Source organism: Synchiropus splendidus, chromosome 12 (genome assembly GCF_027744825.2).
Source record: "Synchiropus splendidus isolate RoL2022-P1 chromosome 12, RoL_Sspl_1.0, whole genome shotgun sequence".
In the NCBI taxonomy this organism is placed as follows: Eukaryota; Metazoa; Chordata; class Actinopteri; order Syngnathiformes; family Callionymidae; genus Synchiropus; species Synchiropus splendidus.
The window spans coordinates 13,461,866-14,038,581 of NC_071345.1; the positions used below are offsets into that span (position 1 = coordinate 13,461,866).

A 576,716-nucleotide genomic window follows, 5' to 3' on the forward strand; every position below is an offset into this window, starting at 1 on the left:
GTGTTTGTTGAATAGTGGTGTGGTGGGTCAGTGGAGCAGCTGGTGACTGGGAGGAAGAACTTAACCAGGCCTCTTTTGTGGATCAGCTGTCCCTGACTGAGCTTTGTCATTCCAGATTGGATCCCTTACATCTCGTGGATGGAGGTTTTGACATGTAAATTGCCAGAGTGAGCTCCTCTAAAGACCAGCCATTACTCACCAAAATGCAGGAGAAGGTTAAAAAAAAAAAGGTTCCTTGAGATGCTCTGCTGGGGGGAGGAACACATGGAGCCTTGCTGCAGACTGAAGTGTGCCTCGCAGTCTGGAATTATGTTAATGATTGAGCTCCCGTCTGGACAGCGAACAGTCTCCACCCTAATAGAATTATTTACGGATGATATGGGCAAGTCACTGTGTGGTCAGCTGCGCCGAGAATGTAAACATAATGGAGCCCATTGAGAGATGGGGATCTGGGCAGAAACTTAAAAGAACAAGGCTGTCAAGATGTCTTCATTACAGCAAAATCAGAAGTGCATTTCAGGACAGACTTTGTGCCCAGTAGGCGAACTAAGCAGTGGCTTATCTTCTTCATCCTCATCCTTGCCTGTCCGATCTTTTTCCTCGATGATTTAAACAAGTACTCTGTAAAAATGGAGCCCAAATCCACTGAGAATGACTGTACTGTTTAGGTGGAGGTGTTTAGCAAAGCACGTCACACAGTACATTTGTCACATATAAAGTTACTCGGCTAGAAATGGCTCATTTGCGTGACAATAGCAAGGAGGTGAGCTGCATGAATTTTGAATGTGGAGTGAGAAAATAAAAGTTAATAGTAAACTTGTGTTTGTGACCAGCATCTCTGAAGAGCGTGCTGTGTTTAAGATTGTTTGCTACTGAAAAAGTAGCTGAGGATTTTGTGTTCATATCGACAATTGCAGAAGGAAGCGTTGACGATAATGACAGTTGGAATATAATAGTTATGTTCAAGACTTATGTGAAGCAAATATTGCTTTTAATCTCCTAAATAAAATGAGATTTATAATCCATCTATTGGCAAAAGAGTGAGCCACTTTCTAATCAATATATTTTAAACAGCAACCTGTGATGTGGCTCTTACTGTTCTATTGGTGTCAGTTGATGACCTTTGAAGCACAGACATCGTACAGCGGTTGCCACGTTAAATAAAAAGAGGCCGTTCAAGTTTGAAGACAAATAAAATTCAAACATCGTTGCTGGGAAACATGAGTGTGTTCTGAATGTTTGGTGCTCTAGTTTTTACACAGGATGAGAGTGGACCATGCAAGTGCTTGAAATGATGAGCATATATATATATATATATATATATATATATATATGCCCACCATTTCATATATATATATTAATAAAGACAAATAAGATGTAAAGCTAGTAACTTTTGTTGAAATATAATATATTATTGAGGCAAAAAAATGTACAATGATAAAATAGTGATAATCTTTAAAAATGACACTTAAGATAAAATTTAAAAAAACAATAATAAAATAAATATTTGTATATATAATAAAATAATATTTATTACGTTTTCTATAAATCTTTATAAAGATTTTATTCGTAAAATAATGTTGACTACAATATGTAGAATATTCAGATACATTTAATGAAAATAATTTTAAATATTGGAGAAAACAAAATACTGTTCACCAAAAGAAATGTGAAAAACAATTTTAAAAAATAACTATTCTGTCTAAATGAATGATGATATCACTTTTTCAATTCCAATGATCGAAAAGCAATACACTCTGGAGTGCAACTCAACCTTTGATCTTTTCATTAGCTCTTTACAGCGACTCTTAAGACCCGGCCCGGTTTGAGCGGTGAGAATTGTCGTCGAGCCCGTCTGCGTGCCACATGTGTGCCGGGTCTATAAAAGCCGCGGCACCTCTCCCACTGACAGCAGAAGCTGCTCGCGTGAAGTGAAACATCCTCAATGCTGACTGCACCAAGAGAACACGCAAACAAGAATAACTTGGCACATTTGGAGCAGCGCCAGCGCTGCAAACTGCAAACGCTCCAACAAACCAAATACAGTTACCAACTTAATAATGCACAACATGACACATCTGGAGTCTGCAGTGGAGGGGAAAACCAACAGCAGCAACGCAGAAGTGCACACACAGGAAGCGAGATTAGCTCGATACACTGTAGCCTGCAGCAGTTGGAGGGATAATTGCAGACACCTCTGCCTTGCTGGACGGCCGTTCCGTGCTGCAGTGGCCGGGAAAGCCTTCACTGACAGCTGTCGAAAGCTCCGCACACAGAAATGACATGACACAAAGCATGTAAGCATGGATTTGCCCGTGTCCTCCATACTGCCTGCACGGCTTATTATAGAAGGACCCTGGCAGCATAATAATAAACCGGGAAGCGGCTGCCTGCTGTGACAAAGTGCCTCGTTCTGGGCTGCCCTACTTTCTCAGCGGAGCTGATGACTAGTATTTGTTGGGAATGGTCACTTATTGGCGTGTATCTTGGTTGTTGTGAGGGGGGGAATTGAGCAGAAAGATTTTGGACAGGGAGCTGAAACAAACAAGTCGTAAACTGCCACTGGGTTTATTTTGAGTTGTTTGTTGTCACAGTTGTGCACTGAGGCTTTAAGTAAACACAGAATTATTTATTCAACCGGCGCAAAGAATGCGAGGATGAAGTCTTATTTGTCAGCATGCTATTTAAATCACTGGACTTGTGAAAATGGACTGGCGTCCTCTCCTTAAGTTTGCGGTGAAGGAGAGGATCGGGTAATGACCTCAGCTTCCATCTGCTGGCCAGGATGGGGCGGAGACACCTTCAACTCGCCCACCGGTCGCTCGCCGCCGCAATCTGCCTGCTCCCCATCGTCCCGGTGACATCTGCTTTTGGGCGACTGAAAGATGAATGCAGCACCAGTCGCTGGGGCTCAGAACAGACTTCACACAGGCCACTCGACACACTGCGACACAGATGGTCGCATGGACTGTGGAGATTACAATCCAAGCTTTCTCCGCTGCCTCTAACTACTCAGTAAAGTGGATGTAACATAATCACAGAGTCGGAGCGGTTGTCGTTGTGGCCTTCTCTAAAGGGGCTGGTGGTTCTTTTTCCTGCAGATCTGGCACTGGGAACATCTGGCCGGCGACCAAGAAAGCAGAGGCATCTGCGTCGATGCTAAATGATTCATTGAAGATTTCCTTACTATCTGTTCTCTTTTACAGGGCAAATATCATCATCCCTTTCCCCGGTCTCTTCAGCCGTCCCAGATAAAATCACGTCTCCTTCCAGTGGGATGCTCTTTAAAAACCTCCAAAGGAATGTGCCACCGTGGCATCCTAATGAGTTCCCTGGACCTCAACGAACAGCCTTTTAACGTCTGACTCAGCACTATTTTTTTAGCCCCAGACCGCTTCCATAGCTACAACTACAGCAACATCAATCCTCTGCAAACGCTTCCTCTTAAATTGCCTTGTATTAGCAAACCCCAATAGCTTGTTTCCTGGTTCTTGTTGTGGATGGTGTTTCGTTTCTGACTGGTTCCTCCTTTGGCCTGAGTGTTTGCTTCTTCGTTCTTTGCGGTCAACAGCTCAGCCGCGCGAACATTTTCCCCCGAGCTTCTCTCCGACAGGAATCAAAAAAGAAAAAACTAACTGAAGCTTGTGCCGTGGAACTTGAAATCCTTTTCTTTATAGAAAGTTAAAAACACTTTGGGTTCAGGAACATCAAGAATTCCAAAGGTTTACGGTCAAAAACCTGTATGAACACGCTGTTCTTGATATTCCAACATAAAATCACCAACGAAAGAACCTTGCACTGTCCACTTAAAAAACAACAGCAACAAGACACTTTGGCTCTCACAAAGCCCTTAGCTCAAGAGCTCCTGCACTGTATAGAATAAGTCGTGAACATTGGTTTAGCTCTGTGAAGCGAAATGCATTCAAGTAATTCTAAAGGTGGGAACTGCGTTTACACAAGAGCCGTGAGCTCTCATATGTCTGTGACCAACCTCAGGTGCATGTATGACTGCATCCAAAGGAAGCCATGTAATTCAGGTCTCAGAAACACATGTGAAGGCAGTGCCTCTCCAAATAATCTGGGGAAAAAAGCAGTGTCGCTCACTGGGTCGCAACAGTAGTGAAGATTTGGGGTTTCAATCCCAATGTGGAGATCCTTGAGGCTTCATGCTGATCCATTATAATTTGATCCGACATAATGACATGTAGTAACCGCAGTTTAATGTCTGTCATTATTGAGTGGGCCATTAATTCACCCACGCACGAGTCCTCGTAAACTTTTTACAAGCTCCAGAAATGAATGACCAGTGGATCTGTCGTGTTTGTTTGTGAGTCATTGGAATCTGAAATGAATGCAAATACGACGTGTCAGAAAAACATGTCCACCTCCGCCACCTCTGTCAGTGAGACCTGACGTCTTTGACAGAAGATGGAGAGACGATGAGACCATCTCTCACTTAGGTATGAGGTGTTTGTTTGCACAGGGTCGGCATCACAATGACCGAATCACCTCTTTAAAATCCAGACGTCAGAGTGGGAACTTTCAGCGATGAAGCCGACATTGCCACCAAGGAAATGCTCTGCTGCGAAGACGCATATTAGCCACAGTCCACAAGTTTCACCTCTATATTCTGCATTGATTCTCACCCATAGAAAAGAAGTATTGTCATATTATAGGGTTACTTTAGTGACCTCCCTCAATACAACCAGAGTTGTACCAAGTAGTAACAACAACAGCCTCACCCAAATCTACCCACAGCAATGAACGCAAGGTTTCACAAGGTGAGCTTTTCTTCTGGCATCCAGTCATTGGCATTTATTCTTTCCGGAACATATAGATGCAAAGACAAGGGTGTGACTTTCTGTCGCGTGGGAAAGATCCCAACCGCGTGCAGATCAATTTGGAGGCTGAAGTCGCATGTTATTGTGGTGCGTGAATAATGCGGTCACAAGGATATCGTCCAGAAAAAGAAGTTGCCAATTATTAAATTATTTATTTATTTATATATTTATTTGTGTAAAGTTACATTTGTACTGTACTTAACTGCCTTTATTTATTTAAGAAAAAATGCATTTTTTTTATCTACTTTTATGCTTACTTTATCTATATTTTCTTCCCTTTGCTTAGCATTGCTTTACCATCCAGAACACCGCCTCTTGTCTATGTCACCCATGATTATGCTTGGCAATAAATCCAAGCGCGACCTCAACACTGTGTCCTTGTATTGATTTAAACAGTAGAAAAACTTAGGCTGTGTGTTTTGGGTGCTAAGTACTTTATAAAAGTTGTAGCAGAGCTTCTATAACTCTAACCTTGCTTCTTACTGACTATCAGATGTTAGCTCCTTTAACAGTTCCGACTATTAAAATCAACGTTTCACAACTTCCTTTAGCAGTGACTCTGTTTCAAGATGTATGATCAGTGAGATGGGTTCTTTTATTAAAACTGAGGCACTTGTTCCATGCCGTCGTCAAGCTGCACCGTCTGGCATCCTCGCGTTTTTTGGAGAAATGTCACATTGAAGCAACACTCAGTCAGAGTTTTTAAAAGGGATTTCACAGCCAGATTTTTATGATATTCATGGCCCACTCTGTCGTCAACCAACACATCAGATCATTCATCATTTGCAGTTATGTTAAAACCTGGCAGGGTTGCTCAGTGAAGGAACCAGTGCCAGCTTGAAGGGCGTTGGAAGGCTTCTTCATAATGCCATCCTTACAAGATTTATGGAAACTTCCAGCCTCATCTGCAATTTTCCAAAGCAGAAACCGACGAAAACATACGGCTGCCCCAATGGCAACTGTCAAGGACTTTTGAAAGGTGGTCAATGTCAGCTTGAATGCTGGACTTGATGCTTCCCCACAGATAAGAAATAAGACAAAGTGTATTCTGAAGCCCGAATTCTGAAGCACAATTTACACTGGTTGTATGTGCAATGGCGTTGAAAACATCACCCCTTGGTGGAATAATCCTGTCAATCTTCAAAGTAAAGTAAACATTGCCGGTCATGTGATCAGAAAGAAAACCAATATGAACTGGTCTCTCCTTCTTTTACTGTTTAAACTGGTGTAGTAGTCACTTGAGATGCAATGAGACTCACAATCGAGACGCTAAAGGAGCGAAACAAAGTACCCAAAATGAAAGATGGCTGCTACCATAAAGGACCCAGTCCAAACACATTTACATTTAGATCTCTTCTTTACGTATTCCAAAACATCTGTGTGGTCAATCGCCACTTAACATTTGCACTTCTGCTAGCCTCAGGTATTATTTCCAGGTCGTGCAAGTCTTTTTTGATGCGTTTTATGATCACCAGCATGCCAGAGCAGAGTGCAAGCATTGTGCCGACTTGGCAATAAATGTGTTTTTGATTCTGATCCATCATGTGACCATTCAAACACACTTAGTATGCGAGTGGTGGTGTAGGCAGGAAGCAGATTGTCTACTCTGCAGTCAGTTGCAGATACAGTTAGGAGAATAGAAATGGAGAAATGTCAGAGCAGAGATATCTTTGTTCGAGTGAAGATGCCATTCAATGTGAATTTTATAACAGGATGCATTACTTGTTCAACATCGAGTATGACAGTCAAAGGCAAGGAATACCACCAATATTCAGCTAGATGATCTTAGTGTCCAGCTGAGCATTTGCATATCTAGTGTACGTATTGTATGACCAACAATGGTACATTTTACACTGAACGGTTTGATGTATTTGGACCGGAGAGGGCTGCAGGGCTTTCTTCTTCACTTCTACTGTGTGTGTCGTGGGCGGGAGTTCTGGAACTGATATGGGGGGTAAATGACTGGCTTGGTGAGCGTCTAGTTTTGTATTTTGTGAGGTTGACAGCATCCTCCTGCCATCACCTGTCCCACCCTATTGTCCTTCACCTGAGTTGTTTGAGAGCTCTTACTACAGTTCTGTGACTGTCTTGCACCTTCACTGTCTTGTGGTGAATGAGTAAGAATAAGCGGCTCTTCTTGTGATTTTCTCTGACTTGTGGTCAGGGATTTTTCTCTCTAAAATAATGGTTTTAAACAGCTTTTACTGGCGATGATTGATCCCTTGTTGTTGGTCTGCTGGGTGCAGCTTCTTCAGTCGTGAGGACGGAAGGCTGACTTTGCAACAAAATCCAACCATGTAAGAGAAAACTATGGTTGTTTTCAGATATGGAGATTTGATCCTCTCCATTTTCAATAATAATTCCATGCACAGGTATGTGCGTTCACTCCAACCCATTTATGTCTCCTGCCGGGACATTGCAACACTGAAGGGGGCAGCATAATGACAAGCCACACATATAATACAGCATCTGTAGGGATATTACTTTGTTTCCAAAAATAGATGGCTAGGTCTAAACCGGGGGTCTCAGACCAGTCCAACTGGTTCCAGCCAGCCACCAGTCAGGTGTATGATGATTGTCGGTCTGGTGCTGCTTGTTTCTGGTGACACCTGACTGGTTAAACTGTGTGTACTTGTTTGGTTGGAACAAAAACCTGCACCCACTGTGGCCTCTTTGCGGATCAGTTTGAGTTTATATACAAGTTGATGTCGAAAAGCTGATGTCCTCACAGGGTGACTCAGAACATGTGCGAGACAAACCCCTGGTATCAGTCCGGCACTGTCTCCGATCCGTGAGCTGCTGTCTGTCAACGCCCACCTCTTCTGTCTGATGGGACTGACAGCTAAGCGGAGTCTAGTTTAATTTGATCACGATGTAAATAAACACACAAACACCAAAAGGTTGTTTACCGCTCCAAGATGAGTAGACTTGACACTGAGTTGGAGTGTATGCGTATCAGCTCCGCACGGTTGGTGGGAGTTTAAGATCAGAAGAGACGCTTGTTGGCATTGACATGCAACTAAAGATGTCTCCAAAGTTCACGTAGGTCTCTGACCTGGTGAGGCTCTCCTGGCATATCCGACTGGGAAGAGTCCCTGGGCCAGACCCAGGTCATGTAGGAGAGATTTTGTGGCCTAGGTATCCTGGGAACGCCTCACTCTCTTACCCCAGTTTAGCTTCAAGTTTGTTGTGAGAGGTACAGTAAGCCTGGGCCTGTCATGGTTTCGGAAGGAGGGACCCAAGTGCAGGAAGTGCTTTACAGAATTTAATCGATGAATGAAAGAATAAATCAGACAGACAAATAACGCATACAAAAGATGGCGGAACCAGAACGCGGACCGGGAACTACACACAGGATAGAAACTGGAACACAAGAAAGGTGAATTAGAATTCAAGCCTGAAAAATGGGAGAACGCAAAAACGGACTCGGAGTTCAGCTCACGAGACTCAATAAACAGAAAGCGCTCGAAAAAGTGAGACTGGAAACGGAAGCGAGGAAGAACGAGGAACTAAGGATACAGCTGAAAAGAGATTCAAGCGCACAGAGAATTTAAAAAAGTCAGGGAATCAAAGAGAGCTTGGAAGTCTTTAGAAGAGTTTACCGTCACGGAGTGCGAAGCAACCATCTGGCAACAGTAGCTGGCGTTGAAGGGTTCATATACTTGGGAGGCTTAATGAGAAATGAACGCCAGCCCGTGAAGCTGGAGAGCAGGAGGGAACAGGAAACGAGAACAACCGAGGGTAACAAAATAAAAGCACGAGACAAATCACGGAAAAGTACAACAATGAGCGGACAAACAAAGTGCGGACATGACAGGGCCCTGTGAGTGGAGGAGAGGGTGGATGAACAGTTGATTCCCCTTTATGGATCAACCAAACTTGATATAAAACAAAGGAAAGCCATGACAGTACAAAATACACCACATAGCGCAGTCAAATATTCCAGTAATACAACAGCAGTGCCGTCAGACATGTCAAAACCTTTCACCTGTTAAATCATAACAGTCTTGGTCGTAATGGAAGCGATTTGTTTTTGGAGCTTGGGGAATAAATGTTGCTTCTCTCCGGTGCTCTGTATCTATGGCAATATCGTTTTGCTTGACTTGAGTCTCCAGCCACAGCTGTCACAGTTATTTAGTGCCTCCGCCGTAACCTTGGAAACACCCTGCTGGAGAACACAAGTGTTTTCGTAAAGAGAGGGTCCTGATAAACAGGTGAGAGGTTGGAAACATCCTGGAAACGTAGCTGCCGTTAAAGAGTAGTATGGCAGCTGGAGGGAGGACAGAAGGAAATGAAGGGGTGGGGTGGCACTGATGGAGCAAGAGTGAGCAAAGGAAAAGAGGGGAATTCAGGTCAGTGTTTGGATTATACATGCTGGGCAGAGCTTTTTGATCCACTTCTAGTTTGGAGGCAGAAGCGCTGGGTTAAAAAGGCCAACTGTGCGATATATCTTTCAAAGACAAGGCTGGGAGAAGCAGCAGTGTCACAAGATGTCAATTATAAACCAACCCTTGTCATCATCCACTCTTGAAACCGCAGGCGTCTAGCAATGTGCGCGCATGCATCCTCTCATAAAAAAGAACACCCACAACTCCGAAATTGAATTAAAGGAGCCGAGGAAAATAACAGTCGTAAAATATGCCAACAGATCATATTAGTGATAATGTTTTTATCCAAGGTTGTAAAGTGTGCTGCGTCGGCTGCTGTTCTGATGCATTCAAGGTGACTAAAGATGTTGGAAAAGGATGCATTCGCAGGTCAGATAAAAGCCCTCGATATCCATATTTAAAGTTTAATTTGTTATTTAACCTTCGAATAATTTCCTTGGAGTGGGAGGTTCTGAAATACACAGTCTCAACAATACCATGGAAGATAGCACTGCAGCAAAAAAAAAGGTGTGTTCAAGTGTCTAAACCTTTTTGACAGGGGAGACTGAATAGTTGAAGAATATGACGGCTGGAATATTAATGAGCAATGAAGATCTCTCATCCACGATCTGACTTTGAGTTATGTTCTGTGGGCAGAAGTACTGACTGTCATATTGTCGCCTTGAATCCATAATAAGACGTCAAGTATGAGCAACTGAATAACTGATGTGACTGTGTTCACATTGTGTTAGACTTTGACCGCTCAGTTACCAGCCAAAGATTTACATAAAATCCAAAGTCTTCTGGCAAAAGGGTATGTAGAAGACGTGGCACTTCAGTTGCTACTTGTGAGCTACAATAAGCAGTTATCATATTGACTGAAAAATCTGATTGTCTTGGCATATTTTTTCCCATTTATTTTCGATATTTTTTTCCCGAACAAAATCACAAAGGAAATGAAGTGAACCTCTCAGAAATATTAAAAGATATATGCGAAACACAAATATGATTGAAAAACAGAGCACATTTTTGGCTTGTTTTTATAGCCCACTAAATGAATACGTTTCAGCTAATAATTAAAACAGAAAAGGTCAACACAAGTGAGCAGCAACGCCACATGAGAGAGAAATAAATCTCCAATAAACTAAATGAAAAGAAGTCTTTTGGGACGCTGCGTTGCATGAGTAGAGGATCCTGAGTCTGCACATGCTCCTGGATTATCTCCAGCATCTCGACAGATGAAGAAGGAGGGATCAAGTCATAGTTTATCTTCTTTCTTGTCCACTCCTACGAGACATGTCCCTGTTCAGGACACAGACTCTTCAGAGCAGGCACACAGTGGTTTATCTGGTCGAAAACAACACTAGTTTAGCCAAGCGTTAGTGTCAGGATAATACCTCTGAAGATGCTTCAATGTGTTATGGTCCCTCTGTCTACACACATGTTAAACTTGAATTTGATAGGATCACTTTTCCATACATCCTTCCCTCATATTTTCTCATCTGGAATTCAGTAAGTGTTCATTATATTGCATCATAATTTTCCGTCACAGTCTTTGTCAGTGAATTTTACGCTGTAGTACTCACATAAAGGTCAATGCGAAGACACAACCATATAATTTAAAAGTGGTGTAGTCTAGTCACCTGTTGCAGCTCATTGTTATTTCTAAACCGTAACGTAGTCCAGAGTCCAGTGGACTTTTGTGTCCGAGAGCAAGTCAACTTTTCGCATTCGGCTTTCAATCGAATCAAATGTTTCGTCTCCCTCTACATTTCCTAATGCTGAAGCCTGGTCTGGATCTCCTTAAGACCCATTTGGGTCAATGCTACATATAGTATGGATCCAGAAAGAGCCTTCTGCCCATGTTCTGTGTTCATTTCATCCGTATTTTTGTTTCCACAAAGCTTACGGATACGGACCAAATGGAGCAGTACCAATGGAAACTGTGGGGACAGTGTTGCTATTACTACCCGATACGTAGCTCTAATGAGACACAAAAAAGACATAACAATGGCGGAAAGTCTCCATCCTCCAGTTGCGATATATTTAACTGTCTCACCGACTACTGCTGCCTCCAACCCTGCCTTTGTTTTCTGCAGTTGTGCAAGAGGTACATTTGTAGTTCTTCCATAGTCACATTTGTTTTGTCGTTGTCATAAACTATTGACTGTGGGCTGCGCCCCCTGGTGGATGTATTGGTGAACTGCAATACCAATGCAAAGAACGTATGGAAGCACGTGATCAGTGACAGAAACGTGGTTTGAAGCGGACAGGTACAATTTCATATGTAAAGGGGCATAAGGCGCAACATAGTCCACAGTCCAGTGGACTTTTGCGTCGCAGAGCAAGTCAGCTTTTTGCATTGGGATTTCCTGACAATGCAGCCTGGACTAGTTCTCCCTACGATTCACTCTTGGAATGCAGCTACTTTTCTCTTGGTATAAATAATACCTCATACGATCAGGAGGCTGACTCTCACTGCCAACTTTGGTGGTACCATCAAGAGCAGACGATCGTGTCTGATGCCATACCCCAACGATTCTCTTTGAATGTCAAGAAATGCAGTGGAAGGGGAAACAATTGATTCCATCGAAACGCCAAACTGTTCAATTTGCTGCTTAGTTCAGCACACACCGGGACGCAAAAGTCCACTCAACGGTTATCAGTGTGTTGACTGTTTTGAGCGCCTTATTCATGCCGAGACATCTTGAATGACGTTACAGTGGTCCCTTGACTTGTCCACATCCCAAATGACTTGTTGGCGACGCAAGCCTTTTGAGGGATGAGAGGACAAATTCGGCATATGAGCCGCCTTAAGACACAATCGAGATACAAGAGGCGATGAAAGACTACAGTAAAACAGTATAAAACAGTAAAAAGGGTGTTGAAGTCAACTGACTTAAGATTCAATGTTCCCAAAGATCAGAGTTGTTTTTGATAAAGCCATTAACGTACCACTTTTATGATTTCCTCGGGTTGTAAAAAGAATAAAACAAATTAGACATCTGCTTGTGATTCAAGTCAATTGCGGAACCAAAACTAGTAAACAATCTTCAAAACCAGATCCTCACTGTCTAAATTTAGCATGCCTTTCACACCGTAGTTTGAGATCACGCTCCGCTGCACTGGAGAACAGCAAGTCTGCTACAGAAGAAAAAAAATAAAAATCATTCATTTGATGGATGTGAAACTCTGAGTTGGCATTTATGTAAAATCCCAAGCGTCCTGACAAATGCTGGAAAGTTTTAAATGTGGTAATATCTCATTAATAGACAGTGGAATATGTTTATTTAAAGAAAAATGATCTCCGTCTTGTCCAAAAAGCAGATTCTATATTAGTTCTATGAAAAATGCTCTTGTTGGTTCTGAAGTCGCGGTGTTAAAGAGTTCTGGACTTTTTTTTTTTTTTCTCCGAGTGTTTAAAGAAAACAACAGGAGCAGCAACATGTTTGCCGTGTCTTTAGGAATCGAACTGCATCCCAGACCAGTGCCAGTGGAGTTAAAATACAAAAGTGGGTCAGCCTCCTTTTACTGGGTCACAAGGTATTTGGGTCAGCCGGGTTGGACTGATTCATGTTACCAAGCGGAGTTTAACAACACAACTTAAATGATCCCCCAATTTAATTGACGTGATATTTTTGTTTTTTTTTTTTTCCCTTCTTCAGCCTCATTTTGTCGATTCTTCCGTTCGGCTGCAGCCGAGCAGGAGGAATCCTTCAGTGAGGCGCTTGACAATTGGAACTCTGATGTAAATGCCTGTGACTCATTTTGTGTAAATATCTCCATGACTAATCATCTTAAGAGTCATGAGAGATGCACACTGTTTATTTTATGTTTTTCAGCAGAAAGAGCGACGCCTCGTTTCCTGCCTCAATCTTCCCTCGTCCCAGAAGAGATCTAAATATATGCATGTCATATTTTAATGAGAAATGTTCTTTAAAAAAATGTTTCCCCTTCATGTCACTTGGTTATTTGAGAGCAGCAAAAACGCAAACATTAAAAGCCGACCTTGGCTGTTCATGCTAACAAACTTCATTGAGCAGCACTTCATATCAGCTAAGTGTATTTTTTACCTATTAAAATGGTATGAAATTTGAAACTTGTGAAACAATTTGCTCATGATATCATTTTGGAGCCAAGTACTATTTTACTTTAGTGAAAAACTGCTTTTGTAAAGGAGGACAAATAAGTAAAAATTGGATTTAAATACATCTCATTCTTCAGTAAATGCCCTTGAAAGTAGAAGAGACAAAACAGGATGGCTGTACCATCGCTGCTGTCTGTGAAAAACACCAATGTTTATCAACTCCGCTCAGTTTGATACTGGAAAAACGGAGGCGATACAAACAAGTGAAGGCCACGCGGGGATGTAAGAAAAACACGTCACGATGGATCACTGCAGCGGCAGCAGTGAACTTGTTGACGCTGTGACGAATGACTCATCTGGAGTCATTATTACAGCAGCACTCTGGGTCCTCTCGGGTCAGACTTTGTACTCAGCGGCTCAGATTGTAAGTTAAAGATTGGCGTCTCAACCGACGTGCAGATTCTCATCAGTAGGGTCTTTGAAATTGGTTACGAATGTCTCGAACTACAATGATCGATCAGGTGCCGTGTTTGTTCCCACACGCTGGCAGATAAAACTGTCAGGAATATAAAATATAAAAGTACAAGAATGACTCATGAAATGATAGTGCGCTCCGCATTTAAATAATAAACTGTTAATAAGTAATAAATTAATGATGTTAAATGAAGTTATGGTTGGAGGAAATTACTTTGTTATGGTGACTGGTGCTATCTGAATGTTTGTGTTTTGTTTTTGTTTATTTACCTGGTGTAAACTTGTACTTGTGTATGTGTGTGCAGTTTAAAAGAAGACACACTTGTTGTTGTTCATCTGAGTGGAAAGCACCATTTATTTTACCTGTAAAATCCCGCCACAGAAAAAGCATATTATAACAAGATAACAATATATAACAACAATCTGATGCTTCATGAGTTAATCTTGAATAGTTTATTTGGTAGGTTTATTTAAATAACTTATAATGTGAAGGATAATGAAAAAGAAATTGTCACATTTATTGAATTCAGTTGAATATGACAGATTCTACTATGTTTACATTGATACCTTTTTTTATATTATTCATTCAGTTTCATATTGTAAGTAGGTTTCTTTCGGGTTGTTTTTCATTTTAGTTTTTTTAAAGAAAATAAGAGTTTCAGAGTTCAGTGGTGTTGAATTGAACAGTTGAAAATATGTGTTTTTTTATCAACGTAATGTGTTGTTTTTTTAAGTTCATTAGTCATTCCTTTTTTCATTTTGTTTTTGTTTTTTCCCATGAAAATCATTAAATTCAGCTCCGGAGTTATTGAAGGATTTCACACATTACATTTTGTCATAAACATAATAACATTTTGATAGAAAAAAGAAAAAAAAATTCACCTCAGCTGTCTCCCACATCACATCCGCCTTGACATTCAAGTTCTGTCCTTCGTGCAGATGGACCGAGCAACGGAAAAACACATTTTAACTCAGCCGCTCATTTTGTATTTCAACTCCTCATGAGTTTTAGTGGCGGCTGGTGAATGTCCAGAAACGTTTTTCTTCATGGGATTATTATGGCGGCTTGATGGGCCATCGTGCCGCGGTTCTTGGCAGCGGATACGGAAGTGTAATAACATTACAGAAATCTCATAAACACTGCAGCGCATGATAGGATGCCCCAGTGTTGTGAGGAGTGACCTGATGTTTACTGAGAGATAATGGACACATGCAAGATGGGCAGCTGTCCAGACGCTGGGCGTGAGCCGTGTTATCTGCCGTGCATGACTATTCATCTCAATTTAGTTATATATCAATGCTAGCAGTGACGAATGCTTATTGTAGTTGCAGATCGCCGCTGCATGTGTTGCATTATCTAGGCATATAACAGCACAGTATTCTTCATCAAAGAATAGCGTGACATATAGAATAGAATCACGACAAAAAGACTTTCTTTGCTGAGCCCATTTCAATAGATCTGGGTCAGTAAATTTTTTTTCAGACACCTTTTCGTATGAGCCGTGTGTTTTGTCATTGCTCATTCTTGTGGTGCAGAAGACAACACGGCAAAGCCCTGTTCATCAATGCAGTGAAAGACGTGAAGTGGAGGTATTCCTTTTGAACTCTCCCACCAGGGACAAGTCATTTACGGAATACAGAGATACACCGAGAAAATAAGTGATCTGACGTTGCTCCTCTCGCTGTGTCTCTGCCCAAGGGGATGCACTCACAAGAATCGTTTCATTCATGCTCGTGTTAAGAGTTGTGTAACCTGTATCTTGTCACAGTTTCAAGCGTCTTCACATCGAGCACTACACGGAGCCGCCTCTGATTTGTGGAGTCCTTTTCCACATGAATAGCGTAGGGAATCAATTTGAAGTGATGCTGTGCGCAGCCACTGAAAAAACCTTGTGATTCTTTGAGTTTCTTCCGTATTACAAAGAAAGTACTGTTCAGTCGAAAGTTGTACTGTACATCAAAAACTGGGATTGTTGACCTGACCCTGATCATAGCTGGAAATCATGAGATCAAAAGTGTGAGTTAAAAGCTTCTGTTTACATTCTGAGATCACTGGAGGCATTTTTCAATTCTATAATACGATATGAAAATGTCAAAGTAGTTTGACGTCATAGCACAGAAATCCATCAGGGCTTCTGTATTTATAAATTATTAAATATTTTTAAACATTATTTATGAAATGTAATGGTCTATGGTGCTTATTAATGTGTTTACTATAGACCCCATGCCAATATGTCCTTAGTTTGTTCATTTTAAACACACATTTACGCCAAATAATTTTGCGCATTAATCTTTTTGACCAACTTATTCATTACAAACACTTGTTAATATTGTTTTTACAGTTCAACGTTCATTAAAAAACAAGTTGTTTTAAAATGTTAAAACAGTTTGTTTAGCGTTTTTTTTTTGTCATTTTGTCACACATTTGTGGTTTTTGTATATCTTTTAGCCCAAAATGTGGAAATAAATCGTCAACTAAAAAAAAAAAATCTTGTAAACTACAAATATCAGATGTTAGCTTTTCTTAGCTTCGTAGCTTGATGCTAAATATCGACTTCAAATTTGACCATTCCAGCAGGCTCGTCCAGTTCCCTATGATATATCTGCGGGGGATCGGATTCTTCTCTTATGTTTGGGTTTTAGTTAGTTGCCAGGCGCAGGAGGGCTGGTCTGTTTACACGTTTTGAGCCTGTACTTCTTTGTTTTAAACTATTTGAGAGCCTGGACTGGAATGACCTTAACAACCCTGTGGTCTCAGACATCATGTGGCTACAATGTGTCCATCCCATAAGACATTACTTCCCAGACAGGCTGCTCTGGACAGGAAGGCACCGCGAAATGTACTGTGACAACTGAAATTTTGGAGTAAATCTCACAAATCTCTTGTTAACATGATCCATGACATTTAAAAATAATTTTTCAAAAAGTTTGATCAGATTAATTGAGTTTCAGTAAATAAACTCAACTATCAAAAACGCTAAACGCTAGCAGCTAAAATGCTAGCTTGCGACTGAAATGCAACAACTCTTCATTGCAATGTATCCATCACCTAGAGGAGACCTGAACAGATATTTCCAACAAAAAGAAGAAATTGATGGACCACTTTGACAAACACATTGATGTCAGTCATTTAAACCACAGCATGTTTATATTGATGGCGCTGTGTCGCGTATTGATAAATGTAGCATATTAAGGGGCATGCTGCTGAGTCGCAGTCACCATTTAGCGTCCCTCCTTTATTTGCATTCAGTCAATTTATAGCTATTAAGCCTGTCTTCTTGTTTGTAGTCGTCGAGAGAACAGGCCGGTTTTTACATCTTAAATTCTCAGTTGCACAATAATATGGAATTTTTATTACTTTCCAACAGAAGTGGGCGGAAAATAAGAGTTTAAAACAAACAGAAGACTCATTTTCCAGCACCGAAACTTTCTGGTTATGTATTTCTTCGATTATATTTTTCTATAAAACATTGTCCGTACTCAGTGACCTTCGCTCATAAACAGCAGCAAACTTTTTTTCTTTTGCACCCTAATGAACTAGATAGTTTACTCGAAATGCCATTGGAGCTCAATTGTGGTTAAATGCAAAAAACTTACGGTATTAGTGAACATGTGTGAGAGTTTAAACAGTTAGACAGTTGTAGTTTGGTGGTCTATAAACGTCCTCTTAATGGAGACCAACTTGGTCTTTACTAGCAGATAATAATAGGTTTAGCGTTGCATGGATGTTGATCGTGGATCAAGAATTCCTGATCCAGCCCCGGCTCAAGAACTCCATCAAGCTTCCAGGTTATAATCAAATTGATCTATTGTCTTAAATCTAAATTTGCTTTATATGAGGTATTCATCCCAGAAGCAGTGGTTCCTAGTTTATTTTATTATTTATATATGTGTTAGTAGTAGTGATGCACAGAGAGAACTGACCATGTTGTTTTTCAGGAGGCGTGTGACACTATGAAACACTATATCAGATACTTAGTTTACATGAGAAATGTGATTCCACAATTTGATGGACTGTAGACCAGACCCTGTTGATACCGCCCAATATTCACCATGTTTTGCTTGGTGCTTGAAACATAGGGGGCGCCAGTGGAACCACTGTCTACAAGGAACAGCAGACTCACAAGAAAAAAAACAATTTTTGTGTCTTGTTCTTACATGTTAAGTTGCTGCTGTTACATCCTGAAACCGAATCCTAAAATATTCAAAAGTAGAGTAGGAGATTCGCCGAAAGCAAAGGCCAAAGAATCCGACATGATAATTTGTTCTCGGTTTTATAAAACAAGTCACTTCATACGGCCATGTTGGCGGCATGGTTGACAATTTTACTAGTTAAATGTGGCCGACTTTAAATGACTGGACCGTTCCATCTTCAGAAGTCCTCACTTGTCATGGAGCACACTAAAGTTGGGACCTGAAGGACGAAAGAGCTAGTGAAGGACTTCCCCAGCCTGAGACACCTCCAGCCTCATCACTGTCGACCAGCAGGAGATTAAAGTCGTGAGCTTCACCTAAACAGCAAACTGGTTGCGTCTCACTACAAGAGTGTTGTTGATGGGCCAAAACTGTTTGGATGGCTTGTGACCCACCTTCCATTACATCACCCCACACCACTCCTCAGAGTGGCATGCTTGGGACGGGCCAAAGAAGGTTCTGTCTGTTCTGGGAAGGAAACACGACTGGGTGAAGAAGCTGATAGAGAAGAAAAAAAAACCATAGAAATGCCCGATCGGAATAATTTTCGGAATGAAATGACCAAAAGAGGTGGATGATGCCAGTCGGGTCTACGTCCGTACCCCGTACCGCACATGACTTGACACGTAAATGAATTCTCAACAAGCATGAGCCCTCCAGCGCCGTCCGTCTTGCCAACTGAAGCCGCATCCACGGTTGCAAAGCTGTCGACTGTAATGATGCAATGTTCTTTGCTCGGACATGTTGCTTGGATAGGTGGTTTGTTTACAAATGGATCGAGGAAGTCGATTGATACTGCAAGCTATTTACGCTTGTTGCAGGAGTAGTTCTACAGTGGTCCTTCAACACAACTCCCAGTTCAGTTGTGGTGCGGTTTCTAAATTTAAACAGCGCACATGACAACCGGATCTGTTCGTATTCATCTTCCCAAAACCCAAACATCAAATCCACAGGTTATTCTTCTGTGTTCCTGCGAACAAAACATTTTGACATTTTGTGTGGACAGCGCAGCTGAAACACTCTCACTCCTGGCTCCTAAAAACTCTACAAATTCAACATCGTACTCTGAAGATTCCACTCTCAACCCCTGGCCAAGTGTGGAGGGCACCGAGTCACTGCCCTCCCCCTCTCAAACTAATTTAAAAGCGCTCACACATCCCCCGACACGCACACACACACAGGCCTCCCAACGAACAAATGCATCCTTGCGGACTTGCATGAACACAAACATGCACGTACAACTCCTGCTGTGCTTGTAAAACCAGCATAGCTCTCAGAAATTCCTCTAACACCTCCCACCTATGTGGTCGCAAACACAAGCGCACGCACACTGCTGCGAACCCACACAATTAATGTGAAATCACATCCACCCCCCGTCCTCCTTCTCCACCCCTCCGCTGCTCTCCATTACAAATAGCTGAGGATTGCATTCTCTGCCTCTGGCTTCGCCTCATGTTGTTTTTACATGTCTTGTTGTGTGCAAAACTCTCCATTATGTAAGACAAAATTACTCAAGATGACTCTCAGCAGGGGCGATCGCACTGGTGCGTTCCATACTCAATGAGAGAGGCGAGGAGATTAAGAGAGAGGTGAGCGGGAGATTATCTTTCTCTGATGATTATTTTTGCCGCAGCCATGCTTCATTAGACGGTGTACCATCAAGATGGAGCGAAAAATTGAGTCGACGCTGAAAAAGGAAAAAAAAAAAAAATCATGAGTCAGATTCCAAAACACGAGCACCTGCTGAGGTACCACGAGTGCCCCGAGTCAACATTCTTAAGTAGATCATTTCTTTGCAAATTTAACCTCAGACGCCGCGTGAGTGCTGGAGACTCCTTTATAAACATTGACCAAGAGATAAGGGAGAAAGGATTTCATTGTCTTTATCCTGAACACCGTCACAGGAGGCTTCAAACCAATTTGGAATGTAGGAGCTTGAGGGAATTAATTCAAACTCCCTGGAATCTATTCAGTCTTAGACTAGAATATGAGGATCGCACTCATACACTCTGTCACATCACAGTGGAGTTTACACCAGGTAGCAATACGCATCCCGATACAGGAGGGGTGATACGATACATTGCAATATATATTACAATACTGTGAGTTCAGCGATATAGTGTAAGAAGAACCATCGTTTTAAGGGGGAATGAATGAAGTACAATATCATGTATGAAAACAAGTTTATGGTTTAGACGTCAGTCCAGTTAGGCTTTTAAATTTTGCACTCCAACAGAGGAATGCATTGCTCCTAAAATCAACAAAATAACTGCATTGTCAAAAAGAAAACCGATTAAACATGTCACAAATGTCGCTGCTTATCTAAAGTATCTATGCATTACATATCGATATAGATAACATAAAATATTAAGACAATATCACGGAATCAAGTATTGAAATATTGCAGCAAAAGTATCGATACAATATCGCAGGATCTCAATATCAATATTTTCTTACACCCCTCATTTACATTGAGAGGAAGAGGAGGAAGAAAAAATGTGGTTGAAAGATTTCAGCCTTCCTACTTTATCTTGAGGCCCGAAATGTTTGTCCAAATTGAAAGAAATTGGAATGTTGAAATGTTCAATAAGAGTTCGGCAGTTCTCGGATTAAACAGTGCAACAGAAAACACAATTGAAACAAAATATAGTATAAAATATCTATTTAAACCAATGAAAATGTTTGAAAAGAAACCAACATTACCAATAATATAGGTATTTTTCCAAAAAAAACAACATATTTATGACAAAAATGCCAAACACGCTAAAGCGCTGGGGATAAATATATTTCTTCACAATTTGCACCATTCTTTAATCAATTATGGAACTTTTTTACAACTATCTTGAAAGATTAAAACTATACATTTCCTCTGATATAAATGTTTAAAAGACATTAACTGGTTGATTAATAATGTAACCAAAACAGTTTTTGAATTTATTTGTCTTTAAGTCAAAAGAAATACTGTACTGCAATAATGGTACTCACTGTGTCACTTTTTTTAGTCTGTTTTTATTACTCTGTCACTCTGTAATAATAATAATAATAATAATAATAATAATAGTAATAAATACCCCATATTGGATTGTGTCAGATCAGTTATGGTAACTGATCTGATTTTAAAAAATAGATAAAATAATCTTCGGAAATAATTTATTTTTTTTTTTTTTATGTTCACATCACAGTTTCTGTAATTGAAACTCGCCGCAGTGGCGCAGTTAGCTACAGTGAATCAGGTGACATGTAGTCAAATACTTGGTAGTGGTGCTTGACCCCACCACGGCGCTGAGTACACAGAGATACCAGTGTTAGAAAAAAAAAAAAAAACAGCAGCACTAAACAAGTGTTGTGTATGAAAGAGGTCAGTTACAGAGACGATCAATAGCTTTTTGTCTCTTACGTTTGAAGTATGACCATCACACCACGCCTGTGTGACACAGTGTGACACCTCCACTGTGTTTTAGTCTCTCCAGCATATCTCATTCATGAAAGACCTTGATGGTACTCTGACTGGATTCTTGTTATTTACATTCCTCGAGCGCAACACTTTGGTTCTGGCTGGTTATGTCGCGCCGTTCCCCAATACATGTGATGTATCCTTCGATCAAGTCCTCCATTGTCCTTGGACTCCTTCATGATGACTCCTCACAGACAAGGCAGCGGCTGAGATGCTGAGAGAGACAGATGCTCTATTGATAAGGCCACCAAAATAGCATAAGACTGCATTGTTTAGTACTGTAGCTCCTTTGTGTGCGTGATCAACTGAAGCACACACATGAGGTATGGGGCGTAAAAGGAGGCCTTTCTTGAGGTATGATCGTATCCTGCTGGGGTGCTTATGAAACACTCAAGCAGATGACATGCAGAGAGATAAAGTGACCTCAGCTGATGCTCACAATTTAGGCTGATCAGTACGTGGAGAGATTGACACCCAACGCATTTTAGGAAACGACACTTCCATGATACAACAAGCTCAACATTTTAAACTTAAATCTGAGCTCATGTTTTTGTGTTTGTCACCAAGATCTAGATAGTGAATCATGTAGCCATTAGCACGCTATTAGTGGTATTTCCTCGGTATCTTGATCGACTGACTTTTCATTTACAAATTCAAACCTTTGCTACAAAATTCAAACGCATTTCAAGTGTAACTCAAACCATTTTATTCCTATAAAATGCGCAGTTTGTGAATAGTAGACATTACACTTCAAATGGCTCTTTCTTATGCAGCAGTGAAAACATCTTCGTCTTCCTCAATGACTTTAACAGTTTGTCTGTATTTTGTTTGTATCTACATTGCGTTTTTTTTTTGGTTTTGTTTTTTTAAATGTGTTATATAAAATAAGACATTATAAAAACATTATATTATGTATGAACCACAACAAGGAGCAACACATTCTTGCTCGCAATGTGTCAAATACCAACTATTTTCAAATGGACTTTTGCATCCGAGAGCGATGGAGAAGTCAAAGGTGGACGCATTAGGCTTTCAAATGAAGCACGTGTTCCACCTTCTGTAACATAAGGTGCCTGTACAAGTGGCAGCCAGTTCAGGACCTCTTGTTCTAGCTGAGCTTTTTCTGTATTTTTTCATATTTTCTGCAGGTCTTTTTGTCTAGTTTTTGTGTAGACTCAACATGGATGATGATACCCTCGCGTCCGGAGACCTTCCACTGTGGAGCGGTTGGCATTCTGGATCTGGTGTTGCAGTGGTTCCAGGCACCAAGAAGGCATAGATGCAGACCAACCGTTGTTGTGGATAATGTTGGTCTCTCCACTCTGAAACAACAATGGCAGGATAACAGTAGTAGCTAGTGGCACCAGCACCAGATGTGGCTTTTGCGGTGGACATAGGGCGGTGTACCTTTGGTTATGTTGAGTCAATTGTGTGCTGAAATATGATGATGTCTACACCAATGTCCACCCTGTTTGGCAGCCAGGTTATCATGTTCCTGTGTTTGACTTTGCTGTTCTAGGGTCTCATGGTGCGGGGTCATGGGGTCACTTCTGGCTGTGTACCAATGCGTTAGGCTATAGTACAAGCCATCCAAAGACCATTAAAGCCCCTCCCCAGTGTCCATGTCTGGTAACAATGTTTCAAGATTAGACTGTGAAAAGCACAATCTGTTTATCTTTCATGTGCTCTTGAAAATGTACAACCAAAAAAAAGGCAATTTTGGAGGGACCACAGTGAATTCTTATCACAGTGAACCTTTTTGAACTTAACTAGCGGAAGGTTTCAGCACACAGCAGTCACATTGCTTCAGCCCATAAAAGATGCTGCCACGGTTAAGTGGTGTGCGCAAGCCGGACAGCATCGAGCGGATGAAGAGGATGAAATAACTGAGTTAGCGATAAAAGGGCTGCTTGTTCACCGCAGTCTAGCATCTGACTCCAGAATGACATGTGGTCTACAAGCGCGAGTGCACATGGTCACAAGGCGTCTGGATGCATCCCACTGTTGTCTTTGGTATCAAACATTCGGTGCCCAGAAAACACTGCCGTTATTTTTATCAGAAATGTCTGGACTAAAATAGAAAAAGGGGAAGTTCTTGGAATTGCCAACGTGTCTTTGTTTTGAAATATAAACCCACCGGATCCTTCAGATTTCAGACTTGTTCCTTCTGGTTGCTTGGAGCCGCGAATCGTCTTTATCAATAGGCTTAATTCACTATTTTTTCGCTCCGGTAATAACTCATTAGCTGCAATATTTGACTTCATCCCTACATGTCCATTATGTGATCTGCATATTCTCTCACTGAACATATTGATCATGCCCTCTATGGGCTCAGTTCCATTAAGGCGCTGTTTTCACGGTGATGTCTGCTTCAGCATAGGTGGTAAAGGGCGAATGACTTAGAGAAGCGGGACTCTGGGGGAGGAAAATGTGTTGTAGTATGATTATTTTTAGATCCTGAGAAGCTGTGGGATGAAATCAGGACAAATGAGCATGAGGTGAGCTACCCCGCTAATACACAATGATCAGTCTGAGGCAGCCATGTTGTCTGAGTTGTTGCATAACACAAATATTTGTGTCACCCCATGGTGACTTCTGATTAAAGAACATCATCAGGCGGTATTTCTATTTTTATTTATTTAAATCCCCTTAAAAAAACGGGATTTTTGGCCGTCCCATGAGGATTTTGTGTTGACGTTTTATGCTGTATTTTTATTCAAATGCCAGTCTGCTGTTGGTTAGTGATGGGCTTATGAAGCTTCATGAAACATCGTCCTCCTGTTCTGCGTCCTCTAGATGGCACTCTCTACATTCAAATCTTTGGATTTGCGCAACCATTTCACTGAGCCCTCCTAAGAGTTTAAAAGCCAAGAGGGCCATTTACTGAGCTCCGTTTCATGAAGCCTCATGAACCCATCACTACTATTGATTATATAACCAAGATTGGTGACCTGATTCCTTAATCCTTGGGGACCTCATCAGTTACTGTCGTCTCTCTCAGTGACCATTTTGTCAGGCTGAGTCAGAGTGTACGCAATAATAAAAATGACCTAATGAGGCTTCATGAAACAGTGCCCTATTTTCAGAGCTCAGTTTTAAAATTGATACGAGGGTTTATTGAAATGTTTACTCACATCTAAAGGTTTTGAGGCAGACAGTGCCATCTAGAGGCCTCTGAATAGAAGGACACTGCTTCATGAAGCCTCATGTGCCTGTCACTAATAGTAACCAATCAGAAAACTGCTTGGGATCACATGCTTTTGCCCTAAGTTTCAGCACCTCCACAGGTTTTTAATTCGACATGAGTCACAGATCTTATAACTTGTACTTAACTTTTATTTACCTTTCAAAACATTTGCGGTGGAAAATGGGAAAAGATTTGGCTCAAAGTTGCTGGATCTGACTCCGTGTCATTAGCTAAAGTGACTCAATTAGCCGATGAATTACCGATTTGTCTTCATTGCAGTCTTTTCAATTCAGATTGGATCGGTGACAAAACAAGCACTCGGGTTCTCATGTCGGAGTGCATTTGAAATCTTTATTCAGTGAAAAATGTACAAAATGTAGCGCTGGCTTTTCACCACCACGAACGCAGCCGATATTAAAGAGGACTGGCGGCTACATCCTGTCTTCCTCAAGCGTGTTTAGTTTACACACATTATGTCTGAATGGGCTGATGAATGAGCTCCCATGATCATCCTCTCCATCTCTTTATTGAGCATGCCGTCCTGACGGGGCACACGCTGGAGGAAAAAAAAAGAGAGAGAGGAAAGGAGGCATTTTAAACCAATCAATCCCCCTCACTTCCCCCTCTCTTCCTAAGCAGACAGCCTTCTCTTGGAGGGGAGTCTGTGGTCGTGGGTAGGGAAAAAACAAATCACTGTCATCTGTTTTCATGAAGGTGGCAGAGAACCAGCCTCTAGCTGTGTCCTGGCTCCCGGTAAAAAGAGGGAGCTAAAGAAAGAAAGGGATGGTGAGAAGGAGAAGAGATTTATGGGGATTGAGAAGTAAGCACAGACAAGATATTTGTATGCCACCGGTCAACAACAAGGCAAATCGATGCATTTACATAGAGATTAAATGCATTTGGAACAGAGGGGAATACAGCCAGCGAGAGAGAATCGAAGGGCTGGAGATTGAATGGGAATCAGGCCGCAGAGCAAGGCACAAATTCAGGGTCTCACATGGAAGGTAACATTATAGTAGAGCATGTTTAAAGATGATGACAGGTGTGATAGGAGCTTTAATATCAAACAAATGTAAGGTTTCTAAATGGGACAAGAGACGAAAATCTGTTGTCCCTGTTCAGAAGTGCAAACTTTGAAGGAAAATATAATGAAATCTCCTCAAGCTCCACACATGATCACACATGAAGAATCATCCATCTCAAGGAGGGATGTATGTACAGCTGAAAACCAAGATTGTTGTGTGTTGAAATCCAGAAAAGAAGGGCATAACTCAAATGACTGGCTAACTGGGTCAGAGTGACAGAAACCTGCCGGCGTTTCTCTTCTTCTTTTGTATTCCCCTTTCTTGGGTTGTATAGATTGTTGTTGAATCTGGTAATGTGCCATTCCATAAACTTTTAAAGTTGGTTGAAAAGAAAATACTTATTTTAAAATAAATAATAATAAGGATGCACATGATGGTTTCCTACAGACATTTGGTCAAACTGGTCATCGTGGTTGTATTTATAAGTATTATTCACTCTTTATAAATGTACAAAGTCGTTTGCAGAAGAGGTTCTCACAGTAAACTCTTTTTTTTTAGCGATTGAGAGCCTGCAATATCACAGACCAAAGCGCAGATGCAGCAGGAGAGAGACACTGTGGGAGCTGGATTAAATAACCAATATTCAACTACTTTCCCTGCAGTTTTACAGCCCAGGATGACAATCGCATAGATGGTATTATTCCAGTATTTACAATCCTCCAGAGCTAAACTGAGCAATGGTTAGCAGAGAGTGCTACCATGTTAGCACAGGGCTGCCAATTCTCTCGTAACCGGTGTAAAACTCTCACATTAGAGGCTTTTGTCAGGTCACACTTCCCGTTTGTCTCGCCCTTCTAGCCAAGTGACTAAGTAACATCCGACTTACAACCTTGGTCGACTTACGTCCACCTGTACTTACGACCATAGCCAGCAGATGCTTTTTTTTTTTGATTCAGTGTCTGGCACCGCAGCGTGTAGCAGCCCGGCATCGTGTACGACAGTTACAGCAGCACAGTATCCCAGCATCTCACTCTCACACAGCCATCTACCACTACAGTAGCACCTATAACCCTCGCGTCGGCTATTTTGAATCGCATTTGTCTTACATCCAATGTTGCTTAGGTTGGTCGGAACCGATCCTCGTCATCAGTCGGATGTTAGTTGTATATATATAGTATTTCGAATGCAGTCTGTGGTGCGCTTGTGAAATGGCACTGTGGAGTAACAGTTACCTGCCTGATGCTAGCATCGGATACATGAATTCAGCAACCAGTCCTTGGTCTACATTTGACAATAGTTGGTGTTTCAAAATAAAAGCTCATCAGATAAGGCTTGACTACAATACGGTCCACACTGATATTTATCAAAAAAACATATATTGATATAAATATATCCACTCTAGATATATATAGAGATAATATAGTGCTACTTGCCACTCAGAGGAAATTGATTTGTTTAAATTCTCTGAGTGGTCACTGGTCTTGTTCAGCTGGACATAATCAGTTTATGTACTGCACAGGAACAAACCTGCCCTGTCTCTAAATGCGTTCCATCAACATCTCCACCTCCATCCACCCCTGCTGTCAAATACCAGATTTCTGTTACACTGCCTCTCATCACTCCATTGTCATCTTTAGTCCCCTGTTATCCAATAAAGCTCATCCCTCAATGCTTCTCTTCACTGGTGCTCATAATCAAATTAGACTTGCTCCAAGTAGCAAGAGGAAAGACTTGAGCTCTGAATGGGCTCACCAAACAGGCTACACCCTTCAACTGACATTAGTGTCCTCGATAACTTGTGGCTTAAGCAATGAGGAAGACAATGGTCGGTGTCGCACTTCCTCGTGAGAGCATGCACGTCCACACACACACACACACACAGTGTAAACAAAGTATTAAGCAGGATAAAGACAATGACAAGAAGCACAGAGTGGGTTTCCCCACGGCTCCATTTCTGACAGAGACCATTGTTTGTCCTGCAGGCTTCAGTTTGCAACAGCTGACCTTGTTGTTGCTGAGAACTTTACTCTGTATTTATGCAGCGGGAGCACGTGCTGCTCTTGGTCAAGCCCTGTTGTTATTTAACTCAGAAATTCTTGAAAGCCTCTGGGCTGGACTTAATGTCAAGCAAGGACACGGTCAGTCGTGACACCTTACGAGTTCCTCTTTTTGATAAATATCAGTGTGGACGGTGTTGACCGTCAAGCCTTCGCTGCTGGTGCTGTTTTTCTCTGTCATTCTTCTGCAAATACATTGATACATTGACAAGATGCTGCACATTTAATATGTTAATAAGCACATTGACAAACAGTTTGAAATCAATCATGAGAAAAGAATAAACCAGATCAAAAAGAAAAAAGAAGACAAAATGTCACTCCGTGTGCCGCAGTGACTGCTGAAAGTCTTTGTCCTCCATCGCAGAATAGAGTCAGTTGTCAAAATCAATAAACTCAGATTTGTTGGTCAACAATCTTTTGTTCCTGGCAAAGCTTTTTGTTTTTTTACAGAGGTGTATTATTTGCAGGCACATGCGCTGACATTTTGGGGGGCTGGAGCTCAAACATATATAAATTCTTGTCAATGGGTCAGTTTGTTTGGATTGACAAACGCCCTAAAGTTCTAAAACTTGACTGAAACAATCTAGTTTGATGCGCTATTGTGACAAAACATTTTGTCCACGTCTATTCTACTGGGAAAGTTAAGAGCTAAATTACCTACAAATGTATTTTACAGTGATCTAATTCAAAACCTCAAGCTAAGTAAGGTGGCCAGTTAATGTGTTTTTATTATTTTAATGACTCAGTAACTTGTTTTTCGATCCAAAAAGATCCTAATGAAAGGCCTCGATGATCGATGAGGCTTCATGACACACTATTGAAGGGTTGATGAGGTTTCATGAAACAGTGTCCTGATTTACAGAGGCCACCAGATGGCACTGTCTGCTCTACATTGTTTGGATTTGAACAACTAATTCAATGAAACCTCACATCATTTCTAAACCAAGAGCGCCATCTAGTGGCCTTTGGAAATATGGTGTTTCATGATGCCTCATCTATCCATCACTACTCTACGTGGCAAAATAACTGGTGAGAGTTACTGAGAGAAAAAATGGGCTCCAATGGGGCACTTTCATCATACACCACTAGGAGTCTGTCTCGTGATTCATCAACTACTTGTAGGATGTGTTAAATCTTCTGCGAGAAATGTTGTGAATAGGAAAGTTAAGAATAACATCAGAAACTAAATTAAGCAGGAAATATTAACTGCAACCTTTAATGGAAATATCGGGATGACAGTTTGTCTTTTTCTCTTGTGCTTGACTGAATTCTGACACACTTCAGTGCTTCGGTGATATAGTAGCAAGCCATGTCTTTCAATGACATGGCAGGTTAACACTAAGAAAACATACTGTCGTTCATTTATCTTTACTGCGAACATGATGGTAACTGAGGTGGAACAGAACATCCTAGAGCTCTACACTCAAAAGAGCAACAGGTAGTGATGGGCTGATGAGGCTTCATGAAAGAGTTATCGCTCTCAGTTATACAAAGATAAGACGGTTCATTGAAATGTTTGGTCAAATCCAAAGATTTTAATGTAGACAATGCCATCTTGACACCTCTGAATAGGGGGACATTGCTTCCTGAAGCCCCATGAGCCCATCACTAGCTACAGATGGACCGACTGAAGAATGTCGTGCACTTTAACACCACACTTTTCGACTGTTTCCCGACTGTTGGTGCTGAGATATAGTGATGAAGCTTTATGAAACTATGTCCTTGTTATCTGAGCTCAGCAGGTGTCGAGAATTCATTAAAAACGTTGGTCAAATCCCAATATTTTAGAGCTTAGAGTGCCATTTAGTGGGTTCTGAAAATGTGAAAACCTGTCACGATGGACTGTTTCGTCCCATTGACTGTTCTCCACATTAGCCCTGCTTAGACCCTTACGGACCGTTTCAGACACTGAACAACTGCTTCCTGTTTATATTTTAGACATTGACTTATTATTTCAAATATGTATTTCGAATTTCGGATTCAGAACAATCTTCAATCCTGTTACAAATTGGTTTTGAGCATTGCTTTGTAATAATTTTTATGTGTGTTGAAAAGTCCATCGAGTTGCCAAGTACATCTTGAAAAAAAGAGCAAAATAAAATTATTTGGGTTGGCTAAACTTATCATAGCACAGTGATCTATAAAGACAAAGCTTTCTGGCTCACATTTGAGTTTCAAAATGACAAAGAAACGAATCAAATATTCTCAAGAAAATAGTCAACAAATCTTGCTTAAATGGAAATACTTTCTCATGAATCAAGGGGTATGACAGAACACGACATTAGCCTCTCTCTTAACTTAGCATTCTTGTTCTAAAAACTGTTGACATCTCTGCTTGTCTACTACCCTTGACATAGGTCACAACCTTGATTTAATTTAAGTTAGTGGGCCACTTACAATGACTGGGCTGGTAGGAATTGGCCCACGGGCCTTACGTTTGAAACCTGAAGCAGACAGAGGTAGCTCAGAGGTAGCCTGCTGTGTCAAACCTTTGTTAAGGAAAACAACGTCATGCACAGCTGCTTTTTTTCTGCTCACTCAACCAAGAGAAATGAGCAACCAGTGAGGCTTCTGTTTGTAAACATCCCTGCTGTTGGACATGAACAACGGAGCCAAACAAGATGAAGCCCTGCCTAAAATATTTCACAGTGGGATGGGAACACGGTGACGTAACTGCAACTGTTGCCTGATATAAACCAAAAGCGTGTTGCCTCATCCACGCCTTCTCTGTCACCTTATAGAAACTCGGGGAGTGTGATAAGTATCACTCCTCAAAGCTCTTTCAGCCATTTAAGCTGCGAGATGTCTGAACTGTACGGCCGAGCTTTGAATCTGCTGCTGCTCTCTTCCTTTCTGCGCTGATCAGAATTATCCACACCCTTCACATGTCCGAGCGTTTACCATCATCTCCGCCGCTCCTCATCTCGCCCACGAGCACATGAGCATCCATAATGACACTCATTGAGCTCACTTTTCCTCTGCGTTCTTCGCATTGTTCCTTAAGAACCATCTGTGTTCCCGTCTTCAATCGATCCACCACCTTCCACATTCCAAAACTCCCATTCATAAATTATGTCTGAGTGGTGGTGGTGGTGCTGAGGGGGGGAAAGGGCTACTGTTTCCTAGTGTTGGTCCTGCTGGTGGGACGTGTTTAGCCCGCTGGAGGTCTGGGGGTGACATCTGAACCAGCTGCTGTCGATCTGAGCTAGAGGAAATAATAATGTACGTTTTTACTAAATTCAATTTTTTTGAAAGACTAACCAACATCAGACTATTTATTAAATTGGTCAGCAATAACACCATTCAAAAGAATAAATATAACAATCTGGGACAGAAAACCAGGTGTGTTTTGAAACCTTGTGTCATTTGCAGTGTGTAAACAAACAACCCAGAGAAATGGGTCATTCGGACCGGGCACTTAATCCTTATCTGGCTTTTAATAACTGTTCTCTCAAAAGGAAGTGAGCACAATATGACCGCCTGAACAATATTTTGATTTGCGGTTTTAATTTAATAACTTTCATGGCAAGGAATAAACTGCTGTCAGTGTTCAGTATTCCTCTCCAAAGTCTCAGGGGCCATTTGTTGGCTAAGTCTACTAGAAATAAGCTGATAAGGCTTCACGAAACAGTGTCCTCATTTCCAGAAACCTCTAGGTGGCAGTGCATTTTAATCTTTGGATTTCAACAACCATTTCATTTCATCATCTAATCGTTCTTTTTCATTCCACTGAGCTCTGAATATGTTCATAGCTTCATGAGAATAAGCTCATTCATACCCTGTTTCATGAAGCCTCATGCAGATTCACAAAAACTAATTTGTACTCTGTTGCATGAAGCCTCCTGCGGATTCACATAAGCTAATTCGTACTCTGTTTCTGTTTCATAAAGCCACATGATGCTTCATACCCTGCTAAGCCTCATGAGGCTTCATCAAAACCCTCATGAAACGGAGTATGAAATAGCTCATGAGGCTTAGCCTTGTGAGGCTTCATGAAACAGGGCACAAATTAGTTTAAAGCTTGTGTGAGGTTGCATCAACATAGTTGCTGAACACCAAAGAGAATACATCAAGCAGCGCCATTGAGAAGCCTGTCAAAATGAGGACACAGTTGCTGGGTCTAATCCGTATGGTATATGGCAACTAAAAAACATTTCTTTCTTTCTTTTCAAATCAATACATAATCACAGACTATTTTTTACATTCAAATGCGGGTCAAAATGTTTTCATTTAAATTTGCCATTTTAGGATTAATAACGTAAATCTATCTAGCTGTGCTTTTCAGATCATAAAGCTGATAATTTGCTGCATTAAGCTCCAAACCAGTTTGGCTAAAATAGAACGACGCTAATGGTCCGAAAGTCAATTAATTCTGAGTGAGCCCCTGTAGGAAATAAGGAGCCACTGGGTCATTTCCTTTATTTAAGCACCACAGCAGAGAGACGTTTAAAGTTGACAGTGTTCAGATAACACCTCGGCGAGGCGTTCCTTGTTCCCGGTCAGAGTTAAAAACACATCAGAGGAGAAACGTGGACAGACAATTATTAACCAACAAGCGTGAGCGTCAGCGCTGACTGCCCACGGGGCGCCACGTGACCAAAACACATGGCGAAATATGACACTATCTTGTCATCTCAGGCAGAAAATGGAAGCACACGGCAGGTGGAATGTCACCCTCACATGTCTTCCCACCCAAAATGTGAACTCACCGAGTCGGACTTTTCTTTCGCCTGAACCCTTTGTGTTACTTTAAGATTGCAGCGATGAGGAAGAGTACAGTAGCTCCTGATGCAGGAGGTTGATGTGTGCCTGTGCTCACTTGTGTAATTGAAGGGAACAGCTTATGAAAATGAGGTGGCAGAGATGAGGTCTTTAATTAGATCAGGATCGCGGACTGAAATGAATTAGAAGCACCACTCTCATTACCCAAAGCAAAGAAATGGAGCAGCACTGCTGTGGAGCTGGGAAACTTCAGATCAGAACGGTCGTGTCAAGAAGACTCATGAAGCTGTGACTTCTTTACTGACAAACCCAAACACATGAGGCGACGGTGTTATGGGTTTGTGTTAGAAAGGGACCAATGAGTCATTTCACTCCATTATTCCATCATTAGCATTTCTATGAAAACAACTCACATGAGCCACATGAACGCAATGTGGAACTCAAGCGCCATCTAGTGGTGAAACAACTAGGACCAGCGACATAAAAAAAATAACGGTATTTTCATGGAACGTTTTTGCGTTGTTGAACAATTCACTATACACCAGCGTCAACTCCAGTGATGGACCAGATGATCGGCGTTTATTCATCAGCATGATAAAGTTCCCTCTCCATTTGATCACAGGAAGGGATTTAAATTTTATTTTGTTGTCATAATAACCACCAGGTCATTTAAATGCGATACATTAGCTCGGCGAAAATGGAAGGTAAGAGCATAAGTTACGGCAGGTGCGTCCTTTGTGTTGCGTTTTCAAGGTTGTTCCCTAGTGCGTCTTCCCACATGACGTCACCCCTTAAGTTGATGTCCGAGGTGTTGAAAGTGAGGAAAGAAAACACCCGAAAGAGGGGGTTTTAACCTATTTAATATCAAACCGGAAGCCCCAGGACATTTGAGCGTGTGTCACCCTCGAATTTATGATTCAATTCATCGTGTTTTAATTAAAAAAAAAAAAACATATTTAATCGATGCTTTATGACAGCCTTCATAAGGACATAGGAATATAATTTATCTAGATTATAATTCGAAGTCACATGCGCTAAGAAGGTGGATATGTTGTTCCAAACAAACACCTTGAATGCGTCTGTCCCTGCGCTAGGCGGCGCTTGGTTGATGACGTCAGAGAAGCGTGACTCTCGGTTAACGTCAGACAGGACGTGATGCGTCTATTTTCGCTTTCTGTGACACCACGAGGTCCATGTCGCCTGTTATATAGGTTCAATGACTCACACGTTACTTCCGCATGTGAACCTTACATAAGCTTTTGAATGATCCTCAATCTTCAATCATATTTATCCAGTTAAAAAATAAAGTCTTTTAGCTTCATTTGTAATGTAAAGTCTTTTTTTTTTCATATATTTCCATTACTAATAAATAATAAATATTATCATTATCATTATTAGAATAACATGTAGTTTAAACATGCAAACAGTTTACTCGTAAATGATTTGCAAACACTGAATATTATCGTTTCGTGCACGTTGTTTTGTGTACATTTGCTACTTAGTGTAGACGACAAACATGTTATTCCTGAAATAGATTGAGAAATAAAAGATATTCAAGCCAATACGTTTTATTTTCACCAAATTACAAATTCTGCGTTTTATACAACGTCTTACAAATTCACATACATGGATGTGTTTACGTGAGAAAAGAAACAGCCACTGTGTTTAACTAAACTATGCATGACTCATTCGTGAAATCAAAAGAATGATTATCACTAGTAGTAGTAGTAGTAGTCGTAATATTTGTATTATTATTATTATGGTTATTGCGTTCATCTCCACACATAACATCTCATCTTTTTATGTTATATTTTGTGTCCAGTGTTTTTTTTTTTTGTGATGAAAAGAAAACATGTGCCCTGCTGCAATCTACCTCCGACCGGTAGGAGCCAGTACTGTGCCGCAGTGACAGTTATCCGAGTCGGGAGTACAACACGCGAAGAAGCCGTGGTCAGCTTTCAATGCACGTGCTTGAGTTACATATAGAACGTGGGACCGCCGTACTCTGCAAAACAACTGAAATTACCAAGCTAAACGTGTATTTCTTTCTCTTTGCCTTTCGTGGCAGTCGTTGCAGGTATGTGCTTTAGTTGTTCTGATGTTTTACGAGGTTAATTTGAGGTTGATATCTTGCCGAGTTGGTCATTGTTGATGTATTGTCTGGGTTTATTTGTCTGAAATTACGGCGTTGATGCCCTTAACATGTATTTTATTATTGCTGCTTGGCTCTCTAACATCACAGTTTAAACTACCAGCTAGAATTATTGTTATTATCAACAGGGAAATAGCGTGTCGCATAGCTCCTACCCGTTTTTTGGCGGTTAGTTTCTGCATTTCCCGCCAGCTGGAGGGATTCACGTGTAGGCGAGTGAGTGCAACCTGAAACTTGTCAGGGCTATTTGCTTGGGTTGTTTTGACTTTGACACTGCTGAGGTTACAATAACCTGGACGTCAACAAGTGAGTGGCGCTTCCTCGGGACGCACGTTGCAGAATGTGTCTCTTTTCTCGTCGAAACGACTACAACCGTTAGTCAGTTCATATCCCTGTGAAGCTTGTTTTTAACCCTTCTCCCTGACTATGTTCAATCGAAGGCCTTTGTTGCGATACTCCTCGTGTTTTGACTGGACAAAAAGAGTTTCAGTCTGAAACGTGGTCAGAAGACCACAGTGAAACACTACTGAGGCGGTATCCCTCCTGAAGTGTTGTGATGTTTCAGATACCTTATTCCTTGTGGATTATATACTGTATTCATGTTCAGCTTTTCCAGTATGCAGGGAGACAACTTTCTTCTGCCTGTCATGGTTTGTACATTACACAACATGTCAAGGCCGCTGCTGCTGGCATTTTCAGGGAGGGATGTAGTCTGTCAGGTTCCTTAGGTGTGAGCCACGTGTTTAATTCATGTCCTTGTGTTCATCCATCCATCCACAGCCCTTGCATCACACAATGAAGTACATCCTTGTGACGGGTGGTGTCATCTCGGGTATCGGTAAGGGCATCATCGCCAGCAGCGTTGGAACCATCCTGAAGTCATGCGGCCTTCATGTGACAGCCATCAAAATTGATCCTTATATCAACATTGATGCTGGCACCTTCTCACCTTATGAACATGGTACTTGAGATTGTTTTGTGGGTGTGTTTGTTTTGCTTCTTTTGTTGGCGTCAAAGCCATCCTCGTGGTAACTGTGTACTTTGTTTGGCCTGTTTCTCTCACTCCTGTTTTTGTCTATACAATTTAAACAATGTAAAAATGCTTAAGTAATGAATACATAACTGCTCTAGAAAGAGTAATGCTATTTAGAAATATTCATTCTTCAAATGCTAAGGTAAACAATACTTTAACAATTAAAAAGGATTTATTTCAGCCAAACAGCCTAGAAACTCAATCTAAATCTATTATCTCCCTCCTTTTCCATTACCAGACAGAATGTCAGCTTTGTATTGTTGGTGTGATAAATTCAATCTGAACAAGTGAAACAGTAACTTGGAAAATATAATATCAATGAATGAGTGACAATAACCTAAATTATTCTCAGGGTTAAGTTCCAGTTATTCGGTGTTTCTCTGGTCTAGCCAGTCCTGTTTTTTTTTTAGTTTGTTAAATACATTTCTTTCCCATATGTTAAGGTATTTCCTGAAAATGTCACAAGAAAAAAAAACGTGTTCAATGTTGTATGCATCATCAGACCGTTTGTCTTTAACTGTGGGCCTCTGGTTTTAGGTGAAGTCTTTGTGCTGGATGATGGAGGGGAGGTGGATCTGGACCTGGGGAACTACGAGCGATTCCTGGACATCCGTTTAACTCGGGACAACAACCTCACTACTGGCAAGATCTATCAGTCTGTCATCAACAAGGAAAGAAGGGGAGACTACCTCGGCAAGACTGTGCAAGGTGAGAGTTGTGGTTTTTAAATGCTTCAATTTTATCATTTCAATTTTAGTTCATGAGATTCCTCCGGCGCTTCAGGTCGAAGTTGTACCTTTATTACTAAAAATGCTGGTCAAGATCATTTTCTTTCTTTTGATGCCGCAGTACTGCATCTCTGACCAGTCGTTCTTTTTATTTTTCTCTGGTAAATTTTTGCTTTTTCTTAACATTCCTGTCGGAAGCCGGAACTAGGGCTGGAAGATTATGGCAACAATGATAATTGCAGTTGTTTTAATAATATCCTCATGACAATTATTCAAACCATTATTTAAGATTTTTGCTGTCATTGAACTTTAGATCTTAATTGAACAATGAACTACAATAAAACAATGCATACAATCTAAGGAACAATTTAACAGTTGTATTTGACCTTCATCATGTAGGTTAAAGGTCTCTCCTCTAGAAACACCAGTCTGTATGGTCTGGCTGTAGAGAACTGTGGAGACTCAGGAGACAGTTTTGTGAGCTGGGCACTTGGCTGGGATGCAAAGAGTTTTCTGTGGTTCTGATGTTGTAACCTGGGATTTCACCTTCCAAGCTTTGTCGGTCATTTTTCATGACATCATGAGAGAAGAAGTCACTCCGTTAATTATCAAACTTGAGGGAAGTTTTATAACTTCATGGAGGTGTTATAGTGCTCTTCCTGCATCTCTGCAGCGTAATGAATGACAGGAGCGCTTGATTTTATCACCCTTGTCTCACGTTGAGCCTGACAAACTGTTCGAATGCACTTATCCACTTCCAAATAACTTTTTTGAAACATCTCCAACAAGCAGCTATCAATGCTGTTGTGTCTCAGAACGCTGGATGAGCATCTGCTCCATGGAGGTTCTGACACTGAATATATTCTGCCGTTGTACAGACCAGTCGGTAGCTAACAGTGGCTAATATTAGCATCCCCCACACCGTGTAAACAGAGGCTTGAGCTGTCTCACTGACGGGCACCGCTTCACACTGAGGAGCTCACTCTGTGTAACGCGCTCACTGTGTGTCCCAGAGTAGCTTCCCATCGGGCAGCTTTCACAGTGAGCAGGCGTGATGCAGCGTTTTGGGTGGAATGGGAGAAGCAGGGGAGAAGGGCGTTGGGCCAAATTATCACGTTTTCATAATCATAGGAAGACATGATCATAATCCTGATAAAAAAAATTGATCAATTCACCAACTCTAGCCTGAACTGTCATTCTATTTTCAGTGGTTCCCCACATCACAGACGCCATCCAGGAGTGGGTCATGAAGCAAGCCAAGGTTTCTGTGGACGAGGACGGCATTGAACCTCAAGTTTGTGTCATCGAGGTGAGGAGCCATTTCAACATCCATCCACCTCTCTAGCTCTGTAGGTAGCTCCTTGTTATTGTGGTAGAAGTATCCTGGCTAAAGTGCTGGTCACTGATGTGCTAGAATGTTTAAGCTCCAGACACTGAAGATCCCATGATAATGCATTATTGATAATGAGACGATCATTTTTCTTCCTGGGGAATCGATACTGGGCCTGCTGCCCAGGTTGACTGTTATCCAAAGTCACCTGTCATACACAATAGTCATATAACATCAATGATGGAATCAATGAATAGTATTTTATGTTTGATTTGTAACTTATTTATAGAAATAACAGTATTTAAAAAATATAGAAACTTGATTACTGGGAGTGTAGTTTGTGAATATGTTGTAGTACTGAAGAGGAAAACGGTGATAACTGTCACGTTATTATGACTTGTCACAAAATGATGAGTCATCATTCCAATGTTTAGTCCTTCAGTGTATGGGACACTTTTCATGAGGCGTCAAGGTTGTCTCATACGGTACAATCGCTGCGATGATAACCACATTGAAGGAAACATCTGTTGAAACTGTTATGAATTTAAACCCTCTGAATTCCTGTTTTTCATTTACTTCCTGTTCAACTGACATCCTCATCACACAAACACCAGAATAATAACAGACCAGTAGCACTCGGCGAGCGTAGACCTCCGTCTAAAACATAACCTGCACTGCTGAACCAACTTGATAAAGTTGAGTTGTGTAAAGTTGTGTTTGCTCTTCAAGCAATTCATCTACTCTACAGCATAACAGTATGACGCGAAGTGTGCGACTCCTGTTGCTCTGTGATGTCATGCGTCATATTCATATGGAGCCGTGGTCCAACAAGCCGAACGTGAGCCTGGTCCACCCCAACTCCCATCACTTCCTTTGAACCCCTTTGTGACCTAACATTTCATCAAAATCTGTCCATAACGTTTTGAGTCATGTTTGTGAAATTTGAAGTTGGTCCAAATAAATGTCTAAAAATGCTGGGCAGACGCCAAGCGTTATTTAAATATAGAGAAGACAAACTGGTTACTGAGACAGGTAGAATACCGTAACTGGAATGTTCAGTGACTCCAGTATTCAGTGAGTCGTCAGACAACATCTCTGCTCTTGTGAAGCTAAAAGAAGAGAAAGGGTGTTTCCCAGGACAGGGAAAAAATGCACCGTGGGAATATTTATCTGATTTAATCACAGTTTTTTTGATTGCAACTTTCAGATAGATGTTTGAGTATTTTTAAATGAATGAAAATAATGCAGCTACGCTGCAAAATTGTCAAGTGAGGAGTGAACATGCATCTGGCTTGGTTTAAAAGCTGTTAATGGCAGATATACTGTGTGAAGGAACAAGTGGGCGCACTTTGTGCCTCTATCACTGTCTCTCAGGACAGGGCATTCTTTGGAGTTCAGAATCTTTTTCTTATTATTATTGTTGTAATGTTCTCACACACAAAACATTCTCCATCTTTACCTTCCAAACGTACTCCTCCATTGGTCCATCAATCTCCACCCTTAGAAGCCGCTCCCTATTGTTGTCAATGTGTAATTCATTTTTAGGCTGTGGGTGAACCTGGATTTTGACCCCACATATTCAGCTACAGGAGGTGGAAGTATGAAAATCAGAAGAATAACTTTTTGCCTAATTTATACCCATTAAACACGGCAGTGCTGTAATGTAACTTTCTTGTGTTGAAGAGTGAGGGGAAAAAACACTCTGTTTTTCTGATTATCACTCATTTTCTATGTTAATGCTGCATGATTAAGCCAAAAAAGATCATTATGGACATCTGTATTTTTATTGCTTTATTTAAAAAAGAAATAGTGAACAGCTTTCAATGCAAATTTGAAACGATAAAACAATGATTCATAGATCCTGCTGTCTCTGAATTTGGGCTCTAACATGCACAGTCTGAAGTCTGAATGTATGTTTATTTATTGTCGCTGCATAAAGCTGCAAGCCATATATCAAGTCATAATTTTAATTTTGAGTTCTCCCAGCTCTCATCAAACTTTGGTTGTTTTAATGCATAATTCGACGGAAAAAGCTCCCCAGCTGGATGGTGCACGAGCGCGGTGAGCACTGCGCTTTGCCCTCAAGGCTTTTCCAGGTTTTTAGTGATATTTTTGGTGGTTATGTAAATGACAGATGTATATTCTCATTATGAGTCTAAATTGTCCTCGGTGATCAAATCATTTTTCCAAAGAGAAACAGTTTAAATTGCAAATGAACCTGGCGTATTTTCCCCGCAGCAATTAGAGGACGCCGTCTGCATTCAGCTAAAAGTGGTAAGAACTGCTGAAGTGTCACAAAAGTGCACCGGCGAAGCAGAAAATTGGAGCCTGCTTTTAAAAAAAACTGTTCAATTGAGGTGAATTGATTTGTTGAGTGGGTTGTTATTGCAGTGGAAAGAAATAGTTGGACAGGAGGCGTGAGGAAGGCACTGGAAATGTCTGCCCGTATGACTCCGGGTCTTCATGTCTGAGCTTTTGTTGTGTGTCCACAGCTGGGAGGGACAGTCGGGGACATCGAGAGCATGCCGTTCATCGAGGCCTTCAGACAGTTCCAGTTCAAAGTGAAGCGAGAGAACTTTTGTAATATCCACGTCAGCCTTATACCACAGGTACACAGTGATAGACTGAATATTTGGAGGTGAACTGCATAGTAACTTTTCTCTCTCAGCCCAACACCACAGGAGAACAGAAGACGAAGCCAACTCAGAACAGTGTGCGAGAGCTGCGTGGTCTGGGCTTGTCGCCAGATCTGGTGAGCTGGATTTCACCTGTGCATTGGCTCTACATTCAAATCCTCCTTTCTGTCTTTGCGTCTTCTTGCTGTCTGTTTGCTGAATGTCCTTCTCATTGCTCTTTGACTTTCTTCAGATTATGTGCCGCTGCACGACACCGCTAGAAACGGCTGTGAAGGAGAAGATCTCCATGTTTTGTCATGTAGAGCCCACACAGGTGAGAACCTTTTTTTATGATCTGATCTGAATGTTAGTCTGTGTCAAAACATGCGGTTCTATTTGAGTTCATGGGATAAGAATCTTACGAAAGACTGCAAGCAAAATTTGCTCGCTCTATAACACAAAATGGATAACGGAATGTGAAAATGAATTGACATGACGAAGAATAACTTTAATGACTTAATACTTGACTTAATAATTACATGATCAAGGACTAAATAAAAAAAAACATTCTTTTTACCTTTATTTTGGGGGCATTTTATGTGCGAATTTCCTTGCATTAATTTAACAAGCTTTTTTCTTCAGTTGACCTTTTTGTGAGAATGTTCTTCCCCCTGAATATAAAAAGTATATGTCCAATTTGTCAATGATCATTTTGCAATTTGTTTTAATGAGCGGGTAGCGGCTTTAAACGGTGTCCTCCTTTTCAGTGGCCACTAGATGGCACTGTGCTCTAAAACCTAAGGATTTGAACAGCCATTTTTATTTAACTTCTGATCGTCTTGTAGTCGAGAGCGCCACCTACTGAGCTCAGAAAATGACGCCTGTTTGACAAAGCCTCATCAGCCCATCGCTGCACTGTACTCCTTAGAACAAAGTCATCTTCAGATATATATTGATATATAATGGCAAAATAAAATGCGTATGTTGCACTACTGAACTGTGAAACTCATGTTGAATAAAAGCCAGATACTGAAAAAGCAGTTTATGTTGGAGAAGGGGGCAAAAAGTTGTTGCTGGAAAAAGTTTAAAGTCACTAAAGGTTTATAAAATTTCAGTCCTTCATGTAACCCAAGCGTCTCTTCACAGGTGATCTGTGTCCACGACGTCTCCTCCGTGTACAGGGTTCCTTTGCTCCTGGAGGACCAGGGCGTCGTCGGGTATTTCCGTCAGAGGCTCAACCTTCCTATCGAGATGAAGCCCAGGAAGATGCTGACCAAGTGGAAAGAGATGGCAGACAGGTGTGTTTACTGTCCTCGCAACAGAATTGGGAAGTGACTGGATCAAAAATGATTGCTTTATTTCCTGTTACTGCGGGATTGTCTTTGTTAAATCCTCTATTCTGACACGGTCCCATGTCTTCCTCCGCAGGTCCGACCGACTGCTGGAGCACGTCTCCATCGCGCTCGTAGGAAAGTACACCAAGCTGTCAGACTCGTACACGTCCGTCACCAAAGCTCTCGAGCACTCGGCCCTCGCTATTAATCACAAACTAGAAGTCAAGGTATGAAGTTTGAGAAAGTTGTTGTGTGGCAAGCGGTCGGACTTCTGATTTCAATTGACTCGCCGACTCCCCGCAGTACATTGACTCTGCCGACTTGGAGACCACGACCCTCCAAGACGAGCCGGTGAAATATCACGAAGCCTGGCAGAAGCTCTGCAGCGCCGAGTGAGTATCTGGAGCTGCATATAAAACCCGACAATATCCCAGTGTTACATAAAGCTGTCGAGGAGTTTCATGAATTTACAATGCCATCTGGCCGCCATGTGATGGCAGCATTGAGCTGTCAGCGTCTTTACTGCCAGTGTAAATCTTTGTTGTTCTTTTTACTACAGTACAAAAGAGGACTGTAAATTTGTGGAGTATTAGTCATTTATTTCATGGTCTTGGGTTGCGGCTGAAATAATTTACAACAAAGCTTTTCAGAATTATAAACAAAATATGCTGCGTAGGCCGGTGTAGTTGTCTCAGTTAAACCTTTAAAAGTCGTCTTTTGGGCAATTTATTAAATAGGGAACAAAAAACAAAAGCATCTTTAAAGCTTCTTGAAACCTTTGTTTGCTCCTCATACATGAGCACATCATAAGACCAGCAGTAATCTCAGTAGACTTACCGTCTTGGGCTTAGATGCGACTGTGCTTCTGCGAGTGTGCTCTTCCATTAGAAGCATTCTTTTCTAATGTGGCTGTGTTTTCACTGTCACAGTGGCGTGTTGGTACCTGGAGGGTTTGGTGTGAGAGGAACAGAAGGAAAGATTCTGGCCATTAACTGGGCCAGGAAACAGAACAAGCCATTCTTGGGTGAGTGGGGAAACATTAAATGTGTTTTTTATATGAGAACAAAAGCACCAGAGTGTCTCTACATGCATTATGATTATTATTATTTCTCTTCTTTTTTTCTGCCCTTGACAATTCTGTATTGATTTAAAAGGAAAATAAAAGTGCAAACATGAGGAATCAGCTTATCTCAGATGTTATGATGAACATTTTAAATGCTATTCAAGTTTCTAATGTTTTTTTTCTATTTATGATTAGATGGTTTTCTGAACATAAATGGTCCTCCAAACATAAATGCAAAATTGTGACCTTTTTTGTATATTTTTTAGTGTTAAGTGGCATTGCGCTGTACTTGCACTGATGAAGCAGATTTTAAGATGGTTTTTTCCTGATAAATAATTTAGGACCTTCTTCACACCAGCACAAACACACAACAGCAGTTGGGCTCCTTTCATGTGGACATGTCATGATTAAGGCTTGTGCTCCTCTGCTCTCTGGCAGGTGTGTGTTTGGGCATGCAGCTTGCTGTGTGTGAGTTCGCCCGAAACGTCCTGGGCTGGGAAGGTGAGCACAGCAGTAGAACACTGCTAACATGTTTCTACAAGACAAGCAAAAATGTTTTATCAATTTTCCCCGACTGTTTTCAGATGCAAACTCCACCGAATTCAATCCAGACTCCACGCACCCAGTGGTAGGTGTTGGTATTACAATCTGTTGCGATGATTTTTATTTTATATATTTTTTTAAAGCTGTGACTTTCGTCAGGTTATTGACATGCCAGAGCACAATCCAGGGCAAATGGGTGGCACCATGAGGCTGGGAAAGAGGCGGACCATTTTCAGATCCAAAACCAGTGTACTCAGTAAGTCTTTCATGAATACCTCCAGCATCCTTTTGGACCCAAAAATGGACAGTTGTTTATTTCTTAGTAAGTCTCATTTTGAGATTAAAGCACCGGTTGTCCTTGACAACCGTTGTGTGGGTCAATAAGTTTAAGAGTAGAGCCACACTGGATTAAAAAGTCACTTTACCAGATGAATATTTGTGCTTTCATGAGGCAGGTCTCATTTTGAATGTTAAAGTGACATTCGAATCTTTACAGGGAAACTGTACGGCGATGTTGAATACGTTGACGAGCGACACCGACACAGGTTTGAGGTGAACCCTGAGCTCAAGCACCATTTCGAAGAGAAGGGCTTTCAGTTTGTGGGCCAGGACGTGGAGGGCGAGCGAATGGAGGTCATTCAGTTGGACGGTGAGTGGACCCGTCCTCCCACAACAGATGAATAAAACATGCCGTTTAATCAGGAGCAGCCGACCTGAACACTCGGCTTTGTTGCGCTGGACTCTCTGGACTTTCCTGATCCGTTTCATGTTTTTCATTTGTCAGGGTCCATCAGAGTGCGTTTATGCAGTCATTAGGTAGAATACAGAGGAAGTGTGGGAACATTAAATTTATGAGAGAGTTTCAGCTGAAAAAAAAGAATCTGTGGTAAACTGTTGAAAAGCCCGTGTTTTCTCTTTCAAAAGCCTGGTGGGAAATTAGAGTTTCACATCTCTGGCATGCTTAAAGAGCCACAGTGGCCCCGATGGAGGAGGAAGTACAGGTGGATGTACTTCAGAATTACTCTGATGGTGAGCCTGAACTTCAGCTGCCGAACTGTTGGGTTAAAAAGGGGCAATGGACTGTCGACCTAAGTCATAGCAGCGTTTATGGAGTTTGGTTGGTTGGGGTGATATGGTTTCCTGCTGATCGTGAAAATGGTTTCCAGTAGTTGACATGAATACCATGATAAAGAATGTTAAAGGCGCTGGTCCATCATTGTTTGAGGTAGTGGTTTCAGAAGATCTCTTATGTCATAAGTAGGGAGGTCCCAACGCAACTTTTTCACACCCGATACCAGTATTGCAGCTTTGAGTGTTGGCCCATATCGAGCCGATACAATATGAACATGAATCATACAAATGTTTCTTACTTATTTTGTCATGTGGAATGTTAAAAAAAGGCTTCCGTCCAGTGATGTAACTCAAACTGAAAAGAATTGGTATGAGAAGAACCAATTGGTTACATGTATGAGCCTGCCTTAAGGTGAATACTACGATTTTGCCAAGTAGTAAAACACCAATAAACTCCTTGGATGGCCAAAACCAAACTCTTTGGTGACCACGGCAAGAAGAAGAAACATATGAACTGACGGAGAATGACAACATCTCCACTCATAAACGGTGACGGCGCTCCTTGGATCAGCGTCTCGAGAGTCTGTGTGGCATGATATGGTTTTGTTTTTGTTTTTATTGACACATTGTTTAAGTGGCTTTTAGTGCTTCGGTGATTGACATTTGTCATCCGTTGGAACTGGAATGGAGTCGTGGGCACAGACATTTTTGTCGTTTGTTTCACTGTAAAATTGGAGCATTACAAGCAAGGTGGCCATTTTGGAAACATACACTGGTTATAACTTTGAAAATCCAAACATTCAACAATATGACTTTGATTTGAAGCTACTCTGTCAGTATGTTAGATTGCTTTACTGAAGAAAAATGGTTGCACATTAGGGCCCCTTTAAATGTTTTGCATGGAAGCAATATGCATAATGTAAGATTTTGTTTTTGTGAGCTGAGTATGTGAGTGTCACAGTTTGCAGGACACTACATTTTGTGACATTTATCTTCAGACTATTCTCTGTCCACCGGCGTGTGAGGTCCAGTTTCGAGAGACGGTCATTTAACAATCACAAGCCTGAACTCGTTCCTTCAGCTGGTCCTTCACAGATGGTGTAGATGTTCTAAGGCAGATGCCGCAGGCTTTGCTGAGGTGTTGACTGTTGTATTTCAGATCACTGCTACTTTGTTGGCGTTCAGTATCACCCAGAATTCACCTCCAGACCCATCAAGCCTTCTCCTCCATACTTCGGCCTCCTGCTCGCCTCTGCAGGGAAACTACAGAGCTTCCTGGCCAAAGGCTGCCGGCTGTCTCCCAGGTAAACACCCAGGTGGTCATAATGTTTGGCGGCTCATTATATCGCAGCAACCTGACGTGTTCCTTTCTTTCTGCCAGGGACAACTACAGCGACCGCAGCGGCAGCAGCTCTCCTGAAACTGACATCTCTGAGCTCAAGTTCCCCTCCTTGTAGCATGATTCGTATCATGATAAACCGCTACTCTCAACTGACTCCACCGAATCTTCACTGATCCACTTCATGTGTTTAGGTTTTTCAAACTTGTTTGTGTGTTAAAGGGCTGTTTCTGCTCTGCAGCAAAGAGCCTCCATTTTTAGTTTTTTTTTTTTTTTTTTTTTTAGCTCTTCCATGAATGGAAACTCGACTGCAAGTATATTTTGTTCTTTAGAATGTCACTCAGCAAGATGTTTCAGAGCAAAGGAGAGATTTCATAATATTTAAGGCTCGCTGCATCCAGCTTTTACTGGAGCCACCTTTTTAGATTTGTAATGCAACGCTTGGAAATGTCGCTCTGCGTCCATCAAGTTTTATGCATTGTCTTTCCACGGACGTGTTCAACCTCTGGGAGTGCTGTACATATACAGAACGTCATATGAAGCTTCAGGGTCTGGATGTGTGCAAAAACCTCGGACATGTCGCCAGCATGCATGTATATCTTATAAATATGCCGGGAAGAATAGGCCTTTTAACATTGTCCAGCTGTTAAGATGCAGTCAATATTAGCTGGTTTCAGAAGTAAGTAAAGTTGTTGGGAAAGTTATGAACCTCATTGAATATTTTCTGTCATTTATCTACTGGAATTGAGGTGTTTTCTTTCTGCTCGGCTTTGACAAGGAGCTGAAACTAGCACTGGACAACAGCAGTCAGTCTTGACTTGAATTTGTTTGATGCCTCAGTCACGTGACTTAATAAAGAAAAGTATCCCTTGTGGAACGGAACCTTGTGCCTCATTTGGGCATGGATGGATTCATGGATGGATGGATGGATGGATGTCTACATCTATCTCTACTTGTCGGATCCCTTTGAGACGGGGATCAAGTTGTCACATAGTGCACTGCAACTATTTGAGCTGATAAAATGCTCCGAAGGCATCATTGTTGCACATCGGAGATAGTCATGTCTTCATGTGACTGTTTTCATATTTCAGTTGGCCTCTTGGCGTACTGACTTATGAAATCGACATTTGAGATGAGCGACTCATATGGTCACATGGTTCCTTTTGACTTGCATTGGTTCGACACACATCGGAAAGTCACATCCTTCTGACTGCAGACGATAAGGACAGGATGAGTTAAGATAGTTATTTGTTTAATCTAACTTTTTTTTTTTTTATCACAACAGAGTGAACGTGATAAAATCTTCTTGGTTACGTTTCAACATTTTTTAAAAAGTGATTCATTTGTCATTTATTACACATCAACATACAGCCCTATTTTAGTCCTTTTTATTTTCCCACTATAACACTTTATATCGCATCAATGCAAGAGACTAGACGATCTCTTCGTCCTGCTCCTACTTTTGTCTGCGTCTTCCCAATTTGTTGTTACAGCTTGCGCCCCCTAGAGGCCTGGCATGTATGTTACAACATTTCCAATGGTTTCGTGTGGACATTTGAAACAGCACTTTTTGAAACCAGCATGAAATGTTATCAGATGGGAAATGGTTCTTGTCCATGTGAATATAGCCTGAAGTGTTGAGCACTGATCGGGGTTTGTCTGCCTATATATATACTTTGGCACACAAACTTAATCCTAGTGTTCTGTAAATAATTGGTCCCCACAAAATAGGATGATCAAACCCCCCCACACACACACACCCTTTGGTGCAGAAAATAGACACACTACCTTTTACAGAACTCATCTGAATCCAGTTCTGACCACCTCTGTATGAAGTCACTGAGATCAGGTACCAAAAGTTTGCAGGGTCTGGGCTGGCCCAATCTAAAACATTAAGTGCCCACTGGCTGTGAGTTTGACCTGCTGACTGACTCCCAAATTTCCAAACTGGTAAGAAAAAAAAAAAAAAAAAAACTGATTCTACTTTGTGAGGTGGCTGGAGTTCAGCTCCTGACTGCTCCTGCTTCATGTTGATTTAACAAGAGGGGGACAAATATGACTGTTCTGTTCTGATATCTGCTTTTTGAAAGTTGAGTTCTCACACAAAAATACTCATTATAAATACTGCTTTGAGCTGAAAATGACATTTTAGTTTGCGCTATCAATAATATTTGAAGTATTTAGTTCCCTACTTATTGTACTGCGTTTGTTGTTGTTGTTGTTTATTTAGTTTTTTTTTTTGGTAACTTCATATTCTTAGCTGTTCGAGAAAAGGTGAATTGTGGTAGGAGCGTTGGGAATGTCGCGATTTTAGCTATATTGAAGTTGAGCTTGCTAGCTATAAAATTTTGTAGCTAGTATTGTGCTATAGCCTGCAGTGCTGTTGCTGCCACAAACCTACCTCGGTTTATGTTCAAATACCTGTATGTCATGTATTAAAGTGCTACTTTTGAACAACTGTTCAAACGTATCCACTCTGGCTGGGGAACATCTGTGCATTAGTGATATTGAAGTCCATATCTGAGCAATAATATCCCACACAGCTGTTTCCCTGAGGATGTGAAACAGCTCCGACTTCCTCGTCTGGTGTTGCGACACTCCCTCAGTGTAAACATCATGTTGGAGTAACACGGGAAAATAAAAAAAAAGAATTAAACATCTGAAATATTTGGTAGGAAAAGCTGTCGCTGTGTAACCCTCTTCCTCTCACCCTCTGTCTTTACCGCGCTCCTCCTTTTGTCAAGTATCAACAGGTTAATATCAGTCCACACCCACTTATCCTCAGAGTCACGGCCATCCTGCGCTGATAAGAAATGTAGCTCTTTTGTCTTTGTCGGCAGATTTTGTCGCTCACCCTCACATGATTCCAGCTGAGGACATCAACAAGAGTGACGGCTTAAAACTGATGTGATCAGGCGGAGATGTTTTAATCCTGGGAGGAGAGAATGGGAAACAGCTGTGCAGCTTCTGCTCTTACTGTCTAGTTTCTGTTTTCTCCTCCTTTTCTTGAAGTTCCATTTTGCTGTATTTTTTGTTGTTGTCACCACGATGGATCTGAGTTTGTGGCAGTACCAGTTCAGGATCATCATGCTGGGCGACTCCACGGTGGGCAAGTCCTCGCTGCTGAAGCGCTACACTGAGAACACCTTCCTGGAGACCATCGACGAGACCGTAGGTGTGGACTTCTATGTCAACTTTCTGGAGGTGGCACCAGGGGTCCGGGTCAAGCTGCAGTTCTGGGACACGGCCGGCCAGGAGAGGTTCAGGTGAGACCCCCGCATGAGAGTCACTCACTCACTCACTCAGGCAGGCTTGTTCAGGTCTGGTGTTTATTCAGTCAAAGTTGACACACACACAGAGAGAGCACTCATGCACATGGAAATTATTCTATCCAAACAACACTCCACCAGATCAGTTTTTCCTGTTCGCTTTTTTGCTACAATCCCATGTCCCTGTCACAAGACCCATAGACACCGCAAAAGCAAATGCTCAGCATTTTCCCCTTCACATTAATAAAGAGTGATGTTTCTCACCAGCTTGTGATGGAATGTTGGTCAATATGCCTCTAAAGAACTTCTATAAATATGAAGTCTGTGTCCAGCTAAATTCATCATAAATTTATGGCTCAGCTCCAGTTCGCTGTCATGGTTTTGGGGGGAAATAAAACGCATTGTTTGATACTGTTGTGCTCAGCAACAAGGTTGAGATTTATGTTCTGAGCAAAGGTTCTACTTGACTATTTACATAAATAAAAGTGGCAGGGAGAATGTTGATGTTGATCCTCATCTTTGGAGGCCGTAGCACGAGTCCATGTTCAATGTTTGAAACCAAAGAATGGCGCGAATAGTTCAAACGCTCACTAGTACAAACATCATTTAAATCTATAAGAACTAGGGTTTAAGCTTGAAAGTGCATTTCAGGCATTTATTTTGACACTTATTTTTCTAAAAGTTAAATAAAACAACGCCGGCTGAGCTGGACCCATTCAGGAATAATGCAATTTTATGAGACACTCAAAGACAGAGTTGAATTTAAAATCCTCTCACTTTCAGAGTTAAGCAATGAATGAAAAACGTGATAAAATGTTTGCTTCCACACAAGCATCAGAGGAGAGGTCAAATATAAGTTGTAAATTTGAGCTGACACTTAAGTGCAGAGTATTTTCAAAAAAAGAAATGAAGTGTTCAGTTCCTCACTCAATGAACAGTTTCTTGCATTGTGTTTATTCTGGAGCATGAAAACTAGTTTTATTTACTTTTTTTAACTTCTATGTTTGAAGTTCTTCGTTGTCAATAGTGTTTTTTTTTTTACAATGGAACTGCATTTGTATGACTGACTGCCTTGTTTCTGTGAATTAAAGCCATGTGAGATGTAAAACAAAAGCAAGAGCCCGTGGTCGAAAGCATGATTAGTTTAACGCCATGATGCTGTCGACACAAAAGTGTTGATCAATCGGCTTATCTAAGTTAAACAATGCCGACAGTCGGCTGACTGTTTGCTTGCTTGAAGGGGAAGGGAGTGGGAGGAAGAGCGTTTTTTTATTTGTTCAAATTTGAAGCACTTCGCTGCATCGATCTTTACTTAGCTTGTATTCTTCCGGTTCCCAGTTTAGATGAGGTGACTGTGTCATTGCACTTCGGTTCTACTCACCTGAGGATTATCCAAGTGTGACGTCAAATATCTTTCTCGGCTGTTGATCTTTCACTGATCCTCATCCTTCACTCCACAGATCAGTGACCCGCTCTTATTACCGCAACTCAGCCGGAGGCCTCTTAGTGTTCGACATGACCAACCGAGCCTCCTTCGACCACATCAAAGACTGGCACAGCGAAGTGAGCGAGCGAATCCAGCCGGAGAAGATCCTCTTCATCCTCGTGAGTCACAAGAGCGACCGAGACGCTCACGGGGAGCGAGTGGTGAGTCGCGAGGAGGCGGAGAAACTCGCCGGACAGCTGGGGGTTCCCTATGTGGAGGCCTCTGCCAGGACAAACCACAACGTCAAGGAAACCTTTGAGCTGCTCGCCCGGCGAATTTACCAGGGACTTCTGAGTGGAGAAGTGAACCTGCAGGAAGGATGGGACGGAATCAAGTGCTCCCTGTCGCAGACGCTGAAGCTCAAGCGGGCCAATCTGGCCTTGAGAGACTCGAAAAAGAAGAAAAAGTTTTGCTGCTGAGCCTTTATATGTTTGACTTTCCATGTTGTATTTACAACCATTCAAATACAAGCAGTTCACTCTTGCAACACTTGATGGTAGAAGGGAGGGAAAGCCCAAAACAAAAGCGACTAAAATCATGTCCTGAATAAAAGTGATCTTTGTTGATAGTCATTGTATTAAGAGACTCCCTTCATTGTTATCATTGAGCATCAAGTCAACGCCTTTGAACTACGCCATGTTTCACACTGCAGACTCCATCTTGCCTGTTTGGCTCAATACTCTGAGGTGTGAACACAAACAAACTGGGCTCTGGCCCTGGACTTGAGCCCAGTTAGAGAGGTTGAGGATTATGGCCAGGAACACAGCTGTGAAAAACGGCTAAAAAAAAACAGAAATATTTTACGTTTAAAGTTTTCTGTCTTCACTCCGAGTGACAGCGCAGTCTTGACTGGAACAGCAGGTTTATGTGACAGCTCCAGGATGTACGATGAACATTTAACCGTGTAGTTGTTTAAATATATCAGACCTGCATTTCACAAGGCCCCAGGTGAACTTGTGATGCTTCAGCAAACTCAGTGTGATTCACAGCTACGTTCATGGTAAAAAAAATGCAGGTACTGATAGTGTAAAAGAAAGGCTCACCGTGTAGAGGTCTTCATACTGTTGAATTTGTCTTCACGTTTATTTCCAATATTCTTTTTGCTTATAAGTCATCAACCAAATCTTCACACATGAGATGAACAAGATGCGGATGCTTTGGTAGCGCACAGAGCTCTTCGTATTTGTGCTGGATGGTGGTGTCAGAAGTGGGATGGTCATCAGATGAACTGCGTTTTTAATCGCGTACAGACAAGAACGGTTGGATCACTGTGTGAAAGAAACGTGAAGCACAAAAGAGAGAGAAGAGTGCCACCTAGTGAGCACTGAAAACTCAGATGCCCTTTCAAGAAACCTTCAAATCCATCATTAGTGTTTCGTAAAGGGCAGAGGTTCAATTCCAAGAGGGGCGGATGAATGTCAGGGACCTCGAGCTCTTTGGGGTCTAGATCTGTGCACGTTTGCGTCAGCGAATGACCACGGTTTGTCTTCTGCACGACCTGTCAGATGCTGTTTGATAAAAGTGAAGGACTTGCATGAAGTATTGAAGTAGGAGCCTGACTCAAAACAAGTACCAAAAGGGTCATGTGGGTCCAGGTTTTCAGGTGTCTGGAGACTTCCATCAGACGGCCAGTTTGGTTGGAACGAACACCTGGTGCAACATGGTCCATTTGGGGTTTGACACCACTGAACTCCATGCACTCCACTCCTCCATGGTTTCCTTCTAAGCTTCATGCTATCAGCTGCTATTGTTTGTTTTTTTTATCAACATATTGTGCATTTTAGAGAATTACAAGTCTAACTTGCGGGAAACAATTGTATCTCATTCGTTCTCACCAACTCTGCACGTCTCTGGGACTTGTCATCGCAGTACTGCTTTTGTTTATCACAGGCAGCAGACTAAGGCTGGGCAGGGGTTATTATTCCAGGTCCCTTGGTTGATATCAGGGGTATCACTCTTGTGATGGCGAACCCTCTGGGCCCCGGGTTAGAGTTCCAGTCAAGGCTTCGATGCTTCAACAGTAATTACACAGCATCCTTCCACTGACTGATTGTTTTCAGGTGCTGTTGTTGAAAATAATTACATGGAAATCTCCAGGGTGCCTTTGGATATTGTGCTTCTGAGATGTCGCAAACGGTTTCCATGGCGATCCGCCTCTTATACTGCTTTCACTTTCGGATGGAGGAAGACAGAAGAAACACTCATTTCAACTTGAAAACCACGTTCAATTGTTTATTGACAAAAATGCATGTTCAGATGAACAGCACTGAAACAAGATTTACATCATTACTTTTTTTTTTGCCAAAACACTCAAATTTCAAGAGACAATAAATTCCGTTTTAGAGTTTTAACCAGACCAAAAAAAAAGGGAACCAAACACGAAGAAAACACAGGATTGATACAACATATTTTAGTAAACAGAGCCGCTACTTTTTGGTTGTCTTGCGGATCAGAGCCATTCTCTGGAATGAAAAAGACAAACCACACAGTTAGAGCAAAGCTCCAACGACCCATCTGTCATATAACTCCCGTATTCAAATACAACATACCTGTTTATGAGCCTCTGTCGTGCACGCCTTCTTAAAGGGCCGGATCTCGTCTGAGCCGTAGCCAGGAATCCACATGTTCCACTGCCGTTCTGCGGGACAGTTTTTTAGCATTTTATTATAACATAACTACAATAATATAGCATATTTATTTATAACATTTTAAGCAAATGAAGGACGACATAAAATAATAAATAATCTATTATTTATTAACACTTGTTAACACATGAGAAAAAAATGCACAAATAATGCAAGTATATTGTAGAGTGGAAATGTAGTAGTAGTTGCATCACATTAAAATATAATAAAAGCAATTGAGACAGTAATAAGTAATTAATAACCTTTAATACAACCATTTAGATGATCTATTTAACTGCATGTATTACGTTTTTAGAGAGAAAAAAAATGAAAAAAATCACAATGTTTTTTTTAACTCACCAAGATGTAACTGGACGTCTTTCACCTCCAAGGTGTTGGATTTACGATGGCGGGCGAGCTGACAAGCAGCTGTCACTACACTCTCTATGAAGTCATCTGCAATTTGTAGCAGCATCTGTTGAAACCACAAACAAGACGAAACGTTTTAAACCTTGGATTGATGCGATTATATGATGCAGTTGGTTGAAAAGCAGCAATATTATTACCTATTGTTGAGGTTGAAGAATCAAAACAATGACAAGAAACACAAACCTCCTCAACATCTTCATCCAGCTGCTCATTTGGGTCGATTTCCCTCACAAGGTCTTGCAGCTTCTTCTTGCTCAAGACCTGAAGAGAAAGCGAGCAGACCTTAGAAATGTCATTTTACTAACTTTAGTTAAGGGATGAAAATGGCACTTCCAAAAAAGTTAAACATCCCTCCATTTACTCCATATTTGGTTGCAAAAATGCAAGCACACTGAAGCTTTGTTAATGCTGACAATCTATAGTTAGATCATGGAAGCCACAATCTGATACGATCTGACAATAATAATGGGAGGAATATCTCAAAACTGGGTTCTCTCATTACACACTTAATGATAGCAGCAAACAAATTGTTGTTGACGCCATCTAGGGCTGTCACTAGATTACAATTTTAATCTCAATTAATCGCACTAGAGGCGAGTTAACTCACGATTTACAACAACATAACAGACACTGTCAAGAACATTCTTCAGAATAACCTCAGAGGGACTGCAAAGGCTTAAAAACATGCAACATTTTAAGCATTATTGGCCACTCTTGATTTCCAAAGAGAACAAATACAGAATGCAAAATGTATCTCACCTCTACTGTGATTCATTGAGATTAAAATTCTAATCTCGTGACAGACCGATTGCAAACTCAAATGAGATTCTACAGTCATACTGCAGAACATGGGTCACCAGGTGAACACCACAAAAATGACTGGCATGTTTTGAATCACAACTTTGAAAATCTAAATGTGTGACTGACCTGAGATCCCTCAGGGCTGCTTCTGCCAGCTGGGCCTGGTGTGCCCAGAACCTTTACTGTTGCATTGGTGTTGTTTGCCATGGCAGACACTGGAGAAGTTGTGAATCCACGAGACAATGTGCTTGTCTGTTAGTTAAATTGAGGCACTGTTGCAGTATTTATGACTGTTTGGCAGGCACCACATCTGTACACCTGGGAAACACAGTGGGGACAAAGGAAACAGTATTTTAAGGTAACAAAATAAACCATGAAATATAATGGGTAAATTCGAGGGAACACTATGAAAAGGTGAGACATACATGTAACAAGTTACTTGACTAACTTCCACATCAAAACGGTTGCGATACCCTTGTTGTTTGACAGCGACATACAGCTTGATTCAGTGGCGGTTGTACTTGTTTGACACTGAAATAACAGGACTATACAACCGATGGCGGAAATAACGGATGCCGACTTAATCTGCAGTGTCCCGGACAGTTTCTTATCCAGGTTTCGCTGGTCCAGTGACATCGAATGATCCGTTAATATGATCACGAAGAGCACGATGATAACGACGTGTCGGTGTGTGCATTACAAATAAACGGGTCCATCACGCAAACAAAAAAGTATCATCGTCACAATTGATACGAGAAATAACAAACGCGGCACTTCGTGAGCTCTGATAACGAAAAGCATCGTCGTGAAATACGACTTTTGCATGTGAAACTGCCGCATACACCACTCACCGTGCTAAAAACAATAGCGCCTCACTGGGATAGCAACGTGAGCTAACGCTAGGACGCGCGTGCCAGCGAGCAATGTCACCCTAATCGAGCGATTATTCACTTACCGAATAGAACTGGAACTATCTATCCATATTAGGTTGGGCTACAAAGCAAATATCCGCTGTTCTAGATGGAGTAAGTCGCACCAACAGCGAAGACCTGAACAACAGGCTTATAGTTAGTCTCTTCCGCTTCACCTCGCTACTTCCGGTGACAAAGATTGTAGTTTGCCATCAAGTGGCCGTTTTGAAGAACTACAACCGATGGTCACTGAAAGCACAGCCTCGTCGTGTCTGATGCAAACGGCTGTTTCTCCCAAACTGCTGTCGTTGAGTTGATACATGTGAAGAAACAGAGATACAAAGTTCAAGTCTGTCGGTAATTGGCTACGTATTTGATGAAATCGACTGACTTAAGTCAATATGATAGTGTATTAAATAAAAACATACTGATATTAGTAACTGAAAAAATGGAAATGTAGGTTGCATGTTGATCTTTTGAGGCACTTTGGAGAAATGTGAAGGATGCACCACTTTATATTTCACATAAGTTCAATGTGCATTAACTGATTTAAAGACTGGTGAAGGTTAAGGTTGTGATATTAACAGATGAAGCTCAAAGGGAGCGAGGCAGCACTGAGGGGCTGTTAAAAACGTGTGCTTCCTGGGAATAATAGCCACTTTTATCCGAGGGAGATTTGTCCTTCACTTTCACAGATAAGAACAAAAGTCTCTCATCCTGATGACGGGAAGTTCCTTCAGAAGAATCAAGGCCATGGAACAAGAAGTAGATGGCGTTCCTTCAATGAAGTGACGATTCTTAAAAGATGCTTCATGCTGAAAATGTCAAGTGCGACTGGAAAGACGATGACAGGCTGTAATGAAGGCGTCGGTTTGAGGACCGCTGATGAATCAGAACTCTCAGCAAATGAAGCGAGAATGTTTGCTTGCTCGGTTTTAGTGTCAAACTTTGGAGGGGTAAGATTTTGCTCAGCGTCGCAGTTCTCATGTTTTGATTGGTGAGACAAAGGAGGTGAATTGAGGTCAGGTTAGTACTGTAGGAAAACGCGGTTCAAAAGAAATTATAATTTAAAAAACAGTTTCATAGAACTATTTTCTTAGAAAGAAAATGTGTGATTTAAGGGGTAGAATGCACACTGTATTTGGGAAAATGTCGTGGGATGCAGCATCCCTCTTTCTTTTTTATATTTACTGCCATCATTTATGGCCTTTTATTTGTTTATTTTTGATCAATAGATTTATTTTAATCACAGTCTTCCATCTTGCAAATTAAAACGCTAGAAGACAGAATACAACTGTTCACAGTGGTGCAAGTGTTTACAACCGGAGCGTCGTTCACGCTGAAACACTGAGCTCGCAATAGACGTTTTTCATCTCCACTTACGTGAACTCTCAACTTGACAATACATTACTGAATGTCCTTGAATGCACTATGCGAATGAATCCCTTTTAAAGGGCTAAAAATCTTTTTTTTATTACAATCAAGTAGAAATATAATGTATGGTGAATAGTGCTGTCATTTCAACGCAATTTAAAGCGTTAAAAAATGTAACGCAATTAATTATGAGTATCAACGGTTCTTGATTTTGCCTCATTTAGAGGTGTGTTACACTTCTTCTTATTCATTTTTGAATTGCTATATTGAGCTGAAGTGCCTATTTGAGACAGCCTTATTTTATTTCAGAATTTTCTTTATTCAACTGAATCGCTGTATTTGTATTACATTTTTGAAGACAGCTTTATTTTATATATTTAACTGTATTGCTGTTTGTTTTACATTTTTGAACACAGCTTTATTTTATTTATTTCACTGTATTGCTGTATTTGTTTGACATTTTTGAATAATGCACCTGGCCTAACTGGTTTGCGGATGTGCTTGACCTTTACTTTTGGATTTCATTTATGAAGCACAGTTCACCGATAAAAAAAATTGGATTTCAGATCTTTTCTTCTTACTGTATTCAATTGCCGGGTCGCGGGGGCAGCAGCTTCAGGAGGTCACGCCAAACGCCCTTCTCCCGAGCGACATCCACCAGCTCCGACTCGGGGATCCCGAGACGCTCCCAGGCCAGCGTAGAGATATACTCTCTCCACCTGGTCCTGGGTCGACCCCTCAGTCTCCTCCCTGCTGGACGTGTCTGGGACTCCTCCAAAGGGAGGTGTCCAGAGGGCATCCTGATGAGATGACCGAACCACCTCAACTGACTCCTCTCAATGTGGAGAAGCAGCGGCTCTACTCCGAGCCTCTCCCGAGTGACAGAACTTCTCACCCTATCTCTAAGGGAGACGCCTGCCACCCTTCGGAGAAAACCCATTTCAGCCGCTTGTGTCCGGGACCTTGCTCTCTCGGTCATGACCCAAAGCTCATGACCGTCGGTGAGGATCGGGACGAAGATTGATCGGTATATAGAGAGCTTTGCCTTCTGGCTCAGCTCTCTCTTATGGACAACAATGCGGCAAAGGGATTGCAATACCGCCACTGCTTCCGCAATTCGCCGACCAATCTCCAAATACCTAATCACCTCACATGAGACCATTTTTTTAATATCCTAGAACTCAAATTCTTTATCAGGAGACCTTTTGCCGATATGACATAAAAATGTGATTAATTCGATTAATTAATTACAAAATCCTGTAGTTAATTCGATTATTTTGTTTTAAATCGACTGACAGCACTAATGGTGAACAATTTTTAAATGCATCAAATTTGATGGGTTTATTTGTTGCATTCTTTTAGTCAACGAAATATACTTTTAGTTTGAAAGTCTCTGGTTGAAAGGGACTTCCTTCAAAAGATGAACGTCACAAAGTCGTTTCTAAATCGCTCGAAAAAGATCGTCGCACCGCTTTTTTTTTGGCTTTAATCGTTTTGTTATTTAAGGAAGGAGCGATATAACCGAGTATTATAAGTAAATCAGTTCTGCTCGGTTATGTTACGTTAAGCCGTTGTATGCCGGTCTGTTTCCGATATTCTCTTTCATCTATCGAGAGACATATTTTCTGGCCTGAAAATGTGATCCGTGTAACAGATATGTCGCTAACAATGTCGCGTTGTTTGACTTGGACTTTCATTTTCGCCACTTCCTGAACACCTGAGAAGCTCCTCCTCGAGCTTGGCCTCCGCATATATATGTAAGACGCATCAACTTTCGGTTTTGTAGAGAACTACGCACCACAGAAAGCGGGTCGTTATTTAAGGTTTGAAACCTTCTTGAGAGTCATGAAAGGCCTCCTGCTCGTCGCCTTCGTCGCCCTGGTCCAGGTGTCATGGGGTGAGTGAGGTTTCATGTTGACAAACTTTTGTTTTGACAGGTATGTCGCTCGAAACTTGTCTCATCGAGAACCAAGTGGTAATAGTGTTTAAGAAATGCTATCTTATTGAGTAAAAGCAGGAAAGTTGAGTCCAGTTAACCCTGAAAATGAGTGACGTATGTAAATAGCGACTTTCAAAACACTCGTGTGTTGATGTCAAAAGTGATATCAACCGACGAGTGTTTTGATATCTGCTTAAATTTTAACTGTATTCATGTTCATCTTTATTGCAATTGCATCTAAATACATTTGAGTTCGTTCTTTGTTTTTGTTCGCTGTAAAGTCCCTTTCTGTTCTATTCAAATAAACCCAGCCCTAATAAATGTGGGAGGGTGTTGAGCGAACAATGACGTAGGTTGAATATAAAACCTGATATGATTTTTTTTATGAGCCCAGAGTTAGTATTTACGACCTAAAATAGTCTCCCTAAGTAATATGAACAAAAGTCATGAGTAGATTTAAAAACAATCTAATATTTTTATTATTGTTATTTTACGTTTTATGTTCATGTAATGTAAAAAAAAAAAAGTAATGTAATTTTAATACTTGCAATCCTAATTCTCAAATGTCCTAAAAATTGTCATTATTTTTTATTTTTATTTTCTACAAATAATCTTGAATGTTTTTAATTTAATCTTTCCTCCATTGTGTCTTTTATATATATATATATGCAATTTTTTTTTCTTACTTCCCTATAATGTCTCTCAAAAAAATCACCCCAAGTTCCCCATATTGACTTGTTTACGTCCTTATTTAAGTGCGTTCCTGAAAGCCGTCTGACTTTATTTCCTCCATTCTTTGCACATACTTTTTACGCAGGCGTCTTTGTTCCTGTGTTGTTTTACACAGGTGTGTCTGCATCTCTTATGGCTTATGAAAAAAGTAAATTGCGTGGGCGTTATTTCTTCTGTCACTCAGCTATTTCCCCAGATGTCACCCGGAATCAGACTGAAACCGAAAGTATCAGGGGAGAGAAGCTGAAGAATATTTTATGCATGTAAACAAGTGAAGAAATCAGCCTGACCTGTGGATTGTGTGAATTTTTATATTCTGCAAAATAACAATGTAAACACAGACTTTTGAGTAACCCCAGAGGAGACGCAAGCACAGTAACTTGGGAAACTCTGTAACAAATGGAGAAAAGTGGAGGTTGTGTAACATATGAATTCCAAGAGTTTCTACAGGTTGTTTTTCATTATTACACATTTTTTTTATCAGACCAATGCAACCGCAGGCACATGAGAATCAGTGGATTCATGTCTCAAAATACTTCACTGGTGCTGTTTTATGTACCCATCTTGACATATTTAGCACATGTAACAGGCATAATGTTCTGAAAAAACTTCAAGATACAATTGGTATTCGGTCATTTTGCTTTGTGAAACTTGTCATTACTCATATGAATATGGTGGTGGAATAACAACAAATGCGAAGGTTGCTTGAGTTTAGAATTCTCAGCTGGTGCAATTGCTTTATAGGTTGTGCAACACTTTGAGCGCAGCATTATTTCTCTTCCTGTGTCTCTCAGCTGTGAGCATCCTGTTTATCTGCGGTAACATGTGGTAGTGCTACAACATGTGGATTTCAAAAGCCACCATAAATAGCTATTATTTTGTGTCACTGGATAAGAACATCAAGATTAAAAATGTACACTGAGTAAGTTGTTGTGAAGTTCTTACTGTCTAAAAATATGGCTATCTGCCAAACATCTGAGTTTGTTGCGTCACTCTGCAATATCCAGTTTAGCCTGTTTTCTACCGAACACAAAGTGCATTTTTGCTGGCGCAGTTACCTTCAGTGTTACTTTACTGGAGCTTCCTGTAAGCTAGTGTTTGCCATCAATGTTTTTTTAGAACCTTTTTTTGTTTGTTTCTTTACTGCTCAAACTGACTGAAACAACGTTTTGCCGTGTTACTCAACATTCAGTGTCGGCAACTTTCGGTTACACGGGAGCCTTTTCCTGAGTGTGGTGGCAGTGGATAAATAGGCAAAGACGGAGGGCAGAACTGAAGTGAAACCTCAAAGTGGACTTAACTGCTGACTCTGTATTATGTTGTGATTAATGACCAGTCTCTGCAATCTTTGTCCACATGCAGCTACTTTGCTGATTAAAGGGCCAACTGGGCCGGTGCTGGAGGGGGATAACGTCACCATCGAGTGTCAGTACGTCGACTCCGACCTGAACATCAGTGACGTTCATTTCGAGAGCTACTACAAGGTATGACCCGGAGCGCCTCATGAATAATAGTGTGTGAAACACGTGTGCAGTGGTTGGTCCAACTGAAAGTAAAATAGGTTTGCTTGGAAAAAAGTACAATTTTAGGAGTCCCCGTACTGTGTTTGCAAATATCCCAAATTGTTCAGTCAACAGCCAAACAGCTCTCTTTGTGACTGGACTGAGTAAACAAAAAGGAAGCTGCTTTCGACAGTGAAAGTATCGTGGAAAAACGGACGTACTTGACTCGCTGATCCCTGCGCAGCTAATTGTACTTTGATACCTTGGATTCTAAAAACAAAGACAAGTAATGTTAGGTGTCATTTCGTTCACCATTTGTTTATGGCGTTGTAAATACTAAATGTATCACAGCAAGTCATTAATCATATTTTATGAGTAATGATGTTCAGGCACATTTGCAATCCTTGGCCCTCAACGGGACGTGAGATTCAGAATCTAAATATCACACCATATGGCCCGCCGTGTGGTCTGAGGCAGCCGAAACCGTTTCCTCATACGAGCTATAATTTGTCTTCATTCTCAGAAAGAAGGTGGATTAATTAGAAAAACTTTTATGCCCAATATTCAAAGGACTCCTGTGATGAAAAATAATATATTTCTATTTTGGGAATTATCCTGCATTTTTAAAATAGTTCCATATTGTTATTCAGAAAACAAGAAATCACACATTTATTTTATTCCTACTGTATAATTGTCCTGTGCTTTTTAAATTTGTAATGCGTTATCAATTAACTGGTTACGTATTTTTACCTATTATATTCTAAATGTTGTCACTTACCGTCGTGACCGTTCGTTGTGGTTGGATGAATCGGCGCTTAATAGCACCACCTGCTGTCCAGGAGACGGAAATGGCCGCATAAAAAAGGTTGGTGGCAGCTTCCTGCTGTCAGTTTAGTGTGAAGTACGATTTTATCATTTCCTCTTTTTTTCTTTCACAGTAAATTATGTTGGTTTTGGTTTCTATTTTTTTTTACATTTGACTCAAGTAAAGTACTTAATATGTTGGTGGTAATATGCCTGCTTCGCCATGTTGGCTTGCAAATTTTACACATTCATGATGTTTGTTTTTGTTGTCTTGGCATCAAGTTACGCATTTTTTTCATCCCTATTTTAAAATATTTTTTGGGGTTTAATTAACCATGAGGCTTATAAATACAGCCATTTTTTCTGATCATTTCCTTCCTCTGTTTCACCAGGGCCTCAGGGACTGGCGCCACATTTGGGGACTCTCTTGGTGCTGCTACTGCAGACACATTGAACAGGTGGGCGACAAACTGGTCCTGAGGCTGCCTGACGTTGTGAGGTTCATGGGCGGACCTTACCACTGCGTGTCATCCAACCAAAACGTGTCATCCGCCGACCTCTCTTCCCCGCCACTGGCCTTCAAAGTTCATTGTAAGTTCAACGGCTCAGGTTCAAAATGAAAGCAACAAAAGTAAACCCGCACTTCCACTCAAATTGCAACCATTATTTTCGCCTCCTACTTATTTAGAAGACTTTCTTTTCTCTCCTTCAAGAAAGAGTTACCAGAAAAACTATTATGTTACCGTACTGCATGTTTTTTGCATGTAATCTGTAAATATGGAATTTATATTGCTCTGATAATGATAGCAGCAGCTCATATTGAGATTGAAACACATGTCAAAGGATTATTCACACATTGTGATGAAAGCTAAGAAGAAAGCTGGACTCGATAAACAGGACAGTTATGTGCCTTTTAAATGGAACAGCTGTTGATTTCGTAGAAGGGTTAGAGTGTGGACTGCACTTGAGCTCTGTTGATGAAACACTGAACAAAACTACCTTTTGGCATCAACGCCAGTCGGCAAATGTGCACCGCTGATTGAATTCATTCGGTTTGCTAATGGTGACACATCATCCATAGCTGCGCACGAAGACCCTGATGGTGATTCTCCCAATAAATTTTGATACATTTCCCTGAAGAAAAGGCCGAAGAAGCATCAGAAAAGGTTCTGAAGATTCATTAGTAAACAGTGTAGATCAAAAGTAGTGCAGCAGGTGGTGAAGACAGGTTTTAAAAACGGACTATGGATGTGTCTTTCTTCACAGTCAGGGATCGAAAACATGTTTAAAGTTAATTCGTTGCCCATGTGAGCTTCCACGAAAACCTGCCTCAGATTGATCTACTGCAGCTTTTTTCCCGACTGTTTGTATCGCTCTGCGCAAACAGCGACGCATTCCCCCGACAGAGTTTAAGATTATCAGTCGGAAACTCACTGGCGTTAAACAGCATCCATAGCGTAGCAAGTGGGATTATCTGTGTCCTCTATCTTCTCAGTGGCCATCAAATCGACCGTACCGCTGCTTGATAGGCCCCTCGGCCTCATGGGAGGAATCAATATGAAGCAAAGATTATAGAGGCTGAATAGGAGGAAGGCGGTGAGGAGCTGGGAGTTGGACGGACGTGGGCCATCTTTTGAGATGGAGGAGAAAATGAGCCATTATTCACAGCGCTGCCTCTCTAAAGACCTCATAGGATGGAGTCTCTTGTCATTATTATTGATTGCTTGCTATGGTCTGCGCCTCTATGCGGCATTCATACTCGGCAAATACACTTAATTGTACTCAGCTGGGTTATTTGAGCAGCACTGAGGGCTTGGAATGTATGTTGAATGGTGTAGGTCAGTGCTGGAGGTCAGGTGTACGCTATATCTTCGTAGCACTCGGCCTTGTACGTTTCTGCAGTAAAGAAGTGTCTGTTAGGAGTTCCTGCTGCCACTCTTATACCCATGAAATCATGAGTGAAGTTGGAGTACACAAAAATCCTGAATAGCATGAGTAACTACTTAACCTTCTTGTCAAGTTGTGCTTTTTGTCTGAAGTAGTGGATGTGAAGTACCAGGTCTGCATTGCCCGACAAGAACTGCTCCCCACCTTGACAATGTTCTACCGCATAAACCCGTCGCTTCTCAGCAATGGCAGAAGATGTTGATCTTATTGGGAGTGTTGACATTCTTTTAGATACGAACGTATCTCTTGCTCTTACTCAGTCTCACACAGCCGTAAAGTAAACCCCCTACACGAAAAAATACTGATATAACTCTGTATAACGTTACAAACTCAACAGATGTAGAACTTGTGATTCAGTGGTTAAGTACCCTTGGATTTAAAAATATCCTTGATGGGCTCAGGGTCCACGCCCCCGTGAGAGCAGCCAAAGGATTTCACTAAGATTTTGATCCCCTACGTTGCTTTTGGACCCCAATGCTAAGTTTTTCTGGATTTGTAGCCAAGTTAGCTGTGTAAGAAAGTATTGATTCAGTCTAATACTGCGATATTTGACGTTGCCTTACTGAATCGACATTTTCATTACACTATATTGATATTTAATCAATGAATACTTGGAAGCTCAAACATCCGTCTTTGCTTTGGAACAAATGTTGATAGTAGTTTTTTTCCCTCCAAATAATGGCTGTTCTTGACAACTTAGAGTATTGTGATTGTATCGTATCGGCAACCTTACATCGTGATATGTATTGTATTGCCAGATTCCTGACAATACACAGCCTCAAGTCAAGTGTCAGTCGAAACACTGTGACAGCCATTATCCTGGTGTGCAATCGAGAGAGACAAAAAGAAATGATTTCCTCCTGCTTGTATTGCAGGAAGAAATCAGAGAAGGAAATATTGCTGAGTCACTCTTGATGTTGAAAACATTTGGGGAGAAGTAATATCCCTGAGACAGCAGCCTCTCTGTCTGTCGCCTCCGTGGGTGATCCTTCACCCTCCCTTCTTAGTTCGGTCGCTCTTTTATGAAACCTCTCAGTCCACATCTGTGACCTGCCTCAACTTTGACACCACCTCACTTTCCTTAATGTGCAGCAAAGCTTCTGGATTTACTCAACACCATTTTGGTTGAACAAACACTGCTGCCACAGCCAAACGTTGATGATCGTATTGTACTGCAGTGTTTCATTGTGTCGTGAAAGAGACTGCGTGAGTGTCTCTGAAGACTCCTAACCTCCTGATGTTCTGCAGACATGGACAAGCCGTGGTTGGCCAAAGAGAGCTTCCGAAGGTTCCGTGGATTCCCGAGAGAGCTGATAGTGCGGAAAGGAGACGATGTGAAGATCAACTGCTCTTCCTACTCATCGGACGAGCCAGAGTACAGCTGGCAAAAAGAGGTACTGTGTGGTGGTGGTGACGTTTATTAAATCCCAGGCAAAGTCTTCCACCCTCATTAAGAACTACTCTCATGATCATTTTTAATACTTTGGTTCGTCTCCTCTGTGTTTTCATCGGTGCTTTACATAACTGATGAGCTAAGGCCTGATGCTCAGCCACTTATACGGGGTTAATAATTTAATGAGGTCTAGACGAACACCAGTCAACCCTGAAACAATTACACCGAGTGATTCCTAATGAGTTTATTTTCAGTGTTGACCAACAATGAATTATTCACCAAGGCTCATCACCAAGTTGCGAACGCCACACACTGGGGAAATTAGGAAAAGTAGCGTGATAACTGGAGAATAAAGTGGGCCGGTGAAGGAAACACTGTACCCTGTCGGTGTGTATCGAGTATTGCATGGCCTCTTTTACACGTACATGTTGAAGATGAATATTGTAATACACGTAATCACATAAGACTTTGAAAATCGTTGTGGCCCCTTTCACTATTAGTTTATTCCCTTTCCAGAATCTTTTTTTCCGTTTCCGGTTAACTCCTTCCGTCTTCCTCTGTGTTTGCCTACCTGGTTCACGGTCCGGCTCCACCTGCTGAATGGTCTCGGCCTCATGGCGTCCTGGCTGGGTGTGGTTGTCCGGCAGTGTATCGACGTATGGTTGCTTTGAGTTGTCATTTATTGTTTAAAAGGACTTTAAATTCCACATGAAAAGTGAATCTAAAACATGCATTTGTTGCTGAGGCATACTTGATCATCAAACGTCTAGCGGCGCCTTTCATCCTGCCGCTCTCTTCTTGCTCCTCCACTTGTTGTTGTTTGTTCTGGATCCTGTGTAAATGCCAGTTTGAAGGGAACCTTAGTGTCAGGTGGAATGACAGGTGTGCACACTGTTTAGAAGCGTAATTACACTTATTATTCACCTTGCTGTGCCATTTGCATTCGCCGTACAACCCCCGGAGAACATGAGTGACACGAGGGAGCCGGAGTGTTTGCTCTCTATCACAGAGTGTTCACTGTACGTGTGACAGGGACGGTTCGCGGGGCAGAAAGTGGCGTCAGGATTTTTCCACTTTGATGGACAGCCACGGTGGCGGCGGGTAATGACAGCAGGACCGCGGCAGAAATGGGCCAGAGCTCCGGGAGTCTGTGGATTTGCATACAAAATGCTGCTTTGGCCAAACCTGGCCTTTATGGGAAATCCTCTTAATTCACATTCATTCAAATTGAAATAGAGTTTGTTGGCAGGAGCTGACACTCCCAGGAGCCAAATCATTTGCATGGTGTAATGTCTTTTTTTTTTCTTCCCCTCAGCCCTCCCCTCCTCTATACATTCATTTGTCGCCCAATCCATGTGTTTGGTCAATCATTTGTTTCCTCCTGTGTTGCTCTCTGTCTCATAATCCAGCTCCTATTTTTTCGCCGACAAGTCGTCTTGTTCTCCTGCCATGTCATTATGTTTGTCTTAATAGTGTGTGTTGTTATTCCGGGCGGCGGTTTGGCTCCCTGAGGTATTAAAACTGAGGTGATGTGTGGTCATATTTTGGGATTACTTTGCAGGTAATTTATGAGTTGAGGAACTATTTTGAGTTTGAGGATTTTCTGTTTTTGTTTTTTTGATAGATATACATTGGGAATGGATTTTAATTGAGGTGCGCATGAAATGAGGTGCCAACTTCAGATTTTTATAAACAACCTATTGGACTCTTTGTTCAGTTACTTTTGAAATTTGTGTTTAATATAAGTTTTGGTCAGTATTTAAACAGTATTTGTTCACAATAACTATTTTAGATTTGCATTTATTTTAGAAAATGTTTGTTGTGTGTTTTGGACACCTTTTTCAGAATCATGTAAAGGAGACAGCACAGAATAAAGCCAGAGATTAATTTTTTTTAAATCCATTCATTCATTTCAAGGATGTAAAATATATTTTTGGGGGATTTTTGGATTCTGCAATCCTCAGATATATTCTAGGCGAGGTGTTAGAGGTGCACAAGGACGTTTAACTTATTTCTGCTTGTGTTGCCAATGCAAATCTTAGTGGAAATGTAATGGCAATTGACTCATTTCACTCATTTAGTGTATTGTCCGTGAGGAAGACAAGCTTTTTACTTCATGTATCTGGTAACAAGGACACCGAGTTGACTAGTGATGACATTCGAGATAAGTTAAGGTGGAGGTAGATGTCGATTCTCTCATATGATGAAGCGCTATTGTGTCGCTTCACTTCTTGTCGCCAAAGCTGCAGCACTTGCAGGTTGTTCCACGTCGACAAAATTAAGACGACGCTTATCTCACCACAACGTGCTTCAGCTGAACAAACTCTATTGTTTGGTTGTCACTCCATTGTTTGTGAATTTGGCACTGAATGCAGCCGATTAGCAAGAAACCTGAAGAGTCACATTTCATTTCTCTGTCGTTCTCCTGTCCAGATTTTCCATTAAAATTAATGAGGTTCACCATGAATTTATTTGCTTAAAACACAATTAAATTCTTCAAATACGACAACCAGGTGTTGACCTGAAGTTTAGATGTGTGTCCATAAAAGAACATGTTTCAGTGCTTAATAATATTCTTTGTGATGGTTTCTTTTTTCTTCTGTTTTGGGTCAAAGACCTTGGATGTTGTACCATGTGTGAGCTAACATCTTTTTCTCGTCACATTTTCAGGACAGTGACTGGATTCTTCCATCCTCTCAGCTCCTGCTCAAGAAGGTGGATGAGTCGGACGCAGGAGAGTACACGTGTCAGGCCATTCATCCCACTGTCGACAAACTGAGCAAGAAAAGCAGCTTCGTCCTGGTTGTGCTGCCCGGTAAGCGAACGCCACCCACGGGCACCGATCACTTAAGAGACTGTGTGGATGATTATAATTTTTCTTGCTTTGCTGCGTATGAAACTGAACGCAGCTGTCAGAATCCCCAGAGACCAACACAGAACATTGTGTTCAAGATTGCAGCGTTTGATTGACAGAGTTGTGGTCCATGAAATGTGTTTGAGTCCGTGAGCGTTTGTTACAAAAATATCTACATCTGGGACACACTCGGACTGTACCCAGTCCTGCACAATGGAGTCCAGTACCTCTGAAAAAAGTACACTGAAGAAACACTGAACAGTAAAACAAAAGTAGAGCCCAAAAGAATTTAAAAATAACTAAAAAAAGAATGGGTCTTATTAGACTTTAGTATACATGGGTCGATGAGGTATCATGAAACACTATTACAGGGTTGATGAAACACTGTCCATATTTTCAGAGGCCACTAGATGGCACTCTTGGTTTAGAAATGATGTGAGGTTTCATTGAATTACTTGTTCAAAACCAAACAATATAGAGCAGACAGTGCCATCTGGTGGCCTCTGAAAATCAGGACACTGTTTCATGAAACCTCATCAACCCTTTGATAATGTGTCACGATACCTCATCGCCCCATCACTAAATAGGCATGGCATGGGTTATCAAATATTTAAAAAGCTAGAAACGTATGTGTTTTGTATATTGCTACGAAAAAGCTAATACATAAACAAAAATAAAGAAGTCCTGTAGCACTACTGCCTCATGCTGATCAATTGAGTTCAGTGCTATCAATGATATTTTAAATGCTAATGGGTAAAATGTAAAATGGGCAAAAATATTGGGTAAACAATCACTCTGTAGGTGGGAATGAGCCGCTAGGTGGAGGTCTGCGCTCTCATAAGACCACAGTACAATGGCTTCTGTTATGGAGTGATATGCCTGTCTGATGTCTTACTTCATGTTGAGCGTGGCAATAGTTGTGAAGTGTGGAGTTGACTTCATGCTATGATCGCTAATATAATGAAGCTACTTCATCTGTCTTCATCATCTTTATCATTGACCTGTGAGACGAGAGCACTGCGTGAATGCAGCGCTGTTTTGAAATGCCGTCCTCTCACCCACTCCGCATTCACCAGCCTTTTGATATCACTGGCCCGAAATGATGTTCCTTCTAAAAGTGCAATTAAGCCTCAGCGTGTTATTTATGATGGTTGAGATCTTATTAGTGCTGCAATTGACTCATCGGTCACTGCGCTCCACATTGTCTCGGCTATATTCTCCAACGAACATGTTCTAATTAAAAAGGCAATCATTTCGAAATGTGGCTGCAGCGTTCTCATCCTTGAAGGTGTGAGGAAGAGATTTCTCCATGTCACTGCTTCTGCTCCAAAATTGCTGCGCGTGGCAACACAAAACGGATTGTGAGCGTCTGTAACGTCACCACAAACACAGAGCCGACATGTATTGGCTGAGTTAGATGTGGAAATGGAATGTAAACGCAGGCTCCGGGGCCAAATCTGGCCCCCACCTGGGTATTTCCGAGTGGCCCACAAATGAAAGTCCACGCTAAAATAAAACGTTGGAAGACTTGGACAGACATTTCCACCCCAAATCTACCTGTCAGACTGTTCATGGCCTGTTCTGGCCCTTTCTACAAATTCACACTCATATTGGTCTGAATGCGACTTCTTTTTTGTTATTATTGTAACAGTGTTTGAAGGTCAAACATTGTATATATATATATATATATATATATATATATATATATATATATATATATATATATATATAACAAAATGATATACTCTACACATATTTCTCTGTTACTCTTTAAAATTTTGCGCAATAAGTTTATTATATACAAAACACAGTTTTGGAAAGTTTTGTTATTCTTTTGTTCTCTGTGATTTGGGGTCAATCTGAAGGTCAACATGAGTATTCTTTGCATTTTTTCTTTGTTGTAAGTCAGAATTCAATCTCTTTTTGTTGCTGTAAGTTTACATTTCTGTGCCAGAATGAGAATTTAGAAAAAAAAACTTTGGGAATTGTTGTGTTTATAATTATGTTCAGAATATTTCTGCTAATATTGGAGCGCTCCATCGTGCATGTTCTGAGTCGATTAGTTATTTATGTATCTGAATATTGCTCCGAGTGTTTGCTGCTTTTCTCTTGTGAACATTTATTTGTATAAGGAAGATTACGGTTCACTTTTAGAGAAATTCTAAACAGCAGGATGCAGAAAGATCAGATGGTGCGTGCTGCTGTGAGCCTCTGAACTCCAGACTGACTTTCTTCAACCCTGCTCTAAGAAGCTCTGCCCGCAGGCAGGAAGCTCATAGTTACCCTGATTTCACATTCTCTATGATGCATGTTTTCCTTTATGTCTGTCTGATCTCCACCCGCAGAGGACGCCCCATGGTATCAGTCCAGCGATGGCCGCCTCGTGCTGGTGACCTCGGGTGGCGCCGTGCTTCTTCTGGTGATTCTGTCTGTCATCAGCGTGGTTGTGTGCCGCAGGGTCAAGAAAGCCAAAACCAGCAAGGGGCCCATGTAAGTAGCTCACTGCTGTTGTGTTTTGTCTGCTTTCTTGTTTGTAGTTTTCACTGCTCCATTTTTGACTCATTGGAAGAATAGAATCCTAAGTGAGGATACTTCTCTGGGCTAGTGTTCGGTGGATATTGTGGCGTAGGAACCACATATGTGTTTACTCTTTTAAATATTTGAAGCCGTCAAAAACCCTCCACATGCTTCTTCACACTTTACCGTCTGTTAAGTTGTTGACTTTCCCTGCCTCTGAGAAAGAAAGCGTCTTCCTGTAAAACAGTGCAGAGCCAGATAAGATTGATGACACGTCACTGACCTGCTCGGCACACTGAACAGAGCGGCCATATTGGATCATCCCCCATCCCCAGCGCCATGTAGATTAAAACACTGCGGACTCCCACCATGTAACAGCAGTATAATTCCACGTATACTACAGAGGAAATTTTGCAACCTACTGAGTAGGTAGTTGTGCAACCGAGAGTGATTACTGTAATTCGATTTGTGATTTGTTGGCTGCAGCTTGTTGTCTAATTGTTAGCTGGTGTATACAAGCCAGGCTTCCTGCTGAGCTTCATAGTCAATGCTGCTGCCTTGACAACAAAATCCACCTCCTCCACCTTGGCTACCCCACGGACTTGACTCATTTCAGTACAATGCGCAGCAACCTGAGAAACACAATGGACAGAAAAAAGTGAATAGTAAAGAGCAAACTTTTATTGTGAAACTGGAATCAAACAAGGACTTGACTTCAGTTTTGTACCAATGACTCGATTCGTCCTTGTAGCTTCTCATACTGTTAGCAATATCTGCTATTTTGATAGTTGACAGGTCAGCGACTGCCTTAGCTATGAGACAAACATGTCGATTGCTTCTCACTACAGTCATTGATGTGTTCAACAACAGGGCATCAACAACAACATCTGAGTCAAATAACAAACGCTAACAGAGATGGACACCGTAACTGTTGCCACAATAAGAGTTTCAGATGCAGAGTCTCCAGGCCACTTGTTTTAAATAAAATAATACATTGACATGACTGGGCAGAAACACACTTTTCATGGAAACCAGTGTGATAAACACTGCGAGTACGGCATCATACAGGCACTGATGATCGGACATGTTTTCATGTTTTGCTGTTCACACACCCCTAGCTAAAAGCCTCTGCGTTTCTGTCACTTTCTCTCACTGCAGACGGTGCTAAGTCGCGCATCACAGAATATGTCGACACAATAAGTTGTCTTCAACTAACTTAAAATGTGTTGTTTATAGTGAACTATGTCGACGACTCATTGCAGCCCCAGACATGTCTCGGGGTGTAGAAGCAGGACACCAATAGCTAGTGATGGGTTGATGTCATTCTATGAACCAGTATCCTACAGTAGTTTACAGAGCACAGTAGGTGGTGCTCATGGTTTGCAAATGATGTCTCTGAAATGCTTGCTCAAAGCCAAAGATTACACAGCAGACAGTGCCATCTAGTGGCCATTGAAAATAGAACGCTGTTTCATGAAGTCTCATCAATACAGATAGACATAATATCTATATGGTAGATGCGACCGAGCTCAGTGTTTGTCATTACCATAGCCAAAATACTTGAAAGCAAGGATCATCTCTTCTTCAGGCGCCTGGAGCACATTGTTTTTCACCTTCCCTGAAGTGGTGTCACACCTGAGGCGTTCTTACACGTTAATGTCATCATCTTGCACTTTGTTGACTGCGTTGTACCTTAGTACCCAAGTAAGAACCTCCTCATTGTTTCACCATATGCAGTGGATCTCAGCAAGAAAGGGATCTGCGATTCGTGAGCTGAGATTCATTTGAACTGAAACTGAACTCATTTTTCCATTCCATCATTTTGCAGTGAAATAGTGGCTGTGTTAAATGTGTAAGGACAGACGTGAGATTTTTATTGACCACATGGTGGTTTATGGCCTGTGAGAGGTCAGTATTTGGATAATCATGTTGCTTTCTCCGTCTCTCCAGCGATGATGGGTCTCTGAAGAAACCAATCTACAAAAACAGTTTGACGTCCATCCCCTCCACCTGTGGCGACAAAGAACCTCTGGTGTGAAGGTGAAGGAGGAGGGAAGCCAGTCTGGGAAAGAGGGGTTTGCTTTGTAGTGGGAGTGCTTCTGTAAGATGGCCGCTCAGAGAGGGGGGCAATTATGACAGTTGCAATTGCAGAATATAATAAAAACATATGGGGATTGCTTTATTGCTACAAGCGCTGGTTATTGCTAGTTGTCCAAATTGCTGTGCAATAGCACAAAGCATGAGATGTTTTCCGATTAATGTTTAGGCAATGAGTTTTGCATATTCAGTGTCAGCACGCTTTATTTTTTTTTCTTAAAGGTAATTTTGTTAGTTGAGGAAAAAAAATGGTGATTGATAAAAGCATTGTGTCTTTCGAGAGCTTTTAAGATTGTAGAGCATTGGCACCTTATAATTTATTCTGTTCCTTGTGTATCAGGGATTTTAATAAAGGGGTGATGGGCAAAATTGTCTGTTTTTTGTCTCACACAAACTCACACTGACACACACCACAACAGTTGCAGCTGAAGGTCTGGTGGGTTCTGGAATGGAAAAGAATTCAGGTGACTTGGAATGTGGTGGGAGACGTGCTGATTTCATTATGCCACAAGCTGTTGATCAACCACTAGGGGTTCAGGCAGAACGGCCTGATTCAATTAAACACTTGTTCTGAACAGGGGGACCGGTAAACACATGATGCTGTGAGGCACGAGAAGAGCCCACCTCAACAGAACTGATGTGGCCATACACCAGAGGAGTTTTAGATGAAGACTTTGGTGTTTAGACTCCTGCCTTAAAGCTATAGGACGTGGCATGCCGATTGTCTTTCACTGATCCGTTGCATTGAACCTAAAAAAAAAACATATAAAGGCCAATTGATGTTCCCTATACGGACAAAATTGTGCCGTATTAATATTTTACCGTCACTGATCACATGCTTCCACATGTTGTTTACGTTGATATTGCTGTTCCCCAATATGTACACCAGGGGGCGCAGCCCAGAGTCAGTAGTTTATGACAATAACAAACTCCAAAACAAATCAGAAAAATAATCAACTTTAATGCCATGGTCAGTGGGGATCCCACCAACTAGGAAAGTGCTTTGGATTAAGGTGCTGCCAATAAAATAAAATAACCCACAAACAACAAAGTCCATGGCCATCTCCACTGTTGTGGCTGCACCAGGACACCAGCCGCTCCACCTCCCTCCTGTAAGCCGACTCATCTCCATCTGAGATGAGCCCGATGATGGTGGTGTCATCCGCAAACTTGGTCAGCTTCACGGACTCGTGGCTGGAGGTGCAGCAGTTAGTGTACAGGGAGAAGAGCCATGGTGAGAGAACACTGCCCTGAGGAGACCTGATGTTGAGGGTCCGAGTGTCGGAGACAGTCGTCCCCAGCGCGTTGAGCCCCAGAGTCAGGCACGTTGAGCTGGCGAAGCTTGTCTTCAAGCAGAGCTGAAGTCTACAAACAGGATCCTGGCATAGGTTCCTGGGCAGTCCAGATGCTCCAGAACGAAATGAAGGGCCTGGTTCACTGCATCGTCCACAGATCTGTTGGCTCTGTAGACAAACTGCAATGAGTCCAGGAGGTGAGCAGTGACAGATTTCAGCATTTCAACATGGCGACTGTGGAAGAAATATTGATAATGTACCTCTTGCACAAAAGAGGAAAACGTTGGCAGCGTTACATATATCGCACCTGGACGATGGATGACAACACCAAAACATCTCATAACTTTGGCTGGGTTCCAAATGTATCCCCGCCAATTTTTCCCAATTATTACTCACACAGACAGAGAGCAAACATTTCTATCTGACAACCCAAAGCAAGAAGGCAGTGAAAAGTGATTTTAAATAATCATCGTCATTTTAGAAAACAATATCTGGATACCAATTGTATTTCAGTCTCTTAGTCCCAAATGCAATCCATGACTCGACAACCAATTTTTAAGTTGCAAATGTTTGAGTTTGTCTGCTCCTTCGGTGATAATAGAAAACGAAATTGCTCACAAGTTGTTCTGTGTCGAGCGTTCACTTGAAATCAGGGAACAGGAGAACACTAAGGCAGGTGGTCATAATGGTATGAAACACAAAGAAAGAGTTGAGGCTCAGTAAAAGCAAACAACCATGAGTGTTTTCGGTTACCTGTTGTCACCGTACAGAACATTTAAAAATACTCAGGCACTGATTTGAAGCAGTGTTTATGGTCCATTCGTTTCAAAGTACAAATGAAGTCCTTTGATCTGGATTTGAGTTATAGCTAACCAGAAGAATGAAGTCTTCATAAGGTGACCACTAGGTAGTTGGCTTTTTGGCGACACCCCACATTTTAGTAATTAGTGAGGTAACTACTGTCTTATTTTCTGGTAATAATCAGTAATTATGGTGTTTTTTAGAGTGAGTTTTCCATGACTTTTCCTGTGTTAAATATCGTCACGCATAACCAGATACTAATATGTACTTTATTATGATGAAGTACTGACTTATATACTGCTCATACGCATGAAAAAGTAGTTTATTTCCCTAAAGTGAAACCAACTTTTTGACATCCTTCACAGTCATTCAAACTATGGAGGGAATCATAGGGAGTAGAGGCAAAGGACACCCTGGAAAGGCTGCCAAGCCTTGCGATGGCAGGTGTACCACTAACATAACGAAACAAAGGGTTCCCGAGCCGCATTATGCTCTTTGTTTTGAGTCACGTCAGCTGCAGATAGGTTCATGAATAATCCAGATGAAGTCGTGGAAAGGTGTGAAATGATGTCAGCGTGAGATAAAAGAAGTGAATCAACTTCCCGCCCTCGAGCTTCACCGCCACATCGCCACAAAGGCTCCTCTAAAATGGGCGATGGAATTTTCCATTCAGCAGTTAGCCGCTTCAATACAAGCAGGATTCGACTCAACCTTTTCCAATTCTTCACCATAAAATTGCCATCACAGGCTATAACTTCATCTATTTAATTTTCCCCTCTGTTGCCTTGACACCCCGAACGCTGCACCAGCGCTCCGGCGGTTATTACCATAAGCATGCCGTTAACGCTGAGGATTTCATTACACTTGTCCGCTCAGGTTTCTTTTTTTCATGTGGTTTTATTTTCGGTGTGTGGTTGACCGTGGGCCATCGTTAATAACGGGCCACGCTGCAGTTTAACAATGACACTCCATTAACGGGCGCATGTGCCGCAGAGCGCGGCCAGGATAATGTTATTAAACTGATTATTCATGCGGTTCTGCCGCAGCCATCCATCCACCGGCGCTTTTACAGACTTTCCGCTTCTCTTTCTGCAACTCCACAAAAGGTGTCAAGGCTTCCGAAGTGGAGACATCAGATACGTAAAGCCGAAAAGATAAGGTCCTGTCACGCTTTGTAGGGGGCGAAATGGAAAATGCTCAAGTGCCCTGCTGCATTTGAAATGCCACATTTTTGTTTTCTGTCTGGAGTCAGTCATGAGTGAAGAGCCGTATGCTTCCTAGTGGGCCGTGCTCCAGGGGCTTTCAACCCAGTTGGCCGAAGAAAGACAAGATTATGGATCAGGAATTTCTCACGGCATATCTCTCCCCAAGGAACCAGGCTGTGATTTGGAGTTAAAAAAAATAAATAAATAAATAAAAAAAGCATAGTTTACTGTCACATTTTGACCCCGATAGTCTCTCTTGGATAAACAAGCTGCGGCGAGCGGAAGCCGTGCATCGAATACAGAGCAGCCAATACAGTCAAAGTTGGAATTGGCAAAGTGATAAGTAAAAAGCCTGAGTCAGCACTGACAATTAAAGTTGTGATGTTGTACTGCTGTCTTTTATTGCGTTCATTTTAATGATGTTGGATTTCAGGGCCATGACAACGAGGATCCAGAAGGAGACAGAAGCAACCCGCTCGGTGGTCTGTTACTTACATAAAAGACAGACTCACAGAGAGCATGGCTACTGCTGCTCTCAGCAGAGCTAAGTTGCTTTGTTAAGGATCGGCGATCTGCTTTGTTTTCCTCGATGGGTGTTGTACCACGTCTATCATGTGGCAAGTCTCATCATTGGCTAATAAACTCACCTGTCAAGTTCAAGTTCGTGTCAAGTTCGGCGACTCTCCCAGCCTGATGGGGTCAGAAGTGGGGTTGTGCAGTGGGAAGTGTCGCCAGCGTCACTCCTAATGGATCGAATGGAACTTCTTCCAAGTGGACTTTAGCATCCATGAGTGACACAGAAGTGAGCGACCGTGAGGTGGTGGGTGAGGATCTTTTCTCATATTTTTCATGCTCCTGCATGTCCAGATCCCAACCTCTTCTTTTGGAAAGTCTCACCAGAGGGGAACATCTGACTCCGTTGAAGCACCTACGCATCAACACACAACAAGAGAAGACTTCCGCGTCAATGTCGCCAAATGTCCAGTTGAAAATAGTTGAGGTGGCAGCATCAGAAGGCTGGTTATGTGAACTGCCTGACATACCAAGCATGGGTGCAAAGGTCCCTGGAGGTTGGGCAGGTGTCCACCAATCTCCTGGCCGAGTAGTGATGGGTCGATCAGGTGTCGTGAAACAGTATTACAGGGTTGATGAAAGGCAAAGAGGGCAGTAGATGGTGCTCTTGCTTTAAGAATGACATCAGGTTTACTGAATTAGCTGCTCAAGTCCAAACATTATAGAGCAGACAGTGCCATCTGGTGGCCTCCGAAAATCACGCCAGTGTTTCATGAAACCTCATCACCCTTCAATGCTGTGATACCCATCACGAGGACACGGTCCTGGGAAGCCAATGCTGGGGCTGTACTCTAATTTGGAAGTGGAGTAAAATTCACAGGTAATACTCTCCGTGATAAATGGTGTCAGAAAGAGGATGGCCAGCTTGTGATGGAGCGGTATGGGGGACATAGTTTTTTTTTAAGAGGAAGAAACTCGACGAAGAAGTGACTTTGGTGTGTGGAGTACTGAGCACGGGTTCTGTCTCAGTCATAGACTGAGCTCTCACCTCTGAGTGAGGAGGCTGAAAGCTCACTTGAGGTTGGTAATGAGCGCCGGCCTCGAGGGACGTCTGAGGGTTCAAGTGAAAGATAAGGCTCGTGGTCAATAGTCAGACTGGTACAGGATCCTCACTAATGAGGGCTCTGTATCAGTCTTTCCTGGTGAAAAGGGAGGATTTCGATTAAACAGGACCAGGCTTGCTCCGGCGTTCACTCACGATCAGGAGATCCAGGTGATGGCAGGAAGACTGGCATGGAGCTAATGACATTCCTTGTGTAGTCTCTCCTCCTGAAAAATGCAAAACAAGCTTCTGAGGTTGCTTGGAGTGGAGCCAAGTGTCTTGTCGAGCTGACTCTTGGAGCGCTCCCCTTCTCGCTCATCTTTCTTCTTACCAGCCCGGCTGGAGTCACTTCAAATATTCTAGCCATCCAGCCATTCTACGATGGCAGCTCGACTTCGATCCGTTCTGCAAATGCTCCTTGGCCCTCCTTTTGGTTGGGCATCAACAGGGATGTTGCCTCAGCCACTTCCTTGAGAAGCTGCCTTGGCCTTTCATGGCCCGAGAGGGTGACTGCAAGATACTGTGGAGGTCACAGTCTCATGTGGGAACTGAAGCTGGTGGCCCAAGGAGGCCCTCAGATTCATCCTCCCAAAAACTAGAGAGGACGCTTTGTTATTTCTCATGTACATTACGACCATTTCACAGTACCGACTGTTATGATAAAACCATTTTCAACCTAAACCCAAGCTCTAAGATGTTTACAAACAAATATCCATAGGAATACATTGGAGTGCTGCTTTTCCTCTCCTCTCCGACACAAGCTGTTTTTACGGCCACTTTGCTTTGTATGTGCTTCCTGCATATGTTCTGTCAGCGGCTGAAGATGGAGCGGAGTTAACTGGAGTAGCAGGTGCTTTCCCCTCATTACTTCTCCACAATGCTCCATCTGGTGCAGGCAAACTGCTGCCATCCGCTCCCTCCCAAGCAATGAACAAGCGCTCGCACAGACGCTGACAGGGGGAAATATTTCGTTTAAAAGAGGGGTGCGATGTTATAAGAGAGAGAGAGATGACGGCAGAAGAAGCCTGAAGCAAAGACCAGAAGGTTCCACAGAGACAAAAGAGAGGTCTGATAGGGGAGAGAAGTTAAAAGCAAATGGAACTAGAGAATCACAGAGAGAACATTTTAGATAAATCTCCTTCGACTGCTTTGATGCATAGTTGTCAGTGTGAATGAGTCTGACCAGGGCTCCTCGGCTGAGATAAAAGAATTCTCACGAGATGCAATTCTTAAAAGTACCTGAGGGGGGCGCAATAGACACAGTCTCTCCTGGCCGAGCTGGGGAACATGAGGCCACGGCGTAAAAGCAGATCAGTGGGGAAAGAGATATGGGAAGAGAAGCAATTTCCATAATGGAGCAACACTCTCTGACTGCAAAACACAATTATGGGCAAACTGTGGTCACAGCATGAGGGTTACGTTAAAGAGACCCTTCAGCAGCAGGACCCAATAAGGCCTGACTGCAGATGAGCGGCAACACTGGACCGTCCGGAGCTCAGGTTTGTGTTCCAGACCATTAAGAATTAAGAAGGAAAAAAAAAAATCTCTGGTCTACACTGTCTTTTATGTGCGCTGTGACCGCTACATCTGCTCTCCCAACACTTACACTATACTTTTTAATTGCTGTACTTAACTTATCAAATACATTTTTTAAACTTTACGACACACTAAAGTCCAGTTTCAGACGCGAACACGTCTTCCAAACAAGTATGGCGTCAAGCAAAAAGAGGAGATATGAATATGCGACCTTGATGCACTTGTTTGCTACTGTGAACAGGAGAATTGTGTACTGTTTTCAACAGCTTTATGTGAATTGAAAGCGGTTGTTTACTGTCAGGGATGAAGGGATATATGTGCCTGACACCATTAAGTGTTTGGGTTTTCCTTTGAATCTGTTTAAGTAAAAAAAAAAGTAAAAATATTGTCTGACAAAATTGTCTGCTCGCATTTTAGATGTGGCACAATGAACCGAACTACACACCAGTTTGCTGATGACCGCCCATTGTGTTGCCAAAATAAAGTTGACCACCCGCTACACATGTGAATAAAAGATAGTTACAAATGAATTGCACTTTGAGTCTCCAAATTATAAATGAGCTAAAACCAGATCATTTCAAACATATTTTTATAACGTGTTGCTGAATAAAACATGTTTTTTCCATATTCATATTTTATTTCATAAAGCGGTGCAAGTAAATGGAGGTATGTATGAAAGGTATGTAAATAAAACCACAGAATTGACTGGTTTAAAATCATATAAAACAAATACAGATTTGAATGAACAAATTTCCCCCGGTTATTTTAGCACAGGTAGTTGAATTATAAATTCGATATATTTATTGTCACGGTTCAACCAGGTGGCAGCTGCTGTGGTCTGCTGTACAATCCTGGGCTTCTGCAAACAGTTACCCAGATTCAGTAGCTGCAGGACTCATTTTCACATTGAATAAGTTGTAGCTATCATCTGCTTGGATTCAGACAAAACCCCTATGATAAGATGGTCAACAACAGATCCAGAGTCCAGTCATTTTAAAGACCCGTGCTATATAACCATAGTTATTAGTCTGTTTCCTTAAATTAAATACTCCATTAAAAGTGATGTACTTTTCACAGATAGTTGTCCTTGTGCCTTGATCTCTATTCCCCTGACCGCACTTGTTTTGTTGCAATTGGTCGGAGTGGAGCAATAACAAAATGAATGTTGTAGACTTTAGTCACCAATGGATGCAGTGACTCTTCTTCTCGTGTTAAGCAGATGCTCTCATGTGATCTATGTGTAGAAACACACATTATGGCACATTAAATTAAACAAGGTTATTGAACACAGGTTGGTATTGATGCGTTGATCTTAAATGTATACCACTGAGGTTCAAAAGATGAGAGAATAAATCATATTTGTGCGAGTTTAACAGGTGAAAAGTCTCAATAACTCAACTCAGGACGCATCATTTCCAAACCTGCTTCTTGTCTCCGAACAGAAACACCTGCCTTCCCATCTTCATCAGCACTGCACACAATGTTCTCTGAAAGTGAATTGGAAATAAATTGCTTATCAGCTCGGAGAACTACACGCCGGCCATCAATCATATTTAGAGCAAATTGATTTCAATTAATGGGAAGATGCACAGCTTCTCCTCTTTATTGTTACGATGCTGAAGCCCCGCCCCCTGCCCGTCACGTGGGCGGCCCTCCACCTGCTCCGGCTGCGATTGGTCGCGAAGGCGCGCACCGACCCGCCCGCCTGACAGGCGTTTAAAACACATTCACTATGTAAAGTCGCCTAGAAAAACCGGTCGAGCCGTCACGCTGAGGGGAAAGTGGGAGAGACTCGTGTTGTTATGTGAGAGAAAAGAGTGGCCGCAAACACACCCGCACACGAGTCCGCGCGCGCGCGCTCCAGCATCACAGTCGCGAGAGTGAACCTGCGGGTTCATGTCACCGTGATTCCCCCCGCGGAAGCAGCAACCGGAATATTACAGAAGAGAAGACGGGGAATATCCGCGATGGCTCTCTGCGCCGTGTGGAACTACCGCGTCCCGCTCGTCCTCATGACGGCCGCCTGCCTGCTCAACACCGGTGAGTGTCACTGACAGCCGGAGTGCTGAGCTCAACATTTTCCTCCTCAAGTTTGCTCAAGTCCTGGCGGGACCCTGGACCGGGCTTCACCGGCCGGTGCCCGGCCACAACAGAGGACGGTGACGCGCGTCTTTACGCGCGGATATTCCAGCAGTTCCTCTGTTCATGTGGTGCTGAATGACAGCAAAAGTGAAAAGTGTCACTGTCGCGTGCGCTCGTCCAGACCGCTCTGATGCTGCTGTGTTAGTGGGTGAATGGTGCGAGCCCGCAGTGAGAAGGCACCGGACTCACCTTTGTATTCTGGCCGCGGCACCGGCGGGACCTGACCTTATCAGATGCAATAACAGCCAGCAGTCCGTTATAAAGCCTCCTGCAGATGCTGCTTCTTCCTTTGTCATCTCAGCCAGGGGTGTCTCTGCATTGTCCGCGCAGTTCACAAGTCACAATACAGTCAAACTCACTCGCATCACAATCCCTTTTCACCAGCTGAAGCATAGTTCCTGAGCCCTGTGCGTCACTGTCAGCGTCAATGGCTAAAAAGTATGATCAGATCTTACTCATGCAAATTTAGATTTCTGTTATATTAGACATGGGGGAAAGTTTCTTGCCCCTTTAATGGAGGAGAACGACTTTGAAATGGTGTACTTGCTCTGGTTTTGTTGGTCTATCTATCTATCTATCTGTCTATCTATCTATCTATCTATCTATCTATCTATCTATCTATCTATCTATCTGTCTATCTATCTATCTATCTATCTGTCTGTCTGTCTGTGTCTGTCTGTCTGTCTGTCTGTCTGTCTGTCTGTCTATCTATCTATCTATCTATCTATCTATCTATCTGTCTGTCTGTCTGTCTGTCTGTCTGTCTGTCTGTCTGTCTGTCTGTCTATCATCCATCCATCCATCCATCATCCATCCATCCATCGTCCGTCCGTCCATCCATCCATCTATCCATCCATCAATCGATCTTATACTCATATTCAAAAGTTGTCAAAATAATGAGAGTTTAAATCATGTTTTCTCCCATTGAAGCAGCAACTAGTTTAGCTTCCAGATGACTTGTCTTTTATAATCATTGCTTTCTCAAAAACAATCTCATGCATTGTAGTTGGAGTTTAATTTGAAGTAACTCTAGCGGGCCGCATAGAATTAACTAGCTGGCTGGATTTGGCCCCCGGGCCTCGTGTTGAATGCATATGATTCTTTAGTTTGGTTTCATTTAGACTCCTTTTATGTCTGTAACCAGCTTCCTGGAATGTCAATCCTTGAGATTCAGCTCAAGGTTTTGAGGCTCCTTTTGCCTCGAAGAGACGGAGAAGTTCCTCGGCCAGAGTGAACCTGTCCTTTTATCATCGGAGGCGGTTTAAACTCAGAAACTCAGCACTCTTTTAAAAGCAGCCCAGAACTTTGTTTGTTCCGTTGACGTCGCACAAGATGAGGTTAATAACCAACCTTGCCGGGCCGTCCGACTCTCCGACTCGACCACGTTTTTCTGAAGTGAAATCTATTTCCGTAATGAGAAAATCTTGTGCTGTCATGTTTTAGCTTTAAAAGCAATTTGCATGGAGCGCCGAACATGAATATTTAGCGGAGCGATTCCCACTGTCAAGCACCAAAGCATGATTCCTCTCCTTCTGCTTCATTTATGTCGTCCTCGGGTGCTGGGTGAGTTAAGTGTCAGGTCAAGCATCGCCATTGTAACCCCCATGCTGTGCTCCAGCTGAGGGAAGCGCCACACTGCTCCATTCCCTTCTGACACAACCTCACCGTGGGTTGTGTATTGATTTCTCCCTCTAGTGTGTTTGTGGTGCCTGCCCCCAACAGCAGTGCTTTATATGCACGACCACGCTGGCTTCTGTGTGTCAGTGTAACTGCTGAATAGTGTAAAGGTGACGTGTGTGTTTCTGCCGAGTGTGTCGCATGTAAATGCTCCCAGTCCGTTGTATGTGCCGGGCGCGTGTGCGTTGCCGCTTACTGTGCCGGGTTTTGCCTGAGCTGCAGGCAACCGCTGCTGGGGGCTGCTCACTGATCACTGTCATTAATCTAAGCACTGACAGGGGCCTGGAGAGACACAGGGTGGGGGGACGGAGGTGGATGGAGGAAGGCGCGAGGGAGAGAAGGCAGTGATGCCGAATATGTTGCATGTGCTGAGCGTATTGATGGTTTTTAGTACAGCAACATCACAAGCTTACTGCTTTCTACCTTCTCTATATATGGATCGGGTCGTGCTTTTTTACTGCATCAACCTTTGACCTCTAGCAGAATAAAATGGACTGGACGACGTATCAGGGTGAGCAGTCAACCCCAGAGGGGTCCCAGCTGTCCCAGCTACACAGGGCAATGGAGGCTAGGGTACATACAAACCTCTCCTGACTTGCAGGTTCCTGGTAGAAAAGCCAAAAATAGAATACAAACTCCTCATAAATACAATCCTGGTTTGCCCCCCGACCCTGAGTTGACCCCGCTCCTGACAAACCCATGAGGTTTTGACAGACGCTGCAGCACAGCTCCCCCTCACTGTCATTTGTACTTTATGTCCATATTCAAAGCAGCAGCAGACGTACCAAACTGAGTTGCTCATTTTCAAGTTTGTCATATTTTCTTTGCCACTATGCTGCGAATATGAGAGGAGCTCAGTCTCTGCGTTGCAATTACAAGATAATTAGTGCAGCTCAGCTAATAGCGCATTTGAACAGTTCACTTGCTACAAAAAAAATAAAGTACACAAAGTAAAATAAACTTGTTTCAAGGCATATTTCTCACTCCGCATGAATGTCAGGAAAACCTGGATTGCAATGTAACATGACAAGGGATAAGATTGTCAGAACTGAAGCGATGCTTTACTGTCATACTGTTTTTTCACACTTATTTTCTGTCAACCTCAAGAAGTAGGCGCAAAAATTGGACCGGCATTTACATAGAAACAGGGCTGCTTAACTGTTTTTTCACGACAAAATAAATGCTCAAAAAGTTGTGGCAGAAAACCTTTCAAAACAAATGATCCTGTCCAACTTCTGAAGTGGCTCTGAAACTTTTTTTACAGACTTGGTGAAGCGCTGTTGGAGCAGGGGGTCATTTGGTTTGAGCTGGGCGCCTCTTTATTTTTAGCGTCTCCTTAAAAAGTCTGTAAATAAAGGATGGCTGGATTCACGGGGTAGATGAACTGATGAGTAGACACGCGGAGATCGAGAGAGCACTTAAAAGACGACAAGACTTCCCTTTGTGGACTGAGGAACAAAAAGAAGGGGAGAGAAATAGAGAAAGCGATGGAGGGAGGAGGAGAGGAAGAAGAAAGGCAGCAGGACTTCACAGCGTGTCTGACGGGCAGGCCTGAGGGACACACACAATCGCACAATGTCAGCACTGTTTGATCGTCTTTGTTGGGATCCGGAGCAGCTGCGGTGTACGGGTGCAACGATAACGTTGTCGGTGAAATATCAACTTTAATAAATAGATGCTGAACTGAACTGTCAGTCATAAGCGGTTACAGCGTTTCTTTAGTTCAGCGCTGTCTTCTGAGCGTATTGAGATACACAACATAGCAAAGCGGTACATTAAAACGTGGAAGTGAAATCATTTCGGGGGAGTTTGACACATGGCTCACAGCAAGAAGGTTTGAATCCAGCTTATCTTGTTATATTTAGTATGTGTGTGAACTCTTGTCCACATGTCCCTCGCGGTGGATTGGTGGCTACACACACAGACTATCACCGGTTCAAAAAGTTGAAATGTGCAGGTGTTGCACTCCACTCCTTGCTGCTGTCGCACACTGCCCTCGGCTGCTACCATTTCCCGACACATTGAGCAAGTTCCGTCATGACCCATGAAGAAGGCTTTTGAAACAGGGCGTCCAAAGACTCGCCCTCAGCCCATTCACGTCCCAACACACCGTGCCAACGACTGACTATACCAACTTGCTTTGTAAAAAAAATAGCTTTTTATAAAAACAAACATCTGAGTCAAATAATCGCCAACAGCGATGAACTCAGTAGCTGTTGCCACAATAGCACTTTCAGATGCAGGAGTCTCCTGGGCAGCTGTAAATATTTCTATAATGATTCTTTCCCTTACTACACGCTAAATGTCTACAGTTTTGTTCATCTTCTTTTATATAATTATGCAAGATAAGTGTATAGTTGTATCAGCTGTGCTTCTGTTTTTTAAACTTTTTTTTTATACACATTTATTCATTCATTCAAAAAACTATATATGAAGGCGTGCCTCTTTATTAAATAAATAAAACCACGTGAATTTGTCTAGGCATTTTGCTCGCATTCGGCGAGCTCTGTGTGTCCACTGGGGAGCGGGCTTCGTGCCAAACAATAAGCCAAAATACTCGATAATACGATTAAAATGCTATGAGTTAGTCTTGTAAACGATTGTTTAAAGTTTGAAACTTATCTGTGGTTTCCGTCTGTCATCAGCGTCAGACATCCCTTCAGTCACAGCGCTTCCATGCCGCGAGTGTGACGGAAATGTGGATAACTGCGAGATTACGCTGGTAAAGAAATATGGCGGCCAAGCTACGGATGCAAAAGAGTCGAGAATCTGTGAATTTCGATGATATTCTGCGAAATTATTTTCATGGAAACCAGTGTGATGACGCTACGAGAAGAGCACTAATAATTGGACATTTAGGGCGTCCTGCTGAGAAAAATTGGGAGTCCATTTTATCACGTTGGGCAGCTCAGGGTGTTCTCCGGATGCCCAGACGCCCTCCTAGCTAAAAGCCTGATGCCAATCCACGACTTTTCAATTTTTTCTCCCACCAGCATGGGTCTCATGCCCTCCCACCTCTCTGGCCCTTACATCATCCCAGTGTTGGTGATGTAGTGCAGGCCGAGACACTGCCACACCCCCTCTGCATACTCCCCGCCCACTTCCTTGTTTCTCTGTCGGATTGCTTCTTGTTTGTCTTTGCTCTGTTTCGCACCGAAGTCAGAATCGACTTTGTAGCAGACAATTACAAACCAAAGAATGATAGAATATTTATTCTTTTATTATTCGTTATTAATTATTATTAGCTATTTCCTGGTCTTACAATGTCAGCCAATCACAATGTGCTCCTTGTCTGACCAGGAAGTAGATCAGGCATATGCTTGGCCAACAACCTGCTGGACAATATTGTCTTTTGCTGATATAAATATACCGTGTGTGGTAGACAGTGTGCAGGTCGGATCAGAGCCAACCCTTCTCATCCTGGACATAGACTGTTTGTTCCTCTTCCCTCTGGCAGGAGGCTACGGTCCATCCAGACCAGAACCTCCCGTCACAGGAACAGCTTCTTCCCCTTGGCTGTCTGTTGAATTCGTGAACAGCCTTGTTGTTATTTTATTTTATTTTATTATTTATTTACTTTTTGACTGCACGTTATTCCAAAACACTTTCCTAGTTAGTGGGCTCCCCACTGACCATGGCAATAAATTTGATTCTGATTTCTGATTTCTGAGACAGTGCCATCGAATGCTTCACTTGAAGTTCCTTTTATTAATTGAAAAGTTTTTGAAAATCCGACTTTTGGACGTGACGCCGCTGCCCTGACACGTTCACCAAGTGGACACATTTGGTACTTACACTCACCTGCTGTATTTAAACGGTAGCGCTGACCAGAGCCGTGCCATTTGTGAGATGTACCATATTACAGTCAAATACCCATGGAACACAAAAAGCCTTGAAACGTATCACAATGACGTCGCATCACAGCTAAGGGCTCTGGAATGAATGCTGCTCACACAACTATCAGTTTGTGATGTTCCTGAAAGTAAAGGCTCTAGCAAACAAAGTAGTAAGTTGGTGTACTTACAGTATTGCAGTATATCATGTCATCACTCCTGTTTCAAGATATGCATTGTATCGCTAAATTCCTGCCAATACACAGCACTGATCAATATCAGGTGGACACTAGTAGCAGGTGACAGCTATCGTGTGATGTGGGCTGTCAGTGTTTGTTTCATAGAAAACAATCATCGCATCGTCTGTTTTAGCGATTAAAAGCGACCCAACTATTATTAAACAGCTTAATAAATGAGCGATGAATCATCCTTCATGGTTCAGGATAGACTCTCTGAGGGGTTGACTTTGCCGCGTTAGTCTCCCCCCGTCGTTCCTCCTCCTGCGATCCTTCCATTAGCACCTGGCTTATCAGCGCGAGCATGAAACCACAGTCATTTGTTTGCTTGAAAGTCTGCAATGAGAGTCATCCGTTTGTTCCCCATCAGGGTGTCTGGACGTTGGCGGCGGCTCTGGCACCATGAGAAACGGCGGCACACGTGAATACCAATTATGGCTGCGGAGTGCACGTATGCGCACCGTCTGCCCATATATCAACATCCTTGTTCATCACTGAGTCTTAGCACAAATATAGGGGCAGAAATGTTTCCTGAGGCTGCGGAGGATCGGCCATAATATTTAACTTTATCATGTGGATATAAGTCGAGGAAATTAGCTTGTTTGGATGCTTGTTGACTTTCAGATTTAACTCACAGCCTTGCCCATTAATAGAATATAATTCGCTCACAACGCTGAATAAACTTGACGGCAATGTTATTAAAAGGCTCGGTCCCGGCCCAGTCCTTCTCCTGGCCATCTGCTGACTCTGCGCTTCCACTCCACAGCCACTGTTCTCGCCGTAGAAGGCCCCGCCCCCCCCACCTTTCCTTTTGTAGGTCCAAATAATTGGAGCACCTCAACTTGGCAGACAGCGCTGGCATTTCCGTCAACAAAAGCAGGCTGATTTGTTTGTTCTTTTGGAGTTGTTTTTTTCCCCCTTGAGTAAAAATACACTGCTGCTGTTCTACACAGCCAGGTTTGATCCACTGATGTAATCCAGAGGCTCCTGACAGGAAGGTCCGCCTGAAGGGGTCTTCTTCAGTATAAACCTGTAGTTTAATTCTAGTTGCTTGTCAGTCAACTCAGAGAGAGATGAATTGTTGTATTCAGTACTTAAAGACCAGCCATGCACCATCAAGCTCGAGGTCCCGGTATGTCAGGGTCTGACGCAGCTCTCTTCATTCTTCATACATCTGAATCTCGAAGTCATACAGTATGTACGCTGCTACCGCCTTTTGTTGGTGATTCGCTCTTATACATGTTCTGTTGCCAATGCGCTGAACTGTCTTATTTTTCTGCATTAAATCTTCGTAAATTTTAAGTGCATTTTCATGCCTGAGCTGAAAACAAAAGTGGATGTATGCAAGTGTGTTTGTGGCATCTGAATTGGCTGGATTTTTTTTTAATGGTAGAATTTCACATGAGTTTCATGTTCCAATATAAAAAAAATATGGACATGGTTTAAGAACTTTCAGCCGATCATGCGTGTTGCTGGTGGTCGTGTGAGACTGTCACTGTCGGTTAGATGAAAATAGTAAGTTAATAGTGGTCTGAATTTTTCCAAAATTTGGCACAACCTTCCTGTACGCATTAGGAATTAAAGGTAGGTAGGTATTTCAAAACCAGGCTCAACACCAACAGGAGGCAGCAACTCTCGACCCTTCTGATGCACTCCTCTGGTATCCTGTGCATAGTGGACTCAGTATGGAGTTGAAGAACATCATTTAATGATTTAGATATTTCAATAAACCAGAAAATATATAGTTTAAAATATAGTTTAAAGCCAGAAAGTAGCAGCTGTGTACATGTACAAAGAGAAAGTAAAAGCAGACTATACATGGAAATAAAACAAATAACATGGAATAATGTTGAAAAATATCTTAAGCTATATACAGTAGCTCATCATATGAACTCAAGCTTATTTTCTGAGCCAAGACTAATTAAAAAGTCTGAAATGAAGTAGCCATACACTCAAGGCTAGTCACAGCTTCAAATAAATGAAAGCTATAATTACGCTTGTAAATGACCAGATGTTGCTATTCACTGTTTTTTAGAGTAATAACCCTGGACTCAAAACATGAGCTATTGTCGTCAGTGTGTGCTGTTTCTTCAAAATGAGTTCCGTCCGTCTTTCATTCGTTCGCATAAACATGCTAAAACATAAAATGTGTTCCACTCTCACAGGCTAGTTTGACCCTCTTCGACTGTGGAATCAATAAGAAGTAGAAAGAGAAAAGTTTTTTTTTTTATTGTGAATGTGAGTGAGTTATTTCTTGGCTTGGGATTGATGGACCTGAGGACGAGTGCCGTCTGGGCGCTTAAGGGGTTGAATGTATGTGAGTGACCGATGCTGTTCAGTGGCTCATTAATACAGCGAATTCAAAAGTAATTTGCTCCTTTTTCATGGGAGACGAAATGCAAATTTGAAACACATAATGGTTTGGGAGTGTTTGTGGCTAGATAGCTAGAAAAAAAAGAGGTGTGCAGTTGGTTGTGTGCACCTGTTGTTAAAACTCCCGACAATGTATCACATTGTCACTCCTGTATCGCGATACGTATCACATCGCCAGAGTCTTGCCAACCTGCTCCAGTTACGTCCCATACTTACGAACACGGCCAACCGATGCTTATTTTTTATTTTTTTTTATTCAATATCTGGCTCCGCAGCATGTAGCGGCCCGGCATCGTGTACGACAGTTACAGCAGCACAGTATCCAGCATCTCACTCTCACACAGCCATCTACCACTACAGTAGCACCTATAACCCTCACGTTGGCTTTTTTGAATGGCATTCGACTTATGTCCAATCCGACTTACGACCAGTTGGTCGGAACCGATCCCGGATGTAAGTCAGATGTTACTTGAAATGATGCATTATAATTTTCATGATGGAATGTTTGAGCAGAAATATCTTATCAGCCTGTGTCTCGGCATATTATCTTGTAAACTGTTTTATCTGTTCTCCTCCCTTTGTACCTCTATTCCCGATGGTGTGACCCCAGTAGGGGCTGCCCAACCTGGGACAACAACCATGGGTGGCACGATTGTGCCGTGTACTGGCGCACTTTCTGCCCTAGTCTGGTATGTGCTTTTTGGAGATCTCAAAGTTTACATTTATAAAAGGTTTTAATACTCACACAAGCCTGAGTATACACAAGCTGAGGTACACGTCTGCCTAAAAGCCAAGATATGACTTTGCTGCTGCGGTGTGTGTATTTTTTATTTATATGATAGAATGGCTTCCGAGATTTCTAACTTTGTGTTGCAAATTGATTTCTATAAATATAGATACCTGACGTCCCACAGGTCATCGCTGGGCAGCTTTGATTTGTAGCGACACACCAGTCTTCTCTGTCGCCGTAACGTCCCATTAGGATGTTGATTTATCACCAGGATGCCAGCGAGACGATGGTGGGAGAACGCCACCAAAATACACCGATTGGAATTTGAGGCCCAATATCTTGTTGAACCATTTGTTTAATTGTCCATTAGTGAAACGTTCTGTCAATGGAATCAGTCCTGCGCTAGTGTCGTAACACTCTTCATGGCTGCCACTTCATCTCCTTCCCATTACTATTCCCCAGACAACAGGCTCGAGATTATCATAATGGTGATCTATGTCGTCCTTACATGTCGCTCTCCGAGAACAACTGGCGACTCACCAACTTCTCCCAGCTGAAGTTTTTTAACTCGCACACCAAGGTCGCCCTCACTTTGCTGCTGCCTGCCAATCATTTCACCCTGCTTCGCTCCGATTGGCCCGGAGTTCGAAGCGAAACGCCCCTGCGCTTTGATGCAGCTTTCCACGCGACCTGGTGTCCCCTGAGCCAGCAGCTTCTTTCCAGCTGGCGACATCTCCTGCCCTGGAAATTTGTCTTTGCTATCAGCTTGTCAAAGCACAACACCAAGATTTCAGCCTGAGAAAAGGGAAGTAAACAGTCGATGCACTTTAGGTTTGTTCTGTATTGTTGTTGCCGATGCTAAGCAGCAGACGACTGGTGCTCCTTTGCTAGTGATTGATGGTGTTTTTACAAAAAAGTATTCTTCTCAAAGAGGGTTCTAGCTGAAAAACTTACCTCAAGTAGTGTTGGTTTTGGTATCCTGGAGACACTGGCCCCGTCAGAGTGGACTTAGCTTTCAATTTTGTGAGATCAATTTTAGATCTTATCTTTGGTTATTAACTCTGGAGGTTGTTCACATCATGACAGGTTCGGACAGTTTCTGTTCTGAAGAAGCATTTACTTTAATTCAGTGACAGTTTTAATGAAATCTGGTGCCAACTGAAGCAACTTCAAATCTTCAAAATTCAACTTTCACCTTTCGTTCTGTTACTGTGGTGATGACCGTGACTTATCAATAAGTTATTATTCCTTGTCAGACAACTTTAAATAAAGATGAAAAAAGTTTCCTTCACAGAGGGTTTTGAAATTACTAGGTGCTCTGATGTGCCCATATTTTTTTTCAAACATTTTTGGGTGCACAACAGATATGCATGGACTATTGACAAAAAAATCAGGGCCAAGTTGGGCTAGTTTCTGATCTCTGTTTCCTCTGTGTAGTTAAAAGGTCTGAAGTAAAATAGCCATACACACAACGTTTGCACTCCACCGTCATTCCAAACTCTGACTTTCCTCTTCTAAGGTAATTGGGACACTGTAATAAGAGGAGAAGAGATCACTGTTTGAACTATGGATATCCCAATCTGATCTTTCTATTTTTGAAAGATCGCATAGCGTCGGATTTAGTGACAAGGGTTTGAGCATTTGGCTTCTCACTTCACTGTCGCACTTACCTGCTGCTGTTTTCGCATGGTTTCCGCTAGGGCCCCGTACCACAGACCAATCCACAGCAGCATCATCGACTACGTCCCACAGATTACCCATAATGCTTTATTTCTGAAAGAATAAAAACCACTATTGCAAAAGAAACTGTTGCAGAAACAACTTAAGTACGTTAAAGATTGAAAAAAGAGCGTCCTATTTTTATGGGATCAGTACTGGATCGGTATCGCAGGGACACTTAAAAATCGGATTGGTTCCCTATAAATTTTAAACCCCTATAGACTTTAAACCCAAGGATAATCACATTATCATGGTCACTGTGTTCTTGAACCTTCAGCAATGAAAGTCATGTTGATAGAAACTATACTGTAAATATTTAGGGCCTTTAAAAACCCTCAAAACACGCTTCATATATGAGTGTTGTTCCAGAGAATCTTTGTAGGTAGGTGTAAATAAAATGACTTCATAATAAAATAAATGAATTAATAAAATAAAGGAAGCCAAAAAGTTGTTATTATACTGTGTTCCGCTGAGCTGCGTGTTTGCCTTGTATGGTGTCCATGCCTTGCTCTGATTCTAGTCAGGCATTGAAGGGAAACCTAAACACAGAAGCCACAGGGTTAGAATTCCTGGCTTTTGGGGGCACTGTTTCCATGACTCAGAGTAAACGTTTATGCCTCCTGCTCAGCCCCTGGCTTGTTTAACACCCCTCTTCACTGCTCTGACACCTGTCTTCTGCGTTCCCGCGGGGCTTGGCACTAATGTGGCCGGAGTGCGGATCTTGGTAACACCGGTAACCAAGGTGATTATCCTCACTCTGGCGCTGGTGGCGGGGCGATTGAACAGGAGGGGCTGATTGAGCTGGAAAGAAGCGCTCTTTAAACATTCAAGAGCTGCTGTGTTCTCTCTGCTGGTGTGGTCAGCTAATACCACCTGCAGGACTTGATTTGGAGAACAAGGGTGGAATGGGTTGTAATGGGGTGATGATCCAGAGGTTAGGAGGGGCGGGGAAGAATTGGAGACCAGGTAAAACCAGGGCGACAAAAGCCAATTTGCACTTATCTATGAGAGGTCCGCGTGCTGTGAGAGGCGGCTGATGAAGAGTGACCAGGTTTGGTCTGGGCGCTGAGGCGTAGATGGGGTCAGGAGGGTCCCACATAGTCTCCAGAAATGCTGTAGGAAGCAGAGACTTATTTCAGCTGGGTTTTATTTTCAGTGTTACATCTGTTTCTGTGCTTTTAAATACTAGCATGAAGGTGTCGATGAGTCAGTTTAAGATGCATTTTCAACTTAACCAGAGAAAATAGACAATTTGAGAAAATATTTTTTGGAGAACATTCTGAATATGTGAGATAAACTGCAGCAGCTTTCTAAGTTTCTGTTAAGTTATGTTGTCTTGGGGGATAATCTTGTATTGAAAGAAGACTTCCTCCTTGGAAACTCTGAAGAAGAGGTTGATGTTGTAAAGAGAGAGCACGGTCAAGGCCAAGTTGGGGCAGCTTTTCTCTACCGCCTGTGAAGAATTGTGTCGGAAGTAGGATGGAAGTGACAGAGTGTGACCAACAGGGGCCAGTTAGGGAAACTCTCTCCATGCGAGGTGAGCATTGTCATGTTATCCCACGCATGGCCATAAATTGTGTAATTATATTCAGCTAGAAAAAAAAAGTCACACAATATTTTCAAAACAAAAACCTTTTTGGTTGATTTTTTTTTTTAAGTGAAAGTCAAATGCAGTGCTACATACACTTAACTTGAAAACAAGTGCATCAAGTTTGTAACTGTAACTACTGTGATGTTAAACAATTTTTCCAAAGAAATTATTATGCTTTTTTTTTCCTTAAGCAATGTATTGCAAGCATCCGAACTTGCACTGCAGCTTATTGAAAACTTTGAATATTAATATTAAATTAAATATTAAATTAAAATAAAATAAAATGAAACAATGTTATAAGTTGAAATGTCAATGTCGTAAGAGTAGAAATACATGAGGCTGCGGGAAAACTGTGACACAAAACATTCAGCATTCAGCATGTATTTTTTATTTACGACGCTACAATCAGCCATGTTGGCATGTTTGTCAACTTGTACAGTTACAGTAGTGAGTCAGTACCAAAATAATCGCTAGTTGCAGACTTGTATGTATGTAAGTGTAGTGAATCAAAATTGTGCCCACAGTTAGTTTTGAAATAAAAACTCAAAAACTAGAAGCTCAGCTCTCCAACCACACTTGTGCCCAAGTGAAGTTGCTGGTGCAACTGTTAAAATCGTATTTTAAGGAATATATTATAGCTAAATTATTGTGTTGTCTTCACATACAAACTGTTGTAGTTCCAATGTTGGTATTTTACACTCCAGGGATTTACAACTCCTGAAGGACTTGATGTTGTGGTAAGTGGGGGAATGGCTTTTCAGATGAGGAGGCCCTGGAAGCGAGTGGTGACCAGGTAAAACCAGGCCGACAAGAGCCAATTTGCACTTACCTTTGGGAGGTCTGTGTCCACTTGGAGATGGCTGATGAAGAGTGACTGTGCTTAGTCGGGGCACCGAGGGATTGATGGGGTCAGAGAGAGGGAGAGAGGTGCCTGGCTGCTGAGTGTATAAAAGAGTGAAGGAGGAGAGTAAAGCGCCTGGGGCTTGCGTCACAGACCAGTGAAGCAGCAAGGAGGGGAGCAGGGGGAAACGTCAGACGGAGTCCAACAAATGAGTGAATGATTGCAGGATTTTAGCTGAAAAATGGAAGCGGGTGCAGGGGAAGAGGGAGCAGAACTCCTGCTGTGCGGAGTGTCATGTGGAAAAGGGAACGCAGCGGAAGCAGGGAAGGAAGATCGGAAGTTAAATTGTGAATGGATAGATAGGGCGGGCTCCCGCGGGACGATCACTCAGGCGGATACGTTCTATTTTTTTATTTGTCAAAAGTCAAGAAGTTAATTTGCCTGCGGGCAGGAAGTATGTTCCCAGTACTTGGCAGAATTGAGGCTATGGTATTGGATGCGTGACCTAAAACGATGAATACAGTTGTGAGTTTGCGTCCGAGAAACCGTGCATCTATGTCAGGCCAAGTGTGGCCCACATGAAGGCCTTTGCCTGTTAGTGTTTGGATCTCATGAGGTCAGTGCTATACTGTCAAACTGGCCGTGTAGAAAGGTTGCTTTGTGTTTGACATGTTAAATGTTCTGTCTTTTTTAAATGTATTCTGGTGTGGGTGGTCTTTCAATACTTGTAATGATTTTGATTTTATTTATCAACAAATGCAGTTTTTTATTGATAATAACCCCCACATGCATTATTATTGTGTAATTATTTTACTAGAATTGTATTGGAACAGAACACAGAAGCAGTGGTCTATTTGTCATGTCGATAAGTTTATTTCTTCCTGTTGATAGTCTGTCTTGTCGTTTTCTTTCAAAGTGATTCATGGTGAGGCACTGGGGAAAAAAAAAGCAAGATCTGAAATATTGTCATTGACTATGATCTGTGTTATAGATTTCATGAATGCATTCAGAGCGATCTTGAAGCAGCTCCTTCAACTCATCTCTCTGGCGTAAATGAGGTTCATCAAAATACACTTTTAAGTGGCACGAAAGCGGCAATTGAGCGGGAGCCTCGAACCTTGAAAGACCTTGAAAATTTTGTTCTTGAGACAGAGGAGTTTTAGATATCCAGGGATTGGATGCAAATCTCACAGTCGTTGACCCCACTGGAGTGCGGCTCCACGTTTCTCTTTCAGGCTCTGGCTGTCAGCTACCTCCAGGCCTGGCTTCAGGGTGGGCACCAAATGACCTACGTATGGGCGAGGGCAACCAAATCCATGATTATTGGCTTTCATATCAGTCCTCAGAATCACTCTCTTAAGTCTGACCCTGGAGGCACTTTCACTTCTGCTGGCCCACAACTCAATCTCACTTAAAGGAGGCCATAACAATAACCAGCCTGTTATATCCTGATTTTGCACCTCCCTCACCAAGAATGGTTTACAGACCATTGTCTTAACTCTTACCAGTAGGGCTGCAACCATTAGTTGACGTCATTGACAACAAAAATTTGTCGACGTCAAAATCTGTGCGTCGATGGGTCGTACACACGGGTCGCAGGATGGACAAAATATCACATTCTCTGGAATCATTAAGGTATGTTAATTTCTGTTCCTTTAATTGGTTCCGGACTGAGGACCGACTCCAGCTGGCCCCAGGCTCCGCATCGCCACCTCCGACTGGCCGCCTCAGTCGCGGAGGAGTTTGAGCGGCGACGGGTCGTAGTGTTTGAAAGTGTGGCTTCGTTTTGTTTGCGAAATAATGCGTCTTAAGGATGAACAAACCCCTTCGACACCGTGGTGGAGTGATGAATGAGTGTTCCGTGTTTGGTCTGTGACACCACACACCCTCGAGCTAACGGCTAGCATGTCGGCTAGCATGGAGCTAACTTGTAAGAGGAGATTTGTTTTTAATGATGCCAGACACGTCACATCTGTGACAGTGATGTAGTGAAGTGTCCCCAGAGTTTCTCATCCTCCTTATAATAACCAGAACTGAACTGGGGAGCTCGACTGAACACATCGTTTTAGATTATTATTCAAATATGACCCTTTGATGTGGATGTCAGATATTTTATATGGGATACATATGTACCCCATACCATAAATCCTTAAGTGTAGCCAGTCAAGAAGCGAGCCAACTGAGAAACAAGGAAGCAAAATGAGATATTTTCACATTTATTGAATTGGTGACAATAAAAACGCTGGTTTGTTATTGTGTCAAGTAGATCTTTCTCTAATCTGTAGCCGTCCTCACGTGGTCCGTCTCTTCATATGTCTGTCCATGTGACTTCAGTTCCAGTTCTGTCATTCTGATGTCTCTTTCGGAATTTTCCTGTTAAAAACATGCTGCAAGCCCACATGATGATGCCCACCCGCAAGATGGGTTATGTGTTATCCGCTTGTTTTCGTGTTTCCACTTTGGTGCACCACGATAGTTAACATGTAGCGGATCACACATGATTTCTAGCTTCGAGGACTTGCTTTTCAGTCGATGCTCGGACAGAATCTTAATGTGTGTGCTGTGCTGCCTAGAGATTATTAGGCCGCAGCACAGGCGTAACACTTGATCAATGCCTGATATTTTTCTATCTTCATGTTTGATGTGTCTGTCAAAAAAAATAAAAAATAAAAAAATAATAATATTCTGTAAGTCCTTATGTGTGTGCCCTACTTCAGAGGAAGAAATGAATGGAACCTTTTCACACGCTGAACGGTTTGATGTCCCAGTATATAATGTGGTCCCTGTATAAAGGATTTAGCCTCCACTGGTTCAAGTATTTTGTAAAATAGGACCGGAAACCAGGCTGAACATTGCCTGTGACTGGATGGGTACATTTAAAAATGAAAGTGTGATCATTAAATGCAGCGTTGCGAGTATCGCCTTACCTTTCAAACCTCAAAGAGCGAGCTGAAACGTTATGAACATAATTCGTTTATATCGCCTCTGCATGCTTGTGAATGGAATCTAAATGAATGGTTCATTTACAAAATGTGGAGAAGCATATTCCACTTGACTGTGATTCACGGCTACACTGAAGTGAAGGCGATCTCTCATTATAACTGAGTTTACTCAAAGTAAACATTTAAATCATTCGCTAAACACAGCAGTGATTCAAAAGCTTTCAGATGATGTTCGCTGAATTAAAGTAGTCGATGTAATCTAAGAATAGATGGATGTTGTTGATACACCAAGAAGAAGATAAGACGAGTGCTGTGTAGGTGACCTCAGCAGAGAGACAAGAGCTTTGCGACCACAGAGGAGAGGCGAGGTGGCGTGATCGATGGAGGTCAGGGCTTGAACGCACAGACAGAGGAGCTCACAAAACGTTGCAACTGTTTGAAGGCAGCTCCCAGCATGTCCTTCCACTTTCAGATGCACTTCATTGTGAAGAACTTAACAGTCCCGTTGCCGTTCCTCCGTCTGGCATTTAGAATCCTTCCGCGTATCATCGGCATTAATCGCTTTGCTTTGATGAGATTGTCGAACGCTATGAAATTGCAGGAGCATCCGACTATCTTCTGGGAAATCACATGGTGGAGTGGCGGAAACGACAATGCGGAGGAGCTCCAGGATGAGTTTTCAATCCGCCGAAACTCTCAAAACACCCGTCCCGCTGGAATTGAATTCATGAGCTCTGACCATATCTGATGGAGTCTGAGGTTGGCTGAGGTGGTCGTCTATTAATAACCTCGCGCTAACGTATGTTCTTCTCTCAAGTGTGAACAGACTTTTATCCGCCGTAGACGAATCGTTTTGAAGAACCGGTGATTTGATGGGTTCTGCTTTGAAAGCAGCACTTCAAAGGGATGTTTTTAACTGCTCAATATTCATTGTTATATTTCTCATTTAAATGCCAAATAAAACATGCATAAACATGACATTCCAATACATGAACATGGATTTATTTTGAGACTCAAAGGATTAGGAATTGTTGAAGATAATTTAAGCATTAAATACTGCTTTTATAGGCTGTTTTCAGCTTGTACTTCCCTTTTGCATTGGCTGGAGTCAGTCCCAGCTACATGAGGCGAGGAGTGTGGGACACCCTGGGCAGGTCACCAGTCCACCTCAGACACTCACAAGAGACACGATTAGAATGTGCATTTACATGACTCCTGATCTAAATCGGTCCACTAATGCGTCAGTCCCATGGCAGATGTAAGCAGAAGTCACACACAGAAGACAAAAGCCACCACACCAGGAAAGAGTTGCGATAAGAGCATCTGCCGATAGATCAAACTTAGATTGCCTGCTCCCGTCTGGACCCCTTCCAAGTGGCTGTTGACACAGCTACTGAAAAATGCTTTTGTTCTTCCCCCTCCTCTTTCCACCCCGCATCTTCCCTCTCCGATGTTCAGTGAGTCCTTAAAAAAAAAGGCATCTCAACATCAGAGGTGGTAAACATTGGTCCACTTCATTAGTGATCAGTAAACAACTGTTAATGAGATGATGAATCAGGCTCTCGCGGAGGAACGCCTGAAAAAGAAAGTCCTGCTCCATGAGACCCTTGTTCTGTCGACAGAATAAAGCAATGAACATGAGGGTAGCAGAGTGATGAAGAGGCTAAAACTTCAAAATCCAGGAACATGGATGAACCCTGTGAAGCATAAAGCTCCAGTGCCTTAAAACTGAGGTCTTTATTGGTCCCTGAGAAGAAGATTTAAAATTGTCAATATTCATATATGTAGCTCATAAAATACCAACTTCCGCATCAAAAAATCTGATGTAAATAACAGTCTAAAACAATGTCCCGAGTTCAGTTCAGTTTATTATGAAGAGGAGAGCGACCCAGGACACTTCACGACATCACTATAAAGCGAAGATGTGACATTATTAAAAACAAATCTATCTCCTCTTACAAGTTAGCTCTGTGCTAACCGACATGCTAGCTGTTAGCTCCAGAGTGTGTGGTGCCACAGACCAAACACGGAACACTCTGTCATCACTCTACCAGGGGGTCGAAGGGGTTTGCTCATCCTTGAGACGCGTTATCTTCGCAGACCAAACAAAGCCACACTTTTGAACACTACGACCCGTCGCCGCTCAGACTCCTCCGTGACTGTGACTGAAGCGGTCAGACGGAGGTGGTGACGCGGAGCCTGGGCCGCGCAGCGACGGCACCGCGTTGGACAACCTATTAGAGGAACAGAAATTGACATATCCAATTGATTCCAGAGAATGTGATAATTTCTCACTGCTTCTGAATAACAACCAGTTCTCGATACCCATCCTGCGATCCGCGTGTGTTTACACCAACAGCAACATGACGCATTGACGCACAGATTTTGACGTCGCCGAATTTTTGTTTACTGTTATTGTTTATTGTTGCATCCCTAGTTCAATGATCTGAAGACTCTCAACAAGTCATGTGACTGCGTTTGCCAATAAAGGCTTCCAGGACTCAAAAAGTGACATCCAACAAGGTCATTTAACTACTGTGCAAACAGCCTTGACCTTCAATCATGGCGTGTTTGGCTGTCGATGGTCATGACACAATCATGTCTACATAGAAACCATGAAAGGTCAATAACACAGTCAAGACCCATTATAGTTTTACTGCCAAAACCTGGTTTATTGAGTTGAGAAAGTATAATTCCTGAGCATTTTTTGTCATCCATCCTTTGTATACTGGGGCCTGGCGAAGCTATAGTAGACTTCAAAATCTCCATGGCTCCAATGGAGGAACAGTGAGATCTACTGTATGGCATGGCCTGCCATGACATTCTGCCACGCCTTCAGAAAAATGTCTTTTTTAAAGATGAAATCTCACCTGGTCAAACGTATTAAAACAAAGTGTAAACTAGGAAGAAACTTCTTAATTGCTCACGGAACTGAAGTCGCATCCTGGCTTTACATATGGAGAGACGGATCGCATGAGGACGGCTGCATGTTGGACAGAATTATTTCTCATGATTAAAAACTAGCGTTTTCATTGTAACCAATTCAGTAAAGGACAAAACTTTCCCCTCGATCGCTTCTTGATTAGCTGCGTTCCGTGTGTGTTTTTTTTGGGGTAGGGGGGTTCCTGACGTCTCACTCCATCACTAAAGCTGAGTCCAGAAACTAACTTACATTCAATAACTTTTTGAAAGGACTTTCCAAAAATGAAATGCCTGACTTGGTTACAGCTAACAACCTTTTTTCCTCCACGTGAAAAAAAAAAATTCAGAACAAGAGCATGGTGTTTATGAGAACCATGTAATTACACTGTTTTACAGTCATTATAGTTTTGTTTATTTCCTGTATACAAATTGTGGCTTTATCACTTCATGCTTGTATGATGTATGATAGTCACCTCTTTGTGAAGTTTTTTTTTCATAGTAAGTTGTGCAGCTTTTCAATCGGTATGGGGTCTATGAATCCCTGTGTATGCGTGGTGCCAGCCTCAGTTGAGAATCCACTCCCATTTAAGTGCACAATTGCTCATTCACGGTTTGGTTGCTACCCGCCACACTATTCTTTTCACAGTGGCATATCCAAGCGATTCTTTGGTTCGTGTCCACAGCGGTGTTCTATCTCACCGTCCATCTGTTGGTGATTTAATATTATCATGAACGGCAGAAGGTCTGTGCGTCGTCCGATTTCTAACAGCAGATGAGTGAAACAGCCGTGGAGTCTGTGATACTGACAAGGTTTCACAGCGGCCGGGAGCTGCGGGTTTGGTTGCCGGGAACCGGGGTTCGTGGCAGCTGCCACCCTCTGGGTTGTGCTGCAGAATTAAGCTGTAAAATGACTTGCAGAGGCTCGTGGGGGTCCGCTGTAGGGATGAGAAAAATATTTCCGCTGCTATGGGTACGGAAAACAAGGGGGGTATTTTCAAGTCGACCTGTAGTACACACAGCGTGGTGCGCTGCCTTTTGAACCGTAGCGTGTCCCATTGGAGGAGAAAATAATGAAAGAGGCGCTGCAGGAGAACATCATTTCATCGTCTTTGTCTCCTAAAGGGCAAGATGTGTCCGCCTTCAGCTCTATAAGCATTTCTGAAAGCTTCAATGAGGAAGTCAGACGACCACTTGTGTTTGCAAAAAGAAAAGACAATTTATTGTCTTAAAAAGTCATTCAAATAAGACCTGGGTTTTAGTAAAAGCACCTCAAATTTGACCGTTTTTTTCATGTCTTGGCTCATGCTTCCACATGCAAAACATGTGGTAATGGTGATAATGATTCAAAATACAATGTTTCCCCATCCTTTACATGTGAGAGATCATTTATCAAGAATATCGCATGTCAAAGTTCCTCGCTCATAAACCCAGCTGTCTCATCTTGGAAATCTTATTAAGACATATTATAACCTCGCCATGAACCCAAGATGATTACTTTTCCATGTCCCATTCAAGTTATGTAGCTCTGCAAAACCGCGTGACGTGATAAGATTCGTAATGTTGAAAAAATAAAAATGGAGTCATTCAAATAAGATGGATGATCTGTCGCAGATGATTTTTCTATGATTTGAAAGTTCTACAAAACGCTTGATTTTAGGGAGGATAAAGGTAAATAACGGCGAGCTCGGGAATGTTGACTGATCTACTGCCTGGAATAGACGCATCACTCAAGTGGAGCAATTAAAAAAAATATGTTCGCGCATCTTGGCAATGGAAGTGGCTCATAGCTCCATCTAGAAAGACCTGTTCGTGAACGTTGAAAAACGAAAAGGTTTCGGCGCTAAATATGTCTGGTTGTACCATGACTGTTTGTCCGACATGAGTTCTGTGTTCTGTCAAAGAGTTACCAATGTTGAAAAGATCCGGCATCCTTCTTTAGGTAGCCCCCTCTAGCTTGGCAGCTAATGCTACTCTGCCGTACGTCTGTTGCCAAAATGCACACAAACTGGAATGGGTTGATAAGTGCCTGTCATGTTGAGAGGAGGCCCAGCTGACGTCCCCACTTGGTTGTCCCTGTAAAACCTCTATCCAGAAGAGTAGTCATTTGGCAACAGGGGAATGTTGATCTCTCTTTTAGACTGCTGCCTCCAGATAATCGGAAAACCATGATTTGAACAACAGAAAAGTGCAAAATGCTTTGGTATTGAGCCCATTTATTTTCCAAGTAAGCCTTACTAAAGTACGCACAAAGCACACTGATACACTGTGAAGAGTGACGGCAGCGGGTTTAGTAACTAAAGCTGTCTTCTAATATGGCAACACCCAGTTGTTGTTTCAGGTATTCAAACAGACAGCGTTGCCTTTTCATCCATGTCACAGTCTTTCGCTTTCTTTGTTGTCAAACGAAACCTGTTTTCCCCCTTTGATGGCTGTCTGATCCCGGGATATCTCACTTCCGCGCCTGCTCCTCAAGGTTCCAGGTTTTGATTTGATGTGTTGCACGCACGTCTCCCACCTGTGTGTGTGTTTTTTTTTTTCCAACGCTCAACCTTGTAGGTGTTGAACTGCCAGAGATTACACACGCCCTTCATTTCCATGCTGCATATTCATGTGGCCACATGCTCTGACTGCTGCTCACAGTTTGCAACAAGGAGATTAAAAAGTTGGAAAGACATAATGGGATGATAATGTCTTGAGGCCACTTCTGAAACTGCTCTCAACTATTTTTACTGTCTTGTGATTGCATATTTTTAATGGGAAAACATGATCTCTGGGGTTCAAAATGGAGTTATGCTTCAGAATTGTCATCAATTTTAGCATTTCCAAGCTGCAATGCTGGTGCTAGCCTCAAGTTAAGGAGGGAAAGTTGTCTGGCAGCAAACTGGAAGTGAAGTTGACCTATGTTGACCATTCCCGCTGACTCTTCACTGAGTAAGTGAATACTGGTTCTGCCTGTTCTGACCCTGTCAAACTTAACAACAATGTCCCGAAAATGAATAACAGGAAGTTTGGCTTGGCTGATGAATCACATTTATTTTGTCCTTACATGCCCATCGTTGGGGCTTTTGGCTGTGGAAATGGTTAGTATGCAACTCAACACCACTATGTAATATTTCCCTCCTCAACGCGGTGTGTTACTCCATCAATCTTTCAAGCACCACCTCTTCACCATGCAACATTTTGGTGCTCCTGCACACTGGGTGTCTTTCAAATGACCGTGTGCTCGTCATACCGATCTTGACACCATTTGTAGTCGACAGTGAAGAATGCTAATGCCAGCCTGAACATGAGTCCTGTCCCTCTGAGGGAGGAACTTTGCACAGAGCCGGGCAGAATTTCGGTATGCCTGTCAGAGCACATCAAACTTCAGCCTGGGATCACCACACAGAAGGCTTCTTTTATTAATGAGGTGGTCATAATGCCAAGGCTGATCTGTGGGCGCCACATCGACACTCATGTTCAAATGCGAGCGCATTCATTGACGTACATGGAGTAATTCTGGGCTGCATATTTAACCTGTCTGTCCCTGCGTGAGCAAAGAAAACAGTTCCCTTCACCACCTTTTTCTCAAGTGATCCATGATTCATGTCTGTGTTGCTTAAGTGAGTCTGGATTTAGTTTGCAACACTCCTTCTTTAGTGATCATCAAAGGTCACTTCTGTGATGGGCTCTGGCTGGAGTTTTCAGGGCACCCCGACATTGGTCAGTTTTTCAATCACAAACCACATTGATGTGGGAAGTTGTGAAAGTTTTCTTGGGTCTGTTTGGGGCGAGCAGTACATTCTGTTTCCCGTCTTACCTGTGTTTACTCCCTCTTGCCCCTGGCAATGGATCTGCAGCGACAGATTTAAAGTATGTGGCGGAGACAGCGAAGTGGAGCAGAGACTGAGCCCAGGTGGCCGGATTGAGCATTCTACAACTGATTTGCATCAACAAATGTTTTTTTGTTTTTTCCTTTCTGTGAATTATGATTTTCCTCGTCGTGTTCCATTCATGCTGTCTGCATAAATACATTTGATTATCGTATATTTCTCTCCACCTGTTCCCTCTCCGCTGAAGTGTGTTTCTTAAAAATGAAATGTATTGTTTTTACTGCGCTCCAGATTTACCTTCTGGTTTCATATCTCCAGCATTAGACCTGCTGAAGTTTGCATTCTGCTTTATTTGAATACCACATGGCAGAATTGCTGAGGCGGAGGGCTATTTTCACTAGTTCCCTCACTTCCTGAAGGATCTCAATATGCTATTGCAAACCTACAAGTATACCCAGTCCGCTTTTGATAACAAATTCTGTCATGCAGTGTTCTTATATCACTCCTTCTCCTCAATATACTGCAGCATTAAAGAAACGTTTGGGCCCTTTTAAAAAGATGGTGGTGTTTGTTGTGTAGCTTCCTCAGTCAGCGACGTAGTGAGAGCAGTTTCCTTGCTCCCCTCTCTGCTGTGCCCAACAGTTAGTGATGGAGACTGAAATATTGCTCACCTGACTTTTATGTGTCAGTCTCAAACCAGGCAATCTTCTCACTTTACCAGGTAAACATTCAGCTACATTTATTGCAGGGTCAGCAACATGCCGGCAAGTGAGTAAAATGCTTAGGTTCCATCACTTTATTTAGCCCTTTTTTATGAAATACATATCATCCTTCTTGTCCTTTTCTAATTCAGGGGTTGCCACAGAGAGTCCGCCTCCTTCTTGTAGGTTTGTCCTATAAAATCGTCCTTACATCTGGGATTTTGTTAAGAGTGAATGTGACCCAATAATGGGCACCAAGCCTTTAGATAGAGAGGCATCTGGGCGTCTATCCGCCGATTCTCATACCTTCCTGAACCAGCCTTGCAATCGTGGCCACCATATTTGTTTTCTGGTAAAATCTTGTGACTCGCGACGCTCCCATTTGATTGGTCGACATGGCATTGTAGAGCACTGTTATTGGTGGGATGTCTGATGCCACTGTTGTGAGTCTCACTGGTGATTTAAAAAAAAAATCCAGACTCAAATAAGAGAGATAAGAGAGACACTAAAAACCTACCCTTAATTCCAAAAATTTTTTTCCCTGAAAATGCAGGAAATAGAGTTTTGAAGAGGATTCAAATATCGGAAGCCTTACGAGTTTGCATGCAATGAGGAAGTTTGAGTTACGAGTCATCGTGGGTCCAAAAACTGGATTTATTTGTGACGTCAGGCAATATATCCGACAGAAAAGCCTGGGTTAGGGATGGTGGTTTTAGTTTTAAAGATGTTACCCTACTCCACCCGCCTACTGTTCCGATATATTTTCTTTCTGAGTAATAAATCTTTCTCAAGTCAAAAGGTTACATATTATAGATTTTGATTTTTTTTTCTTTTCTGTCATGGCCCCTTCCAGATGCTTTTATTTTATCCTGCTCCTGCGTTCTGCTTTTGTCAATAGTGTCAGGTGCGACTGGCAGCTGCATCACGTTTCCCTGATGTGAACCAGTACACTCTTAAGGTGTAGCCTGAGGTTGGTGGTTGTATGAACTGGAAGATGACGTTTTTTGCTTCCTAGATGCCTTGTTTTTGCTTTGCGCCTGAGATTTTGCGTAAGTTGCTCTGATTCAGTTTCGGCTTCCTCATGACCTGTGGTGCGTTTACTCTTTAAATTGCTTCTCTTGACATTGATCACAGTGTTACTCCTTTAGTTAGCGTTTTTGTAGTGATGGGTTGATGAGGTATCATGAAACAGTATTGCAGTGGTGATAATACACTGTCCATATTTTCAAAAGCCTCTAGATTGCGCACTTGGTTTAGAAATGATGTGAGGTTTCATTGAATTTGATGTAAAATCCAAACATTATAGCGCAGGCAGTGCCATCTGGTGGCCCTGGAAATTCATGACACTGTGTCATGATACCTCGATGACCCATCACTAGCGTTTTGGCTTGGGCAGCGTCCATTTTGTATCAGCTCTGCTGTTTTTGTTTTTTTTTCTTTTAAGCATTTTGTGCATAGATATTGTGTTTGGCTCTCTCTGCTACCTTCACCTCGGCCTCCTCCATAATCTGATAATCCCATCCATACATTCAATTTTATGATGGTTGGTTAAGAATCCACTGACAGTGTCTGTATTTGGATACATGAGAATCTATTGTCATGGAATAACTTGATGAATCAGAGGTTAAGATAGTTCAGCTGTTGAAGCTGCACCAAATCTGCGATTTACAAAATATAAACCTTGGATTTACATCAACAATAAACAGAATTTTTAATACAAAGAAAAGTTTTATCAGTAATTTATGGACATCAGCATTGAGGCAAAGCAGAAGAAAAGAATGGGTTGATTGTTGATTCTTTTTAAAATTCCAAAGACAAACAACTTGGTGTTTCTAGCACCAGAGATTTGTTTTCAATTCTTCAAATTCAGCTTCATTTTTCACACAGTTTGGCTCTAATTAAAAGTCCAGTATTAACTTTAAAATGAATTATTCAGAGCGACTGAGCCTAAAAGTTATACATTTTTCTGTTTCTGGTCGAAAAAGAGAAGTTTAATTTGCTGCCAACTGTTTTCAAAGGCAAAAGTTTGTGCTTGCATTGCTCTTTGTGTATTCACTCTAAACACAGATGCTTGTTTTTAAGTCGTTTTGTTTGCAATTCTACAAGAATGCTTGTGGAATTCTGCACACAGCACTTTTATTTTGCCATTATAATCTTGCACACACTTAAGCTGCCACAGTATAGTGCGAAAACAGGTAGTGGCAGGATCATAAGACAACATTTTTTAATGATACACACTTGCGCACACACTTACCCGACAACAATACTCTCAAACCCAGCCATCAGAATCGCTGAATTGAATTATGTTGCCTGCCAGTCAATCGCCGCCGTCCACATACACACACATACTCCCCACAGTGCCCATAAAAACACACACACACCAGGCCCGTCTGACGTTGCATATTTCGCCCGGTGAAGGGACTCAATTACGGCGAAGGTGAAAGAAGCAATAAACAGATACAGTGAGGCTCGCTCGGCAGTGCAGCACTCAATCATCCAGCCAGGTAACTGTCCTGCTGCCACTCTGCTCATCCAGAGTGTCGGCAATGACCGGGGGTGGTGGATGGATGGCGGGAGGACGAGGTGGGACGGGAAGTGAGGTGAAAAGCCTTGTCTTGCAACACTCAAAACTTCTATTGCGGCTACTTGTTTACAAGAGGAGGAGGAGAGTGGTGGAGCGTTTGACCTCCACATGCTCATGTTATTTTTGAAATAGTACAGTCTATATCAGCGAAAGCACATTTACTGAACCGTGACTGAATACTTGGTAGAGTTATTTCATATTGCAATCTGTGATCACGAGCAGCTCAGAAGTGGAATCAAAGTCGTAAGATCTTGGGAAGGGGCCGTATCTACGACGGCCGTTGCCTCACTTGTGTCGGTGGTCTCCAGATAAGCTCTGCTCTGAAATACTGAGCATTATTTTGGCAAGTTTAACTCATGCCTGGACACTACATTTTTAATCCCTGGCGCTACCTCCCCCCCGACTCACTCACAAACTCTCCTCCTTCCTTGCGGCCTCTCTTAAAAGTCAAGTCAGGGCAAGTTGTCGTGGAATAGCCTCGGCTCCCAGCAGAAGTTCCTGGTCAAGCAAACTTTTGGACGGTTCAGAGAAGACGGACGGGAGGAGAAGGATGAGTGAGAATATAGAAGTCAGGAGGTTCAAAAGAAGCAGGGTGGAAGCCAGACACCGATGGTTCGTAAGAAAGTCGCAAACAAGTTCAGATGCTTCTGACTCTTGGCTGGGTACAATAAGACTCATTTTAATTTGAAGTATCCCTTTTGTAATCTGGGAATGGAGTGAACCTTTTTATGCAAATTGTGTTGGTCCCCTTGGCGCTTGGGTTCCCTCCGGGTTTCCTTCCTGCCACAGTCCGAAAACATTTAGCGGTACATTAGGGTTGGTGAATTGGAATCGTGAGTACTAGACCAAATGGACAACAACCTGCACCCCTTGCTTCAGACACCAGGAGTTCTCTCTGTACAATATAGCCAAGGTGCCCCTCGCCGAAAAAAAAAAAAAAGACACTCAAAAAGAAAAACAGGTATTTATCTTATTGGGAATACTAACATTTTCACTACCTCATTTGTTAGCTGACACAGCACTACCATTTTCTTACACACATACACAATTTGACCCTGAAAAAAAACTGGCAGAATTAAATCTGGGCTATCATAAACACAACTGATTTCTTTCAACATGTCAGAAAACCCATGCAACAAAGCATTGTGTTCCAAAAAAACAGCACTTAAAAAGTGCATAATCTTTCCTTTCCTGGTTAATGAAGTGTCTCATATTGAGACTTTTATTTCGTGTGGTGCACACATCCGCCAACTTGACTTCAGAGAGTCGCATAGACGGATAATCTAATACAAGTAACATCGGACTTACAACCAGGATTGGTTCCAACCCACCGGTCGTAAGTCAGATTGGACGTAAGTCGAATGCCATTTAAAGTAGCCGATGCGAAGGTTATAGTTACTACTGTAGTGGTAGATGGCTGTGTGAGAGTGAGATGCTGGGATACTGTGCTGCCGTAACTGTAAAAAAAGCATCTGCTGGCCGTGGTCGTAAGTACGGCGGGGACGTCGTAAGTCGGATGTAGTTCTAATACCAATCTCCAGCACCTTTCCAGAGTCATCTATCTTCTTCCATCTTCTATTCATCCCTGTTCCTCTCAGCACATGGCTATTTCCTCCACGGCTCCTCCTCTGTCACCCTCCCTCTACCTCTCCTAGGAACAAATGTATCACCATGTCTGTTGGCGGTCGCCTCTCCAGCTCACCCAACACGTCGGTGCGCCGACTTCTGCGCCCTTCTGCTTGTCGCTCTTGAAGATCAAATCATATTCCTATAGCCCGCTCCGCGTGCGAGTTTGAGCTTCTGTGGAGGAGAATGTGGGAGGAAAAGGCTGAGGTCAACGGAGACGCCAATAACCAGGCGAACACACAGCCCACCGCTGTAGATTAATCTTATTAATTGCTCCTGTGCAAGGCTGGGTTGTGACTCTCTTGTTATTGTTTTGCGCTATTAATAAAAGCGTAACACCGTGCTCGGGGATCAATAAGCCTCCTCTAAGAGCAGTCGTACAAGGAGAGAAAGGACGGGGAAAAGCTCTGAGATATTTGCTAGTTTAATGATGCTATTTAGCAGGAAGTACACGTAGCCGGCGGAAAATGGAAAAACTGCAAATGTGTTTTCCCAAAAAAGATGCAAAGAGGATTAAAATGAATATAAAGGAAATTGAAACAACATTGCCGCGCCTCCCTTGGAACTCCCGGACTCGTATAGCAATTTGTTTCTGATCACATTTAGGGTTTTTAGGATGCTTCCGTCCGTGTTCCTCTCTTAGTTCAAGAAGGTTTTGGGTCATAAAGCCTGCGGGGAAAGATGTTTTACGGTGTCTTACATGATGACATTTTTATTTCCACGTTCATTCTACAAGAGTTGAAAGCAAGTTAATAATTGTATTGACATTCGGAGCAATTACAACGGCCGTTCTTCAGATCCCTGACCTATTCTTGAACAAATAATGCACCAGCATTCAAAACCGGAGTCAATGTTTTATGCCTTTTCGTTTGAGCACTCTAGAAAATGACCTCTTAGTCGGAAAGCTTGGGTCTCTTGAACAGCAAAGAATGCTTGCAGTGCCTCCGAATTTTGTAATGCATTCGTCCCCTATTACCAGAATTCCTCATCATATTTTTCTTTTACATTTATGACCTTAACTCCTCTTGCACTGGGGGCGTTTGCATCGGGTTGCAAACCATCAAATGTCACTTTACTAGCGTCGATGAAAACTTGAGAGCTCTTCTTTTGTGAATAATGTTCTCCTTGAAGCTCATATTCAAGTTTATTTAATTGTGTTCATCGATGTTGCACTTTTCAGACACTTTGGTGTGACTTGTTGATGCCAGGCAGTGTAGCTCGTGGCAAGACTAACAGAAAAAGACTGAATATTCAATGTTACTTGCTTGTTTACACAGTTAGCACTAGCATGCTCACTTAGCCTTAGCCTGCGTTTCAATTGTCCTCGCATGTATATTGCTATTGCTAGCCTGGTCAGTGCCTGCGACACTGCTTATGGAGTGCCCTCTTTTGATAACTGGAACTCGCTGAACTCGGCTGTGACATCATTCGGAGCTCTGACTTTCCTCTTCTGAGGTAACTGGAACGCAGCGTAGTGTGGCTAATAGCATCTAGCAACTACAGTAGAGTACAGCTTGGTCCAGACCTGTCATTGTTCTTTCAAACGGCACTTTTGGACATGTTTGCCACCTGAATTCAGCTACTTCAGTACTTAAGGATCTTACTGCCCTTCCTTACTCCTAGTGTATAAACTGTTACTGTAAGAACAAAAAAAATGGAGCCATCGATTTTGATGATATGAAAAGCTGTTGCGGGCCACATACATGGTGGGCCAGATTTTCTCCTGACCCTTGAGTTTGACATAGTAGTTGGTCAATATATGTGGTTTGTCAGGCTTGTCAAGCTCTCTATGGGCACATCAAATAACTTGATGGGCTGGAAATGGCCCCAAGGCCTTGACTTGGACACATGTAAATACAGTGGTACCTCGGTTCTCGACCCCAATCCGTTCCAGACGGCCGTTCGAGAAGCGAATTGTTGGAAATCTGAATGGATTTTTCCCATTACAATGAATGGAAAAAGCAATAATGCGTTCCAAGCCTTAAAATAGTCTTTTGTAGGAGTGAATGTAGAGTGTCTGCTGCAGGTGCGCTGTTCCTCTATGTGTGTGGCCGCTGCATGTGGGAGGGGTTGCCGAGTGAGTGAGGTCTCTCCAGAAGGGAAGAGGTGCCCGGTGCGTGTCCAGCTCTGAATGTGCGCTTCTGTGCAGTTTGGCTGTGACAAAGTCATAAACCAAGTCACGCTCTGTCCCAGACTCGCCTCATCCCTGTCCCAGCTCCAGCCCACAACAGGACATCAAACCCTGGAGTGAGCGCTCCAGCCTCGGAGGTGTGGAGAGCGAGCACCTCCCCTGTGACACTCTACCAGGGTCCAGTGCGGAGATAGGAAAGGTTTTACACCTCAATATGAAGAAAAAACAGTCAGTAAATGTAGCTAACGGGACACGTCTGCATACAGAGGCTGCGTTATACACAATAACAAAGCGCGTCGTGGGTCAGCTGATCGGTCCGCGCATGTTATGGTTTTTTCCGACTTTTTCGGGGGTGTTCAAGTTCTGGATTTTTGTTCGAAATCCGAAGCAAAAAAATCGAAAAAAAATTGTTCAAACTCCGATTTGAGACGTTCGAAAACCGAGGCACCACTGTAGATGGAAAGTCAAGTTGTATGTGGTTTCCTAGAACACACACAAGCCCAACAGTCATTCCAAAGGAGTGAATGAAGGATCTTTATATTCTCTTCATCAGAAAAACAGTCTCCCTGTGGAGTCTGCAGACCTACAGCAATGACTAAGATAAAACCCATAATATGACTTTTTCTTTACCACACACATTTAATGCATCCTGGGTACAATTGAATTTTACATTTTTTTGTCTCATGAAACACGCTGAAGGCGAGTGTGGCTACCACCAAACTCCGGCGAAATCCTTATCAAGCCGCTGGAGGAGAACCAGAACAGGATAATGAGAGAGTATCACCTCATAAGTAAAATTAATTGGCCAGATTTTCAGATGCAGGCTTAACGTAGAACACCGAAGACGGGATTAAACATAATTAAGAGTTTTTAAAAGAAAATGGTACATATTTTATATTAATCACATCCATTCACACACCGGCGGAATTTTAATTGGGAGACTCATTAAAGCGGAGTGAGAGACGAGTCTGGAGAGTTGGCCGCGCTCTTTGGAGAGAAGTTGGAAAAAGTCTAATCCATTTACTTGTGTGGGTTTTAACAATTCAAGCAAAGGGCTGCAGAACATACCTGTTTGGTACACAACGCGGGGCTTATTTATTTCCATCGTCCTTAGAAGAGATGAAAGGCCTGAGCATGACACATTTCAAGTGGTGAGCGGTCGATAATTGTGCCTGCATTGCTTTCAGGTCTTTGGGAAAACAGATGAAACAAATTATAGTTGAGGAAACATTAGGTAGGAACGGACTTCAGAAGACCGCCCAAACAACGTGGTTATTCATTAGCCTTAAGTTGTATTGTATTATGGTGATGTGGTGAGTGTTAAGTGCTTCAGTTTTCTCCATCGTGAAGTGTGAAGTTTTAGGCTGTGTCCCATTTGTCACCCTAACACTAGTTTTTGACCCTAACACTGGGTTTTACGCGTTCTCGTGTAAGTGTAGAGTGTCCCAATACTCCGAGGGCACTCGCCGTTCACCACTTGAAATGATCCCTTCAAACCCAGCTGACTTGAAACAAAGTGGGAATATGAAGTGTGGATAGATTTCCAGGATACTGAAGTACTTTATATAAAAACAATGTTGGACAGGACAACAGGGACATTTTAGTAACAAGGACTACTGTTCTGTTTGTTTACTTTCTCTGATATCAAACGTTAGCGACCTGAATGGTCGACCGTAACATGGACAATACCACATGTATGTACAACAGTATGTTTTCATTTTTTCTCAACAAACAACAGTCGGTTCGCATCCAGGCTTACGTTAACAACGTTAACATACCTCTAACAGATCTATCACCACAAGCGGCGAAGGCCGGCTTCGGCTGCCCATTTCTTTGAGATTATTAGCACAGATGCAAGAGGTTGCAAAAACGTTCCAAAACATCTCCATACACACAGCACGGCAGCCAATGACACGTCGTCTTTACGTGTGTCATCATGAAGTGACTTAGTGTCTGAGGGACGTCACTCACTTCAAAACCAAGTGCTCATGTCAAGTGCTAGTGTTAGGGTGAGAAATGGGACACAGCCTTCACATCCTTCCTTTGAGTGGCTTTTCTTTGGGCGCTGCTACAGGCCACTGAGGTGTCCTCCCCACCCATTCCACCAAGTAGCTAGGCCCCCACTAGACATGTGCACATGTTGACCACTGGTGGTGCTTCAACACCGGTCTTTTTTCCTGCAAGAAAAAAGTACCCTTCTTGCCAGCAGTTTTTTTCTTCCGCATTCAGTTTTTATGTATTTATTTTTTCACACACCCCGCTGTGCAGGAAATAAGTTTTGAATGCATGTTTTATGTTTTTAATCGCAAAATAATGACATTGAAATTGAGTTATTTACAAACATAAAAAGAAAAAATAAATGTGCTTAGCCTTTTCAGTTCGCATACAAACTAATCTCACCTCATTCATCGCCAAGCACAGATTCAACAAACTACTGTAATTAGATGACGGCCTAAATGATTAATACTGCTCATTAATACGCATCTAACTCCCAAACCCGAATGAAAGCAGCGCAAACAAAATCACAGAAGCACAGGAAGGACCATTTTTCTTCTCAGACAAGATGTCAGATATTATTGGGTCGACATCAACACGGGGCCTCCCTTCGGCACCATTAATGATTTGGAGAGGACCATAACCAGCAGACACTTTTATTGCATTCTGGCTCAGCAAGGCTCAGTGGCATTTGATTTGAAAGAAGTCCAATAACTGAAACAATGAAAGTGCTCCAGACCAGTGCCTGGAGAGGAAGACAAAAGCCTGTCCTCCACGACCCACTACATAAATAAAGGCGAGGCGAAAATAAAAATTAACAGTTTTGAGAGATGAAATCAGAGTTCTGGAGCGCGTCGAGTCGAGGCGGCGGCAACCGGTGATAAGGTGCAGCCACCCCGAGGTAGAAAAGAAACATCTTAATATTTGAAAGTTTGACAGAGAAAATGATTATTTTGTTTTACACAGTTGCCTAAGCCAGTCAAGGGCTGCAACTCACACTTACGTTTGTAGCCTACAAGTCACCGACTACCGTATATGTCATGTCCAGGTTGACGGACACGCCAAGGTGGCTGATTCTAGTGCTGTAAATACGGTAGAATATGAATAAAAATGTATGTAAAATGTTGAAATTTAAGATTTCATTTTTAATTGCTTAAAATGTGGTGTGAAAGGCAGGTGTCTCTCGTGACATGGTCCCATACTTTCACTGTTTTGGGTCATTTTGTCCTCTGATGGTGGATTGTCCGGCAAACACAATGACGTCATGACAACTACTGCAGCCCAAATGCCAACATAGTGTCTATATATTTAAGGTTGTTGATCATTTGAACTAAACATATTCTAACCAAAACATTGCGTCACAAATCAAAAGTGTATCGTCTCATGCCTTTGTCTTTGGCTCTTCTTCTAGTGGTTCTTAACCACAGGGCCGGGGCCCATGGTTGGGCCGCGAGCGCCGCCTGGAGGGCCACTAAAAGTTTGTTGTTTTAGAAACGCTCAGCTTTAATACATGAGCCACGTATGGTGGCAGTAGTGTGTCACTCAATTGAATTGACAGCTCCAAATTTGTCATAGTTAGCAACTATGGAGATGTTCTTGAAAAGAAAAATGAAAGTGATGGCGCCCCCAACAGTAAAAAGTGTTCATGAAAGCACCTGTTAAGAAGTTCAGATATTTTATTAGAACATTTTTTGGTGTTATTTACACTTTATATCTTCTTTGGATTTTAAATAAAATATATTTTATGACGTTTTGACATGATTTTATTGTATTTATTTCATTCAGAATTTCCAATTTTTCTCAACAGTTTGCATCAAGTGGTTTTCTTTTCTTCTTCTTTTTTTCTTCAGTAAATTTGATGAATATGACTTGCATCTGGTTCTGCTGCTGGTTGTACTTTTCAATGATCACATGGTTTCACGTAATTTCACAAGGTTTTGGCTTGTTTACATGTAAGTATCACGAATGAACTCAATAGTAATGAATCAGTTCTATTTCTTGAATTAGTTCCGGACCCATTTGTTCTGGGAAAGTTGTGCCCCGAGATCAAAAAGGTGAAGAACTCCTGGTATAAACCTCCAGGCCTCCCTAACATTGTCTCCAAACTTCTCCACCAGAAAAGGTCTGACTATGCTGCAAATAAATCATGAAATTCAACGATTGCCTTCGAGGAATCTTAACTTGTTTTTTGGGAAAGACTTGATGAGATTAAAGCTCCGAATGTTACAGCTGCTGAATGATAAAGTGCCAAAGCAGATCCAGCTAGTTGCGATGAGGACTGTGTGGTAGCTGACAGCTTCTATTGACAAAGGTAGGTGTGAACAATGGACGGCCAGACGATTGGATAGCTACATACCGACATATGCTCTGTCTCATTATGTGCTCAATTGCGTCCAATCCCTCTCGGATCACAGGAAAATTCCACGGACTGGCAGACATGTAATGACTGTTGAAGCCATTATTCCGTAATTGATGTCAACAAATCCCTGTTTGACCTTTTTTGGACATGAACCAGATTTGTTTTGTTCTAATCTGGCAGAAGCATCGTCCTCTCACAGCTTCGCAGCAGTCATTTTTAGTCATTACACTCATCCGTTACACACAGATGCGTCGTGAGCCCTTCGCCTCTGGAACATGTTCGGCAAATAAGACCAGACCCTGTGTTTTATTTCCACATTAACGTGCCTGTTCTTGAACGTGCGCCTATGTAATCTGATCTGCTCGCACTAGAATAACATCATCACGGAGAAAGTATAATGTTAGTGCGCTCATTTATTAAAGTTATGTGCCGACGCACTGAGAAGCCGCCGCCGCCGCCGACAGCATAATGTGTTGGGAAGATTAAAGCTCCAAATAAAATGTCGCCCAGAGCCCAATGTCCCTCCTCGATATAATCTTCCCCACAATGCTATTTCGTACTGTCTTAGCAGACACCAGAGTCCTGAGCTGTTGATTCCTGCGCCAGTATGAGAAGATTAAAAGGCTCCACTAGATATTAATTGGATTTCATGAAGACTTTCATTAGAGCAAGTTAAAAACAAGACTGAAGGTGAGGTGTTTCAATTCTTTACAGGCAGCTATCAGATGACCTCGGTGACATCACCGGAGATAAGCATGATTATCCAGACTATTAAAAAGTGCGGCTTTATCGGTTGAATGATGAAGTATTGTGTATTAAAAGTCATCATTTTACATCATAAAATCACAAGCGCTCTCCTGGCTGGAGTGAAGGATTGACTAGGAACGTCAGTGTACACCGTCTCTGGGGACTGCAGGAGGAACCTACCTGATACATCGACTGGATTGAGCGTGAAAAGCTGTTCCAGGTTGTCAATTTGTGTTGCCATTTTACTGCCGCGACTGAGGATACCTTGAGATCCATGGGTCAGTGATCACACAACAGGTGCAAAGTGACCTTCGAGGTGATCTTTTGCCATTTCCAGTGGATCATTATTATGTCAGGCCAAGTAACTCCATCACCATCCACAACAGTGTGACTACCTGCCTGGTGCAGTGCAGCCATCCCTTTGATGCCGTCCTTGGTCTGCCGTGGTCATTCACTTATAATATCAGAGCCATGAAATACAACCGATTGTCGACAGGGTCACGGACCAATCTCACTGATGCTAGTGGGGGTGGCAGTTGGCCCGTGTGGTCCGCTGCTGAAGTTATCGGTGGTGTTTATAAAAAGTCCTCTACTGCAAAGTATGAAGGTGATTGTTTTATTGGTCGCAGCATTACGTGCCTCAGCAACCTGGGACTGGTTATGACGGTGATGTTAAACCTTCGCTGATCCTGGTCAGTGGTCATAATGAATCAATGTGTTATATAAAGGAAAGAAATTAATGGAGAAGAATGACAGTCATTGCTGGGATGCAACAGTAATAACTGGAACTGGGTTTCTGTCAGGAGTTTCTGAAACTGTGCTGGAGTGCCCTTCGAAGTGAATGGGTGGTTTACAGAGTTCATATCACCCATTCATGTGGACCAGCAGGCTGCTCCTGTGCCAACTGGTTTGTGACGCTGTTATCAGCCACTGTATGAGCGCCTCCTAGTTGGTTCAAAATGCTGTCACCATCCCTTTTCCTGAGTCTATGGTTGGGGTTAGGATCACGATGAGGGGGCTTTTCTAAAATGCCTGACTGTCTTTCGTGCGTTATAAATTCACTAGTAGCAAGTTCATCAGATCAGTCATATATATATATATATATATATATATATATATATATATAACATGTAATAAATATATAATTAAAAGGGCAAAAATGCAGCTGGGGTTTTACAATATATTTTTACATATATGGATATGTGTGTGTGTGTGGGTTATGGCAATATAATATTCCCCAGCCACATTATTAAAGAAAAACTATAGGTTTTGCTACCCATAATTCATTGCAGCAAAAAAAAAGTTTTCCCTCTCATTGAATGGTGTGATGGCTACCTACCATACCAACTAGGCGGCACAGTAGGAGGCGACTGGCCCATTTGAATGAGTGATGTGTACGATAAAAACCACCCATTCAAAAGGTGATTTTGTCTGTATCGACCCCTGTCTGCCATAAAACCCAAAAAACATTGTTTTGATGTAGCATAAGCCCTGGGAAGGGTTTATCAGTGAGACTGCGTGTCACCCTTTAATACGTATCAAAACAGAAGCAGCAGAAAACTGCTGGGATATTCTCAGCGTAGAGGGCTCTGGAGAGAACCCTCTTGCTCTGAAAGTGTTGGCGATAATGTCCTTTTAATTCATGTCTCAATTTACATGGTTTCAAATTGAACTTTTTGCAAGGTTCAGAATAAATCGTATTGATTTTCGCAAGTACGCAATTATCGGTTTCTTTGCTCTCTCACCACGAATTTACTTACAATAGATCTAGACTTTAATTGAGAATCTTATTTTGTTCATCGCTTTGGACGTGGCGAAAACAGCTCTTTTCATGAGACACTGAAACCAAAGAGCACAAATGCTCACAGGGACTGAGCACTGACGGTTTCTCGCCATAAATCACGGGAGGTTTTTTGGCGTTTACATCTCTCGCTTGTGTTCTGTGAAAGGAGAATTAATGCTTTTCAAGCAAAGAGCGTGGGGGCGAGTGCGTTTGTGTGGGTATTTATTTTTTGAGCATGTTTAGACCTGCACGCGTTGCCATTTGTGTTTTGCAGAATTCACTCGGTGTGAGTGAAAGCTCAGTTGCGGGCGCTAAAAGGCTCAGATGGAGAGATTAATGGCGGGAGCTGTGAAATAAAGAGTGTTAATTAAAAGCAGACATGGGATGGGGGTGTGGGAAAATCAGGTAAGAGAGATAACATGGAGTCAGAGAGGTGGAAAAAAAAAATTATTTACCTGCCCACACACATACTCAGAAAAAACTCATTTTAACCTGAGAAGATAGAGGGTGAGGAATGAAACGAGCGGGTTAGTCAAGTGGAAAAGTCTGCAAAGCTCAGAAAAGGCAAAGCGGAAGAAAGGATTCATTGAATCAGATTTTAATCCTGGTGTTAGTGTGGACTTTTTTTTTTTTCAATTTAATTTATTCTTCAGTATCTCAGATAGAGCGGCATTTTCATCTTCCGGCTCCTTGAAGAATAGAATGAAGTTGAAAGGGCGAAAATGCAGCTGGGGTTTTACAAACAGATGGAAATTATCAACATATTTCAAGGTTATTTATGAAACAGAAACTTGGTTGGAGTTCACAGTGCTTTGAACAAAAGGGGAGTAGATCCCGATGAGATGGGGACATCAAGTAGCGGAGCCAGTCAAAACTTTAATCATCACTTTTAGGTTGTTTTCTGAAAAAGAGCTACCTCTTTTGAGGTTGTAGAAACCTTGAGACGACCTGCCTCATTGCTGTTTTGACTAATTAAGGGAGTTGTGGACTAGATAAGGTTTAGGAAGAAGGGAAAGAGCGAGAAAAGGAGATGGCAACACATGAGAAGCAGTGATATTTGGCTGTATAGTGCTGTAGTTGAGACCAACAAACCTGAGACCAGAGCCTACAGAGACCAGGTCCAAGACTTGGAGGACCTGAAACTAAGTTGAGACCAAGTCCAGCCGCTCAAAACAGACATTTAGAAATGACTGCACCTTGAGATTGAAATGCTTTGTCTGTTAACTGCCATGATGTGCTGCTGACAATGAATGAATGAATCACTTGATATGCAGACGATATCCTGTTGGATGCCAGGACTGGCGAGCTGTCAGAGATTGTAGAGATTACTTACTGGTTGCTGGGTTAAGCTGTCCTGACGTCAAGGAATAACTTCAGCTATTTCCCTTTGTAAGTACAGTATACTGTACTGCGCGTTTCCATGGAGCTGTTTGCAGTGATCCGATTCCAACTGAGTGGTCCTGGATTGTTCCTCAGGCTAAGTGGAGATTTGATGTGTCCATCTGATCCAGAGCCTGCCCTCTGCAGTCTTTTCTGCTGGACATGCCTGGAAAGCTTTCAAATAAAGGTGACCAGTTCAAACTTTTAAAGGATGACTGAACCTCCTCCACTGAGGCTTTCAACGCAGAAAAGTGGTGATGAAGGAGCTCCTCACTCTTTCGCTGAAGGTCACACTTTTGCCAATGCTGTCTGTTTGGCTGCGTAACTATAAGCGATGAGCTGTGGGTTAGAATCAACCATGGGGCACATGCAAGTCCCGTGCATCTGTGGAGGTATGGTCAAGCCTTTAACTGAATTGGAGTGAGTTTGTCAACGGAAATGTTTGCTAACAGAGACAGCTTTTCCCAAAAACACAAAGCGTTACAATAGAAAACAAGTGACTTTTATTCCCCTTCCAATGAATAGATCAAACCCACAACGTTAACTTTACCCATCTTGTTATATAGCGAAATGTTGCCTTATTACCAGACGGACCACACCTCTTTTCAACGACTGCATGTCCAGTGAATGAGTATCTGGGCTCCAGGTCTGTTATAAGCTTTGGAAAGCTCTGGTCTCATCCAAAACAAAAAACTCCATTTGCGTTGGTTTCCGTGAGCATTCGCTCTCTTAGCATCTCGGTAGCAGTGGAATTTGATGCAGTGATTTGACGCAAAGAGTCTTGTTTTAAACCTGCATCTGACTCCGTGGGTCGACATGTTGCAAACTGCGAGTCATTTTCCTTGGTGATGAAGTGTAGCGCCCGCAATCGTGACTGTCTTACTCACTCTTTGTTGCTGCAGATCTGTAGCATCACAACAAGTCGTGACATTTACCAGAGAAATGCTGACTGTTTCTATTTCTATTTGTCATTTGATCATGCGATCATGAGTGGTGAATGCCCATATCGCTGGTCACAGCAGTAATCCATGCTTCCTTGTAACCCTATTCACATATGGAAGCCATTTTGCGATAAAAGCGCTGCAGGAAATGATCCTTTTTTTTTTAAATAATTAAACTTCACATGCAATTTTTGTCGTTTTTTTATCAAAATGAAATTTTAAATGTTTTGTGATTTGGAAGTAAAACAAGTTGAAGTTTGTAAAATGGCCTCCTTGCTCGATTTGCTCTTTTTACATCTCAACTGTTCCAACATACATGAATGATGAGCAGTGCTGGAGTGTAACATATTAAGCTTTTGACATCAAGTTACCTGAAAATGGATGTTCTTTCACACTTCAGCACATGTTAATGTAATGCTTCATCATCTTATGAACCAACATGAGGTCCCCTTTAAATGACAAGGAGTACAACATATTTTGACTCCCAGCGTCAGTCTGTGGAAGTTGACATGTTTGTGTTCCTTAAGAAGAGGCGATACAATTCATGCATACCTGAAATAGAGTGTTCTGTTTTGTTGCTTAAACATTGTTAGTTTCCTATAGGTCCCTGGATGTTGGAGAATAACTGTATAACTTTCCGATATTCTGATACATAACTTATCTTTCTTCTACTCGATGTGCATAACATAAAGTTTCAGCATTAACATACATATTGAGAGCTTGTGTTTTTGCATCTTATGCAAGAGAGGAAAGTCAAAGGTGAGGCGCACGGTGGAGAGCGTTATGAAGGAGACTGGAAGAATAGATTTACTCATTAAAACAATTTTATGCTCCAAACTCTGAGTAAGGGCAGCGGTGGTGTAAATTGCAAAGGTGTAAAAGGGCAATGGAACAGAAAGCTTAGCTAGAAAGAGGCAAGCTAGGGGTTAATCGAGAAAGATTTTATTCCCAGTGGTTATATTATGATGAGTTATGTCGCAGGGATCCATGAGGTCGGGGAGTGTCGAACGAGAGTGTTGGGAGAAGGCGAGAAAAGAGGGGCATTATTTCGGTTAGCCATTATAATGATGGCGGTCCTCTGCATTAGGGGCAGCCAGGAGGCCAAACAAACAGAGTTGAATTAGAGCAGGAACCAGTGAGAGAGCTGCGCTGAGAAAAAGTCATTTGGTAAAGTCAAGAAGTGGAGCTAGAGACCTTTGGACAGTAACAGTTATGGCTCTCAGTATATGGCTGGAGACCGTCACGTTCTTTAAAGGCAGGCGTCGCGGGAGAACCTGCGATCTTCGGCGTTGCCGACAGTGATGGTTTCCGTTACCCTCCTACGGGGCAAATTGAGGAGGGGAATGGATCTTGGGATGTAATGGTGATTATGATGGTTGGGAATGTGATTGTCCTAATGGAGATGATGATGAACGTGGTGACGGTGCCGGTGCTTCTTTTGGCCAATTAAACATCTGTCCACTTCTCATCGCCAGAGGAGGGAAAGTGAAGCCTGCGCTACAACCAACACTCTTTTCTGTCATGCTATACAGGCAAATGAAGAGCTTACAACACTCTATTGCTACAGTAGAGTTTACTCTCTTGTGTCCTTTCTATGTCCACACGGAACCTTTGGTGCCCTCCATGGTATCGGTTGCATCACGGATGGTGGGATCTTAAGTGCTGATGATACGGTCAGGGTCGTGGATCAGATGTTGTTTTTCCAACATCGCTGTTGTGTGTTTTTATCATTTCCGCCATGCTTACGGCGATGATCACACCCATGTTGCATTCATGCTCATCAATCATAGAACGGCACCGGAGGGATGGCCCTTCATCGTTCATGTCTGACCCGCTCGCCAGACTCACCAAAATACATAATTCATGCTGTGTTTGTTGCCTGTGATATCAAGATGCTATCTGCTGTTCGGGAATGGCGGTTTGTTTTGCTTCAGAGACACATTAAAATGAGTCTCGGCAGCGGGTGAAAACCAACCCGGCTTATCGGGCCGGAGATGTTGGATCCGCTCTGAATGAAGGGGAAGATTCATGAGGTCGAGGTGGAGCCAGGTGGAAGAGGCAGGTGTTCGCTCAACTGATGCGGAAGTTTATGTTTCGTGTGTGCGTTTCATAGTGTTAGCGGTGCTCAGTAGTGTGAAAGGAGAGGATTGTGGAGTTGATGGGGGATTGTTGGACTGTGGCGCTGCTTTAAATGCCTGCTTTGGCTGCTACAAAAAGAGAAACAACTTCATGTTTACTGTGGTGGGAAGTGAACGTGGTGCAGTTTTCCTGTACAAACTTCATGAAATCACATAAATATATACATCAAAATGTCTTCAGAGGATATTGACTCATATTGACTTCCATGACTGATGATAAATTAATATGATGTGGACATTTACGTATACAAAAATGATCATTGAAGGTTGACCGTGGCATGGTGCCTTAGTGTTGACATAAAAAGGTGGAATAATATTGTTTTTATTGTTTTATGGTACAAGAAGTCAGTGCTGTCTTTTAAGGTTTTGGGAGCACAATCCCATCTCTATTTTAACAGTTGTTATTTCCTGCATTTATTTCACATTTAGGTGACCTTTTTGCATTTTGAAACTTTCATTCAGTCAAATAGTCAAATAAAATTAGCATATTTGGACTGTAGGTGGCAGTTGAATTCTGGAAGTCACATGCGCAATGAGTAAAGAGGAAGGCAGTTTTTGAGTTATAGTGGGGAATAAAAAATAAATACAGACGATCACATGACCCGTTGAGACATGCTGCCTGAAGATTGTTTTACAAAACAAATCCTTGTTCATTCAGAAGATTTTGGTCGCTATATGAAGGCGACACCCTGGACAGCTTCCTAAATCATCACAGTACGCTTTTTTTTAAATGTCCAGAATCTTAAAATGATGTCCTTCTGAAACTAAATAGCATCTTTATAAAATATGAGCAATGTAGTAAAATAACTGAGAGGTGAAGCTAGAAGAAAAATCCTCCCTTTAGTTTGCGTATTTAGACTCATAATAAATCCAAACAAGTTTTATCGTTGACTTAATATTGGATTTTCTGGCACTTATTCCATGCAATTGATTTGGAAAGCAGCCATAGCGTGTCAATATCTTATTTAAATGTGACATTTCTCCTGGCTATGTAACTCAAAGGACTTATAGTTGACGTCAATGATGATGTCAAGCTTGCTCAACTCAGGACCAAGTATGGACCCTTGTGGATCTCCACGTGATTTAGCATGGATTCATGATCAGTGCTTGGGACGTTATATCCGTAGGACTCACCAAAGCCAAGTCTAGGTAAAGCTCTGCACCCTTCAAGACTGTTGGTAAAACCCGCCATTTAATATCTTCAACCGATTCTGTGAGGGGTTTTTTTGTCATCGAGTCATCAACGCAACCCAATTTCTGTCTGATTATTCTCTGACCTGCCGCCTCTGGTGCTGCATCTGTACCACTCATGCCAACACTCTTACTTATCTAAATCCAGTGTGTAAATCCAACCTAGGGCCATGAGCAAGTCAGGAAAAGCACCTCAGAGACATAGAATCTCCCACTTTCTCCCTCTTTTCTACAGTCAGGTCTCTCCCACTCCTCCTCTTCTTCCCCTAAATCCTCATCTCCATATTCATAGACAGAGAGTTCTTTAAGAGGACTGCTATCTGAAATGGGCCTGCAGCTTCTCTTGTTTGTAGCACTCCAAATGGAGAAAAGCCATTTCCTTTTCCTGTCAAGCATGGAGGTACTTCAGTCTGTGTGTTTTTGTCTGTATATATATATATCTATATCTATATCTATATGTGTGTGTGTGTGTGTAAATGTTTAGATGGAGAGAGATCTGTTGTCATGGAGCGGTGCGGTTCCTGCGCTGGGATGTTAAATCTCATCTTCATTTTAACAGTCGCACTTCTTGTAAAACCTTTCATCTGCTGCAGCGCGGGAAGGAGTGTGCGAATGCACACCATTAAATGTTCGTTGGAAATGAAAGTTGTACATTAGTTTTGTTTGTGTTTCTTAGCTTGTGTGAAATAATTGCTTGCAACCGTGGAAATAACGGAAAAGATTGTCAGGCTCTTGGGTTATGACTTCAAAATATGAATGTGGAAAATTGCAAGAAGTTTTGTTGGTAACTGCACTTTAAAACAGCAACTAAAATCCAAGTATAACTTTCCTGTCTCATATGTTTCAAATGTTAAAGTCCCTCCTCGATGATGATGGTGCTGCATTTTGCACTATAAAGTTCTCCACCGTCAGAATCAAGCACATTGTTAGCAGTCACAGTGGGCTTGACTCGGCTAACTCCTGTGATGCCTTCAGCCCTCCATTCTCTGGTCCATCAAAGCAGGATGTCTGGACTGACTAGGAAATGGGGCTTTGGTTGTGAGTGATTTTAACTGCATACACAATTTCAGATCCCGCAAAAACCAAGAGTTTTCAATGGGTGGGGCTTGCGCACATATTGAGATGTAAAATTTTAAAATCATAGCCAGTTTTTGTAAACAGGAGAACCAGGAAGGAAGCTCTGGTTTAGTCTCAAGATCGAGCAATGCTAGTTGCTTGCTGTTAAGGTTTTGTACCTATGTTTACCTCATGACGAAAGTCGAACCGCAAAATTCCTCAAATTTAAAGCAACCGTCTTTGACGCAATAGTTCCTCTCGCCAGTGTGTGTTTTGGTTCACATTTGAAAAAGTTCCTTTTAATATGAATAGCATTTCAAAAGCGGGTTGGCTAATTGAGCACTTTGCAAATTTACGAGGATGTTTTATTCATTAGCATAAAAAAGAACAAAACGTGTCTAAGAATATACTCGGGCACTTCAGTAAAAAGGTCTGCTGATGTCATCGTTTTTTAAAAGTTATAAATAGACATCAGTGAATAATGTGAAATGAAAAATGATCATTAAATAAAAAAAGGCCTAAAGTGTTCCTCGTCATACATATTAGCCCAAACCAGTGAAGATAAAATTCATTACTGCTAAATGACAAAATGTGCCCCGATGGTCTATTTGAATTATTCTGCCTTTTTCTCCCAATATTACTGAAATGCTAAAATGAACTTCACTGGGGGGGGGGCTTGCTCTTTGTAGCTGCAAAGATCAAAACACACTATTTGCACTAAAGTGATGCAACAATCTCCCCGTTTCTATTTTGGAATGAATTTCGGCACAATTTCAATGCCCCAAAGGAAGATGAGATGAAAGAAAGCGTGAGAAGGTGAGCAAAACAACACGGGAGCGGGGAGGGGGCAACCTCAAAATGAATCTCTACCAGCTGAGGAGTTTGCTTCTGGTGCTTTCACCTCTGCTTTTTCTTTAACATCTTTGCTCCATCACTGATGCAACTGAGAGCAACGGCTGCTTTTCTTCATGGAGTCATCAGCAGGAGAAGATAATGGCTGATGAAGGAGCTGATGAAAGGCTGGATTACGATCCTGTTCTCATTCCCCCCCCCCTTGGTTCTCCGGCCTCCTTCTTTTGTCCTCAACAGAAGGATCAAAAGCAAGTTGCTGCATTAGTGGTTCGCCGCGCAGGACTAATTTCTTCCCCCGAAACACTTTGGTGTCTGGCTGCTGCTCCAGCGAGTCAAACGGTGGTAGCTTTTGTCTTCTAAGTCCTAAATCCCACTGAGCTTGGAGTGGAAAATATGTGGCTGTGTTCCGGGATGGTGAGATTGATGATTCAGCCTGTCTCCTAAAAATAATATATAACTGGAGCTGCGCGGCATTAATGCGTTTGGAGGCGACGTGTTATCTTACGTAACAGGCAAACATTTTTACTGATGTTGTTTGTTTTTCCTGCCATGACACACCTTGATTGAGTTCCGAAGCCCAAAACCTTTTACTCTTATCGCAGGATCAGTATTGAATCAGATCCATCGTAAATCATGCGTCCGAGCACATCGTTTAAGCTAGTCTTTTTGTCCCGTCGATAGCACAAATATAATCTGTCATTCAGCTGCACATCATGAAACATTCCATTCATCCTCGGAACTCCTTTTCCATATTGTCAAGCATGACTCGTAGTGACTGCTCAACCCCGTCGCCAGCCCTCCTTAATGCGTTGTACCGTTAGCTATGCTAATGTAGCACGATGCACTGCCGTCTGCTTTAGTGGTTGGATGAGGAGTCCCAGCACCGTACGCTACGAAAAAGTTCTTTTCGTATTTCTGTGCTGATATTTTTCACTGAGAAATTATACTGCAGGCTTTTAGCTAGGAGGGCGTCTGGGCGTCTGCAAAACATGAAAAAATGGACGCCTGATTCTCGACTGCTGCTAAATTACGCTGGTATGTGGCAGCATCTGGCGGCCAAGCTACGGTCGCATGGAGCGTCCATTTTTTCATGCAGATGCCCAGACGCCCTCCTAACTAAAAGCCTATTATACAGTTATATATTTTGCTCCGACCAGTCCAGAGGACACCTTCTCACCAATGAGGTGTTTGAAGGTGTAACACGATTGGTTCACCTGTCTGTGCTTTCGGGGTTGGAATGAAAGTCTGCACCCACTGCGGCCCCTTTTGTGGATGAGTTTGACACTCCTGTTCCAGATGTTCTTCTCTTCTATAGAGCGTGCCGGTGCTATACAAACTTGAGCAGATGGGTGTGTCTCCTGGAAGGCCACAATGCAACAGGAATGCGGGCAAAGTTGACATTTTGTGTGCTGCACAAGAAGTCATTCTTTGACTTCTGAGGCAATCCTCATAGACTGTCAGCTGCCCACTCATCGGCCCAAAAGGTTTGGCTGTTACTCTTGGCCACACAAGTGTGAAACAGCTGTAATGATGACTAGCTCATCCAAATCTCTGTCACCATGGTTCTTTATTGGAAAAGAGTAGTTTGGGGTTTTGGGTAGACAAGCAGGCGACGGAATAATGTTTGGGATATCCCATCCCAGACAAGGTGAGCACCTCGGTCCTCCAGGAGAAGCTCCAAACAAAGCTGCTGTGTGGTGTTCCCCCCTGTGAAAACCCCAGTATTCCTCCTGAAGAGCTGGAGGAGGGCAGAGAGAAGAAGAGTGGGCGTCTGTGTTTTGGCTGCTGCACCCAGGATCTGGATTCAGTCGAAGTCAAAGCATTGATGGACCGTAGAAATGTGGCAGATGTTTCTGTTCAGTGGTCAATACTGTGAGATCAATTGAAAAGTACTTTATTTTCGTGGTTGAATTTGCTAACTCAGGCACAGTAGAATGAGACTGTCTTGGCTCTGGGGAAGGTGGTTTGAAGACAAGTTTTCCACATCTGAATGCTCATATTGACTGTCAGCTGTGGTCATCTGGTGAAGTGTAAATGCTGAAAGACTCAACGTTGTGCTGCAGTATCGATCGTTCAGTTCTATCCAGTGAGTTGCTACATATGACTGTTCTGCTGAGTTAGTGTGAGTGAACCTGCTTGGCAGCTGGTGCTCCATCATGTGGCTTAAATGAAGGGTGTGCGCGCTTTTCTCGCCCATCCAGTAAAACCACTCATCAGCAGATTCAACTTGCACTGACGTCCCGTTCTCAGCGTGAACACAAACTGTGAGCGAACTGTTATGCTGCCCTTAAGTCAGAAGCATCGACGTGAACTGTGGATAACCGCCGGCTCCTGCTACCCAAACCTCACACCGTGCAGTGTGTTTATCCTAACTTACTTCTGCTTCTCTCTCTCCTTCCTCTAGTTCCCCTCTTCCAAGTATTCTCTGCTTCACCTTCCTCCGTCTTCTGCACAGATTTGCCCCGACCCCCGTTCCTCCCGATGTTTTCCCCGCTCGCCACGTGTCATTCCTTCTTCCACCTGCTCTCATTTCTCCTCCTCACTCATTTTCTCTTTCTCCTCATGTCTCTCTTTGTATCACTTCAGACTCATGTAGTCAATTATCCCGTCTGTTAATGAGCAGATAAATCTAATTGCTCTCTCCTTTAGTGCCTGACGGCGTCTGGCTTCTCAGCCTCCAGTCGCCTTCTGCAGGATGTGCTGTCCCTCCGCCGTGTCTCAACCTCCAAGGAGGCACAAATTTTCTTTTTTATCTCCCGCTCAGACATCTCCATTTGCCATCTGTTGATCTGTGGCATTATGTATTCACGTTACTTTGACCCTCCAGTGACCTCTTCTCTCTCACTGTTCTTCTTTGCCGTCACACTGGCGTCCTCTGAGCGTCCAGGCTTTATTGATGACATCCAGCCATTTTAGCATAATATATCTTTGTGCTTCTGAAAACCACCAGCTTTGACGTAGCGTTGTGTCCCCAGGCCTGAATCAGAAATGATGCCATCTGATTTTATTTTATGACTGCAACACAGGAAACTTTCACCTCCATGCAGGATTCAGAGTCAGAAGCCAAAATCGAATTTTGTGTTATCGTGATTTAAAACCACAAATGTACAATGGGCTTCTCATGAAAGAAATAAATTTCACCGACAAACCTCAACAGTACAGATACAGTATATATCAAGGTTTCCTCCTGGTATTATTTGGTTCGTGAAAGGGGCATAAATGGGCCTTTTCAGTGACATGCAATATTTATAAACTCCAAAACAGATACAAGTAACATCCGACTTACAACCTGCTCGACTTACGTCCACCCGTACTTACGACCACGGCCAGCAGCTTATTATTTTTATTCAATGTCTGGCACCGCAGCAGGTAGCGGCCCAGCATCACATACGACAGTTACAGCAGCTCAGTATCCCAGCATCTCACTCTCACACAGTGATCTACCACTACAGTAGCACCTATAACCCTCGCCTCGGCTGTTTTGAATGGAATTCCACTTACGTCCGATCTGATTTACGACTGGTTGGTCGGATGTTTCTTGCATACGTAGAACATTTCTGCTTCAGGTGATCAGCAAAAATAACATGTACTGGTTATTGTAGTGTTAATAAATAGGTATTCTTACTGACCACTGTAAATGAGTGACAGACGTCTCAAGTCTAGCACAGATATTTGACTGATTTAAGGACACAACCCAATGTTGGAGAAGTGAGAACCTCTGAGCTGTTTGTTTTCACGCTTCAGAGCCGTCTCGCTCTCCTGCATGGCCTGCCACCAAACACCTTGCTCCATGTTAACACTTTCTTTACGTGTACCTTGGGTTCCAACCGACTCGCATATACCATAAACCCCACACATCTTAGGACTGAAGTAATTTCATGCAGTGGACATTTCCTGAACGGAGGCTTGTCTCCATGAAGCTCAGACTGGGCTCAAGGATCAGAAATACCAATCCAAAAACATTTGTATCTGAGTCTGATTCAGATACTGGGTCGGATTGGGCTCATCCCTTGTCCACACTATATTTTTTCTCATGGTTTATCTAAAACTCAAAACATTTGAGCACTTCACTTGCTATACCTAAAAACCTACAGTGAATAACATGCTCACTTGCACTGTCATCTGAAAATGCTTTTCTGTTTGCTTGTGTGTTTAGCATTGTTTAGCAAAATGAGTTTATGTCTGTATAGTGACCTCAGCAGAAAAGCAGCGCACTGTGAGCAAACTTCTAAATGTCTTTTTTACAAGCTGAACTTTGTGGAATAAAACAGCAAGCGCTTATGTAAGTGGCTAGTTTTGAGTCTGATCAATAAGCATTGCCTGACTAATGAAGTTTCTCCGTGTATTTGATTCTTGTGTGTGAGCGAGGTTCTCAGTTGCTTTCCAAGATTAATTAGGTGCAAATTCCCTTGACTTGAAAGTCATTTCATTTTCTGGTACTTGTTATATTGTACCTGTAAGGATCCAGTGATGGGAACAACAATAAAAAGTCAGTCAGTTTCTGAAGCACTGTTTAGATACAGTGGTTGTACCTTGAGACATGGTGCATAAAAGTGAAGTACAGTGGCACCTCGGTTCTCGACCACAATCCGTTCCAGACAGCCGTTCGAGAAATGAATTGTTCGAAATCAGAATCGATTTTTCCCATGACAATGAATGGAAAAAGAAATAATGCGTTCCAAGCCTTAAAATAGTCTTTTGTAGGAGTGAATGTGGAGTGTCTGCTGCAGGTGCGCTGTTCCTCTATGTGTGTGGCCGCTGCATGTGGGAGGGGTTGCCGAGTGAGTGACGTCTCTCCAGAAGTGAAGAGGTGCCCGGTGCGTGTCCAGCTCTGAATGTGCGCTTCTGTGCAGTTTGGCTGTGACAAAGTCATAAACCAAGTCACGCTCTGTCCCAGACTCGCCTCATCCCTGTCCCAGCTCCAGCCCACAACAGGACATCAAACCCTGGAGTGTGCGCTCCAGCCTCGGAGGTGTGGAGAGCGAGCACCTCCCCTGTGACACTCTACCACGGTCCAGTGCGGAGACAGGAAAGGTTTTACACCTCAATATGAAGAAAAAACAGTCAGTAAATGTAGCTAACGGGACACGTCTGCACACAGAGGCTGCGTTATACACAATAACAAAGCGTGTCGTGGGTCAGCTGGTCGGTCCGCTCATGTTATGTTTTTTCCGGCTTTTTTTGGAGGCATTCAAGTTCTTGATTTTCGTTCAAAATCCGAAGCAAAAAAATCTCGAAATTTTTGTTCGAACTCCGATTTGTTCGAAGTCCGAGACGTTCGAACACCGAGGTACCACTGTACATATGAAGTGCAGGAAAGGATTACTGGGAATTTTACCTCTGGCTAAAGGATGTGGGAAAACGGTCCCAGGTGTTCCAAGTCAACTGTGAATAGTCGTAATAAAGGTGAAGAGACACGCCTCTTGCCTAATTTTGCGGTTGTGACTTATAGCATTGAACTGTAGTTCAGAGGTTTTCCCCAAAATTGTTCCTTCCTTTCACTTCTGATTGTTGTTTTGCCTCCCATCGATTGCGTGTTTGTTTGTTTGGAGTAGTATGCACATGATGCAACCTCATACACATAGCGAGAAAATGTTCACATTCAAAGTACTTTTGCAACTTTTATAGTCGTCTATAAAGATCGAGGGTTGTATGTGGGTTTTCAACAATGTATGCTGTTTTAGTTCAGTGTAGTTTTTGATTGAAAGTCATGCTGTCGCACAAGTATTTAAGTGAGAAGCATGTTATTTTAAATGTGTTTAGGGGGCATTTTATGTGTTTTGCATGTATTATGAAGGGTTTAAATCCTCAGCATCTGACTGACAAGACTTGGGATGGAAAATGAAAGTGTCCTTTCAGTCACTCTCTCTCAGTGTGACTGTCCTCGTGGCTGTCACTCCACAAGCATCCACCTTGACTGTCTCGCTGAACCCCCTGCTCCGTTTAATAGTCTTTGACGCTTCATGTTTCTAGGCTTATTTCCTCTCTGTGCGACGACCAGCTCACCTCCAGCCACAGTCACCAAGGGGTGAGAACTGATGTGTCAACGCCTCATAATGTATGTGAAATGTTGGCAGGGGAGATATCGTATTGACATAATTGAGTGTCCGGACCGTCAGGGTGAAGTAATAAGACGTTACAGCGTGGTAGCAAACAGCACACATAGCCCTGAATCAGCGCGCCACGGCCAGCGGGGGTCAGCTTGAATTATCGGTTAGTGTCACACTTGAAACAAAGTTGGCCGAGGCTGAGTGTTAATCCTGAAGGATGCCCCTGCAATAATTCAAACCTGGTGGTTGGATAAATGAGTTAGCAGTGCACTTTAAGTTGATTGAACATGCTGAAATACCACGCGGTCAAGTCCGGGTTACAAAGTACAAGTTGGCGAAGGATTTCGCAAGGTTGTCTCAGAAAATATTGAGAAGCGGTACATCACAGTCTGGTGCCACTATAGCAACCTTTGCTTGTAGCCTGTCAACTATATAAAATAAATAAATGAACAACATGAATATAATTGAAAGGTATATGCGGTAAACTCACTCAGTTTTACAGAGTAGTGCGACACTGGCCACTTCCCCTGAGCGTTCAACAGCAAAAAATGCTCCTCTTGCTTTCCTCGGTACTGACACAAGATGTCTTCAGGGTTCTCCCCAGCACACTAGCACCATCAACCCTCTACTCTGGGATTTCACAGGGGAGTTTCTAGCTTTTTTGTAGTGAAACATGACTAGAAATATCAGTACTCATTCACAGTTAGTCAGGCAAAACTTTGCCTTTTGTGGTAGACCTGAAAAGGACCTTAAGGGGTACTGTGAAGGATGGAGAATGTGCTCTGCTTTCCCCCAACCCCTATCGTCAAGCATCGCCGCCCCCACCTCTCCCAAATGGAGACCCCCCTTATACCAGGAAAAGTCCTGGGGATTCGGAATATATGGGTCTCAATATATCCAGTTAATCTTTTTGGTTTTGCAATATGTTGAGACCACTATATATGTATGACTTATCATCTATGCCTGGATATATATTGAGACCAGTATATTCAGAATATTTTGGTCGCAATATTTTTCCATGTAGTTAAGTGAAGGTGGGACTCCGTCTTTTAAGGTAGACCGTTAAGGATGTTAAATGTGCTGTGCTGTTTTCATAATATTCCCTTCCCGACGCCACACTGCAGTCAGGCACTGACAGAGAAAAAAAAAACGCCGCACTGCTCACCAGATTTGGTCTGAGTTGGGGGTGAAACGTCATGTATTGACATGCTTGGGAATGCAGAGAAGTTACTGGCTCTTCTCTGAGTCTTTAGTGAACAATTGAGCTACTCACCTTTGTCTCTTCACCATCCGCTCCATCCAGGTATAGCTGCTTGTACTATGGCTTGTGAGCATAGCTCATGACCACCATCAACTTACTTTAACTAGTAGATGATACTCAGATTGCTATAGGGTTTCCTCTTAGTTGTTTTCTATTAATCTGCCCGTAAAACAAACATCTGTTTCATATTGTTCTTCAACTATGCTTGTGATGGCACGGTACCACAGTACCACATGTCTATATTTTAGACGGCAAATGGTGCTTAATGCTCACATTTCTCTGGATCTGAGGGAGTAACCGAGGTTTGCCCACAAACACTCGAGAGAGATGTGATACGGAACTGCCAAGTCCTGTTTGAAAATTGCATTTCTTGTAATTCGTGCTTGTGCATATATGAACATCAAAGTGCTCTGTTATCTCTCGCCAAACACCAGATCCATAAAACTGGGCTTGCAAACAGTCGGACGTGATGAAGGTTCCGCATCATTCTGATTCACATGGATGTAAAAAGTCTGTGATACACATGAAAGTCACAAAGAAACACAGGCCTGCATCATATATAGATATATACATATAGAGGATGGGAATGAAAATCTGCAGCAGGGCCGCTGGGAGCTCAACAAAGAAGCGACAAGGCAGCATACGCTGTAAATATATATATGCATTTAATGTGTAAATCACATCAGCTATAAATTATTCACGTGGATACTTGCATCGGACCAAAAGTAGCAGGTTCTGTCTGTGAAAAAACAGTTTCACACAAGTGAAAATGGGAACTTCCTGCACAGGTCAGATTTAGTTCATTTCCACCTCATCTACCGCGAGCTCGTCCCTCCCCACCGAGCCAATCGGCGTCCTTCGAGACTCCGGCAGTACCTTCAGAGCGAGCTGAACAGAAGACTGCTTACCTGAATGCATCACACACAAACACACACAATTTGGTCTTCGGAGACTTTTCCTAGGGAGAAGTCGGGGAGGAGAAAAGTTAGCTGCAGATTGAAGTTTCCTATTTCGACACAAGGTCCCAATTGTATCTGCATTTTGCGACCACCTCTTCTTACAACTTAAAGCGATGGAAGGAGATATTTACCTGTAGCTCAGGCAGGTTGAACGTCTGTTGCAGTGCAAACCTCCACAATAACCATTCATCATCACGTGACATTAATAACTGTAGTGTCCAAAGTTGCTATTCTGGTTTGCAGATTTTTAGAACATGTGGTGCTGTCATCCTAAAACAGTAGTTTTAGCTTTTGGCTTGTTTTGTTTGCCTCCTTATTGACCGTTTGTTTGTATTTCTTATCTTCGTGGGCACCTCTCATTCCCACAATGCTTTCCTCGTTCTCTGACCCTAAACCACCCGAAACCATTGGCTAACCTTAACCAAACCTAAACCCAATTGTCTTGACCCAGTTTGAAAATGCAATCCTCAAAAGTAAAAGAATTAGGTGTGTTTCCAAGAATTGGTCCCCACGAGTATACAGTAGCTATACAATGTGCATACACACACACACACCCATGTCTGGTCACTGTTGTTGGCTGCTGTCTCTCTGAGTGGGTGTCCCTGCTGGTGGATCTGCCATCCGGGCTTTGAGACTCATTTGCCACCTGCTGTCAGTTTAAATGCCAAAATTAGGAAGCTCGCTGTTTTTCAGAAGCCTTGGTGTGTTTGAGGATCTTTCATGATTCTTATGCGATTTGACAACCACAGGCTCTCAGGTAGGGATGGGCAATATCGGCAAAATAAATGTTGACAATACACTGATGATCGTAAAACAAAAAAAAAAAACGTTTTTATTCTGCATGTGCTTGACACACTGCACTTCATGATGGAATTTACCAACTACTAACCGCTGAGTTCGATGCATTGTTGGAATTTATGTTCAATTTAAACAAACATTTATGTTTAAATGCAATTCAGTGGTACCTCGGTTCTCGACCACAATCCGTTCCAGACGGCCGTTCGAGAAGTGATTTGTTCGAAATCTTAATTGATTTTTCCCATTACAATGAATGGAAAAAGAAATAATGCATTCCAAGCCTTAAAATAGGCTTTTGTAGGAGTGAATGTAGAGTGTCTGCTGCAGGTGCGCTGTTCCTCTATGTGTGTGGCCGCTGCATGTGGGAGGGGTTGCCGAGTGAGTGACGTCTCTCCAGAAGGGAAGAGGTGCCCGGTGCGTGTCCAGCTCTGAATGTACGCTTCTGTGCAGTTTGGCTGTGACAGTCATAAACCAAGTCACGCTCTGTCCCAGACTCGCCTCATCCCTGTCCCAGCTCCAGCCCACAACAGGACATCAAACCCTGGAGTGAGCGCTCCAGCCTCGGAGGTGTGGAGAGCGAGCACCTGTGACACTCGACCACGGTCCAGTGCGGAGACAGGAAAGGTTTTACACCTCAATATGAAGAAAAAACAGTCAGTAAATGTAGCTAACGGGACACGTCTGCATACAGAGGCTGCGTTATACAGAATAACAAAGCACGTCGTGGTTCAGCTGATCCGGTCCGCGCACGTTTTTTCTGTCTTTTTTGGGGGGCGAAATCAGATTTTCGTTCGAAATCCGATGCAAAAAAATCTCGAAATTTTTGTTGGAATTCCGAAGTCCGTTCGAAGTCCGGGACGTTCTAAATCCGAGGTACCACTGTAGTTAGATAAATGTCAGGATGGGCAGTTGGTGGAGCCAGTGAGCACTCCTTCATGGTGTCATCATACTTGTTATGTGAATTGGGAAACGGTGTGTAACATACACGTCCAATGATGTGCTTGTGTTTATTTAACTTTTCGTGAGACTTTAGGTTTTTATTATTTTGAGCTGCGTAAATATCGTATACCATAACCAATCGCCCATTCCGACCCCCAGGTATTAATTACAGATCATGATTCTCATCCATTTCGGCTTTATTATGCTTAACTTCTATATCAATAGCCTCAGGCCGGGCGACGTACACTACACTAACAAGTGTCTTAATATTAAAGGTATATTGAATGGATGATAAACACGGAACAGACCAGCGGGTCTCGTAACCTCGGCTTGATGGACGGTCACATTTCAGTTGCTCCTCTCAATTGGAAATGTGTCAGAACGGATTGATTCCATGGGAAGATACACCCTAATAATATTGAGCTCCACAGAGCCGTTGGCTACGAACACCTTAGCAGGATCTCAGAGCCTGTTGTTTATTAGTTGCTGATGCTATGTTTTGCAACGGCTCAGCAAATTGGCAAAGGTCTCTGATTACTATTGGTGGTTTGAATGAAGTTTTTTTCATGAAGACATACTTTTCAACACCTTTTCCTGTTGAATCTAACTTGCTTTTTGACCCATGACTATTTTTGTTGCCTTCACCACTTATTTGTTGGAGATGGGTAAGAAAACAAGAACAGTTTTAGTGAGAAACGTTGTGACCACTGACTGTTTGCGCTCTTGTACAATATGGAACTGGCTTGCAGTCCAAACTTAAAGATTCATCTCTCCTATTTATCTCAGTTTAATTCTCTGAAAAAGACAACCGCCTAGGCACAAGTTGGTTGTCACTGACTGTCATGTCAAATGTTAGGTATGATTAGCTACTGGAACAGTTTGATGACGTTTCAGGACTCCACAAGCTTTGGGTGAAATTCCGTCATTACATTGTTATTAACCTTTACATACTGAAAGGGAGTACGGTGCTGGGCTTTTAGCCAGGAGGGCGTCTGGGCGTCTACAAAACATGAAAAAATGGACACCTGATTCTAGACCACAACCGAGAATAGGGTGTCCAGTTTTTCATGTTTTGCAGACGCCCAGACGCCCTCCGAGCTGAAAGCCTGCGTTTTGAAAGTTAGTCTAAAAGGGATTAAACAAAATGAATTTATCCTCTGAAAAGACTCTATGGCGGGTGCTTGTGTCAAAGGAATTCAACTCACATCACGCTGGATCGTCTTGCTCATGGGTTGAATTCACAGCTACCACTCTGTCCAGTCCATATACATTAAGAATATGTCATGACATAGACATCCTTCCTGATTTCAACTAAACTTTTACTACGGTATGATGGTGTTCCAAAGAACATTTAGCTTTTCATGAACTCCTTAGAAATTCTGTCACTTTGAAATGTACTTTCAACATCATGAACAGAACCATTTAAGCAAGCACCTCACAACATTGCACTGATGTGAGAATGGGTCTTGGTATATAAAGAAACAATATGCTCAATTGAGTGCTCAGGTTCTGACGGGTTCTGCTTTAACTGACATTATTTTCGACTTGGCAGCCTCAGCGAAGGCTCTGATGGCTGACAGCTCAGGAGAATTCGAGCTGAAATAAAGGAACACTGTTCATTATTTGCGGCTGGACTCTGCGCAACTGTGATTTATAAATAGCAGCTCTTGGCAGATGATGATGTTCAGAGTCTGTCATCGTTGAGAGTCACTTCAGTTCACCGCATGAAATTGTTGCCAGGTACCTGTTTTATTATCCGAATTTTACGTTTGAACCTTGTCACGGAGAGCCAGAGTTATCGCTCTCTTTTATCGTGGTGGCGAAACAGACGAAGAAATACTCAAGAGGCCTGATCTCGGTGAGCAAGCTGGAGACAGAGTCACTCCGACAAAGAAATTAATTTGGAAGGAGAAAATGAAGCACTTGAACGGTGAGCAGCCGATGATTAAGTCAAGAGAACAAGTGTGATCGAGTGTATGATGGAGTCACTCCTTCCTTATACACAACAACGTCTTCTAATTTTGCTTCACCTCAAACCCCCCGTGTAGGCTTTTTAAATCACTGAGGGTTTGTTATTGTCTCCATTTTCCCTATCTAATAAAATAAACAGGCGACCGATGGATGAGAGGAATGCAGAGACCAAAACAGACTCACTCCAGCTAAATGGTAATATTTAATTTCCCCCTGAAAAGCCACATGAGATACTGAGAAATGTTTCAGGGAATTAGCAAAACATTGTGAAACTTTTTTTTGTTTTATTTCTAGAGGAAAGGGATGAAAATACACCACATTTAAAGGAAAACAGACAGGACTTCTGTAAGCCCTTGACTATCATGGGGATTCTTCTCTGAATAATCGCTGAGCACATACTGTATTTATTTTAGATTTTAAAATACATTTTGGGGTTTTGAAATACAGATATTTTCAGCCTATACCATCCCGCCACCCCTTCCTTCAACATCTCAAGGTGCTTCTCCAATGGTAAGCCTTTTCCTCCGGTACTTGGGTTCAGTGTTGGAACACTGCAGAACCTTTACTTGTCACTGAAGGGCTTGATACTGCACTGAAAACAGGAGACTGCAGAGCAAGCTTGATCACACGTGGATGTGAAGTGAATGAGGTGGGAAAGTGAATGCTGAGATAGGCAGCTCATTGATGTTACTTTGCTGAGCCAGGGTGCTAAACATTGTGGTCTGGTTCTTGTGTCGCCGGCAAAATAAAAAAGAAAGTTTCTGAACCCCACGGTATAATGAAAATCTGTGATACAATTTTACGTATACCAGAATGAAAATATATGTAGCTTGCAGGGAATATGAAAACTGAATGAAATATAGAAAGGAATTACTGTCTATGGGAATAAATCTGGGGGAATACGGTGACATTCTCCACTTGGACATTCATCAACCTCAGTGATTTATCGTGGAAAATTTCTCGACAATCTCTGTTATTGGCTGTCACCAGATATCGCTGTGTTCTGAACCTGACTGAAGGCGTGCCAGTCCAAAATATAGCCTTTGCAATTGAGGTGGTGAACCCTCTTGGAATGTCTGATACTAAACTTGAGAACATTTATTTATTGTTTGAACTGGATATTTGTTGGTGTTTTTGATTACTTCCATTGAGAGTCTCTTAGTAGCATTAGCCACCAAGCTAACTGGTTCCGACATTGCATCACGTCAGTTACGACTCAATATTTCATGTGCTGAGTGAAGATTGACTACATGATGATATTTTCTTTATTTATTGTTCCCATAATTTTAAAATGTCATTCCCTATGTTGTTTATGTAATGTATCACTGACAAAAAAAAATGTAGTTTGTATAGTTTTCTATGACAGATACTTCAGAAATATTTTGAACATTCTTTGAGAAAAAAAAGAGAATATGATATATATGGAAATGGGTATAGAAAAAAAAAATACTGTGATATTTTCTATTTCACCCAGTCCAAGCATGTATTGGATCATAGTGTGTCAGCAGGAACTGCAGAGATAGTTGTGTTGGAACATGTTACACTTAAATCTGAAATGGATAACAGACATTGACATGTTTGTTAGCATGACAAAAATACCCACCCCAGCATCTGAACCCTTTATAGTAGTCTTCAGTCCGGTTGGTTTCCTGTTTTCTATTCCTGGACTCTTCAGTGCCAAGGTTCACATCAGCTGTGATACTGTAAAAGAGTCATCATTACAATAGTCACTCAGGAATTTATGACCGTTCAATATGAAACCAATCATCAGAAAATATGCCAAGAAAAGTTCAAGCAGCTCAAGAAGCAAAAAAAAGTGAAGTCAAACAAACAAAGACCACAGCTGTTTCTTCTCCTCTTTGCCCATATCAGCGTTCCCCTGCTGTGCCCAATAAAGCAAACGGGTAAAAGTGCTGAAGACTGTTCACAGCGTCAGCCTGCACGTGCATGTGTGTGTGTGTGTGTCTACTGTTTCGCAATATTGAGTAAAGGGATTTTACTTAAGTCTCCGTCAAAGCAAATGAGTATTGAAAAGTTCATATCTCAGCACCTGGCACTGGAAATGTTAAGTCACTCACATCGATCAACGACTCTATTAAATCTCTGAAGAAATGTATGCTGATTTTATTGTATTGATCAGAGGACCTGCGCCTGGTGTGTTCGGTGCAGAATGTCAAGAGTTTAGTTCAGAACCGCCCAAGTAAGCAGTTTATCCCCACAAGGATATCAATAGATTCTGTTTGGTGACATTGTCAGTGTTTTACATGGACCTTTATGTTTGTGGTGCAGGTGCCTCTCTTTGTAGTAGAGGCTCAGTCCAGCGGGGCTGTCGGTGCAGTACTGACTCACTTTGCTGAGTTTGATTTATCTGGGAAAAAGAGGTTAATCGATGGAGGTGACCTTTTTAGGTTGGACAAGAGTGGTGTCGCTTTCTATTCTGCATGCAGGTGGAAAAAGGTTTCCTGTCGTCTATGGATATTTATACTGTACTAACCACTGTATACAGTACTACACACTGTTATGACATCACTTGTAACTGGTCTATCCTTATCGATTATTGTAGCATCCAATGGGTCGCAAGTAATTTTCTGGGCAAAACAATTACACACTACAAACAACTTAACAACACAAGTCTTATGTTCACTAAAGCATTTATGACTGTTGCTTCTTTAACAGGAAATGTCAGTCTGATGTTCATTTCTTGGAGACTCATTCCAGAACAGTGGCCCCCAACTGGACCGGTGTAATGTCAGACAATATTCTCATGGACCCACATGGCCGGTAAGCAGGTCCATTCTCAGTGAGATCACTGGATTGGCATCACGACTATGTGTATAAAAATACACATCGTCTACAGTATTGTTATATTTACAATGAACTAGATAGCCTCATCTTTGCATAATCGCGCCATCAACTTAACATGCATGACTTACCTTTTGACTTTCACTTTCACCGAGCCATGTACAACCACCTTACCGGCAGAGTGTTGGTGATAAAATACTAAAACAAAAATTGGCATGTGAGGTGATTTTCACTCTCAACAATAAACCCAGTTACAGTGGCCTGAAATGAAACTGAAGGGTTCCCATGATGCTCCACAACCCTGTCGACCAATCACATCTACACGGTTCCGTGCCGGTTTCTGGTTACAGCACAAAGTTTTGAACCAGCCAGCATGTTCAGACGGGAACAGAACTGGTTCGAAACCTACATAGATGATCTTGCAGATCACAAACGTGAACGTTGCTTGTGTTTAATTTTGCCTTTTACAAAGTGAGAAGGAAGTTGAGTGCTGGAGTGCTGGAAGTCATGTTAAATTTAATAAAATATTTGTGTTTGTCCTCCTTTGTCTGTTGTCTCAGCACGTTAGCGCTATTTATAGGCGTATTGTTTGTTTGTTTTTTTCTGTTCCCTATCTTTACGTCAGTGTGACTTTTTTTTCGGATATTCGGAAATTGTTGTAGTACATACATACATCTTCAAATGTATGTAACCACCGCTGGAAGGAATCCGGAGTACCCGGAGAAAGCCCACGCAGGCACAGGGAGAACATGCAAACTCCTCCTCAACGTTTCAAAGCTGGATTCGAACCCTGGACCTTCTTCCTTCTCACTACAATGCACTAGTGTTGCACCTATATAGTAGAGGGCGTCTACTCAGTAGTCAAAATTTCATCTGATCCAGCCTCAGCGCTGAGCAGTTTTTTGGTGATAGGATGTTGTAATTTGATAATTTACTAACTTTGTGATCAACTTCTTGGCTGTTGAATAATAGATGCCTCCCTGCTCTCAACTGTAAAATTATGACAGTGTAGTAGAAATAGATCTAGCTTCAGAAGTAAGAGAAATGGGCTCCGGGTTTTGTCAGGGAGAATGATGAAGTGTTGTTTTCGCAGGCCAAGCCATTGATTGGCTGCTGCAGCGGCTTTGTGAGTGTGTCGGTTGGTCACTCCGGATCTGAAGGCTCCCGAGACAGATCTGAGGTTCCGGCTTCCCGACAGATCTGACTCTGCTGACTTGACAGGCTCACGCGGGCCAACATCAGTTTTGCCTGGGATGTTTTACCCGCCGCTGATTTATCATCATGCCACGTCTTCTCCCCCACGTCTGCCACATGGTGTGCTACAGCCGCCTCAGTCTGACTCAAAGACAGCGTTGCAGCGCGGCAGGGACAGTCTCTGTGATTGTTGCCGGCTGTCTCGGACATCTTCTCATCTGTGCCTGCTTTATTTTGTCAGACTAAAGTTGCTGCTTGCCAGAGAAGTAAACCAAGCAGGGAGCGAAAGATGCACGATTACTTTGCAAACTTATCTTGAACATTTTGTAACCAGGTCTGTGTGGATAAATGCTGGGGGGACAAATAATTTAACAGATGAAAGTGTTAAACCAAGCCTTTTGAAATAAAAATTTCACCTGGACTGTTTGTCCTTAAGCCAAGAACGTTAATATTTGCGCCCTGAAACAAGTGTATACTTTCATAAAGTGTATAATTTTGATGAGAAACCATATTCCAAGAGCACTCGAGCATCATGATAAAATGGATTCTATTGATTTTTTTTTTTTCTTTCGGCACTCAAAAGTGTATATGCTGCCAAACTGTATATATGCTTCCAAAATTATGGTGTCCAAGCAGAGAAGCAAGCAGAACTGTGGTTATTTCTGCTCAAATCTTTAGAATTGGAAAGGCTATCGGTGAGATTTCAATACACCAGAAGTATTAAGTTTATTTATGGCGTGAGTGGGTTGAAACATTAGGGGATTCATTTCTTCTAACACCTACACATTGTGACACTTCAACTCACTGAGAAGGGGGCTGAAACACGAACTGCAATTCGCCTCTGTCAGTTCCGGGCCAGTCAGATTGACATTGATGAAAAATTCTGAAACTGACCTCGGCAGAGGTGGAAGTGCCTTTCACAGGCAAGCCAGTCACCATATGCTGGCTGAAGTAATGCTGGACACAGTGGTACCTTTGAGTCGGGCGCATTGTTTTTCTACCCACTTAAAGAAAAACATGTTATGCAAGATGATGTTTATTTGGTGTGCTGCTTACCTTTAGGATCCAAGTAGAGCCTGAGCCGTTCAGTGACAAACTGAAAAATCCATTAGCGGAACTGGGTTATCTACTGTAGTATTTGCAGGCTTTTAGCTAGGATTTGTCATTGGGGGTTCCTTTTTTTTTTTTTGTTAAGAGATCCACACGTTGCACAGATGCCACGATTATTGTAGAAGAGTCTGGAGTGAAACCCTCAACAGGCTTTTAGCTGGGACTTTCAGCCAAGGCTTCCCAATGTCCATCGACCAAGGTGGTGGTGGAGGGTGACGGACGATCGGACCTTCGCTTTGGGCTGACTTTCTTTTCATTTTTTCACCACTTCACCGGCAGTTATTACCACCAAACACGCTTCAGATTAAAAGACTTTTAGTAAGTTTTGTATGCAAAAGTTTCAAACTTTTCTTCAGTGTCAGAAATCCCATCAGTAACAGCTGCCTTCCGTGTCTCGTCGACACGTGGATAATTTCACCCGAAAACAAGTATGGCACCTGCAATGGCAAAGCCGCAGGTCTACGAAAGCATGAGACTTTGTGAATTTGGATGTAATTCAGCAAAATTACCAGGGAGAAACACCCTTTTCATAGGAACCAGTACGATGGCTCCACAATCGGGGCGCTACACAGGAACTAAGGTTTGAAAATTTGGGGCGTCCTGCTGAAGACACAGGCCCCCTCTACCCAAAAGCCTGACCCCTAATACTCTCGGGATCGATTTTCTGTATTTTGAGGTGAAGATTCTGTGTTTCTCTCGGGCGCACAACTCCAAATAGGACAGGAAAAAATAGCCTATCTTTAGAGTATTGTGTAGAAAAACACAGTCTATGGGTCTATATTTCTAAGACACCCAGATGCCCTATTCAGATGAGTGCAACACCTCTGTTCTCTGGCAGTTTTTGAATGTTGCAAACATTAGAAACGTTCTGCCGCCACCATATCTGTGTGGCGGTGTATCTGTGAATCAGGATCTGAATGCCCTGCGCTCCAAATATACATGCATGTTGATGAGTCAGAGGATTAGAGCAGAGCAGCAGAGAAAAGAGCTTCCAAATTCCTATTCAACTTGGAATAAACTGCTGAAGGATTTGAATTTGTCACAGCTGATATCCATTGATGATTTTAAAGCCACTTTAAAATCATTGCGACATTGAGCGTTGATATTGATGAACTCGAGCTGAACCCTGTTATTGAACCGGCTGCTCATTCAATTCCAAATTATTGGACTTGTTCTTTGGAATACAAATGATTTTTTTTTATTATTGATTGAATAATGTGATTAGTTTTTTGCTTACAATGTAAAAGATAAATGAGCCGCTTTAATATTTGTGTGTAATGTTTCTCATTGATCCTCCAAATAAGACAAACCAGACTCGGTGCTAACTTGTGTACTGTTCGAAGAAGCTGCCAGCCCTCCTGAGAAAAATGAGCCTGTATGGAGACCTTTTCACACCTAACTCAGGCGATGACATGGATGACTGAGAACCTCATAGTTGGAGAAACTGAGGGTGAGAATGGATCTACCTCTTTATCTGGATCTGCTGTGAAAGTTAATGGGTTCCTTCAAGGCCTCTGACCCGCTCCTCCTCCATCCAATACACTCAGCAGATTTTTGCAATCTGTCCTACCCCCCAAAAGCTGCAACGCACCGCAATGAAAACATCGCTTTGATGCAATAACAAGAAAATACAAAAGCCATAAACAGAGAAACCAATCGCAAAATGAAATGACAGAAAACTTTGCCCGCCTCCTCCGCCACACAGTTGTGTGTAAATAGAAAAGATTTTTTTTTTTCCTTCCAACAACCGTCATGTTTTATGCATGAGTGGATCAATGTCTGCGTATCAGATTGTTGCGCTGGAAACACTTGAAAAAGAAACATGGCTGCAGATTGATACATTTGATATGCCGGTTATTGAACCCATCTTTTTGTTCATAGTGTATTTTTTTTTGTAAAGTGTCCACGGCACCGGCTGCGAGGAGGAGAAACAGAAATAATAGTGGTTACACCGTGACAGAGAAAAAGACTGTTCTTGGCATTTTTCTGCGTGAAGAAGCGCGGAACGTAGAGATTTTCTGCATTTCCACCCGGCACTTATCGGGGAGCTCAACAGCAGTTATCAAAGATGTCCCCTGGAATGAACAGAAGAGAGTCAAATATTCGCCTCATGAATAAAATCAGCATTCAGCATTTGCATTGATGGATTGCAGCTGCAGATAGACACGATTGTCTGTCAGGATAGTTGAGATGGATTTTCGTATGTTCTTTCGCTTGCTGTCGCACAAACGTTCCCTAAAGGAACCGCGTTTAAACTGCATTTACCCAACATCTTCTTAAGAAGGCTCTTTGTCTTTCCACAGAATCTACTGTTGCCCTGTGGAGCTGGTGATGTCTGAGATGGCAGTTGTTGGTTTAGTAGCACAGATTCCTCTGCAAATATATTGTCATTGTAGGATGTCAAGACAAGTTCCTGGGCAGTGACACGAGACAGTTGCAACATGACCTCTAACTCTATGACTGCAACAACTTGATCATGGCCATTTATGTTGCACCAAACTGGGAAGATGCATCCGCCTCTTACCACTGAAGGCCCATTTATGCTTAACAGACGGAACCTTCTGTCTGTACTCTGCATTCATTTTGTCTGTATTTGCAACAAAGCAGAAACCGTGGGGGGGTAGTGTTGCTGTCGCACCTGTTACATAGCTGCAATGAGACACATGCGATACATTAAACAGCCTCACCAACCACCGCCTCCTACAACGCTGTCGCCGTTTTTCCTCTTTTGTGCAAGAGGTACGTCATAAATATATAAAAGAAATGGGCCTTGATGCCAGAGACGTTCAGGGTCTTGCTGTCTGCTGACGTCTAAGCTCATCCTGGTTGGTCTACCTCAGCTCCTCCGGCTCAACACGCTTAATAAAATCTCCCTCACTTCACATCAGATTAGCACACAGGCTTGCAATTCCGTCACTTACAAGATCTGCCCGTTCAACTTCGCATTCTTTTTAATTTCACCTTGAGCAGAAAACGATAGCTTGAACCACAAAATAATCTTATTATCGTAGTAATAGGACAAAACATGGACCGCCATTGACTCAATATTGGTTTTCATGATGAGATAAGCCATTAGAGTTGGATCACTTTGTAAGGTATTGATGTTCAGCTGTATGCGGCCGGAGTAACAGCGGGAGATATGGAATTATTATCTGGTTGAAATGAGGTCCTGGAAAAAAATAAAAAATCCAAACCGTGTAATGACTTCAATTACGTATCCCACTTTGCATTTCTCACTTCAGCGTCCTATTTTGATAGCAATAAATGTTGTGATTGATTGCGGCGCTGAAGAGGGTACACATGTGAGACCTGCTATTTTTGACACTGTCTTGACCTAACTGGAGTTAGCTTTGAATCACTGAAGCAGGAAAATAAAAATTTAATGCAGTCATTTTTCTTTTTTGGAGGAAGGGTGGTGCAATGGGGTCTGTATGTTCTTATGTTGTCCGTTTGTTTTTGTTTTTTTTACACAAATGTTATTCCAAAATGTTACACCTCCATCCATCATGTTCTGCTTGAGCCTCCATGAAAGGGCACGTAGTATACAGGCGGACAACCTCTCATGCACACGCTGACCAGTTCCGAGCGCCTGGTCAAAACTGTCAATACCAAAATATCCCAGGGCTAGAGGGTCTCTGGACTGAGTTTATTTAGTTTCATATTTCTGGACTGTTCAGCAATTTATTTATGTTCAGCCCCCAGTCTTTGTGTGTATTTCTCTTCTTTCCTTTCAATTCAGGTAGAGTTGCTTTCTAATTCCAGGAATGGCCCTTGGAACAGGATGAGAAGTGTTTCAACTATCAGTCGCTTGCCGCAGTTTTGAGGTCGCTCTAGTACACTGTAGTTACTCAGTATCGGGACCTTTATTTCTTGGTCGGAGTGACTTTTTGCGTTCCTATTCTGACGACAACGGCAGCGCCCCACATTGCATGTTGACTCATGTCGGTTTTAAGGGCGGGGAAGAGGATCACTTGGTGTTTATAGCCCCTTCTGTGGCTGTCCTCCCCACTGAGTATTGTCAGAAAGGAGTAGACCATCCCATGCATTACCTAATGCCAACTTCGGTGTTGTTTTTTGTCGCGCTGCCCAGGAGGTGCAACATGTGCTTCAATTGAAAGCCTAATGCGTCAAGATGCAGTGCTGAAGGCTGCCTGTAGGCGTCTGCTTAGGACGGAAAAGTCTACTTACTACTGTACGCCATGGGAGTGAGGATGGGTTGTAACTTTCCCTGGCATTTTAGGGAGGTAAAGCTTGTGTTCTCAGCTATGAGATGTGGTGTCATCACTGTCTGACTTGAGTCTGACCACTCAGTGTGCCTGGAAATCCTTGGACATCAAGTGACCTGATGGCATTTCTTTTAGACGCTAGTTCGTCCAAGAACTGGCTCTGTTTTGAGTCTCTGGCAAATGACTGCCCTCCCTGTTTTCTCGAGGCCTCAAGGAAACTGAATTTAACTCCTCTTATTCTTCTTTCACTGGCCACCCACAGCGCATGACCGAAGGTGCCCTGCCAAGCCTCCCTGACACTGATCGTAAAGGTGACGTGCTATCAAAATGAAAAAGGATGGCGGAAAGAAAGTTCTGCTTTATGGAGTTAAAAATACACCTCACTTGTGATTTAGGACCTAAAATTCAGTGTTCCTTCAAAGTTTTCTCCTTTTGTAGCTCGCCTTTTGAGTTGAAAGTTTTAAAGTGTTCAAAGTAGCAGTTGTGCCTGGAAGCTCTGCTGAGTTACAGACGCTGTAAAGAGTGTTAGTCTGCCGCTTCAAGTTGGCGATGGATGCGGCGCCACTGCACAGGAGCTCAGCCCGACGATGACAGGTAATCACTATTATGCCTGCATTTCCGTTTGGGTTACTGATCACAGCATTAAAGCTCCTGGCTCTGATTTGTGAGCTCTATAAAACTGGCGAGTGGCTAGAGAGAAGCAAGTGGAGTGGGAACGGCAATGGTGGGAAGGCTGGAGAGATGGATATGAGTGTGAACAGGAGGTGTGATCACGGAAGATAGAGGGATACAGAGGAAGTGGTGGTGATTTACGGGGAGGGCGAAGAGTGTCCTGGTGGAAATTTGACAAGATGGGGTGAGACGTGAAGAATGACAAGTGTGTGGGCCAATCAATAAGGTCCTTTCAGGCACACGCCAAATGGGAGAATGGCATGACACTGAGATGAATTGACACACTCGGATTTCAGATGAATGCTTTTTGTCGAAGGTGTTGAGGAGTGCCGCGTTTTCCCCCGAACTGTTTCATCTCGGATCTTAAAACAGCGAAGAGGCGGCTGTGTTGCGCGTAAAACGTAATTGCGGCAGATAAATATTTAGCCTTAGCAGTGAGTTGAGTTGACATTTTCCCTGACACAGATCACTGTATACTCATAGTTTTGTTGTGGTAAAGAACAGGCTGCTTTATATTGATGGTAACTGTCAGTAAAGCTGTGGTGCATCTGCAGATATCATTGGAATATAAAGGCATAAACATATCCGGATGAAGTTATTTCCTTCATAAAATAATTTGCGCAGAAAGATGGACTGAGTTGAACCAATTAAATAAAATCCGTATTCTATTAGCTTAAGCCCCGTGAAAAGAGTACATTAAGAGCAGATGCAGTTTAATTTGCTGCACCACTAAAGTGGGTGATAACGTGAAGTCAAACATGGAAATGTACAATGAACCTCCATATAAGAGCCAGCAAATAATCATTATCGGGCAAGCGACTCTTGATTCCAACTGTAAATGCACAAGGAAGATACTAACAACTTATTCAAATGACCGATTGTATGTATGTTTACGGTAATGAAGTGGGACGCTCTCCCTCTTTTGCCCTAAGTAGCTGGGTTGGAAGAAAGTTACATAACATAACTTGTTTTAGGAGTGTTAGTCACGATAGTATACGTCAAGAGTATTAGTCCTCGTATCCGTGACAGAAGACAAACAATCTCATATGTAGGTCAAAAAAATAATATATATACATAAATATATATATATATATATATACACAGTCGTATGCAAAAGTTTTGACCCCTGATCACTTTCAAAATTTTACTTTAAACTCATTGGTTGTTTGGTTCAGCAATTTCAGTATAAAAAGCAGACAAACACAATGATATTTGAGAAGTGAAATGAAGTTTATAGGATTTACAGAAAGTGTGCAATAATAACTTAAAGAAAAGTAGGCAGGTGCATAAGTTTTGGCCCCCCAACAGAAAAATGACATCAATATTTAGTAGATCCTCCTTTTGCAGAAATAACGCTTCCTATAGCTCCCAATAAGGCTCTGGATTCTGGTTGAGGGTATTTTTGGCCATTCTTCTTTACAAAACATCTCCAGTTCAGTCAGGTTTGATGGTTTCCGAGCATGGACAGATTTTCAATAATATTCAGGTCATTCACTGTTAAACCACATTGTTTATTTCTGGCAGAGGACAATTTATTTTAAAAAATGAATAAAATAAATAAAATAATAAAATAAAAATTATTCAGTGCAGGCTTGAAATTGAGATAGTGGACCACATGGAAGACCTTTTTTCAGTCTCTTATATATATTTTTAATTACTTCTACTTCGAAGAATTGTATGAAATTCATTTAATATTTTATCTAGTTTGACTGCCGTCAGCAAATTTACAACATGACTACTGATCACAGAGCATATGAAAAAATATCTTGTAAAATAAATGCAGACATTTAAAAGATTCAGGAATTTAAGTTATTTATGATGAGAAAAAAAGTGTCTTAATTTTGAGAGAAACAAATGTAATGATAATGAATGATGTAAGTGTAGAAGGGAAAATAATGGTTATATTGTTTTAAAAATAATATAATAGCATGATAATATAGATTGTTAATTATTAGTTTAATTGGTTCAATTAATAACAAATAGCTAATAATTAATTTAAAAGATTAAATTAATCGGCAAATGTAGTGTTTCATTCTATACATAATAAATTATATAATACATTTGTTTTTTTGTATTTTTTAATAAATAAGTTAATAAATGATATACAAAAGTAGAAGACAAAAATGGAAGAGGAAACATGCAGTAAAAAAAAAAAAAAAAGAAAAACTTCAGAACAAACCACACAGACTTAAAGGAAAGAACAAGAGATGCAGCTGTGACGGTGGGACATGAGGGAAGAAGCAAAGTGCAAGTAGACAATAACCCTAAATCTCTCAGCATCAGGACCAACATTCCCACCCTCTGTCCTTGTGCTTGTCTCCCAGTCGCTCTCCCTCTCACTCTCTCTCACACATTTCTCTTTGCAATTGCGCATTAATTTTTCAGTGTCAATCTGCTTTGTGCCCTTAGCCCCGCGATCTTCTCCGCTCTGCACTCTTCCCATTTTTCTCACTGCGTTTCTCACTCTCTTCTCACTGATGCCTTTCTGTTGCGGGTGCCGCGGCATACCTTTCCGGCTAATGCGCTCCCACTTTAATCCGTGTTTGCACCCATTCAGAGTCGCGATTATTCCGCCGCTGCCATTATCAGTTTTGTTTGTTTGGGTGTGAGAATATAGATAACATAATTAGACAAATGAAATAGCACCCTCTTTATTTTTATCTCTCATTAGGTTCCTTGTGTTGAGCGTAATCCGTCTCTTGCTCATTCTCTTTTCTCTTTCTATTCTTCTCCCTCCCGCTCCGACTTGCTCGCTTCCCTGCCTCCACGTATATTCATTTGTGAGGTGAAAGTTTCTGTTTGAATAAGCATATTTGTCCTGCTTAATAGCAAACCTTCTTGCTGGCCGTGTGATTGATCTCCCCGGTGTTATCTTGTGCAAACACAACCACTTCTCAGCATATCTCAGAGCTTCTCACATGCCCCCACTTTTTTCCTGGTTTTGTCCATATTGCACGACAGTCTCTGTTCTGCCCACAACATCGCCCCACAGCTTTCGTCGAATTATGTAATCGGGTGCGAGTGGAGGCGGCGAAATATCTAATGTGAAAACGGCCTTTGATTCAGGTTGAGGATATCTGGACAAAAAAGAAGTAGGAATGCTTGTACCATTAGTGATGAAGCTCAAACTGGAACTTTATCAATAAGCTAAAACAATATGACCAACAACAAATGCAGTCTGTACTTGACATAGCCACAGTGTTAAGACATAGGTTCCCTACACAGACTGCAACCTGATGTGAGGGCAGGAGGGCAGAGAAGGCCCCCGATTGGACGGTGAAGAAGAGAGTGCAGGCAAGGTGGAACTAGCAAATGAGTGTTGAACCTTCTTGGGTGTGACACATGCTGTAGTCTTTCAGTTTTAACAAAAGAGCTGATGGCATTTTTTCAGGACAAAATTGTCCAGGCTCCTTGTAGACCACCCATGGAAGCGTTTTCTGCACCTTCCCACAGATTCCTACAACTACACCACATCAGAGAAAAAAAAAATCCATCTAAATCCCAAACCCAAAACACATTGTCGCAGAGCTCACCTGTCAATCGTCTGAGACGAGAGGCCACAGTAGTTACACAGGCATTACCTGGTTGAATGTGTTGTGGATTTGCTATGCACACAGTGACTGCGAGTCGTAATTCCACTGGGATTCTTTCTGTGCTGCTTTGACATAATCTCATAATTACAATGCTTCCGACAACATGCCGTGCTGGAGATTTCTGTGTTGTGGACTTTTTTCTTTATTTAATCCCAAATTCTCGTCATGTTTCAGCATGCTGTTTCATGTTCAATACCAGTTGGGAAGCTCCCTGGTGTGGCTGCATGTTACTGAATACGGATGAATAAAACAGAAGTTGTCCGTACATCTATTAACCTTAACACATTCTGTTTGGTTGAATGTAGTTTGATTCTTCATAAAGCTACAGCGGGGAATCCATTTTCCCTTTGGCACCAAATGAGATGGAGAGTGAGTCAAATAACGTCGGGAACATAATGGAAGCATAACATGAGAAAATCTTTATAAGCAAATATGAATAACCTCATGCAGGAAGACATAGACACGGCGTACACTCAAATCCAGATGGCGTACGCACACGGTTTTGATCACGGATTGTGTGGAAACACCTCACAATGTTGGTGAATTGTGTTTGCGCATCACATTTGATCTGTTTACTGATCAATTGAAAATGTTGCCTGACCTTACTTGTATGTTGTGACGTTAGTGTTAGTGCGCTACACCCTTTATCAGTGTCGAGTGTTGTTTGTGTGTCTACGGTTCCAGCATGAGCCGATGCCTTGCCTTCATTTTGATGTAATTCAAATCCATCTCAAAGTGGAATACAAACATGTGACTGTTCTTCGTCACACATGCCAGTGTCGCCTATAAGTGTCGCCAGTGGACCAATTGGCCTGGAGCATTTCCGCACACTTTTCACTCTTCATACATCCAGAGTTTGTGCTAGGTAAGTGCGTCCGCACACTTTGTACATGAGGCCCCAGGAGACCGCAGGAAGTACAAAAGTATCCCGATAAGGTTGTTCATGTCTGCGTAAAGACAGTTTCCTCCGTCTCTTGGTGTGGAAGAGGTTTTGGGTTGTGTTTGTGGCATTTATGCCACTGTTGGCTTGTGCCTGAGCAAATTAATTTGCTTTGGCACAGAGTTGGAGTCTCCTTTAAATAAAGCAGCTCATCCATCTGAGACTTGGAGTAGAGCCAGGACGGATTTCATACAGTAGGTGTTCTCCTGCAGTCTTTGTTTCTTGCTTATCTGTGAAATCGGGAAGGCTGAGATTCCTCCTTTTTATTGGCACTTTCCATCATGGAATTCCAACTAACCAATTATTTCCTTTATTTTTATCCACGTTCACGTTGTAGGAACTATTTCTGTCCATTAAACCTTTCCAGGAACTCTCTCATATTAGTGGCCATTTGCCCATCGTGCCGAGCTCAAGATCTGTCAAAGACCATTCACAGCAGAACAAACATACTGTGCTTATAGGCACAATGGTGTTCAAAGGTCTGGATTCCAAGGCAGTGGAAGCGCAAGAATGGCCTTATGAAAAGAGGTGTGTTCAAGTACCTAATGGTTGGTGACGCATGTATAGAGGGTTGTTTTGGTGAGCGTGTATTCAAATGCGGGAACGTCCAGGAAGCCCATAAAAACATCCTCACCAATGACAAGCTGAAAACAGCTGGACAAGAACGCAAGAGGTTTTTGGACAGTTAAATGAAAGTCGTTTCTGAAAGGTTTGAGGATTGAGAAATGTTCCTACAGTGGGAAAGAGGCTATTATCTCCTGACCCTCTTGTGCCTCCCACTAAGTCGGCGTCTGTCTGACTCGGACTTTTTCCTGATACTTTTGAATGAAAATGTCAGAAGATTTGTTTCTTTTATTGAACTGGCATTTGAAGACGAGATTAAAATGTCATTGTAATGCTGGTAACGTTAGTGGACAATAGGCGCTTTCATCCCAGGGCACTCGACGTTCACACACAGCCACTTGTGCTCTTGTATGTTCACTCACACTGTGGAATTCCGACGGAGGAGATTGACGTAATTAAACTCTCAGAAACTGAGGATCGACTGTCTTCTGGAGGAGAACCAGTGTGTTTCATCGAGACCTGTCGTGAAAACTTGTACCAGGCACTCCAGTTTCCTCCCACAGACTGAAAGAATACATTCAAGGAAAATGGCAACTTGTACGTCCAGCGTGTTGAATGAGAGTGTTTGTGAGGACCTCTGTTGTCATTCCTTTAGTTTTGATTCGCAGCTTCTTTTCACGTGGATCTGCGTATTATTATGACCACTAGTCAGTCCTGCTTTGTCAGCAAGCTGTTTTTAGCCACTGAAAAAAGTCTCACTTTTGAATTTAGTTGACCAAAGCAAGGTGAAATGCAATTTATGTTTCGTGCCGATGTAAAAGCGCTTTGATCTGAGTGAAGGTGTTAAAATGAAATGTAAATAGCAGCTTCCCAAATGAATGTCACGCTGCGAGGCCTTTTACTGTCCTCTTTGATTTACAATTTTTCTTCATGACCGCTTCACCACATACTCCATTTCCAATCGTTGATGACTATTTCAGTTGCTCGTTTTTTTTTTAATTTTTTTTATAGGTTTCCGTTTTATAAGGAGCCACCCTCTGGAACCTGAATTTCAATCTGCCTATAAATCCAGCGGAGGAGGAAGATTTGCCGCGGTTGTTTCCTCCTCCTCTTGTTAAGTGTCACTTTGACTCTAGTTGGTGGGTTTTTGTTGTCTGAGTTTGCTTTAATTATTTGTCACTTGGTTTTGCGGAGACTTTCTACAGACTGCTGTGTTGGCTCGCCTCTATCACAAGGTCTTGGATTCCTGTTTAGGATATTCACCATTCTAGTCATGCTCACCTTGTTCCTATTGACACACAAGGTCATTAGCCTCACCATCGTGACTTGACCTCAGAGAAGAGCATGGTCAGTGAAAAGGATTCAAACCCCTTTAAGCTCACCTGTCCGACTCCCTCCTGGAGTTTGACAAGCAACAATCTCCCATCCTCACCCTCACTGACAGCTCCTTCTCTTGCTTTTATGTCTGCATCCATGTCAGTGAAGTACAGTGACTTCCATCGTATTCTACTTCTTCCTGAGCTGTGATTAATTTAAGACCTCTGTAGCCGCTCTGAACTATGTGAAAACATCCAGATAAAAGCTGAGCTGTAGTTTCAGTTGGAATACATATTTCATTGTTGTTGTTTGGTTTTCATTCCACCTTTTGACACAGACACCACTTAAATTTCTCAACTGCTCCTCATGCTGTTGAGCCAGATGACTGTGAAGACTTACAGAGCAGAGTTTGTTGAATATTTTAGTAAAATCTAATATTTTAGATATAGAAAACAGTTTGCTCTCCAGACAACACACCTTTGTAAGGTTCTGTGGTGTCTGGTCCACTGATCACAGTGATGCACAAGACACGTCGCAGCGAGGATGATAACAACAACAACAAACATGGAGGAATCCCTGAACAAAAGCAAACAAAAGCAGCATGTTTGCTTTTGGTCAGGGATGTTTTTCACTACACAATGGCCAGAGTTTCCACTACTACTATTTGAAATTCTTATAAAATTGAAATTCATATACAAATATTTTCAAGACATAAAAGGAGCTTTAGTTTAAATAAGGTGATATAAAAACTTGAATATAGCCACCATCGTGATTTATTGTGCTATTGTCAAACTGAGGCAAAATAAACAATATTTTGTTTAACTCTATGTATGGATCCATCATTTGATTCAGTAATATATTGTTGTGTAGTCTGGACGGAATTCACCCGGACCTGTAAAATCCGAGGACAGAAGTTTCAACTCTTTCTACTGTAGCACCCCCATTTGGGACGAGGCGTCAATAGATCAGTCATCTCTTGAGTTATTTTCACTCATGCTATTTGTAACTTTCACAGGTTTGCCAGGTGCAAGAGCTGCCTTGTCCATTCACATGAGAGACATTGTTGATCCAGAATCAAAGTCCAAATGATGTATCATTACAGCTCTTGTTTTTATGTGAATCCCTGACTTACTGACTTGTCAGCACAGTGCGGCAGGTACACAGCGACTGCGTGTCCTTGTTCAGCAGCGAGCTGTCTTCCTGTTCCGGCTGCCTCTGTGTGAATTCTCCCAGGGACGAGACGAGGTCGTGTTTGTACTTGTTGGCTTCAAGGAAGCTGACTGCGAGTCAGTGCCACGGTCTGACATCCGAATCAACACGATCGCAGTGAGAATGTTGTCATTAAGCATGAAGGCATTTGTGTCAAAATATGACATCAGTGTGATTTTCAAAAATACTTCTCATCTTTATACAGAGAAGACGCAACTTGCTAATCTTGGTGTCGGGGGACAACAGATTTGAGCACTCAGATGTCGAGATGAAATTCTGCTGCTTAGTTAAGTCGAGGGCTCTCTAAGTAGGAAACATCCTCGGCATCCTGTTTAATCATGCATATACATAGTGCTGCATTGGAGAGTAAGTTGACATGGAAGCGGCCCTCTGGCCTTGCCACACCTTTAAAACCAGGACAAGGACCACTAGAAAGGCAGTCAAGGGTGAGTACGTTGGGCGGGCTCTGCGTCCTTGCCTCCCTTCTTTCATGTTGGAGCATTGGTTTCCTCTTCCAGGTGTTGACATGTATGAGTGGGGGGCGGGGTGAGGGGGGTGTCACGCCAAGGCTTAACCCCAACCGCTGTCTTTCTTCTACGTGACGCGTGTCAAGATATGCTGCGGACAGGCGGAACATGTGCTTCGATTGAAGGGCTAGAAGCTTGATTCTGTATGTGCTGTAGACTGTAGTCAAGTGTCGGCGCCGCATCTGGCTCCGTCAGCCATATTCCTTATGATGGGGCACAAAATGACACTTGAGAATAGTTTATTTTTGAATGCCACAAGAGTCAGAATGTGTTGGACAACCGTGCACTCCCTCCCATTCAGTCACCACCTTGACCAAAGGATTGTCGTGGGAAAACCCTGCCAGAGTTTGTGCGCTCTCCACAGTGGTCTGGACTTTCCCCTGGCATCGCCAACTTCCATCTAGCAAGACCCTAAAAAACCCCCAACTCATTGGATATCAGCTGAAGAACCTGGACTTTATACATCATCTGTTGTTGTAAAGCTGGGGGTGGAAATGTCTTAGTCTCGACCGCTCTACTTTTTGTCAGACTTTGTGGACAGAAACTCCAAACAATTTTGGTGCTTATGGAACACAAGAGCAAGGCTGGAATAGAATTAAAAAGGTTTTCATTCCACCTTTTGACACAGACACCACTTAAATTTCTCAACTGCACCTCATGCTGTTGAGCCAGATGACTGTGAAGACTTACAGAGCATAGTTTGTTGAATATTTTAGTAAAATCTAATATTTTAGATATAGAAAACAGTTTGCTCTCCAGACAACACGGAACCTTTGTAAGGTTCCGTGGTGTCTGGTCCACTGATCACAGTGCGCAAGACACGTCGCAGCGAGGATGATAACAACAACAACAAACATGGAGGAATCCCTGAACAAAAGCATACAAAAGCAGCATGTTTGCTTTTGGTCAGGGATGTTTTTCACTACACAATGGCCAGAGTTTCCACTACTACTATTTGAAATTCTTATAAAATTGAAATTCATATACAAATATTTTCAAGACATAAAAGGAGCTTTAGCCAGCATGTGGTTAAAAAGACTGGCCACAGTAGTTGGACCTTCTGAAACATTTGTTCCTGTGCGAAATGTACAGGGAAAACACATGACCTGCAATGTGTCTCTGATTCAAATGTGCTTTGTGCTCCTCTGTCAGGCTCTCACATTGCATGTGGGATGTGTTTTGGACATATGTTTAGACCTCTTTATATTACGCCACATTTGTGTCAAAAGTGTCAGCTTGGATTAACGTCAAAGAGCCGCCGAGTGTGTTATGCGCTCCGTGGGTGATGGAGTGCTCGTGTCTGCGTGTGGTGAAATGGCCTTGAGTGTTCATGAAATTTAAAGTCAATATGTCTGCTCGGATGAATGTCTTTATTCAAATCTCTATTGCACCTGCACAGCAAGAAAGATTTGATTTCCTTTAAACATAATATTGCCACCCTCTTTGTGTGTGTGTGTGTGTGTGTGTGTGTGCGTTTTGTCATGAGTCTGATCTGCACTGTTGTTATAGTATGACATTGATCGGCAGCCGAAGTGCCTCGATGGTGGTCACCGTCGATTAATTTTTATGAATTTTCTTTTATTACTGATGGATTTGTGACCCAAGAAATGGTTGCACTGAACCTTATTTCATTCAGTTTGTCAAAAAAAAGCAATCGAAATGTGATCATGTGATCGCCAAAGCCGTCATTTTTCATTGCACCTTTCTCGCTGTACCGTGTCAATCTTGTGCCCAATGTAAACGAGTCTTGCCGCTGGTCAAAATGGTGACTAGGCAACCACAGTGCAATGCGCAATTGTGAGCGTTGCGGGAACTGTCTAAAGATTGTGACGCTCCGCTCATGCCTCACTCACTGTTGAAGTCGTTGAGTTCTCAAATGGCTTCAACAGGTCTGTGTTTTGGGATTATTTTGAATTTGAGGCTGCAGACGTCCAGCAGAGGCAGGCACTGTGTAAAACGCTAAAGTTGCTGCATCCGGTGGCAATACTGCAAACATTTGCATGAGGATTGCGTGGTGAAAAAGTAAGTGACAGCGCAACTTCTACTTCTCTTGGAGGCAACAGCATCTTTCGCTGGTAAATTCTAGTGCGTACCAGCTACAAGTTCACCATCAGAAAGTTTGTTTAGTGCCAGTGTCGATATTGTCACATGCCAATGCTCATGCCACAAACCGTCCTTTTGGAATATTCTGTTTTATTTTCTATTCATCCATTTATTTAAAATAGCCCCAAAATTGTGCTGTCTTTCAACAACCAGTCAAATCTAGAGTGTTTTGAAAGACGTTCTTAACCTTCACATGAAGGATGAACAAGAACACCCACACAAGTATTTTTCCATCTTGTAAGCATTCAAAGTCAATTGAACGACACCATGTTCTATCTTTCAGTAATTCCTCATAAAAACCCTGCATCTTAAGAAGGATGTGCTCTCGGTGATATGAAAAGTTTCAATGAACGGAATCAGATGTCCTTGATCACTTCAGGCTTTGTTATTATCATCTCCATCCTTTTGTTGTACTTGAAATGGAATAGAAAAAAATATCATTTCATGTAGCCTTCTTCCCTTTTTTTCCCTCCCAGACGTGGGCAGAGGTCGAGCGCTGGCGGCAGTGCCAGCCAGCGCGGAGCGAGACGCAAAGTTCACCGCGAGCTGAAACACGTCGAGACAAAAACTCAACCTTTTCACCTGTTCATTATTTTGCGGGCTCCAATTACCGTGTGTTTCACGCTGAACACAAATCAGCGCTGAACGAGCTAAAATGAGCCCTGAAGAAAAGAGAAATTTGTGGTATTGTGGAATCCTCAACCTTGGCCGCGCTGGGATTGTAAAACATTAACCAGGTTCTCCCAAGTTCGATTGCTAATTGAGTACTTACGCTCAGTTCTGACACACTTACTGCTTTAAGGTGAGTCTCGCTTGGCACAGCGGAGCATGACCTGCTGCAAATGTGCCTTGCCAAAATGTTTATGCAGATCTTTGGCAGCATCTCTGATCTCACAGAGATGTAGTGGATATATAAGGGTTCAGTGCTCATTCAACGTGGTAAAGCAGGAATATTCACTGGTGCAGAGCTGTAAATGAAGCCTGAACAAAGTGCTAAGCTAACTGTATAGCTTGCGATATGTAGTTCTTTTTCATGTAAAGACAGCCAGCGTAAGCAGGAATTCATGATAAGGAAGACGGTTGAAAAATATTGTCTTTGGCGTCTCTTAAATTTAAATCAGAAGCTGGCATCTGAAACGGTCACATCCTGCGCTCAAATCTGGAAGACGTTCGACCTCTTCGAAGTGAAACATTTTCTCAGCCAGATGGGATTGATTTTTGTTTTGCCTTGTGAAGTTCTGAGCTGCTGTCATTCATTTGTTCAGTGCAATACACTCGCTGAAACTGCAGATTTTTGGACCAGTTGGAAACTGACCAGGAACACGTGCCGTTATAATGCACAGCCAAAATTGACCAAACTATGTATCACAATGCATGTGTCAAAAACAACATACATAAATACTTAAAAGTAGGGCTGTTCAATGAATGGAATTTTTATCGGCATTACAATTATGTCTTCCTACGATTATAAAAACGTGTATTTAGCTGGACACCCGTCTCCCCAGCTACTCTCATTATGTCCCGATTCACCCAAACGCTGCACCACGCTTTGTCCCAAGAACCTCCAAGTCACAACAGCAATGCTAGCTGCTTGTTGCCGATGTTTCAAAAACCAGTGATTATTTGAAAGCGCATAGATTCATGAGAACAATCGCTCAACCAGAGACAGGGGTGATAAAATCAAGCGCTCCTTGTCATTCATCACGCTGCAGAGATGCGTGTTCAAATATGTATGTTTTATGATCAAAGGAGTGGACTTCTTTTGTCACGGAAAAATGAATAAAAAACTTGGAATATGACATCACAGCTTACAAACCAGAACCTCCGAAACATGTTTGCGTCCCAGCGGGGGCAGCAGCTCCACCAGCTCCGACTCCCAGGCCAGCGTACAGATATAATCTCTTCACCTGATCCTGGGTCGACCCCTCGGTCTCCTCCCTGCTGGACGTGTCTGGGACTCCTCCAAAGGGAGGCGTCCAGAGGGCATCCTGATGAGACACCGGAACCACCTCTGCTGACTCCTCTCAATGTGGAGAAGCAGCAGCTCTACTCCAAGCCTCTCCCGTGTGACAGATCTCTTCACCCTATCTCTAAGGGAGACGCCTGCCACCCTTCGGAGAAAACCCATTTCAGCCGCTTGTATCCGGGACCTTGCTCTCTCGGTCATGACCCAAAGCTCATGACCGTAGGTGAGGGTCGGGTTGCCTTAAGGTTGCGGGTGCTAATTCCACCCTGAAAAACATTCTTCCTCAGAACAGGGTTATACAGTATATTTGGAGAAGTCTGTGGCTTGCCTCACTTTTTTGTTGTCCGAACATCTTCTGGCACTCACCCAAAAGAATCACTTCTTAGTCAAAGACTCCAGTTTTAATATTTAATGAGGGCAATGCTAATAGACTTGCAGTAATTACCACTTCCTCCATCTCCATCCCTCAGACTGCACCCGCCCTATAACAATGTTATTTTTAGATTCCATGTTTAATAACTCAAAAATAATGAGCAATGATGATGTCATAATTGTTTCCTGCACCACTGCCAACCGGATCAAAGACTCGCCTGCGTCTATTTTAACCCTCCGACTCTTCCTCTGTCTGGTCATTTTTCTGCCCCCCCCCTCCACTTCTTTTCCGTACCATCAGCCCATTCCTCTTCTCTGCCCACTCTTTTCTAATCCCCTCTTTCCCTCTTTCATCTCCTCCGTGGAAAATGGGATATCAACAAACATTCATTCTGCCTCGCTTTCGTTTCTCTTCTGCCTCCATCACCCCCAGCTCTCTCCACACCTTTAGCGTTTCCACCTACGCCCTCAGCCGACCACCCGCTCGTGCTTTTCGCTCCCCAATGTCCTCTTTTCTTTACTCCTTAGACCTTTTTCATGCCTCTGTACCCCCTCCTGTCTTTCCTTCTCACCTTCTTGTGAGAGATAATTTCATCTTTTCCAGAAGAACCTTTTGTGTCTGCGGGAATTCATCAGCCAGAGTGCTGATTTATACATGCTGCCTGCATATATCACTCTTTATTTTAATGCACTGGTCTTCTTTGCTTTTCTTCCCTCCAACTCTCCGTCCTATACTCCAAGTGCAACCTGTACCTCAATACTCTGACGGGGCTTTATTATTATGACATTCATGGCTGCAAAGCCCTTTATCCCAGTCCAGCACTCGTCTCCCACTCACCGCCACCACTGTCCTTTTTTGCCCACACTCTTCGGCTTGAAGTAACACAAAAATAAGGGCATGCACTTAGAGGTTATTTTCATTTTGCAATGTTTTAATGAAGTTATTCTCAATGGATTCATCCACATCATGTTTGGAAAGGTCGGGGTTGTTGCAAAATGGAGTGTTATTTGGAGATTTGCTGTGAAGGGAGGAGATATGAAGGTGCCCCTGGACTCATGACCACTTCAGTATATGGATAGTCTGACCCTGGCTGTTATCAGGGGTTATGTACGGCAGTGGCATTGACTCAACTCCAGTGAGACGGTCGCAGAAGTGACTGACACAGTGTCTTCAGCACTTTAGATCTCGCATAGCTGATAATTGGTACTTGGTCCAGTCTGGAGAAGGCTTTAGAAACATAACAACGGTCTGTTCGGTGGAAAATCTGAAGACACAGACCAGTGTTCTGAAGGCAGAGGGCGGAGGATCAGAAGAGGAGTTGTTAAAGTGCACTTGATGCAGCATCGAACGATGGATAACTGCGTGTGTTCTTGGAAAACTTTACAGTAATAACAGGGAGACTCTGGCGTATGCTCTCCCCAAAGATACACCGCCACCTATTAACCATGTGTATGTATACTATCATCAAATGCTGCCTGAGGCGACCAGCAGTGCCGGCTCATTGGTTTTACTGTTGCACTGGCACTTTGTCAACGTTGCTTTGTACTTTGTCATCATACTGGTGTAATTCTGGGGAGTGACTTGATGCAGGGAGACTGTCGGACAAATATTTATTCGTGAATACATAGCTTAATTTTCACTGCGTTCTGACAGAAAATGCATATAATGTTTCTTCAGAGTGCCGTGGTTCACTGAAGCCGTATGCGGGTGAGTGAAGGATGAGCAAGCTCTACTGCGTATATACAGTACAACCAGACTTAACACCAGAATTCTTTTGTTTCTCGAGTATGATTTCGGGCTTTTCTTATTTGGAATGACTGTCTTGGACTTCAACACTCTGTTGAAGAAGTTGTGGGGGCAGCAGAGCAATGTCTCAGCAGGGATGACCATAAGCATTTCTTTAGTGTGAAAGTGTCCAAATGGGAGTGATGCCTAAGCATCTACAAGAATCATAGAAATGTTGTCCATTAATGTGACAAGCAGCCAGTAACCGAAAAAAACATACATGAAACTCTGGCTTCCCACTAAAGCTGCCTTCGCTACCTTTTCCGAATGAATGAATCAGTTGTGAATTGGAGATTGGTCGGCGAATTGGGGCAGCAGGGGCGGTATTGCAATCCCTTTGCCGCACTGTTGTCCATAAGACAGAGCTGAGCCAGAAGGCAAAGCTCTCTATATACTGATCAATCTTCGTCCCAACCCTCACCTACGGTCATGAGCTTTGGGTCATGACCGAGAGAGCAAGGTCCCGGATAGAAGCGGCTGAAATGGGTTTTCTCCGAAGGGTGGCAGGCGTCTCCCTTAGAGAGAGGGTGAGAAGTTCTGTCACTCGGGAGAGGCTCGGAGTAGAGCTGCTGCTTCTCCACATTGAGAGGAGTCAGTTGAGGTGGTTTGGTCATCTCATCAGGATGCCCTCTGGACGCCTCCCTTTGGAGGTGTTCCAGACACGTCCAGCTGGGAGGAGACCGAGGGGTCGACCCAGGACCAGGTGGAGAGATTATATCTCTACGCTGGTCTGGGAGCGTCTCGGGATCCCCCAGTCGGAGCGTTTGGCGTGACCTCCTGAAGCTGCTGCCCCCGCGACCCGGCAACGGATAAGCGGACGACGATGGATGGATGGATGAATGGATGGATGAATCAGTTGTTACTCATTGATATAAGGTCTCTGTCGGTAGTATCTGCCAACAGTTTGAGTGTTGCTTAGTATTGTTTTTTTTGTACAATTTCCAGACGTACTTTGAGACATTGCGTCATATAATTCCACCTCTTTATGTTCACTGTTCTCTCATAGTCCACAAGTGTGTGTCCTCAGATGGACTGGTGTATATCCAGAGTGTAATACAGTAGACATAGAACACAAGTCAGAACTCATGGATTCACTTTGACTCTGTTTTAACTGACTGTCTTCATGAGATTTAGCGTGCCTCGCATGTCTGTTTAGAAAACGCATGCTATGTTGCATGTGTTTGTGCTGGTAGCTAGTTTTTCGTAGGGATGTGTAGATAAAAATAAAGCACCCGCTGGTAGGATCTTAAATTAGAATCTGTCCTCTGATGTGATTCGAGCCGGGGATAAAATAAAAGCATGTTTGATTTCAGTGAAAACATTCTTAACAAAGACAGACAGTAAAGTTGATGGGGATGAATGTAGAAGCCCTTGTAGTTTTTCATCGTGTTCATTGTTCTCTTTTCTGTCTGTTTCTGCATTTTCCTCCCTTTCCATCTTCTTCTCGTGCCACTGAGAACTCCGGCGGGATCTGCTTTTAAGCCGGCGTGAAAATCAATCATCCCCTCCGTCCTGCCACCCTACTTTCATCTTGTTGTGACGTGTTTTTGGGGAGAATGGTGGGCTGTATCTTTCAACCCCGTCCACGCCGTTCTCTTTTTTTTTTTTGTGTGTGTGTGTGCATAGGGGGAGGGGCTGTGTCCCATCCACTTTATAAACAAATCACACGCTATTTGCTTTTGGGGATGGGACGCCATAAAACAAAGCAGTCCCAGTTTGGCCTCCTCTGCACACACTTCATGATCAGCATAGCGATAGAGCGGGAGAGGCTCGGTTTTCGAGGTGTGTCCTTTTTAATTCGGAGAGTGGCTGTCTGTCTGCCACGCCAGTAATCCAATCGGTTGTTCTGTTTAAAACACTAAATTAACCCCCGTCTAACCTCCAGCCTGCGTCTGTTTGTCTCAGCTCGTCTCCTTCCCTGAGGCGATGAAAGTAAAGTGCGGTGGACACTCAAACAGTATTACTGACTCGCGCTGGGATTTGAGGGTGCATTCTTTCTTCCGTCCTTGCGGGAACAAGGATGACCTTTATCCCGTCAGAGGAAGGGCATCTGTGCAACGTGGGGCCAAAAGACTTGAGAAATGCTTCATTCATGCAAATCCCACCAAAGTAAACAAACAGCCAAAAAAAACAACAGTATCCTGGGAGGCAGATACTGTTCCTTTTATCTCTTGGATTTTAAGATATTCATCTCTCGAGGTTTCTTCTTTTAAGTCAATAGAATGTAAGTGATGGAAATGTTTGTTTGTTTGTTTTGTGCCCACGTTATTGATCGTGGATTATCCAAAGTAACACAAATTCCCCTTCTGACATTTATACATATATATATATATATATATGTACATGTATAAAAACCCGGCTTTTCTCCACAGGAATTCACTTTTTAAAGGTGCCCTTAATTCACCCACACGTCCACACACACCTTTGTGGTGACAAAGCTGCAGGGCAAGTCAGGGACACTTGACATGGAGACAGGAGGCGCTGAGGATTAAAACACCGACCCCATGTGATTAATGGATGACTGGTTCTGCCTCTTGAATTTTTTAAAAGTAATTTCTCAATGCTGGAAGCACATAGTTCCTACTCGATTACAAAGGGCCGAGCAGAGACGCAGAGGAACCTGCTACTGGAAAACATGTTAATGCAGGTCCATTAAGTTCTGCAAGTTTTGCTGTTTACATCTGGATGTGTAGTTCTGGTCACACGGGGGTGCAAGTGAAGCCGGCCCAGAGGGTGGAGGGCACTTTCTAGACAGATCATCATCACTACGGAGATTTTTTTTTTCTTCTTTTAATCAATGTTCCTGCAGTGCAATAATGGGAAATACATATTTTATTGGTTTCCCCTATAGTGCGCCTCACCTCTACATTTCCGTTTGTGTTTTCAATTAATTTAGATGGGCGATTATTCATTTCACTTCAGGCCACATTTGAAATGCTTGCATTATTGCACTAGAATACACAGATATAAAAATTGTCAATTTAACACTCAAGGTAACGCAGGCAATTATTCATCAACAAAACCTTGCTATACGAAAATAACACTCTGATTGTTGGATTCTATTTGACAGAATCTAACAGCGACTAAACAATGTATTAAATATCTGTAGTCTATATCTTAGACTGTGTGGGCTTCATGACTCTTTAATCTGTATCTGTTTGGTAAAGCCTGACTTACTTACTGGAACTTTTATTGTAACTCATTCGGAAATTCACTGGAATGTCTTGTAATTTTGGGTAATTTTGTCGCATGTTGGCTAAATGCATTGCAGTTTTTGGATAGCACATGAAATACAGCTCATAGGCTTTAAAATGGTGACGTTGATGTAGGTGATAAAAAACTCTTAGAAAGTGGACAATATAACGTGAATCTTTTTTTTTTTTTTTATGAAAAATCATGCAGAATCTCTCCTTGGATTTCATGCTTCATGACCACATTCTTGTACAGAATTTATTGTGCTCTTTCGTGCATTTCACTTCTGTGGCCCACAGAAGTGATCAGAACTGGGGTGCTGTGTTTGTGTTGCGCTGGACTAAAGTGTCCAGGCTTGACAGAAGTTGGATGTCAGTTCATTAACAGCATGTAGGCCAAGTCAGTCAACCAAACAATGAATCCAAAACCAGAAACTGAAGGTGAGGCAAAGATGGAGCCAAAAACCCGGAGGTAGCAAGGTAGCACCGGAGAGAAAATGAGTCACTACAAACCCGAATACTGGCAACTCCAGGAAGTCCGATGGAATATCCGAAAATAACGCAAAGACAACAGCAACAATTCAAGGCGGCCGGTACTCACTCTGAGGATGAGTCTACTGGCCACGCATTCAGGGATGCTCAGTTTTTTTCAGTGATGCGTAAGATCAAGCCCTTGACTACACAAAACAAAACCACAAAATGGAAATGGAAGTGTCGTCCCAAAAGAAAACTGATCATTACTCCAGTCCATCATTACAAAATAAATATTTTGTTTTTATTTATTAGAAATTATATTTAAAAAAATAGCAACAACCATAGTGAAAACATTATTTAAAGTAAAACCAATTTTTTTTCTGGTAAATTTTCATTATTGGGGGTGAAAACAGCAAAACATAAGTATTATTTTAAAAACCCATGGTTCAAGAATGTTTGACTGCTCTTAGAAGATGTATCTGTGAAAAGATACAGATTGACTCTCCACTCGTAAAAGATTCGTTTTCACAAGTGTTTGATAGCACAGTGCAGAAGCTGCTCTTCAGACAAGGTTTTCAAGTCTTCTGTCACTGATACACGGTTGGGTTGCTTAGCACCGTTATTGTTAGTCGACGAAGGCCGAACTCCTTCCCTTTACAAAGCTATATGAAACAACATTTTGTGATTCTACTGGAAAAGAACTAAAAAAAAGAACCGTGTCTACACGACAAGTGTAAGACGAAACCCATACGAGTGCATGAAATAAACCTAGACACATTCACCGCTGAAACATAACATAAAAATGTGCCACCACACATATGGTAATCCTCCGTGTGAGAATGACTGAATTTCAAATCATCGGGAAAATGGGTCAGGCATAATAGCTCGCCATCCAACACAGCGTCTCTATTAAATATGAAACAAAATGACAGTGTGTGTAACTCTGTCTTTGAATTGTTGTCATACAAGTAGCTGCAGACAAAAGACTTATTTTCTCCTGTTCACAATTGAAAGCAGCAGCGACGTTGAATCCTGTCGACACACACCCATAACCGCTGCAGGCGATGGATGATTTATTCGGGAGACGCGCAGCCGACCTGCCGAGCTTTCATCATCGTAAAATTATTTAACGTTTTCTGTTGAATTCACTGATTTTCCCTCCGACACGCATTTCAACACTGGGATGTGCGCCTTGTAATTTCAGCACTATGTGCAATTTGTTCTCCTTAAAATTGCAGCTTAATGTATTCTATGTTGAGTTGTACATTTCCTACCACCGACCCCCTCATTACCTTTCCTCTTGTCGTGTTGTTTACATCGCTCCTGTTGTGTCTGCCATTGTCTATGTTTGTTTGCTGTGTACGTGTGTCCTTTGTTTCCCAAACTCTTTTTTTCTTCAGCGTTGTGCGCTGTTGCTAACATACCATCGACTGCAGGCATACAGCCTTTGTCCATTTGAGAAGTCAATTGCTCGTACCATTGTCTACTGGTTCCCCCTGTTGCTTGTTGTGCTGTGTCTGGTTTCCCAGTGCCAGGATTCACATGTAGGTTTTTAGCATTTTGTGAAGCAGTTTGCTTTCCTCGTGGCATGCTTGATATGGTTGTGCTGTACCTGGAAGTTGGATTGTGTTTTCTGTTCTGTCTCAGAACCACTGAGTGGTTTATAATACCTTGAATCCAGGGACAGATTATTACATTTTGGTGGTGTTCTGTACTGTCTGGTCTCTTCAGAGTATGAGTGCCAGAATACCTTAGATTAGGTTGCCGTTACTCGTCCCATCCATCCTTATCTGCTTGTCTGTTGTCGGGTTGTGGGGGCAGCAGCTTCAACAGGAAGCTCCAAATGCCCTTCTCCCTGGCAACATCCAATAACTCTGGCTGATCCAGAGACTGTGAGGAGATATAATCCCTCCACCTGGTCCTGGCTCAACCCCTCGGTCGAAACACCTCCAAAGGGAGGCGTCCAGGGGGCATCCTCCTCATGAGATGCCCGCACCACCTTAACTGACTCCTCTCAACGTGGAGAAGCAGCAGCTCGACTCCGAGTGACAGAACTCCTCACCTTATCTCGAAGGGAAACTCCCGCCACCCGTCTAAGAAATCTCATTTCAGCCGCCTGAATCCGACACTTATTCTTCCCACTGTGGAGAAATTTTAGTTGTTGCAGCGGAATAACAACATTAAACTTTAAAGACATACACACATCAACACTGAAAAAACAAAGACAATAGAACAGTAAACATTGTATTGTGGCTGTGCGTACACTTCAAAATAGATAGATCTTTCTTCAACTGATTTATCAACTCCACATTTGGCAGCTTGGTATTTCAGAAAAAAAACCCCAAAACATTTGTTCCTTTTTACGTCATTTATTTATACAATTTGTGTCTTCAATTTGCTTTACATTATTCACCTCTGGCTTTTACGTCTCATTTTTCTGTTTTTCTTTGTGGATTTCATATACTGTCGGTTGAAATTCATTATTTTATTTGTCTTGTTTGTTATTCCTTTTTTTCCATTTTGCCTCTTGTCAGTCTTTCTGCATCTTACTGTAGGTTTCCTGTGTATCATGTGAAATATGTTTCAAATATTTTTCACATTCTTTGCTCTTTGCTCTCATGAATCTCATGTTTGTGGTTGTGGTGTCTTTGTATTTGGTCTTTTCTTTAGATCTTGGGCAGTTTTAATTGAGTTCTGAATTGGTGGGTTTCAGGTTTGTGGAGACCATTTAATTGCCATGACCCTTTCCCCAGCCTCTCACCCAAAGCCTAACCATCCAAAAATGGCTAAACTCACCAAACTTGAACCCAATTATAATGACCTAGTTATTGAAGTCTTCATCCTCAAATTCAGGGTTAAACTCATTGAGTTTAACACCTATTACAGATACCAACCAAGAGCCTGGATGTGGAAAATATTTGTTGCTCTGTGCAGATGACATACATCACTGTTAGTCATTTATAAATAAAAAAAACAAAAAAACAAAGCACTCAAAAACACTTCTTTGGCAGCGGACAATACACAGCAGATATATGTTCATTTTTCCTGTGAGCGTGTCATTCACTGTGTGTGTGGAGGAGTCTCACTGAGTCAGTTTGACTCCTCTTCCCCTTCCTCAGATTTCATGTCTCTGTTCTCACCAGTTGCCTTTGCTTCGGACTATAATCTTTTTTCTCTCTTATCTATCTACCTGTCCCTCCCCATGATAAAGGGCTCGCTTCCCAAACACGGCATGTGCATGTAGATCCCTCTTTCTATTCTTTGCACATTAAGCTGCATCTGCACTTCAGTTTTCCATCTGTTTCTTCTTTTGATCTCCATGAATTGCTTCTATCTCTGGCTGTCTTTCAAGCCGTTTGCATCCTCCCATACCTGCGCCTTTGATTTCTTTTTGCTGGCTGCTTGCTATGTTTTGCTTCCTCCGCCCTTTTCAGCTAACTTCGTGCCGCGTTGTGTTTTAATCTCCAGTGTTTCAGCTCTTCTATTCCCGCGCTGTCTGTCTTCTCTATCAATCGACGCGCTCCCCACCCACGCGCTCCAAAATCTGATCCGAAATGTACAAGCCCTTCACTTTCATCATTGTGACAGTGTGCTTCCTTCATGTGTGGGTCCACAACTGTACGTCTGAATCAGCCGTAGAATCTCATGGAACATATGTAACAACTCGACTGTTATTTATTTATTTATTCAATTAGCCAGATTCTAAATAAATAAATTAACCAGCTCGCCTCGACATCTGGCACGAAGCTTATTATGGTGCGTTATGTGCTGTCAGAGGGATCATAACAGGCAACCCACTTGAGAATTCATGCCTCCTCATTAAAAACATTTTTATACATTATGCAAATGTCTCGCCGAATTAATAAGGTTTTGCAAAAGACACTCCAAAACTTTCTTTCTGACAATGCATGCAGGGATGTGATGCACTTTATTTCAGGGGTCGCTCACTGGCCACTTTATAACTGACTCGACTTGACATTAGCGATTTTGGTCCATTTTGGTGAGACATCAAGTGTCTCAAAAATCCATGGTTCGAATCCCAAACTCAGTCATTCAACAGACTGTAAATGGCACTTTTTGTGAGGGAAAAAACAGCATTTTTAACATGTCCATTGTAATTACAAGTAACATCTGACTTACGACCGGGATCGGTTCTGTAAGTCCGTTTGGACGTAAGCCGAATGCCATTCAAAATGCAAGACGTGAGGGTTATAGGCTCTATTGTGTTCTACTGTATAGGATATACCATGTCAATCTGTTGCATTTTTAAGCAACTTTTTCAATTGAATACTATTATATACCAAGCTGTTTACAGCCGTAACTGTCGTACATGATGCCGGCTCGCTGCCATAATTGTCGTACGCCTTGCTAGGCTTCTATGTGCTATGGTGCCAGACAATGAATAAAAAATAAATAAATAAACATCTGCTCGCCGAGGTGGTAAGTACAGGTGGACGTAAGTCGAGCAGGTCGTAAGTCAAAGTCAAGTCTTCTGTGTGGTTAGCTTCATATTATGGAAGTTGTCCACCTCCCCCACTGACTCATAACATACAAGACTGGACTGAAGCACCAACATTCACCTGCTTTCCCATCCATTTTCAAGTTCAGTTTTTAGTAATTTTCCTGATTAATTCTAGATGTTTGTAATCTCTTCTAACTTCCCATCTTGAGCACTTGTTTGCTTTGTCAGTGATCAAGTTTTTAGTGGACTTGAACCTTATGAATTTCATTTTCATCGCAATCTCTTCCAGACCACATAAAATTACTCAGTGGGCCAGATTTGGCCCCTGGGCCTGGGTTTGACACACATGCTCTGTGGAATTGTGAAGTGACCGTCATGGTGAGAGGATTTGATCTCAGGTGCATTAGCCTGCTGCTAGCAAGCACCAGAAGGTTCACTTCACACCAGACATGGACAGATGCAATATTCAAACAATACAATGACCCAATGGTACATATTAGCCCAAAATGAAAATGTGCAATGAAATATCCACCACACTGTCAACTTTAGCTCTGAAGACAGTCCATGATCCATGACGGATGAAAGGGGACTAAGGGGAGCAACTATATATATATATATATATATATATATATATATATATATATATATATATATATATATTTGATCCTTTGAAACACACAGACCACTGTGTTGGCTTGAAGCCTCTTTAACATGAGCAAACATGTTTACATGTCAACTGTAGGAAATTATGTTGAAAAATTAAAATGTATTCAATACATTAAAATTTAAATACAAATTAATATTATATGCTACACAATAAATAAGCATGAATTCGTCAGAAGGACTGTTAAGATATGGTGCAAAAACATGAAATTGTCAGAGTAGATATAGAGCACAGTTTCGCGCTCGCCTCTTCAGGGCATGATCGGCCACACATGGCCCCAGGGCCCCACCTTGCCTCTGTCTGGCATTGTTTTGGGAATGGAAACAAACTAGGTTATTGAAATCACGTTGTACATTTTATCAATATGCCACATCAATTCACAAAGCTCATTTCATATGTGAGAAAATTCTGTCGGGGACAAATAAACTAGAACAGGATAAGCGAAGTAAACCCTCAAGGATATTAGCTACAGGAATGAATGAGAAATAAAACAAGTGAATTCAACTTTTTTAAAAGGGAAAAGAAACGGAAATAAAAAACAGAACATTTTATGAAAGCAGTGGATCGTCTACCATTGATATGTCTAAGTCATAAAGCAACGGGTAGCTGCAATTAAAACCCTCTACTTATGTATACGTAGCTCCATAAATCAGTGTGGTATTGTCCCAGATCTGAATGGGACCCCTGGGGGACCCCACCTCCTCGCTGTCTAATGAGTTCCCAATGAATATTTCAAACTCTGTCTTGCTCCTGTTTGCTTAATGACAAAGCTCATTTAAACCTCAGTTGATTGTGGAATCCATTTTATGTATTTCTTTTTTTCAAATGAGATCTTTGCGGACGCTGTCACGGCACGTGCGCCGCTGCTTCGTATGAGCTGAGATGCTGGCTGCTGACAAGTGGAGGCTTGTTTTTGAGCTTTGTGGGGAAAAAAAAAAAAAAGAGTGTGAGTGTGTGTCCTAATTTTCACATTGTTTAGATTCCACCGTTGTTACTCCAGAGACCTCACTATCACAGCATAACAACTTTCTCTATCACAGAGAGGGAACACAGAAAACTCACCGCTCTAATACATTCAGACCTCTTTTTTTTCTTCTTTGGCTCGTATTTATTCCTCTGATTGCTGCCGTCCTGCCTCTCCTGCCATGCTGTTCCTGTCTTTTTTTCTCTCCTCCAGCTTTTGCCATTCTATTGTGCTAACATCTCCCAGCTTTATTTGTCCATTTAAATCCACAACAATATGGGTTTAAAAAGAGTTCAGTAAGATGGTGGGAAGAAGATGAGCGTCTTCATGTGTGGACGAATTATCCTGGTATCATGTCTAGCTGTCACTACTGACTTCCTAGGCAACTGAAAGATATGGAATTATGACACTACATCAATGTTGAGAACAAAAATGAGGTGCCCCATGACACGGGACACGCCCCCCTCCATGAGAGTCAGACAGGTACAAATCTAACTGCTGCTGACTTATATAGAGGAAGTGGAACATCGTAAACATTTTTTACAAGAAGAACAAATCATAGCCTTAGTTTGAACTTTAAGTTGTTTTTTTATATGATTTCAATATGTTTTTATTCAGTGGACAAACGTGTACATGGAATACATTATATGTGAGATCCCCTGTGTCTGTGTTTCTTAGTGATCCCAACGTGCTAACGTGGCTAAAGTGCAGATGTGCTTTGAGGTAGTGTCGAGGAAGTGCCTCATCATTTTGTCTTTTTGCTAGTGCTAGAAAAGCGGAACAGTACTGTTCTTACTCACTCAATTAAAGTTCATTTAAATGTATCCGAACACGAGCGAAACGCGCACACCAGCGCAGGTCTGGTGGGATATTGAATGTAAATCAAACAGTGTGTCTCATTTTCCGGCCTCGACTTGTCGGTGATGTACTTTATCTGGCTTGTTTTCCTGATGTGGCTGTGCCTCATTTGACACCTACCGTGGAGGAGTCTCAGTAATTGTGAGAGGGTGACGTGCGTGTGGGCAGGTGCGTGTGTGCGCCCACAGATCCCAGCTGACAGTCTACCACAAACCTCCCGCATGTCTCTCTTAAACCATTTTGTTTCCCATCTCTGACGCTTCCTCCCTCGTGACACAAACGTTCCTCTGATCCCGCCAAACGTCTTCAAACCTCACTGTATCCTTTCACCGACTGAAAAGCTCTCATATTTGATTCCCCTTTTCCCTGCTCTAATCTCCACTCAAGTCCCCGGCAAGTTTGAAGAAGTAAAGGTACGAGCACTAAAAACAGGGCCTTTCTTCACACACTCCCTGGTTTCTTCTCCTTACGTGCCTTTTTTGCCGCAAGGGTGAGTTTGTCGCTCGTACCTGAAAGGACAAAAGACGAAAGGAAAATGCCTTGCAGGAGTGCGAGAGGAAATAGAGCTGTGGTGAGAGAAGTTTTTTTTTCTTCTTTTTTTCCACATTTTGAAGGCTTGTCAGGCCATGTCGAATTCAAATAATAGAAAGGACGCAGGGATGAGCGTGGAGGTGTCAAATCTGTTTATCTCCATAAAGCAAAATGACAGACGTTTACCAGCCAACAATCATTCCAACTCTCCCTGCCACTTATTCCGTCTTTCACTCTGCTTCCCCTCTTCCCTCCCTTCAGCTCGCTCGTGCTTTCAGAGGCGGCCATGCCAATTTACAGTAATTCTCCATCATCTTTTTCCCTCGTCCTCTTTTCATCTCCCTGCATTTCCATTCTCAATCAAGCGCACATGGGATTGTTGTTTGTGTCCGTCTCCATCCTTCTCTGCGGCCCTCGTCTCCTCCACCTCAGTTTAGATCTTGACATTTGGAAATGGTGGGTCTTTCTCGCCGTCTCTGGAGGGAAAATGTCTCAATTGTATCACGGTGTTGAGTCTGTCTGTGTGTATGTGTGTGTGTGCCTTTCTGAGGAGTTTTTGTTGACGGTCTGTTTAGTGTACTTTGACGCCCGGAGGCACCGTTCCGATTCTCACCATCCGTATAGTCTGCACTCTGTTTTCATTCCCTCCAGGATTCTGTCGGTTTCCTTATGTTGTTGATGGCAAAAATGCCTGAATTTGCAGTTTATTTTGGTCACTTTGATGAAAGTATTTTCGGATTCCTTCTTATCGTTCACGTACATTTTACATAACAATTGCGTAGCGTAGGTCATCTGAAAAAACAAGATGTATTTTAAATAGATGGATGGGAATCACTTTTTTCACCTTCACTGTTTCTGAGATTGGAGGGATTGATGATGTGGTGAGAGTCTGACTTCTTTGGGGACAGTCAGATCAGTGTCCTCCAAACATGATCAGCTGTGGTTGGATCTTACTGTGACCTGTTCACCAGATGAGTCCAGTTAGATGGTGCATGATCTGGAGTCTTTGCCTCTGCAGGACCGAAGACCAGAAATTGAGTTAGATGTTGTCATGTGCATACGATAAAATATCAGCAAAATCAGATCAGTACAATATATGTACAAATACACAGGCACGCAAACACACACGCATCATTTAGTGTCAAACATACGACTTACTTAAGGCACAATATTGAATTTAAATTACTTGTCAGAATGTCAGAGGAAGATGGGCACTTGGCGAACGGGAGCGGGGATCTGGGCATCTTTTTTTCAACTGCTGCCCCCATTACCCACCTTCGAATTAGCAGGAGAAAATGTGTGTACTGTATTGGTGAATGTGTTATTTAAAGTGTCCATAAATTCAACATTTTTTGGGGGCGACTGCTTGAATTCAGATCAAAGGTGATGTCGGGAGTTTGGTTGACGTATTTGTTTTTGAAGTTTTAGTCTAAATATGTGGCCTGTTAAGCAAGCTGAATTATCAAAATTGGCAACGGACTGGTGGTATTTACTACTCACAAAAAGTAAAGGGTATTTGGCCCGTGGGTGGAAATTCAGCAGCAATATAAAACGCACTTTAGCCATAGCAGTTTGACCGTCACTTAACTTCCTAACAGGCGTAACAGCATGTTTGAGCCTACATCCTGTGGATATCCTGCTTCAATTAGAATTGGACATGAAGAGTCCAAGACAACACCTAGCAACTGAGCCTTCCTATTGCAAGAGTTCAAACAGGATGTTCTCAGAGGGAAGTGGCCACTTGGCTGAGTGTGTCACGGAGTGTCATCAGCTATGAAAGAGAGACTGGAAGAGATAGAAAGAGGCATAGAAGTGGGTGTTATTTGGTCACAGTCAGCAGCTCTTGAAAAATTATTGCACATGCAAACAAAAGTTTACTTTAATACTTTCATGGATTTTGTCATTCTTTATTTTTGATAGATTTTTGTATAAGTTGTTTTCAATCCATATCATTGTTGACTTTTTCATTTAAAATATATTATAATTATACATTTTATTATGAGCTCAGTATTAGTATCTTGACCAAGTAGGGTGTGTTTTCAGTGGCGTTGACTTGGTCTGTTTGTTTGGGCTTAAAATAAGTTATGGACGGATTTGGATGAAGCTTTCTGGAAATTGGCTAAAGGACAATGATCCGAATCACTGTCTGGATCCAGGATTTTTTTTAAAGGATTCTTCAACATTGGGAGACTGGACCATTTTTGGCATCAGTGCCAGATTTGGATCCAGGAATTTTATTTTGAAGGATACCTAGTCATGTGGGAGATTGTGTTTGGGGTGGAATGAATTTCCTTGCCGGACGCTTGCGCTCTGCTTCTCTAGTCATTATGGTCTTACATTGATTTACTACCCAGGAAAATATAGCATGCATTATGTCTATGGACGTTCAGTCTTGTGTGGACGCGGGGAAGTAATGATTAGGTTGCAAGTCTTGCCGCCATTGTCTCCAACATGACACGTGATTGATGCCGCGCCGCCAGCCACGATTGCCGCTTTTTATGTGCACGCGTTCTCCAAGAGTAATTATCACTGGAAGGCTGCCGGCCTCTCGGCAAATGCCAAATGTTTTGTTCTGCTCAGCTCCAGGTTAATTGGCTGCTAGAAAGACATGACTCTGACAAATACGTGATTGTGTTTGATAGTCTGCGAGCGACGTTTTGAGACTCCGATGCCACTGGAACGCAAACAAAAAAGTCCAAGATGCGGAGGTGATAACCGCACAAAGTCTTTTTCATTTCTTGGTCTGTGGCTTCATTGTTTTCTCCTGAATCCACATGCAAGTTATTGATCCAATGTTCTAACCTGCGTCTTTTCTGTTTCCCCACATGCTCCTTGGGTGTCGTAAAGGTAAGACATATAAACATATTTTTCTCTGTCTTCATTGTCTGTCTGCGCTTCTGCTTTCAGACTAAATGTTGTTTTCTGTCGTCGAATCAGAGCGAACTGCTTTTGAAGTGATTTTGTGAAGCTGCCATTGTAATCCTATTCCACAGTGAGTGAGCAGGTAGGGCTTCAACTCCATGGGCTTCGATGCTGCCACTCATCTGTACACAATGTTTCTGACTGATGTTGAAACATGGACTCTTACATACACTGTAAGTCTTTTCTGAGTTTGATGACAAGTCATCTATAAAGTAGCAGACGGTTTTTCAGCACTGCGGGAGACATTGGAGATTGATGTGCTGGGACATAAATAAGAAAAAAAGGGAGTGAACTGATTGAGGATGTAAATGTCATCTGGCTATAATAATCTCAAACCTTCCTGGATCTGGCCTGTCAAATCGAAGCTAGTGGGCCACATCTGGCCTTTTACGTATATCATCTGTCCCATGATGCACTGCAAACACGAGCATATTAATTCTACGTTCCAGTGACTTCGGAAGTGGGAAGTCAGCGAAAACAAGATAGCAACGTCCACTAAAGCTATTGCCATGTGTGCCTTGTGCGGATATAAGCAACTTCCTAATAAATGTGTGTTCCGTTGGCAACTGAAAAACCTGCAGTAAAATGTGTTTCTTTCAATCTACTGTGCAGTATTTCATTGATACGAAACTTCCTGTTTCTGCTCAGGCATGCCATTTTGGATTGTATACTCTGGGTGGTGAGGGTTCTCTGACTTTCCAACTTGGATATCCTATGTCAGGTGACGTAACCGTAGGGCATACACTATCTTGGGAATTCCATTTACGAGCCCGACTAGAACGTACCATATGATCAAAAGGTTTCAATGAAATTAGAATTCTGCTTATTCACAGTCATGTACAAAAAGTTCTATGTCATGGACTACATTTCCTGTGAGGCTGCTTTGATGCAACCCCAGGGATGATGGCTGTTTTGGGGTCCTAGATTGTGATATACCATCACCTGCAGTCTAAAGTGATCAGCTCCTGAGTTGCATTTCCGCTGCTTCCGGAATGTTTTTGTTGACCTGTGACTTCAAGGAGTGTGAGGATGAGCTACCAAAACACGAGCACTGGGGGGTCCGCTCAAAGCTGCCAATGCTCTGCAGTGGTGTTCTTGACTGCCAAAGGCCTAAATGTCCGGTCATTACCCCAGCGTTACTTCCTGTCCCCCAAAACTATTGGATAGGAACTGAAGATGTGTGTCCTTCTTTTGGCAGAGGTGGCCTGCTGGATTGTCCCCAACAGTGAAGGTTGGCTGGACTCAGGAGAAGGTTATAAAGAGACTGAGAAGGAGGAAATTGATGTTCTGGCATTTGGTTTTGCAGCTCTCCAACCAGGTGGCCTCTCACTAATCTACATTCTTTGACCCTGCGCAGGAATTTTGTTGGTATATGCCGACTATCTAGGCCTGCCGTTCTTCCTCCGGCTTGTTCCGCTCCTACTGCCTTTGGCACCGTGGGATTTAGGAAGACCAGTTTGTCCTCGGCTTGACTGGTGTTTCCCTCTTTGAAGTATAAATACTAAGAGAAACCAAGCAGTTTGCATCCAAAGAGCAACGCATTGGTCACAAGTGTACAAAAGAGACGGTGGGCGTCAGTGCTGTCTGGCTGAAATGTCACTGATGCGTGTTAAGAATCGACAAAAAGCTGCGGCCATGTGAGTACATGCACATTGTGTAAATGTCTTTAAGTAGTGTGTCGGGGGCTTAAGAGTGAAATGGAGATAAAGTGTTCCTTTTCAAGTGTGTATGTGTGCGCGTGCAGATCAGAGTGTTGGTTAAATGAGAAGGCTAATGCGGTGGCTTTGTCAGTGCGACGAGAGGCCTTACTCTGCATTAGTCCGACTGATCTCCATTTGTTCCACCATGTAGAAAGAGTCAGTCAGATAGAAAAGGGGGGAAAAGAGAGCGTCGGAAGGAGCGTGAAGAATTACATAACCATTTGGGATTTTGGATGGGGCACAAAGTACAGAGGGGAGGGGAAGAGATAGAAGAGGCGGACTGGGGGAAAGGGAGAAATTAGACCAAATGTACACTTTGAAATCCACACAGATCCAGCGTCATTTAGGGAAAGTAAATATGCAGTCCCACAAAGTCATTAGTTTAAAACTTTGTGAAAGTGATAACAGCAGAGTCGGCAACTTTTATGTGATAATTTTCAATAAGAATAATGAGTTTTTCTGGATGACTTTTAGCAGCAATAAAAGAAACCCCACAGACTAACAGTGCAGTGGGTTGGTCCTCGCTTCACTCTCAACAAGGGACTGGTATTAATTCTCTTCCTGTTTTTTTTTTAAATATACAGTGTTCTCCCCGGTGCTTCAGAAGAATTGGGGCTTCGTATGCTGGGATTTCACCCCCAATGAGTTTTCAGAATTTCTTGTCAATATGTCGTGAAATATGATTTGCAGTGTCACCGTCAGTCGACTAGGACTTTTAAGGTTAAGAACCTGAAGTACAAGGCGCACTGCTGTTGACTTCCCTGTTGTCAAACTTCAATGCATCGCCACCTTCACTCCCCATCGGAGACACCCCCATGAGAGAAAAAATCCTGGTGGAGAACCCTGGTATTGACAGATAGGTATAAGATCTTCTAAAATATATATTGATATACAAATGGGTCTGCACCCTACGACCAGAGAAAGGAAATATGAGTGATGCTCCTAAAGTGACGTGGCATGAGTCATAAGGATGAACTGTCATTTTTAATCCAGAGACTCCACAAGCAGTTCTATCAACAAGGCTTTATGTTCTCAAAGATTTCCGCGGAGCTAGAAATGAGTTCAGTGAAGGTTAAACACTATTAAAAATAGAGCATTATGGCTGTTGGCATTAGGGCTTGGCAGAAGTGCTCACTGCTGGAGATGATAAGCAGGGCTGCACAATTATTTTGATCAATAATGTACTCACGATTATTAATAACACTTTTTCGTTATGCTTGGGAAAACCAGTATTTCTGTAGCTTTGTTCAGAAATTAAATTTGTGAACTCGCGTTCTTGCAAAATGGAGCTTCAAATGTGAAAACATGATAATTTATCTATGCTAATATATAAATCTGGCAAAGAATTACAGATTTACCCAGGACCAGCAGAATAGACATGCTATGATAGAGAGAATGCAATAAACAATAGAATTTAAACTAATCAATAATTGGTTTGACAGAGAAGCAAGGAAGGAAACGGTACAATAAGGAAGGAAATGATGACAATAACCAGGCTTGCTTTTAATCGTGAGAAGTAAATCTCTCTCCGTTCTGCTGCTGTCCTCACCTGGTTCGCTCCTTCAGATGTCAGGCCGATTTAAGTTACGTATGCAGTGGACGTGTTGAGGGTTGTTGTTGTTTAGTTCAGAATCAGAATCAGAATCAAATTTATTGCCATGGATCCCACCAACTAGGACAGTGTTTTGGAATAAAATAAAATAAAATAAAATAAAGAACAAAGGCTGTTCACGAATTCAACAGTCTGACGGCCGAGGGGAAGAAGCTGTTCCTGTGACGGGAGGTTCTGGTCTGGATGGACCGTAGCCTCCTGCCAGAGGGAAGAGGAACACAAACAGTCCATGTCCAGTTACTCACACAATTGTATGAGATATCACCGCAAACACAGAATGCATGTGCAATTTTTAGAAGTGCCACACTTTTGTCTTCACTCTTATCTGTCAGTAGTAGTGCACACATGGGTTTGGTTCTCAGGATTGTTATTCATGTCCTCCCAGCCAGTGAAACAGCAGCTAACCAACATGCTTTGATCAAACCGGCGGCGGGTCACACATCCATTTTTTGACAGGTCAGAGCACTGTCTTTTTATGTCAAACATTAAACCTCTGCAAATTCTGAGTCAGACTGAAATTTACTAGAACTGTCTTGCAAAAATGCAAGCTTTGTGTAGCAATTTGGCCGCAGCCGCAGTTCATCTTACAGTACTCAAGGTGTGACACTTTCAATGGCCCTCTAACTCTGCATCACCTCCACCTACACACACTGTTTTCGATGATGGCCCCAGCACTGAAATTCCTTCACAAAAGAAGTGTGAGGACTGTGTTGATGATGTGGATGTAGCGCGAGGGATCTAGTCTTCTGTTTAGTGAAACATCCAGATGAAACAGGAGCAGTGTTAAGGTGCTTAGCGATGTATTGTGGTACTTTAAGTTTAGCAGTTTATTGTAATAAGAGCCATCATTTTAATATTACCGTGTGCATGTTTATTGTCTTACTACTTAAAATATCAAGACAGTATCACACCATTAAGTAGTGTAAAAAAAAACCCAAAAACAAAACATATATATATATATATTGCAATAAAGTATTGTGTGATATCTGAGCATGTCAATATTTCTTCCAGCCCTTTTGAAGGAGTCCACAATCTTGTGCTCTCGTATAGCGATGAGCACTGGAGGTCTCTCACAGAGCTGCAAGGTCACCGCAGGCTCCTTGGTGTGACTGCATTAGAGTCGGAACTGCTTCTCCACAGACCTGTGAAACACATGACCTTCACACTTTTTCACAAAATTTACCAAGTGCTATTATAGAGAACTGTTTAAAAGAACAGCTCATTCTAGCTTAGTAACCTAGTATGAGAAAGAAGTACTGACAAATTTGAGCAGGTGTCCAACTGAGATGAAAATCCAGCTCCGCATGAAGCATGGCAACACACAGTTAAATTATACTTTTCAGACTTGTGCTTGAGAAAGGACAATTAAGGAAACAATGAAAGTGCTGGCTTTTTTTTTATATTCATTTTTTTTCATGACCTTGGAGTAGAATTAATGTGAGGGAGAATAATAGACAACGTGGTTGTGATGACACCTTGTCCTCCTGTTCAGGGGTTCATCCCATTAGCTTTGCCTGTCGTATCCAATAAAAACTGAAGAAAACAATAGTCTCAAATCCACTTGTCTGTATAGTCAACGTGGATCAATGGAAAATAGACTGAAATTGGAGTGCAATTCAACTATATTTAAGAAGACAGCGGATCAAACAATAAGATTCAAGAAGAAACATTTTAATGAGATCATATTTGGAAAGTGAAAATGACATGCTAATATATCAGCAAAGAAACTGCCTCTGGCATTTATTTCAGATTTTATTTTATTTTATTTTTTTTAATATTAAACCAAACAACATTAAACTTTAAACATCTGGAATTCTCTGATGACATATTTGTACACCGATGGAATTTAAATAACACTGCCAGACAGCTTGTTTGATGGCTGAACATGTGGTCTGCGGGTCGACCAGGAGCCACAAATTGTGGTTCAGCAAAATAAGTACAGCACAGCTCTGACAGCTGATTGAATAATAGGCAGGAAAAGCAGAATACACACGACTCAGCTGGACCTGAAATAGCAACGCGAGTGACAAATGATGAGTGAAGCCATGCAGATGACCCAACATGAGAAACGCCATGGGCTGATGTTCTTTGTTGTTGCTGTCAACATCATGTTCGGTTGCAATTGGCGAGGAAAGGTGCAAGAGCTAGTGTTTGGCGAGAATGAGAACAATCTGTGCTGAAATTCCCGAGAAATAATTAGAGGAAGGGGCAGGGAACAGCAGGAGAGGAAAGCTGTGGTAGATTCCTGGGACTTGGGTGGGCAGCTGGGAAACTCGACGAGAGAAAATGAGGTAGTTAGGACCCCTCTGGTACATGACCAGAAGGTACACCAGATGGGTGGGACCTGTGAAGAAACAGACCCAGACGTTAGCGGCACAGGCGGAACTGCACGGTTAGGAGGCCTGTGGTTTTCTAAGCTGCTGGGTAGTTTGGGGCAGGAAGCCAGAAACAGAAGATCCAGCTGGAGGTCGTGGCAGGACACGGGGTCGGGCTGAAACCCCCAGTGGATGATGCTGATGAACTGTCTCGTCCATTTCCTGGTGGTGGTTTAAAGAGTTCAATCTCGAAACTGTTTTCCATCATCATAAATTCTGAGCTAAAAAAAAGTTGCTGGGGAAAGAAATAAATTTCGAAGTTGCCGAACTTCGGAATCAAATAATGGTCATCAAATAACCAGTGGGTGAAATGAAGTTCCAAGTTAATGTTGAGTTTAGTTTGACGGTGACTATAGCAGCAGGAGTGATAAAGATTTGTATTCTCCCTCACTGTCTTCGCTCCGGCCGGCCGACTCTCTGCCAAGCATGGAGGCCAGTGAACAGAAGTTTGGGAATTTCATCTCCAATATCAGGAGGAAGTGGGACACATCCTTTGGTTTGCCTAAGAATGCAACTGCTCCAGAGAGCATCTCACGTCACGGAGAAGGACCATGCCACTCTTCCTGCTCCCGTCTGTTTTCACGAAACTCATTCATTTGCTGTCTGTTGTAACTGAACAGGAAAAAATGAAACGGAAAAGCTAAATGACGCCACTGACAGGGGATGAGATAGAATTCACAGGAAAACACTCACCAGCAAAAGCAACGCGGTGAAAGGCTCTGAGCCCCGAGTTGCATTGAAGAGGGTCAGCGATAGCAGTCGGCCACAGGAAAGGGGCAAGGTGGGTAATGAGATACAGAAGTCACGGTCCAGAGATCAAGCAGAGGATTGAAGTGCTGATCAGGTGGTGAGAGTAAACAGTGCGGGAGGACAGAGCCCAGAGTGTTGGTGGAAACATATAAGAGAGTCACAGTTTCATTCCTCAACGCGCACCAGTGGCACGTCTTGGTTAGAGCTCGGTGGTTAAAAAAATGCTCATCTCCTTGGAGCTAAATCTCAGACTGGGTGATGGAAATCGATCAGTGGATGTTCTCATACCATCTTCCATCTATAAATATGGCGAATGAAAATTCTTTTCTATGTACACTCAAATACAGAAGGATCTGGGTGAGGTATTGCTGCAACAACTCTGTCACACTGGTTCTGGTCCAAGCTCATGTTTTCGCTGTAGATATCATGTAATAAAACAAGGACAGCTATTGTTATCTTCACCAGCCTTTGACATTGCTACCTGGATCAGGAGCAACAGAGCAAGAGCTGGTGTGATACCTTGAGAATTGTACAACCAGTTGGCAGCCATTGAGGATTCAATATCAATATATATATATTTTTTTTTTCAAAGAGAAAAAGCCTCAGCTGTAAGCGCCGGCATTTCTAGAATTGTTGTTTATTGGTGAATATGAATTCTGCTTCCCTTCCGCCACCTTGAAGAATCTTGATGTCCAAGGCTGTGCTTTAAAAACGCAAAGTTGAAGGATTTTAAAACTGCCTTACACCCACTGTGACCTTGCTTCTGGCAACCTTCCAATTTAAGCCGCTGACCTACAGTGAGAGCGAGCAAGGAGAGCGGCTAGAAGTGCTGAATGTGAGAGCGGCTTTTGGAATGAATTTGTGAAGGTGCAGCGTTCAAGCCAGAGGGGTCGAGCATTAGCTGTGGTAATTCCGAACGAGTGCTCTTGTCTCAGCCTGTGTCTATTCAGGTGTTGCTGCTGGCTCGTGCACGGCTCTATCCGCCATCGAAATTCGTTAAAAGCTGATTTTGTTTGTTTTTGTACCCCTGGTGAGGTATTATACCGATTTTTGTGTGCTTGTGTAAAGCTCGTGGGTAGTGTTGCGCCTGTGTAATGTTTTCCCTGGCTGTGACAGGTGAGAGGTCGAGACATAATGGACACGGAGGAGAAAGAGAAGCAGCGGGTGAGAGAGCCTTGTTGGTCGACATGTTCTAATGAGACATGGCACCTGCCCTGCAGCAGCAGATATGGGGCAAAAAGAAACAGACCAGAGAGGAATATCCGGCGGGATAGAGTGAGAAATTAGGCACTCAATTGCATCTCAAACAAACACAAGTTATAGAAGAGGTCAGTAAAAGTTCAACAGCAGAAATAAGACATTTATTATTGACCTCGCTCAAAATAGAGTTAACGCTGTACTGTCAAAAGGCTTGCACCACAATTTCCTGAGTGCCTTTTTTTGACATGTATACCATTATATTAGGGCCCCTAGCTGTTGCTTGGTCGGATATAGACACAACTTGTCAGTTATTTTGTTGTGGCGTGAAGTACTTGACCATGATAGTTGCTTCAAAAACAAGAGGCAGTTTTTTTTTTTTTTTTGTCCCATCTGTAGATACTTCCTTTGCCTCAAAGAGCTACGGTCAGGCACAGGGAACCGATCCCAGTCATAAGTTGGATATATATATATATATATATATATATATATATATATATATATATATATATATATATATATATATATATACACACACAGTGGTACCTCGGTTTTCGAACGTCTCGGACGTCAAACAAATCCGAGTTCGAACAAAAATGTAGAGATTTTTTTGCTTCGGATTCCGAACGAAAATCCAGAACTCGAACGCCCCCGAAAAAAGCCACGAGGCGCATTGTTATTGGGTATATATATAGTTTGTTTAGTAACTGCTCATAACCTCTATAGACAGTGGTACCTCAGTTTTCGAACGTCCCGGACTTCAAACAAATCGGAGTTGGAACAAAAATTTCAAGATTTTTTTACTTCTGATTTCATACGAAAATCCAGAACTCGAACACCTCAGAAAAAAGCCGGAAAAAACATACGTGCAGATGACGTGTGCGAACCGATCAACTGACCCACGACGTGCTTTGTTATTGTGTATAACGCAGCCTCTTTCAGAGCTGGACAGAGCGTTATATATATATATATATATATATATATATATATATATATATATATATATATATATAGGGACCGGGATCGGTTCCGACCAACCTGTTGTAAGTGGGGTTGGACATAAGTCAAAATGCCTGACGCGAGGGTTATAGGTACTACTGTATAGGATACATGATGTCAGTCTGTTCTGTTTTTAAGGAACTTTTTCTCTTGAATACTATTATATACCAAGCTGTTTACAGTCGTAACTGTCGTACGCGTTGCTGGGCTGCTATGTGCTGGGGTGCCAGACATTGAATAAAAAAAAAAAGCATCTGCTGGCCGTGGTCGTAAGTACGGGTGGACGTAAGTCGAGCAGGTCGTAAGTCGGATGTTAGTTGACCTTGCTACACAGAGAACGCCAAGTGGTGGATTGTTTGTTCATTTGGCTTGTTTGATTATTGACTGTTGTTGATGCTGTTGCCTGAAATCCGTTGATGGTGCCTCTAAAAAATTTTTCATCCATGTCTTTGTATTTGAGATAAAATTCAATTTCCTTTGTCTCAGTTAAATCAAGAGCGTGATCACTATCATCATTAGCTGAGAAACTCAGAGTAGAGGAGCAGTAGAGCAGAGAAAAAAGAAAAAAGAAATCTGCAATCAGAAGTTGCAGATGAGGGGGAAATGGCTACAGGCCATAACTTGATTGAGAGAGGAAGAAAATGAAATGATGAGAGAGACGTCTAACGAAGAATGGGGGGGAAAGAGATTGATAAATGGCGGAATGATAACAGTGGAAGATGACAAATCGGAAGCAAACAGAAAAAAAAGCGGCTAACGAAAGAAGCAAGAGGAGAATAACAAGGAGCCTGACAGAGGCGGAGTGCAATTAAATGGCGGTCGACAGTTTGACAGCGGTGCCAGGGGTGGGTGAGAGGTTTGACTTTGAAGAAGGAAGTTGGATTAAAGGAGCGTGAGAAGAGATCAAGTTTGGAGTGCATCAAAATATCTCCGTCTGCCGGGGCTGGTTTTATTTTCTCTCTTGAGTGGCGGCACATCTTATGACTATTCAGGAGGTCGACCTGCAGGGGTCAAGTGGTGTTGACCTGAATCCCAAGTACCTCCTGACACCTGTGGGTAACATCACCAAGACCTTTTATGATCAAGTCCTTCTAGGAAACGATGAGGTGAAATATTAATTGCAGCTTAGGTTGACATTAAATTTTCAAGAGTCAATTCTGATTCTGATTTTGTGTGGGAAAAATCCACTAGAGTTTGTTTAGTAACTGCTCATAACCTCTATATACAGTGGTAACTCAGCTTTCGAACGTCCCGGACTTCAAGCAAATCGGAACAAAAATTTCAAGATTTTTTTAACTTCTGATTTCAAACGAAAATCCAGAACTGGAACGCCCCCGAAAAAAGCCGGAAAAAACATAACGTGCGCGGACCGGATCAGCTGACCCACGACGCGCTTTGTTATTGTGTATAACGCAGCCTCTGCATGTAGACGTGTCCTGTTAGCTACGTTTACTGACTGCTTTTTCTTCATATTGAGGTGTAAAACCTTTCCTGTCTCCACACTGGACCGTGGTAGAGTGTCACAGGGGAGGTGCTCGCTCTCCACACCTCCGAGGCTGGAGCGCTCACTCCAGGGTTTGATGTCCTGTTGTGGGCTGGAGCTGGGACAGGGATGAGGCGAGTCTGGGACAGAGCGTGACTTGGTTTATGACTTTGTCACAGCCAAACTGCACAGAAGCGCACATTCAGAGCTGGACACGCACCGGGCACCTCTTCACTTCTGGAGAGACGTCACTCACTCGGCAACCCCTCCCACATGCAGCGGCCACACACATAGACGAACAGCGCACCTGCAGCACACACTCTACATTCACTCCTACAAAAGCCTGTTTTAAGGCTTGGAACGCATTATTTCTTTCTCCATTCATTGTAATGGGAAAAATCGATTAGTTTTTGAACAAATCGCTTCTTGTACGGCCGTCTGGAACGGATTGTTGTTGAGAACCAAGGTAATAACCATCTCATTATGTTTGATTCCTTTTTTGTGACACCATTGGTAAGTGTTGTGAAAACTCAGCAGTGAGTATTTGAGAGGAATATGTTATATATCGTGATTTCAGGAGTGTGTAGTGAACCCATGGTAGCCCTGGTCACACAGTGCCCTTGGAGTAGCTTGTGGTTACTAACAGGTTGGTGACCCCTTTTCTAAGCAATCTAGTAAAAATGCATGTCTTTATGTCCAACTAATTTTTTATCTTTTCCTCTAAAAAAACTTTTCTGTCACTGTAGACTGCTCCAAGTTGAGTTGAAGTGCATCCTTTGCCATGCCATGTTATGATGACACGTCCTGTCAGTCAGTGTCAGAGGCAGTGATGTGTTTGTTGAGAGCCACACTGTACAGAGCTGCTTGTTCCGTCTTTGGAACTCCAGCATCAGGCCCACGTTCCTCAGCTCTTTCCCCTTCTCCATTAATTACAGCCTTCCTCTCTCCATCTTTTGTCAGTCCATCAAAGGTAAAAATACCACGGCAGACATTGCCATCCTGACCCTCCACCTCCTCCTCCTCCAAGTGCTCATCCTGCCCTGCCAGAGCTCCCCTCATCGTCGCAGCGCGCCTCATTTCTCCCGCACTCCTTTCACATGTGTCCTCTTTGCTTCCACATCAGCGTCACATTTCTCCCCCTCCACTATCAATCCATCTATCTTCCCCTCCAGAATAGCCTTCCCTCCATCTTATTTTTTCCCTCAATTACTCTCTTGGTTTACCTCAATTCCTTCCCCTCGTGTCTCAGCCTTCCTCTATCCTCCAATCTCTCTTTTTAGGGCACAGTTTTCCTTCTGTCAGTGGAATGAAAGATAAGATCTTTAATTAATCAATCCACACACTTTTGCCAAGGCGCTATCTCTCTCTTTTTTTCATGTCTAAGGCTTCAGCACTGAAAAAAATGACCTCCTCAACTGTATCTATTATTCATCTTGACTTGAAGATTAGGAATATTTTTCCATATTTTGTGGGGTCAGCGTGGTTTTGACCTGAGTGGCGCTAAACCAATATTCACCCTAAGCAGAAGAGGAAAGTTTACCTGATGTCATCATCCGAATATAAAGTTCCTCAAGTAGTTTGTGCCTGGAAATCAGGTCTGGTCAAAATGAGCCCTTTGTGCTCCTTCATTACGGATGCATGCAATTACAGTTTTCCGCTCGCTTGAGACGTGGTACAGTATTTTTGGGAGTGAATGCACATTTGTAATCATGCAAATTGCCTTGGTGCTGGAGGAGAATGATCTTGTTTTACATGCTGTTTCAACCTCAGTGAGTGAGCCATGTTTATCTGGTGCGTATGAGGTAGCGCCACCATCCTTCCATCAGCAGATTTACCTTCACAAGTGCAGAAAACCATTTTGACAACAGCTGCGATAGTGGTTTGGAGGCAGGACAATGACTTGTTATCATAAGTGACTAGGAGAAGTCAAGGTGGTTTGAAATGAAGAGGGGAGGAATGACCTGTGGGCTCCTGGCTAAGACAGGTGGCGCAACTAGAAAGTTGGGAGCCTACTTGTCTAGACCTGGGGTTCATAACCTTTTTGATCTCAGGGCCCATCTTTGCCGGAACAAATGGGCCCGTGGCCCATTCAATAGAACTGATCCATTATTCTTGATTTATCTACTTGCACATAAACAAAGCAAAACCTTATGAAATGACGTGAAACCATGTGATGTTCGCAAAGATATTTATTTGTCATTGAAAAGTCCAACCAGCAGCAGAACCAGGTGCAAGTCATATTCATCAAATTTACTAACAAAAAAAAAGAAACAAAAAAAAAAACACGATGCAAACTGTTGAGAAAATTGGAAAAACTGAATAAAATTCTGAATAAAATAAATGTAATAAAGCCATGTCTAAATATCATAAAATACTCATCTAAAAAAAAAACCAATCATATATTTTATTGAACCTCCAAAGAAGATATAAGTAAAGTGTAAATGAAAGTGTTGCCATATAATGTTCTAACTGATTTTCAAAACTGCTTCAACAGGTGCTTTCATGAACAGTGTTTACTGTTTGGGGCGGCGGCATCACTTTCTTTATCAACTTCTCCATTAGTTGGTAACTATCGCAAGTTTGCAGCTGTCAAGTCAAGTCAGTGACACATTACTGCCACCATATGTGGCGAGTGTATTAAAACTGAGTGTCTCGCGGCCCAAAGGTGTAAAACATGGCAACAACTATGGCCCCCGGCCCCATGGTTAAGAATCTAGACTCTCGAGTGACATTTCCCAGCAATCCTGTTAGAAGCATTTATATTGCGTGCACATTTATATTGAAGTGTATTTGAAATATAACCGCAATCATGAGGGAAAACGTGTTCCTTATAGTCAGACCATATATGGAATTGTTATCTAAGAATTATTATTCAACTGTACATCACATCTGTAATACTTCTTCCTCCAGTAGATGCAGAATGTTTACACCATAAGCAGAGAAACCTATTCACAAGGATGCTGAGGTACAGTAGGTGGTGCATGGATGCTACTTTTCGAAGTCATTCACTGCACTGGACTCTGACAATCTCAACTGTCTACAGCATCTGTTGTACAAACTACAACTTTAAAATAGCTGCAGGCTTGAGAATCCCACACTTTAATGCCAGATTGGTGGTAACCGATATTTGGCCGATATTCTGGGCCAATATTTGTCAATCAGATTTGGCTTTGGTATAAAGAAAATCACCTTCCGTGAGAAAAAATGTATACACTCCTATATAGAATGGCTTTATTGCTTAAGTAGAGCAGACAAATGTTAACTGACTGACGTCCACTTGATGGTTCAATAACCCTAACTAACATGTAATGCAGTGTAGTCAGTGGCATTGCCTGCAGTTTAAGGAAGAATAGTAGAAATGAATGAAACCGAAATGATGAAAACATGAATTAACATTTTTTTAAAGGCACTAGATTTCAGTTGCCCTTTGCTAAAGGCACAAATGATGACGCAATTGGAGTAATGTATGTATAATAAAGCATTCCATACGTTTGCTTGTGTGTCATGTTCAATGTCGAAGGCTGGTTTTGCTGTGCTTCATGAAACAGTGGTCTTATTTTCAGAGCTCAGAAAATACCGTAGGACACTCGTTTCCCTGTCCCTGGTTGTCCTTGATGTTATATATATTTATATAAATATATATGTACATATATATTAACCTGGGAGCTCGAGTTGTGAACCTGAGGAGTTCCAGCTATAAACAATAATAACGACAAGGAAGCATTTGAAGTGGCTCTGAGAGACTCTTGTTACTGTCTTTCCCTTTATTGCGCCGCACAAAAATCCTATTTGAGTTCAATTTGGCCCATTCTATTCAAACAAGTAGCAACCAGGAAAAAAAAAACAACCAAAAAACAATGCGTCTGTCACACTCTGTTGGCCTCTTTCCACCGGATTTACTGCGATGTGATGAGTTCTGGCAATCGAGGTGCACTCACTGCTGGAGCCTCCATCTGAAGTCTTAAATGCAAATGTGTGTTTTTCTATGTTCTGCCTTTCTGCGCGACTGTGGGCGTCATGTTTTTTTCCCCCCTATCTTGCCACGTTGCTGCTCGGAGCGCGCTCTCAGCACACAGCTCACTGATGTTTACATCTTACACTCGCACACGTACAGACTTGATGTGAGCCATGATTGTCTTCTCCAGACAATAAGAGCAAAGTGTGACCTCCTGCAACATCTCCGAGTCTCACAGTGCGCCTCTGTAATCCCTCTTCTCCACCTGTTCCTCCTCGCCTCCACTCTTCTTGGACGTCTCCCCGCACCACAGTAGATCTCTGTTTGTCTTCTTTTCTCTGTGTATTACGTGCCTACCTGTGCTATTTCATGCCTCTGCTGTTCTCACCCTCTTTCTGTCCATGTTTGCGCCTCACAATCCTGTTAGTATCGCGCCTTTAATTGTGTGATTTTTGCACAGACCTTTTCATATTTCCATATTTATGCAGAAGAACAATATTTTTTTTACTTTGGTGTTCTGTTTTTTTACATTTTTGGATTCCTGCCAAAGAATAAATCCTCGTCGAGCATTTGAAATTAGAGTCTATTCAAACAAACAGATATCAATATTTGGAGAATTGTGAAACTTTTCATATTTTAAAATCAAACAAAATATTTAAGGTACCATTGGAGGGGTTCGAGCAAAAGGTATTCAAGAGATTTAAAATAATAATAAAGAAAAATAAAATAAACAAAGAAATCAATAAATATTTTCATCCTTACAACTCAAAAGCAAATAATTAATATTCAGCATTTCAATTAAATGACAGTGGAAAAGATTAATTTCTTCAAATTCTTTTTAAAATTATTTCAACTGTAGCTCATTTCAATTGCAGCACTCATTTCTCCACAGGAACAGAAAAATAACAATAAGAATCCGAGTAAATTTAGCTGCAATTTTCTGTAACATTATCAGCAGAAAGTGTCATTTAGTTAATAGATATAATAACAGCAATCCCATAATTGCAAAGGACTTGCACATGTTTAGAAATTCTTATTATTATTATTATTATTTTTTTACCTTCTTCAGAGTCCTTTGTTCTTGTGTGTGTTTCGCTAAACCAATTAGGATAAACAGAAATGATTTAGAGTAATTAAAAGACAGTGGGTTGTGGGAAGATGGTCACACTCAATTACCGTTGCTCAGCGTGAAGCCAACTGTGTGACTTGGGTTCTTTAGCATCTCGTGCCGTTGACGTCAACGATTTCATTATTTGCCTGCTTGTTGTAATTGCTGATGACAGTTTGTATTTAGCGACAATCCTTCGACAAACATGTTTATGTTATGGAAAATATTTGAACAAGCTAGCGCTAATGACATCTAACGCTGTAATATAATAATCTCTTGTGTGACTATGCGCTGCAGAAAAAAAAGTGTCGCTAAATATAATGTTAAATATAAGCTTTATAGTTTTGTTATCATGCTGTCACAACTCCACAAGCTTGGTGCAACCCTAGCATAACAGGAAGCACCATAGAAGGTATGTTTTCTTCCCTCTTTCTTTGCGCTGTTCCTCTATGTGTGTGGCCGCTGCATGTGGGAGGGGTTGCCGAGTGAGTGACGTCTCTCCAGAAGTGAAGAGGTGCCCGGTGCGTGTCCAGCTCTGAATGTGCGCTTCTGTGCAGTTTGGCTGTGACAAAGTCATAAACCAAGTCACGCTCTGTCCCAGACTCGCCTCATCCCTGTCCCAGCTCCAGCCCACAACAGGACATCAAACCCTGGAGTGAGCGCTCCAGCACCTCCCCTGTGACACTCTACCACGGTCCAGTGTGGAGACAGGAAAGGTTTTACACCTCAATATGAAGAGAAAACAGTCAGTAAATGTAGCTAACGGGACACGTCTGCATAGAGAGGCTGCGTTATACACAGTAACAAAGTGCGTCGTGGGTCAGCTGATCAGTCCGCGTTTTTGGTACTAGAGTGTCCTCTGCACCTTTAAAAAAGTAACAAGAGAGGAGCCACATTCCTGGGTTTGTTGTATGGACTCAGCTTAGTCTGCTTGTTAGCGTGTTAGGTTTGTAAGCGTAGCATTTAGGGCTGCACCGATTTATCGACATTATGGGCATTATGATTTTAAATATGCTATATATATTAATACAGGATGGGAAATGTTATTACTCTTAAAAATTTGACATCACAATGTAAAAAATGTCTAAACAAAGCAGGCATTTCTCCCTGGAAAATCACACTACTTGTTGTGATGCTGCATATCCACCTGCAGACCAGCAGCCACAGGGAGACAATACTGCTCTGTCAAGGAAAATGACAACCAAATTGCAGTTTGCAACATGTACACCCACAGAGTCAGTAAAAACAAGACACAAATTACTCCACTGAAGCGCTACCAAGAGGCTAACAAACAACAGCTAACTGGGCAAACAGCACGCAAATATATACAAGTGTATTTTGTCAATACTCTGTTACTGTACATCCATTTTTAAATGCCACACTGAAGGCTGACTTCTGCGTCAACATAGGACATGAAAGTCACCTGATGTTGGCGCGATTCTTGGGAATGAGAATGTGTTGGCTCTGTGCAGCAGAGTGGGAGAGAAGGTTCGTAAAGAGATCCGATGTTTTTGTCCTTCAACTAGTTTTTGTGAAAACAACCAACTTTTGGTTCATATTACCTCAGTGGGTATTTGCTGAAAACCACTAAAAATGCCGGGACTTGGTGAATAAATTCTGCCTGATGCCTTCATATGGTAATAACCTGCCATAACGTGTGGTGCACTGGCCTTATACCAGGAGTTGAAATGCACCATCACCCTCGCTCCGATCTGGGGCAGAAGAAAATGTTTGCTCGGTGAAAGTTCTTGTCAATCTGCGCACGTTCAGGTGTTATGAAGCAGAAAAAGGATTTTCAAGTGTAAGCGTTTTTGAAAGTCTTATTTCACACCAGCTCAGCCCTTCCTGAAAATGAATGTAATAAATGGCGAGCAGAAGCCTACGAGAAGTCGGACTTCATGTTTAATGTATCAATCTGTGACTAATTATGCCTTCAGAGATTGTGACGTGTTGAAACCGGCGCTGACAGCCGAAGCCTGCGCCGGAGCCCAGCGTGACGTTAATTGTAATAGAAGAGGAAGACAAAATAAATGGGCTAACATTTACACATTCGAAGCAAGTTGTTGTTTTTTTTTTTTCCATGGTATTTACAAAGCAGGGACGGCCGTCTGCTTTTTGTTTGGCTGTCTCTCACCTCTTCATACTGCCGTTCCTCGCTTTTGTTCCCAGCTGTCGGCGGCGAGAGCGAGTTATTTGAAAGATTAATTGCATCCCACTGTACTGTGGTTATTGTCAGCAGTCCTGCTGGACCGTACGACGGAGAGAGAGAGTGTGCGAGATAGAGGACCGGTGCAACCAGGGGGCTGTTAACAGATGGGAATTGAGAGTGAAAGAGAAAATAAAAAGGTGGCTGGTGAGATGTAAGCGAATTCGGAGACAGATGTAGAGACAGGAATGTGTGTGGAAATGAGTGAGAGACCCGCGAAGAATACAGGATTGATTAAGTGTCAGTGGAGAAAATGGATTTTGGAGGCTACTGTAGCGTCACCATTTGTTGAGGATCAACCCAGGATCCAAGCATGTGAGAGGCTTATTCTTCAAATATAGAACTAACAGTGGCGTATCAGCCCCTTTGTTTTCATGGGATCTGATTAAACGGATGCAACAGTAGCTCGAGATGACAAAGAAAGAAAACAAGTAGGTGGTTTTACATTTTCCACTGCATCCGGAGGCATCTTAAATACACGGCTATCGTGTGGATTGTACCTCATCTCTTCATGTCATGTATAAGTTCTCCCTCTTTTACCTTTCACTGAGCAATATGTAACAGTAATAAGCAGTTTTGATATTTATTTTTATACCAGTATGAATGCCTGGCTATGCATTTATGTGTATGTATGTTTATGTACATGAACGATCATGAAACCATGGGGCCACAAAAGGTAGTTGGATTCATTTAGTGGGAGAAGAAGTTGAAGTTCTATGAAAATTTTTGGAGAAAAATTGGACATGATTTCAGAGGAAATAAAGTATAGCCAGGGCTGCTCTTAGGCACTTGCTGACCAGGGGCTCACCCTCTCATTTTTGGGAGCTTGACACTGTTGACTATTCAAAATAAACTCTGACTCATACAAACGTTTTTTTGTTATTTACTTTATGATGAGATTAGAGCTGTTGCTCTGGCAGCAGACAATGTGGTTGCGGGGCCCGCACAGCTGAAGGTAGCGACCAGAGGAGAGGAACTGAGAAGTGGAGGGAAGGAGAAATGAATGCTCTTGATCTTCAGCAGGATGGACCTCAACAAGTGATATGTAGGTTGCCTTGATCGTATTCTTTATACTGTAATGATACTCTGTATATGTGGAGGCCAGAGCTGGGCCTGCAAAAGCTCTCAGCCAAGGGGCTTAGCGGTGGGTTTAGGTGAATATACTGTGTAATTTGTGGTTTTAATGTATACAGATGAAGAGATACGTCAGTTTCCAAGAATACCGGAGCAAATCTGAAAAAGGAAATAACAAAAGTGTGTCATGGTTCGATCACAGCCTACATGAATTACACTAAGTCAACCATGTAGCATTTCAAAGTCACGGCGTACTTGTGTGTAAAGTTGTGTTGTTGTTAGTGAAAAATGTAGCCGGACATGAACAATGTCGATGCCCTTTCTTGAACAGTGCATTTGTGACATTCGCGCACGGTTCATTAAACAAGGACTGGCGACAACAGAACGGGTAATTGTTCCGTTACAAATTGTCGTACTAAAATATATATATGAGTGCAATTTGCATTCTGCAGAAGACGGCTCTCACTGTAGGTGTCCGTGTCCTCCAGGATCCTTCCAGTGCTGCCTCATCATTTATTTTACTGCTCAATAGCTACCAGCCGGCCGAAGTACTGCAGTGTATGAGTTGCACAGCACCAGCAATAAGACCATGAATCAAAATGTGTTTCATGGATATTCAGTTTTAATCTCATTTCCATCGTCGTCACACTGATGTATATTTATTTTGAAATAATCTGACTTCCCTGCATGTGGCTACACATCGGGTTGGATTATTCTGTTAACCGCCTTCAAAGGCGTTATTTAAATTCATGCCCTGTAAAAAGCTTCTGGGTGATTCTCTGCATGTGCGTGTGCCACAGTGGATGATTTCACTGCCAAATGACAGTTTATACAGTCAAAGGAAATGGTGCCAAGCTCGATGCTAGGTCGCAGCGCCATTACTTTCCTACTGTTCTGAGGGCGGCCTGGAGGCACAAATGGTCCAATAAGTGTAAATGTGAATGTTCTGTCTCTAAGATTAGTGGAATCAAACAGAGGAGGAGAGCTCTCAAAGTGCAGTAAGCCCCCGTGATTAGCTGTGATCAGATTTGACTACAGGACGTTCAAAGATTGCTAATGTTCCCATCCTTGAGGCCTTGTTCCCTGAAGCTTTATACTGTCTGTCCTGCAACACTTTTCTCTGGATCTATAAGGATGAACTATCAAAGAAAAATGTCTTCAACGCTTATGAAAATGAACTTGAAGGTTGGCTCCGGCTGGTGATTCAAAGAGATCCCTGATACTAGAACGAAGAAAGCAACACATACTCACTCCTAATGCTTTAAATACAGACTATTTCCAGGAGGTCTTTTGTGTAGCAGTCGTCTGCATTGTGCGTTCATGCATTAGCCTTTCAGGTGACACACGTGTTCCCCTTACCACAATGGATCCTGATGCCACTGATGCCATCCTTTGGAGGATAAGTACCTCAGTAACTAAGCACTCTACTCTATATAAGGCTAACATCTGATTCCATTGAATCACGTATGTGTCAACATGCAAGGCAGAAGGCTGACTTTGACGCCAACATTGGACGTGAAAAAATTAACGTGAAAAACACATCATGCCTCACCTCATGACTCATTGTGGCTGGGTTACAAACAACAAAGCAAAGTAAATGTTCAATTTTAGAATAGGTTATTTTGTTCTCTCTGTTCAGAAATGCACCATTTTTTTAAACTTCTCTAATAAAAATATGTAATTATAGTTCATAATCACATTCTTTTGACTTTCCCCATCATACGTTGTCGCGCCAAGTCCTCCACCGTAGCCTTACCTCATGAACCTCTGATGTTTAGCTTCCCCTTGACTCATGATGTCATTCTTCTCTCCCCTGACAGTCATCCTCACCCTCTCCCCCCTGCCTGCACTCTCTTCTTCACCTCCCTCTTTTCTCTACTTCTACTCCCTGACTCCTACCTCTAGCTTTTGCTGACTCCATTTTGAGTTACAGTGACAATTTAACATAAAATTCTAAAACATTGTGTCACCTCTCAAATAATATTCCGTTAGATTTCACTGAAAATGTTACGTGCAAAAGTTCTTAACACTTTGGTTGCAGAGTTCTAAATATGGTTCACCCTACATGCCCTTTTTTCTTTTATGTTAATTTCAGAGTTAATCCTCTTTATATATTACGTGGGTCCTTTGTGGTTAAAAACGTCTTACTACGAAGACCAAATTGCTCCCTCACATATTTGGGTTCAGACTATTTTACCCTCCAGTGGTGCAGACCGGTCTTGTTTTTTGTTTTACCTCTCGATCTGCGCTGCAGGTGGAAATCATTTTGGATCATCGTCTGCCTGATGCTTCCTTTGTTACAGCACGACACATGCATCGCTATAATTACAATTACAAACACATTCCATTAGGCATTGATCTGTATGTGTTTGAGGTGATGAATTTGGCTCTTTTAATAGACGCTCGCAGCCGCATTTGAAGAAGGCTGAAGGGAAACCACAAGGCTTCTGCTGACAGAGTGAGTGACAGCTGGCAAATTGTGATACATTGTGCAATATCACTGGCCACACATCGATCTTGTGGCCTGGTTTTTATTGTAATAAAAACATGACAGTCTAAGCAGTACTGAGTGTTAATCCTGGCTTTCATTTATCTATTCAGAGTGAGGAAATGCTTAACAGGTTCACGGCAGTCGAGCCTTTCCTTGTGGAGCCTTGCAGTCCTCATGCTCGGGCTAGCAACAGTTGGTTCATCTTCACGAGTCTTCTCGGTCAGCTCATAAAGCTGCTACATTCTGACGCTCCAGCTGGCCCACACACCCACCGCCATTCATCCGGTCAGGCCACATGGTTTGACTTCATATATACATGTTGTTGTCTTGGATGTTTGACTTTAATAATCCTCTATTTAACACTGTATTTTTTGCAGCGCTGGTGCATTTACATGAATGTTTGCGTGTGTATCTTTTTGCAATCGCTGTGTGGCCTTTTGAAATGCACGGAGCGGTTTTCTCCTACTGTGCAGCTGTCTGTCTTCCTGTCACAGAGGAGAACACGGAAGGGCGGAGTAGGAGCTGAGCGAACGGTAGACAAGCGCTTTTTTTTTTTTTGGGGGGGGGTTGAGCTGCTGGAATTAGAAGATTGTTTTGGCCTGGGTGGTTTTAAGGTTTACTGCATCGCGATCACCAAACAATACTGAGAGAGGACGAGTAATTTGTGGTGTTCTTATCGGTTGTATTCACATGCCGCTGCGAGATATTTTTTTGGTGTGTTGTTTGTCTAGAATCGGACCACCGTTCTGACTGAACAGTCTCTCTGAAATGTCTCATGGTTTGTTTGTGCAAAACACACTTTCTCACACCTGAACATGATGCTGAAAATGAGGGTACCAGGAAAAGTAGAAGGCAACTCAGGTGAAGGAGGCTGACTTGCTGCGAGAGACGAAATGCTGAAAGAAGAGCACCGGAAATCAGTTACAGAATTCCAATGGCATCCTATTAAACAACTCTCTGTTAGTAGCTTGAAAGATTAAAGCAGATTAGCAAGGATGACACGGAGCTTTGTCAGGTTGATCTAGAAAAAAGGATGGAACAAGCTGTGATTGGAATTTGAAGTCCAACCTCCTGTCTTCAAACAGCACATCTTCACTCCCGGGGTGGAATATATTGATGTTGGGACTTTAGCGTAGTATAATGATGCCAAAGGCAAACCTCAGCATTGCAGGTTGAAAATGTACGCTTTCACTTGAGGCACATGTTTTGCCTTCCGTGGCATATCCTGACGCCATGGGCAGTGCCTCACGTAAAAGAAAGGCGGTCCTTTCGTTCTACATGTAACAACCTGGCAAATGCCATTTTAAACCCCACGAACAACCATGTGTTTCAGTCACATGACTTTCAATTTAATTTGGTGAAGAGGGCTTTCGAACGCCATCGCAACGGCTGCTTTTGACGTTAGTAGAGGGCGCGACAGTCCACTTCCCAACTTCAATATATTTCACCTTTAGAGAGAGTCACACCTCCAGAGCTGTGCAGCATCCATTTGAAAAGTTTTGCCCTTTGCAGTAAAATTGGTGAAGGAGGGCGCTGGGAGAAATGGCAGTTGGGTTGGATTGACATATCGCCATTCCATCATTCTCTGGAAAAAAACCAAACATTTAAAGTAATTCTCATTCACTCTTCCACGGACTCTGGTCAGACTCATCCTGGAAATCCAACTGATTCCCTTCACATGGGGCTCACAACGCAACACGACTCAGCGTCTGGCCACCCTCCCATAATAGTTGTGGGGGGGTGGGTTTCACTGCCCCCACTCAGCCTTTCCACGTCTCAAAAACTCACTTTTTACCTCCGTTCCTGCATAATAGCAAATTCTATTAAGATGGAAATCTACTCTACCTTCCACAATGCCTAAAGGGTGTCATGCATTTTCTTGGATTTAAAAAAAAATCTGTCAATCCGTGGACATCCAGGAAAGTTCAGTAAGAGATGACCTCCCTTTTGGATTTTTTTTTTTTTTTTAATAATGCCACACGCTTAACATTCAAATACTTGTTTAATGTTCTTTTTTTTGTCCCGGATGTGCCTTTTTGTTATGTGCCACAGAAGTGCACCATGAAGGGGCGGGAGGTTATTTTGTTTTCGTCTGTTCGATCCATGTGGCTCACACTCATATTTCATGTTTTTTAGTTCACCGTAAAAGGCACACAATGATCCTCTCGAGTCAATGTAAACGCAACACATGGTTGTACGTGCTCACAAATAAAATCACTGTGTGCAGTACACCCACTTACTCATGCTGCCATAAACTAGTCAATAAACAGATGCATGCACACATAAATTAACCCATGTTCAGAAACACACCATGACCATGTGTCGATGCATTATGCAAATGGTAATATTGAGTATGTAGTGTGATGTATGAAGCTGAATCAGCTCAACGTGTCGTTTTTTTTTTTTTTTTAGGAGAGACAGAATGTTTCCTGTGCTATTAAATTGTGAAACATTTAATAGGCGCAGTAATGGGGATGAAGCAATATTGATGAGTCAGATGCACCCCGCTGGGTTTCGTTTTTTTTTTTTCTCTTAACCCCAAATTATATGAGTGAAATCTAACCAAATATCAGACAGCTGCTAAAATGATACTTTCCCACATTTAGACAACTGTCTGGACTCTGTGGGTGTTTTGTTGACCACCACCATGGAGTGTAATAAATAAACTGACCATCAAGGAATGAGCACAAATACCAATTTACTGACTGAATTTTGTACCTCATAGTGGTGGTTGTTGACATAGTGATGGAATGCGAGATGAATGTGTGCTGCATCTGCTGAGGACTGTCCGTGTGAAGGCCGTCCTCCAAGGACTCCACAATAAAAGCAAGGTTCAACAAATTCTTCAGTTCCATAAGGCAGGAAGTAATAAAGAGTGACAGCATTATTTTATTTTTTAAGAGTGTGTTTTGGCATTGGATATGTTGTGGTATCGCAAGTATGTTAGTAAAGACGCGGCAAATATCAAGCCTCACCATCTCACACCAAGGTTGTCTAGATTGGATCCAGGGTGGGTTGCGTGAAGTGGAACATAGCACCCACCGTCAAAGGGGGCGAAAGCTGACACCTTTACAGAATGTGAGCTTTAGTTTGATGTTTATCGCGTCTGAAATGCATTTTTCATCATCAGTCACAGTGATGTCATCAATTCACCCGCGCCCAGTTTTGCTGAAACAAAGCAGAATCCAGCCGTCAATCATGATTAGCAAGATAGCGTCGCGCTCAGAATGTAAAATCGATGGACGTCTCTGTTTAATATGGCGAACCCGTCTGTCTTCTCACATGCACAAAGAACGAGATTATTCTCCGGCCTGTTTCCATTTATTTGTCAAAAATCTACACACAAAACTGTTTCGTCTTTCAAGACTGTGACCACAGACAAATCAGATACTGTGGTCAATTATGATTATGATGATCTCAAAATGCATGACATTGAAGGCTTCTTTGGCACATTCTTCTGTTCATGAACAGCATTTTCTTTCTTCTTTCTTTTGTATCGCTTTTTTTTTGCAGTTTATAATATTATTTCTTTTTAATTTATTGTGATATGTTGTGAACAGAGCATGTTCCGAACACAGTTTCTGATTCTGATTCTGATGTTGTTGCCCTCTGGAATGATTAAATCATCAAATTAGTCCCATGACTCTCAAATGTGTATACATACAATGAAACTGGCTTTTCAATGAAAGGCTTTTGTCTAAGTGACTCAGAAGATGAAGATACAGTGGTACCTCGGTTCTCGACCACAATCCGTTCCAGGCGGCTGTTTCGAGAAGCGAATTGTTCGATATCTGAATCGATTTTTCCCATTATAATGAATGGAAAAAGAAATAATGCGTTCCAAGCCTTAAAATAGGCTTTTGTAGGAGTGAATGTAGAGTGTCTGCTGCAGGTGCGCTGTTCCTCTATGTGTGTGGCCGCTGCATGTGGGAGGGGTTGCCGAGTGAGTGACGTCTCTCCAGAAGTGAAGAGGTGCCCGGTGCGTGTCCAGCTCTGAATGTGCGCTTCTGTGCAGTTTGGCTGTGACAAAGTCTTAAACCAAGTCACGCTCTGTCCCAGACTCGCCTCATCCCTGTCCCAGCTCCAGCCCACAACAGGACATCAAACCCTGGAGTGGAGGTGTGGAGAGCGAGCACCTCCCCTGTGACACTCTACCACGGTCCAGTGTGGAGACAGGAAAGGTTTTACACCTCGATATGAAGAGAAAACAGTCAGTAAATGTAGCTAACGGGACACGTCTGCACACAGAGGCTGCGTTGTACACAATAACAAAGCGTGTCGTGGGTCAGCTGATCGGTCCGACCTTGATTTGTTCGAAGTCCAAGCCGTTTGAAAATTGAAGTTCCACTGTGGTTGGTCAAGTAAGAAGTTGCAACGTTACCTCTCTGAAGTAATAACACCCAGCACTTACAGGAGAAGATATTCCTAAGAGAAGGCACTTCAAAAATCCATAATGTAGTAGGAGAGCAGCAGCGTGAGTGAGTTTGGGCAGATGCTGACATTTCAATGTTTTGACCTTCCATCAACACTATCGATCCCTGAATGAAGCTTTCACTGAAACTGGTTTATTATGACCTAATAACGTTACTGTGGACATGCGCCGCACTCTTCAGTGCCACTGAGGCACCACCCAGGCGGAGTCTAGATTTCTGTCTGGAGTCTTTCGTCAGGGTCTGATTCATTATGAACACGTGAAACACATCTGAGGCTCAGGGGAGGCCAGAGAATTGTTTAATATTGGAACACACACACACACACACACACCTTGTGAAACTCTTGCCAGACAGGAGTCAAGCATCTTTTTAGAGACGGTTGGACTCCCACACAGGCAGTAATGAGCTCTTCAAGCATTGACTCTCCCATGTGTGTTCACCCAACTCAAACATTAACCGGCTAAAAGATTAAGCGCACACATGTGTAAATAGCTGCCCTCCGTGTTCTCGACGCTCGCGCGCAGGAACCCACACATATAGCCAGCAAAGCTATGTATTTCTAATGAAGCATCAGTCGTACTTTAATTAGGCGGCGGTGCCCGAGCTGCTCGTGTGTGCTGCTCGCCGTACGCCCTTTAAGTGTGAAGTCAACTATCTCTGCCAGCGATCCATCGACTGCTTCTCCTCGGTGGATGGAGTCGACGGTCTCCGTGTGGCTGAATTGCAAAACAAACTGTCTCATTCTGAGAATGAACTTCAGGCCAGAAGTGGAATGAGATTAGCATTTTTCCGACATCATTTCCTACGTGAGTTTCCTTGAACTACATAGGAAACAATAGAATAGCAGAACCACATTGTTTTCCTCTGAACACTCTGGTTTCCTCCCAGCCGTTGAGTGATGAATCTAAATTGGGTCGGCCTCTTGCCCAGGCTGCTCCCGCCAGTGATCCTGTTACTGAAGAAAACAAGTGGCTAGTTTATTACGCTTCATATTGTAGGGGACGTTTTTACGTTGGCTATTTATTCTGAGCCACAATATGACAGGCTACGTCTTTTAAGTGCTCGTTACATTCCACAATTCACCCATTAAAGTCCAGATTGCACTTTTCCTTTGATCATTTCGTTGCCTAAACGCCCATTTTTCATCTAAACAATTTTCTGGTAAGACCGTTCGCCCATCATTCTAGATTTGTTTGTTTCTGCTGTATTTATCTTTCTAAGAGGTTTTCAGAAAATAGCCGCCCAGATCAGACTTTCGCCTCAGAAGGTCATGTTTTACAGCAGGGGAACGTCCTCCATCTTGATTTACTGGAAAACTCAATTCTTCACTTAGAAAATAGAAGTCATCAAAAATAACAGCACGTATTCAGGAAATAAACTTTTAATCCATCTGTGCTTCAATTATTCAGTCAGAACACAGATATATGTACGAGAAGACTAATATGGTAATTACACGTTCCTTCAGATCCAAAAAGGACATTTTCCCACTGAAGATTGTCGCCGCTGTGATCTAGTGAAAATGTCATGTTGCTATATGTTACCATGAATTATTCATGTTGTAAGGCTTTCAAAGATGTTGACTACGAATGTTCTGCCACAAACATTAACAAGACAGTTTTACTGTCACTTATTCAGCCTGTAAATTTGGTGTTAAACATGAGATGGCCACGTACATATGAGGCAAAAAATGAATAAATAAAAAACGTGATATAAGTGCTTGACTCAATCTGTCACTACATTCTGACTTGACAGCCCTATGGGTTGACCTGACACTGAGTGTCTCTGCATCCCTGAACTCCATCAACTCAGTTTGTGTACAGACATTGCTAAATAGAGCTGCGAACCATTATTTTTTGACTCCTGTACAACAGTGTTGTGTGGGTAGCTTCACAGGCTGTGTTCTGTCAGTTTTATTTTGGGGTTAAATTGTGGCTGCGTGAGATGTTGCGAGTTCTGAGTTGTTTGAAGCTTCACGTCAGCTAGCGGAGGACGTCTTGGAGTTGTTGTGTTAATATTTCAAAGAAGATCAACATCTTGCCGTGTCACTTTTTTCTCGTGAGAAACTACAAAAAGCAGAGAGTCTCTGAGGGAAGTATGTGCCACTCGCTCATCTGAAAACTCCTCTGGCACGTGCTCATCAAACCATCACTGACTCAGAGTCTCAGTAACTACTAATGTCATTATTGTGAGTTTCTTGTGTTAAATTTATGACCTTACCACATACAAGATTATGTGCAAGACTCTCCACTGCACTTTGTTTTGGTGTCTTTGACACACTCAATATATACCACCAAACAACAATTGAAGCTACAGAATGACGTGTTTATTGAACTTATCGCAAGATTTTAAACTGTCATTGTGGATGGTGTACATTTATATCCTCCCCATTCTTGTTTGGGATACAGTAAGTCCATGACGTGTCTTGGTTCCATATTCAAGACAATACTTTTGTCATGAATTCAAATCTCACAAATTCAAACGTAAGTCCTTTTTGTGGGTTGATTTTCTTTTGTGGAATCAATTATTTGGTTCAAGAAAAGACTTTTCAAGACAATTCAAAGTGAGATGGTTGAAGGTCATTCTGTTTCTAAATCCTACTTATGTTCCTTTTAGTGGGAATTCAATGACGTAGTACTTACTCTGTGTTTACTTGGCCAAAGTTATGGCTTTACAATTGCCAGAGCAAAGTTGACATTTGACCTTCCATGTTACCTACTGCATTTGGGACAGTCAGGTGAGGGTTTTCTGACACATCCTGCTGACCATTGAATCCAGGACCAGATAGCAAGGCATGCTTTCTCATCTCCAAAAGTTTCTGTGAATCCATATGTGAGGTTATAGTCAATATACAAACGGCTGCTAATGTTTCTTAGGTAAGAGCGACGTGGTTCTTTCGAAGGCTTCTCCGCGGCACCTGAACGGTGGCCATGACGCCCACTTCATGGTTCTAAGTGCTTGCAAATGCCAGAGACCAATGTGTTGCCGCGAAAGAACTTTCATTAACAAGTAACACAGGAAGAGGGTGGGAGGGAAGAGGGTGCTGCTGCTGCTTTCAAAGTTGAATCATCTAATGGCCCAGCTATGTCTGTGCCAGGTGACCAGCCATTATCTGTAATTGTATGGTTTTTGTGAGGGTTTCGTGAAATAGACTCGATGTGGTTCTTTCGCCCCAATTAGTTACTCGCCCTGCCCCCCCCCTTTCACTTCTTTGTTGTCTCTGAACATTTTAGAATGATGAAAACAAACTGCATGTGGAGGAAATTAGGGCTTTTGAGAAGATACCATCAAGAAAACAAGTGTTTTTTCGGTTCATCCTTGCCATTGTGAATTGAATGAGAAGCCTCTCATCAATCTTTTTCCTGAGATTCTTCAGATCTTCACTTGAAAGACAGTGTAGCTACAAGAAGGGCTTCTAATTGAATTTTTGTCTCCCTGTGTCGCCGTGTTGTGCCTTTCGCCCTTCTGATCGTTGTTTATCATAACACATACGTGAATTTTGGTACACATGAGACAGGGGAGCGTTATGATTAAAGCCCAACAGGTGTCAGATCTGTGCTTGCGTGGGTGAATTCCGGCTGCAGTTGAGACATACGGAGGTAAATAGCTGGCAAACTGTCTAAGGCACTGTCAGCCTTCATACCTGAGCTTCTGTCACTCGACGTGAGGATGAAGAAAAGCAGAAAGAAATGAATGGTCATGTATGAACTATAGCTACCTCCCTTCATATGTGTGGCTCGGGAACAGGCTTCTGTTCCGGTCCTAACAAGGTCGTGCACGATGTACTGGAGCATGCACTGCACAGGCAGGACGCCTCCTTGTTCAGGCTGTTTGCTCTGCCTCTGATCTGCCCCTCTGTTGTCCAGCCACAGACACCTAGCACCATGCTGCTTTCTCCTGTCTGTCTTTCATCAGTGCCATGTTGGAGCCTTCACAGTCCATTTTTTCCTCTTCATGCTCTTCTTCTCCACCTCCTGTGGCACTGTCTCATTAATTCCCAGTTGTCCACAGTTGTGTCTTGTCCCTCAAAGTGACGACGCCACCTCTCAAGTTTCAACCTACTTGTATTGTATTGATTTATTTTGCTGTTGAATTTTCAAATCTGACTAAACCTGATTCATCTCCACCCACTGCATGATCCTCTTGGGATGACATTACCTTAAAAAATAGTCTGTGTTTTACCAGAAATCACTGTGCACACTGCAGATATAAAACTGGGAATCATTTCATGAACACTGTTCGAGGAGTATTCGACTGACATTGCGAGTCGCACTCGACTACATATAGAAACAGCGGAAAACTGCCCTTTCGCTGCGTGCGGGGGTGAACCCTGTAAAAAATAATATTGTAGCGTGATAAATATCCTGGCCCAGTCGTCCGCTGTGGTGCTGCCTTGTGAGGATTTTCAAATGTCCGGTCTTATAGCTAAGATTTCGGTTTGGTGTTTAGTAGTAAAACATCGCCCCGATCCCATACTAGTGAACTGCCAGCGTGAGACAAGAATGGAATGAATATGAATAACCTTCCTTGCATGGCCATGTGTTTATAAATAATGACTTACACTTGGCTTATTGATGAAGGTATATGAACATAAAACTGTCAGACCAGCTTGAAACTGGTCAGCGAGGCATTTCATAAGTTGACCATTTTCATGTTTGCAAATAAAACGGTCCAGATGTCTAGCCTTGTTTTGAACATCATGCATGAGTCTTTTTCCTTGCAGTGTCTTGAATAAAGCTTTTTTACGCTCGAACAGAGTGAGTTCAAGGCAAATCCATATCAATTAGGCAGACGTTCTTCTAACCTTTCACTGATCGACTCATTCACTGATCTCTTGTTTCTCTCATCTCAAGCGATTTGACTGAGAAACAATTCCACTCGTAATTACCTGTGATTTATCACCATGAAAGCGTCTCGACATGTTTTTCAAGTCTCAAAAAGGATGAGATTGATGATCACCAAAACTGACTTGTTTCTGTCTGTCAGGCGTCTTTTTCTGTTGCACAAATCGCGAGTGGAAATGTTACTATGATCATTAAAACATCAAGATAAATACCCGATTTGCTTGTGTTTTCCTCTCATGCGTGGCGTCGTGTGCCAAGTGGCAAAGGTCCACGCCAGGATGAGAGACTGTACTTCGAGCTGGAAATTGATTCTGACCTCCAGGATGTGCAAAGCTCATCTCAAAACAATTGGCTGCCTTTGCACTGTTCCAGTTAAACAATCTACTGTTGGAGGTTTGCTCTTTTGTCTGACACAGTGCACATTGTTTTCATCACTGGAAGCAACTTACCTGTATGAAACTACACAGCCACAGTTTGTGTCCAGGGGATTTCTCGAGCTGGGCGCTTGACTCGCTCTGAGCTGGTTGGTATTCAACATGTTTTTGCCTCTGTCGCACCTCTTGGCATTTGTATGCTGCGGCAAGCAATACTGGGAGACAACAAGCTTTGCCCAGTGTGGACGGACAAACCCAGCGTACAATGACCTTTATGTGATGTGAGGCTAAACATGAAAAAAGAAAACTAACCGTACTGCCACTAGGATACACAAAACTCCCATTAAATTCCATACACCACGTTGTGATTGTTGTACTTGAGATAATGAAGTGATCCGACGCAAATAATCAGGAGCAGTGAGTCGATATTATGGTCTAAAGGCCAAAGAAATGACGTGTTTTCTTGAGCTGCAAGAAGCAGTGTTGAGACCCTTCAGTTTGATTATGCTGGCAACACTTCAACATCATTCTTCACCCTGGACATTTTTACACAATGGGACAACGGAATGGACGATTAAATTCTGGTAACTCTGGATTATCGACTCTTTTCTTATTCACACCCCACTGTAGCACTTAACACTCAGCCACCTGTGTTGTATCTGTGTTAGAAAATATCAAATCACTCAAATATTTAGATACTTGATGGTATGATACTGAACAAATATTTTCATTTTGCTACATCAATGTGTAGCAATATATATATATATATATATATATATATATATATATATATATATATATATATATATATATATATATATATATATATATATATATATATATAAACATATACAAACAAAAAAAAACATATACTACAGAAAACAACAATAGTCGAGTAGAACTCATTCTTTTTTATTATATATTTATATATATATTTGGTTTTTTTTTCCAGTAAGATAATCGCTCTGGTGGATAAATATAACAAAATATCAATGTACTCCCAGCATTGTAATGTATTGGAACATGTCATAGAGTGTAACAAAATGTTGTGCAATAAAAATGGACAGATTAAAATAAAAGTACTGCTGGATCTGTGCCGGTCCTGGCCATTAGCTTTCACTGTTGCTTTAGGTCTCTGTTTTTATCAGCTCCAGTCCACCCCAACACAATCTCTTAAAGACAACATATTCTTAAAAAAAAAAAAAAAACAATGCCAATCTGGGACAAATGCTGAAAATGGTCATCTTTCCCAATGTTAAGGAATCCTTAAAAAAATTCACCACTAAAATGCAATCCCATTTTTGAATGTTGAATGTTGGTTATGCCATTTTGTCGATGACTCATCTTGCAATAAGGGGTTATGTTTTTTGCTCTTAATATTAATGCATGTTCTCTACACGATCAAAAATTGGCTCACGCTAAACATTTCAACCAGCCAACTCTGAAACCACGTTCCCAAACTCTGTTCATGAACATAGATGCCCATAAACCAAAGCAACTTTTGCAAGTGCCTTAAGTTTGAGTCTCAGAAGCATGTGTTTGAATCCCAGTGAGGTAACCAGTTCAGACCATTAGGAAAGGTCTCTGTTGCGAGATGCTGATCTGTCATAAGTTGTTTTGAATGAAAGTGTCTGCTAAAGGAGACGTTATGAAAGAGAAAAATGATATAACATATAGTAGTGTATGTGTGGGATGACATGCTTGTGTGAGTCACTTCGTACTATTGAAGTTTCATATTCGATAATTGTCAGATTGTTTCATCAGAGAGTGAAAGTGTCACAATTCGATAAAGGTTTAGATAAAAAGTCTACATCATTTTGAGCTGCACAAAGCAACATAGGACACCTTGTTTTTATATTTCTCCGCACGCAGTCTGAGGATTCGACCAAATTGCCAGAGCGTATTGGAGTCAGCATGATTTCTGACACAGGATGGAAAATTTGGGGAAAATGTGCCTGCGGGACGCTATTGTTTACTTGTTTGTGTGTGTGTTTGCGCTCAATTGTGCGCTTACTTATCTACATATAACCAATTATAGTGATGGGAAGCAATCAATGCTCCATATATCGACGGGTTGGATGGATGGAAAAACAAAACAGAGTCGCGATTGTGAGTCTGTGCTGTAGGGGGGGTACTCACTTAATTTGAGTCGGGCTATTTGCATTCATAGCATGACGGCAAGTGGGGATAAAGAGAGTGAGACACGGGAAGAGGGCAGACAAACAGGACGGCCAAGTGGAAGGGACAGAAAACAAATGGAGTGTAAGGAAGACAAGACCAGTGGCAGAGCGAGAGAAGGGCAGATTAGATGGGAGAGGGCGGCCTGACTAGGGAGGGAGACGGGAGAATTGTTTGGCAAGGCCACGGATTCAAAGTGGGCGTCTAATCCTGGAGGCGGCAGGAATCGTCCTTGCTGTAAATGACCAACCACTGTACTCCTTAAATTCCAGTCGTCACAGCCGCTTAGGCTCGCGAGAATCCTGGTTGTCACACTTGAACTTTGTTAACAAGATCGAAATGTGTTTTCACTGGAGGAGATTTAGAGTGAATCATTCCAAATCCTGCTCTGAATATAAAAGCTCGCGCTCCTTGTATTTCCCATGTTTTCCTTTAATCTGCGGTGGCGAGGAACGTTATTTACTTGAGAACAGATTACTTAATTCACCGCTAATTTAGCGGAGATCTCCACGGCCCCAGTGGGTGAACCATCTCAAGCACTTCCCTCGCGTCGTCTTCATTACTCTTAGCTTTAGCTTAGCTTGAGGCGCTGTGTGCGGCCATTAATTGGATCTGTTGCCCAGTGGACAGCGCTTCCGCTCACAGTAACAAACCAGCTCAAGGGTTTCTTTTCTTCTGTCGAGAATGCTTAACTCAGATTTGTTTTGTTCATCCATGACTCCAAATTGTTAGTATGTCTGAGTCGCTGTCTCGGTTGGGTGTCAGGGAAGTGTGGTCCAATCTGAATTCCATGTCTGAGAGAAGAGAGTGGAAGTCAGTTGAAGTCAGATGGAATATATGTGCGCCATTGTCAGGAAGTCTTGAGGAACAGTGACGATGCCAGTAGAATAGGTCATGAAAATACATATATATATATTTTTTGTGATAAGTCATCCAGATGAATTGAGAGAGAAGGTGAAGAAGAGAGTGCTGCCGTGGTGGGATCGAAAACACTGAGGATCAACATGAAATCTCAACAGGTTAGTAATGACACCTGCCATGGTCAGTAGTTTACTGGCTGTCAAAGGGACACGGAAGTGGAGTTGTGATCTATCATGAATAAAGATAGATCAGAAATGAGTATAGCAGAGGGGCATGTGGAGAAGTTTGGAAACAAAGCTAGGAGAGGACTGATGGTGTAGACACATGGAGAAAAGAGACTGTGGAGATGCTGGGCATATATGTATATATATATATTTAAAAAAAAATATATATATATATATATATATTTTTTTTATATATATATATATATATATATATATATATATATATATATATATATATATATATATATATTTTTTTTTTTTTTTTTTTTTTTTTTTTTTTTTAATTGAGTGAGCAACAAAAAAGACAAAATGATTGACATAATTTTTCCAGCAATGTTGTCCTTGAGCCATTCAGTAGAAAAGGATAGTATTCAGATGTATTCTTGTATGACATTTTCTTGTTTGCCTCTCAACATAAAGCCCATCAGAGGCCACAGTAGGACGAGATGCTCTTAAGAGATAATGAAGGGGGTTTGAGCCTCAGATGATGTGGCTCTGCTGTTATCTGTGATGTTTACTTTTGTTAGATGAGGTGCACTCTGCACATGGGAGGAACATGATGTCTTTTTATGTGGTTGGTTGGATTGTTGTACTGGAGGTACAATAAGCAAGTGAGTGAGCAGTTTTAGGGCGTTAGCCAGTGAGCGCAGGCCATTTAAATGAAAAATGCAACTTGCTTCTGTTGTTGATAAAATAAATTCTATCCCCCCCCCCATGATGGAGGTCAGGTAAGCACTGCCATCATTGTGCTGAAATGCGACATGTCAGGAGGCGCTTTTGAAGTTCAATGCATGTCACATTTTTCTGCGTCAAAAAATAAAAAATCTCTGCATCAGGAGTCATTTTTCAGCCAAGAGAAAGTTTGATCTGTGGCACAAAATTGAAATATAACTCACCCCAGATACCTTGAGGACCTAAATGTGAATGAGTAATAAACTTTTGCTGATGGTTTTATTCCTATCAGATTTGCTGGTAAGGTTTCAAACATATATGCCTTAGGATCCAAACATCCTGTCTGGTGTTCCTGGAGAATGAGTCTCCAGTAGCGGGGCATGTACAGGTCTGGTGGTGATGTCAGGACTGCAGACTGCCAGTCTTGGTATCCTCCCTCCAGGGCCCAGACCTGGTTCCAGAAAAAGAGACTCTGTGATATGTCAGGTGCATAGGTTTTGAAATGTAGTGTCCCTCATTTGATTCAGTGAAGCACTTTGTGTAGCATTTTTGTGCTGTTCAAAGTAGGTTCCATTCATCCATTGGAGCAGTGACCACTGCAGACAAGGCGTGACCCATGAGCACAGAGCAGACCGTCGCTATATAAAGCCGAGGCTCATGTTATGGTTGATAACAAGTCGATGGGAATACAAGATCTGCGGCGTCAGGAAATGACTTCTACTTGATAAAAATGTGCTGTTGTGTTTCACTTTATTGCCAAAACGGATCTGCATATCAACTCTGACACCAATAGAGCTTCGGCGGTGCTGAAGCTCTTATCCTGTCAGTCGCTGTTTGCAGATTAAATGTAAATAAAGTCGGCATTTTAAGCACCAATCGGCGTGGAATTAATGAAGTGAAAATGTTCCCCTATGTGTTTGCTAAATGTTTTTTTGTGGAGCATATCACTGCAACTGTGTTTCTGTTTTGATGAAAACAGAGGCACATTTGTCGAGGGACTGTATTTCGCATGTTATGTTGGCAGAATTTTAATTATCTGGTAATTAAAGCATTTTACTTCTCACTTAATGATGAGTGCGGATCCACAAAAGAGTTCAGAAAACAGACAAACACAAGTGAGAGTGGTGCTCGAACGCAGCAGAGGAACCGGTCTGATGAAGAGAGAGCGGCGTCGCTGCAGATGAACAACAGCTGATCAATGGCGGCGATAAAAGGACAAGACGTGTGTTGTGCCCCGACAATGTTCGTCATCTCCACCCGTCCGTTTCGGCCGTTTAGTGACAGCACTGCTCTTTACTGTGGGGATGCTGGGCGTCAGTGTAACCGCGGCAACTGGCTCTGCTCAAGCTGTTGCCTGGCGGCAGTCTCCATGGAGATGTATATGAGGGGGTAAAGGGGGGGTAGAGGAGAGAGAGGAAACAGAGAGACCACAGAGCTGTGCAAGCTCCAGTTGTTGTCCGATTTTGGTTTGTTTCATAGGAGGAAAGAGTGGCTTCGTTAATAAAATATTCGATAATAAAATAGATATTAAAAATATCAAAATGATTAAAATAGTAATCACGATAATCTTGATTTATTTTTTGGTGCTCTGTGGTTCCTGACACCCAAAATAAAACATTTAAAATGATGGAACTTAAAAATAATACGCTAATTTCATACATATTTTTTTTCATTATGACACTGCTAATACCAATATCTTTACCTTGTACAACAACTTGGAATTATATTAACTTTTAGATGAAACAATAAGGAAGAGATATTATAATTGAGGAGAAAGTAAATGTAAATGGAATTTTTCCTCATCATTTTGACTACCTCATAGTCCATATAGCAGGATGCATTTAATCATTTCCTTCTTTTATCATGTCTTTTTCACAAGTAATATCAAATGGAAAATGACTTTTTAGTTTTCCTTTTTTCGTCTCTTTTTTTTTTATTTACGTATCCAGTCCTGTGGGAACCAGTTGTGGATTATGGAACTATCGTGGTATTAGATAAATAATTTAAATTACAATTGCAGTGATGTGAATTTGATTTTTTAATGTATTTATTTGTGTTCTTACAGAATTACATGGCCTCTCAGTCCCACTGCATAATCTAGCTCCTCTGGAATATTTTTCTCCACTCGCAATATGTTGAGAATCCATGGTGTGTGAAGAACAAAACATTTCTCAACCAAACAGTCTCATGACGTGGGTGAAAACCCCAATGTTACAGCGTGTTTAGTCTCCTCATTTGTTTGTCTTCTTCCTTCTTCCTTCATGTCATGATCGGACAACTGAACTAACTTCAGGCTCTGAACACATCTGCTCTCGAGCTACCAGACAAGTTTCCTCTGTCACATTATGACACTCTTACTATGCGTCTGACACCCATTGCCAGAGACGCCCGGGACTGAATCCAGCTCTGCAAGTGAACTGCTGCACGATTGTAGCCAAGTCCGCCTCTTTTTGTCCATGATCCCAAGTTAGACGTTGTGAAAGTGGGACTTTTCCCACTGTGAAGTCACCTTTCTGTTTGGTGTGGTGAGGTCGACCCTGCCAGGCTGGCTGTCATTAATATTTGACACTTCAACACTAGCGTTGCTATTAAATCCTCATTAAAGCGCCATTAACATATGGCAACATCCAGTCCTGTGGGAGCCAGCTGTGGATTCTGGAGCTTTCAAGATATCAGATTAATATTTTAAATTCCTGCAGCGATGTGGAGTAGATTTGATCTGTTGTAGGGTTATTACGTCCTCTGGCCACAAAACTGAAACCGTCCGTCCACACATTAATTCATGTATTGGTCAGTTTCGTGCGGTGAATGCGATGTGCACAACACAGTCACGAACTCTTGGAACAAATTTGCAAATAGCAAAACACATTTAGTAACTTTTTTTCCCCCAAGTTTGTGAGCGTATTTACAGGTTTGTAAATGTGTTTTTAGACTTGTGTTTTTATGGCTTGTGAAATGAACAGAACATCTTTGTGCATTAAGTGGACGCCCACCGGCGATTCCCCGCAATTGGTATAAGTGGGAGATTCCAGCAACCACTTTGGACACAGATACGATTTTTGGGGAAAATTTGCGTATACTGGAAACACTTTCACAAACTCTGAAAACAAATTTACAAACTCTAAAAACACATTTTCAGAGTCTGAAATACATTTACAAACTTGGACGTACACTTTGTTTTAAACGTTCCAAATCTAATTCATTGTTTGTAAATTTGTTTGAGAAGTTTTGTACTTCTCAGCCATAGTACTTTCTCTATCCATCCATGCACAAACAATCATCTGCATCCACCCACAATCCATCCATCCAATAAATAGGATGTTTGGGTTTTCTGCGACGTCTTGCTACGGGGGTCATTCAGGGCCGCAGGTCTGCTGTTCCATCACAACATGGCTTTTTACGTTTATTTGCTCCTTAACCTTGCATAACAAAGCCTACCTCAGAATATTAATGGGTGCCCTGTGGCAATGTCCTTTTAGTTTACACTGGCCTCGGTAGCAAGTTTGCAATAGTGCATATCATTTGCAGATGGAGAAGGAATTTGCATCTTTCACGGGAGTCGAGTTGTAGCTCCTGTTGTTTGGACTTTTGATGAGCTCTCGGATGCACTTAAACACGCCCCTCTGAAGAGCGTTATTTTAGTGAGAATGAGAGTTTTTTTTATTTTGCGAGTGTGCGAATGGTTGCTCCCCGGCTGTATCTGCCATGCCGCCGCCAGCTTCTTTAATCAGCCCGTCATTGCTGCATGAATTCCGCTCCGAGACGCCGCCTCCCTTCCCCTGTGTGTGGCAGCCACATCCGCTTCGCATCAGACCGCAAGTGTCATTTAGCTCTCAACACACACATGACTCCCCGGAGCTTTTTTTTTGTGTGTTATTAAAGACGGTGCTCGCTCCCCTACCGACCCGTCACATGTATTTTGATGTGCGTGTGCGAATGTGTTGATGCTCAGATCTATTACAAGCAGCAACCCAAGTGTTGCCCTGGAGGAATCATTGATTCTGGAGCTGTGCATACGTGCCGATTTATGTTTCTGTCGGCGCTCGATTTATGGCCCCCAGAGCCCCCCGACTGAAATGTAGCAGATTGTATCACCGGCTGAATGATACATACTTAAAGTGAATTCATTCGACAGACCACTTCTCACCATTTTTTTTCTCCCCCCCCCCCACTTTCTGTTTCTATAATAAAATCGCTGCTCAGGCTTGTATTATTGTTTAATTATGTGTTCAAGACACACAAGTTGCATGAGGGCCACATTACGGTATTCCAGTACAGTAAATCCAGAACTCAAACGCCCCCGAAAAAAGCCGGGAAAACCAACTACAGGGTTTGGTGTCCTGTTGTGGGCTGGAGCTGGGACAGGGATGAGGCGAGTCTGGGACAGAGCGTTACTTGGTTTATGACTTTGTCACAGCCAAACTGCACAGAAGCGCACATTCAGAGCTGGACACGCACAGGGCACCTCTTCACTTCTGGAGAGACGTCACTCACTCGGCAACCCCTCCCACATGCAGCGGCCACACACATAGAGGAACAGCGCACCTGCAGCAGACACTCTACATTCTCTCCTACAAAAGACTATTTTAAGGCTTGGAATGCATTATTTCTTTTTCCATTCATTGTAATGGAAAAAATCGATTCAGATTTGGAACAATTCGCTTCTCGAACGGCTGTCTCGAACAGATTGTGGTCGAGAACCGAGGTACCACTCTATATATAATCTTAAAAAAAGTTTTAATTCTTGCAAAAGACATGACAAATTATTAAAAACTGACATGAAAACCAAAAAAATATTATTTATTTTAAGAACCCAAAATCAAACTGTTAAAAAAAAGAGAAAAATAAAAATAAATAAATTATTTAATTACAATGAAAGTGCTCTGTTCGTCTTTGGGTGTTGCGATGCTTCCTTCTCTTTGCATGCACATTGGAATCGTGCTACTTGGAGACACTGACTTGGAAAACTCCTTTCAGGTCTTTCAGATAAAAGATAATAAATAAGTAATAAATGAAAAAAGAAATAAATCCCCTTCACTAGAAAACACTGTTTTCCACCTTTATGGGACACAAACCATTGCGACTTGATAAAACGCATCATGTGCAAGTAAATTCACTTCACTTATTTGGGGGTTAAGTTGTACATGCAAGAGCATTCTGAGAAATTGAACATAGTCGGGGCGACGGTCAAAGATGGTGGCAGTGTCAGACCTTGCAATACAGCTTGCTCAGACGCAACAAATGTGTGTCACTGCAGTGATAAATATTTCACTATTTGCACAAAATGTAGTTAAAAATCAAGACAAGAAAATGTACTCTTGATCGGATTTAACTAATAGTGTGTGATTTTTGAGTCAAAACGAAAAATGAACCACAGATATTGGAGGTTTTCCCTTTGTAGGAAAGGCACGTTCCCAAATTGTGCATCTAACTTAAGTGTTTGATCTGCGTATTGTGACATATGTCTTTGGGTGGCAATGGGCCTGGAGCACCAGTGGTTTCCGGTATTCGCTCATGCATGCGCTCAAAAGAGGGCAATGACGCCATGACATGTTGGCGCATAAAGCCATCGACGAGTCATTGCAGCCCCACAACCAATGCATTTAATGTCAAGGATACTAATGTTTGATGAATACTGAAAGTCACCTGTCGTCTGCCTTCATCCCGGCTTCTTTACTATTTTGAGGACGGCTCTCCAACCGTGCCGCTGTAATTACAATCCTAAAAGTGCCCCGTTCCAACCGTTGTTTAAACTTCTTCCTGAGTTTTTCCCCCACAAAATGGTGGAACTCAGCCACTGCAAATGTTTTTTTTTTTTTTGTTTTTTTTTTTTGTCAGATCTACAGTGAAAGCAGTTAAACAAAAACAGGCATCTAGTCCTCATCCAGTCCACCAAATGATAACTTTATTTAATTATCCGTGAATTCTGCTGTATTTTCCACTTGTTTACACTTCGGCCCAAGCACTGAGAAGCGTGAACCACGCTCAGCTTTTCTTTATTTATTTGCAGGAGATTTTTAAGCTAATTAGTTTAGGTTCAGGGGAGAACAGTAATTGCCTCCCAGGAGTCACAATGGGGGGATGACAAAGGCAGAGTGAGAGAAGGGAGGCCTGGAGGGAGGGAACTGAGGGAAGAAACATGCACAGGGAAGTTATGTGGGAGATATTTACTGCCAACGTTTGCGCAAGTCAAGTTTTGGCTTGGAAACTAAATATTGTAAACAAAACATAGATAACTCTATTTGCTGTGGTGTCTGTGGAAAGGGCAGAGATTATTATCAATTTTGAGGAAGATTTTCTTTAAATTCTAGACTATAGAGTGCTGCGGGATATTAGCAACACCCACTAAATTTAAGAAGGAAAATAGATCTTGTTCATACATAAGCCACACCGGTCTATAAGCTGCGGGTGCAGTGGTGCTGTCTGCACCGTAGAATGGTCAGCGGTGCTTAAAAATGCATGAGGATCGCTTCTAAACTACTTTTGAAAACGGTGTCCAGCATCGAGACTGACTCATGAAACAAACTTGGCACTGTTCTGAACTTGAATCGTGAACTCTTCACATCTTTTAGGACTTAAAATGTGCTGTTTTTTTCCCTGTGTCTGAAGTTGTGTGATCTACCAAAGGGAAACCAAACATCAAAGGAAGTTTATTTGGTGGGGGAAATCAGGGTTGGCCCTCAGGAGGGGGGATCCAAGCAACTGCCCGGGGATTCATGTTTTTGGAGGGTGCATGAAAAAATGAAGTATCTCAGTGAGAGAGGAGAAAGGGGCGACAGCATGGGTGGACTAGTCACCTGTGCCTCGAAGGTGGGAGGTACGGTATATAGAACAATGGATATAAATAAATACCAAATGGGGTTTATTTATGATTATTATTTGCTTGTTTTTTGGAAATTGAGATGCCCACATTCTTTTTTTATTGACTGACTTCATCCCTGAAGGAGTCGCTCCACACTAAATTGCCAAAGTTTTGGTCATTCTGGTGATGGTTCATGGATGAATGCAAGACCCAAGCCATGAGTTGGATGAATGTTGAGTCACGGGAGGTGTGGCATTAGTGTTGGAGCTAAAGGGCTGTGGAGACCAGGCAACTGTCAATAAATGAATGAATCATGAGCACTGTACGATTGGTATTAGGGCAGGAGAAAATGTGGGTCCAGATTTAACATTGTGACAGCAACATCATCTGTCAACCTCTTGGCTGTCGAAGAGGAAGCAAACTGATGAGGCTTTGGAGGTGGCTCAGACACAAGAACTTTTCTAACCGAGAATCTGATGCAACCTAAGGAAACAGACACAGTTTGTGGTGGTCCTTCGCCCCTTCGCTGCAAAGCCACTCGGACCAGGGCGAAGTTAGCTTCTCTGCAGCAGCAGACTTCTGTGACTTACAATTCTTTCATCAGTTTATCGCTCCCTCTAATCCAATATTATTGTCCGTGTGCACTTCTGTCCCACTCGTACTGGGTGTTGTGTGTGTGTGTGTGACCGGTTGTGCGCACCCATCAGCCAATGCGCTCCTGGCCATTAGTCACATTGTCATGGGGTCACAAGAGGTCACCAAAGAGTGCAGCTCAGGCTTGTTTACTCCTCTGTGCTCTGAGCTCATCTCTCTTCTGTCTCCCTCTCTGTTTTTCTCTCCACTTAGCTGTCTGACCTTCCATTTTTCCAAGGCTCTCTCTTTGTGGTCCGATGTCTGATTACAGTTTCGAACCTCTCCTGACAAAACTGGAAACTTCATTGACAGCACCACCTCACTGTCTCCAAACTGCACTTCTGGTCGAATTGTTGGGATGTTTGTAAACTTTTTTAAAGTGTTTATCTAGCACTTTAATAATTTTTTATATTACATTTTGTTCCTATATGATGAAAAGCCTTTTTTCTGTATTTTTGAATTGTTGATTAGTTTCCCAGTTTTTCCCAGTTTAATTATATATATCTCAATTATATTATATATGTAACTATATATGTGTGACTATTTATATTATTTTTTATATAAACTATGTATTATATATATAGTAATTCAACATTTACTTAATTTATTTTGTGATTTTATTCACATGTTGTTGTTCACGATGTAAAATTATTTATCTATTCATTTTTTGCATACTGTATCTGTTTTATGAATAATCTCATGTCCCTCCACCCACATTGGTCAATATTTCTTTTTTTCTCCTTTTTATAGTCTTTTACAGTTTAATATCATAAAACTAAAAAAGTTTAGAATTTATTTACCATCATTAAATTGTGTTTTTTTGTGTTGTTTTTAAAACCTGACATGCATCTATGGGCATCGTTGAATGCATTTTTCCTCATCTTAAATATCAGGAAATATATATATAAAATTAGTTATTCAATGTGCTTTTTATTTTCATTTTTGAGTTCCACTTAGAAGTAGTCTGAAGTGTTCTGTTTGAAGACAAAAAGAGTCATGTGAAAATGAGTGATCCTGTTGGCACCTACTAATGTAGGACAGTAGCCATTATTTCGCATAATATAGTCAACTGAAATTATGACTCCAAGACAAAGCAATAGTCTCCTTGTAGAGCTTTACATCCCCACGTTGTCTGGCTTACCGTCTCCAACCCTGTCCTCCGTCTGTGTTGCTTCAGTTGTAATGAAGTCGTCTTCACTATCAAGGTTGTTCCGATAATATCGGCAAACAAATGAGGCATAAGAAACAATCAATGTGAATCAGGTAAGTGAATCAACATTGTTATCGCCGTCGTTATTTATATATTTCTCTTCTAATTCACCTTTTCCCACTCTCCGAGTGACTCTCTCCTTCAGCCAAATTGATTGAAGCCGCTTTATTGACGCGCTGGAAGGAATTACACTACAGATAAATATCAACGTCGACGGACAGCCTCCACTCATGACACGCCAGCTGAATAAATTCCACAGTAGTGGTGTGCCATAACACATGAAGAATGCTTTTTTTTTTTTTTAACTGCTTTTTCTTTTTATTATTTGCTTGAAAACATTGACAAAATTTACTGACAGCAAAAAGAAAGAGTCTAAACAGAAGAGATTGCCTTCTCGCAAGATAAGTTTAAACTCTCAAAAGGCACAGCAATTTCTCCTCCATCTGCACCAGGTGTTGAGAAGTTCATTTTTGCCATTTATAGTCTCCGTTTGCTAGAAAACATCTGGTCAAACATCCCAGCTCTGAAATCTCATGATCCCGATGGAGCATTTTAAATTATGTTTGAATCAGAGTTTATGAGGCCCAAGCTCTTGGTGGGCCTCGTAAAATGACACTGCGGGTCGAAGTTGGCCCGCAGGCCCTGGGTTTGGCTCACCTTCTGTCGAGGCGAAAAAATGAAATCGTGAGAAACCAGTGGGAGATTGTTGTAATGTCAAGAGCCAGACCACAGTTCTATTTTCTCATTTTCGAAAATCGCTCGCTGACCTTCACCGTTTGACTTTCGGACTTGTTCCTTTCATTCGTCCAGGCGTCAGACTTTCTGTCTTCGGCGCTGCTTTTTAACTGTATTATAAAGCCATTTCACTACAGTAGCCGCTCTGTCTCCCGCCTGTCCCCTGCTCTCTCCCCTCCTACTGCTTCAAATCAATGAGACTGCACAGGCTCTTCCTCTCCAAACACTGCCCATCCTCTCTCTTCCCTCCTTTGAATACTTTCACCTCCTGTTGAGTTTTTCTCTTTTTGAATACGCTCGCCCACGTCTCCGTGTCCGTCTTTATCTGTCCGTCATCTCTGCTGGACAGTTAGCTGGTTTCATAAACAGAGACTGTCCTCTGCTTGCTGGCTTTTGAAAATGTCAGATAGCTGTCTGAATTTTTTTTTTTCCCTGCAAGACAATGTTCCTTTTTCTTGATGGCAAGAAACATGAATGTTAATGGAAACACGCCTGTACAGCATATTCGGTGACTCATACTAATGAATACACACACACACACACACACGTTTGGTTCTCGTCCAAACTGCAAAAATATCACCAGCAGAATCTGGTTCTAATTTTTTTATCTAGTTGACATGCAGCGTGTTAGACGTGCCAATAATGAAGCCTGTGAAGCCAGTTCTGCTCCTCAACTGCTCGGCCAATTACGGCGAGAGGCCTGACTTTTAAACATTCTCCACAGCGCAGGATGTGAGCAGACATCAGACGCGCTCTGTCATACTTTCTCCCACAAGAGCACGACAGAGGGGAGGTGACTTTGTCACATCATTGATGCCGTTCTGTTGCGGGGGGGGGGGAGAAAGTCATTTACTGATGCTGATCTCAACCGTGGAGCATTTATTTCATTTAAAAAATCAATAAAATGAGGTGTGTTTGGAAATTTATGCTTTACTTTCTTCATCCACTCACAAGGTGCTAAAGTCAGGGGAAGGCATGTGCACAGGCATTTTGAGGGGAAGCAGCTTGAGCTGGGGAAGGCCACCTTTCATGGGAGGTAGTAACAGATTTTATTTTTAATTTTTATTATTTCATTTACAAATGTTCTGAGGATCTCCCTATATATACACACACGCACACACACACACACACACATATATATATATATATATATATATATATATATATATATATATATATATATATATATATATATATATATATATATATATATATATATATATATATATATATATATATATATATATATATATATATATATATATATATATGTATGTATATAAAAGCCAGGTTATTAAAATTATAATATAGATCCCAACATAAGTCCTATCAAATCCGCCCTGAAATACATTTAAGCAGTGTTGGACCAGGGGTCACATCGTTTTCAGCGGCGCCAATGTGGTTCGTGTCGCTCCAAACAAGGTCAGGGGAATAAACATTACCAGCCAGTGTGAAGCCGCAGGTCAGACGGGCCGTTTTTGGCCGCTCTCACTGCAGCATCAGTGGGAGACACAGCTGAGGCGTGTGACCTACGTGGGGCAGGATATGTCGCAATTCCCGCAAGAACTCCAAAAATGACCCATCGTGAATGGGACCAACATGCTTTGTGCCTGTTTTTTTTTCTACTTTAGAATGAAGAAAATAGAGCGCTCCGTAAAAAAGGGCACTTTTCCCATGGTGGTTCCTCAACTTCATTTGGCTAAAGTTGTGGGAAAGATCAATACGAACAGTTCAATGACTGTGACTAAATGCTCCGAGAGCGTCTGGGCACCTGTTCTGTTGTAACTGGGTTCCAAACATTTTAAGCTCTTCGCAGACTGGTCTCTGTCTTCTTATATTTACAAAGTTTAAGTTTATGCTCGTGTTCGTTGAATTTTAAAATGATTCCCCACTTCATCTAAAGTATGTGCTTAAACAAATTTACCATCGAACCATGCAGCGTCCATTTGCAATATGTATTAAACATAAAGGTGTGAAAAAATGAGCAACAGTGTAAATATTAGGACATGAATATGTGATATTAGTGTGTATCTTTTAGAACAACTACCAGTACTACGACTACTGCTACTTATAATAATATGGTGCCTCAGGTTTGGTGCAAACTTAGGTCCCCTCTGTGTGGCGCTTGTATGTCCTTCATGTGCCTTTTGGGTTTCCGATTTCCTCCCACTGTTTAAAATCATACAAAGTTCATTCAAAGTCTCCTAAAATGGTTGTCTGCATTTATGCGCTCCCTGGTGGACTGGCACTCTGTCAAGGCAGCCACTTCTGGCAGACAATTATTGAATAAATACATTTATTAAACATCAACTCACTGATATTCTATTGTTCTCATGTGGTTGCAGGGAGCTGAAGCTATTCCCTGCTGGTACTGGGGAAGCAGTATCAAGTGCCAATGACATGACATTTAAAAAACACATATATTTATGAATAGTGGGACGTTATATATTAAATGAGAATACGTAAATCGGTAATATCGATAACCTTCTCGGGCATTGTCTTCATAGCTGTATTGTCTCTTCCTAGAAGGAGAGAGGGAGCGAAGACAGAGGACAGGACAATGAAATTGTTGTTGTGAATGTGAGCAAACATCACTTTTGTCATGCTTGTGTCCTTTTGTTTTCTACTGTCCCAACAGAGCATGACAGACAGAGGTGACATTGCTGTGTTAGCGATGTGCTTTGTTTTTTGTTTGTGGGGAGCAGAATGAGAATTATCTGAACTGCGCTGCGTTGTTTTTTAGTCTGGGATGGTGGAAGCAGAAATTAATTGTTGGAAATAATGGATGGAGTTTTGATCTTAAGCTTCGAACAAAGTGAGCTTTAAACAAAGTCCAACACACAAGACAAACAGATACAGTATGATAGGTAGAGCTGCTGTCATTCTGACTGTAAAACCGTTTTCTCCTTCAAGATTATTTTGACCACAAAAACAATTGGGATCTGCTCGAGTGGCTTTCCGCCACTTGGCTGATCACAGACTGATGGTGTCAAATCTGGCCCGCGATGTTTCGGAAGTAATTCAAAGCTATTTTGATCAAAGACAATATTTCTCACAAGGATCTGAAGAGTGGTATTTTGTTTTTTTTTTCTCCCTGTCTTGCTGCATGGGGCTGTTGACTTGCGACTTTGCCCTGGAGGGAGACGTGCCTTTTACTGTGAACAATATTTTTATGACTACTTGTATGCGTTTTTTGGGGATTCGAGATTTTAGCTTTTTTGTTTCCGTTAATAAAAATAAATGTCTTTTTAAACATGAGGGTCAATAGCTCCATGTTTGTAGCTGTGTTAGCCTTCCGAGGAAAAGGTTAAGAATGGGTTGAATTGAATTAACATAACAAATAAAAAAGAAAAGGAAAAGCTATCTGGGTATCGATAAATAAACCCCCCAAATGGATTGTTTAACTTGACATTTCCTGAATGTAGTATGGCATGAGGTTTGAAACAGAATGCGAACATTAATATTTTTGATCATGCGCCTGGTTCGGAGGTTTGTTTACTATTTACAGTGTTCCCAAACGAACGCTAAGAGCCCCACCTGCTCTGCTCTAGACAGCTCTTCAACCCATCACTACTAACCACACTGGCATGATCTGGCTTTGCCTCGGGCTTGACAACATGACTCACCTTGGTAGCCATCTTGGTGTCAGTGATTTTAGTGGTTTTGGATGCAACATTTACGCCCCATTTACACTCCCTTTATGTACGAAATTGGACCCGGCTGTTTCAAATACTGTTACTGTCACTGAGTACACACTTCCATCTGTTCTTGATGCTTGTATTGCTGTTCACCAATATATCCACGAGGGGGAGCAGCCCAGAGTCAAAGGGTTATGACAACATCAACCTAAAAAAAAAGTCTTGATAATGTACCTTTTACACAAAAGACAACAAGAGGAGGCAGCGTTGTCGTAGGCTGTGGTTGGTGGGGCCATTGAATACATCGCGACTGGAGGACGGCGAATTTCCACCAGTGTTATGGCTTCTCCATGTCTCACTAGAGCTACATATTGGTAGTAACAGCAACACTGCCCGCCACGGTTTCCAGTGGTACTGTTCCGTTTGTTTCGTATCTGTTAGCTTTGTGGAAACGTAAAGAAATACAGACGAGGTGAATTCAGAAGGCGCCGTCCGGATCTGTTTGTGCGAGAGATACCCAGACATTTGTCATGTCAGGATTTTTGCTCCATGCAAAGGATGGTGGTGCACTGACTTCAGAAAAATTAGGATAGATGAAATCTCACGTGAACGTATTAAAAGGAAGTGGAAACACGGAAAAGCCAAAAGCAGAAAACATGGAGTGCATCTCGGAGTTTTTTAACTGAAAAGTCCAGAAAGAAATCAGAAGGCGCCGTCCGGATCTGTACATAATGTTGAGCATAAATGGTCCTCAAAAGACAAATTTAGATTCCTCTCTCATCTACTTCCTTTGCTTTAGTGAAAACAAAATCAGTTCTCTTGGAGTCTTCACTCCTCACACTGTCTTCATGCTCTCAGACGTTGTTTGAACTTCATCATAACATCATGACCTTCTACACAAAACAGTCTGGCCTCGAACCCAAAAGGCTTCGGTTCTTTTTCAAGTCGATTCCTCAATGGTGTCTGAAACCCTTCAATGTGGAATAGTGTGGTCTGAAGCACACCAATACTGAATAGCTCTTTAAAAAAAGAGTCCTGAGCCACACAGACAGTGAGAGAGAGAGTTGACTGCTGAAGGAGAGTCGGGTCAGTCGAGGTTCTGTCAAAGTCAAATGCTGCGGGTCGAATGGGAAACATGCAAATGAAATGCAAATAAGAGGAACCTCTAGAGAAGCCTGTTTTTTTATGTTGACATTGTCATCAGAAGTGTGTGTGTGTGTGTGGTGGGATGGATGGACCAGTCAAAGGGTGGGACGGGGATCTAAAAGAGGGGTGGACGGATGCTTAATGAAGATGAAACACTCGGCGAGCCTTCGGCCCAGACGGAGGACGAGTGGATCGGCCCAGACTGATGCTGGTCAACACTGCAGCGCTGATTAAATCAGCAGATTAATGGACGAGGGGAAACAATTGACATTACAGGTGTAAGAGAAGGCGAGAACAGAGGAGAGAACGACGAGAAACGCCTCTCCTCTGCTGCCCTTCAGGCCGACTCTTGTTCCTTATCCTTTTATGACTCACTCCTCCAGCACCTTCCCTTCAAAATCCGCTCCATCTCCAGGTTCAGTTTCTGCAAGAGCCGTCGCTTGACTCGGCTGACACTTCCTGAGTTGTGAGGACCGTCCTTGTTTCACAAAATATTGCATTTTCTTTTCACCCCGTACATTCTATTTCTATTCTGTTATAGCCTAGATGTTCTTGTAATACGTTTGTTGTTTGAAAGCGAAGTTGGCAACTATCATTCATTCATGGCATGGTCAACCCCTTAGCGCCGACATAGTACGCTCAATTGGCATTAAACTGGTCCCAATATGTCATACGTCATGATGGAAAAAAAGTCATTCCCACAGTGACTAAATGAGCATGTTCAGTTTACCCTTGGAACGACCTCTCAAAGTGAGACTTTGAAGTGGCGGAAGCATGCGTTAAATTGGGAATACAAATTGGATTTGAGCCACTGACTGTAATAGCTCGTCTTTTACAGCTTCAACTGTTGCAGTCGATTATGGGATGTAGACGGGAGCTTTTTACTGATGGCCAATATAAATAAACATCGAGAAGCTTTGTCACAGACCATAAAACTTGATATCAAGGTCCCACGAACTCGGGTTCGACAGTCATGGATTCGAGCACATAATCATGGATGAGGCTAAAAAACTGCTGACAACTACCTGTTCAAAGGACACAGGTTGTGAATTGTTTTCTTCTTCAGCAGCAACAGCAATGAATTATATCAATACAATTTTTAGCAAAGTTGTCGGACTAGGAGCTGTTGTCACCGATAACCATCTGCCATTACATTTTAATCTATTGCAAAGTTTTGCATTACAAGTAACATCTTGACTTACAGCCTGCTCGACTTACGTCCACCTGTACTTACAACCTTATATTTTTATTCAATGTCTGGCACCCGGGATCATGCCGGACAGTTACAGCAGCACAGTGTCCCAGCATCTCACTCTCACACAGAGATCTACCACTACAGTAGTAACTATGTAACAGATACTATGTGGTATATTCCACTTGCACCACATTATGCTGCACATGGTCGGTGTAGGTCGGGAGTTAGCGCCCTCTAGCAAGGACTATATAAGGAACTGTCGATGGACCCCGTGTCGTTCGCCGACACGAGGTCGCCAGAGGTAAGGTTGTCTACCCTCAGATATAAAGAAGTTCCAAAAAGACCATCTACTGTCGTGAATTCTACACAAAACAGAGTAGCTCGCCAGCCACCGAGTCGCCTCGGCTATTTTGAATGGCATTCGACTTACATCCAATCTGACTTACGACCGATTGGTCGGAACCGATCCTGGTCGTAAGTTGAATGTTACTCACTATACATGGCAAGTTAGTATAAGCCCATTATACTGGGTGAAAATCACATCGGTGGAGATGAGCTGCTTGGTGGAGGTCTGTGAACTGAGTGCTAAAGCCACCTCCAGTGTTCATAGTCAGCATCTCATTGTTGTATAGCTGCACCTCCCTGCGCTTCCAGGTGATGTTTAAGGAAGAGTTTGTGTGAGAGATACTCCAGACATTTGTCATGCCAGGATTTTTGCTACATGTAGACGATGGTGGTGCACTGACTTGAGAAAAATTCTCTCTTTTTCGAGATGAAATGAAGTGAATCACGTGACTTAACATATTGAAATGAAGTGGAAGCATCAAAACAAGCGGAAAACACAGAATGCATCACAGAAAACCACCATTATGATGCCCACCACATGGTGGTTTTCTGTGTGTTTTTGACAGAATTTTTTTTTCACAGAAAGTATTGATACATTAAGCTCTTTCATATCAACGTTCTTGGCACCATTCTGGTTCAGGCGGCTAGTTTTGCAGCAGAGCATTTGCAGCAAGTTAAACTGCGGAGGGAGCCATACAACCTTCAGGCATGAAATCAGATGTATGGCAACATGTTGGTTTTTAAAACAAGAGGGAAGAAGAAGAAATTGATAAATCTGTGGCGGTCACACAAACGTCAAGCTCTTTTGGAAATGCGATGAACCACAGATTCAAAGGGATTCAATAAGTTATGCCATGACTACAAACAAAACCGTTGTTGGACAGCACTACAGTGTCTCTTTAAATCCTTCAGAAAATTCTGTAGGTGTGTCATATTGCATCAAATCATCTCGATGGCTGAATATCATGGAATGTATCGTGGAACGTATCATATCATGAGATTAGTGTATCTCTGTAGCTATATTTACCGTCCCGCCACAGTTTTAAAAAAACCCTGGCGGAAACCCTACATGTTCAACACAGGAAAAGTATTCCATTGAAAATGAACCCATCTGCATTCACCAACTGAATATAGATGAAAAAGAATGTATGTTTTGGGGCGATGGGAGGAAATTAGAGTGCCTGGAGAAAGCAACAATGTAAGGCTTCACAGCAGAGTCCTGGGAGGTGTGAATAAATCCCATCATCATGGAAAACAAATCCAGAGTTTAAACGGAAAAAAACAAGACGGACAAGCTGCTAAGAAAAGGATGGAATGAAAATGGAAGGCAGGGAGAAGAAGGAACAATGAAGAAGGCTACTCAGGAGGCAAATGAGAGCACGAGGAAGTGAGAGAAGTGATGCAAGGAGGAGGACAGATGAGGGAGGGGAGCGGTCATGCAGGGAAGGCTGTGAGGCTAACGGAGGGTTGTGTTTTACAAATTGCCATTTGAGAGAAGCCAATGGTGGGATCTGTGAGGGGGGCGAAAAAAAAACTTCAGCCCCAGACCGTCTCCAGATTGCACACAGCGAGAGATGTACTCCGGCACTCCTCGATACTTTATCACACACACACACACGAATGCTGATCGCAGCCTCTTGCTTGCAGAATTTGCCTAGTAAAGCAGCCCACTGACATCGTCGGTGTCCTGAGGTTCGGCTTCTATTGAAGGCAGTAACACTGTGTGTGGCCTCTGACACACTTTGCTGGTGTCACTCGCCCTAAAGTCAAGCCACACTTAAGCATAAACGGAACTGGAATTAAGCCGGAATCATACGCTCAGACTGAGCGTTGGCAGGAGCTGCAAATATCTGGGTATATTTATGCATACTTTAAAATGAGTTCTGCCAAAATTGAGCAATTTGAAGTGCTTTATAGAGCATTTAGTTCCACTTATACTATGGCAATATAAGCTATTCCATCAGAAAATGATTTTCCCTTCTTAGGAGACAAAATTTGACTTCTAGTTGTAAACTAAAGTTGAAGGAGTTTTTCCACTTATATCAACTCCTTTCTTTTCATTCAAAGAATCAGTGGTTCTCTTCCAGTTCAGACGCTTGCTTCCAATAATACGCTCAAGGATGTCCTCATGTTGTTGTTGACTCTTACAGGGACTTGTATGGTGACTTGTGGTTGCCATGGAGTTTTGAGCGTATGCTGTGGTGAATCTCTGTGGCTCTCACCAAAGGCAGGGCGACGTGTTCTGCTTGCATCCTTGCTTCCGTCCACTTGGACTCACAGCCGACGCCAAAATTGTGTCCACATACAACGACTTCCTGTTTTACGTGGACTCGGAAACAAAAGTGTCCCGAGGACTAATTGCTGCGCGCTGAGAAGTTTAAGTCGTAATGCTCGGTGCCTCCAATGTTCAGGGCGGCTGCACAGTCTTATTGGTTTCACCAGCGCTAATGACTGAGAGCGTGAGAACACCCACCACTTATACGGCTCAATTACATGAATGTAAGTTTTTTTTTTCCTTCTCATTTCTATCCTTCATTGTCATGACTGCAGCCCTTTCAACGCGTTATCGCGATGAAGTGTTTTGGTCTCCGGTTTTAGACGTTCTTCGGAATATTTATCGGAGAGATACGAAATAACCTTTAATCTGATCGTGTTGACCCTGACGCCGTCGCCTTTTTTATTCTTCTGTTTGTCTGAAAACATTGGAAGGAGATCAATGAGCGTCTTAAGGCTCACTCTGAGGCTCCACAGGCCGTAGCCATTAGTCCCTTTGGACCGTATCCTTCCGTCTCCGCTCCACACAGCATCAGCGGTGGACATCATTACTGTCCCATAATGGGGCGCCTCCTCCTGCAGCTCCACTGCCTTCCAGCATGTCATTATCAAGTTTTAGTTTGCAAATTCCGCACATAAAAAGAATCATGCATAACTGAGGGCTATGAAACCTTTTGTGACAGTATATATATATATATATCAGCCCTTTCTCAGCTGTGTACTCCTTTAAATATGTGTTCTGAAAAAAGACTCTCTTCAGTGACAGCACACATCCTACATTCCAGACTTTAGTCACAAATCTTCCTGAAAACTTCATTACAAAGCAGACCAGTATAAAATGGGGTTGCTCTGTTCTGGACACATTTCTGTGGTTATGTAATGATAAACTGGTTTATAACTGAAGTTGCTAATTGGTAAGACTTTTTATGGGGAGCACAGTTTTAACAGAGCATCAGCAAGTAGAACGCTGGCTCAGATTTTAACCTCATTCGAATCCTTTTTTTTATTGCTCACAGTTGATCTGATTCGCCACTTGCTATTTATTATTAAATAATGACTCAGATTTATTTTTGTAGAAGTTTTTTTTTCATTTCGTTTTCCATCCATCCATCCATCGTCGCCCGCTTATCCGTTGCCGGGTCACGGGGGCAGCAGCTTCAGGAGGTCAGGCCAAACGCCCTTCTCCCGTGCGACATCCACCAGCTCCGACTGGGGGATCCCGAGACGCTCCCAGGCCAGCGTAGAGATATAATCTCTCCACCTGGTCCTGGGTCGACCCCTCGGTCTCCTCCCAGCTGGACGTGTCTGGAACAAAGGGAGGCGTCCAGAGGGCATCCTGATGAGACGCCCGAACCACCTCAGCTGACTCCTCTCAATGTGGAGAAGCAGCGGCTCTACTCCGAGCCTCTCCCGAGTGACAGAACTTCTCACCCTATCTCTAAGGGAGACGCCTGCCACCCTTCGGAGAAAACCCATTTCAGCCGTTTGTATCCGGGACCTTGCTCTCTCGGTCATGACCCAAAGCTCATGACCGTAGGTGAGGGTCGGGACGAAGATTGATCGGTATATAGAGAGCTTTGCCTTCTGGCTCAGCTCTCTCTTATGGATAAAGGGAAAGGCGGCAAAGGGATTCCAATACCGCCCCTCCTGCCCCAATTCAATTCATTTTGTTTCGAACTATTTTTAATTTAAGAAAACAGTCCCTAGAGATTATAATCCAGTGAGTGAATATCATTTTTTTTTTCAAATTTTTGTTTTTTTATACCTACAACTCTTGAGTTTCAATGAGAATTTTTTTTTTTATTTTACAAAATATATATGAACAGGGTTATCATTTCATTTTAGAGGAACGTGTTGCCTCTGCATGTTGTGGCCAAATGGGCAGCTGTGCTCAAGTGAAGGTCACACATGGTCCAAACAAAAGCTGAATGAATATTGACTGCCACTCTTGTTGATTAAATTTAGGTAAATCACTCCGTGGTCTTCTGTCTTTTAAAATACTGCCAACCTTTGCCCTCTTGACTTGATTTACAGTGCTAGTTTCCGCAGTGACTCTCAGACGGATCAGGCTTTTCACTCCACCCTGGATAATTTGCGCCACATGGTTCCAACTGAAGTGCGCTTGCTCTTAAATCCAAGTCAATAATGTGGGAATAGTTCCACGTTCATTTTGTGACGCTGCTCTCGGTGACCTTGTCTTTTAGTTTGAGCTGCATTTTTTACCGATTCACACTAAAAAAAGCCCGTCCAACTTTCATCTTCGAATCCAAATGGCTCTTCTTGAATAACGGCCGATCAGATTTATCTGCAAACCCACTCAAAGGGTTGTTAATTAGATTTCCACCGTTTTGAAAATCACATTTTCTGCTTCATCTCAACTGATGAAGTATCTTGTATTTTGGGCGAATACAAGCCACTTCAAGGCAGTGTTCCATGATGATGACAGACAGCTAACACTGGCTGCTTTGTTTTCACTGACCTAGAAATTCAGACCTACACTGTTTACACCGTTTCATTTAGCTCCCTCAACTTGCCTGGCCTTGGATTCTGGTTATGCAATAGTCAGATCTACCCACCTACTTATGAAACTCACTGCGGGAGCGCCTTGTTTTGGATGGCTAGCGCACATATATTGTGCCCATGTCCTTTCCGACCTCTGTCATCAACCTCATGTCACTTTTGGGTGAGACGACATAGGTTTTCACCGACTGTGTTTCTGTTGTCTCATCTCCTTTCCTCCGCTGACTGGATTCTATTTGTGACACTTGCTATATAAAGCTGCGCGGCGCGCTAACACACGCGTTTCATCAATCGCCTCCCAGAGCCACAGATGGAAAGGATGTGAAAAAGAAAACGTGGCGGGTCGGAGATTTGTCTTCTTAAGAAGACCGGCTAATCGGAGAGATGAAAGATTGCTTTATCCACCCTTATATCTCGTTTTTGATTACGTTGAAGTGTTACCATTGTCTTTGCGCTTGCAGCTTGTTCTGGTTGTTGGTAGCTATGTAGCCCCTCTATTCCTTCGCTGGTCTAACAGAATGTGTCCACCCCAGTTTCAGGTTTTTTAGATGTCTTTACCGAACGTCTGAACAAAAAGAAAAGACACACTGGGATGGGGTCTCGACACAACCGCTGCTCACCGACACATCGAAACACACAGTCACAGTGAAGCACGCACATCCACGTGGCTAACAGTTTAGCACACTTTTACCAAACATGGCGACAACTCCATGAAACATTCACAATTAGTCACAAAACTGAAAGTTCATGGGGCTTACACAAACAAAACAGTTCTTATCTCCACTTAAATAATGACTGGTTTCGATGCTAAAGCGTTATTTTTCAGCAGAACAGTGTGTTACACCTACCCACTGACAGAGTCCAGTGAAAAAGAGAGCGAACTGCTGGACTAGAGCGTTCCCCTTCAAAATAAAAGCCCATGAACAAAACAAAGTAATAGCTCCCAAAATAAAAATTGAAAACCAACAGCAACTTCACACATAACCAAAATATACTTGTTACAGCTAGTTGGTCTTGTTCGCACCTGCCCTGCTTAATGCTACGAGGCTGATTTACTAATCCTTATACTTGTGTGTACTATTCAGTGATTAGCTTTAAAGTACTCAGTTGTTGTGTGCTGTCAAAAAACTTGCAACGTGATGGACGCATGTCTATTAGGATCAGGAATAGTGTGTTTACTGGATGCCTGGTTCTGCCAGCGGAAACTGTGTTATAGAACAGTGTACAGTGTGAAATTCCTTCACCATTTTCAGTGTTATTCCTCTGATGTGGTTGCAAGGAGCTGAAGCCTATCCCAGCTACTTAGGGCAGAAGGCAGGGGATGCTCCGGACAGACGACTCCTCACACACACTGCTGTGAATAAAATAAAATAAAGAAAAATGCTATTTTAGTATCCGGTGTTGCACCCGGTGTTACACAACAGTTGCCTCATTTAGTAGTCAGCACCATCTGAGACCTTCAAGGCAGGCAGGATAAAAGTTTTTAATTAAATCTTCGATTGATTTTCACACTTAAATTGCACATTTAGCTCTTTACAAGTAAAAAAATGTTGTTTTCTCACATCGATTTTAGCTCTCTAACCTCACACAAACAATGGCAATGGTTCTTCAATGGAGTCATATTGCCATCAGATGAACTGGATCTGGGTGGCGCTGCGATATTCAGTGTCGCTCAGGTAGTGTGGGAACTGTGTCGTGCGCTTGTGTGTCTGTCTTTCAAGGGTCTTCACCACTCTGCTCAGTCAATATGGGGCAGTGTCGCTGTGGGACTGAGCTGAAAACACAAGCCATTGGGAAGGAGCCTTTTCATGCACTGCATGTCTCTGGGGCCTTCTCAATTCTCTTTGTGTGACATGGCCACAAGAGTGTGTGTGCGAGATTGTGTGTGTGTGTGTGACTGGAGGGTCAACAAAGAGTGATGATAGGCTGATGTAACTGGACTCAATGATCAGGATGAACACAGGGTCGGCCTGACTGTCAAATCTGCTCAGCTGCGTGGACAGCTGCTCCGTTACACTCCTGTCGTGCCTTGTATCTGCATAGGATGAAAACAGTGCAAGACAATGTTATTGATAAACTGTTTGGAATGTAGTGATATTTCAACTGTTTCAACATTGTCTCATATTGTAAATTATTTTGAATATTTAAAATAATCTATAATATCAGTCATTTATAATTAATATTGTAATACATTTCCGTTGAAGGTGGCTCACTTTTGAGACGATGCTTGTTTATTTGTGGTTCAGAACCTTGACCTAGCAGTGCTGTCCTTGCCTTAAACAGCCTTAAACAGTGGTGTCATATTCACTGACACAGGGGGCCAAATGGCACCAGTGAAACTTATTGACTTTCATGAAGGTTTTTCAGAACTGGTTTGGAAATTTGACCTTCTAACTTGAGTGAAATGTGGCAGTGCATCATGGGAGTTGTAGTGAGATTGATGAGACTAGTGGTGCGTAGATGAGGTATCATGAAACAGTCTTGCAGTGGTGAAAATACACTGTCCATATTTTCAAAAGCCTCTAGTTGATGCACTTGGTTTAGAAATGATGTGAGGTTTCATTGAATTTGATGTTCAAATCCAAACATTATAGCGCAGACAGTGCCATCCGGTGGCCCTGGAAATTCATGACACTGGGTCATGAAACCTCATCGACCAATCACTAATGCAGACAAGAGGGATTAGACTGCAGTAGGGGTGTGGAAGGACAAGTCATGAGAGACAAACGGTGTCAGAAGAGGGATCGACACGAGAGGCCATCGGAAGTCACTGTGTTGAGGAATAAATGAGACCTTGTTCTAAGGACTCACAAGACGTATGAGGCCCATGTGATGGAGAAGGAGTAGGTGTAGCAGTTGGTCCACCTCCTCGTGAATATGCGCTGCATGTCATGTTATTTAACAGTTTGTTTTGCAATGGATTCCGGACGCACAAAGACATGCATACAGCTGTACATGCCGCTGCAATTCATGTCTGAGGGCGGGAAGCAGCTGGGGCAAGGAGTCACATTCTGGGAATGCTTCTTCTCAGCTTCATGTGCCCAAACTTCTATGCCTGAGCCACCCAGTCCCTCATTGGGAAGGAGCAGTGGTTCTACTTTGAGTCTCTCCTCGATGCCTGAGCCCCTAAACCTGTATGTAAGGGATTTCTCTGCTATTTTCACCACCACAGAGGGGTCTTAATGGTCCACTCATTTCGGGGATTTGGGTGGCCTTGATGTTCGGATGCCTCTTAGAAACAGATTCACCTTTAAAAAAAAGAAATGATTTAAGGCAAACAGAAGACCCAAGCACTGGGTGATGCTGCCTTTTCGGCAAATTCATTGCAAATGAGATGAAAATTTGCGCCTAAATTTGGCACTCTGCCATGTTTCAGTAATAAAACCTGCACTTATTCATCTCACTACTTTTAGAAAAGTGGGTAGGCGAAATATTCGAGAAAATATTGGAGAACTAAAATTGAAACTGCACTGACTTTAGCTGTGTGTCTGAGTCAACACGGACAACACTGTTATTCGCAAGACAGCCTGCAACAGGTCTCATTATAAAAGGGCGGTTTTTGAAATCAATTTAAATAAAAATAAAACTTCTGCATTCCATGGGTATTTCTCAGCAGCAGAACTATTTTTAACCAGTATCTTTAATACCTCTCGGCAGAGAGAAAAAAGGCCAGAATGAACTGAATGTGACAGCCTCAGTTTGGTCTCGGTCGTCATGTCGGCTTTTTTTTGACACCATTTAGCTGGGGTGGAACTCCACAGGGGGCCATGTAAGCCTCCAAAATTAATGAATGTTATATCAAAGTACATTGGAGTTGTCAAGACATGAGAACTGCTTATTTCTTAAGTTACACCAAGATAAAAGTCTTCACAGCCTCAGGTGGTTCTCCAGGGTGGATTCATCTTCGCCTCTGTACTGTCACTTTGTTGCTGCTCTGCCGAAGGGAATGTAGAAGTCACCCGTGGTCACTGAGTCATTAAATTCAGCCATGAAGGTCTTTTTTTTAAACACTTGCTCCAGGGATGATCATCAGATAATCTGTGATTTAGTGGGATTATTATCAGCAGCTCATCCGGGGTATTTCTCAGCTCTTTCTTGCTTCTTTGCAGTTTTTTTCCCTGTAATTATGCCAGCTATGCTCTGATAGACATTATATCAGGGTTTATGCTCCATGTGAATCTGCAGTGATAAAATGAGCGACCTGGCTGGATGAAGAGGCCTTCCGTTTATGACCGTGTGTGGAGGAGGAGTTTCACTTCATTTTCCCTTTTTTTGTTTTGATGGAGGAAGGAGTGTGTGACCACCTTGTTTTATCATAAACAAGTCATTAAAAGATGTTTTACATACAATATTCGATAAGCGAACCATAGCTGTGTTTTATTCACCTGTTAACTAAACCGAAATATGAAAGACTACAAGAGGAAAAGTATGCAATGAAGAGAAGATGTCCAAAAGTTTACCAAAAAAGTGTTCTGGGTGACTGGTTTCTCTAAGTAGCTTGACTATCTGTAGAGAAACTTTCCTCTAATGTTAGATTTGCTGTGAGACAAAATGAAACACCAAGTGACGGTGGGGCATGTCCTAAAAATATCCTCTACCACATCACAATATTTAGTGCCGCACGTACACAGCCACTTCTCCGACTCATTTTTTTTTTTTTTTTCCAGGAGTTCGATTCAAACAGTGCAGGCTGTCTGATGAAACCATTGTTACCGTGGCACTTCACTGGCGGAGCTAAATGTAGACTGAATTAATGGGGTCCAAATGGCTTTCAAAAGCCCGGTCCTTTTCAGAGGCTCCATCACTTTCACTTCTCACCTCTCTTCTGTCCGTAATGAGCCCATTTTTGTCGCTTGCATCTCCTTCCTGTCATGCACATTGAAATGCTTACCTCCCGCTGCGCATGTCTGATGAAGATTCAATCTTGCAGGTTCTCTTAATGTATCCGTGACATACAGTTCTTCACGTTCATCTGCACAGAAATCTGATCTTCCTCATCCCTAGTTGAGGTCATCATCATCATCATCATCATCTGCAGCAGCAGCGTCTTCAGTCCTCTGAGATGTGTTTGATGTCATTGACATCTCTTGATGCTGTAGGCAACTTTCATCACAACAGGCAGAGCAGGGAACATGTATGGGCCGCACTTAACATGTAGACGCAAACACAGCGCTGTGGGAGGTGACATTCAAAGCCCTTTCTCTAATGTATGTGTGTGTCTGTGTTGCAAGGTGTGATTCATAGTGAATATTGTGTAGAACTGTGTGGCTCCTTCACACTTGAATTATGTGCTTTAAAATCGGCTTTTTAAATGATGCTGGACATGCGTGTGTGTGTCGAGGTGTATTTGCTGCTCTTGATGTGTGTAGTGTGTAAATTTTAATTTATTTTCACACAGCTGTTATTTATTTCTTCCATTATGCCGTTCACTTTGTTAGCTGGTATTGATCGTGGCATGTTAGCATGTGTGTGTGTGGCAGTGTGTAGGTACATGTGAGCCCCTCCTCTTTGGTGTCCTTTATTTGAACTCAGAGATCATGTCCACTTTAATGATTTCTGGACGCTAGGAACAAGAGGCTAGCGCACACACACACACACTTGTATGTCTGTCCTTGTGAGGTTTCTCATTGGCATAATGCCTTCCCCAGCCTTTCACCCTAAACCTAACCATCCAAAACAAATGGCTCACCTTAACCAGGACTCTCAACCAAACTTAAATTCAATTATCACGACACAGTTATTATGAAGTTTTAATCCTCAAATATGAGGCGTAACCTTGCCGGGTCCTATAAAAGGCCCCCACAAGTAGTTGTGTTTCCAATAACACACAAACACCCTCTCAACCTTAACTTAAACATCCAAAAACAAATGGCTAACCTTGTCGACTTTTACTGAGGCTTTAGCCCTCTAAACCTTGTGAGGACTGGCCACAATGTCCTCACGAGGAAGTGGCCTGTCAAGACTTGGTACTCAAAAGTGTGGCAAAACATTCCCACACACACCATACACAGAGAAAAACACACACTCACTGACTCAAACACCCAGACTAAGGAACAACTTAATAATCTTAATTAAAATGACCATATGGTCTGTTGAGTGACTCATGAGTTTCCTGCGAGCACAAAAAAAGAATAAAAAAACAGCCTTGCAGCTTTAAAGTTTAAACTTTCTGTAAAGAAATAAAGACTCTTTTGCATAAATCAAGTATGCGTAACGCAGCTACAATGAGCCCCAGATACACACGAGATGGTGTTTACACTTGTGATCAGTCTTGCCTCATCCTCTCAAAGTATTAATCGATAATCTGTGAAAATGTAATATGAGCAAAATAATTCAGTGTTGACTCGGTTTTGTTTCCTCATGCTGTTTAATTATATTCCCCAAATTAGTTTTGGGGATATTAGCCATTGACTCTCGGTGCACAGCTGCTCCTCAGTGGGCTCAGTGAAATAACCTGCGAAAACAATGACGTATATTCTCTTCTTTTTTTCCATTGTGGAAGAAAATGGATGGAGTATACATTATTATTATTAGTAGTAATAGTATAATAATAATAATAATAATTATTATTATTATAGTAGCTGAGCCTGTATAAATTTTTTTTCTTTTTTTATATATTTTATATATTTTTTTATTTTTTTATATATATTTTATATATCTTTTTATGGGTAGGTTTAATGAACTTTGATTTCAATTCAAAAACCATTTCAAATCTTGGCCACGAATGGATGTTTGGCATCTGAGCTGTTGCATTGTTAAAAAATTAAATTGTGTTTTTAGACTCTGTGCAAGACGGGAGACCCGAGTGCAGCAGGGAGAAGACTGAGACCGAAGATCAAGTCCAACAATTTAATAACCAAGCAAACCTAATACACTCAACTTCAGCACTGGAAGGAGGCAGGAAAAACAAAGAACCAAAAATGCTATGCACGAACTGAATAGCACCTCTACAATAGAAGGAGGTGAACTAAAAAGAGAATTATTATTCTCTACAAGACGTCTCAAAACTATCGTTGTTGGCCAACATTGATTCACTGATAAGTTGCTGTGCCTTTTGGCTCAGCTCTTCCTTCTCCAGCAAAGACGTGCCTTCCTTAGTTCACTACTGAACAATACCCCGAGATGAGAGCCATAGTCAAAGAGAAGCATGAACCTTCTCCACCATGGCGGCACTATATTGTGCTTTTGGATTATGGAGTAGATTTGTTGTCCGCCCAAATGCATTTTGACATAGCACATGTTTTTATGTGTCTCAGATGGATTCCCCTTGTAGTCACTGGTTATACCACACTGTATTGCAAAACAGCACGTTGTGTGGTCTCATCATGTCACTTGTGAGCTCAGCTTAGCTGTTCAAAGCAAAAACATTTTCTCAAAAAAAAGAAACCAGGGTGCACTCACATCTACCAAAGCCACGTAATTCCATTGACTTGAAGAGATCAGAAAGAGCTGGAAACGGAGCAGAAAATAAATATCCAGCAACACAGGCCGTGTGACAAACAGATAAGGAATAGCCTGATGGTAGGATGGACGGGGTGGAAGCAACTGTGCGGGGGGAAAAAATGATGGAGTCAAGGAGCGGTAGCTGATGGAGGTCGGGGTCGCAGGAAGGGGATGTAAGGTATTGAGCAGGAACAACAGGGTACCAGACATGTTGAGAGAAGAGCGAGATTGGTGGCCAGTGAGCAGGGAGGGGTTGATGAAGCGATGAGGCGCAAAAGCACAGCACACTGGGGAGAGATAGAAATGATGGAGGGATCACAGCTCATGCATGGGGACAGATGGAGGGAGGCAAAGTGATGGAGGAGGGCAGGGGGACGGGTGGATGGACACAATAAGCAGGAGGTTTTCGATGATCTCTTCTCCTGGAAATCACACAGTCACAGATGTTTATCACCACACAGCCACGCTCGCCTGTCTTTTATTAGTGTCCGACGGTGACCCTCCCTCCTTTCCACATCGCCACCTCGGACGCTGCTGCGGCTGGACGATTTCAATCGTAAAGGCTTTCATTCATAGTCACGTAACCTGTACTGTATAAAGTGGTTTGTGTTATGACCATCTGTTTGAATCACTGCCAGAGAGAAATTACGCGTCGGTTATTTTTTCCACATCACTTTTGTTGCAGCAGCAGGCTCTTCATTCGACGATGCCCTGGAGCCCATAGAGAAGAACACGTTCGGGGAGGGGGTGTAAAACTGGGATGTATTTAGAGTCGATGGATTCCCAAGTTTAACCCACAAAGTGTAACAACGCCATGCTCTTTTGTGTTTACACGGACGAGGCTACGTTTTAGACTCATTTATTACACGCAAGTCGTGCCATAATTGACCTTTACTGCAACTGTTGTCACTGCTTCAGCCAAAGCTGGCAACTCTATTGATCAACAGTGAGTTGTTTGCTGCTTACATTTTTTTTGTCATTTAGCCTCCTAAAAATCGATTAATAATAAAGCACATATTGCTCCGTCAACATTAGTTTAGATCACAACTGAAGCCCAGCTGGCTGTACTGTGTACCAGGCATCATTTAAAGAACCTTTGAAAGATCACACATGGTAATGTGCAGTTTACCATAGCTTCCACTCATTCAATGCTGTGGGGGGTTGCAGCTACTTGGGGCGAGAGGCAGGGCCCATAAACCTAGTACTACAGACAAAAATCTCAAATTGCATTTATTTCTGCCTTGAAATTATTAACAAAAAACAACTTTCTCTTGTGAAAGAAAGTGCAAAGAAAAACAATCTCAAGTGTCAAATAAGAAGCCCAAACTGAGTCCTGTGAGTGCGCGAATGAAAAAGCAGCTCCTGTTGTTTCTCTTTAAGGAGCAATTCTCTTCTTCTAAAAAAAAAAAAAAAACTCCACCAAGAGTCCATCTAATGACCCATCTTAGCGTGAGCAGCCGAAAAAGACAGGATGACAGGGAGGGAGAAAGGAGGAAGGTTAGCCGGTGACACAGATGCCTTATTGACTGAATCCTCACACACCTCCCATTCCTCATCCTCCTGTGATCAAGGTGGTTTGTCTCCGGGGAGCTCCTCACCTGATTGGCTGTCTTTCAGGGGCAGGAGTATGGGGTCCTGAGGTGAACGTGTATTTCTGATCGACGGTTGCTAGGCGATCCACGCTCTTGCTTGAGGAATCGCTAAGTGTCTCAGCGGTTGATTGTGTGTAACTATGTTTATGATGCTGGGGGGGAGGGTGGGATTTGTGTGTGTGCTTGCGTACTGTGTGGGTTCCTGCCGGAATAAGTCAGTCATGGAAGTGAACCAGAGCGCTGGAATAGATTAAAAAAAAGGCCTGTTAGAGTGAGACGCAGCATGTCAGCCTCCTGCAGGCAGAACAATGTAATAACTGTCATTAACAAGCAGCAGGCGGAGGGTCACTTCTGCGTCTTAAAGACAGCTAAACAAGTCTGTGCGCCAGTGAAAACATAGCAGTGAACTTGCTGTTTGTGTCGGTACACGGAGCCCGACTTACGGCAGTAATTGACTAGTAATGAAGTAGCTTGCTATATCCAGAGATGCATATGAATAACGGGTACATTTGTGATCGCAGATGATGCAGCATTGGAGCTGGCAAGACGCATTTATCAGTTTAGCGTTTCAGGTCCACCACATTGATTCTCTCCGATCGTCCTCATGTCCTCCTTTGTCACATCCATGAACCTCAGTGTTTGTCTGCCTTTTCTTCTTTTGCTCCTTACTTCCATATCTAGCATTCCTTGTCCAGCATGTCCCGGTTATCCCCTTCATGTGTCTAACCTTCCTCAGTGTTTCCTTCATAACTTTATGTCCAAGCCTCTCTGTGTGAGCTCCCCCTATGACATGTTGTCCTTCCCAGTCACTCCCTATGGAAACCTGGGCCCCTCCTCTCTGTCACTTCAAACGCTGCTCCTTGTCTTTGTGTCAGAGGTGGTCTCTAATCCAGAGGTGGGCAAACCGGTCCTCTAAGGGCCGGGCTGGTGCAGGTTTTGATCATGCGCACACATCATTACCAAGGAGGTTTAACAGCAACAAACAGTCAACGGATCAAACTCCTGATACAGCTGACGGGTGAAAAGGTTGGAACAAAAACCGCAGCCCTGCGCAAAACAGCCCACCCCTGCTCTAAAGCATACATCATGCCAGGTCTCTACTGCCCCCTATTGCCCTGTGAAGCTGCCATGAGTGGAGATGAGTCACAGTCTCCAACTGCTCCATCCTGCCTGCACTCTCCTCTTCACCTCCTTTAATCTGTCCATTACACTCTGTGACTGACCCCATGTACTTTCATGTATATTTTCACGAACTGCTCCCTCTGCCTCTGTCTCTTTTCACTCATGCCTCCACCTCTCCAGCTTCTCCACTGGCTCGTCTTTACTCAGCAGACATCCTTTCTGACCTAATTTGTGAATGTGGCAAACAGGAAGGAGCTGAGAGCTGATCCCTGATGTAGTACGACTCTCCCCATGAATCCCTCCTACAGGACACCTCTCTACTGTCTCACTACCCTGCATCTCACATACTTCTCTGCTGCGTCTGACTGTCCTATACAATACCACAGTGTACTGTATTTCCAATATACATGGAGGAGTTAGGCTTCTTCCAAATAAGGCAAGGGTGCTTTGCTCTTCTTCTTCTTCTTTCGGCTTCTTCCTTCAGGGGTCGCCACAGCGGATCATCGTCCTCCATCTCACCCTGTCCTCTGTTCCTCTTCTCTCAAACCTACAAACCTCATGTCCTCCTTCACCACCACCATCAATCTCCTCTTTGGTCTTCCTCTCCACCTTCTGCCTGGCAGTTCCAACCTCAACATCTTCCTACCAATGTACTGGCTATCTCTCCTCTCCACATGTCCAAACCATCTCCATCTAGCCTTCCTGACTTTGTCTCCTAAACACCTGACATGTGCTGTCCTTATGATATATCAAGTTCATAGAAACATCTGTCTGAAGTTATGGAAGATTTTGTGGAGGCTTTGAATTTGCTTTGCTTTACTTACACGCATGGAGAGCGAAAGAACTGAGATTACAGATCGGTGGTTTCATTTTGGTTTGCTTCACTGGAAAGAGCTGGAGAAAGGGCTCTTGACAAGGAGAGTTTTTAAATGGACATCAAAAACCGAGGCAAAAGAATGCCACGATTTTCCATTGCAAGGTAAAAATGAAAATTGAAGTCAGTCTAACGTACGTAAATGGACGTGCACCGTAGAGAAAGGTGATTTTGACACGCTGCAACCTTGTGTGGTTGTGAGTAATGTGCGTGAGACTTGGAATGCTTTTAAACAACAATAATTTCTTGGAGCCAAACAGAAAGTGACAGGCGAGCAGCATTAGAACTTTAAAATGGCTGTAATGGGTTTCACCGCTTCTTGTCCTGGTCAGCACTTTGGCATTGCAGGTTTAAATCAGCTGATTTATATCTATTTTTTAGCTATATCTGACCAGATAGAAAATGCTGTTGAGGTACTTAAACACCTTGTCTCCATGAGTTAATGCGTGGTGTCCGTATAAGGGTTGATGAATGTGGTGTTTGTGGAGCAGATTTCAATTTTAACAGCCCTCCGCTGGTCTTTTCATTAAACGGCAGCACCTCCATCTATTTCCCTGTCGCAAACAAGGTGGAATCTGTTTACCCGTGAGCTGGTCCACAATGTGCCTTATTAGGCCTGTTTGTGTCTCTTGCTGCTTTATTTAGTCCTTTACAGAGGATGTTATGCGCTTCATAAAAGGTGGGCTCGAAATAAAAATGTGTTTTCAAACCCTGAGAGCCACATCCCTGCTGACCTGTACGGAAATAGATGCCACTGAAATAATTTTTTTAATTTGTGAATATTACACTGGTGAGTGAAGTCCATCATCAGTCCTTTTTTGGATTATCCAAGTCTAACATTCCTAGGCGACTATCGCCAAGTGACTTTTACATCTCATACCTACGTCGAAGTCTCTCATGCTTTCAATTGAAGCAGGTTCCATCTTCCAAGACAAATCCTGATACTGCGGGCAGTGTGTTGCTTCGAAGAAAGAGGGAGCTCGGGGTGAGGGTTAGCCATGTGGTGGCACTTCATTTCACTCTGTATGTTACCATGTGTCGCTTGGTTTACAAAGCCTCTCAAATGACCTTTCAGTCACCGTGAGAGTTTCCAACTGTCTCCACATGCTACTCTCACCTCCATGTGAAAGGAAACATTTTCTCTCCATTGGAGCACATCTGCACGACACCTTGAGACTAAGCATGCTCTGAAAAGAGGATCAAGTCATGTTGGATCAAGTTGAATAATTCCACCCTTTGCTGTTTAAGACCCACCTGATAATTTTATGAACATCAATTGCATGTAGCTATGTAGCTACCCTGCCTACTGAAGCCTTGTCTTTTTCAGTTATGTTGCTATGTCATTACATTATGTCAAAGACATATACTTACTTAAAGATATATACTCAGGTGGTCTTCAGGGTCTCTGTTGGGTCAGCCTTCTTGTTAAAAAAAAAAAAAAAATAGTCATTTTATTTGAGCTAGAGAGGATTTCTAGCAGTTGAGGCGTCCAGAATAACTGTTCATAACTGTCCCTTGTTTGGACACAGGCACCAAGAGAAACAATAAACTTTAACTGCACATAATTTAAGATTTATAAGTATTTATACTACAGTGTTTCTCTGGGGCCCAATATCAATTTAAAAGCTCCTCAATGGAGCTGCTTATCTACTTAGTGTTTCAATTTATCTAGATACTTTACAGCTACTTTTGTATTGTGTCAGCTCTTAGTTTCTCTTCCACGTAAGCGCAAGGACTAGACAAGGTGGAGCTCATTTGTATTGGGTCCTCTACACCATTGCAGATATTGTGATCGGAAGCTCGTGTGCTAAGTAGGCGACGGCCGCTTAAGCTTACTTGAGCAGCATGCCACAGATAAATGTTTTACACCAACAATCGCTTCCCTAGAAAGAAAGAGTTTCACCTCCCTCTGGACAAATGGAACCTTAATCGATGTGTCTCTCTTTGTGTGGTTTCTTTTATAAGATTGGACTTTAACAGCTTCTCAGACAGCGATTAATTTATTTGACGCGGTTGTTTTTATGCACCTTTTTTTTTTTTCAGTATATGCACTGGTATGCTAATGCTGTGGAAGAAAAGGAAAGGTTGCTTTTATTAAAGGAGCACACAAAGTGTTGCCGCCAGAGTCGGCGTGCGTGACCAGAAAATGTGAAGAGGCACACAAAAAAATTAAAACAAACCCAAGGTCACTAAAGTAGAGACGGGGATGATTCATCGTCAGAGTATCAAACAACTATCCTTTATTGATCAATTAAGGTGTGTTTTATGTGTACAAATGCAGCAAGGACATCTCCTTGTCTTCTGTCTGTCATCTGTCCTCTTAGCTGAAAAGAATGCCAAAGTTGTGAACAAAGACTTTGGAGTTTGGCAGCTTATTAGTTTTAAGACAGGATGGACAATTTATTTTCTTATGGGGCCAAATGAAAATGTAATAAAGGCCGTAACTCATTGAACACAATGCGCAATAGACTGCCTTTTTTAATTGAATACGCTAACGCTCGAGGGTAACTGTTTGGCAAAGGGCCGCAGTGGGTGCAGGTTTTTGTTCCAATCGGTCAAGTGGACACCTTTTCACCAGTCAGGTGTCCGAGGAGTGTAATCGGCCGATGATCACTCTGGTGCTGCTTGTTTCAGCGAGAAAAAAAAACCTGTACCACCCTGGAACTTTGAGAACCGGTTTGCCCGCACCTTGTCTAGGGTTAAGTAACGTCTTCTTTAAGCCAGAAAAAACTTTGCTCAAAAGCCTCTTCTAAAAAGAAAGTTCTGGACCTGATTTTAGAAGCCATTTGGCCAAAACAACGTAACAAATATTCAAAAGAACTTGCAGTACTGAGCCACTTAGCCACCCCTCCTGAAACTCATGAACAGCAGATTGATGATGTAGTGGATGAAGCTAATGTGCCATCTGCCTGTCATATTTTATGCTCTTTAAGTCACGAGCCAATAAGAGCAAAAATAGTCTTTGACAATGTCGCTTTTTTGTCTTCTGTCCTCCTTCTGACAAAACTGACTTCGACAATGTTTTGGAAAAAACCTGGTACTCGCTCCTCAGGAAGCTGCATCTTGCCTCAGCACAATCACGCCGCTTAAATATTCATGCAAGCAGTTGGCATGAGGCCGCTCCGTGGATATTCTGCTGTTTGCTCTCTGAGAAGCACTCGTGCTAAAGGTGGGATATGTCTTTCAAATGAGGCTCATCATTTTGTTGTTTTTCTGGAACTTGGCAAGTATGCTTAAAATCAATCCCCATCACATTTATGGTTGACATTATATGGATCATGAAGCTCATTTGAATGATAGAAAAACCTCTGAGCTGTAAAAAATAGCAACCCAACACAGCTGTGATTATTATTGCTTCGCTGACATTTGAGTCAGAAACACAACAGACTTTTTACAAGACGAATCAGATCAGAATTTCAAGTCAGAGTCACCTTGGAGGAACGGCAGAAGGAGTGGGAGTCCTGGAGAGGAATGTTTGGGACAAATCTGACTTAAAAAAGGGCTGGGAAATTTTGGCGAAGGAAGAGAGGATGCGATAAAAGTGGTGCAGTACTTTAGAAAAGCTCTGGCAGATTGTCATTAAGAAGGACAGATGCCTCGTTTGGAAACTATTCTTTCATCTCTAAACTACATATTGCATATCATTGTGTTTACAACTGTCATTAAAATTAGCATTATTTTTACTTAAGAACTTGAACGCATGAAAAAGTAGAGCAGCTGAACGGTTTCACTTTACACTTGAAGCTTTGAAACTAGCTTCAAAGAATGACATCAGTCATCTTCTGCTCTCTTATTCTTTAGATAGTAACTCTTGTTAACCTGTGTTGATGTGATGGATTTTTTTTGTCCGTAGAGCTCTGTAGGTTTGAGAAAAACACGAGCAGAGGGCAGAATATAACAGGACTATCTTTCCCTGATAGGTGAAGGCTCATACATGTTGCAGTTCCCTAATGTTTGACAATGTTAGCATCGCTGGGATGTGGTCAATGGGCCGCCGCCTGCCCTGGACGCCTAGGGGATGAGCGATCTTGTGGCTTATATCCGCGGGGCCCGGCAGGATTCTTCCATCTGCCTCCACCAAGAGGGGTTAAAGGCAGATAGGTGTTGGTGGGTCCCCCTTCTGAGTTTGAAGCAATGTTGACGGTTAAAAATTATGAGAAGCCAAAAATATATTTGCAGAGTGTCAGACCCTTTTATTATCTGAATGATGCCCCGCTATGACTCAATAGCGAGGCCTATTAAGCCTGGGCATGTGGATAGCAGGGTTGGACACTTAAGTTAACTTGGGGTTTCTCTCTTGTGCTTAGACTTAATTTGATCACATACAAATTGTGGAGCAGCAGGAGATTTCCTGAAATGAAGAGGGTCATTTCATGCTTGGTATTTGAATATGAGGATTTCAACATCCACTTCCTTGAGGATAATAACAACGGAGTGCGCCTAACTGAGGTGTGGATTGGTGTATTGCATTCTGTTCCTACCCAGGATGTAACTTCTGCTGGAACATGGGGATGATGGCCTCGATGTCTGAGGTCCACCCTTGGTTCTGGAAGATGATGTAGCGCAGGAATCTGCAGCTAAAAATATGAAGAGTTCTTGAGGGGTGTGACTCCCTCAGCTGTCTCTGAAGTCCACTCTCTTCTCCATGGTCGTGACTGTGTTGCGCTCCAGATGGCGGTGGCTTCACCTCCCATCTGTATGCCCACAAGTTGAGACTGATGATACTTGTGTGTCAGTGGTGCGTCATAAATCATGTCTTTGAAATTGCATTGCTAATCTTTGCTCTCTTATCTCTGCGTTTTCGACGATTCCCAATATAGTAAATGTAGTCTGTAGAGAGCTCCGCCCAGTTTATAGGTTGGTGTTTGTAGCTTGGAAAATCAGGCGGGTAGGTGGAGTGTATGCCCCTTGTTTGACAAAAGATCTGAGCGTTTAAAAAACATACACGTTTGAAATGGTCCATTCGGGAACACTTTGATGGCGTTGGACCATCTTCTTACAAAAACAAAAAGCACCAGTCCGTGAAGACGTGAAGCAACATATCTGCAATTGGCATTAAGAGTAAAAAAAAAAGAGGAGAGGGGATTGAACACGTGATGCAGAAGAGGAAAAAGTGGGAAAGTGAGGAGACAAAAGAAGGATGGCATGAAGAGAGGCTGGAATGGGAATGAATGACTGGGTAAGAGAAAAAAACAGAAAGTGGAGGGGCGAGAAGTAGGAGTGTTATAGGAAGGCGCTGGAGCAAATCAAAGTAAAATTAAGTGCATTTACATATTTAGATGAGCGCTTCCAGTCAGCCTGTCTAATTATTTCATCTCCATTTTTCATTTGCACGCTGCTCAATCCAAAAGCAGCAGGCCGTGAGGAAAGTTCCCCACTTCCTTTCTCTCCAGCCTCAGCGTTCCTTTATCGTCGCCTGCCTGGCTCTGTCTCTCCGCCCCTCGCGGCCACCTTTCCGTTATCCGGGTCATTAGCATACACTTCTCTGTCCAGCGGTTAATGTTCTCCCTATCTCCCTCACCTTGCTCCCGCCATCTCTGGCCATGTTTTATGCATTCGATTTGGCTCCCCACATGTGTCCGACAATATGGCTGCAAAGGTTCACTGCTAATGCCCCTGCCATCCCTGTTAATGTGCTGTTTTGCGCGCAAGTGCTATTAAATCACTTGAATTATCATTAAAAGTTTTTTTAGAAGCAGCCGTGCCATGTTGCCCTCTTCTCAAACCCCCCCCTTTCGTCCCTCACACTTCATTAATCCGTCTTTTCTCCTCCTGCTGATATTCTTTCCTCTTATATTTTCATCAACTTCCTTCTGCTCATCTCTCACATCTGCTTCCTCTCAACAAGACGTCCTCTTGATCCCAGATATGTCCACCTCTCTCCGACGACTGGTGCTCGTGTGTGTGTCTTCGTGGAACACACGCCGCGAGCGCGCGCGCGTGTGTGGAGCCTTCCGGCATGAAAGGTTGTTATGTGCTTTAGGTGTTAATTGGCGGCGGAACTTCGTTAATATTCTCCTCGTCATCTTGCATTATGCACCCGGGGTGTTGAGGATTCTCCGATCTTCTAACTTCTAATCTTAGATCAGGTGACGCCACTGTGCGGGGACAAACGTTTGCCAGACATGTCACCTTAAATTCCGACAGGTCAGTAAAGCCCCCGCTCATAGTTTACCTTACTGTATCACTAATGTTAATCTGGCTGGTGACACTTTTTAGCTGTGGCTAGCACGCTACTGTCGTCCACACTAGCTGCAGTTAGCTAGCTCATGAGTCCCCTGTTTAGCGTGTTGCGTGTTCCTCATTGAGCTGAAAAGGGTCACACTGTCAGGGTTTTTCTCTCACGCAGGAGGTGGTGTATCCTGAAGCTTCGGAACTAAACAGTTATTTTGCTTATTTGTTTTGCATTTTCGAGTTGTAGCAGACAAGTAGAGGATCAAGTACCCATAAAAGAATTAGAATTTTTTTGACAGACTTTTAGTTAAATCTTTTTCTGATACTTGGAAGTTGCAATGGAGTATTCCCAAACCACTTGGAAGTCACGCTGAACTATCTCCTTCTTTCAATGCTGTGACTCCTTAACGCTGGTTCATAGGTGCCTCTTGTCGAAAAAACAGGAAGTTATAAACGACGGTTTCTCAAATCCATCTGTGTATATTTTATTCCTCCATGAAGCTTTTTGATAAAATCCACACTCATCCTCCTCGCACCACTTGTGCCGCTTCCGTGTCCCAGATTATTGACTTACAAGAAACTCTGATCCTTTGTTTGGGACTTGCAGCAAATCTGCAGCGTCCCCTCATTCTCTCTTCATCATCCCCGTGGCGTCCTCTTTAAGAAGTCTTCCAGCTCCTCTTGGGAAGATCTTTAAGCAGCTGGTTGGATTTCCTAATCTCTACACAGATGTGCTACAGTTGAAGCCAATTTATTGCAAAGCAGCTGACGTCTCACTGTGTGTGTAAGTGGGAGAATTGTTGAATTAGAATTGTTGATGTACTTTCTGTGAGTGCGTGGGTGTCCTCTGGCACTCAGGTTTCCTCCCAAAAGAGGTCGGACTCTAATAATGATCCATAAGTATGAGTGGTTTTCTCCTCTGTGTATGTATCTTGAGAGATAGGGTGCCATGTTCAGTGCCCAATGGCGAGGAGAGACCATGACATATGTGGGACAGACTGTAGATAGTAGTCCCTCGGAGGAACTCTTGGAGGAGCTGTGAAAAATGGTTGCTTTTTTATTTGTAGTTGTGGTAAAAAAAGAAATGCATTTTCCATTAAAACGACTATTCCACTGTGAATAAACAGACATAAAAAAGGTGCAGCCTTGAAAGGGGAAAAAAAGGTGAAGTGATTAACTGCTCCATTGAGGTTGTGGCTGAGAGGAAAGATGACTATCATGTGAGAGAGAAATTAGCTCTTTGTCGCTCATTTGTGATGTGGAGGAATGAGGCCGTGGCATTTGGCGGGGTCCCCCCCTCCGAGACGCAGCTCCGCGCTGCACACTTTTAATCATCTTCAGTGCCGACAGTGCACATCTAACCTGGTCAAGACCTGCAGTTAGGCTACAAACACACACACGCGGACGCCCCCTCCCCGCAGGACTGCACACAAACGAAGGCGGTGACACATCAAACACTGTCACACACACTCAGAAGAACCGAGCACAGCGAAACTGATCAGAGAACAAAGCTGATGTTCGCACACATGAAAGAAAGATAGTCGCACAGACGCTCCCGCCGTGCAGTCAGCTGAGAGTTGTGTCTTGTCACCACTATGTATGATGCCACATGAATAATGGGAATGACTCACAGCAGGTACCTTGGTAATGCCGGGCGCACAGCACACACACACACACACACACACTCAACACTTGTTAGGAAACTCTGTCGACGCACTCGCCTGGTGGCGTTTATCTTCACAGAATCGCAGGGTTGATGGATCATAGAGCTCTGTTCCGTCCCAGTGGAGGGTTAGATAAAAAATATTCACCTGTTCAAACAGCGTCATTCTTCATGTAAATTAACATAGATGTCTTGTGCTGAGGTCGAAGGCACGTTTGATAGTTGGCTACTTGTGAAAGTGACGCCACTGATTTTCAGGGTTCAGGATCAGGAACAGCACATGTCAGGTGTTTAGGAGACAAAGTCAGAGAGGCTAGATGGAGATGGTTTGGACATGTACAGAGGAGAGTAGGAAGATGTTGAGGGTGGAACTGCCAGGCAGAAGGTGGAGAGGAAGGACAAAGAGGAGATTTATGGACGTGGTGAAGGAGGACGTGAGGTTTGTAGGTTTGAGAGAAGAGGAATCATGGAGGAGGATGATCTGCTGTGGGAGAATGGTTACATGGTATGGTTAGAGACAGAACACTTGCAAAAATTGCAAAGACAATATTGATGCCCAGGAAGAACTTGCCATGAAAAACTGACTATCACTTAAATAAAACAATAAAACAATCAGAAAATGAGAACACACCAATAAAAAGACAGCCACAAAGTCAGGACAGGTATGCAGACGTTTCCCTATTTGTTTATACGGGGTCTTGCGCCACCATGGTTACTATATTCAAACATGATGGACTACAGCGCCCAGTCATTGTGTACCCTGCAGTTCTAACCATAACAACTGAAAATATGTCTGTAATAATGAAAAAAAATGGCATTTTCAAAACAGTATACCTTGGTCGACCTATCAGATTCTTCACTGAGATCTATTGATTTTAAGACTTGCATGCCTCTGACCCTTAGGACGGAGTGATAATATGTACCTGCCATTCTCACAAGGCTGGCTGTGAGAGAATAAATATAGAAAACAGCATAAAACAAAAATGCAGTATTTGGTTCGAATGTACTGTGAGACACATTTTGTGTGCTGTGGTTGTCTCAAGGCTCTTGTGAAAATTACCCTTGGACTTTGACATGTGCAGCCTCTTGAGCTGGATGCATCAGGATATATAGGATTGATTTCCCTTTGTGAAAACTAGCTCCAATTTATTATATAGAGCTCATGACTACAGGAGGGATGGAAAAGAAAACTCACTTCCACTGTAATATAGAGTCCATTCCTGACGTTGAATGCCGCTGAACATTTTGCCGATTTTTTTGGATGATCAGGAGCAAAAAAAAAAATCTGTGGAGTTTGTTCCAGGGATAAATTATAGATCTGGCTTTCATTCTTGTCAGGCAAAGAACACTTCAGAGAAGCTAACAAAGATTTTTGCTGGAAAAAGTGTAAATACTTGGAAGCCTATTGTTTAATCTGCTGCAGCTAAGAGAAAGCAGCAGTGCAGATTCAGCTTGCATCTTTTTCTGCTTTCATCAAATGTCTTTTTCATCACTTCCATGCGCAGTGATTGGTTTGACTTTAAAAGTGCAACTGAAAAGTTTCCTCTGTTATAGCACGAAGCATGTCAAAAGCACAAATAGGTAGGACTCATAATGGAGCATTGATGGCTGGCAAAACGCTGTCTTGTTGCCTGCCTCTGCCGACAAAGTCACATTCGGACAGGTGGTGGTTACGATTTTAATATATGTCTTTATACTCCTGTGTCCCGGCGCTGTGCCACTCGCCATCTCTGTTGTCAGCGGATTGAAAAATAGTGAAAATCTAAACTTTGTAATCTCTTGTAATTGGGTTTGGAGGAAAATAAGATGGATGGTGTCACTGCGAATGCAAGCCACTGATCGGAGTCTATTGATCCCCGCGCACAAGTGCTTGAGGTGGTCTATTCCGACAGCGACAAGTCTCCTGAACCTGCAGCCCGGGATAATGTCCATAGATCGAGGAGCAGCGACTCCTCTAATGAGAGAGTTCACAGCAAATTTGGTTGGATTAGCTGCTGCATGGCTCAGGGCAGGTCATTAACAGAGTCGGCTGCATAAACAAGGAATCCGAAAAACAAAACAAAAAAAATGAAAGGAAGGTATGAAAGAGGTCTGTGGAGGAAAGAGCGTGCCAGCACCAGCTCTCAACAGCACGCGCTGAATGCCGTTTTATTAAAGAACGTAATTAGAGGCCCCTGTTCAGTTTCAAACTTCATCAAAAGGTGTCAGGATGCAAATGTGGTTTGCTTTGCAAGGACCGTGTCACAGTGGGTAGGAACATGGATTGGAGTCGGCCATTACGGGACTTTAATGATTTGTTTACTTCACATTGTGTACCTGTCAAACAGCGGTGAGGTGTCTGCTTTTTTTTATCTCTCCAATATTGTCGTCGGAATGAATCAGGCAGGTTGTTGGAAATTCATTTATGCTGTCAAATGCTTCTGTGCTCTCAAGACCAATGGGCCACATGAAGAAAGAAAGAGATTCTTGTCAGGGTCAAGACTCAATCTAACATTCACTTTTGTCAGCCTAAATATATTAACATTACTCCATAATATTGTGAAAAATAAAATTATATATATATATATATATAAAATGGGAATTAGGATGTAATGTTTTGGTCAGACATGTAAATTATTCAACCATGATAAATGAAAAAAAACTATAACTCTGAGTTCAGTAGGAAACAAAAATGTTTATTTGTTGAGGCCATTACTGATAATATGAATGCTTTTAAAATATTATATTTTAAATATGATTCTTGATTATTTTTTATGAATTGGAATTTTAAAATAACAAAAAAAGATAAATACATATTCAATTATTAAAATTGTAAAATTGTTAAATGTATATCTACATTTTTTAAATTATTTTGAAAAATATGAAAAAGAATATAAGTTTTGAAACTACATGAATTTCGATTGACTCAACTATATTTTAGAAATATAGTTGAGTCCTAAAATATGGCTCTTCAACCTATATTTTAGGTTGAAGAGCTCATTCATCTGGGAAAGCTTCAGTGTAGAACTGCTCTGCTTCCTCATCGGGAAAGGTGGCTCAGGTGTGTGAGAAGTCTTGTGCACACATGCATTTGCCCTCTCTTCTTTTGGTGATCCATAAAATTCTGGTGTAGAAGCTTCTCCCGAGGCTCACACAGCGAACAAAGAAAGGGTCAAAGGATGACTTTGACTGACTGACTTTGTCACCCCTTCGAACAGGCGTTTCAACATGTTCATGTCTCACAAATCTGCCTGACTGTGTGTGAGTGGTGTAAACCAGAGGTTTGAGTTCATGCTCCCTCTGCTCCACCGAAGGAGGTGATATCAGGGCATAGCTGGAATGAAACACATTGTCCAAATCCATGCTCTGAGAAAGATTGACTCAGAAGAGCCGTGGGCATGTCTTTCTGGCTCAACTTCGCCGTGCTCTGCTGCGATCCCTATCCCAAATCAGTGTGGAGTGCTGCATGAGTCTTTCTCTCCATTAGATATAAATATATGAAGCGCTGCGAGAACTCCCTCCACATTCATCTGTCTATTATATTGTCACTTTAAGGATGAAGGGACCTGCTCTCTGTTGGAAATGCCCTCCTGGCTTGATGTTTGTGACAGGCGCATTTATAAAAATCCAACACCCGAGTTACCAGTCGTGGTACGGTGCTTATTCTGTCACACCGGTGTTTGTTCACAGGATTCAGAGGGTGTCCCCAAAACTGAGTGCTACCAGCACAACGTCATGATTTCTTCTTGGTTTTTAAAACATTAAAACGTAATAAATAATGAGATTGAGTCGCTCTGTCGCCTAGATCTACCAGGACGGCTGGATTTGAGGCAAAACGCCGTGTGAAATATCAATGAGAGGCTTTGTAGGAGGGACTAGCTTTGGTGTTTATTCCTCTGATTCCTATACTGAGCCCAGCATGAATTCCTATAGGACCACGTTTATCTTCCAATATGTGATCATGACTGCTGTGATCCTGAGCTCTGCACTCTGCTCACCATAAAGGATTCCACATTCAGAAGGTTCCCAGAGCAGTGGCAGTGTTCTGTACAGCTGCTGTCACAGGTGAAGGTGCGAGAGTGCGCGGATGATGATTCGCATGTGTGTGGCACTAATTCTCTGCTTGTGCTTCCCACCCTGAGGGACATGTTTACTTGATTTTTCCTTTCCTTCCACATGCCCTCCGTCACTATTTGCCTGCTAATAAATTTCCCTGCACACAACGCCTACGCCTGTGCGTGCACACGTCGATCTACCACATGCAACCGGCACACACAGCCGTGCTGCTCGGCCCACTTGCCTGCGCTGTCTCAGGGGAGAAATAAATTTAACACTTCCGCTATCCCATGAAGAGCCTTAAGGACAAAAAGGAGCTTAATCTTGCTTAAGCTCTCTGATAGAATCTCTGCATTAGCCCTGTGCTGCTGGTTCACAGCTTCCCATCCACACTGTCTCTCTCCACCTCTGCTGGGTTCCCTTGCTCCTCCCATGCCCCGTGTTTTGATTTTCATGCCTTTCCCTCCAGCAACTGTAAGATTAAAAGCAGGAAAAATATTTTTATTTGACTTATATGGAATCCAGATTGACCTCAGCTCATCCACAAACCTCCATTTTACTGGTGGTTGACTGACTTCCTGTCGGAGAGGACGTAGATTGGTAGCTGTGAGGGAATACCACCATCAGCTGTTTGGGTTTGGAGGTGGCCACCAATTGCTTTAGATGTTGAAGAGCAGCCAGTCAGCTGTGAAGACCGTCAACCAACCAAGCAACTACTCAAGCCCTTTGAAATTAGACTGAAAAGATTCTTAGAAGAACCTCTTGAGTATCATAGCCCAAGTTTATTCACCGTGTTTAAGTCCCAATGGTCCATAATTCCTGAAATATTTGATATTTACAGTGAAGCGTTAATATACGTCTAAATGTGAGAGCCAATTCCTGGAAGGATATTTTGCTTTGTGGGAACATTTTGTTCGGTTCTCACAAATTTTATCCTGAGTTTGAGGTCTTCAAAATAGCAAGGTTGTTATCATTAGGTCTAAGTTTGGTTCAAAACTGTGGTTAGGCTTTGCTTTTGTTGTTTTCGATGGTTAAATTGAGAGGCTGGGAGGAGCATAATGTCAGTGAACGGTCCTCACAAAGATAGCAGTGTGAGTGTGCCCCTACTTTCTTTTTTTCGTGATTGAAGGAGTCTGGATATGAAACATATCATGGATTTGAGGTGACTGTTTCAGTTATTTGTTCTGTTCAGAATGTTTCGGTGACTAAACCAAACAACTAAACAATTGCTTTTTATTGTTATTTGTCAGTTTAAATAGGTTTGTGTGGTTTACTTACCTTCATAACTTCAGACAACAATGATGACAAAAAGGTGCAACAGTATGATTTTGGATCTTGGTTTACCGATTTCCCACACAGTTCATCTTTGGTGTATGAAATACTTGTTTTGTTGTTGGCTCCTTTATTGATACAGATGTTTTTTGCTGAATTGCAAGATAAAATTTTTAATTTTTGAGTATTTTCTTGCCAACAAAATTAATAGCGTTGAATATAACAGTACAATATTTTGTGCTCTTCTACGTGGTGGTGGTATTCATATGGTAGAAGATGCGTTCACTTCATGTGAAGGAGCGTGATTCACAATTTTATTGTTCTGGACTCATTTTTGAGACAAATGGGTGCTGCTAGCAAGATGAACTAAGTAGTGGCCCTTATTTATGGTGAGCGTGCAGGTTTGTACTGTAGTAAAATTACATTTCCACTGTACAGTTATTGTGCACTAAATGTACACTAACAAATATTGTTTGGAGAATTTCATGTCCTTTTCTGTGGACCTACCTTCTTACATCCATCCATCTGATACCATACCGAGCCATGCCTCCACTATTTGTTGGCCCTCTTCTTAACAACCTTCCCGTCTCTGTCTGCCACTTGTGATACATACTGTGTATATCTATTTTCTTGTTCCTCTCCCTTGTCGGGGCACTTTAATACCATTGGTATTAAACGCTGGCACGACCTCCCCAGCATACTTAAGCAGGCAGGGATCCTTGTAAGGCTCTTTGAGAGTTTAATATTTTCAGCACGCCGCTGACTTAAGCCCCTTAAGTGCTTTGGCAACACTTATTCCACGGTGGCACCAATGAAGCCCATTAAAAATTTGATTTGGATGAGAGAAACAGTGAGGAGGGGAAGAGAACGGGGTAGACAGGGACACAATTTGCCATTACCATCCTCACTTCCGCGCACACTGTGACAAAAACAAATACACCCATCAGGGGGTTTGCCCACACTGGAACTGTGCGTACACTAGCCGGCCCTGCGGTGCTGTGTAATGGTTCCTCCCACTTGTCTGTAATCACCTCTTTTGTTTCTGCTGGAATACGGAGGGATGCCTTGAATTTCTTTCAAGCAGTGAGAGAAAGTCAATTAGAATTCATTTCACTTGATCATGAGGAATGCATCCATAAAATGAAATGCATAATGATTCTGTTAAGTAAAACTCGTGCCGCACTATGAGCTCTACCTCGGTTGATTTACAGTGTTTGCGCCTCCAACTGGGGTTGTCTTTTGTGTTCCGCAGGACAGTGAGAGTCAGACTCTCCAGTATCTTGAGCTCTCTCATTTCAGCTTTATATTACCGCTTTATGGCCAGCAGCTGTAATGATAGCCCATGTTTCAATGGGCTTTTAAGGAAATGCACACTGCAGTATTCAGACATCATCTGTGTAAAGTATTGCTTTAAGTCACCCTCAACCTTTTTGCAGGACGGCAACAGTTTCCTTTTCCCTGCTGTTTTTCTTGCCACAGGACTGTATGTCGGTAAGATATAATGCACATACAGTGCAGATACACAATGTATGGAATTATGTAGGAAAGAACACAACAACAGAACAAAAAATGTATTTTTTATTTCAGTTGACTCGAAGTCGACACCTTTTGCTTTGTTGTCTGCGCTTTGTAGACACACGTCATTATTATTTTGTTCTACAGTTTTCCGATATCGAGCACAATAAAGTCATGTAAATGATCCAGTGGTCCGTTTCTAAACAGTTGCCTCTCTCTGCTATAGTTAAAGTACTCAGCTGTCTAAAGACTGTAGTCAGATGGTCAGTGCATGGCTGCTTCTTTCATTTGACACCTGATTTATTTACTAATGTGTGCTTGACTGGTTGGAACAAAACCTGCACCACCCCGGCATTGTGAGGACTGGGTTGAAGACGCCTGGCCTACACACGCAAAGACTACAGCACCTCAGCTGTTTAGCAGCACAATTACACGGTAACAAGTGCAGGGTTCTTCGGACTTTAACACACTGTAGCCTTTCTGCCGCAGCTCATCGGAAAGAGGCCGGGGTTGCGGTGTGACTGAGTTTAAGAGGATACTCTTGAACAGCCTTACAGTAGCACACACAGTAGTATAGTAGCAACAACAAACAATACGTTTAAGATGAGTTTGACTGTATCATTGTTTTCTGGATTTTTATTGACCGTATCATTATACAAGTAACATCCAACTTACGACCACACTTACGTCAGATCGGACGCTGTGGTCGTAAGTCCAGGTGGATTCAAGTCGAGCAGGTTATAAGTCGAATGTACTTGCACTGACAATTTTGCCACGATAATCATGAATAGAAAATCTGATCCTGAGACTGCCAAAGTTGATGTAATGGGCACCGTTGCTTATCAGGAGCAGTAGCTCCTGTTATTAATGTTTGATGTAGTTAGACACAATGCCATGTGTTGTCAGTTTCTGTTGCCGATCCTGATAGTCAAAATAAACACTGAGGAAAGCTCAGTTTCGTCTCCAAAAAACTGGGCATCTGAGCAAAGAAATTAATAAGTCCATGATAGATAATATTTTGGAACGTTTCACGTCTTGGAAGCTGGTCTTGAAACCAAGCCGCAGTGGCCACGGCGCTGATTGAATTATATTTGTGTCGGTTATTTGTTTTTTCTCTGTGGATTTTGGCCGGCAAAATGGTCATCCTGAAAGTTCTGTCAGCTGTGATATCAAGCTTGCACATGGATTGACAACCTGCCACCTGATATGGAGAGATTACCACCCCATGCCGCTGACGTCATTCAGGAAAAGGCCGATATAAATCGGCCCACAAATCCTAAAAGTCGTGTTTGCGCTTTGAAATGGGGGTGTTTTTTCAGACGTAGATGCTCAGTTGTCATTTCCACCGACACCTGCTTTCAGATTACAGACAAATGTCCGCACAGTTGTCAGCAGCCCACGTCCGCTGTCGCCATAAAACCAGCCATTTAAGATAAAGAGTCACTGTGATGCTTCTCTGTGTCTACATGCACAAATTAATGGGGGGTGGATAGTGCGAGCGTCCAAACAGGCGTCCAAATGTGCGCCCCGCTTCAGTCAACACTGGACAGTTGCACACATTCAGACACATGCTGCCACTGTTTGTTGACCTCAAAGACCGTCATTGTCAGCACTTTTGCCCACACAAGCATCCCTGTGACCTTCACAAAACAGTATGCCAAATATGTAGACGCTGGTCCCACACTGACACGCACACACAGATGGAACCGAGGGGAGGGCGGCCGGGTTATATAAGCAAGCACAAGACGGATATGAGATCTAATCGCCAGTGATCGGGGGAAATACTGGAGGACAAAACCTGTGAGGACTATTCAGTGAGTGACAGGTGGATTACAGGAAGAGAAGGAGTGAAAGAGTTGGACGGATATACTGAAATCAATTTCAGGAGTTCACTTTGAGAAACACTTTGTTTTCGTCTGCCAGACCTGGGCGGCCGGTCCTCACCGGCTGGGAGTCATTTTCTCACCAGCCAGCCAGTTGACCGGTGAAGTCAGCGTTTGTACGGGAGATTGGCGGTGATCCACTTTCGTCTCTGCCAGATTTTAAAGCTCATTGCTTTTGTCCCACGGTGTGGAATCCAGCCGGCAGTAATCTGGGGATGACAAACTCATTTTGTCGAATAAGATCAGGGCGTCTTCTGCTGGAGCGGGTCCTGCTTTGTCTCTGAACTTCGAACACACTCCATCCAGCCCGCCATTTCTGAATTCACGACAGGTCGCTTCTGAATGACGAGAGTACCAGATGCACCCAGTCGAGCACGTTCGAATAGAAGAGTCTGTCCGGTCGATGCTGTGCGATTATCTTGTCTGATACGCTGTAATTATTACGAGGAGACGAAAATTACCAAGTAAGAAATACTGTTCAATCGAGCCGCAAAGTATACATGGCAGCGTATTGAGCTTGCTCCACCATTCACGTAAGACTGGGCATTGTGAGAGAAATCTATACCTCTGGGTAAAGGAGCAGGCGGGAAAAGAGCATACAAGCACCCGGCTGCAGCCTCGACACCCTTTTGACACTGACTATGGAGCACCACTCAAACTTAATGGGTTTTATTTAACCTTAGCTTTCGCAAAATTGGTTGGGTGAGACACAATTCGGAGTCTATTGAGACTTGGCTGTAGCTGTGAGGAACTGCCTCCCCATAGGCGTTGATGCAAATCCTGTCTGAGTTATTAAAACAAGTTTGAGAATTAAGCATTGTTGCCCTATATTTCCCCGTCCTCCAGGGCTCTGTAATGTAGGTAGCTCCGTTTCAGAAGTTTGCATTCTGACAAAGATCAGCGGGTGAAAACTTGCTTGGGAAGCCATTTCCCTCTGCCAGTATCTGACTGCTATTGATGTGCCTGCTCCTCGGAGCGGTGTGGTTTGACCTCGCGGAGACGAGCAGTCTATTTGTTGTTGTGGTTAATTGTGCGACTCGGTGTGAGCAAGTGATGCTCAGAAGTGGCTCAGCTCAGAGTTTGACACAGCAGTCAGTGATGAGCTAATTGCAGCGCCCGTTTTTTAGTTAATTGCACCGCTACAGAAGGAGATTATCGTCGTTGGAAGTTCAGTTTGGTCAACTCTTGTCGTGCTTTTCATACGTCTTTTCAGAGGCTTAAGGCGCTGTGGTGGAAAAATCCGTAGAGGTGCTGTTTGTGCTTTGTTGTGCTCAGATGGGAGTGAATTTTGGTGCTGCTTTGTAAAAGCAAATCTTCAATACTTTATGGATTTGAGACCAAAGATGTCGGAAAGTCTTTGTAAATAGAACCAAGCTGCAAAGTGAGCAGCGGAAGGTTGACGCTGAAAGCTCATCTCTGTGTGTATTGAGATACGGCACGAAAACTCCCAGAGTTTCGTCCCTGCGACTCAAGTCCAGATTACAAGTTTTTGGTTAGATCAGTTTATTTACTTTAAACAGGCTCTTTGTTGTTCATAAATAACAACTCTCGTGTAAGAAGGCTTCGCCAGTCGCGTGTGCTTGTGTGTCTGTTGACTTGTGTTTCGGGGAGGAGCGGGGAAGACCACAGTGGACCCATTGATCGAGTGTGCATCGACACACATTCACATTTTCTCAATTAACAATGAGGGCAGTTTGGAGCATGGCCCTCCACCCACCCCCCTTCTCCATGGCCTTACGGAGCCTGGTTCTGATCCTGCTTTGCATCACTCGTAAGTCAAAAACACTCGGTCACTCACATTAACTCAGTTTTGTTTGTGTTCTGTAAACAAATTAGATGTGACTCATTCACATGTGAATTCACTGATTCGATTTTAATGGTAAGAGTTTGTTTTGACTGATGATGAAGTTCGCTTTATTCTTTTTATGACAATGTCATTTGGTGATATTTCTGGAAAAACTGGAAAAAATAACAAGAAACATATTGAAGTGCCATTGATGTCCATTTTTTAAAATTTAAAATGCATGTATCCCTTGCCATTTCAAACTTCCCTTTTTACCGCACGTACTGTATGTGTCATTTCACTTTCCCATTTGTTTACTGTATAAAGAGTCCATGTCTTTGCACATTGTTGAGTGACATTTGAATAATAATTGCTTAAAATATCTTTGTCAGCTGTTTATGCTCATTGAAACTTTCAATATGAATAAATATCAAGAAACAAAAAACTACCCCAGGATGAAATAGATATGCAAATACTGACTGTAAGATCTTCACAAAAAAAATAGAGCTAGCATGACAATTTGTGACCAACAATGCATAGCAACAGTAGTGCAGGAGGCTTTGGGACTCTCAACCTATTGTTACTTCTTCCCAGCATGTTTGCGTCCAGTGTACACTGTCTTGATGGTTGACAGGACTCAAGGCAGACGCCACACTGTATGTTAAATGTGAAACCTCGCCAAACTGTACGGTCAAACTGATCCAACATCTGAGAGTAGGTTTGAATTTTCAAATTTGGTCACAAGCTTGAGCCCTGTAAATGAAGATTTTGTACATTGTGACCACGATTAAGGTGCGATTCATTGCATCCCATCCTGACACATTATTATTATTATTATTATTACTGGGAATATGAAGTAATGTCATCCAATATTATTTTGCTACTTTTCTGTCTGTATAATTACTTTATTTGTTTATTTGTTTTTAACATTTAAGAGATCATTGACCAATGACATCATAAAAAACTGGGTCGGACGGTGTGTTGTAGTCGTGTACTGGACCATAGAATGGGGTGGTCACAGCCTGCAGGGCCACTACTGGCCATCATGAATGGGTGAATGGGTGACTAACCAATGAACTGAAATCATCCATGTCAGACGTCGGCATTTACTGAAAATTTCGTTGATATCCATCACTCTGTTTTTCACTTATGAACCAACTAGTAAAACAATTAACCGATGGCGTTTACTCAGACTCTCCTTATCATGACTGAAGCCGGTAAATCAAACGTGTGTAACAGTATTATGCCTTCAAACATTTCATTCGGTTTCAGCAGTGACCTTTGAATACATCAAATTTCCAGTGAAACAAAAACCTAATTATAATTTAGGTGTGTAATCGCAATCTATTTAGCTGCGAAATTGAACAAAACCAAAGTTAATTGTCTTTTCTTTTTGTCCTATTGTTGCCGTAACTTGATATAAGAAAGCGTGACGGCAGCAGCGGAGGAAGAGCCTGCAGTGTGATCATGGTATGAAAGCCGCTAATGAAACACTGAAATCGCTGGTGTTTAAGGTGCAATTGCTTGTTAAGGCGGAGCGGAGGAGATGTAAAGACAAAAGTGTTTGCTCCGGGAAGATGGGGATTGAGGGACCAGCAATGCAGAGGAAGACTTAAAGATGGCCAAAGAATTGAAAGAGGAAGACGGATAAACAGTGTTGTTTCCTACCTTATGCAGTCGGCCTAATAAACTGCAAGTAAGAGCCCAGTGAGAGGGGCGCGGAGAGGTCGTGAAATAGAGAAGGAATGATGGGGAACTTTATTAAGCAGGGAGCCTTGCGTGAGCAGCACTGCAGAGACTGACATCGAAGCAAAGTTATAAACAAGGCACAATGTAAACCACATGAGGTCACGCGCTGATGGCATTCACTGAACTAGAAATCGAACACACAAGCTAATAATTCTGCGACAGGAAATGAAAAATATCCCTGTACTTGTGATGGCACAGATGAACAACAAGTTCTCTGTGCATCAGTGACTATAGGTGGCACAGCATGGAGGTCGCATGGAGGGGAGCAGGTGAACTACTGCGTATATAATTGCAGTTCATGTGGTTGTCTGAGATCAAGAGCACCAGAGGTTTGTTCCGACTGTGTGGCACCATGCTGCCACATCAGGACACATGGGCTTCACCAAAGGCTTTTGTCAAAAACGCCCAAGATACCACAGTGTCGCTTGTTGAACCCACTGTAAGATGCAGTACATTTAATGCGAATAGCTTAGAACAGCTGATAACCAATATTTGGCAGATATTCTGGGCCGATATTTGACAAATAAGATTTGGCTTTGGTATTCAGGAAATTACATTGTGGATATAATAATTTCTTTGCAAACCTTCCATGAAGGAAAATAGACAGTATACATCCTTATACAGAATGGCTTTATTGGTTAAGTTGAACAGAAAAATGTTGACTAACTGACTTGCAAAAACGCTTCAATAACCCTTACAACGTGGGAGGGAGAAAAGTAGACAAGAATCTATCACTGATGAAAACATGAACCAACAAAAACATAAAAAAAGAAAAGAAAAAAACAACTTCAGAGACAGTGAGAAAAAAAAAAATCACTGTGATGCTAACTGCCAATAATACAGAGGCTTACCCAGAAGGCTAAATTGTATGCCTTGTATGATAGATCATGATGACATAAAAATACAAAGGTAGTATATTTACCTTGGAATATGGCACGGCACAAATGAGTGGCAGGCTACATTTTTAGCACAAGACCATGCAATTGAGCAAAAGATATGATGGAGGCCGATAGTGATGTGGACTGATGAGTAAAAAATGGTCCAAAAATGGCCGATATATCGGTCGACCTCTAAAACACTAACTTCTCACGCTAATTCTGGCCAGGAATTTTGAGTCAGCTTCATTTGGGGCTGTTACTGTAACACGTCACATGCTGGAATAAATGTGCAGAACAGGATTTAAGGTCAGAAATGCTTAAATGGCAGAGACAACAGTTATCACTTTTTATTAACCAGACATGTCCAAAGCCTCGAGTTGTACACGTGTCTTTTATTTCTCATTTGTTTGTTCATTGTTGTTGCTGTTCAAACTCATTGAGGGTGACTGCATCAACACCTCACTGATGATCGATTTTGGACTTAACTTAAAGCGTAAAGCGAAACCAGTGGTGATGAACTGCACCTCATACAGAAACGTTCTGGTTTCAACTAAACCAGTCCAGACAGCCCGTAATAAAACCTCAGAGTACACAGAACCAAATGGACGTTAATGATTGCATTGCAAAAGTGGGTCCAGGCTGAATTTGCTGATTAGTAGTTTATGCGGAACCACAGTGGGCGAGGAAGTCGGAGGAGAAGTTGGTGCCAAAGAGATGGATTATGAACGATGGAGCGAGTGAAAGAGAAGTGGGTTGATGATTGAACTATAGGACAGGCAATTAAAGTAGGCTAAACAGAGGGAGAAGAGATAAGGACCCCAAAAAAAGAAAAATACACTCCACTCTTTCCATTTGTTTCATTCCCTTGTTCCATTCACTCCCCTTACTTCTCTCCCTCGCTTCATTTCCTTCCCTCTCTTCGAGCACTGTGCATCGACGTTGCGATTATTCTGCAGACTTGAGCTGCAGAACAAATCACATTTAGTGGTAAGGAGTGGGGATATGGAAGTTGCAGCGGGGCACAGAACAATTCCCACCATGCCCGAGAAAAAGGGAGAACGATTGCTGAGAAAAAGAAAATGAAAGGAAGAATGGGTTAAAAGGGAGGGGAGAAGGAAAGAGTTGCAGCTTGAAACCCATGAGACAAAGAGAGGAGGACAGAATTTTTAGGACAGCTCGGGAGAGGAAGATGAATGGGGATGCCATAGAGGATAAAAGAGAAGAAAGAGAGAAGAAAAACCAATGGAAGGGAGAAGGGCGTGAATCCAGGATTTGATAAGGCAGAGGGTTTTCGGAGCTGGGGGGGGATATTGAAGGTTTAAATAAAAGAAATGATGTGAGATTAGAAATGAAGGCAGGAGAGTAAAGTGGAACGGTGAGAGTGTTGGAAGTGAAATCAGAGGAGAGGAGGAGTGGAAGAGGGAATGATGACACGAGACGGAGGAAGGTAATGAGACTGGAGCGAGATTTGATAAGGATTATGTTTTATTTATACTGTTTTTTTCTTTTTTCATGGCACTGGATTTGATTGGCAGTGCTCCATCTTCCCCAGAGAGATGGAGAGATAAATTTAGATCAGCAACAAAAGAGCAAGGAACGTACAGCCTTGCTGAGTGGAGGTCTGGATGACAATTGTGACAACAAACAGCATGACTGTAATAATAATATGCTTGCAGGATTAGGCAGATGATAAATAATAGATCAGAGATGTATCATAAACATGTGGTAGATATGAAACTCATTGGACCCCATTACAGATTTGGACTCTGCCAACACACCGCAGTAACGCTGACTCCATTGAAACACCTATGCGTCAACAGGCGCTGACTTCTGCACCAAAAAAATGGTTGTGATGCGATTTGATGCCTCAGGAGTCAGAATGTGTTGGTTTTAGATTATGACTTTTCTTCACCACTTTTTTTTGCTGATGCATGCAAAACCTAAATAAAGGGGTATGTTACGGGCCATAGTTCTAATGAAGTGTCCCAGTCCTCCTTGTCCCCATAAACATGCTCTAGCTATCCGGACACAATGGCCAATCCCAGCTTTGCCTCTGCACTCTGTCATATCGTCACCAAAGAGGAGCCCAGAAACTGACTCTTACATCCCTTCTTGTACACCTTCTTCCTTCAGGGGTCGCCACAGTGGATCATCTTCCTCCACCTCACCCTGTCCTCTGCTTCCTCTTCTCTCAAACCTACAAACCTCACGTCCTCCTTCACCACCTCCATCAATCTCCTCTTTGGTCTTCCTCTCCACCTTCTGCCTGGCAGTTCCAACCTCAACAGCTTACTACCAATGTACTGGCTACAGGCTTTTAGCTAGGAGGGCGTCTGGGCATCTGCAAAACATGAAAAAATGGACACCCGATTCTCGACAGTAGACTGCCAGATGCCGTCATGTACCGACGTAATCTGTAGGCCAAGCTATGGTCGAGGATGGGCGTCCATTTTTTCTTGTTTTGCAGACGCCCACACACCCTCCCAGCTTAAAGCCTGACTCGCTATCTCTCCTCCGTACATGTCCAAACCATCTCAATCTAGCCTCTCTGACTTTGTCTCCTAAACACCTGACCACATGTGCTGTCCCTCTGATCTACTGCTTCCTGATCCTATCCATCCTGCTCACTCCCAGCGAGATCCTCAGCATCTTCATCTCTACTACCTCCAGCTCTGCCTCCTGTCTTTTCCTCAGTGCCACTGTTTCCAAACCATACAACATTGCTGGCCTCACCACCGTTTTGTACACTTTGCCTTTCATCCTTGCCGACACCCTTTTGACACCCATCACACCCGACACTTTTCTCCAATTATTCCATCCTGCCTGCATCCGCTTCTTCGCACGCTCTCCATTGCCCTGGACAGTTGAGCCTAAGTACGTAAAATCTTGCACCTTCTTTAGCGCTGCATCCTGGAGCTTCACCTGTCCACTGTCCCTCTCATTCACACACATGTATACAGTCTTGGTAACCTTCATTCCTCCCCTTTCCAGAGCATATCTCCATCTCTCTAGCTTATCTTCCACTTGCTCCCTGCTCTCACCACAGATCACAATGTCTTCTGCAAACATCATCGTCCAAGGGGCTTCTTGTCTAACCTCATCTGTCAACCTGTCCATCACCATCGCAAACAAGAAGGGGCTCAGAGTTGAGCCTTGATGCAATACCACCCCCACCTTGACCTTCCTTACCTCCTTGAACCCTGATCTTCTATCTTCGATCACTACAAGAAGCTCATGACCGTAACTGAGGACTTTGTCTTATGGGTCAGCTCTGTCTTCCCCTGGCCTTTTCTGACCAATCTGTTGACCTTATTCTGTATGTGATCCCATTCAAGGTGAGGTGAGACCCCAAACAAACTGGGTAGCACCATGGAGCCAGGCTAGCTTGTATTCAGGGGGCGGTGCCTAACATAAAGGAACCATATCCACCATTTCACCGTTGACCTGTTTGTTATAAATTAGGCACAGGCAGCCGCTTTGTTCACTCAAACACATTTCTCACGTGCTCACAACATAGCAACTCACATAGAGGATATTTCAGTACTCTTGAACGTAAGAATGAAGAACTAAAGAACGGCTTAATAGTCAAGCAGAAGTGGAAATACAGAATGAAGATGAGACTTCTCTTTCTTACTCTGTACTGTACTGTACTCCTTTGCATTCACAACCTTGATAAACGCTACTTTGACCTCACAAGGTATTACATTCGAGAATTTTGAGAATGCATTTTAAAAATGAAATACTCTGTGTAACTGCACGAGTCAAACCACTATTGACCTCCTGTTTCTGTACAGTATTTTTCCCAACCATTTTGCTCGGGAAGACTGAGCCACGGAGAATCACGGGCGTCAGCTATTTTTCGAGTCTGTACTTTACAAAATGAACTTGGAGCAAGTTTTCTAACACAACAGTATCGGGCATTTTCATACATCACTTTGCTGGCTTTGGGGATAATGGCAGATCCAGATGGGAGTAGATGGAGAGGTTGCCAGCGGACGCTCCTGTCAGAGTGAAAAGTACAGGCGGCTGCTATTGTTTTAATTAAAGCTGTAATAACATATGGGGTTGTGCATCTCCTCCATCGATTCCCTTGTAAATCCATGGCCTGCGTGCAGAGAAAACACAAGCTCCTGGCCCGCGCCCAATGCAGAGATAATGAGAGATAATGAATTGGGAGACAAGGCCGGCATCGCTTCAAGGATACATGGGGCCTTTGGTTTGGGGCAGATAGAGACAGCTCATCTCCTCTATGGATTGTCTTCCCATCTCTTCACTCCTTCTTGAAGAGGGACGGATGGAGGGAGGAACAAAGAGGGAGCGCAGGGTGATTATTCAGGCTGCTGACCCTGCACCAGGGAGGCAGTTTGGAGAATTTACCGCAACCACGGGTGAGCCAGCAATCTGCCTTGCCACCCCTCAAATCTTCCCCTTTAAAACTCTTCGGAGCACAGCCTTTTCCTTGCACCCTTAGGCCCCGGGGTCATACATCCAGATTAGTCCGTGCAGCCACATGGAGATCAACGGAATTACAAATCATATATGTAGCAAATAAGATAAGAAAATCCTTCTGAGAAGTATTGTCTATGATGCTCTAGCAATATAGAGCCGCTCGTCATAGAGCGGCCTGTCCATTTTCTAAATTTGCTAAATAACTTACTGTACCCTTTTCACAAACTTTTTCAGTGGCGTTTCTTATTCCAATCCTTTATCACGCTTTGCTGCCCTGGTTATAAGTCAAGTCCATGGCAAGACCATTAGCACAAACTCCCAACAGCCTTGTCTTATGAATTTGCGCACCAATTATTTATTTATGTATTTAGAAATGATGGCCTCTCTCCACGCTGTATTACCGTAGTAAATAAAGGCTCCTTCTTCTGCTGCGGGGCCCTGACAGGCAGGCAAGGAGCCATTTCAAATGATGACAAGTCACCACTTTGAAATACTGCCCCCGCTTGGCTGGAGAGAGATTGTTTTTGTCCTCCCCCTCTTGTTTTATTTATCTGCTGATCGTAGCCGTCAGAGCACTTCCATGCTATTGATCGCTCCCTGCGTCCTGTCTTATGATTGGACGCTTGTGGAGCATTTTATTGTGGGCGTAGATTTTAATGGGCTCGAGATTAATACCACTGTCATGGAGTTTGATTCCCGCCCTCCCCCTCTCATTCTCTCCTGCTGATGGTGGCCTTGATGCGAATGGCAGCGAATAAAATCTATAGTCAAACTAAATTGCGCTGCCCAGCTGCCTTATGAACAGGACTCCGAGCTTCTCCATGAATAACCCAGCCGCACATTGTCAGTCAGAAACTCTTCTCCCCGAGTACCGTGCTCACCAGCCGCCGGCAGGTGTGTAGCTGCAGGCTTCTTAAACGATGTTTTCCGTTCTTCCGTTTACTTCGCTTAACTACTCTCTGGTTTAATCACTTCAAATTGGCGACAGCTGTCAGAGAATTGGCAGCTAATGTGCCTTTGTGTCGTCCTTTCCAAACAACACCGGCGGCTCTTTAGGTCGAGCAGGTTCTTCATAGTTGAGACCTTCTCAAGTCCATCCTCCATTATACCCTGGGTAGGAACCATCTTGACTGCACCGCGACTAGTCCGTGTCTCTCTAGCTGGACACTGTGCGTTGTTCTTTCTTTTTTATATTTAGCTATCCATTCTAGTTTTTATTTATTGTTTCTATCACTGCGTTAATAATAACTATTTTCATGACTGAACGCTGTATTATTGACCTCACCTGTCACCGCTCTCGGACTCACTTCAGCAAAACACTCCTGAAGAAAGAGAAATACAATGGAGGATGTAAATCAATACAGCAAATGACATTTTAGACTTTTTTGACTGCTGGTCCTTGCTTTCGTTTTGCCTCTCTTTTCCATTAACAACAGAGCATATCATTTCATGGAATATGGCACTCGGGAGAATCCGAACTCGGAGCAAACATGACATCTAGATGTGTTCTTGTTTTATCGGCAAAGGTATCAGTAATTATAGCTTTCTACGGCGCTTTTAAAACGCTTTAAAATGTCAGATAGTCACCGACTATAATTTGGAGTGAGTCTTGTTAACCTTCAGCGTAACGTTGGTATTTCAAATCATCCAAATTTCCTCATGAACGTTTTTCTTTTTTGTCTTCATTGTTCAGTGTGTGACTTAGCTAGCAAAGTCAGAGGTGGGTGATCCTCACAGAACTATTATGCAAACACCAAGAAAAGTCTGTCTGAGAAGGACGGAACATGATTTTGTTTCCTAAAAGATATTTGCATTAGTGGAAGTTATTTTTACTTCTGAGATTGCAACAGTGAAGCAGGAACATAGTATGAAGAATTTCCCTTTTAAAAATTCAGAACTTGTTTCGATCAACAGTTAGTTACCTATTTTCCGAACTTCAAGCCACTTGCTCATGGTCTGAACCCTGCAGCTTATACAATGACATGGCTAATATATGGATTTTTACAGGATGAAGAACGTCATTCTGTCAAAATATTGAGCCTCATTACATCAAATTTATGAAATCACTGGCATTTTATTTTCCAGCCGTGGTGTTGGAGCTTAGGTCACACAGGCGAAAACGGCACATTTTGAGTGAATAAAAGCTGTGAGGAGTTCGTGATTCAAGTTCAGAATATTGCTGAGTTTGTTTCATGAGTCAGTCTCCATGCTGGACCCTGTTTTCAAAACTAGTTTAGAAGTGATCCTCTTGAATTTTTAAACACCACTGACTTTTCTACGGTGCAGACGGCACCACTGCACCCACGGCTTATATACTGGTGTGGCTTATGTATGAACAAGGTCTATTTTTCCTCTTAAATTTATTAGGTGTGGCTAATATTCCAGTGCACTTTAACCTCCAGAAATTACGGAGCTTCAGTTTATATTAGCTTCACCCTCTTTGTCACTCATTTTGGCTGTATTTTCATTGGACTGAATTGTCAGTAAAAAATAAATAAATAAAAATGTTTTAACTGACAAGCCACAGAAGATACGTTTATGATTTATGGTGTAATTACAAAGAGGAAGTGGCCCTTAGTTTACATATTTACATCTCTGACAACAGCTTTTAAGTAGATTTATAGAAATGCCAGTGCACTGTGATCTAAATCTCAATATTGATGTGAGAGCCGAACTGACTGTACTTATTGCTGATTAAAAATTCCATTATTAGTGCTTCATTTCCACAGTAATAACCCGCTTTGTCTACACTCTCTGGGCTTCCTTTGTTCCTGCCCCAGTTCGCTGGTTGTTTTCTCTTGTAATGGGAACATGTAGACATTGAGTGTTTCATTAAAGTAGATAAAATCGAGATGAGGAATTTTATGGCGACGGAGCTGGAAGGATCAGATGGAGTCAAAGTTGCTTAATTGCAATATGCCAACCCGAGTCATGGCTGCCCAACAATATTTATAGATGAGCCCGTTTGCTCTCACTCAAATGGACACATTTGGTTCCAGATACAGACATGTTTTTGGTTTGAATAATCGAGTCAGAAGCTCCATCTCAGTCTCAATATCGCCCTCCTTTTGAATGTGTTATACAGTCATCATGGCAGTGTGCGGCATTTGTTGTTGTTGAACATCCAGTGTGCCATTCCTGAGCCGTTGGCCAGGAGTTCAGGACACCCTGGCAAGGTTGCCAGCCCATCACAGGCTTCACATCCACTGGTGCTTAGAACATAAACCTGGAAATGTGTATTTGGACGGCTGTTAGACAGCACATGGAGAGACTCCATGCAGACAGAACCAAGCTTTGCCATTGCGATTGTTTTGCCAGCAGCTGGATTTGAACCAGGGAATTGTGGCTACGCGGCTGGCTTTGTCACTCCGCCACAATGCTGACCGTTACCAATTCAGTCCAGTATTCTCGCCAAGAACTGTGGCAACTATTTATGCCAAGTCATGCTAACATGGAGCTCAACATGCCCGTCAGTTGAGAGTTCTACTCAATAACTTAAACTCGCTGCGATTGTTAACTTTTTTATTTTGTCTTACCGAACCACTGGCGCCTCAAAGGGACCCTGACATCAACCTGTCATGTTCCAGCATTATTTCATGTCACTAAACTTTTACCTCTTACCCCAAAAGCAAAACATTCCCACGTTGTCTTTCTTCAATATATTAGTCAGTTTCACAACAGATTAAACACATCTTTTGAGCTGCAACACAATTTTTTGACTCCAGGAATTAGCATTAGCAACGTATATTAGCATAGACCGTCTCCAGTTTAGTCCAGGGATCTTCAACTTTTGTTTGGGGAAGTCTGCACTCCTCTCAACTTTAGAACGGAGTTATTATTTGAAGCAATATGACAGAACGTAATGAGGAAGAAATATTCCACACATAAAGCTGAGTAAAAATCACATGAAGAGGGATAGAATATTCTTCTGGAAAAACTCACCTCTACATATATTGCATGCATGCAAAGTTGATGCCAGCTGTGCGACCAGTGAGATCCAGTCTTCTCCAGCTGTTTTCCACACTTCTGCTCTTCTAAAGTGTGACTTTGAAGCAGCAGATGCAAGCAGAAGTCTGTGGCAACGCTGAGGTTAGAAAAATCACACAAGCGCAGTCAGATCAGTCTACTCCACTTTTAGATGAGTATCAGTTGGAAAAGGCCTGAGAAGCTCAAACTCCCATGAGGCCAGCTCTGCTCCTGGCAGGAGGTTGATGGTGCTAATTTCTAACCGAGTCATATGACTTGTAACCGCTGTCCTCGGTGTCCGTTTTGCGCGGCAGGCTGACAAAGCCCAATCTAGTCAACGGCCTGACCCACAAACACCAAGGCGCCGCTCTTATAATCAACCTCCTCAGTACTGAGGCCACACGGTGTGTCGACATCATTGGAGATGTTCCCTGCTGCTTCCCTGCCCACTTGTCTAAAAATACAGGGAATAGGGGTCAGACGTCGATGCTGTGATTCACGCAGGATTTATGAGTTCATATTTTCAAAAGGAAACTTTGATGGTTTGAGCATTTGTTTGCGTAGAAACCAACCACTCCTGTGAGTTCTTAATATCATTTTCCAGGATGTCTCTCTTTAAATTATCATCTGATAAATAAATAAATAAATAAAATGCAAAGAGATTCCTAGATGTAGAGGGCCACAAATCTGGCAATGGCTCTTCTTCAGGTGCCATTTTCTTCTCCTCTCCGACTTCTGACTTCTTCTCCTTCTTTTTTTCTTTAAATAAATAAATAGGGGGCAAAAAAACTATTATTAATTCATTTATTTATTTTATATATATTCCGGAAACTCTAAGGACTTGCATCATCTTCTCCTCCATATTTAAAGTGAAATATAATGAAAGGAACAAACTATTTTTTCCCGTAACATAATGAAAGTCTTGTCATTTTGTGTGTTCTGTTTTTGCCTGCACTTCTCTGCCTTAGTGATTTTAGATTTATAACAAATAAAATGAAGTCCAACTAGTCCATCACATACGCTTATAAACAATGGAAGCTCCATTTGTATATTAATTTCTACCTTGAAGAAAGAAATATACTCATACTCGATACATCAGAGAATAAAAATGAAAATATCAACACTGGCACAGTATTGTTATGCACTGCCTTGTCTTAAAATAAATAAAATAAAAACCAAACTAAAAATCAAGGTTGTATTAAGTTCAATATAACTATAACTATAAACATTATGAATGGATTTGGATAAAATTTCAGGGCAAATGTGAAACGAGACCAGGAACAAATATGGAGAGTGATCTGGACGACAGTCTGCATCCAGGAATTTTTCAAAACAACTCTTTATTCATTGGCGGATATTTGCATTCTCTTTTCTATATACAAGTAATTTAATATTCCATGTAATTTGAAAGGTATAATATATAATATATAACTTCCCCCCTAACTTTTGATGATGTTCTCCATCAAGTTTTGAAATTCCGGTGTGAATGGCACTCAGACCTTTAATAAGGCGTTTTGTATTCAAGCATGTAGTATTGAGCTGCGGTGTTGGCCCAGGGCACTTTCTCATTTGTTTGTTTCTGTACATGTAAAGATGAATGGCAGTCATTATAATAATCCCTACTATAACCACAAGAAGATATTGTTCATAAGGATCCGTTTCAATCTTTCGTCGGTGCGGCTCTGGAACGCCTCATCTCCGTCGCCCTGCTCTTACTTGCTCCTGATCTTGAAAAGCAACTAAATGAATGACGATTGTTTTAAGAGGTTCTCTCTCACATCTGTTCCTCCTCTCCTCTCTCAGCTCGCAGTCAGGCGGTGCAGGCGGAGAACGTGACTGTGTTGGAGGGAGGCACGGCCCAGATATCGTGCCGCCTCCAGAACTACGACGGATCCATCGTGGTCATCCAGAACCCCAGGCGGCAGACTCTGTTCTTCAACGGGACACGAGGTGTGTATGTCGTTTGATACGTAGTCTGTTTCAGCTCATGAGCTCTAAGGGGGCACTGTGGTCATCTGCTGGTCCATCCTTAAGTGCATTCACAAACACACTCACGCCTACAGCTACAGTCTGCAGCATATGTCTTGTGGGAGGACGCTGAAGTTGCCCAAGCATTTCCCAGAATTTCCCAAAATTCAGGGACAACAACTGCTGCCAAGCACCAAACAATACTCCAAATTGAAAAGTTAAAAAATGTAGTTTTGCAGCAGCTGTGAATAATACTGCCTTGAAATTCAGCCATTGAGCATGTGTAAAGCCTCAGCTGCTTCACGAAACCACCCAAGGACTCCCACTTATTTATTTTCAAATCCATTTGAATTGACATTTTTGTGATGTTTCACACAAGTTCTTTTGAACTGCCGGGCACTTGCCTGTCACCTTGTTTGCACGCGCTCCTTAATTGGCCAGATGAGGCCGCGGCTTTACGAAGCATTTCTTTCACCTTTTCAACTGCATCAGATCAGCACGAGCGGTGAGTCCCATTAAGTATTTAAACAGCTGCATTGTCTTCTGCCTCGCGAGATTTGGCGCTGCTCTCTTCAGATAGCACAATGAGGGATGAGGCCTCATCAGAGCAGGGAGAATAATGAGGACTGTAAGTGAGAATTAAAGAGGGCCTAAAGAGCGGGGGAGATTAAGACAAGCAGCCAAGGTTAGAGTGGCACAGTGACTGAATAAAGGAAAGGTGGTGTCAGCAGAGGAGCTTTTAGAGCAGACAAGGCGGGGAAAATCGCCGTAATCCCTCATCGGGGATGTTTTGCCCAAGCATGAATTACACTGACGTTCCCACCTCTGTTTGTTCCATGCTTTACTTTCATGCGCTTCCATTCCTGCCAATTGCCCATCTGCTGTGTAGATACCGCGCTAACACGCCGAGGCCTCTCAGAGCGGAGTCGTTCCAGACTGACTGTCCAAATAGAGCTGCAAGCTGAAAGTGCAGTGAATTAAGCTTCCTGTTTTGCAAGCCAGCAACCAGCCAGGGGTTTGTTTTATGAGATTTGGACAACAGATAGCGATAATGGAGTGGTGGAAGTAACCAAATGGAGCCTTTCTCCTCACTGGTCCGTATCCATCCTTCCAGAGCCGCTGCCAAACCGCCGCGGCATGCTAATGAGGCTGGACAATAAAGGTGAACCCGGACTTGAACAGAAGTGTGACATTTAGCTGCCATTTAGAGGGAAAAAAACTCTACCTATTTGTGGGGGGAAAAGCTCTCTGTGATGCTCCGCTGCCATCTGGAAGAGGGGCACTTTTTGGGGGAGTTGCAGTGGTGAGATTATTGTGTTGCAGGGAACACCATTCTGGCTTTTCCCAACATTTTTGTTATGAGAAAGTTGGTACTGTCTGGGTGCATGGGGCGACCCTGAGTTTATGGCTATCCTGTGCGTATTTTTCCTCCGGGTTTCCTTCCACGGACTAAAAAAGTACTGTGGTGACTGTGAAGGTCAGCGATGCGCGTGGTCATCTCGCTAAATATATCGTGTGATGGCCCGACGACCCGTCCAAGATGTCCATGACCTCTACTTTTGGAAATTCCAGTGAGTGCTGACCACTGTACCATAGATGGGGAACTTGCATTTTTCTCACGCACGAAAACTAGTGCAAGCAAAAGACAGGTGGACTGTGTGAATTGGTAATATAGAAGAAGAAGAGTTACGTTTGTAATTTTTTTTTAATTCTCCCTCTAACCAGTGCAACACACATGGGCTTAATGTGTCAGGAGACTGTAATTGTGATAAAGAAAAAGAAAAGTCCTCTGTTTTTCGGACTACAAGTCGCACCAGTCAAAAAACACATCATGAAAAAAAAAAAAACATCCTCCTGCAAAGTCATTTGTATGCATCACTCCTACGTCACGGGACATAGCGAATCTAGAAGTTTACAGACTGACTTTTTACATTTATTGCACTGATGATAGTTGAAAACTACTAGCTTTTTCTCATGAAAAGTAAATACATAGCACTCATCTTTGGCCGCATTTCCCATTCAAAGACATCAAAAACAACCATCATCGCAAGGGCTGGTATTTTATTTGGTATTTTCCTGATACTTGGGTGCCGTTTCAATTTCTATCGCAATTCTGGTTTATGTTTATGATACTTTGTCCGATTTGATTTATATCATGAATGTGCTTTAGTATTTTTTATTATCATTTTATTCACTCTTTATAACAAAGCGGTTTTTGGCCAATAACAAGTTGTCAGAACAGGTTCTGACAGTAATATTTTGGGCACTTAATTGTTTCAGTGATTGAGAGCCTGCGTTATCACAGACCAAAGCGCAGATGCAGCAGGAGAGAGACACCGTGGGCTCTGGATTAAATAACCAATATCCAACTGCTTTCCCCGCAGTTTTACAGTGCAGGACGACCATTCACCGCATATATGGTGTCCAATATTTACAGTCCTCCAGAGCGATACTGAGCAGCAGTTAGCACAGGGTTGCTAATTCTTTCCTAACCAGCGCAACATTGTGGCAATAGAGACTGTTGACAGGCCCAACTTCCCGTTTTTTGCTTGGGAAATGGCAGTGTAGAGTGACAGTCAGCTGCCGGATGCTAGCATCAGCTGCGTGAATCCAGCAACCAGTCCTTGGCTTACAATAGTTGCTGCTTGAAAATAAAAAGCTATCCATATATCATATATCATCATTGCGTTATGTTATTACATAGTGTTATTATATATATTTGGAATATATATTAAATTTTTATTTTCCCCTGCCCTAATAATCCTGTCCATTTCTAGATACGTGTTATGTTTTCCTTGTTGCGACGCTTAATCACATGACACTCCTGGAATGGAATACGACCATGGAAGAGTGGAGCAGATTATCAGGGCACATTGTGCATGTACAGTAATGTTTACACGCATTACTCCCTCACTTCCTGTATTTTTTACATACTGAGGATATTTTGTTATTTAAAAAAAAAAGAAAAGAAAAGAAAAAGCGGTGCCAGCAAAAACGGGTGTCGGCAGTTCAGACTTTTCAAAAATTGGTGAGCAACTGTGATCCCTCACTAGCTAAACTGTTTATATTTGCAATATAGATCTTCCTTAGAGGAGGAAAGAAAACAAGTCCTCTCTGCCTCTTTGTTACTTCAATGCTCATTTCACTCTGCTTTTGTTGAGCAGCCAATCTTGACATTGGGCAATTAGCGGCTTATGCACAAAGAGAATGGATTTTCACCCTATGTTTTCTCTTTTCTTCCAAATTACAGTTGTTTTAATTAGCTTTCCCTTTCAAATTTGGGGAATAAAACCGATGTTCAGTTGGGTACGACTCCACAAACACGTCCAGTAAATGCAAGGCTCTAATGAGAAAATGGATTTTGGAATGTGTCGAGGGAGTGAAGCATGTGGAAAATTCACTCAAAGCTAGACACAAGAGGACGGAGCTATCTTTTACTGTTTCTCTGTTCCAAGCTAGAAATCTTCTGCTAGCTCTCTCGCGACTGTTTCTTATCGCGCCACGCTTGAGACCGAGCAATGCTATCAATTCCCGAGGATGGCGGCGTCTGTGGAGTTCCAGCTTTCTCTCATGCTTTCCTTCTTCAATTGTTCCGCAGAGCTATCCATAAGGCTGACGTCGCAAATTAGGGAGTGCAGGAAACTACTCTTCGTTCCTCGTGCCAGAAGTCGCAAGCGACTATTTGCGAATAAAGGAGAAAGACTGAAGAACAGCTACTTGTGGAGCCAAACTTGTCATTCTGCTTGATTAAATTGGCCCTTGTCTTCCATAAGAGGAAGCAGACGCGGGGTGAGGTGAAAATGACCCCCTCCGCTCTCAGCAGATGGTTTATAAAAGAGTGAGCCTCGTCGTTCACATCATCAGAGTTATTGTATTGAAACCTCTGTGGAAAATGTGGAAGAGCAGTGATGAATATTAAACTGGACTACAATTTTATTTGTCAATATACTTTATAAGTGGAAGGTGTGCCACTAACATACATAGAAATGTGATGCTTGTCTAGATCTATCTAGCAAAAATGACTGACTTCCGGGTTTGGTTTGTTCCACCGAAAGTGTGGACACTTGTTCAGTCACACATACGGACAATGAAGAATCTTTAGTAGTCCCAGGAATTTTGCCCGGGTGTTCCCCTAAGAAATCTGTCGTGAAACTGCAGCGCTAACACCATCATGTTTCCAAATGGCGGGGCCCATTGAATGGAACACCAGAAATATATAGAAGAAATATATCACATTGCTCGCGGCAGTATTGGATGGATGCGCTGTACTGCAGTCACGGATGCTACTGTTTCACCGAACCGTCCAGTATCATTAGATACCGATAGACATCAACTAGTGCGATCAAACTGGCCCACAGGCAATGTAACTTTATCGCTGTAAAAAAAAAAAAAATCCTCTCACTCTAAATCTATTGGTTTTCACTTTCTATTTCGTATGGCTTTCATGGAATTACATTTTAAAATATGTGGGTTTTTTGGCTCTCTCAGTCAAAAGGGTTCCCGACCTCAGGTTTAGGGTGAGAGGCTGCGGAAAGCGTAATGGCAATGATAACCCTCATAATGGTCCCCACAAGGACAGTAATGCAAATGTCACCATCACCCGCTTCCATTACAAGGGGCTTTGCTTCTATTTTTGACTCACACAGCCATAGTAAAAATGAAATCCCAAATGGGACTCTTTCTCCCAACTTTTGCTGTCGCCATCACGCTTTCATGTCAACGCATGAATTCTTGGACCTTGAAGGACCACGACTTTCTGGTTGTGTCTGATAACTTGCTGAGCCTCAAAAAATACATTTTGAATCTTCTTGAAGAAATAAAGTAACACAGACAAAAATGATGGATATTTTCTAGTTTCCCTTATTTTGTTGGTTTTCGTGAACAATAGTAAACTTGCTCATGACCCCCATTTAGTGTGAGGTGTTTAAACGCTGAGCAGAGTCAGAAGTGAGTCGCTCAGACTGTTGACATTCATTTCATAATGACGGTAGGGAAAGCTTTGGAAGAAACAATACAATGTCCACTGGAGCTGCAGCTGTTGGTTTGCTTGATGCACTTCAAGTGGAAAGACAAAACCATGTGCAACACCAGAATAGTTGCCGATGAGTTCCCTCCGTGGAACCTAAAAAGCGCCAATATCAACAACCATCCATGTGTGAAATGTAAAAATATTCCTGAATTGGTGGAATTATTACACGCCAGTTGGCTAAATCTCCAGGTCTGAGTTATAAGCAAGCGGGAGAGTAATCTGCAGCTGAAGGGGAAAGACATTTTTAAAACATTCTCATTAGAGGAAGCAAATGTTCTTATCTTAAATGTCTGGTGACAAATATTCATTGTGACAGGAGTTGCCTCAGTGCTATTTGGTGAGTAACAAAAGCGCTGTGTGTGTGCTTTCAGCCTCAGAGAAACAATTAGAGAACATTTAGAGCTTTTTGGGTTTGACTCAATAAAGCGTTGTATTCATGTTTGTATATTTCACATTGACTGCAGTTAATTAAATGAAGCGGCTCTTTTGTTTCCTGCTGAAACGTATTGTCTAAATAGTCTTTTCTCGCATCCCCAGCTCTCAAAGATGATCGATTCCAGATGGTCCTCTTCACTCAGCGACTGGTCCGCATCACCCTGACCAACGTGAGCGTATCGGACGAGGGCGGTTACTTCTGCCAGCTCTATACCGACGCCACACACCACCAGGTGGCGACGCTGTCGGTTTCCGTGCCGCCGGAAACGCCCACCGTTGAGGTGAAGCAGGAGGCGGTGGAAGGTGGTGAGGTGGAGCTCTCATGCGTGTCGCCACGCAGCAAACCAGCCGCCACCCTGCACTGGATGCGGAACGGCCGCGAGATTCCAGGTAGGAAGCTGTCGGTTTGAAGAATGAATGAGTCACAGACTGTGAGCAACGGAAAAGGAAATGAAAGGGATCCATCAATGGTTGGAACCACATAATATTCTCCACAGTGTCAGTGACAAGAATACTAATTCATCTAATGATTCATGATCTATTATTTTGCCTGACAACGAAGATCAGCGACATAACAGAATAATAATCACGACCAATTTTGAGGGGCAGTCTAACCGAAGGATGACAGAAAGTACAGGTGTTATATTGGGGATTTATTTGCATATTATAAAAAGGTCAAATCCTGCAAATGCACAAATCCAAAAGTCCAGTCACACTTTATAAAATAGCTTTTATGCTTATATTTTATATTTAATATCAATTTTATTCTGAGATTTGAATTGTCAATCGATAAATATGTCAACAATTTATTGCGTTCTGAGCGACATTTGGGATGTCAACAACCTTTTTCCATTGTGTAGTCCGTTCCTCTCTCTCGCAGTATGGCATCTACTTTAGGTGTGAACAAAGACAAAAATGGCGGCTGTGCTCCACAGTGCATTGTACACTGGGCTATGTCGCTTCACTCATACAGTGGTCACGCAAACTTTGCTTGAAACTTGCTTCAGTTGGAGCAGAAATAAAGAGATAGTGAAAAAATACGTTGGTCATTTGGAAGTAATTTGAGGCTGCAGACCAGAACTTCTTCAGCGTAATTGTTTGGAGTTTCAGTTTTCAGATACTCTTGTATGGAATGTGCATCCATAATTTACACTAATAACTACAGATTTCTTAGCTTAACAGAGAAGGACCTTTTTTATTTCTCGTGGAACGGCGCACAGCACCATGTCAATTGGAGTGGAGAGGACCAAAAAAAGTGATGTGAATCCGAAACAATTTCAAAAGGAAACACAATGAGTTGATGTTAGTGGCATTTTACAATGAAAGCGCGATGTAAATATTGCGTCAAAACCAGAGCACGAGGAGCATGATTGACGATGGCGCTTTCTTGACAGTTTGACAACATGGACGGTGAGACACACAAACATTATCAAGACAGCAAAAGATAAGAAAGAGCCTTGGCTGAAATTGAAGGCGATGGGACTGAGGGAAAGCACGTCATACACAGAGGTCACACTTGCCAAATTCATTCACTTCGGGGATCCGCTCTCAAACCACAAGGTCCCACGCAACTCACAATTCTCCGGTGACCACTCCGCTGCGCTTGCGCTAGTGGAAATATAAAAACTATGCTGCTGTAACTGCTGCAACTCCCGGTGGAAATCTGGGGTGAGAGCAATGCCTTAGATTAGTATTTCATATACAAAGAAATTTGTCATTTTTGTAAACTAAAATCGTGAGTTGGATTAAAATTATTCCCGAAAAATCGCGATCACAAGATTTTTTTTCCCCAAAATCGTTCAACTCAGGCACATCATGACAAAGTACTCGTGTTATAAAAAAAAATTTATTTTGAGGTGCAATGTATTTTCACAAAAATATCTATTGATGAAAAAAAGTTGTTACTATTAATGTATAATAATTGTCTCATTCATAAAATGGTCGAGAAAGTCATTTAAAAGGTTAAATCTTTTGCAGTTCTAGTAAGCATTGCAAATATGTGAAACTGCAATTCATTCCTTCTCACTGCCTCCCAATGTTTGTGTGTATCGGTATCGGAAATGTGTTTGAAAGAAAAAAAAAAAATCCACAAATGTGTCTTCACTGTTGTTCTCACCATAGCTCAGAGAAGAAATTGACTAAACTAGAACGCGCTATCATTATGAATTGAACATGAAAATGAAAATGCTTCATTGCAGAAGAAGCCTTTTCATTTAGCTCTGGCACAAAACACTGCTGCCAATAAAGGCGGATAAAACATTATGGAGCCAGTCCAAGCAAATGAAAGGACCTTCCAAGTGTCGTTGGTGAGGAAAGATAGTCCAGCCACTGACCCCCGTGATTAAGAAACTACAGCGTTCACTGCTTATCTGGGAGCGCCATAAAAGAGCCTCTCCATAGATCCACATCTTCCCTGGCTTCCACTTGGAAAGACATTACCTAATTAACATTGGCTGGAATGATTTGGCCCGAATCATAAATGTTCCTCCTCATTGATCTTTAATCTTTCACTTTATTCCACCGTATTTGGTGTTTGCTTCATAATGGCGAGCTAAAATGCGAGACCTTCACTTGAAGAACCCGACCATCAGAGAGATTGGAATCGATATGAAGCTTTGCTTTTCATCTGAAAATACCTTTAAAACAGCAATAATTCATCAAAAGTGAAGCAAAAAAGCTTCTCAGAAACAGCTCCAGATGGAGTGCAAAAATGTGCGTGACTTTGTAATGAAGCTTGAGGGAGGATGGAGGACAATGAGCGTGAGATCAGGAAAAGATAAATGAAGGGATGATGGATGAGATGACAGAGTGGCAAATGGATGCAATTCTGTGAGCAGGTAACGATGGATGGATGGATGGATGTAAACAGGGAAGAATGTGGCCTCGGCTGCCAAATTCTCCTTCTGTTTCTTGATTTTATCCGGCGTTCTTTGCAAACTTTATAGCTGATAAACACTTAGATCAATCACTCCTGATGCGATGCAGTGTTCCATGTGTCATTCACAATGTTCTGTAGCGAAAAAAGAGCTGGATTTTTGCACCGCGGAATGAATAAGTAGCAAAGTTTTTGGCGATCTAATTTTGGGAATGTTAAGGTGAGGGTCACCACCGTTTATGCTGCTATGTAATGGACAGCCCTGGCCGTTCAATCATGTGGAATAAGGCTGTGTCCCTTTTGTCACCCTAACACTCGTTCTTGACCCTAACACTGGGTTTTACGCGTTCACTTGTAAGTGTAGTGTGTCCCAATACTCCGAGGGCACTAGCCGTTCACCCCTTGAAATGATCCCTTCAAACAGAGGGAGCTTCAGAGCTGACTTGAAACCAAGTGGGAATATGAAGTGTATATAGAGTTCCAAAGTACTTTATTTAAAAACAATGTTGGATAGGACAACAGGGACATTTTAGTACGAGAACTACTCTTCCATTTGTTTGCTTTCTCTCGTATCACATGTTAGCAACCCAAATGGTCGACAACAATACAATACAACATGTATGTACAACAGTATGTTTTTATTTCTTCTTAACAAACAACGGTCGACTAGCATCCAGGCTAACGTTAACATCGTCACAAGTCAAACAGATCTTTCACAACAACATAGCGGCGAAGCCGATTTCAGCTGCCCATTTCTTCTCCGTTGGTTCACCAAACCAAGTGAGATGATCAGCGCCGATGCAAGAAGTTGCAAAAATGTTGGACCTGGTATTTCCAAAAGTCTCCAACACTCGATATGCATGAAACAAAACACAGCACAGCAGCCAATGACACGTTGTCTTTACGCGTGACGTCATCAAGTGTTGTCCCAATTCTTAGGGACGTCAATCACTTCAGTTCGTCATCGGAGGGCACTTCATAGTGGAGGGCACTCAAAACCAAGTGTTCATGTTAGGGTGAGAAATGGCACACAGCCTAAGAAGCTCTGTAAGACTGGGGCGTCTTGCCACGTGTTCCGAAAGCATGCAAGTCATGATCAGTCAAGTGCTTAATTTAGCATGACATTTTTGCATATTTGGTTTGAGAACCACGATACAGTAACACAGTTACAGTACATTTAAAACATAAAAAATTGTTTAAAAATCAGTGTTTACAGTATGAATGTGATAAGATAACATCACATTATATCATTTGGCTGACAGGTTGACTGGACACTGGAAAAAAAAAACGACATGTTTGATCTCACTTAAGAAAAATGTGTCCTAGAACTTCTATTTTTGCATCATTTCTCCAAAAGAAATACCCTTGTATTTTTTCAAGGAGCAATTATTCCACGCTACCTATGTTAAACGCAAGGTCGACCACAAGAAGACCTTATAAACAAACCACGAAATGAGATTCTTTGGGGGCCGCTCACCTTTTGTCTTCAACAGCCGCACGACTTGTGTGTGTTGCCGTGCGAACTCCTGTGGCAGTTCCTGGATGGCCTGCGGCGTAAACGCACAACCCCCGTCCTCATCCGTCTCTGGTCCTGGTTCTACCTGACTATTAACACAGACGGAAGTGACGGTTCTTCACGCACTAGGAGAGACATAAAGCTGGCAGCGCCGTGTTGCGTTCAGGATGCCGCTAAATCCAGGGCTAATCACGTCCCTTATTAACTCAGTCAGGGACGTTTCATTTTCACGTCAAATACAGGACGATTTGGTGTTCCAGGATGGCAGGATGTGCCCTGCACTGGAAGCAGCACAGTTGAGAGGAACCCTGAAATAATGAGAAAAGAGGAGGAATTGTTGGAAATAAATCACTAGAAGTTCACCGGAGGAATATTGGAATTTAGATGTTAATGGTGGGTGGTGATTCTGGCAGGAGTTTACTGGCCTGAGCTGCATGTCACTTGAAAAACGCAAGTCATATTACGAGGAAAAGCGTGATTCATGAAAGCCAATGTAAATTCACACTCAATGTTGAGGATAATGGCGTCATTGACCTCACTCAAAGTGTCCTATATGTTGCCCTCCAAGTCCCAGTGAGAAGAGTGTTGGGTCACAGTGGACGCACTAGTTACTACACCTCCACCTGTAGTCTTCTTTTCATGATGTCTTGTGGACCAGAACCTGGTTGAGTTGATCGCTTCCATTCGAAGCCCGGCTCTTTGTCAAAGGGACGTCTGTTGAAAAGGAGATGAATGACAAATGGATGTGCTGCACGACACCTGGTTTGCTCAGGGTGCCATCAAAAGAGAGCTGTTAAATAATCCAACATCAAATGTATTCTTTTTTAGCTGAGGCAGTTGAGTCCATTTTCTCCTCTTTTGGTACCCAAAATAGCCTTTTTATTCTTCGCATGCAGATTTTTCTCTCTCCATTGCAGAGCTTTCTCGCTCACTTCCGCCCTTCGCTTTGAACTCAGCCTCTTCGCAATCACTGCTCTTCAAACTGTGTCAGACTGTTTGCTGCGGTGAATCACAGAAGACCAGCCCATGTATTGTTTCACTTTCCAGACTGCTGCTGATCATTAGTGCAGTCCCTCCAAAATCTCCCTTTGAATCAAGATAATTTGGGGGGAATGAGAACAGTTCACTGCGCCACTTGTACGATGCATCAAAATCATCAAAGTTTCTTTTGTAGCAGAATTAAAGGAACTTTCCGTTACAACTCAACATGGCAGCTCTGCTGTGAGCCGCAGACTTGCTCTCTATTTTTGGTTTGTCACTGTTTTATCTTGCCCTTCTTTTCCTCGCCAATAAAGAAGTCATTTAATATGTCTTTCTATTCGCATATATATATATATATATATATATATGCGAATAGAATATTTATTAGATACATATTTATATATATATATATATATATATATATATATATATATATATATATATATATATATATATATATATATATATATATATATATATATATATATATAAATAAATATATATATATATATATATATATATATATATATATATATATATATATATATATAAATATGTATTTAAAATATTTATTTACTTACTTATTTTCTTAAACTTTTGGTTTTAAATTGATGGTTGATCATGATTTATGCTGTCTAATCTTCCAAAGAGGTTGAGATTTAGTGTGTGGAAGCCACTTATTCTCCCTGATATGTTTGGCCTCCAAAAAAAATGAATGGCAACCCTGTTATGGAATTCTTCTCATCAGTTGTTGCCATTTAGATAGACTTCTCTCGTCTTTAAATGTACCATAGTATCACAAAAATATCTCTGATCATAATATTGTATTACTTTTTGCACTATTTCTTTTTCATTTTATTGTCATATGTTGTGTACAGAGCATGTTACGAACATAATTTCTGATACCTAAGTGCCAAAGACTTTGCTGTAGGGGCCCCACAGTGGTTACCTCGCTCAGCATTGCACCGACAACCTTCCCTCACTGAGCTGCTAGAGCTGCACTTGGTCACTCAAGGGCTCATATTTTTGCCAACTGAGATGTAAACCTATTTCAGTACATGATGAAATATGGAACGTAAGCTGTTTGTGCAAAGAGAATGAGGATTTTAAGGTCCGTCATAAGAAATGGATGGAGATCAGGGATGTGAAGAGGAGAGTGCAGGCCAGGTGATCGTGGTTGGGGTGAGTTGTGTCTGAAGAGTAGCAGCTAGAATGAAAGGGAAGCTTGGTAGGGCAGTAGTTACACATGTCATGGTGGCTCTCAAGTGGAGGGTACCTCAGAGGGTATATGCAATAAACCTGCGTGTTGTTTGTTATGGGCTGGTTGACTGAACACTTTACAGTGAAAACATGTCTAACAAAAACAAAGGGTTCCACACAAGGACAACACCATAAATGACAGCTCTAGTGGAAGTTTGGAGACAAAATATTGACATATATATATATATATATATATATATATATATATATATATATATATATATATATATATATATATATATATATATATATATTAAGCTAAAGCTGACGGATGGAAAAGAAGGCAGGGAATTGTACTGGTTGTGCGACAGGTGTAGAAATGAATGACAAGTGAGTGAAATGGAATGACAGCAGCAGCATCGCTGTCATCATTATTGCAGAAATAACCATCAGCTATTACAGAACACGAGACAAAAGTAGCGGCCTCTTGAAGTGACTCTTGAGGAGATTCACTCTTTTCTTTTTCATGCTTCAAATTACCTTCACGAGGTGTTTCAGTGGCAGCATCACAAACGCAGTTCAAGAAGAGTGGGGATCTTATTTTTCGGTAAACAACTTGCGAAGGCTTGCGTCAGGTCGCGCTCCGCCTGCCACGCTGACATTTTTTAATGTGACATCTTCCTTTACATTTTGCGATTTGGCATTGCCATCCACAGACAAAAAGAATTTCCTGTCCTGACAGTTGACAAACTGTCCCCCCCGGTCTTTTTTAATGTCATTTTTCTGCTTTATTTTCTCCTTTATTTTAAATTTACCGCTGTCCTTTGATTTTCAAAAGAGTTAATGTGACGGACAGCGCTTTCGTTTTCATAACTCAATCTCCCTGGCGCTCCCACTCTTCACTGTCCCTGCCTGCCCTTCTACCTCCCTGCTCTCTCACTCCCGCTTCCTTCCCATCTTTCTTCATCATTTTCTTTGGATCATTTTCTTTGGATTCCTTTTCTCTCTTTTCTGTCCTTACAATTTCTTAATTCTTTTTGTCATCATTCATTTTCACTTCATGTCAATTCATTATCTTCAGCTATGACTCCATACTCCTTGTATGGTGGTAATCCGTTGTTCTAATTCACCACCCAATCCTTTCTTTCCTTCTCTATTCCCTTTGTTTCTCCTCTTCCATTTCCTTTTCCTTATCGCTCCATTGCTTTCCCTCTGGGAATTAATGTTTGTAGCCTTCTTTGCGTCCTTATTAGTTGTTAGTAGATTTTTTTTCCCCCATTTTCTACAATTCAATGACTATTCTTTTTGTTTTTATAACACTTCCCTCGCTTTTTTTTAATGATTTTTCCTGCATCTTTATTAAAGCAGTCACGTCTTTTCATTTTTAATGTCTTTTTGTTAGTTTGGTTAAACTTACTTTCCTTTCCTTGACTTACCGTGTACTTTGCTCCACAGTTCTCTCCGTTTGGTCTTCATATTTACCATCATTTCTGGACTATAAGCTGCTACTTTTTTATTCAGTCTGAACTCTGTGGCTTATACAACAACACAGCTAATATATATATATTTACAGGCTGAAGTGCGTCATGCTGCCTAAATATTGAGCCTTGTCACATCAAACATATGAAGTCACAGACGCTTTATTTAACTTGAAGCGCTCAAAATGCGTTGCGTGTCCCCAGCTCTGCCAGCAAAGAAGCAGCAGCTGAGTCCAGCTGTGGTGTTGGAACTTCGGACACATGGGCGAAAACAGCGCATTTTCAGTGCTTTAATCTTCATAAAAGGTGTGATGAGTTCATGATGCAAGTTCAGAACATTGCTGAGTTTGTTTCATGAGTCATGAAACTCGATGCTGGATCCTGTTTTCAAAACTAGTATAGAAGTGATCCTCATGCGTCTTTAAGATGGTTGTACCACCTGCACCTTATTTATTTTCTTTCTTAAAGTTAGTGGGTTTGGCTCATATTAATATTATCTTCATCTTCTTCATCTTCTTCACTACTTCTTCATTTGTCCTTCCCTTTGCTTTACTACTGACGTATTATTTGGTCCAATTCACTCCATTCTTTTATTCAAATCCTCTTAGTTCCTCTGATCACTTCCTTGGATTTAATTCGTTTCTCAAGGCTTTTTCTCCTTGCCTCAGTCGCTTAATATCAAATAGTAAATTCATGAATCTTAGATCTAGAATCTTTCTGTTTTATTTTTCCTGGATTTACTCATACTGCAAGGCAGCATACAATCATAAGCTCAGCCTGGTCAAGAGTTTGAGCTCCGTATATGATTGAATTTCAATTTCTTTTCCGTGTGAGTTGAGCCTTGCAGATGTGATGTCTTCATTATTCAACTTGACTTTCCCTGCAATAGCCTTTCTATTCAGAAGCCTCCCTCTGCTTTTCAATTTTTCATCAGACTCTGCCAAACTCAATATTAAGAGTTTAAATGGGGTTCATCAAGGATACGGAACAATTCCCCTGTCAGAATTTAACATAAACTATGTGATTTAAGTTAAAAATTAAACATATGAACCACAATGGATTTTTCAAATTCTCTCGTTTTTTTTTTACTTCTGTCTTAAATTGAGTCCCTGAGATTCAAACTTCTGTGGTCACTGAGTCTTTCCACCTCTCCGCTCCCGTTCTTTCACCGTGTAACTTTGACACTCTTCTCTGAATGTGTGCCAGGCTTGGCTCCAAACTCATTTTGTTTATGCTTGTTCCCCCTCTTTTATTCTCCGGCCCCAGCCAGCCTCATCACTCTCCTGCACACACAAACACACACATCATTGTTTTGATTTACCATCTGCAAACAAAGTGTTCTGCTGTTCATAATGGCCATGAAATATAGATGCAAATTGATTTCTCATTTCCCTTCTCTCCTATTCTGTTTTCGACCACTCATCCTCCACTTTACAGCTACCTGCTGCTGCTTCAAACGGCTCATTCATTAGTCTGTTCTTGTCCTGCTTTTCAGCATTTCGCTCCACTGTGTTCTCCAAAATTATCATTTTCTTCTCCACCTGAGTGACTTTCCTCACTCTGTCCAAATCCTGCTGCTAGCGTGATGTTCCTGCAGGATCGGATGAGGAATTGGCATGTCTGTTCAGGGACAGTGCCAAGCCACCTGTCTTCCGTCCGTCCATCATTTCATGCCTCTGGTTTCTTTCTGCAGGTGTGGTGTCCCAGCAGGACAATGGGAAGACGTTCAGTGTGTCCAACACCATCCGGATCCCAGTGGAGAGGAAAGACAATGGTGCGGCACTGAGCTGCGAGGCAATCCATCCGGCGCTGAGCGGCCAGAAGAGGGTCCGCCATTATCGCCTGGATGTGTATTGTAAGTCCCAGAGCCAAGAGCGTGTGTCGCTTACATCCGAGTTAGCGCTGACCTCTGCACACTCCTCTGCTTCACAGTGAAACTTTCCTAGTCACTGACTTGCTATTCCTCTAAAGGGGCCCTACTATGCTTTTCCAGTGTTAAATGTTTTCCACTGTGTTAGCAAGATGAAACATCATCTTACTACTGAAGAGTAAAAAACACTGTTCAGCCATTACTGTATGAAATAACAAGTACAGAGGACTAAACAAAACAGATTATTTTTGCCTGCAGTTATTAATATGTAAGCTCATTCATGTAGCCAGCTGTGAATGGTTTGTTTATGTTGCTCTTAACGCTTCGGTGATTGATATTTTCCGTATTGTGTTGTTTTTATGTGTCACCATAAAACAACACGTTTCAAACAAAGTGGCCATTTTGAAAGGTTTTGTACTTAGACATAAGTACATACTACCCAAATGACAATTTGAGGCCAAAGCTGAAACAAACACCTTACTGTATGATAAAATGTTTTTCACATTTTTCAAAGTATTTCAGAAATAGTATAGAGTACTCTTTGATACATGTCTTCATGGAAAACGAATGTAAAAAAAAGGGTAGATGAGGTTTCATGAAACAGTGTCGTGACTTTCAGAGGCCACCAGATGGCACTGTCTGCTCGATAATGTTTGGATTTGAACAACTAATTCAATAAAACCTCACATCATTTCTAAACCAAGAGCGCCACCTAGTTGCCTCGGACAGCCTTGGACAATATGGACAGTGTTTCATCAATCCTGCAATACTGTCTCATGATACCTCATCTACCCATCACTACTCTAGATAGTTTGGTTTCACAGTCATTTCAAACTGCAGTTCCATTCTTCCTCTCCAACAGTTTAAAATATCTGAGAAGTTCAACGCTGTATGGAGATTTTGAATCGCACTTTGCGTTGAAGCGTCACCATGGCGAAGGAGCTGGCCATGCTTGATACCTGAAACTACATTGATCGTGACCCAGCATCAGCCCCGAACCTTCAAAATATGAACTAGGAGCAATATGGCCCCAATGGTTTGGGTTGGCATGAGCCAGATGTTCCAATGACCAACACCCTGTAAACTCCCACTAGGGTCGCCCCCTGTACATTTTTCTCAGTGTCCTCCGACAGGCTTGACCTTGAAGATAGGAGGTTGGGTGGATCGATCCAAGTTGGTATGAGATCAGAACTAGTGGAATAAGATGGAATTTTCTATACCTCAAGTTCAAGAAATAACTTGTCTCTTCCGAATTCATGTCAGCGCTCTCACTCAGGTTCCCAGGAGAAGATACTTAGAGATGTTACCAGTGATACATGCAAAACATTTGTATAAGCATTTCAGTGCAGCTTAAGGGGGTGGGGGTCCCCATACTACAACCAGACACCCAGCACAGATACAGAGGTCTCTGGTGAGTGTGTCTTACTCATAATACATTCACTCAGTTGCCAAAAAAAACATAGTTTTTCCCCAACTAAAAAAATATCCATATATAAAGAGATACTTTATTGGGTTATTGCCTACAAGTTATGAACTTTATGATGTGTTGGCATTAAGGGCCCTGTATTTATCAGATCAGAAGAATATTTAGGGGAACTGTCCACCTATTGTTGAGCACTTATTCAGCTCTTTTGAGGCACATTTACCTAGGAACACTCCTTGGTAAGTGAAAGACAGATGCGGCCTGTTTTTATTCCTGTCACTTGTTTTCAATAAACAAAAAAAAAATGTGATTATTATTTCAGATTTTCATTTTCTCTGTGTAGATTTACATTTCCCCACTCAGTATCTGTTCTTAACTTTCTGCTGACCTGCATCACGCTCGACTCTGTCTAAACTTAAACATCAAATCCTCATGAATAATTCCAGCTGTTCACTCACCACCAAGTATATTAAACCTCCGAACATTCGCCGACTCTGCCACTGCAGCACCATTTCCTATAGTCGGGTTCATGAAACTAGACTTGAAAGGCAGAATAATTAGGCAATACATCAGCGCCATTAATGTCACCTCAACATATGCATGAGCATTCATCATATATATCACAAACACAAACTCTCTGGTGTTTACACTCGGTGCTATGTACAGGAACCAAATTCATTCTAATTTGTTTCCTATCCGTGTTCTTGACAGTTCAATCAGATTTTTAGCTTACTCCATTTGCATATCCAAACAGCCGTATAAATATTTACAAACACTGATATGATCTATTTCCAAAGTAGCCCGCCGTCTCTCTGGTGTATAATTAATTTTCCACATGTGTCCGACTGTTTGTTGATGGATCATGATGATTATTATTCATCGGTTTATTCACAAAGTCGGTGCAGCCTCGCGCCTGGCAGTAATGACCAACTGTCAGGGCGGATTTGGTTTGCCATCGTTCGGCTCGTGAAGCAAGTCGAGCAGCTGCTCCAGCGGTGAGCTGCTTTGAAAACAGGTGTCAAAGGTGTTGTTGTCTTGGAAACCTAAAAATTGCTCAGGCTCTTATTCATTTTTGTCTCCCTGGGTTGCTGGTGTCTTCCTTTTAATGTTTATTTCTTGGTCCACAGATGCCCCCGTGGTCAGGATCATACCTCCCCCTGGCATTTTGCGAGAGGGCGACTCACTCAGCCTGACCTGCTCCGTCAACGGGAACCCGCTGTACGTATTTTTGTGTACATTTTTCTTGTGTAATACGCGTACTGAATATGCCTGAAAGACAAATACCCAGGTGATTTAGGTGAAAGAGCCGAAATAAGTTTGTTGCCAATGCAACTTTAGCTTTAAATACTTAACTGACAGAATGAAAATGACATTTTTTATATTGCACTTTCATGACTAGACCGAAAAATGAAAAAAGAAGTTTTGCGAGATCTCGCAAAAGCAATGTGAGATCTTGCAAAAGTATTGCAAGATCTCGCAAAACATATCTTTTTTTTCGTTGTTCTTGTCATGTCCCCTTAGGGGCACCGTAGGAATCCCCCTGTGTTGTGTGTGTGTGTGTGTGTGTGTGTGTATATATATATATATATATATATATATATATATATATATATATATATATATAAAAAGGGTCAAAGAGCGCTGCGGGCGGTAAAAGCTAATCAGATAAGTAACCAGGACTGAGACCATTAAGAGATTTCTAAACTCATAAAAGGATCTTGAAATCGATTCTGGAACTCGCAAGAAGGCAATGGAGAGATTTAAGAATTAGAACAGTTTTGAGGAGTCTGGTGAGGAAGGCCAAAGAGAGGCAGGAAGAAGATGTCGACGATGCGAGGCGAAGAGCGGCCGGACTACTGGTGCTGGCCATAACTTTACCATATAGCAGCACGAGATTATGACCGGAGATGTCCGAAACATGAGTCACAAAAGAGTCCATATGTCTAAAAGGTATGTTGACAGCAAAGAACCTTAAATTTCCTAGACCTTTCCGACCTCTGATCCAAATCATTTTTACGGTTCCTAGTTTCTTCTTTTAACTACTGTCTTGATGCTGCATCCTAGACCTCAAATTTATGACCCTCTTGTGTCAAAAAAGAGCATTTTTGTTCTCTTAAAATCTCTTGAACAGCGTTTGCCATGCTGCCTGAGGCCAGTCAAAAAAGGGTGACAGTTTTCACTGTCACTACTTTTTCCAAATTATTTTTCATCTGCATGTCTACATGTCTCTCTGTGTTTCTGTCTGTCTGTCCCCGAAACTTCTTGCTGACTGGGCCAGACGGGTTTACCTTCAACTTAGAGGACAGACGCCACATGATGTCTTAAGCACAATCCTTCACTCTCCATATGCGATTTGCATCAGTCCCCGAGACAGTATAAATAATTCTCCCTGTTGTGTCGCGGAAATGTCCTGACGTCGACTCTTCCCGCACCGCAGGAACTTTTTTTTTTTAACAGCTTCAGCAGAAAACAGTGTTGTTTGTTTTTTCCTGAAGGCCATCCAAAGTGTGTGTCGACACTAAAACAGGCCACCAGTTGTGAGGAAGCGCTCCAAGTAGACTCAGGGAATAAAGAATATATTCCTTGTGCCTCACCTTGTGTTCACCTTTCGAACTCATTCTACCTGTATCGGTTTGTATCGAGTCAAGGATTGTGTTTTGACATGATCTTTTTATTTTATTAGTTTTATGAGTCTTTAAAGGGTGTGTATATTCCTCATGGCTTTGTCTTTCTCTCTGAGTTATCGTCAACAATGTTTGGGACATTCAAGGCTTTATTTGTGTCTATGTTCTCAGTTTATTGGTGAAATTTTGTGTTGCACCTCTCTGATATATAAACAATGGGGATGGGACGATATGCATTTGGTTCAACTCGATATTTTCCAGAGACTTGGGTGCCGATTCTATTTATATCGCGATTGTGATTTATTAGTTTAAAGAAAAAAATCACCGTTTCCCAATGACATTTGATCAAAATGGTGACCGTGGTTGTATTTATAAAGTGTATTAGTCACTCTTTATAAAGCAGTTTTTGTGCAATGACAAGGTGCCAGAGCAGGATCTGACAGTCATATGTTGGGGGCTGAATTGTTTCAGCGATTGAGAGCCTGCGTTATCGCAGACCAAAGCGCGGATGCAGCAGGAGAGAGACACTGTGGAAGCTGGATTATACAACCAGTATCCAACAACTTTCCCCGCTGTTTTGCAGCCCAGGATGACTGTCAATCACAGAGATGGCGTTATCCCAGCATCTACAATCCTCCAGAGCTATACTGAGCAGTGGTTAGCAGAGAGCGCTAACATGTTAGCACAGGGCTGCCAATTCTCTTGTAACCGGTGTAAACCTCCGGCAAATTAGGCTTTTTTTCCAGTCCACAGTTCCCGTTTGTCTCACCTTTCTAGCCAAGTGACTTAACATGTACATATATTATAACTGCAGTCCTTGGTGTGCCCATGAAATGGCACTATGGAGTGGCAGTTGGCTGCCTGATGCCAGTGAATTCAGCAACCAGTCCTTGATCTACATTTAACAGTACTTTGTGTTTGAAAGTTTGCGTGCTTGATCGCCTGCTCTGTTGAGCAAGAGACGCGTTTGAGCTCAGCTTCCCAACTGTTTACCAGGAAACGGATATGAGGTCACATCTTGCTGCCATCATAATGTAGGAAAAAAAGTTAGTTCTGGGCAGAAATATTGATATTTAACATCATCACATTTTTTCCACAACCCTAATAGGTGTATTCTAACCATTAAGTGTCGTACATCCAAGCTACCTCTGAGCTTCATTTTGTCTCTTTTCTTAGTCTCCATCTTTTCATCAGTCGACCAAACTCCCTTCGTACATTTGGGGCTCTGTTTGTTCTGTGATTTGTGTATGTGAAAAAGCCCCCAAGTTCAGTCTGTGTACAGGATCAACTTTAAATGATTGTCAGGAACTCTGACTCTTAAAGCCTTATTCATCATGCTGTATGAGATTCAGCCGCTGATGTTGGCCCTGTATAAGATACCTGTTGGACATGTGCTATTTCCTCTGAACGGTTTTGTATTCCTGCTCCGCCGTGACTCAGAGCGCTGCTTTATTGATCGTGCATGTTTGTGTGATCGTCTCTACGTGCGTATTTCTGGTCAGAACAAGACTGCAGCCTGTCATAAAGCGTCCTGACCTGCAGGCTCATGCGCACTGGTGCGTCCGACAGCAGCTTCCCCGACACCTTCACTTGCTCCCTGACCCTGTTAACAGCCTGTTAAGTTCTAATGACCAATTACCAGTCATATCCGTGGCTGGCAGGCGGGATGAGGGCCACCGTCCTGTCATTGTGCTTGATCGGCCTCTAATTTGTTTTTGGAGATACAGCAGTGCGAAGCCGAGCGGAATAAAGAGAGATTTCAGCGAGTGAGCAGGAGTGTGACAGGGCAAAAAAGGCTTTAATTTAACTTCCAGGGGGGATTAGAGGAAGGATGAGTCAAAAATTGTAATCTGGCATGAACCATGCAGACACACACACACACATGCACCTTTCCTGGATTACAGGTTGCCTCTATAATCCTCACACCACCCGTCCGTCCGTCCGTCTTTCGCAGCCATTTTCTCTGCTCCTTGTTTCTTCTGTTTCCACCTCTGCTCACATCTGACACCCCGCACCTCTTCCATCAGGCGTTCTTTCCCTTCTGCGAGCCCTTTCACACCATCAGTCCATCCATCTCCTGTTGTTGTTTCTGTCAGCATCCAACCTTCTGCTGCTGTCGGCTCTTTCTCTTTTCATACCTCCTCTTTGTGTCGTGCTGCCCCTTTGGGCTTTTTTTTCCCGTCTGTCCTCACATCAGACATCCTCAGGGATCAATATGCCAGGTCCACATAGAGCCACCGTCTTGTTTCGCTATTTTTTTTAGCTGCCAAAGTGACAAGATTCAATTATTCAGCACAGCCTCATTTTTCCTCTCATGGTTTTTAAAATCTCTTTTTGTGTTATCCATCTTTATTTCACAGGCCAAGGAACATTCAGTGGTCAAAGATCAACGACACCCTTCCTGAGAGGGCAGAGATTTCGGGCCCCACCTTTCAGATCTCTCGTCTCAGCCAGTCGCACAACGGCACGTACTTGTGCCAGGCGCAGAACAACTACGGACGAGCTGCTGACCACTACACCCTGTTGGTGTACGGTGAGTCCCCCGTGGCTTTTCTCTCTGTCAGCCATACATTATTATTTAGCTTTGTATCTCAGCCTTTCATTAAAACTTCTCCTTACTTAACTTTGCAGCAGCCATTAATCTTTTGATCTTCCCAGGGCAGATTGAGCGAGTTTATCCAGATCCTGTCCGAGAGACTCATTATATCTTGATGTTTGTCTCATCTGTCTTCAAGTTGTATTTGTTTTCTTGACTCGGTTTCGCAGCTGGAAACCGCCGCTAAACCTTCTGTGCAATTGATTCAACAGTAATATCGATCCCCCCCCCCCCAAGAAGACACAGAATACTGCGCCCAGAAACTCTCGGACACCATCAATATTCCGGGGAATCGCTTGTAAAGAACCAATTTATCATTTCCCCCCGTGACTCAATACTCCCAGCAGGCAATTCAGAATAACTTAAAGCTTTTTTTTCTGACAGCTCAATGTATTTGACAACAAAAGTAGATACAAACAATATCTTAACATGGCAGTGGGGACAGGAATCAGCTCAGTGGTTCTCGGTTGCAAGTAGTTGGAATGTGTTGCCCAGTTTGCACAACTGAGTTGGCAGTGGTTTTGTTCACAAATGAGGTGTAGGTGAGGCTTGCTGGCTTCCATTGTCCTCAGTACACAGTTTGTCCCGGTGAAGAAAGAGCTGAGCCATAAGGCAAAGCTCTCATTTTATTGACTTTCTGACTCTCACCAATGGCTTTTGGCCATGGCCAGAATTTGGTAAATGACTGAAATAACACCAGATTCTCACTCCTACTCTGTCACATTGTGACACTGGTCAAGTGGACTTCTGTGTCCAGTGGTGGTCAGTCTTCCGCAAGGCATGGTGACACTTACAGGCACCTCATTGGAGACCCCTTTTCCCTTACTGTGTGATGCTCAAGTTGGGGATTGAACACGGTATATCGCACCTTTTCACGCCTTGTTCCATGTGACACAGGATGAATATTCAAAGTGAAAGCACCTCATGGGCCAACCCTAACCCCAACCACCCAACCCTCCCAAATCTAGTGCTGCTTACGTCTTGAGGAAGTAGAGAAGAACCTCTGCCCCTTCACATCGAGTAGATTTTCCTTGGAACAGTTACCATGTTACCTTCCTTGGAATGTTACCTTCCTTGGGAGGTAATATGGGCTTCTCTAACTGGGAGGTGATCCTGGGGTTGACCCAGGATGCAAGTCTCTCTGTTACCTTTCGAACACCTCTGCAAGTTTTTTGGGGGAAGGAGGCCGTTTTTGGCGTCTTGCCCGACCTCAGATGAAGGGTGGGATCCCTCCATCAATTTCTGATGTGGAATTCAGTGTCTACATATGTTGCTCATCATCTGTGGTGAATGTGAGTAGCTTTGACTATATAAGAAATGTCTATAACATAATGAGAACAAGGTGTTTTGACATTTTGAGGAGCTGACTCACACCCCTTGTTTATTCGGTTTCTGTCTGATTCGGCCTAATTATTCGCGCACCGCTGTCTATCAGCAGGTTTGCCCTTTTCATCCGCCTCCCCCCTGCTGGTTGCTCCCGTCATTACACCCCTGACACCTGGTATGGAAATCAGAAGCTCGGGGGGGGAAGATGGAATGCAACCGCTGATATCTGGTGCAGCATTCTCTTGGTTCATGCCCCCGCATCCATCCATCACCGGTGCATTCCCTCGCACGTACAGGCCACAAAATCGGGAATCACACACTGTTTTTTGTACGACGACGTCAAGCATCAAACGGCACTTATAATTGAACCCTTCCACGGGCATCAAGGGTGGCAACGGTGACAAGATGAAAGGTAGCATCCCCACCTACCCACCTCTCTCTCTCTCTCTCTCTCCTTGTTCGCGTGCCTCCCTCGCTCCCTGGTGTAGAAGGTTAGACATGTCGAGCTTTGATGTGCGTTGCCACCTCTGTTGAGAAATGCATTTTCTCTCCACCTCCACTTCTCAGCCTCCTCCTCACAATTCTTACTGTATTCTCCTCCTAAGTTTCATCATTTGCCATCTTTATTTCATTTAGGTGTCTTCACTGATCTTTAATGAGGTCGATCGCGCTAGTATTTTTTAGAAGAGGTAGTGTACCCCAGCGCTTGAAGAATAAAGGATCGTGAAGTACCCAAAGTGCAACACAAGATGAAACAGCTTCTCAAATCAAGGCTTTCTATTTGGAGTTGTTGTGAAGAAGAGCTGGTGTGAGGAGGACTAATGCCATGAGGGGAAGAGGTTGTCATGTGGCGCTAAAGCTCAATCATAAATGAATAAGAAGACAGTAGCATTTTTAACAGTTAATGTAAAGAAAGCATGTTAACTTTCTCACTTTCATTTCATTTTAGCGGCACACGTGACAGTGTAATGCGATGTATAGTTCCTGTACTTCCTCTGTTTGTTACTCCTCATAAACACACAGCTCACGGTCATACTCCACCTTGCATTCGTCTTTTTCCCCCCTGTAAAATCAGACCTTCTTGATTGACTTTTGTATTTGGGGATGTAGTTACAGCGAAGTATTTTAGTGGGAGATGCACATCACTTTATGCTAAACATGCATTTGTCAAATCAATATAGAGTTCAAGAAGGTCACAGCTTCAAATCTCGTCTGGGTCGAATAAGCTGTTGGTCCTGTGGGCTCTCCAGTTCACAATCCAGAGGTCGGCTGACTATATATCCCTATGACGGGAGTAAAAATTGAATGAATTGGTCAAGCAGTGGTGTCAGTATAGATATTTCAGTACGACTTCTTCTCACTCCCGAAGCACCTACATGTCTACATACAAAGCAGAAGGCTGACTTCGACGTCATCATAGGACAAAAAAGTCAGAATGGATTTGGGAATTTGTGAAACTACTCAGTGGATGGTGTCAAACATGCGTCATATGCTGGTTAAATACACAATTTAGCCTTGAGATGTAGGTATTATTAAGGTGAGTATGGCTGGCAAAACAGGAATAGCAGTCAAACATGTCTATGAGTAGAAACAGTTGCGTATGTGTTTCTAGGTTTTTGTGTTTTTCATTTGCATCTGTCTGTTTTTTGCTTGTATTTTGAGGGATCTTGCAGTTGTGTTTGGCTTTGGCTTTCTTGTGTGTTTAGTGCGTGGTTTGCTCAGTGTTAGCTTTGCTCGCGTGAAACGTCCCCTCCCCACTGGGCATGAAGTTTAACATCTCATCTGCGGAGCTTGGAGTTGTTGATTCACTCGTCATGTTAATCTGGATAAGAGTCAAAGTCACTCTTGCTTCCCTGCCACGTCTGAACTATTAATCCGGAGCAGATCCAGTTTTGAGAACTTACAGCAATGAGGTTAAACTGTTCATAATCATACGATTGTACAAATGTTTTCATATATCACAAGCCCCGTTTGCTTTCATGGCTTCATCAAGCATCAGGGATTATTGAATGTGGCTTGCTGCATTATGTTGATTCAATAAGACCAGACTGTCAATAGCTGGAAGTTATGTCCCAGCTGCTTTTGAGAGTTTGTGTTTGAGCTCATTCCCCCGACAAAGCAAGGCACTTTTAACAGCGGCAGACACTCCAAATTGTATGTGAATTGCTTATTTAAAAAAAGAGAAACGGAGATAGTTTTATGGGGGTTTAGAAGAGAAAGTAATCTGGGCAAAGAAGGCAGTAAATAGAGTGTTGAGATGATCTTGAGGAGCTACTATATAGATCAGGGGTGGCCAACCAGTCGGAGGCTTGGAGCCACATTGTTTTACTGTGTTGCTGAAAAGAGCCACATCCTACAAATATGTAAGGCTGTAAGGCTCTCCTCACACAGCTGGTCACGTGACTTAGCGGTAGTATAGCGGTTTAAGCACATCCCTGTGTATCACAAGGTTGCTGCTTCGCTTCCGGCATATGTCTCTTGTGCTTTGTGTTTTTAAAATTCATACATTTTAAAATCGGAATATCAAGTGGCATTTTTTTTTTTTTACGTACTTCATGTCACCAATGACATCACTCCATTCTGTGTTATGTGAGTGACTCTGCAGACTGGAGCGTCTCATCTTCACTCCACTGAATGAAACAGACTCCACGATGATCAACAATGAATAATAGGTGAAACAAATGCCATACGTTTAGTTTAGGGAATGACAAAGTGAAACGTGGATCTAGGTCATGTTAAATCGTGTTGATCATGGATCTGATGACGGTCTTAGGACCGTGGATCACATCGGCATTGAACGTGCTCTGAGCCGGGGGACGGCGGCTTGGAGCACGTGCAGCCAGGTTTATTGTTTATGTTCCAAAGTTAAACTCATGTCACAGTCTTTAAACAATATTTTGATATTTTGTTGGAATAGCTCTTACTTTTTCGTCTTATTTCCTGTATAAACAATCATCTGAATAGCAACTTGACCAAAATCGCAGCCAGTTTGTGTCTCATTCTGTAAAGAGCCGCATGAAAGTGGGCAAAGATGCGGCTCGGAAGCCTCAGGTTGGCCAGGCCTGACATAGATAGTATAAAGGAAATATCTGACAGCAATGAGAATACATTTGAGATTCATTTATGCACCTAAATGGATGTGTGATGAATTAGAAGTTGAGGAGAATCATGGAGTTTAGCTTTTTGATAAATCACCTGCAAGTTCCGTAGATTTCTTGCTAATTTTAATATACGTTTAACCCCTAAATATGAAAGAGTTTATTGTATCAAAACCCCCAGATTGATTTAAGACAAGGATGTTTTTATTATCGTCCTAGTTTTGGATTCTGCGCCTCAGTTTTACATTGGCCTCGTATAGTCAGGAAATCTATCTAGACAGGAGTAACTTATTTCAAGATAACTTTATATACTTTTACTAATATTCCGCACAATTACGTTCTATTATTAGAGTGTTCGTAGCTTAAATTTTGGCCAAGCTATGTTGACTCAGCTGCAAATTATTATTTGTTTCTGTTTTTAAAATATAATTCACAGTTCATGTGAGAATGTGTTTTGTCAAGCTCTGGTACGTTGTTTTACATATTGGCGTGTTCGTCCAATATGAATATCTGAGATTTGAAGCAATGACATGGAGTTATCAGGGAAGGCTGTTAACATGCTGTCATGCTACTAAGCTCCAGTGTCATGGGATGTGAAAGCGTACAGATGACTGTATCTTGTAATACTAGTTTGGGTCGGTCAAAACATGTGACCTTGGTTAGTAAGTGTTGTTACACGAGTTAAAGATTTGCAGCTGTATTTTGGGTTTTTCAGTCTATTTAGTGGGTGGGAAGTTCTTATCTCTTATCCTCAAATGACAGGTGATGCAGAAGTGAAATGCATGAATTTTCTAACCCCCAACTTGATCAGATATAGTTTTATCTGCTTTTAAGATGATGTAAAAAGCAGCCGGACGTGCTGCTGAAAGGAGTGCGGAGGATGCTGTAATCTCTCCACTTCTCCTCTGACAGTTTGTGGAGGGAACAGATCAACAAGACGCACTGCGGCCCAAAATACCTACAATTGTTGCGTGACTGGCCACTGTGACGCTTTCTGCACTGTTCAAGATGTCAATTTTCCTCAAACTGAGCAGACGCTTGTTGAGAATCCCATTTCTTCAAGCCTCTGACAGCGAAGTCGCCCTCTGTCATTCTGAGCCCGGCCATTAGCTTGTCTTCCACTTTCACACGCCTCCCAAACTCCCATGTTTTTCGCTAGGATAAGAGGTGGTCCAGGTCACATGACAGCCCACAGAGTGCCAGGCTAATTTGATGTGACGGTCTTTACAAGCGCACGTGCTTTGTTGGAGGGAATTTTTTTTTGTCCAACCGAAACCCTCTCATCTATAGTTACATCATAAACAGTGGGAAGATTTTTAAAAAAGACAAAAAAATACAATTAATATGAATAAATCATATTATCAATTAACAGAAAGTTACTTATTATTATTATTATTATTATTATTATTATTATTAAAGGTGAAGGTGAAGGTATATTGCATGCAACCGTTTTTGAATTTATTCATTACATCTATATTTAATAAAATATACTTTTCTGCTCATACAAACTTCTATTTCTTGTGTACAGCTCAACTCAAACACTTATTAAACACACTATTAATATACAATAAATAAATACCAATAATAATATATTTCAAATTGATTTTAAATATATTTTATTTATTTTCTCCTTTCATTTTTAATGCAGTTCTCTAAGACGCAGTTTGTATTTTCACAATGTCCTTTATTGTTTAAATTTGTTAGACGACAGCAAATATTTATTCGATACGGTGTGCCTCCTGTTTGTTGTTCAAATATGACTTATAGTCACTGCGATATTATGTACCTAATGTTTTATACAGAGCACTGTCCACAGCTGGGTGGGTGTTGAGCAGGTTGTCTTGTCTCATAACAACAAACAGCGCAGCAGTGACACTTGACCTGTGCAGCGCAGAGAAAAGAAAGAAACATTCACTCAATACACTCTCACTTTTCCATCTTCTCTACATCAGAACTTCCCTGAAATCACTCACCCTTGCGTCTGCTCCCAATCATTTTCTCCATTCTCTCTCTGTCTTTGGGCCGCTGCTCTGCTCTCTTTTGCACCCTCGCTCTCCCTCTCCTCCCCCACTTTAACTGTTTATCACCTTGGCAGCAGCTTGGCCTCAGCTCGCGTAGTCCATTCGCCGGCTTTCGAAGAAACCACAGAGGGGGAGCGCAAGTGAGGGATGAAACGGTGGGGGTGAGGCAGGAAGGAAGATGTCTAACATGGAGGCAGAAAATAGAGGAATGAAAGAGAAGGGCGAGGACGACGGAGGTCGAAAGCAGGTTAACATGCAGCACGGCGGCCTGTCAGATGAACTGAATGTCAGTTTAGATGCCTGCAAGCTTTCCCAGGGGGGATTCCTTCGGGAGAAGGATTGCCGTTCAGTATGAGTCAGCAAAAAAAAAAAGTCATTATTTTTTTACCAGCTTTTTTTTTTCTCCTGTCAAACTTCCTCTTGTAAGAGTTATATCTGCCATCAAGAGCTATATACTAAATACAAACCCAGGTAAAAGTGCCTATTCATCACAGGTGCTTTAGGTGCCGTCACTTTTTGAATGGAGACGCGCGCTGATGCGGAGAAGCTCCCGGGGGAAATATTGGCGCTGACAAAATGTAATACATTTAAGTTAGACTGCAATTTAACTGCCCACTCTTGTGTGCACGTGGAAACTTTGATGCTTCAAAGATTCTCAGGCGAGCCACACAGTGCTTCAATTCAATTACACCTTTCATTTAGCAGCGTGTTTTGTCATCCTGTCCTGCTCACCAACTCTTGAGAACTGATGATAGTCTCATGTCTATTTGTCAGAATACTGTGGAGTCTCTGTTCTTGTGTCCTTCCTGAGGGCAGTAGAGCCAACCATTGTGGGAGAGGTTGGCAGTCGTCGTACCGTCACACCTGGAGACATCGAGGATGTGGAGGAATGGAGTAGAGGAGCAGTGCATCTTCTCCCCTGAGAGGATAATCCACTACAGTTTGTTCAGTCTGACAGTTGCACCGAATATGTGTTGTGGGAGGAGATGATCAAGAGGTTTAGAACTTTACCTAGGTGAAATATTCTCAGTTCATCTCCCACTAGAGTGAAGAAGGTACCTGTAAATGCCATGGTGATAAATGCGGCTGTTGCTCTCTGCCTGTTTTTCCAACATTGAGCTCCTACTTAAATTTAATAAAATTATATATATCAGTGAATATTTTTCATTTAATATTTTTATATTGTATGTATTGTTTCATTGATCCCAATTTTATTCAATTTAAATTAGCTAATAAATGGTGAGGCAAAAACATGGAGCTCAATGTTGGAAAAACAGGCAGGGAGCAACAGCCACATTTATCACCATGGCATTTACAGGTACCTTCTTCACTCTAGTGGGAGATGAACTGAGAATGTTTCACCTATTCGGCTCAGTAAAGTGGTAGTTATAACTAGCGCTGGGTCGATAACTGTTGAGTCCATGAGAATAAAAAAAAAACAGCGCCTTCTCCAAAGACCTTCAGTTTGTGCTTGGCCTGAAGACACCACCGGTATGGAACAATAAGAATTTGGCTTAGAATTTGATGTTTATTTCTTAACAAAATTGATTTGCTTATTTGGTTTGTTTATTCTGGAAGTTTTCAACCTCTTTGCGCTTGATAAATAATAAAAGTCAACGTAAGCCAAGTTGTGTCCTTCGAGCCAGCCTCGAGCTACTTTCAAGTTAGGGCACTGAAGTTCGCTAAAATACCTTGACAATGAGGTATCATGAAACAGTTTTGCTGGGTTAATGATACTCTGTCAATATTTTCAAAGGCCGCTCGTTGGCGCTCTTGGTTTTGAAATGATGTGGGGTTTCATTGAATTAGTTGTTCAAATCCAACCATTACTGAGCAGACAGTGCCATCTAGTGGCCTCGGAAGTTCACGACACTGTTTCATGAAACCTCATCGACCCCTCACTAGTTATAACGCATATAAGTGCTACTAAAAAAGTCTTATTTTCAGCGCTGCAAGATCACCGTGATCCTCAAATTTTGTATTACATTTGAAACCAAAAAAAAGATAATTGAAATGAAGTACTTGGTGAGTATGAAGAAGAGCCGGAGAGAGCAAGAGGGAGAGAGAGAACACAGCCTTGAGGATATGCTCTGCTGATGATCCAAGTTTCCGAGGCATGTTTCCCCAGTTTGACAGTCTTTCTAACAGGAAGTTGTTTTAAGTCTGGCCGAATCACACTGGAGCGCCAGCAGAAATAACCAATTTAAAGGCCAAATGTACAACTTCTTATCCTCTCAATCTTGATGTTGAGTTTTAACCCTGCTGTGCTCCAGACTGATGAGGAACTCAGACACATCGCTCAAACGCAACAATTCGAATGTAGCACTTGAATTAGAAGAGATCAGTGCGATGGGCAAACAAGACAGGAAATGCACTTCTGGGAGTCAAAGGCAAGGGAGGAACATGAGGTCGAGGGGTCACAGACAAGAGTCAGGGAGGGAGAACTGAGCAGGATGACAACTTGACGCGGGGTAGAAGGACAAGAGTAAACAGCAGCCGAGACCAAGACATTATGGGGACTGGAGAGTATCGAGATATTTGGAGATCAAGGCTGAGATGAGACCAAGACATTTGGAGGTCGAGACCGAGACAGGACCAAGACAGGAGTCTCACATATGATACCGCAGGGGGTGCATGCACACATTGTTGAGCCAATCGCATGTCAGCTGACACAAGCAGCACCAGTCTGACACTCTTCAGACACCTTATTGGTGCAACAAACACTAGCACCACTGTGCCGTTTTTGTGGATCACTTTCAGACCCCAAATAAATGGAAAAGGAAAAAAACCACAACAAATCTGTAGAAAAAGCCAGAATCGAAAGGTCTTGAGACCAATCTGGAGGACTACAACACTGAGAATGAACTCATATGACTGAATCATCTTCCAAAAATATTTTAAGTACGCCAACTGGACTTTGGTTGGAATCCTGAAAACACATAACCTCAGTAAAAAAGGAGCAAATGAAGCCTTTCTGAATAAAGGTGAACTGTTTTTACTGTCTGAGGCCAAGTACGTTCACGGTCTATAAATTCATCAACTACGTTCCAGTCTGAGCCGTTCTTACCACAGCTGTGAGAGGTGGTGATGGCCTCAGTGTAGCATAAAGAAATTGAATCGCTTCAAGGTCACATGACACGTACGTCTGTATGAACGATCTGATCATTATCTAATCACAAAGTAGCACATGTAATAAAGTGGGCGTGAAGATCTCAGAGCGGGTGTAAGCCAGACAAGAGAAATGCCACGGGTATTTCAATTCCACTTGACTTTAATTCATTTATCGCCATGACGACGATGTACGCAACCTCCCATTGAATGTGTGTAATGTCCAGAGCAACACACTGACTATACAAAGACAAAATGCTTCCTCTGTTGCTTTGCTGCGTCTCAATTGTTGAGGAGAAATTGGATTCTTTAAAATGTTTGCCTTTGCGACTATCCTGTGTGACAAAGAGGAGAAGCCTTGTCGAGTGTCTGCCCGTCGGGCTGGGTTATGCAATTGCCGCAAATACCAATGAATCGCCGAGCCAATAAAACGCATTAGAATCGAATTGAAACAGCGAGAGGAGAGGAGTAAAGACAGAGGATCCATTATAATGCACACCAATGGGAAACAGGCCAATAGTTTTCTTTTGTATTCCACTGTGGTTATAGACTTGTTTTGACGGAGTCGTATTCTCAGTCGGGAACAGTGAGATCTCGAAGTTGTTGTGCACATTGTATAGATCTCAATAGCACTTGTGTATTTATGAGGAGGGAGAGCAGGGATGCAGGTGGGAATCATGCACTTCTTTGCAACAAAACTGATCCTCAGATGAAGTTTAATTCTCTTCTATAATATGCAGGAAGTCGAGCATCAATAGAGCCACTACAGTGAACACCACACTGCTACCCATTTGTCAACTGCCTAGGCTTAGGAAGTCAAAACCAAGATGGCTGACTGAAGAGATGAGGTGAAGGCACATGATGGAAAAACATTAGGCAACAACAAAGGATGTAGTTATGTTTTCTTGCTAGTTATTTTTGTTGTAAAGTGGATGTCTTTCCAGCTGGTTGAAAAATGTCTGGACTGAAAAAAAAATTCTATCCTTAGAGAGTATGAGACACAATTTATTTAAGTAGTTCATCCTATTTTATTCTAATTTTATATTTATTTTAACATCTGAAAGTACTCTTCTCATGGTTATTATGCATTTACAACTAATTGTAGACGGTAACTCCTTGAAATACAACTCTTCCCAGACACCATCTCTTTCTCTTGCTGCACTCTTTCATCTATTTTTCTCTTTATATCTCTCTCCAAATTGCCTTTATGAGGTGCATCCCACTCCAGGAGCCTTCAAAATACGCCTTTCTTTTCCCTGGCAGGCATTTTGTCTGCAGTCTCTTAGCCAGGGGCGTACAACAAGCGTTTTATTGCACGTATACGTTCAACAGTACCTAAAGTACTCAACAATCTTCATTCAGAAATAGATCCAACTGTCGCACGAACAGAATTTAAAACTTGGTTTGCAGGCTTTGGGTTTGTATAGATGAAAGTTTTAGAGACTTTAATTCTCTGTCAATTCACATGTTGTTTTCACTGGAACATCGACATAAGGGGGAAAAGAGAAAGAGGTGACTTCAGGGATATTAACGGTCACTGGAAGAGATGATCCTGTCTGTTTTTCCAGGACAATTCACAATGTGATGTCTTGTACTTGTTCTGTGGAACAGTTTACTTTGCTGTGATCTCAAACTCTTTGAAAGCCACCAAAGGCAAGGTCATTTTATGACACCTCAAAACATGCCACTCCATGAAAGGCTCCATTTTTCAAACTGTTGAATATGATGTGACCATAGTGAAGAATGTTTTATTCATGAGGTGTTTAACCCTTTAAAAATTATTTTCTCCTGAATGTAAAATTTCTATTGTGAGAACATTAACCGTCAGAGTGCGCCTCATATCAGTATTTTGATTCAGTCGAGAAGAGATTCACCATAGAGTTTTTGAACTGTAGTTCAAAGAGTAAGGCTACATCCATGCAGAAACACACATTTTCCTATGAGATCATTCCTATCCTGCAAAGTTACTTTATTTCCATGAGTTCTTGTTTGGTTATGGTTTGAGAAACCAAATGATAGCTCAAAATACTAAAGTTGTGAAGTGTGGCTTCTGTGCAGAACATGTGCGTCTCTGCAGCTTGTCTGTGCTCACATCGATCGACTGCTGCGTTAAAATGAACAACAAGCTGAACAGTTGTTGCCGCATGTTCACTGCTCTGCAGTTATGAAGTGATAACGTTCGGGGAGAGAACAGTGAGGTCATTGTTTAAAAAAGAAAATATGATATATATATATACTCGGTTTCAAAAAGCATCGGACTCTGTGAATGAGTGAATGAGAGTCTGTCTCACTCAAACATCAACGAACTCAAGTGGTAAGCATAAAAACACAAAAAAGAGAAGCCTATTTTCATGATCGCAGTCCAAATTCAACACCACTCGACTACACACCATGAAAGTTAGCGTGCAAACTTCTCTAGAAGCAGTAGTTTGTGCCCAGATTGACAGCTGGAGGTGTCATGTGGAGCCCAACAAAACAACTTCGTAGTGCACCTATGGGAGAATGTGAAGCGCCTTCATTTTAAAGTACTCCAAATCCATCCTCTGCAGTAACATGGGCTGCGTGCCTGATTGGCAGCCACAGTGTGTTAATTCAAGGCAATACAAAGGAGTGTATAGAAGAAGGAAGGGAGAAAGTCTGCCATGAGGCAGAAGCCGCATTTGAATGAATTTGGTATACTAGTGAATCAAATGATGGACCCATACATATATTTAAACAACAAAATGTTGTTTATTTTGCATCATTTTGACAATAGCACCATAAATCACGATGGTGGCTATATTCAAGGTTTTATATCACCTTATTTAAACTAAAGCTCTTTTAGTGTCTTGAAAATATTTGTGTAAGAATTTCAATTTTGAAAGAATTTCAAATACATTCAGAGTAGTGGAAACCCTGGCCATTGCTTTTGTTCAGGGATTCCTCCATGTTTGTTGTTGTTGTTATCATCCTAGCTGCGACGTGTCTGATGCATCAGTGGACCAGGAACTCCTGCACTTACAAAGGTTCCCTGTTTTCAGACGGCCGTTCGAGAAGCGATTTGTTCGAAATCTGAACCGATTTTTCCCATTATAATGAATGGAAAAAGAAATAATGCGTTCCAAGCCTTAAAATAGGCTTTTGTAGGAGTGAATGTAGAGTGTCTGCTGCAGGTGCGCTGTTCCTCTATGTGTGTGGCCGCTGCATGTGGGAGGGGTTGTCGAGTGAGTGACGTCTCTCCAGAAGTGAAGAGGTGCCCGGTGCGTGTCCAGCTCTGAATGTGCGCTTCTGTGCAGTTTGGCTGTGACAAAGTCATAAACCAAGTAACGCTCTGTCCCAGACTCGCCTCATCCCTGTCCCAGCTTTTTTTTTTTTTTTTTTTTCATTTTATAACTTTGTATAGTTATATAATAACTATTTCTGGGGGCTTTGTTGAAATCGAGAGGAATGAATCAGTGTCCAGTTAATTAACGCTGCTACCCAGGCTATTAATCCTTAGCCCTCAAACTGACAAAACTGCGCAGTGCACACACACACACACACACACACATAAGCTGCTGCGAAACATAAGTGGAGGGAAACATGCAACTGGAATGTTGGTGCTTGTCTGGTGTTTTTGCTCAGAGTAAACCCATTCACTGATGTAGGGTTCAAGGGAAGCTTTCAAAAGTCTAATATAAGCAAGGGCCATTGTTGTTTATTCCAGCCAGGAATCAAGTGAGTGTCTCATTGTCGAGGGAAGCTCGGCCAACACATGAAAGTGAAAGCACATGCTGGTTCAAAGCAAGTGCATAGAGAGATTCAGGAACAACATTACACGGGCGCAAGCTGTGTGCTGTGCTGAGTTCAAGGCAGACCGCGTGGAGGACTATCAAGTACCGAACCAATTTAGAATTGAATGTAAACCCTAAGTGTGCTGGGTTTATTGATATAATCACACAAATTATTTGGCCAGTCTTGTTGACTTGTTGAATAAAGGTTTTCTAGTGAGTTAAGCATGAAGGGTGCAGTGGCAAGCGAGGGCTTAACCAACTGAAACCGCTTTATCTCAAGAGTTAAGCTTTGTATTGTTTGAAGGTGCAGAACAAACACAACTTTAAAATAGTCTATTTCTGATGAATGTTTTGTTTTTAACAAGTATATGCAGCAACATTTTGGTTGCTGTTCTGGAGCTCCATGAAACAGTGCTATGACTCTTGCAGTAGACTGAATACTTGTGAGCAACAGCAGGCTCCGCTGTGATGAAAGTAAATAAAGTATATTTTGGGTGTTTTCCCCACGCTGCGGGAATTTGTCAGATTGTCTACAACGCTGTTTCAAACACCACATTGGGACCAAATCAAAGGATTTAGATGGACTTGTAAAACTGTATCTGTGCTTTTTTTTTTTTACTTTTAGAACAAAGTACGATGCTATCCAGTAGACATCAGAGAGTAAAATGCAGAAATGAAATATTCCTTTGAGGGATTCTGTCCTTTTTGTATTCTTACGTGCATCTCACTTTTCATCAAAGTATTTTCTTTCCATAAAATATACTTTTTCCTCATGCATCCTTAAGATCTCTTTTAAGAGTGGGTTGGGTTTTAAGAAAGTGTGATGGGGGAGCTGTAGTGCTGACATAAGAAGAGTACAAAAAGATGGATGATCTCGGGGCCGGTGGGAGAAAGAGAGAGAAGACGGCGGAATACTTACCAATAAATTACTCCTGAGCTGAAAGGGCAGTGTGTGTCGAGGTGTGTGTGCCTCCGCGTGCCTTTGTGAGCATGTTCCGCAGCGAGTGTGTGGTAGCAATTATGCCTATATGAAGGCAATTTTGAATGAACATGCGCTATCATCCGCGCCGAGACTGAGAACACACAGGGAATGTTCTGTCAAAGATGCTTTGATGAAGTGCCTTCAAAGTGCTCAAAATCAGCCACCTCATCTCGTCTCCTTTTTCTCTTCCATTGTTTTTGTCTCTAAATGCAACATGAGCGTGAGCGTCTCCACCATTGATCCAGAGAATGTGTCAAGATCCGAGCTATTGTGCGACAGCGGATGACACAGTCGCTGTGTGGCAGCTATCTGTGGGGAACGCATCCGTCTCAGTCGCCGTCGCCGTGATGCCACGGCGAACGTGTCAACCATCGGAAACGTGTTCCTATGTATTTTAGTCGTCTGGGAGATGAATGTCAGTCTGCCAGGTGTAATTCTCCTCCGCGTATCTTTAAAGAACGCTCCGGCTCTCGTGGCTCTCCTCCTTGAACTCCCTGTCAGCCCGTGTATTAGTCGGCCACGGGCATTAATCGTCCGTGTTCCAGCCACTAGTTACGGCTCCCGATCGATCCCATTTCACACACAGTCAGTTCAGGAAAAGAATTAGTCACATTTGTCTCTGGTATTGGAATCGTATCAGACTCTACTTATCTCTGTTGGGACGATTTTTCTTCCTCGTGCCTTCACCTTCATCTTCAAACCAGTGATGTACTGCGTTTCCCTCAGCCACAAGTCACCGCTGGAGATGCGCTGTCTGAAAGTGATCATTGTTATTCAGAATCGCTCGATAAGAAGATCAAATAAATCCATGGCCCTGAAGGAAGCCGTGCGAGTTCATTCAGTGTCGTCTTGAGGAGATGAAACCAAAAGTCAATAAATTAAATGCCCAAATCCTGCATGTCACGGATGACTGCTTTGTGTGGCGCTAAATCAAGGTCATTATTTTCGAATCTGGGGGGAAATAAATAAATAACAATGTTGACAAAAATTATGTTCTATGATGGCTAATATTATTATTCAGAATATCTATTTAAAAGTAATGTTCTTTTAGTCCTAAATTAATCCTGGCATGCTGTTTATGTACTACACTTGCTGTATTTTATGTTAGGACATGTTCAATTTCAATGGAGTCAGCGGGTAAGTGAACACCCCACAGAGAATTCTGGCTAAACACGCAACTATATTGACATGCAGTACCATAGACAATGTCAAAACTGAAGAGCCAAACTGTAGAGTACCAGTCAAAAGGAAGAAACTTAAAGCCAAAATACTGTAAACCATCCGATTGTTTTTTTTACCTTCATAAACTGAAAAAACATGTGCAGCATCTCATTTTTATTAATGTATTCAGCACTAGAATTCATTCTCATCTCTGAGTCGCTGCTCCGTCTGTGCATCGTGTCTGGTCTTTTATGTGCCTCATTCATTGTCTGAATGTCACTGCATGTTGTAGATAATAGCATTTGTGTATGTGTGTCTGTCCTGTAGACAACGTGTCACTCACTACCACGGTCCCTCCCATTCCCACCACCCGACCTATCACTTCCCGCCCTGCCACCCCAACCCTCCTCCCGCCCATCCCTGGCCAGGACCCAGAAGGTAACGCACACAGCCCTTCCCATCTATCCTCTCGCCCTTCTCAGCTCTCCTCTGGTGTCTTCCACTCCCCTGCTGCTCTGATGGCTCTCAGGTGGCTTACACCCACACACACACACACCTTTCCCTTGCAACTGTTATTTTTATTTGTCCTGCATCTCATCATGTCTGCAGATACATGGGCAAGGCGCCGCACACAGCCGTCCACTTCTGCTTTCTTTCTTATCGCTGGCTGTTGGATGCTGCCAACAAACTGCACTGTCAGCATCTGTACATGTGTGTTTCCCATATCAGTGTGAGCGTTCAAGATTTCCCAAAGTGCCCTGCGGATATTATTAATGAACTCGTGCTAAAGGTTTAACATCAAACTTAAAGTGACAGCCGCAGCTTTAGGGTGCAGTAAACACAGCGCATCTGTTTACAAGATGCAAGGGATGCAAAAACTACCCCGTACATTACCGTCATTAACCAGTGTGGCACCGTATATTTTCAACGATTACACCATGATTTGTCCGCAGAAAGTCCGTCAAATGTAGTAGATAGTTGAAGAATGTGATGAATATATTAAGGCTGGGATTTCTGAGATTTATTATGATTCATTACAAAACCCAATAATGCTGATTAATTGTGGATAAAGTTTCGTCCGCAGGGACCGTTTTTCATCACCAACTCCATTTGCATCCCATTGCACAATGTGATGTCATAACTGTAGCATCAATGATGAAAGGGACGAAGTGAGATTGTGCTAATGGACGGGAAATTCCACTTTAAAAACCTCACCACTGGAGCACCTCCTTCCTGTTGATGCTGGTGTTACGCTTACGCCGAATACCCACTGAATGCGATAGCGGACACAGGAAAGTGGAGCAGAGCTAGGAGTTTTTATCTGCTCTGTCTCGCAAAATTGTCAATCCTGCGCTACTTTGTGGATTGAAAATAGCAATGTCCTTATAGAGTTTATGACAAGCGTCAGTCAGTCAAGTGCCAATCCTGTCTACACATTGTGTTTTATTTTGAAAATTCCATGGATTCACATCGCTTTTCACTGGCTGATTTCCTGTTTGTATGACTCTCTGCGCTGCAGTGCTGTGCAGAGCTCCACAACAATAGAACTGTTGTGGAATTGATGCCGCTGCAGGTGGAAATCGACAAAACAATTTATTCTTAAAAAAAAAAAAAGGTTTTCTCGGCTACTCAAAATTTCTGGGGACGGGGCGACCGGGTATTTCCACCGACGACTGATGACACGTGATATGTTTTTTTTTTTTTTTTTTATCATTTAATGTTAAAAAAACGACAGAACCCAATTGTTGCAGCTCAACTTTGATGTCTAGTGTGTTGCTTGTCCAGTGACATCACAATACAGAGTCAAAGTCATTTGCAAAACAATTTACGACAAGATTTATATTGAACACACATGAACGTGCATATAAACAAACATACATTTACATTTGAAAGTGTTTCACTAAGAGGAAAAACAGTGCATAGCATAGCAGAAAATAAGACCAATACAGGATGTACAATAGATAAACATACAAGTACTGTGATAATGACATCGCCGGAAGTGCAATACTCCATGAACAAACTTATACATAATGTTTTATTTACATTTTTTTCAACAGATATTACACCCCAAATGTCAATAAGTGAACAACAGTGAGCTGCAACAGATGGGTCAGTAAATGGAAAAAGAAAAAACGTATTTATCAGGTTGCCCTGCCTTGAGAAAATTTGAGTAGCTGAGAAAATAATAATAAGCTAAGAATGAAATAATTCAATTAATTAGGTGAACTTTTTGGGGGCCCGCACTTACAAGACATATAAGTGCAAGTACTGTCATCCCTCAGTTATCATTTGTTTTGCTCTAAACTCTTTCTTTTTTGTTTACTTGCTTCAATTGAGGACAGTCACTTGATCCTGGGAAATGATCCTAAATCTGTGAAACTTTTTTTATTATTATTTTTGTGGTATTTAAAAGAAAAAAAAACTTTAATCTTTAAATCTGAAATACTTTGTTAAAAATAAGTTGGTTGTAAATTTAAATAACAATGAATATTCATTTGTGATGTCTGCCATGTCATTATGACCACCTTGCTATTATTTAAAAAATATAAAAGTATTGCCATGAATTGCATCACGTCCGACTGAGGCTCATCTGCAGTGGTCAGTACCTACATAATGTGAAATGGCTCCTTTGGGTTACCAATGGAAAGCTGCTCGGACAGGAACACGCTGCATGATGAAGCGCAGGTGTGGGGGGAAAAGGACCGTTGGTCTGTGTAGCCGCAAGCACATGCATAAAGAGATAAACAGCTTCTGCTGAGCGTCGCAGCAGGAGAGGTAAAACTACCCTACATGACATCAGTGGATGAAGAGGTTCTCTGACTCTACCCACACTTTCATCAATGCTCACTTCATCTGTGGTATTTACACAAAAAGACAAGAATAGTTTCTCTCTTTGCCTTCAACTTCTTCACATCCTTTATGTTGGAGATGAAGCGTGGGGAGCCGAAACAACCGCCTTGTTCCAGCACCGCTGCAGCTCCTTTGCCGTTTCTGACAGTGTGAGCTTGTTCACCTGCTGGGAAATGTGCGAATCATGAAAAAAAAAAAGGTGTTAAAATGACAAAAAGGAAGTAACTGGAGAAGATGTAACTCAGGAACCTTGGTGGGAGCTGATCGGATTCTCATTGGAAATTCATGCTTTGCCTTTTGCTCAGTAGGGGGGGACCAACTGTAAAACTTTGAAATGTCTCTGTGATGTCTAGCATTACTTCATGTTGTTACACAATTGTCCATAAAAGCTCTTAGCTTTTTATGTGCCTTTTTTTACAATTGCAGTGCAAATACAGAAACATAAACCCGATCAATTATTCAGTCTTAATCGTGAAGCAGTTGTCTGTGCAGTACATGCTCCACTCTGCAGGGGGCGACAGCGAAGGAACCCATTCAGTCACAATAAAGCAGGAGAAGAACAGGACTTGCATTCAAACAAAACATTTCATCACCATTTGAAGCTTGAAGGGATCTTCAAACATGCAAGTTGTTCAACACATTTAATCCACTTCTGCGTTCAGATAGATAGATAGACACATGACTGGCGGATTGACAGTCACAGTTCTGTTTTCAGTGGTGCCAATGTGGTTGATTTAGGTCCAAACAATGTTAGGGGAAAACAGAAATACCACTTTTACCTGACGCTGTGGTTCCGTTTTTTTTGGTCGCTCTGCACTGCATGAGGAGGAGTGTGAGTTGCCATGGTGGGGGTTTGTGAACTCAAATAAATGTCCCATCGCGTACTAAAACACATTTCATCAGAATTTATGGGGAAGTGACTGTGACTTTTTTTCTGAAGAATTTAGAAAGAAAAAAAGTTCTCTAGCATAAAGGGCACTTTCCTCATTCTGGGAAATTGCTGGTGTTTGGGCACCACTAAGGGTCTATCTGTGCATGAGCCGAGTTTGCATACATTTTATTGCATGCACTGTATTTCCTTTAAATTGGGTTTACGTCCAACTTTTCAAAATATGCATTTTGTTTATCTTAAATAATGCACTGAAGTGAAAAAATGTATACAAATATTTAAATAATATATTTAAATACACATCAAAGCACTCAAAATGAGACATAATCCGATGTCACACGTTTGTCCCTTACAATTGTGTTATTAAATATTAAACTTATGATTATGCTCTTAAAATCAAAAGTTCAGAATGAAAATGATCATTTTTCTGGCAGCCCAAAAAAACAAGAGCAAGCTCACAAGTATTCCAAAAGGGTTCCTGAGGCAGATGATTGACACTTGTTTCACGACCGACTCTGGTGCCAAGTGAATCTCCGCAGCAAGAGGAAACTACTGCTGTCCTGTGATGCACCTGCCTCAGTATAATGTGCCGATGACCCAGCTCCCTTTCTTTAGCTGTCAGTCTTCCTCTATTTCTCTCCTGATCCCGTCTCCACCTGGATCTAAGCGGATATTAATGATTCATGTTTTAATTCCACACTGCGAAGCTGCTGCAATGACCCATCGTCCTTGTCTGTGATTGGCTCCTCGTCGCCGCCCAGTGTTTCCATTCCCTCCATCATGCATTTATTTCACTGAAACAGGCTCGGAAAACTCTGCTGAACAAAAAGTTTCTGAGTTCAAGTTGTTCCTAGTGTGATTTTGACTCATTCATTAGCCATGGTGCATTACACTTTTCTTTCATCAGCAGTCAACTTTGACCATCCATTCACTTTTAATTGTGTCACTGTACGTTCCAGCAGACACCATTTCCAGCCCTCTTTCTTCTTTTCCTCTCAATCTTGGGGCAATTCGGAGGGTTTCATCTCCCAGGCTGCAGTTCTCAGGTGTAAATACACTTTAAAGTTTCCGTCGTTTAAAGCAATGCACCGCCCTCTGTACGGCTGCTTTTCTCCAGTGGGCTTTTAAGAAGCGATTTTTTTCCTCTATTCTATCACTTCCTCCCTCCATTCTGTCTGTGCAATGCAATGAAAAGTGCTAATGCAACTTGGATGGAAGATATCGACTTCTCCATCCCGCCGTCTCTCTCTTACACTCCTTCTAATGCTTCTTCGTTCCTCTGACTTTCATGAGGAATCTCTGGACGACACCTCTTCCCCTATCCATCGCTCTCTTTACCTCCCTCGCTATGTCATGTTCAGCACCTCTTCCAGGCCACTAAAACTGTTTATCTTTGTTTTATCCAAAGATCCTGGTGCAGTGGTGGAGACTCACAGTGCAGTGCCATATGCAGTGATAGGTGGCGTCCTTGCACTGCTGGTGTTTACCGTCATCTGCGTCCTCATCGTCACCATCTGGTGTTCAGTCCGGCAGAAAGGTAACGCGCATATTCACTGACTTATTTGTTATTATCAATGATTTCTCTTATTGTTTAAACTGTTCATTTTAAGATACTGAGTTACCTTAAAACAATTATGTGATATTTTGGAAATTTTATGAACACCAAAGAAAACTTTTTAACTTTATGTTTAACAATTGGTTAAGTATAATTAATGTAATTTTTTTCCTATTTCTGTTTTTAAGCTATAAATATTTTTTGACATTTAATCGTATGGTGGTGAAGTTCCCTGCAAGATTCTGAGGATTTTCACGTTTTTTTCACAAATTTAAAAACATTGTAACATTGTAACAAGAAAACTAAATAAATAATAAAAACAATAATAATATAAAAAAATATTTAAAAGACATTGATTTAACAAAAAATGGCCCAAAAACAACTGTAATTTGTGAGGAGAACATTTTAAAGGAAATTATTGTGTGATCCTAACCCTGTACCACGGGAGGGTGAACATTTACTCAATTGACACGTCTGGAAGATGGAAATGCTACGTCAACACTGTTCGGAAAAGTCCATTTCATGGGCGCCAATATGTTATACCTTAGGATAGGAAATGTGTTGTGTGAAACCACCTGTAATGTGTCACTTTTAGATTGGGTGGTTTCACCTTTATCGGATCGCTCCTGGAAACACGCCTTTTTGTCTTGGTCAGTGTGAACAAGAAACCCAGATTTCCCTCCTTTAATAAGGACTCTGTTGATAAATGTTTTGAGTATGAAAATTGGTGTTTGAAAACATCAATTGTGTCGCTTGAATTAAAAACGACCTGCTACACAAAGGTGCCAAAGACATCTGTTTCAGTCGGGTAATAGAGGATGCTGCTCTGCGTCCTGCCTCCGTCCGTAATGGATGACCTTGGCGCGTGGGAAACGTAGGTGTGGTCCTCGTGTTTTATGGCTCCATGTTAGTGTAGCATCATCTCATCCGTTACGAGAAACCTCCAAGTGTTTTCTATCTTTTAAAGTGCCCCTGTATTGGCAGCGCTTCCATGGTCAGCAATGCTGCCAAGGAATGATTCAGACAGTGTAGCATGATGAGCTATTGACTTGCCCAAGTTGTCAGTGCCGATCTAGCACGGTTTGACCACCACTCAGATGCAATTCATGTTCAAACCAGGACGGCCATGACATTAAACAAGACTCGTAGGAAATGAGAAGTCCCAGCTGGGTTATGGAAAGACTTGCATTTATGCAAAGTCAGCACTTACTCTCCACAGGCTGCGGTGCTTTTCACAATTATTTTTATTTATTATATACATTTTTTTACTTCTTCATCAAAGGCCCTTCCTATTTGTTTGTCCACAGTTTAATCATTGGTAAGCCTCAAAGATTCCGAGTGCCATTCTGGTGGCCCAATATGACCGTTCTGGTAGACCATCTGCAGTGGACAGTGCAGAACAGTTCTCTCAACACCGGGTTTCCCTATGAATACCCGGCATGCATGGCAGTGCACAGGCTGGACCTTTACAGAGCTCAGTGGTGCTCAATTGTTTTGCAATGTGAGAATTTTTGCAACTCAAGATTGCGCAAAGCACTTGGGTTGCCAAGCTCAGGAAGAGTAATCGCTCCACCTGGTCCTTGTTCTGTCTTGTGGTCCTCTCCCTGATGGAGATCCGAAGAACCTGTGCCATGCTGGAAATATGTGCAAACCATCTGCTCCAGATCCAATGTGTCGTCAATTCTCCAGATTCTCACTGTCGTATCGAAACTCCTGCCCTTGAGCAAGATACCTGGATTTGTTTCCATGCAAATTGTCTCTGTTGAAGAGCCACAGTTTTGGCTCTTTGATCACCATTGTGACAGTGGACCATGTCCCCCTTTTAAGTGGATTTTGCTCGCAAGGCTCAGTAAAGTGATGCCTCAGTACTTGGCACAAAACTCTGCGGTCCAGGAATCACCTCCCTGCTCTGCCACTCTTGTGTCACTGTCCCTGTTTTTCCACAAACTCATCATCCAGGATCGTCCCTGAAGATCCAGAGACATCAATGACTTCGGGGACAAGTCTCTCAATTCCAAGTTATTTGCCACAATGACGTCCCTTCCCTCTCCTCAGCCGCAGAAGGTTAATTAAGAATCAGGCCTTTTTTTCAAATCAAAGCAATTACACCCCTTCAACAGTCCTTAGGGACTTCCTTAATACCAGTACTTTTCCATTTTTTTTAAACGTATTTCATTATCCTGGGAGTTATTTGAGCCCATTTCAAATAAATGAAGAACTTTAATGACAGTTTTTACCTGCAACCTTCACAAAAAAGTCGGGTGAAATCGGTCTGGGTCCAGCCATTTATCACGGGATGAGTTTGTGGGGTGGTTTTTGGATGTTCCACATCCTTCCTGTTCATCTGACCTTTCATCCTCCCTGTCTGCGAATCTCCCCTCCCTCCCACTCCTCCCTCTCCCACCCACGTCCTCTCACACGTCCGTCTGTCCACATTTTTAATTCGGGCCGGCAGGCTCATACCGAACCCGCGAGCCCATTCTTGCTTGGTACTGACCTAACAATCATAAGTTCATCTCTGACAGGTATAGTTGTCCATAACGTCTTCTGTTGTTGTTTGATCTTGCTGCATTAGGGGGTTGCGCATCCTTTGTTCATTCAATGTGCACTCATCAGCGGTAACAGATTTATTTGGTGGGGTCCTCTTTTGTAACCGAAACTTGCTCATTCTCGTCCTGAAAGGAGGAGAAGGGAAGAGCAGGGTAATGTGTGGTTACCAGTGGTGGGCCGTGCATTTAACACCTTCACCTTATATATATATATATATATATATATATATATATATATATATATATATATATATATATATATACACACACACTGTATACTGTTGTACTCTCATTTGTACAGTCTCAGTTTCGTATCAGAAAGACTCCAACCAGACGGCCACAGTTTGCAGACAGCAGCACAAGAAACATGTCAGAGTGGAATCACACTGCTGCGCCAGTGCGCCCTTAACATGTTAACCGTGAACAAAATACATGCAGTGGTACCTTGGTTTTCAAACGTCCTGGACTTCGAACAAATTGGAGTTCGAACAAAAATTTCGAGATTTTTTTGCTTCTGATTTCGAACGAAAATCCAGAACTAGAACACCCCCGAAAAAAGCCAGAAAAAAAAGCACGGACTGATCAGCTGACCCTTGACACGCTTTGTTACTGTGTATAATGCAGCCTCTCTTTGCAGACGTGTCCCGTTAGCTCCATTTACTGGCTGTTTTTTCTTCATATTGAGGTGTAAAACCTTTCCTGTCTCCGCACCGGACCGTGGTAGAGTGTCACAGGGGAGGTGCTCCTCCACACCTCCGAGGCTGGAGCGCTCACTCCAGGGTTTGATGTCCTGTTGTGGGCTGGAGCTGGGACAGGGATGAGGCGAGTCTGGGACAGAGCGTGACTTGGTTTATGACTTTGTCACAGCCAAACTGCACAGAAGCGCACATTCAGAGCTGGACATGCACCGGGCACCTCTTCACTTCTGGAGAGACGTCACTCACTCGGCAACCCCTCCCACGTGCAGCGGCCACACACATAGACGAACAGCGCACCTGCAGCAGACACTCTACATTCACCCCTACAAAAGACTATTTTAAGGCTTGGAAGGCATTATTTATTTTTCCATTAATTGTAATGGGAAAAACCGATTCAGATTTCGAACAATTTGCTTCTCGAACGGCCGTCTGGAACGGATTGTGATAGAGAACTGAGGTACCACTGTATCTCAAACGTTTGCACTCACCAAGCGCTAAGTCTGCAGTGGCCGCCTGATTGGAAGTGGCAAACTTTCTCCGCCTGGTGATGTCGCCAGTGTAGACGCCGGGAAAATGCAGGGGCAGACAACAGCGCGATAGGCGCTGGAATGTCACCAAACATCTGTGGTTTCATTGCTCTGAAGATAGTTTGCCCATAAATCCTCATATGTTTAAGCCACAGGCTTCTGAGAACGAGAAACAAGTAGTGGTTCGTCTTGAAATGACGGTATGAGTATCCAATCACAGGACGCGTACAAGTCACGTTCAACCTGAGGCCAGCTAGAAGGCCTCGATGTCCCCAACTCTGATTAGCTATCGCAACTATCCATCAACTATATGTGTCCGTTCACTCTGAAGGCACCTGCGCCTGCACTGTTGCTGCTGAAGGCCTTGGACATGACCGCACAAGCTAGGTGAATTCTGATTGGATGAAAACTCTTACCTGGAAAAACAACACTGGAATATACTATCTATAATATATTTTAGGGAAAATACATTAAAAATGAAACAGACTTTTGTCATAAATATGCTCATGATTTCTGGTTATGTTAGGCCAACAGAGAAGGCTTTGCTGGCCCTGACGGCCCGCCACTGGTAGTCACAGACCACTTTGAGTCACCGTTGTTGCCCTTTGTTCTTCCCAAACAAACCCTGATCTTTTACATCGTGCTCGCATTGTTGTTCCTCCCTGTTCCATTCTGTTCAGTGCGAATGCGGACACCTCACAAGAGCAGCTGTTTTGGGAACAACAGGAGGACCTACAAACGACTTCTACAGTCTTTTATTATCATGCTTGCATATTTAAAAAGATGAATTTTGTAACATTTTATTCTCTGTAGACCGTGAATGAGTGGTATTATACTGACCTGCAGCTTTATACTGACGCTTCATCGCCTAACCGTCCCTCCCCCCTGTGTCCCCTACCTCTCTCTCCACCTCTCGTCCTTCAGGTTCCTATCTCACCCACGAGGCGAGCGGGTTGGATGAACATGGCGAGGTGCAAGAGGCCTTCCTCAATGGGAATGATGCCAGCCAGGGCAAGAAGGAGTACCTACTGTAGCCCCTGTCTCTTTATTTGCCCCTCTTCCCTGCTCTTCTTACCTCATCCCTTCATTTGGTCCTGTCCCCCTCTCCCTACTGACACACACACACACACACACACACACACACACACACACACACAACACGCCATAGCGGGCGGCCTTCTGAAAACGACTGTATACTGATACGGCAAATAGCCAATCCATTTCACTCCACATCACACAGGGAAAGAGAGAGAGCGAGCGTCTATAGACCCACCAGCTATTAACAACTGTGCCATATACTGTAAGTCGGATGAATCTGGGGGAAATGAAGAAAGAGGGGAGGGGGAGACGGCGAAAGCGAAATGATGCCATAATTATTTTGATTGAGCAGAGAGTGCAGTCGCCAAAGTGGAAAGGGAATTAGACGCAGATGACTGATATACATCCTCGCCGGGAGGGAATCATTTATTTCACAAAGCTCAATATTTAACAGCTCCCAGAGAGAAAGGGAAAGAAAGAGCGAGAGAGAATGCAGAGGGATGTTGACCAGTAGCTATGAAGCGCCTTGAAATGAAAGATGCTTGGAATTGCAAAGGATCTTGTCTTTGAAGCTGCATTCATCTATAATTCTCTAACAATAGTGAATGCAGAGCCACACATGGATCCATACCGAATGGGAACGTCAGAATTTTTTTCACATCGCTTGTCAAGTTACTGTAACATTTCTGAAACTTTGTGGTTTCCTAAGTAGAGAAGGACGACTTAGTAGTATTGAAGTTGGTTGAGGTGAAGTAGTAGCGTGTACTAATGTAAAACTCCTGCAATGGACATGATATTTGGGCCGCTAACTTAAAATGAAGAGTGTTCTTGGTGGAGAAATACATTTATTTACCATGCGATTTACCAAACTTCAGAGCATCCTTGCACTTTGAAACTGTCCTATTGTTCGGCACAACAGTGTAAAAGGGTTGTGGCTAGTGATGGATTGATGAGGTTTTGTGAAACAGTGTCCACATTTTCGTAGGCCACTAGATGGCACTATATCTGCTTTATAATCTTCGGAACAACTTCACATCATTTTTAAATCAAGAGTGCCATCTACGGAGCAAGGACACTGTTTCTCATTCACTCCAGTCCATTCAAAATGGACTGGACTGTCAGGACATGACCAGGAACAGTCCAGAGACTGAGGCAGTTGTTCTTGAATCCATTCTCTGCCATGCCCTGCCACTAAATACACTGTGATCATTGTCGTCGCACACGCTCAGTGGAAATCGACAAGCAATGGATAAGTTGAATTTGCGAGTCTCCAGAACTTAAAAATCCAAAACCCACCCTGAAAAATACAGTACACAGTGACAAGTATCTTTATAAGTACTTGTTTTTAACCTAAAATTGCACTTAATTTTTTTTTCCAAGACTTACTTCAATCACTGACTTGTATAATGATTTTTTTTTGTTCCATTTCCCATTAAAGGGGTGATTCACAGTGCCATATTTTTTTTTATTAAATTATATCCACTGGTCGCTAATTGAATACTGCAGGAACAAATGACGCACAAGCTCCATTCGCTTGCTTACCGTCGCCTCCTCTCTCCCGTCCTCTCGTTCTTTCCTTCTGTTCTCTCACTCGCTCTTTGTCTGTGTGGCTTAATGAAAGGATTAGTGTCGGGCCGCGCTCCGAACCAAGAAGAAAGGAATATGACTTATGAAGGCATTAAAGAATAGCTTAATTATTTTCCAATGTCATTAAGGGGATGAAAGGTTTAAGAAGGGCAAGGGGGAGTGGTGGTTAAAAGAAATGAATGAGGGGAAAACATTTTTTACTCTCCTTGAACGACGCCGCACACGCGCAGCACACACACATTTATACATACGGTAAATACAAGTATACATATCTCTGGATTCTTTATTTGTATAAAAAACGAACATCAGAATAAATTAAATGACACTTTTAAGGAGAAGAACCACTGTTTACTATTGAATATTGCAACTATACTAACAACTGACTTTAGCCTAGAAGCGAAATCGAACAAACTACTGTCCAGTGATCTTTAAAGAAAAAAACATATATAAAAACAGACAAAAAAAATCTCTCTCTCTCTCATTATATATATAAATATATATATATACATCATTTGTCTTTATGATAAACAAGATTTTTTTTTATTAATTATTATAATTATTTGAACAAATATGATTGTTGTTACTGTTATTATTATTATTGCTGTTGTTATTCTTACAAATGTAAATGTTAAAGAAATGTACACTTTCCATGGTTTGTTTTTGGTTCAAATGTAGAGAAATTGACGTCTTTTTTTTGTTTTTTCTCAAGTTTGACCTGCTGCCTTTCCTCTCTTACCCAGTATTTCTCTCTTTATCGTCTCCTGTGCCTAGTAGTCTCTTCCTCTCCCGTCCTCCATTGTTAATTTTCGCGTTCATGTGCCATTGTTGATATATAGCTAACGATTTCTTTATAGGGGAAAGATTCGAAGCACGAGAAAATTAAAAAGCTGAAAAATGCTTTGGCAGTGTTTCTTTTTTTTTCCCCCAAGAGTGAACAAGTGTGTCTGTCTGTGTGTATGCAAGTGAAGGTGCAGCACGGTGGAGAAAGAAAGGTCACAGGTTCGATTCTAGCTGAGGGTTGGGGCTGAACCTGCGGTTCGCCTGAAGCACGTTCCCACAGTTCCCCACTCTAAATTGTCTGCAGGTGTCACGTGACTCTGGCCCAGAGTAGCATAGATAGACTCCATGTAATAAAACTGTACCGATGATTGATTTTCAGAGTAGATCCATGTTGTCTGAGGCGCCAGACTTGTGTCCGCTGATGGAGGCAGGCACCTGAGGCGGATCTCATTTTGGTTACTTCCTGATTTTCTCCCGCAGTGTAGGTCACCAGAGGGGTGAAAACCAATCAGCCGTCCAGATCATAATTAGAATTACAAGAAACAATGAAGAAAGATTCTAAATATTTAATAGCCTCACAGTCTTGTGAGCTTGTCTTGGAAGCTCTGATAACCCTGTGGTTGGTTGAGTTTGTTCTCTGAAAGGAGCTTCAAAGACAGACTGTCTTGACATGGGGCAGTGGTCAAGTCCGGAGGTCTTTTTTCTCCATTTACCTGCAACTAAAAATCTGAATCTGCACCTGCATCGATGGAGATTGAGATTACAGTTGTCGATGAAGTTTTAAGGTCCATTTATGAACAACATTCCACCTGGATCCGGATAACAGACAGTGCCTTCTGTCCGTAAACTCTACGAACAGTGTTGCTGTTAGAACCTGATATGTAGCTCTATGCGACACGAAGAAGACATAACAATGGTGGAAGTTCTCCCTCCTCCAGTCACGATATAGATTTAACAGCCTCACCAGCCATCGCCTCCTACAATGCTGCCTCTGTTTTGTCTTGAGTGCAAGAGGTACATTATCAATACTTCTTCCACAGTCACTTTGTTGGTTTTGTAGTTTTTTGTTGTGAAAAATCATTGACTCTGGGCTGCACCCCCTGGTGGATGCTCGGATGCACAGCAATACCAACGTAAAGAATGGATCGACACGTGTTCAGTGACAGTAGCAACATTTAGGACAGGCACATTTTCGTACGTAAAGGCAGCATAAATGGCACTTTAGATGCACAAGTGGCCAGAGTTAATATAGCGATATACAGACATTACAAACATTCCAGAACCCAAGACTATTGTTCGTAGAATTGCTCACTTAAAAGAAGAAAAGGGAGAGTGTGAGGGGTTTCTACCTCTTAAAAGGTGCCACATAAATGAAACAGCCTGGGCAGTAAGGAATTTGTAGCGATTCAACACATAAATCGCACTTTGCTATTTTTGTGTAAGGCATAAGTAGCTTCTGGGCACTTGTCAAAAATGCACTCCAACTCGTAAGATATTGTCTTCACAGCAAAATTCCCTTCATTTAAGTGCCTTCTTTTCTTGACATTCATGACTGTTCCGGAACATTTTGGAATGGATTGCTCGACACGAGCTAGATCCACAAATGGGCCGCAATGGTGGCAGGTTTTTGCTCAAGCCAAACAAGAACCAATGAGGTGAGCGGAAACAAACAACGAAACTCTTGGCTGGTTGGAACAAAGATGACAGCCCAGTGATGGGTCGATGAGGTATCATGAAACAGTTTCGCAGGGTTGATGAAACAGCATCCTAATTCTGAGTGGCCACTAGATGGCGCTCTTGGTGGAGAAATTATGTGAGATTTCATTGAACTGGTTTTTCAAATCCAAATATTGTGCAGCAGAAAATTGTGATACCGTGTCATGAAACCTCATCTACCCATGCCCTTTTGTGTATTGTTAAAGTCCCCTGTTATAGCTTTATTCTCCGCTCAATATTTGGCTTGAATCGGATTACAATGTGAATTCATTACCAGCCAGTCTTACACATTTCATAAATAGGATTATTTATTTATTGTGTGGTGGATTGGAGTCAGTCCCAATTAAAAATCTTAACCTGGTGTCATGATGAAACAGCCCATCCTAGACACTTGACTCAAACAAGGGTTGGCAGCCAGATGAAATGATTCACCTCATCGTGTTGTAAAAAGTTATTCGAATATTTCACCAGCAGCAGTCAGGGAAACACGTCATGTTAAATTTAAAATAGAAAATGCATCGGAAGATGGCTGTTTTTTTTTTTTTTTTTTGGAGTAACACAAAAGGCAATATCGGCTGGCAGCTTGTTCAGAGAGAAAAGAACAAACAAAGCAGGAGCCTTGTTAATGAATGAAAAGAAGGGAACGGGAAATAACAGAGGGGAGAGTCAGACACACACAGAAAAATATGACTTGCCATTAAGTTTCCTGCAATCAATACCCGATTCTGTCGAGAAGCACTCAACGTGTCCATCTGTGCACAGGGCTGGATTTGGAAGCTGCCGGAGGTCGGCTGGTGATGGATCGATGCGTTTCTCTTCCCGCGATGGAAAGACTCTTTTCTGTCATGAAGACAGACGTCAAAATGCAAACAGTCTTGCCATGTGCGACCAACGTGACTTGACACTACCGACCAGACCTGCAGGTTCACACATATTTTCGCAGAGAACGGGAGGAAAGTAGCTCCCCCAGTAGTCGACTGGTAGAACGGTATTCTTTAGAACAGATGTCTTTTTTGGTGCACGTCGTGTTCAGTTTGAAACCACCTTTATCCTGGACGATCTTCAGTCAACTCAATGGCTTTAAAAGAGGGCCATTTATGTGCGACATTATCTCTCACACTTGTTAGCAGACTGTAAGGGTCACTTTCATGAGACTGCAGCTGGAAAGCTCCGCACGAAATAGGGTGACCTGGCATCCTCTTTTTCCCAGACATGACCTCTTTCTGAGAGCTATAAGCCTCCAAACCATACGACTTCAGAGTTACTGCCGGAGGTTTTTCCATTATCGTGTTGATCTCTTTCCTTCCTTCCTTCCTTCTTCTGCTGCTTATCCGGGGTCGGGTCGCGGAGGCAGCATTCGGAGCAAGGAAGCCGGTCCGCACAAACCTCCTCCAGCTCTTCCTGGGGGATCCCGAGGCGTTCCCAGGCCAGACTGGAGACATAATCTCTCCAGCGAGTCTCCGGGGTCTCCTCCCGGTAGGACATGCCTGGAACACCTCCACAGGGAGGCGTCCAGGGGGCATACAGATCAGATGCCAGAGCCACCTCAGCTGGCTCCTCTCGATGTGGAGGAGCAGCGGCTCCACCCCAAGCTCCTCCCGGATGACCGAACTCCTCACCCTATCTCTAAGGGTGAGCCCAGCCACCCTGCGGAGGAAACTCATCTCAGCCGCTTGTATCCGCGATCTCATCCTTTCGGTCATTACCCAAAGCTCGTGACCATAGGTGAGGGTGGGAACGTAGATCGATCGGTAAATCGAGAGCTTCGTCTTGTGACTCAGCTCTCTCTTCACCACGACGGTCCGATACAGCGACCGCATCACTGCTGCCGCTGCACCAACCCATCTATCAATCTCACGCTCCCCTTTTCCCTCACTCGAGAACAAGACCCCGAGATACTTAAACTCCACCACTTGGGCCAAGAATTCTCCACCGACCCGGAGAGAGCAAACCACCTTTTTCCGTTCGAGAACCATGCCCTCAGACCGCTTCACACTCGGCTGCAAACCGACCCAGTGCATGCTGAAGGTCCCGGTCCGATGAGTTCAGCAGAACAACATCGTCCGCAAATAGCAGAGATTAAATTCTGTGGTTCCCGAACCGGATCCCCTCCGACCCCTGGCTACGCCTAGAAATTCTGTGCATAAAAAGTAATAAACAGAACCGGTGACAAAGGGCAGCCCTGGTGGAGACCAACATGCACTGGGAACAAGTCTGATTTACTGCCGGCGATGCGAACCATGCTCCTGCTCCGGTCATACAGGGAGTGGTTTTCGGCCCGGTCGTGTTGATCTGTATGAACCAAAAAATAACTAAAAACAAAATTGCTTCCGCTCATGGTGTGCGATGAAATAGGAAATGTAAATGGCGTGGCTAATCACAAACATCCCGCTGAATCAAACTCAGTGGTCTGACCCCAGTCAGCGCAGCGCCAAGGTGTGCAAAGTGGCTGCTTATCTGGAAAAGACATCGATTGATATGACTGACCGTGTCCGGGCTTTGTGTAATCAGGGAGCACTTTTTTTTTTTTTTTTTTTTCCAGTAGACGGAACAATTGAATGACCAGCTGTGCCGTGCCAGACTGGGGAACTCTTTCCTCTCGCAGCAGATTTCTCTGTCAATAATGATGTGCCACAGTCTCAGGTTTTATATCCCCATGACTGGATTTTTATGGATTTGGAGGACAGATGGATTTAAATAGCAGGAGCAGAGTGGCTGTGCAATATGGCCCATGGTTAACTTTATTCAGCTGTCATTTAGAAATACACATTTATAACCTAAGTTGGTCTCAGGAACGGATTATTGAGAATTATGTCTGTTTAACAGATCTTTTCTCTATTTGAAAGATACAAAATATAATAATAATAACAATCGTGCTGTACAGTATCAATTAAAGTAGCAAAGCTGTAACTAACTTTTTCCAATTGACTTAACTTTGAATGAGCTCATGTCATAATTGTTAAAAGTTATCAAAGCTCCTTTTAATTTTTGATTTTCACTCAATTTTTGGGGGGTTTTGAATTTTTATTTTGAAATTGTTTTTAAATGCAATTCAGCCTTTTCTTCTGTCTAAAATGAAAATTGAGAAAATATGGAAGCAGAAAACATATGAAATGAGAAAAACACATAAAAAGCAAACAAAAAATATATATATAAAAAAGCTTTGATCATGCTATCATGCAAAATAAATAAAATATATTGCAAATTTATGAATTTGTTTATCTCAAAATCTTGCAGAATCCAAAATATACAAAATAAACATATACAATTTCATTTTGATGACAAATGAAGTATTGAAGAAATATAATATGACATTTAAAGTTCTAGAATATTTTTTTAAACTAGACAGAGGGAAGCATACACTTTCCTACTTTTAACCCAAGCATTTCTACTTTATTAAAAGAGAGAAAATTGAAAGGTAAAGGAATGGGTGATGGCGCGCGGGGGCTGCCAAACATTCGATTAATTCTCCTCAAACAATTGTTATACACATCAAAACGAAGCCTCTCATTGTGTCTCTGTGTGTGAAAGTGTGTGGTAACCAGGTTACTTGTGTTTCGTGGACAGCGCTGCAGACCCCCTTTGGTGCACGGCTTAATTCAGCGCTGTCACTCATGCGTCTGTTCCGACGACGGTCGGCTTAGCGGTTATTAACAGCCAGACTGATTCTGGACCTGCAGGATGTGCAACCGAAGACCACAGACATCTGTGATCAGGATTTCACCTGGAGGTTTTCATATTTTCACTGACATTTGCTGGCTAATTCCTTCCCTGGCATCTGTGCTTCACTGAAAATTAGTCAAAAACACAGCAATACATACATGCGTTTTCCATATATTGGAATTCTATGAATCTCTATTAGAACAAAATGCATTTCTTATTCTGCTTTTCTTTCCATCTGCATCAAGCCACCGTGACTGGTTCAAAGCCAGCGCTGGCCAGATGTTGTTTGCATCTCTATTTTTAGGTTTCATAGTTGGTCCCGATGTGGCTCCTTCCTTGCTGGCTTCATCACAAGCACCGTTCATTCTGATTGGCCGGATCACCACAAAGCCTTTTGTAAAGCAAATCAATTTTCCACCACCTGGGTCATTTCAGGACCAACAGCATGTGAATTGACAATGAACAAAAACAAATCTCTGATCCCTTTTCTGTTCTGGATGTCCATACTGCTCCCTCTTGTCATGTGTTCTAAAGCCGCTGGAAATAACAATTTATATTGATACATGACCGGACATCAACCTCCAGAGAAGCTGTTGAGGGTCACCGCTTCTTCCTCTGCGAACCTTGTTTGGATAATCAGATGAAAATAGATGGACACTTTAGTGGAAATTATCTGAAAGAACTCCACTGCATGTTTTTTTGGGCCATGCATAAATTGATAAATTGTTTGGCTGCAGCTGGTGAAGGCCAAGATGTTCGCCTTATGTTGGTTCAGTTAAACACCTCATCACTGAGCCTATTGTCACATCATCCATCACTGTGTGGTACTCTGCTGCAATGGTCACTGACCAGGACTGTGGTTTGAGGTTTGCTAGGCATGTGTCCCTTTCACATAGAACTGATACGGTGCCAATATCCACTACCAGGGAATCCGCACCGGTACTCAACCATACTAATTTTCAGTACTTTTCCTTGTGTTTATATGGTAATATATATATTCTCTTCCTAAAAAAACCCTTAAACCTAAGTCTTTTAAAATGAACATTTTTATTTCTCAATTCATAAATGTGAACAAATATATTATGAAAACTCCCAACAACTCTTTGTATTGCTTCATTGCAGACAATTCAGTGTCGCCAGTCAACAGGGCGACCCTTAACCACAACTGCACATTGTGCATCAATGAAGCCAAGTGGCATGAAGTGCAACATTTCGCCTCTCTTTTGTAAAAAGAGTCACTGTTGCAGCTCTCACTTTAACTTTGGAGCAAGTTCTGACAGCTGAAAAAGAGCATTTATATAGCAATGTAAGAGAAACTGGGTCGATTATGGTTACAACTGCAAATTAAATCTGAAACACAGGTTCCGACTGACTTACATATATTGTACATACTGAGAACCACCATTCCCATGCAGCAGAAATGTTTCGCTGCTAAATGTTAACGTGTTATACGGCTGCAAATAATAATAATATGAAAGTGCTGTGGCTGCTTTGTCATTACACGATGGTGTGTTCAGGTCAGACAGGAAATCTTCTCCGCTCCCTCTCAATTATAAGTATGCGTTCATGTACCGAAACCTAGTACAGTTTCTCTTTACGTCAATCGGTACTCGGTTGTACCGACGGAATTCGCCAGTACAGATAAAGGTGCCGATCCCTAGTTGTAGCCCACCCACCTGGCATGCAGTTTAAAAAGCGGTTTACTGTTCCAGGCTACTATCCCTTTACAGTATGCCTTTGTCACTGGATCTTGTAGAGAAATTCCTGCTTCCCTTTTGCCTTAGCATTTGGCATGTTTCATTGTTTTGTTCATTGTACGATAAACCACAGAAAAAAACCCTGGAATGACATAGTTGCCAATGAAAAATGTTGGATTCTGATTTCTGCAACCTTTGATGGGCCGATGTTTTTGTCTGACCTCACAAAGCTGCTTCCGATAAATGGCTGGCCACTATTTCTCCACACACTGAAGAACAAAAAGCGATCTTGAAATAGTGATATATTCTAACTGGAGTACTGTTTTTTGTTTGACCAACATCTCATTCACCAATCGATCTTGCATCCCATTGCACCATCAGTCTTAAGCAAGATGTAAACGCAGAAACATCCCAGTGTAAATTGAAGCAAGGACTAACTCACAACTTGAAGCAAGATTTCAAGATCAAAAGATAAGATCAGTAGTCAGTTTTTCTGTCATGCACTGCCTACGATCAATGTCAGCCAGACACCTCACATGACACACACATCCAGAAACTCACGTCTAATTTAGAATCAATGTTGTTTTCTCCTTTCACAAGTATGTCACATCATCCATACATTACGTTTTTCCTCACTAAGCTTTGGCGTTAAGATGTTTTCTGACAGTTGTTTTAATTCCATACAGGTGCGGCCACGTGTATGAGCATATGGCACCAAGATATGACTTGAAATCTGAGACATATGTGGTCAGGATTTTTTCCTCTCTCCAGCGCTTTGTCAGTTATTCCAGAGACTGCAGCAGCTGACAAATCTGCTCCGGAGTTGTGAAAACATTTGCATATAATATGAACACCAACTAACTCACCAGTTTAATTATTGTGTATTTATACACAGATTATTTACTCTGTTTTACTGAAGACAGTCAATCTGTCGCTAACAAAGGGATTGTGTGTGAGCGTAGATTAAGACAAGCTTTAACCGAAACTCACTAATATGTGAATTATGAATTCAATATTTCATGTTGAATGATACAAAAGTCTACTAACAAGCTGTTTGTGTGTGTGTGTGTGTGTGGGATGTGAACGCACACCCCAGTCCAGCTAGATTAAGGGCCCTTTCTGTGGAGACAGATGGCGTGTTCTTATTTCCTCCCACAGTCCAAAAACACATAAAGTTCATTTGTTACGATTAATACTTTCCGAAACTTCAGGATAGAAGCACAAAAAATGCTTTTCCACCATGATGTTTAAGCTTATCTGATAACATTGCACTTCAGTTTGATCATTCTACTGTTAAAGCACTTAAATGTTGAAATTGGCTTAAATGGAATTAACTAACAATAAGGAATTATGGATTTTATTCTTTTTTTATTATTTTTACCCTAATTACAGCACCTTCCTCTCATGTCGCAGATTTTGTTCAAAAGCATTTGGAAACGTTAACACATGCTCTTAAATATGGTCATGTGACATGCACTCATCCATGTTTCTAAGCGAACGCATATTTCACGGTGACTAAAAACTCCCTTTTTTGACATCTCTTGGCGCAAAACTCGATCTAGATGGGCACAAAATTAAGATTTCAGACTCAAATTGAGTTGATAGTTTTTATTATGGCTAGCAATGATTTAATAACAAAACTAAACATAAATATTTGTATATCAACAAACAAAAAAATACGTATAATTAGATGTGAAATGCAAATACTTCTCTTTTTGGAGCATTTGTTAACATTTTTATCTTGGAGGAAAATCCTATTAAACACTCAAGAAACAGCCACGTGATCAGTCAATATTAACATGAATTGTAGACAATATCAGTCAATTTTAAAACACTAATATGCAACTGAACAGATGGATGGATGGAAATTAATGTATTTCAGATGGTGCTCTTATTTATAATTCAGACATTATGCTGGCAAACCTTGGCTTTCAGCGAGTGTTTATCAGAAAACCAGGGAGTGACATGCATGGCCTCACACACAGCTTTCGGGACACATTTCCCCATGGCTGGAAGGTGAGGAACCGACAGAGGAAATGATGCCTGTCTGTCACTCACTTTCTTCCTCGGAGGAGTAAACAGCAGTTGTGGCACCAGACTGTACAGCTGGAAGAGGAACGTGGCCATTGCGTGAGCCCAGATTGGAAGCCTGGTGCTGGGGCTATACAGCAACAGAGTGTGGAGAATATGCAGTGGCATTGACAGCAGAACTAAAAAGGTGAGGGAGAGGGCCACAGAACGGACCCTGGAGTCGTGTTCAGAGAGGTCTGCTTGACTAAAAGGTCCTTTATTGGGCTTTCTGCACAGAAGGTCGAGGTAAACGGCCACCAGGCAGAGCAAGGGGAGCATGAACACCATCGTCCCCTGCACATACACTAAAAATTCCGGGCTTAGCAGTGTGTCTGGTGCGCACACACCCATATGGCTGCGGTGGATTTCAAGGTAAGTTAAGTTGTGCATGTCCTCCATGTAAAACTTGGACAGAAACCCCCCATACGGCAGGAATCTTCCGATGACTTTGCGCTCATATGTGGGCGATGGAGTTGTGAGGTTGCCATCCACTTCAAGTCCAGAGGTGCCCGGATTCTGCCTGTTCATCCAAGTCGTGAGACCATCTGTGCTGATGAACTGTGCGAAGGAGGACAGGATGGAACCCACCCAGCACAGGAGGACCGCACACAACGCTCTGCGGTGGTTCATCACCGTCTGGTATCTGCGGCAAAAAGAAGCACGAAAACTTCCAGACAATTTGTTTTTCGAGCGCCCAAAGGAAACTCACATTACTACAGGGAGACCATAGAAACACCACACGGAAAGTTCCCAACAACTCAGTGTTCTCTCTCAAGCTGGGCTCAAGCCTGGGAACTTTCATGATACCATTGCCTTCAGATTCCTTTGTCATGCAGGAAAAAGGCCTGGTGCTCGGGCACCAGCACAGGTCTATCGGTGCACGCTCCTGGTTCTCAAGGTGGGCTGATGGTGGAATAGAGGGGATCGAATGAGGGTGTGAAAGTGGGCTGGAAGTGAACTAAAAGTCAACTGGAGGTGGGCTACTGCTGAGCACAAGGTGGGAAATAGTGGTCCACTCGTAGGCAGGAGGTGAGCTGAAGGTGGGTTAAAACCAAATAAATAACAAGGCCTTGAAGTGTGTTTTCAGCAAACCACCCTGGGTGGAGGGGATTGTTTTAAACACTGTTTACCTTTCTGCTGCTGGTCCAAGGAGTGGGATGTTCGCAGCATGTGAGCGATTCTTGGGGAGCAATTCTGACACAAACTGACGTCAGATATCAAAATGCATTTGGACGGAACTGATGAAAGTGCAACCTATTTTTCCTCAAGGATTTCAGAATGAATAATTAATATCCTGATGTATGTGCCACCCCTTAAGAGAAGAATAAGGCAGAAGCAAGAGGACGCTCAGGCATCATATGAAGGTGGGTACATTTGCTGCTATTCATCAGATAGGAAGCTTTAGTAGCTGTCCAGACTGAAGCTTTGTCTCCCACCACCAGCCCTGATGAACATCCATTGAATCTTCTTGCGAACGCCTCCTAATTCATCGGATTAAAAGGAAAATAAAATCACTCATTGTATTCGCATATAAACCTATATTGTTTAAATTAAATATTATTAATAGATCTTAATGAATTAATCTATTAATGTCTTACTGACTGATCTGTCAAGCACTTTATGTTCTCCTCTTCCATCAAAAACCCCTATAGGTGCATCAATTTTTGAACGCTTCTAGATGAATCCTTGACATGTCAGGGAGAGAGGCGCTTCAGCACGGTGATCCTCATGGGTCATGAAACCGACATGCATCATAAGTGATCTGTTTGCCTGCGCATATCACATCAGTATTTCAAGCACTAGAAGGGATGCCAGATTTGGCCCCTGGGCCTTGACTTTGATACATGTGGCGCCGTCAGTCTGACAGCAGAAATGCTGAGGGTTGTTTTTTCTTTTCAGCAGCGGCAGTAAAAGCAACATCCTGCAGATCTGTCTATCTTGATATCACACCAAAGCCACATCTTGTCATGTTTCTTGATGCACTTGTATTGATTTCTTCTGCATTTTGGCTGCAAGCAGGTTTAAGCGCTGAGTCTTTCTTCCCACACCACCAACCTTTACCACGCATGCATCCATCCAGAGCGAGGCAAACAAATGATGGCAGAATAAGTGATATGCTCATGTGAAACAGTCACTCACAATAACACTCACCTGTCGGCTAGGCGATGTTGCATGTGTGAGTTCAGCGTGATCATCACGAGGAGGCACATGGTGAATTGCCTGACCAGAAGGGGGCAGCACACCAATGTTATGCAGGTGTACAGACACTGTTGGGTTCTGAGGTTAAGAAACACAGTCATGGGGATGTCAAGTACACCCCCTACAGCTCCCACCCATCCCAGGCAGAGAAGCAAGCAGTGGGACACGCTCCGTGGTTTGGTCCGATCCTGGAGATGTGATTTGGACCCGCTGACTGTGATACACAACCTCACACTCACGCCAGTCACTGCTGCTGAGACGACGCACTGGCACAAAGTAAATAGCCAGGATAGCTCCATGTCTGAGAGAGAGAGAGAGAGAGAAAGCAGTAGTTTGCTTTACTGCACAGTTGTAAAGGAGAAGAAGCCATAAGGACAAGATCTCAAGAGTAAAGATTTCACTACTGTGTTTTATTGGTCATTAGCCTCACATGCAAGTGTCTTGTAAGCCCAAGGTCGTTTTCTCCAGCAAATTCATGCGTGTAAGGACAGTTAAAAGCAGTGTCGCTGGAGAGGGACGACACAAAATCACTTGGTTGACCTACTTATCCCGGTAAGTTCACTGCTAAAGGTGTAAAAGGGGCTGAAGAGAAACTTGATGGGACACATAGGAGCACCACAGTGGAACCACGCGTCATGTCAGCATGCTGAGCCTCAATTTAAGGAGACTGACCACCTGGGTGGCAGGAGACTAAAGGTGAATTCCAGTTCCTTCCTTAATCCTCAACCCCAGTCCTCAATCTTTAACCCTCAAACCCAAGGGTTAAGGTGGATTTTGTCCCTTAGAAATGGGACACTCCTTAATGCATGTATGTCCTTTCATATCTCCATTAACAAAGACAATACTTACATTTGTAGCTCAGTCTTGTTGTTTTTTACGCCTCCTTAATACCAAGGGAGGTCATGGAGTTCCTCAATTTAACGTTAACCTTGCTCATTGTGAGGCATTTTTGAGTGTTAATGAAGAACTTGGAACGCACCCTAAAACTATCCTCAATCCAATGCATCCCATCACATTTCCTTTCAGCTGTTACCCATTAGCTATGTTAAAACTTGTTACCATTATTGAACTACTACTCCCAGATATAAAGGCGGGTTGGTGATCGATGGGTCAAATCCTAACTCACACCTGACCGATCTTTTTATTTTTTATATTATATTAAATTAAGTGGTTGCAATGAGGCATTCAAAAGGGATTTTTAAGGACCGTAGTTAATACTGCACCTGGATAACTTTTGAACAAACTGTGTACTACATATGTAAATATATGAATGAATAATTTTTAAAACTTGATTCTTGGTTGCGGTGCAGCAAGTGTGAGCACAAACAACAAACAAGGGGAAGTATAACAACCAGAAAAGTCTGTAAATCAATAATCTACATCAGGGAATGTACATAATTTCACGCCTACCGTTGACATTTTCAACTTGTGCTCCCACTCTTCCAGACCTACCCTGGTTTCATACAATTAAACGGAGCAAAAACTGCAGAAGAATACAAATCAGCATCGCTCAGAACCGCCACACAGATGTACCTGGTATTGACAGAGGTAAAGGTGCTGGACGAACCTCGTACCTCAAGGTATCAGCGATCTATGCATGTGTATGGCGGGAGAAAAGGTCAAGTGACTGTGAGCAGCATGTACAAACACATTTAGTCTGCTTTGTTTCTTAAAACGCACGCACAAACATGTCGACATTTGGACTGACAGTGTGCGCAAGATGATTGGCAGCCAGTCTCTCGCACTCAAACAGGAGTCGTGAATATAAAGACGAGGGGTTGAAGCGAACACATTGAAGCGGCTGATCCAATTTGCCACCTGTCCGTTCCAGCATAATTAGTTTGACCTTTTCAGATAATCTACTGTTGCTTCGGCGTGCTAATCGTGTGGATAAAATCAGCCTCACCATGTCGACAGTATCTTATACATTCACTTCTGCTGATGGAAAAATGTATTCAGCAATTAAACTTCTGAAAAAAAGAAACTGAATCACATAAAAAGATGGAATTACCTATGAGACTCTGTGGTGACGCTTTCAGGGAAGTATTATCTAGAGACTGGCTTCTTTTTTTATCCTCCCCTGGAGTGCCGTTTCTCCTGTGCCCTTTCTGCGCTTGATGTTTGTCCCTGCTGACAGAATAAACCTCATTCATAAACCGCCGCTTCCAGCCTTAAATCACTCGATTCCGTCTATGCAAACATATCAATTGTGTCAATGTTGGACCACAGCCGCCCTTTCTGATCCAGCCGTGCAAAGGCCAACAGCTCCTTTGCCGCTCAGCCAAATGCATAAACGTTTACAAGCAATAAATGAAAACAAGTGTTCGGACATGAAGAAGACCTGCAGTGTTTATTTATTGGAAAACAATCTTGACACATGATCAAGGGTCGCGACAGCGTAGGTGTGATGATAGGTTCTTCTGCGTATGGTATTAATAGAAGGAAGATGAGGAATTTAGTTGGTGGAGTTTGCTATACTCCAGGCTGGTGGACTTCTGTTAAAATGGAACAATCCAACTTCAGTCAATGAAGGCGGGTCTCAGTAAAGGCCTCAACACAGGTGTAAAGTGCAGCAAAACACTGACTAGCAAACAGCAATTTTGACCAAACCAAGACCAAACAGCAATGTCTGTGTATTGAACTAGATTATTAAATATCCAGCATCTATAGAACACATTACTTTTGTCATCCCTTTTCGTCTTGAACAAAGTTGACATCCAGTTTACAGATCATTTTTTCAAGTTCAGTTGCTCAGATCACGTCATAACAGTAATAACTTGAGTGTTTTCAATGAGGCAAACCTTGCCTCATTGAAAGTATCAATAAAGGTTTCAAGCGGGACTTCATGAGCCATTAGCTCTGTTAACTCTGCGGTGCAGGCAGTATTTGGTTTCACGGGTCAGACAGCAAAATTCCATCATTCTGCCATGAATGGCTGGTTGGTTCAAGGTTCACCAGGTCAAGAAAAAACAAGTCATTCAAGTCATTTTTGAGCGGCTTGTTTGCTCCCATGGTGAGTGTGTGGCAGGACGACAGGCGGCGAGAGTCGGCTGCGGTGTGTCTCCATACAAAAAAGTGCACAGAATGTGAGACCCTGATGCACTGACGGCTGCACGGAGATCTGCCTGGCAGTGAGAGCTGCTCCCTCTGTTTACATGAAGATGGTGGACACTTGCATTTATTCACCATTGAATGCCGACCCGGTCTGCAATTTACATGGGCTTCATTATACACATGCCGTCATCATATTCAATTTCCGCAGCTATTCTCCTCCAAATGTCTTTATGATCTTCTTTTTCATTGTTACGTGTTTGGTTGTAAAGAACCGAGAGCTGTGACATGAATACAGTGTCAAGTGCTCCACCATGTTGAATGTTTGGGTATGTGACGTGTCAACAATGAGCATTTCGATTGATCTGATCAAAAGCGAAACTTCGTACAAATCGACCTCGGCCCGAAAAAAATGAAAAGCTCTCTGCTAAAATAGTGTTGCACTGAAAAACAGCAGGTTTGATAAATAAACAACCAAACAAAATGTGCGAAATATTTGCATGAAAAATCTGGTGTTTCAGGTTTTTATCACAATAGACCCACACCTGAGACTTGCCCTCCACAGGCTGACCAGACACTGGTGTGTGTCGTACTGATGGTTCCTTACGTAGCCTATGTGGTGCCCTTCCGCTTCACCCACAGTCAATGCTGTTTGTCGATAAGTTTCTTGATAAGACTTACCTCTGCTTTCAGCTTCCTTCTTCTCATGGGACGACCAGCTCCATGATGAAAACTGGTCAGCGGGATTCTGACCAAAGGACCGACATAATTCAGTCAGTTCCTTGAGCTTATTCATTTTTTATTGAAGATACTTTAGTTTTTATACATCCTTCTGCTGCTGCATCCAAGGAAATAGTTCCGTTGGTGTATTCCTGATTTCCCTTTTCCCTGATCTTTTCAGGTAACTCTCGCTCGGAATCTATAATGTCCCTTTGTAGCAGCACATAAATAATCTCACCAACTGATCTTAGGTTAGCGCTGGGGTTTTTCCTTCGTATCATTCCCATCTGTTATAAGCCCTGTGTCAGTCTATTTAACAAATCTATTCCTAAAACAAGGACGATGGCCTTCTCTTATCCTCGGGGTACTTTGCAACTCATTTTATTTTCTCTGATTCCATTTGCAATGTGAGTTTATTGAATGGCTGACAGATCCCTCTCTAAAAGTAAGTCTGTATTACCGAAGGAATCACTGAAATGTGCTGATGTTTTTCAACAGGTCCAAGGCCTGGACTGGCGGAACATTGCATCTAAGGAAGTTTTGTTTTTATGCACAACCAAGAAAGCCATTGTTGTTTTGGCAACTGATTTTTCTAATTGCTTGCTTCCCCAGCAGGATTTGATGTCGGCCTGGAGCACAGACTTGAAAATGTGTTGCCTGTTTACACGACAATTCACACAGCACTTTCACTCAGCATGTCTTGCACATCCTCCCTAGACACACCTGGATGTCTTTGCTTACTGCATCTGTGAGCCTCATTGGTTGTCCGTCATTCCCCTTCGTGTCTCCTCGTCTTTTGTCTCCAAACACCTCCGCATTGGTTGACCCTCTGATATACTCAAGCCCAGTCATATCCTATTGTAGTTACTCCTATTGAAAACCACTTCAACTCCCGAACGTTTACATAGCTTGAGAACACCTGTGGGTATCAATGTATAGGCAATGCAAGTGCAAAAGGTAGCATACTTGAAGTGCATACCTGAGTACTTCTAGCAAACTGCCTCAGTTTCCAGTGTGAATTTTTTTTTCTCACAGTACGCCTAATTAAGCTTCTTTTTTTTGCACAGGGAAGTGTCAATACATTTCAGATTCAACAGAGATCTATTGTACATGCTGAGGAAAATGTAAAATATTCTCACAATGTACTTACTGTACTCATTTTTGGAACTCATCACTGCAAAATATGTTTGGACCCAAAACCGAAATAACAATACAAGTGAATGAAGAGCAGACGAAACATTTAAGGAAGAGTAGTAAGAGTAGTAAGTATATATTTATTGGTTTTATGAGAAAATCTTCAATTTGAATAAAATCAATTTTCAGTCATAGAGCCTGGACTGATATCTTACTTTTCCTTTGTATGAATAATATAACCAAACAATGTTGAGCTCACTTTTATGTTGGTCCTAAATTATAATGCAGTGTAATTTTTTCTCACAGTACACCTAATTGAGCTTCTTTCGCGCAGTTAAGTGTCAGTACATTTCAGATTCAACACAGATCTATTGTACATGTGATGAAAAAGTTTTTAAATATTCTCACTGGAAAATATGTTTGGACCCAAAACCGAAATAACAATACAAGTGAATGAAGAGCAGACGAAACATTTAAGAAAGAGTAGTGAGAGTAGTAAGTATATATTTATTTGTTTGATTAGAAAATCTTCAATTGGAATAAAATTTATTTTCAGTCATAGAGCCTGGACTGATATTTTGCTTTTCCTTTGTATGGATAATATAACCAAACAATGTTGAGCTCACTCAGAGCAGCTAAATTAAAACAACATTTTTATACTAGGAAATATTAGTATTGGCTCATATAATCATTCCACGTTCCAAAAAGAAGAAATCAATATGCGTTTTCATGACGTTGTGATGGGTTCAGTTCATGTTCTCGCGATACAGAACGAGAGCTGCCCGTTTTAACTCGAGTCGGAAACCCCGTTGCACCCTCTTCCCTTCGCTGTCCACAAGCAAGGTAAAAGCGCTGTTTGCCTCTTCGCTGTGATATTGAAGAGTTTCACTAAAACTGGCCTTGTTTTCTGCACTAAAAGCGGTCCGTGAGGTGTGAAACACGTCTCCGTAAAAACACGGTTGCTCTGACTTCGCTTGGCAATGTTTTAGCGGGATTTTAATCATCGTTTTGAGGATCGGCTCGTGAGACTGTAATGGCTGCTCCCATGCGCCCTCGTTGAGGCCTACTAGCTTTTTGCTAGCTCTGACTTCACATTTCAAGTCGACCGTCATTTTGGGGACAAATTGCGCGTCTCTCACCGTAATTTGAGCGTTTAAGATGACACGCGTATTGTATAAACCTCACAGAGATTGTCAAATGGTCTTGTATTGGGTCAGAACGCCGAGCGCAAGTGATACGCTAATACCGGCTGCACGTTTTTCAGAGCGCGGAAATGTAATGCCTTAACATTTCACTGCTGCCGTCTAATAAATGACACCTCTTACGTTTGGGATGTCTTCTTGATCTTTTATATTTCTGAGTGTTCAGAGCGTTTTATCTTAAACAAGTACGGGCGGTGAATTTGCAGTAGCTTAGCTTTAGCTCCCATGTGATGAAGATGAAAGAGGCGTACTGTCAGACACATCCTGAGCTACAAGAAGTTGTCAGAATATTAAAGAAGTCTAACTTAAATCTGTCTAGATGCCTGGTGTCACAGTGAAAGACGTCAACCAGCAGGAATTCGTCACTGCCCTTGCTGCTTTCCTGAAAAAGTGAGTATTTGATGTCTTTTAAAATGGGTGATTGGTGTGCATTATGTCCTGATGCTTTATCATATGTAATGCAAGTTGAGTCTTTTAGATGTATTCACGTGGTATTGTGTTGCCAAGAGTTAAATCACCACCTTTTTTGTCAAAGTATATGTTGCTTCACATCCCTTTTGAGCATTATAGATAATGCTCCTGTTGTACAGAATCACTGGCTGTCAAATGTAACAGCAGTTTAATTTGATCTTTCTCATTAGCAGTTGTAGATCACTTTTTTAATAATTTTCGTAACAAAGAATGAGTTTTTCCGTTGCTAAATTAATATTTTTAGATACACATTAGGTTTTGATACAGGGTAGGGGTCATTTTTTTTTTTTTTACAGTATTTAGCCGAAGTTAATGTGGTAAATGTAAGCCATTTGCATGTTAATTATTGATTGTTTGAAAATATATCTGAATTCATCTGCAGGTCAGGAAAGCTGAAGGTGCCTGACTGGATTGACCTTGTGAAATTGGGCAAGCACAAGGAACTGGCTCCCAGTGATGAGAACTGGTTTTACATCAGAGCAGGCAAGTTGGCTGCTTTTTTGGCCTGACCATATTGTAAACGTGATAGGCAGTTGAATGTGTCGTATTCAATACTTGGCATGGTGAAGTCACTTTTCAATTGGTTGTGTGATGTAATTTTAGTTCAGGAGTTTGTGCTTGAAATGGAAATGTTCCCGTTAAGTGAATGAAGTGAAATGAATGTGCTGTATTAAACTTCGACACCTCCTGTTTTTGGTTGCAAGATCAATACCAGTGGCAGTGTTTATGAATGGTCTTAATACAACCCTGAAAGTCATGATAGCTCCAAGTCATGAAGCAGAATAAAGATTTGGATTTGTGATTTTAACAACTGTTTTTCTTTGTGCCGTTAGCCTCCACTGTGCGCCACCTGTACCTCCGCAGTGGTGCTGGTGTTGGCTCCATGATCAAGATCTATGGTGGTCGCAAGAGGAATGGCGTGTGCCCTTCCCACTACAGTGTTGGGTCAAAGAATGTGGCACGTAAAGTGCTGCAGGCTCTGGAGCTCCTCAAGATGATTGAAAAGAAGCCCAATGGGTGAGTTTTTGTCGACATGCTGTGACTTTAAATCTTTGTTCACCTTGAAATTAGCATGATAAATGTTTGTGTTGGAAGCATCTATACCTCTGAGAATGCTTCACAAAGATCTCTGTAAGGAGAGTGAAGAAGTTGTACAGTTATTTGGCAGAAGCTGTCGACGGAGTGATGCACCTTCAGAACGAAGGTCGGCTCAATGTGTCACCCTATTAATTGAACTCAATGATTCAGCAACTTCACATTCTTGATGGGGGTGACAAGTACACCGCAATGTTGAAGTGGGAAAAACCTTATGGGGAAGTCCATATTTCCAAGGTGAATTAGAGCAATATGTTAATCTTTTGTGCTGATTAAGCAAAAGTGTTAACTTTCGAAACAACAAATGATGTACCTCTAAATATCTGTGGCATCAAATGGTTTCAGGAATAATTTTTGTGACCGATTCACAATGCCTTTGTCGTCACTTGCTGTAATTTACGATGGACGTGGTCATTTGCCAAATTGGCACCACACCAGTGTGAATGAGACAGCCCATAATTTTCAAAGTAAATATTTGCTCAGTGTGCCAAAAAGCCGAATGACCTTTTTCTAGGATTTGTGCAGTTTTATTGGCCCTAATGTGAAATGTCTCCTTTCTCCAGTGGCCGCAGGATAACTCCCCAAGGAGCCAGGGACCTTGACCGAATTGCTGGCCAGGTGAGAAACGGTGCATTTTCACTGCACTTGGATGTCGTAAATTGTCATTTAGAGTCATGTGCATGTGGTCGAGTGCAATTTTAAACCCATTCATGAAGACGGATGTATTGGAATTTTTTTTTTTTTTTTTTTTTTTTTTCGTGGGAGTGGTTCATGAAATGACTGGACAACATCTAACTTCATAATGCAATGTAGTCATCATGAATGTGTTTATCATTTCACTCTCAGCAGCTGACATGATTACACATGACATAACAGGGCACTGACCTCCTGGTGGGCAAAGATTTTTTATTTTTTTCAATCTGTCCAATCTTGGTGACACAAATGCATGCGGTAAAATGGACCGTATTCTATTATGAACTGCTGGTTCTACTTGTGAAATGCTATTTGGTATCTTCAAAAAACATGGCACTGATTGTAATTGCCTTATATGAACCTTGACAGTGGTGAAACTCCAAGTCTTCTCTCTATTGATGGTTTCAGATAAAGTTGAATATAGATCATTTCAAAGCAGATGAGGTGAGGTCTGTGGATCCCTGCAGACATCTCACCTGTTTCTCCACTTACCACCTACTGCGTCAGTAATGAAACATCAAAGAGAGAAGCAGTTCGTTTTACAAGGGAACACTTTACTGGCAAGAGCTATAATATTCAGCTCACTCTGTCCCACTTCATCTGTACAACAGGGGTTTTTATTTGAAAATCATTTCTGGATCAAAACATCTCGCTGCCCAAGCCAGTTCTTGCCCACACTTCTGCCACTGTGGTGTGGCCTGGTGTGAACTCACACGCTAACCGATACATCTGAAGTGGGCTGTCGCTTGTCCTCTGCTGCACATGAGCTGTTTTAGTACCAGATGCTAATTAAAACTCAATCAAGGTTGAAAGTTATTAGTCGTAAGGACAGCTGTAACTGTCCATTAGAATATTGAATGTCGTGTTGGTGTATTAAGTGGGTCCTTTATCCGATGTGTCCTGCATTGTTGCTCATGTAACACAGCGAGTATGAATTAATGTGCACATGTCAAATTATAGTCATGAGGGAAGGCAAACATCAAATCCAGATTTGATGTCTCTGTTCTCTATTTAGTAACGTATCAAAGGTTAGAGCTGTGATCTGGATTTCTCCCCTGTTCTTCAGTGGTTTTGGAGCTCCCCATCCTTTTCCATTGCATTTGTCGACATGTAGTGAAGTGACTTGCAATGTCACCACTCCCTCACCTGTCAGTCACTTGAGGACACTGTCTCTTTAGGATTAGTCTGGGTGGACTGTCAAGGATGTGCAGTGTGCTGTGCTATCCTCTTAACAAATGTGTGCTTCCTCACCCATCACTTGGAGAAGGATCCTTCCTTCTAGCTACACCCTAGGCTGAGAAAAAATCCTGGGGAGAAGCGTGGTGGTTAACTTAGGATTTTCCGGCAACGACTAACAGTAATGTCTCCGTCGCCATGGGCAGTGAATTCTGCCGTTTGACTTCCAAGAGTCGTGTACTTGAAAGTTAAGCTCTTTTTTTGCAGAACACTACCTGTCACCTCATTGCCTTTATTTTCCACAAACTGACGTCATTCTATGACATACGTGCTCCTTTGTAAGAGTAAAGTGTTGTCCTCTTGAGACGCTCAAATATGTCGGTCGCTGGTTGTTGACATTGAGAAGTACAGCGGAGTTGTGATAATCCAAGGGTAAAATGAGCAAACGTGAGGAGGGAATTTCATGCTTGGCAAAGCTGCCGTATGGCACCAGTTTCTTCCTTGTTTACCAGTGCTAATGAGCTGTGTGCAGATGAGAAGGCCTGGTCCCTCCACTTCCTGTCTGCAGCATCACTGGCAAGAAGCATGATGCGGCCTCCCCAACGCCCCCTAAATCCCCTCTTGTCTTGTAGTTTGCTGTGCCAGAGATAGATGTGACTTCCTTTGTGGACAGTGTTGCTGCCATGTATTGTTGCCGTCTGCTTGTTTTTGCCAAAAAACACAAACACGACTTCCAACTGTCCTTTTTTCTTCTGCTCTCCCCCCCCCACAGCCGTGCTTCTATTGAGGCTGTGGCAGTAGAAGAAAAATCTTAGTCAGATCTCTGCAAAGCAATATTTTACCATGTCTCCACTCTGTAGAAAAATGACCCCCAATCTCATCAGATGGATTTGTCAATCTGACAATTTTGTTTTTCCTCTCCTAACAGGTTGCTGCAGCAAACAAGAAAACTGTTCAATAAATCTTTTTGGAGAAAGTGAAAGTTGTGCTTCTCTTATTTATCTGTGCAAACACACTGACATCTCGTCTGAAAGCCTTGATTGATACCGGTATCTGTTCATCAGTCTTGGAAGTCAGTTCCTGCTGCTACTTTTTGGTCAAAGATTGAGATCCTGAAGAGTTTTGCTTCAAGAATCTACAGCACTTGTTCATCAACAATGCCTGGTGCCCCTGTTCGACAATTCACGAACATTTACCTCGGGTACATTTTCAGTAGGTCAGTTTCTGACTATCCTGTTGCGAGGAGTGTCTTTTGTTTTCAGCGCTCCTAACATGAATGTGCTTGTTTCATCTTTCTACATTCCTCATTAAGAGGTGCCACAGCAAGACAGTCTTGTCTATTTTATTGTTTTCCCTAACTTCCATGTCTTGACGTACAAACTTATCTTCTGGAATACCAGTTGTACCCAGATTTCCATGGAAATCTGTATAAATATCCAGTGTTGCATTTCCACACCCATTTCCCCATCACAGCACTCCTGGTATTCTATTTCCTGCATAGTTTCAAAATAAAGTCCCAGGTGAGCTTCAGGTCTGCAGGTAGATGTTGAGCTTCATTTTTTTTCTTTAACTATATGCCTAATATTTAACTTGACCCTGATATAAGGCTTCAGCAATATGCATTAAACTTGCTTATATAAGTGGCGGTTCAGCATTCACATATGAGATGCGTAAGAGGCAACGTTAGGTTATGGAAATGATATACGGGTTCTCGTGATTTTCCTGCTGCAGGGAGTCAGCACTGCTGTGCTTCCATGTCGGCCAACTTGGAAACCACTACACAAACGACGCTGAGATAACGGCGACACAACGCTGTCACTTGGCTCCACAGTGCCACCTAAAGATCAACCGTCTGCCATTTTATTTTCATTATTTTGGGAGATGTTAAGATTATATATGGCTACAACCCGTGGCATCAAAGTAACATCTTAATTTCAGTACTCATACCTATGCTAATCCGCATTATGAGTGTGGTTCTTCTCGATTTATTGCAGGACCAGATTTTTTTGAAACCACCGCGTTGGCGTTTTTGAGAACAAATGGTATACGTTAGTGCTGCAGTTAAATTCCTGCAGAGGGTGCCAAAGCGTATAGAATGTCAGGGCCATACCAAGCCTGGTCGAATGGCTGCCTGTGACTGTGGCTTCTGCGAGTCCAGATCTGTCCGTGACATCCAGTTCCGTTGTTCCTGTGTGTGTGTGTGTATATATTTATATTATTTATATTTATTGCTGGATGTAAACGACCCTGTGTATCAAGCAAACCATGACCTCTCCTGCTGCTGTTATTGCCATTGCTGCATGTCCAACCTAGTGGGGTGTGGAAAAGGGACGTTTTGAGTTCGATTTTTTTAAGCCTTGTATCTTATGCAGTACAGAATATGCACCTCTTGTAATGTTCCTCAAAATAAGACTGCAACAGTTGAAGTTCTTGATAAAAGTCAAATAACTATTTCTGATCCAAATGCTCAGTACCAGAAATGTGATGGAGTCCTGTCCATCATGAACTTTGCTTTCACTGGGATCCAACCAACTCCACAGGGTTGTTGTACGCACCCTGAGAAACAGGGTGCAGCACTCTGTAGAGACTCAATGTGGAACCGCTTCTCCTTCGTGTGGACAGAAGTCAGACCCAGGCATCATTTAGGATGCCTTCTGCTAGTATCTAACTGGGTGGAGGCCCCGGGAAGACCCAAGACATTGTAAAGATTAAGTCTCAGTTGGCTTGCTTTTACCCTGGAAGAGCTCCAACTGCTGCCCCCACGACCCAATCTTGGTTAAGTGGCAGTAGATGGTGTTGGAGTGCTGTGGATGATTTATGAGAGGTCCACGGGTTCTCCATTAAACTAAGTAGGACAACAAGCTGATTTGAATGTAACACATTTCAATCCTAGATATTGTAGAATCATGGTTGAAATCAGACCTGCGGTAGATAATCGTTGATCTTTAACACGCAGAAATCATAGTTTGCAATGTCATATCGCCACAGTTATATAGTTGAAAGATTGTTTTTGCATGGCTGCATTGTACGCTCAGAGATGAGTTGGAGGTGAATGAATCACCCCTTTGTAGCATGAAGTGGAAAAGCACATTTTTCTTTCAGATGAAAATACTTCTCTATATTCAAAGCAGTTGAACAAGGCTGTCTGTCTTTTCCACTGACACCTGAAGTCGTGGCTGCATCTGCAATTACGTTACTCACAGAAGATGTGTTTTCTTTCCCTTTGTTTGGCTTCCAGATTCAGGGTGTAATTGCCCCTCTTTTGGACCGTTGTACACCTAGTTCACCATTGTGTACACTTGAAAATAGTTTGTATAATGCCTTGGCGTGGTTGCTCACGACGATAGATCCTGTTTCCGAAGTGGATCGGGAAATTTATAACAGCCTTTATGGGACTTTTATTTCCATGACTGTGCAAAGAATAGACCGTTAATTAATGAAAGGCGTCGTAAACTGCTTTGTCTGCAGCTTGTTCTTTTCTCTCAAAGCTTTTTCTTCTACTCTTCAATATATAATGTGACAAACATCCGTGGGTGGTGAGCCTGCTGTTTTCCACTTCTAAACCATGCAGCAGAAGCACAAAACTACTGTAGAGCATTCGTGGCTTCTAGCAATCCGCGCTTCCCGTCGCTCGCCGTCCATCTCTGTCAGGCTGCTGCTGTTTTTCGCCAGGTGACCAGCTGTTTCCAACACCTGAATGCGTCGTCTCCGCCTCCCCACGCTCGACCCTCTTTTGATCCTTCTTTTTCCTAACTTGTAATTCTTGAAATGGAAGGATGAACATGTCCTCGAGTTGTTGTTGCACGTATCTGTGGAAAACCTGACGCACATTGGCTCTGTTGCTGTTGGTTTGAGTTCTCACTTTAAGTTTATGGTCACCTGATATCACAGCCTTGGCCCACACCCCACCCTCCACTCTCCACCTGTGCTTGTTGTTTTCACTTAGATTAACATATTTGTCGTTGCTGTATAATTACCAGTAGTTTTTTTTTTTTTTTTTTGCATTCCATGAAGAGTAATTGTCCTTCCACGTGTGCCTCTCTGGTGATTCCCACTCCCTCCCTCGACACTGTCTCGCATTTTCTGGATCACGCCCAGGATTGAATGGCGGTCCTCAGCACCTCAGGGCTGGAACCAGCAGATAACTAAGACATGTCTCGGCTGCTCAAGTGCCCCCCCCGCCCCCGAAAATAGAACCTGCTATCAGGAGAGCGCTGACACACCTACACTTCGTCAAGCCACAGCTTCATGCCCCGTGGCTGTTCCCCACCACCACCAAAAACACCTTTTAAATATTCTCTGGTATGTAAAACCCGTCCAAGGGGAGCAGTTGTTGACCCTGTGTAATTCTCTGTTGGATTTAGAAAAGTGACAGCAACTTTGCTCCCACCTAACATGGTGCTTTCTTGTCAACCTGTTTGACTTTTACTGGGTCATTCTTTCATCTTTGTCATATGACAAAAACATTTTGAAATGGAGCTTGAACGCATCATATTGTCTTTGCTTTAGTTACATATTGTGCAATGAAGACTTGGTTTTCCAAACACTTTTCAACTGATACAAGTTTGGTTGAGCTGAATGAAATGTTGTCTCCTGGTTGGTCCCAGTTGGAGCGCTTCAGAGACAATTTGTATTCTGCCAATACACAAGAAAAATAGTCAAGATCGCCATTTTATGTCACAATAGATTGTATGATCAGAGTATATCGCCTTGTCAACACAAAGTGGCTTTTTCCTTTTCTGGTCTTTTTCCTGGCTGTTTTCAAAAATGCTCTCTGTGATGACCAATGCAAAGCTGCTGAAAAAAAGTGTAGTTCACGTGTCAGTCCTATATGAGGTGCTAATTTCACATGACTTTATGAAACACAGCATACAGTCAAACTTCCACATGGCACTATCGAGTCCAGCTGTGAAAACGGGCGAATGTTGACTGACTGTCCGCTAGAAATGCTATTAACTCTCCGAGGCCCAAAGACATGCCGACATGATGGATTGAAGGCAACATGGTAATAACACGCTGCGTCCCATAGTGTCCATTGGAGTCGCAGCTCAAAAATATATACTGCGTTCTGAATGATCTTGTTAGGCCAGGTGCAATGACACTTTTAATGAAGTCAAATCTAGACAAAAAGAGAGAGTTACAGTACAACCTGGATCCCAGGGGGTTCAAAAACACACCAGATTCAAGAGGTATTATTGACGTTACTGGGGGAATTGAGGGCAGCTGCTGCATGTACCAAGCAAACTTGCAATTAAACTCAGTAACATTAAAATTTGAGTTACTAAGTTGCTTTTTAGGCAAGAAATCAGATGACTTTTTTCAAGGTAACTGTGGCAACTTTGCCATCTGGACACCAGTGACGCTAGCTTGGCACCTAGCAACCCCAAAGCAAAGTTGAGTGAACAAATACATTTAGTCATTTCATTAATTTTAGTGTTTCGATTGTATGCCATGTTTTGCAAAAGGCACATGGCACAATTTTGTGTCTCAAAGCGAAGGGCAGTCATTGCTTACTTACTGAAGGTTGCATGTTAGTTATCTTCAATCTAATCTTTCATTGTTTGTCCAGAGAGCAGGTGTTGCAAACACACAACGTGCCGCGCAGCCTCCATGGCACCACGAGGGCACTGCCCTACAGCAGGTGTGTATGGGGAGAAAACACTGCCTGTGTGTTGGCGACTTCTCCATGAATCCCCTCCACCTGTCAGTGAGGGTTTGCTGCGGAGGGAGGATGACAGAGCTTAGAACAGATGCTGTCTACTCCGCCAGCTGAACTGCGCGAGCCTCGGCCCTGCCACTGTTAGTGAGCGTGCTCCCCGGGCCGATCCACGCCAGTCCTCTCAAGTCATTCATACTTTGTTGTGTGCTGCAGAGAGAAACCACAGCGCTGCTTCAAAAAGTGACAGCTACTGCGGCTCTGGAAATGTGGCAGAGATAGGAGGAGGACGTGTGTGTGTATTTGTAGCCTTGTGCTTCAATTCTTTATCTTTCCCAGAGTGTGTGTGCGTGTGCGCGTGTGCGTGTGTGCGTGCCAGTGGACTGGCAAGCAAAGAAAAAAGGGGTCTGAAAAGTGTTGTCAGTCACTGACAGGGCCGTGTATGAACCAGGACACACTACTTCAGATGTCCCAGAACACCGTCTATAATTCAACATTACACACCTCTGACTGGTCTGCTGGACACTAATTATCTGGAAAGTTGAAGGTTTCTTCCTTGTGTCTTTAATGTTTTAGTAGTGTTTCTGTTTTAATACCCTTCTGTTAGAGAAGTACAACCTTTCACTCAGAGCAGAAATAGTTTCCAGAGCTCCTGTGCTCTCTGACATGGTTTCATTACTGCAAAGAGAAGCTATCAAACCATCACAGGAAGTCGTGTCTTTAAGCCTGGAACATTTCGTTTGACTTCTAGTGTAAGCACACATTTTGAGAATTTAGGACTCCTGAGCGGTCTTCTGCTGCTCCTAGATAGACTTCCTGCCAACACGAGTCGGTCTGAGACAGGCCAGACCTTTGACTCCAGTTTTTGGAACACATCATGAGTTGATGTACTGCAATGATGTGGCTGTCAGCTGACCAGATTGGACTGCTGTGAAGGGAAGAAACCCTTGTGCGTGTACTGGTTTTCGGGCACAGACTTCCCACAACCATACCAAAGGATTTGGTGGTTCTAAATTGTACACTCTGAAGGTGAGAGTGCACCTTACACATTACCGAATTATGGGATCAAGTGGGAAAAATAATTGATTCTGTAATCGGGGTTACAGTGTCCAGTATATTCCTTTGCCGTTATAAACTGCATGGTTTGAGTCATCCTCTGTCACTGTAGTAACAGTATTTCTCTGTTTCTGTGGCTGTTGCTGGTTGATATATTTAAGTTAAAATACTCTGATTCTCTTCATTCATCCTCAAACGTCAGTCACTGCACTCTTCCCGTCTTTGTTCAATGCTGATGGAATCAGGAACCACGTGAGGAAGTAGAGTAATAAAATGTCATTAGGGCAACATTTATTGCTGCTTTATCTTTTCTCAGACAATGCAGTAGTGATGGAAACTGGCGCCTTACTGATGTAGAAAGTTTCTGTCTTGGCTGGTGCCTCAGGAGAAACTGACCCTTTTACCGTAATATTTTCGGAGGAGTTCCTAACCTGACTCAGATATTGTGCCCTATAAGTAGCTTAGTTCTGACTACTGACTACTGCTATTTACATCCTTTTGAAAACTATTTCTTGTTTTACATTTTTGTTTTGGTATGTTTTCTTCCCATAGTCTTTTGACAAGGAAGATCCAAATGGAGCCACAGAATTCTTTCAGTTTTTATTGTAGATCTACTAAATAAAAGCAAGATGCTAAAATAGGTCAGGTCAAGTCATTTTAAAGTCATTACCTGTCTGTGGTCTGGTGCTAAGTAAATAAGTCCCACTCTCGCTGGGCGCAGACAGTTGGTCTGGACTAAAAATACTGTTTGAGGTTGAGTGACAAACATTCGGGACACACTACTAAATGAGTTAATGGTATATTCCAGAAGACATCTCGATCAATTTGGGACACTATGGGATACAATAGGTACTGGCGACTCCTTGTATGAGTCGACGCTTTTGCGTGCCGACAGGTCAGTGAACTCCTCTCACCTGACATGTGTGTAGTGCCCTATGACTTCCTCACGCAGTGCCACAATTGGATTTAGAAAAACCTGGGAACGCTGAACACACCGTGTGTTGCTCATCGACTGAGGTTATTCGACTTTCATTCGTGCTACCTGACCCAGTTGTGTTGGCTGTTTGTGCTCCTTTAAAATCATTTCACGCTACTCCTCTGACCTCCCTGGCTCCATTAAATGTTTTCTCGCCCCCGGGAGAAGCTCAACACGCCCATTTTGTCTGTGATTCTGCTTTGCACTTTTTCTTATAGCGACCTTGTCCTTGATGTTTCTTCTGTTGCCAGCCTCTTTTCCTCTGCTGATAATGTGGAACTGTTGTGTGTCCTTGAACTTGAGCAACCTCTATGGTCTCAATGGGCTCTTGTTTGTCTATAAGAAGATATGGAGAGACCTGGCCGTATTCCACCTATGTGTGTGACAACAGGATCCAACACACGTCCTGTCAGGTGGATTGGCTTTATACGTTTTGTGGATTGGTCTATACGTGCCCTGAGATGGACTGTCCAGGGTGTCCCTCGCCTCATGCACTGAGCAGCTAGTAGCTGCTTTGTCATAGCTCTGGGAACAGGAGATTCAGAAGGAGCACATCAATGAGCAGGACGCCCAGTGAGACATGCTGTGAACTTGAACAACATAAAACAAAAACCTCAAGATGCAGCAAAATCTTACCATCCTGCTTCCCGACAGAGAAATTGCTCTCCCAAAAGCCTGTCTTTTTTCTGTGAGTTATTTTATTTTCCATTATATTTTTCCTCCTGCTCTGTCTTTCACTCCTGCATCCTCCAATTCCAGCTCATCTCTGGGCGCCAGCTGAGGTCAATACCCAGCAGTTTGGTATCACCAGGACCCCAGAATCTCATGAATAGAAATGCATCAATCTGGCGGCCCCCTGACATTTGAAAATGGATTTAAAAAGTTCATTTCAATACGTTGATTATAATACACAGTGGAGCTGTTGTGTCCCCGCCATTTGCATCAACAAACTCTGACAGGGAGTTTGCAATCGAGTTAATGGGATTTTTGGAACGCTTATGTGGTCGACATGCTGTCAGTTAAGTTATGGTTATTTTATCAAGATTTACATAAGACATGAAATACCTTTTTTGGACTATTAACCAGATACATCTTGCTGGGTAACTGAGGCATTTGATGATAGTCTGGATGCTTGACAGGAGTTTGCGAGGCCAGATGGGTACAGCAAGTGGTTGATAGTCATTGCTGTTTTTAAGAAGGATTTGTTTAGTTACTTCTGCCTGGCTTATCTTGACCCAGCCCATCTGTATCAGGAATTCTCAGTCACACATCGTTCATGGCAACATGAGCAACAAGCCCTTCAAACACAACCTATTTTTTTATTCTAATCTTAGCCTATTGGCATGAAGACTTGTATGTTGAGGGCACCCTGCTATACAAGTGTCCCATTTTTTTCATTGGCTATGTTGTTCAATCGGTGTTCGTCCAACCTGTTCATGCACCTGTATTAATCCTAAGTGCAGTGGAACCTCGGTTCTCGACCACAATCCGTTCCAGACGGCCGTTCGAGAAGCGAATTGTTCAAAATCTGAATCGATTTTTCCCATTACAATGAATGGAAAAAGAAATTCCAAGCCTTAAAATAGTCTTTTGTAGGAGTGAATGTAGAGTGTCTGCTGCAGGTGCGCTGTTCCTCTATGTGTGTGGCCGCTGCATGTGGGAGGGGTTGCCGAGTGAGTGACGTCTCTCCAGGCCTCGGGTTCGAGGTCTGGATTTTCGTTCGAAATCCAAAGCAGAAAAATCTAGAAATTTTTGTTCAAACTTCAATTTGTTTGAAGTCCGGGATGTTCGAAAACCGAGGTACCACTGTACCAATAAAAACTCTGTCTGAGAGGTAGTTCACAGTTGCCTTGGGCCCAATTTCTCACTTCCTGCTGTTGGAGCTTGTTGGTGGAATCCAGGATGAAATCCATCTTTTCAAGTGGATCCACATCTGTGGGCGAAGCCTAGTTCACATAAGTTTTTAAGCCATATGGACATTGATCTAAACAGGATCTGTAGTATCCCTTAAAACCCCCTTCATACCTAACTACCCCAAAAGTTACTTTCGTATTACATCTCTGTGGAACATACAGTGTAGTTTAAAACAAACCAAAAACACTATCCATTCATGTTGAATTGACTGGTTTGTCAGTCAAACTTGTTTGTCTCACCCCTTCCCATCTCACCGCTCCCTCAGTCTCACCGCCATGATGCAAGTAGTGTTGTTGTTCCAGAGACAGAGTCAAGGCCAGGGCATATCAAGACAGACACAAGACCAAGTCCAAGAAACCAAAGTGAATGCAGAGACCATTTGCCATTGTGAATCTACATGGACCTACAGATCACCTCCAAAATCAAATCCCTTTCGAAGTTAGTTGACTTCCAACTAACCTTGACAAGCCCTCACTCACTCCCATGGCGTAATATACTTTGTTTTTTAAACGGACTAAAGGGATGCTTTCCTTCCTGTGTGGCGTTCCAGGCGAGGCGGTGTGAGTGTAGTCAGTGTAGGACGTAAAAGGCAACTTTCCCTTAGTCAATACATGACGCCATGAGAGTGAGGATGTGCCCATGAAGGTTTTATTGCAATTTTGCATATGGTGCTAGATTGCTTTTTCGTATCAACTCTCAGCTTCCATTAATAGTCACAACAGAGCATGCGGGTAGTGATGAAAAATACAAAACAAAACAAAAAAAAAACACTTCCTTTCATCCTTCTGCACTTTTACTCTCATTCATCTCCATTTGTTGTCATCTCCAACACCCACCCCCCGCCAACGGTGCTTTCCCTTTCTCTGTGCTCGGCTGGTGCTCTGGCCAGGAGGCCGCGCTTGTGACAGAGTGTAATCTTCTCTTTCACTTCTTTGCATTTTTCATTCGAGTCCCCTGGAACCAAGACGCTTCACATGCAGATGAAGTGACTTGGTGGTGGAGCAAACTAGGAGAGTGAGGAAATGATCATGTAAGAGCTCATATGCTGTAGACAGATGGAGTCAACTATAGAATGATGCGAAAATGTGACATATTTAGAAGACTTTTTTGTTAGATTTGTAATGTGGAATCTGATTCTTCTTTTGACTTTCATTTGTTGACCGTTTTCTAGATAGTAAGTAAGGATTACAGTAGACTTGTTGAAGCCACTGACTAAGGGTGACCACTGATGATGATCTCAGACCACATCAGCTGATCCCCTCCGAGCCAAGGAGCAGTGAGATATGAGCATGAGCTCATCACCGTGTGTGAAATAGCTACTGATGATGATGTCACCGCTGCCGCAGCGACTGAGTCACTTCTAGATTCAAAGGCGGCCAGGTCACACGATCTTCGGCATCCATGTCCGGAAACAGAGTCAGAAGCGCATGTTTGATGTTGTTGTGGGAACGGCTCCCTAATGCACTGCGTCTCACACGCCAGACTCGAGTTTCAAGTCGAAAACCATTTACCGAAAAAAGCATCTGCCACCAATTGATTACAACAATAGATATTGATTTTGCTGAAGCTCAGCTGTTCAACTGACTCACTCACCCAGTGAGGCGTGAGGAGTCTGCAGCCACTTAACACGCTTATTAAATGTTAATGTTGTGTCCGCTTGTTAACCTGCCTATCATATTGTGATCGATTTTGTCCCTTTCTGAACAAGCAAAGATCAAAGGATGACGGACGGGTGGAAAGCGAGTCCAGTCATCCACTTTATTCAGATTTGATTTTGTTGATCAAATTTGAGATGTACTCAAACAAAATCATTTTGCATTTGTGTGCAAGCGTATAGTATCATTTTGGCGTGAGAAATGCTTGCTGGAAGGCAGGGTGGGTAACTATATCTCCTGAGGTCACATGATATACTGTGACTGTTGAAAGGGTCCGTCAAATGATAACACAAGAAGTGTTAGTGTGATGGAAAACTTAAGCTAAATACTTGAGTAAGAAGACAACAAAATAAAAACCGTTGTCAGAAATAACGTGAAATGCTTTTTTATCACTATCTTTCCCTCCTTTTAGATGCAGTTTATTTAAATACTCTCATTATAGAAGTTTATTTCATTCATAGATCAAAACCAAACATTGAGAAATAGATATTTTATGTGAATATTGTCTATTGGCCAGATGGAAGGATTATGAGTGAAATGTAAAAAAATACACTATTTGAAGAGACAAATATTTTAGAGGAAGGCAAGGCTTATTAAAACCACATTAACATTAAATATCAATGTTAAAAGCTGCAAGGAAAGACATGCAAATAGGGAAAAAAAAAACAACATAAAAAGGGTCATGAGTTATTTTTTTAAGTATAAAATTAAACTTAAATTGACTCTGTCTAATCTCCCGATCCGCACATGCACAAGTCACTTTCACATCTCTGGGCTGGTACAGACCACAATTGCCTTTGCACTACTGCAATTCTGTGTTCTGTAAGTTGTTTAGTTATTTATTCTCTTAATAGTACTTGCATGGAAATCTTATTTATCGTATTTTATTTAGTTTTATACTCAACTGTGTGCTGACGGATTTTATACTGGATGTCTTGCATTTAGTATTCATGACAATAAAGTTGACTTTGACTTTGACTAAAAATGCACTTATCTGATTCCCAATATTTAAACATAAACTCAAAGCGATCATAAATAGTTTTATAGTTTCCCCCTAAAACTTACGATGGCCACACAAATGTCGGTAATGTGGCCCCTGTGCCGCACTTACCCCAACTACAATCCTTCACAACATTTAGGGTATTTCACTACATTGTCAGATTTCATTTGAAAAGTTCTAAGCCATAAAAATCATTAGTTTGCCACATGAAATTCTCATTTAAATGAAAAGAGCATATTTTAGATGTAAGTATGAGAGGAGTAAAGGGAGACTTTCATTCATGAACAGTGTCCTTTGTTGCGATGGTCGGACTGTTCTGCTGACGCACCTCCCCTGGCTAGCTCTGTGCCAAATGGTCAGCTCGGCTCAGGCCGGACAAACTGCAGGCCCGACAAAAATTCACTGACTCAGTTTTGCTTTTATTGATAGAGACCTTCACTGTCTGCTTTCCCTCTTCCTCTCTCTACATCCTGCCCTGAGTTGATGAGCTGCAGTTTGAAACTCATCTGACCCTCCCTCCCTCTTTTTCTCCATCATCCTCTTTTGATCCCGACAGCACTCCAATCTTCAATTCTCTTTCTAGTTTCTCTCACTTTTTCACCTGCTTTCCCCTCTAATTGACTCTCCCCACCTCCTTCAGTCTGCTCCTTCTGTTTCCTTTGAGATGTTTTTCCATTATCCTGTGGTCTTGCCCCCCCCCATCTCCTGTGATGATGCCCCCCGCTGAGTCACAGACGACCATACTGATGGCGGCGCTTGCCCATCGTGTGTGAGCGTGTGTCATGGTTCCTCACCTCCCACTGCACAGTCATTGTGGCTCTAATACAATAATTACCCCCCATTACGACCACAAGAAGGGGGCACAGAGCATCAGAGGGAGGGTCCAAACAGACAGATGAAGTAGTGTCGAAAATGAGGTGGAATGAAGTGGACGTGTTTGTGGATTAGCATATGGCGAGCTCATCGTCTGACTGGACGTCTTGATTCTGCAGGCTGTCTGGTCTCAGGGGACACTTGGCCCCTGTTGTAAGGGGCCACAGGAGAAGTGATGTAATGGTTCAGGCCTCATTGGGCACACACAGATGGGTCCCCCTCTTTGGGTAAAGAAGACATACAGGTGGAAAAACAGCTATGACAGCACTGTGACCAGAAATGAAGGTTTCAGGTTTTTATTCTTCACTGTTCTTCTTCGCAGGTCAGTCTATGTCTGAGCCATGAGGTCATGAAAATACACATGCTACCCAGGTGAACGTAAGACAGGTCAATAAAGATTTGTTGTTTTTTTCATCGACTTACATTTATTTTTCCTGAAATTCAACACAAATAATGAGTATGTTGTTGCAATCCCTTGTCAATCCCTTCGGACACAATAACTTATATCAGTGTGTTAAACTGTTGTCTCGACTTCGTGCATAAACACAGCAGGTATTTCTTTAGTAGAGAGTGAAAATATTTTTAAACAGCTGAGCTGTTAAAGCAAAAGTTATTGTGTGAATCACATTTGATTTTAATTTGTATTCCATTTTTTGTACGTTTCTATTAGTATGAGAAGGTAAGAAATGTGAATGTAAATGTTGCTCAAGATATGTATGAGGACAGCGAGTGGTGAGGAGGGGCAAAACCTGACTTTCTGTTACTTGCAAAATGAAGGCAGGACCTTAAAGAAATCGACTTTGAATGAGTTCTGCTAAAAGTTGTTTGGGGCAGTCGCCTTGTCATTGCACTCCCGACACTCAGCCTGTTGTACTGCAACAGACATGTCATCAGAAGCCAGAGTCGACATATAGATCCACTGATCTGTTCTTTTTTAATATAGTGATGGACCATGATGTTTGCTGATGATATGTCATGTGAGTAAGGACGAGTCTGAGGCGTGATGTGAGAGAGTTTGATCGATGCAAGATGGAATACATGTGTGGATTTTTTAATTCTATTTTGAAACGAATGTTTTTTTTTTGTTGTTTTTTTTTTTATCAAGAGCTGACACATGCAGTTGTTTACCCAAGCATTGCCACATTCAAATGAAAAAGAAACATTGCTCTGGGTCAAACCCTGCAAATGGCATCAACATGTAAATGCTCACACATAAACGCGCCATTTAGGTAGGACGAGGTGTTAACACTCGCATATTCCTATTGTAACCTCAGGCTGGACACAGAGACGATGCAATTGCCTGCAATTCATTGGGCGATGAAGGCTGATTAATATTCCATAATGTGGTTCATGAATTCAAAGCCTGCAGGAGGAGAGAGGGAAGAGTGTGAGAAGCACTCGATAAAGAAGTCCACACAGCCAGCAGCGGTGGAAGACTGAGTGTGTTTGTGTGCAGCAAAAAAAAAAGTACAGCGCAGAGATGATGCACTTTGAAGGCAAAGAGCTGAATCCTAATTAATTTTCCTCTGCGAGCTACAGCTCATACAAACACTGAGGAGATGTCTAAAGGAATGCCATGCGTGGACTGAGTGCAAATATAGAAGCACACAGAAAAGGAAAACAGGAATTCGCTTGAACATGTCTTCTGCTCATCAAAATACTTACATTTTTGAGGGGCTCAGCTTCTTCCATAATCTTGCATTGGATGTTACATCCATGCTTGGTTGAATATATTATTTATAATATCCTATCCTGAAAATATCCTAAAATACGCAAAAGCTGCATCATCCTTCTGGATTTGATTCAAAACAATTAAAAAGTCCCATAAAAGCGGAGAAAACTAGCAGTTATCTGGATTATAACTGGGCTCCTCACGGGCCTCGCAGTGCAAACACAACTGAGCGGATTTGTACCAAACAAACAGCATTATCAAATTCATTATTTGTGCAATACTCGAGAGTAAACTCGACGAGGAACGGGAGCGTCACGGTGACATTGAGCTGGTGTGCCTTTCCCACAATCTTATTTGAAAGCTGAGAGAACAAAATAGCCCCAAGATCCAAACTGACTCATTCATGGAGTTTACTGCAATGAACCTTTGGATTGTTTGTTTCTTCTTCTTCCTCCACCACTCCAACAACTACTGTACGTCTACCTCATCTGTTCTCACTATAAATCACAATATCATCTGCAAACATCATGGTCAACGGGAACTATCACAAGGATAGTCGAACTGCATGAAGAGGTTTTTGAGATTTTTCTATATGAAAATGAACATGAAATTACATGCAACTAATAAAAACAAATCTAAATAGACACAATGTATGTGAAGTGTTATAAACAGCTGCGTAGTGTTAAAGGCTTGTGTCCTTTGATGTGTCCTTTGTAAAATGGTCCCATGTTTTTGATGTTCCGGGTTGCCATTTCTCCTTTGACTGAGGATTGTGCAAAGAGAATAATGACATCACGACCAGTCGACCAGTTGCTGCAGCCTGAATGGAAGTACAGTGCAAAGGCACACTTTTTCAGCGACTACTATCGACGCAGTTCCTGAGGGCTGTCCTTAAACATGTCCTCAACAACCGTCACGTATTTTTCCTGCCTCCCTTTTCCAGCACCACATTTGCTCTGTAGAAACTCTGTAGGCTCCATAATTACACAGAACATCTCCTTCATCCTCCTCCTGCCGTACCTCTCCATTAGCTTCCTCAATGACATGTTGAGTTAGAGCTCAAAAGTGATCTTTATTCTAGCGTCCACTATGTTCTATCTAAACCTAGCCCTCTTCTCTGCGAATGACCAATGAAGAAACCCTTTTAATGTGTCAAGAAGTGCAGTCCTCAAATGACTGAGGGTTTATAAAAAAAGGGAACAACAAAACAGAAAGCGCCCCAATGCTTGCGCCCCACAACAAATCATAAATAAACATTTATGAGACCCTATCATGCTCACCTCGCCACCCAGAAGAGCACTTCCAACTGGTTTAAGTGCTCTTTTGTGTGGCACACTTCCACTGCTTTGACCCAGTTGGAAGAGTTGCATGCACTAGCACATGCACAGCAACATACCGAGTGCAGTTCAGGTGACTGAAAAGCAGCAGATCACCTCCTGCAGGCGAAAAGACTGTCTCCTATTTAATTATAATTTTCTCGGTCTGACAGTGAAAGTCTTTTTCCTGTCATCAAAATGTTTTGTGTGGAAATGAGGGAGCACAGATGAGAACGCTTGCATTTCCTTCTGTTGCTCCTGGCAGCTGGAACTCATGCCCAGCTTCCCTTCTTGTCCCTGGCATCTGTCTCACCTCACCTATTGTTTAGCAGCTTCTCTCCCCCTGTAGATTGGACTGTTCCTGTCGTCCTGCATGAGGACTCATCAGTGGAGGCTTCGCCACTGTTTGTTGGTGATTTTCAATGATTGTGTGAGCAATCTAGTAGAGCTCTGAACACAGGTGGGAAAGACACATTTAAAGCACTTAAAATACATGCAGTCTCGACATAGGCCTGCATGCTACTATTGTGTTTTGCCATTAACTTTCCCCACCAGAATTCTAGGATTTTTATTCAACAGAAATAAAACAACTTTTTTTTCAGTGATTGAATGATTTTTGTTTCTCTTCTTTTATGCATTTTATGTTGTAAGTCCAGATAAAACAAAGCTTGTTTTGCTGTACAATCGACGTGAATGAGAATGAAGCACAAAGTACTTTAAATCTACTGTTTAACTACAAATCAAAAGCAGGGGTGATCAATTACATTTTTTTAAATTTTTTTGTGGACAAATCTGGTTTTCAGTCCGTTCCTACTTGAATGGGAGATTTTCACTTTCCACTTTTCTTTCAGCAGTCAACTTGGAACGTTTTTGTTCAATAACATCTTAAAAATGCATCAGTTATTCAATGCTACTTTGTGTTTTTGACTGTTCAGTCACGGTCTAAAACTGCCATTTGATAAAGGCAAAATCCTGTTGTATAGAACTGGTGTGAGTGAGCAGCCTGGTGATTGTCCGAGTGACAGTCAGGAGCATGGTTTTACACACTAAAAATATGAACCTCCCAAACTAACCTTCCACCTGAAAATTGTTTTTCAACTCATTTTCAAACATATCATTGCTATATATATATATATATATATATATATATATATATATATATATATATATATATATATATATATATATATATATATATATATAAACATTTTAAATTGGCTGTACATAATTCAGATCTTGGATAAATAAGTGAGGTGGTTGTATAGTTCAAAATATGCGTGAAAATTCATGTTTGCAGCACAGCATTGTTAAATGGGGTTATAATTCAGGGGTTATAATTTTTGTCAGGATATGTTAAGCACCTCAACATAGCATGCACTATTCCTGGTCCCTGTGGGTCTCTGAGAAACAAAACAAAACCCTAATTCTATACTGAAGCTCTTTTGTTTGTCACAATCATCTGCCTCATGAGCGGGAATCATTTCTTTGGGAGGATGATAATCCCCACAGTGAGTAAAATCACATGAGACAGTCGGAAGTGAATCATGATGACGAACAAACGTTGCGTCTGCGGATCATCCCAGCGAGCAGGCAGCTTCAGTCAGACTCCCTCTGCATGACGTGCAAATGAATTAGCGCAGAAATGCTCCATCACGCTGCAAACCCTGCGCTGTGACTCACGTTCTGTATCACCGCCGCCTGGAAAAGAGACGGGGGTCTGTCGCTGAGCCAAAGAAATGTGAGGAAGGACCTGGAGGGTGGCACGAGGTAATAAAGACATATGGGAAGATTAGAGTGGACAAAAAAGGAGGGCACACAGAGGAAGATGACAAAGAGCGCAAACATGCGCTAGATCAAAGGACATGGAGTAGGAAGGCTCAGTGTTTCTTTCCCTCATACTAAACCATATGAATTCATTACACCCCATCTTTTTTTTCTAAGTCTTGTAGTTCACCATTATTCCTGAGGGCAACATGTTACCCATCCCCTCACTTTGGAGTTAAACTGCTCCCCTCCTCCTGCACTTTTAATCTTCCTCTTCATTATTCTTGCGTTCCACATCTACCTCCCTTCTGTGGTGCCTCCATGTCTCTCTTTAAACTTCTACTCTGAGCTGACGCGGCCAGCATTTCTCCGTCAGTTCTGTGGCATGTGGTGCTGGATATCTCACTTCAACTGAGGGTCTACAAATTCAGCCTGGGTCATTTATGGAAACTTTTTTTTTCTCCACAGACCTGTCACTCTTTTCTGCTAAAATTTAAACTGCTGACACAAACAGCTGAGGGAATTATTAAAGGTGCACTCAGTTGTCTTTGCTGTGACCAAAATTCCAAACAGACACGTGGAACTGATGTAATTGTTGACATACTTGCTGAACACTGCGTACCATAACACTGTCTTGCGTCATAATTGTCCACAGCTATAGCTAAAAGTAGCGTCTAGTTAGCTTTGTGCTAGCTAATAATGTGTGCAATACGCTCCATTGCTGACCAGATTCCTTGCAAACTTTGGTTCCTCTTTGAGAGGATGTTGCAGCAGGCAGGTGCAGGTAGTCATAATCTCAAGACGTACAGGATGTAGTAAAATGTTACTAACACAATATTATAGCATTATTTTATTTTATTTGTATCATCATTAACCGCACAGTTTTGTACTGTGGGAGGGAACTGATGCACCTATGGGAAACCCATGCAGCCGCTGGCTGGGAGGACAAGTACCTGACAAAGTGCAGAGCTTCCTCCAGACCAGAGTTGCCTCAAGCTGAATTGAAACCTTTAACTCTCTTTTAATGAGGCTCCAAAACCAACCACTAATCCCAATCTGCAGCCCCAATGAATTGATAAATTGCTTGGAGCCAAGTAAAACTGCACTGCGACTGTTTACACCTGAGTTTATATGCGCTCACTCCAATGACTTCATCACTTGCATCTGAACAAAAGTACATATAATAACCAATGTATTCAGTGGAGTAAAAGTTCTAAGCGCTCACATAAAGCTTTCTCAAGTATCGTGCGCATACGAAAAGAACTGCACTTGGGTATAAAGTATTTGTAATTTCTTGCTCTCCAGTTGATTTTAATATTTGTCAAAATAGAAATGCTTCATTTAAAAACATCAAATATGATATGAGCTTGATAATGAACAGCAACAGTCACAATATAAACGTATATGCGTGATCAATGATGATAGGACCTCATGAAGGCCAGAGGACCAAGTCAGGGGTAGAATAGCACTCTCTGCTTTGAAGACATGACTACACAGCTATCAATGGATGGTTGCCTCCTGAAGCCTCTATAAAAATGCATGAAGCATGTAGGAACAGTGAAGAGTCTTCTAGTCCTCTAGTTTATTCATGCTGTTTGACTTTCAAAGGCAGGAAACTTGAAACATCCCTGATGGAATCCACAATCTTCTCCCTCTCTCCACGTGAGTTCTAACATTAGGAGAACGAAGGGGTAGGGCACATGGGGGTGTTAATGGTGAACATCTTCATGTGGAGGGCAGCGGCAGGAATTCCTCCAGTGTGCTGTTTTCGCCATGTTGCACAAGTCTGCTGCTGGCAAGCCTTGGCATCTGCAGGTTGTCCTGGCACCTGTTTGGGCTTTTCTCTCGCATGATAAAAGAGCCACTTGAGGAGGAGAGAATGCACATTGTGGTGGCTGCAGGGTTGCATTATTTTTGGTACTCTGTACTGATGATGCTGTTTTTTTCAAAATCCTCGAGAGAAAAATATGAGAAAAATTTTTATTCAGCTAATCATTTTGTGTCCCAATATAAGTAGTTTTTGTGCTTTCAAAAAGAAGTGCCAAAAAATCTCTCTCCTTACAAGGTGGCTGACCTTTGCAACTGTTCTGCCATATGCCTGCTGTACACAAACAAAGTCTTAAGGTAATGATAGCACATGGACTGCACTTATGTCTTTGGACACTAAACACTAGTGTGGTCGCCTCTTATTACTAACTTTACAAATCTGGTCTCCAAACGTGGCATTAATATGTGGTGGATACACAACCAAGCCAGGCGACTAATAGCTTTTCTGGATACTTGTCATGTATCTGGCCATCAAGCTGTGAAATCAGACTGAGAGGGGAATGGAAAAATGTGGGGTGATGTACCGTTAGATATGTGGAACTTCAGTGTTTCGTTCATTCAAGTAGCACCACTTAGTCACTCAGAATCAAAAACTCACAACCCTTACGTTTACATACTGTGAGCGGGAATACAACATAATAAACCATGATTTTACGTTGTTGAAATGATGGATTGTGAATGTCAATTATCAGGAATAAAACTTCACCTACTGCTGTGATCCTGAGAATTATTCTGAGAACATGTTGAGATAGTGTTCTTCATGTGTCCTTGAGTGAGACAGAGGAACCTCAGCTAGCTAGCTCCTACAATCCCAGAGGATCCAACTGCTGCTTGATATGAGATGTCCCATCAGAATTCAAGTCCTCTGTGGCCACATCTTAAAGGATGGAGGAGTTTTGCAGGAGCTGTCAATGATCCGTCTTGGCAGGGCTTAAAGTTGATGTACGATATCAACACAGTCCTGAACTGTGAACTCGATACACAAGCATTGAAGCTGGAAAACAAAGCGGTTGTTTAAGTCACTGTCATCATATGTCTCTGAGGTACTACAGCATCCATCCTTCTTCCTGCTTCTGCACTTGAGGATGGATGGCTTTTCAAACACAGGAGAATTCATGCAACACACTGCTAATTTGCTCCCAAGTAATGGCGAGTTCCCTGGAGCCGCTGAATGAGTGAAGCATCCATATCACGGCCCGTCCTGGGGGGAAAACAGATATTCTTTGTCAGGCAGTGCAACCAAACTCAGTCACACAAGCGGCCATGCTTTAAACTGCTGCGTGAGTCATGGCAGAATGGTGTCTTTTCTTAGTTTTTATGCACAACGGGCAACAATTTTCTCTATTTTAGAGCAGGTGTAGTCCAGTATGGACGGCATCATCCTCAAATTATACAGAGTTCTGATGCCACGTCATGTCATAGGTTGGATTATTTGTAAGTCGATATATTCTCACTCCTAATGTGTCATATACCTACTATTTTCAACTCCCTGTGTGATGCAGAAGTCAAATGTCTGGGTCACATTTTTCGTTTTCCACTCCGTTTCCTAATGCCATGTGAGTCACATAAAAAAGGGTTTGGGTTCAGCCATGAGGTGGCGCTCCTCTTGCTCTGTGTCACCAGTGGTGTCACTTGAGATATATTGCACCTCAAATGGTTATGCATTTCATCTATGGCGCTTTATTGGAGGCCAAGTAATATGTAAGTTGAGGAAGTGTTGAGAGCTCACGGGCATGTGAACCCAAACCTCTCCTTTGGGAATGTCATGCAGGAGGGGAAACATTTCACTCCCATACCTCAACATGCAATGCGCCATGCTGACTTCGCCGTCAACATACAGTAGGATGCTGAAGTCCCCTTGAAAATAGTCAGTGTTAAACACCTTAAAGTGCCTGTTGCACAAGTCACATGACTGAACTTATACAATGCAGTTGTACATTCATAATCCTGGCTATAAAAACATATTTATGACATGAATGTATAGTTAGCATGAGAAAGAATGCTGTGAACAATCAGACATCCAGCAACTTAAGATATGCAGCAGAGCTCATGGGTATTACCTGTCACTGCCATCCAGTGTGTGCACAAAAGCATATTTATGGTAAAAACATTGTGAAGAATAAATGAAACTTGGAATGTTTAAATTGCGTATCACATGCTTACGTTACCTACTGTACCTCACTACTTAGCTAGGCTCACCTTTGCTGCCAATTCTTTGTATTTTAATTTACACTTTGTCATTTTCATTCCTTCACTGGCACCTACTTGAGTCAGCATTTCTCAGTGTGTGTCGGAGAATTTATAAAAATACAGAGTAATATTCTCAACGGAATGCTCCTCTCCTTTACCCCTGCCCTTCCCTCTGCACCCGCCTCCGCTGCACTTCCATTAGGTAATTGAACCAATAAAGTAAATCACAGAAACAGCCTCACGCCCTGTACTCAGCTAAATCAGCACGTGATGTTACCGCCATCTTACATAAGCAGGGTTGCTCAACACGGAGTCCTTGACCACATGACGGCAGACTCTTAAGTGGACCGCTGATGATCACAACCCGGTCGATACCAAGGATGAGAAGATGTATTGGTGTCGGCCTTCCCTGATGTCATATCCCAGGACAGTGGAGAAGACATTCGATGTATGCCGGTATGCGAGATGAGCCCGAGCCAACAATCTCTTGCCCATCAACTGGGAACGTATGGAGCAGCTGTGAGTTCCTGTCAGCTCAGTTATCAAAGCACATCCACTGGGCTGCGTCGAATAAATGGAGATGGAAAAAAAATATTAACCAGCTGTTTTGGAGCTACAATGGTTGGAATGTACGTTTGAAACGCAACTGTTCTGCGGAATACTATAATTACCTGCGGGGCGATTATTTAGTGCCGCTGCACAGCCAAAGAAGTATTGTGCACTTAGCGTGGTAATGGCGCACTATTATTAAGCATCTTGAACATTTGTCTGTACTTAAGACCACACAGTATTTCACTCTAATCCAGGTCAATTGTCCTCCCACTTCACTCCAACCTAGGCACACACTGAAAGATTTCCACCTGGGGATGGAATGGATTTATTCTGGTGGCATGTATTCGCACTCAGCCCCATTTTTGAGTTTGGATCCAGTTTCCTTAATCCAATTTTGAGTTGCATTTCAATTGAGGAAAAAATGGTTTGGTGATGGCTACGTCTAAAAGCACTTGGGTGTCTCCATTGTGACATCATCAGTGGGCGCGTTAGACTGTGGAGTCTGTGTTGTGAAGGCTACGAGGCGGTGTTTGCTTTTGCTTTATCACTCCATGATAATATTCAGAGTAACTTCTGCTGAAGTTGTCTGGTGATCTCTGGTGGAAGACCTGAAAACTTTGCTGCAACCAGATGTCAACAAGGAGCGTGTTCCACTCTTAAAGAGTCAAGACGACAGGCATGAACATGTGTGGTGAAATGGTCCTCTCAATGGCGAACGAAAAGATGTGTCTGGGGTCATGGATGTTCTTTTGGCCTGATCCAATGGTCGCATCATAAGTCCAAAGAGCTAAAGATGGGAGCCGAGGAGGGGTCGTGTAGGTGACTTTGGAAAGGTTGAAGACCATTTGAGCAGATGTATTCCTGACACCCTCTGATGGAACTAGGAACACAACAGGGAGTAGTCTTGAGAAAAAGCCTGGACCAAGACCTCTGGGTTTTTCTTGTTAAAGAAGACGAAAAAACCCGAATATTCAGAGATAATCGATGAGATTTGCTGAGCAGCACCATGTCTGTTCAGGTCCACATCTACAGGTGTTTCCGTGAGCTTGTCCCGAAGTCACGAACCGTCTTAGGCACCAGAGGACAGCCAGAGCTTGAACCAAAACGCTAATCCCAAGGCATCTCTGCGAACACCCTTGTACTTGTACCGTGGCCCTTCATCTTATCATGAAAACAAAAATAGTCAACCCGCCAGTGTCACAGTTCGTAAATGCACCATCAGGCTCTGGAGCGCTTTGTCTCGGAATGGTTGGTATGTCTGATAGTATAACAGACAGATTAGTCCTGTGGCCTCCATTTGCTTTGAAAATCCACCGCATTATTTAAGACACATGCCAGTTGGGGCGTGTCTGAGTCTACGACTCAACTCTGAACAGGAAATTTGTCTGTGCGGGGAAGTTGCTGGACAGATTGTCGGCCAAGGTGCTCTGGGGTAGAAAGAGATCATGACCAGGTTTCTGTGTCATGAGTTCTGTCCCTCAAAACAGGAGTGCTATTTGTGTAACCGTAGCATCCAACAACACAAGGAGTTTGTTTTGTGGCTCATATAAACTCAGATGCTCTGTTGTGGCTAGAGCTTACACTGCCGCATGAGCTTTTCAATTCCGTTTTTGATCACACAATTGTGAAGGGTTTTGCGTGTCTCTATTGTTTAAAGTTGCTATAATGATTATTGAAATTAACAACACCCTTGAAACTATTGTTTAAATAAGTGCATTCATCAGACTCTCAACTCTTTTAGAAGATTTGAAATTTGTTGCTGGTTTCCAAAGGATGGAACTCGATGAGTGGAAGTGTTTTACTCTGATAACAAAAGCATGATAAAGGTCAACACCTGTCCAGTTCTATTTTCCGATTTCTTTCGCTAAAATCCGTGACGCACTCGCATGGAATGAAAAACAACTTCTGTTTGATTTTTTTTTTCTCTCTCTCTCTCTCAAGGAAACACTTTTACAGCTATCAATGATGATGAGAAATCTCGTGGCCCCCTGAAGATAAGCGGATAGTCAAGCAGGTCTTTTCACTGCAAGTGAAATGGGGGTGGGGGCAGAGAGGGAGGGGAAGTCGAGGGGTGGGAGGGGGCACCTTTTGTGCAAATATATCAACCTAGACGGCTGCCACCCGCATCAGATTTCTGTGAGTGTGTGTGAGAGGGAGAGACGCTCCAGTACACACACACAGGGAGGGAGAGAGAGAGCGAGAGAGAGCGAGGACCAGAAGGTTTGGTGCTGCTACGTTTCTGCTGAGCCTCCACCAAGTGAATAACCTGCTCTGAAAAAGTTGCGACAATGGACGGGATATCGTTCGGACGCGCCTCGCTCCTCTGCACCTTGCTGCTCTGGACTATGCAAGGTAAGTTTTTTTTTCTTTCTTTTAACTGGGCATCTCTTGTTCGGAAGCTGCTTTGGAATTCCTCGCCTCCAGGCTACACATTTCTAACTTTCCCTGTCAGAACGCGTTCGATGAAACACGCTGCTTTGACCACGGGACAACAGGTGCGCGCTCACTTTCCGCGATGAGACGCACTTTTGCGTGCGCTGTTAAGGGCAGCGAGCGGCAGGTAGCTGGCGCTGAACCCGACCCGCGGGTGATCGTGTTCGCTTTGAAGTTTTGCGGGAAGTCCCGACTCCGCACTTGTTGGCTGACGAGACTGCGACGCCCCCCCTCCTCCCTCCCCCCTCATTCTGCTACTGCGCACCTTTATCTGCGTGGTTTATCCATTAGAAAACCCGCTCATTGGACAAAGACTATGTCATAGATCAGCTTGCGCTTTCAGTTTGAAGGCGGACTTGACAATAAATCTGTTGCCTTAAAATCGTACCTGATGATGTTTTTTTTTTTTTTGTTTTTTTTTCATGTCCCTGCGCTCACCTTTGCTTTAAAGGTACTTACCTCTCCACATCCGGAGGCTTCTGTGAATGTGTGAGCGAGTGTGTGTGTGTGTGAAAATCAAATCTGCCTTGTGGGGATTTTGTTTGAAAGTCATCTGCAATGTCTCTCTTCATCCAGATGAAGGCTGGGTTGAAGGGCGGGGCTCCTCTGGGCGACTCCCGTCTACCTCTTTTTGTCGTCCATCAAGACCACCATTTATTGGTCCGCTGAGTTTTGTCTTCAAAATGAACAATGATGTCTTGAAACCACAGTTATTAAAATTCGCAACAGAGTATGACAAGTTTGACATCAGTGTTGTGTGCTAATTTGAAAAAAAAAAAAAGTATTGTACAAATCATAGTCTCATGGTCCTGCTCAGAAAGTATAATGTGACCTGGTGATAGGTCGTGGTTTCACTGCAGTTGCAGGATTTGGCTGCTACGTCATGCTGAGTTAGGTTGTCGAAAAAGGGGTCATGGTTGGAAAGAAGTCTGAAAGAAAGGTGTCTCATGTTGTGCTGACTACAGCAGTTATGTAAATTGTTCTGCAGATATGTTTTCAAAAATCGACTTTTGGCATTTTCCGTCAAAGGTTTTAAGCATGCCTTATAATGCAGTCGATACCCATCGTGCTACAGGGTTTCTATGCCTATGTCACAAGTCAGACCGCCGCGCCCAGCTGATAGTAAAGCTGACTTTTTCGGCACAGTTAGCAACAAAAGTCAACCGTTGTACATCCACCAGGTACCTGATGTGTGACGGAGTTCTGAAAGTCAGCTCACGCAACTTTTATAACACAGTCGTAAAGTCATAGTCATCTTGTTTACAAATACCTGTCTCAACTTATATGTGTTGCAATGTATCGTATCACCACTCCTGTATCCGGATACATTCTATATCGATATATACCTGCCAGCACACAGCACTGGACGCTTGAATGGATAGCATCTTAGCACTGGCTGAATCCACCTGGAGTTGTTTGCGAGATCCTTTACACCATGAGTATTGCGATCAGGAGCCTCATACTTCTCACATGTTCTGTTGTGTTAGTTGAGACTATTTCTTGTTTTTCGCCACATTTGCACACATGCACTTCCTGTTTGAAGTAGTTGAATTTCACAGTAATTTCATGATTTTGTTTTTGGACAGTTGACTGTCGCCTTTCAAGTTGTGTAGCTTTGTAGAGCTAAAGAGCCGCATGTCTTGGCGAGTTGTCGGTTCATTAAATGTAACAACTCAACATGCTAGTAGAGTAGCTCATGGTGGCACAACACCGCTGTAATTACACCCTCGAGGTAAAGCACCTTCCCGACTACCTTTTGTTCAGGATAAATTACTAGTGTAGCAGCCAGGACTGGCTTTGAGCTTCAGCTTTTCATCTCATGCTTGGCCGTCCCGCTTTACAAGCCACCCTGTTGCTGGATCAGACACTTGCTCTGCTGTCCGTCTCCCCATCCCGGAGCCTTTAAACAGGTGCCTAGCAAAATGCATCCCATAATTGTAGGATCCCAAATCCCCGAGTACAGCTGTGGTACATTGATTTTAAAGCTGGCTCCAGGTGCAGAGCTCCCAGTGGTCTTCTGATGTCACTCTGAAGCTGACAACATTTGTACTCTCCCATTCACATACGCATCTGGAATATGTTTTCCCTCAGCTCTTCTCTTGGCTAATAATAGTAGCTCTTGTAAAGTAGCAGCAGGATTCTGTCTCCTGATCTCTCCGGTCAGACGGTTGTGTTCTCCAACTATTTGAGCAAAAGTTTACAGAACAGAACCGTGGGAGGCGTTCGATGTGCTGTCGTGTCTGTTAAATATAGCGACATGTAGCAAAGATGTATGTAGCTGTGGCATCCGTCTTTCTGCTGCATGGCAACCCACCGGCTAGAGGTGATCGTGCTGACCTCTTGACCCTGCTTACCCAGACATGCTGGTATGAGGTTCCACTTCTGCAATCTTCAGATTCCTTCCCCGTTAAAACTTGAAGACAGACTGAAACAACAAGGTCAAGTTGGGTTTTTGACGCGTGTGACGGTATAAACTTGGATGATCTTGAATCAACCTGAGTTGCAAAAAAAAGCACCACATGTTCTACTTCTCTCAGAAAGAAAGGCATCTAAAGAGTTGCTGGGAGTTATCACAGCTGCAAATGTGGATTCAGACGTTTCACAGAAAACTCCCATAAACTTCAGATGATAGTCTCCAAAGAAATGCTGCAGGTTGTGGGGAATAGGAATTTAAAATGGGGTCAAACATGGCGAATACTGCGAGTCATTCTTCATTGCAGGATTGCCTTTGAAAAAATGCTTCAAGGAGGTGCTGCCAAACATTTCCTGTTCGCACTGTGTTTCTGTTCATATTTTTCATTGACTTTGAACTCAGTTTGACTGCACTAGATTTTTATTGTTATTTTTTTATTGAACCATATTGTTCATTAAACAAACGTCCCAAATTTGAACCACTTTTTGCCCATTAGCAAGTCACCATATTGTGTGTCTAAATGGAGGTGATGTCCACCTTATCACCTCCTAGTGAGTGACTCCAGACACCTTGCAAAGTGGTGAGTTTAAATAAGGAAGAAAGAAACTGTGACTCTGAAGTTGTTTGAAGCGCGAGTGAAGAGAATCGGAGTGACAAGCATCAGCTGCGTTTTAGATGTGAGCCTCGAACTTGTCGTGTCGGCCGCTTTGTCTATTCCCGCTTTAACTCCCGCGGTCATTTCCTCACTTTTAATTTCTCTCCCCGCACGCTGGCGTGGAATCAAAAGTGCACCCCCTGCTGTCACGTGTAATTATTATGGTATTAGGGCCAGAAAAGGGTCATTTGAACTTAAGGAGATAAAAGCAATCCGGACCCTCTTTGCCACCGTCTTGGAGGATGTTCTTAGGAGCATCCTGAGTAATCTGAACAAGAAATTACGCGACCAACCACTAGCTATAACCAGGGTTGTGATGATGTGCCATCCATTGATGGAACTAAAGCCTTTCCTCCTGACTTTTTATCTGAGCATGCCCATCATTCATAAATGGATCCTTCCGTTTTTTTTCTTTTTTTCAGCCCATCAATTTTCAGCACAAAAAGTTCCACTCCTAAGTGCTTCAGTCATCGATCAGTGCTTGGAATTTAAAAGGTGATTCATGGAAAATGACTCATCGGGACTGACTTTCTTTTAACTTTTCTTCACACCTTCTGGAGTAATCCTGTCATTACACTGCGATGCAAACTTTGCGGCCAACGCTGAATGACAGATTGATGGGTCCTGATTTTGAGAAACAAGTAAACTTGTCTCCGTGTCTGTCAAGTGAATGTTGGAAGGGCTATAGTTACTGAGGTGATTCATTCCTCAGCGTGGTTTAATGTCTCCGCGAACACAGTGTGTGGGACAGTGACAGAGCTACGAATGAGCGGCATTCCTCGGGACAGGTCGCTGCTCGCTCTGCTGTGTTTGTTTGTCATTACTTCAAATTCCATTGAGCAGCACTTCCTTTTCTGCCTAAAACCCCTCTCCCCTCGACACAAGTCACGGTTAATAATCCACGTACAAACAAGCAGCGACAATAGAGGGCCCGTCCTAAAATCCCTGTGGTGTTATAGTTACAAAGCGGGATTTTGTCACATTCCTGTGCTTTAACGGAGTTCCATGCTGCTGAAACCCTGACCAGTTAAACATTAGTCTGTTAACTACTAGGAAGGCTGGGCGTTTGTGAGTGTCCCTGGAGTTTAGTCCATTCATCCATGAGCAGGTTTATGTCTTCTGTTTGCTCTATATGACACCATAACCTGCTGGCTGGGATTCACTTGAGGATCCACAACGTTATAAGCGGAGACAAAAACATGTATATCAATTTGTCACCTGCTCCCATTCCAAGGTTCTTGTTTGACGTAAATGAAGTTGACTATATTGACTTTATTTCTTCCATAGTCTATTCCTGAATCATAAAAAAATATATGTAGAAAGCATTGGATGGGTGCATTTTATGTACTTGTAGATGTGTTTGCCTAAATATGCTGAATCTAGCATCCACAATTTAAAAGGCAGATAAATATAGTATTTTATTGTGACTTATTTTCTGCTCAAGGATAGCCAGGTATAGGTTATATATATAAAAAAAAATACAATTGCATTAATAACTATGAAATGTCAATGTGAATTAATGAATACATGTGTGAATATCTTTGTTTTAAATCAATAAATGTATCCAGCAATGAAATAAATCATGATTCAAACACAGTATTCTTTTGTTCATGCCTCCATCCGTCATCACGATTTTTCATATTTAGTTATTAGACATTCAGATGAAAGTATGTAAATTCCACGAGCGTATTTAAAAGTTTTTGTTTTCAATGCCCATTTCTTTTATTTCACTTATTTCTTTTATTTTCATTAAAAGTAGATTCCCGAAGTTTGAGCGATTTATCTTGTTGCTCTTGTCTTTGTCGCCCACAGAGTTCGGTTTATTACCCTGCATAGCTTTAGGAAGCTACCTGCTGAGTTTGAGTAGAAGAGGCGACCGAGTCCAAGATTTACAACAACTCCCAATTCCTTCTTTGCCATTTGTCACTTTGGTGACGGTCCTTGTTTAATTTTCATCAAATCTTTTTGCTCTCAATCACTGAAACAAACAGCGTCAGGTTTGTTTTGGAAGAGAAAAAGCTGCCTCGGAATAGTTTTTCATTAATTTGTTTTCAGGCTGAGCTTTTTTTTTTTGTCATTAGTGGGAGTTAAAGGGAGGAGAGGAAGGAAACCTTGAAAGGAAGGATGAAGGGAGATCAAGGGGAATGATGGGAGATGATTTAAGCTGACTATTGTGTTGCTACTATGCAATCTTGTTGTTCCTGTCCCCGGGGAGGAAGATGGTGGTGAGGTGTACTTTCAAATGCAGCCTTGAGAAGAGGCAACATAGCACTGTGTGTTTGTGCGTACGCGTCCTTGTCTTGGCGATGGCAACGAGAGGGAGAGGGGGTTGGTACTCAGGGTTGGAACAAAATTGAAAATTCATAAAGCTCTTTTGGAAGACGAGGTTAAGTGCTGCCAATCCATTTAGCCAGAGAGTGCCGTTTCACGTTGCAAATGAGAGCTACTGTTCTGCAAGAACTATTACCTGATGGGCGTCAAATCGGAGCAAATTTACCAGTCGGAAATTTATGTCTGAGATGGCTGTTGCTATTAAGAGACGGAGTAACCGACTGTGACAACCGGTCTGTGTGGATGTTAATAGTTTATCTTAGCAAGGATTTGACCCACCGTAACAACCATAAATCTATTATTGCTTGAAATGATGAAATGACCATCCACTGTGACCATGACAGGCTGAAGTTACTTTTGCCTTTGCTCCAGTTTAACATACCTGGCGTAGACTGTTCTTCATGTACCTAGTAAGCATTTATGATGAATGTCAACTGGCATATCCCTCCTATTGATTCCAGCCCTTAGGCTCGATATGATGATGGTGTGAGTGTCTGAGCACGAAGCGTATCGTCTTGAAACTCTACTTACTCCACAGGGATTACACCAGTTCTAGACAGTAACTTGTGAATATGTATGTGTCTCCACAGCAAGGTCCAAGTTCAACTTCACCCTGCAGCTGCACAGGTTCTCGATCTGAGCGAGGAGTCACTGTCGAAGAGAGTCCTGGAATCAATGCTGACTGTATACATAACTCTCTTTCTTATTGGGATCCAATACTAAAGGTACTAAAGGGATTAGTTGACAGTGTCAGTCAGAGATAGCGGTGGTAAATCACAGTTGAGTGAGCCACGTTGAGGTTGAGGAATACCAATTAGGTATTGGGAATGCCGTGGAAAATCCCAGATCTGTTGCCAGGGAGATCATTTTCCTGGCAGTGAGGAAGAAACCCTAACCCCAGCGCCCCTTCAACTCTAAACCCTTCATCTGACTGTTGGCTGGCAGAGGGTCCACTGGGAGCCCCGCAAGCTGTTGCATTTCAGACGTCGACAGTTGCTCCAGCAGCAGTTGTTGAACTCACCCCCTCCTCTTAAGCCTCATCAACCCCCTTTTCCTTCACACTCGCACACACACTGGTTCTGTCACCACCTCATGTCTTTCTGCAAAACTAGTGTAACATGTATGTTCGCCATGTGCATCATGCAGATCCTAAGTGAGTCTTCAGTCCTCACCAGAGACTTAGAATTGTGCATACAAGTGTGGTCTTAGTTTCACACCCATATGCTGGTGCCGTGATTGACCGCTGAGCTAGCAGCCTGTCACGGGACACCAACCGGCCATCTTTTTTTTTTCCTCAATCCAAAGGGAACACTTGTGAACACTGTATGTCACATGGTTCGCATGTCTTCCAGTGAATGTGGCTCTGTAATGACCCATGTTTCTTGGGCTGCTTTTGATGCGTACTGAACAAGCGACAATATCCCATCCTTACTCACTCAAACATTGGACAATTGACATTATTATTGCTGCACACAAACTCAGTCAGAGCCCTCATACCAAATCCATGCCGTTCCCTCACCGCCTCTGTGGTGTAGATAAACTACCATTGAGTCTCAACGTTGAGGTGCAGGTCGAACGTGCAGGAAATGGAAAGTTGAGTGCGTCTGTTAAAATTTTCAAAATAGAGCAACATTGGACTTGAAATGACATTGTATTATATCCAATGTGGAAGAGCCAACATGGTGGCGGCGGCAAGTTGACCTCATCTGAATATTACCACTTGCTACGAGGAGCTGTACTAGATATTGATGACATAAATCCGGTTTCTCGTGGTGTCCACGGACATGGCAGAACATTCCCGCGACAGTGAAACAGTTGAATGTCATTGGAATAGCATCGACATAGATCACTGATTCTAAGCCTCAAAGTGTGCAACATAGCGTGAAAGCCCTGATTGTCAACAGCCGAAGAGTTAATCCTTGGTGAAAGTGACAAACTTTATTTAGCCGCCCATAAAATCATTAGCTTTTTCTGTCGATTATGTCCCTCTCCTGGAGACCGTGCAAGCACTGGAAGCCCGTACCATCATGTTCTAATAACTTTGTCCTAGAAATATTTAAGATTACTTGACAGTAGTTTGTGCACTGTTTGTTTGCCTTAATATGTGTTACAGTTGATCCTCATGTTAATGAACAGCAGTCATGCTTGAGCAAGGGAAGAGTACGTATTTTTTAAAACAGCATTTTAATACGCCCCGACCCAGTTTCGCCGCTTCCTCAGAAGTGCATACAGAAATATGACTCTGGAGCCAGCAAGAAATTCTTTCTCTTTCTTATCTTGATGTCATAACGATAGCCGTGAGACAAGGGTGACTGAAAGTTCACCGGACCACAGGAGGGTCCGTGAAGGCATGCGCCTATATGTGCTCACACATGAGCGTATTTACTCATATCGCTGCAACAATGGTGAGCCCAGACCGCAGTCTTCAAAACCACCTCTCATGTTCAATCTGCCTCCTCCATCTGTCAGACGACATTCCTGCGCTCGGTTTGACTTTAATCTAGTTAATGGTTAAGCAGCGGTGGTTAACCTCTCCTGTGAGGCTGGTCACTGTTTGACAATGAGATCTTATTGCTTTCACTGTGCCGCTGGGACCTGAGAGGGCAGCAGTGGGAACATTAATCCTCCACAGTAGCAAGGGAGAATGTTAAGAGGTGCAAAGGAACTGAAGGTGATGCTTCATCAGCATCCACTGTTCTGTTTATATCATTTTTTGGGGCCTTTCATCCTGACTAAGGGGGACTTCCAGTGTTGCCAGAGTAGCATCACTAAGCAGGTTTCAGTTTTCACATCTCGGCAAGCGCCTCGAGGACTGCCTTTGTTTTCAGCAAAGCTTTGCTTACCACAGTCCCTCTGAAACAACGACCACTGTGCTGAAGTTCTCAATTCGCAGCTTGTGTGAACTTGACTTTGAAAAGCAAGAATGAGGAGTTTACCTTACCGCATTCTGAATTTAAATGTCTCCTCAAGTCTCATCTTGTTCTTCACCTCATCTTCCTGGCATGCTCATATATCTGTGGAATTCATTGCCTCACTCTGCTTCACGCCCACTATGGTATATTGCTGCTGAATTGCACCAACAAAACCTCTGTAGTTTGTCTCTTTAACAAGCGAGTTTTTGAAACGATGCTGCCTTCTCACATCAAGATTCCTATATCTGTAGGTGTGCTACCAAAACTGCAGCTCTGGATAGTACCAGCGGCCAAAGAAAGTCAAGCCATTCACCAGTGACAAATGTATTAATGGATCAGAGGAGAAAATCGAATGTAAAAATACATCCAGACCATTCTGTGAAACCTTATTTTTTCCAAAATTGAACTGTTGTATTAAGGCTCTGAGTTAAAAACATCTGCCTCCTCTTTTACAAAGCATATACTTCCAAGGAAGTATAGAATCCATGTTCCAGAAACATGCAGCTCAAGTATCATGGCTTCATTAGTATTTAGTCTCCCGGCTGGCCGACTATTTAATCCCGAATCAATGGCATTCAATTGGGTTATAACTCCATCAGGGTAAATGATTCTCAATTACATGTCCGTACAAACGGCAGAACAACATACGTGATGGATGGTAATTGTTTGGATGATGTCGTACTAACAGAGTGGTCAACTGATGTATCCTGTTGTTACTTGGGTTTAAAGTACTTACAACCTAGAAAGCTTTTTGGTGGTGGAAGTCCAATTTTAGCTTGTTGGATCAAGCAGAAATGATGGCAGCAAGACTTGATCTGCTGGCTTGAAACATCCCTTTGGAGGGTTTAGATCTGCTCAGGGGTCTAGAGCTGGTTACTGGAGCCTTTTTGATCCCAAATCCCACTCAGTACACTGAAGCACACACACACACACTTCAAGATTTATATCCACAGAGGATGATGAAAGATGCGCAGACAGCCCCTGTCAATTAGTAGAAAGAGTGTGTGTGTCCACGGAAGGTTGTGTGCAGGGGTAGGTTTGGTTAATGGCAGGGGCAGAAAGGAGGCATGTTCAATAATCAGAGCTGACAAAGGAGGACGGAGGAGGAGAGGGTGGGATGTCAGTGGAAGCATGACGGAGCTCAGTATCATGCTGCTTTTTCAGTTTTACCAAGGAGCAGAAATCAGTGACCTAGTTGCGTTTCTCGTGTCTCGTGCCACGGATTTTGTGACATAGTTAGTCTCACAACAAATGTAACATGGATATCTGATTTTTTTTTTCTTCGTGTTGCTATCACAGTTTTCCACTCCTCAGGCCAACTACATTTCAGACTCCTGGGGACCACTTCAGGTGGCTCAGCTAAGGCTTTGACACGTTGATGTCTATGATGTTATCTGCCGTTCCTAGTGGCTCTCAGGGTTGTTTCTCTTTTAAAGTCAAAAGTTTCAATCTCCTTGTGTCGCAGAATGAGTGAAACATTGTCATACTGTTTCTGCTCGGACAGTTTGCAGCTGTATTTAATCACATATTTCTGTTGTTGGGCTATGAAGTCAATGTTAGCTGAAAGATTTTATTTTCCCTTCGGTGAGGTCTCTCTCGCTCACTACCTGAACAAGGAGGCATTGTTAAAACATTCCTGTAGCTGTAGGAATGCAGGTATTAATGCTGGGCTGATTACACACACAGCAGAAAGGGAGAAAGTGGGAGAGGAGAAGCAGGAGGACGTGAGGAGTGAGGGGAGGCACAGTCAGGAAAGAACAATGGTTTTCAGTTGCATGTGCGTCAAGCCTTGTGCTCGTATGTAGACGTGTATGTCAGAGGTGTGTGGGAAGTTTCAGGGTTTTCACATGTTTTAATACATGAATGTGACTGAGGAACTTGGTGGAGGGAACAGGATTTTACTGTGTGTGTGTGGCCACTTGTCAGTCAGTGCAGACATGCTATGAGCATGTGAACATTATTGGAAACCCAACAAGAGCTGGAATCCGGACTTAACAGAGGTTATAAATAGGTGCGTGTGTGTGTGTGTTGGGGTGGATCCAGTCCCCCACATTGATGGCTGTACCAGCTTGCGATAGGGTATAGCAGTACACTTGTGAACTTGCAGGAGAGCCCACCAGTAAGCCACAGCACGGAATAAAAATCCAGCCTCCCAACACGCTCCTTTCTTGTATCATAGGTTTTCATTGGTATTTTAAGTGACAGAAATGAAGGGTATATTTTATGTTGTACAGTTTTTTAAAACAGCTTTTTCCAAAATACCTGTCCGCAGTCTTGCTTGTATTCGACCCAATTCTTTGCTATACTGTAATTCAAATCCATTCCTACAAACTTCTAGTTGTTAGTCATCGTGGTTTGCGATGCACCATATTGTGTCGCCATGCTTGCGGCTTCTGGAAGCCAGCTGGTGGTATCTGGTAAATCCAGCCTGGCAGGATGGGACTGTGGTTTTCTTGGCAAGAAAATTGGCGAAAAAAAAATAAAAAAATCAACCACCTACATCCTACCCCATTGCCCCTCACCCACTCGCAACCCCCTGCCTCCATCCATCTGTTTCCATATGTGTGTGTGCGGGTATCGTTGGCGCTGATATAGGAACAGTTGGAGCTACGGTTGAACAGCCACAAAGCCAAGCCCACTATCGGCATGACAGGGCAGTGGAGTCATAGCTCATGGTGCAGCAGGGACCTCTTGCTAAAGCTAACTTGAGCTCAATGATTATGTGAGAGGTAGTTTTAAAGGCAGTGTAGTTCACAGGTGTCTTGGAGCCAGCCACACAAGCGCCTTATCTGTTGCGCTGTAGCTTCAGTAGACGTAAACAAGCCCTCAAATCCTTTTGTTTTTTTCCTACTAGAGATCTTTTGCAGTTCCCCATACTTGTGATCGTGGACTTACTACTTGGTCTCTGGATCAAAGTCAGATATCAGAGGAACAGCAACTTTTTGAGAGAAATCGAGGAGCATCTTTATCGATGGCATTAGGTTCTTGGAACCATCTTGTTCTCCTTTATTTGAAGAAGGTGTCAGACATTGGGGGAGAAGAAAGTGTGAGCCAGTGGGATTGAGAGTGCTGATGAATTCAAAGTGAACTTGAAAACACAATTGACCATATCTTGCTGCTCAGAGGTTAGACATGTTCTCCAGCTATAATGCTTGCAGTTTGATCTCCAGTTACAGATGTAGTCTGTAAGTCAGCACTTTGGGCTTGTGTGTGCTGTGGCTAGGTTGAGGAAGCACATCAGGAAGACCACTTACTTCAAACAGATCATACTCTGTAGTGGGTCATGGGGTCTCCGGTTGTTTCTCCAGCACTCACGTTTATTTGTGGCATTAAGAACAGCTGAATATTCAAATGGAAACTCAATCTCCCTGAGGCCTCGAGTAACTTTGCATTAAGCAACGACCTCTAACCCGAGTTTATCAATTTCCACGGCCTTTGTTTTGCAGCCGATACAGGCTTTTATCTGAACAAACAAAATGAATCCTGTATCCCAAAGCATTTTCTATGTCACTCTTTCTGCTGATTCCTTTTTTTTTATTGTCTGGCTTTTCCCACTTCGAGCCCCTGCAGTGGATTATCAGTCAGTTGACTCTCAGAGGGCAGCCAAAGCCGCCCATTCAAACGCGACAGAAAATCCAAATGATTGGCTTTTTGGCTCAGACTCGTGAAAACAAACCTCCATATCAGTCTGAGCCAGGCTTGGTCCACAGGTCTGTTCATAAAACCATATGAGTTGGTATCACTGACACACTACAGAGCTTCTGTTTGCTCGCAGCAGCCAGCTTTGCTGCGCAAATTGGTCCAATTATCAGATAAATACAGAGGCTGCTATCTGGATAATAACTCTCTACTAGGTTATTATGCAACAGCAGAAATTGTCTTGGATAATTAGAAACAGGCATTTCATTCCAAAAATGCAATTTAAATATTCAGTAGACGCTAATGAAGCGCAAAGACCTCCCTCGGCCCTTTGCTTTCACTCGAATAAATGACAAAACTTTTATCTTTGTGTGTTTATGTTTGTCTAATTCATGGAAAACCAGAGTGGAACTGCTTAAATACACAATAATGGAATGCCTCATGGTTTCTAGTCTTAGTCAGTGAAGTCCTAGCCTAAAAGTCATTTTGCCTCATGACCACAGGGATAAGAAAAGAGGAGTAACACGAGGATTCCCTTGAATGTGCCAGCAGTGGGAGCTGGAAAAGCATGTGTGCGTCCACTTACTGCGTGATTTGTGCGTCCGCAATCCGTCTCAGTTGCAGCAGCAAGGCAGTGGATAGGCAAGTCTTACACTTTTCCCAGTGTATGAATGTCATTTGAGCACATTTTCACTCCCAACCTTAACCACAACCTCTGTCTTTCTGATATGACAAGTTGCCCACGGTGTCGTGAAACACTGCAGCTGAAAGGGCAACAGAAAAAAAAGCACACTGTGACGTGATCAAAGGAAAATCGACTCAAATTGTAGTCAACTGGAGTGGAAACCACAAACACTATTCTTGTGGAAACCTGGGATAAGGGATGAAGTTGCTGACTATGAAGTGTCATGGGAAAAGCATGTGCTTTTGAAGGAAGTTTCTGTTTTCAGTTTTTTTGTCGTCTTTTTGTAACACCTGTTTTCATATTTTGTGTTTCATATTGAGTGGATTCCAGTTCCCACTGATCGTGTCGCTTAACTGAATGGGGTCATTAGTGTGTAGTTGGAGCATAGCTCTACTAACCGTATGTTGGTCATTTACAACAGTGAAGAGTAGCACGTGGGCACAGCATAGCCGCACTTTGTCTTCCATCCTTGCGGCCCATCTGCCTGCACGAGTGTGTTGTTCAAATGTAAACCTCAGTGTTCCCTCCGAGTGTCTACCTGCCACCTCAGCCTGCAGCTCTGCTCATTACGGCGATCCAGAGTAGGCTGCTTTGCCCCCCAGCAACCCTCTGCATCTGTAGGGCTGCAGTCATGGAAAATTTCACATCAGCCTGGATGATAGGCAGCTTCCACGTCCCCTGTCCATCAACTTCCACATTCCTCAGCACACGACTCGGCAGTATAGTTTCCAACTCCTGCGCGTTTTGACAACCTTCCCCCACTTTCAGATAGTCTGTGTTTTTGCCCTTCACGCTACCCCTTCCTGCCTCCTACCTGTATGAACAAGCTTGTGCCGCCATCTGCAAACCCATCGCAAACACCCTCAACACAGTAAATGTCAAAGTTGGCCTGAGGGGCCTCCAGTCCAGCCACTCAATTTGAACTCTGGCATTCCAAAAACGCTCCTCCGAGAAGTTTGAAAACGCCTCCTTAAGAGAAAATAAAGTATTTACCTTTGCCAATGCAATTCTTTCTCTGATAACACAATTGTACAGCTAGTTCAAGTGGTGATGTTTGCTTATTCTTCTTATTAAGCCCAGAGGACTGGAGCCTATCGCAGCTACCTGCAGTTAGAGGCGGGGGACACTTAGGAGAGGTCCATCATGAGGCACCACACTAGCAGCGTTACATCATCCGATTGAAATTACATTTACAAACACAAACTGAAATAGATGAAGCAAAAAATAATCTGGTAAAAGCACTGTTTTAGTGGAAATGGTGACGTCCCTCTGTAAATCTAGAACCTCTGCACCTCTTCTCTTTGACCTGCTCCCAGAGAAAAACACATGTTCTTAAGTGCACGCCTGTTATTTTGCACGCAGTGTCGTGAATTATGAATAAAGGACGCTGATGGGAGGTCCTGCTCCTCAAAGCCGGTGTCTTTCAGTTCCTCTAATTGAAACAAGTTCAAAAGTGTCATGTCCGCTTTTATCTCCATCTCTTCTCTGCTGCTTCCATCCCCCTCTCGCGAAATGAAAGGCAGCGACTGACATGAATATCGTCCTCGGATCGCAGATGTCCATTAAATATGGGCTGTATTTTGTTTCATCCCTCTTTAAATATCTGTGTGCTGCTGTGCTGCATGAACTGATATGAACTGTTTCACATCCCCCTCACATTTCAACCACGTAACAAACGGAAATGTTCTCGGTGTCATCGGGATTTTATTGAGTTAATCTGCGATGATCCAAACTCATTTAAAGGATTAAATGTTGAGTGGGAAAAGATGGGTTTTATAAATGGCTTTACTTGTTAGATAAAGTTGAGATTTTACAATTTTGTAGAAAAGATATTAATGCAAAACGTAGACTCAACTAGTGAGTGTTTAAGAAATGAATTTAAATATAATTGAAATTATTGCATTGATGATGACATATTTTATATCATCATGCTGATACGAATGCCACATTTTAAATGTTTTTAATGTTATGAGAGATTCAAAAATGCATTTTTAAATAAAAATTAAAAAAAAATATTTTTGTTGAGATAACTTGGGCAGATACATGACCAAAAAATAAAAAGTTGAATACTTGAATATTCAATGATTAAAAATACCTCTGTAGGATAAAAAGAGGGTTTAGCCCTGACGTGGCACTGAAGCCCAGGTTCGATCTGACCTCATCCTTCTTCCCTGACCTCCATCCTCCACCCCAGCCCATTTCTCCTTGAACCCCCTTTCCATGCTTTGCTCCCCATTCTTCTGTGCTCTTCACGCTCAGGCATCTTCATTACAACCAGATGCTCGGATTTGACGTAGGAGGAACGCGGTGCCAGGTGAGTGCCGGTGCCGATAGATGAGCTTCAGCTACTCTGCGAACTTTCAAAGCCTTCCTCCTCCTCATCTTCCTCTCTCACATAGTATCATCTGGTGTTGCTCTGCGCCATATGATGTTTTAATTTGCAGCCCAATTTCACTCGGGACGCCCACCTGGACCATCTGCTCCTCAACAAACACCCACGGGATTCATTTACATTCTGAGAAACAAACAATTCTGTTGTTTTATCAATATTAATTGCAATTTCATTTTGGTTTTCTGACTCAACTGCCTCTAAGCAAAGACAAATGTGTCAAACCTCTTTTGCGTCCGCCAAAATAATAGAACTACCTGCATCTTAGGATGTGTTTAGGGTAGAAAGCAACAATCCAAACACTGATATAGTGACTTCCTGCCGTTTTCAAGTCCAACATGACTAAGAAGGTCGGGATGATGGCACGCCTCTATTTCCAGGGCTGGTATCTCTTTACACTCTATTCATAAAAAGGAGGGAAACAAATCACTCACTCTATGTAATGTCTGCCTTGACGGAATGCAGTAGCCACGATCAAAGTACAACAAGGACACCCTGACATATTGCTTTCTTAATTTGCCTTTGATCACGTCGTGCATCGCGGCACGTGTACATGCTGGTTTGGCAACATTTTTTTTTCCCCCTTTCCGCCGGCATCAGTGTCTGTCATCAGTGTAATCTCAGCACGGCGCCCACGTTACTAGTGTTACATGAATGGGAAGTACATTGCACTTCCCATTCATCCAGGTCTTCTTGAGAGTATTTAAGAAAACCTTTCAGCCAAATCCCGAAAGGCAGCCATCAAAGTTTTTTTTCGAGTTGAAGGTGAAATGTTTTCAGAATCCAAAGTCAAGTTAAGCTTCCTTATTCAGTTCCTCTATAATCCAGTCTATGTGAAATTCAAACAGTTCAACAACATAGCTTCTCTGACCTGTTGAATGTTTCTATCCATCTCCGACAAGTTTCACCTTCACCGCTACATATAATGGTGATATATTTTCTGTAATACTGCACATGCTGTGTATTAAAAAAAATGGATCTACTTGAATTTAATTAAAAGTGATGAGTCACATGTCTGACGCTGAAGTCTTGCCAACTAGTTGGATATAAATGTGGCAGACGTCGAGCCATCCGAGGAAACCTCAATATTGAGCTTCTTATGAACCATGGCATCTATTAAAGGAGTGGATTTTCCTTTTCACCTAAGCTCTAAAGATGTGCCTTTTCAGTGACTGGATTGCAGCGGAGGTATTCTCGGAAACCCTAACCTTTCAGTCAGCGCCACGTGTTTGTTTCTCAGGCTGTGAAAACATCCTGCCATGACTTTTCAATCTTTTCCTGCCGAAAACACTTCTCGCCTCCCCTTCCTCACTTCGACCCACGACGTGTCTATATCTTCCATCACCTGTAGCTGCGGGTTTGTGCAGGTTTGGGCGTGTGTTGTTTTGTCTCTCTCAGGTTCCTGACATTCCAGATTTTATCGCCAGGCTCCGGTTAGCTTAGCTGATAGCCATCGCAATGGGGCAGTCTATCATTTAACAGACAGTGATTGATGGCGCTTAAGACAGACGAAAGTCCTTCAGAGATCGAAAAGAGTTATGTGGATATATCCAGCAGCCTGCGGCCCCCGTTTTATATTTGTGGCTAATTGCTAGCTTAGAAGGATTAGAATTCAAATGTGGCCGAAAGGCTTCGTGAAAACAATTGCACAAAGAGAAAGTGAGATAAACGCACGTGAATAAAAGTTAAAGCTGTCAACAATGGCGCTAACAGGGATGTCGCAGTTGTGCTGAGACTGCAGTTAAACAGTGGCCGCTTCTGTTTCGCCTTACAACTGCACATTCTAAAAATTATTGTCCACCTCAACCGTGGAAGACCGAACTTGTAAACAGGATGACCCCATGAAAGCTGGACATTCTTGTCATCCAAAATGACTCCTCTCGTCTTGACTGTTTAACACGCGAACAGGATGAAGCCCCCTCCAGCCCAAAGTGTATCATCTTGGTCCCTCCCTCACTTTTGTTCAAATTCTTAATCATGACATCATTGTCCAGAATTATGAATAACCGTTGAAAGATGTATTAAAGTAAAAGAATAAAAGTAACAGGGAGCAGATTGGAAATTTATGAGCTTTGGAATTATTCACTCTGAAAAGGTCTCCAGTGAGCCTTGATATGTAAATGAGTGTGAGACACTTGGTGTCTTACTTTTTAAAAAATACCCAATTTGTAAAAAAGTAGTGGCACGGATATTGAATTATTTATGGTTGACATTTCCTCCCTTTCCATTCTGTCATTTTCATTTTCTGGCTTTGTGCAGGCTTCATTTTGATGAGGTAACCCTCCGACACGGCGCTGCCTGTCTGTTTATTTCTGTCTGTGTCGACAGTACGTGTATCTATTCACCTCTAATCCAGCCGTGAGCACTTTTTGTCCCCTGCAGGCTCAATGTCAGCAATCTGGCTTTGATGTCAAGCCACAATTTATTCGTCTGTCCCCGCGGCCGCCCCTGCTGTCCACATAATGTCAGGCAATCAATAATAATGTGACCCGGCTACCAACCCCGCCGGCCCGCTGCTTTAGTTATTCGCCCCCCCCCCCACTGGCCTGCGCTGTTACAATCTTTGACCCGCTTATGGCCTTAAAAACTCCTTTTACACCCAGGTCCTACCCACATTTACTAATGTCTGTCTTGCTTTGGCATTAAGTCCTGCGTCTGTTACCAGAGCAACAAGGTTCCCTGCTGAAGTATGTGCAACCTCTGGCTTCCAGAACAAATGGTTTTGAGGCAGAAATAGCTGTTATCTCCTCACTTAAAGATATGCCAAGTAATGACTGTATTCACTGTAGAATTCACCTGTGTGTGACATCATACCGATGTCACAGACCAGCAAAATGTCTTGCCATGCCAAGTTGGAAGCCGTGTATAGCCGTGTTTTTTGTGAAATTAAATAAAAAATTTGGGGGAAAATACTATATACAGTGGTACCTCGGTTTTCTTACATCCCGGAATTCGAACAAATCGTAGTTCAAACGAAAATTTCGAGATTTTTTTGCTTCGGATTTCAAACGAAAATCCAGAGCTGAACGTCCCCGAAAAAAGCCGGAGAAAACATAATGTGTGCGGACCGATCAGCTGACCCGCGACGCACTTTGTTATTGTATATAACGCAGCCTCCGTATGCAGACGTGTCCTGTTAGCTACCTTTACTGGCTGTTTTTTCTTCATATTGAGGTGTAAAACCTTTCCTGTCTCCGCACTGGACCGTGGTAGAGTGTCACAGGGGAGGTGCTCGCTCTCCCTCCACTCCAGGGTTTGATGTCCTGTTGTCGACTGGAGCTCTGACAGGGATGAGGCGAGTCTGGGACAGAGCGTGACTTGGTTTATGACTTTGTCACAGCCAAACTGCACAGAAGCGCACATTCAGAGCTGGACACGCACCGGGCACCTCTTCCCTTCTGGAGAGACGTCACTCACTCGGCAACCCCTCCCACATGCAGCGGCCACACACATAGAGGAACAGCGCACCTGCAGCAGACGCTCTACATTCACTCCTACAAAAGACTATTTTAAGGCTTGGAACGCATTATTTCTTTTTCCATTCATTGTAATGGGAAAAATCGATTCAGATTTCAAACACATCACTGCTCGAACGGCCGTCTGGAACGGATTGTGGTCGAGAACCGTGGTACCACTGTATATATATATATAAATATATATTTAGAATATATATATATATACTTAGAATTACCACATACGAAATTTCGGTATGTGATCTCCGGTTTACAAAAACAAAAATTATATGTCCAAAAATACATAAATATGAGATAAATACTTATCAGAAAGATGTACAACAACAAAAAAATATATACTAAAAAAAAAAAAAGCATCTGCTGGCCGTGGTCGTAAGTACAGGGGGACGTAAGTCGAGCAGGTCGTAAGTCAGATGTTACTTGTATATTGAAGAGAAATAAGCTAAACAATTACTGTCATTCATTAATGTCTTTGCTGTTACTGACTAAAACAGAGCGGTTACTTCAGACTAATAAAACACTGTCATGAAGAAAGAGAGGAAGGATCAGCTGTTGGCCCATGAACAGTCAACTCCCAACTGTATATCAGTGCAGATAATAGAGAATGGGAGAAGACAGGTGCGCCATTATACTGCAGATTAGAGAGGAATGCTGCGAGGTTAACGCCGACCAGAGTCGGCTAACTCAAGTATTTGTTTGTGTGCGTGGGCTCAGATTCACTCCAGTTTATGCTAAAATATGCAGCGCGTGATCTGCATGCCACTTCTGACATGTGCGCTTGAACTGTCCATATGCTTCTTGATTTTTGAAATTTGCTAGCTGGGTGTGTAAATATGTGTAGGCGGAAGGATGGTTACTATTTTTCCTCGTCCTTGCCATCTATGAATGTCTGTAGGCGCCAGACGACACCAACTATCTCCTTGTCTCCTTGGCTTATCTGCCTTCTCAAAATAAACTTTTATGAATTCATATTTTTCGTTTCAGTATGGTATGTTTGCACTGCAATTGAAGGCCACCAGACATTAGCTAGTGTGTCATGTCGATATACAATGAAAGCCATCTTTAAAAGGCTTGTTATTTACACTGCTGCGTTCCGTTCTGAGGCGCAGAAATGACAACAAGTCGGCAATGAAAATGATACAGATGGAATGTTGCCGCATACCAATGATGTGCGGCAACTGTCCCCGCATCTATAAATATATTACATTTACAATCGTGCGCATGGATGAGGCAACCCCAGTTCATTATTGTGTGGCACTTCATACATGTGTGATTCAAGTTTAAAATAGGACGCGCTGAAAGAGCCACATTGGTTGATGAATAATTTAGTCAGTCATCAACCAAATGTAAATGTTATTTTACATTGTTTTGGCAGAGTTGCTGGAGTATAAATAAAAAAAATTACCTCTTGTTATCAGTCTAGTCTTTGTTCGCTCTGTTTTTGTGATTGTTTCAGTACCTATTCTGCACTGGACTGGCACCAGAAGCCGTCATCTTGACTCGCACCATACGCTTGAAAGAGTTTCCTTTTCTTATTCTGTGTTTTGCTGCTGTTTTGGGGAAGTCACCGTTGATCATTTCTTCAGTCAATCTTGAAAGTAAATCTCTATTAGGAGACGTTGAATTGCATTTAACTTTCAAACATGTTCAATATGCCACCCTCTCACCGAAAGAGTGTCATTTCACTTGTTTTGACATCATGCATGACCTTTGTTTGAAATTCCTTTTACTCATGGAATCAGAGTTGATCCCAAACCAAACCTTTTTTGCGGCACATTGCTCTCTTCAAACTTGTCACAGATCTTGCAGTGTTGCAAACCTCATGTAAAAGTGCTTCTAACGTGAGTCACTGCTTGGTGTGACGCAGCACGGAGGCGCCGCAGACCGTGACCACTTTTGCTGTGAGTCCAGTCAGCTCAAAAAGAAGCAGAGTTGGCAGGCCTGTGGAGAGGAAGGCCAGGGGACATGATACATGTAGGTAAAAGAGGAAGACAACCAAGGAAGGTTCGTGGATGCTGTAAGTGAGGTCATGAAGTTGACTGGTGTCAGAGGGGAGGATTGTCAGGAAAGTCTACTTCTATTTACTTTGTATTGCAATACAACTGTGGATGACATGGGCCAGTAAATACAGGATTTCATATTCAGCAATCCTAGTGTCCGATTCCCTCTCTTGTCTGTCAATAAGTTGACAGTCACTTAAATAATATGGAACGAGGATATGTGCTGATGGACTCAATCTGAAGTACATGCTCCCACCTCAGCTTGTATCAGGCTCCGAGGCTGTTTGTGAGAGTCATCTTCTCAGCCAGCCATGTGGTCTCCCCGCTCCTCTAATTCATCTCAGAGTGGCTCCAAACTCCAACCAGAAACACACAACATCAGTGCCAGGCACTCTACGCTGCCAAGACTTGCTCTGTTTAGTGTGTTGGAGAGGGAACTATTGAGGAGCGGGGCTCTCGACACATTTACCTCTGCTTTAACTGTGTCTTCGTCCAGCTGAGATGAGAAGAGGATGAGAGAACTGGAAGTGGAGGACACAAATAAAGCAGTTTGTTTCATGAACCCGAGAAGCCTTTTAATGCCATGTAACTCTCTTTAACCGTCATATTGTAGTTATTAAAATAGTGAGATGCCTAGTCATTACTAGCTTACTGTGTTAGTCAAAATTATTCCAGCTCTTGGCATCAAAACTCAGTATAGGATCCAACATACATTCTCATTTTTGGTTCCAGAGTTTTCAGAAAGTCTCATAAATTCACAAATATGCATTTATTTTTTAGAATTTATGTTACTGAGGGGACCAAGATTAATCCTACAGTCAAATAAATAATAGACTAAGAATGAAAAGTATAGTTTCAAATACTTGGCATTTGATGAATGCCAAGATGTAAATTTCATTTTGTGCAAGCAAGAATACATTATTTATTTTCCATTTATAAAGGGTCTGTACCATCAGAACATATGATGAGCAGTATTTTTTTGTAAGCTTGAATTACTTCTGGTTTTTACTGTAGTCTTTGCTGTATATTAAAGTCGTACAAACACTGTTGAAGTGAAATTGTTGAAATATTTATATGGACAGAAGATGTGGTGCCCGAGACATGCAGACGCAGCTGGGAGAAATAAACCAATAATGGATTTGGAAAGCAGTCAAAGAGGGATCTACTGTAAAGAAATGGAAGATAATATATTCCAATGAGCGATTTAGCAAGTGAAAGCAGGACTTGCATGGATTAAGGAATTGTGTGGAAGAAAGGGCAAAAAGCGGGAGAATAGTAATTAACTCTGAATTATTCTATCATGGTGGAATCAAGGGGATTAATAGCGGCTTTAATGTGAATCCTGCACCTTTCACTCAGTTTCAACATGGGAGTCTGGTTGCTCTGTGCGTGCGTGTGCATGTATGTGATGTGGGCGTGTGTTTCCCCTGTTCTCCAGAAGGCTCCGTGCCAGTGGGCTTGTGACCATATCTGCCCAGCAGCCTGCGATTGTGAGGGAAGTGGTGTGTGACTTTGTACCCCCCACTTACTGAGGTTCATCCAAGCAGCATAAGTTAATCCACCATAATAGGGAAAAGAAAATAGGGGGAAGGTAGGAAGGGAAGGAACACTGTTTGGGAGGTGGCACGTCAGAATGATTGTGTGGAGCAGTCGGTGTGTGAGGAATGCCAGGGAGAGTTAGGGCCAGACAGACTATTGTAAATCTGTGGCTCATACTGTTGTGGGTGTTGATAGCGGCACCTCATGCCAATCAGATGACCACTATCACTTTGATAAATCTCAACAAAAACAACAAGGAATCATTGTTCGCAGACCGCTGAGGTGATTTATTTGAGCGGACCCATCTCCGTAGTGGCCATTGGCAGTTATTCTTTATCATTTAAAAGCAAAACGGACCTCAAAGTCGTGTATTCCGAGCACACAATGAAGGAGTTTTATCTGGGATTTCCCGTATCTCTCTACCTCCCACCTAGTGTTGCTACTGTCAACACTGTAGAAGACTGTTTGTCCTCGCAGAGACTGAAGGGAGGAGGCGGAGAGTGGAGTGTTTTGGGAACAGGGTATGGAGGGAGGAGAGCCAGAGGGCAGGTGCTGGAGTAATTTGTAATGGCAGAGGAGTGGAGGTAAGCTCGACTCAGTCTGTCTGGAGCCAGTGACCCATAGCTATGCACACCCTTCTCATTCTCAAATGTCCGCTCTCTGTGTTCGTCATAAGCAGTGCACCATTATCTTTTCTACTTTTAACTTCACCGTTGTTTTTTGGGTGCAGGTTTCTTCTCTCGTGGGTACACAGGTAGCGCTGTAGTAGAGGAAAGCAGACAGCCAAGGACTGCACATTCAGATGTTGATGAAAGTAAAATTGTTGGATTTGAAAAACCTGCCCTGCTCATTCACAGGGATTGGTTGAATTGGACATTGCAAAATCCTCTCAAGACCGTCACTCCTTTATCTGTGACGCCTCGGTCGAACACATCCACCGACACACTCGCTTTCACGCCGTCTTTTATACACTTCCCGCTTCTTTTCTTTCTTGCCTCTGCTATCACTTGGCCAACATGTTTGCTCGTTCCGCTCTGTCCCCCTATCTCGCCAGCACACTGAGGCTTAGCCGGCCTATCGAGCTTGATGGTCGGGCTTTTTTTTTAAATGAAGCAGTGAGTGGATAAGAAAAGTGTAGTGGAGAAGACATGACAAATAATTCAATGTGTACTCCAGTGGCCTGTTATCTTATTACAGCGGTGCCGGCTTGTCACGCCCGACTGGCTTGGCCTCATAGGAGAGCCCTCACCCCCATATAATTCCCCCTGTTATTCAGAAAGTGCTCTTGTATTGCAGTTTGGGCACAAAGAATAGGAAACCCCTGTGGGTGCCAATCTCTCCACACTGAATTTATTTATCCAGAGTACAGCGTTAGCGTTTGGATTTCTACCAATATGTTTGTTAACATTGTCAAATACACCTCATACTTAAACACAGGTTTCACTGAAAACAGCAACATAGCCCCATAATAACTGTCAGTTGAGCGACAACCACTGCGAACGCTTGTGCTTCTTGTGTATGAGGAAAGTGAAGCGATTTCAATAGATCACTGATATGGTATGTCACCCCTAAAATAGACTTCTTCATTAAAGTAACCATCATGGACACATGCGCCCCGATAATCAAGGCTAATTTAAAGTGTGCCGTCCATTTGCTCCATTATTTCCAGCGTATTGCTTTAGCATACTCCCGCGTGGGCATCAGAAGAGGGTCTGAAGTGGGAACCGCTGTCAGCTGAAGTAGATGAAATGGTGTTCCTCTTAGCCGCTGTTCAGGTCTCTCGCCGCTGCCAAAATGAAGGCTCATTAGGAGTGAGGGGCTGGGGGGGTGGGGGGTGGGGAGGCGCTGTTTTTAAATGAAAAAGGCAGAGTGCTACTCAGCACTTCTACCAAACCAGAGGAGGGGGGGCGGGGGGTCTCGTCGCAGGGAGAATTGCGGATTTTGGAAAGAGGTCAGTGGAAAAAAAAAATGAGGATAAGTGCAGATGTTTTGAATAGCAGGCAAACAATGAACAAGCAACAGAGACAATGTGTTCCGCCTGTGGTAATGAAGTCATCGGGGGTATTTGACAGCTTCTATTTTGGGACTGGATCACTTTTATTTACAGGCCTCGCTCCCAAGGCGTTGCAAGTCAACATGAAATTATAATGGCTTAACTCCCTTCCCAACCATTTTTTTATGTGACAAGCCTCCGATGGCTTTAAGAAAGTTTGTGGGAAGGACACCAATTCCATTGGAAGTCGACATCGTGCAACGCAGGCATCTGCATCCCCCTGAGATGCAAAAGTCCGTTGGACCCCTAGGTCAAATACAATATGTTGTAATTCTCTCTAAGGTGCAGTTTTCATGTGTGAGATGTTGGCTTCTGTCCATTTGGTTGCTCGTGCTAAACCTCTTCGCGGAACTCTTGTGGGGAAAAAAAGAGAGGTGGGAGATGGTGCTGACAGACTGTGGTCAGAGGAGGTCAGGTCAGATATCGGACTGTGTGTCGCTAATCTTTTGGATCACTGGACCGGCGTTGGCGTCAACCCATTCTTTAGGTACACTTGCAGCTGCCCCAATGACTTTGTGGCCACAAACTGTAATGTAAGCACGGAGTACCATGGGATGCAGGTGCGTTTTCGGGATGGCATCCATCGAAAGCAAGCCTTGATAATGCCACTTTTTTTTGTGGCGTTTCACATTGCAAATGGGAAATGCATTTATCTATCACTGTTGCATAAATGGCACTTCAAGTGGAAATTTCCACTGGACTTATGCAATACTCATACACTACTAAAAGTGTTCCCATTTGAACAATAATTTCACTCTTCATACCTTTTACATTTCCAGAAGTAGCTGAAGGCAAGAGAGTTGGCATTTCTATGTTGTTTACCACGGGACCCTCCTGTTAATCTGAGGCTTGAGACTATGTGTGCGTAACCTGCTCACCCATAAAAAGATCCTTTGTCCACCCAACAATGCACCCATGTGCGACTACCGGGGGGGAAAATAGGTGACATGGCTTGTTTGAAGAGACCTGGTGTTGAGATGTGAAGGCCAGACAGGTGTGTTTGTGAATGCGACAGTGGCGCTACTGTAAATAGCCAACTGTAAATAGAACATGGAGCCATACATCCTGCAACTCATCAGTATTACAGCATACTTGGCAGGACACACTGTATGTGGGTGGGTGGGAGTTGGTGGCAGGACCCCACGGCGGAAATTTGAGAGGCAGTGGCCTGCTTTCACCTCTCGGCACCTCACATCTTATCTCAAGTCTTGCTTCCTCTCTCCAACATCTGCTTTTTAATCTCCTTCAAACAGCAAAACGTGCAGCGTGGAGGAAGTTGACACACTCCAGTGGGGTTTGCATTACAGTAAACGGGAGCTGTGCCGAGTATTTGTCTGCTTGGAAATGAGCAGTAGAATTAATTGATTCCAGGATCGACAAATAGAGGAAGCGAGAGGGAAAGGGACTGCGCAGACGGCAGCGCTCTGTCCTTTTAGCGAGATTAGCTGCAGCCATTATGTCTCTGTCATTATTTATACTCAGTCAGCCTTTTTGGTTTTTTTTCACCTCTCGTCCGATGAGGCACAAAACCTCCCAGTCTCTTTCACTGCTTTGACAAATCGCATCTAAATGCATGGGAAAATAAAATGGTAAATGCCGAACAGTTGATGTTCTTGTTGGTTGCATTTTGTTGTGAAACTGGACCGGGTCCAAGCATCCTATGATTTTAAAGAAAGAAATGCGGCAGACAAAAAATGAAGTCCAGCTCTTACTCGTCTACTTACAAACATGAACTCAGGATTTCACCTGGGCTAATTCGAGCCTCACTTGTCAATCTGTCCGACAATCCCCTCCATCCATCATCATCATCCTGGCAGAGGAAGCTCTTACGTGGGCCCCTCTGAGGATTTGATCATCTTCTGCGCTGCTCTCATCATTGAATGCGGCTCATTAGAATAGTCTATTATAGATGCGGAGCGACATTAGTCGCAACATGTGCAGGCGGACAAACAATGCATATCATTTTGCTCCATTAAAGTGAGTCATTTACCTCGGTAAATAGGCAGAGCCGGGGGAATTGGAGACGCACAAGGGAGAGGTGCTTTTCTCACCTTTACCCCAAATCCTCTTTGCATGAGCTCACTTTCTTTAGTGTTTTGCTTTAGCTGCCTGCATAACCATGGCAGGTAGGAGTCGCACAATCTATGGAGAAAAAGCTACGTCTAGAAATGGCTCGGTGTTGTCTGAGCCAGCCATTACCGTATGTTCATTGAACATATCTCTGAGTCTATTTCGTCTGTATGAAAGGGGAGAAGTAGTTCAGGATTTCTCAGCTCTGCAACAAAACTCCGCTTGATAAAATCAGGTCGTTCTGTTTGAAATTGATGTTCCTTTTTCCCTCATATCGAGGTTTTTGTCAACTAAATCTGGGAGCGGTGAGTAAGATTTGGAGAGAGGGGGAAAGGACAGGGTGTGTTAATTGGAAAGCCTGCAGGCGAGAGAGCGAGGAGGGATGGAGCCCCGTATTTGGGGGGGCCCCCCGAACATTAAATATTAACTTCTTTTCTCATCTCTGCCCCCTGAGCGACTTCCACTGATTGGGTTTTCTCTTGGACGCTCCCTACTGTTCGCCTCCTCCACCAAATCGAGTTCCCCCCGTGGAAGTGAGAGGTGGGGCGGTCAGGAGGAGACAGATTGGAGTAATTGGTGGCTCTCTCTACTTTGTGCCCTTTGATTTGAAAACGAATTGAATTTGACGGTACTCATCTTGATCCAATTTGACAAGGAAAAAAAAAGCAAACCATAAAAACAGACCAAAGTGTATTACTTACATATGTATTTTAAAAGCAAATATAACAGGATTTGTTCTACAGACGTGTAGTCTTATGTGCCGTAGCCTTTATTCCTTAACTTAAAATGTCAGATAGCAGTTTAGCTAAGGCCATACCCAAGTAAAGGAGAACTTTAATAGGAATTCTGAAATATGAATACATTCTACTATCCACATCTTCTCATAAAAGCAGCCTATCTTATTTATGTAAAATAAATTTTTCAAATGAATTGCATTGTACCATTTGTACCACAGTAAAAGCCCATATTTGGTTTCAGTCACCCATTTCATTTGTTCTATAAGCTCTAAAAGGACAAGGCACTAGCTAGCAACGCCCGTCTGTTAGAGACATATATAAATGGTCCAAATTCTCTGGACAAAACATGAGCTCAATTGTGCACTAATGGGAAAAGACACTCATTCACTTTATCATGGATAGTACATCAGAGAGCAGAAGCACTTACGCAGCAGTAGGAGCTGTGGCTCTATTTATAATCTCCTTTTAGGGTGACTTTGTTGTATTTTCCCCTACAGAAACCGCAATGTCAGCCAAGCGATTTAATATTCCGCTCGTGCATTCTGTCTGGCTCCTTTTTTTTTTTTTTTTTATGTCAACCATTTATCTTCATGTTCTGCTCCAGACTTCCCGACTTGAGAGCACCGACACTCTAAGCACCCACAGACGCCCTTGTTTGAAAGGGGACGACTTCTCACCCCCGTCGCCGGGACAACAGGACTGGCCGACAGGAATCCCCCGCGTCACAAAAGAGTGTGTGACTGCGACCTTGTTGCCCACTTGATAGTGTTTGTCTTGTTCTCCTAAACAGCCACGAGATGACACAACACACTTGGCGTTAAAGCTGTGATTTATCTGCCGCCACCACGATCCCGCCTCTCTGTCCTGTTCGGCACAATGGGCGCTCAAAAGCACATAAACGGACGCACGCTGCTCACACACAAAATCATCTCAGCGGGGAGACATCATTAGCGGAATCGCTGATCTGCCGTGACTTGGGCTTCTTCATACACAGATGTGACTATCTTTCAGCTAACGCATGCTAAGCTAATTAACTAATAGCCTGACGTTTGACTCAGCCGCACAACAGACCGACCTCTTCTGAACTTGTGTCCTTTCTCTCCGCGTCTAAATGAGTGTTGCCTTCGTTGAAATTCAGGTGAATTAGCGTTTATTAGCAAAACGCAGCGCTGCATTAGAGAACCATAGTTTGGAAGCATTTCAACCTTGAGGCTAGCTCGAATCCAAGAAGACATCACAGGCTTTTTTTTGTTTGATATAAAACAAGCAGCGTAACCGTGAACGTAATACTGTACCTACCAACAGTAGCTTTTAATACGTGTGATTGATCTATACAAGCTCACTCAGATTCTCAGGTAGGAACTCAGTTCAGATTAAGGCAGTTCGTAGGCACCGAGTTCAAAAATAATGGGTCGATATCTTTCATGTCTTTCCTGTACCGGTCGATCCCTCATGTTGAGTTGTTCTCAAGTGTCTCAAGATAATAAAAACAGCCCAGTCAAGAAGTCCATTTTTCAAAGAGCCCAGTCAACAACCCTCTGCCTCAGATCTAGAGAGGCAATGAAGCTACTTAAAAGGAGGCACTTTACAGCTCAGATTGGGCATCCAAAGATGGCTCCTCAGGATCAAATGAAGAGATTGTATCTCTCGTCAAGGTGTGTAATGTCTTCCTGATGTGCCCATCAGAAGAAATCCTGTGGGAATTAATTTGATCTTTCATTGCAGTCATGCATGTCAATATTTTTTACATGGATTGAAAGAGGACTTTGACCCCTTTGAAGCATGTGACTCAGACATTCTGCTTAAAACGGTGGGAATTTCCAGACAGCAGCTTAGCTATCAAGAATTGCTGAATGTTCCTGGCACTGTGTTTGAGTCATAGGTGTCTACCACCAGAGTGGAAGTAACAAAATATTGTCAAATACAAAATGTTTCATCTGGATTCAAGACTGTGGGCTATGACATTTGCAGTGCTGTATGGGACTCATATAGCATGGGACGTGGCCATTGTGAAATGTTCTCACTGGCCAAATAGAATGATATTGCAGACCAGAAGAATGGCTACCTGATCTCAATGTAGCACCAAGTGCCCCTTAAAAGTGAACACTTTCCAGCTCATGTCGTCGCCCTGGCTGCAAGTTTTAGGGCCTCTGTTCCTAAACAACAAGCTGCAACCTGTGCTTCAGATGTCGCCATGGGCTTTCAGGTGTGTGTCTCGCTTGAGCTTCTTCACGAGTCCTGACAGATGCATCTATAGCCTGTAATTGCGGTGCTCAGTGTTTAGCGTCTGTATCCGGGATCAGTCGGCCATCGTCGCCCCCTACCCGTCTACGCTCAGGTATTACCGTCACATAAACCACACAGGAACTGAAATCTGAAGTCCCGGCAGCCACGTCTCTCGTGGAGTGAAATATGAGCCGAGATTTTCTCTCCGCAAATTTAAGATGGTCTTTGAGAGGCAACAATTGCTTTTCAGTTGGGAGTCATTACTGCTGCAGCTTCTGACTTCCCTGTGAAGTCTGATAAGATTTTTCTGACAGGGAGATTTTCTGATGTAATCTGCTGTAATTGGTGAGCTACTTTTACATTTCACTGCCTTTAAAAAGTGATGCTTGACTTCAGGTGCCACTTTATTTTCAAAACAAGAGAGATTTGACTTAGTAAAGCCGCACTCCAGTGATGTACAGCATATAAAAGTTACAGCAGAATGCATTCTACTACTGGCATCATGTTGTTTTCACGCTTGTGTTATTGTTTCTATTCTATTGTTTCACAACCAGAATGGGACGAAATCATGTTTCTCCCCCCAAAAGATCAGAGAAGCAGCTTCTGTCTGTGTCAATGTAGAGTTACAGTTGATCGAAAACAGACAGCAGATTGCTGTTCCAAGAAATGCAAAAAAAAAAAAAGAGTGCGAGTGTAGGAAGTATCCAGACACAGAGAGGCTACTGTTTCCCCCTTCTTGTTTGTGTGTTTTATGGCCCCTTCCTAACTACTTTCGCTTCTCCAAACTTCTGTTTGTTTGAGAAGTTCCCTCTCTCTTCCCCGTTTGTCACTCAGTTGTGTCTCTCTGTGCTTGTCTTTCACACTTGCCCACCCTGTGTGACTTTCTTTGTTGGTGTGTGAGTGAGCGAGTGTGTGTTTTGGAGCAGCTGCTGGTCCTGAACTGCACCTGTTCATGTCTCATCAGTCAGGCGGTGACGGATATTCTCGCCCCACATGGACCCACCCCGACACCCACATGCATACATGCGTATGGAAATATGTTTGATTGTGGAGTGAAACTCTAGTACTGGCTTAAGGAAGATACTAGGGAGGACCAGCTTAGCTTGTGACACGACATAAATAAGGCGAATGAAACACTAGTAAAACAACATAGTGCTTTTCGGGCTTATTTCCAGCACTTACAATGTTTATCAGGCAAACCGTTGCTGAACAAACACGATTTCCTAACAAGATGAACTGTTTCCGTAACGCAGAGGAACCGAAAAATAATGGCAGCCTAAATGGACGTGAAGAGGCTGGTAAACAGGATTTTGGAGTCCAGCTCGGAACATTAATGGACCATTATCCAGTCGCTCATTTCAGTGCAAAGTTGCAACATCCTGCTTTTACATCGCCGTTTCCATACGAACTTTAGACCATGATTTCTGACCAAGTTTACTTCACTGTTTTCCGGTGAAGACTCAACTGAAGTCAGTAAGGATGTCACTATCACATATATTTGTCTAATACGATTTACACATTTGCGATGTAAATAAGTATCACAAGTGAGCCACCATAGTTTTTTTCACCTGTCCCTACGTATTAGTTACAGTGTTTATTCAAACTAATCCTAAAAACCTGATATACATAGTTATTAAGACCCATCAGATCAGGCTTGATAAGGACTTCCACCACTCATTCTGCCTCAGCAATGCAACAGTGGACAATTTTATTTATTTATTTCATAAATCTAAACTAAAAGTGAAGCCTCTCGAATATGTTTGCTGTGTCAGAGTGGAGTTCAAGGTCATGTTCTGGAATGGGTGAGGGTTGGAATGATATGTTGATGCTGTTCTGGATTATGATTTATATCCCAGAATCATTGGAGGGAGGAGAGCGACAGACTTGCCAAGTCGAAAATATCATATGTTCCAACACCACTTGAATGCAGCTGCATTTTAGTTTCACGTTTCAAGTCGATCAAGATTGAGTTTTAAATTTCAGACAACAACACGGCAGGATACTGTATGAGCTGCTTGGCGAAGGTCTGCCTTCTCTGAGTGCGTCACGAGTTTGAGTCTGAGATTTTTTTTTTTTTTGAAGGTGAGCCAGTCCTCCATCTAACATTGATGCTCAGTCCTTTCTGTTTGCTTTGACAACACACACACACACACTTTCTCTAATCCTGTTAGAGGCCAAGGTTGTTTCGGACCACCCTGGAACACACACACCTACACACGTTGCTTGCCATTGTGCATCAATCACATGACCACTAATGTGTCCTGGTCTGGTGAGCTGTTGCACTATGACTTAGATTTAATTTCAGGTAAACATCATCTCCTCAAGCGAGAAAGGTCAAGTTTAGGGAGTGTAGCTGTGAATATTTGAAGATTTATCAAGAGGTTTTGTCTGTTGCTCAGGAAATACAGCCACTCTTGAGTTGGTGTCAGGGGTTATCTCTGGTCATATAACAGACAAGCTTTTCAACCAGATGCTGTGACATCATAAACAAAGTCTTTTCTCTCCCTCCTCCTCGTTCTCCCCATCATTCTAATTCTAACTCGCTCCTCCGGCTTTATTTTATTTTTTATTTTTTGCCAACCCAACACTTGCGCATATGAGATGCACACGAGAGAGTTTGTGCTCTGGGTATTAAAGAATGCTCTTTGAGAAGGAGGGATAAAAGGAGGCGAGTCGGAGGGAGAGAAAGAGTTTGATGTCCGGAATACGACAGTAGGTGAAGGGGGGAACAAGAGAGGGAAAAGAGGACAGGAGAGGATTCAGCTGGTTCTTTCGTAATGAGGGGGGCACGCGCCTCTCCGTGTCTGTGTAGATGGAGGCAAACTGAGAAAGACACAGTGGCAGCCGAGTCAAAGACAAGGCGAAAGGAGACAGACAGAGAAAAGTATTGAAGATGGTTGAACATTAACTTTTCAGAAGATGTGGGACTGGAGCTGCTCTCCGGGTCGACTCCACTCTGTCATGCTGACTTGACTGCAGACTTGAATCTTTTTATCTCACTTTTTTGGCGCACAAATACACACACACACACCAACACACGTGCTGTAGTCAACTGTAGTGAGTTCAGCTGCTCATAAATAACCCATGCATTATAGATGAACTGTAAGTGTATGTGTGTGTGTGTGTGTCTCCAAGTCTGACCGTCTCATTCCCATCTGTCTCCCTTCCAGGTCACACACCGCACCTCACACACACTTTCCCTCTCCTTGGTTAAATCCGATTATCTGGCCTGCGTCAGCTAACTAGACCCCCATGTAGCTGGTGCTGCCTCCTGACCACCCCTCCGTCCAACGCCCCCCCACCCCATTTTTTTTTTCTCGGTGTTCCTCACACGAAGTGACAGCCAGCAGCTTGTGTTTCTAAACACACAGACACACAGCTCCGGGCTCAGATTGGACAAAAGGGAATTTAATTATGCTTTAATTTGCCGGATCTGTCCGTCCAGCTGTCGGGTGTGCACAACACAGGACCACAGATTGATGGATCACGCTGGGACTAAACATGTGTTAGAAACAAAAATGCTGCGTGTTCCAAAGAGAACAACTGAATTAGCATCCATGACTCTTGTTAGCATGCAGGCCAATTGACCTGTTAATAAAGCAGGCCTCACATTCATGGAGCTTCTTGCCCTTATCGGAGGTCATATCGAGGGGGCAGCGGTCCAACTGCAGTCTAGACTGAGCCGCTGCTGGATGTCTCAGCTGGGTCTCACATTTTTTTTTCCTGCCCCTGGCTCATGACTTTTTTTTTTGTTGAGAACCGTGAGACAAGAAATTTGCCTTTTTTCAGCTCACCTAGTTCTTCGTCCACACCTTTGAAAAATAACTTTTTTAAAGCTAAACAGCATGATCACTCAGAAACACTAAACTATACTCCACTCACTAGTGTAAAATTCAAAATATTTTTTGATGATGACTCAGAAGAAAGCCGTTCTGGGGAGGACGTGGGGTTTCTGCACTTGTGCCAGTGAGTCACTTTATTGAAGGAGTGTGTGTTTTCTTCCCATGCACCACTTAAATCCTGAGTGCTGCCTCAGAGCTCGCCGCTCCGGTCACTCACACATTCTTGAACGCTTGCTTCTCTCCTGGCGTGCTGTTTGGTTTGGCACAGTAATAGAGGAACATCTCCCCAAACGTAAAACCCAGTTAGTCAAACTAATCATGCTGCGCCTGAGAGAATATTTGCATTAATAAAACAAATTTACGAGCAGAAGGGGCAGGCGGGGGGAAGATATAAGATCGTCAGCACTTGTCTGACCTTTTGACCCTCTATGTGCTTTGCGGGTCAGGCTGAATTGTAAGATCTGACCCTGTTGGAATGTCACACACATGGACACCCTGAGCGAAAGATCTTCACACACACGCACACACACCCTTCTTTCATACTTTCCTCCTCTTCCTCGCAGAGGAGCGATAACAAGATGCCTCATCCTGTCCATGAGCAAGCACTCTTTCATCTTCTCCATGTCTCAGCCCTGGCTTTTAAAGTCGAGCTCCATGAAGTCCATGTCCTCCACAACACATTAAAAATGTAACCGTCTGACTTCGAGCTTTAAATATTGACAGCATAATTAATTGATGCTCCAGTGGATTTAAAGCTCTGAGTCGAGAAGAATTCAGGATTTTATGTCTCTAAAACAAGTGTGGTTTTTCAAGAGGCTTTGGTGAAGCATCCAGCAGTTACTTTATATATTGAAAAAGGTGTGGTTCAGTCCAAAAAATGACACACCGAAGTTAACTTCCTTCCCCAGTGATGTGGGTCTCTGTGTAGACTCTAACTTCATTAACAATAAAAGGTGTTTTCAGACTGGCGCTGTTCTCTCTAATACAGTTAAATTGTTAAACTATCTGCTTGAGTTCCCACAGAAACCAGTCGGTGTCCCGTGTTCTTGAAAGTCACAAGGGACAGCCTGCATCTGCACTAGCTTTCCCTGCCGTCTAGTTTGTGGGAGAACACGCTAACCCCCTTTTGCTGTATCCATTATACACCAGAACCCTAGATTCTGTATCATTCATCCTCGCTACATGACGCAAAAGATTGGGATCACTCAAGACCAGACTTGAGTTCATCACAGGATACAAGCAGAGCATGTGTGGTAAATGCTCGGCTCGGGGGAGAAAAACATTTAGCTCAAAATTAGATTCAATTGTGCACTAAAAACCGGATCTCCTACAATTGATATTTGGACCCTGAAAGATTTCAGAGCTTTGCCGATCCAATACAAGATGAATAAAAGTCAACGGTTGAAATGGACATTAGAGAAAAACCAAACAATCTCAAATAAAAGTAAAAAAAAAAAATCACATTTTCATGAAATAGTGAGCTGCAGACAAACGAAAGACAGAGTGATATTCCATTTTTGTTAAAACAATTTCCTTCTACAATTGTGTGATGCTGTTTTCCACCACCGAAGGACATCCCACCCTCAGTTGGCTCAGCTTAGACAAGCAGTTTGGGAGGAATTTAAAAGTGTCCAAACTCCCTCAAGCTGGACTTGAACTGGAGACCTTCCTCTTGTGAGGCTTTAACCACTTTTTTTTTCACATTCTATACATTTAAAAAAAAATCGCATTAATGACCTTTTACCCCTTAAACCTCTGATGGATTTTGGTTTGGCTCTAAAAAAAGATTTGACTATCAGTACCTCCCCAGTCTCCCTCCAGTGCCAGCTATCATCTCCAGAGGAGCACATCATTTTGCTTTGCGTGTGAGCGTGGGTGTTTGTTGTGTTGACAGTGAGGGAGCCACCGAGTGCGTGGACGTCACGGGCCGCTTGTTGTTGCTAGTTTATGAGTTCTGTTTGAGCAGTGATGAGTGCGAAGTACCCAGGGCGTCGCAGGAAAGGCGAGTTCCACCCGTGATAAAATCCCACTCGGCTGTGGAAGCATCATGTTTGAGCACTCTGAAAGCCCGGAGGGATATAAACAAACACTTTGGCTAGTTACAAAGACACAGTTTGTGTCTCTTCCGCGTGTCCTCCCTGGATCCTTATTTACTTTGGTCAGTCATCCACTCTGTGATTCATTTATGTTTACCAGGGACTACTTTTTTATTCTATTGTAATGCTTTAACCGTTTGTATTTCCCTTCACAGTTTGCGACGCAGTTGTCAACGTCGAAGTGGCTCCTAAAGTTGAGGTGCGGAAGGATGAGACCGCCAAGCTGCCGTGCACATACACGGTTTCCCCGGCCTTCAGCGAGACCTTAGTGGAGTGGTACATTGTAAGTACAGGGTTTTACTTTTAATCCTTGTTTCCTTTTTGAAACCTTTACACTGCGCTTGTTGAAACCGTCCAGGAAAACCAGGAAACCAGGAAGCGTGTAGCCTTCCGTTCTCAAGGCAGCGAAGGGAAAGGTGATGATGGCACACCGCTGAGCGGCAGGGTCTCCATCGGAGACGACTCCTCTCTTGTCATCACGTCGGTGAAGCCGTCGGATGAGCTGACCTTTCACTGCCAGGTCACGGCTGGACCTGCTGGAGTTGGAGAGGGCAGAACTATGCTCAAAGTCTTCCGTGAGTCCCACTGGTGAAACGGCTCTTTCTGTGACTCGGGTTCTTTACGCTAGCAGAAGCCTCTGGTTACTTCTAACATACACTCAGTAAAAAAAACACACCCCTTTTAAGGTGCTCCAAACTCTTGAGTCTGTTCCGTGCAGATGGCGTCCAATTTAACGCGATAAGTTCCCCAGAGGTCAATTAATCTCAATCTAATCATTAATGACACAATTGATGGAGGCTTCAATCCCACCTGTCATGTCTCATATATCTTTCTGTAATAACGGATGGGATTCATCACGCGCTGCTGACCCGGCCTCAGTCGCTGCCTCCCTCCAGGCATCACTCAAACCATTAAAGTGATGAAGCGGCTTCATTACCATTTTTGATTGGATGGTTCAGTCATGCGCCAAGTCTGCTGTGATACGTAAAAAAATATCATCTTGACTCTGTCCGTACTATCAACAGTAATTCCCAAATACCAAGGAACAATGGAACGATTTCTCACTCTGAAAAATAAAGTAAAACTTTTGTCTTCTTTTCATTTTGCACAAAGTTGTGCATAGCTGTTTATGATGATTTAAATGGATATTTTTGAGTGTAGTATGCTGCTGTGAGTTTATAGTTGTGTTTAGTGTGTTATACTTATAGTGTGTTTTGCATTCTTCAGCTGGTCAACAGTTGCAAATGAATGCTTTTTATGAGAGAAAATTAGAAAAGAAAACTAAATAAATAACCCAAGTCAAGTAGTTGGACATCGTTTCATTAAAGAGGTTAAAAAGTTATTAAAAAGGTGTTAAATATTTTCAAATGTATTGTTTTCTAGTGTGTGTCGGAGTGTAAAATCAGTCAGCAACAAAAGAAACATAACAAAATTGTGATTGCGTAGTTAAATATATTCAGAAAGACAACATTTCTATGAAAAGTATGAGTATAAAAAATGGTGAATGTTGAAAATGTAATGTGTCTTAAAGAAATTGTAGTTATACTGTGAGATTATATTGACCTTAATAAATTAACCAAAGCAGGAATCAAGCTTGTGAAAAGCTTTTATTTGTGATTCTTCCATTTGTAACTGTTCTCTCAGCTGTGGAAAACAAGCGCCGGAACAAAGCTGCAGTTCTTTGGCTCATGTTTGCGCTTGTGAGTCTTTGAAGTTAGCATTGATCTTAAAAAGAGCTGAGCTACTCTCAGTCCGCTTCATTCCTACCTCAAAAGCAAGAAAGCACCGTTTGAAATTGTGTTTAAAGTTGGAAAAAATGGTATGTCTTTTGTTTGCCATGGCTAAATGATGTTGCCCCTTTATCTCTGGTTCAGAAGTTGTGGGATCAGCATCTTATTGTATTGATGACCATTGGTGACCTCAGAAGGTATCGACCCTCCTAGGATGTCCAACTGAAGGCCAGGGGCCAAATCCAGCCCCACAAAGTCCTTTTACTCACTACGGATTATTATAAATAACAAAATAAGATTTGAAAATTATTTTAAGATGCAACTAACTAACTAATCCATGCTGCTTTTCTCTTGGCTGTAGATGCATTTGGCTTCCCCTTTTTTCCTAAGAGCCAGTGAAAGACTGCTCAGTGTATAACTTTGTTTAACTTTGTGGCCCCCTGCGTGAATGACTTGGACACCCCTGTCCAACTCCACAATTGGCTTCCCTGTGAGCCAGATCATTCCCTCACTGTCTTTTTTTGGAGTTATATTATTGTGCCAAATAAACGAGAGAACTTGAGGCTTTGTTTTCCAGCTATGTGAAAAGTAAAACGTCATTTAGAGACGCCAAAGACAGCTGAAGTTTAGTCTGTGGTTATTACCCAGCCTTTAGTAAAAAAAAAACTGATACTATAAAACACAAAATGCAGTTGTCCAGTCAAAAATATAAGGAACATAAGGATTTGCAGGGTCCTTTGAAGAAAATGTCCAAAAGAACTTAGATGCATTTCTCTTTTGTGTGTCAGATCCTCCAGAGAAGCCAGAACTGACCCGACCATCCTCTCAGGCCATTTCTGTGGGCCAGACCACCAGCTCTGAGGTGTGCAGTGTCATCCTTTCTCTTCGTGTGAAAGCCGTTTCCCACTATTTTCTTAATCCACTTTCCTCTTGTACCAGATCGGTATCTGCGAAACTAAGAACGGACATCCCCAGCCGAGGATCATCTGGTTCAAAGACGGCCAGCCCCTCCCAGAGGTCAAGGACAAGAATGAGAGTACGCGGCTGCCGATGGAAGTGAAACAAAGGTAGATGGCAGAGTGGAGATTGTCATCGCTTCTTATCTTCTCTGTCAGAGACCTACATGATTCCCTCGGTGGTGAAGGAGGCGTCAGGGCTCTTCACCGGCAGGAGTGCGTTGAACATGCAGCCCACGAAAGCAGACAAGGACTCTGTGTTCCAGTGTGTTGTGGAGTACAGCATGCCAGACAACCAGATCCTGCAGAAGAAGTCCAACACCATCACCATCAACCTGCACTGTGAGTGGAAGCAGTCGCCACTTCCCCTCCATTCATGATAATAACGGAGACTTACCTGCGCTTCATTTGTTCCTATGAATCCAGATCCCTCTGAGACGGCAACCTTTAAACTCCTGAACGCCGAGCCAGTCAAGGAAGGCGACAAGGTCACCATGAAGTGCGAGACAGACGGAAACCCTCAGCCGGAGTTCGACTTCTCAAAAGACGTAATTGCCTTTAGAAATGAAGTCTTGGTGGCATGTTTCTTGTGCTGAAGGTCTCCGTCCTTCCACTTGCAGGGGAACCCAGTTAGAGGCGAGGGGGGTCTCCTCACCCTTAAATCTGTCAAGCGGTCTGACGCTGGCGTCTACGTTTGCACGGCCACTGACTTTGATAACTTGGATGCGGATTTGGGCGGAAAGGTCCAACTCAGTGTCAACTGTGAGTTTCACATTCTTTTTTTGAGCGTCTTCTTGCTGTGCAGAAATAGAAAAATAGCCTTGTATGGCATGGAAAACTGTTCCACTCACCAGCAGAAATGAGGTTCTCTTGAGGGATGGAGTGTTGTTTGCTCAGCTTTAGTCTTCCTCTTATTTGCTCCGTACTTTTGTTTTTCCATCAGACATTGACCCAGTGAGCGTGACCCCGGCTGAACCTCAGGTCGTCATGTTGGGAGACAAAGTGGAGTGGCAGTGCAAGACCAAAGCTTCAGCTTCACACACAGTCCAGTGGAAGAAGGTTTGTTTCTTCCATTAGTGGAATATTTCTCAGACATCTGTCCTCCCTTTGAACCCAAATATAATAACTCCTGCTCCAGTTCACTTGAAATCTTACTCAGGTTAAATGATGACCCCATAAAAGTCAGCATGTGAGAGTGGTTGACTGTCATGTCTTTCACACCTACGAACTATTTTTGTTCCAGGGACCTTTTCTGGGGCATCAGTTTGACCTGCACTGATTCATGTAGTTCCTACAATATGTTTACTCCTACTCCAGAGCAGGGTCTTTGGATCGTAATCCAGGAACCATTTCAAAGTGTGATGGATGAATCAACACATTTTTAATGCAAGAATTATATTTATTTTGTTAAGAAAACACTCCTAAAAGAAGTAAACAGAAGACGTGAACTTCTGTCACAAACTGACTGAATGAATACTTGTGTATGGAAGTGTTTACACCAGGCGGATGATAAAGCGTTAAACGCTGTCTGAAATGGAGATGCTAGCGGCGGAATGTCTGTGATGGCAACGTGCGTCTACCGCTACATTCAAACTGAATTGTTTACTCTGATGCTCTGTTGGAGAGTTCAAAAAGCAGCGGGACGTTGAATCTGTTGTCGCTGTTTTTATTTTCCCGTCTTGTTGCGTGCCGAGTTGTGATGTTTCAGACTTGTTGTCGATCTGTTGTTGTGTCTCCTGGGTGTGAGAGAAACTCGATAGCTTGTGCTCTCCGACTTCCAGCGTGTTTTTATTTCACCCACAGAAGGAATGCCTTGAGAAAACATTTTGAATTAAACGGACGAGATGCGTCAGTTTTGATGTGTTTGCGCGTGTGAAGGTTGCTGGTTCCCATCGCAGGCTTGTGCTGATGCTTTGTGTTCCTCCAGGGCTCCACTGTTCTCTCTCAGGACGGCACTCTGTCAATACAAGAAGTTACCTACGATAAAGCCGGAGAGTACATGTGTGTCGGAGCGGTCCCTTCTGTGCCGGGTCTTGTTGCTGAAGCCAGTGTCAACCTCACTGTTAAAGGTAACCGACTCTCGCCCGTGCAGAATATTTAAGGAGACTTCCTATAGTGCCCTACTGTGATCAAATGTTAGTTTTAAAACCCTATTTGCACCTGCTGCTCCTATAGCCCGAGGCGGCAAAAAGTTAATCTGAGCTGTGACTGGTAGTAGATTTCAAACCAAAGCTTGAAAACAAACAAGCGTCTGGCGGGTGCTGGCGCACGTCTCACCCTGATGTTTACTGTAAACCCAAGATGCAACCAGATTAGCCCGTCTTCATGTCGGATGCTCGTCTCCGCTTCCTGCAGGAAAGCCGATGATTGAGACTCCAGCTAAAGGAGAGGTGGGGAAGGAAGGAGACATGGTGACACTCAAGTGTTCGTCCTACGGCTTCCCGGCCCCTCAGTTCACTTGGACGCCCTCAGGAAAAGAGGTACAAGCCTGGAGACTCCAAAGAACAAAGAAAGTTGTTGGCCATTGTCTTATCTCACCCTGTGCTGCTTCCCTTAAAAAAATCTTGTCTACTTTCTTAGTTGAATTGACAAAAAATGGGGAAGATAAGTTTTTTTTTAATCTGCTTTTTAATTGGGAATATGCTAAAAACAGCTTTTTGAGTCCGTACAATTCCATTTTTAAAATGTAAAATTTTGGGCAATTCTATTTTCTAGAGGGTCAAACTAGACTACTACTGTAGCAGTCAAGCTTCATTTTGATATCAATGTAAATACTTTGTGTATAGTGATGTACATGGTAGATTATGGTTTCATTCTGACCTCATGAGGGCCACGTAAATACAGGCACAGTGCAGGGGTACTTTTATTCATTCATGTATTCATTTTAAAATTGGCAAAACTTAACAGAAAAAAATGATAGATGTAGATTATTTTATTAAGCAGTTCTACTTTAACATTTTCTTTATTTTTTTATTATTATTATTTGTTTTCTGGTCGTTAAATTGTTTTCATACACAAGCTCCCTCAGTCTGACTTCATCATGGCCCCATAGATACAGTCAGCAGTGGAGCATGTGGCTCCCTGTCTGCAACTTGCCCAAGTACCGTGAAGAAAACCAATTGATATTTGTTTCCATACAAGATGATGTGTTGTTTTGAAAGAGGTTTTATCCAACAGACAGGGAAAAAAAAGCTCTGGTCTAGCGTGATGCTGTGATGTCTTTAATTCCCTCACCCTCCTCCCCTCCACAGTCAGTGTCAGTGGAAGGCACCAAGGTGGTGAGCACAGTGCACCTGAAGGCCACAGCCGAGATCATGAAGGACGGAGTCACCTGTCAGGTGTCCAACGAGCATGGAACTGATAGCCAGAAACTCATGGTATCTCTCAAAGGTGAGTGTGAGGAGAGCGTCGTGGAATTTTGAGGTTTTATTATGATTTGTATCAACAGTAATATCTCTCTATTTGCATCTCTTCTTCAGATATTGGCAACTCGGCCAACAGAGGTAGAGCCTTCTCCCTCCTTCTCCTCCCCTCCCTCATACTTTCAGGACTCTTTATTGTACAGTCCCTGTAATTTAGACCCCGCCCACTCACACATGTCCTGCCCGTCACATCCCGCACACACACACACACACACACACACACACACACACACACACACATTCACACACCCTTCTGCTCTACTCTTGTACATTTGTCCTCTTGCTACCAGACACTGTGGATATTGTAAATTGTTCTTCTTCTCTTGTCACCTTTGTATAATGTCTGTCCTATATTTTGTGGATGCTCCTACAAGTTTTGTGGCCCCTAGGGGACAATAAAGGATTCTATTCTATTCTATTCCTTCCTTTTTCCTCTCTGTGTCTCCTCACTCAGTGTCTCCTTCCTGATTTTCATTCCTTGTTCTTCCACACTTTTACCCGCCGGGATTGCCGTGTGTGACTGTGGTAGTAGCTCTGCTTGGATGTGTGCGTTTGCTTTGCCCTGCCACTGAGAAACTTTCTTTCTCTCAAAGTGCTGCTCTCTGGAAACCCTGTGCTTAAGTCAGGTCTGTATCGCTAACATGTTCCTCGTCCGTCTAGATCTGTGGGTCTCCGTCTGTGTCTTTATGTCTGTGCACACACACACATACACACACACCCGCACACACACACACACACATGTTTTTGTGTTTTCAAGAGCCAATGTGTTTTTTTGTTGTACATGCATGCTAGTATTACTGTAGTTGTGGGGACACGTCACGACTCGGTTGAATTCTACAGTACGTGATGAAAACAACATGTGACTGTAAGAAAAAAAAAGAAAAATGTCAAAGGGTCCAGAGTGAACCAGAACTTGGGTTTTTCCTCTCGTGACACTTTTCGAGGCCAAACAGTACCGGCCAGGGAGATTAAACAGTATTACCCTGTTCTAATAGATAAGCTTGTTTTTTTGACATTCGCTTGTGAGCCATGTTTTTACCTTATCTTGACACCACACCTGTCTCAAACATGGAGTTCAGTCTAATCCCTTAATAAAAAATGGCCCTTCAAAAAAGAACATTTAAACAAAATGTATCGTTTGGGCCATAAGTTCGATTTTTTATAGTTATTTTATAGTTAAGAGATTTTGGGATACAAGGCAGATGGTCGTAACATGCATACTTGGGGCTCTGAAAGTAGAAAAACGTAACAGTCCCAAAACCACTGTCTCTGATATTACAGTGTTATAAACAGAGGTTTTGTGAAGTATTTTTGGCTACTTTTGAACCAGATCAGTCCGATATTGGCCCATTTCAATTTGAAAGCCTCTGTGTGAGCTGTGCATTTTTTTTAATACATTTTTTAACATCATTTGATTCAAAATGGAGTTATTTTAACCAAGTGTGGGTGCTAGTTTGAGTTCACTCTGGACAGGTAATGAATCTAGACTGTATTTCATTCGAGCATGAAGACATCAGCGGAGACAGAGAGTAGCTTGCGTCCTCATAAGTACAATGATACTAGTTTTGTTGGGCGGGTTTGCTGGTGTTGTCTTCTGGCTGTTTGAGTCAGCAGCGTCGTGCTTGCATATTCTGGTCCCCAATTCTGGGTCCCATCACATATCAGTCATTACATTCTGAAGTTTAGACTAACTTCCCCATTCCGACTCCCTCCCCTCTCCCACCTGCCCGCCTCCTCACCCATCCATCTCTGTCTCCCAATCGAAATCAAATCTCCTCTTCCCCACCAATCGAAACTCCCCACGTAATTCCTTCTGCCCTTTCAACAAAATCTTCCCAAAATCCAATCATCCTCCCACTACTACCTCTGCCCTTCCCTCCAAATCCACCCTCCATCGTCCTTCCGTCATAAATCCTACACCCCCTCCCCTCCTCCATCTCTCCCCCTCCCTCCATGGCGGCGCTATAGCTGACAGTCAACAGGGAGGCTCCAGTGGGGTGGTCATCGCTGTGGTGGTGTGTGTTCTTCTTCTGCTGCTGCTGGTTGGCCTCATCTACTTCCTGAATAAGAAGAGCAAACTGCCGTGCGGCAAGAAGGACAAGAAGGAAGTGTAAGTCATCCACATGTGGCCCTTAAACAGGCTGCTGAGCATTATGTCAGAAAACTATTATTTTAAAAAAGTGAACAATTTAAATTTAGATCTCCTGAATTTATAAGTAACAAAATATACAGATTACATTGAATTTACTATCTCGTCTTTAACTAGATAGCCCCCTTTTTTTAGTTGAGTATTTCATCTTATTATTGTAAATATTTTATTGTTTTATATTAACGTACTGTTTCTAGTTACTGAGCTTTCATTATTATGTACTTTTCTCCGATTTGAATTTTCATTTTGAGCTTCAAGTTTGCGGTTCTGAGTGAGTTGCTGCTTTAAACGCTGATAGTAGGATAGTTTGGCTCTTGTCGGTGGCAGTTTTACCACTGGTGAGATGGGAGCTTATGGTCGACCTAGGAGACCACCCAGCGGAAATGCCAGAGCACATTTCAGGAAAAAAGGAAGTCTTACCTATTTCCTGGCCGCAATTTTTTCTCAAAGACAGTTTGGAGAGAATCCAGCTTGAGGAAACTCTGGGTTTGGTGTGAACCTGCACCCTTTCCACGGATTCAATAACGGTTTCCTCCTTCAGTCTAAAACCGAATATATATATATATATATATATATATATATAGCCAGTTAGTACCAGGAGTCTCTCGAAGCTCGAGACATTAAAATTAGTCTTTTGATTCATAAAATGTTCATAAAAACAAACCAAAACAAAATGCTATATCATGACCCATCGCTCTGTTGTCTCGTCCGTCACTGCAGGAACACTGGCGAGGTCAACAATGACATCGTTGTGGAGATGAAAACAGACAAGGCCAACGAAGAAGCCGGACTCCTCAACAAAAGACCACCGACTGAGCAGGTCAGCAGCACATGCCTCATCTGCCTCCACTCTTCCTCACCCAAAAAGCTGTGTAAAACTATGACAATATCCATGGAACAGACAGCAGCAGAATCCGCACAGACGCCTTCGTCTCTGATGAAATGTTAAGTCAGTCGAGTTCAAAGACGGTAAAAGCTGCAGTTCCAGTGATGAAGCGTGACAGCTGCACAGAGTCACCCGAAATAAGCAGCATTTTCTCCTGAAATTTATCACCGCACTGACATTTTGATGGCAAAAAAGATGCTGCTTTTTTCGCTGTCTTTGAAATCAAGGAAGTTTTGATATTTGGATGCAGCTGGATGTTTTCCATAAATCAAATCTATATCTGGAGATTTCAGAAACAGAGGAATTTCTAAGGTGTCGACCTTGTGACAATCCTCTCTTTGTGTTTGAAATATATATATATGTGTCCACCTTTGAGGGTAATAAGTGAAATTCAAGCATAAATACCTTTATTTTTATTTGAATATGATTATTTAATTTTAAGCTTGTTTTTATACTCTTAGCTTTAGTCAATATTTTCGTTCTCTTGGAGAAAAAATGCTACATAATATATATATGTGAGTGACTTAAACATTTTTATTCATTTCTTTCTTGCAGTCATTTTTAAATTAAAATTGTAAATCTGAAATACTTTATATTTTTTTAATTATTTTTAACTCTTTTTATTTTTTAATTTTAATGTATTTTTTGTTAATTTGTTTATTTTATTAAATGTGTTATAACTTTGCTAACTTTCTTTTCTTTTATTTTAATCATAGAATTCAAGAGCCATTATAAACGTGGATTTCATGTGGTTACATCTGTGATATTATTTCCTCTCCCCAACAGTGATGGAAGAAAGACGTCAGCGATGGAGGGATGAAGGGAAGACGGCCGTCAGTCGTGAATAAACAGGACTTTTTTTTTTACTTGCTGAACAAGAGGTGGACGGAGGGGCTCAAACTGAGGGGCTGACTCTGGGAAGCACGAGAGGCTTGGCATCGCTTGCTTTTTTTAACTTACAGCAGAATATTTCATGGAAGTTTCTTCTTCACATCCGAAATTCCATGGTGAATCTCCTCTTATTTGTTCTGCTGAAGGTTAAAACATGCAAAATTACAATCTAATATCACTGGATTATTCTTCCTCACTTGATTTGTAACCCATTATTCTTCCCCTCTGCAGAGTAGATGGCTGCAGTGACAATCCCAAAACATTCAAATCGGCATTAAATTAAACCAAATAATGTGTCACTGTTGCTGCTGCTCTTCTTCATTTCCTCCTCCGAGTATATTGGGAAAATAAGTACAATAGCAAGTGATCATTAACTCACGACGTTCAATCCTGCTGTGCACTGTTTGACATAACTGCTTTAAAAAAAGAGGAATTTGCTGTTTAATTGCCTTTTTTTTGCCACTTGAGAATGTTTATATTTTCAAACAAGTAGCTTTGCAGTGAAACAGTCCAGACTTTTGAGGCACCTAGATTTTAAATTGCTTTCATTTTGTGTCAATTCATCCTTCACCAAAAAAGCAAGCTCTTCAGTTGTACATGGTTTTTTTTTTTATATTTTCCTGTGTGTATATTATGTCGGGTGTTTTCCCTTTGATGTCAGTCCACCACTGAACCGTCAACGACACAGGAGTGAATATATTTTAGGGGTTGAAAAAGCTGCTGCCCTGAAATTATCACCATTAAATAACATTTTGACGCCTTAAAGTGCTTTTTTTAAACCACTTCCCAATCTCCAAACTGTCAAAAAAGAGTTTTGTCGATTCAAAGAGATTGAGGGCTGTGTTTGGCCCCACACTGGAGTGTATAGCGAGGCTTTCATGTTTTTTTTTCTACCAAATATCATTTGACTTTCACACTGAGAAGAAGCTTGGATTCCTCCTCACACTGTCTGTTTTGGGTTCGTCCACACTACCACCTTTTCATTTGCATGAAAATAACTTTATAATTTATTTTTTGGCTCTTATTTTGATGAGTTAATATATGTATCTTTCTGCAAATTCATATGGCTTTCAATGGAGAAAAGAACTTGCTTTTCCTTTAATGTCCTCTTTAAAAGATACGGTAACAATTTTCAACAACTCGGTCATTGGAATGCAGGACCCCTGTTGAGCAAGTTATTTTGTAAGTTTTGATCAATTTTATGAACATTACTATAAACCAAAAGATGTTCAGTGTGTAAAAAGTTTTTTATTAACACATAGCTATTTCTCTCCCGTTGAATAATTCAAGTGGAAAGGTAGCAGTTTGGCCGCAACCCTGTCAAGAGAGGTATGACGGTTGTAGTTGTACACTGGAACTGACTGGACCTTGGCTTCTTTTGGGAATATTTTCAGTCCAACCACTGTCTGAGGCGGATTTATTGTTTGTATACTGACCTTTCCACTTTGGCAACAAGCAAATGTGTGGTCGCAGGTGAAGACTTTTTTATGTTTTATATCTTAAAGAAATGTACTATTATAGTTGGTTTTCTCTTGTTTTTTTTTTTTTTTTTACTTAATGGGGTTTTCATGTTTGGAACTACTGAGTTTTCATTTGCCACATTTTCTTCCACTAGAGTTTTCATTAGGAGGTTTGGTTTCAGAAGAATTTCTCAGTGCTTTACCTCTCTCTTCCGCTCTCTCGGTACTGTATACTGTATATTTTGTGGTACGCTGTTGTGACCCCCCGTGGTGTGTAACTGTATCTTTTTATTTTGTTTCAGCTGTGTAGAATTTATGATGATAAAAAAAAACAAGAAAACGGATTGCCTTGTTTATTCTCTGTATTTTTGTTTTCAAACTGATGGGCAGAGAATCTGTGTGTCGGAACGGAAGTTGCAGTTGCTGCTCTGCGTGTGTGTTTGTGTTCTTCCATGCTGGGCCTCACATTGGGGCACCACTCATGCAAATGACCATTACACCTCCATCACACAGCAGACTCACAAGATCAGATGATGTGTTTCATTTGGGCTCCCTAGGAAGAGCTGCAGTCTAGATAAGTCACCCTGCTTGGCTGCATATCTGTTCAATGGTGCCGACAAGAGCCTCGCACTTCCAAATATCCATCTCCAGCCGTGGCCACAGGGTCCAGAGCATCAGTCTGCGACTGTTTTCAAGGATGTTTGCATCCCAGTGTGACGCCAAAGTGAGGTTGCATGTTGACTCACTCGGTTTTCAATTGAAGCGCGTGTGCTTGCTTATCCTCACAGCACACCGTGTTAAAGGCTCTCTTTACGTACGGAATTGTACTTGTCCGTTTCAAACGATGCTACTGTCACCGATCACTTGCTTCCATGCGTCTTTGTGTTGGTATTACTGTTCACCAATATATCCACCAGGGGGAGCAGCCCAGAGTCAAAAGTCTCCAACTCCAAAACAAGCATGGCGACCGTGGAAGAAGTATTGAGGCAGTGGTCGGTGAGGCCGTTAAATATATCGCAACTGAAGGTCGGAGAATTTCCGCCATTGTTATGTCTTCTTTGAGTCTCATTAGAGCTTTGTATCAGGTAGTAACAGCAACACTGTCTCCCCACGGTTTCCGGTTGTACTACTCAGTTTGGTCCTCATCCGTAAGCTATCTGGAAACATGCAGAAATACGGACGAAAAGACGAAAGAAGGCTCCGTCCGTATCAGGATTCATAAGTAGCTTTGAGCATTGATGGCTGTTACACACGTGCAGTAGGGTCCACAAAACCCGCACGTCTCCCAACAATTACATTTCAGTTTCCCAGGTTAGAAAGTACATAAGTCATATGTATGCCATGACTTCCTGTCACGGGGAAGTGCCCCTGTGCTTCTCAGCGCTCATCCTTTTACATGTTTTGATCCATATCTTGCGGCTCCCTGGAATTTGGCGTTTGAGGACTGACCTCATTTGAAGCGAATATGAACTTTCATCTGCATTTTTGGAAGGCAGCTCATCGGTGTACTCTCCACGGAAGTAAACTGTGTTTGGTATTTAAATCATCAGCATGTCAGTGAAGGTTAGAGGCGGTGAAGTGTGCGTGTGTGTGTCACATGATAAGTGAGCTCAAATCCTCAGTCCCAATCTTTTAATTTCAGAACATACTGCCTTTGAAGTCGTGATCTGTGTCTGTTCTATCTACAACTCCACGTCAGATTGAATCTTAATTAATTCCCCGTCTAATCTCTTTGATATGCAATTTCCCTCCAGCGCCGATTGATCTCACGGTGTGTTGTGACGGAAAATTAAACGGCATCGATGGCGACTGCTTCGCCTATAGAGCCATCGTGGTGCGGCACAATAAAAGTTGTGTAATATATAAATAGATGTGGGACGGTGATATGGTCTTTGTTTGCTTTTCACTGCAATGAGGAACAGCTGAAGGATGAATATAATCCTCATTTCAATTAGATAACAAAGTCAGCAACATGAGATTTAACGTCTTCGATTTCATAATCCTTATCTACTTATGCAACGATGTGTTTTAACCTTGTGCCCTCATCACTTTCCTCCGCAACTCACTGACTTGATGAATGTCCTGTCACTCACTCACAAACACAACACGCTCCCACTGCCAACTTTCCATTAGGAAATGAAAAGTGACCCATCAATATGGCTTGCATTCATCAATCTATTGCTCTGAATATAAAGCAGGAACGCGTGAAAAGACCAGTAGATGTAAATAAGGGTGTGATGGAGGCGCTGGTGCTGGTCAGCGTCATTACGGCCCATGCAGTTTTATAGGCTGCTGTTACTCCCACACATTGTTCGAACAGCCAGTAAAGAATTAGGTCCCCACAAATAATTAATAATGCACCGAACAACCACTGAGGACGTTGACCGATAAATGTTCCGGATAAGTGGCCAGAGATGTGAAGTTGTTGGGGTAACCAGTGTATATGCTCAAGTTCCCATGAGGCCATGACTCCAGGAAGTCAAACAAGTGAAGTGGTCTCAACCATCATACTTGTGGAGCTCAACTTCTTTGCATCTTCCTCACTAATCGCAAGCTCTAAAATACTTTTTGTGACCACTTAATTTCACATGTCCCATGTGAAACACCTACTGAAGGCATTTCTTTCGAATGAGCCAATGCCAATGATCCTTGAGAAGCTATTTGAAAGCCATGGCCGTTGGTACAACCCAAAGTACAACACCACCAAACGCGTGTAAGAACAGGCTGGGCAACATCAGTGGTGTCAAACATCGATCATTGACACTGCACTCTGAAATAAGGTGATACTGGAAGAAAAAGGTATTTTCCTTTTGCACTGTTGCCTCACCTGAGATGCTCAGTTTTCATCTCTGAGATTATCCGATATCAAGCCTGGAGAGGTTGGTGAATGCGCAGGTGAAAAAGTGACTTGGCTGGGAGAGGATCCGACCAGTCCCCAGTGTTCTGCTGCAGTAACCTTCTAACACAACACAAGATCAGGCTAAACCAAGGTAGATGCACCAGTGCCACCACTATGTGCTCAGAAGCCTGGTGCCAACACAAGAGGGTGAGAGAGCAACCGTCAACACCATGCTTGAGGAAGCCAAGACTGACAAAAAACTTCCAGGGGGAGGAGCAGATGGCCAAACAAGCACTTCCAGACACCCTGAATGCAGCCTTGTACTGGGAAACTCAAGTGGACTGATGCCAGAGACTTACCTTCCCACCAGATATCGCAGCAACCAGCCTGCATCCGGACCAGTTCCTTTGGTCCAAGTCCAAGTTTTCATCATGGAGTTGACAGTCCCAGTGAAGGAAGTGTTTGAATGGGAAAAGCTAAGATGTACTGGCCTGAAGTGCTGAAGTGGAGGAAATGGGATGGGGAGCGTTTCTGTGTCCAGTAGAGTGCGCTGTAGAGGCTTCCGAGATTGTTCTGCTATCAGGCTGCTGAGGCAGGGTGGAATCAGAGGCGGGTGAAGTGGAAGGTCCTGCGCAAGGAAGTCTGATCAGCCTCAGGGAAAGGTTGTGGTAAAGGGCGAAAACACCCCTAGAGCCAGGGGTGTACAACTAATGGTGCGTTGTGCAGGCGGACCACCAGAGTACCACCCATGAGGACACCCCCAACCCACCTAACAGCAACGCTTTATACTTGTGGGAAATATTTAGTCTTATATTATTATATTTAAGTTAAAAACAGGTTTAGACACAGATTTATAGCTCACACATCTTCTCCCTGTAGAGTTCATTGTCCTTACAGGAGCGGAATATTCAGTTTTCCGTCTGTTTGTCCTGAGACAACCTGGTTGGTTTCAGCATCTGACTGTTGGTTTGTCAAAATTACCGAATGGAAGTTTGGCCAGTCGAGGCGGATGAAGGCGCAGTGTGAACCCATGAGCCACGGAATGCAAACAAGTTGCTGGATTTTAAATGATAATACTGACTGTGAGAGGATGTGAGTGTGTCTCTTAGGGGATCAGCGCTTGAGGAGGATTACTCCCTCTTCTTCCTTTTCGTCCTCCTTCTTTTACCCCTGCTGTGAACTCTTCTTCAGCCACCATTCGCTCCAGTCACACAGGCTTTAAACTTATTTAGCCATTTAGTGTCGGCTCATTGAGGGATGACAGCCGCTGTCTGTCGCCCCGGAGCTGCCCGACCCAGATCTGATGGCCGCTCGGCTGAAGATATAAACTCTTTATTCTGCACGATTGAGATGGATGCCAGCGGAAGGGGGCTGCGCTCGCAACCTGGCAGGCAATATGTGCGACATCGCTCAGCGTAATCAGCGCACGTGTGCAGATTGTTCAGAAGCAATGAGGTGAGGAAACGATCAGCAAGCGGGAAGATGAATGCGAGTGTCGGAGTCGGAGTGGAAGATGGAGATAATTGATAGCAGGACAACAATTGGCAAATGGTGAAACTGAATTTGCCGCGCGACAGATGAGCCAGCAGTTGTTGGAGTTCGGATCGCAGTCAGGGATTTCAGCTGATTCAGCCGCAGTTAGAAGGACGCCATCGCCTTCCTCTCCAGCTACCTGTCTTTTGTAACGTGACACTAAAGGGTCATTTATGGTCCCTTTACGTTATGGTCTATGACAACGACAAACTCCAAAACCAACATGGCGACTGTGGAAGAAGACAAAACGGAGGCAGCGTTGTTGGAGGTGGTGGTTGGCGAGGCTAGCATATCCGCCGTTGTTATATGTCGTCTTTGTGTCTCATCAGAGCTTTGTATCGGGTAGTAACAGCAGTGGTGCTGCTCCGTTCGGTCCATAAGCTTTGTGGACACGTGCAGAAATGAACACAGAGCACGGAGACAAGGCTTCGTCCGTATCCAGATGTGGACAGAACACTGATCGTAAATGAACCTTCACTCGCCCTATACTACCTCTTCACATATACGGCAACCTTTATAGACTGACTGAACATGTGGCTTGGACAAAATAAGACGTGACATCAATCTGGGAAATTATTTCTCGCTTCATTAAATGTGACCAATGCCTCCAATCCTTATCGTCTTGTCTTGTGTATAGGGGGATTGAGAGCAACACCATCTGCAAAACACAGGTGTTTTAAAGTCACCATCAGCCCCTTGCTACAACAGGTAATAACTTGGTGCACGGCCCATGTTGGGGATATGAAGTGTAAGTGATCAGTGAGTAATGTTAAGCGCCAAAGTAGAAATAAACTTACGATATGAAGGAAAATGTCTAAAAAAAAAAAAAAGTAACACTGTTGTACAGTGATCCCAATATGCCTGCATTATTCCCACATACAGTACGTCTCATAGGGAACTGCCTATCTTCTTAGAATATCGCAAATCTGAATTACATCTCACTGTAGATTTACACATGAATGGCCTCCAGAGAGATAAAAGACAGCAAGTGCAGGTAGGCTGAGATGAAAAATGAAAAGCCACCCGTGTGATAAATGTGTTTATCTCCATCTACAGTCGTACATTTAATATCCTGTACTGCGAGCTGTTATGGGAGACGGAAGGTACCTGTGTTCCTGCAGCGTCTGCGTCCTCACTTTTATGTGCCTCGCTTTATTGATCTCTCTGTGAGAACACAGTAAAAACCACTTGCCTGTTAATCATTTGTATGAGAGCCTTTTCAAGGCCTGAATAGTTAAAACTAAAAATAAATCATACATGTTTGATAGGCGATGCAACATTGTAATAAGTTTTCTTCATCTTTACCAGGTCTTCTGTTTGTAATAAACACTGAATAAATATGTTGCAATATGTCCCATCAGTTATCCCACTATTTTGTATTTTAATGTCAATATTTAAGTTCCATATTTCACTTCAAATAGAAGTGTAAAACCATCCATCTCCCTTGAAGCCTTCTGCTTGTATTCAGAGGAAAACTCCTGTCGCTCACTTCAACCTCCCTTCTTTGGGTTCTTCATCACAACCAGGGGGTCAGAGAAGGAATGAAGAGTTGAGAAATGTGCCTTTTGGCTCAGCTCTGGAAGTGCTGAGATCCATGCGTTGACCTTACGCTTCACCCTTATTTTACTTGAGAACAAAACCCATGCTGCCTTGCCAACCTGATTGGTTGAATTTGCTAAATATGCACATGCAAATTTATTTTGGGAATGATAAAAAAAAAAAAATGAAGGCTTGTTTTCTCTTTCCATTTATTCAATCCTTGATTTAGTCACTCAACTATTATTAACTATTATTATGTACGATGCTATGTGTATTATGTACTACTACTACTATTATTATGTACTATAATATACTTCTATTACTGTCAAATATTTGTTTAATATAATACAATATTATAGAACATTTTTTAATTCTAATTCATCAGTGTTGATATATATATATATATTTAATATATATATTTAAATATGTTGATATATATATATTGTATATATATTTTTTTATTTTTTTATTTTTTTTGCGTTTTAATATTTTAACCAGAATGACAAGATTTAACCTGACACAGTAGTACTTTAAATGCAATTCATCTGCATTATTTGTGTCAAATAACTATTTTATACTGCAATTATTTCATTAAAATGTGTAAATAATTGTTTTTATGCTTATGTGCACTGATCCAACTTTAATGATATAGTTCTGCTGTCAAATATTAAAATGTAATTCAATGATAACACCTGCAATTCATTTATTTTTTAAATTATTTTCTTTTGTTTATGTCAAGTGAAGGACAATATAATAAAATGCAGTGCAATATGAGAAGGTATCATAAAGCAAAGTAAGAAACAAGAGCATAGGAACAAGAACTTCAGAATCTATTAATCACAATGTCCATGAAATAAGGGGCTTAAAAGACGCCCTTTCTTGTTAAGTCCTCTCAATGTGTTTCGTATTCTGTCTCGACTGGGATCTTTAATGAACCCGTGAGTCTGGCAACAGTTGACGCGAGCCGTGTTTTGACATTAAGTCTATAATCCGTGTGACATTTTTGCTGTGAGTGTGATCAGATAGCACAGCGTTGGGATTAATGGTGAGTTGGTGGAGAGAATTGGAACATATTAACCTATTATAACCTATACAGTTTATTAACAAAAAAAAAAAAAATATATATATATATATATATATATATATATATCTCAGGTCATATCCCCTGAAGGACGAAGCCCCACCACCAGACATGACTGTGTCTCCATTGCGAACCAATTTCAGGTCAAATTTTGAGCGAACCCATAAAAATAACTCTGACTAATTCATTCGCACACAGTCACACGCCATGAATCATTGTGAAAGCGTGTGAGGATCCCCAGAGGAGAGGCAAATCAAGTCCTGGTGGAGAGGTGGAGAAAAGTTGATGATAAAAGAAGAGGAAGAGGGGCGATGAGGTCCCAGAGCAGCTGTTGAATGGACTCCACTACGTTCTTCTGACTCCTCCGGACGGCTAACGTTACAAAGCAACAGCTGCCCCGAGCTAAAGCACACGCCCCCACCATCCAAACATTCGCTGCACTTTGTGGTGAGATTCTTTAGGATGGGGGACAAAAACTAGATCAGTTTACTGAATTCTTTATTCCACGCGGAGCGTCGACTTCACACATGGCCTCATGGTCACCCATCTTGGGCAAAAGAAAGACCTTCAGAGCTTGTCTTGGCAGATTGGTGGAGATTTGGAGTTGTGTTGAGATGGCCAGGTTGGTAGAAGTAGGTCAAGAACTGAGACTAAAGATGGCGTCTACGTTTTGTTTAGGCATGAGAGGAGCACAGCAGTCCTCCACAGATGAAGCACCATGCCAGGAATGAAGCCTCTGGAGAGAACATGGACTTCCACTAAACCTCTCCCTCATAACTCAGCAAGTGTTGGTTTGGCCTCCATGATCAGCAGTGTCACTTCCACCTGGAAGCAAATTTAAACACAGAAGTCTGTGGTGACATCAACATTAAGAAAGTGTATTTCTCTATCTACAAGGACATTGGAGAAAACCTGGCTTACTTCACAGGTCAATGTGATGCATGATGCTTTGTTGAAGGACATGGAGTTTCTAATATTGCAGTGAAGTATCGGGACGTGTCAGTACACGGATTGTAGCCCTGAGGTACATTCTCCCTCAGTATGGTGAGATCTTCCCTCTACTCCTCACCTGTAGCCTGGGTCATTGCCGAAGGTCTTAAGACAAGAGGGGGGTGAATCCTCTTGAGAAGTGAACTTAGTGGGAGACCTGTATACACTGTTTTCTCAGCGGTTTTCTCAGAGTGTGTGTATGAAGAAGTAAGCTTGAAGGTTGAGGAGATCAGCTGATATCATTCAACCCACCTCATCATGTGTTTGTTGTTGTTGTTGTTCGGTGTCAGCTGATAATATCTGCTGCCTTCATTTCTACAGTGCACTGTGAAATATGGTTGAAAATCTCAGCAGCCCCCAATTGTTAGTAAAGTGAAGTATCAATGAAGGGACATTCAGAACTTGATCAGTGATTGAACATGAGACAGATAAAAAATATGAGAACCTATGGCAAAAAATGGAAAAGTAAATACATATTATAATAATAACTTTGTCGAAACTTTCTTGAGTAACATATGTTTCTTTCATTTTTCTAAATCTGTCTCATTTTAAAATTGTATTCTTCACTGAAAATTCTGTTCTGTATTTCAGTAGGTCTGCAATCTAATTTCCTAAGGAGCCAGGTTATATATTGTGACCATTGAAAGGGACTGTCAAACAAAGAAAGGAGGCTCAGAGAAAACTGAAAATAAAAATCAAGTGATGACATCATCTGCGATTATGAAATGACATTAACATTAAAAATCCACAGACAGTGATAGTTTATGTTTCATTTAGTTTAAACCACATTACTTTTCAAAATTCTTGCTTTCAATTCGGATGTATTTTAAGGGACAAGAAATACTCCGAAAATAGCCAAAGGAAATGACGAACAATTACGAAAGATGAACCATAAATGAAAAAAAAAAAAATCCTACAAGAATGTTGTGTTTCACTTGAATCATAATGAACAAAAAACATGTCAGGGACAACAACAATGTCAGTTTTATAGTTTGACTCCAGGAGGGCCACATAAATACATTCAAAGGGCCACATTTGGCCCCCGGGCTGCACTTTGCCCAGGTCAGACATAGGCGGTGTCCAGGTCTGTGTATATGCGTGTCACTTTTACAAGTGCGATCTGGTATTTGCACCTCAAACAAGGTCCTCTCAGCACAGCATGACGCTGTCTTCACCACGTTAGAAGCCACTTCCAGTGCACGACCATAAAAAAAAAAAAGTTTCTTTGAGGGAGCTTCCGGTTCACTGACGGTGAACCTAAACTGTATCAGGTCATGTTTAGCGAGGGCTGCAACATGGGTGGGGTCAGAGCGGCCGACATTCCTCACTAATTATGTGTGTGTTTTCAGAGCCCGCTTCCCTTCGGTGTGTGTGTGTGTTACGTCTGTCTTTGTTGTATGGAGAACTGCTACCAAACAATGGGCGGAACCTTCAGACTCACAGCCAAGCTCAGGTCCTGAAGTTTCGCTGAATAGTTTCTATTGCTGACCAGGGAACAGTGTCATTGTGCAAGCGACATATGAAGTCTTTAGTCTCAAAGAGGAGGAAAGAAGTGGGCTGTTAGAAACACTATGATTCTGCTCCGAAGCTGGGGCTGATCAGAAATGATTGCTCTGTTTATCACTCTTTAATTCTCCCCTGGTTGTTCTGGTCTTCACTGGTCCGTGGTCACATTTCTGGGCTTCCTTGTGTCAGCACTGGCCGGTTTCACGCTCCCTCACACAGAGTTGGAGATGAAGATGGCAGGAAAATGCTTTAAGTTTGCCTGCAGGTCTTAAGCAGTCAAGCGTTCGTGTGTGTGTGTGGTGTGAAAAGACAATCTGGGCCGAAGCGTGAATTATTTCTGCCTCTCGAGCGTCAAGTGGTGAAGGCCTCAGCAGGACCACTGAGGTAAATAAAGCATGAGATTCTCCGCTAACTTACCTTTCTGTCCGATTTCACTCATAAGCTTCGGAGCAGTAAGTAGATCCATCGAGTGAGCTGATCAAATGATTCACACTAAACACTTTCCCCCTGGAATTGACATTTAAATCGAGACATACGCATTATATTTGAGCTTCATCAATGTACTCTAACATATGGCTAAACCTTGCGCTACTTTTTCCTCACTGAATTGTGTTTTTATTTTCATAAATAACATTGAACACTTTGGTTTGTATTCATCTTTTATACAAGAGAGAGCGTCCAGGCTGAGGTTGTTTTTCTATCATGTGTTCTTTAACCTCCGGTCTCCTGGATTAGCTGCGGGGAGTTTTCCCGCCTCACCTGGTGTTAGCAGCGCGAGGTTGTGCTTGTTGGCGATAACACACTCTTCGTTCACGACTACACCCAATGTGTTTGTGTGAGGTCGGTGGGTGTTATTTGACGTGTAAAGTAAAGCGTGCCCTCAGGTGAAACTTTTCTTATGACATTCCTCGCACTCTTTGCTCTCTCTCCTCTCACACACACAGGCAAGAGCATGTTCGCTGAGGCTGTAGTGGGCAACCCACGGGGCTCGCTGGTCTTCCCGAGACGAGAATGCGGTACGAAAAAAAAAAAAAAATAATGAAATGAATGAAGCTATCTGTTTCTATGGCAACAGCAGAGTGGTACATGAGTGTGTGATGATTGCGGGAGGAGGCAAATGGGTTCCCAGTGGGGTTTACCTTCTGGTAGACCTTTTTGTCAGGAAGAGACGTGTGTGTGTGTGTGTGTGTGTGTGTGTGTGTGTGTGTGTGTGTGTGTGTGTGTGTGTGTGTGTGTGTGTGTGTGTGTGTGTGCGTGTGTGTGTGTGTGTGTGTGTGTGTGTTTGGTCCCCAATTCCATCAATACTAATGCACTATCAGAGTACACATGTATTTGTTCTGCTGCTTCTACTCGATTCGCCTAAACAAATCCAAAGGGGTCGATGCGGGTCCATTACTGCAGCTGTGTAATTCTAGTCCCCTACACACACACACACAGCCCAACACGTCAGTGAGGATGATGTCTGAGCAACGATGCCACCTTTGATTCCAAGGTTGCAACATTGATTCTCCTCCCCTTCACCAGTAAAGACTCACATGGATTTGTTTTACATGCTTTAGGGGAGACTTGTTAGAGTGGTGCACTGTGACTGCTTCAGTCTCTCAGAAAAGAAAGAAAGAAGGGAAGGGGAAAAAAAAATCAGATTCGATATGGTGTGCATATTTATTTAAACAATAGAGATCAGCTCCACATGTATATAATGCAGTGTACCTGCATATTAGCGGTGAGACTCCATTTAAAAAAATAATAATTTAGTTCATGAGAGAATTTGTGATACATTAATCGCAGTTTAATGATAAAAGAATATTTGCCACAAGGAGCCACATTTTTCACTTTGAATGAATGTGGTATACTAGTGAATCCAATGATGGACCCATACATACATTTAAGCAACACAATGTTGTTTATTCTGCATCAGTTTGACAATAGCACCATAAATCATGTTGGCGGCTATGTTCAAGTTTTTACATCACCTTTTTTCAACTAAAGCTCTTTTCATGTCTGGAAAATATTTGTCGAAGAATTTCAATTTTATAAGAATTTCACATACATTGAGAGTGGTGGAAACCCATTGTGTAGTGAAAAACATCCCTGAACAAAAGCAAACAGATGCTTTTGTTTGCTTTTTTGCTTTTGTTCAGGGATTCCTCCATGTTTGTTGTTGTTGTTACCATCCGAGCTGCCACGTGTCTTGTGCATCAGTGTGATCAGTGGACCAGGAACTCCCGCACGTACAAAGGTTCTCTGTTGTCTGGAGAGCAAACTGTTGAATTAAATAAAATTATTAATTATTTAATAATATTCATTAATTCGTAATAGGTCCCATCATATATATATATATATATATATGATGGAAAGACAGAAGAGCACCAATGAAAATGTAAGCCACATGAGCTCCTTTGTTGTGAAGCTGCGAGCGAGGGGCCCAATCTTGATGCTCCGCTGGGAAGTTCGTTTTAAAACGGCGCTTTGGCTCCATCTAGCGACCAAACATGAACATTGTTGGCGTTCATATTAAATGGAATGTTTCTTGTTGGGATGCGAATAAATTTTTTTTTGTTTCGTCTCCAAGACTGAGTCAATATTTTTTTTTTTTAAATGACTAACAGACTTAAATGTTGGTACAGTCAAATTTAACGAACGTTGAATGAAAGACTCAAAGTAAACACTGGAAAATGTATTGAAATTCACAAACATACCCAAACAATTACACTTCAGGAGAACTATATACACACAGGGAACGAAATTGAATCAAATGCAAGAGTCGAATTTTGGAGAATTTTTGAAAAATGGGTCAAGACACAACAGCAGAGAGTCGACAACAGACAACAGGGCCCCTTTTGTCAAACCTGACATGTTTCCATGCCCCTTTTAAATGCCTAAGATCCGCCTCCTTAAATATCAGAAAGATATGGAGTGATATAAAGTTCTTAAAAATAATGTTTCAACAAAAAAGATATCAAGTGATATAAAGTGAAAATAATGTTTATGTGAAAAAGCCATTAAATGGATATAAAGTGGATGTTCATTGGGTCAGGTAGTATGTGTGCGGGGTTCATTTGAACAAGAGTCTTCATGTTCATGAAGTGAGAAACAATGAAATAAAGAAAGTGCATTGTGTGTGGGGGCTGCCACAACACACCCCTGGATGATGCATAACTCTGTACCACTGTAACTGGTGCATGGCTTTATACGGGGACTCCTTATGGAAGAGGTCTTGCGTGTGTCTCGCTCAGCAGATGCAGGGCCATCGGCAAAGACATCTAAAAGAGCAGCGTCTACATCGGTTCAAGCATTCGCTGAGTGATATTTCATTCATGCTGAGAGACGGAGGAGTTTTCGCCAGCGCCTCCTAGAGGAGGAGGAGACTGAGACTGGGGTGAAGTCCAACAAATTTAATAATAAAACTAACCCAATTACACTCAGCTTCTACACTAGAAGGAGACAAAACAAAATACTATGCACAAACACGATTCACGGAAGCCGCCATGTTGGAGATACTCACTGCTCAACACAGAACGGTGAAGTAGAAGGAAAATTATACGAGACTTTCAATTTTTTTTCAAATAAAAAACTGAAAAATGTGGCGTGGATAAAGTTGTGGAGAGGTTTAAAGCAGGGTTTGGTTGTGAAAAGATTTCCCAAGCTTTGAACATCTCACAGAGCAGTGTTCAGTCCATCATCTGGAAATGGAAAGAGTATGGCACAACTGCATGCGCAGTGATCAGAGACACCGCCCAGATGCCCACGGTAACTCTGGAGGAGCTGCAGAGATCCACAGCTCAGGTGGGGGAGTTTGTCCATAGGACAACAATAAGAGTGCACTGCACAAATCTGGCCTTCATGGGAGAGTGGCAAGAAGAAAGACATTGTTGAAAGAAAGCCATAAGAAGTCTCGTTTGCAGTTTGCCAGAAGCCATGTGAGGGACACAGCAAACCTGTGGAAGAAGGTGCTCTGGTCAGATGAGACCAAAGTGGAACTTTTTGGTCTGAATGCAAAACGTTATGTGTGGAGGAAAACTAACACTGCACATCACTCTCCACACACCAGCCCCACTGTCAAACGTGGTGGTGGCAGCATCATGCTTTTCTTCAGCAGGGACAGGGAAGCTGGTCAGAGTCGATGGGAGGATGGACTGAGCCAAATACAGGACAATCCTGTAAGAAAAGCTGCTGGAATCTGCAAAAGACTTGTTAATGTGGCGGAGGTTCACCTTCCAGCAGGAAAACAACCCAAACATAAAGCCAGAGCTACAATGGGATGGTTTAAAACAAAACGTATTCCTGTGTTAGAATGGCCCAGTCAAAGTCCAGACCTGAATCCTATCGAGAATCTGTGGCAAGATCTGAAAACTGCTGTTCACAAACGCTCTCCATCTAATCTTGCTAAGCTTGAGCTGTTCTGCAAAGAAGAATGGACAAAAATTCCACTCAAAGCTGGTAGAGACATACCGCAAAAGACTTGCAGCTGAATACTTTTGCCCGCCACATTTTTCAGTTTTTTATTTAAAAAAAAAAAATTGAAAGTCATGTATAATTGTCCTTCTGCTTTACAATTGTGTGACACTTTATGTTGATCTTTGATCTAAAAGAGTTCAAAGAGGGAGATTTCAAGCCACTGTATATTGCTGTGGCAGAGAATGCACAGACACTTTTATCAGAAGATATTTGATGCCAACCCGCAGTTTTCAGAATGTTCCCTTAAAAAGCTCTCTCTCACACACACACACACACACACAAAATACTTGAACACAAACAAAAATAGTGCACAAACTCAAAATGAAACAATATTTAAATGTGTCACATTCGGGGTCGATGACTTGGTATAACAGTTCCTTGACCCATCCGCGCACCAGCTGGTTTTACGCCTCCAAACTTTGGTAACATTTCAGGTTCTCGCCGGTGGATGGACTAATTCACATGTCACCGACGGCAGACTGTCTAGGTCATCGTTCACCCTCGACCACGGAGCCAACTCATACAGGTCTGTCCCACCAATAAAGCTCAACTCTTCCCAAGTGTCACGCATTTTCATGTTCATTAAGTCCCTCCCTGTGTGTCCTGTCACTCCCAACTCATTTTGATGAGCCTTTCTTTATTTATTTTTCTGTTTTTCCATCGCACTCCATTGACAGTCTATGGGGGTGTATCTCCAAGATGGCGGCTTCCGGGTTGGATGGCGCAGTGATGACGCGCATTAACACTATTGCTACAAACGTGCCTGTCGACAGCCAAATCATGAACACCGTCTGAAAACCATGTTGAGAATAGCATCACGGAATGTAAAGCCAGGGGAACAAATCATTTGAGGTTGACTGCATTTATTTGCTTTGATAAAACACCCATCACCAAAATAAATCACGACAAAGACAAATGTGTAAACCCTGTCATTCAATCCCGCACCAGAAAATCCACATTTATTTGGGAGAGCATGAGCTGGTGGTTCCACTCAGGCGATCCAGAGCAGCACTGCTGACAGGAGGATGAGGATGGGCGACGACATCATCGCAGGAGAGAAACAAAAAATGCTCCTGTGAAAAAGAAGAAAAACAACCCAAAGTACTTGAAGTGTTCATGGCAGCAAAGCATCCGTGCTGTGCTCGATACGGTCTGATCTGAGTCCATTTATGTGGCACAGGGGCCAAATCTGACCTTCGAAGACGTTTTACGTGGCCTGCATTGGCTTGAGATTAAATAGCAGCGAAGAGCGCAGCAAAAACTAGGATGATGACATTATGACCAACGGAGAACAGAACACCTTTTACCTGTCATCCAATGTTTCATGGGTCCTGGGTCTCCTAAAAGACAAAAAAATAAAATTCAATGAATATTTCCTGACACTGTTTATTTTCTCTGGATAAAGAAAGCTACTGTTTGGATGATTGTTTATACCGTATTTTCTGGACTATAAGCCACTTCTTTTTTCTTGCAGTCTGAACCATTGCGGCTTATACAACAACGCTACTAATATATGGATTTTTACTGGGGATGGTCCAATCGATCGGCCACCGATTATGAAAGGCTGACCTCGGCGTGATCGGTGAATGCCGATCTCTGCCTGTCATTGCCGATCACATGACAGTCGGCGCTCTGATGAAGCACCGCCCGCGGTTTGTGAAGCGTCTGCTCCTTCTTCCCTCCCTGCCGACTCGCCGCTCGCTTGGCAACAGCATGTCTACTGTGGAGTTTCTTTTCAGTCTGTCATGTCAAGTTTGCATCCTGCAGAACATGCACATTAAAAGGCGTCAACGCCACAAATTACATACAATATTTAAAACACCAGCACTTGACAGAGGACAGAGAGTTTTCCGTGCTCGTGAAACTGCAGGAACCAGCGGTCACTCGCAGACACATACGGAATGCTAAGCATATTGGCCAAGAAATCATTAATTTCACCGAGCCAGATGACCAGCCGTTTTCAGGTGTCGCTTTTAGACGGAACTGACCGAATCCGCTGCTGTTTTGTGTGTCAGAGGCAGCATTCTTTGGCCACCTGAATCAGACACGTTTGCAAACGTCCAGAGTGGAAGTTTCACAAAAGAGGTTGAAGACAGCTGCTTATGTTGCTGGCAAAATTATTGAGCCTCGTCACATCAAACCGATGACATCCGGGTGTTTTATTTACCTTTAAAGCGCTTAAAATGCGCTGTTTCCACCCACGTGTCAGAGACGATCGACTGGAGGGTGAAAAAACAGCGCATTTTGAACACTTTAAATGTAAGTAAAATGAGAGTTCATGATTCAACTTTAGAAGATTTCCCAGATTGTTTCATGAGTCAGTCTCGATGCTGGACCCTATTTTCAAATCTCGAACTAGAGGAGAAGTCATGCATTTTCTGCAGCGCAGACAGCACCAGTGCATCCACGGCTTATGGGACGCTGCGGCTTATGTAAGAAAAAGATCTATTTTCCTTCATAAACTTTGTGGGTGCGGCTAATATTGCGGTGCGCGCCATAAAGTTCCAGAAAATACGGTATATGGTTTATTTTTTATTATATTTATTTATTTTTAAGTCAACTGCAATTATCTAATTAGTAAGAACTATTTGTGTATAACTCAATAAAACAAACAAAATAAAAAATAAATAAAATAAACCAAGGCAGAACATGTTCTTCAGTTATGGTGTGGGTTGTTTCCACACAAGTTCTGTGTCTGACAGTTTTTTCTATCCAACTGAGCGTTTCACTCGCTGGATCAGCAACTTTTGGAAAATGGAGAATAAAGTCAGTCAGTCATTGTTGTTCATGCTATTCCAGGTTTTTTGCAAAGTTATGTAAGTTACAGAGGGAAGAAGTAAATGAAAAGAAGAAAATGAAACAGTTGTGACGGAGCACTGCTCACTGTACCTGTCATCCAATGTTTTATGGATCATGGGTGACCTTAAAGAAAAAAAAAGAAACCACTCAGACTCAGTGCTGAGTACTTTTTTCCGTCCATCTGTCCGTCCATCATCTTTTGAAAAAAGGCATGGAAATTCAGGATGAACTAGTTTGTGTAGGACTAATAAAATAAAACATGAATTCAGAAGTGGCTGAGGGTGAACAGTGACATGCGCCCACCAAACCAAGATCGCACTATACAGTCGTCCTCGCCATCTGATAAATGAATGGCTATATAAATAAAAAGTCAATTCAGTCGATGAGGTAGAAATAGTTCATCAACGTTCTTGCCCTGCTGTTGTTCCTAGGACCGTTTGCACTGGAGATGAATCAAACATCGTGAGGTGGCGTGCGCAAGGTGTGAAGGACAGACGGAAGAAACAGACAAGTATATTCCAAGCAGTTATAATGGTGATGCCCAATCTTCCCGACTGTTACTCCTCCTACCTGCCAACTGTAGCTCCATCGCTCATGGTGGGTGGCGGCCTTTGAAAAATAGAAGGAAAATATAAAAGTCACCGTCTGGGGCTGACAGAGTCAAACTGCCAAAACATTCACACACAATGTATGGAAAACAGTGTGGAAGATTCATTTCAACGTCTCTTGGATCAACAGAAGTCCTCCTCAGTCCTGTGATCTAATTGGTCGGGGAGGAAACTGGACTGAGCTCAACGAAAAAGAGTTCCAGGCAGAGCACATTTCTGTTGTGAACTCACTGTTCAGATTTGAGGTATTTTTACGCAGAAGTGGAAAACAACCTTGTGCTTATTAAATATATATCAACAAAACATTGTTAATTGCTCGACTTTGCTGCTGCACACAAAATGTGTTACCTTTGGTCAGTTGTTGGGTGAGCCGTCGCTGGCTGAGCCGTCGCTGGCTGAGCCGTCGCTGGCTGAGCCGTCGCTGGGTGAGCCGTCGCTGGCTGAGCCGTCGCTGGGTGAGCCGTCGCTGGGTGAGCCGTCGCTGGGTGAGCCGTCGCTGGGTGAGCCGTCGCTGGGTGAGCTGTCGTTGGGTGAGCTGTTGTCGGCTCCCTGAGGATGGAAAAATGAAGACTGATTCAAAGTATCACACTGTGGTCGCACTTCTGATCGTACATAGCTGTAATTCAGGAAGATAAATGTTGTAACTGCAGGGTGAAGTCAGGAAACTGTACCGTGTCGTGCATGTGTCATGTCGTGGGTTTTTTGGTGTGAGCTTCACTGCCGTTGGTCCAAGTTTGGCCTTGGGAAGTGAACTTCCATTGATCAGAGGGGTGATATCTAGGAACAGACCAGTTTTGCTGGGTTAGATATCCAGAGTCCAAAGGTTCTCATGTCATTTTCAGCAGACGGTGACGCTGCCTTACCTCGGAAGTCAACTGCAAAAACAGCACTTTCTCCTTTAAGAAAGTTGAGGGACTTCATGTCAGAAGAAAAGTCGAAACATGATTGTTCCCGGGGTGTTGGCAAAGACTTCCTCAGTGTCATTGGTCTCAATTTTTCTCCCAACCTTGCGAGGATTGTCCCAATGACCTGAATCTGTTTATTCAAAATAGGTTTCACTTTTCATTAAAAAAAGACACTGTCTAGAGCCCATGTCCACCAGGGGAAAAAAAGGTTCCGCTTGCTAAGCACAGCCTTTTTTCTATTTCCTGGCAGGAACGGGCTTCCAAAGATCTTAAATTCACAATCACCTGTAGTGGTGAGGCTTCTTTGCATCGACATGTGGTGCTGGATGTTGGGAGTCTGATCCACCACTTGCAGTGTCACTTGTCTGTTCAGACATGGCCACGTCAGCTCATCATCATTCTGGCCAGACAGCAGTTGCACTTGCAATCCAAAAGTACCTCCAACCATTAGTACAGCTAAACGATATGCGTAGCCACCACTGGAGTAGTGCCGCGGGCTGAACACGAATGTGCCTCTAGGACTTGTGGTCAAGACGTGCTCAAAATCATCAATCTGCATGGTCACATCCGGACATTGTATTTCTGACAGATTAATGTCATCGATGGAGATGCCACCAGAGGAGCTTCCATTTCCTTTTTGAACTTCAAACTCCACCTGGAATTCACTCTGAGCATCCAGGGAAACATGGTGGATCCTCCAGTGGGACGTTGGTGGTCCTTGGATGAGAGAATGGAAAGTGAAGTTCTCACTGATGCCAAGTGAAAGTAGCAGGATATGAAGTGGTGAATCATGTAAAACAGCTCAGGGGGTGGATTCCTGTGTGAAGGTCACCCTGAATTCTCAATGTAGACTGTGAACCAGGACCTGATAAAACCAGAGGGTCAGCTGCTCACCAGTGACTTGTCCCATGAGACGTGCTGTATTGGTTTCATTGTTGAGCTCCCTGATCCAGATGTTCAGCTGGTCGTCCGCGCTCCCATTGTGGAAGTAGTAGAACTGCAGACACTGAAGGTGACCCTGTCTCTTGGGCTTCATTCTGGGGGTCTCCAGCCAGGCAGAGTCGCCTGCTTCACCAGCCGCCGTGCTTACATGCATGAAGTGACCTGCGCCACAGCCAAGTGTCCGAATATGGAACTTCATCTCGGTCATGTTGGAAAACTTGGAGAGTAAAAGGCGCTCACCTTCCTGTGGAGGTTCAGGTGTAAATCCTGCGGGGAAAAATACAATCCTGCTTTAGAGCAACGTTAATGATGCTGGAAAAGACCAGGAGGAAAATGTGTCAGCATTGTGTTTAGAAACATACCTTCCTCTGCTGTGCCACTGGGAAGACTGGTGTGGTCAGAGCTCGGCCCACCTTCAGCACGCGTGACCCTTTCCCATTTGGTGCTCCCACCTGAGCAGTGAGTCATGTGACACATGGCTCCGTCGGAAAAATCACAATACAGCTGAAAGGCAACGCTGTCGTCTGCAGTGGTGCGTGGAACAAAGTCAAGCAGATCAAAGGTTTGGCCACAGTTTTCAGAATGTTACATTGTGTTTCGATGTTTGACGATAAAACACTTGGATTGACGGATCCTCAAAGAAGGGCGGGGCGTCAGGGCCAGCAAGGCCTTCTCTGCTGTAATATCTATTCTCCACTGAATATGTCCTTCATTTTTTTGTCGGAATTCATCTCAGTGTGTTTCGAGGTTAGAGTTTTTGTCCAATCAGAATTCAGCGAGCTTGTGTCGCCAGCTTGTATGAAGTCAGTCGAGGCCTTGAGAATCAACAGTGCAGGCGTCTGTGCACTCTGAGTGAACAGGCACCTGCAGGTGATGGATCGTTGCCACAGCCAATCAGATCATGAGTTGGGGACAGCAGGGCCTTCTGGCTTCGTTGAACATGACTCGTACGCATCCCGTGATTGGATACTCATGGGACACCGTGATTTCCAGATTCACCGCTGCTTTTTTCTCGCTCTCTGAACCCTGTGGCTGAAACATTCATGGTTCTTTTATGGGCAAACAAGCCTCAGACCAGTGAGACCTCAGGTGTTTCGTGACATTCCAGCGCTTGTTGTTGGCCCCTGCATCTTCAGCCACACTGGCTTGGTCACCCAGGCCGAGAGAAGGTTTGTTCACCACTCCTGATCGAGTGAAGAACCCAGGCTGCTCTCAAAAGAATCACAGTATATAATAATCCAGAGAATTCTCAATACTTCACTGGCATTAACTAATGCAACGGAATAGATTACGAAATACTGTGTGGGGATGAATTCTGTAATCTGTCATGGAATACATTTTAAAAATGACCCTCCCAACACTTGTGTCCATTGAGCTTATGCAATGATCTTAGTGGAACAGCAGGTGGCAGTAGCGTGGCAGCGATCAACTCCAGAGACAAGACGTTCTTTTTATGTTGGGAGTGGCATCACTTTCTTTATCATTTTTCTTTTCAAGAACTTCTCCAGAGTTGGTAACTATCAGGGATTTGCAGCTGGCAGGTCAATTCAGTGACTCACTACTGCCTCCATAGGTGGCGAGTGTATTCAAACTGAGCGTCTCATGGCCCAAAGGTGTCGACCAAAAAAGTTTTAGTGGCCCTCGAGGAGGTGCTCTCAGGAACAATATATCATTTCTTTTGAAAAGAGCAGCACCAAGATACAAATCAGAACAGGTTTTTGTTTACAGTGTTGATTTAAGATTTCGTTCCATTGGATCGAGTCGTGCATCTTTCCGTGAGCAGAGCCACTCTTCCAACTGATCAGCTGCAGTGGGCCTCACCATTTGTGCTGTGGCCTGGAGCTGACAAACATTACACTGAGATTTCCCGTCATTTAACAGAGTCTTTCAATGTCATGTGAGATAGTTTGAGGACTAGAAACAAGGATGGTTGTTTGATATATTCACCTTCGTCTCCCTCACACACACGGTCTACATCTGAAGTTCACTGGAACAGAGTCCAGAGTCTGAGCTCCAGTGATATTTGCTTGATGGAAACGACTGTGTGGGAACAACAGCTCAAACGGATGTAGAAATCGAGCGCTGCAGTCCACAAAGCTCATCAGCTCTTCCACATGTGAGCAAGCAGCCGGACATCACTGCAGGAGTTCTACAGTCTGGATCGCAGTGTAAACCTCATCAGATCAGCCAAACCTGGGTCATAGAGACGGCACAAGCCGCCACGTGTCAGACGACTCTGCTCTTGAACCAACGTTCACCACTTTGAATGATAGATTTTTATAGATTTGATGGATTGGTTGTTGACGCCCCACATGCCAGACAGTTATCGTTTAACTTCACCAACAGTTTCAGATCAGCACAAGAACTTCTCCCCCAGTCTACTGTTCAATTGCATTGTGTATTAAACGTGTTGTAATTCCTCCTACTTACTGCATTTGTAGCGAAGGTTGAGCTTCTTGGCATCTCCTGGACTCATTTCCTCACTTTGGCCGATCACATCTTGGTACTTGGGGTCTTTGGTGCGGATTGTGGGAGCGAATACTTTGCTGAACTGACGTGGTCCAAAATGCGTCACAGACCTGTAGTCGTACGGGAATCCTTGGCTGCTGCTGTCATTCACTATATTGAACATCTCTGACTTCCCTGAAAGACATTTTAAATGCATGTCACTCACCAGGCCATGAAGAAGCATCACTTATTTCTTTGGTTACATTTCTGTAGAGAATCAACTGTGCTGGGACCAGAAGCCTGGAGGCTGGCATGCTTTGGATTCAGGATATAAAGTGGCACTTAAAGGACCATCAAGCTCTTTTGAGGCGCAAATACGTTGTGAACTACACATTTGCTTTTTTTTCCTTATATTTCATGAGCAGAGCAAGTGCTTCTCAGAAAACCCCTGTCTATCTTCTCTGCCCTTTAAATCAATTTACAATCATTCTTCTTTAGGAGAAAAGTTGAACCTTTTTGGATGTTTTCGTAAACAATGGTGATAAAATCATCTGTCAGGTCGGACGTGTTCGGGGTAGAAGCCAAGAGTGCGGAGGAAGTGTTCTTCGACAGTGTTCATGAAACTGCAGTATAGATTGAGGGAGATATTGTGTCCTTTTTCCAAGTTCTGTTGTCCTACGGATGAGGAGCACCTGTGGAGGAAACAAATAAGTTTGACTTTAAAAAGACGTCATCCTTGATTCTTTTCTGGATATTTATCTCAGCTTTGTAATGACAATAACTAAACCCCTAAAATTGAATGTACAGTTTTAGCCTCATACAGAGTCTCAGATTCTATTTCACAATAGTCGCTTTTTTTGAATACATTTTTCTATAAAGCATTTTAAAAATAGATATTTCACATACAGTACAATACTTTCCTTCACAATCTTGGTTTGAGCTATTTTCTCACTCACCATGTACCCTTTTTAAGTAACTGTTACTGTTACTCATTCGTTTTTATGAATAATTTTAAGTTAAATTTCATCCGTTCTTCTTTTTTCTTCCTCACTGATGTGGCATGTTAGCAACGTCTCTCTGGTTTAAACTGATCAAGAATATCAGTCATTGAAACATTCCACACGTCTTACACAAACCTGTTGGTCTATACTCCGACATGTCGTCTCAGTCAGAGGTTTGAATGCTACATTTCAACACTGCAACACTCACAAGGTGCTCAGGCGCCATCATGTATCATCGACTCAGGCAGAAGGGAACGTATGGATAAACATGGCTCTTCCTCACTTCACTCTATGTTCAGGTGACGCTCCACCTGGCTAACACTGCAGATAACGCTCACAACATGGAAGACCAGGAGACAATCCCTCATTTCTCAATTTTAGGTTTCTCTTTTTCAGCATCAATTCCATCATTTTTACTTTTCCTCTGGGATTTTTATTTTTTTCAAATTTTTGATCTTGCCAAGGATCAATTGATTTTTTTATAATATATGTCTGGTGGACTGGATTCCTTTTCTAATATGTTTTTTTTTACATTTTTAACACATTAAAATTGTTTTATTTATACATGTTGAATGTTTGTTTTTTCCATAATTTCATAAAGAGACTTTTCCCAGCAGATACTGACACAGTGAAGAGGAACTTACTGTCGGTCTTGGTGTTGGACGTGAATGAAATAGTCCTGCGTCTCTCGGACAGTGAAGTCAATGCATGACTTCAGCCTGAACTGATCCAGTGCTCTCAGGACGATTCCCTTCACATTCAGGTCTTGTTAAAAAATACAGATCATGTATCAAAGCGTTATATTGGTTATTGAAGCAGAAGATTATGATGGTTTACCTAGGCCTCTATGAAGAGTGTATGGAACTGGTAAATCCCACAGTGAAGATGCTGATGAAGGCACAAGGAACAGCAGCCAAAAACACAGGCCCTTCATCCTGTCCAGTCTGTGAAACAATGACACAAGTTCATGTCAGAAAGACAAACAGAAGTTTCTCACCTGACCTGCATCTATGTACCAAACCTTGTACCTTGAAGCCAAATGTTCCTGTTGGCCAGTCCAGTAGCATCTGTTTCTCTGGTCAACTGCTGCCTTTTATATGAGCATCAAAAGTACACATTCAATTAAAATAAAAGCACAGGAGCGAGTGGACACATCACCGGGAACATGGAAAACGAAGAACACTGGGAACAAACCATGGGAATATAATATAACGGTCTGGCACACGTTGCTGGAGCCCAGGTGTTTTTGAAGTCAAGTCATCAGGTTAATCGGCTCCAGCCATGTGCCAAAGGAACAGAGGGGGACAAAAAGCAAAATCAGGACACTAATCCAGGAAGCGGAGTCATGACAGTACCCCCCCCTTAAAGAACACCTCTTGGTGTTCTACCAGTCATGGAAGGACGGTCGTCGTAGACGAGGGGAGGAGGAGGCCCATTGGAGCGACTGGAAGAGCCGGGCTGCAGCGAGCCGGAAGACACACTGGGGTCCTGGGGAGGCGGTGGGTGGGAAGCCGCGCTGTGGTTATTGGGAAGCCGCGGCTGCTGGGATGTTCGGGAGGCCGCGGCGGCGGCTTGGGAGCCCCGCCGGAGACGTCGGGAGGACACGGCGGCGGCTTGGGAGCCCCGCCGGAGCCGTCGGGAGGACACGGCGGCGGCTTGGGAGCCCCGCCGGAGCCGTCGGGAGGACACGGCGGCGGCTTGGGAGCCCCGCCGGAGCCGTCGGGAGGACACGGCGGCGGCTTGGGAGCCCCGCCGGAGCCGTCGGGAGGCGGCGGCTTGGGAGCCCCGCCGGAGCCGTCGGGAGGCGGCGGCTTGGGAGCCCCGCCGGAGTCGTCGGGAGGAGACGGCGGCCTGGGAGCCGCGCAGGAGGGTTCGGGAGACGGCGGCCTGGGAGCCGCGCAGGAGGGTTCGGGAGACGGCGGCCTGGGAGCCGCGCAGGAGGGTTCGGGAGACGGCGGCCTGGGAGCCGCGCAGGAGGGTTCGGGAGACGGCGGCCTGGGAGCCGCGGCGGAGGTTTCGGGAGGTGGCGGCCTGGGAGCCGCACAGGAGTCTTTGGAAGGCGCCGGAAAAATATAAAAATCTTCAAAAAAAAAAAAATCACGGACGTGAAGCTCAGGTTCTGGGGCCAGGACGGGAACAGAAAAAGTTTGCTCTAACATCTGAGGAAGAGCAGAGGAAGCAAGTGGAGAACCGGACAGAGCAGGGCGGGAGGAAAGCCGTGCAACCGCCTCAGACATGGAGTCCAACAGCTCAAAAATAGACAGTGTCATCCTCTCCATATTGCCTATACTGGTGGCCTGAGCGTCTAGTTCCTCCTGCCAGCCTTTCACCACTGCTGGGTCCATATTTACAGTTTGTCACGATACGAAGGGACGAGGGAGCTAAAGCCACGTATAGGGGACGTGGTGTAGGACCCAAGTGCGAGTGGTTATAGGCACAGGAGGCAGGAGGGAATTAAATAATATTTAATAATTAAACAAACAAGAAAACAACTGAAAGCGTCACCGAACCGGGAGAAAACAACTTAATTCACAAATGAAACCAAGAATAAACTACGAAAGAAAACAGGGAGCACACGGAAAAAAACAGGACGAAAACAAAACTAACTTCAGGCACCAAAGTATAAGACAAAGTAAATCAAGGTAACAGACAGAGCAAGAGACCGAAAACACGGAGAGAGACACAAGAGTTAAATGAACTAGCTAGCAAACCGCGAGCAAGCCGAACACAGGGAGAGACACGAGAACCAGCTAGCTAGCATGAGAGGCCGAAACAATGAGAACCGGGAGTTAAATGAGCTAGCTAGCACACAAAACAAGAAGCTGAACAGAGAGGGAGAGACACAAGAACCAGCTAGTTACCAAGGGAAACGAGAAGTCCAAAAAGGACAGTAGCGAGTGGACACATCACCGGGAACATGAACAACACTGGGAACAAACCATGGGAATATAATATAACGGTCTGGCACATGTTGCTGGAGCCCAGGTGTTTTTGAAGTCAAGTCATCAGGTTAATCGGCTCCAGCCGTGTGCCAAAGGAACAGAGGGGAAAAAAGCAAAACCAGGACACTAATCCAGGAAGCGGAGTCATGACAGATGGAGCCATACATACATTTAAGCAACAAAATGTTGTTTATTCTGCATCAGTTTGACAATAGCACAATAGATCACGATGGTGGCTATATTCAAGTTTTTATATCACCTTATATAAACTAAAGCTCCGTTGATGTCTTGAAAATATTTGGGTAAGAATTTCAATTTTATAAGAATTTCAAGTACATTCAGAGTAGTGGAAACCCTGGCCAATGTGTAGCGAAAAACATCCCTAAACAAACACAAACAGAAGCTTTTGTTTGCTTTTGTTCAGGGATTCCTCCATGTTTGTTGTTGTTGTTATCATCCTAGCTGCCATGTGTCTTGTGCGACGCGACTTGTGCTCTGATATATAACTTATATAATATATAATGAGAATACTTTTTCCATCACAATTCCCCCTTTTTATTCCAAATGGATAAAATAATAAATTAAATAGAATATTGCTACAGTTAAATGATGAACACTACTCATGATGAGATTAAATGTATGATAATATTTGTGATTAAATGATAAGAATAAATGTTTGTAAAATATAAAGGTAAATATGAACATGTGGATAAATGCGAGTAAATATAAAAGTAAAACTTCTCAGAATAACATCCGGAGAACCAAGCCCATTGGGGTTGAAGCTAAATCATCACACAAGAGAAGTAACCGAAACACATAGAATCATTTAAATGACAGCTGTGGACCTTTTCAACCAAAATAGTCGGAACATAGTGAAGTCACCCTCAACTGGCAGAATGACATCATCAACCTGGGGAATGTTGAGTGAGATATGGATGGGTCAAGAGCTGGTCCTCCAGCTCCAGGTGGATGAGGCTGTTTGGACTCTTCCAGGGCACCATTGGTGTCTGGGGCCATCGACTTTCACTCCTTCATTGTGATGCCTCACTGAACGTGATTCACACATAAACATTTTTCTGTTTGGGAAAAGAACATGAATTTCATTTCATATTTAGGAAAAACAACACCTTTATTGATAACATACAACATTGGTTCCTGTGTCATCATCCTGACAACTGCCATTACAACCAGGATGGATGTGATTTAACAACAACAGAACATTGTCCTTGGAACTTTGGTATTCAAAGTCCAAACAAAACAAAACAAAAACAAGCGAGACAAATGAACAAGACAAAAGAAAAGAAAACGTGTGCAGGTACAGACAGTGAGTCCGGAGCCAGTCACATAGGCTGGTATGGTCATTAAAATGATGAACTGCTCCATGTGTCTCACTAGTGTAAAAGCAATAGATGCTGTGGAGGAAAAAGAGACAGTAAAACATAGAAAAATACTGTGAACATGTCTGTTTTTTTAAGGGCAACAAATGATTGAAACAATTGTGTATTGTATAGTTGTATTATATATTGTATCAAACACAGACACAACTGTAATGTAACCACAAGTGAGAGGAATCATTTATTTATTTCTTCTCAATTTCTTCTCAAAGACTATTATGGACTTTAGGTCACTCACTCGATGCAATGGAAATGTTGTGGATCGAGCTGCATCGATTGATCGGCGCCGACGTGGGCATTTATGACGACAAATAGAAGACGTTCTATTCAAGATTTATTCATTTACTTTAAGAAGATGCTCTTTATATTTATACTGGATGAGAAATGTTATTACTCTACTACAATGTAAAACTGACAGAACAAAGCCAGCATTTCTCCAGAATCTCTGGCTGCTTGTGATGCTGCAGCCCAGCCTGCAGAGTAGACCTGCAGCTGCAGACATGAGAGCCAGCCAGCCACGATGGCGGTGGTTTGGCTTCTCCGTCCAGGAAAATGACAAGTGAATTGCAGTAACAACGTGTGCACCCATGGACTCAGAGGCAGCATTAAAACAAGACACTTGGCCTCAAATCACAGCACCGAACTCAAGCTCTACCAAGAGGCAAACAAACAAATGCTAACTGGAGCAAACCGCAGGAGACACCAATGCTCATGGAGTTTATTGTTTTGGACGAGCAGCCGAGTTCTGTTGCTGAAGACTGGAGCAGCAAATAGCAGACCAGGAGCCCAGATACTCATTCCCTGGACATGCAGTCGATGAAAAGACGAACGGTCCGTCTGGTAATATGGCAGCATTCCGCTACTGAACAAGTGATGAGGGAAGTTCACAACTGTGGGTGTGATTTGTGCATTGAATAGGGAATAAAAGTCATTTATTTTATATTGAACACTTTGCCAGGACAGGCAAAATGGAAAAATAAAATGAAGTGATGTAGAGCTGTTTGACAGGTGAGTTCAGTGATGAGCCTCGGGGCAGCCGACTGTCGTGCAATTGTCACATGTCTCAGGCAAATGCAGCTTGTGTCACGCGCTCATACCACACTCCCTGTTGGCATCTGCTTTCAAATGACGCCCACAACTTGAAACACAGCTTCAAAACAACAACAAAAGCACCTTCACATTCTGATTAAATTCTTGCTGCGGTTCAAGGAAACGTATCATTGAAAGGAGCATGTTCATTATGAAATGTTTGATACAAGTAACAAGTAACAAATGTTTGGTTCAGTCTCCACTAATACACTGTAAAATCCTCCTGATGTGTGTGTGTAGAAGTCAGAGCACAGACGCATCACACATCCCTGTGTTGTCGACACGACAAGCTCACTTTGAGTTTGAGTTGAGTTTTTTTGTCGTCCCTCCATCTGCCATTATCCCATCCTCACTCCCATGGTGTTCTATAGTGACGTTGGGAAAGTGGACTTTTGCTCCCACACTGACAGACCAGGGCAGCCCTCAGCGCTGCAGGTTGATGCATGGGCTATTTGCTGTTTATAAGCCCTGATGTGGCTCTCCTCCTTCAGTCGCCGGGACTGACACGCACGGCCTTGTGAGGGCATCTGAATATAGCCACACAAGTTCTGTGTCGGACAGGTTTTTATGTCAAAATCAGAGTTTCAGTCACCGGATGTGCAACTATTTCAACATGGTGGATGAAGTCAGTCATTGCTATGATTGCTAAACAAAATGTTAGCAGATGAAACAAACCCTTAGTTCAGAGGTCAGCTGTTTTTATTCATTCATTTTTAACATCTTCACACTAAACAGATGGGAAAAAATCCTGAGACTCAGAGTAGATATTTCGAGCGCAGCCAAAACAAGACCTTATGATTTATTTATGATTATTTTTTTGACTCATTTTCAGGTAGCCTGCAGTTTTGTTTCCTTGGGTGTGTTGAATATGCTCCTACAGTCATTGTGGAACTATGTTTGTTATCTTGGCTCAGTATGTTATGAAAACATTTTGCTGCCAAATGCTCAGAACAACACATGCTAACAGTCATTTTCTGTTATGCAATCTGAGTCACAAAAGTTTTAAGATGTATTATTCTGAGACTCAGAGCAGGGCCACTGGGCAACATTCCGCTACTGAACAAGTGATGAGTGAAGTTCACATTGTGGGTTTGCTCTGCTCACTGAAAGTGGAAAAAAAGTAATTTATTCTATATGAAACACTTTGCCAGAACAGGGAAAAAAATGAAGTTAAAAAGTGATGTAGAGCTGTGAGTTCAGTGATGAGCAGCCGACTGACACGCAGTTGTCACATGTCTCAGGCAAATGGAGCTTGTGTCACATGCTCAAGTGTTGTGGATTTTCCTGACCACAATAAAGATCTTGGAGAGAGAATTGTCTTCAAGAATATTTATTGAATAATCTTTGCTAAGAGAGTGAGAATAAAAAAGTTCAGTGTGAAGTTGACACTTTCACTGAGGAATTCTCAGCAAAAAAACACTTTCATCACTGGACTGGACACAACAACATTGAAGATAACAAACCAGAATGTAGCAACAACTTTGAGCATCCGTGAGAAGCTCAGGTGGAATGTTGTCGTCCGGCGGGACGTTGTTTAGAGGAGGTGGTGGAGTGTCCCTCAGTTGACACTCATTTGGCGTTGAACACGACTTTGCAGTGGGATGCGTGCACCCAAGTGGCCCTTGGGTCTTTGATCGGCCTATGTGTGACGAGCAGGACTTGGACGGGCCCCAACCAGTGCTGATGTCGCCAAGATTTGGACCAGAAGTTCCTGATCAGCAAGAAGTCACCAGGACCGATGTCGTGCAGAGGAGTGTCGGCTGACAGTGGGAGAGCGTCAGCCACCTGCCGTATCGATTGGCGGCCTCTGAGGTATCATTCCAATGTTGGGTGGTGCTGTGAATAAGATAAAGGTTAGAACACATGCACAAGCTCCTCCTCGTCCACACAAGCACAAGAGGGAGACATGAACTATGGCAGAGGCTGGTGAAGGAGCGAGTCTTGCCCTGTGGGGTCAGAGTGTGACCCAGGCTTGTTTTCACTGAGACAGTGCACCTGAGAGGTGAAAGGAAGACGGCACACTTTCAACTGTGCAGAGAGGAAAATAGAAGGATCATCACGCTCAGGTTCCCCATCAGACACCTGCATACACATCTGAACAAAAGGACCCAAAGCCTTCAGAGATTCAGACTTTGGCTTGGAAATGGACAGATGAGGTGCAGAATACAGGGAGGTGAAGACAGGAAGTTGTTCAGGAGTCAACATGCATTGCTGCAGTGCACCGGTGCTCATCAAAGAAGAGGTCAGTCAAACACATGGCGTCATTGAGATCCTTGTAAAAGTCAGTTCCATCCTGTCTGTCAGGTCCAGAGGTCACATGTGCAGCGCAGTGCAGTCTGTCAGGAGTCACATAAACCGGAGGTGTACATTGAAACTGAAGACAGTTTAGACTCCCATCAAAATTGTGACGACTAACCGTTGTAACAATGTATGGTACTGGTATGTGTGAATGAAGTTCCGTGTGTTGTTCCCGGGGGGACACTTTTGTAAGTGACGCAGGTGAAGCAGCAAGAGTGTGGACGTGTGTTGAGCGAAATAAAAGACCTCTCGATTGAGGTACAAAACACCTCGTATGGTCCATTCTGTAAGAAGGAACCAAAGGTGGAATGAAACAACGGTTAACCCAGTTGGTGTTGATGTTAAGACGGTCCCACACTTTATCTTCAAATCCTTCCCAGAAGATTTACCGCACCCTGTGGGGACATCAAAAACAAATGTTTCAAATCAACGTTTCCCTCTGGAGATTCCCAAATGAACCTCAATGGTGCAGAAAACCTAACACTACATTTCTGCTGGAACTCATCCTGTAAGTCGAACGCCCGCTTGGTTTTGTTTTTACTTCACATGTCCTAATTGCAGAGTCGCGCCAGAGTCGACCATGACATTGATCCTCACACCGTTGACCTTGGAGGTTATCATTGGCAGGTGAGGACAGGTGTGGCGCCATCTTGTGGTGATTGTTGCTGTTGCTCTGCCCTTGATCTTGTCACCACTTGTGCAGGGACGTCTTGTTGGGGAGGGGGAGGAGCAGGTCCTTGAGTGGGGGTTGGACAGCAATGGATGGAGCGATTGGCAATGGACCCGGAACCTGGTGTCTTTTGTGTGGCAGAGGCACCCAGTCGTTGTCTCTCTGACGTGTGATTTCACACCTTTCCTGCTTTTGTTCTGTTTTAATTTGTTTCGCCACTCTACACTGGGCTTCTTCCAGCCACACTTTTCTGGTGTTTTTCAAACTTCCTCACACGCTCCATTTCAAATGTCATTTTCTCTTCTCATTTCTCATTCAGTCAGTGTCTCAACATTCACAATTCATCACGGTCGTGGGAAACCCAAGATGATTCACCCACTCATTCACACTCCAAACATTCATCCCTGTATTTGTCTTTCATAATTTTCATGCAAGGAGATGTTCACTTTGGCTCCTCCTTTTTTTTCTTCTTGTTACTCATTCGTCTTCTCAGTTCTTTCTTTACTTTTTCAATTAAAAAAACTCCTTGTTTTCAACCACCAAACGTAGGTCAATCATGTGTTTACACTAAATCCCCGACTCAGATTTTTTTCTGTGTCGTGTTCGGAGTCATTTTCTGTGATGCAATCTGAGTCACAAATTTCCTGAGACTCAGAGTTGGGCTGCCGCTTTTTCTGGCCTCTCTATTTAGTCGAAGATGTTGAAGCCAGTCGTCAAAGTTGTTGCGCTGCTGTTGTCTCCAGGACAAGTCGAGGTTTTGGAACCATAACTCCTCCTACCTGCCAACTGTGCAGTAGTTCCGTGGTGGGTGGGGTCCTCTATATAAAAAGAAAAAGAACAAAGGAAGTCGTCGCCTGGGGTGCACAAAGTTAAACTGAATGAAAAAAAAAAGTTTTCTTTCAACACCTCTTGGAAAAACAAGATGAAAAAAAAAACATATAGTTAACTAAAACAGATGAAAGACCTTTGGATGTTTGTTAAGTTTGAGCTTCAGACTTCCTCAAACTCATGACGCAAGAAGAAGCCTAAAGTTAGGAGAAAAGAAGAAAATTTGGGGGAGTCTGCTTTACTTCTTGGAGACAAGTTTTCAAAGAAAGGTCTCTTAGCTTATATTGTCCTCCTGCACCAGCATGGATGTCAATCAACACTGTTCATTTGAAATTCCCAAGAGTTTCAGAAATTAATTATTGACATTTATAGTGTCTGTTTGCTACAAACCAGGATGTCGACCGCCAAATCATGAACACTGTGATCGTCATGCTTTTCAATACGGACATGGTATGGAGTTTTTAGTTTTCTTTGAGTGTTGGTATCGAATTTTGGAATCTTGCTGGCTGAGTTGGAGGCTGTTATCCACACACATATGTTTTAATGGTGAAAGCCTCATCCTCCATTCATTGTCTGCGCCACACTCCCTCTCACCTCAGTGGGCAGCGCAGGGATTAAAAGCCTTGGTCTCCGGTCTGAATTCTGAAAACCATGTTGAGAATAGCATCACGGAATGTAAAGCCAGGGGAACAAATCATTTGAGGTTGACTGCATTTATTTGCTTTGGTAAAACACCCATCACCAAAATAAATCACGACAAAGACAAATGTCTAAACCCTGTCATTCAATCCCGCACCAGAAAATCCACATTTATTTGGGAGAGCATGAGCTGGTGGTTCCACTCAGGCGATCCAGAGCAGCACTGCTGACAGGAGGATGAGGATGGGCGACGACATCATCGCAGGAGAGAAACAAAAAATGCTCCTGTGAAAAAGAAGAAAAACAACCCAAAGTACTTGAAGTGTTCATGGCAGCAAAGCATCCGTGCTGTGCTCTATACAGTCTGATCTGAGTCCATTTATGTGGCACAGGGGCCAAATCTGACCTTCGAAGACGTTTTACGTGGCCTGCATTGGCTTGAGATTAAATAGCAGCGAAGAGCGCAGCAAAAACTAGGATGATGACATCATGACCAATGGAGATTACTGTGTTCGGGACTTAGAGATGGAAATTTTGATGGGGTTTGATGGAAGAAAGTTCATGTGATGGACAGAGGAAAGAAGCAAATGAAAAGAAAAAAGACATTTCTGTGAGTGGAACACCTTTTACCTGTCATCCAATGTTTCATGGGTCCTGGGTCTCCTAAAAGAAAAAAAAAATTCAATGAATATTTCCTGACACTGTTTATTTTCTCTGGATAAAGAAAGCTACTCTTTGGACGATTGTTTATACCGTATTTTCTGGACTATAAGCCACTTCTTTTTTCTTGCAGTCTGAACCATTGCGGCTTATACAACAACGCTACTAATATATGGATTTTTACTGGGGATGGTCCAATCGATCGGCCACCGATTATGAAAGGCTGACCTCGGCGTGATCGGTGAATGCCGATCTCTGCCTGTCATTGCCGATCACATGACAGTCGGCGCTCTGATGAAGCACCGCCCGCGGTTTGTGAAGTGTCTGCTCCTCCTTCCCTTCCTGCTGACTCGCTGCTCGCTTGGCAACAGCCTGTCTACTGTGGAGTTTTTATTCAGTCTGTCATGTCAAGTTTGCATCCTGCAGCACATGCACATTAAAAGGCGTCAACGCCACAAATTACATACAATATTTAAAACACCAGCACTTGACAGAGGACAGAGAGTTTTCCGTGCTCATGAAACTGCAGGAACCAGCGGTCACTCGCAGACACATACGGAATGCTAAGCATATTGCCCAAGAAATAATCATTAATTTCACCGAGCCAGATGACCAGCCGTTTTCAGGTGTCGCTTTTAGACGGAACTGACCGAATCCGCTGCTGTTCTGTGTGTCAGAGGCAGCATTCTTTGGCCAGCTGAATCAGACACTTTTGCAAATGTCCAGAGTGGGAAGTTTCACAAAAGAGGTTGAAGACAGCTGCTTATGTTGCTGGCAAAATTATTGAGCCTCATCACATCAAACCGATGACATCCGGGTCTTTTATTGACCTTTAAAGCGCTTAAAATGCGCTGTTTCCACCCACGTGTCAGAGACGATCGACTGGAGGGTGAAAACAGCGCATTTTGAACACTTTAAAGGTAAGTAAAATGAGAGTTCATGATTCAACTTTAGAAGATTTCCCAGATTGTTTCATGAGTCAGTCTCGATGCTGGACCCTATTTTCAAATCTCGAACTAGAGGAGAAGTCATGCATTTTCTGCAGCGCAGACAGCACCAGTGCATCCACGGCTTATGGGACGCTGCGGCTTAGGTAAGAAAAAGATCTATTTTCCTTCATAAACTTTGTGGGTGCGGCTAATATTGCGGTACGCGCCATAAAGTTCCAGAAAATACGGTATATGGTTTCTTTTTTATTATATTTATTCATTTTTAAGTCAACTGCAATTATCTAATTAGTAAGAACTATTTGTGTATAACTCAATAAAACAAACAAAATAAAAAATAAATAAAATAAACCAAGGCAGAACATGTTCTTCAGTTATGGTGTGGGTCGTTTCCACACAAGTTCTGTGTCTGACAGTTTTGTCTATCCAACTGAGCGTTTCACTCGCTGGATCAGCAACTTTTGGAAAATGGAGAATAAAGTCAGTCAGTCATTGTTGTTCATGCTATTCCAGGTTTTTTGCAAAGTTATGTAAGTTACAGAGGGAAGAAGTAAATGAAAAGAAGAAAATGAAACAGTTGTGACGGAGCACTGCTCACTGTACCTGTCATCCAATGTTTTATGGATCATGGGTGACCTTAAAGAAAAAAAAGAAACCACTCAGACTCAGAGTAGAGCTGAGTACTTTTTTCCTGGCTAACAAAAGCAACTGCTTCTCTTGTCTGTCCGTCTGTCCGTCCATCATCTTTTGAAAAAAGGCATGGAAATTCAGGATGAACTAGTTTGTGTAGGACTAATAAAATAAAACAGGAATTCAGAAGTGGCTGCAGGGTGAACAGTGTCATGCGCCCACCAAACCAAGATCGCACTATACAGTCGTCCTCGCCATCTGATAAATGAATGGCTGTATAAATAAAAAGTCAATTCAGTCGATGAGGTAGAAATAGTTCATCAGCGTTCTGCTGTTGTTTCTTGGACCGTTTGCACTGGCGATGAATCAAACATCGTGAGGTGGCGTGCGCAAGGTGTGAAGGACAGACGGAAGAAACAGACAAGTATATTCCAAGCAGTTATTATGGTGATGCCCAATCTTCCCGACTGTTACTCCTCCTACCTGCCAACTGTAGCTCCATCGCTCATGGTGGTTGGCGGCCTTTGAAAAATAGAAGGAAAATATAAAAGTCACCGTCTGGGGCTGACAGAGTCAAACTGCCAAAACATTCACACACAATGTATGGAAAACAGTGTGGAAGATTCATTTCAACGTCTCTTGGATCAACAGAAGTCCTCCTCAGTCCTGTGATCTAATTGGTCGAGGAGGAAACTGGACTGAGCTCAACGAAAAACCAGGCAGAGCACATTTCTGTTGTGAACTCACTGTTCAGATTTGACGTATTTTTACGCAGAAGCGGAAAACAACCTTGTGCTTATTAAATATATGTCCACAAAACATTGTTAATTGCTTGACTTTGCTGCTGCACACAAAATGTGTTACCTTTGGTCAGTTGTTGGGTGACCTGTCACTGGGTGAGCTGTCGCTGGGTGAGCCGTCGCTGGGTGACCTGTCACTGGGTGAGCTGTCGCTGGGTGAGCTGTCGCTGGGTGAGCTGTCGCTGGGTGAGCTGTTGTCGGCTCACTGAGGAGGGAAAAATGAAGACTGATTCAAAGTATCACACTGTGGTCGCACTTCTGATCATACATAGCTGTAATTCAGGAAGATAAATGTTGTAACTGCAGGGTGAAGTCAGGAAACTGTACCGTGTCGTCCATGAGTCATTTCTTTGGTTTTTTGGTGTGAGCTTCACTGCCATTGGTCCAAGTTTGGCCTTGGGAAGTGAACTTCCATTGATCAGAGGAGTGATATCTAGGAACAGACCAGTTTTGCTGGGTTAGATATCCAGAGTCCAAAGTTTCTCATGTCATTTTCAGCAGACGGTGACGCTGCCTTACCTCGGAAGTAAAAGGCAAAAACAGCACTTTCTCCTTTAAGAAAATTGAGGGACTTCAACTCAGAGGAAATTCGTGACATGATTGTTTTCCGGGTGTTGGCAAAGACTTCCTCAGTGTCATTGGTCTCAATTTTTTTCCCAACCTTGCGAGGATTGTCCCAAAGAGATGAATCTGTTTATTCAAAATAGGTTTCACTTTTCATTAAAAAAAGACATTCTCTATAGAGCCCATGTCCACCAGGGGAAAAAAAGGTTCCGCTTGCTAAGCACAGCCTTTTTTCTATTTCCTGGCAGGAACGGGCTTCCAAAGATCTTAAATTCACAATCACCTGAAGTGGTGAAGGTTCTTTGCATCGACATGTGGTGCTGGATGTTGGGAGTCTGATCCACCACATGCACTGTCACTTGTCTGTTCAGACATGGCCACGTCAGCTCATCATCATTCTGGCCAGACAGCAGTTGCACTTGCAATCCAAAAATATCTCCAACCATTATTACAGCGAAACGATATGCGTAGCCACCACTGGAGTAGTGCCGCGGGCTGTACACGATTGTGCGGGAAGGACTTGTGGTCAAGACGTGCTCAAAATCATCAATCTGCATGGTCACATCAGGACATTGTATTTCTGACAGATTAATGTCATCGATGGAGATGCCACCAGAGGAGCTTCCATTTCCTTTTTGAACTTCAAACTCCACCTGGAATTCACTCTGAGCATCCAGGGAAACATGGTGGATCCTCCAGTGGGACGTTGGTGGTCCTTGGATGAGAGAATGGAAAGTGAAGTTCTCACTGATGCCAAGTGAAAGTAGCAGGATATGAAGTGGTGAATCATGTAAAACAGCTCAGGGGGTGGATTCCTGTGTGAAGGTCACCCTGAATTCTCAATGTAGACTGTGAACCAGGACCTGATAAAACCAGAGGGTCAGCTGCTCACCAGTGACTTGTCCCATGAGACGTGCTGTATTGGTTTCATTGTTGAACTCCCTGATCCAGATGTTCAGCTGGTCGTCCGCGTTCCCATTGTGGAAGTAGTAGAACTGCAGACACTGAAGGTGACCCTGTCTCTTGGGCTTCATTCTGGGGGTCTCCAGCCAGGCAGAGTCGCCTGCTTCACCAGCCGCCGTGCTTACATGCATGAAGTGACCTGCGCCACAGCCAAGTGTCCGAATATGGAACTTCATCTCGGTCATGTTGGAAAACTTGGAGAGTAAAAGGCGCTCACCTTCCTGTGGAGGTTCAGGTGTAAATCCTGCGGGGAAAAATACAATCCTGCTTTAGAGCAACGTTAATGATGCTGGAAAAGACCAGGAGGAAAATGTGTCAGCATTGTGTTTAGAAACATACCTTCCTCTGCTGTGACACTGGGAAGACTGGTGTGGTCAGAGCTCGGCCCACCTTCAGCACGCGTGACCCTTTCCCATTTGGTGCTCCCACGCGAGCTGTTTGTCATGTGACACATGGCTCCGTCGGAAAAATCACAATACAGCTGAAAGGCAACGCTGTCGTCTGCAGTGGTGCGTGGAACAAAGTCAAGCAGATCAAAGGTTTGGCCACAGTTTTCAGAATGTTTCATTGTGTTTAAATGTTTCACGATAAAACACTTGGATTGACGGACCCTCAAAGAAGGGCGGGGCGTCAGGGCCAGCAAGGCCTTCTCTGCTGTAATATCTATTCTCCACTGAATATGTCCTTCATATTTATGTCGTAGTTCATCTCAGTGTGTGTTTCTAGGTTAGAGTTTTTGTCCAATCAGAATTCAGCGAGCTTGTGTCGCCAGCTTGTATGAAGTCAGTCGAGGCCTTGAGAATCAACAGTGCAGGCGTCTGTGCACTCTGAGTGAACAGGCACCTGCAGGTGATGGATCGTTGCCACAGCCAATCAGATCATGAGTTGGGGACAGCAGGGCCTTCTGGCTTCGTTGAACATGACTCGTACGCATCCTGTGATTGGCTACTCATGGGACACCGTCATTTCCAGATTCACCGCTGCTTTTTTCTCGCTCTCTGAACCCTGTGGCTGAAACATTCATGGTTCTTTTATGGGCAAACAAGCCTCAGACCAGTGAGACCTCAGGTGTTTCGTGACATTCCAGCGCTTGTTGTTGGCCCCTGCATCTTCAGCCACACTGGCTTGGTCACCCAGGCCGAGAGAAGGTTTGTTCACCACTTCTGATCGAGTGAAGACACCAGGCTGCTCTCAAAAGAATCACAGTATATAATAATCCAGAGAATTCTAAATACTTCACTGGCATTAACTAATGTTACGGAATAGATTACGAAATACTGTGTGGGGATGAATTCTGTAATCTGTCATGGAATACATTTTAAAAATGACCCTCCCAACACTTGTGTCCTTTGAGCTTATGCAATGATCTTAGTGGAACAGCAGGTGGCAGTAGCGTGGCAGCGATCAACTCCAGAGACAAGACGTTCTTTTTATGTTGGGAGTGGCATCACTTTCTTTATCATTTTTCTTTTCAAGAACTTCTCCAGAGTTGGTAACTATCAGGGATTTGCAGCTGGCAGGTCAATTCAGTGACTCACTACTGCCACCATAGGTGGCGAGTGTATTCAAACTGAGCGTCTCATGGCCCAAAGGTGTCGACCAAAAAAGTTTTAGTGGCCCTCGAGGAGGTGCTCTCAGGAACAATATATCATTTCTTTTGAAAAGAGCAGCACCAAGATACAAATCAGAACAGGTTTTTGTTTACAGTGTTGATTTAAGATTTCGTTCCATTGGATCGAGTCGTGCATCTTTCCGTGAGCAGAGCCACTCTTCCAACTGATCAGCTGCAGTGGGCCTCACCATTTGTGCTGTGGCCTGGAGCTGACAAACATTACACTGAGATTTCCCGTCATTTAACAGAGTCTTTCAATGTCATGTGAGATAGTTTGAGGACTAGAAACAAGGATGGTTGTTTGATATATTCACCTTCGTCTCCCTCACACACACGGTCTACATCTGAAGTTCACTGGAACAGAGTCCAGAGTCTGAGCTCCAGTGATATTTGCTTGATGGAAACGACTGTGTGGGAACAACAGCTCAAACGGATGTAGAAATCGAGCGCTGCAGTCCACAAAGCTCATCAGCTCTTCCACATGTGAGCAAGCAGCCGGACATCACTGCAGGAGTTCTACTGTCTGGATCGCAGTGTAAACCTCATCAGATCAGTCAAACCTGGGTCATAGAGACGGCACAAGCCGCCACGTGTCAGACGACTCTGCTCTTGAACCAACGTTCAGCACTTTGAATGATAGATTTTTATAGATTTGATGGATTGGTTGTTGACGCCCCACATGCCAGACAGTTATCGTTTAACTTCACCAACAGTTTCAGATCAGCACAAGAACTTCTCACCCAGTCTACTGTTCAATTGCATTGTGTATTAAACGTGTTGTAATTCCTCCTACTTACTGCATTTGTAGCGAAGGTTGAGCTTCTTGGCATCTCCTGGACTCATTTCCTCACTTTGGCCGATCACGTCTTGGTACTTGGGGTCTTTGGTGCGGATTGTGGGAGCGAATACTTTGCTGAACTCATGTGATCCAAAATGCGTCACAGACCTGTAGTCGTACGGGAATCCTTGGGTGCTGATGTCATTCACTATATTGAACATCTCTGACTTCCCTGAAAGACATTTTAAAATGCGTGTCACTCACCAGGCCATGAAGAAGCATCACTTATTTCTTTGGTTACATTTCTATAGACAATCAACTGTGCTGGGACCAGAAGCCTTGAGGCTGGCATGCTTTGGATTCAGGATATAAAGTGGCACTTAAAGGACCATCAAGCTCTTTTGAGGCGCAAATACGTTGTGAACTACACATTTGCTTTTTTTCCTGATATTTCATGAGCAGAGCAAGTGCTTCTCAGAAAACCCCTGTCTCTCTTCTCTGCCCTTTAAATCAATTTACAATCATTCTTCTTGAGGAGAAAAGTTGAACCTTCTTGGATGTTTTCGTAAACAATGGTGATGAAATCATCTCTGTCAGGTCGGACGTGTTCGGGGTAGAAGCCAAGAGTGCGGAGGAAGTGTTCTTCGACAGTGTTGATGGAACTGCAGTATGGACTGAGGGAGATATTCTGTCCTTTTTCCAAATTCTGTTGTCCGACGGATGAGGAGCACCTGTGGAGGAAACAAAAACAACAACAAGTTTGTCTTTAAAAAGACGTCCTCCTTGATTCTTTTCTGGATATATATCTCAGCTTTGTAATGACAATAACTAAACCCCTAAAATTGAATGTACAGTTTTAGCCTCATACAGAGTCTCAGATTCTATTTCACAATAGTTGCTTTTTTTGAATACATTTTTCTATAAAGCATTTTAAAAATAGATATTTCACATACAGTACAATACTTTCCTTCACAATCTTGGTTTGAGCTATTTTCTCACTCACCATGTACCCTTTTTAAGTAACTGTTACTGTTACTCATTCGTTCTTATGAATAATTTTAAGTATATAATATAATAATAATAATTTTAAATTTCATCCTTTCTTCTTCTTTTTTCTTCCTCACTGATGTGGCATGTTAGCGACGTCTCTCTGGTTTAAACTTATCAAGAATATCAGTCATTGAAACATTCCACACGTCTTACACAAACCTGTTGGTCTATACTCCGACATGTCGTCTCAGTTAGAGGTTTGAATGCTACATTACAACACCGCAACACTCACAACGTGCTCAGGCGCCATCATGTATCATCGACTCAGGCAGAAGGGAACGTATGGATAAACATGGCTCTTCCTCACTTCACTCTATGTTCAGGTGACGCTCCACCTGGCTAACACTGCAGATAACGCTCACAACATGGAAGACCAGGAGACAATCCCTCATTTCTCAATTTTAGGTTTCTCTTTTTCAGCATCAATTCCATCATTTTTACTTTTCCTCTGGGATTTTTTGCTTAATTTGTATTTTTTTTTTTTTTTTTTTTTTCAAATTTGATCTTGCCAAGGATCAATTGATTTTTTTATAATATATGTCTGGTGGACTGGATTCCTTTTCTATTATTATTATTTTTTTTTTTTTTTACATTTTTAACACAGTGAAGAGGAACTTACTGTCGGTCTTGGTGTTGGACGTGAATGAAATAGTCCTGCGTCTCTCGGACAGTGAAGTCAATGCATGACTTCAGCCTGAACTGATCCAGTGCTCTCAGGACGATTCCCTTCACATTCAGGTCTTGTTAAAAAATACAGATCATGTATCAAAGCGCGATGATATTGGTTATTGAAGCAGAAGATTATGATCATTTACCGAGGCCTCTATGAAGAGTGTATGGAACTGGTAAATCCCACAGTGAAGATGCTGATGAAGGCACAAGGAACAGCAGCCAAAAACACAGGCCCTTCATCCTGTCCAGTCTGTGAAACAATGAAACAAGTTCATGTCAGAAAGACAAACAGAAGCTTCTCACCTGACCTGCATCTATGTACCAAACCTTGTACCTTGAAGCCAAATGTTCCTGTTGGCCAGTCCAGTAGCATCTGTTTCTCTGGTCAACTGCTGCCTTTTAAATGAGCGTCAAAAGTACACATTCAATTAAAATAAAAGAACAGGAAAAACAGGTTTGGCTGGACGACTAATGAATGGCATCTTCAGAACAAACTAATGAAGTGATGCAACAAATCCCTTGGCGCTCTTCACGCCATGCTTCAGATTGTGCTGGGAATATCTGACTTCACTGAAAGCTGGTTGTCTTTGGCATCAACAGCTGCATTGCTCTGTGTTTGATTGACTCGTCTCTTGTGTGTCATGTACTTTGAACCACCTGTGTAATCACCTCTTGACTGGGACCACTGACCCTTTTCAGAGATGCTGTTCTCCTGTTGGGGTCTTCTGCTTGCAAGCTATACACATACAGTTACGGACGTCTGATATTGACATTTTGCCGACAGCGTCAGTTTTGTGTCGACAGTTGTTGATGTGTGAAGGTGTTTCCTTGATACATCCGTGGAACACCTTTCCCTCCTTTATTGTGATGCCTCACTGAACGTGATCCACAAATAAACAGCTTCTGTTTTAATCGCAGTTCAATGGTAAAAGAATATTTGTCACAAGAAGCCACATTTTTCAATTTGAATGTATATAGTATATTACTGGATCCAATGATGGACCCATACATACATTTAAACAACAAAATGTTGTTTATTCTGCATCAGTTTGACAGTAGCACCGTAAATCACGATGGTGGCTATATTCAAGTTTTTATATCACCTTATAAAATCTAAAGCTCTTTTCATGTCTTGAAAATATTTGTGTAAGAATTTCAGTTTTATAAGAATTTCAAGTACATTCAGAGTCGTGGAAACCCTGGCCAATGTGTAGCGAAAAACATCCCTAAACAAACACAAACAGAAGCTTTTGTTTGCTTTTGTTCAGGGATTCCTCCATGTTTGTTGTTGTTGTTATCATCCTAGCTGCCATGTGTCTTGTGCGACGCGACTTGTGCTCTGATATATAACTTATATAATATATAATGAGAATACTTTTTCCATCACAATTCCCCCTTTTTATTCCAAATGGATAAAATAATAAATTAAATAGAATTTTGCTACAGTGAAATGATGAACACTACTCATGATGAGATTAAATGTATGATAATATTTGTGATTAAATGGTAAGAATAAATGTTTGTAAAATATAAAGGTAAATATGAACATGTGGATAAATGCGAGTAAATATAAAAGTAAAACTTCTCAGAATAACATCCGGTGAACCAAGCCCATTGGGGTTGAAGCTAAATCATCACACAAGAGACGTAACCGAAACACATAGAATCATTTAAATGACAGCTGCGGACCTTTTCAACCAAAATAGTCGGAACATAGTGAAGTCACCCTCAACTGGCAGAATGACATCATCAACCTGGGGAATGTTGAGTGAGATATGGATGGGTCAAGAGCTGGTCCTCCAGCTCCAGGTGGATGAGGCTGTTTGGACTCTTCCAGGGCACCATTGGTGTCTGGGGCCATCGACTTTCACTCCTTCATTGTGATGCCTCACTGAACGTGATTCACACATAAACATTTTCTGTTTGGAAAAAGAAGATGAATTTCATTTCATATTTAGGAAAAACAACACCTTTATTGATAACATTTATAACATTGGTTCCTGTGTCATTATCCTGACAACTGCCATTACAACCTGGATGGATGTGATTTAACAACAACAGAACATTGTCCTTGGAACTTAGGTGTTCAAAGTCCAAACAAAACAAAACAAAAACAAGCGAGACAAATGAACAAGACAAAAAAAGAAAGCGTGTGCAGGTACAGACAGTGAATCCTGAGCCAGTGACATAGGCTGGTATGGTCATTAAAATGATGAACTGCTCCATGTGTCTCACTACTGTAAAAGCAATAGATGCTGTGGAGGAAAAAGAGACAGTAAAACACAGAAAAATACTGTGAACATGTCTGTTTTTTGAAGGGCAACAAATGATTGAAACAATTGTGTATTGTATAGTTGTGTTATATATTGTATCAAACACAGACACAACTGTAATGTAACCACAAGTGAGAGTAATCATTTATTTATTTCTTCTCAATTTCTTCTCAAAGACTATTATTGACTCTAAGTCACTCTCTCGATGCAATGGAAATGTTGTGGATCGAGCTGCATCGATTGATCGGCGCCAACGTGGGCATTTATGACAACAAATAGAAGACGTTCTATTCAAGATTTATTCATTTACTTTAAGAAATTTAAAAATGACAGAAGAAAGCCAGCATTTCTCCAGAATCTCTGGCTGCTTGTGATGCTGCAGCCCAGCCTGCAGAGTAGACCTGCAGCTGCAGACATGAGAGCCAGCCAGCCACGATGGCGGTGGTTTGGCTTCTCCGTCCAGGAAGATGACAAGTGAATTGCAGCGTGTGCACCCATGGACTCAGAGGCAGCATTAAAACAAGACACTTGGCCTCAAATCACAGCACCGAACTCAAGCTCTACCAAGAGGCAAACAAACAAATGCTAACTGGAGCAAACCGCAGGAGACACCAATGCTCATGGAGGTTCTTGTTTTGGACGAGCAGCCGAGTTCTGTTGCTGAAGACTGGAGCAGCAAATAGCAGACCAGGAGCCCAGATACTCATTCCCTGGACATGCAGTCGATGAAAAGAGGAACGGTCCGTCTGGTAATATGGCAACATTCCGCTACTGAACAAGTGATGAGGGAAGTTCACAACTGTGAGTGTGATCTGTGCATTGAATAGGGAATAAAAGTCATTTATTTTATATTAAACACTTTGCCAGGACAGGCAAAATGGAAAAATAAAATGAAGTGATGTAGAGCTGTTTGACAGGTGAGTTCAGTGATGAGCCTCGGGGCAGCTGACTGTCGTGCAATTGTCTCATGTCTCAGGCAAATGCAGCTTGTGTCACGCGCTCATACCACACTCCCTGTTGGCATCTGCTTTCAAATGACGCCCACAACTTGAAACACAGCTTCAAAACAACAACAAAAGCACCTTCACATTCTGATTAAATTCCTGCTGCGGTTCAAGGAAACGTATCATTGAAAGGAGCCTGTTCATTATGAAATGTTTGATACAAGTAACAAACAAATGTTTAGTTCAGTCTCCACTAATACACTGTAAAATCCTCCTGATGTTGCGTGTGTAGAAGTCAGAGCACAGACGCATCACACATCCCTGTGTTGTGGACATGACAAGCTCACTTTGAGTTTGAGTTGAGTTTTTTTGTCGTCCCTCAATCTGCCATTATCCCATCCTCACTCCCATGGTGTTCTATAGTGACGTTGGGAAAACGGACTTTAGCTCCCACACTGACAGACCAGGGCAGCCCTCAGCGCTGCAGGTTGAGGCATGGGCTATTTGCTGTTTATAAGCCCTGATGTGGCTCTCCTCCTTCAGTCGCCGGGACTGACACGCACGGCCTTGTGAGGGCCTCTGAATATAGCCACACAAGTTCTGTGTCGGACAGGTTTTCATGTCAAAATCAGAGTTTCAGTCACTGGATGTGCAACTATTTCAACATGGTGGATGAAGTCAGTCATTGCTATGATTGCTAAACAAAATGTTAGCAGATGAAACAAACCCTTAGTTCAGAGGTCAGCTGTTTTTATTCATTCATTTTTAACATCTTTACAGCAAACAGATGGGAAAAAATCCTGAGACTCAGAGTAGATATTTCAAGCGCAGCCAAAACAAGACCTTATGATTTATTTATGATTATTTTTTTTGACTCATTTTCAGGTAGCCTGCAGTTTTGTTTCCTTGGGTGTGTTGAATATGCTCCTACAGTCATTGTGGAACTATGTTTGTTATCTTGGCTCAGTATGTTATGAAAACATTTTGCTGCCAAATGCTCAGAACAACACATGCTAACAGTCATTTTCTGTTATGCAATCTGAGTCACAAAAGTTTTAAGATGTATTATTCTGAGACTCAGAGCAGGGCCACTGGGCAACATTCCGCTACTGAACAAGTGATGAGTGAAGTTCACATTGTGGGTTTGCTCTGCTCACTGAAAGTGGAAAAAAAGTAATTTATTCTATATGAAACACTTTGCCAGAACAAGGAAAAAAATGAAGTTAAAAAGTGATGTAGAGCTCAGAGAGAGTTCAGTGATGAGCCTCGGGGCAGCCGACTGACACGCAATTGTCACATGTCTCAGGCAAATGGAGCTTGTGTCACACGTTCAAGTGTTGTGGATTTTCCTGACCACAATAAAGATCTTGGCGAGAGAATTGTCTTCAAGAATATTTATTGAATAATCTTTGCTAAGAGAGTGAGAATACAAGTTCAGTGTGAAGTTGACACTGTCACTGAGGAATTCTCAGCAAAAAAACACTTTCATCACTGGACTGGACACAACAACATTGATGATAACAAACCAGAATGTAGCAACAACTTTGAGCATCCGTGAGAAGCTCAGGTGGAATGTTGTCGTCCGGCGGGACGTTGTTTAGAGGAGGTGGTGGACTGTCCCTCAGTTGACACTCATTTGGCGTTGAACACGACTTTGCAGTGGGATGCGTGCACCCAAGTGGCCTTTGGGTCTTTGATCGGCCTATGTGTGACGAGCAGGACTTGGACGGGCCCCAACCAGTGCTGATGTCGCCAAGATTTGGACCAGAAGTTCCTGATCAGCAAGAAGTCACCAGGACTGATGTCGTGCAGAGGAGTGTCGGCTGACGGTGGAACAGCGTCAGCCACCTGCCGTATCGATTGGCGGCCTCTGAGGTATCATTCCAATGTTGGGTGGTGCTGTGAATAAGATAAAGGTTAGAACACATGCACAAGCTCCTCCTCGTTCACACAAGCACAAGAGGGAGACATGAACTATGGCAGAGGCTGGTGAAGGAGCGAGCCTTGCCCTGTGGGGTCAGAGTGTGACCCAGGCTTGTTTTCACTGAGACAGTGCACCTGAGAGGTGAAAGGAAGACGGCACACTTTCAACTGTGCAGAGAGGAAAATAGAAGGATCATCACGCTCAGGTTCCCCATCAGACACCTGCATACACATCTGAACAAAAGGACCCAAAGCCTTCAGAGATTCAGACTTTGGCTTGGAAATGGACAGATGAGGTGCAGAATACAGGGAGGTGAAGACAGGAAGTTGTTCAGGAGTCAACATGCAGTGCTGCAGTGCACCGGTGCTCATCAAAGAAGAGGTCAGTCAAATACATGGCGTCATTGAGATCCTTGTAAAAGTCAGTTCCATCCTGTCTGTCAGGTCCAGAGGTCACATGTGCAGCACAGTGCAGTCTGTCAGGAGTCACATTAACCGGAGGTGTACATTGAAACTGAAGACAGTTTAGACTCCCATCCAAATTTTGACGACTAACCGTTGTAACAATGTATGGTACTGGTATGTGTGAATGAAGTTCCGTGTGGTGTTCCTGGGGGGACACTTTTGTAAGTGACGCAGGTGAAGCAGCAAGAGTGTGGACGTGTGTTGAGCGAAATAAAAGACCTCTCGATTGAGGTACAAAACACCTCGTATGGTCCATTCTGTAAGAAGGAACCAAAGGTGGAATGAAACAACGGTTAACCCAGTTGGTGTTGATGTTATGACGGTCCCACACTTTATCTTCAAATCCTTCCCAGAAGATTTACCGCACCCTGTGGGGACATCAAAAACAAATGTTTCAAATCAACGTTTCCCTCTGGAGATTCCCAAATGAACCTCAATGGTGCAGAAAACCTAACACTACATTTCTGCTGGAACTCATCCTGTAAGTCGAACGCCCGCTTGGTTTTGTTTTTACTTCACATGTCCTAATTGCAGAGTCGCGCCAGAGTCGACCATGACATTGATCCTCACACTGTTGACCTTGGAGGTTATCATTGGCAGGTGAGGACAGGTGTGGCGCCATCTTGTGGTGATTGTTGCTGTTGCTCTGCCCTTGATCTTGTCACCACTTGTGCAGGGACGTCTTGTTGGGGAGGGGTAGGAGCAGGTCCTTGAGTGGGGGTTGGACAGCAATAGATGGAGCGATTGGCAATGGACCCGGAACCTGGTGTCTTTTGTGTGGCAGAGGCACCCAGTCGCCGTCTCTCTGATGTGTGATTTCACACCTTTCCTGCTTTTGTTCTGTTTTAATTTGTTTCGCCACTCTACACTGGGCTTCTTCCAGCCACACTTTTCTGGTGTTTTTCAAACTTTCTCACACGCTCCATTTCAATTGTCATTTTCTCTTCTCATTTCTCATTCAGTCAGTGTCTCAACATTCACAATTCATCACGGTCGTGGGAAACCCAAGATGATTCACCCACTCATTCACACTCCAAACATTCATCCCTGTATTTGTCTTTCATAATTTTCATGCAAGGAGATGTTCACTTTGGCTCCTCCTTTTTATTCTTCTTGTTACTCATTCGTCTTCTCAGTTCTTTCTTTACTTTTTCAATTAAAAAAACTCCTTGTTTTCAACCACCAAACGTAGGTCCCCGATCATGTGTTTACACTAAATCCCCGACTCAGATTTTTTTCTGTGTCGTGTTCGGAGTCATTTTCTGTGATGCAATCTGAGTCACAAATTTCCTGAGACTCAGAGTTGGGCTGCCGCTTTTTCTGGCCTCTCTATTTAGTCGAAGATGTTGAAGCCAGTCGTCAAAGTTGTTGCGCTGCTGTTGTCTCCAGGACAAGTCGAGGTTTTGGAACCATAACTCCTCCTACCTGCCAACTGTGCAGTAGTTCCGTGGTGGGTGGGGTCCTCTATATAAAAAGAAAAAGAACAAAGGAAGTCGTCGCCTGGGGTGCACAAAGTTAAACTGAATGAAAAAAAAAGTTTTCTTTCAACACCTCTTGGAAAAACAAGATGAAAAAAAAAAACATATAGTTAACTAAAACAGATGAAAGACCTTTGGATGTTTGTTAAGTTTGAGCTTCAGACTTCCTCAAACTCATGACGCAAGAAGAAGCCTAAAGTTAGAAGACAGTTGAAGAGAATTTGGGGGAGTCTGCTTTACTTCTTGGAGACAAGTTTTCAAAGAAAGGTCTCTTAGCTTATATTGTCGTCCTGCTCCAGCATGGATGTCAATAAACACTGTTCATTTGAAATTCCAAAGAGTTTCAGAAATTAATTATTGACATTTATAGTGTCTGTTTGCTACAAACCAGGATGTCGACCGCCAAATCATGAACACTGTGATCGTCATGCTTTGCAATACGGACATGGTATGGAGTTTTTAGTTTTCTTTGAGTGTTATCGAATTTTGGAATCTTGCTGGCTGAGTTGGAGGCTATTATCCACACACATATGTTTTAATGGTGAAAGCCTCATCCTCCATTCATTGTCTGCGCCACACTCCCTCTCACCTCAGTGGGCAGCGCAGGGATTAAAAGCCTTGGTCTCGGGTCTGAATTCTGAAAACCATGTTGAGAATAGCATCACGGAATGTAAAGCCAGGGGAACAAATCATTTGAGGTTGACTGCATTTATTTGCTTTGATAAAACACCCATCACCAAAATAAATCACGACAAAGACAAATGTCTAAACCCTGTCATTCAATCCCCCGCCAGAAAATCCACATTTATTTGGGAGAGCATGAGCTGGTGGTTCCACTCAGGCGATCCAGAGCAGCACTGCTGACAGGAGGATGAGGGTGGGTGACGACATCATCGCAGGAGAGAAACAAAAAATGCTCCTGTGAAAAAGAAGAAAAACAACCCAAAGTACTTGAAGTGTTCATGGCAGCAAAGCATCCGTGCTGTGCTCGATACAGTCTGATCTGAGTCCATTTATGTGGCACAGGGGCCAAATCTGACCTTCGAAGACGTTTTACGTGGCCTGCATTGGCTTGAGATTAAATAGCAGCGTAGAGCGCAGCAAAAACTAGGATGATGACATCATGACCAATGGAGATTACTGTGTTCGGGACTTAGAGATGGAAATTTTGATGGGGTTTGACGGAGGAAAGTTCATGTGATGGACAGAGGAAAGAAGCAAATGAAAAGAAAAAAGACATTTCTGTGAGTGGAACACCTTTTACCTGTCATCCAATGTTTCATGGGTCCTGGGTCTCCTAAAAGAAAAAAAAAAAATTCAATGAATATTTCCTGACACTGTTTATTTTCTCTGGATAAAGAAAGCTACTGTTTGGACGATTGTTTATACCGTATTTTCTGGACTATAAGCCACTTCTTTTTTCTTGCAGTCTGAACCATTGCGGCTTATACAACAACGCTACTAATATATGGATTTTTACTGGGGATGGTCCAATCGATCGGCCACCGATTATGAAAGGCTGACCTCGGCGTGATCGGTGAATGCCGATCTCTGCCTGTCATTGCCGATCACACGACAGGCGCTCTGATGAAGCACCGCCCGCGGTTTGTGAAGCGTCCGCTCCTCCTTCCCTCCCTGCTGACTCGCCGCTCGCTTGGCAACAGCATGTCTACTGTGGAGTTTTTATTCAGTCTGTCATGTCAAGTTTGCATCCTGCAGCACATGCACGTTAAAAGGCATCAACGCCACAAATTACATACAATATTTAAAACACCAGCACTTGACAGAGGACAGAGAGTTTTCCGTGCTCATGAAAGTGCAGGAACCAGCGGTCACTCGCAGACACATACGGAATGCTAAGCATATTGGCCAAGAAATAATCATTAATTTCACCGAGCCAGATGACCAGCCGTTTTCAGGTGTCGCTTTTAGACGGAACTGACCGAATCCGCTGCTGTTTTGTGTGTCAGAGGCAGCATTCTTTGGCCACCTGAATCAGACACTTTTGCAAACGTCCAGAGTGGGAAGTTTCACAAAAGAGGTTGAAGACAGCTGCTTATGTTGCTGGCAAAATTATTGAGCCTCATCACATCAAACCGATGACATCCGGGTCTTTTATTTCCCTTTAAAGCGCTTAAAATGCGCTGTTTCCACCCACGTGTCAGAGACGATCGACTGGAGGGTGAAAACAGCGCATTTTGAACACTTTAAATGTAAGTAAAATGAGAGTTCATGATTCAACTTTAGAAGATTTCCCAGATTGTTTCATGAGTCAGTCTCGATGCTGGACCCTATTTTCAAATCTCGAACTAGAGGAGAAGTCATGCATTTTCTGCAGCGCAGACAGCACCAGTGCATCCACGGCTTATGGGACGCTGCGGCTTATGTAAGAAAAAGATCTATTTTCCTTCATAAACTTTGTGGGTGCGGCTAATATTGCGGTGCGCGCCATAAAGTTCCAGAAAATACGGTATATGGTTTATTTTTTATTATATTTATTTATTTTTAAGTCAACTGCAATTATCTAATTAGTAAGAACTATTTGTGTATAACTCAATAAAACAAACAAAATAAAAAATAAATAAAATAAACCAAGGCAGAACATGTTCTTCAGTTATGGTGTGGGTTGTTTCCACACAAGTTCTGTGTCTGACAGTTTTTTCTATCCAACTGAGCGTTTCACTCGCTGGATCAGCAACTTTTGGAAAATGGTGAATAAAGTCAGTCAGTCATTGTTGTTCATGCTATTCCAGGTTTTTTGCAAAGTTATGTAAGTTACAGAGGGAAGAAGTAAATGAAAAGAAGAAAATGAAACAGTTGTGACGGAGCACTGCTCACTGTACCTGTCATCCAATGTTTTATGGATCATGGGTGACCTTAAAGAAAAAAAAGAAATCACTCAGACTCAGAGTAGAGCTGAGTACTTTTTTCCTGGATAACAAAAGCAACTGCTTCTCTTGTCTGTCCGTCTGTCCGTCCATCATCTTTTGAAAAAAGGCATGGAAATTCAGGATGAACTAGTTTGTGTAGGACTAATAAAATAAAACATGAATTCAGAAGTGGCTGCAGGGTGAACAGTGACATGCGCCCACCAAACCAAGATCGCACTATACAGTCGTCCTCGCCATCTGATAAATGAATGGCTGTATAAATAAAAAGTCAATTCAGTCGATGAGGTAGAAATAGTTCATCAACGTTCTGCTGTTGTTTCTAGGACCGTTTGCACTGGAGATGAATCAAACATCGTGAGGTGGCGTGCGCAAGGTGTGAAGGACAGATGGAAGAAACAGAGAAGTATATTCCAAGCAGTTATTATGGTGATGCCCAATCTTCCCGACTGTTACTCCTCCTACCTGCCAACTGTAGCTCCATCGCTCATGGTGGGTGGCGGCCTTTGAAAAATAGAAGGAAAATATAAAAGTCACCGTCTGGGGCTGACAGAGTCAAACTTCCGAAACATTTACACACAATGTATGGAAAACAGTGTGGAAGATTCATTTCAACGTCTCTTGGATCAACAGAAGTCCTCCTCAGTCCTGTGATCTAATTGGTCAGGGAGGAAACTGGACTGAGCTCAACGAAAAACCAGGCAGAGCGCATTTCTGTTGTGAACTCACTGTTCAGATTTGACGTATTTTTACGCAGAAGCAGAAAACAACCTTGTGCTTATTAAATATATGTCAACAAAACATTTTAATTACTTGACTTTGCTGCTGCACACAAAATGTGTCACCTTTGGTCAGTTGTTGGGTGAGCTGTTGCTGGGTGAGCCGTCGCTGGCTGAGCTGTCGCTGGGTGAGCTGTCGCTGGGTGAGCTGTCGCTGGGTGAGGCGTCGCTGGGTGAGCTGTCGCTGGGTGAGCTGTTGCCGGCTCTCTGTGGAGGGAAAAATTGATTCAAAGTATCAATCTGTGTTCGCACTTCTGTTCGCACTTAGTTTCAGTTCAGGAAGATAAATGTTGTAACTGCAGGGTGAAGTCAGGAATCTGTACCGTGTCGTGCATGAGTCATGTCGTGGGTTTTTTGGTGTGAGCTTCACTGCCGTTGGTCCAAGTTTGGCCTTGGGAAGTGAACTTCCATTGATCAGAGGGGTGATATCTAGGAACAGACCAGTTTTGCTGGGTTAGATATCCAGAGTCCAAAGTTTCTCATGTCATTTTCAGCAGACGGTGACGCTGCCTTACCTCGGAAGTTGAGGGCAAAAACAGCACTTCCTCCTTTAAGATAGTTGAGGGACTTCAGGAAAGACAAACCCTTTATGAATGCATCCAGGATGTTTCCAAAGACTTCCTCAGTGTCATTGGTCTCAATTTTTCTCCCAACCTTGCGAGGATTGTCCCAAAAAGATGAATCTGTTTATTCAAAATAAACACTTTTCATTAACAAAAGACATTCTGTGTAGAGCCCATGTCCACCAGGGAAAAAAAAAAGGTTACACTTCCTCAGAAGAACCTTTTTTTTCTATTTCCTGGCAGGAATGGGCTTCCTAAGATCTTAAATTCACAATCACCTGAAGTGGTGAAGCTATGCTGCAAAGACATGTGGTGCTGGATGTTGGGAGTCTGATCCACCACTTGCAGTGTCACTTGTCTGTTCAGACATGGCCACGTCAGCTCATCATCATTCTGGCCAGACAGCAGTTGCACTCCCAATCCAAAAAAAACTTGATCCAATTCCACAGCCAAACGATATGCGTAGCCACCACTGGAGTAGTGCCGCGGGCTGAACACGAATGTGCCTCTAGGACTTGTGGTCAAGACGTGCTCAAAATCATCAATCTGCATGGTCACATCAGGACATTGTATTTCTGACAGATTAATGTCATCGATGGAGATGCCACCAGAGGAGCTTCCATTTCCTTTTTCAACTTCAAACTCCACCTGGAATTCACTCTGAGCATCCAGGGAAACATGGTGGATCCTCCAGTGGGACGTTGGTGGTCCTTGGATGAGAGAATGGAAAGTGAAGTTCTCACTGATGCCAAGTGAAAGTAGCAGGATATGAAGTGGTGAATCATGTAAAAACAGCTCAGGGGGTGGATTCCTGTGTGAAGGTCACCCTGAATTCTCAATGTAGACTGTGAACCAGGACCTGATAAAACCAGAGGGTCAGCTGCTCACCAGTGACTTGTCCCATGAGACGTGCTGTATTGGTTTCATTGTTGAACTCCCTGATCCAGATGTTCAGCTGGTCGTCCGCGCTCCCATTGTGGAAGTAGTAGAACTGCAGACACTGAAGGTGACCCTGTCTCTTGGGCTTCATTCTGGGGGTCTCCAGCCAGGCAGAGTCGCCTGCTTCACCAGCCGCCGTGCTTACATGCATGAAGTGACCTGCGCCACAGCCAAGTGTCCGAATATGGAACTTCATCTCGGTCATGTTGGAAAACTTGGAGAGTAAAAGGCGCTCACCTTCCTGTGGAGGCTGAGGTGTAAATCCTGCGGGGAAAAATACAATCCTGGTTTAGAGCAACGTTAATGATGCTGGAAAAGACCAGGAGGAAAATGTGTCAGCATTGTGTTTAGAAACATACCTTCCTCTGCTGTGACACTGGGAAGACTGGTGTGGTCAGAGCTCGGCCCACCTTCAGCACGCGTGACCCTTTCCCATTTGGTGCTCCCACCTGAGCGGTTTGTCATGTGACACATGGCTCCGTCGGAAAAATCACAATACAGCTGAAAGGCAACGCTGTCGTCTGCAGTGGTGCGTGGAACAAAGTCAAGCAGATCAAAGGTTTGGCCACAGTTTTCAGAATGTTTCATTGTGTTTAAATGTTTCACGATAAAACACTTGGATTGAGGGATCCTCAAAGAAGGGCGGGGCGTCAGGGCCAGCAAGGCCTTCTCTGCTGTAATATCTATTCTCCACTGAATATGTCCTTCATATTTATGTCGTAGTTCATCTCAGTGTGTGTTTCGAGGTTAGAGTTTTTGTCCAATCAGAATTCAGCGAGCTTGTGTCGCCAGCTTGTATGAAGTCAGTCGAGGCCTTGAGAATCAACAGTGCAGGCGTCTGTGCACTCTGAGTGAACAGGCACCTGCAGGTGATGGATCGTTGCCACAGCCAATCAGATCATGAGTTGGGGACAGCAGGGCCTTCTGGCTTTGTTGAACATGACTCGTACGCATCCTGTGATTGGATACTCATGGGACACCGTGATTTCCAGATTCACCGCTGCTTTTTTTTCGCTCTCTGAACCCTGTGGCTGAAACATTCATGGTTCTTTTATGGGCAAACAAGCCTCAGACCAGTGAGACCTCAGGTGTTTCGTGACATTCCAGCGCTTGTTGTTGGCCCCTGCATCTTCAGCCACACTGGCTTGGTCACCCAGGCCGAGAGAAGGTTTGTTCACCACTCCTGATCGAGTGAAGAACCCAGGCTGCTCTCAAAAGAATCACAGTATATAATAATCCAGAGAATTCTAAATACTTCACTGGCATTAACTAATGTAACGGAATAGATTACGAAATACTGTGTGGGGATGAATTCTGTAATCTGTCATGGAATACATTTTAAAAATGACCCTCACAACACTTGTGTCCATCGAGCTTATGCAATGATCTTAGTGGAACAGCAGGTGGCAGTAGCGTGGCAGCGATCAACTACAGAGACAAGACGTTCTTTTTATGTTGGGAGTGGCATCACTTTCTTTATCATTTTTCTTTTCAAGAACTTCTCCAGAGTTGGTAACTATCAGGGATTTGCAGCTGGCAGGTCAATTCAGTGACTCACTACTGCCTCCATAGGTGGCGAGTGTATTCAAACTGAGCGTCTCATGGCCCAAAGGTGTCGACCAAAAACGTTTTAGTGGCCCTCGAGGAGGTGCTCTCAGGAACAACATATCATTTCTTTTGAAAAGAGCAGCACCAAGATACAAATCCGAAAAGGTTTTTGTTTACAGTGTTGATTTAAGATTTCGTTCCATTGGATCGAGTCGTGCATCTTTCCGTGAGCAGATCCACTCTTCCAACTGATCAGCTGCAGTGGGCCTCACCATTTGTGCTGTGGCTTGGAGCTGACAAACATTACACTGAGATTTCACGTCATTTAACAGAGTCTTTCAATGAGATAGTTTGAGGACTAGAAACAAGGATGGTTGTTTGATGTATTCACCTTCGTCTCCCTCACACACACGGTCTACATCTGAAGTTCACTGGAACAGAGTCCAGAGTCTGAGCTCCAGTGATATTTGCTTGATGGAAATGTTTCATATCATAAAGTGAAAACGACTGTGTGTGGGAACAACAGCTCAAACGGATGTAGAAATCGAGCGCTGCAGTCCACAAAGCTCATCAGCTCTTCCACATGTGAGCAAGCAGCCGGACATCACTGCAGGAGTTCTACTGTCTGGATCGCAGTGTAAACCTCATCAGATCAGTCAAACCTGGGTCATAGAGACGGCACAAGCCGCCACGTGTCACACGACTCTGCTCTTGAACCAACGTTCAGCACTTTGAATGATAGATTTTTATAGATTTGATGGATTGGTTGTTGACGCCCCACATGCCAGACAATTATCGTTTAACTTCACCAACAGTTTCAGATCAGCACAAGAACTTCTCCCCCAGTCTACTGTTCAATTGCATTGTGTATTAAACGTGTTGTAATTCCTCCTACTTACTGCATTTGTAGCGAAGGTTGAGCTTCTTGGCATCTCCTGGACTCATTTCCTCACTTTGGCCGATCACGTCTTGGTACTTGGGGTCTTTGGTGCGGATTGTGGGAGCGAATACTTTGCTGAACTCATGTGATCCAAAATGCGTCACAGACCTGTAGTCGTACGGGAATCCTTGGGTGCTGATGTCATTCACTATATTGAACATCTCTGACTTCCCTGAAAGACATTTTAAAATGCATGTCACTCACCAGGCCATGAAGAAGCATCACTTATTTCTTTGGTTACATTTCTGTAGAGAATCAACTGTGCTGGGACCAGAAGCCTTGAGGCTGGCATGCTTTGGATTCAGGATATAAAGTGGCACTTAAAGGACCATCAAGCTCTTTTGAGGCGCAAATACGTTGTGAACTACACATTTGCTTTTTTTTCCTTATATTTCATGAGCAGAGCAAGTGCTTCTCAGAAAACCCCTGTCTCTCTTCTCTGCCCTTTAAATCAATTTACAATCATTCTTCTTTAGGAGAAAAGTTGAACCTTCTCTGATGTTTTCGTAAACAATGGTGATAAAATCATCTCTGTCAGGTCGGACGTGTTCGGGGTAGAAGCCAAGAGTGCGGAAGAAGTGTTCTTCGACAGTGTTGATGGAACTGCAGTGTCGACTGAAGGAGATAATCTGTCCATTTTCCAAGTTCTGTTGTCCTACGGATGAGGAGCACCTGTGGAGGAAACAAAAACAACAAGTTTGACTTTAAAAAGACGTCATCCTTGATTCTTTTCTGGATATATATCTCAGCTTTGTAATGACAATCACTAAACCCCTAAAATTGAATGTACAGTTTTAGCCTCATACAGAGTCTCAGATTCTATTTCACAATAGTAGCTTTTTTTGAATACATTTTTCTATAAAGCATTTTAAAAATAGATATTTCACATAAAGTACAATATTTTCCTTCACAATCTTGGTTTGAGCTATTTTCTCACTCACCATGCAGCTCAGAAATGCAGCATGCTGTTATATGGATTTACCCTTTTTAAGTAACTGTTACTGTTACTCATTCGTTTTTATGAATAATTTTAAGTTAAATTTCATCCTTTCTTCTTCTTTTTTCTTCCTCACTGATGTGGCATGTTAGCAACGTCTCTCTGGTTTAAACTGATCAAGAATATCAGTCATTGAAACATTCCACACGTCTTACACAAACCTGTTGGTCTATACTCCGACATGTCGTCTCAGTCAGAGGTTTGAATGCTACATTTCAACACCGCAACACTCACAAGGTGCTCAGGCGCCATCATGTATCATCGACTCAGGCAGAAGGGAACGTATGGATAAACATGGCTCTTCCTCACTTCACTCTATGTTCAGGTGACGCTCCACCTGGCTAACACTGCAGATAACGCTCACAACATGGAAGACCAGGAGACAATCCCTCATTTCTCAATTTTAGGTTTCTCTTTTTCAGCATCAATTCCATCATTTTTACTTTTCCTCTGGGATTTTTTGCTTAATTTGTATTTATTATTATTATTTTTTTTTCAAATTTGATCTTGCCAAGGATCAATTGATTTTTTTATAATATATGTCTGGTGGACTGGATTCCTTTTCTATTATTATTATTATTATTTTTTTTTTACATTTTTAACACATTAAAATTGTTTTATTTATACATGTTGAATGTTTGTTTTTTCCATAATTTCATCAAGAGACTTTTCCCAGCAGATACTGACACAGTGAAGAGGAACTTACTGTCGGTCTTGGTGTTGGACGTGAATGAAATAGTCCTGCGTCTCTCGGACAGTGAAGTCAATGCATGACTTCAGCCTGAACTGATCCAGTGCTCTCAGGACGACTCCCTTCACATTCAGGTCTTGTTAAAAAAATACAGATCATGTATCAAAGCGTGATGATATTGGTTAGTGAAGCAGAAGATTATGACCATTTACCGAGGTCTCTATGAAGAGTGTATGGAACTGGTAAATCCCACAGTGAAGATGCTGATGAAGGCACAAGGAACAGCAGCCAAAAACACAGGCCCTTCATCCTGTCCAGTCTGTGAAACAATGAAACAAGTTCATGTCAGAAAGACAAACAGAAGTTTCTCACCTGACCTGCATCTATGTACCAAACCATGTGCCTTGAAGCCAAATGTTCCTCTTGGCCAGTCCAGTAGCATCTGTTTCTCTGGTCAACTGCTGCCTTTTAAATGAGCGTCAAAAGTACACATTCAATTAAAATAAAAGAACAGGAAAAACAGGTTTGGCTGGACGACTAATGGATGGCATCTTCAGAACAAACTAATGAAGTGATGCAACAAATCCCTTGGCGCTCTTCACGCCATGCTTCAGATTGTGCTGGCAATATCTGACTTCACTGAAAGCTGGTTGTCTTTGGCATCAACAGCTGCATTGCTCTGTGTTTGATTGACTAGTCTCTAGTGTGTCATGTACTTTGAACCACCTGTGTAACCTGTGTTGACTGGGACCACTGAGCCTTTTCAGAGATGCTGTTCTCCTGTTGGGGTCTTCTGCTTGCAAGCTATACACATACAGTTACGGACGTCTGATATTGACATTTTGCCGACAGCGTCAGTTTTGTGTCGACAGTTGTTGATGTGTGAAGGTGTTTCCTTGATACATCCGTGGAACACCTTTCCCTCCTTTATTGTGATGCCTCACTGAACGTGATCCACAAATAAACAGCTTCTGTTTTAATCGCAGTTCAATGGTATGAGAATATTTGTCACAAGGAGCCACATTTTTTACTTTGAATGTATTTAGTATATTAGTGGATCCAATGATGGACCCATACATACATTTAAACAACAAAATGTTGTTTATTCTGCATCAGTTTGACACTAGCACCATAAATCACGATGGTGGCTATATTCAAGTTTTTATATCACCTTATAAAAACTAAAGCTCTTTTCATGTCTTGAAAATATTTGTGTAAGAATTTCAATTTTAAAAGAATTTCAAGTACATTCAGAGTCGTGGAAACCCTGGCCATTGTGTAGTGAAAAACATCCCTGAACAAAAGCAAACAGAAGCTTTTGTTTGCTTTTGTTCAGGGATTCCTCCATGTTTGTTGTTGTTGTTATCATCCGAGCTGCGACGTGTCTTGTGCATCAGTGGGATCAGTGGACCAGGAACTCCCGCACTTATATATAACTTATATAATATATAATGAGAATAATTTTCCCCCTCACAATCACAATTCCCCCTTTTTATCCTAAATGAATAAAATTATAAATTAAAAAGAATATTGCTACAGTTAAATGATGAACACTACTGATTATGAGATTAAATGTATGATAATATTTGTGATTAAGTGGTAAGAATAAATGTTTGTAAAATATAAAGGTAAATATGAACATGTGGATAAATGCGAGTAAATATAAAAGTAAAACTTCTCAGAATAACATCCGGAGAACCAAGCCCATTGGGGTTGAAGCTAAATCATCACACAAGAGAAGTAACCGAAACACATAGAATCATTTAAATGACAGCTGCGGACCTTTTCAACCAAAATAGTCGGAACATAGTGAAGTCACCCTCAACTGGCAGAATGACATCATCAACCTGGGGAATGTTGAGTGAGATATGGATGGGTCAAGAGCTGGTCCTCCTGCTCCAGGTGGATGAGGCTGTTTGGACTCTTCCAGGGCACCATTGGTGTCTGGGGCCATCGACTTTCACTCCTTCATTGTGATGCCTCACTGAACGTGATTCACACATAAACATTTTCTGAAAAAGAACATGAATTTCATTTCATATTTAGGAAAAACAACACCTTTATTGATTACATTTATAACATTGGTTCCTGTGTCATTATCCTGACAACTGCCATTACAACCAGGATGGATGTGATTTAACAACAACAGAACATTGTCCTTGGAACTTAGGTATTCAAAGTCCAAACAAAACAAAACAAAAACAAGCGAGACAAATGTACAAGACAAAAAAAGAAAACGTGTGCAGGTACAGACAGTGAATCCTGAGCCAGTGACATCGGCTGGTATGGTCATTAAAATGATGAACTGCTCCATGTGTCTCACTACTGTAAAAGCAATAGATGCTGTGGAGGAAAAAGAGACAGTAAAACATAGAAAAATACTGTGAACATGTCTGTTTTTTTTAAGGGCAACAAATGATTGAAACAATTGTGTATTGTATAGTTGTGTTATATATTGTATCAAACACAGACACAACTGTAATGTAACCAAAAGTGAGAGTAATCATTTATTTATTTCTTCTCAATTTCTTCTCAAAGACTATTATTGACTCTAAGTCACTCTCTCGATGCAATGGAAATGTTGTGGATCGAGCTGCATCGATTGATCGGCGCCGACGTGGGCATTTATGACGACAAATAGAAGACGTTCTATTCAAGATTTATTCATTTACTTTAAGAAGATGCAATTCATATTTATACTGGATGAGAAATTTTATTACTCTACTACAATGTAAAAATGACAGAAGAAAGCCAGCATTTCTCCAGAATCTCTGGCTGCTTGTGATGCTGCAGCCCAGCCTGCAGAGTAGACCTGCAGCTGCAGACATGAGAGCCAGCCAGCCACGATGGCGGTGGTTTGGCTTCTCCGTCCAGGAAGATGACAAGTGAATTGCAGCGTGTGCACCCATGGACTCAGAGGCAGCATTAAAACAAGACACTTGGCTTCAAATCACAGCACCGAACTCAAGCTCTACCAAGAGGCAAACAAACAAATGCTAACTGGAGCAAACCGCAGGAGACACCAATGCTCATGGAGTTTATTGTTTTGGACGAGCAGCCGAGTTCTGTTGCTGAAGACTGGAGCAGCAAATAGCAGACCAGGAGCCCAGATACTCATTCCCTGGACATGCAGTCGATGAAAAGACGAACGGTCCGTCTGGTAATATGGCAACATTCCGCTACTGAACAAGTGATGAGGGAAGTTCACAACTGTGGGTGTGATCTGTGTATTGAATAGGGAATAAAAGTCATTTATTTTATATTGAACACTTTGCCAGGACAGGCAAAATGGAAAAATAAAATGAAGTGATGTAGAGCTGTTTGACAGGTGAGTTCAGTGATGAGCCTCGGGGCAGCTGACTGTCGTGCAATTGTCTCATGTCTCAGGCAAATGCAGCTTGTGTCACGCGCTCATACCACACTCCCTGTTGGCATCTGCTTTCAAATGACGCCCACAACTTGAAACACAGCTTCAAAACAACAACAAAAGCACCTTCACATTCTGATTAAATTCTTGCTGCGGTTCAAGGAAACGTATCATCGAAAGGAGCATGTTCATTATGAAATGTTTGATACAAGTAACAAGTAACAAATGTTTAGTTCAGTCTCCACTAATACACTGTAAAATCCTCCTGATGTTGTGTGTGTGTAGAAGTCAGAGCACAGACGCATCACACATCCCAGTGTTGTGGACATGACAAGCTCACTTTGAGTTTGAGTTGAGTTTTTTTGTCGTCCCTCAATCTGCCATTATCCCATCCTCACTCCCATGGTGTTCGATAGTGACGTTGGGAAAGTGGACTTTTGCTCCCACACTGACAGACCAGGGCAGCCCTCAGTGCTGCAGGTTGACGCATGGGCTATTTGCTGTTTATAAGCCCTGATGTGGCTCTCCTCCTTCAGTCGCCGGGACTGACACGCACGGCCTTGTGAGGGCCTCTGAATATAGCCACACAAGTTCTGTGTCGGACAGGTTTTTATGTCAAAATCAGAGTTTCAGTCACTGGATGTGCAACTATTTCAACATGGTGGATGAAGTCAGTCATTGCTATGATTGCTAAACAAAATGTTAGCAGATGAAACAAACCCTTAGTTCAGAGGTCAGCTGTTTTTATTCATTCATTTTTAACATCTTTACACTAAACAGATGGGAAAAAATCCTGTGACTCAGAGTAGATATTTCGAGCGCAGCCAAAACAAGACCTTATGATTTATTTATGATTCATTTTTTTAACTCATTTTCAGGCAGCCTGCAGTTTTGTTTCCTTGGGTGTGTTGAATATGCTCCTACAGTCATTGTGGAACTATGTTTGTTATCTTGGCTCAGTATGTTATGAAAACATTTTGCTGCCAAATGCTCAGAACAACACATGCTAACAGTCATTTTCTGTTATGCAATCTGAGTCACAAAAGTTTTAAGATGTATTATTCTGAGACTCAGAGCAGGGCCACTGGGCAACATTCCGCTACTGAACAAGTGATGAGTGAAGTTCACATTGTGGGTTTGCTCTGCTCGTTGAAAGTGGAATAAAAGTAATTTATTCTATATGAAACACTTTGCCAGAACAAGGAAAAAATGAAGTTAAAAAGTGATGTAGAGCTGTGAGTTCAGTGATGAGCAGCCGACTGACACGCAGTTGTCACATGTCTCAGGCAAATGGAGCTTGTGTCACATGCTCAAGTGTTGTGGATTTTCCTGACCACAATAAAGATCTTGGAGAGAGAATTGTCTTCAAGAATATTTATTGAATAATCTTTGCTAAGAGAGTGAGAATACAAGTTCAGTGTGAAGTTGACACTGTCACTGAGGAATTCTCAGCAAAAAAACACTTTCATCACTGGACTGGACCCAACAACATTGAAGATAACAAACCAGAATGTAGCAACAACTTTGAGCATCCGTGAGAAGCTCAGGTGGAATGTTGTCGTCCAGCGGGACGTTGTTTAGAGGAGGTGGTGGACTGTCCCTCAGTTGACACTCATTTGGCGTTGAACACGACTTTGCAGTGGGATGCGTGCACCCAAGTGGCCCTTGGGACTTTGATCGCCCTATGTGTGACGTGCAGGACTTGGACGGGCCCCAACCAGTGCTGATGTCGCCAAGATTTGGACCAGAAGTTCCTGATCAGCAAGAAGTCACCAGGACCGATGTCGTGCAGAGGAGTGTCGGCTGACGGTGGAACAGCGTCAGCCACCTGCCGTATCGATTGGCGGCCTCTGAGGTATCATTCCAATGTTGGGTGGTGCTGTGAATAAGATAAAGGTTAGAACACATGCACAAGCTCCTCCTCGTGTACACAAGCACAAGAGGGAGACATGAACTATGGCAGAGGCTGGTGAAGGAGCGAGTCTTGCCCTGTGGGGTCAGAGTGTGACCCAGGCTTGTTTTCACTGAGACAGTGCACCTGAGAGGTGAAAGGAAGACGGCACACTTTCAACTGTGCAGAGAGGAAAATAGAAGGATCATCACGCTCAGGTTCCCCATCAGACACCTGCATACACATCTTAACAAAAGGAGCCAAAGCCTTCAGAGATTCAGACTTTGGCTTGGAAATGGACAGATGAGGTGCAGCATACAGGGAGGTAAAGACAGGAAGTTGTTCAGGAGTCAACATGCAGTGCTGCAGTGCACCGGTGCTCATCAAAGAAGAGGTCAGTCAAACACATGGCGTCATTGAGATCCTTGTAAAAGTCAGTTCCATCCTGTCTGTCAGGTCCAGAGGTCACATGTGCAGCACAGTGCAGTCTGTCAGGAGTCACATTAACCAGAGGTGTACATTGAAACTGAAGACAGTTTAGACTCCCATCTAAATTTTGATGACTAACCGTTGTAACAATGTATGTTACTGTATGTGTGAATGAAGTTCCGTGTGTTGTTCCCGGGGGGACACTTTTGTAAGTGACGCAGGTGAAGCAGCAAGAGTGTGGACGTGTGTTGAGCGAAATAAAAGACCTCTCGATTGAGGTACAAAACACCTCGTATGGTCCATTCTGTAAGAAGGAACCAAAGGTAGAATGAAACAACCGTTAACCCAGTTGGTGTTGATGTCATGACGGTCCCACACTTTATCTTCAAATCCTTCCCAGAAGATTTATGGCACCCTGTGGGGACGTCAAAAACAAATGTTTCAAATCAACGTTTCCCTCTGGAGATTCCCAAATGAACCTCAATGGTGCAGAAAACCTAACACTACATTTCTGCTGGAACTCATCCTGTAAGTCGAACGCCCGCTTGGTTTAGTTTTTACTTCACATGTCCTAATTGCAGAGTCGCGCCAGAGTCGACCATGACATTGATCCTCACACCGTTGACCTTGGAGGTTATCATTGGCAGGTGAGGACAGGTGTGGCGCCATCTTGTGGTGATTGTTGCTGTTGCTCTGCCCTTGATCTGGTCACCACTTGTGCAGGGACGTCTTGTTGGGGAGGGGGAGGAGCAGGTCCTTGAGTGGGGGCTGGACAGCAATGGATGGAGCGATTGGCAATGGACCCGGAACCTGGTGTCTTTTGTGTGGCAGACGCACCCAGTCGTCGTCTCTCTGACGTGTGATTTCACACCTTTCCTGCTTTTTTTCTGTTTTAATTTGTTTCGCCACTCTACACTGGTGTAGTGAAAGTGAAGGATTGTCTGGTCACGGACGCCTGCGTCTGTGACCAGACAATTATGAAAAATAATATCTCCTCGAAAGTTTGGGGCACCACCTGAAATATAGTTTCCAGGAGACTATTAAGCTCTCTTGATTAACACTTAAATAATTAATTAACCGTGGTAACTTAATTAACTAGTAGCGTAATCAATCTATTTATCTGAAGTCACTACTCGTGATGTAATGTCCTTTACTGATCAGAGGCTCTTAGATTGATTATAATACACTCCAAAGTAACGTGATCAAGACCAACGTAATTTTATAGATTTATTTAGGAATAAAAGAACAGAAAGAAACAGGAAAGATGCAAAGGAGAATGAGATGATCCCGACAATATCGCGATGGAAGCGTAAACCAGTTCTGAAGCAATGTCAATACCGTATCAGACACGTGTGTAACTGATGGGAAAGTTCAGACGTTCTAGTCTAACTGTCAACCTCAGGCAAGTAATAATATTACTAAACCCCAACACACCACTCTGTGCAGAGATGACAAGCAGCGGCTTACTTTGGCGATGAGTGGAGGGATGAATGGGATGGATGGATGGATGAGAGGGTGATGAGTAGATGCAGAAGGTCGGTCAGGAGGTGAGGGAGGAGGCAGGCGGCTTTGGAGGGAGGCGTCCTGGTTCTCAGCGAGGTGACTTGGAGGTGATGAGGACACGCAGCTTCAGGCGTTGATGGCACTCTCGGATCGTCCTCCGGACCGCCGTGGATCTTTCGTCGCAGACGGGGTGATCGTAGCTGGCAGAGAGCGGCGTAAGACCGAAGGCGTAGCTTTATCTCGTGCCAGGTGATTCACCGGTCTGGACAACCTTCTAGAGTGGTCGCCTTAATGACACACTCCAGGTAGCGGAAGGTTGTTGGAAGTTGGACTCGTGCACTCGTCACGGCTGCCGGCTGTGATCACGAGGTGTGACTGGGCCGTTCCTGAAGGAAGCTCTGGCTTGGCAGACCGCTGTAGGACGAGGGCGACGTGCAACTTTGGAGAAGTTCTCAATCACTCTCACACTTGGATGGGCAGCGAGTGGAACGCTGGCACGGCTTCAAGGGTGGAGGAGAAGCAAGAGTCTTTGCAGGAACTTGAGCAGCAACCCTCGAAGAAGTTGGTTGTAGTTGGTTGTAAGAGGTGAAGTATCCAGAGGAAGCGGCAGAAGGAGGGCAAAGAGGGCAACCGAGGGCAACAGAGGGACAGAGGGGAACAGAGGAGAAAAGAGCAACGGGGTAAGAGAGGAGCACAGAGGGCTGAACAGAGGGGCACAGAGGGCTGAACCTCTGTAAACTGGGTCTTTTAAACTCTCATGAAGAGTCTCATTGTCCAGTTTTGATTGGTTGAAGGAGTTCCATCACCTATTGCTGATTGGACGAGGATTTCCAAGCCTGGCCTTCCTCCTCCTCCTCCTCCTCCAACGGGGTCGTAAATTCCAGTCTTGAGATGGGAGATTTAGATCCCCCCCAGTACCAGAGTTTTATTTGACAATAAAACATTACCTGAGTTGTAAAGTTGCTCACAATCTGTCAAAACTTTCCCATCTCAATTCAAGCATTCAAACGACACCAAACATGACCATTCTAGCACATTGTCTTCTTATAATGATCAATAATGATAACAATCAACTATTCATGTCAAGTTTAACATCACATGTTCAGGGCATCTGGTTTGCTTGAACATACTGTGGAAACCATGGGTTAAGTGGGAAACGAAAGTCCTTTTTCAGAAATACACATTAAGACACATTCACATATAAGTCTGTCTTTGTTCATCTGGAACCTGGAGAAGGGGGAGCTGTGTGTGTCCCCCACCAAACAGGGTTCACGAGTTGGTCAGGGTTTTTCCTCTTACGGCACAGCATCCTGGACTGTTGCTCTAGTCTCTCCCTCCTTTGACCATTCCAATGATTTATGGTCCTTATCGGAGGGTTCAGAAACCTCTGAGCTGCCAAAGGCATGGTGGGAACCCAAGGAGATGTCTCCGAGTTGAAGTTACACATTCCGGAAAAGTTCACCAGGTCCATGCTTGAATCTCTGGAGAAGGAATCACTACACTGGGCTTCTTCCAGCCACACTTTTCTGGTGTTTTTCAAACTTCCTCACACGCTCCATTTCAATTGTCATTTTCTCTTCTCATTTCTCATTCAGTCAGTGTCTCAACATTCACAATTCATCACGGTCGTGGGAAACCCAAGATGATTCACCCACTCATTCACACTCCAAACATTCATCCCTGTATTTGTCTTTCATCATTTTCATGCAAGGAGATGTTCACTTTGGCTCCTCCTTTTTATTCTTCTTGTTACTCATTCGTCTTCTCAGTCCTTTCTTTACTTTTTCAATTAAAAAAACTCCTTGTTTTCAACCACCAAACGCAGGTCCCCGATCATGTGTTTACACTAAATCCCCGACTCAGATTTTTTTCTGTGTCGTGTTCAGAGTCATTTTCTGTGATGCAATCTGAGTCACAAATTTCCTGAGACTCAGAGTTGGGCTGCCGCTTTTTCTGGCCTCTCTATTTAGTCGAAGATGTTGAAGCCAGTCGTCAAAGTTGTTGCGCTGCTGTTGTCTCCAGGACAAGTCGAGGTTTTGGAACCATAACTCCTCCTACCTGCCAACTGTGCAGTAGTTCCGTGGTGGGTGGGGTCCTCTATATAAAAAGAAAAAGAACAAAGGAAGTCGTCGCCTGGGGTGCACAAAGTTAAACTGAATGAAAAAAAAAAAGTTTTCTTTCAACACCTCTTGGAAAAACAAGATGAAAAAAAAACATTGTTAACTAAAACAGATGAAAGACCTTTGGATGTTTGTTAAGTTTGAGCTTCAGACTTCCTCAAACTCATGACGCAAGAAGAAGCCTAAAGTTAGAAGACAGTTGAAGAAAATTTGGGGGAGTCTGCTTTACTTCTTGGAGACAAGTTTTCAAAGAAAGGTCTCTTAGCTTATATTGTCCTCCTGCTCCAGCATGGATGTCAATAAACACTGTTCATTTGAAATTCCAAAGAGTTTCAGAAATTAATTATTGACATTTATAGTGTCTGTTTGCTACAAACCAGGATGTCGACCGCCAAATCATGAACACTGTAGTCGTCATGCTTTGCAATACGGACATGGTATGGAGTTTTTAGTTTTCTTTGAGTGTTGGTATTGAATTTTGGAAACTTGCTGGCTGAGTTGGAGGCTATTATCCACACACATATGTTTTAATGGTGAAAGCCTCATCCTCCATTCATTGTCTGCGCCACACTCCCTCTCACCTCAGTGGGCAGCGCAGGAATTAAAAGCCTTGGTCTCCGGTCTGAATTCTGAAAACCATGTTGAGAATAGCATCACGGAATGTAAAGCCAGGGGAACAAATCATTTGAGGTTCACTGCATTTATTTGCTTTGGTAAAACACCCATCACCAAAATAAATCACGACAAAGACAAATGTCTAAACCCTGTCATTCAATCCCGCACCAGAAAATCCACATTTATTGGGGAGAGCATGAGCTGGTGGTTCCACTCAGGCGATCCAGAGCAGCACTGCTGACAGGAGGATGAGGATGGGCGACGACATCATCGCAGGAGAGAAACAAAAAATGCTCCTGTGAAAAAGAAGAAAAAAAACCCAAAGTACTTGAAGTGTTCATGGCAGCAAAGCATCAGTGCTGTGCTCGATACAGTCTGATCTGAGTCCATTTATGTGGCACAGGGGCCAAATCTGACCTTCGAAGACGTTTTACGTGGCCTGCATTGGCTTGAGATTAAATAGCAGCGAAGAGCGCAGCAAAAACTAGGATGATGACATCATGACCAATGGAGATTACTGTGTTCGGGACTTAGAGATGGAAATTTTGATGGGGTTTGATGGAAGAAAGTTCATGTGATGGACAGAGGAAAGAAGCAAATGAAAAGAAAAAAGACATTTCTGTGAGTGGAACACCTTTTACCTGTCATCCAATGTTTCATGGGTCCTGGGTCTCCTAAAAGAAAAAAAAAATCCAATGAATATTTCCTGACACTGTTTATTTTCTCTGGATGAAGAAAGCTACTGTTTGGACGATTGTTTATACCGTATTTTCTGGACAATAAGCCGCTTCTTTTTTCTTGCGGTCTGAACCATTGCGGCTTATACCACAACGCTACTAATATATGGATTTTTGCTGGGGATGGTCCAATCGATCGGCCACCGATTATGAAAGGCTGACCTCGGCGTGATCGGTGAATGCCGATCTCTGCCTGTCATTGCCGATCACATGACAGTCGGCGCTCTGATGAAGCACCGCCCGCGGTTTGTGAAGCGTCCGCTCTTCCTTCCCTCCCTGCTGTCTCGCTGCTCGCTTGGCAACAGCCTGTCTACTGTGGAGTTTTTATTCAGTCTGTCATGTCAAGTTTGCATCCTGCAGCACATGCACATTAAAAGGCGTCAACGCCACAAATTACATACAATATTTAAAACACCAGCACTTGACAGAGGACAGAGAGTTTTCCGTGCTCATGAAACTGCAGGAACCAGCGGTCACTCGCAGACACATACGGAATGCTAAGCATATTGCCCAAGAAATAATCATTAATTTCACCGAGCCAGATGACCAGCCGTTTTCAGGTGTCGCTTTTAGACGGAACTGACCGAATCCGCTGCTGTTCTGTGTGTCAGAGGCAGCATTCTTTGGCCAGCTGAATCAGACACTTTTGCAAACGTCCAGAGTGGGAAGTTTCACAAAAGAGGTTGAAGACAGCTGCTTATGTTGCTGGCAAAATTATTGAGCCTCATCACATCAAACCGATGACATCCGGGTGTTTTATTGACCTTTAAAGCGCTTAAAATGCGCTGTTTCCACCCACGTGTCAGAGACGATCGACTGGAGGGTGAAAACAGCGCATTTTGAACACTTTAAATGTAAGTAAAATGAGAGTTCATGATTCAACTTTAGAAGATTTCCCAGATTGTTTCATGAGTCAGTCTCGATGCTGGACCCTATTTTCAAATCTCGAACTAGAGGAGAAGTCATGCATTTTCTGCAGCGCAGACAGCACCAGTGCATCCACGGCTTATGGGACGCTGCAGCTTATGTAAGAAAAAGATCTATTTTCCTTCATAAACTTTGTGGGTGCGGCTAATATTGCGGTGCGCGCCATAAAGTTCCAGAAAATACGGTATATGGTTTCTTTTTTATTATATTTACTTATTTTTAAGTCAACTGCAATTATCTAATTAGTAAGAACTATTTGTGTATAACTCAATAAAACAAACAAAATAAAAAATAAATAAAATAAACCAAGGCAGAACATGTTCTTCAGTTATGGTGTGGGTTGTTTCCACACAAGTTCTGTGTCTGACAGTTTTTTCTATCCAACTGAGCGTTTCACTCGCTGGATCAGCAACTTTTGAAAATGGAGAATAAAGTCAGTCAGTCATTGTTGTTCATGCTATTCCAGGTTTTTTGCAAAGTTATGTAAGTTACAGAGGGAAGAAGTAAATGAAAAGAAGAAAATGAAACAGTTGCGACGGAGCACTGCTCACTGTACCTGTCATCCAATGTTTTATGGATCATGGGTGACCTTAAAGAAAAAAAAGAAACCACTCAGACTCAGAGTAGAGCTGAGTACTTTTTTCCTGGATAACAAAAGCAACTGCTTCTCTTGTCTGTCCGTCTGTCCGTCCATCATCTTTTGAAAAAAGGCATGGAAATTCAGGATGAACTAGTTTGTGTAGGACTAATAAAACAAAACATGAATTCAGAAGTGGCTGCAGGGTGAACAGTGACATGCGCCCACCAAACCAAGGACGCACTATACAGTCGTCCTCGCCATCTGATAAATGAATGGCTATATAAATAAAAAGTCAATTCAGTCGATGAGGTAGAAATAGTTCATCAACGTTCTGCTGTTGTTTCTAGGACCGTTTGCACTGGAGATGAATCAAACATCGTGAGGTGGCGTGCGCAAGGTGTGAAGGACAGACGGAAGAAACAGACAAGTATATTCCAAGCAGTTATAATGGTGATGCCCAATCTTCCCGACTGTTACTCCTCCTACCTGCCAACTGTAGCTCCATCGCTCATGGTGGTTGGCGGCCTTTGAAAAATAGAAGGAAAATATAAAAGTCACCGTCTGGGGCTGACAGAGTCAAACTGCCGAAACATTTACACACAATGTATGGAAAACAGTGTGGAAGATTCATTTCAACGTCTCTTGGATCAACAGAAGTCCTCCTCAGTCCTGTGATCTAATTGGTCGGGGAGGAAACTGGACTGAGCTCAATGAAAAACCAGGCAGAGCACATTTCTGTTGTGAACTCACTGTTCAGATTTGACGTATTTTTACGCAGACGCAGACAACAACCTTGTGCTTATTAAATATATGTCAACAAAACATTTTTAATTGCTCGACTTTGCTGCTGCACACAAAATGTGTTACCTTTGGTCAGTTGTTGGGTGAGCCGTCGCTGGGTGAGCTGTCGCTGGGTGAGGCGTCGCTGGGTGAGCTGTTGTCGGCTCCCTGAGGAGGGAAAAATGAAGACTGATTCAAAGTATCACACTGTGGTCGCACTTCTGATTGTACATAGCTGTAATTCAGGAAGATAAATGTTGTAACTGCAGGGTGAAGTCAGGAAACTGTACCCTGTTTTGCACGTGTCATGTCGTGGGTTTTTTGGTGTGAGCTTCACTGCCGTTGGTCCAAGTTTGGCCTTGGGAAGTGAACTTCCATTGATCAGAGGGGTGATATCTAGGAACAGACCAGTTTTGCTGGGTTAGATATCCAGAGTCCAAAGTTTCTCGTGTCATTTTCAGCAGACGGTGACGCTGCCTTACCTTGGAAGTAAAAGGCAAAAACAGCACTTTCTCCTTTAAGATAGTTGAGGGACTTCATCTCAGAGGAAAGTAGGAATACCAATGTTTTCGGGGTGTTGGCAAAGACTTCCTCAGTGTCATTGGTCTCAATTTTTCTCCCAACCTTGCGAGGATTGTCCCAAAAATGTGAATCTGTTTATTCAAAATAGGTTTCACTTTTCATTAAAAAAAGACATTCTCTATAGAGCCCATGTCCACCAGGGGAAAAAAAGGTTCCGCTTGCTAAGCACAGCCTTTTTTCTATTTCCTGGCAGGAACGGGCTTCCTAAGATCTTAAATTCACAATCACCTGTAGTGGTGATGCTTCTTTCCATCGACATGTGGTGCTGGATGTTGGGAGTCTGATCCACCACTTGCACTGTCACTTGTCTGTTCACACATGGCCACGTCAGCTCATCATCATTCTGGCCAGACAGCAGTTGCACTTTCAAGCCAAAATCACCTCCACCCATTATTACAGCGAAACGATATGCGTAGCCATCACTGGAGTAGTGCCGCGGGCTGTACATGTATGTGTCGCTTGTAATTGTGGTCAAGACGTGCTCAAAATCATCAATCTGCATGGTCACATCAGGACATTGTATTTCTGACAGATTAATGTCATCGATGGAGATGCCACCAGAGGAGCTTCCATTTCCTTTTTGAACTTCAAACTCCACCTGGAATTCACTCTGAGCATCCAGGGAAACATGGTGGATCCTCCAGTGGGACGTTGGTGGTCCTTGGATGAGAGAATGGAAAGTGAAGTTCTCACTGATGCCAAGTGAAAGTAGCAGGATATGAAGTGGTGAATCATGTAAAAACAGCTCAGGGGCTGGATTCCTGTGTGAAGGTCACCCTGAATTCTCAATGTAGACTGTGAACCAGGACCTGATAAAACCAGAGGGTCAGCTGCTCACCAGTGACTTGTCCCATGAGACGTGCTGTATTGGTTTCATTGTTGAGCTCCCTGATCCAGATGTTCAGCTGGTCGTCCGCGCTCCCATTGTGGAAGTAGTAGAACTGCAGACACTGAAGGTGACCCTGTCTCTTGGGCTTCATTCTGGGGGTCTCCAGCCAGGCAGAGTCGCCTGCTTCACCAGCCGCCGTGCTTACATGCATGAAGTGACCTGCGCCACAGCCAAGTGTCCGAATATGGAACTTCATCTCGGTCATGTTGGAAAACTTGGAGAGTAAAAGGCGCTCACCTTCCTGTGGAGGTTCAGGTGTAAATCCTGCGGGGAAAAATACAATCCTGCTTTAGAGCAACGTTAATGATGCTGGAAAAGACCATGAGGAAAATGTGCCAGCATTGTGTTTAGAAACATACCTTCCTCTGCTGTGACACTGGGAAGACTGGTGTGGTCAGAGCTCGGCCCACCTTCAGCACGCGTGACCCTTTCCCATTTGGTGCTCCCACGCGAGCTGTTTGTCATGTGACACATGGCTCCGTCGGAAAAATCACAATAGAGCTGAAAGGCAACGCTGTCGTCTGCAGTGGTGCGTGGAACAAAGTCAAGCAGATCAAAGGTTTGGCCACAGTTTTCAGAATGTTTCATTGTGTTGAAATGTTTCTCGATAAAACACTTGGATTGACGGATCCTCAAAGAAGGGCGGGGCGTCAGGCCCAGCAAGGCCTTCTCTGCTGTAATATCTATTCTCCACTGAATATGTCCTTCATATTTATGTCGTAGTTCATCTCAGTGTGTGTTTCGAGGTTAGAGTTTTTGTCCAATCAGAATTCAGCGAGCTTGTGTCGCCAGCTTGTATGAAGTCAGTCGAGGCCTTGAGAGTCAACAGTGCAGGCGTCTGTGCACTCTGAGTGAACAGGCACCTGCAGGTGATGGATCGTTGCCACAGCCAATCAGATCATGAGTTGGGGACAGCAGGGCCTTCTGGCTTCGTTGAACATGACTCGTACGCATCCTGTGATTGGATACTCATGGGACACCGTGATTTCCAGATTCACCGCTGCTTTTTTCTCGCTCTCTGAACCCTGTGGCTGAAACATTCATGGTTCTTTTATGGGCAAACAAGCCTCAGACCAGTGAGACCTCAGGTGTTTCGTGACATTCCAGCGCTTGTTGTTGGCCCCTGCATCTTCAGCCACACTGGCTTGGTCACCCAGGCCGAGAGAAGGTTTGTTCACCACTCCTGATCGAGTGAAGACACCAGGCTGCTCTCAAAAGAATCACAGTATATAATAATCCAGAGAATTCTAAATACTTCACTGGCATTAACTAATGTTACGGAATAGATTACGAAATACTGTGTGGGGATGAATTCTGTAATCTGTCATGGAATACATTTTAAAAATGACCCTCCCAACACTTGTGTCCTTTGAGTTTATGCAATGAGCTTAGTGGAACAGCAGGTGGCAGTAGCGTGGCAGCGATCAACTCCAGAGACAAGACGTTCTTTTTATGTTGGGAGCGGCATCACTTTCTTGATCATTTTTCTTTTCAAGAACTTCTCCAGAGTTGGTAACTATCAGGGATTTGCAGCTGGCAGGTCAATTCAGTGACTCACTACTGCCTCCATAGGTGGCGAGTGTATTCAAACTGAGCGTCTCATGGCCCAAAGGTGTCGACCAAAAAAGTTTTAGTGGCCCTCGAGGAGGTGCTCTCAGGAACAATATATCATTTCTTTTGAAAAGAGCAGCACCGAGATACAAATCATAACAGGTTTTTGTTTACAGTGTTGATTTAAGATTTCGTTTCATTGGATCGAGTCGTGCATCTTTCCGTGAGCAGAGCCACTCTTCCAACTGATCAGCTGCAGTGGGCCTCACCATTTGTGCTGTGGCTTGGAGCTGGCAAACATTACACTGAGATTTCACGTCATTTACCAGAGTCTTTCAATGTCATGTGAGATAGTTTGAGGACTAGAAACAAGGATGGTTGTTTGATGTATTCACCTTCGTCTCCCTCACACACACGGTCTACATCTGAAGTTCACTGGAACAGAGTCCAGAGTCTGAGCTCCAGTGATATTTGCTTGATGGAAATGTTTCATATCATAAAGTGAAAACGACTGTGTGTGGGAACAACAGCTCAAACGGATGTAGAAATCGAGCGCTGCAGTCCACAAAGCTCATCAGCTCTTCCACATGTGAGCAAGCAGCCGGACATCACTGCAGGAGTTCTACTGTCTGGATCGCAGTGTAAACCTCATCAGATCAGTCAAACCTGGGTCATAGAGACGGCACAAGCCGCCACATGTCACACGACTCTGCTCTTGAACCAACGTTCAGCACTTTGAATGATAGATTTTTATAGATTTGATGGATTGGTTGTTGACGCCCCACATGCCAGACAATTATCGTTTAACTTCACCAACAGTTTCAGATCAGCACAAGAACTTCTCCCCCAGTCTACTGTTCAATTGCATTGTGTATTAAACGTGTTGTAATTCCTCCTACTTACTGCATTTGTAGCGAAGGTTGAGCTTCTTGGCATCTCCTGGACTCATTTCCCCACTTTGGCCGATCACGTCTTGGTACTTGGGGTCTTTAGTGAGGATTGTGGGAGCGAATAATTTGTTGAACTCATATGGTCCAAAATGCGTCACAGACCTGTAGTCGTACGGGAATCCTTGGCTGCTGCTGTCATTCACTATATTGAACATCTCTGACTTTCCTGAAAGACATTTTAAATGCATGTCACTCACCAGGCCATGAAGAAGCATCACTTATTTCTTTGGTTACATTTCTGTAGAGAATCAACTGTGCTGGGACCAGAAGCTTTGAGGCTGGCATGCTTTGGATTCAGGATATAAAATGGCACTTAAAGGACCATCAAGCTCTTTTGAGGCGCAAATACGTTGTGAACTACACATTTGCTTTTTTCCTTATATTTCATGAGCAGAGCAAGTGCTTCTCAGAAAACCCCTGTCTCTCTTCTCTGCCCTTTAAATCAATTTACAATCATTCTTCTTTAGGAGAAAAGTTGAACCTTCTTGGATGCTTTCGTAAACAATGGTGATAAAATCATCTCTGTCAGGTCGGACGTGTTCGGGGTAGAAGCCAAGAGTGTGGAGGAAGTGTCTTTCGACAGTGTTGATGGAACTGCAGTATAGACTGAAGGAGATATTCTGTCCTTTTTCCAAGTTCTGTTGTCCTACGGATGAGGAGCACCTGTGGAGGAAACAAAAATAACAACAAGTTTGTCTTTAAAAAGACGTCATCCTTGATTCTTTTCTGGATATATATCTCAGCTTTGTAATGACAATAACTAAACCCCTAAAATTGAATGTACAGTTTTAGCCTCATACAGAGTCTCTCTTTATTTTATTTCACAATAGTATTTTTTAAATACATTTTTCAATAAAGAATTTTTAAAATCGATATTTCACATAAAGTACAATACTTTCCTTCACAATCTTGGTTTGAGCTATTTTCTCACTCACCATGTACCCTTTTTAAGTAACTTTTACTGTTACTCATTCGTTTTTATGAATAATTTTAAGTTAAATTTCATCCGTTCTTCTTCTTTTTTCTTCCTCACTGATGTGGCATGTTAGCAACGTCTCTCTGGTTTAAACTGATCAAGAATATCAGTCATTGAAACATTCCACACGTCTTACACAAACCTGTTGGTCTATACTCCGACATGTCGTCTCAGTTAGAGGTTTGAATGCTGCATTTCATTTTTTTTTTTTACATTTTTAATGCATTAAAATTATTTTATTTATTCATGTTGAATATTTGTTTTTTCCATAATTTCATCAAGAGACTTTTCCCAGCAGATACTGACACAGAGAAGAGGAACTTACTGTCGGTCTTGGTGTTGGACGTGAATGAAATAGTCCTGCGTCTCTCGGACAGTGAAGTCAATGCATGACTTCAGCCTGAACTGATCCAGTGCTCTCAGGACGACTCCCTTCACATTCAGGTCTTGTTAAAAAATACAGATCATGTATCAAAGCGTGATGATATTGGTTATTGAAGCAGAAGATTATGATCGTTTACCGAGGTCTCTATGAAGAGTGTATGGAACTGGTAAATCCCACAGTGAAGATGCTGATGAAGGCACAAGGAACAGCAGCCAAAAACACAGGCCCTTCATCCTGTCCAGTCTGTGAAACAATGAAACAAGTTCATGTCAGAAAGACAAACAGAAGCTTCTCACCTGACCTGCATCTATGTACCAAACCTTGTACCTTGAAGCCAAATGTTCCTGTTGGCCAGTCCAGTAGCATCTGTTTCTCTGGTCAACTGCTGCCTTTTAAATGAGCGTCAAAAGTACACATTCAATTAAAATAAAAGAACAGGAAAAACAGGTTTGGCTGGACGACTAATGAATGGCATCTTCAGAACAAACTAATGAAGTGATGCAACAAATCCCTTGGCGCTCTTCACGCCATGCTTCAGATTGTGCTGGGAATATCTGACTTCACTGAAAGCTGGTTGTCTTTGGCATCAACAGCTGCATTGCTCTGTGTTTGATTGACTCGTCTCTTGTGTGTCATGTACTTTGAACCACCTGTGTAACCTGTGTTGACTGGGACCACTGAGCCTTTTCAGAGATGCTGTTCTCCTCTTGGGGTCTTCTGCTTGCAAGCTATACACATACAGTTACGGACGTCTGATACTGACATTTTGCCGACAGCGTCAGTATTGTGCCGACAGTTCAAACTCCGATATGTTGATGTGTGAAGGTGTTTCCTCGATACATCCGTGGAACACCTTTCCCTCCTTTATTGTCCTCCTTTACTCACTGAACGTGATCCACAAATAAACAGCTTCTGTTTTAATCACAGTTCAATGGTAAAAGAATATTTGCCACAAGAAGCCACATTTTTCAATTTGAATGAATGTGGTATATTAGTGGATCCAGTGATGGACCCATACATACATTTAAGCAACACAATGTTGTTTTTTTTGCAACGTTTTGACAATAGCACAATAGATCACGATGGTGGCTTTATTCAAGTTTTTATATCACCTTATTAAAACTAAAGCTCTGTTGATGTCTTGAAAATATTTGTGTAAGAATTTCAATTTTATAAGAATTTCAAGTACATTCAGAGTCGTGGAAACCCTGGCCATTGTGTAGTGAAAAACATCCCTGAACAAAAGCAAACAGAAGCTTTTGTTTGCTTTTGTTCAGGGATTCCGCCATGTTTGTTGTTGTTGTTGTTGTTGTTACCATCCGAGCTGCGACGTGTCTTGTGCATCAGTGTGATCAGTGGACCAGGAACTCCCGCACTTATATATAACTTATATAATATATAATGAGAATAATTTTCCCCCTCACAATCACAATTCCCCCTTTTTATCCCAAATGAATAAAATTATGAATTAAAAAGAATATTGCTACAGTTAAATGATGAACACTACTGATTATGAGATTAAATGTATGATAATATTTGTGATTAAATGGTAAGAATAAATGTTTGTAAAATATAAAGGAATAACATCCGGAGAACCAAGCCCATTGGGGTTGAAGCTAAATCATCACACAAGAGAAGTAACCGAAACACATAGAATAATTTAAATGACAGCTGTGGACCTTTTAAAATAGTGAAGTCCACCTCAACTGGCAGGATGACATCATCAACCTGGGGAATGTTGAGTGAGATATGGATGGGTCAAGAGCTGGTCCTCCAGCTCCAGGTGGATGAGGCTGTTTGGACTCTTCCAGGGCACCATTGGTGTCTGGGGCCATCGACTTTCACTCCTTCATTGTGATGCCTCACTGAACGTGATTCACACATAAACATTTTCTGAAAAAGAACATGAATTTCATTTCATATTTAGGAAAAACAACACCTTTATTGATAGCATTTACAACATTGGTTCCTGTGTCATTATCCTGTCAACTGCCATTACAACCAGGATGGATGTGATTTAACAACAACAGAACATTGTCCTTGGAACTTTAGTATTCAAAGTCCAAACAAAACAAAACAAAAACAAGCAAGACAAATGAACAAGACAAAAGAAAAGAAAACGTGTGCAGGTACAGACAGTGAATCCTGAGCCAGTGACATAGGCTGGTATGGTCATTAAAATGATGAACTGCTCCATGTGTCTCACTACTGTAAAAGCAATAGATGCTGTGGAGGAAAAAGAGACAGTAAAACATAGAAAAATACTGTGAACATGTCTGTTTTTTGAAGGGCAACAAATGATTGAAACAATTGTGTATTGTATAGTTGTGTTATATATTGTATCAAACACAGACACAACTGTAATGTAACCAAAAGTGAGAGTAATCATTTATTTATTTCTTCTCAATTTCTTCTCAAAGACTATTATTGACTCTAAGTCACTCTCTCGATGCAATGGAAATGTTGTGGATCGAGCTGCATCGATTGATCGGCGCCGACGTGGGCATTTATGACGACAAATAGAAGACGTTCTATTCAAGATTTATTCATTTACTTTAAGAAGATGCTATTTATATTTATACTGGATGAGAAATGTTATTACTCTACTACAATGTAAAAATGACAGAAGAAAGCCAGCATTTCTCCAGACTCTCTGGCTGCTTGTGATGCTGCAGCCCAGCCTGCAGAGTAGACCTGCAGCTGCAGACATGAGAGCCAGCCAGCCACGATGGCGGTGGTTTGGCTTCTCCGTCCAGGAAAATGACAAGTGAATTGCAGCGTGTGCACCCATGGACTCAGAGGCAGCATTAAAACAAGACACTTGGCCTCAAATCACAGCACCGAACTCAAGCTCTACCAAGAGGCAAACAAACAAATGCTAACTGGAGCAAACCGCAGGAGACACCAATGCTCATGGAGTTTATTGTTTTGGACGAGCAGCCGAGTTCTGTTGCTGAAGACTGGAGCAGCAAATAGCAGACCAGGAGCCCAGATACTCATTCCCTGGACATGCAGTCGATGAAAAGACGAACGGTCCGTCTGGTAATATGGCAACATTCCGCTACTGAACAAGTGATGAGGGAAGTTCACAACTGTGGGTGTGATCTGTGCATTGAATAGGGAATAAAAGTCATTTATTTTATATTGAACACTTTGCCAGGACAGGCAAAATGGAAAAATAAAATTAAGTGATGTAGAGCTGTTTGACAGGTGAGTTCAGTGATGAGCCTCGGGGCAGCCGACTGTCGTGCAATTGTCTCATGTCTCAGGCAAATGCAGCTTGTGTCACGCGCTCATACCACACTCCCTGTTGGCATCTGCTTTCAAATGACGCCCACAACTTGAAACACAGCTTCAAAACAACAACAAAAGCACCTTCACATTCTGATTCAATTCTTGTTGCAGTTAAAGCAAACATATCATTGAAAGGAGCCTGTTCATTACGAAATGTTTGATACAATTAACTACCGAATGTTTAGTTCAGTCTCCACTAATACACTGTAAAATCCTCCTGATGTTGTGTGTGTGTAGAAGTCAGAGCACAGACGCATCACACATCCCTGTGTTGTCGACACGACAAGCTCACTTTGAGTTTGAGTTGAGTTTTTTTGTCGTCCCTCAATCTGCCATCCTCACTCCCATGGTGTTCTATAGTGACGTTGGGAAAGTGGACTTTTGCTCCCACACTGACAGACCAGGGCAGCCCTCAGTGCTGCAGGTTGACGCATGGGCTATTTGCTGTTTATAAGCCCTGATGTGGCTCTCCTCCTTCAGTCGCCGGGACTGACACGCACGGCCTTGTGAGGGCCTCTGAATATAGCCACACAAGTTCTGTGTCGGACAGGTTTTTATGTCAAAATCAGAGTTTCAGTCACTGGATGTGCAACTATTTCAACATGGTGGATGAAGTCAGTCATTGCTATGATTGCTAAACAAAATGTTAGCAGATGACACAAACCCTTAGTTCAGAGGTCAGCTGTTTTTATTCATTCATTTTTAACATCTTTACACTAAACAGATGGGAAAAAATCCTGAGACTCAGAGTAGATATTTCGAGCGCAGCCAAAACAAGACCTTATGATTTATTTATGATTATTTTTTTAACTCATTTTCAGGTAGCCTGCAGTTTTGTTTCCTTGGGTGTGTTGAATATGCTCCGACAGTCATTGTGGAACTATGTTTGTTATCTTGGCTCAGTATGTTATGAAAACATTTTGCTGCCAAATGCTCAGAACAACACATGCTAACAGTCATTTTCTGTTATGCAATCTGAGTCACAAAAGTTTTAAGATGTATTATTCTGAGAATCAGAGCAGGGCCACCGGGCAACATTCCGCTACTGAACAAGTGATGAGTGAAGTTCACATTGTGGGTTTGCTCTGCTCACTGAAAGTGGAAAAAAAGTAATTTATTCTATATGAAACACTTTGCCAGAACAAGGAAAAAAATGAAGTTAAAAAGTGATGTAGAGCTGTGAGTTCAGTGATGAGCCTCGGGGCAGCCGACTGTCACGCAGTTGTCACATGTCTCAGGCAAATGCAGCTTGTGTCACATGCTCAAGTGTTGTGGATTTTCCTGACCACAATAAAGATCTTGGAGAGAGAATTGTCTTCAAGAATATTTATTGACTAATCTTTGCTAAGAGAGTGAGAATAAAAAAGTTCAGTGTGAAGTTGACACTTTCACTGAGGAATTCTCAGCAAAAAAACACTTTCATCACTGGACTGGACACAACAACATTGAAGATAACAAACCAGAATGTAGCAACAACTTTGAGCATCCGTGAGAAGCTCAGGTGGAATGTTGTCGTCCGGCGGGACGTTGTTTAGAGGAGGTGGTGGACTGTCCCTCAGTTGACACTCATTTGGCGTTGAACACGACTTTGCAGTGGGATGCGTGCACCCAAGTGGCCCTTGGGTCTTTGATCGCCCTACGTGTGACGAGCAGGACTTGGACGGGCCCCAACCAGTGCTGATGTCGCCAAGATTTGGACCAGAAGTTCCTGATCAGCAAGAAGTCACCAGGTCTGATGTCGTGCAGAGGAGTGTCGGCTGACCGTGGGACAGCGTCAGCCACCTGCCGTATCGATTGGCGGCCTCTGAGGTATCATTCCAATGTTGGGTGGTGCTGTGAATAAGATAAAGGTTAGAACACATGCACAAGCTCCTCCTCGTGTACACAAGCACAAGAGGGAGACATGAACTATGGCAGAGGCTGGTGAAGGAGCGAGTCTTGCCCTGTGGGGTCAGAGTGTGACCCAGGCTTGTTTTCACTGAGACAGTGCACCTGAGAGGTGAAAGGAAGACGGCACACTTTCAACTGTGCAGAGAGGAAAATAGAAGGATCATCACGCTCAGGTTCCCCATCAGACACCTGCATACACATCTTAACAAAAGGAGCCAAAGCCTTCAGAGATTCAGACTTTGGCTTGGAAATGGACAGATGAGGTGCAGCATACAGGGAGGTGAAGACAGGAAGTTGTTCAGGAGTCAACATGCAGTGCTGCAGTGCACCTGTGCTCATCAAAGAAGAGGTCAGTCAAACACATGGCATCATTGAGATTCTTGTAAAAGTCAGTTCCATCCTGTCTGTCAGGTCCAGAGGTCACATGTGCAGCACATTGCAGTCTGTAAGGAGTCACATAAACCGGAGGTGTACATTGAAACTGAAGACAGTTTAGACTCCCATCTAAATTTTGACGACTAACCGTTGTAACAATGTATGGTACTGGTATGTGTGAATGAAGTTCCGTGTGTTGTTCCCGGGGGGACACTTTTGTAAGTGACGCAGGTGAAGCAGCAAGAGTGTGGACGTGTGTTGAGCGAAATAAAAGACCTCTCGATTGAGGTACAAAACACCTCGTATGGTCCATTCTGTAAGAAGGAACCAAAGGTGGAATGAAACAACGGTTAACCCAGTTGGTGTTAATGTTATGACGGTCCCACACTTTATCTTCAAATCCTTCCTAGAAGATTTACCGCACCCTGTGGGGACATCAAAAACAAATGTTTCAAATCAACGTTTCCCTCTGGAGATTCCCAAATGAACCTCAATGGTGCAGAAAACCTAACACTACATTTCTGCTGGAACTCATCCTGTAAGTCGAACGCCCGCTTGGTTTTGTTTTTACTTCACATGTCCTAATTGCAGAGTCGCGCCAGAGTCGACCATGACATTGATCCTCACACCGTTGACCTTGGAGGTTATCATTGGCAGGTGAGGACAGGTGTGGCGCCATCTTGTGGTGATTGTTGCTGTTGCTCTGCCCTTGATCTGGTCACCACTTGTGCAGGGACGTCTTGTTGGGGAGGGGTAGGAGCAGGTCCTTGAGTGGGGCTTGGACAGCAATGGATGGAGCGATTGGCAATGGACCCGGAACCTGGTGTCTTTTGTGTGGCAGACGCACCCAGTCGCCGTCTCTCTGATGTGTGATTTCACACCTTTCCTGCTTTTGTTCTGTTTTAATTTGTTTCGCCACTCTACACTGGGCTTCTTCCAGCCACACTTTTCTGGTGTTTTTCAAACTTTCTCACACGCTCCATTTCAATTGTCCTTTTCTCTTCTCATTTCTCATTCAGTCAGTGTCTCAACATTCACAATTCATCAGGGTCGTGGGAAACCCAAGATGATTCACCCACTCATTCACACTCCAAACATTCATCCCTGTATTTGTCTTTCATAATTTTCATGCAAGGAGATGTTCACTTTGGCTCCTCCATTTTATTCTTCTTGTTACTCATTCGTCTTCTCAGTCCTTTCTTTACTTTTTCAATTAAAAAAACTCCTTGTTTTCAACCACCAAACGCAGGTCCCTGATCATGTGTTTACACTAAATCCCCGACTCAGATTTTTTTCTGTGTCGTGTTCAGAGTCATTTTCTGTGATGCAATCTGAGTCACAAATTTCCTGAGACTCAGAGTTGGGCTGCCGCTTTTTCTGGCCTCTCTATTTAGTCGAAGATGTTGAAGCCAGTCGTCAAAGTTGTTGCGCTGCTGTTGTCTCCAGGACAAGTCGAGGTTTTGGAACCATAACTCCTCCTACCTGCCAACTGTGCAGTAGTTCCGTGGTGGGTGGGGTCCTCTATATAAAAAGAAAAAGAACAAAGGAAGTCGTCGCCTGGGGTGCACAAAGTTAAACTGAATGAAAAAAAAAAAGTTTTCTTTCAACACCTCTTGGAAAAACAAGATGAAAAAAAAAACATATTGTTAACTAAAACAGATGAAAGACCTTTGGATGTTTGTTAAGTTTGAGCTTCAGACTTCCTCAAACTCATGACGCAAGAAGAAGCCTAAAGTTAGAAGACAGTTGAAGAAAATTTGGGGGAGTCTGCTTTACTTCTTGGAGACAAGTTTTCAAAGAAAGGTCTCTTAGCTTATATTGTGGTCCTGCTCCAGCATGGATGTCAATAAACACTGTTCATTTGAAATTCCAAAGAGTTTCAGAAATTAATTATTGACATTTATAGTGTCTGTTTGCTACAAACCAGGATGTCGACCGCCAAATCATGAACACTGTGATCGTCATGCTTTGCAATACGGACATGGTATGGAGTTTTTAGTTTTCTTTGAGTGTTGGTATCGAATTTTGGAAACTTGCTGGCTGAGTTGGAGGCTATTATCCACACACATATGTTTTAATGGTGAAAGCCTCATCCTCCATTCATTGTCTGCGCCACACTCCCTCTCACCTCAGTGGGCAGCGCAGGGATTAAAAGCCTTGGTCTCCGATCTGAATTCTGAAAACCATGTTGAGAATAGCATCACGGAATGTAAAGCCAGGGGAACAAATCATTTGAGGTTGACTGCATTTATTTGCTTTGATAAAACACCCATCACCAAAATAAATCACGACAAAGACAAATGTCTAAACCCTGTCATTCAATCCCGCGCCAGAAAATCCACATTTATTTGGGAGAGCATGAGCTGGTGGTTCCACTCAGGCGATCCAGAGCAGCACTGCTGACAGGAGGATGAGGATGGGTGACGACATCATCGCAGGAGAGAAACAAAAAATGCTCCTGTGAAAAAGAAGAAAAACAACCCAAAGTACTTGAAGTGTTCATGGCAGCAAAGCATCCGTGCTGTGCTCTATACAGTCTGATCTGAGTCCATTTATGTGGCACAGGGGCCAAATCTGACCTTCGAAGACGTTTTACGTGGCCTGCATTGGCTTGAGATTAAATAGCAGCGCAGAGCGCAGCAAAAACTAGGATGATGACATCATGACCAATGGAGATTACTGTGTTCGGGACTTAGAGATGGAAATTTTGATGGGGTTTGACGGAAGAAAGTTAATGTGATGGCCAGAGGAAAGAAGCAAATGAAAAGAAAAAAGACATTTCTGTGAGTGGAACACCTTTTACCTGTCATCCAATGTTTCATGGGTCCTGGGTCTCCTAAAAGAAAAAAAAAAATTCAATGAATATTTCCTGACGCTGTTTATTTTCTCTGGATAAAGAAAGCTACTGTTTGGACGATTGTTTATACCGTATTTTCTGGACTATAAGCCGCTTCTTTTTTCTTGCAGTCTGAACCATTGCGGCTTATACAACAACGCTACTAATATATGGATTTTTGCTGGGGATGGTCCAATCGATCGGCCACCGATTATGAAAGGCTGACCTCGGCGTGATCGGTGAATGCCGATCTCTGCCTGTCATTGCCGATCACATGACAGTCGGCGCTCTGATGAAGCACCGCCCGCGGTTTGTGAAGCGTCCGCTCCTCCTTCACTCCCTGCTGACTCGCCGCTCGCTTGGCAACAGCCTGTCTACTGTGGAGTTTTTATTCAGTCTGTCATGTCAAGTTTACATCCTGCAGCACATGCACGTTAAAAGGCATCAACGCCACAAATTACATACAATATTTAAAACACCAGCACTTGACAGAGGACAGAGAGTTTTCCGTGCTCATGAAACTGCAGGAACCAGCGGTCATTCGCAGACACATACGGAATGCTAAGCATATTGCCCGAGAAATAATCATTAATTTCACCGAGCCAGATGACCAGCCGTTTTCAGGTGTCGCTTTTAGACGGAACTGACCGAATCCGCTGCTGTTTTGTGTGTCAGAGGCAGCATTCTTTGGCCACCTGAATCAGACATTTTGCAAATGTCCAGAGTGGGAAGTTTCACAAAAGAGGTTGAAGACAGCTGCTTACGTTGCTGGCAAAATTATTGAGCCTCATCACATCAAACCGATGACATCCGGGTCTTTTATTTACCTTTAAAGCGCTTAAAATGCGCTGTTTCCACCCACGTGTCAGAGACGATCGACTGGAGGGTGAAAACAGCGCATTTTGAACACTTTAAATGTAAGTAAAATGAGAGTTCATGATTCAACTTTAGAAGATTTCCCAGATTGTTTCATGAGTCAGTCTCGATGCTGGACCCTATTTTCAAATCTCGAACTAGAGGAGAAGTCATGCATTTTCTGCAGCGCAGACAGCACCAGTGCATCCACGGCTTATGGGACGCTGCGGCTTATGTCAGAAAAAGATCTATTTTCCTTCATAAACTTTGTGGGTGCGGCTAATATTGCGGTGCGCGCCATAAAGTTCCAGAAAATACGGTATATGGTTTATTTTTTATTATATTTATTTATTTTTAAGTCAACTGCAATTATCTAATTAGTAAGAACTATTTGTGTATAACTCAATAAAACAAACAAAATAAAAAATAAATAAAATAAACCAAGGCAGAACATGTTCTTCAGTTATGGTGTGGGTTGTTTCCACACAAGTTCTGTGTCTGACAGTTTTTTCTATCCAACTGAGCGTTTCACTCGCTGGATCAGCAACTTTTGAAAATGGAGAATAAAGTCAGTCAGTCATTGTTGTTCATGCTATTCCAGGTTTTTTGCAAAGTTATGTAAGTTACAGAGGGAAGAAGTAAATGAAAAGAAGAAAATGAAACAGTTGCGACGGAGCACTGCTCACTGTACCTGTCATCCAATGTTTTATGGATCATGGGTGACCTTAAAGAAAAAAAAGAAACCACTCAGACTCAGAGTCGAGCTGAGTACTTTTTTCCTGGCTAACAAAAGCAACTGCTTCTCTTGTCTGTCCGTCTGTCCGTCCATCTTTTGAAAAAAGGCATGGAAATTCAGGATGAACTAGTTTGTGTAGGACTAATAAAATAAAACATGAATTCAGAAGTGGCTGCAGGGTGAACAGTGACATGCGCCCACCAAACCAAGATCGCACTATACAGTCGTCCTCGCCATCTGATAAATGAATGGCTGTATAAATAAAAAGTCAATTCAGTCGATGAGGTAGAAATAGTTCATCAACGTTCTTGCCCTGTTGTTGTTTTTAGGACCGTTTGCACTGGAGATGAATCAAACATCGTGAGGTGGCGTGCGCAAGGTGTGAAGGACAGACGGAAGAAACAGACAAGTATATTCCAAGCAGTTATAATGGTGATGCCCAATCTTCCCGACTGTTACTCCTCCTACCTGCCAACTGTAGCTCCATCGCTCATGGTGGGTGGCGGCCTTTAAAAAATAGAAGGAAAATATAAAAGTCACCGTCTGGGGCTGACAGAGTCAAACTGCCGAAACATTTACACACAATGTATGGAAAACAGTGTGGAAGATTCATTTCAACGTCTCTTGGATCAACAGAAGTCCTCCTGAGTCCTGTGATCTAATTGGTCGAGGAGGAAACTGGACTGAGCTCAACGAAAAACAGTTCCAGGCAGAGCACATTTCTGTTGTGAACTCACTGTTCAGATTTGACGTATTTTTACGCAGAAGCAGAAAACAACCTTGTGCTTATTAAATATATATCAACAAAACATTGTTAATTGCTTGACTTTGCTGCTGCACACAAAATGTGTTACCTTTGGTCAGTTGTTGGGTGAGCTGTCGCTGGGTGACCTGTTTTTGGGTGAGCTGTCGCTGGGTGAGCTGTCGCTGGCTGAGCCGTCGCTGGGTGAGCCGTCGCTGGGTGAGCCGTCGCTGGCTGAGCCGTCGCTGGCTGAGCCGTCGCTGGCTGAGCCGTCGCTGGGTGAGCCGTCGCTGGGTGAGCCGTCGCTGGGTGAGCCGTCGCTGGCTGAGCCGTCGCTGGGTGAGCCGTCGCTGGGTGAGCCGTCGCTGGCTGAGCCGTCGCTGGCTGAGCCGTCGCTGGGTGAGGCGTCGCTGGGTGAGCCGTCGCTGGCTGAGCCGTCGCTGGGTGAGCCGTCGCTGGCTGAGCCGTCGCTGGCTGAGCCGTCGCTGGGTGAGCCGTCGCTGGCTGAGCCGTCGCTGGCTGAGCCGTCGCTGGGTGAGCCGTCGCTGGGTGAGGCGTCGCTGGGTGAGCCGTCGCTGGCTGAGCCGTCGCTGGCTGAGCCGTCGCTGGCTGAGCCGTCGCTGGGTGAGCCGTCGCTGGGTGAGCCGTCGCTGGGTGAGTTGTTGCCGGCTCTCTGCGGAGGGAAAAATTGATTCAAAGTATCAATCTGTGGTCGCACTTCTGATCGTACTTAGTTTCAGTTCAGGAAGATAAATGTTGTAACTGCAGGGTGAAGTCAGGAAACTGTACCGTGTCGTGCATGAGTCATTTCTTTGGTTTTTTGGTGTGAGCTTCACTGCCGTTGGTCCAAGTTTGGCCTTGGGAAGTGAACTTCCATTGATCAGAGGGGTGATATCTAGGAACAGACCAGTTTTGCTGGGTTAGATATCCAGAGTCCAAAGTTTCTCATGTCATTTTCAACAGACGGTGACGCTGCCTTACCTTGGAAGTAAAAGGCAAAAACAGCACTTTCTCCTTTAAGATAGTTGAGGGACTTCAACTCAGAGGAATGTAGTAATATTAATGTTCTCGGGGTGTTGGCAAAGACTTCCTCAGTGTCATTGGTCTCAATTTTTCTCCCAACCTTGCGAGGATTGTCCCAATGCACTGAATCTGTTTATTCAAAATAGGTTTCACTTTTCATTAAAAAAAGACATTCTCTATAGAGCCCATGTCCACCAGGGGAAAAAAAGGTTCCGCTTGCTTAGCACAGCATTTTTTCTATTTCCTGGCAGGAACGGGCTTCCTAAGATCTTAAATTCATAATCACCTGTAGTGGTGAGGCTTCTTTGCCATGACATGTGCTGCTGGATGTTGGGAGTCTGATCCACCAATTGCAGTGTCACTTGTCTGTTCAAACATGGCCACGTCAGCTCATCATCATTCTGGCGAGACAGCAGTTGCACTCGCAATCCAAAAAAAAATTGATTCAATTCTACAGCTAAACGATATGCGTAGCCACCACTGGAGTAGTGCCGCGGGCTGAACACCAATGTGCCTCTAGGACTTGTGGTCAAGACGTGCTCAAAATCATCAATCTGCATGGTCACATCAGGACATTGTATTTCTGACAGATTAATGTCATCGATGGAGATGCCACCAGAGGAGCTTCCATTTCCTTTTTGAACTTCAAACTCCACCTGGAATTCACTCTGAGCATCCAGGGAAACATGGTGGATCCTCCAGTGGGACGTTGGTGGTCCTTGGATGAGAGAATGGAAAGTGAAGTTCTCACTGATGCCAAGTGAAAGTACCAGGATATGAAGTGGTGAATCATGTAAAAACAGCTCAGGGGGTGGATTCCTGTGTGAAGGTCACCCTGAATTCTCAATGTAGACTGTGAACCAGGACCTGATAAAACCAGAGGGTCAGCTGCTCACCAGTGACTTGTCCCATGAGACGTGCTGTATTGGTTTCATTGTTGAACTCCCTGATCCAGATGTTCAGCTGGTCGTCCGCGCTCCCATTGTGGAAGTAGTAGAACTGCAGACACTGAAGGTGACCCTGTCTCTTGGGCTTCATTCTGGGGGTCTCCAGCCAGGCAGAGTCGCCTGCTTCACCAGCCGCCGTGCTTACATGCATGAAGTGACCTGCGCCACAGCCAAGTGTCCGAATATGGAACTTCATTTCGGTCATGTTGGAAAACTTGGAGAGTAAAAGGCGCTCACCTTCCTGTGGAGGTTCAGGTGTAAATCCTGCGGGGAAAAATACAATCCTGCTTTAGAGCAACGTTAATGATGCTGGAAAAGACCAGGAGGAAAATGTGTCAGCATTGTGTTTAGAAACATACCTTCCTCTGCTGTGACACTGGGAAGACTGGTGTGGTCAGAGCTCGGCCCACCTTCAGCACGCGTGACCCTTTCCCATTTGGTGCTCCCACCTGAGCAGTTTGTCATGTGACACATGGCTCCGTCGGAAAAATCACAATACAGCTGAAAGGCAACGCTTTCGTCTGCAGTGGTGCGTGGAACAAAGTCAAGCAGATCAAAGGTTTGGCCACAGTTTTCAGAATGTTTCATTGTGTTTCAATGTTTCACGATAAAACACTTGGATTGACGGATCCTCAAAGAAGGGCGGGCCATCAGGCCCAGCAAGGCCTTCTCTGCTGTAATATCTATTCTCCACTGAATATGTCCTTCATATTTATGTCGTAGTTCATCTCAGTGTGTGTTTCGAGGTTAGAGTTTTTGTCCAATCAGAATTCAGCGAGCTTGTGTCGCCAGCTTGTATGAAGTCAGTCGAGGCCTTGAGAATCAACAGTGCAGGCGTCTGTGCACTCTGAGTGAACAGGCACCTGCAGGTGATGGATCGTTGCCACAGCCAATCAGATCATGAGTTGGGGACAGCAGGGCCTTCTGGCTTCGTTGAACATGACTCGTACACATCCTGTGATTGGATACTCATGGGACACCGTCATTTCCAGATTCACTGCTGCTTTTTCTTTTGCTCTCTGAACCCTGTGGCTGAAACATTCATGGTTCTTTTATGGGCAAACAAGCCTCAGACCAGTGAGACCTCAGGTGTTTCGTGACATTCCAGCGCTTGTTGTTGGCCCCTGCATCTTCAGCCACACTGGCTTGGTCACCCAGGCCGAGAGAAGGTTTGTTCACCACTCCTGATCGAGTGAAGACACCAGGCTGCTCTCAAAAGAATCACAGTATATAATAATCCAGAGAATTCTAAATACTTCACTGGCATTAACTAATGTTACGGAATAGATAAATACTGTGTGGGGATGAATTCTGTAATCTGTCATGGAATACATTTTAAAAATGACCCTCCCAACACTTGTCCATTGAGTTTATGCAATGATCTTAGTGGAACAGCAGGTGGCAGTAGCGTGGCAGCGATCAACTCCAGAGACAAGACGTTCTTTTTATGTTGGGAGCGGCATCACTTTCTTTATCATTTTTCTTTTCAAGAACTTCTCCAGAGTTGGTAACTATCAGGGATTTGCAGCTGGCAGGTCAATTCAGTGACTCACTACTGCCTCCATAGGTGGCGAGTGTATTCAAACTGAGCGTCTCATGGCCCAAAGGTGTCGACCAAAAACGTTTTAGTGGCCCTCGAGAAGGTGCTCTCAGGAACAATATATCATTTCTTTTGAAAAGAGCAGCACCAAGATACAAATCAGAACAGGTTTTTGTTTACATTGTTGATTTAAGATTTCGTTTCATTGGATCGAGTCGTGCATCTTTCCGTGAGCAGAGCCACTCTTCCAACTGATCAGCTGCAGTGGGCCTCACCATTTGTGCTGTGGCTTGGAGCTGACAAACATTACATTGAGATTTCACGTCATTTAACAGAGTCTTTCAATGTCATGTGAGATAGTTTGAAGACTAGAAACAAGGATGGTTGTTTGATGTATTCACCTTCGTCTCCCTCACACACACGGTCTACATCTGAAGTTCACTGGAACAGAGTCCAGAGTCTGAGCTCCAGTGATATTTGCTTGATGGAAACGACTGTGTGTGGGAACAACAGCTCAAACGGATGTAGAAATCGAGCTCTGCAGTCCACAAAGCTCATCAGCTCTTCCACATGTGAGCAAGCAGCCGGACATCACTGCAGGAGTTCTACTGTCTGGATCGCAGTGTAAACCTCATCAGATCAGTCAAACCTGGGTCATAGAGACGGCACACGCCGCCACGTGTCAGACGACTCTGCTCTTGAACCAACGTTCAGCACTTTGAATGATAGATTTTTATAGATTTGATGGATTGGTTGTTGACGCCCCACATGCCAGACAGTTATCGTTTAACTTCACCAACAGTTTCAGATCAGCACAAGAACTTCTCACCCAGTCTACTGTTCAAATGCATTGTGTATCAAACGTGTTGTAATTCCTCCTACTTACTGCATTTGTAGCGAAGGTTGAGCTTCTTGGCATCTCCTGGACTCATTTCCCCACTTAGGCCGATCACGTCTTGGTACTTGGGGTCTTTGGTGCGGATTGTGGGAGCGAATAATTTGGTGAACTCATATGATCCAAAATGCGTCACAGACCTGTAGTCGTACGGGAATCCTTGGGTGCTGCTGTCATTCACTATATTGAACATCTCTGACTTCCCTGAAAGACATTTTGAAATGCATGTCACTCACCAGGCCATGAAGAAGCATCACTTATTTCTTTGGTTACATTTCTGTAGAGAATCAACTGTGCTGGGACCAGAAGCCTTGAGGCTGGCATGCTTTGGATTCAGGATATAAAGTGGCACTTAAAGGACCATCAAGCTCTTTTGAGGCGCAAATACGTTGTGAACTACACATTTGCTTTTTTTCCTTATATTTCATGAGCAGAGCAAGTGCTTCTCAGAAAACCCCTGTCTCTCTTCTCTGCCCTTTAAATCAATTTACAATCATTCTTCTTTAGGAGAAAAGTTGAACCTTCTTGGATGTTTTCGTAAACAATGGTGATGAAATCATCTCTGTCAGGTCGGACGTGTTCGGGGTAGAAGCCAAGAGTGCGGAGGAAGTGTTCTTCGACAGTGTCGATGGAACTGCAGTATAGTCTGAGGGAGATATTGTGTCCTTTTTCCATGTTCTGTTGTCCTACGGATGAGGAGCACCTGTGGAGGAAACAAAAACAACGACAAGTTTGTCTTTAAAAAGACGTCATCCTTGATTCTTTTCTGGATATATATCTCAGCTTTGTAATGACAATCACTAAACCCCTAAAATTGAATGTACAGTTTTAGCCTCATACAGAGTCTCAGATTCTATTTCACAATAGTAGCTTTTTTTGAATACATTTTTCTATAAAGCATTTAAAAATAGATATTTCACATACAGTACAATACTTTCCTTCACAATCTTGGTTTGAGCTATTTTCTCACTCACCATATACCCTTTTTAAGTAACTGTTACTGTTACTCATTCGTTTTTATCAATAATTTTAAGTTAAATTTCATCCTTTCTTCTTTTTTCTTCCTCACTGATGTGGCATGTTAGCAACGTCTCTCTGGTTTAAACTGATCAAGAATATCAGTCATTGAAACATTCCACACGTCTTACACAAACCTGTTGGTCTATACTCCGACATGTCGTCTCAGTCAGAGGTTTGAATGCTACATTTCAACACCGCAACTCTCACAAGGTGCTCAGGCGCCATCATGTATCATCGACTCAGGCAGAAGGGAACGTATGGATAAACATGGCTCTTCCTCACTTCACTCTATGTTCAGGTGACGCTCCACCTGGCTAACACTGCAGATAACGCTCACAACATGGAAGACCAGGAGACAATCCCTCATTTCTCAATTTTAGGTTTCTCTTTTTCAGCATCAATTCCATCATTTTTACTTTTCCTCTGGGATTTTTTGCTTAATTTGTTTTTTGTTTTTTGTTTTTTTTTCAAATTTGATCTTGCCAAGGATCAATTGAGTTTTTTATAAAACATGTCTGGTGGACTGGATTCCTTTTCTATTTTTTTCTCTTTTTTTTTTTTTTTATATTTTTAACACATTAAAATTGTTTTATTTATACATGTTGAATATTTGTCTTTTCCATAATTTCATCAAGAGACTTTTCCCAGCAGACACTGACACAGTGAAGAGGAACTTACCTGTCTAGCTTTTGGACGTGAATGAAATAGTCCTGCGTCTCTTGGACAGTGAAGTCAATGCATGACTTCAGCCTGAACTGATCCAGTGCTCTCAGGACGATTCCCTTCACATTCAGGTCTTGTTAAAAAATACAGATCATGTATCAAAGCGTGATGATATTGGTTATTGAAGCAGAAGATTATGATCATTTACCGAGGTCTCTATGAAGAGTGTATGGAACTGGTAAATCCCACAGTGAAGATGCTGATGAAGGCACAAGGAACAGCAGCCAAAAACACAGGCCCTTCATCCTGTCCAGTCTGTGAAACAATGAAACAAGTTCATGTCAGAAAGACAAACAGAAGTTTCTCACCTGACCTGCATCTATGTACCAAACCTTGTACCTTGAAGCCAAATGTTCCTGTTGGCCAGTCCAGTAGCATCTGTTTCTCTGGTCAACTGCTGCCTTTTAAATGAGCGTCAAAAGTACACATTCAATTAAAATAAAAGAACAGGAAAAACAGGTTTGGCTGGACGACTAATGAATGGCATCTTCAGAACAAACAAATGAAGTGATGCAACAAATACCTTGGCGCTCTTCACGCCATGCTTCAGATTGTGCTGGGAATATCTGACTTCACTGAAAGCTGGTTGTCTTTGGCATCAACAGCTGCATTGCTCTGTGTTTGATTGACTCGTCTCTTGTGTGTCATGTACTTTGAACCACCTGTGTAACCTGTGTGAACTGGGACCACTGAGCCTTTTCAGAGATGCTGTTCTCCTGTTGGGGTCTTCTGCTTGCAAGCTATACACATACAGTTACGGACGTCTGATATTGACATTTTGCCGACAGCGTCAGTTTTGTGCCGACAGTTCAAACTCCGATATGTTGATGTGTGAAGGTGTTTCCTTGATACATCCGTGGAACACCTTTCCCTCCTTTATTGTGATGCCTCACTGAACGTGATCCACAAATAAACAGCTTCTGTTTTAATCACAGTTCAATGGTATGAGAATATTTGTCACAAGGAGCCACATTTTTCACTTTGAATGTATTTAGTATATTAGTGGATCCAATGATGGACCCATACATACATTTAAACAACAAAATGTTGTTTATTCTGCATCAGTTTGACAGTAGCACCATAAATCACGATGGTGGCTTTATTCAAGTTTTTATATCACCTTATAAAAACTAAAGCTCTTTTCATGTCTTGAAAATATTTGTGTAAGAATTTCAGTTTTATAAGAATTTCAAGTACATTCAGAGTTGTGGAAACCCTGGCCATTGTGTAGTGAAAAACATCCCTGAACTAAAGCAAACAGAAGCTTTTGTTTGCTTTTGTTCAGGGATTCCTCCATGTTTGTTGTTGTTGTTGTTATCATCCGAGCTGCGACGTGTCTTGTGCATCAGTGGGATCAGTGGACCAGGAACTCCTGCAATTATATATAACTTATATAATATATAATAAGAATAATTTTTCCATCACTATTCCCCCTTTTTATTCCAAATGAATAAAATAATAAATAAATAATAAAGAATTTTGCTACAGTGAAATGATGAACACTACTGATTATGAGATTAAATGTATGATAATATTTGTGATTAAATGGTAAGAATAAATGTTTGTAAAATATAAAGGTAAATATGAACATGTGGATAAATGCGAGTAAATATAAAAGTAAAACTTCTCAGAATAACATCCGGAGAAGCAAGCCCATTGGGGTTGAAGCTAAATCATCACACAAGAGAAGTAACCGAAACACATAGAATCATTTAAATGACAGCTGCGGACCTTTTCAACCAAAATAGTAGGAAGATATTGAAGCCAACCTCAACTGGCAGAATGACATCATCAACCTGGGGAATGTTGAGTGAGATATGGATGGGTCAAGAGCTGGTCCTCCAGCTCCAGGTGGATGAGGCTGTTTGGACTCTTCCAGGGCACCATTGGTGTCTGGGGCCATCGACTTTCACTCCTTCATTGTGATGCCTCACTGAACGTGATTCACACATAAACATTTTCTGTTTGGGAAAAGAAGATGAATTTCATTTCATATTTAGGAAAAACAACACCTTTATTGATAACATTTACAACATTGGTTCCTGTGTCATCATCCTGACAACTGCCATTACAACCAGGATGGATGTGATTTAACAACAACAGAACATTGTCCTTGGAACTTAGGTATTCAAAGTCCAAACAAAACAAAACAAAAACAAGCGAGACAAATGTACAAGACAAAAGAAAAGAAAACGTGTGCAGGTACAGACAGTGAATCCTGAGCCAGTGACATAGGCTGGTATGGTCATTAAAATGATGAACTGCTCCATGTGTCTCACTACTGTAAAAGCAATAGATGCTGTGGAGGAAAAAGAGACAGTAAAACATAGAAAAATACTGTGAACATGTCTGTTTTTTTAAGGGCAACAAATGATTGAAACAATTGTGTATTGTATAGTTGTGTTATATATTGTATCAAACACAGACACAACTGTAATATAACGTAACGTAAGTGAGAGTAATCATGTATTTATTTCTTCTCAATTTCTTCTCAAAGACTATTATTGACTCTAAGTCACTCTCTCGATGCAATGGAAATGTTGTGGATCGAGCTGCATCGATTGATCGGCACCGACGTGGGCATTTATGACGACAAATAGATGACGTTCTATTCAAGATTTATTCATTTACTTTAAGAAGATGCTATTTATATTTATACTGGATGAGAAATGTTATTACTCTACTACAATGTAAAAATGACAGAAGAAAGCCAGCATTTCTCCAGACTCTCTGGCTGCTTGTGATGCTGCAGCCCAGCCTGCAGAGTAGACCTGCAGCTGCAGACATGAGAGCCAGCCAGCCACGATGGCGGTGGTTTGGCTTCTCCGTCCAGGAAAATGACAAGTGAATTGCAGTAACAACGTGTGCACCCATGGACTCAGAGGCAGCATTAAAACAAGACACTTGGCCTCAAATCACAGCACCGAACTCAAGCTCTACCAAGAGGCAAACAAACAAATGCTAACTGGAGCAAACTGCAGGAGACACCAATGCTCATGGAGGTTCTTGTTTTGGACGAGCAGCCGAGTTCTGTTGCTGAAGACTGGAGCAGCAAATAGCAGACCAGGAGCCCAGATACTCATTCCCTGGACATGCAGTCGATGAAAAGAGGAACGGTCCGTCTGGTAATATGGCAACATTCCGCTACTGAACAAGTGATGAGGGAAGTTCACAACTGTGAGTGTGATCTGTGCATTGAATAGGGAATAAAAGTCATTTATTTTATATTAAACACTTTGCCAGGACAGGCAAAATGGAAAAATAAAATGAAGTGATGTAGAGCTGTTTGACAGGTGAGTTCAGTGATGAGCCTCGGGGCAGCTGACTGTCGTGCAATTGTCTCATGTCTCAGGCAAATGCAGCTTGTGTCACGCGCTCATACCACACTCCCTGTTGGCATCTGCTTTCAAATGACGCCCACAACTTGAAACACAGCTTCTAAACAACTTGGGGAAACAAAAGCACCTTCACATTCTGATTAAATTCTTGCTGCGGTTCAAGGAAACGTATCATTGAAAGGAGCCTGTTCATTATGAAATGTTTGATACAATTAACTACCGAATGTTTAGTTCAGTCTCCACTAATACACTGTAAAATCCTCCTGATGTTGTGTGTGTGTAGAAGTCAGAGCACAGACGCATCACACATCCCTGTGTTGTCGACATGACAAGCTCACTTTGAGTTTGAGTTGAGTTTTTTTGTCGTCCCTCCATCTGCCATTATCCCATCCTCACTCCCATGGTGTTCTATAGTGACGTTGGGAAAGTGGACTTTTGCTCCCACACTGACAGACCAGGGCAGCCCTCAGTGCTGCAGGTTGACGCATGGGCTATTTGCTGTTTATAAGCCCTGATGTGGCTCTCCTCCTTCAGTCGCCGGGACTGACACGCACGGCCTTGTGAGGGCCTCTGAATATAGCCACACAAGTTCTGTGTCGGACAGGTTTTCATGTCAAAATCAGAGTTTCAGTCACTGGATGAGCAACTATTTGAACATGTTGGATGAAGTCAGTCATTGCTATGATTGCTAAACAAAATGTTAGCAGATGAAACAAACCCTTAGTTCAGAGGTCAGCTGTTTTTATTCATTCATTTTTAACATCTTTACACTAAACAGATGGGAAAACATCCTGAGACTCAGAGTAGATATTTCGAGCGCAGCCAAAACAAGACCTTATGATTTATTTATGATTCATTTTTTTAACTCATTTTCAGGCAGCCTGCAGTTTTGTTTCCTTGGGTGTGTTGAATATGCTCCTACAGTCATTGTGGAACTATGTTTGTTATCTTGGCTCAGTATGTTATGAAAACATTTTGCTGCCAAATGCTCAGAACAACACATGCTAACAGTCATTTTCTGTTATGCAATCTGAGTCACAAAAGTTTTAAGATGTATTATTCTGAGAATCAGAGCAGGGCCACTGGGCAACATTCCGCTCCTGAACAAGTGATGAGTGAAGTCCACATTGTGGGTTTGCTCTGCTCGTTGAAAGTGGAATAAAAGTAATTTATTCTATATGAAACACTTTGCCAGAACAAGGAAAAAATGAAGTTAAAAAGTGATGTAGAGCTGTGAGTTCAGTGATGAGCAGCCGACTGACACGCAGTTGTCACATGTCTCAGGCAAATGGAGCTTGTGTCACATGCTCAAGTGTTGTGGATTTTCCTGACCACAATAAAGATCTTGGAGAGAGAATTGTCTTCAAGAATATTTATTGAATAATCTTTGCTAAGAGAGTGAGAATACAAGTTCAGTGTGAAGTTGACACTGTCACTGAGGAATTCTCAGCAAAAAAACACTTTCATCACTGGACTGGACCCAACAACATTGAAGATAACAAACCAGAATGTAGCAACAACTTTGAGCATCCGTGAGAAGCTCAGGCGGAATGTTGTCGTCCGGCGGGACGTTGTTTAGAGGAGGTGGTGGACTGTCCCTCAGTTGACACTCATTTGGCGTTGAACACGACTTTGCAGTGGGATGCGTGCACCCAAGTGGCCCTTGGGACTTTGATCGCCCTATGTGTGACGAGCAGGACTTGGACGAGCCCCAACCAGTGCTGATGTCGCCAAGATTTGGACCAGAAGTTCCTGATCAGCAAGAAGTCACCAGGACCGATGTCGTGCAGAGGAGTGTCGGCTGACGGTGGAACAGCGTCAGCCACCTGCCGTATCGATTGGCGGCCTCTGAGGTATCATTCCAATGTTGGGTGGTGCTGTGAATAAGATAAAGGTTAGAACACATGCACAAGCTCCTCCTCGTGTACACAAGCACAAGAGGGAGACATGAACTATGGCAGAGGCTGGTGAAGGAGCGAGTCTTGCCCTGTGGGGTCAGAGTGTGACCCAGGCTTGTTTTCACTGAGACAGTGCACCTGAGAGGTGAAAGGAAGACGGCACACTTTCAACTGTGCAGAGAGGAAAATAGAAGGATCATCACGCTCAGGTTCCCCATCAGACACCTGCATACACATCTTAACAAAAGGACCCAAAGCCTTCAGAGATTCAGACTTTGGCTTGGAAATGGACAGATGAGGTGCAGAATACAGGGAGGTGAAGACAGGAAGTTGTTCAGGAGTCAACATGCAGTGCTGCAGTGCACCGGTGCTCATCAAAGAAGAGGTCAGTCAAATACATGGCGTCATTGAGATCCTTGTAAAAGTCAGTTCCATCCTGTCTGTCAGGTCCAGAGGTCACATGTGCAGCACAGTGCAGTCTGTCAGGAGTCACATAAACCGGAGGTGTACATTGAAACTGAAGACAGTTTAGACTCCCATCTAAATTTTGACGACTAACCGTTGTAACAATGTATGGTACTGGTATGTGTGAATGAAGTTCCGTGTGTTGTTCCCGGGGGGACACTTTTGTAAGTGACGCAGGTGAAGCAGCAAGAGTGCGGACGTGTGTTGAGCGAAATAAAAGACCTCTCGATTGAGGTACAAAACACCTCGTATGGTCCATTCTGTAAGAAGGAACCAAAGGTAGAATGAAACAACGGTTAACCCAGTTGGTGTTGATGTCATGACGGTCCCACACTTTATCTTCAAATCCTTCCCAGAAGATTTACCGCACCCTGTGGGGACATCAAAAACAAATGTTTCAAATCAACGTTTCCCTCTGGAGATTCCCAAATGAACCTCAGCGGTGCAGAAAACCTAACACTACATTTCTGCTGGAACTCATCCTGTACGTCGAACGCCCGCTTGGTTTTGTTTTTACTTCACATGTCCTAATTACAGAGTCGCGCCAGAGTCGACCATGACATTGATCCTCACACCGTTGACCTTGGAGGTTATCATTGGCAGGTGAGGACAGGTGTGGCGCCATCTTGTGGTGATTGTTGCTGTTGCTCTGCCCTTGATCTGGTCACCACTTGTGCAGGGACGTCTTGTTGGGGAGGGGGAGGAGCAGGTCCTTGAGTGGGGGTTGGACAGCAATGGATGGAGCGATTGGCAATGGACCCGGAACCTGGTGTCTTTTGTGTGGCAGACGCACCCAGTCGCCGTCTCTCTGATGTGTGATTTCACACCTTTCCTGCTTTTGTTCTGTTTTAATTTGTTTCGCCACTCTACACTGGTGTAGTGAAAGTGAAGGATTGTCTGGTCACGGACGCCTGCGTCTGTGACCAGACAATTATGAAAAATAATATCTCCTCGAAAGTTTGGGGCACCACCTGAAATATAGTTTCCAGGAGACTATTAAGCTCTCTTGATTAACACTTAATTAATTAATTAACCGTGGTAACTTAATTAACTAGTAGCGTAATCAATCTATTTATCTGAAGTCACTACTCGTGATGTAATGTCCTTTACTGATCAGAGGCTCTTAGATTGATTATAATACACTCCAAAGTAACGTGATCAAGACCAACGTAATTTTATAGATTTATTTAGGAATAAAAGAACAGAAAGAAACAGGAAAGATGCAAAGGAGAATGAGATGATCCCGACAATATCGCGATGGAAGCGTAAACCAGTTCTGAAGCAATGTCAATACCGTATCAGACACGTGTGTAACTGATGGGAAAGTTCAGACGTTCTAGTCTAACTGTCAACCTCAGGCAAGTAATAATATTACTAAACCCCAACACACCACTCTGTGCAGAGATGACAAGCAGCGGCTTACTTTGGCGATGAGTGGAGGGATGAATGGGATGGATGGATGGATGAGAGGGTGATGAGTAGATGCAGAAGGTCGGTCAGGAGGTGAGGGAGGAGGCAGGCGGCTTTGGAGGGAGGCGTCCTGGTTCTCAGCGAGGTGACTTGGAGGTGATGAGGACACGCAGCTTCAGGCGTCGATGGCACTCTCGGATCGTCTTCCGGACCGCCGTGGATCTTTCGTCGCAGACGGGGTGATCGTAGCTGGCAGAGAGCGGCGTAAGACCGAAGGCGTAGCTTTATCTCGTGCCAGGTGATTCACCGGTCTGGACAACCTTCTAGAGTGGTCGCCTTAATGACACACTCCAGGTAGCGGAAGGTTGTTGGAAGTTGGACTCGTGCACTCGTCACGGCTGCCGGCTGTGATCACGTGGTGTGACTGGGCCGTTCCTGAAGGAAGCTCTGGCTTGGCAGACCGCTGTAGGACGAGGGCGACGTGCAACTTTGGAGAAGTTCTCAATCACTCTCACACTTGGATGGGCAGCGAGTGGAACGCTGGCACGGCTTCAAGGGTGGAGGAGAAGCAAGAGTCTTTGCAGGAACTTGATCAGGAACCGTCGGAGAAGTTGGTTGTAGTTGGTTGTAGGAGGCGAAGGAGCCAGAAGGAGCGGCAGAAGAAGAGGGGAGAGGAGCACAGAGGGACACAGAGGGCTGAACAGAGGGGTGAACAGAGGGGAACAGAGGGGTGGACAGAGAGGGGTGATCCTCTGTAAACTGGGTCTTTTAAACTCTCATGAAGAGTCTCATTGTCCAGTCTTGATTGGTTGAAGGAGTTCCATCACCTATTGCTGATTGGACGAGGATTTCCAAGCCTGGCCTTCCTCCTCCTCCTCCTCCTCCAACGGGGTCGTAAATTCCAGTCTTGAGATGGGAGATTTAGATCCCCCCCAGTACCAGAGTTTTATTTGACAATAAAACATTACCTGAGTTGTAAAGTTGCTCACAATCTGTCAAAACTTTCCCATCTCAATTCAAGCATTCAAACGACACCAAACATGACCATTCTAGCACATTGTCTTCTTATAATGATCAATAATGATAACAATCAACTATTCATGTCAAGTTTAACATCACATGTTCAGGGCATCTGGTTTGCTTGAACATCCTGTGGAAACCATGGGTTAAGTGGGAAACGAAAGTCCTTTTTCAGAAATACACATTAAGACACATTCACATATAAGTCTGTCTTTGTTCATCTGGAACCTGGAGAAGGGGGAGCTGTCACGAGTTGGTCAGGGTTTTTCCTCTTACGGCACAGCATCCTGGACTGTTGCTCTAGTCTCTCCCCCCTTTGACCATTCCAATGATTTATGGTCCTTATCGGAGGGTTCAGAAACCTCTGAGCTGCCAAAGGCATGGTGGGAACCCAAGGAGATGTCTCCGAGTTGAAGTTACACATTCCGGAAAGGTTCACCAGGTCCATGCTTGAATCTCTGGAGAAGGAATCACTACACTGGGCTTCTTCCAGCCACACTTTTCTGGTGTTTTTCAAACTTCCTCACACGCTCCATTTCAAATGTCATTTTCTCTTCTCATTTCTCATTCAGTCAGTGTCTCAACATTCACAATTCATCACGGTCGTGGGAAACCCAAGATGATTCACCCACTCATTCACACTCCGAACATTCATCCCTGTATTTGTCTTTCATAATTTTCATGCAAGGAGATGTTCACTTTGGCTCCTCCTTTTTATTCTTCTTGTGACTCATTCTTCTTCTCAGTTCTTTCTTTACTTTTTCAATTAAAAAAACTCCTTGTTTTCAACCACCAAACGCAGGTCCCCGATCATGTGTTTACACTGAATCCCCGACTGAGTCATTTTCTGTGTCGTGTTCAGAGTCATTTTCTGTTATGCAATCTGAGTCACAAATTTCCTGAGACTCAGAGTTGGGCTGCCGCTTTTTCTGGCCTCTCTATTTAGTCGAAGATGTTGAAGCCAGTCGTCAAAGTTGTTGCGCTGCTGTTGTCTCCAGGACAAGTCGAGGTTTTGGAACCATAACTCCTCCTACCTGCCAACTGTGCAGTAGTTCCGTGGTGGGTGGGGTCCTCTATATAAAAAGAAAAAGAACAAAGGAAGTCGTCGCCTGGGGTGCACAAAGTTAAACTGAATGAAAAAAAAAGTTTTCTTTCAACACCTCTTGGAAAAACAAGATGAAAAAAAAACACATATTGTTAACTAAAACAGATGAAAGACCTTTGGATGTTTGTTAAGTTTGAGCTTCAGACTTCCTCAAACTCATGACGCAAGAAGAAGCCTAAAGTTAGAAGACAGTTGAAGAAAATTTGGGGGAGTCTGCTTTACTTCTTGGAGACAAGTTTTCAAAGAAAGGTCTCTTAGCTTATATTGTCGTCCTGCTCCAGCATGGATGTCAATAAACACTGTTCATTTGAAATTCCAAAGAGTTTCAGAAATTAATTATTGACATTTATAGTGTCTGTTTGCTACAAACCAGGATGTCGACCGCCAAATCATGAACACTGTAGTCGTCATGCTTTGCAATACGGACATGGTATGGAGTTTTTAGTTTTCTTTGAGTGTTGGTATTGAATTTTGGAATCTTGCTGGCTGAGTTGGAGGCTATTATCCACACACATATGTTTTAATGGTGAAAGCCTCATCCTCCATTCATTGTCTGCGCCACACTCCCTCTCACCTCAGTGGGCAGCGCAGGGATTAAAAGCCTTGGTCTCCGGTCTGAATTCTGAAAACCATGTTGAGAATAGCATCACGGAATGTAAAGCCAGGGGAACAAATCATTTGAGGTTGACTGCATTTATTTGCTTTGATAAAACACCCATCACCAAAATAAATCACGATACAGACAAATGTCTAAACCCTGTCATTCAATCCCGCACCAGAAAATCCACATTTATTTGGGAGAGCATGAGCTGGTGGTTCCACTCAGGCGATCCAGAGCAGCACTGCTGACAGGAGGATGAGGATGGGCGACGACATCATCGCAGGAGAGAAACAAAAAATGCTCCTGTGAAAAAGAAGAAAAACAACCCAAAGTACTTGAAGTGTTCATGGCAGCAAAGCATCCGTGCTGTGCTCGATACAGTCTGATCTGAGTCCATTTATGTGGCACAGGGGCCAAATCTGACCTTCGAAGACGTTTTACGTGGCCTGCATTGGCTTGAGATTAAATAGCAGCGTAGAGCGCAGCAAAAACTAGCATGATGACATCATGACCAAGTTCATGTGATGGCCAGAGGAAAGAAGCAAATGAAAAGAAAAAAGACATTTCTGTGAGTGGAACACCTTTTACCTGTCATCCAATGTTTCATGGGTCCTGGGTCTCCTAAAAGAAGAAAACATCTTCAATGAATATTTCCTGACACTGTTTATTTTCTCTGGATAAAGAAAGCTACTGTTTGGACGATTGTTTATACCGTATTTTCTGGACTATAAGCCACTTCTTTTTTCTTGCAGTCTGAACCATTGTGGCTTATACAACAACGCAACTAATATATGGATTTTTACTGGGGATGGTCCAATCGATCGGCCACCGATTATGAAAGGCTGACCTCGGCGTGATCGGTGAATGCCGATCTCTGCCTGTCATTGCCGATCACATGACAGTCGGCGCTCTGATGAAGCACCGCCCCCGGTTTGTAAAGCGTCCGCTCTTCCTTCCCTCCCTGCCGACTCGCCGCTCGCTTGGCAACAGCATGTCTACTGTGGAGTTTCTTTTCAGTCTGTCATGTCAAGTTTGCATCCTGCAGCACGTGCACATTAAAAGGCGTCAACGCCACAAATTACATACAATATTTAAAACACCAGCACTTGACAGAGGACAGAGAGTTTTCCGTGCTCATGAAACTGCAGGAACCAGCGGTCACTCGCAGACACATACGGAATGCTAAGCATATTGCCCAAGAAATAATCATTAATTTCACCGAGCCAGATGACCAGCCGTTTTCAGGTGTCGCTTTTAGACGGAACTGACCGAATCCGCTGCTGTTTTGTGTGTCAGAGGCAGCATTCTTTGGCCACCTGAATCAGACACTTTTGCAAATGTCCAGAGTGGGAAGTTTCACAAAAGAGGTTGAAGACAGCTGCTTATGTTGCTGGCAAAATTATTGAGCCTCGTCACATCAAACCGATGACATCCGGGTGTTTTATTGACCTTTAAAGCGCTTAAAATGCGCATTTTGAACACTTTAAATGTAAGTAAAATGAGAGTTCATGATTCAACTTTAGAAGATTTCCCAGATTGTTTCATGAGTCAGTCTCGATGCTGGACCCTATTTTCAAATCTCGAACTAGAGGAGAAGTCATGCATTTTCTGCAGCGCAGACAGCACCAGTGCATCCACGGCTTATGGGACGCTGCGGCTTATGTAAGAAAAAGATCTATTTTCCTTCATAAACTTTGTGGGTGCGGCCATAAAGTTCCAGAAAATACGGTACATGGTTTCTTTTTTATTATATTTATTTATTTTTAAGTCAACTGCAATTATCTAATTAGTAAGAACTATTTGTGTATAACTCAATAAAACAAACAAAATAAAAAATAAATAAAATAAACCAAGGCAGAACATGTTCTTCAGTTATGGTGTGGGTTGTTTCCACACAAGTTCTGTGTCTGACAGTTTTTTCTATCCAACTGAGCGTTTCACTCGCTGGATCAGCAACTTTTGGAAAATGGAGAATAAAGTCAGTCAGTCATTGTTGTTCCTGCTATTCCAGGTTTTTTGCAAAGTTATGTAAGTTACAGAGGGAAGAAGTAAATGAAAAGAAGAAAATGAAACAGTTGTGACGGAGCACTGCTCACTGTACCTGTCATCCAATGTTTTATGGATCATGGGTGACCTTAAAGAAAAAAAAGAAACCACTCAGACTCAGACTCAGTGCTGAGTACTTTTTTCCGTCCATCTGTCCGTCCATCATCTTTTGAAAAAAGGCATGGAAATTCAGGATGAACTAGTTTGTGTAGGACTAATAAAATAAAACATGAATTCAGAAGTGGCTGCAGGGTGAACAGTGACATGCGCCCACCAAACCAAGATCGCACTATACAGTCGTCCTCGCCATCTGATAAATGAATGGCTGTATAAATAAAAAGTCAATTCAGTCGATGAGGTAGAAATAGTTCATCAACGTTCTTGCCCTGTTGTTGTTTTTAGGACCGTTTGCACTGGAGATGAATCAAACATCGTGAGGTGGCGTGCGCAAGGTGTGAAGGACAGACGGAAGAAACAGACAAGTATATTCCAAGCAGTTATAATGGTGATGCCCAATCTTCCCGACTGTTACTCCTCCTACCTGCCAACTGTAGCTCCATCGCTCATGGTGGGTGGCGGCCTTTAAAAAATAGAAGGAAAATATAAAAGTCACCGTCTGGGGCTGACAGAGTCAAACTGCCGAAACATTTACACACAATGTATGGAAAACAGTGTGGAAGATTCATTTCAACGTCTCTTGGATCAACAGAAGTCCTCCTGAGTCCTGTGATCTAATTGGTCGAGGAGGAAACTGGACTGAGCTCAACGAAAAACAGTTCCAGGCAGAGCACATTTCTGTTGTGAACTCACTGTTCAGATTTGACGTATTTTTACGCAGAAACAGAAAACAACCTTGTGCTTATTAAATATATGTCAACAAAACATTTTTAATTGCTCGACTTTGCTGCTGCACACAAAATGTGTTACCTTTGGTCAGTTGCTGGGTGAGCCGTCGCTGGGTGAGCCGTCGCTGGGTGAGCCGTCGCTGGCTGAGCCGTCGCTGGGTGAGCCGTCGTTGGGTGAGCCGTCGCTGGCTGAGCCGTCGCTGGGTGAGCCGTCGCTGGGTGAGCCGTCGCTGGGTGAGCCGTCGCTGGGTGAGCCGTCGCTGGGTGAGCTGTTGCCGGCTCTCTGCGGAGGGAAAAATTGATTCAAAGTATCAATCTGTGGTCGCACTTCTGATCGTACATAGCTTCAGTTCAGGAAGATAAATGTTGTAACTGCAGGGTGAAGTCAGGAAACTGTACCCTGTTTTGCACGTGTCATGTCGTGGGTTTTTTGGTGTGAGCTTCACTGCCGTTGGTCCAAGTTTGGCCTTGGGAAGTGAACTTCCATTGATCAGAGGGGTGATATCTAGGAACAGACCAGTTTTGCTGGGTTAGATATCCAGAGTCCAAAGTTTCTCATGTCATTTTCAACAGACGGTGACGCTGCCTTACCTTGGAAGTAAAAGGCAAATACAGCACTTTCTCCTTTAAGATAGTTGAGAGACTTCAATTTATCCAGATACCAAAAAACTCTTAGTCCAAGCAGCGGCCCGCCAAAGACTTCCTCACCATCATCGGTCACAAATTCTGCCGCAAACTTGCATGGATTGTCCCAAACACTTGTCCCTGTTTTTACAAAATAGGTTTTGCTTTTCAGTCTGAAAAAAATGCTTCTATGACAGGCCATTCCCCCAGGGAAATAAAATGATTCAAATGAATGAGAAATTATTATCATTAATATTAAAGTTGAGTTTGCTGAGTTCATTGTCCCCACACACAAGCTACATTTTTTTCTTTGACCTGGCAGGAAAGGGCTTCCTTGGATCTTATACTCACCATTTTTTGTTGTCATGCTCGAGTCAGTGGTGAAGCTTCTTTGCCTCGACATGTGGTGCTGGATGTTGGGAGTCTGATCCACCACTTGCAGTGTCACTTGTCTGTTCAGACATGGCCACGTCAGCTCATCATCATTCTGGCCAGACAGCAGTTGCACTCCCAATCCAAAAAAAACTTGATTCAATTCCACAGCGAAACGATATGCGTAGCCACCACTGGAGTAGTGCCGCGGGCTGAACACCAATGTGCCTCTAGGACTTGTGGTCAAGACGTGCTCAAAATCATCAATCTGCATGGTCACATCAGGACATTGTATTTCTGACAGATTAATGTCATCGATGGAGATGCCACCAGAGGAGCTTCCATTTCCTTTTTCAACTTCAAACTCCACCTGGAATTCACTCTGAGCATCCAGGGAAACATGGTGGATCCTCCAGTGGGACGTTGGTGGTCCTTGGATGAGAGAATGGAAAGTGAAGTTCTCACTGATGCCAAGTGAAAGTAGCAGGATATGAAGTGGTGAATCATGTAAAACAGCTCAGGGGGTGGATTCCTGCGTGAAGGTCACCCTGAATTCTCAATGTAGACTGTGAACCAGGACCTGATAAAACCAGAGGGTCAGCTGCTCACCAGTGACTTGTCCCATGAGACGTGCTGTATTGGTTTCATTGTTGAACTCCCTGATCCAGATGTTCAGCAGGTCGTCCGCGCTCCCATTGTGGAAGTAGTAGAACTGCAGACACTGAAGGTGACCCTGTCTCTTGGGCTTCATTCTGGGGGTCTCCAGCCAGGCAGAGTCGCCTGCTTCACCAGCCGCCGTGCTTACATGCATGAAGTGACCTGCGCCACAGCCAAGTGTCCGAATATGGAACTTCATCTCGGTCATGTTGGAAAACTTGGAGAGTAAAAGGCGCTCACCTTCCTGTGGAGGTTCAGGTGTAAATCCTGCGGGGAAAAATACAATCCTGCTTTAGAGCAACGTTAATGATGCTGGAAAAGACCAGGAGGAAAATGTGTCAGCATTGTGTTTAGAAACATACCTTCCTCTGCTGTGACACTGGGAAGACTGGTGTGGTCAGAGCTCGGCCCACCTTCAGCACGCGTGACCCTTTCCCATTTGGTGCTCCCACGCGAGCGGTTTGTCATTTGACACATGGCTCCGTCGGAAAAATCACAATACAGCTGAAAGGCAACGCTGTCGTCTGCAGTGGTGCGTGGAACAAAGTCAAGCAGATCAAAGGTTTGGCCACAGTTTTCAGAATGTTACATTGTGTTGAAATGTTTCACGATAAAACACTTGGATTGACGGATCCTCAAAGAAGGGCGGGGCGTCAGGGCCAGCAAGGCCTTCTCTGCTGTAATATCTATTCTCCACTGAATATGTCCTTCATATTTATGTCGTAGTTCATCTCAGTGTGTGTTTCTAGGTTAGAGTTTTTGTCCAATCAGAATTCAGCGAGCTTGTGTCGCCAGCTTGTATGAAGTCACTCGAGACCTTGAGAATCAACAGTGCAGGCGTCTGTGCACTCTGAGTGAACAGGCACCTGCAGGTGATGGATCGTTGCCACAGGCAATCAGATCATGAGTTGGGGACAGCAGGGCCTTCTGGCTTCTTTGAACATGACTCGTACGCATCCTGTGATTGGATACTCATGGGACACCGTGATTTCCATATTCACCGCTGCTTTTTTCTCGCTCTCTGAACCCTGTGGCTGAAACATTCATGGTTCTTTTATGGGCAAACAAGCCTCAGACCAGTGAGACCTCAGGTGTTTCGTGACATTCCAGCGCTTGTTGTTGGCCCCTGCATCTTCAGCCACACTGGCTTGGTCACCCAGGCCGAGAGAAGGTTTGTTCACCACTCCTGATCGAGTGAAGACACCAGGCTGCTCTCAAAAGAATCACAGTATATAATAATCCAGAGAATTCTAAATACTTCACTGGCATTAGCTAATGTAACGGAATAGATTACGAAATACTGTGTGGGGATGAATTCTGTAATCTGTCATGGAATACATTTTAAAAATGACCCTCCCAACACTTGTGTCCATTGAGTTTATGCAATGAGCTTAGTGGAACAGCAGGTGGCAGTAGCGTGGCAGCGATCAACTCCAGAGACAAGACGTTCTTTTTATGTTGGGAGCGGCATCAATTTCTTTATCATTTTTCTTTTCAAGAACTTCTCCAGAGTTGGTAACTATCAGGGATTTGCAGCTGTCAGGTCAATTCAGTGACTCACTACTGCCTCCATAGGTGGCGAGTGTATTCAAACTGAGCGTCTCATGGCCCAAAGGTGTCGACCAAAAAAGTTTTAGTGGCCCTCGAGGAGGTGCTCTCAGGAACAATATATCATTTCTTTTGAAAAGAGCAGCACCGAGATACAAATCAGAACAGGTTTTTGTTTACAGTGTTGATTTAAGATTTCGTTCCATTGGATCGAGTCGTGCATCTTTCCGTGAGCAGAGCCACTCTTCCAACTGATCAGCTGCAGTGGGCCTCACCATTTGTGCTGTGGCTTGGAGCTGGCAAACATTACACTGAGATTTCACGTCATTTACCAGAGTCTTTCAATGTCATGTGAGATAGTTTGAGGACTAGAAACAAGGATGGTTGTTTGATGTATTCACCTTCGTCTCCCTCACACACACGGTCTACATCTGAAGTTCACTGGAACAGAGTCCAGAGTCTGAGCTCCAGTGATATTTGCTTGATGGAAATTGTCATGGCTCCGCTTCCAGGCTCCTAGTCCTGGTTTTGCTTCTCTCCCTCTGTTCCTTTGGCACACGGCTGGAGCCGATTACCCCCTGATTGCTGTCTTCAAAAACACCTGGGCTCCAGCAACGTGTGCCAGATCGTTGTCTTTGTTTCCTGCCAGTTCTCCAAGTCCCTCTGTGTTTCCACGCCCCCTGTGATGTTTCCTCTGGTTCCTGTGCTTCTGGACTCCTCTCGTTCCCCCGTGGTAACTCCTGGTTCTCGTGTCTCTCCCTGTGTTCGGCTTTTAGTTCTGTTTGCTAACTAGTTCATTTAACTCGTGGCTCTCTTTGTTTTCGTTCTCTTATTCCGTGCGCTTGCTAGTTCTTTTGTTACACTGTTTAACCCTGCTGCCTTGAGTTAGTGTTTTTGGTTTCTTGCTGTTTGCCGTGTTTCTTGGTTTCTTTTGTAGTTTATTCTCGGTTTCATTTGTGATTTAAGTTCATTTAACTCCCGGTTCGGTGACGCTTTCTGTTCTGTTTTAGTTTAATTATTAAATATTATTTATAATTCCCTCCTGCCTCCTGTGCCTACAACCACTTGCACTTGGGTCCTACACCATGTCTCCTATACGTGGCTTTAGCTCCCTCGTCCCTTCGTCCCGTGACAGAAATGTTTCATATCATAAAGTGAAAACGACTGTGTGTGGGAACAACAGCTCAAACGGATGTAGAAATCGAGCGCTGCAGTCCACAAAGCTCATCAGCTCTTCCACATGTGAGCAAGCAGCCGGACATCACTGCAGGAGTTCTACTGTCTGGATCGCAGTGTAAACCTCATCAGATCAGTCAAACCTGGGTCATAGAGACGGCACAAGCCGCCACGTGTCAGACGACTCTGCTCTTGAACCAACGTTCAGCACTTTGAATGATAGATTTTTATGGATTTGATGGATTGGTTGTTGACGCCCCACATGCCAGACAGTTATCGTTTAACTTCAACAGTTTCAGATCAGCACAAGAACTTCTCACCCAGTCTACTGTTCAATTGCATTGTGCATTAAACGTGTTGTAATTCTCCTACTTACTGCATTTGTAGCGAAGGTTGAGCTTCTTGGCATCTCCTGGACTCATTTCCTCACTTTGGCCGATCACGGCTTGGTACTTGGGGTCTTTGGTGCGGATTGTAAAACCGCTTCCATTACTGAACTCATATCGTCCAAAATGCGTCACAGACCTGTAGTCGTACGGGAATCCTTGGGTGCTGCTGTCATTCACTATATTGAACATCTCTGACTTCCCTGAAAGACATTTTGAAATGCGTGTCACTCACCAGGCCATGAAGAAGCATCACTTATTTCTTTGGTTACATTTCTGTAGAGAATCAACTGTGCTGGGACCAGAAGCCTTGAGGCTGGCATGCTTTGGATTCAGGATATAAAGTGGCACTTAAAGGACCATCAAGCTCTTTTGAGGCGCAAATACGTTGTGAACTCCACATTTGCTTTTTTTCCTTATATTTCATGAGCAGAGCAAGTGCTTCTCAGAAAACCCCTGTCTCTCTTCTCTGCCCTTTAAATCAATTTACAATCATTCTTCTTTAGGAGAAAAGTTGAACCTTCTTGGATGTTTTCGTAAACAATGGTGATGAAATCATCTCTGTCAGGTCGGACGTGTTCGGGGTAGAAGCCAAGAGTGCGGAGGAAGTGTTCTTCGACAGTGTCGATGGAACTGCAGCGTCGACTGATGGAGATATTGTGTCCTTTTTCCAAGTTCTGTTGTCCTACGGATGAGGAGCACCTGTGGAGGAAACAAATAACAAGTTTGACTTTAAAAAGACGTCATCCTTGATTCTTTTCTGGATATATATCTCAGCTTTGTAATGACAATCACTAAACCCCTAAAATTGAATGTACAGTTTTAGCCTCATACAGAGTCTCAGATTCTATTTCACAATAGTAGCTTTTTTGAATACATTTTTCTATAAAGCATTTTAAAAATAGATATTTCACATACAGTACAATACTTTCCTTCACAATCTTGGTTTGAGCTATTTTCTCACTCACCATGTACCCTTTTTAAGTAACTGTTACTGTTACTCATTCGTTTTTATGAATAATTTTAAGTTAAATTTCATCCGTTCTTCTTTTTTCTTCCTCACTGATGTGGCATGTTAGCAACGTCTCTCTGGTTTAAACTGATCAAGAATATCAGTCATTGAAACATTCCACACGTCTTACACAAACCTGTTGGTCTATACTCCGACATGTCGTCTCAGTCAGGTTTGAATGCTACATTTCAACACCGCAACACTCACAAGGTGCTCAGGCGCCATCATGTATCATCGACTCAGGCAGAAGGGAACGTATGGATAAACATGGCTCTTCCTCACTTCACTCTATGTTCAGGTGACGCTCCACCTGGCTAACATTGCAGATAACGCTCACAACATGGAAGACCAGGAGACAATCCCTCATTTCTCAATTTTAGGTTTCTCTTTTTCAGCATCAATTCCATCATTTTTACTTTTCCTCTGGGATTTTTTGCTTAATTTGTTTTTTTTGCTTTTTTTTTTTTCAAATTTGATCTTGCCAAGGATCAATTGAGTTTTTTATAATATATGTCTGGTGGACTGGATTCCTTTTCTATTATTATTATTTTTTTTTTTTTTACATTTTTAACACATTAAAATTGTTTTATTTATACATGTTGAATGTTTGTCTTTTCCATAATTTCATAAAGAGACTTTTCCCAGCAGACACTGACACAGTGAAGAGGAACTTACCCGTCTAGTTTTTGGACGTGAATGAAATAGTCCTGCGTCTCTCGGACAGTGAAGTCAATGCATGACTTCAGCCTGAACTGATCCAGTGCTCTCAGGACGATTCCCTTCACATTCAGGTCTTGTTAAAAAAATACAGATCATGTATCAAAGCGTGATGATATTGGTTATTGAAGCAGAAGATTATGATCATTTACCGAGGCCTCTATGAAGAGTGTATGGAACTGGTAAATCCCACAGTGAAGATGCTGATGAAGGCACAAGGAACAGCAGCCAAAAACACAGGCCCTTCATCCTGTCCAGTCTGTGAAACAATGACACAAGTTCATGTCAGAAAGACAAACAGAAGTTTCTCACCTGACCTGCATCTATGTACCAAACCTTGTACCTTGAAGCCAAATGTTCCTGTTGGCCAGTCCAGTAGCATCTGTTTCTCTGGTCAACTGCTGCCTTTTATATGAGCGTCAAACACATTAAGACAAATAACATGAAACAGGAAAACCAGGTTTGGCTGGTCAACTAATGGATGGCATCTTCAGAACAAACTAATGAAGTGATGCAACAAATACCTTGGCGCTCTTCACACCATAATTCAGATTGTGCTGGCAATATCTGACTTCACTGAAAGCTGGTTGTCTTTGGCATCAACAGCTGCATTTCTCTGTGTTTGATTGACTCGTCTCTTGTGTGTCATGTACTTTGATCCACCTGTGTAACCTGTGTTGACTGGGACCACTGAGCCTTTTCAGAGATGCTGTTCTCCTGTTGGGGTCTTCTGCTTGCAAGCTATACACAAACAGAGAGGGACGTCTGATATTGACGTTTTGCCGACATCGTCAGTTTTGTGTCGACAGTTGTTGATGTGTGAAGGTGTTTCCTTGATACATCCGTGGAACACCTTTCCCTCCTTTATTGTGATGCCTCACTGAACGTGATCCACAAATAAACAGCTTCTGTTTGAATCGCAGTTCAATGGTATGAGAATATTTGTCACAAGAAGCCACATTTTTCAATTTGAATGTATATAGTATATTAGTGGATCCAATGATGGACCCATACATACATTTAAACAACAAAATGTTGTTTATTCTGCATCAGTTTGACACTAGCACCATAAATCACGATGGTGGCTTTATTCAAGTTTTTATATCACCTTATAAAAACTAAAGCTCTTTTCATGTCTTGAAAATATTTGTGTAAGAATTTCAGTTTTATAAGAATTTCAAGTACATTCAGAGTCGTGGAAACCCTGGCCATTGTGTAGTGAAAAACATCCCTGAACTAAAGCAAACAGAAGCTTTTGTTTGCTTTTGTTCAGGGATTCCTCCATGTTTGTTGTTGTTGTTGTTACCATCCGAGCTGCGATGTGTCTTGTGCATCAGTGGGATCAGTGGACCAGGAACTCCCGCACTTATATATAACTTATATAATATATAATGAGAATAATTTTTCCATCACTATTCCCCCTTTTTATTCCAAATGAATAAAATAATAAATAAATAATAAAGAATTTTGCTACAGTGAAATGATGAACACTACTGATTATGAGATTAAATGTATGATAATATTTGTGATTAAATGGTAAGAATAAATGTTTGTAAAATATAAAGGTAAATATGAACATGTGGATAAATGCGAGTAAATATAAAAGTAAAACTTCTCAGAATAACATCCGGAGAACCAAGCCCATTGGGGTTGAAGCTAAATCATCACACAAGAGACGTAACCGAAACACATAGAATCATTTAAATGACAGCTGCGGACCTTTTCAACCAAAATAGTCGGAACATAGTGAAGTCACCCTCAACTGGCAGAATGACATCATCAACCTGGGGAATGTTGAGTGAGATATGGATGGGTCAAGAGCTGGTCCTCCAGCTCCAGGTGGATGAGGCTGTTTGGACTCTTCCAGGGCACCATTGGTGTCTGGGGCCATCGACTTTCACTCCTTCATTGTGATGCCTCACTGAACGTGATTCACACATAAACATTTTCTGTTTGGGAAAAGAAGATGAATTTCATTTCATATTTAGGAAAAACAACACCTTTATTGATAACATTTACAACATTGGTTCCTGTGTCATCATCCTGACAACTGCCATTACAACCAGGATGGATGTGATTTAACAACAACAGAACATTGTCCTTGGAACTTAGGTATTCAAAGTCCAAACAAAACAAAACAAAAACAAGCGAGACAAATGAACAAGACAAAAAAAGAAAACGTGTGCAGGTACAGACAGTGAATCCTGAGCCAGTGACATCGGCTGGTATGGTCATTAAAATGATGAACTGCTCCATGTGTCTCACTACTGTAAAAGCAATAGATGCTGTGGAGGAAAAAGAGACAGTAAAACATAGAAAAATACTGTGAACATGTCTGTTTTTTTTAAGGGCAACAAATGATTGAAACAATTGTGTATTGTATAGTTGTGTTATATATTGTATCAAACACAGACACAACTGTAATGTAACCAAAAGTGAGAGTAATCATTTATTTATTTCTTCTCAATTTCTTCTCAAAGACTATTATTGACTCTAAGTCACTCTCTCGATGCAATGGAAATGTTGTGGATCGAGCTGCATCGATTGATCGGCGCCGACGTGGGCATTTATGACGACAAATAGAAGACGTTCTATTCAAGATTTATTCATTTACTTTAAGGAATTTAAAAATGACAGAAGAAAGCCAGCATTTCTCCAGACTCTCTGGCTGCTTGTGATGCTGCAGCCCAGCCTGCAGAGTAGACCTGCAGCTGCAGACATGAGAGCCAGCCAGCCACGATGGCGGTGGTTTGGCTTCTCCGTCCAGGAAAATGACAAGTGAATTGCAGTAACAACGTGTGCACCCATGGACTCAGAGGCAGCATTAAAACAAGACACTGGGCCTCAAATCACAGCACCGAACTCAAGCTCTACCAAGAGGCAAACAAACAAATGCTAACTGGAGCAAACCGCAGGAGACACCAATGCTCATGGAGGTTCTTGTTTTGGACGAGCAGCCGAGTTCTGTTGCTGAAGACTGGAGCAGCAAATAGCAGACCAGGAGCCCAGATACTCATTCCCTGGACATGCAGTCGATGAAAAGACGGTCCGTCTGGTAATATGGCAGCATTCCGCTACTGAACAAGTGATGAGGGAAGTTCACAACTGTGGGTGTGATCTGTGCATTGAATAGGGAATAAAAGTCATTTATTTTATATTGAACACTTTGCCAGGACAGGCAAAATGGAAAAATAAAATGAAGTGATGTAGAGCTGTTTGACAGGTGAGTTCAGTGATGAGCCTCGGGGCAGCTGACTGTCGTGCAATTGTCTCATGTCTCAGGCAAATGGAGCTTGTGTCACGCGCTCATACCACACTCCCTGTTGGCATCTGCTTTCAAATGACGCCCACAACTTGAAACACAGCTTCAAAACAACAACAAAAGCACCTTCACATTCTGATTAAATTCCTGCTGCAGTTCAAGGAAACGTATCATCGAAAGGAGCATGTTCATTATGAAATGTTTGATACAAGTAACAAACAAATGTTTAGTTCAGTCTCCACTAATACACTGTAAAATCCTCCTGATGTTGTGTGTGTGTAGAAGTCAGAGCACAGACGCATCACACATCCCTGTGTTGTCGACATGATAAGCTCACTTTGAGTTTGAGTTGAGTTTTTTTGTCGTCCCTCAATCTGCCATTATCCCATCCTCACTCCCATGGTGTTCTATAGTGACGTTGGGAAAGTGGACTTTTGCTCCCACACTGACAGACCAGGGCAGCCCTCAGTGCTGCAGGTTGACGCATGGGCTATTTGCTGTTTAGAAGCCCTGATGTGGCTCTCCTCCTTCAGTCGCCGGGACTGACACGCACGGCCTTGTGAGGGCCTCTGAATATAGCCACACAAGTTCTGTGTCGGACAGGTTTTTATGTCAAAATCAGAGTTTCAGTCACTGGATGTGCAACTATTTGAACATGGTGGATGAAGTCAGTCATTGCTATGATTGCTAAACAAAATGTTAGCAGATGAAACAAACCCTTAGTTCAGAGGTCAGCTGTTTTTATTCATTCATTTTTAACATCTTTACACGAAACAGATGGGAAAAAATCCTGAGACTCAGAGTAGATATTTCGAGCGCAGCCAAAACAAGACCTTATGATTTATTTATGATTATTTTTTTTGACTCATTTTCAGGTAGCCTGCAGTTTTGTTTCCTTGGGTGTGTTGAATATGCTCCTACAGTCATTGTGGAACTATGTTTGTTATCTTGGCTCAGTATGTTATGAAAACATTTTGCTGCCAAATGCTCAGAACAACACATGCTAACAGTCATTTTCTGTTATGCAATCTGAGTCACAAAAGTTTTAAGATGTATTATTCTGAGACTCAGAGCAGGGCCACTGGGCAACATTCCGCTACTGAACAAGTGATGAGTGAAGTCCACATTGTGGGTTTGCTCTGCTTGTTGAAAGTGGAATAAAAGTATTTTTTTCTATATGAAACACTTTGCCAGAACAGGGAAAAAAATGAAGTTAAAAAGTGATGTAGAGCTGTGAGTTCAGTGATGAGCCTCGGGGCAGCCGACTGACACGCAGTTGTCACATGTCTCAGGCAAATGCAGCTTGTGTCACATGCTCAAGTGTTGTGGATTTTCCTGACCACAATAAAGATCTTGGAGAGAGAATTGTCTTCAAGAATATTTATTGAACAATCTTTGCTAAGAGAGTGAGAATACAAGTTCAGTGTGAAGTTGACACTGTCACTGAGGAATTCTCAGCAAAAAAACACTTTCATCACTGGACTGGACACAACAACATTGAAGATAACAAACCAGAATGTAGCAACAACTTTGAGCATCCGTGAGAAGCTCAGGTGGAATGTTGTCGTCCGGCGGGACGTTGTTTAGAGGAGGTGGTGGAGTGTCCCTCAGTTGACACTCATTTTGCAGTGGGATGCGTGCACCCAAGTGGCCCTTGGGTCTTTGATTGCCCTATGTGTGACGAGCAGGACTTGGACGGGCCCCAACCAGTGTTGATGTCGCCAAGATTTGGACCAGAAGTTCCTGATCAGCAAGAAGTCACCAGGACTGATGTCGTGCAGAGGAGTGTCGGCTGACAGTGGGAGAGCGTCAGCCACCTGCCGTATCGATTGGCGGCCTCTGAGGTATCATTCCAATGTTGGGTGGTGCTGTGAATAAGATAAAGGTTAGAACACATGCACAAGCTCCTCCTCGTGTACACAAGCACAAGAGGGAGACATGAACTATGGCAGAGGCTGGTGAAGGAGCGAGTCTTGCCCTGTGGGGTCAGAGTGTGACCCAGGCTTGTTTTCACTGAGACAGTGCACCTGAGAGGTGAAAGGAAGACGGCACACTTTCAACTGTGCAGAGAGGAAAATAGAAGGATCATCACGCTCAGGTTCCCCATCAGACACCTGCATACACATCTTAACAAAAGGACCCAAAGCCTTCAGAGATTCAGACTTTGGCTTGGAAATGGACAGATGAGGTGCAGCATACAGGGAGGTGAAGACAGGAAGTTGTTCAGGAGTCAACATGCATTGCTGCAGTGCACCGGTGCTCATCAAAGAAGAGGTCAGTCAAACACATGGCGTCATTGAGATCCTTGTAAAAGTCAGTTCCATCCTGTCTGTCAGGTCCAGAGGTCACATGTGCAGCGCAGTGCAGTCTGTCAGGAGTCACATAAACCGGAGGTGTACATTGAAACTGAAGACAGTTTAGACTCCCATCTAAATTTTGACGACTAACCGTTGTAACAATGTATGGTACTGGTATGTGTGAATGAAGTTCCGTGTGTTGTTCCTGGGGGGACACTTTTGTAAGTGACGCAGGTGAAGCAGCAAGAGTGTGGACGTGTGTTGAGCGAAATAAAAGACCTCTCGATTGAGGTACAAAACACCTCGTATTGTCCATTCTGTAAGAAGGAACCAAAGGTAGAATGAAACAACGGTTAACCCAGTTGGTGTTGATGTTATGACGGTCCCACACTTTATCTTCAAATCCTTCCCAGAAGATTTACCGCACCCTGTGGGGACATCAAAAACAAATGTTTCAAATCAACGTTTCCCTCTGGAGATTCCCAAATGAACCTCAATGGTGCAGAAAACCTAACACTACATTTCTGCTGGAACTCATCCTGTACGTCGAACGCCCGCTTGGTTTTGTTTTTGCCTCACTCTGTCCAACGGAAAGAAAAAAACACAGAACCGGGACGAATAAAGTTGCCGAAACTGGATTAAGTCTCGTGGTTCAAGGGGGCAACATAAAATTGGTGTTTCCGCCCGGTCCTACACTAATTGGATTTCCGGATGGTCGAGGATTGTGCTGCTATCGGTCGAAGACACACGTCAGCGAAGCCACGTAAGTCATCCGTAAACCATACACAATCAACAGTCAGAGAGTGTAAAACGTGTCCATGATGTCTGAGGCCCGTCAAATATCACCGGCGTGGGAATGTATTCCTGAAGAAATAGAAGAAAAGTTACCGACACTGTCGGCGTTGCAGCTGAATGACGTATGTGATGCACTCGGTCTGATCGTGGATGAGGGTGACAAGGACAAACCTCGCAAGTTAAGGAGACAAGTCATTCAGAAACTAGAAGGGGATGATGTCATGTCACTTGAAGACGGAGGAATGTCTCTTTTGCTGGAACTTAATGATCGAATCGATGTGTTAAAGAGCGAAAGGAGTCAAGACGCTACGTCGAAACAATCGGCATCCGAGCACCCCCAAGTGGTTGAGATTGGTACTACAACCAGAGGCGTTCGAGGCGAAAAGGAAGTAAATGACACAAATAAAAGGGAATTTTCAAATATCCCCCCTCAAAATACTTTGGTCCACCATTTGTACAGAAGAGAGCTAAAAATAAGTGGACCAATTGCAGAACCTCATCAGAAAGACAAACTAGGATATGCAAGTTTGGAAAGGCAAATCCAAAAAGCAATCAAGAAGGGATATGATGAAGGAGAAGTCATTGATGCTGTTATTCAAGCAATTGTCCCTGGACTGAAATTAAGAAGTTACCTGGAAAGTCGTGCTGACCTGACACTACAGGCTTATATTGAGAAGGATGCCACAGAGTTGTATCACTCCCTCACGTGAGCAGTCCAAGAACAGAGAGAAACGCCGATACAGTTTCTTGTCAGATCCATGGACTTAAGACAACAAGTGTTGTTTGCATCAGAGAGAGTTGATTCTGGATTGAAATACAGCTCAGAACTAATACAAAATCAGTTTCTACAAACAATCTTGACCGGTCTTCAGGATGATTCGATTCGAGCAGACATGAAAGCCTACTTGCAGGATGCCAACGTAGAAGACGAACTTCTTTTGGAGAAAATGACAGCTGCCTATAGCTTGGAGGTGGAAAGAAAGAACAAATTGACAGCAACATTAAAAACAAGAACTGTGAAAGTGTCATCCATAAATCACGAATATAAAGAAACTGATAGGGAAGAGTCTGGAAGCCAAGTGAGCACAACAAAGAAACAGAAAGAATCCCTAAAGCGTGATACTTTGATGGAGAAGGTGGCTGAAGGAAATCGGGCAATATGTGAAGCCATACAAAGCCTAACTACACAGATTGCTGGCCTTAGTCACACCTCTTCAACTCCAAACCTGCAAAAGCGCAACCAAGGAGATGGGAAATACCCGAGACGACCCAGAGTGTCAGAACAGAGAAGGTGTCAACAGTGTCAGACAGCTAATCCAGACGGAAGATGTAACCACTGCTATAAATGTGGAAGCTCCGAACATTGGGCTGTAGGCTGTCGTCGCCAAAACATAACAGTTACAATGAATAAGATTGAAAATAAGCAAACCTTTGAAGACATGGTGTTGAAAATTAACCAGTTCAACTGTGGAGTACCAGTCAGCGGTAAACAACAGCAAACTGCCAAGCTGGTAGGAAAGAAATGCTTAATTCAAGCTACTTTAGGTGGTGTCAATACCACAGTGCTGTGGGACACAGGCTCACAAGTGTCTATTGTGGGAAAAGACTGGAAGAGAGAACATTTGCCTGACGTTGAGTTGAGATCAGTGAAGGAGCTGCTTGAAGAAGGTGGGCTTGAATTGTCTGCAGCAAATGGGACAATAATTCCACACGAAGGTTGGATGTGTCTGGAATTTTCGCTGTCTAAAAATGCCATGTCAGGAATGCACGACAGCCCTGTCATAGTCCCAATTCTTGTGGCCAGCAGTGAGTCCTCATGCCCTGTCATTGGCTTTAATGTGATAGAAGAACTAGCGCTAGCAAATGATAGTACTGAAGGCTGTCATCCTCGAGGTCACATGGTACAGAGACTTTCTTCAGCCCTTGAAGTGGGACACAAAACTGCCAGAGCTGTTTTATCAGTGCTGACAAAGCAAACCTCTGGAAGTAGTACACAGGTTGTAAGGTTAAGCAGACAGCCTGTCGTAATAGAAAAGAACACAGTGATGGAAGTTGATTGTTGCAAAATTAACGGCAGAATACTAGGTGGAACACACGTGTTGTTTGAACCACGTCATGAAGCACCGTGGCATGCCGGACTGATCATCCGAGAACAACTCATTGAATTCCCAACTGACAAAAGAACCATATCTGTGACTGTAGAAAACCAATCGAACACTGATATCATGATTGGTGGTCGTACAACGCTTGGATGGTTGTCAAACATTGATGTTGTTCTCCCATTAGAACCACAGCTGGTAGAGACCAGTGAATCCCAACCATTAGAAAAAAAAGTCCCCCCCGCTGTGGAAGAATCAGCTGATCAAGCCAATGTGTCTGCCGCATGGGATCCTCCTGTTGATCTGAGCCATCTGACTGGGGAACAACAGCGACAAGTACGGCAGATACTCAGAGACGAGTGGGATGTTTTTGCTAAAGATGAGTGGGACACTGGATGCATAGAAGACTTGAAAATGGACATAGCATTAAAGGACAACACTCCTGTCCAGAAAACATACAATGCCATCCCGAAACACCTCTATCAAGAAGTGAAATCACATCTCCATGACCTATTACGTAGGGGCTGGATCCAGAAATCCTGCTCCTCATATTCATCACCGGTCGTATGCGTCCGAAAGAAAGATGGAGGTCTTCGCTTGTGCATTGACTATCGACTGCTCAATGAAAAAACTCACCCAGATCGTCACCCAATACCAAGGATACTGGAAATCATTGAAAATCTTGGTGGCAACTCTTGGTTCACTGTTCTCGATCAGGGTAAAGCGTACCACCAAGGTTTTATGAATGAGAAAAGTCGATCTTGTACTGCCTTCATAACGCCACGGGGATTATATGAATGGGTACGAATACCTTTTGGACTGACAAATGCACCCGCAGCCTTTCAACGTTATATGGAAGGATGTTTGGGAGATCTCAGATATGAGATGTGTGTGCCATATCTGGATGACGTACTGGTGTATAGTCAGAGTTTTGAACAACATCTCGAAAACGTGAGGAAAGTTCTACAACGACAAAAGCAGGGTGGTATTAAATTAAGGCCAACCAAATGTGACTTCTTCAAGCCTGAAGTTTGTTATGTGGGTCGAATAATCTCAAAAGAAGGCTACAAAATGAACCCTAAGGAAGTGGAAGTAGTGCACGCACTGCGAGACAATGTTCCATCCACGGTTCGGGAGGTCAGGAAGTTGATGGGCTTCCTCGGTTATTACAGATCGTACATACCAAACTTCTCTCGTACTGCCAAACCACTTTATGATCTACTGGCAAAGCCAAAGGCAGAGCAGAGAAGTGGGTCAAAAAAAAAGGGGTCTGGATGTCAGTCGGCTCAGTTACCACCATCACACCCAGTCAATTGGACAGCATGTCATCAAGAGATACTAGAAACATTCATTGAGCAGCTGTCAAACCCACCTGTTATGGCATACCCGGATTTGGAGAAGCCATTCATTCTCCATGTGGATGCATCAGAACAAGGCTTGGGGGCAGTCTTGTATCAACGACAGGATGGATCTCTCAGAGTGATATCTTATGGCTCTAGAACATTGACTGCAGCAGAGAAAAACTATAAACTGCACTCTGAGTTTCTGGCACTAAAATGGGCCATCACAGAACGCTTTCGTGATTACTTGTTTCACGCACCTCATTTCACTGTGTACAGTGATAACAACCCATTAACTTATGTCACCAAGTCTGCAAAACTTAATGCTACTGGACATCGCTGGATTGCAGAGTTAGCAGACTACAGATTTACCATCAAGTATAGACCAGGAACAGCCAACCGAGATGCAGATTTTCTTTCCCGCAGACCAAAACCAATGGAGGAAATAATGCATGAGTGTACTGAGCAGTACAGACAGGAAGATGTTGAAGCCATTGGAGTGGCACTGGAAAAAGAAAGCAAAGGACAACTCAATTGGATCTCGGCTGTCACCTGCAACGTGGACGCATTCCCAGAAATGAGCAGAATTTCTAGTCCGATTAAAGCTCTTACAGCTGATGAAATTAAGACTGCACAGAACAGTGATCCGACCATCAGCAGAGTCTTGACATTAAAAAGAACTGAGCCACATCTAACACACAAGGATAAGATGGCAGAGAATGAACCAGTCCGACAGCTCCTCAGAGAGTGGCCTCGGTTACAAATGAATGACGATGGAATCCTGAGGAGAGAAACCACATTTAGGTCACAATTAGTAATCCCAAATTCTCCGAAACCGACAATTTACAAGTTGCTTCATGAGGAGATGGGGCACTTGGGTGCTGATCGTGTGGTTTCTCTTGCCAGACAACGTTTCTTTTGGCCGAAAATGAGACAGGAAATAGAACATCATGTAACACAAGTCTGTTGCTGCATGAAGAGAAAAAAAACGAACAGAGCCACAAGGACACCTATACAGAGTATTGAGACTTCTGCACCGTTTGAAATGATCTGCATCGACTATGTACACCTTGAAAAGAGTAGTGGAGGAGAAGAGTATATTCTTGTAGTGGTGGATCATTTTACTAAATATGCCCAGGCGTAAGACAAATCGGGAAAAACTGCAGCAAAGAAGCTGTTTGATGATTACATTCCACGTTTTGGTTTCCCATCAAAAATCCACCATGATCAGGGAAAAGAGTTTGAGAACCATCTCTTTCGAAAACTCCAGAGTTACAGTGGTATCCAGCACTCTCGAACAACACCATACCACCCTCAAGGTAACCCAGCAGAGCGGTTCAATCGAACGCTTTTGGGGATGTTACGTACACTGGAGGAGACTCAGAAATCAAGGTGGAAGGAACATCTTAATAAGATCGTCCATGCATACAACTCAACTGTGAGCGATGCGACTGGTTTCTCCCCCTTCTTTTTACTTTTTGGACGCGAGCCAACGTTGCCTGTTGATCTGCTCTTCCCAAGAAGAGAAGACCAGAAACAATCACCTGTAGATTATGCAGAAAAATGGAGAGACGCAATGCATCAAGCATACGAAATCGCAATGCAAAACATGAGAAAATGTGCAAAGAGGGGACAAAGAAACTATAATCAGCGGACATGGAGTTGCTCACTTGAACCAGGTGACCATGTACCGGTCAGAAATCTTACCCCAAGGGGAGGACCTGGAAAACTACGCAGCTACTGGGAAGACTCCATATATGTAGTCAGTAAAAGGAGAGGGCCAGATAGCCCTGTTTATGTTGTCGAACCGCTACACGGTCCAGGAAGAAAACGAGTCTTACACCGTAACTTGCTCTTGCCATGTCCGTATCTGGTTGACAAAGAGTCTACTAAAGGAAAAAACAGAAGCGGAAGGGAAGAGGATTCAGAACGAAGACAGCCAAGTCAAAACATAAGAGAGTGTCGAGAAAGAATGAGTGATAACTCCTCTGATTCGGACAGTTCTTGTGTTCCTGACTTTTCATTGTGGACCTCACCAAGACACGCTGAGAGTTTACTAGATGCAGAAGCAGAAGAGTTTCATCCTCGCAATCAAATGGGAGATGCTCAAGTAGAGGCATCTGTGTATCAAGAAAACCAGGAAGTCGATCCTCCTGAAGTGAACATTGACGTGGGATCTGTTGCTGATGAGAGTGGGGTTGAATCTGAAGAGGATGGTGATTTGGAGACACCCAGACATAGACCAGCGAGAGTCAGAAAGCCAAGACAAGTTTACACATATGATCGTCTTGGTCATCCGACATCGAGGCCTCTGCGGGTCTATCCGGTCAGTGTGAGACAACAGTTGGGGAACCCAGACCACTCTTCAAGATCGCTACTGTATCCTTTTCAGAACAATTTGCAAAGGTTTTACTGTTGAATAGATAAAGAACTGATTGTTAAGTCCTGTTATTAGTAGATAGTGTGTGTATTGAGTTTGTGATAGAACGTGTTTTCACAAGAATTATTAAGAGTATTATCAACTTGTACTACAGTTCAAATGAAGACGTATTCTGAATGAGGAGGCATATTGCTTAACCAGAAGTTAAGTGTGTGAAGGTTAGTAACTTGATTATCATATGTAGGTTATGGCATGAAAATATGTGAAAATAACATTTTCAGGGTAAAATTGGTATTTTCCTTGTCCCATTCTGAAGATTGGGGGGCCCACCATTACTTCAGAGGACGATTCACCCTTTAATTCTGATGGACTATAATTAGCCGTGTGTTGTTGCCATGGAGGAGAACGATGAAGAAGAACGGATGCTAAACAGGACTGAACGTTACTTTATGTAGTACAGATAAAGTTAACTCTTAGGTTCATGTCATTGATATTGACTATTAGTATAAAATGTTTCCCAACATTTGTTTTAGTGGGGGAGGGTGTAGCGACCTGGAGATTTGAAGTATTTTCTTTTGATATAGTTTTGTTTTGTCTTGCTGTGGTGTCTCGGGTATGGTGTTGGGGTGATGTATTTCTGTTTGTCGAGTGTGGATGACGTCATCAAGGGGCGAGAAGAGGCGCGCCAGCGGTGTGGTGTATACATGTGGTTGAACCTGACTTTGTGCCTCACTCTGTCCAACGGAAAGAAAAAAACACAGAACTGGGACGAATAAAGTTGCCGAAACTGGATTAAGTCTCGTGGTTCAAGGGGGCAACATCTGCTTTACTTCTTGGAGACAAGTTTTCAAAGAAATATTGTCGTCCTGCATGGATGTCAATAAACACTGTTCATTTGAAATTCCAAAGAGTTTCAGAAATTAATTATTGACATTTATAGTGTCTGTTTGCTACAAACCAGGATGTCGACCGCCAAATCATGAACACTGTAGTCGTCATGCTTTGCAATACGGACATGGTATGGAGTTTTTAGTTTTCTTTGAGTGTTGGTATTGAATTTTGGAAACTTGCTGGCTGAGTTGGAGGCTGTTATCCACACACATATGTTTTAATGGTGAAAGCCTCATCCTCCATTCATTGTCTGCGCCACACTCCCTCTCACCTCAGTGGGCAGCGCAGGGATTAAAAGCCTTGGTCTCCGGTCTGAATTCTGAAAACCATGTTGAGAATAGCATCACGGAATGTAAAGCCAGGGGAACAAATCATTTGAGGTTGACTGCATTTATTTGCTTTGATAAAACACCCATCACCAAAATAAATCACGACAAAGACAAATGTCTAAACCCTGTCATTCAATCCCGCACCAGAAAATCCACATTTATTTGGGAGAGCATGAGCTGGTGGTTCCACTCAGGCGATCCAGAGCAGCACTGCTGACAGGAGGATGAGGATGGGCGACGACATCATCGCAGGAGAGAAACAAAAAATGCTCCTGTGAAAAAGAAGAAAAACAACCCAAAGTACTTGAAGTGTTCATGGCAGCAAAGCATCCGTGCTGTGCTCGATACAGTCTGATCTGAGTCCATTTATGTGGCACAGGGGCCAAATCTGACCTTCGAAGACGTTTTACGTGGCCTGCATTGGCTTGAGATTAAATAGCAGCGTAGAGCGCAGCAAAAACTAGGATGATGACATCATGACCAATGGAGATTACTGTGTTCGGGACTTAGAGATGGAAATTTTGATGGGGTTTGATGGAAGAAAATTCATGTGATGGCCAGAGGAAAGAAGCAAATGAAAAGAAAAAAGACATTTCTGTGAGTGGAACACCTTTTACCTGTCATCCAATGTTTCATGGGTCCTGGGTCTCCTAAAAGAAAAAAAAAAATTCAATGAATATTTCCTGACGCTGTTTATTTTCTCTGGATAAAGAAAGCTACTGTTTGGACGATTGTTTATACCGTATTTTCTGGACTATAAGCCGCTTCTTTTTTCTTGCGGTCTGAACCATTGCGGCTTATACAACAACGCCACTAATATATGGATTTTTACTGGGGATGGTCCAATCGATCGGCCACCGATTATGAAAGGCTGACCTCGGCGTGATCGGTGAATGCCGATCTCTGCCTGTCATTGCCGATCACACGACAGTCGGCGCTCTGATGAAGCACCGCCCGCGGTTTGTGAAGCGTCCGCTCCTCCTTCCCTTCCTGCTGACTCGCCGCTTGCTTGGCAACAGCATGTCTACTGTGGAGTTTTTATTCAGTCTGTCATGTCAAGTTTACATCCTGCAGCACATGCACGTTAAAAGGCATCAACGCCACAAATTACATACAATATTTAAAACACCAGCACTTGACAGAGGACAGAGAGTTTTCCGTGCTCGTGAAACTGCAGGAACCAGCGGTCACTCGCAGACACATACGGAATGCTAAGCATATTGCCCAAGAAATAATCATTAATTTCACCGAGCCAGATGACCAGCCGTTTTCAGGTGTCGCTTTTAGACGGAACTGACCGAATCCGCTGCTGTTTTGTGTGTCAGAGGCAGCATTCTTTGGCCAGCTGAATCTGACACTTTAGCAAATGTCCAGAGTGGGAAGTTTCACAAAAGAGGTTGAAGACCTTATGGCTTATGAAGGCTTATGTTGCTGGCAAAATTATTGAGCCTTGTCACATCAAACCGATGACATCCGGGTGTTTTATTTAACTTAAAAGCGCTTAAAATGCGCTGTTTCCACCCACGTGTCAGAGACGATCGACTGGAGGGTGAAAACAGCGCATTTTGAACACTTTAAATGTAAGTAAAATGAGAGTTCATGATTCAACTTTAGAAGATTTCCCAGATTGTTTCATGAGTCAGTCTCGATGCTGGACCCTATTTTCAAATCTCGAACTAGAGGAGAAGTCATGCATTTTCTGCAGCGCAGACAGCACCAGTGCATCCACGGCTTATGGGACGCTGCGGCTTATGTAAGAAAAAGATCTATTTTCCTTCATAAACTTTGTGGGTGCGGCTAATATTGCGGTGCGCGCCATAAAGTTCCAGAAAATACGGTATATGGTTTATTTTTTATTATATTTATTTATTTTTAAGTCAACTGCAATTATCTAATTAGTAAGAACTATTTGTGTATAACTCAATAAAACAAACAAAATAAAAAATAAATAAAATAAACCAAGGCAGAACATGTTCTTCAGTTATGGTGTGGGTTGTTTCCACACAAGTTCTGTGTCTGACAGTTTTTTCTATCCAACTGAGCGTTTCACTCGCTGGATCAGCAACTTTTGGAAAATGGAGAATAAAGTCAGTCACTCATTGTTGTTCATGCTATTCCAGGTTTTTTGCAAAGTTATGTAAGTTACAGAGGGAAGAAGTAAATGAAAAGAAGAAAATGAAACAGTTGTGACGGAGCACTGCTCACTGTACCTGTCATCCAATGTTTTATGGATCATGGGTGACCTTAAAGAAAAAAAAGAAATCACTCAGACTCAGTGCTGAGTACTTTTTTCCGTCCATCTGTCCGTCCATCATCTTTTGAAAAAAGGCATGGAAATTCAGGATGAACTAGTTTGTGTAGGACTAATAAAATAAAACATGAATTCAGAAGTGGCTGCAGGGTGAACAGTGTCATGCGCCCACCAAACCAAGATCGCACTATACAGTCGTCCTCGCCATCTGATAAATGAATGGCTCTATAAATAAAAAGTCAATTCAGTCGATGAGGTAGAAATAGTTCATCAACGTTCTTGCCCTGCTGTTGTTCCTAGGACCGTTTGCACTGGCGATGAATCAAACATCGTGAGGTGGCGTGCGCAAGGTGTGAAGGACAGACGGAAGAAACAGACAAGTATATTCCAAGCAGTTATGATGGTGATGCCCAATCTTCCCGACTGTTACTCCTCCTACCTGCCAACTGTAGCTCCATCGCTCATGGTGGTTGGGGGCCTTTGAAAAATAGAAGGAAAATATAAAAGTCACCGTCTGGAGCTGACAGAGTCAAACTGCCGAAACATTTACACACAATGTATGGAAAACAGTGTGGAAGATTCATTTCAACGTCTCTTGGATCAACAGAAGTCCTCCTCAGTCCTGTGATCTAATTGGTCGGGGAGGAAACTGGACTGAGCTCAACGAAAAACCAGGCAGAGCACATTTCTGTTGTGAACTCACTGTTCAGATTTGACGTATTTTTACGCAGAAGCGGAAAACAACCTTGTGCTTATTAAATATATGTCAACAAAACATTGTTAATTGCTCGACTTTGCTGCTGCACACAAAATGTGTCACCTTTGGTCAGTTGTTGGGTGAGCCGTCGCTGGCTGAGCCGTCGCTGGGTGAGCCGTCGCTGGGTGAGCTGTCGCTGGGTGAGCCGTCGCTGGGTGAGCCGTCGCTGGCTGAGCCGTCGCTGGGTGAGCCGTCGCTGGCTGAACTGTCGCTGGGTGAGCCGTCGCTGGCTGAACTGTCGCTGGGTGAGCCGTCGCTGGGTGAGCTGTCGCTGGCTGAGCTGTTGTTGGGTGAGCTGTTGTCGGCTCCCTGAGGAGGGAAAAATGAAGACTGATTCAAAGTATCACACTGTGGTCGCACTTCTGATCGTACATAGCTGTAATTCAGGAAGATAAATGTTAAAACTGCAGGGTGAAGTCAGGAAACTGTACCGTGTCGTGCATGAGTCATGTCGTGGGTTTTTTGGTGTGAGCTTCACTGCCGTTGGTCCAAGTTTGGCCTTGGGAAGTGAACTTCCATTGATCAGAGGGGTGATATCTAGGAACAGACCAGTTTTGCTGGGTTAGATATCCAGAGTCCAAAGTTTCTCATGTCATTTTCAACAGACGGTGACGCTGCCTTACCTTGGAAGTCAAAGGCAAATACAGCACTTTCTCCTTTAAGAAAGTTGAGGGACTTCAAGTTATCCAGATACCAAAAAAATCCTAGTCCAACCAGCGGCCCGCCAAAGACTTCCTCGCCATCATCGGTCACAAATTCTGCCGCAAACTTGCGCGGATTGTCCCAAACACTTGTCCCTGTTTTTACAAAATAGGTTTTGCTTTTCAGTCTGAAAAAAATGTTTCTATGACAGGCCATTCCCGCCAGGGAAATAAAATGATTCAAATGAAAGAGAAATAATTATCATTAATATTAAAGTTGAGTTTGCTGAGTTCATTTTCCGCACACACAAGCTACATTTTTTTCTTTGACCTGGCAGGAATGGGCTTCCTTGGATCTTATACTCACCATTTTCTGTTGTCATGCTCGAGTCAGTGGTGAAGCTTCTTTGCCTCGACATGTGGTGCTGGATGTTGGGAGTCTGATCCACCACTTGCAGTGTCACTTGTCTGTTCAGACATGGCCACGTCAGCTCATCATCATTCTGGCCAGACAGCACTTGCACTCGCAATCCAAAAAAAAATGTATTCAAATCCACAGCGAAACGATATGCGTAGCCATCACTGGAGTAGTGCCGCGGGCTGAACACGATTGTGCGGGAAGGACTTGTGGTCAAGACGTGCTCAAAATCATCAATCTGCATGGTCACATCAGGACATTGTATTTCTGACAGATTAATGTCATCGATGGAGATGCCACCAGAGGAGCTTCCATTTCCTTTTTGAACTTCAAACTCCACCTGGAATTCACTCTGAGCATCCAGGGAAACATGGTGGATCCTCCAGTGGGACGTTGGTGGTCCTTGGATGAGAGAATGGAAAGTGAAGTTCTCACTGATGCCAAGTGAAAGTAGCAGGATATGAAGTGGTGAATCATGTAAAACAGCTCAGGGGGTGGATTCCTGTGTGAAGGTCACCCTGAATTCTCAATGTAGACTGTGAACCAGGACCTGATAAAACCAGAGGGTCAGCTGCTCACCAGTGACTTGTCCCATGAGACGTGCTGTATTGGTTTCATTGTTGAACTCCCTGATCCAGATGTTCAGCAGGTCGTCCGGGCTCCCATTGTGGAAGTAGTAGAACTGCAGACACTGAAGGTGACCCTGTCTCTTGGGCTTCATTCTGGGGGTCTCCAGCCAGGCAGAGTCGCCTGCTTCACCAGCCGCCGTGCTTACATGCATGAAGTGACCTGCGCCACAGCCAAGTGTCCGAATATGGAACTTCATCTCGGTCATGTTGGAAAACTTGGAGAGTAAAAGGCGCTCACCTTCCTGTGGAGGCTCAGGTTTAAATCCTGCGGGGAAAAATACAATCCTGCTTTAGAGCAACGTTAATGATGCTGGAAAAGACCAGGAGGAAAATGTGTCAGCATACCTTTCTCTGCTGTGACACTGGGAAGACTGGTGTGGTCAGAGCTCGGCCCACCTTCAGCACGCGTGACCCTTTCCCATTTGGTGCTCCCACCTGAGCAGTTTGTCATGTGACACATGGCTCCGTCGGAAAAATCACAATACAGCTGAAAGGCAACGCTGTCGTCTGCAGTGGTGCGTGGAACAAAGTCAAGCAGATCAAAGGTTTGGCCACGGTTTTCAGAATGTTTCATTGTGTTTAAATGTTTCACGATAAAACACTTGGATTGACGGATCCTCAAAGAAGGGCGGGGCGTCAGGGCCAGCAAGGCCTTCTCTGCTGTAATATCTATTCTCCACTGAATATGTCCTTCATATTTATGTCGTAGTTCATCTCAGTGTGTGTTTCGAGGTTAGAGTTTTTGTCCAATCAGAATTCAGCGAGCTTGTGTCGCCAGCTTGTATGAAGTCAGTCGAGGCCTTGAGAATCAACAGTGCAGGCGTCTGTGCACTCTGAGTGAACAGGCACCTGCAGGTGATGGATAGTTGCCACAGCCAATCAGATCATGAGTTGGGGACAGCAGGGCCTTCTGGCTTCGTTGAACATGACTCGTACGCATCCTGTGATTGGATACTCATGGGACACCGTCATTTCCAGATTCACTGCTGCTTTTTTCTCGCTCTCTGAACCCTGTGGCTGAAACATTCATGGTTCTTTTATGGGCAAACAAGCCTCAGACCAGTGAGACCTCAGGTGTTTCGTGACATTCCAGCGCTTGTTGTTGGCCCCTGCATCTTCAGCCACACTGGCTTGGTCACCCAGGCCGAGAGAAGGTTTGTTCACCACTCCTGATCGAGTGAAGACACCAGGCTGCTCTCAAAAGAATCACAGTATATAATAATCCAGAGAATTCTAAATACTTCACTGGCATTAACTAAAGTAACGGAATAGATTACGAAATACTGTGTGGGGATGAATTCTGTAATATGTCATGGAATACATTTTAAAAATGACCCTCCCAACACTTGTGTCCACTGAGTTTATGCAATGAGCTTAGTGGAACAGCAGGTGGCAGTAGCGTGGCAGCGATCAACTCCAGAGACAAGACGTTCTTTTTATGTTGGGAGCGGCATCACTTTCTTTATCATTTTTCTTTTCAAGAACTTCTCCAGAGTTGGTAACTATCAGGGATTTGCAGCTGGCAGGTCAATTCAGTGACTCACTACTGCCTCCATAGGTGGCGAGTGTATTCAAACTGAGCGTCTCATGGCCCAAAGGTGTCGACCAAAAAAGTTTTAGTGGCCCTCGAGGAGGTGCTCTCAGGAACAATATATCATTTCTTTTGAAAAGAGCAGCACCAAGATAACAATCCGAAAAGGTTTTTGTTTACAGTGTTGATTTAAGATTTCGTTCCATTGGATCGAGTCGTGCATCTTTCCGTGAGCAGAGCCACTCTTCCAACTGATCAGCTGCAGTGGGCCTCACCATTTGTGCTGTGGCTTGGAGCTGGCAAACATTACACTGAGATTTCCCGTCATTTAACAGAGTCTTTCAATGTCATGTGAGATAGTTTGAGGACTAGAAACAAGGATGGTTGTTTGATGTATTCACCTTCGTCTCCCTCACACACACGGTCTACATCTGAAGTTCACTGGAACAGAGTCCAGAGTCTGAGCTCCAGTGATATTTGCTTGATGGAAACGACTGTGTGTGGGAACAACAGCTCAAACGGATGTAGAAATCGAGCGCTGCAGTCCACAAAGCTCATCAGCTCTTCCACATGTGAGCAAGCAGCCGGACATCACTGCAGGAGTTCTACTGTCTGGATCGCAGTGTAAACCTCATCAGATCAGTCAAACCTGGGTCATAGAGACGGCACAAGCCGCCACGTGTCAGACGACTCTGCTCTTGAACCAACGTTCAGCACTTTGAATGATAGATTTTTATAGATTTGATGGATTGGTTGTTGACGCCCCACATGCCAGACAATTATCGTTTAACTTCACCAACAGTTTCAGATCAGAACAAGAACTTCTCCCCCAGTCTACTGTTCAAATGCATTGTGTATTAAACGTGTTGTAATTCCTCCTACTTACTGCATTTGTAGCGAAGGTTGAGCTTCTTGGCATCTCCTGGACTCATTTCCTCACTTTGGCCGATCACGTCTTGGTACTTGGGGTCTTTGGTGCGGATTGTGCGAACGACTAATTTGCTGAACTCATATGATCCAAAATGCGTCACAGACCTGTAGTCGTACGGGAATCCTTGGCTGCTGCTGTCATTCACTATATTGAACATCTCTGACTTCCCTGAAAGACATTTTAAATGCATGTCACTCACCAGGCCATGAAGAAGCGTCACTTATTTCTTTGGTTACATTTCTGTAGAGAATCAAGTGTGCTGGGACCAGAAGCCTTGAGGCTGGCATGCTTTGGATTCAGGATATAAAGTGGCACTTAAAGGACCATCAAGCTCTTTTGAGGCGCAAATACGTTGTGAACTACACATTTGCATTATTTTCCTTATATTTCATGAGCAGAGCAAGTGCTTCTCAGAAAACCCCTGTCTCTCTTCTCTGCCCTTTAAATCAATTTACAATCATTCTTCTTGAGGAGAAAAGTTGAACCTTCTTGGATGTTTTCGTAAACAATGGTGATAAAATCATCTCTGTCAGGTCGAACGTGTTCGGGGTAGAAGCCAAGAGTGCGGAGGAAGTGTTCTTCGACAGTGTTGATGAAACTGCAGTATCGACTGAGGGAGATATTGTGTCCTTTTTCCAAGTTCTGTTGTCCTACGGATGAGGAGCACCTGTGGAGGAAACAAATAACAACAAGTTTGACTTTAAAAAGACGTCATCCTTGATTCTTTTCTGGATATATATCTCAGCTTTGTAATGACAATCACTAAACCCCTAAAATTGAATGTACAGTTTTAGCCTCATACAGAGTCTCAGATTCTATTTCACAATAGTAGCTTTTTTTTAATACATTTTTCTATAAAGCATTTTAAAAATAGATATTTCACATACAGTACAATACTTTCCTTCACAATCTTGGTTTGAGCTATTTTCTCACTCACCATGCAGCTCAGAAATGCAGCATGCTGTTATATGGATTTACCCTTTTTAAGTAACTGTTACTGTTACTCATTCGTTTTTATGAATAATTTTAAGTTAAATTTCATCCTCTCTTCTTCTTCTTTCTTCCTCACTGATGTGGCATGTTAGCAACGTCTCTCTGGTTTAAACTGATCAAGAATATCAGTCATTGAAATATTCCACACGTCTTACACAAACCTGTTGGTCTATACTCCGACATGTCGTCTCAGTCAGAGGTTTGAATGCTACATTTCAACACCGCAACACTCACAAGGTGCTCAGGCGCCATCATGTATCATCGACTCAGGCAGAAGGGAACGTATGGATAAACATGGCTCTTCCTCACTTCACTCTATGTTCAGGTGACGCTCCATCTGGCTAACACTGCAGATAACGCTCAGAACATGGAAGACCAGGAGACAATCCCTCATTTCTCAATTTTAGGTTTTTCTTTTTCAGCATCAATTCCATCATTTTTACTTTTCCTCTGGGATTTTTTTTTTTTTTCCTTTTTTCAAATTTTTGATCTTGCCAAGGATCAATTGATTTTTTTATAATATATGTCTGGTGGACTGGATTCCTTTTCTATTATTATTATTATTTTTTTTTTACATTTTTAACACATTAAAATTGTTTTATTTATACATGTTGAATGTTTGTCTTTTCCATAATTTCATCAAAAGACTTTTCCCAGCAGACACTGACACAGTGAAGAGGAACTTACCCGTCTAGTTTTTGGACGTGAATGAAATAGTCCTGCGTCTCTCGGACAGTGAAGTCAATGCATGACTTCAGCCTGAACTGATCCAGTGCTCTCAGGACGATTCCCTTCACATTCAGGTCTTGTTAAAAAATACAGATCATGTATCAAAGCGCGATGATATTGGTTATTGAAGCAGAAGATTATGATCATTTACCGAGGCCTCTATGAAGAGTGTATGGAACTGGTAAATCCCACAGTGAAGATGCTGATGAAGGCACAAGGAACAGCAGCCAAAAACACAGGCCCTTCATCCTGTCCAGTCTGTGAAACAATGAAACAAGTTCATGTCAGAAAGACAAACAGAAGTTTCTCACCTGACCTGCATCTATGTACCAAACCTTGTGCCTTGAAGCCAAATGTTCCTGTTGGACTGTCCAGTAGCATCTGTTTCTCTGGTCAACTGCTGCCTTTTATATGAGCGTCAAAAGTACACATTCAATTAAAACGAAAGAACAGGAAAAACAGGTTTGGCTGGACGACTGAATGAAGTGATGCAACAAATACCTTGGCGGTCTTCACGCCATGCTTCAGATTGTGCTGGGAATATCTGACTTCACTGAAAGCTGGTTGTCTTTGGCATCAACAGCTGCATTGCTCTGTGTTTGATTGACTCGTCTCTTGTGTGTCATGTACTTTGAACCACCTGTGTAACCTGTGTTGACTGGGACCACTGAGCCTTTTCAGAGATGCTGTTCTCCTCTTGGGGTCTTCTGCTTGCAAGCTATACACAAACAGAGAGGGACGTCTGATATTGACGTTTTGCCGACAGCGTCAGTTTTGTGTCGACAGTTGTTGATGTGTGAAGGTGATTCCTTGATACATCCTCAGCCTCAACCTTTCCCTCCTTTATTGTGATGCCTCACTGAACGTGATCCACAAATAAACAGCTTCTGTTTTAATCGCAGTTCAATGGTATGAGAATATTTGTCACAAGGAGCCACATTTTTCACTTTGAATGTATTTAGTATATTAGTGGATCCAATGATGGACCCATACATACATTTAAACAACAAAATGTTGTTTATTCTGCATCAGTTTGACACTAGCACCATAAATCACGATGGTGGCTATATTGAAGTTTTTATAACACCTTATAAAAACTAAAGCTCTTTTCATGTCTTGAAAATATTTGTGTAAGAATTTCAATTTTAAAAGAATTTCAAGTACATTCAGAGTCGTGGAAACCCTGGCCATTGTGTAGTGAAAAACATCCCTGAACAAAAGCAAACAGAAGCTTTTGTTTGCTTTTGTTCAGGGATTCCTCCATGTTTGATGTTGTTGTTGTTGTTGTTACCATCCGAGCTGCGACGTGTCTTGTGCTGGTCCTCCAGCTCCAGGTGGATGAGGCTGTTTGGACTCTTCCAGGGCACCATTGGTGTCTGGGGCCATCGACTTTCACTCCTTCATTGTGATGCCTCACTGAACGTGATTCACACATAAACATTTTCTGAAAAAGAACATGAATTTCATTTCATATTTAGGAGAAACAACACCTTTATTGATAACATTTACAACATTGGTTCCTGTGTCATCATCCTGACAACTGCCATTACAACCAGGATGGATGTGATTTAACAACAACAGAACATTGTCCTTGGAACTTAGGTATTCAAAGTCCAAACAAAACAAAACAAAAACAAGCGACAAATGAACAAGACAAAAGAAAAGAAAACGTGTGCAGGTACAGACAGTGAATCCGGAGCCAGTTACATAGGCTGGTATGGTCATTAAAATGATGAACTGCTCCATGTGTCTCACTACTGTAAAAGCAATAGATGCTGTGGAGGAAAAAGAGACAGTAAAACATAGAAAAATACTGTGAACATGTCTGTTTTTTTAAGGGCAACAAATGATTGAAACAATTGTGTATTGTATAGTTGTGTTATATATTGTATCAAACACAGACACAACTGTAATGTAACCAAAAGTGAGAGTAATCATTTATTTATTTCTTCTCAATTTCTTCTCAAAGACTATTATTGACTCTAAGTCACTCTCTCGATGCAATGGAAATGTTGTGGATCGAGCTGCATCGATTGATCGGCGCCAACGTGGGCATTTATGACGACAATGTTATTACTCTACTACAGTGTAAAAATGACAGAAGAAAGCCAGCATTTCTCCAGAATCTCTGGCTGCTTGTGATGCTGCAGCCCAGCCTGCAGAGTAGACCTGCAGCTGCAGACATGAGAGCCAGCCAGCCACGATGGCGGTGGTTTGGCTTCTCCGTCCAGGAAGATGACAAGTGAATTGCAGTAACAACGTGTGCACCCATGGACTCAGAGGCAGCATTAAAACAAGACACTTGGCCTCAAATCACAGCACCGAACTCAAGCTCTACCAAGAGGCAAACAAACAAATGCTAACTGGAGCAAACCGCAGGAGACACCAATGCTCATGGAGTTTATTGTTTTGGACGAGCAGCCGAGTTCTGTTGCTGAAGACTGGAGCAGCAAATAGCAGACCAGGAGCCCAGATACTCATTCCCTGGACATGCAGTCGATGAAAAGACGAACGGTCCGTCTGGTAATATGGCAACATTCCGCTACTGAACAAGTGATGAGGGAAGTTCACAACTGTGGGTGTGATCTGTGCATTGAATAGGGAATAAAAGTCATTTATTTTATATTAAACACTTTGCCAGGACAGGCAAAATGGAAAAATAAAATGAAGTGATGTAGAGCTGTTTGACAGGTGAGTTCAGTGATGAGCCTCGGGGCAGCTGACTGTCGTGCAATTGTCTCATGTCTCAGGCAAAAGGAGCTTGTGTCACGCGCTCATACCACACTCCCTGTTGGCATCTGCTTTCAAATGACGCCCACAACTTGAAACACAGCTTCTAAACAACAACAAAAGCACCTTCACATTCTGATTAAATTCTTGCTGCGGTTCAAGGAAACGTATCATTGAAAGGAGCCTGTTCATTATGAAATGTCTAATACACTGTAAAATCCTCCTGATGTGTGTGTGTAGAAGTCAGAGCACAGACGCATCACACATCCCTGTGTTGTGGACACGACAAGCTCACTTTGAGTTTGAGTTGAGTTTTTTTGTCGTCCCTCAATCTGCCATTATCCCATCCTCACTCCCATGGTGTTCTATAGTGACGTTGGGAAAGTGGACTTTTGCTCCCACACTGACAGACCAGGGCAGCCCTCAGTGCTGCAGGTTGAGGCATGGGCTATTTGCTGTTTATAAGCCCTGATGTGGCTCTCCTCCTTCAGTCGCCGGGACTGACACGCACGGCCTTGTGAGGGCCTCTGAATATAGCCACACAAGTTCTGTGTCGGACAGGTTTTTATGTCAAAATCAGAGTTTCAGTCACTGGATGTGCAACTATTTGAACATGGTGGATGAAGTCAGTCATTGCTATGATTGCTAAACAAAATGTTAGCAGATGAAACAAACCCTTAGTTCAGAGGTCAGCTGTTTTTATTCATTCATTTTTAACATCTTTATACGAAACAGATGGGACAAAATCCTGAGACTCAGAGTAGATATTTCGAGCGCAGCCAAAACAAGACCTTATGATTTATTTATGATTATTTTTTTAACTCATTTTCAGGCAGCCTGCAGTTTTGTTTCCTTGGGTGTGTTGAATATGCTCCTACAGTCATTGTGGAACTATGTTTGTTATCTTGGCTCAGTATGTAGTGAAAACATTTTGCTGCCAAATGCTCAGAACAACACATGCTAACAGTCATTTTCTGTTATGCAATCTGAGTCACAAAAGTTTTAAGATGTATTATTCTGAGACCCAGAGCAGGGCCACTGGGCAACATTCCGCTACTGAACAAGTGATGAGGGAAGTTCACATTGTGGGTTTGCTCTGCTCGTTGAAAGTGGAATAAAAGTAATTTATTCTATATGAAACACTTTGCCAGAACAGGGAAAAAATGAAGTTAAAAAGTGATGTAGAGCTGTGAGTTCAGTGATGAGCCTCGGGGCAGCCGACTGTCACGCAGTTGTCACATGTCTCAGGCAAATGGAGCTTGTGTCACACGTTCAAGTGTTGTGGATTTTCCTGACCACAATAAAGATCTTGGAGAGAGAATTGTCTTCAAGAATATTTATTGACTAATCTTTGCTAAGAGAGTGAGAATACAAGTTCAGTATGAAGTTGACACTTTCACTGAGGAATTCTCAGCAAAAAAACACTTTCATCACTGGACTGGACACAACAACATTGAAGAGAACAAACCAGAATGTAGCAACAACTTTGAGCATCCGTGAGAAGCTCAGGTGGAATGTTGTCGTCCGGCGGGACGTTGTTTAGAGGAGGTGGTGGAGTGTCCCTCAGTTGACACTCATTTGGCGTTGAACACGACTTTGCAGTGGGATGCGTGCACCCAAGTGGCCCTTGGGTCTTTGATCGGCCTATGTGTGACGAGCAGGACTTGGACGGGCCCCAACCAGTGCTGATGTCGCCAAGATTTGGACCAGAAGTTCCTGATCAGCAAGAAGTCACCAGGACCGATGTCGTGCAGAGGAGTGTCGGCTGACAGTGGGAGAGCGTCAGCCACCTGCCGTATCGATTGGCGGCCTCTGAGGTATCATTCCAATGTTGGGTGGTGCTGTGAATAAGATAAAGGTTAGAACACATGCACAAGCTCCTCCTCGTGTACACAAGCACAAGAGGGAGACATGAACTATGGCAGAGGCTGGTGAAGGAGCGAGTCTTGCCCTGTGGGGTCAGAGTGTGACCCAGGCTTGTTTTCACTGAGACAGTGCACCTGAGAGGTGAAAGGAAGACGGCACACTTTCAACTGTGCAGAGAGGAAAATAGAAGGATCATCACGCTCAGGTTCCCCATCAGACACCTGCATACACATCTTAACAAAAGGACCCAAAGCCTTCAGAGATTCAGACTTTGGCTTGGAAATGGACCGATGAGGTGCAGCATACAGGGAGGTGAAGACAGGAAGTTGTTCAGGAGTCAACATGCATTGCTGCAGTGCACCGGTGCTCATCAAAGAAGAGGTCAGTCAAACACATGGCGTCATTGAGATCCTTGTAAAAGTCAGTTCCCTCCTGTCTGTCAGGTCCAGAGGTCACATGTGCAGCACAGTGCAGTCTGTCAGGAGTCACATTAACCGGAGGTGTACATTGAAACTGAAGACAGTTTAGACTCCCATCTAAATTTTGACGACTAACCGTTGTAACAATGGATGGTACTGGTATGTGTAAATGACGTTGCGTGTGTTGTTCCTGGGGGGACACTTTTGTAAGTGACGCAGGTGAAGCAGCAAGAGTGTGGACGTGTGTTGAGCGAAATAAAAGACCTCTCGATTGAGGTACAAAACACCTCGTATGGTCCATTCTGTAAGAAGGAACCAAAGGTAGAATGAAACAACGGTTAACCCAGTTGGTGTTGATGTTAAGACGGTCCCACACTTTATCTTCAAATCCTTCCCAGAAGATTTACCGCACCCTGTGGGGACATCAAAAACAAATGTTTCAAATCAACGTTTCCCTCTGGAGATTCCCAAATGAACCTCAATGGTGCAGAAAACCTAACACTACATTTCTGCTGGAACTCATCCTGTACGTCGAACGCCCGCTTGGTTTTGTTTTTACTTCACATGTCCTAATTACAGAGTCGCGCCAGAGTCGACCATGACATTGATCCTCACACCGTTGACCTTGGAGGTGATCATTGGCAGGTGAGGACAGGTGTGGCGCCATCTTGTGGTGATTGTTGCTGTTGCTCTGCCCTTGATCTGGTCACCACTTGTGCAGGGACGTCTTGTTGGGGAGGGGGAGGAGCAGGTCCTTGAGTGGGGGTTGGACAGCAATGGATGGAGCGATTGGCAATGGACCCGGAACCTGGTGTCTTTTGTGTGGCAGAGGCACCCAGTCGTCGTCTCTCTGACGTGTGATTTCACACCTTTCCTGCTTTTGTTCTGTTTTAATTTGTTTCGCCACTCTACACTGGGCTTCTTCCAGCCACACTTTTCTGGTGTTTTTCTCTCACACGCTCCATTTCAATTGTCATTTTCTCTTCTCATTTCTCATTCAGTCAGTGTCTCAACATTCACAATTCATCACGGTCGTGGGAAACCCAAGATGATTCACCCACTCATTCACACTCCGAACATTCATCCCTGTATTTGTCTTTAATAATTTTCATGCAAGGAGATGTTCACTTTGGCTCCTCCTTTTTATTCTTCTTGTTACTCATTCGTCTTCTCAGTTCTTTCTTTACTTTTTCAATTAAAAAAACTCCTTGTTTTCAACCACCAAACGTAGGTCAATCATGTGTTTACACTAAATCCCCGACTCAGATTTTTTTCTGTGTCGTGTTCAGAGTCATTTTCTGTGTTGCAATCTGAGTCACAAATTTCCTGAGACTCAGAGTTGGGCTGCCGCTTTTTCTGGCCTCTCTATTTAGTCGAAGATGTTGAAGCCAGTCGTCAAAGTTGTTGCGCTGCTGTTGTCTCCAGGACAAGTCGAGGTTTTGGAACCATAACTCCTCCTACCTGCCAACTGTGCAGTAGTTCCGTGGTGGGTGGGCTCCTCTATATAAAAAGAAAAAGAACAAAGGAAGTCGTCGCCTGGGGTGCACAAAGTTAAACTGAATGGAAAAAAAAGTTTTCTTTCAACACCTCTTGGAAAAACAAGATGAAAAAAAAACAACATATTGTTAACTAAAACAGATGAAAGACCTTTGGATGTTTGTTAAGTTTGAGCTTCAGACTTCCTCAAACTCATGACGCAAGAAGAAGCCTAAAGTTAGAAGACAGTTGAAGAAAATTTGGGGGAGTCTGCTTTACTTCTTGGAGACAAGTTTTCAAAGAAAGGTCTCTTAGCTTATATTGTCCTCCTGCTCCAGCATGGATGTCAATAAACACTGTTCATTTGAAATTCCAAAGAGTTTCAGAAATTAATTATTGACATTTATAGTTTCTGTTTGCTACAAACCAGGATGTCGACCGCCAAATCATGAACACTGTGGTCGTCATGCTTTGCAATACGGACATGTGTGGAGTTTTTAGTTTTCTTTGAGTGTTGGTATTGAATTTTGGAATCTTGCTGGCTGAGTTGGAGGCTATTATCCACACACATATGTTTTAATGGTGAAAGCCTCATCCTCCATTCATTGTCTGCGCCACACTCCCTCTCACCTCAGTGGGCAGCGCAGGGATTAAAAGCCTTGGTCTCCGGTCTGAATTCTGAAAACCATGTTGAGAATAGCATCACGGAATGTAAAGCCAGGGGAACAAATCATTTGAGGTTGACTGCATTTATTTGCTTTGATTAAACACCCATCACCAAAATAAATCACGACAAAGACAAATGTCTAAACCCTGTCATTCAATCCCGCACCAGAAAATCCACATTTATTTGGGAGAGCATGAGCTGGTGGTTCCACTCAGGCGATCCAGAGCAGCACTGCTGACAGGAGGATGAGGATGGGCGACGACATCATCGCAGGAGAGAAACAAAAAATGCTCCTGTGAAAAAGAAGAAAAACAACCCAAAGTACTTGAAGTGTTCATGGCAGCAAAGCATCCGTGCTGTGCTCGATACAGTCTGATCTGAGTCCATTTATGTGGCACAGGGGCCTTCGAAGATATTTTACGTTTATTGGCTTGAGATTAAATAGCAGCGTAGAGCGCAGCAAAAACTAGCATGATGACATCATGACCAAGTCCATGTGATGGACAGAGGAAAGAAGCAAATGAAAAGAAAAAAGACATTTCTGTGAGTGGAACACCTTTTACCTGTCATCCAATGTTTCATGGGTCCTGGGTCTCCTAAAAGACAAAAAAATAAAATTCAATGAATATTTCCTGACACTGTTTATTTTCTCTGGATAAAGAAAGCTACTGTTTGGACGATTGTTTATACCGTATTTTCCGGACTATAAGCCACTTCTTTTTTCTTGCAGTCTGAACCATTGCGGCTTATACAACAACGCTACTAATATATGGATTTTTACTGGGGATGGTCCAATCGATCGGCCACCGATTATGAAAGGCTGACCTCGGCGTGATCGGTGAATGCCGATCTCTGCCTGTCATTGCCGATCACATGACAGTTGGCGCTCTGATGAAGCACCGCCCGCGGTTTGTGAAGCGTCTGCTCCTTCTTCCCTCCCTGCCGACTCGCCGCTCGCTTGGCAACAGCATGTCTACTGTGGAGTTTTTATTCAGTCTGTCATGTCAAGTTTGCATCCTGCAGCACATGCACATTAAAAGGCGTCAACGCCACAAATTACATACAATATTTAAAACACCAGCACTTGACAGAGGACAGAGAGTTTTCTGTGCTCATGAAACTGCAGGAACCAGCGGTCACTCGCAGACACATACGGAATGCTAAGCATATTGCCCAAGAAATAATCATTAATTTCACCGAGCCAGATGACCAGCCGTTTTCAGGTGTCGCTTTTAGACGGAACTGACCGAATCCGCTGCTGTTTTGTGTGTCAGAGGCAGCATTCTTTGGCCACCTGAATCAGACACGTTTGCAAACGTCCAGAGTGGGAAGTTTCACAAAAGAGGTTGAAGACAGCTGCTTATGTTGCTGGCAAAATTATTGAGCCTCATCACATCAAACCGATGACATCCGGGTGTTTTATTTACCTTTAAAGCGCTTAAAATGCGCTGTTTCCACCCACGTGTCAGAGACGATCGACTGGAGGGTGAAAACAGCGCATTTTGAACACTTTAAATGTAAGTAAAATGACAGTTCATGATTCAACTTTAGAAGATTTCCCAGATTGTTTCATGAGTCAGTCTCGATGCTGGACCCTATTTTCAAATCTAGAACTAGAGGAGAAGTCATGCATTTTCTGCAGCGCAGACAGCACCAGTGCATCCACGGCTTATGGGACGCTGCGGCTTATGTAAGAAAAAGATCTATTTTCCTTCATAAACTTTGTGGGTGCGGCTAATATTGCGGTGCGCGCCATAAAGTTCCAGAAAATACGGGATATGGTTTCTTTTTTATTATATTTATTTATTTTTAAGTCAACTGCAATTATCTAATTAGTAAGAACTATTTGTGTATAACTCAATAAAACAAACAAAATAAAAAATAAATAAAATAAACCAAGGCAGAACATGTTCTTCAGTTATGGTGTGGGTTGTTTCCACACAAGTTCTGTGTCTGACAGCTTTTTCTATCCAACTGAGCGTTTCACTCGCTGGATCAGCAACTTTTGGAAAATGGAGAATAAAGTCAGTCAGTCATTGTTGTTCATGCTATTCCAGGTTTTTTGCAAAGTTATGTAAGTTACAGAGGGAAGAAGCAAATGAAAAGAAGAAAATGAAACAGTTGTGACGGAGCACTGCTCACTGTACCTGTCATCCAATGTTTTATGGATCATGGGTGACCTTAAAGAAAAAAAAAGAAACCACTCAGACTCAGTGCTGAGTACTTTTTTCCGTCCATCTGTCCGTCCATCATCTTTTGAAAAAAGGCATGGAAATTCAGGATGAACTAGTTTATGTAGGACTAATAAAATAAAACATGACTTCAGAAGTGGCTGCAGGGTGAACAGTGTCATGCGCCCACCAAACCAAGATCGCACTATACAGTCGTCCTCGCCATCTGATAAATGAATGGCTGTATAAATAAAAAGTCAATTCAGTCGATGAGGTAGAAATAGTTCATCAACGTTCTGCTGTTGTTTCTAGGACCGTTTGCACTGGAGATGAATCAAACATCGTGAGGTGGCGTGCGCAAGGTGTGAAGGACAGACGGAAGAAACAGACAAGTATATTCCAAGCAGTTATTATGGTGATGCCCAATCTTCCCGACTGTTACTCCTCCTACCTGCCAACTGTAGCTCCATCGCTCATGGTGGGTGGGGGCCTTTGAAAAATAGAAGGAAAATATAAAAGTCACCGTCTGGGGCTGACAGAGTCAAACTGCCGAAACATTTACACACAATGTATGGAAAACAGTGAGGAAGATTCATTTCAACGTCTCTTGGATCAACAGAAGTCCTCCTCAGTCCTGTGATCTAATTGGTCAGGGAGGAAACTGGACTGAGCTCAACGAAAAACAGTTCCAGGCAGAGCGCATTTCTGTTGTGAACTCACTGTTCAGATTTGACGTATTTTTACGCAGAAGTGGAAAACAACCTTGTGCTTATTAAATATATATCAACAAAACATTGTTAATTGCTCGACTTTGCTGCTGCACACAAAATGTGTTACCTTTGGTCAGTTGTTGGGTGAGCTGTCGCTGGCTGAGCTGTTGCCGGCTCTCTGCGGAGGGAAAAATTGATTCAAAGTATCAATCTGTGGTCGCACTTCTGATCGTACTTAGTTTCAGTTCAGGAAGATAAATGTTGTAACTGCAGGGTGAAGTCAGGAAACTGTACCGTGTCGTGCATGAGTCATTTCTTTGGTTTTTTGGTGTGAGCTTCACTGCCGTTGGTCCAAGTTTGGCCTTGGGAAGTGAACTTCCATTGATCAGAGGGGTGATATCTAGGAACAGACCAGTTTTGCTGGGTTAGATATCCAGAGTCCAAAGGTTCTCATGTCATTTTCAGCAGACGGTGACGCTGCCTTACCTTGGAAGTAAGGCAAAAACAGCACTTTCTCCTTTAAGAAAGTTGAGGGACTTCATCTCAGAGGAATGTAGTAATATTAATGTTTCCAGGGGGTTGGCAAAGACTTCTTCAGTGTCATTGGTCTCAATTTTTCTCCCAAACTTCCGAGGATTGTCCCAATGACCTGAATCTGTTTATTCAAAATAGGTTTCACTTTTCATTAAAAAAAAACACTCTATAGAGCCCATGTCCACCAGGGGAAAAAAAGGTTCCGCTTGCTAAGCACAGCCTTTTTTCTATTTCCTGGCAGGAACGGGCTTCCTAAGATCTTAAATTCACAATCACCTGTAGTGGTGAGGCTATATTGCCTCGACATGTGGTGCTGGATGTTGGGAGTCTGATCCACCACTTGCACTGTCACTTGTCTGTTCAGACATGGCCACGTCAGCTCATCATCATTCTGGCCAGACAGCAGTTGCACTTGCAATCCAAAAAAAAATTGATTCAATTCCACAGCGAAACGATATGCGTAGCCACCACTGGAGTAGTGCCGCGGGCTGTACATGTATGTGTCGAAAGGACTTGTGGTCAAGACGTGCTCAAAATCATCAATCTGCATGGTCACATCAGGACATTGTATTTCTGACAGATTAATGTCATCGATGGAGATGCCACCAGAGGAGCTTCCATTTCCTTTTTGAACTTCAAACTCCACCTGGAATTCACTCTGAGCATCCAGGGAAACATGGTGGATCCTCCAGTGGGACGTTGGTGGTCCTTGGATGAGAGAATGGAAAGTGAAGTTCTCACTGATGCCAAGTGAAAGTAGCAGGATATGAGGTGGTGAATCATGTAAAACAGCTCAGGGGGTGGATTCCTGTGTGAAGGTCACCCTGAATTCTCAATGTAGACTGTGAACCAGGACCTGATAAAATCAGAGGGTCAGCTGCTCACCAGTGACTTGTCCCATGAGACGTGCTGTATTGGTTTCATTGTTGAACTCCCTGATCCAGATGTTCAGCTGGTCGTCCGCGCTCCCATTGTGGAAGTAGTAGAACTGCAGACACTGAAGGTGACCCTGTCTCTTGGGCTTCATTCTGGGGGTCTCCAGCCAGGCAGAGTCGCCTGCTTCACCAGCCGCCGTGCTTACATGCATGAAGTGACCTGCGCCACAGCCAAGTGTCCGAATATGGAACTTCATCTCGGTCATGTTGGAAAACTTGGAGAGTAAAAGGCGCTCACCTTCCTGTGGAGGTTCAGGTGTAAATCCTGCGGGGAAAAATACAATCCTGCTTTAGAGCAACGTTAATGATGCTGGAAAAGACCAGGAGGAAAATGTGCCAGCATTGTGTTTAGAAACATACCTTCCTCTGCTGTGACACTGGGAAGACTGGTGTGGTCAGAGCTCGGCCCACCTTCAGCACGTGTGACCCTTTCCCATTTGGTGCTCCCACCTGAGCAGTTTGTCATGTGACACATGGCTCCGTCGGAAAAATCACAATACAGCTGAAAGGCAACGCTTTCGTCTGCAGTGGTGCGTGGAACAAAGTCAAGCAGATCAAAGGTTTGGCCACAGTTTTCAGAATGTTTCATTGTGTTTCAATGTTTCACGATAAAACACTTGGATTGACGGATCCTCAAAGAAGGGCGGGGCGTCAGGGCCAGCAAGGCCTTCTCTGCTGTAATATCTATTCTCCACTGAATATGTCCTTCATATTTATGTCGTAGTTCATCTCAGTGTGTGTTTCGAGGTTAGAGTTTTTGTCCAATCAGAATTCAGCGAGCTTGTGTCGCCAGCTTGTATGAAGTCAGTCGAGGCCTTGAGAATCAACAGTGCAGGCGTCTGTGCACTCTGAGTGAACAGGCACCTGCAGGTGATGGATCGTTGCCACAGGCAATCAGATCATGAGTTGGGGACAGCAGGGCCTTCTGGCTTCGTTGAACATGACTCGTACGCATCCTGTGATTGGATACTCATGGGACACCGTCATTTCCAGATTCACCGCTGCTTTTTTCTCGCTCTCTGAACCCTGTGGCTGAAACATTCATGGTTCTTTTATGGGCAAACAAGCCTCAGACCAGTGAGACCTCAGGTGTTTCGTGACATTCCAGCGCTTGTTGTTGGCCCCTGCATCTTCAGCCACACTGGCTTGGTCACCCAGGCCGAGAGAAGGTTTGTTCACCACTCCTGATCGAGTGAAGAACCCAGGCTGCTCTCAAAAGAATCACAGTATATAATAATCCAGAGAATTCTAAATACTTCACTGGCATTAACTAATGTAACGGAATTGATTACGAAATACTGTGTGGGGATGAATTCTGTAATCTGTCATGGAATACATTTTAAAAATGACCCTCCCAACACTTGTGTCCTTTGAGTTTATGCAATGAGCTTAGTGGAACAGCAGGTGGCAGTAGCGTGGCAGCGATCAACTCCAGAGACAAGACGTTCTTTTTATGTTGGGAGCGGCATCACTTTCTTTATCATTTTTCTTTTCAAGAACTTCTCCAGAGTTGGTAACTATCAGGGATTTGCAGCTGGCAGGTCAATTCAGTGACTCACTACTGCCTCCATAGGTGGCGAGTGTATTCAAACTGAGCGTCTCATGACCCAAAGGTGTCGACCAAAAAAGTTTGAGTGGCCCTCGAGGAGGTGCTCTCAGGAACAACATATCATTTCTTTTGAAGCACCAAGATACAAATCCGAAAAGGTTTTTGTTTACATTGTTGATTTTAGATTTCGTTCCATTGGATCGAGTCGTGCATCTTTCCGTGAGCAGAGCCACTCTTCCAACTGATCAGCTGCAGTGGGCCTCACCATTTGTGCTGTGGCTTGGACCTGGCAAACATTACACTGAGATTTCACGTCATTTAACAGAGTCTTTCAATGTCATGTGAGATAGTTTGAAGACTAGAAACAAGGGTGGTTGTTTGATGTATTCACCTTCGTCTCCCTCACACACACGGTCTACATCTGAAGTTCACTGGAACAGAGTCCAGAGTCTGAGCTCCAGTGATATTTGCTTGATGGAAACGACTGTGTGTGGGAACAACAGCTCAAACGGATGTAGAAATCGAGCGCTGCAGTCCACAAAGCTCATCAGCTCTTCCACATGTGAGCAAGCAGCCGGACATCACTGCAGGAGTTCTACTGTCTGGATCGCAGTGTAAACCTCATCAGATCAGTCAAACCTGGGTCATAGAGACGGCACAAGCCGCCACGTGTCAGACGACTCTGCTCTGTCCTCAGCTGCTACGCCGCGCTGAACCCAACGTTCAGCACTTTGAATGATAGATTTTTATAGATTTGATGGATTGGTTGTTGACGCCCCACATGCCAGACAGTTATCGTTTAACTTCACCAACAGTTTCAGATCAGCACAAGAACTTCTCCCCCAGTCTACTGTTCAATTGCATTGTGTATTAAACGTGTTGTAATTCCTCCTACTTACTGCATTTGTAGCGAAGGTTGAGCTTCTTGGCATCTCCTGGACTCATTTCCCCACTTTGGCCGATCACGGCTTGGTACTTGGGGTCTTTGGTGCGGATTGTAAAACCGCTTCCATTACTGAACTCATATCGTCCAAAATGCGTCACAGACCTGTAGTCGTACGGGAATCCTTGGGTGCTGCTGTCATTCACTATATTGAACATCTCTGACTTTCCTGAAAGACATTTTGAAATGCATGTTACTCACCAGGCCATGAAGAAGCATCACTTATTTCTTTGGTTACATTTCTGTAGAGAATCAACTGTGCTGGGACCAGAAGCCTTGAGGCTGGCATGCTTTGGATTCAGGATATAAAGTGGCACTTAAAGGACCATCAAGCTCTTTTGAGGCACAAATACGTTGTGAACTACACATTTGCTTTTTTTTCCTTATATTTCATGAGCAGAGCAAGTGCTTCTCAGAAAACCCCTGTCTCTCTTCTCTGCCCTTTAAATCAATTTTCAATCATTCTTCTTTAGGAGAAAAGTTGAACCTTCTTGGATGTTTTCGTGAACAATGGTGATAAAATCATCTCTGTCAGGTCGGACGTGTTCGGGGTAGAAGCCAAGAGTGCGGAGGAAGTGTTCTTCGACAGTGTTGATGAAACTGCAGTATCGACTGAGGGAGATATTGTGTCCTTTTTCCAAGTTCTGTTGTCCTACGGATGAGGAGCACCTGTGGAGGAAACAAATAAGTTTGACTTTAAAAAGACGTCATCCTTGATTCTTTTCTGGATATTTATCTCAGCTTTGTAATGACAATAACTAAACCCCTAAAATTGAATGTACAGTTTTAGCCTCATACAGAGTCTCAGATTCTATTTCACAATAGTCGCTTTTTTTGAATACATTTTTCTATAAAGCATTTTAAAAATAGATATTTCACATACAGTACAATACTTTCCTTCACAATCTTGGTTTGAGCCATTTTCTCACTCACCATGTACCCTTTCTAAGTAACTGTTACTGTTACTAATTCGTTTTTATGAATAATTTTAAGTTAAATTTCATCCTTTCTTCTTCTTTTTTCTTTCTCACTGATGTGGCATGTTAGCAACGTCTCTCTGGTTTAAACTGATCAAGAATATCAGTCATTGAAATATTCCACACGTCTTACACAAACCTGTTGGTCTATACTCCGACATGTCGTCTCAGTCAGGTTTGAATGCTACATTTCAACACTGCAACACTCACAAGGTGCTCAGGCGCCATCATGTATCATCGACTCAGGCAGAAGGGAACGTATGGATAAACATGGCTCTTCCTCACTTCACTCTATGTTCAGGTGACGCTCCACCTGGCTAACACTGCAGATAACGCTCACAACATGGAAGACCAGGAGACAATCCCTCATTTCTCAATTTTAGGTTTCTCTTTTTCAGCATCAATTCCATCATTTTTACTTTTCCTCTGGGATTTTTATTTTTTTCAAATTTTTGATCTTGCCAAGGATCAATTGATTTTTTTATAATATATGTCTGGTGGACTGGATTCCTTTTCTAATATGTTTTTTTTTACATTTTTAACACATTAAAATTGTTTTATTTATACATGTTGAATGTTTGTTTTTTCCATAATTTCATAAAGACTTTTCCCAGCAGATACTGACACAGTGAAGAGGAACTTACTGTCGGTCTTGGTGTTGGACGTGAATGAAATAGTCCTGCATCTCTCGGACAGTGAAGTCAATGCATGACTTCAGCCTGAACTGATCCAGTGCTCTCAGGACGATTCCCTTCACATTCAGGTCTTGTTAAAAAATACAGATCATGTATCAAAGCGTTATATTGGTTATTGAAGCAGAAGATTATGATGGTTTACCTAGGTCTCTATGAAGAGTGTATGGAACTGGTAAATCCCACAGTGAAGATGCTGATGAAGGCACAAGGAACAGCAGCCAAAAACACAGGCCCTTCATCCTGTCCAGTCTGTGAAACAATGAAACAAGTTCATGTCAGAAAGACAAACAGAAGTTTCTCACCTGACCTGCATCTATGTACCAAACCTTGTACCTTGAAGCCAAATGTTCCTGTTGGCCAGTCCAGTAGCATCTGTTTCTCTGGTCAACTGCTGCCTTTTATATGAGCGTCGAAAGTACACATTCAATTAAAATAAAAGAACAGGAAAACCAGGTTTGGCTGGACGACTAATGAATGGCATCTTCAGAACAAACTAATGAAGCGATGCAACAAATCCCTTGGCGCTCTTCACGCCATGCTTCAGATTGTGCTGGCAATATCTGACTTCACTGAAAGCTGGTTGTCTTTGGCATCAACAGCTGCATTGCTCTGTGTTTGATTGACTCGTCTCTTGTGTGTCATGTACTTTGATCCACCTGTGTAACCTGTGTTGACTGGGACCACTGAGCCTTTTCAGAGATGCTGTTCTCCTGTTGGGGTCTTCTGCTTGCAAGCTATACACATACAGTTACGGACGTCTGATATTGACATTTTGCCGACAGCGTCAGTATTGTGCCGAAAGTTCAAACTCCGATATGTTGATGTGTGAAGGTGTTTCCTTGATACATCCTCAGCCACGTCTGCTGCCGTGGAACACCTTTCCCTCCTTTATTGTGATGCCTCACTGAACGTGATCCACAAATAAACAGCTTCTGTTTGAATCACAGTTCAATGGTAAAAGAATATTTGCCACAAGAAGCCACATTTTTCAATTTGAATGAATGTGGTATATTAGTGGATCCAATGATGGACCCATACATACATTTAAGCAACACAATGTTGTTTATTCTGCATCAGTTTGACAATAGCACAATAGATCACGATGGTGGCTTTATTCAAGTTTTTATATCACCTTATTAAAACTAAAGCTCTGTTGATGTCTTGAAAATATTTGTGTAAGAATTTCAATTTTATAAGAATTTCAAATACATTCAGAGTAGTGGAAACCCTGGCCATTGTGTAGTGAAAAACATCCCTGAACAAAAGCAAACAGAAGCTTTTGTTTGCTTTTGTTCAGGGATTCCTCCATGTTTGTTGTTGTTGTTGTTGTTACCATCCGAGCTGCGACGTGTCTTGTGCATCAGTGGGATCAGTGGACCAGGAACTCCCGCACTTATATATAACTTATATAATATATAATGAGAATAATTTTCCCCCTCACAATCACAATTCCCCCTTTTTATCCCAAATGAATACAATTATGAATTAAAAAGAATATTGCTACAGTTAAATGATGAACACTACTGATTATGAGATTAAATGTATGATAATATTTGTGATTAAGTGGTAAGAATAAATGTTTGTAAAATATAAAGGTAAATATGAACATGTGGATAAATGCGAGTAAATATAAAAGTAAAACTTCTCAGAATAACATCCGGAGAACCAAGCCCATTGGGGTTGAATCTAAATCATCACACAAGAGAAGTAACCGAAACACATAGAATCATTTAAATGACAGCTGCGGACCTTTTAAACCAAAATAGTAGGAAGATATTGAAGCCAACCTCAACTGGCAGAATGACATCTTCAACCTGGGGAATGTTGAGTGAGATATGGATGGGTCAAGAGCTGGTCCTCCAGCTCCAGGTGGATGAGGCTGTTTGGACTCTTCCAGGGCACCATTGGTGTCTGGGGCCATCGACTTTCACTCCTTCATTGTGATGCCTCACTGAACGTGATTCACACATAAACATTTTCTGAAAAAGAACATGAATTTCATTTCATATTTAGGAAAAACAACACATTTATTGATAACATTTACAACATTGGTTCCTGTGTCATTATCCTGACAACTGCCATTACAACCAGGATGGATGTGATTTAACAACAACAGAACATTGTCCTTGGAACTTAGGTATTCAAAGTCCAAACAAAACAAAACAAAAACAAGCGAGACAAATGAACAATACAAAAGAAAAGAAAACGTGTGCAGGTACAGACAGTGAATCCGGAGCCAGTGACATAGGCTGGTATGGTCATTAAAATGATGAACTGCTCCATGTGTCTCACTACTGTAAAAGCAATAGATGCTGTGGAGGAAAAAGAGACAGTAAAACATAGAAAAATACTGTGAACATGTCTGTTTTTTTTAAGGGCAACACATGATTGAAACAATTGTGTATTGTATAGTTGTGTTATATATTGTATCAAACACAGACACAACTGTAATGTAACCAAAAGTAATCATTTATTTATTTCTTCTCAATTTCTTGTCAAAGACTATTATTGACTCTAAGTCACGCTCTTGATGCAATGGAAATGTTGTGGATCGAGCTGCATCGATTGATCGGCGCCGACGTGGGCATTTATGACGACAAATAGAAGACGTCCTATTCAAGATTTATTCATTTACTTTAAGAAGATGCTATTTATATTTATACTGGATGAGAAATGTTATTACTCTACTACAGTGTAAAAATGACAGAAGAAAGCCAGCATTTCTCCAGAATCTCTGGCTGCTTGTGATGCTGCAGCCCAGCCTGCAGAGTAGACCTGCAGCTGCAGACATGAGAGCCAGCCAGCCACGATGGCGGTGGTTTGGCTTCTCCGTCCAGGAAGATGACAAGTGAATTGCAGCGTGTGCACCCATGGACTCAGAGGCAGCATTAAAACAAGACACTTGGCCTCAAATCACAGCACCGAACTCAAGCTCTACCAAGAGGCAAACAAACAAATGCTAACTGGAGCAAACCGCAGGAGACACCAATGCTCATGGAGTTTATTGTTTTGGACGAGCAGCCGAGTTCTGTTGCTGAAGACTGGAGCAGCAAATAGCAGACCAGGAGCCCAGATACTCATTCCCTGGACATGCAGGCGATGAAAAGACGAAAAGTCCGTCTGGTAATATGGCAACATTCCGCTACTGAACAAGTGATGAGGGAAGTTCACAACTGTGGGTGTGATCTGTGCATTGAATAGGGAATAAAAGTCATTTATTTTATATTAAACACTTTGCCAGGACAGGCAAAATGGAAAAATAAAATGAAGTGATGTAGAGCTGTTTGACAGGTGAGTTCAGTGATGAGCCTCGGGGCAGCTGACTGTCGTGCAATTGTCACATGTCTCAGGCAAATGGAGCTTGTGTCACGCGCTCATACCACACTCCCTGTTGGCATCTGCTTTCAAATGACGCCCACAACTTGAAACACAGCTTCAAAACAACAACAAAAGCACCTTCACATTCTGATTCAATTCTTGCTGCGGTTCAAGGAAACGTATCATTGAAAGGAGCCTGTTCATTATGAAATGTTTGATACAAGTAACTACCGAATGTTTAGTTCAGTCTCCACTAATACACTGTAAAATCCTCCTGATGTTGTGTGTGTGTAGAAGTCAGAGCACAGACGCATCACACATCCCTGTGTTGTCGACATGACAAGCTCACTTTGAGTTTGAGTTGAGTTTTTTTGTCGTCCCTCAATCTGCCATTATCCCATCCTCACTCCCATGGTGTTCTATAGTGACGTTGGGAAAGTGGACTTTTGCTCCCACACTGACAGACCAGGGCAGCCCTCAGTGCTGCAGGTTGACGCATGGGCTATTTGCTGTTTATAAGCCCTGATGTGGCTCTCCTCCTTCAGTCGCCGGGACTGACACGCACGGCCTTGTGAGGGCCTCTGAACATAGCCACACAAGTTCTGTGTCGGACAGGTTTTTATGTCAAAATCAGAGTTTCAGTCACTGGATGTGCAACTATTTCAACATGGTGGATGAAGTCAGTCATTGCTATGATTGCTAAACAAAATGTTAGCAGATGAAACAAACCCTTAGTTCAGAGGTCAGCTGTTTTTATTCATTCATTTTTAACATCTTTACACTAAACAGATGGGAAAACATCCTGAGACTCAGAGTAGATATTTCGAGCGCAGCCAAAACAAGACCTTATGATTTATTTATGATTCATTTTTTTAACTCATTTTCAGGTAGCCTGCAGTTTTGTTTCCTTGGGTGTGTTGAATATGCTCCTACAGTCATTGTGGAACTATGTTTGTTATCTTGGCTCAGTATGTAGTGAAAACATTTTGCTGCCAAATGCTCAGAACAACACATGCTAACAGTCATTTTCTGTTATGCAATCTGAGTCACAAAAGTTTTAAGATGTATTATTCTGAGACCCAGAGCAGGGCCACTGGGCAACATTCCGCTACTGAACAAGTGATGAGGGAAGTTCACATTGTGGGTTTGCTCTGCTCGTTGAAAGTGGAATAAAAGTAATTTATTCTATATGAAACACTTTGCCAGAACAGGGAAAAAATGAAGTTAAAAAGTGATGTAGAGCTGTGAGTTCAGTGATGAGCAGCCGACTGACACGCAGTTGTCACATGTCTCAGGCAAATGGAGCTTGTGTCACACGTTCAAGTGTTGTGGATTTTCCTGACCACAATAAAGATCTTGGAGAGAGAATTGTCTTCAAGAATATTTATTGACTAATCTTTGCTAAGAGAGTGAGAATACAAGTTCAGTATGAAGTTGACACTTTCACTGAGGAATTCTCAGCAAAAAAACACTTTCATCACTGGACTGGACACAACAACATTGAAGAGAACAAACCAGAATGTAGCGACAACTTTGAGCATCCGTGAGAAGCTCAGGTGGAATGTTGTCGTCCGGCGGGACGTTGTTTAGAGGAGGTGGTGGAGTGTCCCTCAGTTGACACTCATTTGGCGTTGAACACGACTTTGCAGTGGGATGCGTGCACCCAAGTGGCCCTTGGGTCTTTGATCGGCCTATGTGTGATGAGCAGGACTTGGACGGGCCCCAACCAGTGCTGATGTCGCCAAGATTTGGACCAGAAGTTCCTGATCAGCAAGAGGTCACCAGGACCGATGTCGTGCAGAGGAGTGTCGGCTGACAGTGGGAGAGCGTCAGCCACCTGCCGTATCGATTGGCGGCCTCTGAGGTATCATTCCAATGTTGGGTGGTGCTGTGAATAAGATAAAGGTTAGAACACATGCACAAGCTCCTCCTCGTGTACACAAGCACAAGAGGGAGACATGAACTATGGCAGAGGCTGGTGAAGGAGCGAGTCTTGCCCTGTGGGGTCAGAGTGTGACCCAGGCTTGTTTTCACTGAGACAGTGCACCTGAGAGGTGAAAGGAAGACGGCACACTTTCAACTGTGCAGAGAGGAAAATAGAAGGATCATCACGCTCAGGTTCCCCATCAGACACCTGCATACACATCTTAACAAAAGGACCCAAAGCCTTCAGAGATTCAGACTTTGGCTTGGAAATGGACCGATGAGGTGCAGCATACAGGGAGGTGAAGACAGGAAGTTGTTCAGGAGTCAACATGCAGTGCTGCAGTGCACCGGTGCTCATCAAAGAAGAGGTCAGTCAAACACATGGCGTCATTGAGATCCTTGTAAAAGTCAGTTCCCTCCTGTCTGTCAGGTCCAGAGGTCACATGTGCAGCACAGTGCAGTCTGTCAGGAGTCATCACATCTGACTCGTCACCCAGATGTGGCTGAGCTGCTCTGTGTGGGCAGCCATTTTGTAATAAACCCACCACATTTTGATGCAGGCCAAACTCCCCGCATCGCTGACCCCCTCTATCAATCGCTCACATACCCACTGCTTACCTGTAATACAGAACAAACACAGACCAGGTCAAGTTGTCGTCCACGCTCGGTGCAACCACTTTGCTGACATTTATTTATCTGGCAAGGGATTGGCTCAAAGCGACCCACACTGTCGCCTCCCCCCTGTGGCGGACCTGTACACTTGCACCTCCCTGCCTTGTCCCTGCAAGTTCCCCAGACCCACAATACTGCTGTTCTTGCTGAAATCAAGTACATACGCATAAACCGCAATAAACAAAAAACACTTTAAACAATGAGTATCTTCACACTATGACCCACAGTTCCCAGGGATTGTCGCTTTTCCAGTTGGCAGTCAATGCTCTGAGATTTTCAGAACCTGGAATGGTGACCTTATTGGCGATGAGAGCGAACCCTTCTGATTTCAGATGGTGGTTTCAAAGGTTGTGTAAATCGGCCGCTGTTGGACGCCAGGCCCTGCAAAATGCCATGACAGTGTCCACGTTCTGGAGAAGGCCACTCCTTGACTGCTTCATGCATTTCTGCACCCGTTTGGCAGAGCATCTGGACAGGTCTGTTTTGACAGGTCGGTGTTGCTCTGCCCTTGAGCTTGTCTCCACCCTGCAGGGACGTCTTGTTGGGGAGGGGTAGGAGGAGGTCATTGAATTGGGGGTAGGACAGCAATGGGTGGTGTCTTTAGTCTGGAGCGAGCAGCGAGAGATTCTGGAGAAATGCTGGCTTTGTTCTGTCATTTTTACATTATAGTGGGAACTTTTAAAGAGTAATAACATTTCGCATCAAGTTCAAATATAAATAACATCTTCTTAAAGCTCCCGTTTGCACCATTGGCTCCCTTCCTTCCCTTACCTGGCGAACCGCTGGTACTGTGGCCCTGCTGGTTCGACTCATTTCAGATGTGTATCGAGGCTATTGGGCTAGCAGATGCTAGCGATTCACAGCTACGAGCGATGCTAATCCACAGCCTAGGCAGCGAAGGACAGTGGATTTTCGGAACTCTCGCACCGAACCCGCACCGAAGTTTGATAACTGAAGTTTGATAACCTTGCTGTCCGGACATTTTGCTGCTCCACGTCAGTGCAAACAGGGACCGGGTGAGTCCGTTCATCACTATGTTGTGTAAATGCGAGACTTTGGAGGAAGAAATGATTTGGGATCAACTGGCGGAACACATGACGAACCCCCAGCTGCGGGAAAAGCTGTTTACGTCATCAGATGACTTGACACTAGCTCGAATCGGCTGCTCGGTTGACGTCTCAGCTGACAGCTTCGGACTCATTTTCCCCTCTCACACCTGCGCTGGCTCAAACTGTCGCCCCAAACAACTCTGTCCCCGAGCGTTCTCCTCCCGACGAGTTCGAGGTGAACGTTGCGGGAGGCCACGGCGCCACAACACGCCGGCAAATGCGCAAACTGCGGCCCACCGTCTCATTCCACACGAGCACCCGGCTGCTCGGCCACGGGGCAGCGGTGCCAAAGCTGCGGTAGGCTGAACCATTTTTCAAGAGTGTGCCGCTCTCCGCCAGCCACTGATAAACCACCAACCATCCACTCAGTGAGCTCCACCACCAAGTCATTCAAGTGGTGCACTGTGGAGCTGGTTGGTGTCAGCTTATCACTACATCTGGACACTGCGGCTTCTCGATCAAGTATAACCTCGGCACCACCATACTGACTGTGGCCGCGCCCTCTGTGCACCGCTGGCCATCCCTGTTTGCAGGAATAGGTTGCATCACAGCTTTCGACCTCCAGCTGCTCATCGACCCAAAGATGGCCCGTGTCATCCAGCCTCTGCGACGGCTGCCTCTCGCCCTGCACGATGACGTCACGGTTGAGCTTAACAAGCTTTTGGACGCTGGCATCATTGAGCGGGTGGACGCTTCTCCGTGGGTCTCCAACCTGGTCATTGCGAAGAAGAGGATGGGTGGTTTGCTGCCCTGCAACGACCTCAGACAGGTAAACAAGGCAGTTATTCCCGATAAATATCCGCTGCCCACAATGGGGGAGCTCTCAGCCAGGTTTTATGGTTCCACGGTCTTCTCTAAACTTGACCTCCGGCAGGGCTACCTGCAAGTCCCTCTTCACCCAGAGAGCCGCAACCTCACTGCCTTCGTGACCCACATGGGGGTTTTTAGGTACACTCGCATGCCCTTTGGCCTCAGCTCTGCTCCCAGCTGTTTCCAAAAAATCATGACCACCATCTTCACTGGCATCCCCGGGGTGGTCACGTACCTGGATGATATAGTGGTGCAACGTCCGACCGCTTCACCAAGGTTCTCAATGTGATCGCTCGCCACAACATCACGCTGAACGGGGGGAAGTGCATCTTCTAACGCTGCAGTTTCCCGTGTGTGTGCTTGAAAACAACAGTGATTTGGCTTAGACTCGGATAAAGACCAGAGAAACACTGATCAGTTTGCAGTCCCTCACAATTTTTCACGCTTTTCGTCACATTTTTCACTTTTTTCCGTATTGTATTTTGCTTGGCTGCACTACACTGGGTTTCTTCCAGCCACACTTAAAACATTTCTGTTGTTTTTCGAACCTGAATCTGAAAAAAAAAACCCAAAGAAAACGAAACAAACTCCTTGTTGTTAACCACTGAAAACAGATCCCCGACTACGTGTTTAAAGTTCAGCTGTGGTGCCAATTCAAAAAAGACAACTCTCACCTTCAATGCATACAGAATTTGTCCTTTACTTTCCTTCATTTGGCGTCGGATTCCGAGGTGACAGCTGATCCAAAAGCAGATGTTTCTCCTGTCCTTCATTGATCCATCCATCACACGTTTTTTTCTAGCAAGCAATCGAGCAAGCCGTCTTTGAAATTAAGGAGCTCTGACACCTTCATTTCGAGTTGCTCAGGCCGATTAAAATGACTTATGCGTGAACGCTGCACAGATATCACAGATATAGACAGATATTTTAAGTTCACGTCACAAAATCGGGCATCACTGATCCATAATCTGTAAGGGTCTTGGAAAGTCATCCTGTGGTCAGGGTGCAGAAGGCACGATTCACAAAGGCAAGTTAAGATAAGATAGACTCTATTGATCTCACAGAGGAGAAATTCACCGTTCACAGAGCTCTTAGGTATAAATAAATAAACCTGATGAGTGCAAACAGGTCATCTTACATGTAGTCATCACAACATATTTACAAATATACAAATGTGCAATATAGTGGCACAACATGGGGTGGGGTGTTCTGAACATGTATAATATCAGGCGTCGTGTACAATGTAAGTCCTCTGCTTCTTTCATCCACCTCTGCAGCCTCGTCTTTTTCTCTGTATCGCCGCAGGCACATCAGGTTTGTGCGCGAAGAGCAGCACACGAGTGCTTCTCGTGTGTAAGTTCCTCACGCGCTATGAACAATGAAACAATGAAAAGCGCTTATGTGCAATAGCAAACAGGAAAAGTGGGAAAAGGAGGTACAGAGCTCCTGCCACACACAGCTGGTCACCCAGCGCTATCTTGAATGTTAGTTCTGACAACAACTCATGTGACTGGTGAGGCTTGTGCTTCACCAGAGTTGTTGGCCAAACCAGGTTGGGGAAGGTCTTTATCATGACACCCCTCAAAATCGTACCTCTGCTACTGGCTTGTGAAGGAGTCCTTGAGGATCCCCAGTGTCTTGGGGGTTTGGTATCGATGGAATGGCTTTATTCACAAGGATGTTGCATCAGTCCATCTTACTGTGGCAGAAGACTTTCAGGTTGATCTATGTTCCAACTGCATGTCCAGCAGGAGCAAGGCCCTAAGTAGACCCTGGACATCCTGGAGAGATTGTTTTTCTGTTCCCAGGTGGGCAGAGAAAAGTTCGGACATCTTTAGTTTAACTGCTCGTACTGCCAGTGAATTGGTTAAAACATTGGATGGATGCCTTCTCCCCTCTCCAGTGTGCCACTGATTCCTTAGGAAGTCTATTTAGCTCTGCTATTTTATTTTTTGTCAGACACATCGCTGAAGCTGGAAAAGACGTTAAGGCCAAGACTGTGTAACTGTGCTCACATGAGCTGTCTGTCATGCACCATTAGAGCCACGACAGGCACAGATAAGGGAGTTCAACATTGGAGTGGTACAATGTTAAAACACGCTGATGGTGTTGTTTGATTTATTTTTTTTTTGGAATGAAAGGTCGGAAGCAGCATCATTCCTCAAGTAGATGTTTCCGAATTTCATAGTTCAAAGTTAGAAAACTCTTCAAATTCCCTTCGAACTCATTCTCAAACATTCCCTTCGTCTTGTGACAAAGCTTCCATCCCAGAGTTTCAGCAGAGTTTCAGCATCACCTTGCTGCTTGCTGTTTGTTCATTGCTACTTCACAATTCTACAAAAGTCCAAACACACCTATGTGCTTCTGCAGATTGATGATGAATGTACTGATAGTAGGTGCCTGCTCTAAAATCTCAGGCTTTGAAAAACTTTTTAACCGAGGGCGCCACCTACAGAGCTGTGAAAATCAGGGCACAGTTTCATGAAACCATTGTCAGTGCCAACAAAGGAGTGGGAGGTCGTGGGTGTGAATCTGAATACAGGCCCTTGACCCTCCATACTGGTCAATTCAAAATCAGCTGGTGGAGCCCAAAAGTGGGTCACAGATCCACTTTCAGAGGGTCGGGGGCATTTGTCTGGCTGAATATTAATAGCTTTGAATTTTATAAACGGCTTTCTTTTTCTTCTGTAATGTAAATTTATTTGAATAAAGTTCTTTTTATTTCGTGATCTAGTTCACAGCTTGTTGATAATGGGGCGAACAAAACACACAGAAGCAGCCAGTGAGGACCTCTTTGTTAATGGTTGATCCAGTCATTCAGGCATTGTCAATAAACATTGCTTCAACTGTTGTAAACTGATTTTTTTCTGTGGTGTGGGATTGGGTTTGAAGCTTTGTTTCTCCCATGAGGCTCAAACTTATGGTTTATTGGCAACGCTGCACCTCCATGTAAAACCTGCTGGCCTTTTGATGACCGGGAAAAGAAAGAAAGAAAATGGACTGTTGCCTTTTTTCCGCATGATGCTTTAGCGTTTTGAATCTGTGCTGCACTGTCTTACAGCATGAAGGTTGTGGGTTTAAATCTGAGGCCTTCTCATGATCATCTGTTTTCCTCCACAGTTCCAAAATATACTGAGGTTAATTGATATATTTTTAGTATAAAAATATGTTTGATGTGAAAAATGAAAATGAATCTGGGTTAGCGACAAAACGTTTATTGCTGTGCGTAGACAATGTGATACATCTGGTCCTGAAATATTCCGGCATAGGTCCCCAGGACTGTGGTGGTGTCAGTGTAAAAATTCCTGCGAGGAAAAAGAGAGGAATCTATTTCAGATTCAATCATTTGACTGTGTGTTGCGCATTGGTTCATGTCAACTACACTTATTCTTATTTAGTAAATAACATAGATGTTGTCAAGGTTACTGCAGATACTAGCTTGTATTGTATTGTAAGAATGGCTGCGGCTGTCTGCATGACGGATAGGTCACTGATCTTAAGGGGACCTACTTTGCCTTCTCTTCCAGTTTCAGTCCCTTGATGCTCTCCACGTAGCCGCTGACTGTGTCAACAGCATTCGAGTAGGTGGACTTGAAGGCGTTTGTGAGCCTGGCCAGGGGTCCCGGCACCTCCTCCTCAGCCTGCCTCACCAGTCGGAAACTTTCTGCATCTGTGAGCAGGCAGCTGCGGTTTCTCCTTGTTCCTCTCCAAACATCGGATGTCAAACTTTAGTTTCTGTACTTACTGATGGCGAGGAGGGCGACCAGCACCGTGATGACCAGAAGTTTATTCATGCTGACC

At 42.8% G+C, this 576,716-nt stretch overlaps 17 protein-coding genes and 2 long non-coding RNA genes across 27 annotated transcripts in view; 6 read left to right on the forward strand and 13 right to left on the reverse strand.

Moving 5' to 3' along the window:
- Positions 1-34,335: 34,335 nt before the first annotated feature.
- On the forward strand, positions 34,336-46,484 carry ctps1b (CTP synthase 1b). 2 transcript variants are annotated; one of them, XM_053880879.1, is made up of 17 exons: positions 34,336-34,485; positions 35,341-35,521; positions 36,131-36,301; positions 37,530-37,630; positions 40,144-40,260; positions 40,320-40,403; positions 40,520-40,600; positions 41,413-41,564; positions 41,695-41,827; positions 41,904-41,992; positions 42,530-42,624; positions 43,102-43,164; positions 43,248-43,291; positions 43,366-43,462; positions 43,703-43,855; positions 45,437-45,581; positions 45,659-46,484. In XM_053880879.1, exons 2-17 carry the CDS (start codon positions 35,356-35,358, stop codon positions 45,732-45,734), a joined length of 1,767 nt encoding a protein of 588 aa, XP_053736854.1. In that variant the 5' UTR covers positions 34,336-34,485; positions 35,341-35,355; the 3' UTR covers positions 45,735-46,484. The 2 variants fall into 2 exon arrangements, with proteins under 2 accessions (XP_053736854.1, XP_053736852.1); XM_053880877.1 differs by lacking the exon at positions 34,336-34,485 and adding an exon at positions 34,964-35,210.
- A 1,976-nt stretch (positions 46,485-48,460) lies between these two features.
- rab42b (RAB42, member RAS oncogene family) lies at positions 48,461-50,905 on the forward strand. Its single transcript, XM_053881331.1, has 2 exons — positions 48,461-48,882; positions 50,346-50,905. Exons 1-2 carry the CDS (start codon positions 48,665-48,667, stop codon positions 50,788-50,790), a joined length of 663 nt encoding a protein of 220 aa, XP_053737306.1. The 5' UTR covers positions 48,461-48,664; the 3' UTR covers positions 50,791-50,905.
- A 1,685-nt stretch (positions 50,906-52,590) lies between these two features.
- Positions 52,591-55,328, reverse strand: taf12 (TAF12 RNA polymerase II, TATA box binding protein (TBP)-associated factor). Its single transcript, XM_053881360.1, has 6 exons — positions 55,181-55,328; positions 54,352-54,543; positions 53,608-53,685; positions 53,356-53,470; positions 52,921-53,009; positions 52,591-52,833 (listed from the first exon to the last, which is right to left on the reverse strand). The coding sequence occupies exons 2-6, from the start codon at positions 54,430-54,432 to the stop codon at positions 52,798-52,800; spliced, it is 399 nt and encodes a 132-aa protein (XP_053737335.1). The 5' UTR covers positions 54,433-54,543; positions 55,181-55,328; the 3' UTR covers positions 52,591-52,797.
- Positions 55,329-58,001: 2,673 nt separating this feature from the next.
- On the forward strand, positions 58,002-72,664 carry si:ch211-79k12.1 (uncharacterized protein LOC568891 homolog). The gene is made up of 7 exons (XM_053881545.1): positions 58,002-58,407; positions 60,544-60,665; positions 61,880-62,078; positions 64,683-64,828; positions 67,498-67,642; positions 70,027-70,171; positions 72,149-72,664. Exons 1-7 carry the CDS (start codon positions 58,356-58,358, stop codon positions 72,234-72,236), a joined length of 897 nt encoding a protein of 298 aa, XP_053737520.1. The 5' UTR covers positions 58,002-58,355; the 3' UTR covers positions 72,237-72,664.
- Positions 72,665-80,486: 7,822 nt separating this feature from the next.
- Positions 80,487-322,936, forward strand: cadm4 (cell adhesion molecule 4). 5 transcript variants are annotated; one of them, XM_053882125.1, is made up of 9 exons: positions 80,487-80,787; positions 272,707-272,853; positions 278,438-278,725; positions 288,079-288,240; positions 290,806-290,896; positions 294,663-294,835; positions 310,674-310,784; positions 315,494-315,622; positions 320,339-322,936. In XM_053882125.1, exons 1-9 carry the CDS (start codon positions 80,715-80,717, stop codon positions 320,446-320,448), a joined length of 1,284 nt encoding a protein of 427 aa, XP_053738100.1. In that variant the 5' UTR covers positions 80,487-80,714; the 3' UTR covers positions 320,449-322,936. The 5 variants fall into 5 exon arrangements, with proteins under 5 accessions (XP_053738100.1, XP_053738099.1, XP_053738102.1 ...); XM_053882124.1 differs by lacking the exon at positions 80,487-80,787 and adding an exon at positions 257,936-259,849; XM_053882127.1 differs by lacking the exons at positions 80,487-80,787; positions 310,674-310,784 and adding exons at positions 257,939-259,849; positions 318,096-318,165.
- Positions 301,001-304,475, reverse strand: LOC128768888 (uncharacterized). Its single transcript, XR_008416298.1, has 3 exons — positions 304,411-304,475; positions 301,296-301,525; positions 301,001-301,203 (listed from the first exon to the last, which is right to left on the reverse strand). It is a non-coding gene; the product is annotated as an uncharacterized LOC128768888 (long non-coding RNA).
- An 8,861-nt stretch (positions 322,937-331,797) lies between the features above and the next one.
- Positions 331,798-334,463, reverse strand: LOC128768623 (adenosine receptor A1-like). The gene is made up of 2 exons (XM_053881618.1): positions 334,117-334,463; positions 331,798-332,608 (listed from the first exon to the last, which is right to left on the reverse strand). Exons 1-2 carry the CDS (start codon positions 334,461-334,463, stop codon positions 331,798-331,800), a joined length of 1,158 nt encoding a protein of 385 aa, XP_053737593.1.
- Positions 334,464-339,800: 5,337 nt separating this feature from the next.
- Positions 339,801-344,688, forward strand: rps19 (ribosomal protein S19). Its single transcript, XM_053880951.1, has 6 exons — positions 339,801-339,912; positions 340,591-340,661; positions 341,125-341,225; positions 341,576-341,759; positions 342,401-342,455; positions 344,635-344,688. Exons 1-6 carry the CDS (start codon positions 339,823-339,825, stop codon positions 344,665-344,667), a joined length of 534 nt encoding a protein of 177 aa, XP_053736926.1. The 5' UTR covers positions 339,801-339,822; the 3' UTR covers positions 344,668-344,688.
- A 23,588-nt stretch (positions 344,689-368,276) lies between these two features.
- Positions 368,277-415,484, forward strand: bcam (basal cell adhesion molecule (Lutheran blood group)). 2 transcript variants are annotated; one of them, XM_053880419.1, is made up of 17 exons: positions 368,277-368,509; positions 403,806-403,933; positions 404,009-404,225; positions 406,169-406,242; positions 406,320-406,416; positions 406,496-406,678; positions 406,763-406,884; positions 406,957-407,098; positions 407,280-407,395; positions 408,264-408,405; positions 408,692-408,816; positions 409,588-409,726; positions 409,816-409,839; positions 410,352-410,384; positions 411,727-411,868; positions 412,628-412,727; positions 413,580-415,484. In XM_053880419.1, the coding sequence occupies exons 1-17, from the start codon at positions 368,446-368,448 to the stop codon at positions 413,580-413,582; spliced, it is 1,851 nt and encodes a 616-aa protein (XP_053736394.1). In that variant the 5' UTR covers positions 368,277-368,445; the 3' UTR covers positions 413,583-415,484. The 2 variants fall into 2 exon arrangements, with proteins under 2 accessions (XP_053736394.1, XP_053736396.1); XM_053880421.1 differs by lacking the exon at positions 410,352-410,384 and having other exon boundaries at positions 368,278-368,509.
- A 17,935-nt stretch (positions 415,485-433,419) lies between these two features.
- LOC128768624 (meprin A subunit beta-like) lies at positions 433,420-437,950 on the reverse strand. Its single transcript, XM_053881619.1, has 7 exons — positions 437,929-437,950; positions 436,775-436,987; positions 434,707-434,868; positions 434,585-434,611; positions 434,297-434,506; positions 433,688-434,119; positions 433,420-433,532 (listed from the first exon to the last, which is right to left on the reverse strand). The coding sequence occupies exons 1-7, from the start codon at positions 437,948-437,950 to the stop codon at positions 433,420-433,422; spliced, it is 1,179 nt and encodes a 392-aa protein (XP_053737594.1).
- Positions 437,951-447,751: 9,801 nt separating this feature from the next.
- LOC128768546 (meprin A subunit beta-like) lies at positions 447,752-457,036 on the reverse strand. The gene is made up of 17 exons (XM_053881499.1): positions 456,999-457,036; positions 456,664-456,725; positions 456,473-456,579; positions 456,277-456,397; positions 455,157-455,338; positions 454,627-454,839; positions 452,557-452,718; positions 452,435-452,461; positions 452,147-452,356; positions 451,538-451,969; positions 451,210-451,380; positions 451,018-451,123; positions 450,755-450,895; positions 450,374-450,412; positions 449,864-449,896; positions 448,284-448,316; positions 447,752-447,938 (listed from the first exon to the last, which is right to left on the reverse strand). Exons 3-17 carry the CDS (start codon positions 456,567-456,569, stop codon positions 447,857-447,859), a joined length of 2,049 nt encoding a protein of 682 aa, XP_053737474.1. The 5' UTR covers positions 456,570-456,579; positions 456,664-456,725; positions 456,999-457,036; the 3' UTR covers positions 447,752-447,856.
- A 7,112-nt stretch (positions 457,037-464,148) lies between these two features.
- LOC128768481 (meprin A subunit beta-like) lies at positions 464,149-473,212 on the reverse strand. 2 transcript variants are annotated; one of them, XM_053881389.1, is made up of 16 exons: positions 473,149-473,212; positions 472,970-473,076; positions 472,773-472,893; positions 471,560-471,741; positions 471,029-471,241; positions 468,941-469,102; positions 468,819-468,845; positions 468,531-468,740; positions 467,921-468,352; positions 467,595-467,762; positions 467,403-467,508; positions 467,146-467,286; positions 466,766-466,804; positions 466,256-466,288; positions 464,677-464,709; positions 464,149-464,331 (listed from the first exon to the last, which is right to left on the reverse strand). In XM_053881389.1, the coding sequence occupies exons 2-16, from the start codon at positions 473,064-473,066 to the stop codon at positions 464,250-464,252; spliced, it is 2,046 nt and encodes a 681-aa protein (XP_053737364.1). In that variant the 5' UTR covers positions 473,067-473,076; positions 473,149-473,212; the 3' UTR covers positions 464,149-464,249. The 2 variants fall into 2 exon arrangements, with proteins under 2 accessions (XP_053737364.1, XP_053737365.1); XM_053881390.1 differs by having other exon boundaries at positions 473,154-473,176.
- A 9,603-nt stretch (positions 473,213-482,815) lies between these two features.
- Positions 482,816-491,454, reverse strand: LOC128768544 (meprin A subunit beta-like). Of its 2 annotated transcripts, XM_053881497.1 has the most exons (16): positions 491,367-491,454; positions 491,176-491,282; positions 490,980-491,100; positions 490,160-490,341; positions 489,632-489,844; positions 487,537-487,698; positions 487,415-487,441; positions 487,127-487,336; positions 486,517-486,948; positions 486,189-486,359; positions 485,997-486,102; positions 485,794-485,874; positions 485,413-485,451; positions 484,903-484,935; positions 483,324-483,356; positions 482,816-482,978 (listed from the first exon to the last, which is right to left on the reverse strand). In XM_053881497.1, exons 2-16 carry the CDS (start codon positions 491,270-491,272, stop codon positions 482,897-482,899), a joined length of 1,989 nt encoding a protein of 662 aa, XP_053737472.1. In that variant the 5' UTR covers positions 491,273-491,282; positions 491,367-491,454; the 3' UTR covers positions 482,816-482,896. The 2 variants fall into 2 exon arrangements, with proteins under 2 accessions (XP_053737472.1, XP_053737471.1); XM_053881496.1 differs by lacking the exons at positions 482,816-482,978; positions 483,324-483,356 and having other exon boundaries at positions 484,595-484,935.
- Positions 491,455-498,867: 7,413 nt separating this feature from the next.
- Positions 498,868-501,536, reverse strand: LOC128768669 (uncharacterized). The gene is made up of 4 exons (XR_008416262.1): positions 501,494-501,536; positions 500,981-501,013; positions 499,402-499,434; positions 498,868-499,056 (listed from the first exon to the last, which is right to left on the reverse strand). It is a non-coding gene; the product is annotated as an uncharacterized LOC128768669 (long non-coding RNA).
- A 349-nt stretch (positions 501,537-501,885) lies between these two features.
- LOC128768626 (meprin A subunit beta-like) lies at positions 501,886-508,340 on the reverse strand. The gene is made up of 13 exons (XM_053881620.1): positions 508,255-508,340; positions 508,064-508,170; positions 507,871-507,988; positions 506,694-506,875; positions 506,164-506,376; positions 504,097-504,258; positions 503,975-504,001; positions 503,687-503,896; positions 503,077-503,508; positions 502,749-502,919; positions 502,557-502,662; positions 502,273-502,440; positions 501,886-502,207 (listed from the first exon to the last, which is right to left on the reverse strand). Exons 2-13 carry the CDS (start codon positions 508,158-508,160, stop codon positions 501,886-501,888), a joined length of 2,208 nt encoding a protein of 735 aa, XP_053737595.1. The 5' UTR covers positions 508,161-508,170; positions 508,255-508,340.
- Positions 508,341-517,913: 9,573 nt separating this feature from the next.
- LOC128768516 (meprin A subunit beta-like) lies at positions 517,914-527,528 on the reverse strand. Its single transcript, XM_053881453.1, has 16 exons — positions 527,479-527,528; positions 527,288-527,394; positions 527,094-527,211; positions 525,927-526,108; positions 525,397-525,609; positions 522,659-522,820; positions 522,537-522,563; positions 522,249-522,458; positions 521,619-522,071; positions 521,235-521,408; positions 521,043-521,148; positions 520,726-520,926; positions 520,340-520,378; positions 519,854-519,886; positions 518,341-518,373; positions 517,914-518,055 (listed from the first exon to the last, which is right to left on the reverse strand). Exons 2-16 carry the CDS (start codon positions 527,382-527,384, stop codon positions 517,974-517,976), a joined length of 2,130 nt encoding a protein of 709 aa, XP_053737428.1. The 5' UTR covers positions 527,385-527,394; positions 527,479-527,528; the 3' UTR covers positions 517,914-517,973.
- Positions 527,529-540,584: 13,056 nt separating this feature from the next.
- LOC128768497 (meprin A subunit beta-like) lies at positions 540,585-549,951 on the reverse strand. Its single transcript, XM_053881415.1, has 17 exons — positions 549,910-549,951; positions 549,744-549,812; positions 549,560-549,666; positions 549,367-549,484; positions 548,172-548,353; positions 547,642-547,854; positions 545,570-545,731; positions 545,463-545,489; positions 545,175-545,384; positions 544,545-544,997; positions 544,160-544,333; positions 543,968-544,073; positions 543,600-543,845; positions 543,219-543,257; positions 542,739-542,771; positions 541,146-541,178; positions 540,585-540,800 (listed from the first exon to the last, which is right to left on the reverse strand). The coding sequence occupies exons 3-17, from the start codon at positions 549,654-549,656 to the stop codon at positions 540,719-540,721; spliced, it is 2,175 nt and encodes a 724-aa protein (XP_053737390.1). The 5' UTR covers positions 549,657-549,666; positions 549,744-549,812; positions 549,910-549,951; the 3' UTR covers positions 540,585-540,718.
- Positions 549,952-560,147: 10,196 nt separating this feature from the next.
- LOC128768627 (meprin A subunit beta-like) lies at positions 560,148-564,546 on the reverse strand. Its single transcript, XM_053881621.1, has 6 exons — positions 564,525-564,546; positions 563,365-563,577; positions 561,277-561,438; positions 561,155-561,181; positions 560,867-561,076; positions 560,148-560,689 (listed from the first exon to the last, which is right to left on the reverse strand). Exons 1-6 carry the CDS (start codon positions 564,544-564,546, stop codon positions 560,148-560,150), a joined length of 1,176 nt encoding a protein of 391 aa, XP_053737596.1.
- An 11,568-nt stretch (positions 564,547-576,114) lies between these two features.
- Positions 576,115-576,716, reverse strand: part of apoc2 (apolipoprotein C-II) — a 793-nt gene continuing 191 nt past the window's right edge. Inside the window, exons 2-4 of the mRNA XM_053881327.1 lie at positions 576,661-576,716; positions 576,426-576,585; positions 576,115-576,220 (exon numbers count right to left, since the gene is read on the reverse strand). The exon at positions 576,661-576,716 is cut by the window's right edge and continues 5 nt beyond it. Of these exons, the coding sequence (XP_053737302.1) occupies positions 576,130-576,220; positions 576,426-576,585; positions 576,661-576,709 (300 nt within the window). The 5' untranslated portion in view covers positions 576,710-576,716 and the 3' untranslated portion in view covers positions 576,115-576,129. The remainder of the gene's footprint in view (positions 576,221-576,425; positions 576,586-576,660) is intronic.

Bases quoted from the DNA above. Each gene is read 5' to 3' on its own strand.
- ctps1b (XM_053880877.1), top strand. From the start codon at position 35,160: ATGTTCAGCTTTTCCAGTATGCAGGGAGACAACTTTCTTCTGCCTGTC. The intron at 40,261-40,319 runs GTACACAGTGAT...TTTCTCTCTCAG, and splicing joins ACGTCAGCCTTATACCACAG to CCCAACACCACAGGAGAACA. The intron at 43,292-43,365 runs GTAGGTGTTGGT...GACTTTCGTCAG, and splicing joins CAGACTCCACGCACCCAGTG to GTTATTGACATGCCAGAGCA.
- rab42b (XM_053881331.1), top strand. From the start codon at position 48,665: ATGGATCTGAGTTTGTGGCAGTACCAGTTCAGGATCATCATGCTGGGC. The intron at 48,883-50,345 runs GTGAGACCCCCG...TTCACTCCACAG, and splicing joins GCCGGCCAGGAGAGGTTCAG to ATCAGTGACCCGCTCTTATT.
- taf12 (XM_053881360.1), bottom strand. From the start codon at position 54,432: ATGGCAAACAACACCAATGCAACAGTAAAGGTTCTGGGCACACCAGGC. The intron at 53,471-53,607 runs GTTTGTGTTTCT...TGGTTTCAACAG, and splicing joins TGGATGAAGATGTTGAGGAG to ATGCTGCTACAAATTGCAGA. The intron at 53,010-53,355 runs GTGAGTTAAAAA...ACTGTCCCGCAG, and splicing joins AGACGTCCAGTTACATCTTG to AACGGCAGTGGAACATGTGG.
- si:ch211-79k12.1 (XM_053881545.1), top strand. From the start codon at position 58,356: ATGAAAGGCCTCCTGCTCGTCGCCTTCGTCGCCCTGGTCCAGGTGTCA. The intron at 62,079-64,682 runs GTAAGTTCAACG...GATGTTCTGCAG, and splicing joins ACTGGCCTTCAAAGTTCATT to ACATGGACAAGCCGTGGTTG. The intron at 67,643-70,026 runs GTAAGCGAACGC...CTCCACCCGCAG, and splicing joins CGTCCTGGTTGTGCTGCCCG to AGGACGCCCCATGGTATCAG.
- cadm4 (XM_053882124.1), top strand. From the start codon at position 259,762: ATGAGGGCAGTTTGGAGCATGGCCCTCCACCCACCCCCCTTCTCCATG. The intron at 290,897-294,662 runs GTACGTATTTTT...TTTATTTCACAG, and splicing joins TCCGTCAACGGGAACCCGCT to GCCAAGGAACATTCAGTGGT. The intron at 310,785-315,493 runs GTAACGCACACA...TTTTATCCAAAG, and splicing joins CCCTGGCCAGGACCCAGAAG to ATCCTGGTGCAGTGGTGGAG.
- LOC128768623 (XM_053881618.1), bottom strand. From the start codon at position 334,463: ATGGAGCTATCCTGGCTATTTACTTTGTGCCAGTGCGTCGTCTCAGCA. The intron at 332,609-334,116 runs GTGAGTGTTATT...TTTTTGCCGCAG, and splicing joins CAACATCGCCTAGCCGACAG to ATACCAGACGGTGATGAACC.
- rps19 (XM_053880951.1), top strand. From the start codon at position 339,823: ATGTTCTCGCGATACAGAACGAGAGCTGCCCGTTTTAACTCGAGTCGG. The intron at 339,913-340,590 runs GTAAAAGCGCTG...AAATCTGTCTAG, and splicing joins CTTCGCTGTCCACAAGCAAG to ATGCCTGGTGTCACAGTGAA. The intron at 342,456-344,634 runs GTGAGAAACGGT...CTCTCCTAACAG, and splicing joins TTGACCGAATTGCTGGCCAG to GTTGCTGCAGCAAACAAGAA.
- bcam (XM_053880419.1), top strand. From the start codon at position 368,446: ATGGACGGGATATCGTTCGGACGCGCCTCGCTCCTCTGCACCTTGCTG. The intron at 407,099-407,279 runs GTGAGTTTCACA...TTTTTCCATCAG, and splicing joins GGTCCAACTCAGTGTCAACT to ACATTGACCCAGTGAGCGTG. The intron at 409,840-410,351 runs GTAGAGCCTTCT...TTTCTCTCAAAG, and splicing joins TGGCAACTCGGCCAACAGAG to TGCTGCTCTCTGGAAACCCT.
- LOC128768624 (XM_053881619.1), bottom strand. From the start codon at position 437,950: ATGTCGGAGTATAGACCAACAG. The intron at 436,988-437,928 runs GTTTGTGTAAGA...AATGTCTTTCAG, and splicing joins GTCGGAGTATAGACCAACAG to GGAAGTCAGAGATGTTCAAT. The intron at 434,507-434,584 runs GTGAGCGCCTTT...GCTGTGGCGCAG, and splicing joins ACCTGAACCTCCACAGGAAG to GTCACTTCATGCATGTAAGC.
- LOC128768546 (XM_053881499.1), bottom strand. From the start codon at position 456,569: ATGAAGGGCCTGTGTTTTTGGCTGCTGTTCCTTGTGCCTTCATCAGCA. The intron at 455,339-456,276 runs GTAAGTTCCTCT...TTTCCTCCACAG, and splicing joins GTCCAACACCAAGACCGACA to GTGCTCCTCATCCGTCGGAC. The intron at 452,357-452,434 runs GTGAGCGCCTTT...GCTGTGGCGCAG, and splicing joins ACCTGAACCTCCACAGGAAG to GTCACTTCATGCATGTAAGC.
- LOC128768481 (XM_053881389.1), bottom strand. From the start codon at position 473,066: ATGAAGGGCCTGTGTTTTTGGCTGCTGTTCCTTGTGCCTTCATCAGCA. The intron at 468,846-468,940 runs GTATGTTTCTAA...TTTTCCCCGCAG, and splicing joins CAGTGTCACAGCAGAGGAAG to GATTTACACCTCAGCCTCCA. The intron at 467,287-467,402 runs GTACAGATTCCT...TTCCCTCCACAG, and splicing joins CATGACTCATGCACGACACG to AGAGCCGGCAACAGCTCACC.
- LOC128768544 (XM_053881496.1), bottom strand. From the start codon at position 491,272: ATGAAGGGCCTGTGTTTTTGGCTGCTGTTCCTTGTGCCTTCATCAGCA. The intron at 486,360-486,516 runs GTGATTGTGAAT...TTGAATAAACAG, and splicing joins AAGAAGCATCACCACTACAG to ATTCACATTTTTGGGACAAT. The intron at 486,103-486,188 runs GTAAGGCAGCGT...GTCTGTTCCTAG, and splicing joins TTTTGCCTTTTACTTCCAAG to ATATCACCCCTCTGATCAAT.
- LOC128768626 (XM_053881620.1), bottom strand. From the start codon at position 508,160: ATGAAGGGCCTGTGTTTTTGGCTGCTGTTCCTTGTGCCTTCATCAGCA. The intron at 503,897-503,974 runs GTGAGCGCCTTT...GCTGTGGCGCAG, and splicing joins ACCTGAACCTCCACAGGAAG to GTCACTTCATGCATGTAAGC. The intron at 502,208-502,272 runs GCCAGCGACGGC...CGGCTCACCCAG, and splicing joins GCTCAGCCAGCGACGGCTCA to CGACGGCTCAGCCAGCGACG.
- LOC128768516 (XM_053881453.1), bottom strand. From the start codon at position 527,384: ATGAAGGGCCTGTGTTTTTGGCTGCTGTTCCTTGTGCCTTCATCAGCA. The intron at 522,459-522,536 runs GTGAGCGCCTTT...GCTGTGGCGCAG, and splicing joins ACCTGAACCTCCACAGGAAG to GTCACTTCATGCATGTAAGC. The intron at 518,056-518,340 runs GTAAAAGGTGTT...TCTTTTTCACAG, and splicing joins CATGAAACATTGGATGACAG to GAGCATTTTTTGTTTCTCTC.
- LOC128768497 (XM_053881415.1), bottom strand. From the start codon at position 549,656: ATGAAGGGCCTGTGTTTTTGGCTGCTGTTCCTTGTGCCTTCATCAGCA. The intron at 545,732-547,641 runs GTAAGTAGGAGG...GCACCACTGCAG, and splicing joins CAACCTTCGCTACAAATGCA to ACGACAGCGTTGCCTTTCAG. The intron at 542,772-543,218 runs GTAGGAGGAGTA...TTTTTCTTTAAG, and splicing joins GATGGAGCTACAGTTGGCAG to GTCACCCATGATCCATAAAA.
- LOC128768627 (XM_053881621.1), bottom strand. From the start codon at position 564,546: ATGTCGGAGTATAGACCAACAG. The intron at 561,439-563,364 runs GTAAGTAGGAGG...GCACCACTGCAG, and splicing joins CAACCTTCGCTACAAATGCA to ACGAAAGCGTTGCCTTTCAG. The intron at 561,182-561,276 runs GTATGTTTCTAA...TTTTCCCCGCAG, and splicing joins CAGTGTCACAGCAGAGGAAG to GATTTACACCTGAACCTCCA.